Source organism: Giraffa tippelskirchi, chromosome 7 (genome assembly GCF_054371585.1).
Source record: "Giraffa tippelskirchi isolate mGirTip1 chromosome 7, T2T-mGirTip1v1.2.pri, whole genome shotgun sequence".
Classification (NCBI taxonomy): domain Eukaryota; kingdom Metazoa; phylum Chordata; class Mammalia; order Artiodactyla; family Giraffidae; genus Giraffa; species Giraffa tippelskirchi.
The window spans coordinates 113,464,208-114,019,947 of NC_137281.1; the positions used below are offsets into that span (position 1 = coordinate 113,464,208).

At 41.3% G+C, this 555,740-nt stretch overlaps 2 protein-coding genes, 2 long non-coding RNA genes, 1 other non-coding gene and 2 pseudogenes across 9 annotated transcripts; 3 read left to right on the forward strand and 4 right to left on the reverse strand.

Annotated features, from left to right (window-relative positions):
• Nucleotides 1-18,398: 18,398 nt before the first annotated feature.
• On the forward strand, nt 18,399-156,820 carry ADAM10 (ADAM metallopeptidase domain 10). Of its 2 annotated transcripts, XM_081510074.1 has the most exons (17): nt 18,399-18,740; nt 31,624-31,709; nt 54,821-54,971; nt 77,685-77,803; nt 80,180-80,338; nt 99,371-99,471; nt 110,914-111,063; nt 116,920-117,012; nt 119,808-119,991; nt 127,522-127,685; nt 131,176-131,359; nt 138,648-138,798; nt 140,385-140,568; nt 141,266-141,374; nt 141,843-142,063; nt 152,342-152,468; nt 154,563-156,820. In XM_081510074.1, exons 4-17 carry the CDS (start codon nt 77,701-77,703, stop codon nt 154,655-154,657), a joined length of 2,025 nt encoding a protein of 674 aa, XP_081366200.1. In that variant the 5' UTR covers nt 18,399-18,740; nt 31,624-31,709; nt 54,821-54,971; nt 77,685-77,700; the 3' UTR covers nt 154,658-156,820. The 2 variants fall into 2 exon arrangements, with proteins under 2 accessions (XP_081366200.1, XP_081366198.1); XM_081510072.1 differs by lacking the exon at nt 31,624-31,709.
• A 13,783-nt stretch (nt 156,821-170,603) lies between these two features.
• Nucleotides 170,604-422,083, forward strand: LOC145513504 (uncharacterized). Of its 3 annotated transcripts, XR_014059451.1 has the most exons (7): nt 170,604-170,733; nt 170,914-171,033; nt 296,842-296,895; nt 302,501-302,616; nt 345,728-345,861; nt 416,901-417,017; nt 420,460-422,083. It is a non-coding gene; the product is annotated as an uncharacterized LOC145513504 (long non-coding RNA). The 3 variants fall into 3 exon arrangements; XR_014059450.1 differs by lacking the exons at nt 302,501-302,616; nt 416,901-417,017; nt 420,460-422,083 and having other exon boundaries at nt 345,728-346,326; XR_014059452.1 differs by lacking the exons at nt 296,842-296,895; nt 302,501-302,616; nt 345,728-345,861; nt 416,901-417,017; nt 420,460-422,083 and adding an exon at nt 173,043-174,973 and having other exon boundaries at nt 170,914-171,082.
• Nucleotides 176,350-357,263, reverse strand: LIPC (lipase C, hepatic type). Of its 2 annotated transcripts, XM_081510076.1 has the most exons (12): nt 356,972-357,229; nt 337,730-337,772; nt 335,182-335,279; nt 332,722-332,854; nt 206,041-206,228; nt 201,935-202,117; nt 201,061-201,178; nt 198,155-198,388; nt 195,043-195,288; nt 182,874-182,991; nt 181,106-181,324; nt 176,350-176,505 (listed from the first exon to the last, which is right to left on the reverse strand). In XM_081510076.1, exons 4-12 carry the CDS (start codon nt 332,804-332,806, stop codon nt 176,394-176,396), a joined length of 1,503 nt encoding a protein of 500 aa, XP_081366202.1. In that variant the 5' UTR covers nt 332,807-332,854; nt 335,182-335,279; nt 337,730-337,772; nt 356,972-357,229; the 3' UTR covers nt 176,350-176,393. The 2 variants fall into 2 exon arrangements, with proteins under 2 accessions (XP_081366202.1, XP_081366201.1); XM_081510075.1 differs by lacking the exon at nt 337,730-337,772 and having other exon boundaries at nt 356,972-357,263.
• LOC145515883 (5S ribosomal RNA) lies at nt 238,482-238,600 on the reverse strand (annotated as a pseudogene).
• Nucleotides 359,530-359,629, reverse strand: LOC145515917 (U6 spliceosomal RNA; annotated as a pseudogene).
• On the reverse strand, nt 365,633-365,704 carry TRNAQ-CUG (transfer RNA glutamine (anticodon CUG)). Its single transcript has one exon. It is a non-coding gene; the product is annotated as a tRNA-Gln (tRNA).
• Nucleotides 422,084-451,794: 29,711 nt separating the features above from the next.
• On the forward strand, nt 451,795-458,649 carry LOC145513506 (uncharacterized). Its single transcript, XR_014059453.1, has 3 exons — nt 451,795-451,948; nt 452,092-453,234; nt 455,805-458,649. It is a non-coding gene; the product is annotated as an uncharacterized LOC145513506 (long non-coding RNA).
• Nucleotides 458,650-555,740: the final 97,091 nt, after the last annotated feature.

The window sequence follows — 555,740 nt, forward strand, 5'->3', positions numbered from 1 at the left end:
CTACCTTTATATTGTATAGTTTGGCTGGAATATAAAACTCAGCATTGGAGATATTTTTTCTTCATTTTAGTTGTTGAGAAACTCTCTTCTAGCTTCCAGGTGATTATAGAGTAGTCGGATACTATTAGATTCTGAAACCTTTGTATATAACCTATTTCTTCCTTCTGGCATTTATTTGATCTCTTTCTTCTTGGTGTTCCACCATTTCAGTATTTGATATACCTCTGGGTGGGTCTTGCTTTATTCATTGCACTGGGTATTTGGTGATCCCATTCAATGTAGAGACATATCCTTCAGGTCTGGAAAGTGTCTTTTTCCTTTCTTTTATAAATTTTTATCTTTTCTCTAATTGTATTTATCTTTTTGTTCTGCTTTCTAAGAGATTTACTCAAATTTATCTTCCAGTTCTTTTTGATGCATTATTTATTGACACTACTGTATATTTAATGTCCAAGAGTTCCTTCTAGTTCCTTTCATCTCTTAGAATACTGATCATAATTTTTAATATATCCTTTATATTTTTCAAAGGATGTCTGAACCATATGCTATAAATAGTATCATTTAGTTAGTATGGAGTTATTGGTAGTGCCAGAGAGTGAGATATGGGGATACTAGTGTAAAACATTGGTTTTATTCTTTAGAAGAGCAAAATCTACTTTGAGAAATAAGATATTCACATGAATTGGTCATTAAGAATACAAGTTAATTAATAGTTAATACTGAAGGAGTGGTATAAGCAGTAACTTAAAAAGATTCAGATGAGAAAAAAAATCTTTTAGTGTGAGATAATGAAGGAGTAATTAAACTATACTCTCCTGATTAAAATCACAGGCTGATTATTACTTCAGCCTTAAGAAATCTAAAAAGTATATCTCTGACTCTCAAAATAATAGTTTTTTTTTCCTTTTTTAAATTAATTTTTATTGGAGTATAATTTCCTTACAGTGTGTTAATATCTGCTGTACAGCAAAGTGAATCAGCTATACATATACATATATCCTGTCTTTTTCGGATTTCCTTCCCTATTAAGTCACCACAGAGCACTGAGTTGAGTTTCCTTGTGCTATGCAGTAGATTCTTATTATTTATCTATTTTATCCATACTAGTGTACATATATCAATCCCAATCTCCCAACTAATCTCACCTCTCCTCCTTTTCCCCTTGGTATCCATACGTTTGTTCTCCATGTCTGTGTCTTTATTCCTGCTTTGGAAATAAATTCATCTTTATCATCAGAATGATAGTTCTTTTAAAATTCTGTTTTTTGTAATTAGATCATGGCTACCATGACAGTAAAAATTGATGCTATATCTGGCTTTTACCTGGATTTATTTACTATTATCTCATCTGTCAAGTCTTGCTGATATTGTACACCCCTTTACTATTTCATTTATGTATAGCCACTTCCTCACTGAGTCTTTTTTATTTTTCTACTAGAATCTAGCAGCATTTTAGTTATTCCCGAGTCTATGATTCTGTCTTCCTCACCTTATCCTGCATAAACCTATCAGAGCTATAGTTTAAACATCTTGCTTTTATTTTGTGGATTCTAGTAAAAATAATGCAGTGGTTCTTTATTGTTAGTTGAGTCAAAATTGGCTCTGATTACTGCACAGGTACAAGACATGTATACCTTTACTCCTCTTAGCATTTTACACAAGAAGGAGTGATAAAATTCTGAGTTAAAATCAAGAGTTTCCATGTAATTCAAATTGCCCTGGCTCTGGCCCTCGAGTGACTATGCAGAAATTCCAGCCTCCTGTAAAGTACATCCCCTATTTAATTATTTCTGAGAGCCCCCTTGAGGAGTCCCACACCTGTTCAGAAACAAATCCAATCCTATGATATTCTACCAGGTGCTGCTTCTACTACATGCTGTTTCACCAGATGCTAGTCTGTTCTGGTGGTGTTAAAGATGCATGATGGTGACCAGAGGGAAATGACCTTCTTTTCCCTTTTATTGTAGCTCTAATGTGCTACAGCATTGATAAAACTTCTCTCAATTTTACTTATGTAGTCTTTTTTAAAAGTGGGACCTAAATATGAGTCCAGATAGGTTTCACCAGCAGTGAATTAAAGGAATATAGTCCATCACCTTCAATTCAGAATCCTTGTTCCCCTGGTATTACACCAAATGTTAAGGTTTGTTTTTGTTTTTTTAAATTCCCTACACCCCAGCTCCTTCTTGCTGTACAATTCCAGCCCAGTTCCCTTGCCTAGTGCCCCTTGCTCCTCTGTGATCAAGACTCTTCTGCCTCATGAGAGAGGGGTTCTGGAAGTGGCTCTGTTCATCTAGTTCAGTTTTAATTTAATTGAATCAAATATATCTCCTGGCCTCCTGATGGCTCAGCGACAAAGAACCTGTCTGCAATGCAGGAGATACAGAAGACACAAGTTGGATCCCAGGGTTGGGAAGAGCTCCTGGAAAAGGAAATGGCAACCCACTCCAGTATTCTTGCCCGGGAAATCCTACAGACAGAGGAGTTGGGCAGGCTACAGCCCATAGTGTTGCAGAGTCAGACACAACTGAGCGACTGAGCATGCATGCACACATATCTCATGCCTTAGGACTTCTCTCCTCAAACTTCTACCCTGTCAACCCAACAATTTACCTGATCTCTCTCAATTCTAATATGACTGTTCTCAAAATCTGGTTTGGGGATTAGCAGTATCAACATCACTTGGATTCTTGTTAAAAATGCAAATTCTTGGACTTCCCTGGTGGTCCAGTGGTTACGAAGCTGCCTGCCAATACAGGGGACACGGTTTCCACCCCTGGTGGTCTGGGAGGCGTCCACATGCCACAAAACAACTAAGCCCATGCGCTGTGACTGCTGAGGCTGTGCCCTGGAGCCTACACTCCAAAACAGGAGAAGCCACCGCAATGAGAAGCCCACGCCACCGCAAACTAGAGAGTAGTCTCTGCACTCCACACCTAGAGAAAAGTCTGCATGCAGCAACAAAGACTCAGCACAGTCAAAAATAATAAATAAAAAAATTTAAAAATAAGTTCTCTATTTCCACCCAGATTATAGAATCAAGGTGTAGAGCCCAGCAACAAGAGGTCTGTTTTAACAAGATCTCCAGGTGATTCTAGTACATGATAAAGTTTGAGAATTACTGTTCTAGCATTAATGGAACCCTCCCTTCCTCATCCCTACTGCTAATGAATAAATCTTAGCAAGACAAAAATTTTCTAAGTTCATCTTCTACAGCCAGTGTTATTTTTTATTACTCTCCCAGAACTCCACACTGCTCCAAAGTTAGCTTTTTGGCCATTTTTCTATATACTCTCCCTTGAGATATGTATGTAATCCTGATCTCAAAATGCTCTTTTGCTCGTCTTTCCTCCATTTTTCATGTTAGTATCAGTCTCTGTTACCCAGACTTGAAACATTCAAATAGTTTTGTTTTAGTTTCCTCATGATCAAGTCCTATTTTTTTTAATGTAAATGCTTAATGTTAAAGAAATAATTAACGTTGCTTTTTTTTAAGTACAAATCCAAAACATCTTCATTTTCCAAAAATTAGAAAACAAGCAAAAAGAGGAAAATAAAAAACACCCTTCATCGAATTATGTGGAATGAAGTGTTAGAAATAATACTAGTGATACTTTATTGTACGTCTATCCTACCCAAACTTTTCTAGGCATCTGAACACATACATATTTTGTAAACAAAAATTAGACTATTCTAAACACATTTGTTTCAGTTATCAATATATTGTGAACATCTTTATGCATTAATATCCAATCATCAGCAACATTCCTAGTGAGTTAATAATATCCTACTATATGTCTGAACAATATCTGTTTCTTAGATATTTAGATCATGTTCATTGTTTATTATGAACTTCACTGCAATCAAGGTCCTTGGAACTGAATCTCTATATCTGTACATATAATTAAATCCATCAGATAAATTGCTAGAAGTGCAAGTTAAGTGAGGATATGACTCTCTCTTCATTGTTTTTTCCAAGTCTTGCTTTCCATTCTCTCTGCTGTCCTAGGTTACTGAGTGTGTTGGAATAAACTTGCTAACTGATTTCTCTATGATTTCTTTTCCTTTGAATACACTATGTATATTGCTAGATAACCAGATAATTTCTCCTGCTGCTGAAAAGCCTTTAAAGGCACTTCCTTAACCACTAAATACCATGAGTTGGCCTGGTAGTAAAAGCTTTCCTTAATCTGTCCTCATCCTTTTTAACCACCATTATCAGCTTTCCAAGAGAACCTGGTATTTTACATTCACCCTATCCCTCATTATTTTTATTTGGAACAGTGATAGTCAAACGTCAGTGTGATTAACTCTTAGGTGAAAAGCCTATTGAAATGTGTGTTTCTGGGCTCCATCCCCTAGAAGTTTCATTCACCAGAATTGGAAAAAACTTAGGAATCTGCAATTTTGACAGGCATTCTAGGTGACTCTAATGCTGTTGTGCCACTGGTCATATATTGAGAAATACTCATCTGAAACAATATGAGATAATAACCATTTGCATTATTGAGATGTATAGTTGATATGTTAATAAACAAATAGTAAGAATTAAGACTCATTGGCTTATTATTACAAACAAAACCTCTGCTTATTTATTCAATATTTACAATCTGGTGTTGTGGGGCACAGAAGAGATATTAAGCATGAGCACACAGAAACAGCCTTAAGTGATGAACAGTGTGATGTTCAGAGAAAGTGTGATGAACAGAGACTGTAAGAACTGGGACTAGAACCTGGTCTTACCAGTGACTAATTTTATAAACTTAGGTAGGTCAATTTACTTCTCCTAACTTCAGTTTTCACCTTTTGTAAAAGAAAAAAATAAAAGCAGGCGATAAATAATAGCATGAATGATTTTGCTAGATGGCTTTGTAAATAAAATGGGAACAGAGAGTAAAGCTCTTCAAGAATATTGTTACTGCCCTCAAACTGGTTACAATCTGGTTAGGAAGACAAAACATAAGCATCTACAAAGCGAAATAGAAATGGGACACCTAAAGCAGTGCATAAGGGCTACTATAAGGTATTTCCCAGAAAGATGAGAATTGAAAAACCAAATAAATATAAAATAAATCAGTTTAGCTATTTGTCATAGTTCTCTTAGAAAGCGGAATTCTTTCCAAGTTCAAAAGAAGCAAAAGTAAGCTCTGGAAACTAAATCTGAATAGGTGCAAAAAGTTGTAGCCTAATCAATTACAACTGAAGAAAGCAAATAGTAATAACAGAAAGGGAGATGGTAGTCTTTATGCAATCTAGAGAAGATCCCAAAACGTAAGGGTTTGTCACAATAGGCTTTAATAACCACCTAAGGAGACGGGCGATGGCACCCCACTCCAGTACTCTTGCCTGGAAAATCCCATGGATGGAGGAGCCTGGTAGGCTGCAGTCCATGGGGTCGTGAAGAGTCAGACACGACTGAGCAACTTCACTTTCATGCATTGGAGAAGGAAATGGTAACCCACTCCAGTGTTCTTGCCTGGAGAATCCCAGGGGCGAGGGAGCCTGGTGGGCTGCTGTCTATGGGGTCGCACAGAGTCAGACATGACTGAAGCGACTTAGCAGCAGCAGCAGCAAGGAGACAGGGCGGGGGTGGGGGTGGGGGTGGGCACAGCGTGTGTGTGTGGGGCACCTGAATAGATGGATGGCCTGGTACTTGTCTGGTACCTTGACAGATTCTTATGTAGCACAGTCAGTTGGATAGTTGGATGAACTAATCAGTAAAATCATTCTATTAATTTCTTCTGTACTGATAACTTGTTTACTAAGCCACTTTCAGTTATGACTTAGCCTCTGAAGCATTGAAGATTACAAAAGAGAATGTATTATTGATTTAACACAAACATCTAAGTTGTAAAACAATAAGGTGACATTTTGATCAAGACGTAAGTCCCTTGAAGTTTAGTTCCTATAAATTAGTCTTTGTTGGCTGATCAATTCAGATTGCGGTGAGAAAAATCAAGCTTCTTGAACTTCAAAGCAAAGGAGTAGGTCTGGATCATGGCAGTGATAATAAGAGTGAATTCATCCAGTAATTCAAAAGACTAGAGTACAAGATTTGGAGTCAAACATACTTGGTTTAGAACCCTGGTCTGCCCCTGCTTCCTCATTTGTAAAATAGGATATTACTTCACAGCATTGTTGCAAAGAATTGATGGGATCGTGTTTGGGAATTTCTTACCTTGGTGCCTGGCTCTACGTCAGGAATATTGCCTGGGTGGTCTGGAAATCCCCAAAGCAGGAACAGAACAAATTTTGGTTGCATGAATAACCTATAATTATCATTGTCATCCTGTCAAGTTTTCTGAGTGCCCTCTGCTCTGCCTCAAAGCCTCTTCATCAATAAAGTAACACATGATTAATTGCAGATGAAGGATATAAATAATAGGTGTTTTGTATTAAATGTGATTGAGATCGGGGGCCCCAAGATTCTAGGGAAACACTTCAGGACTATTTGGAACTTGGTCTAATTTTTAAAACAAGTATCAGAAGGTAAAATACTGCCCCCAACTAAAATAAATAAATTTATTAAAAAAAATAAATAAATAAAAAATAAAGTTGGACCTACTGAAAAAAAAAAAAAGAAGGTAAAATACTGAAAGGGATAATGCAGACTGCAGGGACATTAGGCCAGCCCGGTCCAAGGACAGCGGCCTCTCCTCAGTCTCAGCCAACTGATGCTTTGCAGGAACTTCAGTCTGCTTAACCTTTCAGCTTTCACAGAAAATCTGGCATCTAGGCTTTGACATGAACATTCCTAACTGTTGAAGAATGACATATAATTAAGAAAAAAAATATTTTCAACTACAAATCAAACTGAACTTGTCTGTGAGTCTAATTTGGTTTATGAGCTACCAGGTTGTCATCAGCACTTTAAAGCCTATGTATGAAATACATGTTAAAAGGTAAACTGAGGCATATTAAACATTTTAAGAATTTATTTGAACAAAAATTGATTTGAATCAGGAAGCCTTCAATCTAGCAGATAGAAAGGTACTCTAAAAAAATGAAAGACTATTATAGGCAGAAGGGAGTGACTGTATTAGGCAAAAGAGAGTGTTTCTTATCACAAAGCTACTTTCCTTTAGGGGACAATAAGGGACTGACCCAATATACAGTTAGGTATATTACCTATCAGGTGCTGATCAGGTGATTCCTGATTGACTGGTTTAAGTTTCTGTTTCTGAGAGAACTGAAACTATTAAATCTTAGTTTGGTGACAAGAGGCCTAGTATAAGTAACTCCATTTTGGGCCCGTTGCCTTTCTTTCTTTTTTAAATATACTGTATGAGCAGGGAGGAAACGAGAGAGAAAGTGAAGAAGGGAGACAGTTGATGATATTTCGGCATTCCCATGTGTGGTTTGACAGGGTGGAGTAGAAGCTGTATTGTAAGGAGACGAGAGAAAAGTTTGGACAATTGAGTTTTTTGGAGCATCTTGAACATTAGAATAAGATATCACGATTTTAGACAGTGAGGGGGCAATCACTCCTAGGTTTTGAATATATTAGTGAAATGGATTCTATTCTGGCATTAAGATTCAATAAACATTTGTTGGATATATATTTGCTTAACTCCCTGAGGTTCTGTTTTCAAAACCCCTATAACATGTGATTCATTACTATCTTTAGGAATTAAGGAAGATTTAAAATAAATAAATACAGTATAGTTTGATACAAATACATTAGAATTATGGACATGGTATACTTAAATTTTTTTTTCAGCCCCTTGACTCCCCCTGTATGTTTTCTCAGCATCCTGTGTGTGGAGCAGGTTGGGTTTGAATGTCATCGTTATTGGGCAAATGATTTTAAATTTTGTCTAGTGGTAAAGTTAGTGAAAATGTTACAAAGGAGAAGCCTGAGCTATATGTTTAACAGTATCTATTCCTTTACATTTGAAAGGAAAGTGACATTTATAACACTCTTCTAAATGCCTTAAGTTGTAAATACCATTTTCCACTGTTCTCTTTTCCTCCAAAGTGGATTTTCATTTTTATTTTATTATTTTTATTTGGCTTTGCCAGGTCTTAGAGCATGTGGCATCTAGTTCCCCAACCAGGGATCGAACCTGGGCCCTTTGCATTGGGAGCTCAGAGTTTTAGCCACTGGACCACCAGGAAGTCCCCAAATGGATTTTATAAATGTTTTTCTTCTCTGATCCATCTTTTATACAGAAAGCAAAATTCTGACCAAAAAAAGTGTCATAAAATGAACTATTGAAATTCCTTATGGAGGGAATAAAATGTGCAAAGATACTGAAGAGGGAAGTGATATGTGCGTCTGAGAAGACAACTGCAGTTGAACAGCAGCATATTGTAGTGATTAGAGCACATGCTTTGAAGTCAGATTTAACATTGGGTGCTGACTCTTCGAGGTACCAGCACTGAGATTTTGGTGATTTATTTAAGTTCTTTAAGCTTCCATTTCCTTACTAATAACCAGCTACTGCACTTAGTCGCTCAGTAGTGTCTGACTCTTTGTGACCCCGTGACCCGTAGCCTGCCAGGCTCCTCTGTCCATGGGGGTTCTCCAGACATGGAGTGGGTTGCCATGCCCTCCTCCAGGGGGTCTTTCCAACCCAGGGATTGCACCCTGGTCTCCCACATTGCAGGTGGATTCTTTACCATCTGAGCCACCAGGGAAGCCCAACAACCAGCTACTACTATTACTCTGATTTTTGTTCTTGCTACTTTTAGAAGATAAAGTAGGAAAAGAGCCATGAAAGACGAATCTGTCACGGAAAGCAATGACCAGATCATAAAGGCCTTGTATCTTATCCTGGAGATAAAAGGATATATTTTTCAAAAAGGTCACTCTGGCAGCAGTGGTGGCAAACAGTCAAGGAACAGGTGATATGAACTGGGGAGACCAGAGCTTGGGCTGTGGCAGTAGAAATAGGTGGAAGGGGTGGAATTTCATACAGTGGAGAATAGAGAGGACTTGATTGTCTGCTGGAATGGGAGAGAAGTTTAGGTAATTGCATGGATGATGCTGCCTTAACCCAAATAGGGAATTTAGAAGGAAAAAAAGGGAACAGTTTGGGTAGGTTGATGTAGGGGTTTGTTCACTTTGGGACATGTTGAATTTGGTGTGGCCATGTAACGTCAGGAAGGAATTGGCTAGTACATGTTAGATATGTAACGACACCTAAGCTTTTATAATGCTTGCTCTAATGCCTTGCAATATTCTCAATGCCTTGCCTCTATTAATTTATTTAACTCCCTACCTTCAAAGGTAGGTATTACTACTCCTACTTTTCCTAATGTAAACATTAGGAAATTGTGGTACAGATGCCTTAACTTATTCAAGGTTGCCGTACTGGCAAATGATGTAACTAGGATATAGGGCTGGTGTTTGGGGCACAGGTGTAGGAAAAGTGCGGACTATGTGCTAGGTAGCGGGATAGACTTCAGAACAATAGAGATCCAGGCTTTGTTTTCATGGAGCTTACAGCCTAGTGAGTCATAGACATTTGGAGGTAGTAAAAAATAGCCACGCACATGAAGAATGAGAAAATATGAAAGCCAAAGATAAAATCCTGAGGAACATCAATGTAATATCTAAAGGATAAAGAGAAGAAAAAACCCCAGGGAAGAGATGCAGAAAAGTGAAAGGGAAAGTGTTAGTTGCTCAGTTGTGTCCAACTCTTTGCAACGTCATGGACTGTAGCCCACAGGGCTCCTCTGTTCATGGAATTCTCCAGGAAGGAGTACTGGAGTGGGTAGCCATTCCCTTTTCTGGATAGCCCTTCCTTTCTGCAGGGGATCTTCCTGACCCAAGGATCAAACTTGGGTCTCCTGCATTGCAGGCAGATTCTTTACCGTTTGAGCCATCAGGGAAGTCAAGAGATGCAGAAGTCACAGTTAAAAGTAAGGAGGAAAATCAGGGGTGAGCATGACCTTGGGAAATATTGGAGGAGGGAATTTTGAGGAGAGAATGTTAATTGACCAAAAAGCCTAGTTAGATAAGGAGTGAAAGTGTGTAGTGGCATTGGTCTAACACATCTTTGATGGCCCCAGCAAGGGCAGCTTCTTGGGGCTGATAGGGATGGAAGAAAACTGTAGTGGATTGAGGTGAGATTTGAAAGCAGGACCAGAAGTGAGAGAGACTGGAGTGAGATGGGTTAAAAATCCAGTAAGCAAGAGAAAATTGTGTGAATTGGAGTGACAATCGTAGGTAGGGAAGGATTTGAGGTACAAGAAAAATATTTGTAGGGAAGAATTAATAGTTGGTGACTGGTTATGAGTAGACAAGGGAAGAAGAGTCAGATAATTTCACTCCTCATCCTCGGTTACTGAGAGTGGTGGTGCCATTATCACAGATAAGTTAAACATACTGAGTTTGTCATGACAGTGAGACGTGCAGCAGGCATGTCTTTAGTTGAAGTTGGAGAATTTAAAATGTAATTGTTGAAATGTTTGCTAGGATTGGCTTTAAGTTGTGCAAGAAGCATTTTCTGGTGGTATTACTTGTGTAATATACTGTTTACAGCCATGTACTTCCTAGCTGAATTTCTCATTATTAAAACTTGGGATAACTTTCATTTATACTGATAGTATCAAAGCTGGATGTTGTCACTAAGGAAACAATACTGTTAATCACTGCTTTTGAATGGAAGAACCATGATACTTGCATATTTTTATTTAAACACTTACATAGCAATAGCCAGACACTGTTATAATCACTTTACAAATGTTAAATAATTTAAACTTAATTATCAAAACAATCTCACCAGGGATATACTTTATCATTCTCATTTAAAAAAAGAAACATTGAGGTTAGAAAAGGTAGTAAGTTAAAATGTCAAAGAAAACAGTGGTTCAAACTTGTAACATTTGAATCCCATTCATTATGATACTGATATGTGATGAATGTATTTTCAAGTGAAAAGAAACACAATCTTAAACATAATTCTTGATGATCACGTTGATAATACAAAACATATTTTTACCCAGTTGAAATTAAAAAGAAAATACCATTTACCTCTACCAATAGAAATTAACTATAAAAATTACTGCACAACTAAACATGCCACAAGATAGTCTTAACAGCTAAAAGATCAAAACATTTGCAGACCAAAAGACCACCAAAAGAAAATACAAGCACAGGTATGTGCAATGTAATATTTCCATGTAACTCATCTTTCCTAAGGTTGGATCTTTTAAGAAAGAGAAAAAAAAATCATGAGATTCTGCCATTCTCCCAGACATCTCATTGTAAATGGGCACTATTAATGATGATTTTAGAACTCTGACAGTATTTTTGAGCTTACTGATGTTGGAGCAAAACTATAGTAATTCATTTTTCAAAATGAGAATTAAAAAACGACGTGGTAATAAGTTGAAAAAAACTACAGTAAAAAGAAGTAGGAATTACAAATTATTGGTAGTATTAATATCTATCTTCTCTAATTCAGCCTACTGAGGCAGGATGCTAAAGATGAAGACTAATTTGTTGCTTAGTTGCTCAGTCCTGTCTGACTCTTTGCGACCCCACAGACACAGGCTCCTCTGTCCAAGGGATTTCTTAGGCAAGTGGGTTGCCATTTCCTCCTCTAGGGGATCTTCCCGACCCAAGATTGAACCCATGTCTCCTGCTCGACAAGATTCTTTACCACTGAGTCATCTAGGAAGCTTGAAGACTAATTCAGTTCAGTTTAGACGCTGAGTCATGTACGATTCTTTGAGACTCCATGGACTGCAGCACGCCAGGCTTCCCTGTCCATCATCAACTCCCGGAGCTTGCTCAAACTCATGTCCATTGTGTCAGTGATGCCATCTAACCATCTCATCCTCTGTCATCCCCTTCTCCTTCCACCTTCAATCTTTCCCAGAATCAGGTGGCCAAAGTATTGGAGTTTCAGCTTCAACATCAGTCCTTCCAATGAATATTCAGGACTGATTTCCTTTACGATTGACTGCCTTGATCTCCCTGCAGTCCAAGGGACTCTCAAGAGTCTTATCCAACACCACAGTTCAAAAGCATCAATTCTTTGGCGCTCAGCTTTCCTTATAGTCCAACTCTCACATCCAAATATGACTATCGGAAAAACCATAGCTTTGGCTACATGGACCTTTGTTGGCAAAGTAATGGCTCTGCTTTTTAACATGCTGTCTAGGTTGGTCATAACTTTCCTTCCAAGGAGCAAGCGTCTTTTAATTTCATGGCTGCAGTCACCATCTGTAGTGATTTTGGAGCCCCCTCAAAATAAAATCTCTCCCTGTTTCCATTGTTTCCCCATCTATTTGCCATGAAGTGATGGGACCAGATGCCATGATCTTAGTTTTCGGAATGTTGAGTTTTAAGCCAACTTTTTCACTCTCCTCTTCCACTTTCATCAAGAGGCTCTTTAGTTCTTCTTCACTTTCTGCCAAAAGGGTGGTGTCATCTGCATATCTGAGGTTATTGGTATTTCTCCCGGCAATCTTGATTCCAGCTTGCGCTTCATCCAGCCTGGCATTTTGCATGATGTACTTTCCATGTAAGTTAAATAAGCTGGATGACAATATACAGCCTTGACGTACTCATTTTCCTGTTTGGAACCAGTCTGTTGTTATATGTCCAGTTCTAACTGTTGCTTCCTGACCTGCATATAGATTTTTCAAGAGGCAGGTCAGGTGGTCTGGTATTCCCATCTCTTTCAGAATCTTCCACAGTTTGTGGTGCTCCACACAGTTAAGCAGACGTAGATATTTTTCTGGAACTCTCTTACTTTTTCGATGATCCAGTAGATGTTGATAATTTGATCTCTGGTTCCTCTGCCTTTTCTAAATCCAGCTTGAATATCTGAAGGTTCACGGTTCACAACGTACTGTTGAAACCTGGCTTGGAGAATTTTGAGCATTACTTTGCTAGCTTGTGAGGTGAGTGTAATCGTGTGGTAGTTTGAACATTCTTTGGCATTGCCTTTCTTTGGGATTGGAATGAAAACTGACCTTTTCCAGTCCTGTGGCCACTGCTGAGTTTTCCAAATTTGCTGGCATTTTGAGTGCAGCACTTTCACAGCATCATCTTTGAGGATTTGAAATAGCTCCACTGGAATTTCATCACCTCCACATGCTTCCTTTGTAGTGATGCTTCCTAAGGCCCACTTGATTATACATTCCAGGATGTCTGGCTCTAGGTGAGTGATCACACCATCATGGTTATCTGGGTCATGAAGATATTTTTTGTATAGTTCTTCTGTGTATTCTCACCACCTTTTCCTAATATCTTCTGCTTCTGTTAGGGCCAAATCATTTCTATCCTTATTGAGCCCATCTTTGCATGAAATGTTCCCTTGGTATCTCTAATTTTCTTGAAAAGATCTCTAGTCTTTCCCATTTTATTGTTTTCCTCTATTTCTTTGCATTGATAACTGAGGAAGGCTTTCTTGTCTCTCCTTGCTATTCTTCGGAACTCTGAATTTAAATGGGTATATCTTTGGATAATCAACATACCACATGTAAACTGTATACATGTTTTTCATGTAATTGACGCATGATTTGATACACTTAAGTACTGCAAAATGATTACCAGTATTAGATTCCCAGCACTTATTCATCTTATAACTGGAAGTTTGTATCCTTTGACCAATATCTCTGGATTTCCCCAACTTCCCAGACCCTGGTAACCACCATTTTACTGTTTCTTTTAGTTTGGCTTTTTTTGATTCCACATATAAATAAGACCACACAGTATTTGTCTTTCTCTGTTTGATTTTTTTCCCTTAGCATAATGCCTTCCAGGTTAATCCCTGATGGCAAGATTTCCTTCTTTCTCATTGCTGAATAATATGCCATTTTATCTATATACCACATTGTGTTTAGCCATTCATCCATACAGGGACACTATTGTGAATAATGTTGTAATGAATATGTGAGTGTGATTTCTCTTCAAGACCTTGATTTCACTTCCTTTGGTTTTATACCCAGAAGTGGGTGTTGCTGGATCCCATAGTAGTTCTATTTTTAATTTTTTGAGGAACATCTATGCTGTTTTCTGTAATACTTACACCAATTTACATTCCAACCAACAATGCACAAGGGTTTCCCTATCTCCATATCCTTGCCAACAAGTATCTCTTGTCTTTATATATATATACATTTATTTTTGGCTGTGCTGTGTCTTCACTGCTTTGTGTGGGCTTTCTCTTGTTGTGGTGTGCAGGGGCTACTCCTCCTTGCCATGCACTGGCTTCAATAGTTGGAGCATGTGGGCTCAGTAGTTGTGATGTGGGGACTCCACTGGCTTCAGTAGTTGCAGCACACAGGTTCATTAGTTCTAGCTCATGGGCCCTAGAGTGTGCAGTAGCTGTGGCCCAGGGGCTTAGTTGCTCCATGGCATGTGGAATCTTCCCAGATCTGGGACTGAACCTGTGACCTCTGCATAGGCAGGCAGATTTTCATCCACCGAAGTCCAAGTATCTCTTATCTTTTTGATGATAACCATTCTAACAGTTTGGGCTTAATCACTGTGGTTTTGATTTGCATTTCCCTGATGATTAGTGGTATTGAGCATCTTTTCACGCCAACAGGAGATGGCAAGAGTGAACGTTGACATTCTAGGAATCAGCGAACTAAGATGGACTGGAATGGGTGAATTTAACTCAGAAGACCATTATATCTACTACTATGGGCAGGAATCCCTTAGAAGAAATGGAGTAGCCATCATGGTCAACAAAAGAGTCCGAAATGCAGTACTTGGATGCAATCTCAAAAACGACAGAATGATCTCTGTTCGTTTCCAAGGCAAACCATTCGATATCACGGTAATCCAAGTCTGTGCCCCGACCAGTAACGCTGAAGATGCTGAACTTGAACGGTTCTATGAAGACCTACGAGATCTTTTAGAACTAACACCCAAAAAAGATGTCCTTTTCATTATAGGGGATTGGAATGCAAAAGTAGGAAGTCAGGAAACACCTGGAGTAACAGGCAAATTTGGCCTTGGAGTACAAAATGAAGCAGGACAAAGGCTAATAGAGTTTTGCCAAGAGAACACACTGGTCATAGCAAACACCCTCTTCCAACAACACAAGAGAAGACTCTACACATGGACATCACCAGATGGTCAACACCGAAATCAGATTGATTATATTCTTTACAGCTAAAGATGGAGAAGCTCTATAAAGTCAGCAAAAACAAGACCGGGAGTAGACTGTGGCTCAGATCATGAACTCCTTATTGCCAAATTCAGACTTAAATTGAAGAAAGTAGGGAAAACCACTAGACCATTCAGGTATGATCTAAATCAAATCCCTTATGATTATACAGTGGAAGTGACAAATAGATTTAAGGGACTAGATCTGATAGAGTGCCTGATGAACTATGGACAGAGGTTTGTGACATTGTACAGGACACAGGGATCAAGACCATCCCCATAGAAAAGAAATGCAAAAAAGCAAAATGGCTGTCTGCGGAGGCCTTACAAATAGCTGTGAAAAGAAGAGAAGCAAAAAGCAAAGGAGAAAAGGAAAGATATGCCCATCTGAATGCAGAGTTCCAAAGAATAGAAAGGAGAGATAAGAAAGCCTTCCTTAGCGATCATTGCAAAGAAATAGAGGAAAAGAACAGAATGGGAAAGACTAGAGTTCTCTTCAAGAAAATTAAAGATACCAAGGGAACATTTCATGCAAAGATAGGCTCGATAAAGGACAGAAATAGGACCTAACAGAAGCAGAAGATAATTAAGAAGAGGTGGCAAGAATACACAGAAGAACTGTACAAAAAAGATCTTCACAACCCAGATAATCACGATGGTGTGATCACTCACCTAGAGCCAGACATCCTGGAATGTGAAGTCAAGAGAGCCTTAGAAAGCATCACTACAAACAAAGCTAGTGGAGGTGATGGAATTCCAGTGGAGCTATTTCAAATCCTCAAAGATGATGCCGTGAAAGTGCTGCACTCAATATACCAGCAAATCTAGAAAACTCAGCAGTGGCCACAGGACTCTGGAAGAGGTCAGTTTTCATCCCAATCCCAAAGAAAGGCAATGCCAAAGAATGCTTGAACTACTGCACAATCACACTCATCTCACACGCTAGTAAAGTAATGCTCAAAATTTTCCAAGCGAGGTTTCAGCAATACGTGCACCGTGAACTTCCAGATGTTCAAGCTGGATTTAGAAAAGGCAGAGGAACCAGAGATCAAATTGCCAATATCCGCTGGATCATCGAAAAAGCAAGAGAGTTCCAGAAAAACATCTATTTCTGCTTTATTGACTATGCCAAAGCCTTTGACTGTGTGGATCACAATAAATTGTGGAAAATTCTGAAAGTGATGGGAATACCAGACCACCTGATCTGCCTCTTGAGAAACCTGTATGCAGGTCAGGAAGCAACAGTTAGAACTGGACATATAACAACAGACTGGTTGCAAATAGGAAAAGGAGTCCGTCAAGGCTGTATATTGTCACCCTGCTTATTTAACTTATATGCAGAGTACGTCATGCGAAATGCTGGGCTGGAAGAAACACAAGCTGGAATCAAGATTGCCGGGAGAAATATCAATAACCTCAGATATGCAGATGACACCACCGTTATGGCAGAAAGTGAAGAAGAACTAAAGAGCCTCTTTATGAAAGTGGAAGAGAAGAGTTAAAAAGTTGGCTTAAAGCTCAGTATTCAGAAAACTAAGATCATGGCATGTGGTCCCATCACTTCATGGCAAATAGAAGGGGAAACAGTGGAAACATTGTCAGACTTTATTTTTTGGGGCTCCAAAATTTCTGCTGATGGTGATTGCAGCCTTGAACTTAAAAGACACTTACTCCTTGGAAGGAAGATTATGACCAACCTAGACAGCATATTTAAAAGCAGAGACATTACTTTGCCAACAAAGGTCCATCTAGTCAAGGCTATGGTGTTTCCAGTAGTCATGTATGGATGTGAGAGTCGTATGGTGAAGAAAGCTGAGTGCCGAAGAATTGATGCTTTTGAACCGTGGTGTTGGAGAAGACTCTTGAGAGTCCCTTGGACTGCAAGAAGATCCAACCAGTCCATCCTAAAGGAGATCAGTCCTGGGTGTTCATTGGAAGGGCAGATGTTGAAGCTGAAACTCCAATACTTTGGCCACTTCATGTGAAGAGTTGACTCATTGGAAAAGACCCTGATGTTGGGAAGAATTGGGGGCAGGAGGAGAAGGGGAAGACAGAGGATGAGATGGTTGGATGGCATCACCAACTCGATGGACATGGGTTTGGGTGGACTCCGGGAGTTGGTGATGGACAGAGAGGCCTGGCGTGCTGCGATTCATGGGGTCGCAAAGAGTCGGACAAGACTTAGTGACTGAACTGAACTGATTGGTCATTTGGATATTTTCTTTGAAAAAGCACTAAGTTCCTCTGCACACTTTCAAATTGAATTGTCTGCTTTGTAGCCACTGAGTTGTAAGAGTTCTTTATATTTTTTAATTATTAACCGCTTATAAGAGAAACAATTTGAAACGTTTTCTCTCAGTCCAAACACTGCCTTTTCATTTTGATTCTTCTGCCAAGGGTGTTTAGTTTGATGTGGGCCCACTTATTTACTTTTGTTTCTGTTGTTTGTGCTTTTGGCATCACATCCAAAAATATCATTGCCGAGACCAACATCAAGCTTTCCCTCTGTTTCCTTCTAGGTCTTACGGTTTTTGGTTTTAAGTCTTTAATCCATGGAATACAAGTTTAGAAAATCAAAGTTAGTTTCTGTGAGCTCAAATAGGAGCTTCAAACAAGTTGGGGTGAAGGAGACTCCAGAGTTCTCTTCAAAGAAGGAACAGAAAGTGGTAACTAGGACGTTTTTCAGGCTAGATTCAGTACCTGTGGTTGAGGCTGCACACTTTTAGAATGTCCTGGTCTGTGACACAATTTTACAGAATTCAGAAAAATAGCACTTAGGCTGTATGTTTCTGCTGCTTGGAGGGCTTTACATTCAGGTTCTGAGCTTTGTTGGCTGTCTCCAAAGTAATTACTGTTTGTTGGGACTTTCTTCTTTTGCGGGGTGGAGGAGGCTTTGCTTTTGTTTACTTGGTAGAAGTTGTGCACCCAGGGAGGGAATAAAAGAAGTAACAAAAATCCCCATTCCCTGTGAAGTTAAGACGAGGACAGCGACCCCTTAACGTCCCTCACTTTGCCTCTTCTGCTCCAGACACAGCTCTCAGCAGCACTAAGAACGAACCGCGTACGGTCCACGGAGTTGCGCTCCAGTCCGGGGGCGGAACCCCAGGAAACCCCGCCTCCCAAGCCCAATCCCAGCTCTCCGCCGGCGGACAGGAAGCGGCGGCGGGCCTAGCAGCCCGGGAACCGGCCCCAGTGCGCATGCGCGCGCCCCTGGGGCGCCTGGGGGAGCGGGAGGGGCGGGAGGAAGAGGTGCGGCTCCGCCTGCCCGTTGGGCGCCGGCTGGTCACGTGGTAAGGAAGGAGGCGGAGGTCCCGGGCTCGGGGGAGGGAGGTAGAGAAGAGGGAAGGAGCGAGGGAAGGAAAGCGGGGAAGGGAGGAAGGAAACGAACGAGGGGGAGGGAGGTCCCTGTTTTGGAGGTGCTGGGAGCTTTGCCGGCCCCTGAAGTGGGGCGAGAGGGAGGTGCTTCGCCGTTTCTCTTGCCCGGGGAGGTCCCGGCTTCCCGTGGAGGCTCCGGACCAAGCCCCTTCAGCTTCTCCCTCCGGTTCGATGTGCTGCTGTTAACCCGTGAGGAGGAGGCGGCGGCGGCAGCGGCAGCGGCAGCGGAAGATGGTGTTGCTGAGAGTGTTAATTCTGCTGCTCTCCTGGGTTGCGGGGCTGGGAGGTGAGCCACGACCCCCAGTGCCGGGGGCGCCGTGAGCTCGGCGGACCGCGCGGCGGCAGCGGCGGCCGGGCCGAGCGGAGCCCAGTCGCGCCGTGCGGCGGGTGCGTCAGTCAGCCCGGCCGGCCGGCGGCGCCACTCGGGCGCGCAGTGCTCCCCACTCCCTATTGTCCCCCGCGCCCCGACCGCGTTCCCTTCCGTGGCGGGCCGAGGACGCTCTGAATCTCCGGCGAGGCCTTTCCCGCCCCCTGCCGCCCCAGCAGCAGGGGAGGCTGGGGTCGCCTGCCAGAGAAGCAAAGTCGGGAGATCCAGTGGCTAAGCGAGAGCCGTGGAGCTCAGGCCGGTGGCACCATCATTCCAGCCGGCTCGCCGGGCGCTGGGGCGGGCAGCTGGGGTGATCTTTGCCAGTCTGGTCCCGCACTCACTCTCCTTACCCTTTTGCCCCAGCCCCTGCCTGTGGCGAATTACGGAGTCCCCTCCGCCGCTAAGAACCACCGCGCAGGCTCGTGGGAAGTTGCGATTGTATTGTTCTTTACCGGGCGCGGCGACCCAGACCGACCCGGTTCTGCAGAGGGGCCGCTCGAGGAGGGGTAACAGTGGTCTTCTGCTGGTCTGAGCCGGGCGGCTACGGCTCTCCAGAGTGCCCCGCCTCTGGAGACTGTTCAGAGAAGATTAGCAGAAGGGTGTGTTTCTGTTCTGTGAAAACATTGTGTTGCCCAAGGGAAAGGGTTTCGTGGAGAGAAAGCTAAGTCGTTTCGGGATGTTCTTTGGTCTGTAGGCTGCTTTTCGTCTTTTAGAGGGACAGTCCCTCGGTGACCTAACTTGAAGAGTTTTCTGAAACTCTCAGGTGGAATAGACATATAGTGTAATTAATGGATTGTCAACACAGTGGCAACCCTCCACCACCCCTCCTCCCCACGTTGGAGTTTAAAGTGTGCTAAAGCGTGTAATTTCTTGATGACTCCGGTTTTGAAGACAGTTTTTGTTTCCAGTGTATCCCAGGACCAACTGCATCATTTTATTCTTGAGTGAAGTGCTTTATTTTTGTTTAACTTTTTCACTTCCCACCGTAGTATACTGAAAGACCTTAAAGTATGTTTAAAAGAATTGGATTGAAATTTTTTCCGGAATGTTTTGGATGAGTATAGACTCATTTGATAATTTAGAAAATGTCTGAATGTTTCATGTAGTGTATTGTTTTTGTTCTTTTCTCTCACAGGACTGCGTAGCCTAGCATGTTTTTGTTCCGTCTTCTACTTCGTCTGAGGATACTTTGTAGGTAGACTTCTGTTGCGGTTTGTAGTGTTCATTTGCTAGAGAAACATTTTAGATTAGGAGCTTTTAGTAGATGTTTAGTTTGAAATATCTGTGCTGGATAACCTCTATAAGGGCCTTTGTTTTTACATTTGTATTTATGTTCTAAATGTGACTTCCAGCAAATTTCTGTTTTCACTTTTTGTTAGATGCTGATTTCTATGAGATAGTAAAAAGTAAGGCATCCACGTGAGGCAGTTTAAACTACTGATTAGTAGTATGTAAAATGTCCTTTGTTTTTAAAGAGTGAAACCGTAAGAATAGACACTGGTCTATTCTGGTGGTTGAAGAAAAAGTATAAATTGACAGCATAATCTTTGTGGGCTAAGACCCTTTTTAAACAAAGATTTTCTAAATTCAGAGCTCTGGAGTCATTTATAAAGTATCATTTTGCATTAAGCATTGGTTAAAAGGCTGCTTACTTTTTGATGTTTGTTTTAAGCAGAATTTTTTCAAAAAGCCTCTAAGAAATCTTTCATTTTAAAATTAACATCAAGATTGTAGTTTTGGGATACCTGGAGATATTTGTAATGTATTTTTATCCACACATCTGAGCTATTTATGGTCGTTTGTAAGAAGTTTATGTAAGGATGATATGAGAATAGAATGCATTCAGACTGTCCTATGAGAGAATGAATGTTTGCGTAGATCAGAACAAGCTATAGTGGAAATGTGGATTTAACTTTGAAGTATAAGTCGTTTTAGATACTTAATAATCGTTTTTAGTTGCTTCCCCTTTGTGATTTGTTAATCCTGTTTTGCATTAGTTTTTTCTTGCTCTTAGTGTGATGGTGGGAAGCTAGAAAAGAGAATGTGTTTAGAATCTTGAAACTAAACTTCCCCAATGCTGTCCATTTCTCACACATGTCCATCCTGTGTTCTATTTCTAGGAAGATACCATGAATTTTCTAGAGCTTAACATCTATATAGACATGTACTCAAATATATGGATAAAATGCTTTATTATATGCAACCACATTAGAAATTTATTAGAACTATTCTGATTATATATAGCCCAAAGAATTTTTATGTATATGTGAATTGTACTTTTTAACACAAATATGTTGATGAGTTGATGTTTTTTCTTTCTCTTTAAAAAAATTGGTGTGTTTGAGAGGTCCAAAGGTATTTCAGCTGTAGCAGTAAATTCAATCCCCTGTTTTTGTTTAATGAAATCATACTTTAAATGAACTCTTAAGAGTATGACTTTTTTTTTTTTTTTTGACTGTGCTGTCTGGGCTTGTGGGGATTTTAGTTTCCCAACCAGGGATCAAACCCAAGCTGAGAACATGGAGTCCTAACCACTAGACAACCAGGGAATTCCCGACATGTTTCTTATATTAAAAAGCTCGGTGTAAATGCTTTGCTTTGTAGCATGCTTCTTAAAAAAATAACTTTTCTGGAAGTTTGGCCAGAAGTATTAAAAGTTTCAAAGTTTAAGCTTAAATTATTTCTCACGTCTACCAGAAAGTCAGGGTCTATGAAGTTAATAAAATGGACAGACTTTTGGTCTTTATCTTTAAGGAGCTGTGACTCTTCATCTTTTTAATCTTGATATTGCTAATCCAGCTAGCTGTACCATCTTGAGAAGACCCATTTGAAGCCATTAGTTAGCAGTATCTTTTGTGTGTGTGTAAGGACCTCTTTGAGTAGCAAAGAACTGGGCATGACATGCACCCCTCTCTTTTCTGATCTCATTTTTATAACTTGTTTAACATCTTCCAGGGTGTTTATTATCTAATATCTTTTAAATTATCTTACAGACTTGCAGGGTGGAGCAGGGAGAGTAAGGGACGTTTTTGTAATGTCTGCTGTATTTCTGATACTGTGTTAGAAGTTTTACTTTCCAACTTGTATGAGAGTGTGGTGACATGCTACATTTGAAGAGACAGGCTTGAAGAAATATTTTTTCTGACATTGTCCACCTGCTCAGTGGTGAGTTAGACAGTCAGACCCAAGCCAGTTTGACCTAAATCTGGACTTTTTACCTATTGCCCCCTCATGACTTTTTGAAAGCAGTTTTCATATGTTAGTTCAAAGGTGTTCTCTGGACTGAACCACCTTAGAGATGTGTTTTGTTTGATTTGCAGTGTCTTTAAGTTGCAACTACTGATGAGCTTTGAAAAATTGGGAAACTTCTTTAAAAATTTTTTTCTTCTTTTTGGTTAAAATTTACTGACTGTGCTGGGTCTTAATTGCGGTGTGTGGGATCCTTAGTTGCAACATATGGGATCTAGTTCCCTGACCAGGGATCAAACCCAGGCCTCCTGCACTGGGACATGGAGTCTTAGCTACTGGACCACCAGGGAAGTCCCAAATTGGGAAATTTCTGAGTGAAGTTTATGGATTTCTGTATTTGGGGAGGAAGACTTGAAAATCCTGTTAACTGCTCGGAAATATTCCTATTGTCTGAAGCAGAGCAGTAGCCGTTTCCCTCTTTAAACTGGGCTTGGGAATCAGCTTGGTTCCCTTCAATCTGGCTGGCTGTGTGTACGCTTAGCCTGCTGCACTCATTTTTGTTACTTGCCTCATTCCTTGTAGGTATGTTATTTACATCTTTGCCTCAGTTTCATCTTGCAAACATGACAGCAACATTTATTTATTTGGTTGTGCTGTGTGAAATGTGGGATCTTAGTTCCCCAACCAGGGATCAAACCCATGCCCCTTGCAGTCCTGACAGCAGCCTTAAAATTATTTTTTTTGGGTTGAGACCTCTTATTCAACTTTTATTATACTTTTATAATATTAATTTTTCTATGGTCCTAGAAATTTGTTAGTAAAAACTGTGGCATACACAATACTTTTTATTTGGCATTAGGGTATTAGATATTTTTAAAAATTCTTGTGTTCATAATAGTAACAATTTGAAGGTCTTAAATAATGATAGTTGTAATTTTTCCACATCTCTTTATCTCAGTGAGGAAATAAGAAACCACTTCTTTTTCTGCTGGGATGAGACTCAGAAAAAAATTGGTTGAGAGTCCTACAGATAACTTAGATGTTTTTTCTTTTAAGAATTGGTTAAAACGCAAACTCTGTTTTTGAAATTGAGAAAATGAAATTGAGTAATACATTCAAGAATAAACTCCATTTTTTTTTTTTAACTTTGTTGAGAGATCACAAGTTAGGCCTTGAGACTATGTTTGAATGGCAAGTCTCTGGGACCAGACTTTTTAAATATTTTGTGTTTTTGATGAAAGTTTTTATAAAATGATAAAGTTTCATAAAGTTTTTATAAAACACATTTACTGTGCCCCTTTAAAGGGGCTGAATTTAATCTTTTCTTAAATGATTGAGATTTAGTATAAGAAACAGCTTACTGTTTTGGGCTAAACTTAGTTTGTCGATTTTTTTACGAGGAAAAGGGAGCAATGTTAAGGATAAATGGAATAATCCTACCATTTAGAGTCTTTTGAGGGTAGTAACACTGCCGTGTAGCAGTGTGAAGGCTTTGCCTTAGGACTAGTGGGGACAATTCTGTCCTAGCTAGGTTGCAGAAACAGTACTGAGAACAGTTCCCAGGGAGTGTAGACTTCCTTTGATATTGGGTGATTCCATTCTGAAGCTACTATAGTTCCAACTAAACAATGTGAGAACATGTACAATAAGAACATTGTTGTTTAGTCATCAGTGTTTATTGTATGTCTGTGGCTAGTAGGAGTCATGAAAGCAGTCTTGAGTGAGAAGAGAGGTAACAAGCATTGAGCTTGCCAGAGTAGACATAAATGTCAAGATATAAAAATAGAGTTTCAGTTATGTATTGTAGTTGAAATGAGAATTTATTAAGCTGGAGGGACATCAACCAGTTGAAGAGAGCTTTTTGAGATAGAAGAAAATATCATAAGGTATAGTAAGATACATGTAGGTTTACTTGCCTGGAATGGAGAGTTTACAGTAGGAAATAAGGAGAAATGCTAACTGGGCCATGATGACTGGAACTCTCGTTTTTCATATAATAGGCCGTGGTAACTATGGGGTATTGTGGAATTTTGATTGGTTGAGCAATTGGGAATTTGGTTGGTTGAGCCAACCAATATTGTGGAATTTTGGTTAGTTGAGCCAACAAAAGTCCGTTTAGTCAAAGCTATGGTTTTTCCAGTAGTCATGTATGGATGTGAAAGTTGGACTATCAAGAAAGCTGAGCACTGAAGAAGTGATGCTTTTGAACTGTGGTGTTAGAGAAGACTCTTGAGAGTCCCTTGGACTGCAAGGAGATCCAACCAGTCAGTTATAAAGGAAATCAGTCCTGAATGTTCATTGGAAGGACTGATGCTGACGCTGAAACTCCAATACTTTGGCCACCTGATGGGAAGAACTGACTCACTGGAAAAGACCCTGATGCTGGGAAAGATTGAAGGCAGGAGGAGAAGGGGGCAACAGAGGATGAGATGGTTGGACGGCATCACCAATTCAATGAACATGAGTTGGAGCAAGCTCCGGGAGTTGGTGATGGACAGGGAAGCCTGGCGTGCTGCAGTCCATGGGGTTGCAAAGAGTTGGACATGCCTGAGTGACTGAACTGAACTGAGCAGTTGGGATGTGACACAATAAGGAATAAATTAGCTACTTGATGAACTGGGTGATTGAGTCCTGGATTGGGGTAGTGATTGTAGAAATAAACAAGAGTCCATAAGAAATTATATGGAAGAATAACTGGTAAAACTTGGCAGATGTTTAATGCAAAGATATCACAGTTTATTGAGGGCTCACTCTGTGTTGAATTTGGACCTTAGAGGCTGTTGTATTGGAGAGAGTATAGTTTTATAAAGCTTTGAGGACATCAGAATTTGTAGTTCAAAGTGTCTAAGATTTTGAATCTAGATTTAAGGTTCAAAGTTGGAATGTGTGTTAGAGTTGAATTTTATCCGACTTGTATGCTAACGCTTTCGTTGCTCAGTTGCTTCAGTTGTATCTGACTCTTTGAGACTCCATGGACTGTAGCCCCCCAGGCTCCTCTGTCCATGGAATTCTCCAGGCAAGAATACTGGAGTGGATTGCCATTTCCTTCTCCAGGGGATCTTCCCAGCCCAGGGATGGAACCTTTGTCTTTTGCGACTCCTGCATTGCAGGTGGATTCTTTACTACTGAGCTGCCGGGGAAGCAATACTTTGTTGAATGTTAGCTAAAAGTTTGCACAGTCCTTCAACAGTTTGTGGCTAGTCACTTAGGAAGCAGTCTTCCCTGGTGGCACAGTGGTAAAGAATCTGCCTGCAGTGCAGGAGATGTGGGCTTGATCGCTGGGTCGAGAAGATCCCTTGGAGAGGGAAATGACATTCCTTCTCCGCATTCATTCCAGTATTCTGGTCTGAGAAATCTATGGCCAGAGGAGCCTGGTGGGCTACAGTCCTTGGGGTCACAAGAGTAGGACGTGACTTAGCAACTAAAACAAAAAAAACTTAGAAAGTATTGTTCCTGATAGTTGAGAGATAGAAGTTTGGTGAACTTGAGGTGGAGGGGATAAGCTAGATTTAAAGATACATCAATTGGAATTAGACTCTTCAGTTCAAGAATATGCTTGATACTTTTGATTATATGTGAATTGTGGAATTCCTATTTCAGACACAAATTGAGGAAAATAATGTGATTTCTGTACTTGAGCCAAATGTACAAATATGATTTGTGGAGCAGAATTTTCTTTCCATTTATCTTTGTTTGCATTAATGATTAAAAGGGATATACACATACACACCCATATATATATATATTTAACAGCTTTGAACTTTGGATTTAGTTTTCAAAAGAATACATATAGAACCTTATACTTTTTAATTGGGTGGAATATAATTTGCTTCTTTACCTAAGAATTAAGTGGGATAAATTTGTAAAATTGCTGAAGAGATGATAAAGTGATGTGCAAATATTATTAAAAATATGTTGTTGCCAAGCCTAATTTCATTTGGAATCTATTAGTTACAGAATATAGTTAAATAAATGTATTTATAGAAGTTGAAATACTAGAACATCATTACCACACATTAGGAAATAGAATTTAAGAATCCTTAATTTCCTCTTGAACACAATTCTGTCACTTATCATCGAATCTTTTAAAATGTCTGTTGTGAATTTACATCATAGTATTTATGTGGTATTGTAGCTTTTGAAAAATTAATGTGTAGTTAAAATGTATATGCAAAGCAGACACCAAAATAATCTGTAAGTCTAGAGATAGTTTTGATTGTCACAACTTGAGGGATGCTTTCTAGTGTCTAGTGGGTAGAGACTAGAGATACTGTGAAACATCTTAACAATTCATAGGATGCCCCCGCCCCCCACCTGCCCACCCAGTACGCAATTATCTGGCCAAAATGTCAGAAGGGCTGAGGTTGAGAAACCCTGCTCTGTCTAGCACAAGTTTTCCACCGTTGTCATCATCCTTTTTTTTTGTTATTTCTGATAGCTTGCTATCTTAATTGATTACAAGTCACTTAAGCATCCTATATTCTTATCCTATTGAAGCTTTCTTCCTAGAGTGCTCTATGCACTGCAGTTAGAAAAATTTTTTTCCCAGTATTGCCCATTCTTCCTTGAGCTTTGAGTTTATATTTGATTCTGTTAATTTATGGGTGATTAAATGACTGATAGCTCATAAGGATTATCTAAAAACCAAACCAGTTTCTTGTTAACCTAGAAAAGCAATGGATTAGCTGGATTTTAGTTTCTGTGGCGAAAGATACTTTGACCAGCAGTTGACTCTGCAGATCTCTCTTCAGAATTAGTTCTGCTCAGCTTTAACTTTTCACAATTTATTTTCTTCAGAATTTTAATTCATAGTAATTCCTCAAAAACCTTTATGTCTTTTTCATAACTCCATCCTTCCCTACCATTATTGTCATTGGTAACATCTTTGGCTGAATTGCCTTATTTACACATCAGATTTCCTGGAAGGAGGCAGAGGCAGATGGTTTAGGGTATAATATGGGGGAAGGGCAAGGTAATGACAGTAGGTTTAGGATAACGTGCAAAATGTGGGGTAGATGTTTGTCAACATGGGGTGGTAGCTGGAGCCATTTTGTGTGTGTGTGTGTGGTGTGCTGAAAGTCATATTGTGTGTGTGTGTGTGTGTGTGGTGGGCCGAAAGTCATAGGCCCTTGTCTGTACTTATGTTTGCATTTGCTTGTTACGGTGTAAAGTTATTTCAAATCAGCACAGAAATCTAAATTATGTATAGGTTTCCACTTTTGGAATTTTAAGTTGTATTTCATAAGTGGTTGAAATTGAATACATTTGTTAGGTTTTAGCTATTGATATTTTATATATATATATATATATTTTTATAAATTTATTTATTTTAGTTGGGGGCTAATTACTTTACAATATTGTAATAGTTTTTGCCATACATTGACATGAATCAGCCATGGGTTTACATGTGTTCCCCTTCCTGGACCCCCCACCCACCTCCCTCCCCATCCCATCCCTCTGGGTCATCCCATTGCCCCGGCCCTGAGCCCTTGTCTCATGCATCGAACATGGATTTTTGTGATTGACTTACTTTAAAATTTATAGTTTATAATTTCACTTTGAGCCAGCTAGCTTTACTATTTTTAATTCTTAGAGACTAGCTTATCTGAAAAAGTAGGTATATTGTAATATGCTTGCCATTCAGACATACTCTCCTGTCTTGAGCTTTCACTTGTAACTGTTAGGTGTAGATATTTGTAGAAAATGATTTGACTGGTTTCTAATGAAGAAACAGGTACTGTGGCTTAAGTTTGAAATCACATTGTAGAAGTAGCTTTTCTAAGACTGCAGTAAAGAAACAAGTATATTTCTGAAATACAGGACCTTATAGTTCTTGAAGTCTACTTTTGTCATACAAGAGAACAGCTTGTTAATGGTATTTAGTGCTTCAAGATCAGAGGGACTATATATCAAGTGTAAGAAGCATTGGTCAACATAGTGTGATGCCTAAGACACAGCTGATGACTCAAGTTCCTTAGGAAGGAAGTACACTTGATGGTTGGGGGAAAATGCTCTTGGTGCCTAATTTTAAAATTACACAAATGAAAAGTCTGTAGAAAACAACTTGATTACAAGTAATTTTTCTGACGAATGGAAGTGTGCCAGCCTTAGCTTATTCTTACACATCCTCTCATTTATTGTAATTGAGTTTTTCTGTAAATAGGGAGATGTGTAATGTCAAAAGATTTTTTACAGATTTTCCTCCTCCATTCTTAGCATTGTCAACTTTGTTTGATAAAAGTAGGAAAAAAATTAAGTGTATTTCCTTATATAATGTTGCTATCCCACACAAAGATGATAGCTACCATCAGTAAGATATACTCTGATTATTTTTTCCTTCTGACATTATTGAAATTTTCATTCTGTTTTTCTTTTTCCCCCTGTTCTTATATTTAATTTGATTAGAACAGAAGATTGTAGGTTTTGGACTCAGAAGTTGGGAAGGAAGCTTTTGTTTGCAAGCATTCCTGCCTACCTGTGGAATAAGGAAAATAATCATAGTGGTTAGCATTTATGGTGTACTTATTTTATTCCAGGTGTGATTTTAGGGAATTTTTTGTATTAACTCAGTCTTCACAACATTGACATAAGATTCTGTTGTTCTTATTTCAGAAAAGAGGGAACAGGGTCAAGGAGGGTAACTTATTCAAGGTCACAAAGCCCTCTAGCTACTAATTGTGGAAGCCAGGACTTGAGTATAGTCAGTCTGGCTCCAGAATTCATCCTCTTAAAAGCCTTACTGCCTCTAAAAAACACATACTTTAAAAAGTATAATGAGGCTGTTAGGTTTTGCCTTTGTACGAAGATTGGATTATTTTACCATCAGCACATTACTTAGGCTCTTTGTGCTTAGTATTTGAGTCATTTGACTTTTGGTCAGTCAAGTTCTTTGAAAGTTTTTTTTTTTTTGACATTAGAAAATATTTACGATTAAGATGAGAGAAGCACGTCAGAGAACATTTTATGCACAGTACCATTTCAGTTTTGTCACAGATAAATTTATATATGTATTCCTGTTTTAAGAAGTTGAGGACAGATAGTAAATCTCTGGATGATGAGGTACAGGTTATATCTTTTTTTTTTTTTTTTAACTTTTTTGGACGTGTACACCCTACTATATATCTTTTTATTTATTTAGTTGTGGTTGCTCTCTGTCTTTGTTGCTGTATATGGGCTTTCTCTAGTTACGGAGAGCAGAGGGCCACTTTCTAGTTGTGCTGGCACTGGCTTCTCATTGTGGTGGCTTCTCTTGTTGCGGAGCACAGGTTCAAGGTGCATGGGCTTCAGTAGTTGCGACTTCCTGGCTCTTGGGCACCCGGGCTTCCCTAGTAGTGGCACAGGGGCTCATTAGCTGTGGCTCGTGGGCCCAAGAATGCAGACTCGGTAGTTGTGATGCATGGACTAGTTGCTCTGAGGCATGTGAAATCTCCCTGGACTAGTGATTGAACCGGTGTGCCCTGCATTGGCAGGCAGACTCTTGTCCACTGCACCACCAGGGAAGTCCCCATCGTTTACAGAAGTATCTATTACAAAACTTTGGTGATACAGAGAAAAACATTTTTTAAAGTCGAATTACCTTTAATAAATACCAGTATCCTGGTGACTTTGAAAACACTTATAGGAAATAAAATACTGTTCTCTGTAAAAAGGAAGTGAGGTCCTTGAGATCTCCAGTGTGGTGAGGAGACCAGGTTATGTTTTTTCTGCTTTGAACCTACTGGTCATTTTTTCTGCCATTCGTGTATGTAGGTAGTTTTTTGGTGTGGCTTTTTACTTTTTACCTAGTTTTTCTTGAAACTTAGTTATATGTTTTCTCCATCTTAAAGGTCCAGTCCCATTATTCTTCTACCAGTTTTACACATAGGCATTTGCTTGATATACTGCTAATTTCCCCTTAACTTTCTGTCTTAAAAACGTGTATGTTTTCTGAAGGGTTGGAAGTATTTATAGGCCAGCTAACATTTATGTACCATTAATGTAAGATTATTAATGATTATCTTTTGCCACATTGCTTTACCACTCTTAATATATACCTTCTTTTTTTTTTTTTTTTTTGTTCTGAACCCCTCAAGTAAGTTGGTGCCCTTAAATACTTCAGTATGCATCTAATAAGGTTGAGGACATTACCCTTAAATAACTGAGAAAATTATTTTCTATTTTTTAAGTGTTCAAATTTCCCATGGAGGTAGTAGGTACTAGGTATCAGGGAAATGTAATATGTGCTTTGTGAAGGCCAGATTTCTGGCAACCACAGCTAAGGACTAGAAAGTAAAACAGTGTTAGTCTGCTTTTCTATTTAGTAAAAAAAAAGTTAACAGTAGAGAAAGGAGTTGTCGACAGAATAACTGCACTGCAGGATGGGGCTATTCTGTAGGAACAATGGTACAATAACATAATAGCCTAGAGGTTATCACATTGTTACCACCTCTTAGGCTAAAGATGTTAATCAGGAGGAACCCGGCTAAAGAAGATGTTAAGAGGGAAAAAAAAAATCAGTACTGGTTCAAAAGGAAAGGTATTTGGCACCTAGATAAACTTCAGTTGTTTAGAAATTTTCCTCAGTGGAACCTTTCATTTTCCTTTGATGTTAGATTACAAACATCTTACTGTACTCTAGGTTTGATGTCTGATAACAGATTTGTTTCTCCATTGTTAAGGACTGTACATGATGAGAACATCTTCAGTGAGTATTCCATTTATCAGAAGGGAGAAAAGGAGTTGATTGCCATCCATTGAGTCCTTCCTTTTACCTTCTCTCATTCACATTGCCCTGTTGGGTAATATTTCAGAGTGATAAAAGAACCTCTAGTTCCGTTTTCATGGACAACTGAACATTAGTATTTTTTTTCATTGTTCGTCGTCGTTTTGTTTTTTTACTCCTAGACTTGTAGGCTATGATTCCTTTTGTACAGATCTATTTCATGTAAATAAAGGATTTAAATTAGAGGAAGAATAGTAGTCTTTTATGGGCCACAAATCACATATTAATTTAAATGGAAGTAGACCTATGGAAGAAGTAGTTTCTGTGCTGGTACTTCCTGGTTGTGTTAAGTAACCCTTGGAGGAGGAAAATGGCAGCCTAGTCCAGTATTCTTGTCTGAAAAATCCCATGGACAGAGGAGCTTGGTGGGCTACAGTTCACGGGGTCACAGAGAGTCAGACATGACTGAGCGACTAAGCACAGCAGCACACAGCATGATGGTGACCCCCATATTTGTGTCTCTAGCCCAGGACTCTCCCTTGAATTCTGGACCCCAGTATCCAGCTACGTCTCCAGTTAGATGTCTGATAGGCATCTGGAGTTAAACATGTCTGATATCAGACCTCTGATTCCCTTACCCATAATCTTTTTTCTTGTAGAATTTCCCATCTCAGTAGGTGGGAGCTCTGTTCTTCAGTTGCTCAGGCCAAAAACTGAGTTATCCTTGATTCACTGTTTTCTGTTACACCCTGCTTGCAAATCCTGTCAGTTCCTCCTTTAAAATATGTGCAGATTTTGACAACTTCTCATTAGCTCCACTGCTACTGCCCTGATTGATACAAGTAAACATCCATTTCACTTTAATTACTGTAAAACCTGCTAACTCTTCTTCCTGTTCTCTTGTTCTCTCAGCATAGCAGTCATTGTGATCCTGTTCAGAAGCTACTTTGGCCAAAACCATCCATTGGTACTTTGTATACTTTAAAATGGTTAAAATGGTGAGTTTTATGTTATGTGAATTGTACCCCAACAAAAAATAGCAAGATAAATAAAAAATAAAAAACTCCATTCAATGGCTTACTATTTTAAGTAAAAGCCAGTGTCCTTATAGTGGCTCTTAAGGCCCTACATCATGTATATGTATGCTTATCCCGCCCCCCTCCCCATGCTTCCCCATTGTTTATTTCTGCTCCTACCACACAGAGCTCTTAAAAAAAATGCCAAGCTTGCTCCTGTCTCAGGGATTTTGCACTTGCCAATCCTTTTACATGGACCAGTTTTCCCCCTAGATTGCTATAGTGTCAACCCTATTTCTTTTTTATTTTTTTTAAAAAGTTATTTATTTTTAATTGAAGGATAATTGCTTTACAATATTGTGTTGGTTTCTGCCATACGTCGACACGAATCAGCTGTAGGTATACATATGTCCCCTTTTTATTTTTTAAGTAAAAAAATGTTACACGGTGGTGAAATACACATAAAATTTACCAGCTTAACCATTTTTAACTGTTCAGTAGTGTTTAAGTACATTCACATTGTTATGCTTTGCTCTCTTTCTGTTGTCTTTGCTCAGATATTATGAAGTCTTCTGATTACCTCATATAAAAATAGAAACCTTTACTTGGCATTCTCTATCCGCTCACCCTGTGATAACAGTCTTAGAGCCATCTGATGTTACTTACTTGTTCACAGGGAACTCTCTTCGATACCCCGTGACAAACCATAATGGAAAATAACATGAAAAGATATATGTAACTGAGTCATTTTGCTGTACAGAACAAATTAACACAACATTGTAAATCAAATATACTTCACTAAAATGAGAAAAATTTGTAAACCAAAAAAATGAAATTATTACTTGTTATACTGTCTGCTGTTCTTCTCTAGAATAAAGTTTCATAAGGTCAGCAACTTTGTTTTGTTCACTTCTGTATTCCCAGCATCTAAAAACAATGCCCTTATAGTATATAGTGCAGATAGTAAGTGCCTGATATATATGTGTTGAGTGAATAAATGAATGTTTACTGAACTAAATAATTTCATTTTTTTAATGAACTACGTAAGAATTCCAAGTTTCTAAGAGTATGTCTGGGAAAAAAAACAAAACAAAACGTTCCAAAGCTTATAATTAATCTTTTTACTTTAGTTGACTTTAAAATGGAATGAAAATACCATTTTTGTTATAGTATTGCTTTTGCTCATTATTTTTATATGCCCAGTTAATTAAAAGAATTAGTATGTTGAATGGGTTATATTTTCTTTGTAAAAACCAAATTGCTTTTTCTCAACTACTCTGTTTCTGTTAATATTTAAAAATATTATTAAAACACTTAGCACTTGTCATTCACTGCAAAAATTATCCTAAAAGGGGAAATGTAGAATGTCTTCATAGTTATCTGATTTTACTCAATAAAACTTGTAAACTTTGTTATGTTACTAAGGATGAAACTCTAAAAAAACCCTTTTCATTTTAGGGTAAGTTTAGAGTCACAGAATGTTAGAGCAAAATGGAAGTTTTGTAGTCTTGGGTTGCTTACTTAACCTCTTTGTGTCTCATTTTAAGATAAATTATACTTACACTACAGAGTTGTTATGAAGGTGAAATGAGATAATATATGTTCATTAATTAATTTAGCCATTATTTACTGAATTCTTACCTATTATGTACTGTACATTATTCTAAATCTCTTTATATATATTAGATAGTTGAATCCATATAACAACACTATTAGCTACAGGTATTAACTATTTCATCTATTTTACAGGCAAGGGAAATGAGGCACAGAGTTAGGTAACTTGTCCAAGATCACTCAACTAATAAGTGGCATAGTTGGGATTTTAACTCATGGTGTTTAGTTATAAGTAAAGATAATGTTTGCTAAACTGTTGAAATATGAAGTAAGACATGTTTACCAGCTGAGCCACAAGGGAAGCCCAAGAATACGGGAGTGGGTAGCCTATCCCTTCTCTAGGGGATCTTCCCGACCCAGGAATCAAACCGGAGTCTCTTGCATTGCAGGTGGATTCTTTACCAACTGAGCTATCAGGGAAGCCCATAAAGATAATTTTTGCTAAACTGCGCTAAACTTTTGAAACATGGAATAAGATATGTTGACCACATACTTCTATGGTTATTGATAAACTTAGTTGCCAAAAGAAATGCTGTGTGACAGTTTATAAAGTCATGCAAAATAGTGATGAAAGCTGCATGGATGATTGCAGAGACAAATACCTGACATGCACTCATAGCGTTGATAGAAGATTTGAAAAAAACACTTAACTAATGAATAGATTTATAATAATTTTATTTTTTAACCGATCACACTTTGCAAATACTAGACCTGTTAGAAATTCTGATACTTCTTGGATGAGAATCTCAGGGTCACATTTTCTGTTGGTTGATTTATGGCTCTCTTAGCAGCAAAATACCGGCTGCTCTTTTGATAAAGACAAATGAAAGTGGAAATTTCTGTGAAACATTGAGTGGATCCATTAATTCTTACAGCAAACATTTACTGAGCACCTGTTTTCTTCCTTACTCTGATCTAGATAATGAGGGTACATCATTGAACAGGTCAGAGTTCTTGTTCTCATGGAACTTCTGGTGGTAGAGGGATATGTCAGTACGAAATAATATCAGGAAAGATAGAGCAGGATATTAGCATGAGTATGATTGGGACTTATCCTTTTAGATAGGGTAATCAGAGAAAGCCTCTGAAGAAATTATGTAGATACCTGAATGAAGTATGGTAGCCAAGATATTGGTTGTGGGGGAAGATATTCCAGGCAAAGGGATGATCAGGAGACGAATGTGACTAGCTCACAGAGAAAGGGGAGAGTGGTAGAAGATGAGATAAGACTGATATGGAAGTGGAGTAGGGGAATGCTGCTGCTTATAAGGATCACTGTCAACCTTGTGAGCCATGGTTAGAACTTTTTTTTTATTTTCAAGTTATAAATTGAGATGAAGGCTGTGGAGGGGGAACCATGGGTGAGGAGTAGAAGATTTTGAGCAGAAGTGTGACATGATGCAACTTTATTTGAACATTGTTACTCTGACGGCTGTGTGAAAAATAGACTGTAGTGGGGCAGGAGTGGAAGCTAAGGGGCCAGGTATTTGTTATGATTTCTGTCTAGAACCTTTTGAACCTCGCCACATTTTCAGCTTTATGAATTCCACCTCCCTAATTTAGATTTCCAAGCCTTTCATTTGCAACTAGGACACAGACATGTAAACTAGTCTTCTGAATTAGGCTCCTCTGATCAGAAGCATCACTGGAGACCTGGTTTCTGAACTGAGCAGATAGGTATGCTTGCAAAAGTTTTGCCAGTAGTGTGCATCTCTCAGACATTATGACAGATTTTTCCTTAGTTGTTTTAAGGTTGTGCTTCTGGTACAGACCTGGCATTGGAGAGGCAGGGCAGTGTTGGTGTTTTTCACAAGATACGTTTGGAGTAATTATGGTGTGTTCTGCTGCTGTTGGGGATACCTGGGTAGTTTTGAGGAAGATAAAAATGGGGAGGGTTCCAGTATTATTGTCAAGTAGTAGAATATTATTTCAAGTAATGGAATACTGTATGAGAAGTATGGGAATTGATTAAGCTCACAATAGAAAATGTGTTGTATTTATGGAAATATCTGTAGGTTCTGGGTCAGGTTTCCTGTGTAGTATTTACATGTTGATTGGTAGGGAACACAGAATCTTGGATTCTTATTTGTGTCTGATGTCTCTTGATTCATGATTTCTCTTGGTTCACACTTGGTATTAGAGAAGCAATGATTTTTTTTTCTTTTAAATTAATTAATTTATTTTAATTGGAGGCTAATTACAATATTGTGTTTTTTTCCATACATCAACATGAATCAGCCACAGGTTTACATGTGTCCCCCCATCTTGAACCCTTTCCCCACTTCCCTCCCCACCTCATCCCTCTGGGTTGTCCCAGAGCACGAGTTTTGAGTGCTCTGCTTCATGCATTGAACTTGCACTGGTCATTTATTTTACATATGGTAATATACATGTTTCAATGCTGTTCTCTCAAATCATCCCACCCTTGCCTTCTCCCACAGAGTTCAAAAGTCTGTTCTTTATATCTTGTGTCCCTTTCTCTGTCTTGCATATAGGGTCATCATTATGTCTTTCTAAATTCCATATGTATGCATTAATATACTGTATTGGTGTTTCTCTTTCTGACTTACTTCACTCTGTATAATAGGCTCCAGTTTCATCCACCTCATCAGAACTGAACTCAAATCTGTTCTTTTTTATAGCTGAGTAATATTCCATTGTGTATATGTAGCACAGCTTCCTTATCCATTCATCTGCCAATGGACATCTAGGTTGCTTCCATGTCCCAGCTATTGTGAACAGTGCTGCAATGGACATTGGGATACATGTGTCTTTTTCAATTCTGGTTTCCTTGGTGTGTATGCCCAGCAGTGGGATTATTGGGTCACTCAGCTGAAAGAACCTGGCTGCAATGTAGGAGACCTGGGTTTGATCCCTGAGTTAGGAAGATCCCCTGGAGAAGGGAAAGACTACCCACTCCAATATTCTTGACTGGAGAATTCCATGGACTGCCCATTCCAGTGTTCTTGCCTGGAAAATCCCAGGGACGGCAGAGCCTGGTGGGCTGCCGTCTATGGGGTCGCACAGAGTCAGACATGACTAAAGCGACTTAGCAGTAGCAGTATAATCCATGGGGCCACAAAGAATCAGACACAACTGAGAGACTTTCACTTCCACTTTTCACTTTTTTATGGCAGTTCTATTTCCAGTTTTTTAACTGTTCTCCATAGTGTTCTCCACACTGTTCTCCATAGTGGCTGTACTAGTTTGCATCTCCATGAACAGTGTGAGAGCGTTCCCTTTTCTCCACACCCTCTCCAGTATTTGTTTGTAGACTTTTTGATGGCAGCCATTCTGACTGACTTGAGATGGTACCTCATGGTGGTTTTGATTTGCATTTCTCTGATAATGAGTGATGTTGAGCTTCTTTTCATGTGTTTATTAACCATCTGTATGTCTTCTTTGGAGAAATGTCTGTTTGGTTCTTTGGCCCACTTTTTGATTGGGTCATTTATTTTTCTGGTATTGAGCTGCATGAGCTGCTTGTGTATTTTGGAGATTAATTCTTGTCAGTTGTTTCATTTGCTATTATTTTCTCCCATTATGAAGGCTGCCTTTTCACCTTGCTTATAGTTTCCTTTGTTGTGCAAAAGCTTTTAAGTTTAATTAGGTCCCATTTGTTTATTTTTATTTCCATTACTCTGGGAGGTGGGTCATAGAGGATCTTGCTGTGACTTATGTCAGAGAGTGTTCTGCCTGTGTTTTCCTCTAAGAGTTTTATAGTTTCTGGTCTTAAATTTATATCTTTATCCCATTTTGAGTTTATTTTTGTGTATGGTATTAGAAAGTGTTCTAGTTTAATTCTTTTACAGGTGGTTGACCAGTTTTCCCAGCATCACTTGTTAAAGAGATTGTCTTTTTTCCATTGTATATTTTTGCTTCCTTTGTCAAAAATAAGGTGTCCATAGGTGTGTGGATTTATCTCTGCCCTTTTTATTTTGTTCCATTGACCTGTATTTCTGTCTTTGTGCCAGTACCATACTGTCTTGATGACTGTAGCTTTGTAGTATAGTCTGAAGTCAGGCAGGTTGATTACTCCAGTTCCATTCTTCTTTCTCAAGATTGAAGCAATGATTTTTTAAAAGATATTTATTTATTTGGCTACATTGGGTCTTGGTTGCAGCAAGCAGGATCTTTTATCTTCGTTGCAGGATCTCTGGTTGCAGCATGTGGGATCTGGTTCCCTGACCAGGGATTGAACCCGGGCTCCCTGCATTGGGAGCACTGAGTGTTAGCCACTGGACCACCAGGGAAGTCCTTAGAAGCAATGATTTTTAGTATTAGAGCATGTATATTTATAGGTTCCTGAAACCTGGGAGAGTCTAGCATGTAACAAGGATAAGGAATGGAGTAGCTGATTAGGAATTGTAGTAGACAAGTACGCAGCTTGGAACTAGGGAATCAGGAAAATCTGTAACAAAGGGAAGATGAGATATGATGAGTAGTAGGTCAGAAGCCCAGGTCTGTTCAGATAAAGTTGAGGAGATGGGTGATTATTTAAGTACATCAGTGAGATTTAGTGATAGAGTTGCATTCTGTCCCTACTTGAATTTTTTGACTGGTTGCTAAAGTATAAGAACAAATCTCAGTTGAGTAGGTTGAGACTCTGCATGTGGGAACAGGCAATTTTGTGGTGTCTGACTGAGCTAAGTAGTGCAAGGGTAGGAGATTGGCATGGGCTCCTGTGGAGTAAATTGTGCCAATTTCAATCACTAGCTGTGGAAATCAAGGGTATACATATATATATATACATATATATATATATGTATATATATATATATATTTTTTTTTTTGTCTATAAAAAACACATTCTTTTCTGGTATTTCATTACTCATTTTTGTGCATCTTAGAGGTAGATGTCAGTTTAGGTTTTTAAAGTTCCCTGCCACGTACTGTTATTTTGGTAATTTTTTTCTTTTCAGTTTTTTGTAGTCCCATCAGAAATGTGGATGGTAACTTACCTTGTTTATGATGAGAGTAATACAGTTATTGTAGAATGTTATGAAGTCACTGAAACCAAACTGATCTTAGATTTGTTACATAGCTCTCAGACCTCCGTTTTCTTTAAAATGGGTTAGTAGGTCCGTGTGTATGTGTGTGTTTAGTTGCTCAGTCATGTCTGACTCTTTGCAACCCCATGGACTGTAGCCCGCCAGACTCCTCTGTCCTTGGGGATTCTCTAGGCAAGAATACTGGAGTGGGTTGCCATGCCCTCCTCCAGGGGATCTCCCAATTCAGGGATCGAACCTAGGTCTTCTGCATTGTAGGCAGATTCTTTACTGTCTGAGCCACCAGGGAAATCCCGTAGGTCTGTTGGGTGTATTAAATGAAAAGCTGTAGAGCAACTACTAGACTTGGCAAGATAGCAAGTGCTTGATAGGAAGTTTTAGTTATCATTACATCTAGTTTATAAACATTGTTTAATTAATCAACTTAAGTAAGAAGCTTATTTAGTCAGGATATATTTCAGTTCAGTTCAGTTCAGTCGCTCAGTCATGTCCGACTCTGCGACTCCATGAACTGCAGCACGCCAGGCCTCCCTGTCCATCACCAACTCCCTGAGTCCATCCAGACCCATGTCCATTGAGTTGGTGATGCCATCCAGCCATCTCATCCTCTGTCTTCCCCTTCTTCTCCTGTCCCCAATCTTTCCCAGCATCAGGGTCTTTTCCAATGAGTCAACTCTTCACATGAGGTGGCCAAAGTATTGGAGTTTCAGCTTCAACATCCATCCTTCCAGTGAACACCCAGGACTTATCTCCTTTAGGATGGACTGGTTGGATCTCCTTGCAGTCCAAGGGACTCTCAAGAGTCTTCTCCAACACCACAGTTCAGAAGCATCAATTCTTCAGCGCTCAGCTTTCTTCACCGTCTAACTCTCACATCCATACATGACCACTGGAAAAACGATAGCCTTGACTAGACGGACCTTTGTTGGCAAAGTAATGTCTCTGCTTTTAAATATGCTATCTAGGTTGGTCATAACCTTCCTTCCAAGGAGTAAGCGTCTTTTAATTTCATAGCTGCAGTCAACATCAGCAGTGATTTTGGAGCCCAAAAGAATAAAGTCTGACACTGTTTCCACTGTTTCCCCATCTATTTCCCATGAAGTGATGGAACCAGATGCCATGATCTTAGTTTTCTGGATGTTGAGCTTTAAGCCAATTTTTTCACTCTCCTCTTTCACTTTCATCAAGAGGCTCTTTAGTTCTTCTTCCCTTTCTGCCATAACGGTGGTGTCATCTGCATATCTGAGGTTATTGATATTTCTCCCAGCAATCTTGATTCCAGCTTGTGCTTCTTCCAGCGCAGCATTTCTCATGATGTACTCTGCATATAAGTTAAATAAGCAGGGTGACAATATACAGCCTTGACGTACTCCTTTTCCTATTTGGAACCAGTCTGTTGTTCCATGTCCATTTCTAACTGTTGCTTCCTGACCTGCATACAGGTTTCTCGAGAGACAGGTCAGATGGTCTGGTATTCCCATCTCTTTCAGAATTTTCCACAGTTTATTGTGATCCACACAGTCAAAGGCTTTGGCATAGCCAATAAAGCAGAAATAGATGTTTTTCTGGAACTTGGTTGCTTTTTCGATGATCCAGCGGATGTTGGCAATTTGATCTCTGGTTCCTCTGCCTTTTCTAAAACCAGCTTGAACATCTGGGAGTTCACGGTTCACGTATTGCTGAAGTCTGGCTTGGAGAATTTTGAGCATTACTTTACTAGCGTGTGAGATGAGTGCAATTGTATACATCACCAAAATGGATCCTCATTCAGACTTGAATAGTGCTGGGAAGTCCCTCATTAACAACAATGTGGGAAAGTGTCCTCCTGGGCTGTATGCCCGCCCCACAGGTGAGGCTTCAAATTGCTGTTTCAGTAGCTCCTTATAATCCCAAGCCACAAACTGCTCTCATTAACGGTGTGTGTGCAAAAATGCTTCTCTGGTTTTTACTTTACCCTTTTTACAATGCTGTTTACTTCACCTTGTGAGTCATAGGCTTTCTTTAGACCCAAGGGGGTTGTCCAGACCTCCAGGGGCTCAAGAATTCCAAGACCTACTCTTTTTCTTGTCTAAAGTGCTACCTGACTTGCTGTGCTTGCAGACTGGGATGGTATCTGGCACCGTCCAGGCAGATTAAAGGCAAGTCAGAGGCCTGTTCTCTTGCTTCTGAAGCCTGAACAAGACTTCCTCCATTTTAATTTCACTAACAGAGTCAGAAAACATGATCTATGATTTCAGTCTTTAAAAATTTATGGAAATACACTTCATGGCCTAAAATCGAGGTCTGTTTTGGTAAATACACCATGTGCCTGTGAAAATACGTACTCTATGATTGGGTGGAATATTTTATAAAACGTTAATTGAGTCAAATTGCTTGATAGTGTTCAGTCCTTATTTTCGTCTACTTGTTCAGTGAGGAGTGTTATGATTTCCAGGTATAATTACAAATTTGTCTTTCAGTTCTGTCAGCTTTTTGTTCATATAGTTTGAAGCTCTATTACGTGATGTACATTTAGAACTGAAATTTTTTTTTTATCCCTTTCTTTCTCTCCTTTTTTTGGTTTGTTTTGAAGTTTACTTTGACAGTACTGTAGCCACTCCAGCTTTCTTGGATTACGGTTTGGATTGTATAATTTTCCCATTTTTTTTAGTTTAACTCATCTTTACCTTTCTTGAAAAATAAGAAAGTGACTTTCTATCTTTTAATTATGTTTAAATCATTAACTTTTAATGCAATTATTGATATGATTGAGTTTAAAACTACCATCTTACTGTTTGTTTTCTGTTCCATTTGTTCATAGCCCCTTTTTTAACCCTTCTTTTTCTATGTTTTTTTGGGATTAATTTGCTTTAAAAAATGATTTAATCTGAACTCTGTTATTGGCTTATGTAATGTACCTGCTCAGTTTTGTATTTTTAGAGGTTGTTCCTAGGGTGTACAGTATACACCTATAACTTGTCAGTGTGTACCTTTGGATAAAATACCACTTCATTTACAGTGTCCTTTCATTTTTCCTCTCCTCCATTGTGCTGTATTATCATACATTTTAATTCTATGGGTGTCATAACTGCCATAGTACATGGTGTGTTTTTTAAATACAATCATTTAACTTTGAAAGAGATTAAAGAATGAGAAAAGAAATCTTTTTTATTTTCTCATATAGTTATTGTTTTTGGCTCTCTTCTTTGTGTCAACACAGGTTTCCAGCTGGTATATTCCTTCTGCCTCAAAACTTCCTTTGACATATCTTGTAATGCAGGTCTACTTGAAATAAATTGTCAGCTTTGATGTCTGAAAAAGGGTTCATTTCACCTTTTTCCCTCTTCATCTTCATTTATGAGATATGTTTCACTGGGTATGGAATCTTAGGTTGAGAATTTTTTTTTGGTAGTATTTCAAACATGTTGGTGAGTTATCTTCTGAGTTATGTAGTTATGCTATCATGTGTACATTCATTCTTCTATATGTAATGTGTCTTTTTCTCTAGTTCCTTTTGTCCTAACCCACCAGCTGATTTTAAGGGTTTTTTTGTCCTTAGATTTCAACTATTAGCCCATGATAACTGTTTCAATTTCTTTGTATGTTAATTATGTCATTTTTATAGTTTCTGTTGCTAATGTCTGACTTCTTCATCCAATAGTATGAGAAAAAGATGTTTTCTTGAGTCTTTACATGTATGGTAGTTATTGACTGGATGCAGTTCATTTTTGATTTTTACTTTTTTTGTGTTTGATTTTGTCTTGCCTTTCTTTTTTTTTTGTTTGTTTGTTTTCTTTTTTTTTTTTTTTAATAAATTTATTTATTTTAGTTGGGGGCTAATTACTTTACAATATTGTAATAGTTTTTGCCATACATTGACATAAATCAGCCATGGGTTTACATGTGTTCCCCTTCCTGGACCCCCCACCCACCTCCCTCCCCATCCCATCCCTCTGGGTCATCCCATTGCCCCGGCCCTGAGCCCTTGTCTCATGCATCGAACATGGAATGGTGTTCTGTTTCACATATGATAATATACATGTTTCAATGCTATTCTCCCAGAACGTCCCACCCTCACCTTCTCCCTCAGAGTCCATAAAATTGTTCTATGCATCTGTGTCTCTTATTCTGTCTCGCATATAGGGTTATCGTTACCATCTTTCAGATTCCATATATATGCATTAGTATACTGTATTGTTGTTTTTCTTTCTGGCTTACTTCACTCTGTATAATGGGCTCCAGTTTCATCCATCTCAGTAGAACCGATTCAAATGTATTTTTTTTAATGGCTGAGTAATATTCCATTGTGTGTATGTACCACAGCTTCCTTATCCATTCGTCTGCTGATGGACATCTAGGTTGCTTCCATGTCCTGGCTATTGTAAACAGTGCTGCGATGAACATTGGGGTACACGCGTCTCTTTCAATTCTGGTTTCCTCGGTGTATATGCCCAGCAGGGGGATTGCTGGGTCATATGGCAGTTCTATTCCCAGTTTTTTAAGGAATCTCCACACTGTTCTCCATAGTGGCTGTACTAGTTTGCATTCCCACCAACAGTGTAAGAGGGTTCCCTTTTCTCCACACCCTCTCCAGCATTTATTGCTTGTAGACTTTTGGATAGCAGCCATTCTGACTGGTGTGAAATGATACCTCATTGTGGTTTGATTTGCATTTCTCTAATAATGAGTGATGTTGAGCATCTTTTCATGTGTTTGTTAGCCATCTGTATGTCTTCTTTGGAGAAATGTCTGTTTAGTTCTTTGGCCCATTTTTTGATTGGGTCGTTTATTTTCCTGGAATTCAGCTGCAGAAGTTGCTTGTATATTTTTGAGATTAATTGTTTGTCTGTAGCTTCATTTGCTATTATTTTCTCCCATTCTGAAGGCTGTCTTTTCACCTTGCTTATAGTTTCCTTTGTTGTGCAAAAGCTTTTAATTTTAATTAGGTCCCATTTGTTTATTTTTGCTTTTATGTCTTGCCTTTAAATGTGGTCAAATTTTGTTGTACAGTTAAACTACTTGGAATCAGTTGAGCTCTTTGGAAGAAGGCCTTTAAGCTTTGTTAGGGTGGATCCCAAACAGCCTTTAGTCTATGGCTAAATAAGATAATGTTTTCCTAAGGGCTCTATCCAGTGCTCCGTATATTACAGGTCTTTGTTCTCTGGATGATGGGAATATGAACACTTCCCAGCCCTAAGTATATAAACTTTTAAGGTTGTTCTGCTTACTTTTTTTGTAGTTTATTTTTCCAGTCTGGGATAGTTGATTCTTACATGATCAGATACAAATTTTCCAAACATGTAAGGGGAACCCTTCTTTAGATCTCTGAGCTCCCTTTCTGTTAGCTTCCTCTTTGGCACTCCAGCCTGAAAATTCTAAATGCCTGGCCTCTCTGTCAGCAGGATTTGGTTCCTGTACTCTGCATACTGACCTTAAACTGCTTCTAGGTAGTTAAGTTGGGCCAATTGTAGCTCTTACCTCATTTGTTTATCCTCCCATGTATTTCGTCAAGTTTTCTGAATGTTTATGGTGGTAGGTTAGATTTAGTTCTTCTTACTTCATTATAGTCAGAAGTGGAAACTGATAACAGTTTGTGTCCTTTTTCTTTTTTGTCTCATTGGGAATCACTTCAGTGAAAATTATGCATGTCATTTTACTCCTAAGTACTTCAAAATACATCTCCCCAAATTCAGATTATTTTCCTACTATATAACCACAGTGTTTTTGTACTGAAGAAAATTAACAAGAATTCTTTAATATCATGTAAGTCTAGTTGATTCTGATTTGTTCCAGATGTTTTTGTTCCCTTCTCAATTGGGTTTTTTCTCTTTTGCTTTTTCTGTTTTTGTTGGTTTGTTTTTTTTTTCATTGTTTTTGCTCTGCTACATTTTGCCATGTTTGTGGTTGTGAGACTCTTCTTTGTTCTGTTGTTTTTTCTATGATACAGTGTGGGTAAGTTCTTTTTTGTTTGTCTCTGAGATCAGTGTATTTTTTTCCTTTAAGTCATAGTGTGAGGGGCTCGTTATTTTCTGTTTTACCTACTTTTCTGCAAATCAGGACTCATGATCACACACAATCTTTCTGAGAATTCCAGGGTCCTGTTCTCTTGAAATTTTTCAGAATCTTTATAATCGAGATAAAACATAATTTCACAGCAGTTAATTGGGAAAGTTAAAAATGCTACCCAGGTACATACAATTCTGATTTGCAGAAAAATAGGTAAAACAGAAGAGAGAATTTTTTTAAAAAGTGAATTTTGCAGCTGGGGTTAGCATTAGGAGTTCAGTGTGCTGTGCTTTTCCACTTTCTCATTAGAGTATTCTGTTGACTTCCTTGGCTGCTTGTTTGAAAGATTATACCATTAGGTTATATACCCTGTGTTGTATTAGTTCACTGACTCTCTTGATAATAAGAAAAAAACCAGCAAACCCTCTGATTTGTAGCATTTCTAATTTCAGTAGTTTAAGTACTCCACCCATGGCTGATTTTGAGCCACCAACATGTCATTGAACACAGAGTTGCGAAAAGAATTGAGCCTGTATCAGTTGGCTCTAACACACACTTGATTATATCCTTTTCTTATTTGGTTTTAGTTCTTGAGGATTTTTTCTTAGTGTGGGAGGGCTGCTTTTTATATATATATATATAATTTTTTTTTCCTCATGGTTTCCCCATTATTTCATTAAGTATCAGAAGGAAAAATAAGATAATACAGTTTCATTTAATACATTCCTTTGTTAACTATGCCTAAATACTATTAGTTCCCCAACCAGAGATTGAACACAGGCCCTGGCAGTGAAAGCTTCGGAGTCCTAACCCCTGGACTGCCAGGGAATTCCCTCATTTAATACATTGTGTTCAATAATTTTTAAAGTAATACATTGTGTTCAATAATTTTTAAAGTATTACCATGATCATATCATAAATACTGATAGTTAGGCATAGTTAACAAAGGAACATAGGTCTGATAATGAACTGGACTTGTTAATTGTATGTACCTGGGTAGCATTTTTAACTTCCCCAATTAAATGCTGTGAAATCATGTTTTATCTCAGTTATAAAGATTCTGAAAATCATTACTCAGGTCCTTTTCAAGTGCAAGTAAACATTATGTTGCTTTATAAAATTCCTTTGTGTGTGGGAGAGAGAAAAGATGGCTTTCTTTAATGTCTCCCTGAAGTGTTCTGTCCATGCAAATAATTGAGCCTTTATGACACATGCCTCCCCAGAACAGCCACAGTTACTGTTTTAAGTTATTAAAAGTGGCAAAATACTTTATCTGCAAAAGTCAACTTTTTGGTGCTGAGAAAGGAGTGAAAGAAGTAACTTTGCAAAGCTAAGATTGTACTGTGACTATTCAGTTCACTTAAAGAAATATAACTTAGTAATCCTACTTTGATTTTTTGAAAAATATAATTTATTTATTTTTGGTTGCACTGGGTCTTCTTGCTGTACATGGGCTTTTCTCTGGTTGTGGTGAGCAGGTGCTACTCTTAGTTGTGGTACACAGGCTTCTCGTTGCAGTGGCTTTTCTTGTGGTTGTGGCATATGGGCTTAGTTACTCGGTGGCATGTGGAATCATCCTGGACCAGAGATTGAACCTCTGTCCCCTGCACTGGCAGGCAGATTCTTATCTACTGTACACCAGGGATGTTCCCCTACTTTGATTTTTAAAATGGAAGAAACTACCCTAAAGTTCTCTTAGTACAACTTCCCCATTCTTGATTTTTTTCTTGATGTTTTCTCTTGTGTGGGGTGTTTTTAAAGATCCATGTATAAATGTAAAGATATTTTTAAGGAATGTGGAACATATATTGGTACAATGTATGATTCTGTTATTTAGTCCTGATTTTTAAAAGTTCCATACCAGGAGGCTTATTTTCTCTTATACCTTGGCTTCATTATATTTTCTTTGCTAGTTGTAAGGTAGCTTTGAATTCTAGTTTTGGACTACATTTCTGTCACCTCTCTTGAGAACAGTGCATTCTAAAGTATGGTGAAGTGACTCAGTAGTTTAACCTGAGTGGTTTTTTCATGCTACCTTTTCTGCCAAGCAGTTTACTTGCATTTAAGTTATTCACTGTTGTCTTTATTTTACAGATTAAAACAAAACAAAAACACCCCCTGAGGTTTAAAAAAGTTAAATAGTTGCCAGATTATGTAGTCATGGTGAGGAAATGTCAGAATTCAAACCTAGTTATATCTTTATTCCTGAATCTGTGACCTCAATTTGTGTAAATAGGTCTCAAAGACAAATGTGAAAGGAGGAGGAAATGGAAGGGGAGGAGAGGGAAGAGATGGTGATAACTGTGAATAATTTATTGAGCCTTTACTGTATGGTAGGCACTTTGCTAATTGCCACACATGGCTTAAATCATTTACTCATTGTAACAGCCTTAAAAGAAAGGTATTCTACTTCTCTCTATTTTAAGGATGGGAAAATGAAGCTGAGTTTTCCATTTGATCAGGAAAACAAGCTAATAAATGAAAGTAATGGGATTCAAACCCAGATAATTTTTTTATCCTAACAAAATATTATGTACCATAAAATTTATGATCTTAAGCATTTCTAGGGTACAGTTCAGTAGTATTAAGGATACTTACCTTATTATGCCGTCTCCAGAACTTAAACCCAGATGATTTAAGAGCTTGTATCTTTAACCATGTAGTGACTGGCAGCTGATGGTATAAGCAGAAAATTTAATGATGAAACATTTAGGCTTTATGCAATGTGTTAGGTGAGAAACAATGGTTTTTATTTTATTTTATTATTTTTTTTTTCGTTTCTTTATGTTTATTATTAATACATAGCAATGTGCTTGATTTCTTTGTGTTACTCTTATATTTTGCAAATTGCTAAACTCATTTGTTAGTTCTAGGAGTTTTTTGTAGATTCCTTGAGATTCTCCATCTATACAATCAAGTCATCTACAAATAGGGATAGTTTTATTTCTTCCTTTCCAATCTGCATGCTTTTTATTTCTTCTTTCAGCCTTACTGCAGCTGTTACAGCTGCTGATGTGCTGCTGAACAAGGTGGTGAGAATAGACATTTTGCCTTGTTCCTGATTCTAGAAGGAAATCTTTCAATCTTTTACCATGGTTAAATTTAAATTTTCAGTTTTACTAAAGTGCTGTTACAGGAAGTTTCTTGAGAGATGAGGAGAGGGATGTATCCACATCTCACACACATGTCATATTTCCCAAGCTATGCGGTCACCAGGCTCTGCACTTTTAGTCTGACACACTCTCTGGTATGTTCCATTGGTTTCCTCTGAGTTCTTTTTTTTTTTTTTTTTTTAATAAATTTATTTATTTTAGTTGGGGGCTAATTACTTTACAATATTGTAATAGTTTTTGCCATACATTGACATGAATCAGCCATGGGTTTACATGTGTTCCCCTTCCTGGACCCCCCACCCCCCTCCCTCCCCATCCCATCCCTCTGGGTCATCCCATTGCCCCGGCCCTGAGCCCTTGTCTCATGCATCGAACATGGAATGGTGTTCTGTTTCACATATGATAATATACATGAAACAATGGTTTTTAAGACACTGGTCACCAGGTGGTGAGTGACATGATCCCCAAGAGAGGGGAAACAAATGAAGTGAGAACTTTGATTGTTCCAGCTTTCTGCTTGAAATGAATTTCCATCTATAAGAGGGAACCTAGGTGGAGACCAGCAAACTCAGAGTTGTAGAGATGGAATTGGACCAAAGCAGCTAGTTTGCAGACAGAATATCACACTGAAGGGTGTGCATAGGGAGAGAATCCTTGAGATCTGCAGAGGGTTCCCCTGGAGTGTTTGGTAGAGTACTTTTGATCAGTGTACATATGTGGGGAAACTACCTGAGGCCGGGGAAAGAAACAGTGCCTCATGTTCACATAGTGCCGGAAATAGTGCTTGTTCATACCGGCCAAACTGGAAAAACTCATAATTTGTGGAGCATTGGATAGAGTACTCAAATATGTTTTGCCCCAGTAGTAGGGGGAAATTAGCCCTACACTGAACACTGCTGCAGACTCATGCAACAAATCATAAAGGGAAGATCTGAAAGGATCAAACTGTTTCCAAATACCTTTTAATTTGTCCTATAACAAAGCCTAAGAATATTTATAAGAATACAAAAAAATGTTCCAGCCACCACAAGGTGAAATTCACAGCATCTACCATCCATTCAGTGCAAGATTATGAGACATGCAATGAAGCGGGAAAACATATTCTCTAACGAAAAGAATAAGCAATCAATTGGAACCAGCCCATAACTGTCGTGGGCATTAAAATTAGCAGACAAGAACATAAAGAGAGTTATTATAACTGTATTTCATACATTTAAAAAGTTAAGTAGAGACATAAAAGATATAAAACAGATGCAAATCTAACTTGTACAGATGAAAACTAACAATGTTTTAGATGGAAAGCATATCGGATGGCATTAACAGATTAGACATTATAGAGAATATTATTGAACTGAAAGACAGCACTAGAAGCTGTTCAAAATGAAACAGAGAAGAATTTTTGATAAATATGAGAAGACCCATCAGTGGGCTCTGGAAAGAATTTGGTGACCTTAATATACTAATAATTTGATTCTTTGGGTAGGTGGTGCTGGGGAGAGAGAAAAAAATTTTGAAGAAATAGTAGTTGAAAAATTACAAACCCACAGATCCAAGAAGTTTGCTGAAACTAAAGCTTAGTAAATATGAAGAAACCAGAGCACATCATAATTAAATTGCTCAAAACCAATGTTAAAGAGGAACATCTTAAAAGTACTAGGGAGGGAAAAAACATTACCTACAGAGGGGCAATGGTAAGGATGACAGATTTCTTGTCAGAAGGAGTACAGGTGAAAAGATAGTGGAGCAACATTCAAAAAATACATTAAAAAAATACAAACCTGTCAGCCTGAAATTCTATGCCCAGTAAAAATATCTTTCAAAAATAAAGACGAAATAAAGACTTTGAGACATCCAATATCTGGAAAAACTCTTCACCAGCAGAAGAAATATTAGAGGGAGTTATCCAGGTAGAAGAAAAATGATACCAGATGAAAATATGGATTCATACCAAGGAATGAAGAACCCTGGAAATGAGAAGTAGAGATTTTTTTCTTGTTATTTAAATCTCTTTAAAAGATAATTGTCTCTTTAAACCAAACATTAGCAGTGTATTGTGGACTTCATCAGATATAAGTGAATAAAGTATGTGATGACATTAGGAGGAGAGGAATGAAAATATAATAATGTCAGGTTTTTATACCTGAAGTGCTATAATATCATTTGAAGGTAGACTAAGTTAAAGATGTTTACTTATAGGCCCTAAAGCAACCACTAAAATAACCAGAGAGTTTTGCTAATAAGCTAGTAAAGAAATAAAAAGAGAATCATAAAAAAATAATTAATCCTGAGAAAGGAGAAGGGAGTAAAGAACAGATGGGACAAACATAAATAGCAATATGATAGCCTTAAACTTAACCACATTAGTAACTACTTTAAATGTAAATGATCTAAACACCCTAATTAAAAGATTGGACAAAAAAGCAAGACCCAACTCTGTGCTGCCTACAGTGAACTTGCATTAAATACGTAGGGACTGCTGCTGCTGCTGCTAAGTCGCTTCAGTCGTGTCCGACTCTGTGCGACCCCATAGACGGCAGCCCACCAGGCTCCTCTGTCCCTGGGATTCTCCAGGCAAGAACACTGGAGTGGGCTGCCATTTCCTTCTCCAATGCATGAAAGTGAAAAGTGAAAGGGAAGTCGCTCAGTCGTGTCTGACTCTTAGCGACCCCATGGACTGTAGCCTACCAGGCTCCTCCGTCCATGGGATTTTCCAGGCAAGAGTACTGGAGTGGGGTGCCATCGCCTTCTCCGATACGTAGGGACAAATAGGCTAAAAAGAAAAGGATGGAAGAGAAAGAGACCATGCTAGTCAAAAAACAAAAAAAATGGAAGTGGTTTTATTAGTACCAGACAAAGTAGATTTTAGAACATAGACTATTACAAAGAATAAAGAAGATCATCTGAAAATGATAAAGGAGTGAATTCAAAAGGCACAAAATCATTAACATTTATGCACATAATAATAGAACTTCAAAAATCAATTAAGCAAAGAACTGCCAGGAGAAATAGAAAAAGCCATAACACAGACAGATTTCAGTGCCTTTCTGTTAGTATTAGAACAGGTAGGTAGAAAATCATGAAGGATATAGAAGACTAAACAACACTGTAAGCCAATTGACCTGGTTGTCGTTTATGTAACACTGTACTCAATATGTGCAGAGGTTGACATTTCTGGAATACTCATCCATTAACAGTAGAATATACATTCTTTTCAGCTGTGCATGAAACATTTGCAAGGATAGACCATATTCTTGGTCATAAAATAAATCTCAGTGTATTTAAAAGGATTGTCATACAAAGTATGTTCTCTGGGTATAGTAGAATTAAATTAGAGGTCAGTAACAGAAAGATAACTGAAAAATTCCTCATTTATTAACAGAATCTAAATAACAGGCTTCTAAATAGCATATGAATTGTAGAAGAAATTAAAAAGGAAATAAGAAAGTATATTGAAGAGAATGAAAATGGTAACACAGCATAACAGAATCTGTGGGATGCTGCTAAAGAGTATTAAGGGGACACTTAACAGCACCTGGATAGAAAAGAAAATACCTGAATACAGAAGTCTTAAATCATTGTTGTTCAGTTGCTCAGTCATGTCTGACTCTTTGAGACCCCATGGACTGTAGCATGCCAGGCTTCTCTGTACTTCACTCTCTCCTGGAGCTTGCTCAATCTCATGTCCATTGAGTTGGTGATGCCATCCAACCTTCTCGTCCGCTGTCATCCTCTTCTCCTCCTGCCTTCAGTCTTTCCCAGCATCAGGGTCTTTTCTCATGAGTCAGCTCTTCCCATCAGGTGGCCAAAGTATTGGAGCTTCAGCTTGAGAATCCGTCCTTCCAATGAATGAATATTCAGGACTGATTTCCTTTAAGATGGACTGGTTTGGCCTCTTTGCAGTCCAGTGGACTCTCAAGAGTCTTCTCTAACACTACAGTTCAAAAGCATCAATTCTTTGGCACTCAGCCTTCTTTATGGTCCAACTCTCACATCCATACATGACTACTGGAAAAACCATAGCATTGAGTAGACAGACCTTTGTTGGCATAGTAATGTCTCTGCTTTTTAATACGCTGTCCAGGTTTGTCGTAGCTTTTCTTTCAAGGAGTAAGCATCTTTAAATTTCATGGCTGCAGTCACCATCTGCAGTGATTTTGGAGCCCAAGAAAATAAAGTCTGTCACTGTTTCCATTTTTTCCCCATCTATTTGCCTTGAAGTGATGGGACCAGATGCCATGATCTTTTTTGAATGTTAAGTTTTAAGCCAGCTTTTTCACTTTCACTTTCATCAAGAGGCTCTTTAGTTCTCTTTGCTTTCTGCCATAAGGGTGGTGTCATCTGCATATCTGAGGTTATTGATGTTTCTCTCTGCAATCTTGATTCCATCTTGTGCTTCATCCAGCCTGGCATTTCACATGACGTTCACTGAATATAAGTTAAATAAGCAGGGTGACAGTATAGAGTCTTGACGTACTCCTTTCCGAACTTGGAACCAGTCTGTTGTTCCATGTCCAGTTCTAACTGTTGTTACTTCTTGACCTGCATACAGGTTTCTCAGGAGGCAGATCAGGTGGTGTGGTATTCCCATGTCTTGAAGAATTTTCCACAGTGTTGTGATCCACACAGTCAAAGGCTTTAGCATAGTCAGTGAAGCAGAAGTAGATGTTTTTCTGGAATTCTTTTGCATTTTCAATGATCCATCGGATGTTGGCAATTTGATCTCTGGTTCCTCGGCCTTTTCTAAATCCAGCTTGAACATCTGGAAGTTCTCAGTTCACATACTATTGAAGCCTAGCTTGAAGAATTTTGAGCATTGCTTTGCTAGTGTGTGAGATGAGTGCAGCTGTGAAGTAGTTTGAACATTCTTTGGCATTGCCTTTCTTTGGGATTGGAATGAAAACTTTAATCAATGGTCTTCACTAAAAAAAGAAGAGTGATTCAACTCAAAGTAAGTGGAAGGAAAGAAATAGAGATCAAATTGAAAATTAAGAAAAAGAAAGAGGAAAATAATGAAGGAAAATAAAAGGAAATAAAAGGTGGTTCTTGAGAAGATCAGTCAAATCAATAAATCTCTAGCTATCTTGATTAGGACCCAAAGAGAGAAGATACAGATTACTGATATCTGGAATGAGGGAGGTAACATTACTATAGATTCCGAAGATATTAAAAAACATAATGAGGGAATATTATGAACAGCTTTATTTCCATAACTTCAAAAACTTAGGTGAAATGGACAAATTCTTACCAAAGGTCACTCAAGAAATAGATAACCAGAATAGCTGTTTATGTATCAAGTTTATGTCGTTAATAACTTTTCACAAAGAAAACTCCAGGCTAAGATGGCTTCACTGGTGAATTCTATCAAACATTTAAGGAGGAAATAATACCAGTTCCACATAAATTTGTCCAGAAAATTGAAGAAGAGGTAATACTTTCAAAATGTTTTTTTATATTGAGACCAAAACTTGCCAGACAGTCCAAGAAAACTACAGACTAGTGTCTCTCGTGAACATACATAATAAAAATTCTAAACAAAATTATATCAAATCTAACAATATTATAAAACACAATATACTATAATCAAGTTGAATTTATTTTGGTAATACAAGGGTAGTTTAACATTAGAAAATCAACAAGTTTTAAAAAATTGAAGTATAGCTGATTTATAGTGTTTTGTTAATTTCAGCTGTACAGCATAGTGATTCAGTTATACATATATATATGCAGTCTTTTTTTAAAATTCTTTCCCATTATGTTTATCATAGGATATTGAATACAGTTCCTTATACTATACAGTAAGACCTTGTTTATCTCTTCAGTGTATAATGGTTTGCCTCTGCTAACCTCAAGCTCCCACTTAATCCATCCCTCCTCCTTCCCCACCCCTGGCAGCCTCAAGTCTGTTCTCTGTGTCTGTGAGTCTGTCCACATATAAGTGATATCATACGATATTTGTCTTTCTTTTTCTGACTTAACTTCACTTAGTATGATATTCTCTAGTTCTATCCATGTTGCTCTAAAAGGCGTTGTTTTGTTCTCTTTTATAGCTAAGTCAGATTCCATTTTATATATGTGCTGCTGCTGCTATCCTGAATTACAGTTTTGTACAGATATATGCCCAGGAGTAAGATTGCTGGGTCATATAGAAATTCTAGTTTTAGTTTTTTGAGGAATCTCCATACTATTCTCTGTATCTGCTATGTCAACTTAGGTTCCTACCAACAGTGTAGCAGAGTTCCCTCTTCTTTAGCATTTGTTATTTGTAGACCTTAAAATTTTTTTAATATATTATTTATTTTTGGTTTCACTTGGTATTCTTTACCTCATGTGGGTTTTCTCTAGTGGTGGGAAAGTGGGGGCTACCCTTTGTTGTGGTACCAGGGCTTCTCATTGCTATGACTTGTCTTGTTACAGAGCACAGGCTCTAGGACATGCAGGCTCAGTAGCTGTGCCTGGCTCAGGAGCCCTAGAACACAGGCTCAGTAGTTGTGTTACACAGGCTTAGTTGCTCTGCAGCATGTGAAGTCTTTCCAGACCAGGGATCAAAGTTGTGTCCCCTGCACTGGCAGGCGGATTCTTTACCTGCTGAGCCATCAGGGAAGCCCCAGTAATTAGTGATGTTGAACATCTTTCCATGTGTCTGTTGGCCATCTGTATGTCTTCTTTGGAGAAATGTCTGTTTAGTTCTTCTGCCCATGAAAATAAGTCAGTTTGATTTTACATATTAATAAACTAAAAAGAAAAAAGACATACAATCATCTTTTTAAAAAATTATTTACTTATTTTTATTGCAATATAGTTGATTTACAATGTTGTGCTAGTTTCAGGTGTATGTCAAAGTGATTCATTTATTCATAAATATATGTATATATATTTCAAATTCTTTTCCCATATAGGTATAGTTCCTAGTGCTATAGAGTAGGTCTTTATTGATTATCTATTATAATCATCTTAACAGATGCAGACAGAGATCAACATCTCTTCCTGGTGGTTTTTATCAGTAAAGTATAAATAAAAGAGACCTTCCTCAGCTTGATTAAGGACATCCTAGACAAACCTATGGCTAAAATCAAAACTTGTGTGTGTGGTTAAGATTCCCATTATAGTAAGCTTTTAGGGACTTCCCTGGTGATCCAGGGTTAAGACTCTGCTTCCACTTGCAGGAAGCACGGCGTTGATCGCTGGTCAGGGAACTAAGATCCCATATGCCGTGATGTGACCACAAACAAAAACAAAAAATTAAAAAAATGTTTATGAAAATAAAGTATTAAGATTGGTGAAACAGTTGTTTAATACAGAATAATTGTGGAGTCATTTTAGAACTAGAATAAACCATAAGATGATATTAATTCAAACTGTTTATTTTTTGTAGGTCAGTATGGAAATCCTTTAAATAAATACATTAGACATTATGAAGCATTATCATATGATGTGGATTCATTACACCAAAAACACCAGCGTGCCAAAAGAGCAGTCTCACATGAGGACCAGTTTTTACGCCTAGATTTTCATGCTCATGGAAGGTAAGTAAATTTATTGCTGATTGTGTCTGAAGTTCCAGTGTATTCAATGTATGTTAAGAGAAGAAATTTATACCTTTAATTTTCCCTCTCTAATGGAAAGGTCCCCATTTGTAAGTTCAGCCTACACTGGAATTTGGTGTGTACATTAAAAATTATTTTCTTTTAAAACAGATTGCCCTTTTTATATTGTTAAGGAAACAGTCACATTTAAATGTTTTTAAGTTTATGAATCAGATCCTCAGTTGTATTATTAGAGTATGTGTCTTTAAAGAAGAGTCTGTGTTTGTGATTCCCAACTATTTTTTATGTGTTTTATGTCCTATATGTCTATTCTCTGGTGCCAACAGTGAAAGTAGCTGGTTGTAGGCCATTGAATGTCATTTAATTTTTCATTAACTCAATTTTATCAGCTCTAAAATGACAACTTGTAGATTTATATGTATTTTCTTATTTACTCTCTCAACATCCAAAGAAGGTAAATCTTTTATATCCAAGGAAACTTAAGACTTAGAGAAGTTAAATAACTGCTTTAAAGTTATATAACACAGGGACTTCCCTGGTGGTCCATTGGTTAAGATTCTGTTCCCAGTGTGGAGGGCACAGGTTTTATCCCTGATCCAGCAACTACAATCCTGTGTGCTGTACAGTGCAGCCAAAAAAAAAAATTAATAGCACAGATTTGACCCAGACGTGGCTGACTCAAAACCCTATATTTTTTTCTTTGTCTATTAGGAGTACTTAGATACAAAATATTTAAGTATTCTTTGTCAGACTTTCTGCTTTGCCTGCTGTAATGAATAAACCTATTCCTTTTGTATTTTCTACAGGTGTGACCCTGACTTATTATTCACCTCCTAGTAGGTTTCCCAGCTTCCATTTCATTTATCCTTAAAACTATTCTAAGTATTGCTGCAAGATGACTTTTCCTTAAATGCTTTCTTTTTCATGTCAACTCACTGCTCTAGAGTCTTTAATTAATGATTGTTAGCCAGATTTCTTAGCTTGGTTTTCAGGATTCTTTGTTCAGTTCACTTCAGTTTATTTCAGTTGCTCAGTTGTGTCTGACTCTTGATGACCCCATGGACCACAGCACACCAGGCTTTGCTGTCCATCACCAACTCCCGGAGTTTAACCAAACTCATGTCCATTGAGTCAGTGATGCCATCCAACCATCTCATCCTCTGTCGTCCCCTTCTCCTCCTGCCTTCAGTCTTTCCCAGCATCAGGGTCTTTTCCAATGAGTCAGCTCTTCGCATGAGGTGGCCGAAGTATTGGAGTTTCAGCTTCAACATCAGTCCTTCCAATGAACACTAAGGACTGATCTCCTTTAGGATGGACTGGTTGGATCTCCTTGCAGTCCAAGGGGCTGTCAAGAGTCTTCTCCAACACCACAGTTCAAAAGCATCAACTCTTCAGTGCTCAGCTTTCTTTACCTAGTCCAACTCTCACATCCATACGTGACTACTGGAAAAACCATAGCCTTGACTAGACGGACCTTTGTTGGCAAAGTAATGTCTCTGCTTTTTAATATGCTGTCTAGGTTGGTCATAATCATCCTTCCAAGGAGTAAGCGTCTTTTAATTTCATGGCTGCAGTCACCATCAGCAGTGATTTTGGAGCCCCAAAAAATAAACTCCGACACTGTTTCCACGTTTTCCCCATGTATTTGCCATGAAGTGATGGGACCGGATGCCATGGTCTTAGTTTTCGGAATGTTGAGCTTTAAGCCAACTTTTTCACTCTCCTCTTTCACTTTCATCCAGAGGCTCTTTAGTTCTTCTTCACTTTCTGCCATAAGGGTGGTGTCATCTGCCTATCTGAGGTTATTGATATTTCTCCTGGCAATCTTGATTCCAGCTTGTGTTTCTTCCAGACCAGCATTTCGCATGATGTACTCTGCATATAAGTTAAATAAGCAGGGTGACAATATACAGCCTTGACGTACTCCTTTTCCTGTTTGGAACCAGTCTGTTGTTCCATGTCCAGTTCTAACTGTTGCTTCCTGACCTGCATACAGGTTTCTCAAGAGACAGGTCAGGTGGTCTGGTATATCCATCTCTTTCAGAATTTTCCACAGTTTATTGTGATCCACACAGTCAAAGGCTTTGGCATAGTCAATAAAGCAGAAATAGATGTTTTTCTGGAACTGTCTTGCTTTTTTGATGATCCAGCGGATGTTGGCAATTTGATCTCTGGTTCCTCTGCCTTTTCTAAACCCAGCTTGAACATCTGGAAAAATTTTGAGCATTGTTTTACTATCGTGTGAGGTTGAGTGCAGTTGTGTGGTAGTTTGAGCATTCTTTGGCATTGCCTTTCTTTGGGATTGAAATGAAAACTGACCTTTTCCAGTCCTGTGGCCAGTGCTGAGTTTTCCATATTTGCTGGCACATTGAGTGCAGCACTTTCACAGCATCGTCATCTTTTAGGATTTGAAATAGCTCAACTGGAACTCCATCACCTCCTCTAGCTTTGTTCGTAGTGATGCTTCCTAAGGCCTGCTTGACTTTACATTCCAGGATGTCTGGTTCTCGGTGAGTGATCACACCATCGTGATTATCTGGGTCGTGAAGATCTTTTATGTACAGTTCTTCTGTGTATTCTTGCCACCTCTTCTCTTAGTATCTCCTGCTTGTATTAGGTCCATACCATTTCTGTCCTTTATTGAGCCCATCTTTGTATGAAATGTTCCCTTGGTATCTCTAATTTTCTTGAAGAGATCTCTGGCCTTTCCCATTCTGTTGTTTTCCTCTATTTCTTTGCACTGATCACTGAGGAAGGCTTTCTTATCTCTCCTTGCCATTCTTTGGAACTGTGCATTCAAATGGGTATATCTTGGTATATCTTTCCTTTTCTCCTTTGCTTTTCCCTTCTCTTCTTTTCCCAACTATTTGTAAGGCCTCCTCAGTCAGCCATTTTGGTTTTTTGCATTTCTTGTTCTTGGGGATGATCTTGATCCCTGTCTCCTATATAATGTCATGAACCTCCGTCCATAGTTCATCAGGCACTTTTCTATTAGATCTAGTCCCTTAAATCTATTTCTCACTTCCACTGTATAATTTTAAGGGATTTGATTTAGGTCATACCTGAACGGTCTTGTGGTTTTACCTACTTTCTTCAGTTTAAGTGTGATTTTGGAAATACGGAGTTCATGATCTGAGCCACAGTCAACTCCCAGTCTTGTTTTTACTGACTGTATAGAGCTTCTCCATCTTTGGCTGCAAAGGATATAATCAATCTGATTTCGGTGTTGGCCATCTGGTGATGTCCATGTGTAGAGTATTCTCTTGTGTTGTTGGAAGAGGGTATTTGCTATGACCAGTGCATTCTCTTGACAAAACTCTATTAGCCTTTGTCTTGCTTCATTCTGTACTCCAACGCCAAATTTGCCTGTTACTCCAGGTGTTTCTTGACTTCCTACTTTTGCTTTCCAGTCCCCTATAATGAAAAGGACATCTTTTTTGGATGTCGGTTCTAAAAGGTCTTGTAGGTCTTCAGAGAAGTGTTCAACTCCAGCTTCTTCAGCATTGCTGGTTGGGGCATAGACTTGGATTACTGTGATATTGAATGGTTTGCCTTGGAAAAGAACAGAGATCATTCTGTCGATTCGGAGATTGCATCCAAGTACTGCATTTCAAACTCTTTTGTTGACTATGATGGCTTCTCCATTTCTTCGAAGGGATTCTTGCCCACAGTAGTAGATATAATGGTCCTCTGAGTTAAATTCACCCATTCCAGTCCATTTTAGTTTGCTGATTCCTAAAATGTCGATGTTCACTCTTGCCGTCTCCTGTTTGACTGCTTCCAATTTGCCTTAATTCATGGACCTAACATTCCAGGTTCCTATGCAATATTGCTCTTTACAGTACCAGACCTTGCTTCTATCATCAGTCACATCTGGGTGTTGTTTTTGCTTTGACTCCGTCTCTTCATTCTTTCTGGAGTTATTTCTCCACTGATCTCTAGTAGCATATTGAGCACCTACCAACCTGGGGAGTTCATCTTTCAGTGTCCTATCTTTTTTCCTTTTCATACTGTCCGTGGGATTTCAAACGAAGAATACTTAAGTGGTTTACCATTCCCTTCTCCAGTTGACCACATTTTGTCAGAACTCACCACCAAGTCCCATCCGTCTTTGTAAATTAATTCAGAGATTCTTTGTAAATTAATTCAACTCAATTCTAAACTTATTTCATTCCACTTCCCAAAATCAAGTGTCTGTTTCATTCAGAATGAGCTTCTCATTGCTGAGTATTATGTATAGGTTTGTTCCCTGTGTTATTTATCTTAAATAAATTCTGATCATCTTACTGCAGAATTCAAATTCTGCTTCTTTGAAGCTTTATTTATACCTTACTCTAAACTTGTAAATTACTTATCTGTACCATTGGCATTTGATTCGATATTTCTTCCTTTTCATGTGTTTATTTCTTGTTTATTTTTCTGTAACTGTTTTCTTCCTCACAGGCAAGATACCTGCTATTATTTAGTGTGTCCACTATTTACCCTTTCAGATACTCAAAGATTTCAGTGGATGGAAAAATAAGATTATAGCAAATGCTGTGATACTTAAAGTATTTTGCAAATGGAAATAAATGGTTTACTTAATTTCCATATTACAAAGCATTGATCAGTATAAAAAAAAGCACTTTCAAGTTACATGTCTAATTTGAAGGAGAAAAAAGTTGATTTTAGGATCTGTGCTTCGAGATAAAAATTCTGATTATGGCAATTCATATAAGTTTTTATGACCCTTAACGTCAGAGAAAATTTTAATTACCCATTCTTATTGGTACCATGAAATAGTAAGCAGTCATTAATCCTTCTGTTTTTAGTGGCTATCTCAAAATAAATTTAATGCTTTATCGCAAATATGGTGTAACTGCTAAAAGGAAAAGTAGAGATTCTAGCTGCCTTTGGTTGGATATCACATTTCTATTACATTGCTAGATTTTTATTAACTCCATTACATATTTCATATTGGACATATGGCAAAACCAAATCTTAGATCCTTCTGTTTTTTTGAATGTGGGTTAGAATAACTGAGAGAGAGGGTGTAAGTACATGCTGTTATTTCGTTATTCTAATAGAAGCTGCAAGATGAACGTCAGTCATTGTATAAGAAGAAAATGTGATATGGTGCTTTACAGATAGAATGCTATTGATGTTCAAAGGAGGGAGAACTTCTGACTGAGGCACTCAGAAAGAACCTGGATCCAAGAAATCTCACTCTGTGTATAAGTGGTTATGTTAGGTACTTTTAACAGAAATCTGTTTAGTTAATTATATACATGAACTGCATTTTCTAGAATAGATTTGAATTCAGAAATTTTATTTTTTTGTCTCAATTATTATACTTGTATAGTCACGCTGTCTCAGAGTTTGTGCCCTAAAACATGGTTATTGTCACTACCTTCTAACGTACTTTAATTAAAAATGTGATGATCTGATAGTTTTATTTCTCTTTTTCCTTGAAATAGACCTGTAAAAATGACCTCGATAAGTATAATTACAGATTTTCTACTAAGTCTCTTCTCCTACCCCACCATATACAGAATGTTAGTTTGGGGTATAAGCACAGCTTCTTTGGCGTATGGGTATGTGAGTATGTGTACACATGTTTCAATATTTAAGTTATTCTTTGTTCTGTTTGTTTTTATGCCTAGGCACATGAACACACTTCTTTCAACCTGTCTTCCAAGTTTCCTAAAAAAGAAAGGGCGTACCTATGGGTAATTCATGTCAATGTATGGCAGAAACCAGTACAATATTGTAAAGTAATTAGCCTCCAATTAAAATAAATTAATTAAAAAATAAAAAGAAACTTGTTCAATGTCAAAAAAAAAAAAAAAGAAAGGGTGTACCGTATCCCAGGTTTACAAATACCAGTGAAGAAATGTCAAGGTTCTTTAAGCCTAAAGGCCATTTCTGACAATTTTATGAAAAAGCATTGCTCTTTTCTTCCCCCTTGCAGTTTTATTGAGATGTAATTGACATGGGGGCTTCTCTGGTGGCTGAGTGAGAATTTGCCTGCAGTGCAGGAGATGTGGGTTCGATCCCTGGGTCAGGAAGATCCCTTGGAGGAGGACACAGCAATCCATTCCAGGATTCTTGCCTGGAGAATCCCATGGACAGAGGGCTATGGTCCATAGTGTTGCAGAATTGGACATGACTGAAGTGACTGAGCACGCACACATGCACTGTATAAATTTAAGGTGTATAGCATAATAGTTTGACTCATATACATTATGAAATTTCATTTTTTTCTTGTGTGTGTGTGTGTGTATTTTTTTGTACTAGATAGAGAAAGGAGGATTGTGGTAATTTAGAGACTGATTGGTGTTCCCCTGTGACCTGATATGTGTTATCTAGAGATTTCTTTTGAGCCTTAGTTTGCTCGTTAGTAAAACCTTGACGTTTGGATGAGATAATGTTTAAGGTCTCTTCTACTTTAAAATTGTACAAAATATGTTAGTAACAGCCAAGTAACTAAAAAAAAAAAAAAAAAACCTCAAACACTATCTGCTGCTGCTAAGTTGCTTCAGTCTTGTCCGACTGTGTGCAACCCCATAGATGGCAGCCCACCAGTCTCCTCCATCCGTGGGATTCTCCAGGCAAGAACACTGGAGTGGGTTGCCATTTCCTTCTCCAGTGCATGAAAGTGAAAAGTGAAAGTGAAGTCACTCAGTCCTGTCCGACTCTGACACCATGGACTGCAGCCTACCAGGCTCCTCCATCCATGGGATTTTCCAGGCAAGAGTACTGGAGTGGGGTGCCATTGCCTTCTCTGCAAACACTATCTAGTCTGTAATAATTGCACTCATCTCACACGCTAGTAAAGTAATGCTCAAAATTCTCCAAGCCAGGCTTCAGCAATATGTGAACTGTGAACTTCTAGACGTTCAAGCTGGGTTTAGAAAAGGCAGAGGAACCAGAGATCAAATTGCCAACATCCGCTGGATCATCAAAAAAGCAAGTGAGTTCCAGAAAAACATCTATTTCTGCTTTATTGACTATGCCAAAGCCTTTGACTGTGTGGATCACAATAAACTGTGGAAAATTCTGAAAGAGATGGATATACCAGACCACCTGACCTGTCTCTTGAGAAACCTGTATGCAGGTCAGGAAGCAACAGTTAGAACTGGACATGGAACAACAGACTGGTTGCAAACAGGAAAAGGAGTACGTCAAGGCTGTATATTGTCACCTTGCCTATTTAACTTATATGCAGAGTACATCATGAGAAACGCTGGTCTGGAAGAAACACAAGCTGGAATCAAGATTGCCAGGAGAAATGTAAATAACCTCAGATAGGCAGATGACACCACCCTTATGGCAGAAAGTGAAGAAGAACTAAAGAGCCTCTGGATGAAGGTGAAGGAGGAGAGTCAAAAAGTTGGCTTAAAGCTTAACGTTCAGAAAACTAAGATCATGGCATCTGGTCCCATCACTTCGTGGGAAATAGATGGGGAAACAGTGGAAACAGTGTCAGACTTTAGTTTTTTGGGCTCCAGAATCACTGCTGATGGTGACTGCAGCCATGAAATTAAAAGACGCTTACTCCTTGGAAGGAAGGTTATGACCAACCTAGATAGCATATTTAAAAGCAGAGACATTACTTTGCCAACAAAAGTCCGTCTAGTCAAGGCTATGGTTTTTCCAGTGGTCATGTATGGATGTGAGAGTTGGACGGTGAAGAAAGCTGAGCGCCGCAGAATTGATGCTTTTGAACTGTGGTGTTGGAGAAGACTCTTGAGAGTCCCTTGGACTGCAAGGAGATCCAATCAATCCATCCTAAAAGAGATCAATCCTGGGTGTTCATTGGAAGGTCTGATGTTGAAGCTGAAACTCCAATACTTTGGGCACCTCATGCGAAGGGTTGACTCATTGGAAAAGACCCTAATGCTGGGTAGGATTGGGGGCGGGAGGAGAAGGGGACGACAGAGGATGAGATGGTTGGATGGCATCACCAAGTCGATGGACATGGGTTTGGGTAGACTCCGGGAGTTGGTGATGTACAGAGAGGCCTGGCGTGCTGCAATTCATGGGGTCGCAAGGAGTCGGACACAACTGAGCGACTGAACTGAACTGAACTTTATGTCAGGTACAGTGCCCTTTGGCATATACTTTATTTCACACCACTCTGTCTCAGCAATGGATTTTCTAGGATATCCTATTCTTTATGCTTACACAGATAGTAAAAGCCTAACAAATATATTTTTTAGAAACTCTGAAGGCTACACTGACTACTTGAGTTACTTACTAAAATGAGAATAGGAAGAGCTTAGTTATGTTCATGTAATTTTGTGTTGAAGAAGTTAAATTGAAAGCTGATGATTGCTCTGAACTTAGCTTCTTAGATAAGATTTTAACATGAAGCATTTTTATTTTACATGTTTTTAAGCACTAAGTAGGATTTATGTAAAAGAGAGGATGAAGTTTTTAAAAAAACTTAAACTGAGCTTCCTCCCTTTTTGAAAAAGGAATGGAAATAAGAGTGTAAAAGTGTTTTTCTGACTATTTTCAATTCTTTGGAAAGTTGATCTAAAACAGGCTTGTATCTGATAGCACATTGAATGTCAGAGTTTCTAGAGTTGATGATGCCTAGTAGGAAAGCCCATCCATGATTCTTCAATTACAATCCTCAGTTGTAAGTTATATTTCACACTAAAATTTTGCATTTGCAGTGTGGTCTTTTGTGAAATAAGCTCCCCAACTCGGACTAAATTCAGATTCATAGCCAACTTTGTTTTTTTTTTTCTGTTCTTTAAGTGAGTAAGCCCCCTCTAAGCTGTTGTGTTGTCTCTTAAAAATATAGCAAGGATTGTGTATGACTAATGTTTATCCTATTTCACTATACCTGAAAATCCTTTATATTAATATAACCGTGTTGAATAGATATGTTTGGTTTATTGGTAATATTATGCCTGTTTGGTTGTTTTATTAAGCATCAGTGAAATCTTGTAAGTGATATAATATTTTAAAACATTAAAGCATTAAATAGGTATAAAAAATCTTTGATAATCACGTATATACTTCCTATTTGAAGTAGCTTCTGGACACTGAGATTCCTCACTTGGTTGTATTATAACCTGTTCAAGGTTTTTTCTGCTTTTTTAGATGGACATATATTTCTGATACTTGTTTCTAGGGATAAACTTGAATTGTTGTGTGCATCTCTGAAATTTTCTTAAATCCTAGTCACTTTGTACTAGTGAGGTTCCAAAATAGTCTGTACTGGGAGAATAATGCTGAAACAACAAATCAAATATAAACACAAAGTCTAACATATCAGGAATGTTAAATCTTATTTTTTTTAAAATTTATGTATTTTAATTTGAGGCTAATTACTTTACAATATAGTAGTGGTTTTTGCCATACATTTACATCAGTCAGCCTTGGGTTTACATGTGTTCCTCATCCTAAACCCCCTTCCCCCCTCCCTCCCCATCCCATCCCTCTGGGTCATCCCAGGGCACCAGCCCTGAGGACCCTGTCTCATGCATCGAACCTGGTCTGGCGATCTGTTTCACATATGATAATATTCATGTTTCAATGCTATTCTCTCAGATCATCCCACCCTTGCCTTCTCCCACAGAGTCCAAAAGACTGTTCTTTACATCTGTGTCTCTTTCGCTGTCTCGCATATAGGGTTATCGTTACCATCTTTCTAAATTCCATATATATGTGTTAGTATACTGTATTGGTGTTTTTCTTTCTGGCTTAATTCACTCTTTATAATATGCTCCAGTTTCATCCACCTCATTAGAACTGATTCAAATATATTCTTTTTAATGGCTGAGTAATATTCCATTGTGTATATGTACCACAGCTTTCTTATCCATTCGTCTGCTGATGGACATCTAGGTTGCTTCCATGTCCTGGCTATTATAAACAGTGCTGTGATGAACATTGGGGTACACGTGTGTCTTTCAATTCTGGCTTCCTTGGTGTGTATGCCCAGCAGTGGGATTGCTGGGTCATATGGCAGTTCTATTTCCAGTTTTTTAAGGAATCTCCTCACTGTTCTCCATAGTGGCTGTCCTAGTTTGTAGTCCCACCAACAGTGTAAGAGGGTTCGCTTTTCTTCACACCCTCTCCAACACTTATTGTTTGTAGATTTTTGGATGGCAGCCATTCTGACCAGCTTGAGATGGTACCTCATTGTGGTTTTGATTTGCATTTCTCTGATAATGAGTGATGGGAATCTTAAATCTTAGACAAATAATTGTGTTATGTAGTAGTAGTACTTGTCTTTTTCTTTTTTTAAACCCTAAATCACAAATTCTGTTAAATGGAATTTTGATCCTTGGATTGAATGAACAAATGTATTGTATATTTCCTTTATTTTTATTTGAGCTGCAAGAGATGATTCTCTAGTTTTAATATGCCATAATTTACTAAGTCCACTTGTATGTTTTGTTTCAATCCTTTCATTGTTTTATATATTTATTAAGCAGCCAATATATTTCAGGTATTTTTGTTTACTTTTGTTTTAGTTTTGGTTGTGCCACATGGCTTGTAGGAACTTAGTTCCCCAACCAGAGGTTGAACCTGAGCCCCTGGCACTGGAATTGTGGAGTTCTCACCACTAGATTGCCAGGGAATTCCCTTTCAGACACTTTTAGTAGCTGCTAGGAATAGAGAGGCTGAACAAGAGAAGTTCTTACTGTTCAGGAGTTTATGGACTCATGAGAAATAGAGGTATTACATTAGGAATGACAGCACTGATAAATGTTAGGAATGTTTTAAAAGATTGCTGTAGGAGCATAGGGAGATGCCATCTTGTCTGCAGGTCAGGGAAGGCCACTGGTCTTAGAAAATGACTTTAAATGGATCCTGGAAGGATGAGTAAAGAAGGAGGTGATTAGACAGAGGAAATAGCATGTGTGAAGATACTGAGATAAGAAGCTTCATGTTCACTGAATTGAAGGAATTTCAGTATGGTTGGTTCCTAAGATGTGAGGGAGAAGGGTTTCTCATTCAGTTCAGTTCAGTCGCTCAGTCGCGTCCGACTCTTTGCGACCCCATGAATTGCAGCACGCCAGGCCTCCCTGTCCATCACCAACTCCCGGAGTTTACCCAAACCCATGAGTTTGGCTGACATAAGTAGGAGCCAGATCTTTGAGAGTGTATGTAAGTCATGGTGATAGTTTTTTTACTTAGCCATGGAGTATTTTTAATGGTAAGTAACTTTATGAGGTAAAAAGTCTGGTCTGGCTGCAGATGAAGAGTAGTTTGGAAAGTAGTAACGTTAAAGGCATTAAGATATCTTCATGAGAAGTGGTAGCCTGGATTAGGATGATACTAGAGATGATGAAGGAGAGTGGATAAATGTGAGAGATATTTTGAAGGTAAAATTTATTGGGCTTGGTTGATACATAGTGAGGTCCTAAGAGAAGGAGTCGAGGATGACTTTTTCTAGTTTGAGCAATTGGGTGACTGCTGGAGCCATTTACTGAGATAGGATACTGGAACAGCTATAAGTTTTGAGGAGAGGTCAGACGTTCGGTTTTTGACATATTATGTGAAGTTTATGAAGAGGGCCCAGTTGCTGAAGTGCTGCTGAATGCCAATATTTTAAGTTGTAAGTGGAGGAGGGGGTGCAAAAACTGAAGAGTGGTAAGAAAAGTAGAAAACCTGAGAGCATAATACCTAGAAGCCAGGGGAAAAAAATGTTTAGAGGAAGGGAGTGGTTAATTGCTGCTTTTTGCTTTTGTCTTGCTAAACATTACCGGTATTCATAGTCCATGTTACTAATCCTTCTTTGAATTTCTCTAGTTTTGTTTGATCTCACTGATCTAGTTATACAAAGTAATTCAAATTTGGGGACTTCATAGTCATGTATAAGGGTAAAGAAGTAACATTTTTTTGTTTGAATTTCTAATGATTCATAATAATAACCAGTGTATCTTTGGGCATTTTGGTTAAAAGCATATTGGGCCAGTATCTTTGAAAAACCATCTCTACTAATTCTGTGGTGATTGAATGCAAGGACCTGGTTATGTTTTGTGTATAGCTTGGCTAGTTTTTCCCTAAATGTAAGAAATACAAACACATTTCAACTGTCCATAATAAAATTGTTCTGACATGACTCCTCTAATTTTTTAATGTTTTGCTTTCAGCAGTAGCTTACTCATACCTGTTATTAAACTCAGTGAGCCTTTCACATTGTTTGTCTTAGAGACTTCAGAAGTTACTCTGTCCAACTTGGATGACATTTTGGAGACATGGTCAGTCATTCAGCTTCACTTGTATGTATTTTAAGTCCTCAAATAGGGGATTTTTCTCATACTCTCTGTGAATGTTTAAAAATCTGCTTTATTAAAACCTTTGCTACAAAGGTACATCTAGTCAAAGCTGTTTTTCCAGTAGTCATGTGTGGATGTGAGAGTTGGACTGTAAAGAAAGCTGAGTGCTGAAGAACTGATGCTTTTGAACTGTGGTGTTGGAGAAGACTCTTGAAGGTCCCTTGGACTGCAAGGAGATCCAACAAGTCCATCCTAAAGGAGATCAGTACAGAATATTCATTGGAAGGACTGATGCTGAAGCTGAAACTCCAATACTTTGGCCACCTGATGAGAAAAACTGACTCCTTGGAAAAGACCCTGATGCTGGGAAAGATTGAAGGCGGGAGGAGAAGGAGACGTCAGAGGATGAGATGGTTGGATGGCATCACCGACTCGATGGACATGAGTTTGAGCGAGCTCCGGGGGTTGGTGATGGACAGGGAAGCGTGGCGTGCTGCAGTCCATGGAGTCGCAGAGTCGGACATGAGCATGAGTGGCTGAACTTAGAACTTACTTTCTCTCCTATGCTTTTTCTTGTTTCTTGTTTTAACAAGCTCCATGATGATAAGATGATGGTGTTGTCTTCTTAAGTTCTTGTTACTTCATCATCAACCAGTTATTCAAAGTTTATCAGTATTAAATCTCAAGTAGAAGTTCTAATCATTGTGTTCCTTTTCTTTTAGAGGTTGATATTATCAGCAATGCAAAATCAAAAAGCTATTAAACACTTTGCTATAGCAGAACAGCAGTAGCTCTTGTTGATCAGAAACTTTATCTTAAGTGGGAGGGAGGCTGAGGATAAGAATTCAATGTAGAACCCACTTACCCAAATAAAAGGGGACCTGAACTGCTTGCGTGGTTGCAGTTGAATGAGAAGAGCCTGGGAGGAGTGGGCTTGGAGGAGGGGTTTGAATCTTCAGGCCTCCCTGGATGTGGAAAGGTAACAAGGGCAGAAAAATGTGTACGGGAGTAGAATCCTTGAGGAGCATGGGGGAGGAGTTTTATCTTTTAAAAGGAGAGATTTGAGATAATGAGAATGTGCAGCAGGACGACAAGTCTCCTTCCTTCCTCTCATTTCCCCCAACAGGCACAAGGAATATTGTAGTTTGAAGAAATATATTCATGGAGATGTTTTAGACAGCGTTTGTCACGTAAATAATAACTTGCTGGCTGCCCAGGTCTTCATTAACTGAACAAAGATTTTGATCTCTTCTGTGTGCTATATTCTATTTTCTTACCATAACTCCTCCCCTCTCCCCTCTATATACCACTTCAGCCCAAGTGATATTTCTCTAACACGCAGTGTGTGTAGTTCTTCTGCTCACAGCTCTTTCCCACCTCCACTCCATAGCCACATGGCTCTTGAGCCTCCATTTCATTCAAATCTCTGCTCAAATGCCATCCATTCAGAGAAATCTTGCCTACCACCCTTTGTAAAATAGCACCTTGTTTCCTTCTACCATTCTGTCCTTTTATCCTGCTTTGTTTTTCATCATAGCACTTACTGCTACAAACTTCAGTTTTAGTTTCACTTTTATCTTCCTTGGTAATTCTTGAGGAATCTTGTATGTTTATTTTTGCTTATTTGGGGCAATCTGTCTACCTGAGGACCATTAGTAAAGCCTGAGACTGTGTTTTTCAAACTATAGAGCCCTAGAATTTCTGTGGAGGATGCCTCAGGTTTGGCCCAGTGATGTGCACATGGGCTAACTGTTCTTTCCCTTTCTATCAGCATCTTACGTTTTATCCTTTTTCAGGGGGTTGGGGAAGTAGTGGCTTCTTTAAGATAATTTGAAAAAGGACTTTTCTGTTTCAAAAAGTGTACCATTTGACTCACAGTAATATTTGCTATTAATACTGGCAACATGTCTTACAAAAATAATTTGGATGCAGACTCTGTCAAGCATCTTTATGAAGAAGAAGGTGAATGTTACATGGATAGAATACCTAGAAACGTCTATTTTCTAAGGAAGGCCTGTTAAGTCCTGTTTTATTTCTAGGAGTCATTCTCCAGGCCTGTGACAAACCTGTCCCGTTTAAACACAGTAGACCTCTCTGGGACTGCCAGATCACTCTGACATACTTGGAAGCAAAGCTTTTGCTCTCAGATTTCTTTCCCCAATTAACAAGGTACTTCATTAGCTGAAGCTTTTTTGTCCTATTAGGTTGGTACAAAAGTAATTGCGGTTTTGGACCGTGAATTTTAAATCATTATAACCAGGCTCAAACATCTTTATTAATCAAAATAGGAACCATTACAATCAACACATTTTTGCCAACGAGAAGTACATTTGTTTATTCCTGTAGCGTAAAAATCCATGTCTTGGGATTTGACAATCTCTTGGAAAGCATTTTCTGCTTTCTGCTGGTTGTGGAAGCATTTTCCTTGCAAAAGTTGTCAAGATGCTTGAAGAAGTGGTAGTGGATTGGTGAGAGGTCAGGTGAATATGGTGGATGAGGCAAAACTTTGTAGCCCAATTTGTTCAATTTTTGAAATGTTGTGCGACGTGTTGGTCGGGCATTGTTGTGGAGAAAAATTGGGCCCTTTCTGTTGACCATTGCCAGCTGCAGGTGTTGCAGTTTTTGGTGCATCTCATCGATTTGCTGAGCATATTTCTCAGATACAGTGGTTTCATCAGGATTCAGAAAGCTGTGGTGGATCAGACTGGCAGCAGACCACCAGAGACCATGACCTATTTTTGGTGCAAGTTTAGCTTTGAGAAGTGCTTTGGAGCTTTTTCTTGGTCCAGCTACTGAGCTGGTCATCACTGGTTGTTGTAAATGATCCACTTTTCGTTGCACATCACAGTCTAATCAAGAAATGGTTTGTCGTTGTTGTGTAGAATAAGAGAAGACAACACTTCAAAACTTTTTTGATTTGCAGTCAGCTCATGAGGCACCCAGTAACCTAGCCTTTTCACCTTTCCAATTTGCTTCAAATGCCAAATGACCATAGGATGGTTGATGTTGAGTTCTCCGGCAACTTCTCATGTAGTTATAAGAGGATCACCTTCAGTGATGGCTCTCAGTTGGTGCTCGTCAACTTCTGATGGCTGGCCACTACATTCTTCATCTTTGAGGCTCTAGTCTTCTTTGCAAAACTTCTTGAATCATCACTGCACTGTACGTTCATTAGCAGTTCCTGGGCCACACGCATTGTTGATGTTGCGTGAGTTGTCTCTGCTGTTTTATGACCCATTTTGTACTGGATTAAAAAAATTGGTTGAATTTGCTTTTTGTCTAATGTCATTTCTATAATCTAAAATAAACATAAACAGCAAACAGTAAGTCATTAGCAGAAAAACATGAAGTGAGAAATGCCATTAAAATAATGTATAACATAACCACATTTATTTAAAAATGTATTCCAATATCAGACGGCAAAGTTTCACAATGATGCAAAATCGCAATTTTGCACCAGCCCTAATGCTATGACCAGATCGAGGGATGCATCTTTAACTATCGCTGGTTTCTTCTGAGAGTCAGAGCCTTCTACTGTCTTTATCCTATAATCATGTGAGGGAAAAGACAACTTCTTTTTACTCTATAATCTTAACTGTTCTAATCTATAGAATGGTACCTCGTTAGTATAGAAGGTATATGATCTAGAAACTTACAGAATCATATACTAACATAATTTATTTTGTTGTCCATACTGAAGGTGGTTCTCCTACCTCTATTACTGCTTAGATTCAGTGCTTTTTTAAAGCCTAAGAGGGGAAAACCAGCTTTTATTACCACATGGTACAACTGCATTTTCAAAGTATGAAATTTTCAAAGCCAGAGATTTGGAAAATCCGTTTCATGTATTTTTTCAAATGACTGTCATTTGTTAGCTGATTTTGCCTGCCTATAATTTCACTCCGTTCTTTATAACTTTACTATATGGCAATGCAGAAAGAATGATAATATAACTACTGTAATCAGGATGAGATACAAAATACTATTGATCCATATAGTAAACACAGTGGTTAAATCTAAGAGTAGGAAAACGTCCCCAGTGCAAATAATGTTCCTTATACAGAGCATCTTCCACCTCAAAGGAAATCTAAGATTTATCTTTGGTGGCAGTGCACTATGTTATAATAACAAAAAAAAAACAAACTAAACTTACTGAAAGAAGCATAGTAAAAGGGGTCAGAGTTTAGCCTTAGTCTTAAGAGTGTCTCAGGCATTAATAATCAAAGGGTACTTCGTATGGTAGTGTAAAGTTAAATTTTCAGTAAAATTCAAATAAGGTTATATATTTCATTTCTATATCTTACTTGGATTTGTTCAAATTTTAAAAGGTAACTTGTTGGCAAAGACATTAAGACCACGACAGCACTCAGCAAATATTAACTTGACTGCTTCCATCACATGCTTGAGAGGCATTTGTGATATGGTCAAAAGCAAGATGCAGCAACCAAATACTAGAGCTCTAGTCCTAATTCTAGTCTTGTGACCTGAGTCTCATAAAAACATTGATCATGCTTTCCTTGCAATGTTACTGTGAGGATGAGGTACAGTAATATGTGTGAAAGTGCTCTGAAACTATTTTATTTCCGTTGTTTCATCACAAAGTTGTGTCTGATTCTTTGTGACCCCATGGACTGTAGCCCGCCAGACTCTTCTGTCATGGGATTTTCCAGGCAAGAATACTTTAGTGGGTTGCCATTTCTTTCTCCAGGGGACTTTCCCAATCCAGGAATCTAACCCATGTCTCCTGCATTGACAGTTGGATTCTTTACCGCTGAGCCACCAGGGAAGCCCTCAAACCTACATAAATTTCAGAAGAATGTTATAATCTCATCATTATCACAATACTGCTGTCTCAACCAGTAGTATCTCAACCAGTATTCTAGGGGTTTTTACTACTGGGATGGGTATCTCTGCCCACACAATTTTATTTTATACCCTAGCTTTTGGGAATATATGATTTTTAAAATTTTATTTTTATGTTGGCAAAATAACATGTAACTTATGATTTTAACCATTTTTAATGGTTACAATTCAGTGGCGTTAGGTACATTCAAAGTGTTGTCAAACTATCACTGCTGTCATTTCCAGAGCTTTTTGATTATACCAAACAGAAACTGTGTACCCATTAAACAATAACTCTATATTCTGTCCTCCTACCAGCCCTTGGTAACCTCTGTTCTACTTTCTGTCTCTAGGAATTTGCCTATTCTAGGTACCTCATAACTGGGGTCATATGATACATGACCTTCTGCATCTGGCTTGTTTCACCTAGCATAGTGTTTCCAAGGTTCATCTGTGTTGTATCATGTATCAGAATTTCATTCCTTTTTAAAGCTAAATAATCTACTATATGTTTATACTACACATACATACATCTTGAAATCCATATGTTGGTGGACATTAGGGTTGTTTCCATCTTTTGGCTGTTACGAATAATGCCATAAACACTGGTGTACACGAGTCCCTGATTTCCAGTCCTTAGGGTGTATACTTAGAAGTAGAATTTCTGGATAATACAGTAATTCTCTGTTTAACTTTTTGAGGAACCACCAAACTGTTTTCCCAAAATGCAGTGATTTTTTTTTTTTTAAGGCAATGTTCACTGTAATTTTTCTTACCCTTGAGCCAAAAGTTTAAGCTCCTGCTTATAATGGTTTTAAGGTATAACAGTTTTGCTAAATAATAAACAAATCCTGAATGACAAACATATTAAGCCCATGGACTTTTACTGTTTAGTCTGTTTAACAAAGATGATCTTTTAGAAGTACTATTTATATAGTAAATTAAAAGTATATAAATGAATATAAATGAATGATTTTCAAATCATTATGATCCTTTAAAAAATAACGTGTGTATTTATACTTGTATATATGATCGAGGATTTTCTGTTAATTGATGAAAGCAATTTTATGAGAAGGATGTGGAATAAGAATTCAGGCAGGATTCCTATTTGTTTAGGATTGTTTTTTTAACTGTGGAATTCCCATTTAGAAGATCTTTGGCTTTATTGATTGCTTGCTGCAGTGGAGTAAAACCTTAAGGTTCTAAGGATGTCTTTCCTAGCTATAGTCATTATCACAGTACTTGGGAAGCACTAGGAGATTTTTTGTGAGAGTTTTAGGCAAATAGAAGTGAGTGCAGCCACAAAATAAAAGATTGCCAATATTGATGGGAAATTAAGGAAAAAAGATAATAATGTTCAAAAGTGACATTATTATGAAGCTAATGGATACAACCCAACTGTTGACACCTATTCGCTTGAAAAATGATTTGATTTTTTTCTTTAAAATCATCTTTATGGAAGTATAATTTACATTATGTTCATTTCAAGTGTATAGTTTCAGTTCAATTCACTCGCTCAGTTGTGTATGACTCTTTGAGACCCCATGGACTGCAGCACACCAGATTTCCCTGTCCAGCACCAACTCCCGGAGCTTGCTCAGACTCATGTCCATTGAGTTGGTGATGCCGTCCAGCCATCTCATCCTCTGTTGTCTCCTCCTCCCGCCTTCAATCTTTCCTAGCATCACGGTCTTTTCAAGTGAGTTAGTTCTTCCCGTCAGGTGGCCAAAGTGTTGGAGTTTCAGCTTCAGCATCAGTCCTTCCAATGAATATTCAGTACTGATCACCTTTAGGATGGACTGGTTGGATCTCCTTGCAGTCCAAGGGACCTTCAAGAGTCTTCTCCAACACCACAGTTCAAAAGCATCAGTTCTTCAGCGCTCAGGTTTCTTTAGAGTCCAACTCTCACATCCATACATGACCACTGGAAAAGCCATAGCCTGGACTAGACAGACCTTTGTTGGCAAAGTAATGTCTCTGCTTTTCAATATGCTATCTAGGTTGGTCATAACTTTCCTTCCAAGGAGTAAGCATCTTTTAATTTCATGGCTGCAGTCACCATCAGCAGTGATTTTGGAGCCCAGAAAAATAAAGTCAGCCACTGTTTCCACTGATTCCCCATCTATCTGCCATGAAGTGATGGGACCAGATGCCATGATCTTAGTTTTCTGAATGTTGAGCTTTAAGCCAACTTTTTCACTCTCCTCTTTCACTTTCATCAAGAGGCTCTTTAGTTCTTCTTCACTTTCTGCCATAAGGGTGGTGTCATCTGCGTATCTGAGGTTATTGATATTTCTCCTGGCAGTCTTGATTCCAGCTTGTGCTTCATCCAGCCCAGCATTTCTCTTGATGTACTCTGCATATAAGTTAAATAATCAGGGTGACAGTATACAGCCTGACGCACTCCTTTCCCAATTTTGAACCAGTCCGATGTTCCATGTCTGGTTCTATTGTTGCTTCTTGACCTGCATACAGAATTTTCAGGAAGCAGGTAAGATGGTCTAGTATTCCCATCTCTTTAAGAATTTTTGATAATTTGTTGTGATCTACACAGTCAAAAGCTTTAGTGTAGTCTGTGAAGCAGAAGTAGATGTTTTTCTGGAATTCTCTTGCTTTTTCTATGATCCAGTGGATGTTGGCAATTTGATCTCAGGTTCCCTTGCCTTTTCTAAATCCAGCTTGAACATCTGGAAGTTCTTGGTTCATGTATTGCTGAAGTCTGGCTTGGAGAATTTTGAGCATTACTTTGCTAGAGTGTGAGATGAGTGCAGCTATGTGGTAGTTTGAACATTCTTTGGCATTGCCTTTCTTTGGGATTGGAATGAAAACTGACCTTTTCTAGTCCTGCAGCCACTGCTAAGTTTCCTAAATTTGCTGGCATGTTGAGTGCAGCACTTTAACGGCATCATCTTTTAAGATTTGAAATAGCTCAGCTGGAGTTCCATCATCTCCACTAGCTTTGTTTGTAGTGATGCTTCCTAATGCTCACTTGACTTCACACTCCAGGATGTCTGGCTCTAGGTGAATGATCACACCTTGTGATTATCTGGGTCATTAAGATCTTTTTTGTATAGTTCTTTTGTGAATTCTTGCCACGTCTTCTTAATATCTTCTGCTTCTGTTAGGCCCATACTGTCTCTGTCCTTTATTGTATAGTTCTGTCATTTCAAGTGTATAGTTTAGGTTTTGACAAATGTATGTACTTGTGAACCACCATTCAAACCAAGGTGTAGAACATTTCCATCAGAGCAAAAAAAATTCCTTCATTCCCATTTGCTCTTAGTCTCTCTCCATCCCAGGTAATCACTGATCTGCTTCCTGATACTACAGATAGATATTGCCTATTAAATTACATGTATATGGAATTTTACTATGTACAGTCTTTTATGTTATAAAGGTACCTATTTTTAGGAATTTAATTGTTTTATTAAATATATAATGCTGATATGCAGATAACACACCCCTGCATATCTCAGATATGCAGATGACACCACCCTTATGGCAGAAAGCAAAGAGGGACTAAAGAGCCTCTTGATGAAAGTAAAAGAGAAGAATGAAAAAGCTGGCTTAAAACTCAGCATTCAAAAAATGAAGATCATGGCATCCAGTCCCATCACTTCATGGCAAATAGATGGGGAAACAATGGAAACAGTGACAGACTTTATTTTCTTGTGCTACAAAGTCACTGCAGATGGTGACTGCAACCATGAAATGAAAAGACACTTGCTCCTTGGAAGAAAATCTATGACCAACCTAGACAGCATATTAAAAAGCAGAGACATTGCTGACAAAGGTCAGTCTAGTCAAAGCTATGGTTTTTCCAGCAGTCATGTTTGGATGTGAGAGTTTGGATAAAGAAAACTGAGTGCTGAAGAATTGATGCTTTTGAACTGTGGTGTTGGAGAAGACTCTTGAGAGTCCCTCGGACCGCAAGGAGATCCAACCTGTTCTTCGTAAAGAAGATCAGTCCTGAATATTCATTGGAAGGACTGATGCTGGAGCTGAAACTCCAATACTTTGGCCACCTGATAGGAAGAACTGACCCACTGGAAAAGACTCTGATGCTAGGAAAGATTGAAGACAGGAGGAGAAGGGAATCACAGAGGATGAGATGATTGGATGGTATCACCGACTCTTTGGACATGGGTCTGAGGAAGCTCCAGGAGTTGGTGATGGACAGGGAAGCCTGGCATGCTGCAGTCCATGGGGTTGCAGAGAGTCGGGCATGACTGAACAACCGAACTGAAGTGAATCATTTTATTGTTGAATAGTTTGCTACTATATGAATAAGCCACAACCTTTTTTCTCTCTACTTGCTGATTGACATTAAGGTTATTTCCAGGTTTTGGCTATTTGAATAATACTGCTTTGGACATTTGTGTGCAGTTGTTTGTGTGGAGATATATTTTAAATTTTCATTTCTCTTGGTGTGGAATTGTGGGTCATAGAGTTTTTGCATGTTTAACTTTATAAATAACAGCCAATTTCCCAAAGTATTCCATTTTTTACCTTCACCAGCAGTGTGTCACTGTTCAAATTATTTCTTGTCCTACTAACTTTGGAGGTTGGCTAATTAAAAACTTTGGTTCATATTCATTAAGTAGAAATTATGTTATATGCAGACTTTTTTGTGGCAGTTATGAAAGTCAATTAGTTGATTGTGAAAGTTATGGCAGTTGATTTAGTTCTAAAAGCTTAGTAGTGATAGCTAATACGTTATCCTTTACATCTCCTTTGTGCCAAGTACTGTGTTAATGAGTTTATTTTTTCATACATTATAATCCCTAATCCTTAAAATGGTTCCAGAAAATAGAATGTGTTATCTTTATTTAGTGGATAGGAATACTGGACTAGTAAATTTAGGCTTAAGATTTTGATTCTGAGTTTGATTCTAAAACCTGAGATTTCTTTACTTAATTTTATTTTAGTACTTTGGTCTTTTCTTTTATAGAGGACAGTTAAAATGAGTATGATTTCAGCTATCATGGTCCTTTGTGTTTGGAGTCTCCAAACTGAACTGAGAAAGGTCTAAAAAGAACTAGAAGAAGCTGCCCCAGGGAAAAATAAAGGATTTGAAACGTTTTTTGTGTGTGTATGTATATATATGTGTGTGTGTGTGTGTGTGTGTCTTTCTGTATGTGTCTGTAGGAAAGAGCATGCGTACTTACTTTTCTGAGAGGAGATGTTAAGTATCTAATTAGATGACACTTTCATATGTATTATCTGAGTTGTGGATAACAGAAGAAAATGGCAAAGTTGTGGAATTACTAGAGGAAAGACAAGTAGTGGTGAATAAGAGTAATTGGGTCAAGAAGCTTGTTTTTATCTTCAAGCACCTTAGTTGCCCTCAGAATGATCTAGTTTCACCATGTAGAAATCAGCCTATAGGCATTTATTTTTTAATATATTCCTAGATGATTACTAATTATTTGTATGTGAGTTTTATCAGTGTTAGGGTGAATTTTAGATCAGAATTTTAATGAGAAAATTGGTTAGTTATTTCCCAAATAGGCAAGTTTTGTGGAACAGTCCACATTTTGCAGATTTCTTTTATTTAAAGAAATAATTGTTTAAATTTGGATCTTTTTAATTTCACTTTTTTCCTTTCCCACCCTGTTTGCAGACATTTCAACCTACGAATGAAGAGGGATACTTCCCTTTTCAGTGAGGAATTTAGGGTGGAAACATCAAATGCAGTACTTGATTATGATACTTCTCATATTTACACTGGACATATTTATGGTAAGTTGAACCTTAAAAGAACTCTGATTTTTTCTACACAAGGAAATTCGTGTTTTTTGAAATGTAGGCAAATATTTCAGAAAGATGGTATAAATCCTGGGCAGATTTGACTGTATTATGAAGAACAGTGGTCTTTGAAGGGTGAAGTAATTCTTGGATCAACTTTTACATATATGGTTAGTATCGAATTATGTAGTGTCTGGCTTTTAAAAGGTATGAAGTTTTGATTCTCTCATTACCTCCAAACTGCTACATATTTTTAAAAATTTTAATGATTTATATAATTTTTCTGATTTTCCAAGCAAGAAATTAACAGTAACTTAACTGTGTTTTATAAGAGAAAAAGTCTACAATGAAACTGTAAAATGATCTTAACAGCCAAAAATAATGTGCAAAGTCTTTCATAGGAAAGTCTTCTGAAGGCCTTCCTTCCTCAGAATCTATTTGTTTTTTGTTCACAATTCTAACAACTTTCTCTTACTACACCAGATTTAAAAAGATATTAGGGAGATGAGGGCACACTTACTAGCTCAATGGAAAACTACCTTTATCAGCTTAGTAACGAAGGAAGAACAGAGCAATTTATGGAAGTTGTAAAAAGCTAAAAAGTCAAAGTCTTCTGGGGGTATTACAGGCGAAATATCATGGGATTATAACTCTGTACGTTAGTAAATACTCAAGGTGATCCTCATATTATTAAAGTTAACTGAAAGTTAAATTTCATTTCTTCATAGTAGAGAGAGTTCCACTCAAATCTTAACTTGAAAAATAAAACACTTTGAGAAAGGTTTCTTTTTTTTTTTTTAATGAGGGTAAATGAGGTTTTTCTCTACTTAAAATTTCTCATTTGTAGATCAAGCACAGTTAATAAATTTAAAGTTTTTTGTACTGTTATAATTCTGTAATAGAAAAGTAAAGTGTTTTTCCATCGATCAGGATTTCTAATGTTATAGTTTTTTTTTATTATTTTCTTGACAGTTTATCTTGCTGGATAAGTAACTTAGTAGTCCCCTCCCCTTTATTTTGCTAGGTGATAGTCAAGAAGCGTATGACAAAATGAGTTTGTAGATAAACATTGTATCATTTAAAATGCAAATATCTTGGACTCAGCTTCAGTCTGTGATTAAAGTCAACTAATTAGTGCTAATCTACAACCTAGAAATTGTAAACAAAAAATTGATGTTTATTTTAGTGAGAGTTTTTTTTTTAGTTGTGTTTGTGTATATTCACAGTAACTTTTAATTGTTAGTATCTGAGAAAGTTATATGGAGAAGGCAGTGACACCCCATTCCAGTACTCTTGCCTGGAAAATCCCATGGACGGAGGAGCCTGGTAGGCTACAGTCCAGGGGGTTACTGAGAGTCGGACACGACTGAGCGACTTCACTTTCACTTTTCCCTTTCATGCACTGGAAAAGGAAATGGCAACCCACTCCAGTATTCTTGCCTGAAGAATCCCAGGGATGGCGGAACCTGGTGGGCTGCCGTCTATGGGGTCGCACAGAGTCGGACACGACTGAAGCGACTTAGCAGCAGCAGAGAAAGTTATAATACATTATGATGGTGAATAAAAGAGAAAGCCATACAAAGTCAGAAAATAAAAGCTAGACCTCAGCTTTGTTTTAGCGGGAAAATTTTAAATGGTAAATTAAACTTTATAGACCCCTCCTACTTCCCGCCTCTTATCATTTGATGTTTTGTGACTGTATTAAAAACCAAAACTACTTTCTTTCTTATTATTTTCTTTCCCTAAAGAAGTATCATTGATGGGACACTATCACAAACTTCCAGTATCTTAAAAAGAATTAGTGGTATACTTCTAAAATATTTAACACTCTTCTATTTTGAAAATGTATTTCTAAAACCCAGTTGTGCTAAGGAAGCCAAGATGCTCATGCAGAATATATTAGGTGGGAAAGAACTTTTTTTTTTTTAATGACAATTAGAGCAGAAATTCAAAATATACTTTACTATCTTTATTTTGAAAGTAGGTATTTTATACTTGTATTTTAACAAAGAGCTGTTAAATGTATGTATTTTAACAAAGAACTGCTTATCTCTTTCTAAGCTTATTTAGCAGTCATTTATTGAATGACTATTGCGTACATGCCAGGCTCTGTGCTAGGTGCTGGGAATTTGATTGTCGGCAAGACAGATGTTCCATATTTCATTGTTTATATATACATATATATATATATATATTTACTAAATTCTAGTTTTTCACATTTAGGTTGATATATTTCATGTGAACATTAATTTCTCTGGTAAATTTGAATTTAGGTTTTTTCAGTACAAAAGAATGGCTTTTTAAAGGAGAATGAATTTAACATTCATGTGCAAATTGAATTTTTTAAGAGTTTGTTGCTTTCATTAATAGGTGAAGAAGGAAGTTTTAGCCATGGGTCTGTTATTGATGGAAGATTTGAAGGATTCATTCAGACTCATGGTGGCACATTTTATGTTGAGCCAGCAGAGAGATATATTAAAGACCGAACTCTGCCATTTCACTCTGTCATTTATCATGAAGATGATATTAGTAAGTATTTAATTTTACAAAAGCATGTAAATAGTTAAAACTATGTGGAGACAAATGAAATCTGAGCTGTTTTCTTTGCTAAGCTATTAATCAGGCTATAAAATAGTTTCACAACCAAAATCTCAATTAAATGATAGATTTATATAGTGAGACAATATCATTGTCAGTCTGTGCCTCTACTACTTTGTTGACATGATACAACCAATTATATTTGAACTATGAGTCAGCCAACTCTGATTGAACTGGAAATTCTATATTCTCATGTTATCTAGTCATTTAATGCTGTAACACCTGTATGCGTGTGCGTGTGTATGGCCTACCGAAGCACCGTCTTCTTATGTAAATTTAAGTGTGGATATTTGCATAGCATTTAAAGAATATTTTAGATGTTTTTGTAGTTTCTAAACCTTTTGAATATTTTTGAGATCTTGAAATGATAACTTGACTTCCGCTGGGTAAGACTTCAGATTTATTGTTACAGATTTTATTCTTGACCATTGTCTTTATATGATGGTAATTTGTTGGGAGAGTTCTTTTTCTGTGTTTTAAGAGAGTAGAAAATGTATTTAGACTTGACCTTTTCATTCTAACATTGTCTGTATATCCATAATCATTAAATCATGAGAATGCTGAAATGAAATGACCCAGAAATACATTCCTCTAGTTCACATGCCTCTTGAATACTCATATTTTATTTATGACTGTAATAAGACTAGTCTGTCAGTTTTTGCCTATTTTCCTTATTTGGCAGGTTCCAAGCTTCATTTTCCTTTATGCATATAGGAATTTGTTGTCAGTAATTTTGTTCTCACCCCTGGTAATCTATGGGAAAGTCTTAATCATGTTGACTTTTTGCTCTGTCAGCTTTGACAGTTTCTGTACTGAAGTCTGTCATCTCTAATGCTTAACTACAGAAAATAGCATAATTGCTCTAGATGGAACACATTTATGGTTTTACTACTACCTGATAAATCATAAATTTGTTGTTAATGCTGCTTATCCACATTTTTGCTCATCCCTATTTGATTTCTGTTCCAGTTTCCCTTCTTGATATTTCAAATTCTCCTCAAACTCCAATCTACAGTCTTCCTTCACAAGCTGGAGTATGGATCCCTTTACCTTCCTTTCTTTCTGCCGGAAGGACCACCATCTGCTTGATGTGATGAGGCTTTGTCATTTTCTTAGTGATTTACTTGGTTTACCTCCCCTGTCAGGGTGTGTAAGTTCTTCAACTACAGTTTCTGTTTTTTTTTTCTCCTGTAACATTTCACATGTCATTTATCTCTGGAGCACTTTTCTTCACTGATACTTAATAAAGTCCTGCAACATTTTCCCTAGAAAGTTTTCTCAAAATCAAAAAAGACCTTTGGGGAAATAAAGGAGAGGAAGAGAGTGATTGACAGATTTTGAATTCATGATTTCCTTCTTATCATATTGTAATCAAGCAATTCTTTGCCTTCTATTTCCTATGAGTATCCTCTACTGTGTTTGTTTTGCCTTTTATGTGTGTACTACTTGTATGTAGTTTAAACATGTCCTCTTTTTTCAGAATTCTGTTTCTTCTTCATCATATAATTGCATTTTTTCCACTTTGCATCTTTTAGTAATTTTCAGCTATCTCCCTTTATTTCAACCTTTCTTTTTCCCCAAAGGTGATAAGTCAGCTTGGAGAATTTGTGGCAGTGGATGCAACTTAGTGTTCAATTTCTTTTGGCATTTAACTTTACCATTGATTTCAGTGCTTAATTCTTAATTGTCTTAGTAAATATATATTCATGGTAAGGAGATCTTTTCACATTCCATTTATTATTATATACCAGTAGTGATATTAGAACTTAAAAATAGTAATATTTAGGGTGATTTTGTTTGTAACTTTCTCTGGTAAATGGAAATGTCGTGATGTGAAGAAGACAATATGGGAAGCATTGGCTTAAACAGAATTTTTAATGCTTGCAGATTTAGACTGTTACTTTCGAAAAACTACCTGAAAAATTTGTCAAGTTAGCTATGAAAGGAAAGCATACACTTGTTAACTTTTTACTTAAATAGTTGCTCTAGTCTAGATTCTAGACCAAGGTTGATAGACTGTAAAAGGTTCAGATATTAAATATTTTGTCTTTATTGGCCATATTAGTTCTATTGCAACTGAATTCTGCCATTGTAGTATGAAAACAGAGTAGAAAATATGTGAATGAATGAGAATGACTGTGTTCCAATAAAACTTCAGTTATTGACACTTAAATTTGAATTTCATGAAATTTTTACATGACACAAAATATTATTCTTTTAATTTTTTCCCACCATTTGGAAATGTAAAATCCATCTTTAGCTTTCATGCCAAACAGAAGAACTCATTTATCTAATAGGCTTTTGTTTGCCTACCCCTGTTCTAGAGGATGGCTAGATAAATGTACTTTTTCTTTAAATTAAAATATAGTTGACATACAATATTGTATTAGCTTCAGGTATGCAATATAATGATTTGATGTTTAAATACATTATGAAATGATCACCATGATAAGCTGGTAACATCGGTCACTATACACAATTATTACAGTATTATTGACTATATTCTCTATGGTATGTATTACTTCCTTATGACTTTGTTATTTCATGACTGGACGTTTGAGCCTCTTAATCTCCTTGATCTCTTCGCCCAGTCTCCTACTCCTCTTCCCTCTGGCAACCACTGGTTTGTTCTCTGTGTCTATGAGTCTGTTTTTGGTTTGTTTTATTCATTCATTTGTTTTGTTTTTTTAGTTTCCATGTGTAAGTGAAATCACATGATATTTGTCTAGATTAAATTTACTTTTAATTGGCTCTTTAACCTCTCAGTGTAGAATACCTAAGGTAATAATAGTAGTAGAAGTACAAGTAGTTAACTATTTTTTAATGTATACCCAGCACCATATGAAGTTCTTTGCCTGCATTATTTTAATCTTCACAATAACCCTATGAGGTATATAGGCACACATGTTATCTCTACTTTACAGATGAAAAAACCAAGCATAGAAAACTTTATGTTGCTGATTGTGGATGTTGTGTTCTTATCCCTGTGTCTTCTGCTTTGTTCTTGTAAATGAAGCTGTAAATTTTCACTGCCCTTATTCCCAGGATTTCTGGGTCTTTTCTGAAATCTGTAAGCCTCCCTGAAATCACACATTTGCATTTATTGCTGTTTAGAGCCAAATTCTTTCCTTAACATATTTAGCAGTGGATGTTTTATTTCACAACTAATTAAAAGGGAGACCATGTCCCTTTATTATTTAATAATAATATTTTCATATAATTTACTTAAGTGCCAATAGTTTATTTTTACAACTAAAGTACTGTGTGATTGTTTAGGTCATTGTCTATAGGCTTGAGTGAATTTGGTGTCCCTATATGTGTTACTTTCAGCAGAAGCAAATTACAGGGGAGGCATGCCAGCTTTGGATAGGAATCCTGATGAGAATTTGGCTACCTTTCTCTTAACACTGTTCTTGGAGCTCTAGGCCTGAATATATGAAACTACCATGGAATATGATACTGCTGTACTGGAGAATCTTAGGGAATGGCTTCTGAGGCCATTCCTGTGTACAGGAACACAGAGCCAGTTTTCAGTGAAAATACTTAATAACTTCTAGATGCCTTGATATAATTTACTTAAGTGCCAATAATTTGACATGAAGGTGATAACTACATGTAGTTACCAGCTTAAAATTCTCACTTGTTCAATTCTGTGCTTAGGTGGTTAAAAAGCATTCTCTTCTAGGACATAGAGGTGTGAACAGTTAAGACAGAGTAAGAATACCTTTTAGTTCTCTACCTCTTGGACCAGTTTATTTCAAAGAAAGTCCCATAAACTATACTATACTATACTATACCATGAACTATACTGCTATTATTATTAATATGAGTACTTTTAGGAATGTCTGCATAACTGCTTCGAATTATTTTAAATAATGGTAAATAGTGGATCTTTGTACCCTTTTGTGTACTACCTTTCTGAGAGGCAAAGATCTAAGTAATTTTTCCATGCTGTACTTATAAAGAACTATTTTGCCCCTGAATTAAAAGGTTTTTTAAGTAAATATTTGACACTGCAGAGTCAAATTCTTTCACTTCAGATTATTGTCATTTGGGTGGTATAGAGAAGCCCAGAGAGCTTGAATTTGCTTGAGCCTCATATAGTAGTAGGATACTTTTATTTTCAGCCTGTGTGCTAGCTGAAACTGAACTTGTAGCTTCATTATCTTGTGTTTCAATGAGAAGACTTCTTATTTCTTGTTCTGAAAAATTGAGACTGCTGAATTTTACTTAATCATTTCAAGATGAATGACTCCTTCACATAGAAGTCTCTATTTGTGAAACTTAAGGATATTGTTTTTAATTAACCTTAAAAAAACAATTTGTTCCATACTGTGTTTTGGAAGTTGTGGACATAAATGAGTTTTCTCATAGGCATTAAGACTTTCAGCTCTTTTTGTGTTACTGTTAGTGAGAAGAAGGGACAAGGAATAGAAGAAAAACGGAGAAGGAAGAATTGAATTGTAAAGTATTGATAATGCTAGCATTTTTCAAATCTGACATTATATATTGATTGATCATGTTCATCTAGAGGTCACAAGAATTTCTGAGGATTATCTTGAAATGTTTCTGTCTGTGCTTAACATCCAATCTGGAGCTTAGAAATATGCTAATGTGTATTGAACTTGTGACAGACAGTGGTAGACGCTTAGAAAGATTAAGGAATGAAGTGTTCTGGTTGATAATTCAGTAGCAGAATGGCTCAACTGTGATTGGAAGTGCCCATAACTTCAGAACTTCCATAGTGTATACAGGTTTATTGTCAGTCTATAAACTTGCTTTACTTAGCATTGATCTTAAATATCTAATTTTATAAAGCACAGTGATAATATTTGAAAGAAATATAAAAACTTAGAGGCATTGTTGACTCTTTTTGTTTTTTTCCTGAGTTAATCTCTAGGGAAATATAATTTCTTTAAACAATCCACAGGCACAAATGAAGAAGAGTTGAGAAGGCTGTGAGAAATGATAGCTTTTTGAAAAATATTAAATTAGAAATGTGAGATATTTAATCATAAACACGTTTAAGGGGTTTGATTCTTTTTGCAGAATTTGGAGAAAATATGCCCAGCACTTTCATATTATTCAATCACAGTTTATTTTATGTATGTAAATAAGACCCAAGTTAAAGACATTTTATGATTGGTTAGCATGTATATTTGTATATATATTTATTTAAAAACATAAATAGAAAATATTTTAGCTGCATAATGATCATTTCAGAAACATAGATTATTTAAAAATAACAGAGCTCTTACATTATAAAACAGCTTTAAAACTCACCCTAGAAAGTAAAATTATATTTGGAAATTTTGTTCTTTTTCTCCTGAGAAATATTACCTCATGATTTTGTTTTGCAGTGTTTTGTTACAGTTTTATAAAGAGATTGAATAAGGAATTTAATTCATTGTACACCTGAATATTGCATTAAGGATGCAGTTTGAATATGTTCTCACTATACTGTTAAGTTATAGGTTTTCAGAGTTTGGAAAAAGTTTATAGATATTTGATTTGATAGTAAGAAGAATGAAAGTTTTAAATTAAGACTTCATAGCCATGTGTGTTTAAAAAATAAGGATTTTCTTTTGGGGAGCATGGTTTCTTCTTCATACCTCATCAGCAAGCTATTCACGAAAAAGAGTTTTCTGGAATAGACCGGAAGATTGATATATGGTAGTTCTGAATTTAATGTAATTCTGTAATTTTAGTACTGTTGCAAAAGGCACTAGAATTACTTCTAAACTCTTTAAGTTTGAAGATGATGAAGACTGAAGTCTGTGTGCATGTAGATGTGTGCTCAGTTGTGTCTGACTCTTTGTGACCCCGTGGACTGTAGCCCACCAGGCTCCTCTGTCTATGGAATTTTCCAGGCAAGAATATTGGAGTAGGTTGCTATTTCCTTCTCCAGGGGATCTTCCCAACCCAGGGATCAAACCCACATCTTGTGCATCTCCTGCATTGGCAGGTGGATTCCTTACCACTGTGTCACCTTGGAAGCCCAAAACTGAAGCCTGAAGAGTCTTATTAAACAGCTTGGGCAGGATATTTTCATGGCAAGGATCCATGTATCCTGACTTCCTCCAGTGCATTATTAGTTACATTGTAAGTTAGGAGAGACTTGTTTAAAGGGGCTAAAGTCAAAGGACTTAATGACAGTAAAGACAATTATTGTGAGGATTAAAAAGATTAGGAGAAAGCTAAGGCTTTATTTTTGGTGTCATTGATTTTGCAGAAGTGTGGCTATGTTTGCTACTGGAAAATAGAGTAAATTTACATTTCAGGTTCAACTTTTATGAGTGATGATTTATAGAAAAACTAATAGAAGTAGCATTAAAAATATGTATATGTTTATATTTCACATCTCTTCTAGCACAATTCAGTGCTTGATGTTTATGTTTAGTGACCTTGTTTATGTTTAGTGACCTTGTAAGTGTGTCTAAAGACATTGATCTAAGACTTGGGCCCTATAAAGAACTACTTTACATTGTGGTATCATATTTATTATAAAAATGTAAAAATTCTGTTCATGGTTTATAAATTTGGAGATTAGATAACCTTGGTAAGCAGTCTTGTATCTTATGTTTATATTCAAATATTAGACTAGGAATTCATTGATGTTGATTTTACTGCTTTCAGCAACTGTAGAGTCATGGATTTTGTTGGGGAAGGAAGAAATTTCCCTGTGCTCCGTTTATGTTCTTCTAGCTGATCTAAGAATTTTAAAAGAAGAAGAAGAGTATCAAATTTAATTATGTACATACAAGGTCTCCATCAGGAAAAGGAGACCCCAGAACAACTTAGGCAGTTGAGGTTTATATGGCATTTCAGAGGTGAAGAGACTAAGGGTTTGGTACTTAAAAGGGAGCAAAAAAAATTACAGGAAGATGAGAGAGCAAATGTTGGGTAAACAGGTGTTTGCTGTGCCTCGCAGGGACAATGGGACACAGAGAGGACTTTGATCTCTAGGCCCTGCTGAGTTCCTCCTGCCACACCTACTCCATATTTTTGGTAGATCTCTGTGTTGATAGTGCTCTTCCTAGACCAGGCCCTTTATCTAAATTCTTTCAGGCAGTTAAAGGGGAGGTAAAAACAAACACTTCTGGAGTCTCCTCTTTCTTAAAAATAATTGGTCTAAAATAATCCGTATGCCAAAGAAAGACATGTTGTAGTATGTTGTAAAACAAATGAACAGGAAATTAACAACTGATACAGTATTAATAACTAAGTACAGATTTTCTTCAAATTTCACAAAATTTTATGCCAGTGTCCATTATTTGTTTTCATACCTTCTTCAAGACTCCTCATGGTATTTAATTGCATTGATCAGCTTCAGCTGCATGCAACAGATTCTGGTAAATTCTCTTTTCATTTTTATTCTATAACAAGTATTTTCTAATTTTTCTTGTTATGGCTTCTTAAATACACCCATCATTTAATAGTAGACATTTAATTTCCAGATACGTAGGATTTTGTTTAAAGTATCTTGAATATTAATTTCTCATTTTGATACTAATTTCTCATTAAAATGCTTTCATCTCTGTAGTCACCCTCTGTGTTTTTTTTCAGTCTAACTTTATTGAGGCTTTTGATGGCCAAGTTGAAGCGCTTTCTTTGTAAATGTCACATGCACTTGAAAATGTATGAGTTATTTTCAAATATCTTTTGATACTGATTTATAACATAATTCCACAGTGATAAGAGAAAGACTGTGTATAATTTCAATACCTTTAGACCATGAAATTTTTGTACCTTGTTTTATGTCCCTCTGTATGTTCCAGTGTCTCCTAGTTTAAAATCAATGGGAACGTGAATAGAATTTGTACCCTACTGTTGTGTGAAAATTGTATAAATCTTAATTACGTTGAATTGGTTCACAGAGCTTTTCAGGTTTACTATATCCTTCTACTTCTCTATATTCATTCTTTTAATTTTTGAGAGTTTGGTATTGAAATTCCAAATAAAAATCTTTGTTTATCCACTTAAAAAATAATTGTAATATATAGTGAAACTATATGTAACCTTGCTCTGTATTTTCCAAGTCTCCTATAAATATGTTATCATACTTTTATAACTTAAGAAAATAAAAATTAAAGCTAAAAAAATACCAATGAAAGACATTTTCGGGTGTTAAATTTTCCTTCCTTCAGAATCATAGATTTAAACATGACCTTGTAGATCAACAGTTAAAACTGTTTTTAATTCATTTAGTTAAAATCACATAAGTTAGTGAGAGACATAGTAGGGACAAAGCACGAAAGGTAACGTGTCAGAGAACTGACGCATGGCATGTGTATGAGAAGATAGTTTGAGGGGAAATCAGGATGATGTTTTAGAATAGCTTTGTGACTTAGGCAAGTAAGGAACTTTCTTTTTCTGGGTCTCATTTTCTTCATGTTATAAAATGAAGGTGTTACATTGTTAACGTTCCTTATTTCTTCTAAAATTTGATAATTCCAAACTACTTTTTCTCCAAAGCTGAAAATATTCTTAGCTTTTCTGATTATGAAATGACTATATAAAATAGACATTTTTGCTTGTGAATTAATTAGAAGATGAAGTGTGTCAATCTCCATTAGCATTTTAATGAATGGCCTTAACCATATAAAATTTCATTTATATATCTCATATTTGTTTCTTTACCAATAAATATAGCCCTATCTTTTTTGAAGGTGAGGGTAGCCCTACCTTTTTAATGCCTACATAGTGTTTCGTTGTTTCATTGATGAATATGTTATTTATCAACTCATCAACTAAATGGACATTTAGATTGTTTACTCTTTTTTTATTACTGCAGTACACATTTTTGTGCATAATGTTCCCTCAGTTCAGTTCAGTTGCTCAGTCGTGTCCGCCTCTTTGTGACCCCATGAACTGCAGCACACCAGGCCTCCCTGTCCATGACAAACTCCCTGAGTCCACCCAAACCCATGTCCATCGAGTCAGCGATGCCATCCAGCCATCTCATCCTCTGTCGTCCCCTTCTCCTCCTGCCCTCAATCTTTCCCAGCATCAGAGTCTTTTCCAATGAGTCAGCTCTTCACATCAGGTGGCCAAAGTATTGGAGTTTCAGCTTCAACATTTAGTGCTTCCAATGAACACTTAGGACTGATCTCCTTTAGGATTGACTGGTTGGATCTCCTTGCAGTCCAAGGGACTCTCAAGAGTCTCCTCCAACACCACAGTTCAAAAGCATCAATTCTCCGGCGCTCAGCCTTCTTTATAGTACAACTCTCACATCCATACATGACCACTGGAAAAACCATAGCCTTGACGAGACGGACCTTTGTTGGCAAAGTAATGTCTCTGCTTTTTAATATGCTGTCTAGGGTGATCATAGCTTTGCTTCCAAGGAGTAAGCATCTTTTAATTTCATGGCTGCAGTCACCATCTGCAGTGATTTTGGGGCCCAGAAAGATAAAGTCAGCCACTGTTTCCACTGTTTCCCCATCTATCTGCCATGAAATAATGGGACTAGATGCCATGATCTTAGTTTTCTGAATGTTGAGCTTTAAGCCAACTTTTTCACTCTCCTCTTTCACTTTCATCAAGAGGCTCTTTAGTACTTTTTCACTTCCTGCCATAAGGGTGGTGTCACCTGCATATCTGAGGTTATTGATATTTCTCCTGGCAGTCTTGATTCCAGCTTGTGCTTCCTCCAGCCCAGCGTTTCTCATGATGTACTCTGCATATAAGTTAAATAAGCAGGGTGACAATATACAGCCTTGACGTACTCCTTTTCCTATTTGGAACCAGTCTGTTGTTCCATGTCCAGTTCTAACTCTTGTTTTCTGACCTGCATACAGGTTTCTCAAGAGGCAGGTCAGGTGGTCTGGTATTCCCATCTCTTTCAGAATTTTCCACAGTTTATTGTGATCCACACAGTCAAAGGCTTTGGCATAGTCAATAAAGCAGAAATAGATGTTTTTCTGGAACTCGCTTGCTTTTTCGATGGTCCATCGGATGTTGGCAATTTGATCTCTGGTTCCTCTGCCTTTTCTAAAACCAGCTTGAACATCTGGAAGTTCATGGTTCACATATTGCTAAGCCTGGCTTGGAGAGTTTTAAGCATTACTTTATTAGCATGTGAGATGAGTGCAATTGTGCGGTTTTCCCCTCAGCATATTGTATATTGCCAGATGACGCTCTAAGAAAGTCGTACAGATTTATACTTTTCTACCTAGAAACTTAACATTGATGTAATAATGTGTTAATATAGTCTGTAGGCCTATTTCTCTAATTGCTCCACTAAAGTGACATAAAAAAAACATACATATAGGATGCAGTTGAACCTTATACATTGTCTTTGGTTGTCTCGTCTTTCTTTAAACAATTTATTGAGGAAAAATTGACATACAATAAACTGTTAATATGTGAAGTATACAGTTTGGTAATTTTAAACATATGTATATATCTGTGAAACTGTCACCATCATCAAGAATAGTATACATATTCATTGCCCCCAGTTGCTTCCTTCTCCTTAGTGTAGTCCTTCTTTTCTTCCCACCTCTCTTTGCTCAAGCATCAATCTGTAGATGAGTTTGCATTACCTAGAATTTTATGTAAATGCGATTATATGTTATATACTCCTTAAAACTGGCTTCTTAACTTAGCTCTAAAGAGGGGGCATTTTGGAAATTTAAGACAAGCCTTGTAGAAACGAGAGCAGAACGAATGCTCATCTTATGTTACTTACGTATGAATTCTCTCTTCGCCAAACCCACACTCATCCTTCAAAATATAATCCAAGTATAATGTCCTGGAAGCCTTTTCTGGCCCCTTAGTTCTGGATTAGGGAAGTCCTGGTTCTGGGTATCCTTTCTTTACTTCGATTGATATATTGGTCAGTCCTCTGTATGTTTTGAATTCAGTATTTACAGATCATTGGTCATATGATGACCTTTGAGAAGAGGCATGGAAGGAAAATTGCTGTTGGCTGGATGAGTAAATTAATTTCAACCATTATTTAATAAACTGTGGATGGTTGCAGAGAGACTTAATGTGTAGCAAGCACATAATTAAATGGAATTCTCGTTTACATATCTGACACCCCAGCTAGACTGTAAGCTCTTTGATGGTATATATTCTTGTGTCATTTATTCTTGTATTGCTTATGTTTGGTAAATAATAATTTTTCCCTCCCATTATTGGGTTTTGTAAATAAATTTTGTAAATTTATTTTTGTTTTGTAAATAAGTAAATAAGTTTTGTAAGTTTTGTAAATAAATTAATAAGTTAGGAGTAACATTGACATTTAATTAGCAAATTTATGTGCATACAGGCCCTAATTTTGAATGTGCCCTATTTTATAGTCAATCTGTAAAGTAGTTAGAGATTTACAACATAATGATAGACAGTGCCTAGTTATTGCAGGTAGAATGAAGGTTAAAAGGATGTTGTTGGAGCCAACAGTTTACAGATCTTTAGTTAATTGATGACCTTTGAAAAGAGGCATGGGAATCAGCTGCTGACTGAAAAATTAAGTTTAACAAGTGTTTATTGATTTGGGAATATACAGGAACGATTGAGACTTCTTTTTAAACCTTTAGGAATATTCTCAGTCAATAATTGAGAGTCACAATGTGATAAATTTTGTATCAGAAATGTTATCAAAGCACTGGTATGCTCTGGGGGACCCATAGGAATATGTAGGAAGATTCCCAGGGGAGGTGGCATTTAACTTGAACCTTGAAGATAGGGGAGACTTTTGACTGCTGGAGATAAGAATTTGTGATAATAGGAGAAAGATAAATATTATTCTGGCTAGGACCATATTTATTTTTAGCTGCTGCAGCTCAGGAACTTTAGAAAAGAAGCTAGCGTCTTTGGCCTGGAGTGACCTGTTTTCTGTGTATGGCTTTATAGTGCCAAATCAAATAAATGGAGTTAACAGTCACTTTAAATCAATATAATACAAGTTTTCATTCCATTTCAGTTTTAAGATTTACAGGTTTAATGATAGATTAGTTTAATAGTTAATATTGTTTGAGTGTCTAATCTGTATAAGACACTTCTAGATATATTGAATACAGTGATGAGCAAGGCAGAGCTTCTGTCCTAATGCCCTCTAGAGTCTGCTGATCAGAATAATAGAGCAGCATATTTCCTGTTGACCTGATACCCATGACTTCCTTGGCCCCCAACACCAGCCCATCTTAAAAACTATAGGTGGGAAGGGACATCCCTGGACCAGCTCCAAGTTTCTGTTTCCTTGGAGATCAGTGTTGTAAGAGCATGTGGAAAAGGGGACCTCTTTAGCTTACTCTCCTTCCCAGGGCCATTCATACTATACCTTTCTTTTGTGGTCTCACCACCCTCCCCAAACAGAGACTGGTTGTGAGGGATGGGGAAAGGGAGAAAAGGACCTCTGTCCACTGGAATTAGAAGGGGGAAAGATATTTGGGGGCTGCCTGACCCATCTTCCATTCCTTCAAACTCACCATCTCTCCTTGAAGAGAAAAAAAAAAAAGCCTCCTCTTCTTTTTACTGTTTCAGTGAATCTTTGCTGGTTTTTGGCAACTTTGGGAATAAATGGCACTTTCATGGGAAAGGACCTCACGTATCTACCTTTCAGATAGTAGCAAATCAAGTTTTTGTACAGTAACTGTCTATGGAGCCACTCTCTTTTAAATTCATTGACTAGCATAAAAGTTGGGTCATTTGATTTAATTTAGTGATTCATAGTGTGTTATTGATAGAGAGATAGTAAAGGGACAAATGATGATTGGATAGTTAATCCTGCCTAGACGATTTTAAGTAGAAAAAAAGTGAGAGATCCCTATAATTTAATGATTACTTAAGAAAGCAGGGTTGCTTAACCACAAGACCAAGCCAGCTTTCTTAGCAACAAAACCATGCAACAGAAGCATGGGACATGCCCCCAAACAATAAAACAGTGGTGGGATGAGACCCACATATTGATTGCCTAGTGAGCTCAGTAAGTTAATGGTCCCTAGGACATGCTCTTTGTACACATATAAAACAATAATTTGTGGACTTAGCTTGACCATGTAGGGATAAGAAAATTCCCCTGCCCAACCTGGAGGAGAAACTAATGATGGAAACATGATGTCTACTCAAGAAAGAAAGAAGTTTTCCACCCCCCTCCACTTTTCCTGATTATGAAACTAGCCCAGTAAGTACTAGGGAGTGGCATTTCTCCCTGCCTGCTTGTGAGCCTCACAAGGGTCCTATTCTAATAAATCACTTCTTATCTATCACTTTGCTCTCACTGAATTCTTCTCTGCACTGAGACAGAAAGGACTATGGTACCAGAGCTCTTCAGAGCCCCTCGAAATGACACCAAACTGTTTCATTATTAGAGAAATTATACCAAGTTTTGATTGTTAGAGTTATTTTATAGCTAAGGCTTTGGATTCTGCAGTAAAATTCCTAACCTAGCAGTCACATTGAGGGAGGGATGGCTTGCTGGGAGTAGTGAGGATGTTAAGTCTACTGTAGTTAGTATCTAGTGAGAAGTAGGTGTTTTATGTGTGACTCTGTTGGGGCAGATGATCTGAACTGTAAATATTTCCGCTTCCTGGAGTGGATGATTGAGAGTTAATTATAGCTATTTCCTGCTTGAGGTGGTATCACAATATATGTATTATTTATATCCATGCCTCCTACAACAAAGCAAAAGCAAGAGGTTGGCATGCAAAGGAACTGGAAGAAAGGCCTTAGATTTAAAGCTGATCTTTGTTTTAAATAGGCTGAATATTCTACACCAATGACTCATTCTTTGTGAAAGAATATGCTGTTTGGCCTTTTCAGGGGAACTACAGTGCATCCTATGATTTAGCATCTCAATGAGGGCTTATTCATTAGTCGCACAAAGGCTTTTTCTAGAAATGGGGATTATATTGTCAGTAATTTTAGAGGGAAATGTCATTGTCCATTTTCATAGTTTATGTGGTGACCAGGGAAAATAGGCTCTTTTAGAAGTTTTGAAAGTATATGGGAAACATTTTATACTTGTTTCTTGTTTTTTCTATTGAGAGAGTATTGTGCTGACATATTTTGAAGCGTATATAATACTGTTTTGTGACTTTGGAAATTTTTTTTTTTTATCCTAAATATCAGGCTTTCCAAAAGAATGTATATTTAAAATTCATGATATATAAAATACAATTTACAAAGAAATAAAACACTCTAGTTCTTTTAAATATACTAACTCTTGATGTTTCTAATGTTTTATATTATGGTGTACTAAATAGTCTTATTTTTTATTTCCCTACGCATTTATAAATAATAGAGTTTCAATATTTTGACAAAAATTTTTGAAGATCATGGAACAGTTGTAATTTCCTCCATTGATCAGTAAGATCACTTTGCATAGTTTCAGCTTGTTTGGTCAATTTTATTGCCTGTACTAATGTGGTAAGAGCCAACTCACTGGAAAAGACCCTGTTGCTGGGATAGATTGAGGGCAGGAGGAGAAAGGGTGGCAGAGGATGAGATGGTTGGATGACATCACTGACTGAATGGACATGAGTTTGAGCAAACTCAGGGAGATAGTGAAGGACTGGGAAGCCTGTCGTGCTGCAGTCCATGCTGTCACAAAGAGGTGGACACGACTTAGGGACTGAACAACTAATGTGGTAAAGTTAAACAGTGAAATAAGAATGAGAAGGGTCTCTGGAAATGCAGTATCATTGCCAGGTGGCATAAAGGAACTTCTTGAAGTTACAGATTATAATTTTTGAATGAGAATAGTTATAGTTACCATTTTCTTCTCCAGCTCCATTCAACTGGAGGGGTACAGGTAGAGAGTTGAATTTTTTTTTTTTTTTTTTTTAGTAGAGAGTTGAATTTCAACAGGTTTTGTTTGAGAGTTGGGAAGAGGAGGTGGCAAGGGAGTTTAAGGTAAATGAATGGAGTAATTATAATAATAATTGACTCTGGGATTTAAGCTGAATAAAGAGAGAATATTCAGTAGTGGACAGGGTAGTAGCATTGGTGGATTGAAGGGTTTTTGAGATGTTGAAGGATTTCTGGAGTCTAAGGGGGAATGTTCTGAAAAGATGAGTGGTGGAAAGAAAGTAGGATGAAGAAATTGAGATTAAGAAGGGATTTCAGTAATTAATGTTGACAGGTTCAAAAGTATGACCATGTAAGTGAGAAACTGAGGTAGGAGAAGACCATTGGAGAAAAGGTAGTATGAGTGTATTTAAGGATCATCAACCTGAATGTTGAAATCACTAAGAATTATGATGGAGTGGTGTCTGAGAGAGTGATGGTGAATTAGGAGCTAAAAATAAGATAATAGAGGGAAGTAGTGATTTGGAGGCTGCAAAAACTTATAGTAAATTGGGAAGTATTTAGTGGTATAGTCTCATGACCATAAAAGCTGAGCCCCAATGAAAATAGTTCTAATGGGCCCATGGCAGAAAATGGTAGACAGTTGTGAGTGTTTAAGGAAGTGATGGTCAGGGGAATGTCTTCCTATGAACAGGGAGAGTTTTGGGGTTTCCCTTGGTATCTGCTGGAATCCTTCTGATAGAGGTGAGGAGTGCTACAGAATGATTCTGTTCACCCCTGTCATGATGGACCAGAGGAAGTGATTTTGTGGAATATCAAGGACTCCCTTGATTCCAGCCAAATGCAGCCTATTAGGAGTGAGATAGGGGCAGGGCAATCTTACTTTTGAATCCAGGCTACTTTTTTACTGGGGAGTGATAGCCTGCTAGATGGATGGTTTTTCTACTGGCTTTCTGTCAACTCCTACTGATATTAGCCTATTGATGGTATGGTATTATACCAGTACTTGCCTGACTTCTGATCATGTGGAGGAGTGGTAGGGAAGAGATTGACTCCAATATCACCTGTATTTACAATGTCACAAATACATACATGTGTATATATCTGTATATGTTTACATATATAAATCAACTATGTATTTTATCAAGTAGTTGAGATACCCTTTAGACAGTAGTGGTCACATGCCTAGCATCAGTACCAGTATATTGATGATACAGAGTGCCAATGTGCTTAGTATTCAACATTATTAATATCTGGAAGATATAGTTTATTGGGATACTATATAATAGGGAATGCTGACTATATATAAATCAGACATATATATTGTTTGTTGACTTCCCTTATCATTGCATTAAAAATGATGTTACAGTTATCTAAGATAGGGATATTTTTGTTCCGTTTCTCAGTTTTGTAAGATATTTAGTTAAATGCTATACACATATTTGTTCAAGTGTTGTCGAGGGAATTGTCTCTTCCAGAAGTACTTTGTAGCAGCTCTTTTGTGCGTGTGTAAGAGGAGATTCAAAATACATTTTATGGTATGCTTTGAATGAAAGGTAAATCCTAATATCTGTCATGATTGTGTTATGATATTTGGTATTTCTTAAATTTGAATAAAATCAGGCATATCAACTGATTTCACTGTATTTTGAAGTGTGTTAGTTAAACTGAATTATATATGAAAACAAAAAATGTTGTTTTGACATATTTGTTATGTGGGGGACTTATAACTAGATTCCTAATGAACCTCACAGCTTTTTGGTTTCTAAAACTGAAAATCTTGATTGAATAAATTCTCTCAAAAAACTGTTTGAAAAAGGATAATAGCATTTATTTCTCTAGACATGCAAAATCTTTAATCTGAGTGTTGTAGAATCTATGTAGGTATCAGTCTTCAACTTAACCATATGACTGATTTTTTCAGGGGCAAAAGTTGTATCTTGGGATAAGTGAAAACTAGTTTAAGATGAAAATATTCAGGAAATAGTGGTAAATACTAATACTGATAAACATTTTCTGATATGCTGGGCCAAGATTATTTTGATATTGACTGTGACAGGAAAACTTTGCTAAATGCCAGTGCAGCTCAGATATAGAATGAGTTCTTCTATTCTCCTTAACAAAACTTTTTACTGTGTATAAGGTGATGCTGCCTGCAGTACCAGACAGTCCCAAATTAAATGACAAAATGCACTGAAACCTCATTTCTTACTATTGTAACAGTTTAATGTGAATATTCATCATCAGTCAGCTTTTTTTCAAGAAATGACTCAGGAATCTAGGCTATGTTAGTTGGTGCCAATTTTACTCTTGCCGTTCTCAGTTTGTCTGTTTCCAGCCATTCAGATTCACCTGCAGTGCAGGAGACACAGGTTTGATCCCTGGGTTGGGAAGGTTCCCTCGAAAAAGAAATGGCTACCCTCTCCAGTATTGTTGTCTGGGAAATCCCAGGGATGGAGAGCCTGGGGGGGGTGGCTACAGTCCATGGGGTCACAAGAATCAGACACAACTTAATGACTAAACCCACCACCTATGGGGTGATACTTTGAGGAACTTTGAATATCCTGTTAGTGTACATTTTGACCTAATGGCTTTAGTACCTCTTAATGCTAAGTTGCTTCAGTCATGTCCAACTCTTTGCAACCCCGTGGACTGTAGCCCACCAGGCTCCTCTGTCCATGGAATTTCCTGGGCAAGAATATGGAGTGGGTTGCCATTCCCTCCTCCAGGAGATCTTCCTGACCCAGGGATCAAACCCAGGTCTCCTTCATCTCCTGTATTGGCAGGCACATTCTTTACCACTGGTGCCACCTGGGAGTGGATGATCCTTGCCTATATCAGCTTATGCATATGGAGTTGTAAAATGGTAAATTTTTAAGTGTGTCATTTCTTCCACACTTATTGGTTGGAATTTTACAGCTGTTGCAGTCTTGATCTCTGGTAAAAACTAAAATTTAAATCAGAGCTACTATATCAGTGTAGATAGGTTGACCATAACCCCTGCCTCCTACCAGCCAGTTGAGATTTATATTGTAATATTTAATTAGTATTTCTGATGTAATATATAATTAGTATTTTTGATGGAATAGGTCACTAGTGTCCACTTGAGGTTCTAGATTTACTTAAGAAAGTGTTTTTAATTATAATCCTGTGTACTATAACTGTAGCTACTTACAGATTTTTTTTTAGTGCTTCCTCTCTCACTCATGTCTTGGTATTTTATTTTGACAGTTCTCTTAATTATGGGTACTAGATTGAGTTATAAAATATGTTCATGAACTAAGGCGAACCTTAACAAGGGAGAAGTATGTGAACTGAGAGAGTGGAATAAACTTTTAAATGACTGCACCGAATTGAACAGCTGTCTATAAATAGAAATAATTCAGTTAAAGCAAAATTAATCACTGTTTAATTGGAAAGGGAAAACAAATGATGATAAAATAGCTATAGCTTTGTAAAGCATTCACTTGACTTATACATTGAAGAAGTTTAAACTCAGTCTGCTTTTACCACTCCATGGAGCATGTTTCTAGATTACTTTCCGTTAAGGCTAGTTGGTATTCATTGAAGGAATTCAAACAAATAAATATTGTATTAGCCTAACTAGTTCAGATTGAATTAGTTTTATATATTTGCAGAATAAGAAATTTAATGTGTTTGAAGGGAAAGTTATAAATTACAAAATGAAGTAAATTGCAGTCTTAAAATGCTCTATATATCTGAAGTGGGCAAGGTTTGGAAATTTAAACCTAGGATAAAGAATGATTATTGTTCTTTTTTAGAACTCACAAATCACTCATATGAAAAAAACCTAGAAGCCAGTGATGTTGAAGGAGAACTTTGGAACCTGCCAGACTTTTTAAAAAAGGAAATTTATTTATTTATTTGGCTATGCCAGGTCTCAGTTGTGGCATGTGGGATCTTTGGTTGCAGCATGTGAACTCTTAGTTGTGGGTTCTAATCCCCTGACCAGGAATCGAACCTGGACCTCCTGCATTGAAAACATGGATTCTTAACCAGTGGACCACCAGGGAAGTCCTCACTTGTCATGTTTTAAAGTTAGAATACCTAGCATAATTCCTGTCCCATTGGTGCTCAATAAGCATTTATGGCTTTCATGAATTATGACGGTTACATTTTTGTTTATAAGATAATTGGTAATATTTTAACATGTGACAGTAATAGCATTTCTTCTTTGTGTTTTAGAGTATCCCCATAAATATGGTCCACAGGGGGGTTGTGCAGATCATTCAGTGTTTGAAAGGATGAGGAAGTACCAGATGACTGGTGTAGAAGAAGTAACACAGGTAAGGTTTTAATATAAGTTTGTGTTTAAGAAATGAAAGTGAAGTTGTGCGTGTGTTTCTGCATTTAAGATGTATATTCTAGGATTTCTAAAATATTTATACTATTGTCAGGAAATATTTATATTACTTAATGCTCAAAGAGGCCAAATAACTTGCTTATAATAAAAAATGGGATGCTGAGATTTGAATACAGTCAGCATCATCCCCAAATCATAACATGTCCAAAATATTCTCTTACATGATTTATCATAAAATTAAAAGTATTCAATCTGAACATGTGTTTCATATAAATGTTAGTGTTTGTATTAGTATGAAAATTAGAGTGCCAACTTCCCCAGGTTTGCCTGGGACATCTTCATTTTACCATTGAAAATCATGTGTCTAAGCAAACTCAGATGGTTAGTTACCCTAATAAAAATCACAGTGCTTTTAACATTTTAATTGTAAGTTTTTCTGCTGTTGACTATTGACCTTTGATTCTTTCTTGATTTTATTTTATTCATGGGTGATAGTTTTGCAGTTACTTAAAACACAAGTTCAAAATTTTTAAAGTTTTGTTTTTATAGTAAAAACATTTATCATGTATTTTGAACATCCTTTCTAAAAGTAGTAGGGTAGATTAACATTTCTTGACTCACAAATGCAAATTTGTATGTTTCTTAGTCTGCAAAATAGCATAAGATTATACCATTTCAAATGGGTCTTTCAAGTCTAAGTGAGATTTTATTCTTGTATTCACTGAACAGTTTTCTATTAATCTCCCATATATTAGAATATCTGTGGCAGGTTCTGGGAATATGTGGAAATTAAGATGAAGGCTTATCCTCACAAAGTCTAGTTTAGTTGGAGACACAGAAAAATTGAAGGTAGTAAGAAATAGAGAATTAAGTTAAGAGTTATGCTTGTAGGTGGTATTCTACCCACAAAAAGACTAGCTAACCTAGCCTTGAAAGTGTTTGAGGACAGTAATCAGAAACTAAAAGAATAAGCAGAAGTTAGATTGACCATGAAGAGATAGAAAGAGAAGAAACAGTGTATACAAGGCCAGAGAGATGGCAGTGCGTGCTTAGTCACATCAGTTGTGTCCGACTCTCTGCGACCCCATGGACCATGGCCCACCAGGCTCCTCTGTCCACGGGATTCTCCAGGCAAGAATACTGGAGTGGGTTGCCATTTCCCTTTCCAGTGATAAAGTATGAAGTGAGTGAAGTGAAGTCGCCCAGTCGTGTCTGACTCTTTGTGACCCCATGGACTGTAGCCTACCAGGCTCCTCCATCCATGGAATTTTCCAGCCAAGAGTTGGAGTGGGTTGCCTTTCCTTCTCCAGAGATAGCATTACCAGTAAAGAATTCTTAGCTTCAGGCTGGGGGGGGTGGGGACGACTAGAGACTGGGAGACTAATTAGAAGTTGTTGCAATTATTCAGTTGAGAGATGATAGTCACTTCTTTGAGGTGTTAGCAGTGTGGATAGACAGGCTGAAACCATAGATTGCTAGGTATAATAGAGTTTATCAGTGGCTAGATAGAACATTAATATACAAAAGAAGGTTATATATTTTTTTTATATCATCAGTAGACCACCAAAAATGTAGTGCAAGAATGGACATCATTAAAAATAGTGTCAAGAATATCATGTATCAAAGAGTAAATGTAACAAAGAAAGACCTGTATAAGGAAAATTATAAAACTTTATAAGAAATGTTACAGGTGACTGATTTTATTATGGAGAGATATACTGTATTAATGGAACTGATACCTGATAGAAAACCATTAATTTTCCTTATGTTGATTTATTGATTCAGTGCAATTCCATGTAAATTATAACATGATTATTCATAGCACTTGATGGATCTAAAATGTTTCAAGAAAAAGTGAAGGCTAAGAAGAAATAAGGCCCATCTAAAGATGGTGAACAAGAAAAAGATTTACCCTGGAAGATATTAAGACTTACTAAAGTAACTGAGAGAGTACTTCTAGCATAGGAATGAACAGATTGACCAGAGGGATAAAATTAATTGCTCAAGAACACATCCACACAGAAATGAAACTTTGTGATGTGGTATAGATAAAATCTCAAAGGAAAAATAGAGACTGTTGAATAAATGGAGCCAAAAAAAAAAATTTATCCATTTGGAGAAAAAATGAAGTTATATCTTTACCTCATATAATATTTAAAACAAAACTCGGTAAGTACCACATGTCTAAAACAAAAACTTTGAAACTCTTAGTAGAACAAGTAGGTAGAAATTTCCCTTTCCAGCTATGCTAAAGTAACTGGCATCCAACTAGCCATTCTGCAAAAAACAACTGGAAAAACAAAAACCAAAAAAAAGCCCCAATTATTTTCAAATATTGGCCATCAGGAAATGCAGGATTGACATCCGTGAGAGAGGAGAAATAAATGTCTCTGATTTCTATGACTTTTTGACTGGAGGCAAAATTTCAGGAATGGCACAATGAAGGGCACTTTAAGAAGAGTACGAAATGTATAGCACTCTTGCAGAATTGAAGAGATAGGTTAAGGTTCAGAAAGGCTGAGGTATCTGGATTGATGGACATAGTACCTGGGAGGAGGAGGGAGCTAAGCTGACAAAAAGCTCTAGATATATGCACAGTGGTCACCTTGAATCTTAGCTGGATTCCAACCTATGCACACACAGGGTGAGATTCTATTAGAAAACTACCTGAGAAAGAAAAACTACTGAGAAATCTATGAACTAAACAACTATCAAAAACTGTACTTGGTAGAGGTCCCAGCCCATGCTTGGAATAGGCTAATCTCACCCTCATTTAAAGGACTACTCCAGACCTGTCCTAACTAAGCTGAAAGACCAAGCTTCAGAAAGATCAAAGTGCTTTTCAAGTAAATTAGCTGCCTGTCTTCTCACTGGAGAAGGGAATGGCAAACCACTTCAGTATTCTTGCCTTGAGAACCCCATGAACAGTATGAAAAGACAAAAAGATAGGACACTGAAAGATGAACTCCCCAGGTTGGTAGGTGCCCAATATGTTAATGGAGATCAGTGGAGAAATAACTCCAGAAAAAAATGAAGAGACGGAGTCAAAGCAAAAACAACACCCAGTTGTGGATGTGACTGGCGATAGAAGCAAGGTCCAGTGCTGTAAAGAGCAATATTACATAGGAACCTGGCATGTTAGGTCCATGAATCAAGGCAGATTGGAAGCGGTCAAACAGGAGATGGCAAGAGTGAACGTTGACATTTTAGGAATCAGCGAACTCAAATGGACTGGAATGGGTGAATTTAACTCAGATGACCATTATATCTACTACTGTGGGCAAGAATCCCTTCGAAGAAATGGAGAAGCCATCATAGTCAACAAAAGAGTCTGAAATGCAGTACTTGGATGCAATCTCAAAAATGACAGAATGATCTCTGTTTGTTTCCAAAGCAAACCATTCAATATCACGGTAATCCAAGTCTGTGCCCCGACCAGTAATGCTGAAGAAGCTGAAGTTGAACAGTTCTGTGAAGACCTACAAGACCTTCTAGAACTAGCACCCAAAAAAGATGTCCTTTTCATTATAGGGGACTGGAATGCAAAAGTAGGAAGTCGAGAAACACCTGGAGTAACAGGCAAATTTGGCCTTGGAGTACAGAATGAGGTGCAGGGCAAAGGCTAGTAGAGTTTAGCCAAGAGAATGCACTGGTCATAGCAAGCACCCTCTTCCAACAACACAAGAGAAGACTCTACACATGGACATCACCAGAAGGTCAATACCAAAGTCAGATTGATTATATTCTTTACAGCCAAAGATGGAGAAGCTACAGTCAGCAAAAACAAGACCAGGAGCTGACTGTGGCTCAGATCATGAACTCCTTATTGCCAAATTCAGACTTAAATTGAAGAAAGTAGGGAAAACCACTAGACCGTTCAGGTATGACCTAAATCATATCCCTTGCGATTATTCACTGGAAGTGAGAAATAGATTGGAGGGGTTAGCTCTGATAGACAGAGTGCCTGAAGAACTATGAATGGAGGTTCGTGACATTGTACAGAAGACAGGGATCAAGACCATCTCCAAGAAAAAGCCACGCTAAAAAGCAAAATAGCTGTCTGAGAAGGACTTACAAATAGCTATGAAAAGAAGAGAAGTGAAAAGCAAAGGAGAAAAGGAAAGATATACCCATTTGAATGCAGAGTTCCAAAGAATAGCAAGGAGAGAGAAGAAAGCCTTCCTCAGTGATCAGTGCAAAGAAATAGAGAAAAACAATAAAATGGGAAAGACTAGAGGTCTCTTCAAGAAAATTAGAGATACCAAGGGAACATTTCACGCAAAGATGGGCTCAATAAAGGGCAGAAATGGTATGGACCTAACAGAAGCAGAAGATATTAAGAAGAGGTGGCAAGAATACACAGAAGAACTATACAAAAAAGATCTTCATGATAATAAGATCTTCAGATAATCACAGTGATGTGATCACTCACCTAGAGCCAGACATCCTGGAATGCGAAGTTAAGTTGGCCTTAGGATGCATCACTACGAACAAAGCTAGTGGAGGTGATGGAATTCCAGTGGAGCTATTTCAAATCCTAAAAGATGATGCTGTGAAGATGCTTCACTCAATATGCCAGCAAATCTGGAAAACTCAGCAGTGGCCACAGGACTGGAAAAGGTCGCTTTTCATTCCAGTCCCTAAGAAAGGCAATGCCAAAGAATGTTCAAACTACTGCACCATTGCACTCATCTCACACGCTAGTAAAGTAATGCTAAAAATTCTCCAAGCCAGGCTTCAGTAGTACATGAAGCATGGACTTCCAGATGTTCAAGCTTGTTTTAGAAAAGACAGAGGAACCAGAGATTAAATTACCAATATCCTCTGGATCATCGAAAAAGCAAGAGAGTTCCAGAAAAACATCTATTTCTGCTTTATTGACTAGGCCAAATTCTTTGACTGTGTGGATCACCACAAACTGTGGAAAATTCTGAAAGAGATGGGAATACCAGACCACCTGACCTGCCTCTTGAGATATCTGTATGCAGGTCAGGAAGCAACAGTTAGAACTGGACATGGACCAACAAACTGGTTCCAAATTGGGAAAGGAGTATGTCAAGGCTGTATGTTGTCACCCTGCTTATTTAACTTATATGCAGAGTACATCATGATAAATGCTGGCCTGGAGGAAGCACAAGCTGAAATTAAGATTGCCAGGAGAAATATCAATAACCTCAAATATGCAGATGACACCACCCTTATGGCAGAAAGCGAAGAAGAACTAAAGAGCCTCTTGATGAAGGTGAAGGAGGAGAGTGAAAAAGTTGGCTTAAAGCTCAACATTCAGAAAACTAAGATCATGGCATCCAGTCCCATCACTTCATGGCAAATAGATGGGGAAACAATGGAAACAGGGAGAGACTTTATTTTTTGGGCTCCAAAATCACTGCAGGTAGTGATTGCAGCCGTGAAATTAAAAGACACTTACTCCTTGGAAGCAAAGCTATGACCACCCTAGACAGCATATTAAAAAGCAGAGACATTACTTTGCCAACAAAGGTCTGTGTAGCCAAAGCTATGGTTTTTCCAGTAGTCATGTTTGGATGTGAGAGTTGGACTATAAAGAAAGCTGAGCGCCAAAGAATTGATGCTTTTGAACTGTGGTGTTGGAGAAGACTCTTGAGAGTCCCTTGGACTGCAAGGAGATCCAACCAGTCAATCCTAAAGGAAATTGGTCCTGAATATTCATTGGAAGGACTGATGTTGAAGCTGAAACTCCAATACTTTGGCCACCTCATGCGAAGAATTAACTCATTGAAGAAGACCCTGATGCTGTGCAAGATTGAAGGTGCAAGGAGCAGGGAATGACAGAGGATGAGATAGTTGGATGGCACCACGGACTCAATGGACATGAGTTTGAGTAAACTCTTGGAGTTGGTGATGGACAGGGAGGCCTGGTGTGCTGCAGTCCATGGGGTCGCAAAGCGTTGGACACGACTGAGAGACTGAGCTGAATTGAACTGATTAGAACTAAGTTCGATCGTGCTTGTTAAAAAAGGACACTGAATGTAGATACTCTGTGATATAACATTCAGAATGTAAGACGTTCAGAAAACATTGCTAGATGACAAGCTCAAGAAGTTGAAATATGTGATCCATGATCAGGACAAAAAAAGCAACCAGATAGAAACAGACTAGAAATTACAGGCATTAGCATACAAGGACTTTAAAACAACTGTTACTAATATATTCAAAAATACTGAAAACAAAGAGAAGAGAATAGTGATTATAATGAAAGAAACAGGTATAATCCCCCAGTGAGGATTCAACTTGTAGTGAACAAATAGATTTTCAAAGTTATGTGAAAATGTAAAGGACCTAGAACAGCCAAAACAATTTTCAAGAAGGAACAAAAGCCAGAGGTCTTATACTACCTGAATTTGAGACTTTACTATAAAGCTGCAGTCATCAGGATGGTATCATCGTGACCTCAGGATAGATTTGTTACAGATTATGGAACAGAATAGAGAGTCCATATCCATATGGTCTGTTAAATTTCACAAAAGTTCCAAAGTAATTTAAAGGACAGAAGAGTGGTTTGACAAATGAAAGTAAAAGTGAAAGTCACTCATTTGTATCTGACTCTTTGCAACCCCATGGACTATACAGTCCATGAAATTCTCCAGGCCAGAATACTGGAGTGGGTAGCCTTTCCCTTCTCCAGGGGAATCTTCCCAACCCAGGGATGGAACTCAGGTCTCCTGTATTGCAGGCGGATTTTTTACCAACTTACCTACAAAGGAAGCCCAGTAATACTGGAGTGGGTAGCCGTTCCCTTCTCCAGCAGTTCTTCCTGACCCAGGAATCAAATCGGCGTCTCCTGCATTGCAGGTGTTCTTTACCAACTGAGCTATCAGGGAAGGTCTGACAAATAGTAGTGTAAAAAAAAAAAAGAACCTCAACTTACACTGTTATGTGCTGTGTGCTCAGTCGCTTCAGTTGCATCTGACTCTTTGTGACCCTATTCACTGTAGGCCACCAGGCTCCTCTGTCCATGGGATTCTCCAGGCAAGAATACTGGAGTTGGTCGCCATGCCCTCCTTCAGGGGATCTTACCAACTCGGGGATTGAACTTGCATCTGCCTGTGTCTCTTGCATTGCAGGTTGATTCTTTACCCACTGAGCCACTTGGGAAGCCTGTTTATACCATTATACCTTATACAAAATTGATGATAAATCTGCATAAAGCTAAAACATAAACTTCTAGATTAAAGCGTAGAAATTTTTGTGACTTTGGAATAAAAAACAGTTTCTTAGGACACAAAAATAGCCTGGGCCATCCCCACCCCCTACCCCCGCCCTGCCCAAAATTACAAGTTTGACCTTGTTAAATTAAGACCTTCTCAAAAGATATAGTTAAGAAAATGTAAAAAGAAGGCACAGACTGTGAGCAAAATGTCAACAGTACATATATCTAACAGAAGGCCTTCAGAATATAATAACTCTTAAAGTGAAAGTGAAAGTCATGTCCGATTCTTTGCAACCATATGGACTATACAGTCCATGGAATTCTCCAGGCCACAATACTGGAGTGGGTAGCCTTTCCCTTCTCCAGGGGATCTTCCCAACCCAGGGATCAAACCCAGGTCCTTTACATTGCAGGCGGATTCTTTACCATCTGAGCCACAGGGGAAACCCAAGAACTCAATTAAAAAGAAATACACAAACCTCAATTAAAAAACGGGCAAAAGCATTTGAAAAGACACTTGACAAAAGAAGATATTAAAAAATATTTTGTATTTTGAGATAGAGAAACTCTTTAATAAGGCATGAAATCATTGACTACTAAAAAATTGGTATATTTCACTATATGAAAATTCTAAGAGTGAAGGACACCTTACAGTGAAGACAGTTATGAACTGTGAGACTATGTTAACAATACACGACATTGACAAAGAATTGTTTTCAAAAATAGAGAAGTAGTCCTCCTGCTTAGAACAACTAATAGAAACCAACCTGACCTCAAAATATGAATATTTTAAAAAATGTGTTTATGTTTATTTATATTTGTATCTGCATATGTGTGTGTTTATTTCAAGGCATTAGAGAAATAGCAGGGCTCTGAAGAAGTGTGGAGCCAGATCTTAGGGGGAGAAAATGGACACTTAGGAAAGTGACCCTGACACTTTGGGCTACCTTTTCTCTAGCTATATCTTCCAGTTTCTGAGTAGAAGTCTCCAGGTTCTTGAGGCTAAAGATAAAAATACTGTTTAGGGACTTTATGTTGCGATCGTGAATGAAGGAAGGGCTACTCTCTAGAAGTAAAAGTGAGTCAGAAAGTGTTCTACCTCCCCTCACAGGGGTTAGAGTTTCTCACATCTTCTTAATGTCTGACTGAATTAAGGTAATGGAGGATTACTAATGCACCAAGCCTCATTGCTTGCCAGAAGTGAAAATATTAATAGATCTTGAAAAAGATATCATTACTTGAAGCCTCAGATTATGTCCATGATTTTCCACATACATTGTCCAGCACTCAGTTCAAAATAATCAGCATATTAACAAATGTGACAATATGGTAGAAGAATGAGATGGAAAAAATTATTTACCAAACATTAGTCATTCAGGATTAAATAACAGGGTCTCTCTTGGTGGTCCAGTGGTTAAGACACTGCAAGGAGGATGGTTTTGATCCCTGGTCAAAGATCCCACATGCCTCATGGTATGGCACGACCAACAAATAAGAAATAGAAATTTAAAAAGAAAGATAAATGACAGGTGTACACCCTCAAAAAGGTATAGCTGAGGTGTCAGACATGTTAACACCCTAAAGGTATCTGAATAATGAAATGATCAGACATAGATACAGACTTTATAGTATGTTCAAGTACATAAAAACAAAATTAAAAATTTCAGCAGAAAATTGGAAGTGAACAGAAGAACCTAACGGAAATTCTAGAACTGAAAAATATAATAACAGAAACTAAGAATTTGATGAACTTAGACCTGGATAGTATGTCATAAGGAAAAAGAGTAAACTGCTTAGAAACAAATGGGTAGAAAATACAGAAATGAGTTTAAGAGACATAGTGATACATCAGAAAGTTCTAAAGTATGTATAATTGATATCTCAGAAGGAGAAAAAATGAGAGTGAAATGGAGACAGATAGTGGCTGAGAATTTTCCACATATGGCAGAGAATATCAAACAGCAAATTTAGTAAACCTTGTTATTAGTGCAGGAAAAATCTTTCATGAAGAAAGTAATACTTTACACAGTATTGGAAAAGTGTAAAGACCAAAAGATATATTCTTAAAAACAACCAGTAAAAAGTCCAGTCACCTTCAAAGAAGCAGCAGTAAAAATGACAGCTCATTTCTCATTGGAAACAGTTGAAACCAGAAGACAATGGAATGTGCTGAAACAGTAACTGCCATCCTAGAATGATGTACTGAGTGAAAATAGATAAAAGTACAATGAAGACAGTAACTAAGAGAACAAACATGGAGTTGTCAAGGGAGAAGGAAATTATAAAATGTGAGTGTAAATTTGGAATTGTGGCTTAAAGTTTAAGTTGGACTCTATATTACTGTCATTACAGTTCACTTAACATGGTGCTTTTAGCAGTCAGCAAATATTTAAATCTTTAGATTCAATAGCAGTGTTATTTCTTTAAGCAAATACTTATTGAGTGTCTACCGTTTGCCTGTGAAGTGTGTGTTGCCAGGTAGCAGTATAGTAAGAAGCAAACGCAGAGATGATTTCTTCTTTCCAGAACTCTTATTCTAGTGGTTGATGTAATGGTGGTGGACTGGGGACAGAAAATAAATAACCACATGGTGAACTGTGACGGACATGGGTCCATGGTTCTGTGAGGTATAAAATGGGTAGTTTAACCTTTGCTAAGTCCGAAGAAAGAAATTGACTAGATCAGGGAAGGCAGTATCACCATGTGCAAAATACTGTGAAGGGTTACAGATGATGTGTTGCAGGATTGGAAAGAAGTTCTGTTTAGCTGTAGCAGAGAGAGCTAGAGTTGGGTAGTGTTGTAAGGTCTCTCTGTGAAGTAATGTGGAATGGGACAAAACTGGACAGGTAAACAGAGTCTGTAGTGTTGACTAGGTGGTGCATATAAAGGGTTTACAATTTTATTCTTAGAGTGATAGGAAGTCATTGGGATACAAATGCAGATGGGTAATATTTTCAAAATCGTTATTTTGAAAAGACTGCAGTATGAAGATCAGATTGAAGGTCAGCCATGGATAGAGATGGATTCCCATCACTCTTACTGCAGTACTTTAGGTAGTAAGTGATGGTGGCTTGGGCTAATGTGATGGACTAGAGGCAATGTGGGCAGATGCCCTAAGTACTTAGATGCTAAATTTGACACAGCTGGGTGATAGATTGGTAGAGGAAGCTATCAAAGTATTATAGACTACCGTAAGACTTGCTTTATACACACACACACACACACACACACATATGATTACATATTAAATGGTATGTTTTGAAAATGTTTCAAAGTTAAAGAATTGTTTGAATAAATAAATCATCTATACAGTAGAATGTTACGAGACTGGAAGTAGTGTTTAGGAATTTTTTTTTTTTTTTTTATAAATTTATTTATTTTAGTTGGGGGCCAATCACTTCACAACATTGCAATAGTTTTTGCCATACATTGACATGAATCAGCCATGGGTTTACATGTGTTCCCCCTCCTGGACCCCCCACCCACCTCCCTCCCCATCCCATCCTTCTGGATCATCCCATTGCCCCGGCCCTGAGCCCTTGTCTCATGCATCGAACATGGAATGGTGTTCTGTTTCACATATGATAATATACATGTTTCAATGCTATTCTCCCAGAACGTCCCACCCTCACCTTCTCCCTCAGAGTCCATAAAATTGTTCCATGCATCTGTGTCTCTTATTCTGTCTCGCATATAGGGTTATCGTTACCATCTTTCAAATTCCATATATATGCATTAGTATACTGTATTGTTGTTTTTCTTTCTGGCTTACTTCACTCTGTATAATGGGCTCCAGTTTCATCCATCTCAGTAGAACCGATTCAAATGTATTTTTTTTAATGGCTGAGTAATATTCCATTGTGTATATGTACCACAGCTTCCTTATCCATTCATCTGCTGATGGACATCTAGGTTGCTTCCATGTCCTGGCTATTGTAAACAGTGCTGCGATGGTGTTTAGGAATTTTTAACAGTGTGAGGAAATAACCTATGGTCTTACATAATAAAGTAGAAAATGAAGTTGTTTAAAATGTATATCATTAATTATATAAATTATGATAGTGAAGCATGCTAATGATCAGAAAGTGTTTAGGAATTTTTAACAGTGTGAGGAAATAACCTATGGTCTTACATAATAAAGTAGAAAATGAAGTTGTTTAAAATGTATATCATTAATTATATAAATTATGATAGTGAAGCATGCTAATGATCAGAAATAACTCTTTTGACATATAGACACCTCAAGAAGAACATGCTATTAATGGTCCAGAACTCCTGAGGAAAAAACGTACAACTGTAGCTGAAAAAAATACCTGTCAGCTTTATATTCAGACTGATCATCTGTTCTTTAAATATTACGGAACACGAGAAGCTGTGATCGCCCAGGTATCTATAATTTTGTTACTATTTTAGTTTTGATATTCTCATATTGTTTCATTATACCTGTATTTTCCTCTAAAAGTTAAAGTTAGTGCATATCTCATTTTGGAAAAGTAGAGAGTATGTATTTTCAGTTGTGATGTGATAAAATATGTAAGATAAGAACACAAATAACTGAAAGACCAGTTAGGATATTTTAGTATCGTTTAAAAGAGAGATTTAAAAAAATAATTTCATGAAGAAGATGATGACACTAGAGCTTAGCTTTGAAAAGAGGGCAGATTATCATTTGTGGTCTTAAAGGAGAGAAAGGTAGAAGAATCCTAATAAGAGTATTTAATTTCTGTTCTGTATTCTCATTATACTTAATACTGTGTGTGTGTGTGCTTAGTTGCTCAGTTGTGTCTGACTTTTTGCGACCCCATGGACTGTAGCCCCCCAGGCTGCTTTGTCCATGGGTATTCTCCAGGCAAGTATACTGGAGTGGGTTGCCACGCCCTCCTCCAGGGGATCTTCCCCACCCAGGGATAGAACCCAGGCCCTCCCACATTGCAGACAGATTCTTTACTGTCTGAGCCACCAGAGAAGCCCACTCTAATTAGTCATCTGGGGAGAAATGTTTGAACCGCCAATGTTTGGGGTGGAGAAAGAACAGAGAATTGGATACGGGATCACTAAACCAAGCTGAGTATCAGTTCAGTTCAGTTCAGTTGCTCAGTCGTGTCCGACTCTTTGTGACCCCATGAATCGCAGCATGCCAAGCCTCCCTGTCCATCACCAACTCCCGGAGTTTACCCAAACCCATGTCCATCGAGTCGGTGATGCCATCCAACCATCTCATCCTCTGTCGTCCCCTTCTCCTCCTGCCCCCAATCCTTCCCAGCATTAGGGTCTTTTCCAATGAGTCAACTCTTCGCATGAGGTGGCCAAAGTATTGGAGTTTCAGCTTCAACGTCAGTCCTTCCAAGGAACACCCAGGACTTATCTCCTTTAGGATGGACTGGTTGGATCTTCTTGCAGTCCAAGGGACTCTCGAGTCTTCTCCAACACCACAGTTCAAAAGCATCAATTCTTCGGCGCTCAGCTTTCTTCACCGTCCAACTCTCACATGCATATATGACCACTGGAAAAACCATAGCCTTGACTAGACGGACCTTTGTTGGCAAAGTAATGTCTCTGCTTTTAAATATGCTCTCTAGGTTGGTCATAACCTTCCTTCCAAGGAATAAGTGTCTTTTAATTTCATGGCTGCAATCACCATCAGCAGTGATTTTGGAGCCCAAAAAAATAAAGTCTGACACTGTTTCCACTGTTTCCCCATCTATAACCATGAAGTGATGGGACCAGATGCCATGATCTTGAGGAAGATAGAAATGGATAAAGATAGAAAAGTTTGAACTCTCAGTAAACTAAGATATCTAATTAGTAATCTGTGGAGAAATGTTTGAACTGCCAGTGTTTGGGGTGGAGAAAGAACAGAGAATTGGATAAGGGATCACTAAACCAAGCTGAGTATCAGTTCAGCTGATACAACGTTGAGCTTTAAGCCAACTTTTTCACTCTCCTCTTTCGCTTTCATCAAGAGGCTCTTTAGTTCTTTTTCACTTTCTGCCATAAAGGTGGTGTCATCTGCCTATCTGAGGTTATTGATATTTCTCCTGCAATCTTGATTCCAGCTTGTGTTTCTTCCAGCCCAGCATTTGTCATGATGTACTCGATAAAGGACAGAAATGGTATGGACCTAACAGAAGCAGAAGATATTAAGAGGAGGTGGCAAGAATACACAGAAGAACTGTACAAAAAAGACCTTCACGACCCAGATAATCACGATGGTGTGATCACTCACCTAGAGCCAAACATCCGGGAATGTGAAGTCAAGTGGGCCTTAGAAAGCATCACTACGAACAAAGCTAGTGGAGGTGATGGAATTCCAGTTGAGCTATTTCAAATCCTCAAAGGTGATGCTGTGAAAGTGCTGCACTCGATATGCCAGCAAATTTGGAAAACTCAGCAGTGGCCACAGGACTGGAAGAGGTCAGTTTTCGTTCCAATCCCAAAGAAAGGCAATGCCAAAGAATGCTCAAACCACCGCACAATTGCACTCATCTCACATGCTAGTAAAGTAATGCTCAAAATTCTCCAAGCCAGGCTTCAGCAATACGTGAACCGTGAACTTCCAGATGTACAAGCTGGTTTTAGAAAAGGCAGAGGAACCAGAGATCAAATTGCCAACATCCGCTGGATCATCAAAAAAGCAAGAGAGTTCCAGAAAAACATCTATTTCTGCTTTATTGACTACGCCAAAGCCTTTGACTGTGTGGATCACAATAAACTGGAAAATTCTGAAAGAGATGGGAATACCAGACCATCTGACCTGTCTCTTGAGAGACCTGTATGCAGGTCAGGAAGCAACAGTTAGAACTGGACATGGAACAACAGACTGGTTCCAAATAGGAAAAGGAGTCCGTCAAGGCTGTATATTGTCACCCTGCTTATTTAACTTATATGCAGAGCACATCATGAGAAACGCTGGGCTGGAAGAAACATAAGCTGGAATCAAGATTGCCGGGAGAAATATCAATAACCTCAAATATGCAGACGACACCACCCTTATGGCAGAAAGTGAAGAACTAAAGAGCCTCTTGATGAAAGTGAAAGAGGAGAGTGAAAAAGTTGGCTTAAAGCTCAACGTTCAGAAAACTAAGATCATGGCATCTGGTTCCATCACTTCATGGGAAATAGATGGGGAAACAGTGGAAACAGTGTCAGACTTTTATTTTTGGGGGCTCCGGAATCACTGCAGATAGTGACTGCAGCCGTGAAATTAAAAGACGCTTACTCCTTGGAAGGAAGGTTATGGCCAACCTAGATGGCATGTTTAAAAGCAGAGACATTACTTTGCCAACAAAAGTCCGTCTAGTCAAGGCTATGGTTTTTCCAGTGGTCATGTATGGATGTGAGAGTTGGACGGTGAAGAAAGCTGAGCGCCGCAGAATTGATGCTTTTTAACTGTGGTGTTGGAGAAGACTCTTGAGAGTCCCTTGGACTGCAAGGAGATCCAATCAATCCATCCTAAAAGAGATCAATCCTGGGTGTTCATTGGAAGGTCTGATGTTGAAGCTGAAACTCCAATACTTTGGGCACCTCATGCGAAGGGTTGACTCATTGGAAAAGACCCTAATGCTGGGTAGGATTGGGGGCGGGAGGAGAAGGGGACGACAGAGGATGAGATGGTTGGATGGCATCACCGACTTGATGAACATGGGTTTGGGTAGACTCCGGGAGTTGGTGATGGACAGGGAGGCCTGGCGTGCTGCAGTTCATGGGGTCGCGGAGAGTCGGACACGACTGAGCGACTGAACTGAACTGAACTCTGCATATAAGTTAAATAAGCAGGGTGACAATATACAGCCTTGACATACTCCTTTTCCTATTTGGAACCAGTCTGTTGTTCCATGTCCAGTTCTAACTGTTGCTTCCTGATCTGCATACAGGTTTCTCAAGAGACAGGTCAGATGGTCTGGTATTCCTATCTCTTTCAGAATTTTCCACAGTTTATTGTGATCCATACAGTCAAAGGCTTTGGCATAGTCAATAAAGCAGAAATAGATGTTTTTCTGGAACTCTCTTGCTTTTTCGATGATCCAGCGGATGTTGGCAATCTGATCTCTGGTTCCTCTGCCTTTTCTGAATCCAACTGGAACATCTGGATATTCACGGTTCACGTATTGCTGAAGCCTGGCTTGGAGAATTTTGAGCATTACTTTACTAGCGTGTGAGATGAGTGCAATTGTGCAGTAGTTTGAGCATTCTTTGGCATTGCCTTTCTTTGGGATTGGAACGAAAACTGACCTCTTCCAGTCCTGTGGCCACTGCTGAGTTTTCCAAATTTGCTGGCATATCGAGTGCAGCACTTTCACAGCATCATCTTTCAGGATTTGAAATAGCTCCACTGGTATTCCATCACCTCCACTAGCTTTGTTCGTAGTGATGCTTCCTAAGGCCCACTTGACTTCACATTCCAGGATATCTGGCTCTAGGTGAGTGATCACACCATCGTGATTATCTGGGTCGTGAAGATCTTTTTTGTACAGTTCTTCTGTGTATTCTTGCCACCTCTTCTTAATATCTTCTGCTTCTGTTAGGTCCATACCATTTCTGCCCTTTATCGAGCCCATCTTTGCATGAAATGTTCCTTTGGTATCTCTAATTTTCTTGAAGAGATCTCTAGTCTTTCCCATTCTGTTGTTCTCCTCTATTTCTTTGCATTGATCGCTGAGGAAGGCTTTCTTATCTCTCCTTGCTATTCTTTGGAACTCTGCATTCAGATGGGAATATCTTTCCTTTTCTCCTTTGCTTTTCACTTCTCTTCTTTTCCCAGCTATTTGTAAGGCCTCCTCAGATAGCCATTTTGCTTTTTTGCATTTCTTTTCCATGGGGATGGTCTTGATCCCTGTCTCCTGTACAGTGTCACGAACCTCTGTCCATAGTTCATCAGGCACTCTGTCTATCAGATCTAGTCCCTTAAATCTATCTGTCACTTCCACTGTATAATTATAAGGAATTTGATTTAGGTCATACCTGAATGGTCTAGTGGTTTTCCCCACTTTCTTCAATTGAAGTCTGAAAATGGCAATAAGGAGTTCATGATCTGAGCCACAGTCTGCTCCCGGTCTTGTTTTTGCTGACTGTATGGAGCTTCTCCATCTTTGGCTGCAAAGAATGTATAGGTAGCATAGATTTATAGTGGACTTTATCAGCAGTGTTACGATGTTCTTTGTCAATGTGTGGCAAACTGGGCTACTTTTAAAATTGTTAATGCTTCTACTTGGCTGTTCTATGTTTATATAATTTCTTTGAAAATAGTTTTGAAACTATATATGCATGCATATTTTCACATAAGTGGTAGCAGGAGTGCTTTTTGTAAATGAAGATGGGAAGGTTCATATAGAGTGATTTAGAAGCCAGAGAGTTAAGTTGGGAGTCAGCCAGGTAAAAAGAGGATCTTGCTGTGTTCTGTCACTCTGCTTGTCTCTCTCAATTTTAGCAAAATCTGAATTTGTATTATTTATATTTGTATTGCTTCCTTCCCTTTCTCTCCCCTCTAAAATAAATCTCTATAAATTTATAGGGATCTTCTCAGTTTTGTTTACCACTCTACCTCCAGCACCTAAAACCGTGCCTTTGTTGTTATTTAGTTGCTAAGTCATCTTCGATGCTTTTTTGACCCAATGGGCTATAGCCTGCCTGGCTCCTCCGTCCATGGGATTTCCCAGGCAAGAATACTGGAATGGGTTGCCATTTCCTTCTCCAGGGAATCTTCCCAACCTGGCGATCAAATCTGTGTCTCCTGCATTGGCAAGCGGGTTCTGTACCACTAAGTCACCAGGGAAGCCCAGTGCCTACTACATAGTAAGGGTGGACAAAACTTACAGAATGTGTACCAGTGCAGCAGTGGAAAGACTGAGTCAGAGAATGACTGAGTGTCCTGATACTAACAGGGAGATATTCAGAGAATATGTTTGAATTGAGTCTAGGGAGTAAAACCCTAGGTATAAGGCAGCAGCATGTGAAAAGGCATGGAAGTATGACATTGCAGGATGAATTGAGGAAACAAAGTTTTGTATGACCGAGGCAAGAGTGCATGTTTGGTTTTGGCCAGAGAAAAGTCTGGAGAGTCATTGAATTTCTCTTCTCAGTTCTAGCTCACTAATCTTTTTCATCCTGTCATCTAGTATATGATATTGAATTTGAATGTGGTAGAATATGAACAATTGTTGATTTGGAAAATGAAAATTCACAGTCTTTTTCACATTTCAACATTGCCCCTAAAATGTTTTTCTTTTTTTAAAAAATCAATAGATATCCAGTCATGTTAAAGCAATTGATACAATTTACCAGACAACAGACTTCTCTGGAATCCGTAACATCAGTTTCATGGTGAAACGCATAAGAGTAAGTAAGGAATTTCAATAGTTAACCTTAAAAAAGAGAAACAATAAGGGTCATGTTTACGAAACAAAAATGCTTGCTTTTTATTTCATCTTTATGCATTAAATAGTTTAAATTATATTTACTAATACAGGTTATCTTTACTCTTGGGTTGTACATGCACACAGAGGGGACTTGGACTTAGATTTAAGAATGAAATCTATAGAGGTTTAATCTGGACCGTAGAAGAACTATGGTAGGAAGTACTGTTTTGTATTTGTCTGATTAACATACTAGTTATAAAGTGCTCTAGTAACTAGAGATTCGGTACTTGACATTTTCCCTAGTTTCTATAGTTTCTGTAGATTTTCCTTATAGAGTATATTTTAGAGTGTGTCTCATTTGATGCTCCAGTGGAGGGAAGGATAGATACAGTGGTTAAGTAAAATTGGAAGTTGAGAAACAGTTAATTCTATTTCCTCTTGAAATTTAACAGTGCACACTGATGTAGTCCAGGTTTTGAGAAATCCTTTGGGAAAGAAATCCATACATTTCTAAGCTCATTTAGCCTTTTTTGTATTAACATCATCTGAGACTCCAAAGAACTGCAGTACACATTTTGAGAAATGCTGATTCTTAGTTTTAATGTTATAAATTGTTAATAAGTAAATACTCAATTATTACAAAATTGGACTGTTTCAAACATTTTCTAAATATGAATTCTTTCAAAATATATATCTTTTAAGAATCTGAATTTATAAGCTAGATAACCCATGTTTTAAAAGTCATCATTTTAAAAAAGTACTTTCCACAGAACACATTTATTTTTAATAAAAATTTTAATAGTTCTTTTTTAAATTATGTATTTATTTATTTTTGGCCTCACTATGCAGCTTGCAGGATCTTAGTTCCCCAGCCAGGGATTGAACCCTAGCCCTCTCAGTGAAAGCAGAGTCTTAGCCACTGGATCTCCAGGGAATTTCCTATAGAGAATTCTTTACATTTCTTAAAATATGGTTGACTAGATTATAGTTTTAGTATATATGTGTAATATATTTTTAAAAATAGCTGAAAGTGGTCTTTACTTTTAAAAGTGACATGATTAAATACTACATTGAGTTGTCTTAAGGTGAAATATGGTTTATAGATAGATAAAGAACTGTAATCAGTTGCTTTCATGTACTTTGAGAGCGATATAAACATTTAAATGAGCAAGTAAAAGTGATACGGTGTATAAGTATCACTGTTTAGTAGACAGAGGAATAAAATGCAAAGTAGTGAAAAATACAGAACACTTGAAGAAGTTTTAGTAAGGTACATTTTTTTGAGTAAAATAATTTGCATTATGAAGAAACACATGTATATAAAAGGGTAATGTGGCAGTTGGTGGTTTTTCTGGCCTTTAATCAAGATTAAAACTTTAAAATCTCATCAGTTGAAGTTTGTGACCCATTAAATAATTTGAAATTTATATTTTGTAAGCACATATTTAAATATTCATCATCCCATTTTTAATACAGGTAACTAAAATTTAGATGCAGTTTTTATTTATAGCCAGTAGTATAGAAGTATCAGAATTTCATTTCTGTGTTTTGTGGGGAAAAGCAATATGTAGCATGTCTCTAAGCATGGGCTACTTATAATACATAGTGTTGTTGTTTTGGGATTTTTGTGTGTGTGTGTTAGATGACCATAACTGATTGTTTTTGATTAATTGTTAATGGATAAACCAGATGTTCTCATATCTGTCCTTGGACAGTTACCCTCAAGGGGTTTCTGCCACCCTTTTTGTAAACTCCTTGGTTTTGCTGAAAGATATGTATCCTAAAGAGACCTGTAGTTTTCATTTTATTGACTGTAATAGCTTTACCTTATCACTGATATTTTCAGTGGACTGAGATTTGCCTTCTAAGCAATGTTTATTCTCATATATATTCCTTTTTATTCTCTATCAACAGTCTTATATGTAATTCTCTTACTTGGAGAAAACCAAATTGTTCTAGGACTTCAAAAGATAGGCAGAGGTCTCTGAAAAGAAGTAATGACTCATAAATAAAAGCTTTTGTTTTGGTGAAGTTTGGTATCAGAATCGATTATTCTTCACATTGTGTAAGAGAAACCTGCCCCAAGAGTATAGTAGCTAAAGTGTTGAAGGAAACATTCTGGAGAACTCAGTTTGAAATAGAGAAACAAATGGGCAAAGAAAAAAAATTCTTACATTCAGGGAAAAAAATTGAACTTGAAGCTAGTTGGGCTTGACTCATGATTTTCTAGGCAAGTAGAACCAGGCGTATGATTTGTCCGCTGAATTGACAGTCTTGGATTTAATATCTATTTTATGTTCTGCTAATTAGGTGAAATATAGGGTTTTATATCCTTTACTTATAATCATATGTAGGAGATCAGCACTAAGGGAGACTGATGAGATGATTGAATTTGAGAAACTGTACTTCCTTATTAGAAATTTTGAAAGCAGAACTTGTTTTTTCATCCCTAGTGTTCAGGAAAGGGGTGAATATTTGCTTAGAAATGTAACATACTCAGTTTTAATTCCCCTACCTTGTCTTTCCATTTTTCTTTCTTTTTGGTGTCTATAATCAGCTATGGGGTGAAGGAAGTGGGAATAACTGTAGAAGCATTAATTTAGCCCCAACTTCCTTGGGCCCCAAGTATATTGTCCAGCTTGGTCAAATTTTTCTAAATCTTCAGATATCCTCATGGCTACTTAAAAAAAAAATTGACTAAGTAGTGGATACTGCTTCCACTAAAGCTCTGCTAACATTAGCTGCTTATTAAAATCATTGTTTTATGCATTTTAGATCAACACAACTGCTGATGAGAAGGACCCTACAAATCCGTTCCGTTTTCCAAATATTGGTGTGGAGAAGTTTCTGGAGCTGAATTCTGAGCAGAATCATGATGACTACTGTTTGGCCTACGTTTTCACAGATCGAGATTTTGATGATGGTGTCCTTGGTCTGGCGTGGGTTGGAGCACCTTCAGGTAGTTTATCTAAATATGTCTTGACTTACTACTTGAAAAGCAGTTTCATGATGGATTGAATTTTACAAAGTATAGGAGAAAGTGATGCCTGTACAGTATCTTAATTACAGCTCAGGTTAGGTAAAATTCATAAGCATAATGTAAATGGAAAAATAGATGAAGCAGCTTTTTATTTTGAAATGAATTACATGAGTACTAACAGAGAGATATCCTGACATTTGGTATTGTACATTCAGTGGCTGAAATAAATAATTTTATGGGGAAAAGTGGTACTTATTTCTGAAACTGAAAAGCAGAATGCTAATTGTTCCACAAAAGTTAATGTAATTAATTAATGGGATGGGGGTTGGGAAGAGGTTCTTAGAGTCAACAAGGGAAAATTATGTTCTTGCTTTTGTTCTGCAGTGAGATAAAATGCAGAGAAATCCTGCTCAAGAACAGCAGGTGGGAAGAAAAAGAAAGACTACCTTTACTATCATTATTTTATTTCTAGCCTTTATTTTAACAAAAGGAAAGTAGTGCCTGAAAAGAGATGTCAGCAGGAGACCCCAAGACCCACAGCTCCACAGGCTTAACTGCATGGACCCACATTCTGCTGGTGTCTACCTTAGCCATGAAAGCCACTATCATTGAGAAAGCTGGAATGGGATAATCTCCTTTCCACTGCAGTCCAGTGGGGATCTGTCATTTACAGTATAATAGGTTCAGTAGCCTAGTTTAGAGAAATACAAATTTAATAAGTGAAAGATAAGTAGAAAGAATCCCCGACTCTTTGAATATAAATTTGCCATATAGAATTTGATCAGTAGTCCATCATCTTCTGAGCTGTAAACAGCAGTTTCTCCTTCTGATATATCTTTTTAAAGAATCAGCTTCAACTTTATATGGGATAAGACAGGCTCTTCTATTCTTAATTTATTCTTTGATTTGCTATGCATATTTTAACATCTTCAGTACTGTAGTTTTGCTCTTACATATTTTGCTCTTTTTTTAAAGCCAGCAGTGAATATCCTTTTTACAGGTTCCAAAGCTTTTGTTTCTCTGCCACATTTTGAAGTGTACTCAATCCCTGCTGTCATTAAAATACATGTTTATGGCATAGACTGAATGTATTATATAGTACGGTATTTTTTGATATTTGTCCCTTAGAGTGATCTGTGCTGGTTTTGTGTTACTTGCATTGTCAGCAGATTGTACGTCTCACTCTTTCCTATGATAATTCACATATTTTATAACTTGTATATGCTGAAATTTCTCCTTCCCTGCTTGGGAAAAAGATTAGTTGGATAATTTTATCACAACGTTTATAATCCCTTCTCCTTATTCATCAGTAAGTACTATAGAAACTCAAGGATTCATTTGGCTTTTCTTATATATTGTGGTTAATATAGTGGTTCTTTAACTGTGCTCCATGGACTAGCAGCATCTGTATTACCTGGGAACTTGTTAGGAATGTAAATTTTGGGGCTTCGCTCAGGTCTGCTGTATCAGAAACTCCAGGTGGTGTGGAGCCCATCTGTCTTTGTCTGAAGAAGCCCTCCAGGTGATTCTGTTGCATTCTAAAGTTTGAAAACCAACATATTAATATTTTTGCTCACAAAATGTCTCCTGGGCGAATGATTAGATGATCTCAGACTAAAAACTTCCTGCCATTTTGTATTTTCAACTCCAGACTGTTGTTCATTGAGAATGTAGTGGTTCTGAGAGACCTTGGTCAAATTTTTCTGAATATTCAGATATCTGCATGTCTACTTTTTTTTAAGTCTTTTTTTTTAAGACTATATATTTAGAACACTTTTAAATTTATATAAAAATTGAGCAGATAGTATAGAGTGTTATCTCCCCTACCTTTCTATTTTATAACAGCTTACATTAGTATGATGCATTTGTTACACTTAATGAACCAGTACTGGTACATTATTGTTAACTAAAATCATCCCATAGTTGATTCGGATTTCTTATTCAGATCAAGTCCTTTTCCCGTTCCAGGATCTTGTCCAGTATACAACCGTACATTTAATTGTCATTTCTCTTTAGTCTCCTCCTAGCTGTGATGATTTCTCAGACTTTGCTTATTTTTTATAACCTTGACAGTTTTGAGGCGTATTGGTCAGGGATATTGTTGGATGCCCCTCTGTCATAGTCTGTTTGATGCTTTTCTCATGATTGAACTAGGGTTTGGGGGACAGTTTTTCTGTCTAGTTTGTGATATCTGGACCACTTACTTTATGAAGTACTGTTTATTTTATTGAAGTGACAGTAGGCAGAGTTCTGGTTTGACAATGCTAGGCCACATTACTTGTATTTTTGTTGTTGTTCTTCATCTGATGCCTTCTTCCTTTACTCTGTGTTAAACTCCCAACTCCAGCTCTCACAAGCCTTTTTCTAGGAGCTTCTGGGGGAACAGCTAGGCAGGGACAGAAGAATCGGGCCAGAGTGGGAAAGAGAAAGAGTCTTTGTTCCTTTGACACAACTTTTTCTAAAATAGGATACCTGCCCTGACAGCTTTCTTCTTCATTTCCCTTTGCCCTTAGACTACTTGAACTGAGTTTATTTGGTTTGCATTTTATTTATTTTTATAAGCAACTTTATGTATTTGCTCTTACTGATTAATTCAGTTCCCTTGTGATGTATAGATGTTACTTCCTCCATTATACAGTCGAGGAAAGTTGGATTACAACCCAGTACCACAAATAACCTAGAATCTGGACCTTTTGACTCCACATTTTTGTGCATTTGGTAGTTCTTTTACTTGGTATTATTATAATGTAACATCCTACCTTTATCTCTCTAAGACATTTCCAAGAAGAAGTTGAAATGTTTCCTGAATCTAAAAGTAGAGATGGAATCTGTTTCCTTCTTTCTTAAGAGAGAGGAGTCATGTGTGTGCCAAGTTGCTTCAGTCGTGTCTGACTAGAATTTAGGCATCATTTTGGGTAATTGTCATGAAATAAAGAGAAGAGCTCTGGATTGGGAGCTAGTGTACTGGGTCCTTGTCTGTTCTGTCTCTGTAAATTCAGGTAAATCATGTTGTTTCAGCTTGTTTATTTTTCATTGTAATTTCTTCTCTTTGCCCTTCCTTTGTGACTTAATGTTTCTGTATGCAGATCTTAGTAATGCTAGTTTTAGCCTAATTTTTTGCAATAGTATTTTATAGCTGATCTGTTCAGCTTCTGGTCTGTTGCTTTTCTTAACCTTTTCCATTTTTATTTGACCTAATTAATTTCTATTGTATTATTTAGCTTAATTTCATTTAATTCTGCAGCTGTTTCACTATTCAAATATATAGTACTAAAAGAATTTTGTTGTGATACTGCTGTGTTAATTTTCACATGATAGTTACTCAAATTACTAGCTGTAGTCCTCTTCATTGACTCAGTTAAGGTGGGAAAAACAATGAGGGTTGAAATATTCCAATAATGTTTCTTGTGTTTTAGTCTTTTTTTATGCTACTTTTTATTTGTTCTCTAAAAATTTCTTATTGTGGTTGGGTTCTGCCTTCAGTTTCCTTTTAGTGAGAAAAACAGTTCCTCCTGCCCTAACTCCATAATAAGTAGAAACAGCTTGTAAACTGGGCTAACTTGGAGGCTTCCATGTGAAATCATACAGGACCTAGAAGGGAGCGCTAGAAAGGGAGGAGTCTGGTCTCTAAAACAAAGTTAGTCTTGAATAGGAAACTGAAAAGATTAAACTTCTCTTTTTATATGCAAAGTTTTGTGTTAAGCAGGTAGTAGCCTCTTATTTTGGAGAAGGAAATGGCAACCCACTCCAGTACCCTTGCCTGGAGAATCCCAGGGACGGGGGAGCCTGGTGGGCTGCCGTCTATGGGGTCACACAGAGTCGGACACGACTGCAGTGACTTAGCAGTTAAGTTCAGTCGCTCAGTCATGTCCGACTCTTTGCGACCCCATGAATTGCAGCACGCCAGGCCTCTCTGTCCATCACCAACTCCCGGAGTCCACCCAAACCCATGTCCATCGAGTCGGTGATGCCATCCATCCATCTCATCCTCTGTCGTCCCCTTCTCCTTCCGCCCCCAATCCTATGCAGCATTAGGGTCTTTTCCAATGAGTCAACCCTTCGCATGAGGTGGCCAAAGTATTGGAGTTTCAGCTTCAACATCAGACCTTCCAATGAACCCCCAGGATTGATCTCTTTTAGGATGGATTGATTGGATCTCCTTGCAGTCCAAGGGACTCCCAAGAGTCTTCTCCAACACCACAGTTGCAGCCTCTTATTTAGAGACTGAAATGTCAGTTCCTTCACAAAGTAAAATCTTTATATTAGATAGCCCTTTGTTGTACTTCTTTTGCTATGCCCTTCTAACATGATTTTTGAGGGGGTCTTTGTTTTATTAAGGCATATTCTGCTCTTCTGTTACCCACCTTACTGTTAGCAGTTAACCCAGTGAACATAGTCTCAGTTTGCCAGGTCACTGAAGAAGGCTGACTGTGGAATTCATCTGCAAAGCCAATCCTGAACCATTGCATATTCCTCTGACCATTTGTAAAGAACATTTTGGGGGACATTTCATTTGGTAGAGATCTTCTTTTCTGTTTTTCTTGTTTAGAACCTGTCTGGCAGTATACTAACTTCAGCTTCAGAATTACTGCTCAGATTAATGTTGAATGGTCAACATGTGACTATTGCTGTAGATGTTTAGGCCTGCTCACACCAAAACTGTGTTTATGGATTCTTTCAAGATATTAGACTTACCCTTGTAGGTTTTATAATTTTTTTCTTTTGGGGAGTTGTTTTTAACAAGTTTAGAACTGATATTCTGTGATTAGCTCTCAGACTATCCTGTAGATAGAAAAATGTTTCTGTTTCTTTGTTGGTCTTTGAGTTATCCATCCATCATTGTTATTCATAATTTGTATTTTTCAGTGATGACTATATGTAGTAAACTTTTTAATTTACTCTGTAAAGCAATTACTAAACTTGAGTTATGACTTAGCTGTAGGTATTTATAACATCATTAATTGAGTTTCTGGCATATCAAAAGTTGTTGCAGTATTTAAAAAGTTAAATCACAACTAATAAAGTTAGACATAGTATTGTATTTCTTTCTGTATAACTGAATTATTCCAACATATGCTGTTAGTGTATAAAAATAGCAAACTTTCCAGATAAGCAATAGTTATTGAAACCAAAAGCAGTTAAATATATTAAACTCGATATGAATTAAAAAGACTGTATTTCAGAAGACTATACTCAAATTTATGCGTTATCTTTCCTCAAATTAGACCTTAAAAATATAGGAAGTGCATTATTGGAATTTTTAATATGTGCTGTTTACTTTCTTTTAACTGATAAAGATTTGCAGTGTGGAGTCTTCTATGCTTAATTCAAGTCTGACAGTACAGCACTGGACCAATTTGTGTGTGACACATCTTCGATAAGGCAGGATATTAATTTGCTACTTATTTAAAACTATAATATGTAGACTGTAATTATTACATACAGAATGCTTATTTATATCTTTTCTAGTTTCTAGAATAGTGATACAGTCCTTTGGACTGCAAAAGTAAAAGTAGATTAAGAGAATATATTAAATATTTGTAAGTCATTTGCTGTTATCTTCCTATTCAGTTTTCTGTGTAGAAAACGTAGTAAATATTAAATATAAAGGTTCTCAATCCTTTGTCATTTAAAATCTGCATATATGACTTAGTCTTTCAGTTTAGTTTTCTGAGAAAGCACATTATCATTTCGGTTTCTCGAATTGTATCATAATAGTCATTAAATTTATGATATGTTTTCCTGTACTTTCTAATATTAAAAGGAACAAGGCAACAGTTGTAGCGTCTTGCCATTCTTGCATATCTTTTTTTTTTTTTGAACTTTTTATTTTGTATTTAGGTATAACCGATTAACAATGTTGTGATAGTTTCAGGTGGACAGCGAAGGGACTCAGCTGTAGATATACATGTATCCATTCTCCCCCAAACCCCCTTTCCATCCAGGCTGATACATTCAGGCTTCTTGTTGGTTATCCATTTTAAATATAGCTTATCTTGCATATCTTTTTTGAATTGCTTGCCTATTATATACTTTATCAGAGGTTATAAATGTTAGACTTTTAAAAATGTAATTTGGTTGTAACTCGGTGTGTTGAAAGTTAATTTGAAGTAATTAGATCATTTATCAGAATATCCTAATCCATTTGATTGTATTTTAATGAAAAAATGCAAATAATCTCTTAAAATGTGAGTGTAAACCAAAGTACTTCTCCCTGAAAGTCTTTAGTAGTTATTTAAAATACTGTGATCGTCTCAGTGCAGTGTACATAAAAACAGGGATTGGCCAGTTTCTAATTTGCTGATGTTCTTTTTTTTTAATTTCTAAAATTAACTGCATTTAGATGTGAAAACACTTTCATGTTGTTATTAAGCTCTAAAGTTTAGGAACTGTAAATGAACAGATTAACTACAAAATGATTTCATATGTATTATACAAGTGAAAAATGAAGACTAAACTTTGAAAATGTCTTCAAGACATGTTGGAAATCATAATTGAGTTTTTTGAACCTATTTTGGAAAAAAATTCAAACTTGCCAAAAAGTTCCAAGAGTAGTATAGTGAACTCCTGATAAATTAATCAGTTAACATGTTACCACATTTGCTTTTTTTCCTTTCCCACTTTTCTCTCCTTCCTTCCTTTTTTCTTTTACCCACTTGACATTTTTTGAGTGTTACTGAGATATAATTGACGAATAAAATTGTAAGATACTTAAAATGTACAATGTAATTTGATATTTGTATGCATTGTGAATGCATGATTCCCCCCACCAAGTTTAATACATCCATCACCTCACATATTTACATTTTTCCTTTTTGTGTGTGAGAATGTTTAACTTCTGTTCTCTTAGCAAATTTAATTTATATAATACCACGTTTTCAGCTATAGTCATCATGTGTTACACATTAGATCCTCTGACTTTATTCATCTTACAACTTGAAGTTTGTACCTCTGTCAGCCTATTTCCTCCACACCCTAGCCTCTACTACTTTTTTCTTTTTAAAGAGTACATAGTACGTTGTCTTTTAGAACATGAATCACATATTCCTGTGCATCACTATTATTATTTGTAGAAGTGACTTTCTTAGCATCTCCTTGAGAGTATTTTGTCAGCTTTCATTTAACTTAAATATAAGTTTTCTTCTTGAAAAATGAAAAGTATAGACTTTGACCCAATGTCAATGCTGAAATATTTAAATTTAACAGAATCTGAAATATTTGTTTTGCTAAATTAAGGGGAGTAAAAATTTGGAGACATTTTGATTATGAAGAGGAACATTTTATAAGGGCTTTGTATTCAATCCTGAGAATTTATTTGTGCCATTAAATCTTTTATTTGAAATGACTTTCTAATCGTGGACCAAAGAAACTTTTTAGAACTTGATATATGTATATACCAAGTTTGGGCTCAAAATACATATAAAATGTTTCAAGTTAATATGGTGTATATTAGAGAATTATTTGGGGAGGGGAAGATGCTAATTTTAGCCGTTTTTTGTTTTGAATTAGGAAGCTCTGGAGGAATATGTGAAAAAAGTAAGCTCTATTCAGATGGTAAGAAGAAGTCTTTAAACACTGGAATTATTACTGTTCAGAACTATGGGTCTCATGTACCCCCCAAAGTCTCTCACATTACGTTTGCTCATGAAGTTGGACATAACTTTGGATCTCCAGTAAGTATTGCCTAATTATTAGTTTTTTTTTTAAGTTGCTGGTCTTTCATGTTGTGTAATTTTTGTTGATACTGTTTATAGTGAAAACAAGTCCACATGAATGCTTAGTTTTTATATGTCAAAATACAGTAGTGTACTTGACCATAGTACTGAAAAGGAGAAAGATAGAATGCTTGTAATTAAAGTAAGAAAATAAGCACAACAGTGCCAGAATTATATGAAGGCAAGAATTTTGTCTCTTTCATTCACTCCTGACCTTGAAACAGTGCCTGGTACAAGATTCATTCAAATATTTATTGAGTGAGAATCACTTTTCATTGTTTAAAGTTTTCATTGTTTGAATGTTAGCAAATTGTGGGGTTTTTGCTTGGTTTAAAGCATTATTGGGGTTTACTAGATTTGTCTTTCTCTACTTAGACTGTTATTTTAAAATCTGTCAGTATTAAAACTTGGTAACATGCCTAAAAGTAGAGAAAAATAGTACAACAATCTTATGCTCATCATGCAGGACAGAGGTCAACAAACATTTTCTGTAAAGGGTCTACTAATCAACTAGGTTTGTGGGGCAACATTTGGTCTCTGTTGCATATTTTTCTTTGTTTTGTTATTTTTTACAATCTTTTAAACATGGTAAAACCATTCTTAACTTAGGCCATATGAAAACAGGCTGTGGACTGCTATTTGCTGACCTCTGATTCAAATTCAGTGATCATCAAGATTTTGCCACATCTTTCTGTATTTCCTTTTCTTTGTGGGGTGTTAGAAACAGTCATTCACCCTTCCATATTTCAGTGTGCATTTCTTAAAAAATGAGACATTTTCTTCCATAACCACCACATGGTTATTATACCTGACAAAATGAATAATTCTTTGGTATTATTTAATACCCTGGGGCTTCCCTGGTGGTTCAGATGGTAAAGAATCTGCCTGCAATGCGAGAGACCTGGGTTTGATCCCTAGGTCAGGAAGATTCCCTGGAGAAGGGAATGTCTACCCACTTCAGTATTCTTGCTTGGAGTATTCCATGGGCAGAGGAGCCTGGCAGGCTACAAAGAGTTGGACATGACTGAGAAACTAACACGTTTACTTTCACTTTTTCAATATCTAGTCTATTGTATTGATTTTCAAGTGAACTGAAGATTAATATACATGGAAGTACAAAATACTGAAAGGTATTCTGTCTTTGTGATTTTGGTGGGGCTTATTAAAATTACAAGTTTGGGAAATTTTCATTTGAAAACTATATAAATTCACTTGTACTTTATCACTTATAAAAATGGGAATTTTTGAGTTTATAAAAAAAATTGAATTCTAATAGCTTAAAATTCTCAAGCACTTACTTAATGTTTCCACAGTTCATAAAATGTAAGTATCCTCTCACTAAGTTGCAAGTCTTTCTTCTAATTCCAATCAGGAATGGATGGATAAAGTATTTAAAATGCATCTAATCTCTCTACCTCTTTGCTGCTTTTGTGATCTCTTCCTAAAAAAGAGTAATTGAAATTTTAAAGATGAGCAGAGAACTCTTGTTCATGGTCAACTTGCATTTTCAAGGTCAGTTAGATGTCCTCTACTCTCCCAGTCAACTTCATCCAACCCTTACCAGGGGAATTTTAGTATCTTTCCACCTACTCTTTGGTTTGTTAGTCTAGGACCTCTCAACCTCTCAAAGTTTAATGTGCATACAAATTACTGAGGATCTTACAGTATAGATTCCGTTTTAGTGGGCCTTTGGTGGGGCCTTAGTGTCTATGTTTCTAAGACTCCCATGTGATGCTGCTGCTGCTTATCTGTGGATCACACTTGGAGTAGGATATCTAGTGTATTCTTTTTGCACTTCCCATCTAATTTGTCTTCTAATTGGTTGCTAGAGATGTGTTTTTAAATACATTAATGAAATATTACTTATTACTTATTGTTGAATGTATAAATTGGTTCACATTTTTTTGCTTACCTTGTTACCTTTCCTGTCATATCAGACTACTTCTAGTGATTCTGTCATGCTCAAATACACCTCATTCCTTTGTGTATATTGTTCATGATACTATACATAGAGTACATATGATACCATACTGTAGATAGCAGGTGCTTAGTAAATTTGTTTTCAGTAATTTAATATTGAGATCAGCCAGACCATGAACTCCTGAGCCTGTCTTCTTTGACATTTTTGTCTAAAATCTGTCTTTATGTCTTCTGTCATATATCTATACTATGTCAACGTTACTTCCTCTCTGAGTGGTTCACTGTATTGCATATATTTATTTATGTGAAAGTCACTTGGTCCTGTCTCTTTGTGACCCCATGGACTGTAATCCTCCAGGCTCCTTTGTCCATAGAATTCTCCAGGTCAGAATACTGTAGTGGGTAGCCTTTGCCTTCTCCAAGAGATCTTCCCAACCCAGGGATTGAACCCAGGTCTTGCACATTGCAGGCAGATTCTTTACCATCTGAACCACCAGGGAAGCTATCCTAAACATTCATTGCACACTTGTTGTTAACCAGTTTATAAACATCATTGTTGGAAATTGCAGTCAAGAGGCGAGTTCCTGTCTCCCAGTATGAAAGTCTTAATGTATTTACTCTCAGCAGATTAATTTTTGTCTAGGTATGTGCGTGCTAATTCACTTCAGTTGTATCTGACTCTTTGTGACCCTATGGACTGTAGCCCACCAGACTTCTCTGTCCATGGGATTTTCCAGGGAAGAATACTGAAGTGAGTTGCCATTTCCTCCTCTAGGGGATCTTCCCAACCCCCCTGGGTTGGGATCAAACCATGTCTCTTATGACTCCTGCATTGGGCACGCAAGTTCTTTACCACTAGCCCACCTGGGAAGCCTTGTCTAGGTATAGTTCTAGTCATTCTGATCATGTCACTTCTGCTTACAACCCTACATCCAATACCTATTGATATTACTAATACAGTTTCCTTAACTTAGTATTTATAGGGTTTTCCATAATTTGGATCTAAGTATGTTTCCTGTGTTATTTCCTCTTCCCTGTCAAATTAAGTTATTTAAAAAAGTGTACTTCTGCCAAGAAGCCAATTCCTTCCCATCTCTGCCTGTTGAAGTCTTGATCCATGTTGCTATATAATGTAAATTAATATGGCCCTTTTGTCAGGCAGTTTGGCAGTACGTATCAAAATCTTTTAAAGTGTTTGACCTGTTAATGCAGTAACTCTACCTTTGGGAACCCAACTAAAAGAAGTAATTGCAGAATGTGTCAAAGATTTATGTGAATTAAAAAAAAAAAAATCAAAAAAGGTATCCATTGCAATTAGACCTTCACTGATTTTTTTCATTATGAGACAGTGGCCCCTAAAAGAGCAAATTATCTTTCCTTTTCACAGGCTAAAATAACAGTAAGGTCTAGTCTAAAGGAGAGTCCTCAAGCTTCCATTGTTCTTCTGATGAGAAAATTACATCTAATCAGATGACCTGAAAACCTTATTTTACTTCCTGTTTATGTAACTTTATATTCTTTTTGACAGCATGATTCTGGAACAGAGTGCACTCCAGGAGAATCTAAGAATTTAGGACAAAAAGAAAATGGCAATTACATCATGTATGCAAGAGCAACATCTGGGGACAAACTTAACAACAATAAATTCTCACTCTGTAGTATTAGAAATATAAGTCAAGTTCTTGAGAAGAAGAGAAACAACTGTTTTGTTGGTATGTATCTTTTCCCAGCATTTTAATATGAATATTTTCAAACATTCAGAAAACTGGAAAGAATTAAATAGCAAACACCTGTGTATCCACCACTACCACTTTTATGTTTTACAGTTGTTAGCACTTTCATACATTTGCTTTATCACATAGGGGGCTTCCCTGGTGGCTCAGATGGTAAAGAATCTGTTTGCAATGCGGGAGACTAGGTTTGATCTATGGATTGGGAAGATCCCCTAGAGAAGGGAATGGCTACCCACTCCAGTATTCTTGCCTGGAGAATTCCATGTTCAGAGGAGCCAGGCAGGCTCTAGTCCATGGGGTCACAAAGAGTTGGGCACAACTGAACAACTAACACTTATCACATATGTATCAATCTGTTCATCTCTCAATCCGTGTTTTATTGTGATTGTAATTTAAAGTGGATTTGGGATATCAGGATACTTCACTCTAAGCCCTTTAGCCTACATTTTTTGCATAAGTGAAATACACAAATCAACTCGACCATTTGATGGCTTTGACAAATACATCTCCCTATGTAACCTAAGCACCTGTCAAGATGTACAACATTTCTGTCACCTGAGAAAGTTCTCTCATTTCCTTTCCCCATCAATCTCTGCACCCATCCCATAATAAATGGATTTATTTCTTTGTAGATAAATTTTGCTTGTTTTCATATAAATGGAATCATATAGTTTGCATTCTTTTGTGGAAGGCTGCTTTCACTCATCATACTGTTTTGAAGTTCATTATTAGTGTTTTGTACCTTTTTTTTTTTGACTGGGTAGAAGTACATTATATGAATATATCACAGTTTACTTATCCTCTCTCCTGTTGAATGAACACCTGGGCTTTTCAGGTTTGGGCTATTATGAATAAAGTTGCTATGAAATTTTTTCTTATTGTGGTAAAATATATATAACATAGAGTTTATATTTAAACTAGTTTTAAGTGTACGATTCAGTGGCATTAAGTATATTTACCATGTTGTACAACCATCACCGCTTTTCCATTTTCAAACTTTTAAAATCACCCCAAATAGAAATTCTGTAACCATTAAGCAATTAACTCCTATTTCTCTCTCTCCCCATTTCCTAGTAACCTCTATTCTATTTTGTGTCTCTGCGAGTTTGCCTATTCTAGAAACCTCATATTAGTGGGATTATGCTCTATTATCTGATTTATTTCACTTAGCATAGTATTTCCAAGATTAACGGAAGCTATAGCATGTATAACAATGCCATTCTTTTTTATGGCAGACTAATACTCTGTTTTAGGGATATACTACATTTTGTCTGTCCATTGATCTGTTTTACCTCTCATGGGGCATTTAATATGTTCTAAATACCCCTCCTTGTATTATGTTTCTGGGGATCTTTCTCCTATTTCATAAGATTTTAAGTTACTTGAGGGTAAACACTGAGGCTTGCTCACATTGCACATAAACAGCACTCTCACAGATATGGCACCAAAGGAGAAAGAACTGAAGAAGTTTTCCAGATAAGCATGGCTTTTTGTTTTTTTAGCTGCATTTTTTGTTTTGACATAAAATTGATATCACTATGCCCTTTTGTTTTAATTGAAATTTATATCGACATAATTTAGATTCCCATGAAGTTGTAAGAAATAATGGAGATTCCATATTTCTTCACTCAGTTTCCCTCAATGGTAACATCTTGCAAAACTGTGTAGTACAGAGTTCCATATGATAAACAGTCCACAGATCTTATTTGGATTTCCCCAGTTTTTCATATTTTCATCTCTGTGTGTGTTTAGTTCTATACAGTTTTACCATGTGTAGGTTTATATGTCCATCACCATAGCCATGATTAAGAACAGTTCCATTGGGACTTCCCTGGTGGCTCAGACAGTAAAGAATCTGCCTGCAATGTAGGAGACCTGGGTTCAATCCCTGGGTCAGGAAAATCCCCTGGAGAAGGGAATGGCTACCCACCCCAGTATTCTTGCCTGGAGAATTCCATGTTCAGAGGAGCCTGGCAGGCTATAGTCCATGGGGTCACAAAGAGTCAGACGTGACTGAGTGACTAACACTTTGACTTTGGCTGTCTAGTGGTTGGGACTACATGCTTCTAATGCAGGGGGCATGGATTTGATCCCTGGTTGGGGAACTAGGATCCCATATGCCACACGGTGTGGCCTAAAAAAAAAAAGAACAGTTCCATTACCACTGTTTTATAACCTTAAAAAGCAACCTCCTCCTTCCTGCCTCTCACCTGCCCCACTAAATCATTCTCCATTTCTAAAATTTTGTCACTTCAAAAATGTTCTATAAATGGAATCATACAATATGTAACTTTTGGGGATTTTTCACTTGATATGATTGCTTGGAAATTAATCCAAATTTTTACCTGTGTCATTAGTTCATTCCTTTTTATTGCAGGTAGTATGTGTGTACTTCAGTTCATTCAACCATTTTTATGTTAAAGAATATTTGGGTTAACTTCAGTTTGGGGCTGTTATGAATAAAGCAGCTATAAACAGGCTTTTCATACGAATATAGGTTTCAGATGCCTCCAAATTAACTGATAGATCAATATAGCAGTTGTTTGTTTTTATTTATGTTTTGGCAGAAACTGCCAAACTGTTCTCTAGAAGGCTGTACTATGTTACATTCCCACCAGCAGTGTATGAGTTGTCTGATTTCTCTCTATCCTTGTCAGCTTTTGGTATTTTTTATTTTATCCACTGTGATATGTGTATAGTGTTAATTCATTGTGGCTTTACTTTGTATTTTTATGATGACTAATGACGTTGAATATCATGTGGTTTTTTGCCATCTGTATATCTTCTTTGGTGAAATGTCCATGTTTCTTGGCCACTGAGGTTTTTTTGTTGTTGTTGTTGAGTTTTGAGGGTTCTTTATGTAGTTCAGCTGCTAGTCACTTGTCACATATCGGTCTGCATGTATTTTCTTCCTTTCTGTAGCTTGTCTTTTCATCCTCTTCACAGTCTTTCCCAGAGCAAAACTTAAATTTTAAGAAAATTCAAAGTCAATTTTTACTTTCATTGGTTGACTTTTTCTTATAAAACCTTCAATTTCTTTTGAAAGGGCAGATTAAAATTACATTGATGTTGTCATTTTTGTTATTATTATTCTCAATGGTAGAAGTGACATCTAGATTCTTCATTTGTAAGCTAGAGTTTTACAATAAGCTTTCTGATTGAAAATGACTTCAAAAATTATGAACATATTTGTCTTTCTCTGTCTGGCTCCACTTAATATGATGATCTCTAGGTCTATCCATGTTGCTGCAAATGACATTATTTCATTCTTTTTTTATGTCTGAGTAATTCCTGTGTGTGTGTGTGTCACATCTTCTTTATCCATTCATCTATTCATGAACAGTTAGGTTGCTTCTATGTCTTGGCTATTGTAAATAGTGCTTCTTTGGACATTAGGGTGCATGTATTTTTTCAATTGAGAGTTTTCTCCAGATATATGCCCAGCAGTGGGATTGCAAGATTATGTGATTTTAGTTTTTTAAGGAAACTACATACTGTTCTCCAGAGTGACTACACCAGTTTACATTCCCATCAACAGTGTAGAAAGTTTCTTTTTTCTCCACATCTTCTCCAGCATTTATTATTTGTAGACTTGTAAATAATGACCATTCTGACTGGTGTGAGGTGATACCTCATTGTAGTTTTGATTTACATTTCTGTAATAATTAGCAATGTGCGTGCATGCTCAGCTGCTTCAGTCACGTCCGACTCTTTGTGACCTTAAGAAATGTAGCCCACCAGGCGTCTCTGCCCATGGGATTCTCTAGGCAAGAATACTGGAGTGGATTGCTATGCTCACTCCGGGGGATCTTCCCCACTCAGGGATCGAACACAGGTCTCCTGCATTTCCTGAATTGAAGGTGGATGCTTTACCCACTGAGCCACCTGGGAAGCCCAATAATTAGCAATATTTGAGCATCTTTTCATGTACCTGTTGGCCATCTGTATGTCTTCACTGGAGAAATGTCTGTTTAGGTCTTCTGCTTAGTTTTTGATTTGGTTATTTGTTTGTTTGGTATTGAGCTGCATGACCTGTTTGTATATTTTAGAAATTAAACCTTGTTGGTACCATCAGTTGCAAATATTTTCTCCCAGTCTGCAGGTTGTTTTTTCATTTTGTTTATGGTTCCCTTTGCTATGCAAAAGATTTTTAAGTTTAATTAGGTTCATTTGTTTGTTTTTGTTTTTATTTCCATTGCTCCAGGAGATGGATCCCCCCCAAAAAAATGCTGCTGCAATTTATATCAAAGAGTGTTCTGCCAATGTTTTCCTTTAGGAGTTGTATAGTGTATGGTCTTATATTTAGATCTTTAATCCATTTTATTTTTGTATATGTGTTAGAGAATGTTCTAATTTCTTTCTGTTACATGTAGCTATCCAGTTTTCCCAGCACCACTTATTGAAGAGACCATCTTTTCTCCATTGTATATTCTTGCCTCCTTTGTCATAGATTAATTGACCATAAATGCATAAGTTTATTTTTGGGCTTTCTGTACTGTTCCATTGATCTGTATGTCTATTTTTGTGCCAGCACCCTACTATTTTGATTACTGTACCTTCCTAGTATGGACAAATGTCAGAGAAAGACCAATATCATATGATATTACTTATATGTGGAATCTAAAAAAAGAATACAAATGAACTTATTTATAAGGTTGAAATAGACTTACAGACATAGAAAACAAACTTCTAGTTACCAAAAGGGATAGCAAGGACAAGGAGGTAAGGGGGAGAGACAAATTAGAGGCTTGAGATTAACATATGTGTGTACTATATATAAAATAGGTAAACAACAAGGATCTACTGTATAGCACAGGAAGCTATGCTTAATATCTTGTAATAACATATAATGGAAAAAATTCTGAAAAATAAATAAATACACACACACACATGACCTTCCCTGGTGACTCAGTTGGTAAAGAATCTGCCTGCAATGCAGGAGACTCCAGTATTCTTGCCTGGAGAATTCCACGGACAGAGGAGCCTGGCAGGCTGCAGTCCATGGGGTTACAGAGTCCAGCATGACTGAGCAACTAACATTGTCACTTTTACACCTATATGTATAACTGAATCATTTTGTTGTACACTTGAAACTAACACAATATTGTAAAATAACTACTTCAATTAAAAAATACCTAAATAAACAATATTTACCATAAGAGAAAAAATGAGCATATTGCTTTTTAGTATTATGGGAAAGAAATTTGTTTCTTAAATTACAATGAAATATGTACCTGTTACACTTGTTGCATTTTAAGCAACATCTTTTCCCCTGTGTTTAAGCCGTTAGCAAATAGCTGATTTGAAGTGTTATTTCTGTATGAGACACAAACTAATGTGTAATGAATATTGCATGTGTGGTTTTCTGACTTTTTCAATTTTTCCTTTTTCTCCTAAATTACATGTCACATGAATTTTAAGATGATTATTGCTAAACTTTAGAAAAATCATTATTATTTACTTATTATATATGTGCATGTGCATGTTTCTAGTTTTAGAGAACAAAAGAGATGGTATAAAGTGAAGGAAAGGAGGAATTCCCTGGCAGTCCAATGATTAAGACTCGGCACTTTCACTGCTGTGGCCCAGGTTTGGTCCCTGGTTAGGGAGCTAAGATCTCCACGTGGCCAAAAAAAAAAGAGAGAGAGAGAGGGATGGAGCTTCAGTTAGCCCTAGAATTTCCTTTAATGTTTGATGTGGCCAAGGATAAGAATGAAATTTCTGAATATAAAGCTAAGGTCTCTATAAGGTTTTTTGATTTTTGATTCAGATTTTTTATTCAGATGTACCTTGTTTTGGGTTCCTGTGCTTGAGGTATGTTCCCTTCCACTTACTCAGCTTTCAGTTTGAAGTCTGTGCTACAACTGTTTCCCACACTGATCTGGTGTAGCAGAAAGAGCACCAGACTTTAGATCTAGGAGACCCTGATTTAGTCTTGTGTTTTGCCCATACTGGGGCATATGGTCTCCAGCAAGTCCCAAACTCTCTAAAAGTTAGTTTTCTTTTGTCTAAAATGAAGACATTTGATTCTTTTCATTTCCCTGCAGATGCTGAAGTTCTGTGGTTTTTATGTTCTTACTAAGAGTAGCATTCTTGTTCCAATTTTAAACTTCACTAACAAAATCAAAGAACTTTAAAAAAAGAGCCTGAAAGTCTTTCTGAAATTACTCATTATGCTTAGACCAGACAGTCTAACCTTAATGAACCAAGACTTGACCCACTAATGTTTAGACTCTGTGGAAATACAAAAGATATAAATAATACATGCTTCTTTCCTTAAGGAGTTTGGTCTAGCTGGCGATCAAAACTAATGTACATTAAAAAAAATTACTAGTTGACTAGGATACAGTCAGCCAAATAGAATGTGGGAAATTCCATAGGACACAATGACCCAAATTCTTTAACAACTGATAGTGTAAAAACAAAAGAGGAGGAAATCTGTTATCTATTAAAAGAACTTAAGATGCATAAAAAGCAACTATGGGGAGAGGGGTTGGGGAAAGCGTGTGTGAAACTTGGTTCAAATAAACTGATGTAAAGAGGTAGTTGAAGCAAATTGAACATAGATTGGCTATTAGATGCTATTAAGCATACTGTTAGTTGTTTTTTTTTTTTTTTTTTTTTGTTAGTTGTTTTTAAAAGTGATAATGGTATTATGGTTAGATTTAAAAAGGAAAAAAAAACTCTTTATCTGTTAGATTCATCCTGGTAGATGAATTTGTAAGAGCAGATGAATAGGTTAGATGGAGTTGTTTACAGCATATCTTTGATAGTTGTTAAAGCTAAGTGACTGGTTCATAGGAGTTCATTGTACTTATTTTTTTACTGCTTCTCTGTATGTTTGAAATTTTCTAACAGAAAAGGTTTGATTTTTTTCTGGTTGATGAAGCACTGACTTACTTTGTAGTATGTACTATAAATAGTACAGTCATTGTTCAATAAAGCTCAGTGTGCCATGGCCTAAATAAAGTACTGTCACTTCTGGAAGGGACTTGAGAAGGGAGCATCAGGTCAGATTACCTCACTGCACAGATTGAGAAACTGAAGCCCCCAAATGGGAAGTGATTTGCCTAAGGCCACATTGCTAGTTAGTGACTGAGCCACTGTTATAATTAGATCTCCTAATTTCCGGATTCTTAGTTCTACTTTTCTTAATCTTCAAAGTTTTCCTTTCTCCTTTTTTAAATGCAGGTTTAAAGAGTTTGTGAATTTGAAATAAAATAAGTGTTGCATACAGTGCTTACTTTGTCTTACTCATTTTCTTCAGAATCTGGCCAACCTATTTGTGGAAATGGAATGGTAGAACAAGGTGAGGAATGTGATTGTGGTTATAGTGACCAGTGTAAAGACGAGTGCTGCTACGATGCAAATCAGCCGGAGGGGAAAAAATGCAAGCTGAAACCTGGAAAGCAGTGCAGGTATCTTGTTAATTCCAGTAATGTTAATGTTCCTATGAAGTCTTGTGAAAGTTGTGAAAGTTGCTCAGTCATGTCTGACTCTTTGCGACCCCGTGGACTATACAGTCCATTCTCCAGGCTAGATTACTGGAGTAGGTAGCTGTTCCCTTCTCCAGTGGATCTTCCCAACCCAAGGATCGAACCCAGGTCTCCCAAATTGCAGGCGGATTCTTCATCAACTGAGCCACCAGAGAAACCCAAGAATACTGGAGTGGGTAGCCTATCCCTTCTCCAGGGAATCTTTCTGACCCAGGAATTGAACTGGGGTTGCCTACATTGCAGGCTGATTTTTTACCAGCTGAGCTACCAGGGAGGCCTGAAGGTAGTTATGTCATATTTAAAACCAGATTAAAAAAAGAAGAAACTCGATTAAGAGATGTGGTTTGGGAACTTTGTTATTTGTTCTATTTTTCTGGAATAGGATTATTTAGTGCACCTTTGCTGGCAGATTGAACTACGTATAATTACAATTTGTGTGGTGGGTGTTAAAGACATGCAAAAGATGCTCAGTTCAGTTCAGTCCCTCAGTCGTGTCCGACTCTTTGCGACCCCATGAACCACAGTATGCCAGGCCTCCCTGTCCATTACCAACTCCCAGAGCCCACCCAAATCCATGTCCATTGAGTTAATGATGCCTTCCAACCATCTCATCCTCTGTCGTTCCCTTCTCCTCCTGCTCTCAATCTTTCCCAGCATCAGGGTCTTTTCAAATGAGTCAGCTCTTCACATCAGGTGGCCAAAGTATTGGAGTTTCAACTTCAACATCAGTTGAATGATGTTTCATTTCCTTCCAATGAACACCCAGGACTGATCTCCTTTAGGATGGACTGGTTGGATCTCCTTGCAGTCCAAGGGACTCTCAAGAGTCTTCTCCAACACCACAGTTCAAAAGCATCAATTCTTTGGTGCTCAGCGTGCTGCGATTCATGGGGTTGCAGAGAGTCGGACACGACTGAGTGACTGAACTCAGTGACTGAACTGAACTGAACTGAATGTTAAAAATGTGACTTTCATCAGTATTTTTAGAATTTTAGCTTTAAATATTTAGGTAATATGGATTCCACACATTCTTATAACTTAGTGTCATACAATTTATTTCACTTCTCAAATGATTCTGGTAGTGATAAATATAAGCAATAGAATATTGTTTGTGCAGTACTTTCAAAATGGATGTTCTGTGTATCCTAATTTGATTTTAATGTGTAAATGTGAGAAAAAAATGATAAATTGACCAATATGTGATGTATCTATGAAAAACTGATGACTTGCCTAGTATTTAACCCATTTTCCATTGTAACCTTTTACTAAAGGCAAATAGAATAAGAATGCAGAATATAGTATGCCTTCATTATAAAAACAAGATTCTTCATCATTTTTCTGTACTTATTAGAATGTTAAAATTTAGTAACCTCTTGTTCCAATAAGAATTGTATAACAGTAACATAGTTAGCATTTAAAAGATATTTATGATTTAAAAATTAAGACTGTATCTGTAGTATAGGAAATGTCCTAGTGATTTTCTTTGCTCATCTCAGTGCTTCTTTTAGTCCAAGTCAAGGTCCCTGTTGTACAGCACAGTGTGCATTCAAGTCAAAAACTGAAAAGTGTCGGGATGATTCAGACTGTGCAAAAGAAGGAATATGTAATGGCATCACAGCTCTCTGCCCAGCCTCTGATCCTAAACCGAACTTCACAGACTGTAATAGGCATACGCAAGTGTGCATTAATGGGGTAAGCATTTGATTTGTTTTTCATTTAATTTTATGAAACCTTTTTCAGAATAATTGTTTGTTGACACTTAAAGCCTCACAGTTAAAGTAATTCATCTCAGTCCCAGTTTCAGCATCCATATCTATTTCCTCACAAAGCTGTGACTGCATTATGTGGCATAAGTGCCTGGTGGCATTCGATTTGTTATTGACTTGTCTTTCATCTTTCTACTGTGTGTGTTTGATACTCTAGAGAAAAATAGTTATGTAACTAGGCATATAACTTTGTACTGCTTTTAAGTTTTATAAATTAATATTTTAGTACCCTAAATAAAAGGACCCTTGATTATTTCCTCTGCCTTTGAAGCCTTTAAAGCTTTCTTAGCTAAACAATCACTTTCCTCTACATGAGGAGCTTTTCATTTTTCTCTTCTTATAAAGGAGTCATAATAACCAACATAAAGTTGATGTTCATCTAATCGCCTCTGTTTCTGTTTTGTCTAGATTTTTGTTAACATTTTTTTAAGATTTACTATCTTATTTGCACTTGCTCTTTTTAACATGTGTTTATATGGTCCCTTTCTGATTCTAATCTATGCTCCCACCACCTCTTGTATTTTTACTTAATTATTTTAGCATTGGAGGCATCTGTCTGTTACTGGGAACAAGAGGTTTGACTGTATAGGGATTAAATAATTGGTCTTTTATTTTTCTTTCAGCAATGTGCAGGTTCTATCTGTGAGAAACATGGCTTGGAGGAGTGTACCTGTGCCAGTTCTGATGGCAAAGATGATAAGGAATTATGCCATGTCTGCTGTATGAAGAAGAGTAAGGCTTTGAAAATGCACGAGTATTAAATCTATTTGAAAAACCTTATTTTCTCCTAAATGTTAAGTGTTAAACTTTGGTATACAGTTGGGACATAATTTCCAGCTGAACTGATTCTCTTGAGAAATATTTAAATGTAGCATAGCATTGTATTTCCAGTTTTGTGGTCCCTACAGTGTTTTTAACATGATGAACTAGATGAAACCTGCCAGTGTTTTTGCAATAATTAATATATACTCTGTTAGAAGGGTTTTAAGCCATTGAAGGCAGTAAGTCAAAAGAGTTGCTGGTTGTTTATGTTGTGATATTTAAGGTGAATTAGTAAGGGTATTATCCAGTCTAACTAATGAAAGCCTATGTAGCATGTCACAGTGATGATTTTAGGCAATTTCTTCCTTTCTTCCCTTTCTCCCAGCTAACCCAATAGAGAATCTGATCTTAAGCTTATATTTGGCACTTCTTTTACAGTGGACCCATCAACTTGTGCCAGTACAGGGTCTGTGCAGTGGAACAAGTACTTCCTTGGTCGAACTATCACCCTGCAACCTGGATCCCCATGCAATGATTTTAGAGGCTACTGTGATGTTTTCATGCGGTGCAGATTAGTAGATGCTGATGGTCCTCTAGCGAGGCTTAAAAAAGCAATTTTCAGTCCAGAGCTCTATGAAAACATAGCTGAATGGATTGTGGTAAGTATAGTTTTTATTTCTAAAGAAACCTTATCTTAAAATGATTTGCTCATAATTTTACTTGGTTAGAGGTCACCAGTGTTATGAGAAAATCACTAATTTCTTGTTTATACTGGAATTATAGTTGACCCTTGAACAACGTGGGTTTGAACTGCATGGGTCCACTGACAAGTGGCTATTTTTCAGTAGTAAATACTATACTAGTACACAGTCTGAAGCTAGTTAAACCTGCAGATACGGAGGAGCCATGGATATAAAGGAACTATGAATGTGGTGGGCCAAATAAGGGTCAGCTGTACTTTATCTGAAGAATGAGTTTTAAAGTTCAAATAGCCCTGAGCTTTATTTTCTTCTAAAGCAATCAGATACAGACTTCACATGTGTATCATTCATAGATTTGGTTGGTAGGTTGGTAGGTGATGGGAGTCATTTTGTTTTACTCTGCTCCCTGGTTCATGTCTTGGATGTGTTACCTCCACCTTTGGTCCATATGATTAGAGTATTGTCGTAGAATTTCTTCCAGTTGATTTTGGAAAGCCCTGCTTGCTTTTTATACTTCTCCCTTGTCTCAGTATGACAGATAGCCAGGCTCTGGGTTCTACTTTGCTGAACAGGAGAGATGAAAAATTGTCTGAAGATTTTTTCTAATGTTTCAATGTAATTTCTGTGTCTTCATCTTGTCCATAATAGGAAATGTTGAACAGGGCAAGATCAGATACAGAGCCTTTTGCAGATTTATTAATGACTATGGATGTTCATTCAAGTTAAATCTAGTGAACTATATTATTTTTAAGCCACATTTCCCCCAGTTGAATGAATGTTGAATTACCTGAAATTTTTTAAAAAGATCACTGAGAATGACTATCTTAAGTCGTTTAAGTATTTCTAGGTGTTTACATTAAGGTAACAATAGGAAATTTGCAAGTGATGTATTTGAGAGTGTGCTGTGCCTGAACTGAATAAGTCTGCTTTGGAAATTGACTCCTCCCCCTTCCCAAATTATTTTTTGCATTTTAAAAAATGTGTATTTAGGACTGAGGATGGCTTAAAAGCACACACAACAATAGCCCTCTGTCTGGGTTGTCAGTCCTTCTGGGTACTATTGTAGTAAAACTTTACAATAAAAGTTTTGGAATTATCTCTAGCATTAAAATGGTGTTTATTATATATAGGAAGAATAATACTTTGCATGTTAGAATATGCAATTTTTAGATGTGTAATGACTGAATAGTGGGAGGACTGTTGAAGTTGGATTTAGGAGACCTAGGTTTTAATCCAGATAATTGGATCTCCTTAAAACATTGTATGTGACTCATTTTTGTACCCCTGTGTTGGGTGTATAGTGTATTCAGAAAGTATCTGTTAAACTAAAGATGCCTTCTGGCTCTGTGCTAAAGTGAACCGAGTATAGGCTTGGAATTACACAGGGATTCAGGTCACCCTTCTCACATTGGACAATTCTGTGATTTCAAGTAACTTACATTTCTTGGCTCCCCCTTACTTATTTCCCTCCCCCCCTTACTTATTTCCCTGTTTTCAAGTCAAATCCAGTTCCTATTTTCTTTTTTTCTGATTATCTCTAATAAGAAAAAGTTGAGATCTGGTATACTTGTCTGCATTGGGAAACAGTATGTTCAAAGATTAAAAAAATCTGATAATTGGAATCTCAAGGCTATGTTCTGCTGAGTTTATGTTGTGCCATTAACTCAGGCATATTTTAGATTTTCTAAATAGTAAATCATATCACCTAAAAATATTTTTTTTTCATTTTTCTCCATTGTATCTAATTTTGACTCATTTAGAATTTCAAAAACTCATTTATTCCTATTTTAAAATGTTTACTAGAAATGATCTTTTTAGTTAAAGTGTTTTTAAGGCCTTTTTTTCATATTTTAGTTTTGGGGATTTTGTGAAATGCTTCTTGCAATGGATTTTAGCAGTGTGACGTCTTTTCTTATGCTGTGGAACTGATTAATTGGCACTTTTAGGTTTATGCAAGTTTGCCTTAAGTAAGTATAGAATAGCAATGTTGATATCCACATGCCACCCTTTTGAAGAACATGATCCATGATACCTGAGTACCATTAGGCTGTTGCTGCATTTGTGGGCATTAATCAGGTCAAACAGTACGATAAACAACAGCCACTTCCTTATGAGTTATTTGTCATATTTGTGTTATTTGCAGAGTTCAGTTGCATGGCAGAGTTTGTTTTGTTATATTAATAGCTGTGCTTTGGTCTTTTATCATGTATAAGTAAACTGTCCGTCTAGTTAGTAATGTAGGTTATTAGTTTGCTCTGATGTAAGAAGCAATGAAAGGAATGATGAGTTAGTTTCACTGACTTTCCTTTTCACTGATACCTGGTGGCTTTTTTGTCACCTTTCCATGGTATCCTGTGGCGGCATTTTCCCTCTTGAAGGTAGAGTGGGAAGAACCTTAACAGTTTAATAGTTCAGGGTATCAGTTACTGCCTGCCACTGGCACCAAAGAAATGGTGTTATAAAGATTTTTTCTTTTCTGGGGAAAAGTTGTTCTTGATAGTAACGTTTGAATAAAATAGGCTGAGTGCCTACTGTGTGTCTGGCCAGGAGATAATGATAAACATCCTTTCGATTTATCAGAGAGTTACCTAGTTCTTGAAAAGTTGGAGAGAATTCACCAGGTAATCTGTTAAGACCTTGTATCACTGTCACTTTTTCTTTAAATGGGTGCATTGGTAATTCTTTTTTGTTTTCTTCCATAATTCACATTTTCTGCACCTTTTGTGTTAGATCTCTGACATAGAAAACCATCTTTGACCCTAATTTTTTTAGATTTATTGGTGTGTTTCCCCCACACTTTAAGATAATTGCCTATTGGTGGCTTTTTTCTTTTTAATTTGTTCAGATTTATCAGAAGTTTATCTTTTCATTATTATTTTTGATAAGCATCAAAAGTGTTTCTCATTTTTGAATTAATTTCTTATTTTTCTGTAATTTTATGACCCTAAGTATTAAGTATATTGGAGAAGGCAATGGCAACCCACTCCAGTACTCTTGCTTGGAAAATCCCATGGACGGAGGAGCCTGGTAGGCTACAGTCCATGAGGTCGCTAAGAGTCGGACACGACTGAGCGGCTTCACTTTCACTTTTCCCTTTCATGCACTGGAGAAGGAAATGGCAACCCACTCCAGTATTCTTGCCTGGAGAATCCTAGGGACGGCGGAGCCTGGTGGGCTGCCGTCTATGGGGTCGCACAGAATCGGACACGACTGAAGCGACTTAGCAGTAGCAGCATTAAGTATATGGTATTCTTTATGAAAGATTTAGAGCAGTGTTTCCATGTGCTTCACAAAACATTATGCATTTGGTTGTCAAATGAATCTGGAAAATATTGCATATTATGGTTCCCATCTTGGAGATTTGTGATAATATTGTGAGACATCCTGCAATAAGAAATCTTTTTAACTTCGTTTTCCACACTTACCTGACTTTTATTCATGTTGTACATGAGAATCATGTAATGACGTAGACCAGTTAAATAAGAATCTCTTGGAAAAGAGCCTAAGTGTTTGGGTTATTTCAAAGCTCCCAACACTCAATTTTGATAAGTAGCTTGTATTGAGAACCAATCATTCATGTAGAGCACGGGTTGGCAAATTATGGCTCATGAGCCAAATTCAGCCCACTGCCTATTTTTATATGGCTCACACGGTAAGAATGGTTTCACATTTTTAAGTAGTTGAAAAAAATGAGAATAATATTCTTTTGAAAATTACATGAAATTCATATTTCAGTGTCCATAAGTAATGACTTATCAGAACATGGCCACACTGATCAGTTACATATTTCTTATAGCGGCTTTTGCACTTAGAAACTACATGGCTTCACAGAGCCTAAAATATTTGTCTGGTCTTTGATAGGAAATGTTTGCTAAGCCTAATCTAGACTAATGGATGTCAAAGTGTAGTCCCCTGACCAGCAGCATCAGCATCACCTAGAAACTGGATAAAAATGCAAATATGATCAGGTCCCACCTGGACCCACTGAGTCAGTAGGTGATGATGCATGCTAAAGTTTGGGAACCATTTTTACAGTCTCTGCAATATAATGACTCCTTTTAAAGAGACTTGTAACAGAAATTTTCTACTTTGTCATCCTGCTGTGTTGAAAGTGGAAGGTGGTTGTGGACCTTTAGAGTCCTTCATTGCCTGATAGAATAGGCCTCATGGACATCACTATTGAAACCTTAACAACAAAGATGCATTGTTGTCACAGGGCTTATTTATCATATGATAAGGAGTTAGCATGCATTTGCTAGATGAATGAATGTCATGATTTATACACAATAGAAAAATTGTACATATTATTGTAATTTTAAGTTATAATATTTTCGGGTTTCACTCAGTGGTATTTTAACTGCTTGCCCAGGCTGAGTTTAAAGTAACAGGAAGATTAATAGCCAGTTGCCTTCTGCTTGGCAGATTGGTGTGAGGCGTGGTGCATGGGGTGTTGAAGGATAAAAGAACATTTAGTCAGAGTCTGGACAATGACATCTTCTGAAGGATAGAAGGGAAGCTTTCTGCCCCTGCAGGATGGCATAATCAGTATCATGACGAGGAACTGTGGGCCCCACATAGTCTCATGACCCACAGGAAGTCTAGAGTGAGTTTGCTGTGAGTGAACATTGTTAACACTGGAAATTCACTGAGAGGATTCTGTGATTGACTTTTTCTAGAGATCTTAAAAATCAGTTCAGATTATCTTATGTCTGAAGATACTTAATTGCTTGTCTTGCTCCTTCTCCCTCACAGTTTTTTGGACGAAGCCTGTTTTTTTTTATTATTATCCTAGAGGCCCTTTTTGTTTATTTAGATTATTAAATAAAAAATTATCCTAATTAGAATATAATAAATTAGACTGGTAAATTTTGACCTTTCATTTTGTCATTTTGACTCCATTTTTCTACTTTGTTTTCTTTTGGCCATGTAAGTGGATATATTGAACATCATCTGTCTGTTTCTTTTGTAGGATTATTTTCTCAGACTTGATTTAGTACTTTGTTAGCTTCTAAGCCTTTTTTTTTTAAACTTTTGGATGTCTTCTCTTTGTCTCTTTTAAGTTTCACTTAACATCCTTCTGTTTATGAAAGACAAGAGCTTGGCTCATAATTTACGCTCATTAAATGCTTATTGCATGAATGACAGTTCTCTTTTATTTTAAACTCCTAACAAGTGGACAAATCGTGATCTCTTTTTTGAGATGAAACACATATTTTGCATTTATTAGCCTGGTTGGTATTCTTTTCCCAGATTTTATAGTACCTATAAAATAGAAAACATGTAGTTTAACATTTACTGCTTTCTGATAATTCTGTTTTAAAGGAAGCATTAAAAAAATTCCCTCTACTAGAGCTGGCTATATTTATTAACACTCTCAAATGCACTATTGCTTTGTTTTTTCTTGCTGTCTTCTATCCATAGCGATATTCAGTTTCTGAAAAGCTACTATTATTGTCATGAAAACATCTCAAGCTTTGGGCTTTGGAACTATGTAGTTACCTGGAAGATTTTAGAGGAAGACCAGGAACAAGGCTAGAAGGGACTGCAAATACTCAGAGACCTAAGTGCCATATTTTCGCAAATGTCTTTAATTTCAGCTGGGACTTGGTCCTTTTGGCCTTTTTTTCTACAAAGCTATAACCAGTATTAAATTAAGCTTCCTCTTTCTAGTCTGCTTTTCTTATTGCCATACCACTTGCATTTCTATGTAAGATGTGTAGGTACTGAAAAACTGGTATCAGAAGAGGTATTGAACCATAATTTTTTATGTTCTGTGTTGTAAGAGCCTTTTACATTATTTGTATGAGTGGGAAATCTAGATACAATAAATGAACTGGTAGAAATGTTCTGAAAAGTCAGTATTTGGAGTAATGATTCACGTGTTAATAACTAGTCCAATGAATACTTTTTGGTAGAGTAGGTACTGAGTTTATAGAATATAAATTCAAAAAGCTCTCAGTCAAGTTTGGGATAGAGAAGATAAGCACATAGAAACATATTTTCAATTCTGCATTTTCACAGGAAATAAGAGAACCTGTTTGGGGAAGGCTTCTTTATGGAGGTGACGCCAAAGCTAAGTTCTTAAGGGCTAGTAGAAGTAGAGGGACAGATAGATGTTTTATGAAGAGGGAGCACCTGAAATAGTAACCAGAGAATGAACTATTTTAAATAATTTTTTTTCACTTTTTCCTTTTGAAAAGTGTGATTATCCTTTCTTTTTAATTGATAGAGTAATACATTGAAAAGTAAGCCTTCTTTTTACCCTTGTGCCCAGTTTTCTCAAGATGAGTTTCTTATATATTTTTCAGAAGCTGTATTTTTACAGGAAAATATAGTTTTAAAAAACAAGCAGAATTATATGTATATTGGGCTGCAGTTCATTGTATGCACAGGTTTTGTTTTTTTCTGTCTCCCACTTAGTTATCTTAGAGGTCTTTGGTGGGGAGCTTTTGAAGAAGTTTTACATAGAGGAGTGACATAATTTCATGTTTTAAGTAACTGTAACACTGATGACCGTGTGGAATGGTTTTCAGCAGTGAAGACTGGAAGGAAGGAAATGTGTTAGAGAATATAATGAATACCAGGAATCGAAGTGTGTCTCCTGAAACAGACCTAGCTCACCAGCCTGAAAGTAGTAGGGAGATCCTTGCCTCTTTGTGCTTTGGATTGGATCACATTTAGAAGTGATAGAGGATATTTGGAAATATACAGTAGTTGTCTAGAGCAGCTGAGGGACTCTAATGGCATTTGATAGATGAGAGCCATGTATGCTAGACTCCCTGCATTGCTCCAAATGGTCCTTCCCACAGTGCCAGCATGTCTACACTAAGAAGCAGTCATCTGCATGCTGGTCACGGGCATGTTCGTTTAAAATGCAGTTGCCTGGGCCCTACATCAGCACATTGAATTGTAAATAATGTTTTCCTGGAACACAACCACACTCACCTGTTTGTTTCTTATCTATGATTGATTTTGTACTACACTAGCAGATATGACTAGTTTTGACCGAATCATATGGCCCGCAAAGCCTAAATATTTATTGTTTGGCCCTTTATAGAAAAAGTTTGCTGACCCTTGGTAGAGATAGATAGTTCTCAGTCTTGGCTACATAATGGAATCATGTGGGCAGCTTTAACAAAATTGCTGATGTCAGGATCTACCCGCACCCTATCGGAATCTGGGATTTAGTTCGGGTAACTGAGTTTTAAAAGCTTTCCAGGTAATTCTAATGTGTAGTCAAGGTTGTGTATCTCTGTTATAGCACAGGAAGAGTGCTTATAGCAGTACAAGCTGGTGATTTTGGTTCCTAATGTTTTTTACTAGGTCAGAGTGTCAGAGTTGCAGACAAGAAAGGTCAAAGAATGTCTTACTGCATTAAATGCCACATTTCAAAAGCCTCTGGATGCTTGGAATAGGACAAAAGCTATGTGTATAGTTCTGCATGTGACAGTAGGCAGAAATGAAAAGAGGAATGAGCCTGCACTCAAGTTGAAAGACTAACAACAGGACTTAAACCCTGCCTTTTGATAAATAGCAGGTGCATTATTTGAGGATGAGTAAAACAGGAAGAACAACTGGATCCAATGGGAGATTTATTTAACAAGGGAAAGGGTATATTATCCTAAAGACTCACAGGGAGGAGCAGTCCTCTGAAAATTATTTTCTATAGAAACCAAAAGAAAAATTTAGGAAACTATCTGGCATTCTCAGGAGATATAAGAAATGGCTTCTGAAAACTGGATTGTAAACTCTGGTTTCCAAGCCACATTCGACCCAGCACATGTGTCTTGTTGTATGGTTTACCTGTTGTTTTTAGAAATTTTGAGTGAGTTGTCAGCATTTAAAAACAGATTTCATATAAAAATTCAGATTTGTAGCATCTCTTGAAAGATCAAATCTTTCAGCAGCAAGACTGAATCACATCACCCCTTACTCTCTCCTTTCTTTAACACTTCATTCCTAAAGGCAATTAGGTGACACCAAGCAAGCAAGGCATCCCTGCCTGGTGAGGGGAGCTATCCTGGCACAGGGCAGGGTGCCCTGTGTGCCCTTTGGAGGGGTGACTGGCTTGGGATGTCAGAGTATGAGTATTGAGAGGAAATTGTCTGCTTAGGAAGGGCAGTTCTAAGAGAAACTGGGGCTCCTTGGCTGATTCCAGGGCTGGGGCAGGGAAAGAACAAGATAGATCTGGAACTCCTCATGCCACCTTCAGTGCTCAGAGAATGGTGAGGACAGGCCCAAAAGATATAATAATGATAGTAATGGATTATAACCCATTCAGGAAAATAGGAAACCTAGAGGGAATAAACAAATGAACAAATGAATAAATTGTAAGTTTTATAAGGAATAGAATATTTACATAGTTCTAAATTTATGTCTGTATGAAATACTGATTGACTGCAAAAAAGAAGAGTATCTTTTTGGTAAAGGTTGGCAGTTTACACCTTGATGAAGTGGTCAAGTAAACCATCTTCAGTAATGAGATCAAAGTCATGTGTCACATGATCAGATGCAATGAGAATAAAGCATCATTCCTGAGATACTCTAACTAAAGATGTGTGACCTGAATCTAATAATGGAGAAACATCTGAGAAACCCAAATTGAGGGACATTCCAATGCAAAATAACTGATCTGTAATCTTCAAAAGTGTCCAAGTTATATAAGCTGGAAAGACTGGATTATTTCCAGATTGCAGGAGACTAAAGAAACACAACTGCTAAAGGCAACATGGGTCTGAATTGGATGGTATTGGGACAAATGGCAAAACTTGAATGAGTCAGTCTGAGGCTTTAATGGTACTAATGTAACAATACCAGTTTCCTGATTTTGATGATTATATTGTGATTATCTAGGAAAAATACCCATAGATTGTAGGAACTGTATGTCGAATTGTTCAAGTGTAATAGGACATCATGGAAGCAGCTTACTCTTAGATGGTTCTAGATTTTAAAACCTTTGTATTGTACTTGGAACTTTTCTGTAAGTTTGGGGTTCTTTCAAAATTAAGCAAATTTATATGTATGTATAAGTTTATACACATGGCTTTACACACATGGGGAAAGGGGTGGCTTGGGGTGTTTTGCCACAACATTCATTTTTGTTTTAGCTTTTATTTCTTTAATTGTATTATCACTACTGGATAAAGAAAACAGTCTAGAAGTAGTAGCCTGTTTGTTGTAAGGCCCTAGATCATAGAAACTCTTCTTAAATGTGAGTTTTATTGGCAAAATTAGCAATAACTATGTATGCATTTTAATAATATAAGGTTCATAGTTTTCTAATTGTTACTATTTTGTATGGTGTTTATTGTATGCTATCTTAAGACAAAATTTGAATTTTTTGAATTGCAAAATAGATTTAGGATTTATTAAGAATGGCAGCATAATTTTTCTATAAATTATGCCAGTAATTTTTGAAGTTTTTTTGTTTGGCTAATTGATCTAATATGATTTAAGTTGAAAGTGAAATTTTAGTACCTTCTCAGAGGTAAACTTTGCCTGCTTCTAGCATGTGTATATCCATCCACTTTTCATGTTAAAGAAGGCAGTTAACCTTTAAATAAATGAATATATATGTAATATATATATGTGTATATATATATAATGAAAACTAAGATAGATTGTATAAAAATAATTTAATAATGGTAGTCTGAGACTAGAGTTCCTAATAGAGAAACAGGAAAGAGGGGCCTCAAAAAAGATAGAATTTCAGTCTTAGCTTTGATGATTAGAAAAATTTATAGGTTAAAGAATATTTTAAAAATCTAGTGGAATTTAAAGCAAGCTATGTATCTTCTAAGTCACTGGAGAGTATAAAAAGCAAAGTCTATAAGAGTAACAGGCAAAAGAAAGGAAGGAAGTATTTAAATCAGAAAATATTTAGTAACATGGGAAAATACAATATAAACCATGTGTGGGATGAGCCCAGTTTTGCACGTCGGTTTTCTGTGTGTCTGACAAGCATAGTTATACAGAAAAAGAAACTGAAATGAAAATAACATTGAGTGGTTTCCTCTAGGAAGTGAAATTATGGGTGATTTTTCTTTCCTCCTTTGTACTTTTTTATATTTAAACAAATTAATATATATGTGCTTTTATGGGATAGCTATGAACTCCCAATGAACAAATGTTGTTTAAAAATTAAAATGTAATATATCCTATTATATATTTTATATAGTACAAAATATTCTAAAATATTTTATAGTTTTTTCATTGGAAAAATCTTTTTATTTCTAGGCTTATTGGTGGGCAGTATTACTTATGGGAATTGCCCTGATCATGTTAATGGCTGGTTTTATTAAGATATGCAGTGTACACACTCCAAGTAGTAATCCAAAGTTGCCTCCTCCTAAACCTCTTCCAGGTAAGACAATTTGAGCAAGGTATATATATTTTTATTACTCAGAACCATTCAGCAAGTAGAACTGAATTATAAAGGAGTCTTTGCTGCTGCTGCTAAGTCGCTTCAGTCGTGTCTGACTCTGGGTGACCCTATAGACAGCAGCCCACCAGGCTCCGCAGACCCTGGGATTCTCCAGGCAAGAACACTGGAGTGGGTTGCCATTTCCTTCTCCAATGCATGAAAGAAAAAGTGAAAGTGAAATCGCTCGGTCGTATCCGACTCTTAGCGACCCCATGGAGTGCAGCTTACCAGGCTCCTCTGTCCATGGGATTTACTAGGCAAGAGTACTGGAGTGGGGTGCCATTGCCTTCTCCAAAAGGAGTCTTTAGTAGTTGATTTATAGTACTTTCTCCTTGAGAATGGGATTACTAGATGGATTATTTGGTTAATTTTTAAGTGTGTTTTTTTTTTTTTTTTCCAATCAACCCAATCTAGCTTATGGCTGCTGATTTAATGCTAATATATTCTTTTTTTAAAAAAATAGTAAAATCTTCTCTTTTTGGTTTTATTATGATAGACCACTTTTAAATGATTGGTCTTTCTAATAACGAAGCTTCAGTTATGGGTTTTGTGTTCATGCTCCTGAAATATATTCTGGCACATAAACTTATTTTCCCTAGGGGAAAATACAGATTTCTCTTGTGGGGGCATACAAATTCCAATCTGTGGGAGAGTCTTAGGGTATAGGCTTCAGTTACCAAACAACTCTAGTTATTCTCCATCTCTGAAAACAACTCCTAAGGTTTTGTCTCCATCCTTTACCTCTCAGGGAGCCAGGGCTGGGAGGAGATGAGAGATGGGAAAGATCTTTAGATGAGAGACCCTGGAGAAGGGAAAGGCTACTCACTCCAGTATTCTGGCCTGGAGAATTCCATGGACTGCATAGTCCATGGGGTCGCAAAGAGTTGAACATGACTGAGTGACTTTTCATTTCATTTCATGGATTTGGAGAAGGGTAAGAAATCCACTTAACAGATTATTTAGGGCCTGCCTATTTCTCCCTCCTCCTCCCCAGGCTGGGTGTCCCTTCCACCCTTTCTTCAGGACCCCTGGACTCTGTTCTTGTATGTTCAAGGGTGGGCACCATCCCAAGATTCCCTCTCCTGCCTCACACTCACTTCGCCTCTTGGAGCCTCTTGCCTCAGGCCAAATCCACTGCCCTACATAAAGTTGTTTAAAACTAGGGCTTTCTTATAATTTTCCCTCAGTTGTTCTCCTGTATTTCCCTATCTTAAGGTAAGAGACTTCAGTAGTCATGCTGGGACAGTATCTTGGAGGGAAGCAGAGGAAATTTGATTTCAGTGTCATTGCTTTGCAAAATTACTGCTTTAGCAGTCTGGAACTTTTGTCAATTTCTTAGGGATTTCCAAGGGCCACATGACACTTTTTAACTATACTACCAGTTCATTTTATTGAATGAGACCACATTATTCTCATTCAATGAAAATTATTTTACTTAATTTCATTTTAAGAAAATGCCAGCTCTTAATTGCTATTTATTGAACCCTCACAAAAGATGTTGAGTACTTTTACATGAATTATATAATCCTCACAACAGACTATATGAGTTAGTTAATTGTCTCTGTTTTACAGACTAGTCATCTGAGCTTCAGAGAGGTTAAGTCATTTGCTCAAAGATACCCAGCAGTTTCTTCCTCATGGAGTCTGTCCTCAGAATCCATATTAATCTGATAGTTGTAGCTGTTTAGCAATTGTAATGTGGCTAGTCTCAGTTGAGATGTATTGTAAATATAAAATGCCTACCAAACTCTGAAGAATTAGTATTTTAAGATGATATATTTTATTAATAATTTTTAATATTTTGGCTGTATTGGGTTAATGAAATGAAAATATTATTGAAATTATTTGCCTATCTCTGTTTTATTTTTTTCATTATGGCTATCAGAAAATAGAAAATTACGTATGCGGCTCATACTGTATTTGTTTTGGACAGAGCTGGTCTAGAACCTCTTTTTTAATTGAAACGGCAACTTTGTCTTTAAAAGATTGAAAAGCTCATGATAAACCTCTTTTGCTTTTGTTTGTGACCCACAGGCACTTTAAAGAGGAGAAGACCTCCCCAGCCCATTCAGCAGCCCCAGCGTCAGAGGCCCCGGGAGAGTTATCAGATGGGACACATGAGACGTTAACTCAGCTTTTGCCTTGGTTCTTCCTAGTGCCTACAATGGGAAAACTTCACTCCAAAGAGAAACCTATTAAATCATCATCCCCAAATGAAACCCTCGCAAATAACAGTAGAAGAAAAAAAAAATGGCAAGAGATCATGTCCTCAGATCAGGTGGAATTACTTAAATTTTAAAGCCTGAAAATTCCAATTTGGGGGTGGGATGTGAAAAAAAAAAGAACCCCATTTTCTTATAGACAGATATTTTTAACCTAATGGCACAAAGTCTTAGAATATTATTATGTGCCCCGTGTTCCCTGTTCTTCGTTGCTGCATTTTCTTCACTTGCAGGCAAACTTGGCTCTCGATAAACTTTTATCACAAATTTAAATATATATATATTTTTTTCAACTGCCAATCAAGGCTAGGAGGCTCGACCACCTCAACATTGGAGACATCACTTGCCAATGTACATACCTTGTTATATGCAGACATGTTATTTCTTACGTACACTGTACTTCTGTGTGCAATTGTAAACAGAAATTGCAATATGGATGTTTCTTTGTATTATAAAATTTTTTCCGCTCTTAATGAAAAATTACTGTTAATTGACATACTCAGGATAACAGAGAATGGTGATATTCAGTGGTCCAGGATTCTGTCATGCTTTACATGGGCAGTTATGAGAAGAGAATCAGTTTACCTTTTCCTCATGATGGAGTTGGTTCTGATACTCATTTTGTTTTATCAAACGGCTGCTAAGAGCACAGGATTGACGACACTGAAGAACACAGTTAAGTGTTGTGAAAACTGGACATATGCAGCATACTACTACTTCAGACCTAGTTCTTTATGTAAATGTCTGATTTCTGCTTACTTATTTTAAACTTTCTAATTCAATTCCATTTTTGAATTGATAGGTGAAATTTTTATTCATGTTGGTAGCAGTTAGGTCAATGACATTCTTTTTTATTTGCAGCCTCTTATTTGTATGCTAATTATGTTTTGGGTTTTGTCTGATATGGAAAAGAAAAGCTGTGTGTCTGTTTTATCAAGATATTTGAACAGAGTTTTCAGCATATCATCATGATCATTGGTAACCACTAAAGAGGAGTGATTTGCTCAACTAGTAGTTAAAATTGTAGATAGGCCTTCCGACACTTTTTTCCCTAAGATATTTTATCAGCAATGAAGGTGAAACAGCACAATGTCCCATTCCAAATTTATTTTTTAAACAGGTGTAAATAATTGGCTTTTTAAAGAAAGAAGTCAAAAGTATTTAATGTATTAACAGGCTTATTGCTATGCAGGAATGGAAGGGGGCATTACAAAAAAAAAAACTTTAAGCTTGTGACATATTTATTGCTTCTGTTTTCCAACTACATCACGTTAAATTAGAAGTAAACAGCTATGATTTTCCTGGCTTCACATAGGAGGCAAATTTAGGTAAAGTTGAAACAATTTGTGTTTGGGGCTTTTTTTTTTCCTTTTTTTCTTAAGAGTATAAGGTTTACACAATCATTCTCATAATGTGACGCAAGCCAGCAAGGCCAAAAATGCTAGAGAAAATAATGGGATCTCTTCCTTGTAAACTTGTACAGTATGTGGTGACTTTTTTCAAAATACAGCTTTTTGTACATGATTTAGAGACAAATTTTGTACATGAAACCCCAGATAGACTATAAATAATTCTAAACAAACAAGTAGGTAGATATGTATGTAATTGCTTTTAAATCATTTAAATGCCTTTGTTTTTGGACTGTGCAAAGGTTGGAAGTGGGTTTGCATTTCTAAAATGGTGACTTTTACTCCGCCAGAGTTCTTAGTAACTTCTTGAGTGTGCTAGACTTTGAACATGTACATTTTTTGCTTGAAATGTTATCCTGTGGTAGGGTTTTGGCAGGTATACAACTGCCCTATTTTATTTTGAGTCTAAGTTAAATGTTTTCTGAAAAGAGATATGTGCACTGAACTCTTTCCACTCCAGATCAAGATGTGGTAAAACAAAAGGATCAAGACAAGTGAGATCTAATACTACTGTCAGTTTAATGTCCACTGTGTTTTATACAGTATCTTTTTGTTCACTTTGGAAATTTTTACTAAAAATTGCAAAAAATAAAGTATTGTGCAAAGATGTAAGGTTTTTTGAAACTTGAAATGCATTAATAAATAGACTTGATGAAATCAACTTCAAGGTTTCATACTCTTTGAACTCTTGAGAACTATCAAAAGAAGCGTCCCGCAAGGCAACCTTTCCTTGCTAAATGAAAGAGATGGTTAAGCAGAAAGGGAATTGCCTCTTCCCACACAAGTACAGATATCTTTATTCTTAGTTAGGACTTCATGTAAAAATTTTGTGATTAGATCTCTCTCTTTCTATACACAGTGAACATTTGAAAAACATTTAACTAATCTCAACTGCTTTGCATTATTTCTAATCAGTATTCAGAGTGCTTAAGTGTGTCTTAGTGGAAGAGCTGAGTCATTTTGGAAACTGTGGTCTTATATATATTTTCCAAAGTTTTGAATGCTAAGTACTTCATTTATTTCAGAAGTTGAGTTTGATAATAAGTGTATTTTAAAAATTTGAGCCATGTTTTCCTGCTTTGTCAAATTCATAGCACGTAAGAAGACTTGACATTTCAGCCTTACCTAGAAAAAGAATTGTAAGCCCAGAATGGTGCCCTGCACAGAATAATCTACCCCAAACCCAAGTTATTTTTTTAATATATTGAGGCCAGTTTAAATAAGTAGTATTTGTTATGTGAGTAAAAACATGCAATACTTTTTACTTTAATTCAGAAACCTCAAAGTATGTATTATGTTTAATTATGTTTATTAAACTATCAATATTAACTTGGGTGATTGCAAGTTTATTATTTTTACTTACAACTGCATATTTAAATTTTGTTTAGATTTAATCAGCAATAGAATAAATTATTACACTTTCTGGACTAGTGCCCTTTATAGTGTCAGATAATATACAGTTTGGGGAAAGACTTCTTTATGGGAATGGCAGCTTTATCTGATCAGTCTTGTTTTCTGAGGTGTCTTCAGCAGTTGGTGCTTTGGGTACTTTGTTTTTGTTATATTCACAGACTAGTAAAAACTGAAGATTTCTCCAAACTGAGCAAACCACTCTCAAGTTCTTATATCTGTCCCTGTGGTCTGTACATTTTAAGACCTCAGTTCAGTTCAGTTCAGTCGCTCAGTCGTGTCCGACTCTTTGCGACCCCATGAATTGCAGCACGCCAGGCCTCTCTGTCCATCACCAACTCCCGGAGTCTACCCAAACCCATGACCATCGAGCCGGTGATGCCATCCAACCATCTCATCCTCTGTCGTCCGCTTCTCCTCCCGCCCCCAATCCTACCCAGCATTAGGGTCTTTTCCAATGAGTCAACCCCCCGCATGAGGTGGCCAAAGTATTGGAGTTTCAGCTTCAACATCAGACCTTCCAATGAACCCCCAGGATTGATCTCTTTTAGGATGGATTGATTGGATCTCCTTGCAGTCCAAGGGACTCTCAAGAGTCTTCTCCAACACCACAGTTCAAAAGCATCAATTCTTCGGCGCTCAGCTTTCTTCACCATCCAACTCTCACATCCATACATGACCACTGGAAAAACCATAGCCTTGACTAGACGGACTTTTGTTGGCAAAGTAATGTCTCTGCTTTTCAATATGCTATCTAGGTTGGCCATAACCTTCCTTCCAAGGAGTAAGCGTCTTTTAATTTCATGGCTGCAGTCACCATCAGCAGTGATTCCGGAGCCCAAAAAAATAAAAGTCTGACACTGTTTCCACTGTTTCCCCATCTATTTCCCATGAAGTGATGGGACCAGATGCCATGATCTTAGTTTTCTGAACGTTGAGCTTTAAGCCAACTTTTTCACTCTCCTCTTTCACTTTCATCAAGAGGCTCTTTAGTTCTTCACTTTCTGCCATAAGGGTGGTGTCGTCTGCATATTTGAGGTTATTGATATTTCTCCCGGCAATCTTGATTCCAGCTTGTGTTTCTTCCAGCCCAGCGTTTCTCATGATGTGCTCTGCATATAAGTTAAATAAGCAGGGTGACAATATACAGCCTTGACGGACTCCTTTTCCTATTTGGAACCAGTCTGTTGTTCCATGTCCAGTTCTAACTGTTGCTTCCTGACCTGCATACAGGTCTCTCAAGAGACAGGTCAGATGGTCTGGTATTCCCATCTCTTTCAGAATTTTCCACAGTTTATTGTGATCCACACAGTCAAAGGCTTTGGCATAGTCAATAAAGCAGAAATAGATGTTTTTCTGGAACTCTCTTGCTTTTTTGATGATCCAGCGGATGTTGGCAATTTGATCTCTGGTTCCTCTGCCTTTTCTAAAACCAGCTTGTACATCTGGAAGTTCACGGTTCACGTATTGCTGAAGCCTGGCTTGGAGAATTTTGAGCATTACTTTACTAGCATGTGAGATGAGTGCAATTGTGCGGTGGTTTGAGCATTCTTTGGCATTGCCTTTCTTTGGGATTGGAACGAAAACTGACCTTTTCCAGTCCTGTGGCCACTGCTGAGTTTTCCAAATTTGCTGGCATATCGAGTGCAGCACTTTCACAGCATCACCTTTGAGGATTTGAAATAGCTCAACTGGAATTCCATCACCTCCACTAGCTTTGTTCGTAGTGATGCTTTCTAAGGCCCACTTGACTTCACATTCCAGGATGTCTGGCTCTAGGTGAGTGATCACACCATCGTGATTATCTGGGTCGTGAAGATCTTTTTTGTACAGTTCTTCTGTGTATTCTTGCCACCTCTTCTTAATATCTTCTGCTTCTGTTAGGTCCATACTATTTCTGTCCTTTATCGAGCCTATCTTTGCATGAAATTTTCCTTTGGTGTCTCTAATTTTCTTGAAGAGATCTCTAGTCTTTCTGAATCTGTTGTTTTCCTCTATTTCTTTGCATTGATCACTGAGGAAGGCTTTCTTATCTCTCCTTGCTATTCTTTGGAACTCTGCATTCAGATGGGAATATCTTTCCTTTTCTCCTTTGCTTTTAAGACCTAAGGATTATTATTTCTCCAAAGGTGGGATTAGTGTCCATGGCAGCTGTGCAATTATGGGTTCTTGTTCTTGGAAAGGCTTTTAATTTCCTAAGTATTTCTAATCGAAAGTATAAGAGGGTCAACTTAGTAAGTCCATTATAAAACTAGACAGCCCATCTTCAGGGGTTTAGGAAATGATGTTCCTTATCCAGGTTTAAAAGTCAAGGTCTCCCAAAACTAGAGAGCAAGTTGAATTTAGCTTTAAAACAGCTGCCAGGGACAGTTATTCTTCAGAGAAGTCACTAAAGTTGCAAGATCCTGAAAAGCACTTTTGACTTCTAAGTAGCAAAAAGGATAATCAGTTTGCCTCACAGAACTCAGCTTCAGTTTCAGCATTTCTGGTTTTATGTTCTCATTTAAAAACAACTTCCATTCAAATCTTTTTCTGTTTATTACCAGTTTAGTTTTTCCATCTCATTTCTATATACAAACTTTTATATTTAGTATACAAGTGAACCCTTGTATTCTGCACTACTGTATTGTTTGTGTGTGTTAAATGCAGACATGTATGCACTATTTTCAGTAGAAATTTATGTTTTGTAATTGATAAGCTTTTCAGAGTATTTGATCTCTCCTATGAAAAACAGTGCAATGCTGGGTAAAAATGGAGGGTAGAGCAAAATACTTATCAGCTTCTGCTTTTTCCTAACATTTCTGCTAAAATCACAGTGATTTGGGAAAGAAAAGATCATATCCAACAAGGGTAAGGAATATTGGAGATAACAGGAACAACGTTTTGGAGATTAGAAAGCATTTGGAGAAGTAGTGTCTGACTTGACAGACCCTGGGAAGCCAAATCCTAAACCAGCATTGGAAACATGAGAATAGCCCAGTTTATATTGTTAACATTTTGGGATATAGTCTTCAACACTTTTCTATGTAGCTTTCTTATTTAACAATGTATTGATATTGTATCTACATAATTTTAATGACTGTAAATATTTCATTCTATGGATGTACATTTTACAAAACCTATTGTTTGGACATTGAGGTTTTTAGATTGTTCATTATTTTAAGTAATCCTTTAAGGAAAATTCTAAGCCAAATAATGAAATAAATTCCTAAAAGTGGAATTAAAAGTGAGTTAAAGACTTTCTAAAGGTTGTTGATAAAAATTATGATGCTGTCTTCCAGATAATATGTACCAAGTTATACTCTGCCATTAACATGTAATATATTACATACTTCTACCGTTAGCAAATTATGTAGATAATTTATTAAAATCTGAGAGCCCTCTGGTTAAAAATTCACATGCATGTAGCCATGTGGACGTATTAGAAACAATAGTAGAAGACTCCTGCTTAGCTGACTTTGTTAGCTTTGGACAAAACCCAAATGAAAGTCAAAAGTAGTGCCCTGATGTGTATCACTTTCTTCAAAGAAACCTGACTTCCGTGGATAACTGGCTAATTCCAGGTATAGGGAAAGAAATGTGTATGTAGAGCTGAGAAAAAGCACTGTCATACCAGAAAGCAAGGAAGCTACTAGAGGTCTATCAGAAAAGATTCAGGAAGCATCTTGAGGAAATTTTCATTGGCCAAAACTGTTTTACTCTATGAATTAATAATGATAGTTTACAAAACTGTAGTTACCTTTGGAACTTAACTATTCCAGCTAATAAAGAGGAGTGATACAATATCACCATTTTTATCCCACAGTGATTAAGGGACCCAGACAATGATCAGTAGTGACCACTAACCTCACAAAAGAGCGGTCAAATAATTTGTGCCTCCTAATGGAAACACATACTACTTCTGAAGCAGTCCAGCCAAAAGTCAGATCTGATCTTGATCAAGCCTCTGGATCTAATCACCTCTTTACTAGAAATGACACCCATGGTTCAGCAGGTAAAGAACACCTGCAATGCAGGAGACACAGGAGACTCTGGTTCAATCCCTGGATTGGGAAGATTCCCTGGAGGAGGGCATGGCAACCTACTCCAGTATTCTTGCCTGAAAAATCCCATGGACAGAGGAGCCTGGCGGGCTGCAGTCCACAGGGTTGCAGAGACATGACTGAAGAGACTTAGCATTCATGCATGTAAAGGAACATGTCAAGTGATACCACAAAAGATTTGATCAGCAAAATCCAGACTGGAAAACTACAGGACAAATGACCCTGTTTCTTCAACAACTGAATTGCAAGGAAAAAAGAAAAAGATGGATTAAGAGAGACTTAAGATATTATACTTGCCAGATAGTTTATCTGCCAGTACAATTTGTGGACTTATTTAGATCCTGGTTGAAATAATGAAAAAGAGACCATTGGGAAAATAGGAAAACTTAACTGGATATTTGATGATTTTAAGGATTTTTGCAGTTATGTTTAGGTGTGAAAATGGTATCATGGTTACATTTTTAAAAGGAGCCCTTTTAGAGATGCATATTGAATACCTGAAAGTGAAATGATACGGTGTTTGCTTAAAAATAGTTGTGAGCTGCAGTTGGGTAATATCTGGGAGTAAAGTTGAAAACAATTTTGACTGTGAGTTGATAATTGTTGAACCTGGGTGATGGCTACTTGGGGATTCATTATAGTGTCTTCTCTCCCTGTGTTCCTATTCAAAATTTTCTATAAAAATTAAAAAAGAATTTAATGTGGATTAAATTCTTATTGAAGCTCATTCATCACTGTTTTTATTTTAGCAACAATTTGCGATAATGGCCTATATTCATAATGATTTTTTAAATAATGATTTTAGTGGAATTAAACTTGAACCAGTCAAGCAAGCATAATTAATTATATTCTGCTCCAGTTATGATGAATGATTAATTGATTTCAACTGCTAGGGTGAGTGCTTGAAGCTATCAGTCACTCAGTAATCATAGCAAGCAGGCCATTAGATCCCTCCTTGCTCGCTAGATTTTGTGGGGCTTAATAGCTATTTAAGGAAAATATTTTCTATTAAAACTTGTCAGGGAGTATGATCAGATTATCCACATTTAACCTGTGTGTCCCATATTAGAATGTGTTAAGTAGCTCAGTACAGTAAGCTGGATTCTACTCTTTCTCCTTAAAATGATAATCATCCCTGGAGGTGGAAATATATCTTTGAAAAGGTATCTTGAAATTGTTTTCTGTGTAAAGAAATTAGAATAATTTGATCTAGTATAAGTTGTCTTTATATAAAATTGTTTCTGTTGTATGTGCTTTAGACATCATTTTGAAAAGTGAAACCTATTTGGTAATACTGAACTAATTAAGCAATTTTATTCTTCATTCTCATGTATATTTTATTTTTTTCCCCCCTGCCTTTTAGATAGTTTGTATTTCTAAATCTCAAAAGGCCTGCTTTTATAAAGTGTCAACGTTATGATTAACTTTTCGTTAGTTTGGATTTGTGATCGTCGTTTTTATTTTTTGCAGTCCCTGTTAGTAGCAACTCTGATTAACTGAATTGACCTATTAACCATTTTTTCTTCTTCTCCCTTGAAACCTTATCAGAACATGTTTGGAATTCTTTGGCTTATGTGGTCTGCACATGCTTATTTGTGTGGACTGGTTGCCTCGGTTATTCACTGGATGGATAGATCTGTGTTAAGCTCTTGGTTGCTCCAGCACCTCTGCTGGATGATAAGAAATCAGTAGTGAACTTAACAGTCCCTGCCCTCAAGAAACTTAAGGCTGGTAGGTGAGACAGATACTAAGCCTATATCGTGTGCTCAGTGCTCAGTCGTGTCCAACTCTTTGGGACCCCCATGGAGTTGTAGCCCACCAGCCTCCTCTGTCCATGGGATTCCCCAAGCAAGAAGACTGCAATGGGTAGCCATTTCCTTCTCTAGGGGATCTTCCTGATTCAGGGATTGAACCCAGGTCTCCTGCATTGCAGGTGGATTCTTCACTGTCTGAACCACCATTTGAGCAATAATCATGTGAATACGTGTCAATATCAACCATGATAAATACTATGAGGGGAGGCCTTGGTGGTCCAAGAGCTGGTCATGCAGAGATGGGATTGAGGAAGGAGATGGGACCTAATCAGGGAGGACATGGCATGCATCCCCAGAAAGTGATGCTTGAGTCCAAATCTGAAGAATGAAGAGAGATTAAATAGGTCAAATAGGGTTTTTATTAATAGTGAATGGTTATATATTGGGCACTGAGAGCTAGTTTCTCTTTGGGGAAAGGTAATATTTTTTGCTCTTGATTTTATCATATGTGAACCCAGCTATTTGGATTCCTTTGTGTATTTTTTTAAATGATTTTTCATTTTTGCGGACCATATTCATTTACTGAAGAGCTGGCTTGTACTTTGGCAGATGTCTTACTTGGTTACTGTTCTTAAGGAGGTTGGCAAAAGTTTGAGATTTGTAAAACGACCTTGGCTTTGCAGACCTTGATATCTCTATCCTGACTACCATAAACAGAATCAGGACCTCTAACCTCCTACCATGCTGGGTGAGGTGTCCTTCTGATTTGCTGCATTGTGGCATTCTGTTTGGGGCTTCCCAGGTGGCGCAGTGGTAAAGAACCTGCCAGCCAACGCAGGACACACAGGTTCCATCCCTGGGTTGGGAAGATCCCCTGGAGTAGGAAGTGGCAACCCACTCCAGTATTCTTGCTGAGAGAATGCCGTGGACAGAGGAGCCTGGTGGACTACAGTCCACGGGGTAACGAGTCAGACATGACTGAGTGAGTGCACACACGCAGGCGCAGCATTCGGTGCATTCTCGGTCATAGCACACATCACACTGTGGTATAATCCTGCCCCACCCAAGCCAAGCTCTTGAAAGAATCGTCTATTCCCAGTGGCTACTTCAGTTCCCATTCGCTTATCAACCTGCTGCATTTTGTCCTCAGCCCCTCAGGGACTGTAATCCAAGTTCTCAGGGAGCTCATAATCTAGTGGAAAGTAAAAAAGCCAACAGTCATAATGCAATGGTATTTGTGCATAAACTATGAATACAGTGTAGCTAGAAACTCAGAGGAGATACCTGTATGAGCCAAGATGATTTCCCAGAGGATATATGCTTGAGCTGAATTTTGAAGTTTTGGTAAAAGTTAGCCCAAACTTTTACTTTTAGATATAATTTAACTGCAAGGCAGTTTCTTGACTGTTTCATGCTGTTATACGTTGATGCCAGTGGGAATCCAGTTTTCTCGGTCTGGGTTGCCCTTCTCTCTTGGTTCTTCTGTAGTGCTGAATTTTATTGATCTCCATTTCCTTGAACTTGTATATAGTAAGTATTCAAGAAACGTTTGTATTTTAATCAAGGGTGTGTGCTTTGCACAGTAGGCAGTGTGGCTAATTTCATGAAATAATACACAAAAGTTAGTGTCATCACGTTACCCACACCCATACGTGTAACTTCTAACGTCTCTGATTCTAAGTCCCTTGGCAGCATGTCTTCCTCCTCTCACCCCCAGAGAGAAGTTTGCTTTCAAAATCTAATATGCATTTGTATTTTTAGAATATAAAATATACCCACCATGTTTTTCACAAGTGGGAAAAGCACAGCTTAGCTTTGGAGTGTATAAGCAACACATTATAACTCCTGGCACAAGAAATGGATTCCTAAAGCTCAATTTAGAAATTAAATGGGGAGGCCCTAGCTTCTTTGTATGTGTGGACAAGTGTTTTCTTTAGCTAAATCATCAATAGTATTTTTTTTGTCTGATTATTTCATAATAAAAGGTAGAAGTTAAACATTTTCTTTTCCTGCAGCAAATGTCCAGATCAACATTTTTCTATAAATTTCACCAAATACTAGTTCCATAGGTTTTAAAATAACTATTCAAAAAAAATAAGTTGGAAGGGGATATGGATTCCAGGGTCAAATGAAAATGCTGAGCAAAAGTCAAATGGGTTTTTGTTTATTGACTAATTTTTTTAAAAAATAAGGTTTTTCTAAGTGCGTCTAATACTGTATATTAACTCTGATTGTGTTCTCTAAAAGGGTCTTACAGAGTGCTCCCAAACTAGGAAACTCCCGTTCTCCTCTGTCCCCTCCATCCGAGGGTCTAGATTCTGTAGAAGCATTGTGTATTGCTGTATAGAGGGTGTATACCTTTGTAAGATCCCCAGCCTACTCTTTCAGTCTTACATGCATCTCTGCTTTCTATGAGTGTGGTTACCAACTTTGTTGATCTTGTATCCCAAACTGAAGAATCTTGAGTAAACATTCATAATATGGAAATATTTATAAATAATGCAAATGTTATACTTATGTTTCTATGTTTTAAAATAAGCAAAAATTTAAAGGGATGAATAAAATATTAATGGAAGCTACGGTATTTCTTCCCACATTCCAATAGGTCTTTTCGCACACACCTTGGTGTGTACTCAACCCACTTTGTAAACCTCTGGCTTTAGAAGACAGAATCTACATATCTTCCCAGTCAAGTAGCTTTCATCCTCCCCACATTCCTGGGTTAAGTATGCTTTCCGATGGAACACCATAGCAGTTGAAGAATGCAGGGCACTCTTGGGTACTCACTTCTGAAGTCCTCCAAGATAAACAGTAAATGGAAAAAGCAAATATTAATAAATATGTGTAGCATAATTTCTTGTGTGTGAAATTTTTGAAGTTTGTAAAGATACATAATTTATGTATAGAAAATGTCTGGTTGATACATTGGAAACTGTTATATTATTTCTGAGCACTGGAATTAAGGGTCTTAGGAGAGGAAGAGGATTTTTTTTAAACTTTTTTCTTCCATATTGTTTGAATTTTTATGAAATATTCTTTTTATAATAAATAATTAAAAATGACTGCATATAGTGTGATGTCAAATATAGTGCAACACATTGTCATTGTTGATGGTTGAAGTTGGGTGATTGGAACATTGGTTTCCTTACTATGTTTCTACTTTTATGTATCTTTGAATATTACCATAAATGAAAATTTAAAATTAAAAATAAATGCATCACAAAAAGAGTCTATAGAAATACATAGTAATTGATCGTCTTGGGACTAGGAAGAGAGCTGAGGAATGGAGCTTAGATACCCTCTCCCCATAAGTTCTTATGTTCCATGAGTGTGTGTTGTTTTAAGGGGTATAAAATACTTGTTTGACTTCCCAGATACTTAAGGAATATACAAAATGAATGCACAAGCCATGAGTGTTTAATGGGTAGGGCTCAACTGTATCATAATAAGATATTGAGGCTTGTTTTATATTAGGATTCTTGAGCTTGATAGATAATAAACAAAGGAGAAACTCCAAGGCATGGCCAGACAGCTGTGCACTTCCCCAGCTGCCTCAGGGAGAGCACAGCTAAGGGTTTGCTGTGAATGATTTGCACTGTGAGCTAGTTACCAGGCTCTGTAACATGAAAGACTTTAGAGTACCTAGTCACAACTCTCAGGGTAGGGTCCAAGGCAGTTAACACATAAAGGATATTTTCTGTTGCCAGCTGCAATACTGGGCTGCATTCATAGACATAGAATCTGTAAGGAGGAAAATGATGGTTCATTAACTGTGTGACTTGTTAAAGTTAGTTAAGCTTTAAGTACCTCATCTGTGAAACAAGGATGATAATATTAGCTACCTCAGGGACTGTGATGAGGATTAAATGAGAATGTTTGTAAGGCACCTTGCACATGGTGAGCACTCAAATGCCAGCTATCCTTGTTTTCATGTGAAAAACTGCTTATGGAGCTGAGAACATTTAGCTTGTGAGCAAGTGTTCACTGATTAAGTATCTTCTCAAACAGCCACATGGTTAGGGATGGTTGGTCTTTGGTTGATGCTGTCACTTTCGCAAGTTTAGGAGTGGGCATGTAACCCAGTCTGGCCAGTAAGATATGCGGGATTCTGACTTTCCCTGGGTGTTGTGAAGTCTTAGTGTGCTGCCTAAGGCGGCAGCATCCAACTTGCTATCAGCCTGAGGATGAAACCAACATCAAGATTGGTAGAGAGAGGGGAAAAAAACCCACTTCATCTTAATGATATTTAAGAGCTGCTGAATCAACCTTCCCTGAAGCCCACCCTATCTTGGGACTTCCTGTTTGTTGAGATTTTTTTTTTAATGTTTTTTTATTTAAGCCAGTTTGAGTTAGCTTCTAAAAGCATAATGACAGAAGCTGTACCAGAAAATATTTGTGGTAGGGGTGGTGGCATTTATTCAGTGATAGTCATTGAGCACTTTGAAATGAGAAAATAAACAAGAAGTGAGGAAGTTATGACACATGAGGAATGAGGAACAGGAGGTTCTAGAAAGATTAGCAGTCTGAGCGCATTGTGCATTTTTTTCTACCTGCAGCTTAACCCACCTGCCTCTCCTGAGCAGAGCAGCTGCTGGGGCCTCCAGGAAGCAGACAGTGCCTGGAATGTTGGTGAGGTGTCACCATCCTGACAGAAGATGTTGGGGGTGGGGGGAGGTCCTTGGGAGTGTACCTGGTCTCCCTAGTTCCTGCGGAGCTGAATAGGTGAGTGGAGTTGCTTCCAACCCTGAGTTGAAGAGGCAAAAAGACCAGGAAAGGCTTCCTTCTTGTGCTTCACTGGAGGACTGACAACCTGTCTGCTGCTAAGCTGTGGCCAGGGGAAGTTGAGACTACTGTTCCTTCCACTATTTTGGGAATGCTCCCACTTAAGATACCCCAATACCTGGGACAGAGCCCAAAGGAACAAACAAGGGAAAAGAAGCTCCCTTATGAGGCCCAGCAGCCAGGGAGAAGGATTACAACAGAAACTTCAGAACAGAAATAGCTGTTGGCATAGATACCTTGAACCAAAAGAATAAGAAAACTTGAGATTTAAGTGCAATGCACACGCATGTGCACGTGCACACACACACACACACACACACATTCTGATTTTCTGAGACCAAAAAAGACTTTGATGTAAAAATTTCAAGAGATGAAGGAGAAAGTGGTCACGGTTGATGTCTGAATTAATATACTGGGAGATAAGAGAAAGACACCTCAAAGCATGGTGCAAAAACACAGATATAAATCAGGAGATGGATAGACATTGAGAAGGGGGTGGAGGATATACTAGAAGAGGCAATCAGTAATATAAGGAAAGTTTCTTAGCTGATGAGAGATTTGCATCTCACAGAGTTCCAAGAATGATTGATTATAAAAAAATACTCCTAGGCATATTATATCTCTGAGCTACAAGAATAGAAAAAAATCTTACATGAGTTTCCATAGCAAAGAACAAGTTACTCCTAAAGGAAGAGCCATCCTAGTACTGAACTGCTTATCTACAACACCGAATACTGCCACCAGTGAGACAAAAGGGCTCTATGGAAATTGAGTGAACTTTTAGTTCACTCAGTCTTCCATAATAACTCAAGAAATACGTTGCCAGTTTCTTTTGCTTAGTGACCAAATAAACTTGGAGTCAAAGTCTCCATAAGAATGAAGAAGGGCCAGGAGAATGTAAAATCTTAGAATGGTAGAAGTGATCATCACCCAAGTCAGGGTGTATTACCAGTACCTGGATGGACACAACAACTGGAGCTCATTTCTCTGACTGAGGAGTGCTGCTGGGCTCTCCACTCTGTGAAAGCCTGTTCTTTTCCTGAATTGATCACATCACCATCTGCCTTGATAACTCCTCTAAAAACAGTCTGGAACTAAAAATAGAGAATCTCAGCAAGTCTGGGCATCGCAGGTGGGTGGGAAGCAGGGAAATATTCCAGAGGTCTCCCTTGGGGCATTAACTGTGGAACTGGTAGGGGAAGTGGATGTATTATAAAATTTGGAGTGAAAACGGTGAAAGAATATTTTGGTGGGAGAAATGTATGTCTGGTTTTCATATAATGGTAAAGTAAAGTAATTGTTACCTGATTATGAGCAACAGGAAAGGGACACTAGCAGGAAATATAAGGAAAATTCACAAGACAAGTCGTGTTAACAAGATGGAAAGGGGAAATAATATCAATTTGATCAGTGTGCAAAAACAAATACAACGAAAAGTAGGAAATAAGTAAGCCAATAACTAAAATAAGATAAAGGAGTACAATTATTATGCTAAATTTGAAGGGACTGTTTTTTCCCCCTAAAAGAGATACCTAGATTGAGCTGGAAATATAAATCAACCAGCTATACAACATTTAGAAGGAAAATTTCTAAAACTTTTAAAGAAAAAATTATAAAGAAAGGGATGGACAAAGATACTAAGCAAATATAATTTAAAAAATAAACAGCAAATTTAAGAGTAGACAAGGAGAAATTTAATGTTAAAAGCAACATAAGAGGACTTTTATCTAACCATGTAAAGCACATATGCATAATTAGCATTAGTTAAGACTGTGTACCAAACAATATAAATGTAAAGACAACTTGATATAAATTCTGTAGATTTCAAAACATGTTTGTCCTTGAGGGGGGACGAGGAGCCATTAAACAAACAGACCCACACATTGTCAGGACCAGGGTGAGGGGAACTTGCCTTTGGTGTACAGTTTAAGGCAGCTCCAAAAACTCAGCTATCAAGAGAAACAATATTTTAGTGCAGTACTTTAAAAAATCAAAATTAATGCAAAAATCTATGATGAATGAAATACCATATTTTATATGAAGACAGGATCACTGATTTTTTTTGTTGTTGTTCCAAAATGGCATGATCACGTATAATTTTTCCAGAAGAATGAAAAGATGTTAAGAGGATATATTGGGTGGCAATAGAAGGGTGGGGGCCAAAATATTCATTCGAATTTTCCCGTAAGATGTTACAGAAAAACCTGGACAAACTTTTTGGCAACCCAATACATTTGTGTAGGGTGGGATAATCTTTGTTAAATTACCCCTGGAGCAGTACCACCTCAATTGGGACTTTAAGCATGGGAAGAAGCTGGGAGAACAGGAGAGGGGAAGGCGGAGAAGCAATAGAGAGCTTTTCACCTTTCAGGGAACTGAAAGACGGCCCACATGCCTAGACTCAGGTTCTCAAAATTAGCGCATATTAGAATCACCGGGAAAACATTCAAGTCTCGCGATACCCAGGCTTTACCCAGACCAAGTTAATAAAAGTCCCTAGGAGTGAGGCTGAGAGCTAGGCGGTTTTGAAAGCTTTCGAGGCAGTTCTAACGTGCAGGCCGAGTTGGGACCAGGTGAACCATGAGGTACGGAGTGAGGGCGACAGGACTGGAGGGAAAAGGGGAAGCTACCATATTGGTAATTTGTTTTGGTACTCTTGCCTGGAAAATCCCATGGACGGAGGAGCGTGGTGGGCTACAAGTCCACGGGGTCGCAAAGAGTCGGACACGACTGAGTGAATTCACTTCTTCTTTTTTTCCGAAAAGCATTGGGAAGTCATTGGAAAGGCTCAAAGCAGGAAAACACACCCTGGTGCTGTAATGAGAATGGGTTGAAAGCGGATTGGGTACAGAGAGAAGAGGCGGAAGGTTGTCGCCAACATCCAGGTAAGAGTGTCAGCTTGGGTTAGAATGATGGCGGCGGAAGCAGGGAGATGTAAACGCAAGAAGTATGGGTAGGGGACTTCCCTGGTGGTCCGGTGGCTAATACTCTGTGCTCCCAGTGCAGGGGACCCTGGTTCAGTCCCTGGTCAGGGAACTAGATCCCACATGCTGCAACTAAAGACCCTGTATGCTGCAACTAAGCCCTGGCATAGCCAAATAAATATTAATTTTTTTTTTTTAGAAGAAGTATGGGTAGAATCCATAGGATTTGATTGTGAAGGGCCAAAGGGGAGGAAGTATTACAGATGCTCCCCTCCCCACCCCCATGTCTGGAATCAGCAACTAGTGGTGTAGTAAATGATACACACCGAGCCACATAACAGTCAGCTTTGGGAGAAGCAGGTTTGGGGGGAGGGTGCAGGGAGGACACCATGGGCTCAGTTCTGGACCTTTGGAACTTGTGAGACAGCAGAGGGGAAACCGTTGAGAGTTGCAATTGCATATGCAGGAGGGCCCTCCACTCAGGGGGCACCCCACACTGCAACTCTAATGTGGGAGTGGTTGGCCTGCATGGGTCAAAAATGAAGCCATAGAAGAGGAAAAATGTCCTAAAGAGGGAGAAGCAAGTGAGCAGAGAAGGAGGCCTCGACCCTGAGGAGTGCCAACCTTGCCAGGCTGAATAGAGAGCAAGGAGCAGAGAGGAAATAGAGACGTGGCAGGAGAACCAGCAGGGCACCAATTCCTGAGGCCCCAGAGAGAGCATCACTCACATAACCGCCGAGTATTCAGAGCACAGAGATCCCTGTCAGCTGGGCTGAGCTAGGAAGTAACTGGTGAAGTGACTGTGCCTGGGTGGATAAATAAGATCCAGTTAGGGAGGAGGACATTCTGGAGGAAAGAAGAAGAGGAAGGAGGCGTGAGAAAAGGCAGAGATGGGAAGTGTCAGGAGGGGGAGGTTTCCCCCTCTACTCCTCTTGGGTTCTTATGGCTGTGCGTGCTAAGTCGTTTCACTTGTGTCCGACTCTGTGTGACCCCGTGGACTGTACCCCGCCAGCCTCCTCTGTCCTTGGGATTCTCCAGGCAAGAATACTGGAGTGGGTTGCCATTTTCTTCTCCAGAGGATCTTCCCAATCCAGGGATCAAACTTGCGTCTCTTACATCTCCTGAATTGGCAGGCAAGTTCTTTACCACTATCTACCTGGGAAACCCTTCTGGCTGGACTAATAATAAAGTTGACACAAGGCAGATTAACAGGAGAAAAAGAAACAGATGGAGTTCATGCACACGGCATTCTCATAAAATGGGACCTAAGAAGTGGCCAAAAGCAGGCAACTTTTATACTTATTAGACAAAGAGACAGTGCATTTGTGAGGAATTGACAGGGCGAAGAAACTTAGGTTTTGGGTGTTCCATTAGTAAAGAATATAAGCAGAGTTTGTTCTTGGGGTAGTAAATTAAAGAAGTGACGAGGTTTATTTATACAGGCTCCTTAGACCCAGTTCTTTGTCTCTGGTGATAAGGGTGTCCATCCTACCTTCAGATCAGAAAGGGCACCTTCCCAGGAGAGATTTATTCCCTGCTTTTAGGGAGGTACAAACGGGTGTCCCTTTTGCACTGGCCATTTCCTAAGTAACTTTAATCCAAAATAACCAATATGCCATTGAGGCATTTTGGGGAGCAGCCTATCCTGAGCCCCAAAGGAAGGAATGAGGTTTGCTGGGGGCCATTCATCACATAGAGATCATTGGAATTTAAGAAGTTTGTAGTATGAGACAAGCTAAGCAGGTAGGTGGTGACTCTGTGGATTGACTTCAGTTTCCCTCTTTTTTAACATATATTTTTCAATGTGGACTATTTTTAAAGTCTTTATTGACTTGGTTACAATACTGATTCCATTTTATGTTTTGTTTTTTTGGCTGCGAGGCATGTGAGATCTTAGCTCCCCAACCAGGGATCAAACCCAAACCCTCTGCATTGGATGGTTCAGTCTTAACCACTAGACCACCAGGGAGGTCCCCTCAGGCTTCTTCTTGCCCATCTATTTCCCATCTATCTGACCTCCCTCTCATCCAGGCTCTGTGGGAGAGCTGGCCTTGCCCTGGGCAGTCTGACTTCTTGCTTTGCCACCCCAGAGATGTGTAACGACCACCAAAACAGTGTTTGTGGCCACATTATCAAGGTGAACCCCGAGGACAGGCAGCTTTGCTCTGGAGGACAGCACATTCATTTTAGTGTTGAATGGAATGCTTGTTTCCCTCTCTCTGACTCCGGGCACCTCAAAGAGCCCAGCTGCAGTGTAATTGATGCCCCATTTCTTTCCTTGTGCTTTCTTACAAGTAAAGCACAAACAGGCTTTTGCCTGAAAGGCAAGATGCCAGTGTTATCTTTCCTGAGTGGGCTCATAAATACAGATTCTTTGGAGGAGAGGTGAGTATAATCAGTGAACCAGCCAGCATTTTGCATGTGCAATGAACAGATGTGGCTGCATTATTCAGTTTCCCTATTTGACTTCCCTCCTAAGATGTTCTTCAGAAAATGTGATGTCGATGAACACATCTTACCGAGTGAAAAGTAATCCATGCCAAGAGAAGTCTCAAATGTTCCTATGAGCCATTTGTCGTGTTGGTTGCTTATTGATTTCTCTGCCCAAAATGTTATGACGTCCTGTGTCACTTCAAGTTTTCTTACAGAAGATGAAATAATTTTTAATTACATTTTGTGTGAAACTAATTAGTATTGGCAAGTAAGCTAGAGTAGAAAAACGGTTTTAACTCTGCCCTTTATTTTTTCTTTGTATTGCGAAATGTGACATTCATACTGATAGTGCATGAAAAAGTTCACTAAACAATGGTGATAAAAGAATGGTGATAAAAATGAACACCTGTGCAACCACCATCTGGAGTGACATGTGTAATGTTGCTGGCACCCGGAACTCTAATGTGCACTTCCTCTTTCCAGATTACCACCTCACTCTTGTGCCAGGGATGTTATTGATTTCACTTAGTATTTTACCACCTATCTTTTTTTTTTTAATAAAATTGTTTTTTATTAACTTAATTTAATTAGAAAAACTTACTATTTTTCAATTTTTGGCTGAGCTGGGTCTTTGTTGCTGTGCATGGGCTTTCTCTAGTTGCGGCCAGTGGGGGCTGCTCTCTCTAGTTGTGGTGCTCGGGCTTCTCATGGCAGTGGCTTCCCTTGTTGCACAACGTGGGCTCTAGGGTGTGTGGGCTCAGTAGTTTCAGCCCATGGGCTTGGCTGTCCTGCGGCATTTGGGATCTTACTGGACATGGGATCGAACCCGTGTCTCCTGAATTGGCAGGTGGATTCTTAACCACTGAGTCCTTTACCACCTATTTTATTTATCATTAATGGTGCACTTTAGCTCTCCTTGTAACAACTACATATATATTTTATGTCTTTGTGTAAATACATAAGTCCACAAGTGCTTACTTAAATTCTGCTGCCTCGATGCTTCTCTGTCTCACTCTAGACTCAGTCCTATCTTTTTATGTGTGTAGCTTGCCTGGAGAATCCCAGGGACGGCAGAGCCTGATTGGCTGCCGTCTATGGGGTTGCACAGAGTCGGACACGACTGCAGCGACTTAGCAGCAGCAGCAGCAGCTTTGGGTCATCTTTTTTTACTGCTGTTTAACAACCACTAGTAAGAATGGTTACCTTGCATGGGTGAATATGTGGACTGTTTTTGGTTGTGATGTTTTCAAGGCTGATAGGAGTATCCTTTGACTTGTGCATAGATTCTACAGGGTATGTAGCAAAGAATATAGTTAAAAAGTGATGTTTTAAAATTTTTTTATTTAATTATTATATTTTTGACTGTGCTGGATCTTCATTGCTGTGAGCAGGCTTTCTCTAGTTGTGGTGACCAGGCTTCTCATTCTGGTGGCTTCTCTTATTGTGGAGCATGGGCTTTAGGGTGTGCGGGCTTTAGTAGTTGCAGTTTGTGGGCTCCAGAGCATAGACTCAGTAGTTGTAGTGCATGGACTTAGTTGCTCCAAGGCAATGTGGGGTCTTCCCAGAGCAGGGAAGGCATTGGCAGGTGGATTCTTAACCACTGGACCACCAAGGAAGTCCCCAAAAGTGATATTTAAAATTTTTTCTGGATAGTCAATGATAAAACATGCCAATCTAATGCAAAGGTTATCTTATTGTAAATCTTAGTATTTCTGACATAATGGAAAATATTGTTCATTTTAATATCTAATATTTCTAGACACACACAATAGCTAAAAGGGCAGTCAGATGCTTTTGCAGTCAAGAGTAGCATTCAGGACACAATATAGAACCTTGACCCAGCTGTCCTTCCTCCCCTACATCCTTTCGTTCTGTGGGTCTTTCCAAGAAAAATAAAAGTGAATCATGCAATTGATTTCATCAGAGGCAGACATCTCTTCAGGACTATTGTCTGCGGGAGCCCTGCTCTGGGGAAGAGCATGTGAATGATGAGCTGTGTAGAGCTGAGGCTATGCCAAGGTCAGGTGAGGCTTTGACGTGCATAGTGAGATTCTCCTCTCTGAATTACCTGAAACACAGATCCAAGTAATTGCCAGATCTAATATTTCCTTCACATGCTCTGTGGTGGAATTTGCTGGTCAAAGCATCATTATTTCATTTATTGGGCAGTTTGAGATTTGATATCCAAGTCTTTGAAATAGTCCAAGTTTTCCATTAGCTTTTGTGGCAAGCATTAGTGAAAGAGGAAAATGGTACTTAAATAGTAATTTAATCATTACAGTGACCAACTGCCCAGCTTTTATGGTTATCATTAGTAGTTTTAGGAGAATTCTACTACTCTTGGTTTGGTTCAGTGAAATAATTGTATGATTTGTTTGATGGAAACTCTTAGTTTAAGTAGAATTTTTTTTCTTTGGGTGAGATGAATGGTCTTAAAGGGTATGTGCTTTGGGACACACAACTGTGATTAACTGGAATATCACTTTATGGAAGTGCTAGTTATATTGTAAAGAAGTACCTTTGCAGCATGCTTCAAAAAACTGATCCGAACAAACTAGCAAGGAAATATAGGAAATTTGACTTAATTGTAAAAGACATTTTAAATTAGAACAGTGGATCTCAGCTGGCTCTTAAATTTGTACTTATTTGCATATGTTACCAATTAGTCAGAAAATTGGGAAATTTCTGGTTACACTAATATTTGAATATAGTTACATAACAGTTTTGAAAAATCTCAGTTTATAACAGTGAAATGAACTCCCTTTTAAATCTAAACCCTATTAAATCTTTATGCAAGATTCTTTATGTAACTTTGGTTTCCAAACAAAGCAACCATTCCAGATAAGGTATAAAATCATTTATTCTTCACACTGGGTCTTCATTAAAGCTCATCTGATCTTTCGCTTCAGTGTTTCAGAGTTTGCTTCACATCTCACAAAGGTTTTCTCCTGGGCTGGGTGAAGTTGTAGATCATTCATGTTTTCTGAGCAAAATGTCATTCTGCATAGGAAACATCAAACAAACATAGCACTAAGTTTTGGATGGAGCTTATTGAAATGTTTTGTCCTTTGTTAAATACTCAATTCATGTAACATGAACTTTATGCTATTTTTTTAAAAGAAAAAAAAACCGAGGTCTTTATGATCACAAATATTTTTATAACTTCAGAGAAAAATAAAACCCAAATCAGTTAAAGCAATCTGTGTAAGGCTTCCAGGAGCTCTTCATGGTGTGATATTTCACTTCTGTAAAGAACTGAAAGTCCTGGGGCAGTCCTGCTTTGTTCTGCCTTATACAGCTCATCAAAGATTTGAGAGTAACAATTGTTTCTTTCACTACATGACCCTGTCTCCAAGGCAAACATTCGCACTTTCTTCAGCTTTCCTCACAGGCAGGCTTCGCTCCCAGCATTCCTTCTTTGGACACACTCCAGTTTGTCAATAGCCTTCTTAAAGGTACCCGGGCATGAGGCCACTGTCACCAGCATCTGCCTGCCTCAGCACTATAAGCCTGCCCTTCCCTCTTATTTGACCTTCCAGCCACAAAGGACGTCACCATGGGTTCTGGGTCTCTCTTGGAGACCAACAGCTGATGACTTTGACCATTGGTTTGGCCTGAGATGCTATTTTGTGTTACTGACTTCAGTTGAATCTATTTGGGGAAAAAAAAAATAATAGCAATAGTCACAGAGAATTGTAGTTTATAGCTTCTTTTTAAAAAAAAAAAATTGTATCTAAGGTCAAGTATATACTAAATCAAACTTCTAAAATTAAAAAGTATTGTAATTATGGATGCATTTGAAAAATTCAGATAGTAAAGAAATATATAAAGTTGAGTATTAAAGGTCTTCTCCATCACCTTTCACTAATATGACTCCTCTTCCTGTTTTCACGGTTTGGTTTCTATCTTTCCAGACCTCTTTCTATGCATTTACACTTGTATGGATGTTCATATACAAACATAAAATTCATTGTATGAATTTTTCTGAAAAATTTCCTCATCATCAAACAACGTACTTGGAGACCTGTTTGTGTAAGTATGTACACATCTATTTCATTCTCAGATGGACCTAAAGATGATGTACTAAGTGAAGTAAGTCAGACAGAGAAAGACAAATACCATATGATATCACTTATATGTGCAATCTAAAAAAATTATACAAATGAGCTTGTTTACAAAACACAAATAGACTCACAGACATAGAAAACAAGGGGAGAAGTGAAAGGGAAGGATAAATTGGGAATTGGAATTAACAGATACACACTACTCTATATACAGTAGATGAACATCAAGGACCTTAGCACAAAGAACTATATTCAATATCTTGTAATAACCTATAATGAAAAAGGATCTGGATAGGTGAATCACTTTGCTGTATACCCGAAATACTATAAATCAACTATATTTCAAAAAAAAAATCTATTTGCTTCTTTCTCACCTGCTACATAACATTTCAGTGTATGGATGTATCACAATGCATTTAGCCATTTTCCTGTTAATGGAGATTGGGATTTTCCCTAATGGGTTAGTATTTACAAATAGTACTGCAACAAACATTTTAGTGCATAGATATCCTTAGTGGATATGTTGAGTATTTCTCCAGGATAGACACCTAGCATAAGATTCTGGGTCAAGATTCTGCATATGTCAAATTTTGATGATATAAGCTCCATGAGACCAAGGGCTTTATCTACTCTGTTTACTACTGTATATCCGGTGCCCACAGTAGTGTCTAACATAAGATATATGTTCACTAAATGTTAGTTGTTGAATGAAATTCCCCTACAGAAGCTGTGTAATTTATACTTCCACGAATAGTATATGAGAATGCCCATTTCTCCACACCTTTACCAACTCTGGATGTTATCTGTGTTTTAACTCCTGCAAAACTAATGGGTGACTAGTGATAATTTCATTGATTTTTGTTCTGCATTTATATGATTACTGTAGCAATCAAATATCTTCTCATTTTGTTTAGCCAATCACTTTTCATGTCTTGCTATAGAACCAATCTTCTCTGCTCTCGGTCTTCACCCTACAACAGTCCTTCTACCCCTGACTTTGTGCTTTGGGGGAAGAAAGTCACCTCTCATTCAACTCCTTCCACAGAGGTAAAGAACAAGTCACTTAACCATTTTTTTTCTCTTGTTGTTATCAAAGAGATTAACAGTATGAGGTTTAATGTTTGCATCCCAGCTCTGGGATTTTAGTTTGTAAAAGGTACTCAGAAATTGGTAGTTGTTATTAGCCGCATGAAGTACATATTATAATTCCCATTTGTTCCTAAAGAACTGAGTCTCAGAGAGGAACAGTTATTGTCTGAGCCTACATAGGTGAAGAAATGAAATCAAAATTTGACTTTAGGTCCAGCTGATGCAGAGGTCATTGGATTCCGTCTGCGTGTTGCTCTTCTCACTGCCTGTCTCTCTGGGAATGCGTCTTGGCCTCCCTGAAGCCTGCTGCAACACTGACCCACAGCACCAACCTGAACCATTGTCTCTTTTAGACTTCTAGACCATGCAATACTAGACTCTCACTATTCAGAGTGTGATCCGTGGACCAGCAGCATCAGCAGCACCTGGGAGCTTGTTAGAAATGTAGACTCTCAGGCTCCATCTCCACCTACTGAAGCAGAGCCTACATTTTAACATGATTCCCAGATGATTCGTGTGCACATTAAAGTTTGAGAAACCCTGGGATGAAGCAGATCATTAGTAAAATTAGCACGTCTTGTTTTCCTAACCTGGAGTTTCTTAATGCCCAAAGCCACAACTCGGACTTTTTTGGCATCCTTCCCAATGGCGTTGGGTACTCCAAAGACCCACAGGAAGCACTGAGTTAAAAACTTTAAGAACTATAGGTCGCAGATCCCTTCCTTCCTTTTCATGATGTACCTCTTACAGCCCTGAGGAAAGCTGTGATGTGCATATATATTCATTTCTAGCTCTACAACACTGCTAGATGAAAGAAAGTCAGATCAATGGGACCAAGACTAATGGAGGAGGAGCTGTTAGAAACTGTGCAGAGGCAACAAATGGGCAATGAATCAGACAAACTAAGTCAGCCCTGGGCTCAGACAATTATTAGCAATGTCCCCAAGCTGTGGAACTCCCGTGAGCCTCAGGTTTCTACGCTGCACAGCGATACTACCTGTTTCAGAGGGTCACTGGGAAGCTTCCATGAGGTGAATGCTCTAGAGCCCCTAGTTCAAGCCCATGGTGCAGCAAGGGCTCTGTAAGCGCCGCTCTCATTGCTCCCTTCTTTCCTTCTGCAGAGCTGTGTGGGTAAGCACCAGGGGAGAAGGTAGCACTGTGTTTTATAAGACCGTTCAGGTCGAGGCACCTAGAACTGTCATGGCGAGCAGCCACTAAAACTGAGGATTTACTCTCTAGCTGAGAGGATCCAGGGAGGGTTGGTGCTCAGAAGCTGAGCTGCTCTAAAGGGCCAACAAGTCATGCAAGAATAGCTAAGTGCCAAAGAGGAGAGAAGCAGTTTAATTTTCTCAAATTGATCATGTGGAGAAATCTGTTGGCTGACTGCAGAGTATGCTTTTAGTAATTGCCAGGATTTTGTATCCCAGGGAGATAAAATCTAGAGTGCGTTTGTGTGAGGGACTCGGGGCATAAATCTGCCACGGGCGGCTGCTAGCAGTGACACCCCAGGGGTGAGGGAGGAGAGGAGTTCAGAGGTGAGGGACATGCCGCTCTTCGGCTCCGCTGGCGGCACTCCAGAGAGAAAGCGGGCCGCTCAACAGAGGGCAGTAGGAAAGGAGGGACACATTCCTGAATACAGTGGGGAGGAGATAGGAGAGGGTCTGCGGAACTGCAGAACCACAGACAAGCACGGCTGCCCTGGGAAAATGCACCGAGCATCCCTTTGCTCTGCTGCGAGGACTGAGGGAGCAGCTGGACCTCCTTTCTTGCCTTCACTCCCTGCCCTCAACCCACCCCTACGTGTCCCAGGGCCCGTGGGCCAAGGGAGACGTTCAGCCACACAGAACCGCACCTCCTGAGGGTAACCCGCTGGTCCACACCAGAATCTCCTAGGGCTCTTACTACCAAATGTGTGGTCCTCCAGACCACAGCCAGTCAGAAGCTCTTCAGGTGGGTCTGGGAATTCTGCATCTTTCATGAGCTTCCCAGTGATCCCTTGGCATTCTAAGATTTGAAAAGTGCCACTTCAGTGTGAGATTTTGAGATTGTGATCTGCTGAAAGCATTTCTCTGGGTAAACAACAAAGAAGAAATGTTACTTCTAGGTCCTTGCTGTTCAAAATGTGGTCCTTGGGCCAGCACCTGGTGAAATCTGAAAAGCACTGGGCCAGTGAGTGGTTCTCAGACTCCAGAGGCAGGTAGCTGTTAACTGAGGGGGCAGAGGAAAGAGGCTAGATGGGAATCAGAAGACCTGGGTGTAAATCTTGGTCCTCCCACCTGTGGCTTTGGGAACTCAGGATGGTCATTGCAGCTTTCCGAGCATCTGTATGCCATCGTTGGAACGTAACAACACCCACTTCATAAGATAAATGCAAGTATTAAATTGTCAAAGTGCTGACGTAGGTAGATGTTCAATAGATGTTAGGAAGAGGTTAAAATAGCACTTACCTTTGCTGTGTTTCTCCTGCTTTGACTCTGATGCTCTTCAGAGCAAGGCCTGAGTGAAGGGACTCTCTTCCCCAGGGGATGATGGTTTGGACCGTATTCCAGACATTGGACCACACTATGCTGTTTTCCCACTTGAACTTGATCATGATCAGTTCCCCAATATCCACATCCAATGTGATAAGAAAGGAATAGGTTTCATTACTAGTAATTCCTTTGCTCCTTGAAGATACAAAGGAAACCAGACATAGTCAGTTGATTTGTAACAGCAAAGTGATGCTTAGGGATTTTAGGATGTGTTAGATTTGCCTGAATGACTCGTGATGGTCTTTTCTGCTGCATTTCCCAAAGTGGTGTTGGACAGACTATTAATAAAGATAGCAATAGATGTGCCAGGATAAAAAAGGGTTTTCCAGAACAGTAATACTGGGAAAACCATCTTATTTTCTGTGATAGCATATTTAAAAGGTTGCAAGTGTTCTGCAGTGATGAATCTAGTTAACTTTGTTTAGCTCAGGCTTCCTAATCTGTAGCTTAACACATCAGGAGAACTGCCTCCAAAAAAGGCAGGTGTCTCTGGGCAATACCGCTCTCTGTAGGTTTGATCAACACATGAGCACCACACTACAGTCTTCTCTCCAGATCAGTGCTTTTCTTCCTCCCCAACATAAATAGAAACGTCCATTAAAATAACAGTATAGCAGTAATAGAAAACCACATATAAAAGGGATGTACCAGTTTGGAGCAAAATTTAAATGCAGATCCTTAGGTATCATTATCAGCTTTTCTCACTAATCTCCAAGACATTAAAATGTCCCAATATTGACAGAGCAGTCAAGCACTCTTTCCACTACTTAGAACAATCCCTGCTCCCCCAGGGAGATATTTGGGATGGCGCAGAGTTAACACTGGATTTAGGGTGAGACAGGTGGCTGGAGGATTCCCTGGCTCAGCTCATCTTAGCTCTTCCTGCAGGATGTTGCAAAGTACCGTTTAGGAATCCACCCACCCCACTAGGCTGGGAGTACCCTAAGGATAGGGTCCTCTCTACCTCTAGTGCAGAGCATTGACACATCCTTGCTGAGTGACTGAATCAGTGGGATGATTGGAGGTTCAAAACCAGGGGTGATTTTTGGGAAGCTGAGAACCGTCCCTGGAGCGGGAGAAGGCTGGTATCACTTCCCAAGGAGAGCCCATGCTGAAGGTGGAGATGCTGAAATAAAGCGGCCGGTGAAGCTGGCCAGCCTGTGCAGGAGGCGTGAGGCTACTGCCTGTGTTGTGAGCAGGTGTGTAGCAGGGCGAAGGACAGGTGGGGAGGGCTGGCAGTGCAGGCTGACTGAATGGAAAATTCATGCCAAGTTGAATGAGACCAGTTTTATTTCTGGGTTATGGTATTCAGAACTCACTGGAAAGGTGCTCAGGGCCTTCCTGGGGACAGGAATGTGTCCTGCTCCTGCTCCAGCCCTCAGCACTCCTCCTAGACTTGCCACCTCTGGTTCCCCTCTCCATTCAGCCCCTGTCGCTTTGGGCCCATCACAAACACAGGAGGCAGCGACATAAAGTAATGGTTGGGACTGGGTGAGGCCGGGGAGGGGTGACAAGGTGCCGAGCGTGGGCGGATGTCCCATCTGACAGGGTGTTTGGGACACTCATACTGGGCTGAGAAAAGTAAGCTGTGCCTGGCCCGACCTTTGAAAAGCAGAGTCCATCCAGACCCTGTGAGAAAACTAAACCTGTCCTCACCACGGACGGGGCTGTATCTCATACTCACAGAGTGATGGGGATCTTCTGCCTTTCCCCTCTTGTTCCGAGGAATGACACGGTGAGAGTTGGTTCTACAGGGTTCTCAGTTTGGTTGATGAACCGAATCTTGAACTGGTAATGATAAACTAGAGGGGGATGGGATGGCAAGGGAGAGAGAAAGACAACGTGAGCAGAAATTTTTTAAATAAAAAATCTTGTATTTTTTAAAATTTAAGAAAGCAGAGAGAAAAATATGGATTAATAGATACCCCAATTTTGTTTTCTGGGTGGTAGAATTCTGAATGTTTTTTTATTTTCCTCTTTTTCCTTCTCTGAATTTCTTTAATGTCTACGAGGACTTATGTTTGTAATATAATAAGTATTATCCAGCAAAAAAAAAAAAAAAAAAGCAGAATAGGAGTATAGTTGGTATTCTCACTAATTCTGGATGAAATTCTGTTGCACTATTCCATGTATTTAGCAAGGGTCCCCATTTATAAATGAAAGGATAGCCTGCCTTTTAGGCAGCTGACAAAAACAAGAGAACACACTGCTCTTTTCACTTTTGCCTCTATTTGATGGTGTTAGTTTTAGGGTGAGACAGAGCAACAGCCAAGAAATATGCCCTGGTGACCACATCTCTGCCTTCTGGGGCTTGGAAACTGGTTCTGTGGGGTTCAGTAGCACATTTCCTGATAGAAATAAGACAACTAGTTCTAGTACCTAGGCCTAAAATTGTTCTATCTTATCAAGTGTCCAAAATGCCCTTCCTCTGTGTTGTTTGGAATAGGGAAATTAATTTTATTCTTCTTTACCTAAATATAGCCTATATTTAGCTAATAAAAGCAAATTGCTTACTATCAGACAGGTGTTGTTAAACACTTTACAGGGGATCATCTCAATTACTCATCATAATGGCCCTATGAGAAGGGTATTGCTATTATCAGCCTCATTTAAAATTTTTTAATTTATTTTATTTTTGATTGCTCTGGGTCTTTGTTGCTGCACATGGACTTTCTCTAGTTGCGGTGAGTGGGGGGCTACTCTTTGTTGCAGTGAACGGTTTCTCATTTCGCTAGCTTCTCTTGTTGAGGAGCACAGTCTCTAGGTGTACAGGCTCAGGAGTTGTGGTGCATGGGTTTAGTTGCTCCAAGGAATGTGGAATCTTCCTGGACCAGGGATCAAACCCATGTCCCCTGCATTGCAACCGGGTGCTTTACCACTGAATCACCAGGGAAGAACTATCAGCCTCATTTTATAAAGAACAAAACCAGGACTGGAGAGGTGAAGTGACCTGCTCAGGGTCACATAGCAGAGTCTGTGCTCATGGCCTGGAGCCATTGCCTTGCTCAGCCTGCACTGTTACATCAACCAGCTGTGGGGCTGTTTTCAAAATTATCCCACCTCATTTACAAATAACTGATGGCTGCTTGGACTTCTTTATCTTGCTGTCTCCATATTCTCTAAGTACTTGTGGCACTTTAGCTTAAACAGGTTTGATATGGCATGTCAACTTGATTGGTAGGACTGCCTGGGGCCCATGTTGAGATGGGCTATGAGACCATGTCTAGACTCAGGAGGACTGCTGTCTGCCTTGGGCAAAGAATAGGGGATATACGATTACTTGTTATTTGCTTTTTCTGTTCTAGATAATGATTAATCTAATTCTGATACGGTGCTTGCACATAGTAGTTGCTTAATAAACATGTGTGGGATGCATGAACTGACAATTTGTTTGGGAATATCAGGATGTATATGAACATTAGGAAGATGGAAATCACCCCAGAGAATTCAAAATCGGAGTTCTAAGCTTTGTTGTAGAATTCCTCCTGGAAAGCATAGATCATGGAACTAACCACTTGATTATCCATCCCATGCACCCAGCATGTGGAAATTCACCATCCTCATGAATCAATCTACTTACTCCCAAATGGTACATTTCCACTGGAGGTTGGTAGCTATACACAGACCTAGCAGCAGCGGTGGCTAATGGCACGTTGCCAACACATCAGCTGCAGGGTTCTGGTGTGCCTGTATTGCTGGGTTTCTGGGTTATTTACACAACTGTAGCCTTTGGCATAAGCCCATTTTCCCGTTTGGGTTTTGCAGTGGATTGGGTGTAGTCCTCTGCATAATAGATGCTCAAATACTCCAGCCTGGAATAAAATAGTTAGATGCTCTCAAGACTGTGAGGCTGTGGGTGAGAAATAGAGAAGGACTGAGGGACCCCAGGAAGGGTCCCTAAACTCTTGAGTGACAGTGGAGACAGAGACTCTGGTCTATCATCCCAGAAGCCTCTGGAGAGATCTTATGCTATTTGGGATCTGTCTCGGGAACTCTGTAACCAGTAAATAGTCTTGTAAGTTGAACTGAGACAACAAGATACGAGACAAGGCATTGGGGGTGTGGGGTAGAATGTGGACAGGATGACATGAGAGAACTGGTCTCTAGTTAATTTCCAAACAAGGAGGCAGAGAATCTTCTACAGTATGCAAGGAACTCATAGCAACCGGTTTAAAATGTATTCATTAGAAATCTACTACCCAGCCCAGTGCTAAAAGCTGTTGGGTATAAATGAATAAAACAGTGTAATTGACTGTATGCATGGTAATACATTGACTAACATTTATTTTATTTACCTGTGCCTGGCACTTTGTATTTTTATCTCATTTAATCCTTATGACAGGTGATATTATTATTATTTCATTTAAAAGAAGAGGAAACTGAAGCACAGAGAGGTTAAGTGATTTTTCCAGTATCACACAGTTATTAAGTAGCATAGCTGTGGCGTAAGTCCAGGCCACCTTACTCCAGAACTTGAACTTTTAAATGTTTATACCCAGGACCAATAGCTTTATATACCCTAAGGAAAATGTTCATGTGTGGAAAGAGGTTAAAGTTCAAAGACATCATAACAGAATTTTTAATTAAAAATAAATTTAAAACACTCTAATATTCACCAATAGAGGAATGACTATGGACTAATAATGACAATTATTATAATTACCATTTAGCTGTTTGTTTTGTCCCAGACACTGAACTATTGTTTCTCAAAATTATTTCATTTCTCTCTTCTACAACTTTGTAAGATGCCTACTTTAACCTCCCTTTGCATCATTTTACAAATGAAGAAGCTGAAGCTCAGGAAATTTAAGTAACTTGTCCATTGTCGTGCAGCTATGAACTAGCGAAGCTGCAATTAGACGTTAGTCTACTGATTCCAAGTTCATATTCCCAAACATGTGATTTACTCTTATGAAGTGATTAAAAGATATTTTTGGAATGGTTTCAATGCTTATGAAAAAAGTGGGGAAAAAACTGCAACCAGCCATCAGGATACACATTGAACATCTAACATGAGACTAATTCTAATAAAGCAGAAGGCACAGAAGGTGGGAGACTTGCAAAAATATTAAGTGATTATCTCTGGGGAGGAGAGAGAAGTAATTTTTATTCTCTTCTTTGTGATTTTCTGCAAGTTCCACATTTCCTGCAATGAACATGTATTCTAATTAGACTCTTCCTGGAAAAAGAAAAGATTTTAAAAGTATTAAGAAAGATAACAGAACCAGAAGCTGTGGTCCTGGCCTTCGAGGTGCTTGCAGCTGGGAAGCAGACTCACTTCTGTGACTCTTGTCACCTCCTATCCAGTCTCATGGGCATCAATGTCCAGGATCTTCTCTCCTTGAGGGCAGTGTTGGGGTCATGTTAACACTTCAACCTCCACGATTCACAGCACACACTGGGAATCTAAGGAGTGCTTCTGGGGCTTTTTGTGTGAAAACAAGGCAGAACACGTTACATTAAAGAGTCTAATTGTGAATAGGACTAATCAGAATATTGCTTCCACTTGCTGAGATCCTACTAAACATCAGGCTACATACTAAGTGCTCTTTGTTGTTGTTGTTTAGTCACTAAGTCGTATCTTGACTCTTTGCGACCCTCTGGACTGTAACCCACCAGTCTCCTCTGTCCAGGGGATTCTCCAGGCAAGAATACTGGAGTGGGTTGGCATTTCCTTCTCCAGGGGATCTTCCCTACCCAGGGATCGAACCCACATCTCTTGCATTGGCAGGTGGATTCTTTACCACTGAGCCACCAGGGAAGCCCTATACTAAGTGCTTTATATACATTATTTTGTCCTCAAGACTAAGTGAGGATAACACGGTGAGACTGCATTTTCTACACCTACCCCTGCTGTCCTGTTCCACTCTCTACCCAGTTCTGGACCCCAGGATGTGACTCCCAGAGCCTCATCTCCCGGCTTCCTTATTGGATGGCTTCTGGTTCACATTGACCCACTGAAGACGCACCAGCAGGAGATCAGGGCAGAGCAGAGAGAGGTCAGGATATTTCTCTACTCCCTCCTGTTTTGAAGCCTGACTGTAGTAACTGCTCTCCCTGATGAGCTGCTGTCAGTAGCTTCTCCTCCACAGCTTTCATTCTCTTCGGCTATTCCTTCTCTTTGCTTCTCCCAGTACCCTGTTGTTAGATTTGAGGTGCATCAGTACCCCATGTTGCTTTCCTTAATATCACCCACACTCTCTAAGGAGTTCTGCCTGCTCTCTTTAGCTGACTCAAGTGAGTAGAGTCCTGTTTACTGCTGAGACCCAGAGAGATAGGGTGTCAGTGATCCTGATGAATTACAGATAAGGAAGCAGAGATTTGCGATTCCCTGGTGTCTCACTCGGTAAAGAGTCCTCCTGACAATGCAGGAGATGCAGGTTCAGTCCTTGTGTCGAGAAGATCCCCTGGAGAAGGAAATGACAACCCACTTTAGTATTCTTGCCTGGGAAATCCCATAGACAGAGGAGCCTGCCTAGTTACAGTCCAGGGGGTTTCAGAGAGATGGACACGACTTAGCGACTAAACAACAACAAAAAAGCAGAGATCTGGAGAGGAGTCCAAGGTGACTCAGATAGTTAGAAGTGGAGCCGACTTTGAACCCAGGTGTCTATCTGATTCTAAAAGGCCCTTCCCACTGTGTCCTGGGATTCTGGTTCTGGCAAGCTGAATCTTCCCTTTGAAAGCAAACAGCAGACAGCCCTGAAGAAAAGCTGCAGTCTAAACCTGCCTCCTGTGAAGCCACCAAAACAAAGTGCCTGCTGGGTCTGATCCACTGACATCCATCCTGGGCTATCGCTGTTGGCAGCTTCTTCCCAGTTGCTGGTCTGCTAAATGTCCATCCCCCAGGGCAGGGATAAATATTTCACGTCCCTGCACTGGAGATGGGTTTTTGTCTTCCTTTGGTCTTAAAATGTGAGTAGGAAGAGACCGATTTCCATATCTGAGATGTCATGGTTCCCCATGATTCTGAAGGAAGGGATTGGCTTTGATGATTGCAAAGGTCCTGTTAGCTCTCACATCCTATGGATGAGAATTATCTGTGCCCTGCAGTGTCTCCCCGGAGAAGGCAATGGCACCCCATTCCAGTACTCTTGCCTGGAAAATCCCATGGATGGAGGAGCCTGGTAGGCTGCAGTCCATGGGGTCGCTAAGAGTCGGACACGACTGAGCGACTTCACTTTCACTTTTCACTTTCATGCATTGGAGAAGGAAATGGCAATCCACTCCAGTGTTCTTGCCTGGAGAATCCCAGGGACGGCGGAGCCTGCTGGGCTGCCATCTATGGGGTTGCACAGATTCGGACATGACTGAGGTGACTTAGCAGCAGTAGCAGTGTCTCCCTGGGGCAGGACCTATGCAGGAGGTCAGAACCATCAAGAGTGTGTAAACTGTGGAAGTCACAGACGTGCAGGAACACGGGCACCCACATCTGCAGAAGCATGATGCCCAAAGTCACACAGTGATGGCACAAGGAATTCCTTTTGCCCTGCACTAGGAAAGCCACTTTTGGGGAGAAATATTGAAATTAATTTTTTTTAATATGTAAGAGACTTTCATGTTTAGAACTAGTTATTTGTTCTTATTTTGGATTTTGTGTTTTTCCTTAAAAAAAAAGACCATCTGCGTTTATTTCCCACCACAGCTCAGGACAATGCTGCTGCTAAGTCGCTTCAGTCGTGTCCAACTCTGTGAGACCCCTTAGATGGCAGCCCACCAGGCTCCCCCATCCCTGGGATTCTCCAGGCAAGAACACAGTTACTAAGATTGATGCTGTTCTAAAGATTAAGGAAAAAAGCATGAATAATTTTTGCTCACTTTACCTTATGACATGTTTAATAAGGATTTTAAAAAGTGATTTCAGGGAAATGCTTTTGATCCTGTGACTGCAGGGAGCACAACGTGTTCCTCAGTCCAGGCAGGAGAAGTTATTTTAGGTCTTAATGATGCAAAGCATGAATTAGCCCATTAACCCTGGACGAGATCAGGCAAAGTCCACCTGGGGCAGAGATATGAGGCCTCTGGAGAGTCTCCTCACCAGATCGCCCCTCTGGGGTTCAGATACCCTAGAAATCCTGGATCCTAGTTTCATGTGGACCCCACTGGTGCCACTTAACAAAAAAATAAGTTTCTTTTTAAAAGGTAGCCACTATGGGCACCAGGTGATGGAAATTTATAAAAAAGGAAAATTTTTTTTTCTTTTTTTTTTTTTTTGTCTCATGGAAAATATTCTGTATCATTAGATAGTGGTTTTGGGAGATATTATGTCTCTCTTTGCAAACATCAGAGAGGTCTTTTTTTGAATGTATAGATTTTCCTCTCCTGGAGATGGTAAGAATGAGATCTTGTGTTCTCTTGCAGCACTAAGGTCTTGTTCCTAGATCTCATATGCCTCTAACCCGAGAGGGAGGCTGAAGAGCATGGAATTGAGACGATGGTCTTAAGCAGGGGATTAATGTATGAATAGCCAGCCCTAGCAGGGGCTGGCTGAATGAACTCAGAACAGGATCAAGGGAAGAAGAGAAATGGGCTTTTTTGTTTTTCTGATTTCAGTTTAAGATAGCATTTTTTTTTCAATTCATCCATTTTTAATTGAAGGATAATTGCTTTACAATATTGTGTTAGTTTCTGCCATACATCAAGATGAATCAGCCATAGGTATACATTTGTCCAGAAGAGAAGAGTGCTCTCATCAGCTGGTGCGAATTCTCACTGGCTAGCTGGGCCCAGAGAGCAGGCAGAAAGTACAGGCAGGAGGAGGATGGGGAAGAGAGGAGGGATGATGGACTACTGTGTCTCAGGAATGAGCTCTTATTAATACTGAGTGAACTGGCCTTAGTCCTAATGTTTAGGCCACGTGTGGTGAAAGGAGCAAAGGCCATGGAATGGGGGAGACCTGGGGTCAAACATTATGTTTGATATTGTGCAAGGTCCTGTGGGGCTCCTGGGCACAAGGCCTTTCTGTGTCCCCCATTTCTTTGATTATAGGAAACAGCCTTCATTCAGCCTCCATGAACTTCCCTGAGTTCCAACGGGCAGACTCAAGCAGTTGCTAATTAGGAAAGGGAGAGGATTCGAGACCAGGGAGAAACTAACAGTCAAGAGAAACAGTAGTGCAGCCTTGGGGTCAAGGTCCTGTTTCCCCATCAAGAGATACACACCACAGTATCCTTTACCCATTTTGCAGATACTGGAAACCCACTCCAGGTGGAAGAAGTTCCAACAGTGGTATGCTGCCCACAAGCATATAGACCCCAGAGCAACTGGTTGATGATGCTGACTCCCACTTACTTCACCAGCAGCCCATCAGAAGAATGTCCACGAGCTGATCACACTGTTTCTGAACAATTACTATAAAACTTCTCACTCTCTTCCCCAAGTTGGGACATACAGTTTTGAGGGCATTAGCTAGCTATGGCCCCTTTTGCCTAGCAGAGCAATAAAGCTCTTCTACTTCACCCAAAACTCTGTCTGAGGTTTGATTCACCACCATTGTACAAGTTTTCAGCATAACATTTGCTCCTTATAAGCTGGGTGACTTTGGGGAGGTGATTTAGCCTCACTGTATCTCAATTTATCTGTTGGAAAATTAGGCAACATCAGTCTCCCCCCTTCCATCTCCGTATCTTTTTGTCTGTAGGTTGTTGTGAGGATTAAATGGTATATGAAATAATTGATACAACACATCCAGCATAATGCCTGAACCTAGTAAGCTCCCCTGAGTGCTGCTTCCTTCTCTTCCACCCCATTACCGCCTCCAACTGCTGTGAGGATTAAATTAGATAAGGTGCTTGCTAGCAGGACTACATACAGGTTTGTTTCCCGCCTCCTTCTCTTAAAAAAAAAAAAAAAAGACTCCCAAACTAGCAAAATTTCCTTCCAAGAGGGTGAGATTGGAAGTGGGCGATAAATTGCCTTGTTTCCCTCAGCGACTGTTTCCCAATTCTCTTTCTGCTCCTGCTGTCCTCTTCCATGTTTACCCGAATTCTGGCGTATGGTTGTAGAAAACAGATCCTTTGATGGTTTTGTCAAAATATCTTGGGAGCCAGAGGAATGAGGACCAAGTTAGTCATCCTTTCTGCAACTACAATCAGGAGGCGATGTTTATCTTGCCCAGCCAGACCCTGCACTGAAATATATAGTACAATTAGATGTCCTTGAAAAATGTGGCTTGTGGATGCTCTGTAACCAGGGATGGGCAAGTTTGTTCCTTTATGAATCTATAAGTACTCATCAAAGGCTGGAGGTGGTCACTGAAATAGACTTTGGGAGCCCAAGTCACAATGATCGTGGCATGGTGGCTGAGGAGGGGAGCAGTTATGGGGCCTAGATTAAAGACTTGATGTCAGCACTATCAATAGAACTTTCTAGATAATGGAAATGGTCTATTTCTGTACTCTCTGATATGGCAGCCACATAGTTGAGCATTTGAAAGGCGGCTAGTATGACTGAAGATTCAAGGTTTTAATTTTAAGTAATTTAAATAGCCACATATGGTTAGTGTAGCATTATATAGAGCTTCCCAGGTGGCACAGTGGTAAAGAATCCATCTGTCAATGCAAGAGACATGGGTTCGATCCCTGGGTCTGGAAGATATCCTCTGGAGTAGGAAATGGCAACCCACTCCAATATTCTTGCCTGAGAAATCCCTTGGACAGAGGAGCCTGGTGGGCTACAGTCCGTGGGGTAACACAGAGCTGGAGACGACCAAGCGCACATGAGTGCAAGCAATATACAGGCTGCAGCGCCCCAGGAGAGGCGGCTTTTACACGGGTGGGAGTCTCATCTGGGCATAATTTCCAGCTGTACCCAGGGTATCTGATGTGGCTGAAGGGCTGTGCTCCCTGCCAGCGAGTGAAATTAGGCTGAGCAGATTAGGACTGGAGGGCTGAGGTGGATCTGGGGAGAATTTGGAGGGCCCAGGGGAGGGGAGGGTGAGGTGCAGGCTGTAGCTCATCCCTGGAATCTCTCTGGGGCTGGGGGTTTGGTTCAGGCAGTCTTATCTCACAGTCCTGACTCCACATCTTCACTGGATATCCCTGGAGCAAGATGAGCGGCTGGTGAGAAAGAGACCCAAGTGCTGCCTCCAGGGGACTCCTCCTCTGTCTTCTTGGGGTAGCACCTTGTGCACAGCATGTAGGAGGGGTTGGTCTCCCCTGAGCCCTCCTGAAGGAGGGCCTCTGCCTACCCTGGCTCAGATTATGCTTGAAGAAGGAGTGATGGCCTGGCACAGTGGTTTTGGCAACTGCTGCGTGAGATAGTTGCTGCTGCCCTAATGCGATTCCTTGGTTCTCCTTAATAGGAAAAGGGTTCCTTTAAGTTCATACCAGCCATATGGTGATCAGGCTTCTGGACTCCTTGGCAAGGGAAAAACTCAGCCCGGCTTGTGGCAGCTGCTCTTCCCTCCCCTCTTCCTTCTCTTGACTCTCTCACCTCCTGACCCCTTCTCCATGCCCCCAGTAGAAGTCCTCCAGCAGGACCCAGTCCCTCACTTCAGATGCACAGCCCTGTCCAGGAAGGTGAAAAATGACCCTGTCTCTTTCTAGCTGATCTCAAGGAGAAAGCAAGACGCTTCCCCACCTCTCCTCCCTCCCTCAACCCCATAGACAGACCATGGTCAGGTTACTGAGATAAAAACTACTTGACTAATTGTTAGGAGTGCTCAGTCACTTAGTCCTGTCTGACTCTTTGTGTCCCCATGGACTGTAGCCCACCAGGCTCCTCTGTCCTTGGGATTTTCCAGGCAAGAATACTGGAGTGGGTTGCCGTAGCCTCCTCCAGGGGATGGCCTGGGTCTAAATGCTGACTCTGCAGAGTTCCTTTTGTGTCCCTGGGCAAATGATTTTCTCCTATCTGGGCCTTTGTTTCCTTGTCTGGGAAATGTGGAATTGAACAGTTTCTTGAAATGCTAACATTCCAGGATTAGAGTAGATCCAGTGAAATGTGATTATCTGAGAGGCTTAATCACTCCAGGCTGCACTGCCATTTGAAAGAGGAGCTGGTTAACTGAAATGAGTATCTAATTGGCAGCCTGCAGCAGGGGCTGCACTCCAGTATTCTTGCCTGGAGAATCCCAGGGACGGCGGAGCCTGGTGGGCTGCCGTCTATGGGGTCGCACAGAGTCGGACACGACTGAAGCGACTTAGCAGCAGCAGGGGATCTCCCTGAAGCAGGAGGCCTTCCAAATTCCCTCACCTTCTCTGGGTGCCTCGGGCTCCTCCACCCCTCCAGAAAGGACAGCTGAAGGGACCAGACCCTCTGCTCCTCAGGCAAGAGAGATCCTGCCCTCATTCCACCTGCTCTCAGAAGCTATCTGCTGCTCAAACGGATTTCTGTCATTCCTGGGCTGCACGGAAGGGCAATCTGGCTGGAGAGCAAAAGTTCAGATAAACAAAAGAATCCTGTGCTGTGGGAGCTTGAACTTGGGAGTGTGGTAATGAAAGGAATGCCAGCCTGGGAGTCAGAGGGACCTGGGTTTAGCCTCCTTACAGGCTAACCGACCCTGCGGACCTCGCATGGCTGTTGTGGGCACCATGAGGAGTCTGTGGCTGCACCATATGTTTTTGTGTAAGACGCTGTGCAAATGCAAAGTGGTGCTGAAGGCATTCACCTTCTGTAGCTACAGATATCTGCACCGTAACAATCAAACAGCACTGGGCTCCTCCCAGGGCCGTCAGCCAGTGCTGTGAACAGTAAGATGCTAAATCACTCGCGAGCTGTTTTAAGGATTAGGCAGAAATGTTAATGGCAACAGATGTCGGCTTGTTCCCTCCAGGAGGATTTAGGTTTCAGTGGAGTATTTCTCTGCTGGCTTCAGCCCAAATCACGGCCGCAGCCCTTTTTCTGACCTCCAGTTCAACCCGGCAAGCAGAAGGGGCTCGCTTTCTCCCCTGAGGCTGAGAAGCAGAACTTCTAGGGAGGGCCTCAATAAGACAATCTCTTGTAAGATGAGCTGACTCATACTTCAGAAGAAACGGGGAACCACAAATGTAGTTTGGAGCCCAGGATTTTCCTGGCAGCCATGAGGAGAGCTGAAAGCACTGGGTTCTAGTCTGGGTTTGGAGAAGCTTCCAAGGCCCTGTACAATGAGACCTGGTGCTCCAGGCCTTTTGGATCTAACATTCTGTTAGGGGAAATACACTGACTGAAACCGCCCATCCTGGTCAGGCACCATAGTAATCACTTGCAAGAGTCATTTTACCACAGGAGGTCCTGGTAAGGAACGTGGAACTAACAAGCCACCATCAACTGGAAGGGTTCGGGAAAGGTCAAAAGGAGACACCCCGTGTCCTACCACTTTCCAGAATCTTCCCTGCTGGCATCCATTTTGGCTGAGCGATGCATGTGCCACCGAGAAGGACCCTGAGTCAGAATGATTGGCCAGAGAACCTGGAAATTAATCCCATCACCTTTAAACCTGAGACTTCGAGCCACATGGAAGAGCAGTCCTCCTGGATTCCCTTACTCTCCTGCTGTCTGCCCAGGTGCCCCTTCCAGTAAAGTCTCTTGCTTTATCAGCTCGGACAATTCATTTCTGAGTGTTAGAAAAGAGACTACTCTCTGGTCCCAGAAAGGGTCCCCCTTCTTGCAACAATGCTAGGGGACCATGAAAAGAGATGAAGAGAGCAGCCAACCAAAGGGCTGTTCCAGAAAGTATCAGCCTTTCTCCTCCAGCACTTGCTAGTGAGGAGGCCACATTGTTGGGGAAAGAGGGAGGCATGTGTCATCATACTGGTCTGGAATCTGGGTGAACAGCAGATACTGCAGTAGCTCCAGGAAAAGACTCTGGGGAACTTGTGAACCTTCAGACAAGTGGGTGCATTCTGCCCTTCTGAAGGCTCCCCTGCACTCACCTTTGAACGGGGATTGGGCTCGAGTCACCAGGAAGAGGCTCTTACTCTTCTTGCTTTGCCGCTCCTGGCGGGTGTGGTAGCCCAGCGTGTTGCAACGACCCTTCTTGCAGCTCAGACACAGGCCTTGGCTGAAGCTGTCCATGTCCCTGCACACGTAGGCTGTGCTCTGCATGTCAGCATGCAGCAAGGAGTCGATGAAGAGGTGCACTGACCGCTCGTGGGCACATTTGACAGTCTGGGTGATGGCTGGAACACAGGGCAAGAAGGATGTTATCATCCTTTAATCCGGAAGATCACCTTGCTTCTCAGTGCAGAGTAGCACCATCTCAGGAAGGAGGATGGGAGTGCTGAGGTCAGAGGTCAGCCCACTGACTACAGTGGGTGGCATAGCTGACGGAAAACTACACAAAAAGTAGACCCTTTGCATGCACTTACTATAGGGGAATAATCCCAGGCCCTGAAGGGCTGCTGAGGACACTGTATGTTATGGTAGGTGTTTTAGTAGGAGCCCTGAGTCACTAAGAAAATACTGAGTTCTTTAAGCAAGTGTATGTATGTGTGTGTATATGTGTGTGTGTGTGTATGTGTGTGTGTGTGTGAATCGCTCAGTCATGCCTGACTCTTTGTGACCCCATGGACTGTAGCCTGCCAGGCTTCTCTGTCCATGGAATTCTCCAGGCAAGAATACTGGAGTGGGTTGCCATTCCCTTCTCCAGGACATCTTCCTGACCCAGTGATCCAACCCAGGTCTCCTGCGTTGCAGACAGGTTCTTCACCATCTGAGCAACCAAGAAAGTTCTCTTTAAGCAATTCTTTTGGAAATGAATTGTAATTCATTTTAGAAATATTTTAGTCTCAAACAGTTAAAAATGCACAACTGCTGATGCTTTAAGGGTGAGTTGGCAGAACGGGCTTGTGTGGAATGCCTCTTTTTATTTTTTTTAATTTAAAAAATTATTTTATTTTTGGCTGTGCTGGGTCCTCACTGCTGCACGCAGCCTTTCTCTGGTTTCAGAGAGCGGGGTCTACTTTCTTATTGTGGTGTGCAGGCTTCTCTTCTGTGGAGCACAGGATCTAGGGTGTGTTGGCTTCTTCAGCAGTTGTGGTGCACAGGCTCAGTTGTCCCATAGCATGTGGGGTCTTAGTTCCTTGAACAGGGATGGAACTCATTCTCCCTGCAGTGGAAGCAGGGAGTCTTAACCACTGGACTTCCAGGGAAGTCCCTGGAATGCCTCTTTTCTTAATAAAGCTGGGTAAGCCAGTGCCCAAGCACTCTTGGGACTTGGCTACTGGTCTGGTGAGGGCTGAAGCCTCCTCGACCATGTCCCAAAGCAGCCACAGCCTGCCTGAAGTAACTGGCCGGACAACCAGCATGGGGATTTGCTTTGAGAAGGATGTGCTCCAGTGACCAGGTCTAAATGGACCTAAGCCAAAACAAGTTTAGGAGGTTTTCATACCAAGGACTTTGACCTTTTTATGGGAGGGGAGGTTGTTTTGGGGTCTCTAAATCTTAATCTTCAGTGTTCTCTAGGAGTGTTGAGGAACCAGCACAAGGTATGACAAGAACTTCCTGTGGAAGTGGACCCCAGGTCGCTTAGCCAGATCATTTTCCCCAGGGTTAGTCATCTCAGTTCCTGGTCACGAGCGGCTCTATTTGTTGAGCACCCACTATGAGGCAGGTAATAGTGAATACCTTCCCTGGATATTCACCACAGCTCCTCAAGGTAGCTCTTACAAGTGAGAAAACTGAGCTTCAAAGACAGTGTCTAACTCACGCAAGCTCACCTAGCCAGGAGGTGGTAAAGATGGTAAAGCAGTTATCAACTGACCATGTCAACACGTTCACCCCAGAATGGGATCACTTTCAAACATAAGGGTGAAGAAAATGGAGAAAAACCACCTTAAGGTGGGCAAGCTAAATAGATATACTTGGTCCCATCATTCTGAAGTTTAGCACAAAATAGAAAATGGTAGTAATTGGGCAGAGGTATTCATCAGGTGATCAGTTAATGAACAGCATCTAGGGGTCTGTGTTGACCTTAGGGAAGGTGTAGATCTGGGAAGAGGGCTGGCTGATCACCAGGGACTGCTGGTGACCAGAGGGCAATGATCGGACAGAGATGTTAAGGAGTGATAAGGGGAAGTTCCCAGAAAGTTCTCAGGCATGGGCTGGTGAAAGGCTGGGAGTCCAGCCAAGATGAGATAATGTTGAATGTGAAGGTCATTCTGATACAGGAGACATGAAGGTGGTTAAGGAAACACAAGATAGTGTGTGCTTAGCTCAGTTTTCAAATGATTGGGAGAAGGTGGTAAGTGGGGGTGGGCTGGGGTTCTCCGGTTGGCTTAGAGTGAGTTGACAGGTCTTAATCAGGATATTATTTTATAATAAAGAGAAACTTGGAATGCCTATGAAATGTATGGTTTTTGCTCACATTTTTGTTCTTTAATCCAGGGCCTGTTATCAAGGTTCATGTCAATGTTTTGGTTTTAGGGTTTGAGAGAGAAGGGGGAAATCACAACCCAGATAATGCCACAGTCATTTTCTACACTGAGACAAAGTCCCAAGGAAGTCACAAGGACCTATTTAGAGCTGAACTTTGAATTGGAAGAATCTCAGTAATGAATATCCCGTGGGGTAAGCTGATTAAACCTCATACTTGGGAGACCAAGAAGCCATGATCTATTAAGTGGATCAGCATGTGGCCCAGAAGAGAGGCAGCCCCCCGAATGGGGAAGCTTCCGGAGAAAGAGGAATGACCAGCAGGAATGAGCAGCAGGGCTCAATTTTCAGAAGGGCTGATACCCCAGGAGAGACTTGGCTGGGTATGATGAGTGGAGATGAGAAGTGGGAATTCCTGGATGTGCCCTCAGCTCATCCTCCGTGTCTGAGCTCCAGCGACCACTGCCTATGAAGAGGAAGGTCTTGCCTGGGGAATAGCATCCTTTCCCACTCACACAAGTCCTCTGTCTGCATGGACTAGGTGACCATTCACTTTGAGCCCCATCCTTGCCAAACTCCTCCCAGAATCTCGCAGATTGGATTCCCCTGGATCCAGAGGCCACACCAACTGTGAGGAGGGTAAGCCATCGTAGGCTAGTGTCTCTTTCTCACCATTTAAACCATGCTTGGCGAAATGTTTGTAGAGCTCGAGGAAGTGGCATCCAGGCTGGTAGGAACCCCCATTGGGGTAGAAGTCATAGTGTGCTATGGGCTGTTTGATGCCCACACTCAGGCCCATGTGCTCCCAGGTAAAGGTGTGAATGGCGTCTACAAAATTGGCGTCATCTGGTGAAAGCCGATCACTGAGGGAGGCTTTTTCAAACAAAGGGCCTGCGGCATCCAACCCTAAGGGGAAAGCAAGGGGAAGGATCAGATTGGAGCAAGAGGAGGCAGGGAGAAAGGCTCTTTTTAGCTTTCTGATGTTATTGCACATTCATGAGCTAGCAGGAAGAAGAAAATCCTAGGGCATAATCTTTCTCTAGAAAATCTTGCCATGACTTTTTTGCAGTAAAATTAAAGTAATTCATGGTGCTTAAAATCGGACACAGGCTGGTTATTATCTATGGGGAAAAGAGGTTTGCAGGAACTATCCAGTGGTAGAAATGAGGTTATAAGGGAATGCTTGATTTATTTAAGCAAATCAGTTTTAAGTACCTTTCAAGCTACTTTCGAGAGCATCTGTTTGCATACAAAAAACCACTGTGTTATTGTAAGTAGTTCTAACCTACCCATCAAAGAAAGAATTTATTTGCCTGCATGTTGTCAATAATTTCCCTAAACAAGCTGGCTTTCTCTATATACTAATGTCATTTCATTGGAATGTTCAGAACAGCCTTGGGACATTACTGTTCTCTGGGGATAATGTCATGAGCAAATAGGACTGCTCACAGCTCTGGTCCTTAAGTGACAGATATGTTTGCATGAGACAAGTGGCAGTCTCTCGCAGACTATAGTTGGGGAGTTTTTACGCACTCAAGGAGTTTTGTCTGTCTTTTTTCCTTTACCTTTTCTGGAGGACCCTTTGTTGACCTGGCTTCTATCCTTGGTGGGGTTGAAGGAATTGACACGGGGCCATGACAGTCCCTGCTCTCCAACCCTCACCTGTAGTTAGACGTGAAGGCTGTGGTTTATATTTCTTTCTTCATCAGGCTGATTATGAGATGACAACAGAGTAATTAGCTGTCCTGTCACTTCTGATGTGTGTGCGCCTGGCTAATAATGCCTCACGTGGCCTGTGACACCAGCCAGCGTGGAGAGGGTCCTGGGCCTGGTGCTTCCTCTCTGCAGTTCTGACTTCTCCTTCTAGGCCTGGTTTGTCTGTGAAGGGCCTCACTGGCCTTCTGTGATAAGTTCTTATGGGAGGTTTGTTCACTCCCAGCCTATTGAGGGTTAAATCATGGAGGGCACCAAGTACTGATCCACGATCAGGCCTCCCCAGTCACCAGGGAGATGGAAAAAAAAAAAGGAAAATGAATTCTCATCATGACAGACTGGCTTCATTTAAATGTCTGCCATCATCCTTATCTTTTTTCAATGCTAAAATAAATCTCTTCTTTTATGAAGGAATGGTCACAGTAGATAGCAGTTGCCAAAAGTGTTCTTTCTTGATAAAATAAAAGGTCACAGCAACTCTATTCATCTTAAATTTTGTTCAGACTGTTTTAGATTGTGAAATAATATTTTAGGCTGCTGGGTCTTGAAGGATGAGTAGGCATTTGGTAGGTGGACTAGGGTTTGGTATTCCAGGCAAAGGGAACAGTGATTGCAAAGGCCCAAAAGGACAAGACACCATGACATGTTTGTAGTAGAGTCGAGAAAAATCTAGTGTCATGAAAGCCTAGAGCCACAAGAAGGGAACAGTGGGAGGAGACGTTGGAGAGCCTTGGGGACACCACTCTGAGAATGGCCTTGTCTAGGCTTCCTGAGTTTCACCCTGTAGGAATCAGTGGGCCTCCGAGACTGGGCTGAGGAGTCATCTCATCAGGCCTGTTCTTCTGAATGTGACTCTGGGTCAGCAGGGGGGAGGGCGGAGGATGGGTGGGGGGGATGAGGTGGGTGTTGGGGAAGCCTGCTAGGAAAGGCCTTCTTATGCATCGTCAGCTCTTCCTAGGTATCTCGGAGTATTTCCAAGCTGACATGGGGCTCGGGGTTTTTGGTGCTAGGATCCCTCCCCCAATCCCAGATGGGCCCCAGCGTAGGACCCACGTGCTTCACTAAAGTGGAAACGGAGGTACAAACATGGCTGTCACAGGAAATGTAAGGCTGTCATTCTTTTTTTTTTTATATATATTTTTAATTGGAGGATAATTGCTTTGCAATGTTGTGTTGGTTTCTGCTGTACAGTGAAGTGAATCGGCTATGTGTATACACATATCCCCTCCCTCTTAAGACTCCCTCCCACCCTCCATCCCACTCCTCTAGGTCAGCACAGAGCATGGAGCTGAGCTCACCATGCTATATAGCAGCTTACTACTAGCTATCTGTTTTACACATGGCAGTGTACGGATGTCAGAGCTACTCAGTTCGTCCTACCCTTACTCTCCCCACTGTGTCCACAAGTCTGTCCATTCTGTATGTCTGCACCTCTACTCCTGCCCTGCAAATAGGTTCATCACTACCATTTTTCTAGATCCCATGTATATGCATTAATATACGATCTTGTTATAGCTGTCATTCTTTAATTCACATTGGGCTTTTAAAACTATAGGTTGGAAAATAAACTCTTTCCTATTACAAAAATGTACAGAAAGTGTACCTTTTAGGTCCCATTTGGCATGACTGTGAGAGGCATTTGTTTGAGGAAAGGCGGTGATTTGCTCTAAATTCTCAGGGAACAGCAGTCTATGACAGCGGTCATGTCTGAAATAAATAGTGCTACAAGTCCTCCTGTGAACTCTAATACAGCTCGAAGGAAGCCGGGGGTGTGTTAATTATGAGCCTGTTGGAAAAGCAGGTCCCTGCTCCACACCCCTGTGCAGTCGTGGAGATTATAGTTGTTAGTTATCAGGCATGGTTACCTGTAATTCTCCCAATCTTGTGCTTTCTGCTCATGTAACTGCCAGCGAATCCTGAGACGTGTGCACCCAGGCTGTACCCAATTAGATGAACATGGCTTGGAGAAAATTGAACAGATTCCTGGAAGACAGTGGTGAGATGGTTGCAGGAGGGGGAGAGCTGCCTGGATAAAAGCCTTTCGTGGGTCCATCCTGCTCTGGCTCTCTGTTCTTTGTACCACAAGTGAGATGCTTAATTCCCACTCAGGACCCAAACTGTTTCCTCATCTTGCTGACTTTGTCCTGTTTCCGCTCAGGCTCAGCTACCTGGGCCCCTGCCTGGTGACGCTACCTCTTGTCTGCCTGTCTTTGTTGTTGTTGATTCGCTCAGTTGTGTCTGACTCTTTGCAACCCCATGGACTGTAGCCTGCCAGGCTCCTCTGTCCATGGGATTCTCCAGGCAAGAATACTGGAGTGGGTTGCCATTTCTTTTTCCAGGAGATCTTTCTGACCCAGGGTTGGAACCTGTGTCTCCTACATTGCAGGTGGGTTCTTTACCGAAGCCCCCTGCACGTCTTTACCTGGACATGAATTCCTTGCAGGAGTTATCTCATCCATGCATATGGGAGTTTTATAGTTTACAGGGTGTGTTTAGATCCCCTAGCACATACAAAGAGGTGAGCATAAGAGGAATAGATGATTCTACAAGACAGGGCTTCAAAGAGGCATCTGAGAGAGCCCTGGGGTCTGGTCTCTGTCTTGTGCCTTCCTATTCCTATGAGCTTAGCAGAAGTGGTTGTCCTGTCTTGGCTGCTGTAGGAGACCAGCCTAATTCACTCAGTCTTGGAAGAAGGGAGGGGAAGGGAGAGGAGAGAAGAGAGGTCAGGGCAGGTCTCACCTGCAGCCACTGGAGAAGAGCTGCGATCTCCTGGCCGACGAGGCGAGTGTTGCGGACGGCAGTGGTGTAGTGGTTGTGAGCCAGGGTGACCCATTCTGCCAGCCCCACGTTCACTGGCTGGGCCAGCTGAGACTTCAGTGCGGCTACCATCTCCCAGACCCAGTTTTCCAGTATGCCGTCCACCTGAGGGTGGGCCCGCAGTATCATCAGCCTCCCGGGGAGAGAGGAGGGAGCCCTGACAAGCTCCCTCTTCTTTCTTGCCCACCTCTTCCCTTCTCCAACTCTGGGTCCTTCTCTCCAAGAGAAAGGGCTTAACCTGGGGCTTCTCAGCACTGCTGTCATTTGGGGCCAGATATTTCTTTGTTGTGGGGCTGTCCTATGCACGGTAGGACACTGAGCAGCATTTCTGCCTCCACCCACGAGATGCCTTTAGCACCCCATTACCCCCCACCCCCAAACCTCAAGCTGTGAAAACCAGAAATGTCTCTGGACTTTCCAAATGTCCCATTCCTCAAATGAGAACCATTGTCTTAACATTGTCTATTTTAGGACTTTCCAAGTCTTAAAACAATGTAAGTCTTTGTAGATGGGGTACTGAAATCTGTCCTTTGAGGGTCGGCTCCAGTGCTGCCTCCTCTGGGAGGCCTGTGCTGCTGCCCCTCTGAGTCATACCTCGATCACTTACTCTGGTCCCACCCACTGTGTTCTGCTTGCTTTGGAGGGACTAGCACCATGAGCTGGAGCATAGTAGGCACTCATAATGATCAAGTTGATTGATTATGGAGAATCATTCTGTGCATATAGCTGGTTGAGAGCCAGTTTGCAGGACATGCCTTAAGGGTCCACAGAGCAAAGATGTTGGTGTTGGGTCTTGAAGGATAAATAGGAATTCACAGGGAAGAATCAAGGTGGGCAGGTAAGTGGTTGGGGGCAGAGGGGGTGTCTAGGGGATTCCAATCACAAAAGGGCAGTGTGGTCTGTCTGGGAAGAGGGAAAAGTCAGATGTAATCGAAGATGAGAGAACAGGAGTGAAGCTGGACAGCAGTACTGATGGTCTGGCTCGTGAGTAAGATGCATTCATTTAATAAGTGTCCACCTAGGACCTTCTGTGTGGATGTAGCATCTTGGGTTCAAATCTAGACTCTCCCAGTTACTAGCAGGGTGACCTTGGGCAAGTTATATGACTGGTCAGTGGCCCCGTTTCCTTGTCTGGAAAATGGGGATAATAATAGTGTCTTCCTTCCAGGATTGTTGTGAAGATGAGATGAATGAATAGACATAAAGCATGTAGAACAATGTCTGGAACACAGTGAGGATTCAGTGCATGGCAGTTACAACAGTCATTGTTGGTATTATTATTACCAGCAATAGTAGATGTACTTCAGTTTGCACAAGATTTTGAAAACAACTCATTCTAGTAAAAGGATCACAATGAGAGGACCCTGCTGTCTTCATGTTTGTAAACAAAATATTTAGTCAGTCATTAATTCAGTTACAAATATTTTTAGAGCACCTAATATATTCACCAGTATGGATCCTGTCCAGCAGAAGATAAGAGAAAGGACGCACTAGGCAGAAGGCACAGCCTATGTCGAGGCCAAAAGGAGAGAAATCGCATGGTCTGTGGAAGGAGCTGCAAGCAGAGGTGAGGGGGAGGCGGGGAGCGTGGTGGTAGGGGCAGGGTCAGAGGGGAAGTGCCTGCTGTGCTCTGTGCAACCTGCCTTACTTTGAGGCTCTCAACTCAAGTTCCCACCTCAAGTCAGGCATCAAGTCCACAGCTCTGTTCTGTCCGAAGCTCTGCTCTATCTGTATTCCCTCCTTCCCAATTTCTTTTCTGTTTTTCTCTTGTAAGGGAAGGTCCCTTACAACAGAAAAGATGGCATGTTCTTCCCTTACAATGGCTGGCCTTCTAATCCCCCCTCATCTGCTCTGTGTCCATGGGAAAGCTTTTCATGCCTTTTTTGTTTGGCTGGGCCATGTGGCTTAGGAGATCTTAGTTCCCCGACCAGGGATCGAACCTGGGCCATCACAGTGAAAGTGCCGAGTCCTAACCACTGGTCTGCCAGTGAATTCCCTCCATGTCTGATCTTTAGTTCCCTTTAAGATCGGTTTCACCTCAGGGTGCTACCCTCTGCCTCCAATTCCATGCTTTCCTTAAAGGAAGAGGGATGGAGCTCCTAGCTCAGCTGGAGAGAGTTGCCATGAGGAGGTTGCAGTGTGATGGGGCCCCAGTCAAGCCCATCCTTGACAAAGGTTTGTGGGCTTTGGAGCATGAGAGTTCTGGTTTTGGATTTCTGTCCATTGAGGGCTGGGTGACTGTGGTAGCTGCTTGACCCCTCTGTGCTGCAGTTTCCTCACGTAAGAGATGAGACTAACTCAAGTGGCCATGTAGGGAGGTGTGAGGATTAAATGAGCTGACAACTAATGTAAAGGGCCGAGCTCCTATAGGGCCTTATCTGTATTAGGTCTCTTCTTTAGGGGCAGGAAAGCCTTTACCACCCTCTCTGCCAACCCTGTTCTGTGGTGGAATCCCTGCTCCTTTTCCCTAGGATGCGTGCTTGCATGCTAAGTCACTTCAGTCATGTCTGACTCTTTGTGATCCAATGGACTGTAGCCCACCAGGCTTCTCTGTCCATGGGATTCTCCAGGCAAGAATATTGGAGTGGGTTGCCATTCCCTCCTCCAGGGGATCTTCCTGACCCAGGAATTGAACCCATGTCTCTTATGTCTCCTGCTTTGGCTGGTGGGTTCTTCACCACTAGCGCCACCTGGGAAGCCCTAGGATGGGGCTCCTTTAAATCCTAGGAGGAAGGTGCTGGCAGCCTACAAGAGCCCCTGTGCTTTTCTGGGATGGCAATAGCAGACACCCCACCTTGCGGCTACACCCACATGGCATCATGTGGTTCACAGTACCCCATTAGGCCAGATGTGGGGTCTGTTCTGTTCATGTGGAGGGTATGAGTGAATACATATTGAAAGACTGGTGGTGGGCAGATGGGCTCATTTTTCTCTCTTAAGGCAGGATGGATGGGGGTCTCAAGAGTAGTTTTCAAAGAGATGGTAGGGAAAGGTTTTCAAGTCATGAAATAGACCCCAAATCTCTGCAGGTTTCACAGTGTGAACCAAGCTTCAAATTGTGGGTGGCCTAGAAACCAGTTAGGCAGAATTTCTTCTTGGAAACATTTGTTTGACTTCAATCATTACCCACAATATTCTTTTCCCTCTTCTTCCACAGTAATAGAATTTTAGCATCACTGAAAAGCTACACTTTCTCTAAGAGGATACATATCTCAGCCACCTTTCCATCTAGGTATATGGCCAATGGATGTAATTGGAAGCATTTCAGAGATGCTTCTGGGAAGCTAACCTAAAAAAACACACTTGTATATCAAAAGCCAGTGGATGAATTGTATTGTTTCAAGTAATACCTCAATACAGTTGTTTTTAAACAATCCTACTTTTTGACTTTTTTTGTGTATACCTTTTACTACCTTGTGCTACCTGGGATGCAGATGTGATAGCTAGTGCTCTAGCTGCTATCTTGGATTATGAGGATGAGGACCATACTCTAAGGATGGCACTATAGTGAGCAGGAATGAGCTGGGTACTTGAGGACTTCATTGACTAAAGCTCTTTATTAGTTTTGGATGGCATACATCTGGACTGTTGTATGAAATGGAAAAAAAAATTATCTGAACTACTGCCAATTTGGGTTTCTGTTATCTGCAGCTGAATTTAACCCTTACAGATAGAACATCTCATTGGGAGACTGTGTCTCCTCTCAACTCTTGAGAAACATGCAGATTCACCTTCATGAACTGCAGTGTCTTATGGGTGCTTATGTGCTGTGTGACCTCTTTGAGCCACATTTTATTATATGAAATGTGGAGATAATTATACTTCCCCTGCCCTGCTTACTCATGAAATTGAGATAATCAATGAGATAATGCGTGGGGAAGCACTTGGAAAATTAGAATGTACTTTACAAATATTATGCATGGAGTTGTTATCACCAGCTCCCTATCTCTTTATTAAAATTGAACACACTAGGGAGGGGAAAAAAAAAGTAAAAGCAGAGAGAAAAAAGGCGTGTCAGCACTTCCTACCAACCACCCGTGGACTATCATCACCAGCGGCAGCGAGGAGTTGAAGCCACACTGCTGTAACGTGTGTGAGTGATTGAGCCGAATCTGACAGCCCTTATCGGTTTCTCCTCTAAAGAGCAGAAATCTGGTTCTTGTCTCCTGCGACATTTCATTTGTTTCAGCAGCTCGAGATCTCCTTCCAAATGACTCTGGAAAATAAAATTGGGGACAATGCTTCACCTGGCATCTGTTTCACCTCTGCCAGTTCCAGGACAACCCCAAAGTTTCTAAGAGCACTAGGCAGTAAGGTTGCTGCAAGGTGCTGGAGGTAGGCACGGGCTGTGGCTTTGGGGAACCCAAGGAGCATTTTATTTCCAGCACAATGGCCATTCCGTTCCTGGGAGACGATGGAGGGTGACCTAGGAGGACCCCACACAGAGATGGAGAGGTCCAAATCCTCCATCCTGCCATCCCAGTGACCATAGGATCAGCCAGTCAGACCCTAAACTAACTCTAGGTCAGTGGGAAGATGGAAAAAGCAACTGGGACTGAGTTCAGAGAGGATAAGTGTTTCACTCCAAATCATGATGCCAATAAGTGGTAGGATTTTGGACCCAGTATCTCTGACTCCAATTCCCCACATCCCTATGCCAAGGAGAGCATCTTAGTTAGACAACACTATGCATTCTCTCATGTGGCTCAGCCTGTTCTCACATGTAGTCTTGCATGGACCAGGTAGGATGCGGGTGGGGAGGACTACAAAGGGAGTGATGAATTGTGCTGAGGGGGAGCGGCATTCAGGGAGGGCTTTGCAGGGGGAGTGATGCTGATACTGGCCTGGAGGGTTGAATGAGGGCTTGTGTGTCTGTATGGGCAGGTGAAAGGAGCCTTCTGAGAGGGAACAGCTGAGGAAGGACTCAGAGCCATGAGACCTTGTGGGTATAAGGAGGCAGAAGACTGGGCAGCCAGAGTTTATGGGCCCTTGGGACACTGAGACTTTATGCTCTAGATGATAAGATGCTGCTAAAGATTTTTTCAGTAGAAATGGATAAATGAATATCCATTTGGAATCTTTCAAAGATTGTGGGAGGGTGAGGTAGGGAGAAAAAGACTCTTTTTAAGATTATACCTTCTGTTGTTTTCCTGAAAGGCCTTCTAGCTTCTCTTTTGGGGGAGCCTCACCCTGACTCTGAGCCACTTTGTGGAGGGTGAGCAGTCTTCCAACATCTGTCAAGACCATAATGTTGGTCAGAGACACGACCCTGTGATCAGGAGTGGAGTGGAGCCTGAGGGAGGGGCTGTGGTCCCAAGGTGTGGCACCCCAGGAAGGGTGACATCTTTTCTGCCAAGATCAGGAATCAGACCAAGAGCCGGGGAGGATGTTCCCACAGCCCCTACCAGCTGAGGGGGGGGCTCCGCTGTGGCTGAGGGGCGAACACAAGGCCATACCAGCAGCTTTGGTCAGTGAACTCAGTTCAGCCCAGTTGCTGAGAACCCTGATCATTCCTTCTGAGCACAAAGTCGTTCAGGCTTCTCAAACAATAAGTCTTGGGCTTTTGGTTTCCGGGGACAGCAGGACAGAAAGATGATGAAACGACAAAGAGCAAGGAGAGGTATTAATGAAACCAATTTTCCTACCCAAAGGTTATTAATTTGAAAGGTTATTAATTCCAAGCAAAGGGCGATGATTTTTCACAATGATGACAGAATGAAATGCATCATATTTTATTAAAAGAAGAAGTGAGGGAGAATCTGAATAACTTCTCTGAGATAATGAAGAAAATTTCTGGCACCGAGAGTGACTTTCCCAAGCTCACAGACTGAGCTTGTCCTCATTCATGCAAGCGTAATCCCAGATGGTGCTCCCATCTCTTTGCATGCGCTGCTCCCCTGGCCTCTGTGTCAGAAGCCAGGGTGTCATCTTACATTATTTTAGCAGCTATTTGATCAGTCCAAAGCTTCAGGTTCCCAGATATCCCTAGAATCCAGTGCCTTAGCTCAGGCTCATACTGTTTCTTGCTTGGTTTATTGCCACAGCTTCCTAAATGGTCTCTCTCTGGTTAGTCTCACCTCCCTCCCTCACACTGCTGCTCAAAGTCTCTTTCTAGAACAAAAATGACTGTTATACCTGTCAGTCACTCTAAGATTCTTGGTATTGCAGCCAAGGCCATCACCTGAATGACAACCCTGATCCCTCAAATTTTCCCCTCTCTACGCTCTCCTGCTGTCCCAGACTGCCTGCAGTTCCCCCATTGCCATTTCACTTCCCTGCACCTTTGCACTCTCACTTCCCTCTCTGCTATTCCTCTGTGACCTCTGGTCCATCTGTTACAATGTTACTCAAACATCACCCCCTCCAGGAAGCCTCCTCCTCTGCTGCTGCTGCTGCCGCTAAGTCGCTTCAGTCGTGTCCGACTCTGTGCGACCCCATAGACGGCAGCCCACCAGGCTCCGCCGTCCCTGGGATTCTCCAGGCAAGAATACTGGAGTGGATTGCCATTTCCTTCTCCAGTGCATGAAAGGGAAAAGTGAAAGTGAAGTCGCTCAGTCGTGTCCGACTCTTAGCGACCCCATGGACTATAGCCTACCAGGCTCCTCCGTCCACGGGATTTCCCAGGCAAGAGTACTGGAGTGGGGTGCCATTGCCTTCTCCGAGCCTCCTCCTCTAGCCAGAGGTAATTACTGCCTCTGCTGCCAGCACCTTACTGGGTCCCTGATCCTAAGGTCAATTGTTTGTCTCCATGCATGCTGTTTTCTCCGCCAGGCTGTGAACTCATGGAGAACAGACCTGAGGTTTCTCAGTAACTGCTTAGTGTGTGATGTGATATTCTGTGGGGTCCAGGTCTCAGTTCAAAGGCTATCATTCGATTTGTCAGCCATTTATGCATGGGACTCAAGGTAACTAATTTTCTTTTATCCAGTGATTGAATAGCTTTATCTTCCTTCATTTCAGGATGGGTGACTTGAATGCTAAAAAGACTATACAAAATAAAATGGGGATAGATATAATACCCATCTTGTGAAGTCATTGCAAGGATTAAAAAAGCTAATATTTGTAAAGACCTTAGAATAATGCCTGGCACATAATTAGCACTCATGTAAGGGTATGTTGCTAAAATAAATGTGGCTCAGAGCCTCCAGCATCTTGTATTTTTGATCCATGGAATTCTTTCTATTAAAGTTTATCCCAGTTGCCCTCGTAGGACCAATTCTGTCTTGTGTGTATTTACTCTGGATTTAGCTGGGCGAATCAGTTCTGGCCCCAGTGCCTGGGACTTTGAAGCTGTTCAGGAGAGTCTCAGGGAAAAGCAATTGTTAGATGGAAAGGCTCATAAACACCTGGACTGGGCTGGTCTTTCCCTTTTCTTCCTTGGAGCTTGGCTCTCTTTCAGCATGTGTGTGAGTGAGGAAGTTGTATATATATTAATTCATTCATTTAGTTTCTCAACAAGTACTTATTAAGCATATATTATTATATTCTGCCCTGGGCCCTCTCTAGATACTAGTTTTTGGCAAGCAGGGCCTGATGTCTGTGTTTCAGGAGTCCCCAGTCCAGTGGGAAAAGCAAGAGTGAGAATCAGCCATCGCTTATGGTTGCTGTGAGTACTGCAGTGGAAGGACACCTTGTGTAGGGGCCTTAGGGAAGATGCCAAAAGAAAATGAGGCATCAGTTGAGTCTGGAAGGATGAAAGATTCTTTTTTCCTTTTTGCTATTCTTTTTTTAAAATTTATTTTTAATTGGAGGATGATTGCTTTACAATGTTGTATTGGCTTTTGCCATACAACAACTTGAATCAGCTGTAAGTATACATATGTCCCCTTCCTTCTAAGTCATCCCATTCCATCTCCACTGCCATCCCATTCCTCTAGGTCATCACAGAGCACTGGGTTGAGCTCCATGTGTTATATAGCAAGTTATCACTAGCTATCTGTTTTACATATGGTAATGTGTACATTTCAGTGCTACTCTCTCAATTGGCCCCACGCTTACCTTTCCTCGTGTGTCCACAAGTCTGTTCTCTATGTATATGTCTCTATTCCTGCTCTGCAAATAGGTAGGATGAAAGATTCTTTAGGCACTCACATGTAGGAGAAATTGTTGAAGAAAAAGGGGCTCTGGTGCCTAAAAAAAATCAGATTTAGAGGAGGACCTGAGTATTGAAGGGCTGCTGTGGGGCAGAGGGCCTAGAATTCTTTTGTGCAGCTCCAGGAGACAGAAACAGAGTCAATGGGTGGGCATGACACGGAAGGAAAATTTTACCTTTAAGTGGTTTCTAAAAATTCATAGTTGAAGAAATTAGGACAAAAAGAAAGGTGGCGAAACAACTAACAGAAATGTTAATAGATTAGCAAGCTAAACTGCACGCTCTGTGATTGTACAAGATTGCAGAAGACGGGGCACAGATTTTCTACTGAGCTTCCTATTGGCCAAATCAAAGAGGGAAATAGCAGTTACAGAATTCATGCTGTCCAGTTGCTCACACTTTCTTGGTTCTGAAACCTGAGATGGTTTTCCTGTGGGTTATTGTATAAAGAGGCCACTGCATGAGGCAGGGGTCATTGTCTTGAATACCATTCCTATGACATATATAGGAGCAAGCTTTATGTGGTTGACTCTGAGATGCATTGCAATCCTCAATGGAAGCAACACCCACAGTATGAAAAATAGCATAAGTCACAGTGAGTCTCTGTAAGGCTCTTTGCTCTAACCCAGCAGCAGTCCTATGACTGAAGGAGACAAGGGCTACCTCAGGTCGCATTTTGGGTGGAAGGAGTAGAGCTTCAGTGCCTAAGCATCTGAGCCTCCTTGGAAGCAGAATCTCAAGGACCCCTTCATAGAACACCTACAACACTGGAGCAACCTCAGGCAAGCCACAGCTTCAAGGATGCACTCAGTTCAGTTCACTTCAGTCATTCAGTCATGTCTGACTCTTTACGACCTCATGGACTGTGGCATGACAGGCTTCCCTGTCCGTCACCAACTTCCAGAGCTTACTCAAACTCATGTCCATTGCGTCAGTGATGCCATCCAACCATCTCGTCCTCTGTCATCCCCTTCTTCTGCCTTCAATCTTTCCCAGCATCAGGGTCTTTTCCAAGGAGTCAGTTCTTTGCATCAGGGGGCCAAAGTATTGGAGTTTCAGCTTCAGCATCAGTCCTTCCAATAAATGTTCAGGACTGATTTCCTTTAGGATGGACTGGTTGGATCTCCTTGCAGTCCAAGGGACTCTCAAGTGTCTTCTCCAACACCACAGTTCAAAAGTATCAATTCTTTGGCGCTCAGCTTTCTTTATAGCCTAACTCTCACATCCATACATGACTACTGGAAAAACCATAGCTTTGACTAGACTGACCTTTGTTGGTCAAGTAATGTCTCTGCTTTTTAATATGCTGTCTAGGTTGGTCATAGCTTTTCTCCCAAGGAGCAAGCATCTTTCAGTTTCATGGCTGCAGTCACCATCTGCAGTAATTTTGGAGCCCCCCAAAATAAAGTCTGTCACTGTTTCCATTGTTTCCGCATCTATTTGCCATGAAGTGATGGGACCAGATGCCATGACCTTAGTATTCTGAATGTTGAGCTTTAAGCCAACTTTTTCACTCTCTTCTTTCACTTTCATCAAGAGGCTCTTTAGTTCTTCTTCATTTTCTGCCATAAGGTGGTGTCATCTGCATATCTGAGGTTATTGATATTTCTCCTGGCAATCTTGATTTCAACTTGTGCTTCATCAAGCCCGGCATTTCACATGATGTACTCTGCGTATAAGTTAAATAAGCAGGATGACAATATACAGCCTTGATGTATTCCTTTTCCTATTTGGAACCAGTCTGTTGTTCCATGTCCAGTTCTAACTGTTGCTTCTTGACCTGCATACAGATTTCTCAGGAGGCAAGTCAGGTGGTCTGGTATTCCCTTCTATCTAAGAATTTTCCACAGCTTGTGATTCACACACTCAAAGGTTTTGGCTTAGTCAATAAAGCAGAAGTAGACGTTTTTTCTGGAACTCTCTTGCTTTTTCGATGATTCAGCAGATGTTGGCAATTTGATCTCTGGTTCCTCTGCTTTTTCTAAATCTAGCTTGAATGTCTGGAAGTTCACAGTTGACATACTGTTGAAGCCTGGCTTGGAGAATTTTGAGCATTACTTTGCTAGCGAGTGAGATGAGTGCAGTTGTGAGGTAGTTTGAACATTCTTTGGCATTGCGTTTCTTTGGGATTGGAATGAAAACTGATCTTTTCCAGTCCTGTGGCCACTGCTGAGTTTTCCCAATTTGCTGACATATTGAGTGCAGCACTTTCACAGCATCGTCTTTCAGGATTTGAAATAGTTCAACTGGAATTCCATCACCTCCACTAGCTTTGTTTGTAATGATGCTTCCTAAGACCCACTTGACTTCACATTCCAGGATGTCTGGCTCTAGGTGAATGATCACACCATTGTGGTTATCTGGGTCATAAAGATCTTTTTTGTGTATTTCTTCTGTGTATTCTTGCCACCTCTTCTTAATATCTTCTGCTTCTACTAGGTCCATACCGTTTCTGTCCTTTATTGTGCTCATCTTTACATGAAATAGTCCCTTGGTTTCTCTGATTTTCTTGAAGAGATCTCTAGTCTTTCCCATTCTATTGTTTTCCTCTATTTCTTTGCACTGATCGCTGAGGTAGGCTTTCTTATCTCTCCTTGCCATTCTTTGGAACTCTGCATTCAACTGGGTATATCTTTCCTTTTCTCCTTTGCCTTTAGCTTCTCTTTTTTTCTCAGAAAAAGAAATGCAAAATGGTTGTCTGACCAGGCCTTACAAATAGCTGAGAAAGGATGCACTACTATGACTCAAACCCAGAAGTATACCAAAAGTCTTTCTCCTAGGCATTGACCCTGAACATAAGCAGCTCTTGACTGGGCTTCTTTGCCTGAAGACCTTTTGACACTACAGACTGAGTGAGGCCAAACTGGATGTATTTTCTTTCCTTCCAACTCATTCTTCTTCTTTCCTTTCTACATTTTGTGGTTCATGACACCATCAGTTGTCCATGCTTCTGCTCAAACTAGAAAGTTTAAGAGCTGTCCTGAAATACCTCCTCTGTCCCTTTGGTGATCCATTAGAGTCACCAAATTCAGAGGACACAGTCTCAGGATTATTTTATTTGCTCCCTGCCAACCCTCACAGTAGTTTTTGTATTAGTTGTCATATTGTAATAGACTCTTAACTGTTTTTTATTTTGTTTTTTTGTGGAATTAATACATGTTCACTGTAGACAAACAATCTGAAAAATGCTGAAATGAATAATCTCATTACTCAGAAAAACACACAAGTAATTTTTGGAGTATTGTATTTCCTTCCAACTTTTTCTTATAGAGGTATTTGTTCCATAGATGTTTATTTGGAGTGTCTATAGTTGAGATCATATGATGTGAAAGGTTTTCTTAAATTAATTAATTAATTTTTTGCTTGTGCTGGGTCTTCATTGTGGTATGTGGGCTTCTCATTGCAGCGGCCTCTCTTGTTGCAGAGCGTGGGCTCTAGGGCAAGAGGGCTTCAGTAGTTGTGGCTATTGGGACCTGTGTTTGTGGGGTTCAATCATCATGGCACACAGGCTTCATTGCCCTGTGGCATGTGGGATCTTCCCCTACCAGGGATTGAACCCATGTCCCTTGCATTGGCAGGTGGGCCCTTAACCACTGGACCACCAGGGAAGTCCTGTGAATGGCTTTATATCCCTTTTTACTCATCATGATAATTTTCTTACAGCATTAAAAATTCTTTAGAAATATGCTTAGAAAGTAGCACTGTTTGTTTCATTATTGTGGGACATTTAGGTTGTTTCCAGTTTACTTTTTTTGTTCCTGTTACTAACAATGTTCTGCTGACCATCTGTATACATAAATCTTTGTCTGAATCTATAAGTATTGTTTTAGTAAAGATTCCCCAGTGGAGGGACTTCCCTACACTCCCAATGCTAAGATCCTGCACTCCCAATGCTCGGGTTCAATCCCTTGTCAGGGATCTAGATCCACATACTGCAATTAAGAGTTCGTATGCTGCAGCTAAAGATCCCACATGCTACAACTAAAGATCCAGCATGCTGCAACTAAAACCTGGAGCAGCCAAATAAATTTAAAAAAGGAAAAAAAAAGATTCCCCAAAGTAGAATCATTGGCTTCTTAGGTGTGATCTTATTTATATCTCTTTATATAGGACTATGCATCCAAATTGATATTCAGCACTTTTTAAAGCTAATATTTATTGAATGCCTTCTCTGTGTCAGGCACTTTTTCAACTGTCTTGTTTGTATGAACTCATTTCAGCCTCACAACTCATGAGTAAATGGTTAGGAAATTCAATGATTTCTTTACGTGTGAAGAAATTTGTCCTCAGTATATTGGATAGGAACTTTTCCTTCTTCAGGCATGTCTTCTGAAATCGTCATTTTCTCGTGTCTTTAGAACAGATAAAGACACACCGGTGATAAGCTGGGGATGAGGTTGTAGTTTTGAGAGGGAGAATGTTAACTAAGGCAGACAGTCAAAGCTTTCTGAGGGAGTCAGCCCCTGTAACCTGGAAAGCAAGCTGACGGGCTGGAGAGGCTCGGGGTTGTCTCCCTGAAACAGTGGGTTCCTGGAGCAGCAAACAGCTTCAGAATTAGTCAGAAGGAGAAGCTGGGTGCAGCCACTACAGTTCTAATATTATTTGTCTTACAGCAAGTGATTTCTCTGTTCCTAAGTCAGCCCCCAGGTTTGAACGTTACTAAAATTTCATATAAGAGTTAATTCTTTCATTTTTTTTTTTTTCGGTGGGGGGAAGGACATTGTTAGGTGGATGACTGCTGGCAACTGAGCTGGCTTAGAGCAGAACCTAGGATTCTACAGTAAAAAGCCCTGATAGGAGTCAGGATCTGTCTTCTGCCTGTGGTGCCTGGGCTGGGTGATTCTGCTCCCTTCCATGTTTGTCGAGCACCTCGTGTATATTGGCTGGTGTTGAGGACATATGTGCGTAAGATGGGAGCCGCAGGGATTAATATGCCCCTCCCCTGCCACAGAGTTGTTTGTGAAATTTCTTCACATTCATTATTTAAATGGCTAACTCTGTATCTGTGTGTTGTGTGTGTGTGTGTGTGTGTGTGTGCGCGCGCAAGATTTCACTTGGTTAACATACTGAAAATACTCCCAGGCCTGGGGCTAGTGGGAGGGGTTCTCTGGAAGACCTTGACTTCATGATTACCCTGAACATCCTCTGGGCCATATCCTCTGCTTAGGATGGAACAAACCTATGAGATGAATGTAGCCACAGCTCTGCCCCTGGATGCTGTGGTCAGACCTGCGATCTGTACATGGGCAACACTGACTTCAGAATTTCTAGGACAACAGCAGTTTGGAAAAACCTGAATGAGAATGTTTTCGCTGCTGCGCCTTTCCAGATTCAGCTTCTGTTGCTGATCTTTGATGACAAGCAGATTCTGCCCAAGGCTTCTCCTTCTGCCCAAGGTGTGAAGAGTGCTTCTCTCACTCCTGCCATCTTGAATTTTGCAATGACCTAAATATCCCACGTTCCATTTACTTAATATCTTAAAAATATTTCTGTGCCTGAATTTCTCAGTTTAGTTACTGATATAGTAGTTATATAGCACAGTGCAATTACTCATCTTTGTAGCATCCCCCAGCTAATGTGACACCCCAGCATCACTGCACTGTAATATTGAACCCAAAGGACCCCAGGCATAAATTGCTCCTATGAGGTACTTGATATGTATGGGGTAACTTTTCAGGTCATTAGAATATTGTCTTTTTTATTTTTTAATTCAACTTTTAAAAATTTTATTTTTTATTGAAGTGTAGTTAAATTACAGTGTTGTCTTAATTACTGCTGTACAGCAAAGTGATCAGTTATACATATATTTTTTTCATATTCTTTTCCATCATGGTTTATCACAGGATATTGAATATATTTCCCTGTAGAATATTGTTTTGAACTCAGCAGGCATTCCTAAGTTTGCCTTGAATGAATTTATTTTATATTGGGTAGGCCAAAAAGGTTGTTAGAGTTTTTCTGTTACATCATATTGAAAAATCTGAACAAACATTTTGGCCAACTCTATAGCTGGTCTTCAAAAAGCTTTGGGATCTAGAGCTGCTGAAGTAATTTATTACCTTTTAGAGGTTGCCATCTTCCCATCCTCTTCTGCATTCCTGTTTCACCTGTTCTTTTTGAGTCTTTGTTTTTGCTTTCTATTCTTCACCATTTTCTTGTCATGTAAGATGATGAGATGAGAGATGGAAGGAAAGCTTTTTTCACAAGTCTGATGTATTCTGTTTTCTTTGTCTATTCTGCCTGATTTTGCTGGCTATCCTGTAGTCTCAGACTACAGCTTCTCCTTTTGTGGATTCCAGGAAAGAAAGTAAATAGAGGCTGTGTTTTCCTGCTGGAAAGTTTTCTTTTTTTCCCCTTCCAAACTTTCTTCTTAGCCTGTACTTCCTTGGAACTATGGCTTGAATCAGATTTTTTTTTTTTTCTTTCAAGAAATCTGATTATGAAAGAGTATGCCATTCAGAAAATCTGTCCATTTGTACTGCAATCCTCTGGGGATAATGGGGCTTACTTCCCTAAAGTGGTTCCAAGGTCACGGGCGTATTTCACTCCAGATTGGTTTGAGGTAGGGTAGCCAATTATTCTGTCAAACCAGGGTGAGTTGGCCACCTTATTTAGCTCAAGGGCAATTGAGTGAAGAGAGAAAAGGTGATAAAAATTGCTCTCCCTGTTGATGATCATTCTGAGAGTTTCTGTATAACAGCCTGGTCTTTGCTTTTGGGTAACTTATATCCAGGTGAGAAAAGAAGAGAGATTACTGGCTTCTTTCTAATCTAGCCCCATGGACAGAAGAGACCCAAGATGAACCCCATCCTGTACGTGGCTTGTGACTGCACAGAGAGACCTCGTGCTGTGGAGAGATTATGAAGAGTTTAGCAGTCTGGGCTCTGGACTCAGATGACCCAGCTCTGCTGTTTGCTAGCTGCATGGCCTTGGGTTATTTACTTAACCTCTTTGTACCTCCCTTATAAAATGGGACTAGCAGTTGTTAGTCCTATCTTATGACAAAGGAGCCTGGTGGGCTATAGTCCATGGGGTTGCAAGAGTTGGACTCAACTTTTTCAACTTAATGACTAAACCACCACCACCACCACCACCGAAGTAATCTCTTAGTCCTAATCTCACCCTTAAGATTATTGTGAGTTATGGATTAAAATATATTGTTTTAAAACAATTTGAAGGAAAGATTTATGGATTTCCTCTCAGTAATGCTAAGGGTTGATGCGTCGTCTGTTCTCAGTCACAAGACCACATAATCAAAGGAAGAATAGATTCAGCTTGGAAAATTTATGTTTACTTATTGACAAAGGGGTCAGCTCATTTTTGTGGAGGGGTGTTTTTCAAAGGTAGGAGTATCAACACTTCTACTAGGCCATATTTCAACATAAATAAAATCAGGAGATTATACTTGATAAAGGTGAATGGCTTTAACCATTATAAATTAGCCTCAAACTTTTGTCCTGGAATGAATCCTGAGAAAGATTTTTGAGAACTTTCTAGACATAGAAAGCTCATAATGTGTGAATCTCAGGGGTGTGTTGATGCCAATTGTGTGCACCTTTTCTCAACTCTCCATGTTCAGGGACTTAATATTGGTAGTTTGAAATTGGCCGTATGGGAAAATTTACACCATGGAAGTTGGCTACATTTCAAGGTGTATGTGTGTGTGTGTGTGTGTGTGTGTGTGTGTGTGTTTTGAGAGAACATCAGTTAAAAAACAAGCTCACCACTAGGTGAGATCTTAGTCCACACAGCTTGAGTAACAAGCAGCACATTACTTTATTTTCTTTTGATCAGCTTAAATGAGGCATTGAGTCCCTATGCTGTGTGGTTTGGGTGGAGTCCATTTATCCCAATTTTGTGCGAAGGACTCTCTGAACTAGTAATTTTTTATATCCGGTCCAACTGCTAAGAAGTCCAGTCCCATTTCACACAGTCCCTTCAGAAATTCCACTTTTGGGGGTTGTACTTTAGGGATGGGCAGCCCTGTGAGGCAGGGGGCACCACGCCACCTTCTCCCTTAAGAGTGTCATGGACTCTCTGGTTGGGTTCTTGCTGCCTGGGGACACACCAGCCCTTATCCTCTCCCAGTCAGGGAGTTAAGCATCCTTTCACTTTCTCATCTTTTGGGAATACTTAGAGTTATCTTTTTGATGAGTTTAGGTTTTTACAAAAGATAGGAACATATGTTAGACTCAAGTGGCTCATGCTCTCAGTCCTGAAAATACCCCTAGGAACTTCCCTGGCTATCCAGTGGTTAAGACCTGAGCTTTCACTGTAGGGGGCGTGGGTTTGATCCCTGGTCGGGGATCTAGGATCCCACATACCTCGAGGCATGCCCCCTCCAAAAACATTAAAAAACCTCTAAACTAAGGAATGGTGGTGCTAGGAAAATAAATTCAAAATAATAATATCTCAATAAATTGTTCTAGTATATAAAGATGAGGAAGTTGAGACTCAGAGAGGCAAACTGACCTGTCTGAGATTATAGAGCTAGTTAAGGACAAAGAGGCAGAGAAAGCAATGGCACCCACTCCAGTACTCTTGCCTGGAGAATCCCACGGACGGAGGAGCCTGGTAGGCTGCAGTCCATGGGGTCGCACAGAGTCTGACACGACTGAAACAACTTAGCAGCAGCAGCAGCAAGGACAAAGAGGAGATTGAAGACAGGGCTTCTGCCCCCAGTCCAGCTTCTTCCCACAATAACACTCCTCTTCAGAGGAGACCCAGGTAATCTCTGTTAGACTGCCTCTGCACTGTCCACTGCTGATGGTCATGCAGGCGGTCAAGGTTTGCTGAGTGTTTGCTACGTGTCTGATACCTTCCTGGCCTCACGCATACTTTATCTTCCTTTGTACCTGCTCAGGTGTGCCAGTGCCGCATCTACCCTTGTATTCTCAGCTCCACAGGAAGAGCAGACCCAGGGTGGCTTTTCCAAACAAACCTTGGGCCGGTAGTTTAAACAGAAAAAGAGAACACAAATCCTTCTTCCCTGATTTGGCTTCCCAGTGGCATGGCTTTGGTGTTCTATTCATTCACTTCTTCACTTTACTCATTCATTCTTTCTACCAACACTTCCATAGTACCTACTCTGTGCCAGGCATTTTCCCACAAATGAAACTTGCCTTCAGCTAAATTGTTTCTGGAGCAAGTATTGAGTTTTCTTTCCTATTCTTTAAAAAGCGTATTTGTTGCACAAAAGTGGTGTAACAGTAGAAAACAAGTTTTAAAAAATAGACTCACATTCTCATCACCCTAATCGACTTTTTTATTTTTCCATGTTTCTATTCTATAATCAGAAGCAAATAACATTTTTAATGTAACTGTGCAGATATAACTGCTTTTTGATTTTTAAAATTTCACATTATGTAATAAACATCTTTCCATATCCCTACAGTATTCATACTCATCATTTTTAAAGGCTGAGTAATATTCCACCGAGGGAATGCTTTGTAATTTATGTATACATTTCCCAATCTGAGACAAGCACTGTGTTTTTAGCTTTTCACCTTTTAACAGAGCTGCAATGAACTTCACACAGAGAGCTTTTTTTTCAAATAGTTATTCCCATGAGGATGAATTACCCGGTGTAGGATTACTTGGTTAAATGGTGGGATCCTTTTGCTGACACCGGAGCTGAAGCGATCTTACAAGTCTCCCACGGGTGTAATTGTAATTATTACCCACCCAGAGAATCCATAAAACCCAAAGTTCTCATTAAGGTGTGATGGGGGTGCTGGAGGAATTGGTAAGGCTGGTTAAAGGGCTATTTATGCAGCTATCACTTACTTTTTGCTGATAACTTGGAATTCTATATTTTATCCCATCCTCATAACACCTCTGTGAGTAGATGCTGTTGCCAATGAACCTGGGTCTCAGAGAAGATAAGTATCTTGACCAAGTTCACACAGGAAGTAGTTGAGTTGAGCCTCATTCTGAGAGTGGCTCCTTTATTTATTTGGCTGTGATGGGTCTTAGTTGTATCATGTGGGATCTTTTATTGTGGTACACAGACTCTCTAGTTGCAGCACCTGGGCTGTCTAGTCACGGCTCACAGGCTTAGTTGCTCTGCGGCATGTGGGATCTTAGTTCCCTGACCAGGGATTGAACCCATGCACTGCAAGGTGGACTCTCAACCACTGGTCCACCAGGGAAGTCCCCAGAGAGTAGCTCTCTTGTACACTAGGAAGTTAAATTACCCACTGGGACAGACCCATAAATCTCCTTTGCTAGGCCTTTCAGCACCACATGGGAGGCTTGCCAGCCACGAAGTCCCTGAAATCAGTCTTCACAGTTGCATTGCTATGGTCTAGAGTGTGGATGTGTTGAATTGTGTTTATGGTGACGCAGAAGAGAGCTCAGAGTCTGACATGAAGCTATTTCACATGAGATAAGCAACTGAACATGTTCTTGTTTGGACCTCTCCATCTGTTGTATAGACAATGTGGCTTTAGACACAGAACTGTCTCACTTATATTTAACTACTGGTGGACTATGTGTGTTGGCAGATCTCCATAGGTCCTGGTTTCTCATTAACTCATCCTGCTTGACCTTGAGCAAGTCATTTAATTTTCTAGACCTTGGTGTCCTCATCTGGAAAATGAGGACATAGGACCAGCCAGCTCTGAGATCTCCATGGTGGTATAGTGAGATGTCCTTGGCATTTTGAGTTCACCTGGACCAGGGTTCTAGTCCTGGCTTTTCCCCAAAACCAGTTGGGCCTCAGTTTCCACCTCTGGAAAACCAGAAGGTTGGGAGGAGCTTTCAGGGTCCCTCTGGTTCTGAGATGTGTGACTCCTAAGACTGCCCTATCTCTGACTTTCGGTAAATAAAAGATGCCAGAGTTTTTGAGACCAGAACTAATCAGGCAAAAAGAAAAGGGAGAGTCAGAACAGGGGTGACCTGGGGACACCTGAAGCTGTTCTCACAGGAATGCTGGCTTCTCCTGCCCTGGAATCTGAGCCTGACGCTTTGCAAAGATAAACACTTGCAGCATGAGGAAAGCATTAAGCACTAACTTGGTCAGACAGCCCCAGGGTTACTCTGTAAGGCAAAAGCAAACCATGGGTGGGGGAAGGTAAGCTGAAGCACATGGGATAGAAAATCCTAAAGACTCCATCAAAAAACTAATAAATGAATTCAGTAGAGTTTCAAGATACAAAATCATCATACAAAAATCAGTTGCATTTGTATACACTAACAATGAACTAATCTGAAAACAAAAGCAAACCAGTCTTATTGTTCGATACAATCCCTATCAAAATACCCAAGGCATTTTTCACAGAAATAAAAAACGTTCTAGAGCTTATGTTGTTGTTGTTCAGTCACTAAGTTGTGTCCAGCTCTTTGCGACCCCATGGACTGCAGCGTGCCAGGCTATCTCCTGGAGTTTGCTCAGATTCATGTTCATTGAGTCAGTGATGCTATATAACCATCTCATCCTCTGTTGCCCCCTTCTCCTTTTGCCTTCAGTATTTCCCAGCATCAGGGTCTTTTCCAGTGCATCAGCTCTTAGCATCTGAAACTCATATAGAACCACAAAAGAACCTGAATAGCCAAAGCAATCTTGAGAAGCAATGAAGCTTGAGGCATCATGCATCCTGATTTCAAACTATATTATAAAACTATAGTAATCAAAACAGTATGGTGTTGGTATAAAAGTAGATACATAGACCAATGAACAGAATTAAAAACCCAGAGATAAACCGACATATGTATACCTTTACTGACCTTGGGCTTAGGGGCCCTTGACTTCAGCTATTGAACAAGTCAGGGCATTAGGCTCCTTCCCATGAGGTCTTCAGTGGTCTGAAAGAGTAAAGGTAGTGCCATAGGGAGCTTCCCATGTGGGCAGCTTCCTCTCTGGTAGGACAGGGCTCAGCAAATGGCAAACTGCTTGGCATTGTGGGGAGCCCAAGTGTGAGGAATTCTATGGATAAAAGCCTACCTAGAGCATGAAAGCCAGGCAGAGAAGTAAGTTCTGGTACCCAGAGGACTCAGCTGGCTCAGCGTTGGAAAGGGTGGGTGGAGAGGGTGCGAGAGGAAAGCAGTTGCGTCTCAGTCAGGAAGCTTCTTTTCAGGACCTCTCCGAGGCCTTTCAGAGAATGACACATCCCCAGCAGCCAGGCCATCTGGGCTGGTGCTCTTGGAGTGCTGGGAGCAAGGATATTTTAGATGTGTCAAAAGTGACGAATGTTGGAAAGTGCCATCGGCATCTCTGGGAACTTGCACTTCACACTGCCAGCTGAGATGTGCCAGGCTTTTTGGAAGCAATTGAACTCTGGAGGAAATTGGGATGTTTTTTAAAGCAGGCAGCTTCTGCTTGCCATCTCGGATGTGGGTGGCAAATGAAGTGGGCTCTTCAAGTGGACACAGAACCACGAAATCAGTGAGGATGGAGCTGGCATGTGTGAGTGCCTGAGGTCTTGGCAGAAAGCAGTGGCATTCAGGAAGGAGCAGAAGCATAAAGAAACAGAAGGGCACAAACAGGGGCCTTGGATTGGAGTTGGTAGGGCTCGCTGCCCACACCACTGGGGCTGCAAGACTGGCCTATGAAGTGCTGTCCACCAGGACCGAGCAGGGGGAGCAGCCAGACCCTGTTGGAGGCTGGAGGTGAGCTTGGGGCCTTTGCCCAGCTCAAGGCTGAAACAAGGCTCCAGTGTGTCTGGATTTGAAAACTTCCCAGGGAACATGTTACTAGAATTCCACATCTACCCTGTAGATAATGCATTCTCAGAGGAGGATATCTTGCTATTCTGTTTTCAGTATGACCTTGTTTTGTATGTAGTGTTACTGGTTCTCTGCATCTGCAGGGAGTTGGCTCATTCCAGGCTTTTTGGGGAGCTGAGGGGTGGAGGAAGCTGAGGTGGTGACCACTCAGGACCATAACCTGCCAGAAGAAGGAGGGTGGGATCACCCCATAAGGGGCTGCCATCAGGCCTGTAGGACTAGGCTTAGGCAGGTCCTGAGGAGGAAGGACAGTAGGGAGGAGATGTCTTGGATGTGCACCACTGGGGTCCTGGGAGTGGTGATGCAGAAACAGCCCAGCCTGTCTATCTTCTGCAGAAGGATAATTGGGGCGTGTGGGGAAAGCAACAGGGATGCATGGGGAAGCTTGTTGCAGCTGTACCTACCCCCAGGTGTTCTCCAGAGAAGACCCAAAACCTCTCTTTTCTGATTATTGTCTTCTGCTTTTCCCCAGGACTCCCACAACCAGGAGAGAAGGGAGGTAGAGTTCACGGTCATCTTTGTCATCAATGCTTAGACTTCTTATATAACCTGCTCAAGTTGTCAAGGACTGAACTTCACTTTCCACCTCCTACCTCCAGCCAGTTTTTGCTGACATCCTCATCCTGCTCCTGTGCGCCCCTTGTTCCAGGCACCTTCTTACTCCCTGAGTCATCTCCCCCTTCTCCCTCCTCTTTTTTCTCCTCCTGTCATCAGCAACTGCAGCTCACTGCAGCAGTAATCCATGGGCTTCTACCTGGCACTTCCATCCTTTTCTGTCCACACTGTGCTGCCAAACACTGCCCCAGCCCCAGCTGCTCAGAAGCCCCCGGTAACCCTGCCATCTCCTACCTCCGTGACTTCACTCTCATGGTTCCCTCTGCTGGGATTTCTCTCTCCCCTTCTTCCACTTCAGCCCTCACCTTGGAAGGAATGAGAATGTGTGCTTTAGGGTTGAAGCTTCCAGAAACATCTGACAACTGGTCAGGAGAGGGGCCCCTTCTTTGTGCTACCCAGACCCCTGTGCAGACCTTGAGGAAGGGATTTTTTGTCTTCTTTCTGACTTTGACTAGGCTTTGAGTAGTACATGCCTTGGGCTTCCCAGGTGGCTCAGTGGAAGAGAACCCACTTGCCAAGCTGGAGATGTGAGTTCGATCCCTGGGTCAGGAAGATCCCTAGAGAAAAAAATGGCAACCTACTCCAGTATTCATGTCTGGGAAATCCCATGGACAGAGGAGGCTGATGGGCTACAGTGCATAGGGTTGTGAAAGAGATGGACATGACTTAGCAACTAAACAACAACAACAGTACATGCCTTAGGCATCTGTATGCTCTAAGCACCTGTGTTCATAAGGCTGCTGCCCAGGTTGGTATTTGCTGAACTGAATTATCAGGATAATTTCAATTTTCTGCTCTTCCTAGGGAAAGATGTGTCACAGTCAGCCAACAGTGGGAGAAGGAGGGAGGTAAAGGCAGGGACTCCACACCGTGTCCCTTCTAATACTAGTAGTGCCCTTCTGGTGGTCAAGAGCTGTTCAACTACTAACACAGTCATCCTCACCTGTGTCTACTCTCTAGCAATGAGCTGGGAAAAAAGGCACTAGTAGATAAGAAGAAAGTTCCAGACATTCTTTGGAATCATAAATAGTCCTTCGTTCTGTCTTCAACTCAAAGTCCTCCAGATCCCAAATCATCTCTTTCTCTCTCCCCTCCTCTTTTGCCATTCCTCATTTATTTCAAGCCTCACAATTCAGTTTTCAAAAACTGCCTTTGTGAAGCCTGTTCTCATATGGAAATTTGTTGAGATATTAATAGGGGTTGTGGGGGAAAGAGTTCTGTAGTCAAATAAATTTGGGAGATGTGGTATTGAGCAACATAATCAGGCTTCCTGCTGGCCAGAGACGTTAAGATGCTACTTCCTGTGCATTTAATCTCTAGAAGGGACAAATGGTATGCTGTGATTCTCAAACTCGATTACAGTTGACCTTTGAACAATGTGGGGGATTGGGGTGCCAACACCCTGTGCAGTGGAAACTCTGTGTCCTGCTATCTCTGCCTCAAAAACAAAGGAGGAGATAAATGACTCACCCAGGAGCAGGAAGCTGAAGCAGTTTAGATAGAATCAGGACTCAAATCCTAGATCTTTTGAGTCCATATTGTGATCTCTAATTGAACACAAACTTTCCCCCATACTTAGTTAATTTAAAGATCTGTAAAATAAGTATAGGTACTATATTAATGGGAAAAAATTGACATGTAAGTGGACTTGCACAGTTCAAGCCCATTTAATGAAGATCGGTGTTGTTTAAGCATCAACTGTGCTTTGGAGTAGGGGTAAGTCGCCCCTGTCCCCTGCCCCCATACCTTTTTGTGGCCGAACATTTCTGGGACTGATATCTCATGCGACACACTGGAGGAAATTCCGTTTGAGAAGTGTTTTCCGTCGTGCCTGTATCCTGTAGAGCCGCACGCACACTCATCTGTGTTTGGAAGCTGCTCTGGCTTCCCTGGTGGCTCAGCAGTAAAGAATTTGCCTGCAATGCAGGAGACCCAGGTTCGGTCCCTGGGTCAGGAAGACCCCTTGGAGAAGGAAATGGCAACCCACTGCCGTATTCTTGCGTGGAAATCCCACGGACAGATGAACCTGGTGGGCTATAGTCCATGGGGTTGTACAAGAGTTGGACATGAGTGAGTGACAACAACAAGCTACTCTAGTGAAAGCAAGGGAAATACCTGCCTTGTGATGGTTGTTAACCTGAGGCGCTATGAGGGACATGGCCAAGTCCTGGTATCCCTGGTAACTGATGAGCCAACCTGAAATCAACTCCCCTACAGATGGCAACCTACTCTTCTTGTGGCTGTTGAGTTGCTAAGTCCTGTCTCTTTTGCGACGCCATGGACTGTAGCCTACCAGGCTCCACAATCCATGGGATTTTCCAGGCAAGAGTATTGGAGTGGGTTGCCATTTCCTTCTCCAGGGGATCTTCCTGATCCAGGGGTCGAACCCACGTCTCCTGCTTGGCAGGAGGATTGTTTACTGCTGAGTCACCAGAGAAGCCCAGCCTCCTTCTCTCCTGAGTAGCAAACATTGCTGCCTTGTCTTGTCTGTTGTGGGCTGTACACAGTGTAGGTATTGTTCCAGGACTTGCAGGCCTGTGAGGCACAGCCCAACAGAAAGGTGTAATGGTCTTCTCAGACGTTGGTTATGGGTTGTGATGCTAGAACGTGAGAAGCACACAACATCTGTTGCAATCATTGCTATGATATTCCCATCACTTAGAAGTGACCGCTGTCCTTAATTTTTTGGTGTATTTCCTTCCAGCTTTTTCCATGCAGATATGTCATATAGGATTTTACTTATGTGTTTTCTTAAAGTCCAGAGGGTCTGTGAATTAAAATTGTATAATAAATAGAAAGGAGGACCCTTTAGAAAACCTGGTATTTTACCTGGCTGAGAAATGACTTTTAAAAAAAAGACCAAATGTAATGGTTTTTAAATTGTGTTCCTAGGATCCTAAGCCCAAGGGCCCTGTGGAGGTACTTTGGGGGCTGCTGTGGCGGGGTGGGGAGGGGATGCAGAATTTGAGAGGGTAGGTTCCTGATGTCCACCTCTGTTTTAACCCAAACAACACTGCTTTCAGGTTTTGATTTTGTTTTTTTTGGGAAGTCTTGTTTTTAGGAGGACTTCCATGGCTAACATATGTTCATAAACCACAATCACTCACCTTAGAGATTAAAACAAAACAAAAACTGTGGTGCAGAAAGGTTAAAACACATATAAATCACTCATGCATCTGGATAATGGATCCAGCATCCAAGTTTCCTGACACACCATTGAATGCTCTTTCTACATAGTCTTGTGTTTATTTCCTATGGATTGAACCTCTTTTCAAAGAGAAGAATAAAAGATAGCAAGAGCAAATAGTGACAAGGATATTGGGGTAAATCTACCAAGAAACAGCTGGGGAAAGGTACAGAGCGATCCCACCTGCTCCTCATTTCATCTGTTTCACAGCAGTTCTTCTAATGCAAGCCCTGAAAACGTAAAGAAATGGATGATAAGAGCCAGGGCTGCTTCTGCCAAGAATAACTCATAAGGGGACACAGTACAATACCCCTGTCTCCAGTGGAATGAACTATTTGATCAGAAATGCTGTGTTCTGTAAATATTCAGTCTGTTGATGAAGATCTCTGTAGACAGGGGCAGAGCCTAAGTACGCCTCCTGAGAGAATTCGGGAGGAGCTAAACAAGACAGGATAATGGCAGATGTGTCTGTCTGTCTTGATGACCGGGGTGGGGGTACCTACAAAGGAAAGGGATTAATTGAGTTGTCGTGCCTCAACCACGTGGACCACTCTGTGTTCAGTGCAGTGACAGGGTGGAAGGAGGGGACAACAGAGGGGCCTAGAAGCACCTCTCCTTTTTTTTTTTTCAGTTTATTAAAAAATTATTTTTTATTTTGTACTGAAGTTTAGCCAATTAACATTGTTATGATTTTTTCAAGTGAACAGCAAAGGGACTCAGACATATGTATATGTGCATCTACTCTCCTCCAAACTCCCCTCCCATCCAGGCTGCCACATAACATTGAGTGGAGTTAGTTCCATGCAGAAGCACCTCTCCTAATCCTTAGCTTTGCCTGCTGGTTAGAAGTGTGGTCTCTTTAATTATAATGATGCTAATATTCACTGTGTACTTGTACCCCACACAGTTTACTGACCTCTCACAAAACCCTCTGAGGTAGGAGAGTCCTCTTAAAACCCAGGCAGTCTGGCTCCAGAGTGGACATTCTTTATGGAGGTGATAAAGCTTATCTATTTATCTGAAGTATAATTCATGCACAGTAAGGTGCACAAATTTTAAATGTAGACCTCTGAGTTTCTACCTCTGTTTATAACCTTGTAGCCACCACCTAGAGCAAGACAGAACATTTCCATTTCCAGATGGTCCTCTGAAATCTGTCTCCAGGTAATACCACTGCAGACTTAGTCACTCTTCTGACTTCTGTCACCAGAGATTATTGTTGCCTGTTCTTGTACTTCATGTAAGTGGGTTCATACAGCATGTGCTTTTTTTATGCCTAACTTCACTCACTCAATAATATGTGTTGTTCATCCACGGTGTTGCCTGAACAGAGCCTGCATCATAACTATAATACTATGTCATACCGCCTCTGGTCAGGTTAACTAATTCTGTGTTGCCTCCTGGAAATGTCTCCTTGGAAAGGAGTTAGGGCCACTCAGAGTTAGCTGAGCCTCAAGGGGTGGGGAATGAGAACACAAGAGCTTAACTTCAGGATATGGCCAAGAAGAGAACCTTTTAGCTAACTCCCAGGTGCTGAACAATTCTCAGTACCTCACTGCCGGGTTCCAGGTCCCAGACTCATTGGATAAGCACAAGTTCCTCTTTTGCTTTTCTGTCTCTCCTTTTACAGAACAAACTTTGTCCCCAACACCCCCTCAGTCACGTGCACAGCATTCTTAGGCATCATTTAAGACAGTCCTTTTCAACTGAGGGGTACTATTTTTGGTCTCCCTTTCCCCTCTCCCCTAATGGGGACACTAGATGATATGGTAGCATTTAGAGATATTGTTGGTTGTCAAGAGTAGGAGTGGAGGTGCTACTGGTATCTAGTGAGTGGGGGCCAGTGGTGCTGCTAAATATCCTACAGTGCACAAGATAGTGCCCTCCACCCTCACATCTGAAAAGAATTCTCCAGCCCCGAATGTCAATGGAGCTGCAGTGGAGAAACCCTGGTCTAGGATCCACACGAAATCTGGAGGAGGTTTTCTAATACAGGGAGAGAAGAAGCAGGGCATAATGGGAAGAGTTCTCGACCTAGAGTTAGAAGACCCTAGAAGTTCAGGGTCTTACTCTGTCACCACATAGCCGTCTAACCTCATTCACACCATTGAGGCTCACTTTCCTCATCTTTTGCTGGGAACTGTGCTGTCAGCCTCTCTTGCTTACAGCCTTTTTGCTGGATCAGGTGAGAATGTCAATGAAATCACTTTGAAATGCTTACATGTTATTAGTTTATTGGACTGTGACAGTAAATCCAGCCTATGGATGTTTTTGTATCTAGTGTCAGTGCGAGAATATGTTCAGCAGGGTTTCTGTCTTCCTGTGTTCAGTTTCCAGGGTCATAGCCTCATTCTCACATCTGTGTGGGAAAGGAGCTCACACACAAAGGGTGTTTCCTGGAACTGTGGGCAGGGCTTCAAACATCCCTGCTGTTCTCTAGGCTGCAGTTCTCAAACTGGAACTTACAGTCTGCAAATTCTCTTTTAAAATCTTGTGAGACTTCTAAAGGGGTTTGCTTCAGAAAAGAAAGGTATTTTTAGGGTTGAATCTTGGATTTGATTTTGTCACATAAGAGGCTGAGGGTTATAGGCCCTTCTGGGTGAGGATGTGGAATGTTATGACAATACTGGTTTGATAGAATATTGTTCAGCTGAGTGTGCTCTGTCATGTAATGTAGAGAGGAGTACAGCTCTCAGAGAGTGAGAGGCAAGAGGCCTGGGGCTTGTGCCAAAGAAATGTTAGGTCTTTATTAAAACATCAGGGAACTTTGCTTTATTAAAACATCAGGGAACTTTCCTTTTTTAATAGGATGAGGTGAGGTAGTGAACAATTCTACTTAAATATGGTGCTGAAGGGAGACTTTAGTGTGGTAATGGATAGTGTGGGACATGGTATTTTGAAGTTGTTAATAACATCAGCAGTCTTGTTAAGAATCTTAATACAGAGTTGAGGTTGGTTGAATGGTTTTAAGAGAGCCAGCCTAAATTCTAGTATTCATAAGTGTATACCAAAGGAGTTCTGCTGTCGGCCAAGATGGAATAAGAATTCAGGTCTCAAATCTAAAGCTATAAATATACAAAATAATGTGTAAGTACAAAGCTCAAATACATGGCTATGGTGACTGCTCTGGAACATTTTTGCTTGTTTTCAAAGGTTGAGAACTTGACCTACAGGTTTTCAGGGCAATTTGTACTTTTATATGGAGGTGAGACTGTGAATTATCATCTTTGGTTGTTTTCAGTGATATAGATTAGTGTGTATGACAAGGATATCGTGTTTCTGAAGGAATATAAATTAAAAACTGGTTTACATTCACAAACATTAATATTTTATGACTATAATATATTTTGAACTCTTAAATATAAAATGACTAAAAACACAGCAATATTGTCACATATGGGTTATATGCTAACTCTGAAACATACTTGAGAAAAACAGCTGAATTGTCTTGATTATTAATATATGTGAAGTGAAAGCCACTCAGTTGTGTCTGACTCTTTGCGACCCCATGGACGGTAGCCCCCCAGGCTCCTCTGTCCATGAAATTCTCCAGGCAAGAATGCTGGAGTGGGTTGCCATTCCCTTCTTCAGGGGATCTTCCCAATACAGGGATCAAACTTGGTTTCCCTGTATTCTTTACTGTCTGAGCCACCATGGAAACCCAGCATTAATTTATGGTGTGCATTAAAAAAAAAAAAAAGAATTCAGATTGACTTTCTCACCTTATAACAACTGGGCATAGTATAATTAAAGAGTTTTCAAATACTTGGATGTAAGCATATGACAGAGAGGGGAGATGAATGCAGAGAGCTCAACCATTTTGCAACATAAATAGAGTTTTCATCTCACAGGCCCCTCCCAGTGGAGGGGGTGAGAAAGCTGGGAGGCAATTCTGAGGCAGTTTGAGTTTATGGAGAAGAGTGCTAGGAGGGGAGAGCTCTAGAGAGCTGCAGAGGGCCTCCCTTTAGTCCTCAGCTGATAGAGATTAGCACAGGCATGTGAGGAATCTATGTAAGGCTGGAAAAGAACCAGCAGAAAGGATCAAGGGGAACAGTTCCCTGGCACTCACAGAGGCTGGGAGGAGTTGTATTCCACCAGCAGAGGTGAAAAAAACATGTAAACATAAGGCATTGACTAAATTATTCACTTCCCAGTTATCACTTCCTGGGATTCCCCTGGTGGCTCAGTGGTTAAGAAACCACCTTTCAATGTAGGAGACATGGGTTTGATCCCTGGTTGGAGGATTAGGATCCCAACCTCACAGCTAAGCCTGTGCCACAGTGAAAGATCCCACATGAGGCATTAAAGATCCTGCATGCTGCAACTAAGACCTGACCCAATGCGACCAAGTAAATAAACAGATAATAAAAAAAATAAAAGGCTATCACTTCCAGAGTAAGGTAAATTAGCCCTAAAGTTTGCACTGGTCCTATCCAATAAAGTTTTAAAGCACTCCTCAAAAAGATTGCTGTAAAGTAGTTTAACTGCATCCCAGAACAAAGCTAGAGAATATTTAATACAAGAATATCTAGCACTAACAAGGTAAAATTCATACTGTCTTCTCTAAGCTAAAAGTACCAGGCATGCAAAGAAGTAGGAAAATACAACCTATAATGAGAAAAACCCAACATTAAAACAGTTGTTGTAACTATGTTTTATATATTCAAGAAGGTGGAAGACATGTAAGCATGGTAAGAAGTGTGGAAGATATAAAAAAAATACAGATTGAATTTCTAGAGATTGAAAATAATGTCTGAGATGAACAATACACTGGGTGGGATTAATAACAGAATAGACATTGCAGACGGGAAGGTCAGTGGACTTGAAGGCGTAGCAGTAGGAGCTATCCAAAGTGAAACACAGAGAAAACAAGACCGAAAATAAGTGAACAGCACAGTAGGGAGCTGTGAACAATTTAAGATGGTCTCACGTTCACGTAACTGGAAATTCCAAAGAAAGAGGGTGCAGAAAAAAATGTTTGAAGAAATAATGGCAGAAAAATGTCCAAATTTGATGAAAACTTTAAGCACATAGATGTTAAGAAACATGAAAACAACAACAACAACAAAACTGTGCTGAGGCACAGCATAATCAAATTGCTTAAAATCAGGGATAAAGAGAAAAATCTAAAAGTAGCCGGAGGCCTAACTCAGTGTCAGCTGGAAAGAAAAAGCACTGTCTGCAAATCTATAGACACAGTAAAAGCATAATTGGTAACCAAGGCTGGGGGCAGGGGGAGGGAGGGGTGAATAGGTGGTGCAAAGAGGATTCTAGGGCAGTGAAACTACTCTGTACAATATAACAATGGTAGATACATGTCATTAAACTTTTGTCAAAACTCAGAGGACGTAACACACCGAGAATGAACCTTAATGTAAACTATGGGCTCTGGGTGGTGGTATGTCATGTAGGTTCACCAGCTGTAATGAGGGTGCTGTTCAGGTGCAGGCTATTGACTGTGGGGAAAGTTGGGTGTGGGAAAAGGAGGTATGTTGGAACTCTGTACGTTCTGCTCAATTTTGTTGTAACCTAAAAGTGCTCTAAAAAATAAAGTATATCACTTAAAAAAAAAAAAAAGGCACTGATCAGTGATTATCAGATGAAGATTACAGTTTCATGCCCATAGTTGTGAGAGTACATGATGAGAAAGAGTACTGGAAATTTCACAGTGATGCTTAGCCAGTTCTACAAAAAGAGGTCCAAGTTTCAGAACACATTAAATACATTATTTTCCCTAGAAAACATGTTTCCTCTGCTATATATCCTGAGCTCATGACACTCCCACACTATGAACTTCAGGCACCCCTGATTCCTACACCTCTTTAATTTCATTTCCAGCCACTTGATATTTGTCTCCAAGATGTCTCTCAGTTTGCTTTTATTCCTCCAGTTCTAATTCAGGGTCTCAAAACATCTCATAAACTCACTCTTTGACATTGGGGACATCATATTACCTCTCTGGGTCTGAGTTTGCCCCAGTACAAAATACGAGTTTTGGCTAATGATCTCTCAAAGTTCTTTTCACATTTAAAGTCTGGCTTTCAGTGATGTTTTAGGTTATGTATGTACAGACCTCTTCTATTTCACACTAATGAAGCTTGATTCTGATGTGGTTATGCCTAGAGAGGAACAGGTTATAAATTATAAATGTGCCCTGCACAGAGTATTTGCTAAATAAATAAATAGTTTTAAGCAAAACAAAAGCAGAAATAAACAAAACCCTAACCAAATCCAAATAGTTATATTCTGCAGAACAGGACTCGGTCTGTGGTAGGCTGACTAATGACCCTTTCCCAGAGTTGTCCACATCCTAATCTCCAGAACCTGAGTATGTTAGCTTATATGGCAAAGGTGCTTTGCTGGTGTGATTAAATTAAGTATCTTGAGGTGAGGAAGTGACCTTGGATTATCTAGACGGGCCCAAGGTAGCCACATGGTTTCTTAGGCTGCTGGCTTTGAACATATTAGAAGAGGCCATGAACCAAGGAATGCAGGCAGCCTCTAGAAACTGAAAAAGACAAGGGAATGGATTCTCTCTTCAGAGCATTTAGAAGCAACACAGCCCCACTGACATCATTATTTTAGGACTTTCAACTTGTCTAGCTGTCAGGTAATAACTTGTGCAAAATATCTTAGGGCATCTGTGGTGGCTCAGATGGTAAAGAATCTGCCTGTCAATGCAAGAGACATGGATTCAATCTCTGGGTTGGGAAGATCCCCTGGAAAAGGAAACAGCAATTCCCAGTATTCTTGCCTGGGAAATCCCATGGACAGAGGAGCCTGGCAGGCTATAGTCCATGGGGTCACAAAAGAATGGGACATGATTTAATGACAACAACAGCAAAATATCTTAAACCATTAAATTTGTAGCAATTTGTTGCAGACACAAAAGGAAAGTAACACACAGTCCTTTCTTCCCCATTAACTACTCATCTTTACAGGGAGAGACATTTAACCTTTCTGAGTCTCTAGTTTACTCTCAGCCAAATTGTGTTTAAACTTTCTCTCCTATGTGAGGTTAAGGGCAAAATGAAACAGCACTTAAGACTAGCTGAAATAATAAAAATACTACTTATAATACCAACATTACTACAACTAGGATACTTGTAATGTTGTGTAAATGCCTTACAGACATTATTTCATTCAGACCTCCAAACAGCCTTACAAAACAGAGATCATTATCCTTTTAAAGATGGAAAACAGAGGCTCAGAAAGGTCAAGAAAGTAGCTCCGGGCCACAGCACTAGAAAGCAGAAGCACTGGCCTTCTGTCTCAGGTCTGTCTGACAGCAAACGGGCGCTCTTGTGCATTTGGTTATCCTGGCAATTAAAAATGTTATGTAAATAGGGACCATTACAATGATGATTATTACTATACCACTCTGTTATTATTCTGTCCACATGCCTTGTTCCTGTAACAACAGCTGATTGCTCCACTCATCATACCCCAGCCTGTCGCCAACTTGTCACAGATGTGATTGAAATGCTACTAATTTAGCATTACAACTTTCCGGCTGGGCAAAGCTAGCAGAGGCTGAGGAGATGTTTGTTTATCTGAGAGCAAATGGCTTTGAGGTTTGGAAATGGAAACACCCCTCTTTCCACACCCTAGAGAAAGGCGGTTGCATATGGTGAGCCCAGTGCTTGGCCATTTGTGAGTGGAGACAGGACACAGATACCGGCTGCCTCCAGTTTCCTCAGACTTCTTGGTTGCACAGGCGTGAACTCAAGCGGTTCCTTTGAGGGGGCTGTGGGATTTGAGCCCTCATTCCTTTTTGTAATAAAACAAGGCACATGCTAATTGCAGTCTGTTTTCCAATTCTCTTGCCCCTTTCATGTACCTATTTCCTCTTCCCTTTTCCTCCTCTTACCTTTGACTTCCTCCCATTGTTCTCAGGTCTGTTTGTTTTTTAAGGGGTTGGCTTGGCTAATGGGAATTAGGGCCAAGGGAGCCAGCTTTGCTTGAGCTGTGCTTCCCAGAGTAAAGAAGAACGGTTTGCTTTGAAGGCTGTTGAGAATATTTGGATTAATCACATTCGTTCTAATATTTTCCCTCGATTCTGATCATCAAAGAGCTCTGAAAGGTTTGAGCTGGTGCAGAGTTTGTTCTAGCTTGTCTTTGGGAGCAAGTGTCTAGAACAGGGTTGACCTAAAAATGTTTTCTGAGGAAAGTCTCCTTAATGGGGCAGGCTGCAAATTCACATCAAGGGAGTGTCATCTTTCAAAATGGCTCCTTGTCAGAAAGGGATGTGGAGTTGCAGAGAAACCTGAATCTGCCAAGCTTCCATTAGATGTACTCCTTGATTCCCGGTGGTGCTAAGTGGAATCTGGGGCCCTGGGCTGTGAAAACTGGACTTCTTTAGGGGCAAGAGGCCCTAGAAATGTGGAGTGTTCTTTGGGCTGAAATGGTCATCAGTTTGGACAAGATGAGTTTTTTGCTTTTGTGTGCTTCTCTGTGTCATCTTTGCCAAGTGCCTTTTTCTGGTGACCTTTTTTTGGGTTAGTGTATTGTGTTTTTCCTAGTTTTATGGAGGTGGAAGAGCTTTGGCCCTGAGGTCTGGAGAATGTTTGCTGAGTGAGCCCCATTGTGGTGGTGGTGGTGGTTTAGTCACTCAGTCGTGTGTGACTCTGCAACTCCACCAACTGAAGCACGCCAGGCTTCCCTGTCCTTCACCATCTCCCAGAGCTTGCTCAAACTCATGTCCATTGAGTTGGTGATGCCATCCAAACGTCGTATCCTCTGTCGTCCCCTTCTCCTGCCTTCAGTCTTTTCCAGCATCAGGGTCTTTTCCAATGAGTCAGCTCTTTGCATCAGGTGGGTGAAGTATTGGAACTTCAGCTTTAGCATCAGTCCTCCCAATGAATATTCAAGCTTGATTTCCTTTTTGACTGGTTGCATCTCCTTGTAACCCAAGGGACCCTCAAGAGCCTTCTTCAGCTCCACAGTTTGAAAGCATCAATTCTTTGTCTCTCAGCTGTCTTTATGGTCCAACTCTCACATTCATACATGACTACAGGAAAAACCACAGCTTTGACTATACAGACCCATTGTGGTAGTTCCTCTTTTTATGACCATCTCACTTCCTCATGCTGACTGCAAGCATCTTGAGGAGAGGGCCTATGGTTTCACATTTCATCCCCACTTCCCACCTTGTATCTCATGCAGCAGATGCTCAGCCCATGTTTGGTACCTGACCCCAAGTCATGTGCATCTGCTAAGGCTCCAACTCCACAGCCAGACCACTTTAAGATGGGATGGGATAGACACAAGTCTCCATCTGCCTTCTGAAAAGACTACTGAATCTAGAGAAGTCACTCCATGGCCTTTGATCCCTGTGGTGTGCCCAAGCAGCCTGCCTGGCTCAGCCTCCTTGGGTCATCCATCCACCTTCCTGGGAATCTTCCTGGCTCAAAGACCTCTGTCCTCATTTTTCACATCTCTCCCTGCCTCTGACTTAAATGGGCTTTTCTCTCTTAAAAATACAAAATAAAACAAACCAAAAACCAAAGTTGTTTTTTTTTTTAATTAAAAAAGGAATAAATGTTCATTGTAGAAAACTTAAAAAATAGATACACTAAAAGTACAAAGAAAAATATCTAAAACAATTTGTAATCCCACAATAAAAGATACTCATTGGATTATGGTTTCTGTCTAGTTTTTAAAAATGAGATATATGCTATATATACAGAAAATTTTGTGTACATAAATATATCCATATTTCTTATGTAGAGTCCTGATTTTACAACTTGATGTTTTGTCTTGGACATTTCTCATGACATCAATAATTGGCTTTAATATCCACAAAGAATTTCAAAGTGTAGTTGTGTCAGAATTATTTTTCTAGTCTTCTACTGCTGTAGACGACTACAAATGTAAACAAATATAAACAACACATGATTCAGTCCTTCCTATTTATGGACCTCTTTCTACAACCCAGATTCATACCTTTTTGAATAAATTCCTGGAAGTAAAACTATAGGCTAAATGACTTGAACTTTTAAAAGACTTCTAATACCTATTGTCAGTTGTCTGTTAGCTCCAATCTATAGCTCTAACTCATGCAAACCAATGAGAGGGCATCTTGTGGGCACAGTGGGTCCCACCTGCTTAAAGTCTGCCCTACCTATAGTTCTCCCATGAGAACCCCTCCCCCACCCCAGAGCCTAACCCTTGGATGGGGTATTTGTGGTTCATGTCCCTGAAGCATCGGCCATTATCACTGGAGAGCCCCATGGCAGATGCAATGGGATAAGTTATTGCCTGCATTTCCTTGAGTTAAAGCCGCACATTTAATGAGGACTCAGTCACTCTCCTTTCCTCACTCTCCCTTTCCAGGGACTGAGAAGGAATCACAGGAGAGAACTGAAGGATAACTTTGAGTTGGATCAGCAGCTAGAAAATCTCAGCTGGAAACATGGTAGAATTACATATGAATGTGGATGGCTATTTAATTCATCTTTTGTACCTTTTTCTGTAGTGCAGGGGAAAAACCCAGGATGGGGAGTCAGGAGTCTTGGATTCTCATTTTGATTCTTCCAGGCATTAGTCGAGTGACTCTGGGGAGTCTCTTAACTGAGCCCCAGTGGTCTCATCTATAAAAGACGCATAATGATGACGCCTTCCAGGCATGGTTATTGGGATGCTGCAGTGAGACCTGGCGTGCCAGCGCTGTGTGTGCTAGAGTGTACCCACTAGGTGATGGCCAAAAGGGAGCACTGTTGTCCTCACTGACTCCATCACAACATCACTGGTGGTGTGAGTCTCAGGACAGCTGCCTGTGGGCCCTTGGACCAGCCTGGCGCAGGCCATCAGAAACTGGACTAAAGGGCATACACGAGGACACCCATTTGTCCTACAGGTGCTCTTGGCATAGTCATTTCTGAAGACATTGAGGTTTCTGGTGAGGGAGACATAGTCCCAGCCCTGGCCACAAGACAAGTTGCCTTGTGGCCTTCGCCAAATCTGAGCCACCTCCTCAGAACCTCAACTCCATCATCCATGAAGTGAGTGAGAGTGACAAAGTGTACAGGAGCCTTGATTTGGTAGGATGTGTCTAGATGTCCTGCTGAGGCTGGATCAAATAGGAAGACAGTAGAACAGTGAGAAAGCTACTATTTCTTGAGTGCCAACAATGTACCAGGCATTTTATTAGTATCATCTCCCTTCATTCATGATCCATTCACTCACATGCACATACACACACACATCCTTTTTCTTCCTCCCTCTCTCCTTCCCTCCTTTCCTCCTTCCTTTCTTAATTAATTATGTGCTAGGTTAGATACCAGGAATAAACCAGTAAGTAAGATGGACACAGTGCTCATGGCCTTACAATAGTTGTTGTTTAGTTGCTAAGCTGTGTTTGACTCTTTTGCAACCCCATGAATTGTAGCCCTCTATGCTCCTCTGTCCATGGGATTTCCCAGACAAGAATACTGGAGTGTGTTTCCATTTCCTTCTCCAGGGGATCTTCCCAACCCAGAGACTGAACCCACATCTCCTTTATTGGCAGGTGGATCTCTTACTTCTGAGCCACCAGGGAATCCCATTACAATAGTACTTTATATTAAATAATAACTTTGCAAAGTCTTTAGCACATTGCCTGGCATATGGAGGGTTCAGTTTTCTATTATTTGTATAGTGGTGGTTTAGTCGCTAAGTCATGTCCCACTCTTGCGATCCCATGGACTGTAGTCTGCCAGGCTCCTCTGTCCATGGAATTCTCCAGGCAAGAATACTGGAGTGGGTTGTCATTTCCTTCTCCAGAGGATCTTCCCGACCCAGGAATCGAATCTGGGTCTCATGCATTGCAGGCAGATTCTTTACCGACTGAGCTGTGAGGGAAGCCCAAAAGCCTACAGCACCTGGTATTCCCAGGCGGTCTCCCATCCAAGTACCTACCACGCCCGACCCTGCTTAGCTTCCGAGATCAGCCAAGATCGGGTGTGTTCAGGGTGGTATACTTGTAGATTAAAGAACCTAATAGGAGTTTTTGTTCAAGTTGGGACAGTGAGATCCAGGAGAATGTGTGGGGCATTTATCATTCTCTGTGAGAATGCAGCTTGGAAAGAGATGATTTTTCTTAAGAAATCTGTTCTCTCCCTTATGGAAAAGGCTGCCTGGGCCATCCGTGGTTCAGAGAAAGGCTCTGGCTCTGCTCCCCACATGTCTCTCACAGCTTGAGTTGGTATTCACACTCTATGAGCACTCATTTGTGCTGCTTTGCTGGTGGGTTACTTGGCTGGGACGAAAACTACAGATGCCAGCAAGGCCTCTGGTTAGGAAGCCGCAGAAGGTGATGAGCCAATGAGAAAGTGCCTGTCCTCCGTATGGCAGGTCCGTGCTGTCTGATGAGCAGGGCTGGGTTGGAAGAGAGAGATGATGAAGCGCCCGTTCAGTAAGGGCTACTAAGAGCCAGACACTTGGGAAGATAATTCCATTCGGTCCCCGAGAGCCTTGCACAGGCAGCATCAGCACCTAACTCGAGCAAGTGGAGGAGTGGAGGCTCAGAGTCTTGTGTGATGTCCCAGTGCCCAGTCTGTGGGAGAAGAGGCCTGTTTGATTCCAGCAGAAGCCTGAGGAGCCAGCTTTCAAGGTGTGGTACCCTTTGGTCTGAGGGGATGCTATTCCTTGGAATACAGCAGAGTCAGTCTGTTTGGAGATGATGACCAAGTTAGTGAATTAGCTGGAAATTAGTTCCTTATTTCTTCCCTACACTTTTTTGGGCATTGCACTATTAGTTATCACCAACCACAGAGGCTGGGTCCCTTTATATAAAACATGCCAGTAAGAAGAGTACATGGGGTGGGTGGCCCAGTGCAAGCTGCGCATCGGTGAAAACAGTGAACATATAGCTCTGGGCTAATGCTTGGGGAGGAAAAGCCAGTGCACAGACTGAAAAGAGGAGTGCAACAGCCAGAATCCTTTAAGGCAGCAGTCCCAGCCTTTTTGGCACCAGGGACTGGTTTCATGGGAGACAGTTTTTTAATGGATAAAGTGGTGGGGAGGGTGGTTCGGGTGATAACACAAGCTATAGGGAGTGGCAGATGAACCTTTGCTTGCTTGCCCACTGCTCGTTTCCTACTGTGCAGCCTGATTCCTAACAGGCTGAGGACTGGTACTGTCCATGGCCTAGGGATTGGGGCCCCCTGTTTAATGGCGAGATATGATTGAGACTGACACAGCAGGACACAGTCCTTCCTTCCCTCCCTCCCTCTTCCTCTTCCCATAAAGACACATGACATGCCTGCACTGTGCTTGGCACCAGTGGTGCAGCAGAGATGAGCTGTCTTGTCATGGTCATGGGCCTGTCCTCTGGGGCTGATGGTCAGTGGAGAAGGCAAAGAAGGCAGCAGGCTAGCAGCGTGAGAAGTGCTCAGTGGAGGGAGCGCAGAGAGGTCTGCGTCCAGGTTCAGCACAGGCGGAGAATGGGGTGGGGAAGGGGTGGGAGAGAAAAAAAGGTAGAAACACGTATAAAAGCCTGAAAGTAAGAGAAAAATTTGGAGACAGTGATGGAGAAGAAAATGACCTTCTCTGGCCTCTTCCAGCCTTGATGGGTTTGAGGTATTGGACTGAAGAGGAGTGTTATGGGGATATGTGACTGTGGTAATTGTGCTGCTGTGATGGGCTAGAAAAGGGGGAGGAGAAGGGGTTTAGAGAAATAACAGCTAAGAGGTTCTTAACCATTTTGTTCTGTGAATCCCTTTGGCAGCCTGAAGAAGCCTAGGAACTGATTTCAAATGTAGGACATAAAATACTATGATACATACAGAATTCCTTTATCCAAGTGGTCATGGCAATGTACCATCCAGATGCCCTTCTAGGAAGGACATGCTGCCCTGGATGCTGGCAGTGTGGTTAGCAAGTGGCCTTCAGCTGCTGGTCCTTCAGGGTTTACTTTAGTTGCAGAGAAGAGCCTCACCCAAGGTCATCCACATAGCCAGTGACAGTGGAGCTGAGAGTAAAACGTGGGCCATCTTGGTTAATGGAGGTGATTCTGACAGCCCACTTGACATCCAGCACTGACTGTGCTGTTGACCAAAGCTTCTGGGTCTCTACTGAGGCTCGACTGCTCCCCTGCCTGCTTCTGCTTCTTTCTCCTCCCTTAGTAAGCATGGATCCCAAAGGCCCTCCCTAATTAACCTCTGAACACTGAATTCTGTCTCTTTATCTGCTTCCTGGGGAATACAAATTGCATCATGCATTAAATAAGATCCAGCAGCCAATCTAATAACAACCATAATTTTGAAGTTGTTGTGAGCATAAATTATATTTGGAAATATTTGCAACAACCATAATGTGATCTGTTTTGCTTGGTTGCCTATGTTCGTAATCAAAAGAAATGTTAAATTCTAGTTAAAGGTTAGTGAAGAGATCCTTTTTCCCACTCAAGTTCATGAACTTTCCTGAATTCTATCCACAGGTCCCCAAAGAGTTTATGGACTCTAAGTTAAAGAATTCCTTATTTAGGGCTTCTCTGGTAGTTCAGTAGTGAAGAATCTGCCTGCTAATGCAGGAGTCAGGGGTTCAATCCCTGGTTTGGGGAGATCCCACGGGCTTAGAGCAGCTAAGCCCAAGTGCCACAACTACTGAGCCTGTGCTCTAGAACTCTCAAACCATAACTACTGAGCTTGTGTGCCCTGGAGCCTGGGCTCTGCAATGAGAAAAGCCACCACAATGAGAAACCCATGCCCTGCAGATAGAGAGTTGCCCCCACTCACTGCAACTAGAGAAATCCTGCACACAGCAATGAAGACAGTGTCTTTTTTTCCCTTATGCCCATATCCATTTTACTGGTAGGATTTAGCAAATCCAAGCACAGGACTCCTAATTAGATATGAACTTCAGATAAGCAGTGAACAGTTTTTAGTATAAGTATGCACCATGCAATATTTGGGACATATTTATACTAAAAATTGTTCATTATCTGAATTTAAATTTATTGGATGTCTCATATTTTATCTGGCAACCCCACTTTAACATCTATTTTGGCTCCTTGTGAGGTCATGTAACCTACTTAAGGACGTGAAAGAGCCCTGAGTTGGGCTTTCGTCTTTGCTCTGAAGTCACTTGTCTTGGTCCCAGCTTCAGTTTCCTTGTCTGTCAATGGAACTTAGTACCTGCATCATAGAGAGGATGTGAAGACAGATGATGCAGGATAGTGTATATGAAACTTACTTCAGAAACTGTAGTGCCTCAGGTGGATGGTGGTTATTATTGCTGTCTGGAAAAGGATTCTAAGCTCTTGAAAAGGGAACAGCTCTTAAAAGGGAATCCTGGAGGATCAGTCTAAGTGTCTGAAAGTAAGCAAACCAACAGTGCAGGCCAATTTGCTATGGGAAATTTACCAGTTTATTTATCAGTATTCTGGTGAATTTGAGGTTAAGTTGCTTCTAAATTCTTATAAGTCTCCTGAACTAAGCCATCCACTGGTTTGAAGGAATTTATGGCATTTCTGCAAAGTGTAGGGTTGTGAAGGACACCAAGAGAAGTGGATAGGAGAATAAAGCACTCAAGGTAAAGAGGCAGAGAAGTGAGATTTGCCTTATCTGAACTTGTTTTTCATTTTTTCCCCTTATGGTTATTTGCCATTGAATTTCTTTGTGGGTGATGATGCCAATGGGCATTGCCTTTACCAGAAGAATTAGACTATGTTAGACTCCACATATTTATCAGGGTAAAGTATAATAAATATTTATAGAAGTTCCAGATTATTTTTATTTTATTTATTATTTTTATTATTTTTATTCATCCCCCACCCCTTAGCCATGGGGGATGAATTCCAAGACCCCAGGGAATGCCTGAAACTGGATAGTTCCAAATCCTATATGTACTGTTTTTTCCTATACTAATGGGCAGATAGCATATATGGTACAGATGTGCTCGACAAAGGGACTATTCATATTGTGGATGGCATGGGGTGGGAGGGTGCAAGGTTTCAACATGCTGCTCAAAACAATGTGCACTTTAGAACATATGAACTGTTTCTGGAATTTCCCTTTAATATTTACAGATGGTGGTTGACTGAAGTTAACTGTAACTGAGGAAAGTGAAACCACAGATAAGTGAGGATCACTGTGTAATGTTTGCTATGTGTTGGGCTGTTTTGTGGCCTCATGATGTTGTCATGGGCTTCTGAGCAGGCCAGAGCTTTACAACCAGTGATAAAATTCTCCCAAAACATACAACCTCTTTCCCACTGCAGGACCTTTGCACTACTGTTTCCCTTTTATTAGAATATTCTGCTGGCTCTCTGCAGGGCTGGCTTCTCTTGGACTGCAGCTCCTCAGGGAGACCTTTCCTGCCTGTCTATACAGATTAAGTTATACTGGTATTCCCTATGGCAGCATCTGGCTTGTTGTTTGATAACATTTTCAAGACCTGGAAAAATTTTGTTCTGATTACTTGTTTTTGTTTGCTTTTAATTTTTATTTTCTATTGGACTACAGTTGATTTACCATGTTGTGCCAATCTCGGCTATACAGCAAAGTGACTCAGGTATATACATATATGCATTCTTTTTTTATATCCTTTTCCATTATGGTTTATTATATGATATTGAATACAGTTCCCTGTGCTGTACAGTAGGACTTTGTTATTTATCCATCCTGTATATAATAATTTGCATCTACCAGCCCCAAACTCCCAGTCCATCCCTTTCCTGCCTCCCTCCCCTTTTTGGTAACTTCACGTCTGTTCTCTATGTCTATGAGTCTGTCTCTATTTTATAGGTAGGTTCATTTGTGCCATAGTTTAGATTCCAAATGTAAGTGCTAGTCACATGGTATCTGTCTTCCTGACTTACTTCATTTAGTATGATAATCTCTAGTTACATCCATGTTGCTGTAAATGGCATTATTTTGTTCTTTTTAATGTCTGAGTAGTATTCTATTGTGTATATGTACCACATCTGCTTTATCCATTCCTCTGTTGATGGACATTTAGAAGTCTTGGCTTTAGAAACAGTGCTGCAAGGAGCATGGGGGTGCATGAATCCTTTCAGATCATGGTTTTCTCCAGATATATGCCCAGGAGTGGAATTGCTGGATCATACAGTCGTTCTATTTTTAGTTTTCTAAGGAACTTTCATACTTTTCTCCATACCACTTATACCAATTTACATTCCCACCTACAGCGTACAATGGTTCCTTTTTCTTCACACCCTCTCCAGCATTTATTATATGTAGACTTTTTGATGATGACCATTCTGACTGGTGTGAAATGATATCTCATTGTAGTTTTGATTTGCATTTCTCTAATAATTAGCAATATTAAGCCTCTTTCCATGTGCCTGTTGGCCATCTGTATGTCTTCTTTGGAGAAATATCTATTTAGGTCTTATGCCCATTTTTAAAAATTGAGGTTTTTTTTTTTTTTTTTTTTTTGATGTTAAGCTGCATGAGCTGTTTGTAAATTTTGGAGGTTAATCCCTTGTTGGTCATATTGTTTGCAAATATTTTCTCCTGTTCTGTGGATTGTCTTTTCATTTTGTTTATGACTTCCTTTGCTGTGCAAAAGCTTTTGAGCTTATTACAGTATTTCATTAGGGCTTCCCTCATAGCTCAGTTGGTAAAGAATCTGCCTGCAATGCAAGAGACCCTGGTTTGATTCCTGGGTCAGGAAGATCCGCTGGAGAAGGGATAGGCTACCCACTCTAGTATTCTTGGGCTTCCCTTGTGGCTCAGCTGGTGAAGAATCTGCCTGCAATGCTGGAGACCTGGGTTCCTTGAATATAACATGCCGTGGATAGTATGATTGTTTTATATACCACTAAAAAGGTTAAAGGAAAGCTACAAATTAGACTGTGACATGGATGCCTTAATGATAGTCCTGCCTGGGCCATGCATGAATTGTTCACAGTACCCTCTTATTGCTTTGAGAGTTCTTTCATCTATTTTGAGGATTTGGCAGTTTCTCCTACTGTCAGTTGCTTTGCTTAGAGTGTGGACAATCCACATGTATCAGTACAGCATGACTTCATATATTGTAATTATCTTTCCATAAAACATGGTTGTTACCTTGTAGGAAATTAGGGGATGGCAGTCATTTCTCCCATAATAAATATCAAATTTATGCCTTACCACCATCTTGATGCATTTTTGCCTGAAAAATCAAAGCTTAGTCATTTTAAAAACATTTTAACCAGCAATTAAGCTTGGCCCAGGCAGTCTCAACAGTGCACTTAACTCAACTGAAGTAATGATAATATGGGTACATCTGATCAATCTGACAACCATGGCCTAGCCCATGGCATTTATAAGATAGATTCCAATTTCAAAAGTATTTTAAACATGCAAGAAAGGTGTGCCTTCTTATTGATGAAGTATCTCTTTCCTCTTCTGGGGAACTGAGTTCTTGTCGGTTGTGTCTACCATCCAGTGCCCAGCACCTAGCACAATGTTGGCATACAGAAGGAATCCAATAAATATGTGTCAAATGAATGGAGGAAGTAATAGGATTCTGTACTTGAACATTTTTGTTAACTGTGAAACTAATTGAAGTCTTATGCAAATAAAATAGTATATAAATAGCATTGCTATTTTTGAAAAGCTCTTTTATTCTGAATTCATTTAATTACTGATGTCAATTATGAGAAGTAAAATTTTAACTCATGGATGTAAGGGTAGACTCCCATTGATAGAATTCTCATTATCATATTATGATGTACTTTTGCTTAACACTATTCAGTTTTCAAACACAAACATGCTAACACTGGGAATAGTGACCGAAGTAATTCTTGATCACTGAGAAGTGTAAGTTGGAGAGGAGAGGAGACAGAGTTACATTCCTGTAAGTGATGTAGCAGAGCACTCAGAATGCATGAAGTGGGCCTGGCTTGTTGAGGACTGGCAAGCCATAGTTTGGCTGTTATGCTTTAGAAAGTTGTAAAAGAACTAGGGCTCTGCCAGTGATGGTAGGAAATGAATCTTGAAGGATAATGCAGATTTACCTGACACTTGTAGGCTAGCACGCAATCCTTACAGAAACCCTTGGATTAGCTGATATTGCTTCATTTGCAAATGGGGAAACTGAAACTCCAGGAGAGGAACCTGCCCATAACTAGTGGGCAGCTTCTCTAGGATTCTAATCTGAGTCTTCTTGATTCTGCAGTCATTGTTTTCCCAGCTACTCTATGCCAACTCAGAAAGCCTGGGATTTGTGGAATGTCTAATAAGAGTTAATGAACCTTCAGGAATATTTGGGCCGGCATTGGAATTAGAATAGAGAACGTGGCCCATCCTATGGAGACAAGTCAGGGCATCGAATTTGGTGGATTCTATTTCATCTGAAGCATTGGAAGTGGACTGGTGTATCTCGCAGATGACACTGGGGAGAACTTGTGGGTTTGGATAAAATAACAAAGAAAACAGTGGCTGACTTTATTTTGGGGGGCTCCAAAATCACTGCAGATGGTGACTGCCGCCATGAAATTAAAAGACGCTTACTGGAAGGAAAGTTATGACCAACCTAGACAGCATATTAAAAAGCAGAGACATTGTTTTGCTGACAAAGATCCGTTTAGTCAAAGCTTTGGTTTTTCCAGTGGTCATGTATGGATGTGAGAGTTGGACTATAAAGAAAGCTGAGCGCTGAAGAATTGATGCTTTTGAACTGTGGTGTTGGAGAAGACTCTTGAGAGTCCCTTGGACTGCAAGGAGATCCAACCAGTCCATCCTAAAGGAAATCGGTCCTGAATATTCATTGGAAGGACTGATGTTGAAGCTGAAACTCCAATACTTTGGCCACCTGATGCGAAGAACTGACTCATTGGAAAAAACCCTGATACAGGGAAAGATTGAAGGCGGGAGGAGAAGGGGACGGCAGAGGATGAGATGGTTGGATGGCATCACCAACTCAGTGAACATGAGTTTGGGTAAACTCTGGGAGTTGGTGATAGACAGGGAGACCTGGCGTGCTGTGGTTCATGGGATCGCAAAGAGTCGGACACGACTGAGCAATTGAACTGAACTGAACTGAACAAAGCAAAGATTCCAGTAACGTGTCCCTTACCTTCCCCTGCATATCTGCTTTATTGTGCTTCATGTGGCTTGTTTTATCCTCTAGCGCATGTAGCATTAGCTTAGAAGAGTTACTGCACCAGGTGTGCTCTGATACAGGACTGGACACAAATGCCCCAGCCTGTTGTGAACGAAGGAGCACTGGCTACAGCTTAGACCAAGAGAGAGGAAAGAAAGGTGCATAGGGTTATGGTGAGAGAAAGTAGAAGAGCGGAGGGTAAAAAGCCCGTGTGTTTTTCACCAAGGTCAGGACATGTTGATTGGTTCTTCACACATGGGACTGGACAGGGTGCAAGAAAGAATGGAGAGAAAAAGGTGTCCTCGGAGCTGGGCTAATGAGAACTTCATCAGAAACAACTTCAGCCTAAAGATGGCCCCCCCCCCCCCGCCCCGGTCCTCAGTTTTGTATTTGGGGATGAAAACAGCTTTGGTCCAGAACAAAGGTGATATGCTCAAACTTTCCCATATCAATGAATTCACTAATAAAGAGAGTGCCTTTATGACAGGCACAGAGCTAGGAAAAGCATTTTCTATTTCACCAAAGTGTGAGGGTTCAGAATCGCCTCACCCCCATAGTGACCGCAGCGCAGTAGGAAAACTCTCTGACGCCTGTGTTCAGGTCACTTGCCTTTTTGCTCAAGCAGCATATATATATCAGTACTGACTTTTTCTGTCTTATACAGTTTTTAAAACCCCAATTTTCTTAAGAAAGAAAGAGATTAATTTTTCCTATAAATCTTTTGAAAGTCAGTGTCTTTATCCATGAGAAAATAGTAAATAGTAATTTGTAATCTATGTGATACAGCAGCCAGCCTTAAAATAGTCCTTTCTGACTAAGGATTGGAACAATGGGTACTAGGATAATTGTTTGAGCTGCTTTTAGTTTTTCTTAATCAAAATTACTAGATGAATTCAAGAACATGTTACTACTTGATGTACTTATATTGTATGTGCTAAGTCTCTCAGTCATGCCCGACTCTTTGTGACCCCATGGACTGTAGCCCACCAGGCTCCTCTGTCCATGGGATTCTCCAGGCAAGAATACTGGAGTGGGTTGCCATACCCTCCTCCAGGGGATCTTCCCAACCCAGGGGTCGAACCCAGGTCTCCCTCATAGCAGGTGGATTCTTTACTGTCTGAGCCACCAGGGAAACCAAAGAATACTGGAGTGGTTAGTCTATCCTTTCTCCAGGGGAACTTCCCAACTCAGGAATCGAACCAGGATCTCCTGCGTTGCGGGTGGTTTCTTTATCAGCTGAGCTACCTGGGAAGCCAAGGTAAAGACTCTGTCAGGCAAATGAAAAAAGAAAAAAATGGAAAGGAACTGGGCTGGACTAATTGCTTTGAGGATGATTGGCTTAATTTTTGGAAATACCTGGTAGAGTCTGGATTTTAAAATTACTAGCAAGTTGCTCTTTCTGCCTTCTAGAATTCCAGAGGCTGAGATTTGTACTAGGGTCTCCTCTCTGTTTTAGGGATGACCACTTTAGTGAACTCTTTTGTTTATCCAGGTAAGGTAAGTACTCATACTTTTTGAGGGGAGCAAGGCACCTCTCAAGGTAGATGTGTCACATGACCTGCAGGAAGGTGAAAGATAACATTCCAAGAAAAAGATGCTCTCATATTTGTATGTTTTAAAAGATAATTTTATCTATATATTTATGTATTTTTCCCTGTGTTGTATGGGCACATTGCTGTATGGGTTTTTTTCTTGTTACAGCGATCTGAGGCTACTCCTTGTTGCGGTGTGTGGGTCTCTCATTGTCGTGGCTTCTCTTGTTTCAGAGCATGGACTCTAGGGTGCATGAGCTTTAGTAGTTGCTATGCATGAGCTCAATAGTTAGTGATTTCCCAATTCTAGAGCACAAGCTCAATAGTTGTGTCCCACAGGCTTAGTTGCTCTGTGATGTGTGGGATCTTCCTGGACCAGGGATTGAACTCGTGTCTCCTGCATTGGCAGGCGGATTCTTTACCAGTGAGTCACCAGGGAAGCTCCCCATTTGTATGTTTACTAATGAGCTAAGTCAAATCACTTTGGCTTATATTGGTTTCCTTTAAAAAGAGAGGAAAAAAGAAAATATGTTTTTCTGTTTTGGTTAGACATCTGAGTGGATAAGAGAAACAAAGAAAGAATTTCAGGTGGTGAATTTCAGATAGCCTAGCCACTGTAAAAACAATTTTCATTTTTGAGCCAGTAAGTACACATAAATATGCTGATGTGTACCTGGTTGCCCCTGTGCACCTGTAGTGTCTTCCCTGGGCAGGGTGGAGGCTGGGGGAAGCCAGAAGGTCTTGGGAATCAGGGAACAGAGCCAGATTTGAGCAGAGCCCAATTGCAGCCTGTATTTCCAGGGAGAACACTAGCGCTTTATCAGAGGGGCCCCTTGGCAGTTGGCATCATCTGGAGAAAGAAAATATTGCCGTCTGCCCACAAGGGTTTCTCAGAAGCTGGGGGTCTGGGTTTGGACTTGTGGGCAGAATTGCCTGGGAATGGAGGGGAACAGGCAAGGGGGCCTGGCTGTCCTACCTTCTCCTCAGCCCCTTCCCTGGGGCTGTCACTCGCACAGCTGGCGGAGCATCTCTTGTGGCAGTGTGCCCTTTTAGTCCTGGCAGGAGAACAGAAGCCAGAGCGGGCTGGGCGTGCCTTCTATTTCTGGCCTTGAGTGTAGCTGTGGTTTTAAAAATCTACACAGGCAGCAAAACAACGCCCTTGTCCCCAGCGATGCCACAGGCAGTAGAGCCATATCCTTCCTGGATGGTCTCTCCTCTCCTGGGCTAAAGAGAGCCCAGTTGTAAGGCACGGGTGCTGGGGGAAGGAGCCCATCACAGGTGTTTTTGTGAGACTGGAGCAGAGCAGACAGCTGGTGTGGAGTGGTCCAAGCGCAGCCTAGGCAGGGCGCACCCCACGAGGGCAGGGGCAGTGGAGGCTGCTGCCCTCCCCTCTGAGGGAGCCCCTCCAGGTTGGCTGGGTAAAGAGGACAGTCCAAGCACTTAGATTCCTCTATCAGAGGCACGAGAGGGCCAGGCATCTCCTGCTAGCAGGGAGCTCAAGAGGCCATGTGTGCTGGCTCCACAGACCTGAGAATGCAATCTGAAGTCCCAGAAATGCAAGTGGATAGTCAGCGGTGGAGGTGTTTCATTTTGCCCTTGGAATGTAGGTTTGAGTGCGAACTGGCTTTAGAAATGGACATTTGAAATGCAACTTGAACTTGTTCCAAGGAGAGTGACCTAAGAGAGAAGGGACTGGAAACCATGTCCTCTGAAGACCAGTTGAAGGGATATTTAGCCAAAGAAGAAGGCTAGGGTAGGGCAGGGTGGAACAGGAAGGAAACAGATCTTGGTACAATAAAGGAAGATACATTCTCACAGCAATTGATTAGATCATCAGAACAGCATATCTTTATACTCATGAAATGTTCTACCTCATATGGTTCACTACCCACTGGCCTGATGGTCCAACAATAATAACTATTGAGCACTTACTATGTGCTGAGCCTTGTTCTAAATGCTTTTATGTATGTTAGATCATTTAATCCTCATAATGGACTTCTCAAGTGACTCAATGATGAAGAATTCACCTGCCAATTCAGGAGGCATGGATTTCATCCCTGACTCGGGAAGATCCCCTGGAGAAGGGAATGGCTACCCACTCCAGTATTCTTCCCTGGGTAATCCCACGGACAGAGGAGCCTGGCAGGCTATAGTCCATGGGGTCACAAAGAGTTGAACATGACTTAGCAACCAAACAACAACAATCCTCACAACAACCTGATGATGTACATTCACCTTTTGTATTTCACCTTTAAAGATGAGGACACTGAGGCTTAGGGATCATTTATAACTTGCCTGGGACCACATGGCTAGTGAGTGGTGGGGCTGGAATCATATGTAGCAGAGCCTCCCATCATTACGTGGGCCTGAGTCTGCTCCCACCAGCCCTACCCCTGGCCTGGCTCCCGGGTAGCTTTCCAGTAGCACCCCTACCCCTTTGGTTCTTGCCTGTTCATGGACAGCTGGCCTCTTCCAGTGTTGTCACATCAAGTTTCCAGTGCCCCCCAAAAGTGGGGACCCCTTAACTGATGGCTCAGTTGGTAAAGAATCTGCCTGCAATGCGGGAGACCTGGGTTCGATCCCTGGATAGGGAAGATCCCCTGGAGAAGGGAATGGCAACCCACTCCAGTATTCTGGCCTGGAGAATCCTATGGACTAGTGCATGGGGTTGCAAAGAGTCTGACATGACTGAGCGACTTTCACTTTCATTTTCCAGTGTCCAGGAAATTTTCATCCTCTTTGCCTCAGTGGTTACTCCAGTTTCTTTGGGATCCAGGTTTTGAAGCCTCACATGAATGAAAATATTTGACCACATGAGTTCTATTCTTTCTAGGGCTGCGGTTCTTGATGTCCCCTAAGCCACTTAAGAGCCAGGAGATTGTTTTTTTTTGCCACCAGAAGCACAACAGTCCTTATAAAACAGAGTACAGCTTACCCTGCTCTCCTAGGGTGGAGCTAAGTGGGCATTTGGACTTCTGTGCACTGGGTGGTACTTAGCGATCTGTTACGCTTGGTGTGCTTCTCTCTGGTAAAAAGAACACTGTTGTTTGATGGTGGCATGTTATTTGCATCTCCTTTCTGACAACAATGGTAGAAATGTTCTCTCTTTTGACACATTTGAGATTGCAGGGAGAAGGAAAAAAAGAGAAAAAGAGATCCAAATTTGTCCTTAACAATCAAAAGTCTAGAAAAAAGAGTTGTTGAAAGTGTCAAGGAGACCAGGCTGGTCTGGAGAGTCAGGCTGAGGGACAGGACAGTGTAGTCCTCAGACCACACTCAGATCTTCCTGAGCCTGTTGAATGCCACCCTGACCACCTCAGAGACCTTGCTACGTGTGTGTGTTGGGGTGTTGACCTCCAGAGACAGGTCTGGCTAAAACAGGAATTTCTTTGTAGCTTTGGCTTGAAGCGTTGCCTGCTTGAAACTCAGAACCCATCTCTTTTCTGAAAGGTCTAAAGGTGGCCACAAGGTAAAAAAGAACATTGTAGAATGGACAGCTGCCCTCACTTCTGCTGTGGGATTCCTGACAATGGCACATTTATGCTCCTGTGCTCGGAAGGCTCAGCGCACTGGATGGGGCAGGAATTACCCAGCTATAGTGGGCACGTTTATGTTGCAGGCCTGGGGTTTCACTGGAGCCAGGATAGAGTTCGTTTATTCCAGTTAGGACGCCACAGGGCCCTGCACTCTGACCTGGTATGACAGAGAAAGATTTCAAGCTAGGTTTTGGAGCTCTATAGTACACAGGGTTTTCTGAGCATTTGTTTTCTTCTTTCCATTTGGAAGTTATGTCCTGTCAGCTCTTAAAACAGATCATGGGCTCAGGAGTGCTCCTTTCTGGTTTCCTTATGAAGATGCCCACTTGAGGAGCATGTTTGTGTGTGCATGTGTGTGCGTGTGCTTGCCCTGAGAGCTGAGTGCTGTGGGTCCCAGTGCCTGGAAATCCACAGGCTGAGGAGAACCCCTCTCTGTAGCTTCTGCAGTATTCTTTCTGCTCACGTGTTCTTGTCATTCAGTCAATAAGTCCTGTCCAACTCTTTGTGACCCCATGGACTGCAGCACGCCAGGCTCCCATGTCTGTCCTTCACCATCTCCCAGAATTTGCTCAGATTTGTGTCCATTGAGTTGTTGATGCTCTCTAACCATCTCAGCCTCTGCCGCCCCCTTCTTCTTTTGCCTGCTCAAGTGACTTGCTCTCAGATACTTGCCCTGTGGCTTGGTCCCTGACAGGTGTGGGGTCTCATGGAGACATGTATCAATAGCAGCTCATATTCACTCTGCCCTTGGTTGACACCCAGGGGCTGAGCCCTGCTCTGGAATGAGCAGGTGAATTGGACACCTGACTTTCTGGTAACAAGACCCTAATTAGGTGCTGTGTGTTTGAATGGCAGGTAGAATAATGGAGGGGGCCTGGACTAGATGCAAAGTTCTGCCCATGAAAACTAAGCCCTCACCTCCTGGGGTCCTGACAAAGACACCTATGGGTGGCCCCATATCCCAGTCACCCCAGGGCCATGATACCCCTAAAGTCATATCATAAACCACTCTGCGTGATTCTGACTGGCCTCTAACCTTGGCCTCTGTCCTCTTCCTCCAGCCTCTGCATTGACAGCAGGGAAACCCAGTGATGGATTCTAACCAGGGTTTAAGGAACACACCGAATTCTCTTAGGAAAAAAAAAAAATCCTGATTCTACCACTTAACAGGTCGTGTGACTCTAGGAAAATTATTAATAGTTAACTTTCTGAGCTTCAGTTCCTTCATTTTTGTTACAGGACTAGCAATGTTGTCCTTATTTAATTGTAAGGATTAAAAGAGATGATCTGCGTATAATATAGGCAATTAATTGTACAAACCTCATAGAGTTGTTATAAAGATAATAGTTAATGTTCACAAAGTGCCTGTGTAAATTATTTATGTTAATATACCATCTTCAATGATGCTTAGCACATATGATGGAAGTGTTTGCTTAAAAAAGAAAAAAGGCCAAGAGAAGTATTTGGGTACCTTTCAGGCTTATTAAATGCTTGCTGAAGGCGGGACTTCCCTGGTGGTCCAGTGGCTAAGGCTCCAGGTTCCCAATGCAGGGGGCCTGGGTTCAATCCCTGGTCAGAGAACTAGACCTGTATGCTGCAACCAAGAATTCACATGCTTCAGCTAAAGATCCCATGTGCTACAACTAAGACCTGGCTCAGCCAAATAAATGAATAATTAAATAAATAAATATTTTAAAAAATGCTTGCTGAAGGATTAGGGAAGGTCTCTAGCCTGAGAGTTTCTTGGGGTGGTGGTAACAGTATGTTATTGACCTTTATCCCCCTAAGTCCAATGCGATTGTCTGGCATATTAGGAACACTCCAGGAGTTGTTTATGGAGTACATAAGTGAATGAATATGCCCTACTCATTTTAAACTTTTTCTTCAGCATTGAAAGTCTTAGTTTTAAAAAACTTACTTCTGATTTTGGAACATTACACCCTAATGCCCAAACATTAGTTCCTTGAAGCTAACTATGTTGACATTTGTGACCCTAAAGCAAGAGTGATGGCAAACTAAATTATAATGTGTTTTCAAAAAGGGGGGAAATTTACATGGAATTGAACACAAAAATGTAACTCAAGTGAAGGAGCTAAGTAATGATGCACCACAAACATTTCTTTCTTTGAATGTAATGTATACTACACAAAAGAAATGGGTTCAATCCCTGGGTTGAGAAGATCCCCTGGAGTAGGGAATGGCAACCCACTCCAGTATTCTTGCCTGGAAAATTCCATGGACAAAGAAACATGGCAGGCTATATAGTCCATGGGGCCACAAAGAGTTGGACATGATTGAGAGACTGAGCATGCACACACAATGTAGATTCAGCACTTACTATGTGCCAGGTAGTGTTCAGGATATGTAAATGAGTAAGTCACAAGCCTGTTGTCTAGATGCAAACTGTCTTGTGGGGAGAGTGGTCCTGCACGTAAAGCGCAGTGTAGGAGTGCTTCGGAAGAGGTGCAGACAGTACCGTGGACCTTAAGAGAGGGGAAAGGGCCAATGGGTTCCTAAATGGGCATGGGGCATCAGAGGAACAGCAGAGAAAGAGAGGAAGAAAAGATGTCCTGGTGTGTCAGCCACTTCTCACTGCATTCCAGGGGCTGTGGTGTCACTAAGCCCCATGTAAGGCTGCAACTTACCACCCTTTAGTTAATTAGCCAGGCCTTGGGTCTAGCCTCGAGCATCTTCAGCTACTGCTTCTCTCTCAGCCCAGACATCCCAAGAATCCTGTTAAATTCTGGCCTGCCCAGGAGTGTGGCCAAGCTGGGATTTTACACTCACGTTCTAACACCAAGATGCATGGCAGATATCTAGTTATTCTTTCCATCCTACCTAAATTCAGGCTGCAGAAAATTTCTGTAGGGTGGAGAGCCAGAGTCTCTAAGATTGCACCATTGTCTGTTCTCAGAATCATGGTGTTAGAACCAGATGACTGAGTTATGTTAAGCAAGAAGTTTGAAAGTGAAAGTGAAAGTCTCTCAGTCGTGTCTGACTCTTTGTGACTCCATGGACTATGCAGTTAGTGGAATTCTCCAGGCCAAAATACTGGAGTGGGTAGCCTTTTCCTTCTCCAGAGGATCTTCCCAACCCAGGAATCGAACCCAGGTCTCCCGTATTGCAGGTGGATTCTTTACTAGCTGAGCCACAAGGGAAGCCCAAGAAAGAAGTTTGAGGTTTGCTTATTCTAAAAAATCTTGGTAGGGTAATTTCCTCATGAGGAATTGACTTCTGCAGAAAGTTTAAAAAATGGTATGATAAAAACTGGTAAATATATTCAGGACAATTTAATGTCCCCCTCCTTCTTGTGCTAGACCTAATCCAACATCACATCCCAGTGTAACCAGCAAGTTAACTCATGCAAGTTTCTGTAAAAGCTAAAGCTATTTAAGTTCCCTTTTCCCCTCCTTTCCCTCCCTATCACCAACTATGATTCCTTTGTTCCCTGACGTAGATGTTAAAGATAAATTGAAAAATGTTTCTAATTCTTTGTCATTTTGAGAGCAGATCTGCCACTACCCAAAAAATACTGGAGTGTAGAATTGGAAAGAAAAAAAAACCTAAGAAATTCAGAAACAAACCTAAGAGTGCCTTCCAGGTAATGATTATACTCTGACAGAGTGGAGGCATTTGAATATACACATGCTGAGCTGCCTCAAATCTTTTCCAGAAAGTGTAGGTGTAAAGGTGAGAAGACCAATGAGGGAGCTACTGCAGTGATCCAGGGGGAGATGGTAAACGCCCTGATGAGGTATGTCAACTGTAGAGATGTAGGAGAAGAAGATCACATTTTGAAGTGGAATTGATAGGACTCAGAGACTTACTAAATGAGGGGGTGAAGGATGGAAAAAAAGACTTGAGCAGCATGTTTGATAGGTTTCTCAATATCCTTGTGGAAAGATGGGAGAAATAAGGACTGGCTGCAAGAACGGTAAGACTGATGGATAACTAACTGGACCAATGTATCCACAGTACCAATGTAAGAGATTCATGTGCTCTTGAAGGAAAGGCTCCTGTACTTTGATTCAGGGTTTGATCCTTGCCTTTGTCTTAGCAATTTTATCATTGATTTGGATAATAATATAGAATCTGAGTACATCAAATTTCTGAGGTCAAGAAGCTGGACATGACACTGGAAACAAAATCCAAAAATTTCACAAAGAAAGAGAGAGAAAAAGAGAGAGACAGAGGAAAAACTGAAAAGAGAAAAGTTAACAGGTTGCACGTCAAGACTGTATATTGTCACCCTGCTTGTATAACGTGGAGCCTGGTGGGCTGCTGTCTATGGTGTTGTACAGAGTCGGACATGACTGAAGTGACTTAGCAGCAGCAGCAGCAGCTTATATAACTTATAGGCAGAGTACATCATGCAAAATGCCAGGCTGGATGAAGCACAAGCTGGAATCAAGATTGCTGGGAAAACTATCAATAACCTCAAATACGCAGATGACACCACCCTTGTGAGCCTCTTGATGAAAGTGAAAGAGGAGAGTGAAGTCGTTGGCTTAAAGCTCAATATTCTGAAAACTAAGATCATGGCATCCGGTCCCATCACTTCATGGCAAATAGAAGGGGAAACAATGGAAACAGTGAAAGGCTTTATTGTTTTTGGCTCCAAAATTACTGCAGATGGTGACTGCAGCCATGAAATTAAAAGATGCTTGCTCCTTGGAAGAAAAGCTATGACCAACCTAGACAGCATATTAAAAACCAGAGACATTACTTTACCAACAAAGGTCCATCTAGTCAAAGCTATGGTTTTTCCAGTAGTCATGTAAGGATGTGAGAGTTGGACTGTAAAGAAGAATTGATGCTTTTGAACTGTGATGTTGGAGAAGACTCTTGAGAGTCCCTTGGACTGCAAAGAGATAGAACCAGTTAATCGTAAAGGCAGTCAGTCCTGAATGTTCATTGGAAGGACTGATGCTGAAGCTGAAACTCCAATACTTTGGCCAACTGATGGGAAGAACTGACTCATTGGAAAAGACCCTGATGCTGGGAAAGATTGAAGGCAGAAGGAGAAGGGGACGACAGAGGATGATGTGGTTGGATGGCATCACTGACTCAATGCACATGGGTTTGAGCAAGCTCCAGGAGTTGGTGAGGGACAGGGAAGCCTGGTGTGCTACAGCCCATGGGGTCGCAAATTGAGCGACTGAACTGAACTTGGATGCTAAACCCAAGTACACTAGGAAAAGACAGTGAGCAGTGGCCTAGTAATAGCATATGTGGGGAGATCCTTGGGTTTATTTGATTCTGATTTTTATTTTCAACAGAAGTAAATACTGTACAGAGTCCCCCCACCCCACCCCCAGTCATGTGATTATAGACTACATTGTTAGACACTTGTGTTTTAGAAAAGGGAGATGACAGTGATGTTTGATTCTGTGCTGGTTAAGTGACAAGGGTGCATCGTGTTTGGTCTCAGAGCACATGAAGCCACTGCAGCATGTTCAGAGGAGAGCCAGCATGATGGTGAAGGACTAGAGAAGCTCCGCCAACTCTACATTCCCATCAGCAACACCACCATCTGCTAGTTCTTATAGCTCACTCATCACCACACCCTACAAAGCAGACTTTATCATTCCCATTTTACACAGGAGGAAACTGAGGCTCAGGGAATAATGCTATTTGTCCCTAGTTCTACAATTTGCATGAGGGAGAACTGATACCCAAAATCAATGCTCTTTTTACTCCTCACTGCCTCCCAAACCTACCATCTAAGGGACTGCTGGGGGATCTGGGGACCCCTAAGTTTTGGTCGGCCCCCTACCCTCTCCCTGGGATCTAATCACTTTGTTTCTGTTATACTCTCCTTTCTTTGCTCCAGCTAGATCCTACTTCTGCATCTTTGTGCCAAATCAGACCTCCTTGATGTATGACTCTGACCTTCCCCTTAGTTGGTAAAGGCTGCTGCCTAGAAGACTTTTGGTCAAGTCCTATCTATGACTTAATTTTATCTCCCAGAACAACGTTGGCTTGGACAACTTCTGTTACACTTCCTCACTTTGGGCCAGGGCTGTGCAGCTGTGATAGTCCAATCTGTACAACAGGAAGAATGCTCTGGGGCCAGGGTGGCTTCTGGGCAGGGCAGCCAGGGCTTGGGCGCAGAAGAGAAGTTTCCAGAAGCTCCCTGGAGAGACACAGAGGATCAGGTCCCAGGCCATCAGAGAGTCTGGAGGAGAAGAGCAGTGCTGCCTGGGGTAGATCCACAGGGTTTGGGGGCTGGTTGGACGTCGAGACTGAAGGAGGAGTGCAAGTTGATGACAACACCCAGTTTGGGGCTCGGGAGACTGGGCAGATGATAACAGAACTAAGAAGTGTGACTCAATGGTGTGATGGGTCCTACATGTGAGTCTTTGTTTTGGAGACAACACAACATGAATGTATTCTCAACCCCCCTGGACTCTACCCCCAAATAACCACCTGGTTCCCAGATCATTATTTAGTGACAGGAATCTTAGTTCAGAACTCAGGGGGTGATGAAGAAAGAGTTTATAGCTGCCACTCAGGAGACTGCCCATGTCAGAATCGGTTTGTGTGTTTTAATAGTTAGGACTCTGCTAGGCTGCCCCCAGCACCATCTCTCTCCATCCTTCCCCACACATCCAAGAGAATGGAGGAGTCCTATCCTGCCCTGAAATGTGCATTCCCACACCCCTGTTGCTCAGCAAAGCAAGGTGGTGGATAGACCCTGCTCCTGGGAAGATGCTGCTCTTGTTACTCGGCCTTGTACTCTGGGTGCTCGCTAACTCCATCCTTGTAATCACTTACTGAAGTTTCTCTCCCATCCACACACAGCACTCCTTTCCAGGGTAGGATAGTGTATACTGTTTCAGTGTAGAAGCCAAAGTAGAGTTTGGGGGTTAGATCTCACAGTTGCTCCTAGGCAGAGCTAGTTGGGATTTGACTACAAGTCCGGCGCTCCTTCCACAGCATCGGGTGTGGTGTGTAGTCTGGATCACCAGACGGTGGGGCTCAGCACCAAGTAGGAAGCTGGGTCAGATCAGTGATTCTCATCCATGAGATTTCAGTGCATGGATATGCTGTAGATTTGTTTCTATACTGTATGCATATCTGCTTTTTTATAAAAAGGCATAAGCTTTTGTCTCCCCCAAGACCCACTTTTCACTTCTTTAAGGGCAATGTCCTCCCTGTTGAAAATGTACAGATTCAAAGTGGTTCTTAAGGTCTAGTCCTCCACCAAGGGGCAGCAGCAGCAGCACCTGGGAACTTGTGAGAAATGCAGATTCTTGGTCCTACCTGGGACCTACTAAACCAGGCACTCTGGGGTGAGCCCAGCCTCCAGGGGATTCTGCCACACACTGGAGTTTGAGAACCACTGGGGTAGCTGACAGAGGACACCATCGGTTCTTTTTGGCTTGATGACAGAGTGATTAAAGCTTACTGGAGGGAAGCACACATCTTCCTTATTTTGGTACATACCGATTCCTAATCAATTGTGATCCTAGCCAGGATCCATTCTTTTCAATCCTCTAGGGCTTCCCAGGTAGCTCAGTTGGTAAAGAATTTGCCTGCAGTGCAGGAGACCTGGGTTCAATCCCTGGGTTGGGAAGATCCCCTGGAGAAAAAATGGCAAACACTCCAGTATTCTTGCCTGGAAAATCCCATGGACAGAGGAGCCTGGTGGGTTACAGTCCATGGAGTTGCAAGAGTCGGACACGACTTAGCAACTAAACCACCACCAGTCCTTTTTAAACACTGATTATGTGTAAGGCATGCAGGGTTCTGTAGATCACTGTGGGCAGGAAAGGGATTCTATGGGCCCTGAATTGTGGATATCATCTGGGGGGCCCCTTTAAGAAAAGGAGCACAAAATCTTTGAAAGGGTCTTGGACAAGTGAGGGATCTTGAAACCCAAGCTCTTGACACCAGGAGTAGAGGACCCAGCAGATGGTGATAGAGTCTCTGGCAGCCAGGCAGGTCTGAGCTACTGCCAGCTGGGGCTGTGTAGGGGGTGAAGTGTGCCAAGCACCTTTGATGGAGTTGGGGTATGTGTAGTTGGGGCATGGAGTGTGGAGAGCATCATCATGATGTGAAACCTAGGAAAAGCCTCCTGTGGTGGTTAGAACCTCATAGGGGTTCTGGAAGAGGTGCATCTATGGAGAATAAGGGGAGAATCATAGAGGGAGAGAGGACCACACAAGGACTTTTGATCTGATGGTTTCTAGGTTTTCTCTGGGTTGCTCACCATACCTTGATGAGAACACAGAGAAGCACTGTTCTCCTCTGGTTGACCATGGAGCTTTACTGGCTGCATAGAACAGGAGCTGCATTTTGCAAGAAGGTGTCAGAAACCCCTTCCCCTTGCCCAATAACCACAGGCTGACGTCCCTTCTCTTCCCCACCCATCCTGGGAATTAGTGGCTGCTGACCAATTGTACCACCATAGTGGGTAGGCTGGGGGGAGTGGTGTGTCACTTGCCAGCTCTGACGAGGGAGCCATTTGTCACTTGGTCAGGGGCTGAAGCATTAACTGCACTTGGATATGTGGATTTACAGCCCACTGGCCTCACCTCCTTGGAGGGTCAGCTGCCTTGGAATGAGAGTTGTCTATTCTGTCTTCCTCATCAGCGTCTGTGACTACTGCAATTTTCCCAGTGGATACCTGTAAGGAACAAGTTATTTTTCAAAAGAGCAGTGCATTTGCACCTCCCTGTCTCCATCATACCCATCAATCAGGGCTTTCTTTCATAGGGGGACTATTTCTGGAGCAGGAGTTGCTTCTCCCTTTAATTTACTTTGTTGATATTAGCCTAAATGATGCTGAAGCATAATTAAGAAGGTGTTCAGACTTAGTCCCCTCTCTGGAAAGATATGCAAGAATTGATTTCAAACAATCGATAATCTTCTGTTTTATGAAGAGAGGTCTTAATTTACAGAGTTTGACTTTCTTGCCACCAGGAAAGCCTGATATCTTTTTATGATGTTCTTTCTCATTCTTCCTTTTTCTCTCTCATCTTCCCTTGTCCTTTCCCCCCTTCTCCTATTCAGTGAGTTTTTATTCCACACCAAGTACTTTGTTGGGCTGGAACCAAAGATGACTAAGACGAGATGTCCAACTGTAAGTGACTACGTGTAATAAACAGAAGAGGCTTATGTGGAACTGGTAAGTCCCAGAGAGTGGGTTTCTCAGTCTCAGAACTTCAGACGTTTGGACCAGATAGTTCTTTGTTGGGGGGACTGTGCTGTGCCCTGTAGGATGTTGGGCAGCAACCCTGGGCTCTCCTCACTAGATGCCAGTAGCATCTTCTTCCCCAGCTGTGACAACCAAGGATGTCCCCAGACAGCGCCAGATGTCCTGGGGTGCAAAGTCACCCCAGCTGAGAACCACCACTCTCGCCTGAGCTCCTGACAGGACCGAGCTCATACCCTGGCTCTGCTGCAGGGAGTTGTGTGGTCGGAAGACACTCACCTAACCTCTTCAGACTTCCTTTCCTTATTTGTAAGATGAGGACTGGGAAAACATTTCTTCTAAATCCTTTGAGTCTATGAAAAGCTTGGATTTGGTTGTTATCACATATAAGATCATATGTTCTGGAAAGGAACAGAGTTTATACTTCACCCTATGCTTCAAGTGGCACTAGTGGTAAAGAACCCACCTGCTAATGCAGGAGATGTGAGAGAGATGTGGTTTCAGTCCCTGGGTTGGGAAGATCCCCTGGAGGAGGGCATGGCAACCCACTCTAGTATTCTTGCTTGGAGAATCCCATGGACAGAGGAGCCTTGCGGGCTGCAGTCCATTGGGTTGCGAAGAGTCGGACACGACTGAAGTGACTTAGCATGCACACACTATGGTGCAAGTATCTGGTCTGGAAGCTTGTGATCAATCAACAGATAGTTATGAATTCTGACTGTGTGTAAAAGAAATAGGGCCTGTGATCAAGAAGTTCAGATTCTTTGTCAAGGAAGAGGTCAACCTTAAGAGAGACCACCCTTGTCCCCAACAGCCTGTATTTGTATCCTGGTTCTGCCTCAGACAGGCTGGGTGATTTCAAATTGTTTGCTTGTCTTCTCTGAACTTCAATTCCTCATCCATAAAATGGAGATGATGATAGTTAAAATCTCAGGGCTGTTGTGAAGCTCAGTGTTGGAGAACAGTGCCTGGCACATAGTGAGTGCTCAGTAAGGGTCAGCTATGCTTGTGAAAATGAGGCTGAATTACCAGGTCAACACTATCAAGGTTCCATGCCCAGTGCATGACACTCACAGGTGAGTCCTGCCAGTGTTGAAAGAAAGTCCCCCAGGGAAAGAAACAGAACTAGGGGGAATACCTTAGAAGGTTGCATATACTTTGTTTTCAGTGGGATGCTGTAGGGCAGCTGAGGGATGGGGCTGGAAAAGGCTCAGAAGTGCTCAGTGAATACCTTAAATGGTGGTATCAGCATCTTTGATAAGCAGATCTAAATCGCTAAGAGTAGTGAAGTGACCTGCTCAAGGCCACACCTGGACAAGGATCAGAGTCAAGATCAGCACTCTAGCTTCTTGACACCTATCCAGTGCTCTGACCAGCACTGTGGGGGTTCTAGAAAGAGGCATTTCCTAGAAAGAGGAAGTTCTCAGGGTCCTAAATGCCCGGAGTTAAACCAGATCTTGTCTTGAGAACCCTTGTAACAGGGCAAGGGATTGGGGAGGGGAGGACAGTCAGGTGGGTTTCAGTTGAAACTGTTGACATCAGAGCTGGCTGATTCGGAGCCTGTAATACTCAGAGAGGGCTGGGCTCATGCTTTCTTTCGAACTGCTTATTAAATAGGAAAGCCAGGATTGCTAAGTAAACGGGATGAAGGGAGGACATTTAAATGAAGAGAACAGATCATTTCCAAGCAGGAACCAGCAAGAACTTGGGCGCCTTATTTGAATTCAGGTGAAAGGTTAATTATAAATCAGCTCTAACAGATCATTAAAGGGGTCATGCCCAAGCTGTATTTTGTACCACTTCATTATCTGACATGGGGTATTGGCAATTTGGAATGCACTGTTTCATACAGGTGGGTCAGGCCTGAGAGCACAACAGAGAAGGGATCCCCAGAACTGTGTGCCCGTGCTCCTGGTGGTAACAGTCACAATACTGTTTGCCTTCTGTTCGTGCTACACTTTGCTTAATGCCCTTTTCTAGATGTTGTTGGTCCCTGACAGCTCTGTTGCCTGCATCTTACAGAAGTGTAAGCCGATGCTGAGCGGGCACACCTGTTCTGGATTCTTCCAACTGTGGGCCTCACCATGCTCAGTGCCCTCCTGGGGCAGCCAGCCTCTGAGATGACCCTAGCGGTCCCTGCCCCCTGTCCCCACACCTTTGTGTGGCCTCTTCCCACATGCTACCAGGGTTCATCTGTGTGACCAGGAACATAGAGCAGATGTGATGGTGGGTCATTTGCTGGGATTAGATTGTAGAGGACCAAGCCTTCTCTCTTGGAGTCTCTCTCCCTCTCTGTGATCTCTGACTTTGGAGAAAGCCTCCATCCAGTCAGGAGTATGGGAGTTCCCCATGGCAAGGAGCTGAAATCTGTACTCGACAACCAGCAGGGAACTGAGACCTGCCAATAATTCCCTGAAAGGGCTTGGTGGTGGTTTTCAAACTCCAGTGGAACTTTGAAGTGTCTGCAACTCTTGCTGACTTGCAACCTCATGAAAGACCCTGAGCCTGAACCACTCACCTAAACTGTTCTCAGTTGTTTGATTTGTGATAACTGTGAGATTATAGATTTTGGTTTTATAGATTTATTTATTTTTAATTGAAGGATAGTTGCTTTACAGAATTGTGTTTATTTCTGCCAAACATCAACATGAATCAGCCATAGTTATATATATGTTCCCTCCCTCTTGAGCCTCCCTCCCACCTCCCTCTCCATTTGTTTTGTTTTAAGCTTATAGGCTTGGAAATCATTTGGTACATGGCAGTGGATAACTTTCACACCCTCTATGCTAGAAGGTAAGATGACCTCTGCCAGAGCCCCTGCCCTCATCTCTCAAAACCTCTTCTACCCTGGGTTGTTCCAGGGAACAGAATTCTACCATAGGTAACAAACCTCCCTTTCAGTTAACCATGGCCATCTTCACAGGCCTCTTACAAGGAAAATATCCCTGGGAGATGAAGTCTCTACTTAAGGAGCATCCTTTTTAAAAATGCTTTATTTTTATAGGGAGTATAGCCCTATTATTTTTTTCTTTTTAATTGAGAAGTATAGGGCCTGATATATGTGTATTGGGCAAGACTCAAATACGGGTCCAGTGTACACGTAGACTTTATTGCTTCTCTGCTTTCCTTAGTTCCCCATGATGCCTCTAATTTTGTGACATGATTCTAGTGGAAATAAAGTTGAGCTTCAAAATAGTTTAACTCCAGTCATTTAGGGCACTGAGAACTTTCTCACTAGGAAATGCCTCTTTCCAGAACCCCCACAGTGCTGGTTGGAGCACTGGATAGGTGTCAAGAAGCTAGAATGCTGATCCTGGCTCTGATGACTTGCTATTCACCTGAACTTCCTAATCACATGGGATTAATTTTCCTAAAAAAATCTCTGATGAGTCTGGGGTATGCTTTGGGTCTGATGAGGATGTGGGGTATCACTGAGATAGGTAGAGATGGGTAGAACTTCTCAGCATGAGTTCATTTATGAAATCTGTTTTGACAACATAAAGTTTCTAGATGATGGGGAGGATGGAAATACATGAGAAATGAAAGGCGTATGGGGGAAAAATAAACTTTGATGTGATGTTCCAGGTCTGCTCAGGGCCTCTCTCCTGCTCTTAGTGAGCTGCCTGGAAGAAAGGCCTTATTCATTAGTTTGGCTTAGACATCTGATGGTGGATTTTGATCCTGTCCAAAAGGAGTCTTTGGGGATTTCCCTGGTGGTCTGGTGACCAAGACACTGTGCTCCTAATGCAGGGGTCCTGGGTTTGATCCCTAGTCAGGGAAATAGATCTCTCATGCCACGTCTAGGAGTTCACATGCTGCAACGAGAAAGATGCTCTGTGCTGCACCTAAGACCCAACACAGCCAAATAAATAAATATATATTTTTTAAAAAAACCAAAAGGAATATTTGGGTTTAAGAAGAAGATGAAGCTTTAAAACAAAGGAACACAAATAGGGCGATTTCAGGCACTAAAAGGTGGAGCAAGTGACATTTGTGTGGCTGAGCGAGTTTCCCAGGTGCTGAGGGAAACTTGGTCTGGAGAAGTCGGCCACCAGCAGGACCAGCCTGCAGGTTTGGGTGCCCACATTTATGGAGTTTCGTCTGTCTGAGTGAGAATTCGGACTCTTATGGACTGTGTGGTCTAGGGCAAATAGTATAGCCTCTCTGGATTGTCTTTATCTCTAAAATGGGATGGAATGATAGTTCCTACCTTGTATGTGGGGAGTTTAGGCTAAAATAATGTTTGGCACAAGCTTGCCACTCTTACTCTTATTTGTAAGAATAAATGTTAGCTATTATAACTACATTATATGTTTATATTATAATTGAATATAATATAGTGACACTAATTCTAGTAGTATTAATTAATTAGAGAAATGTTATTATATTATAGCTATTTAATGACAATGCCTATAACATCTCTATGGCCATGAGCAGAGAGTAAGTTTAAGTTTCAGTTGTGTCCAATTCTTCGTGACCCCGTGGACTGTAGCCCACCAGGCTCCTCTGTCCATGGGATTTCCCAGGCAAGAATACTGGAGTGGATAGCTATTCCCTTCTCCAGGGATTCTTCCCAACTCATGGATCAAACCCAGGTTTTCTGCATTACAGGTGGATTCTTTACTGTCTGAGCCAAAGGGGGAGCCAGTATTAGTTAGTTATAGTAATATTACCGTGTTACAGCTATATAATAATAATAATGCCTATAACATCTCCATGGCCATGAGCAGAGAGTAAGTTTAAGTTTCATGTGCTTGCTCACCCCTGCCTCCTTGCCCTTCACAAACAGCAGAGCAGACGGATTTGAGGATCTTGCGGGCACTGAGGGCCAAGTGGGCCACCGGCCACGTGGGTGAGGGTAGCTGTGCTTCTGGGTGGAAGTCTGTCTTTGCTGCTAGAATCTGGGTGGGTCCTCTGGACTTGGCAGGCAGAGTGCCTCTGTGGGGCTGGGAGGGCTGAACAATGAGTGCTCTGTTGCTTGCTGGGACCGTGTCAAGGTATCCAACTCAGTCAGAGAAGCAGCTACAGAGAGTGGGCTCCAAGCCCCAGGTCGTGGGTGACAGTGTGGGCAGAGAGGGCCCCAGTTTTCAGGCCTGTTGGCACCACCAGCTCTCACTGGGATAAACAGTCCGTGGTGCTGCAACCACATTGTTAGGACAGTCTGTGGTCAGTCCCAGGATGAGGGGAGGGACAGTGCTGCATGTCCTTGGTCAGGCAAGGGTCAGTTCCCACTCGAGCATGGTTCTCTGCTTCTGGTCCCTGAAGTTGTGCCAGGTGCTGAAAGATGGAGAAGAGGGGGCAGGACTGTGGAGTTACTGCTGCCTGATGGCTGGTTGCAAAACTGTAATCAGTATTTAGCAGAGATATCCCTTAGTAATTCATCAGGAATTGGCTTTCTGGTGTATGGGGGTGGGGTTGAGAGGGACAGATAAAACATATCCTGGCATTTCATATATTCCAGATAATCTGCTGGGCACTTCATGTTCATTTTGTCTCTTAAACTTCACAACCAAGGTAATAGTATAATTATTCCCATTTTACAGTCTGGAAAATGGAGGCTCAAAATAGTTGAGAGACTTGTCTAAATTGAGACAGCTAGTAAGACATTGTTAATGTTTACTGCTTTGGTTATGTCTGACTCTTTGCAACCCTATGGGCTGTAGCCTGCCAGGCTTCTCTGTCCATGAGATTTCCCAAGCAAGAATACTAGAGTGGGTTGCCGTTTCCTTCTTCAAGTAAGAAGTAGATTCAGGATTAGAAATTGAGGCTGTCTGGCTAAACCCCTAGGTGACAACCACTCTATGGCATTGCCTTGCTGCATTAAGCCACTGTTATTTCTCTTGTGTGGGGGTGGGCACTGGCATCTCTTGAAATGCTAGCTTCTGAGCTTCCGCCTTTGGGGTTTTCTTGGGCCATCGGGGAGGGGTTGGGTAGACAATCCGTCTGTCCCCCCGAGGCCTTGGCTGTCAGGAACTAAGGATTGGGCAGCTCTCTCTTTCGACAGGGCTCCCTTTACCTGTTCTTAAAGAACATTTTTTCCTTTACCTCCAGGTTCTAGGATAAGTTTGAGAAATGACTTCGAGGCTGCTGTGTAGAAATCCAGTCCCCTATGAACACCATTCCTTCCTGGCTATTTAACTGGGTCACTCTTTGCTTGGCAGGTGAGCTGCGGTCAGGCTTCCACCAGGTATAATTATAATCCTCTATGCTTCCCATCTCCCGGCTCCTGGAGACATGAAGTTTTAGCAAGGGCTTCTGCCCTCCCTAATAGCTGGTTGGCAGCCATTTACCAGAGCAGGAAGCCTCTGGATGATGCCTGTCCTCACTGCCTTCCTCTCCCCATAGCTTTGGAGACACGTCAGGGCTCCACCCACTCCTGGCCCTGGGGTTCAGAGAGCTGGAGATTATGATCGGAGAAAGTATTTCTCCATATTTCATTGTTGTGTTTTCATTTATATTCATCTAGAGAGTGGCAGATTAGATAGAGGCTGTGAAACTATCGGGGAAAAACAGCTTCTAAAAATACAAGTGCCGCTGGCGTGATGGACCAGATTTGGAAAGAGGGCGTCTTGCATTTTCTCCTGAGGTGAGAAGACAACAGGGTAATTATCCAATGAATGGTGCTGGCTCTTAGAGGAGCAGTGGTGCCAAATATTCGTGATGCCTATCCACCCACTCAGTGACAAAGGGGCATTCGAGAGCCCTGTAAATAATATTTCCAGATTAGCTAGAAGGGATATGCTGTTTCAGAAAATGAACGGCATCAACATCCTTTATTTCTTTTTTGGCAGAAATGCTGGGTTGTCTTTGTGGATGTGATCTGGGCGTTTGGGGACACTGGGCTGGATGAAGTTGTACAGTGGCTGAGCATTGCTGGTGCTGGTGTGTGCCTCTCCTGCATACCTCCCTCCCCAGGCAGCTGTCCTGTGTGTTACCCTGGGCCTGCCACCCTCCCAGCCCCACCCAAACTTAAGTCCTGACCATCATTCATGTAGGCCTTAAGCAAGTTTCCTAAATTCTCTGAGGATCACTTTCCCAAGTTTTAAAGTGTATTAAGTAATAAGCCCTGTCTCACCTATTGATGTGGGGTGAAAAAAAGAATTAAGTATCACAAAGGCCCTGGGACATGGTGAGGTCACAATTCATATAAATTTTCTTCATAGGATGAGTAGGTAGGTCAGAGCTGGCAAAGCTATCTGATAGGGTGCTTGAGTGAATCACCAGCAGTTGAATTTCAGGACATGGGGAAGATATTTTTGGACAGGTGGAACTTTCTGATGTCATTCAAGCTCTGGAGATGTTCATTTCTTCATCTTATTTGTAGGGTCAGGTCTGTATTGTCATAAAGTAAAGAAGGCCAGTGGGGATCACAGTTAATGTTTTAATGGTTTGCAGTGAACTTTGAAATGCACACTCTGCTTTATCAAGTTGCCATTAATACCATGTGCATTTTGCAGATGAGAAAAGTAGAAGTCAAGATGAATGCCTTTCTCAGGTGGTAAAACTAAGACTGCTAAATCCTGTTTTCCTCCCCACAGTAAGATGTGATAGGGAGTTCATCCTTGGGTTGTCAGAGGATGCTTGGGTGTGGCCTTCCCGGAGAGGGTCCTGGATATTGCCAAAAGGAATAGTTAAGGAGAAGAGGTTTGCTCATCTACAGAGTCATTTTGCTGTAAGCTTGGAAAATGAGAGGCCAAAAAAAAAAAAAAACCAGGATTTTTTTCTGTCCTGAAGCTTCTTCCTCCCCTAAGACCTGGTTCCTTTGTGCTGAAGGCCTCAAGCCTGGGCGTCACTGCTCTGACATATTTCAGAGGATGGGTCAGATCAGAGAGACAGTTTCCGAAGATGGGAAGGAAATGGGAAATGGGATTAATTGTTCCTTGTCCAAGGAGCCCTTGGTGGCTTAGACGGTAAAGAATCTGCCTGCAATGCAGGAGATCTGGATTTGATCCCTTGGTTGGGAAGATCCCTTGGAGGAGGGCATGGCAACCCACTCCAGTATTCCTTAAAAAAAAAAAAATTTTTTTTAAATTTATTTTTAATTGAAGGATAATTGCTTTATAGAATTTTATTGTTTTCTGTCAAACATCAATATGAATCAGCTATAGGTATACATATATATGGCTTCCCTGGTGGCTCAGCTGGTAAAGAATCCACCAGCAATGTGGGAGACTTGAGTTCTATCCCTGGGTTGGGAAGATCCCCAGGAGAAGGGAAAGGCTACCCACTCCAGTAATCTGGCCTGGAGAATTCCATGGATATATATATACACCTTATATATATCTTATATACCTTATATATCATATATATATACCACTCCAATATTCTTGCCTGGAGAAGCCCATGGACAGAGGAGCCTGACGGGCTACAGTCCATGGGGTCACAAAGAGTTGTACATAACTAAAGTGATTAACACTTTCACTTTCACTTCCAAGGAGCCTAACTCTGGAAGCAATGCATTCCTACAGGTGGTAAAGATAGGATGGACATGAGAGCGACTACTAGGAACACCTAGTACAGTGCCTGGCACCTAGTAGGAGCTTAATAAATAGCTGTAGGATGCATGGCATAGATAAGAAGATGGAGACATTTGGCAGCAACATGTAATTCATTGGCCAATCAGAGTGTTCCCTCTGAGAACCATCTGATTCCTGAGTTGGAGGGAGCCTTAGGACTAAATTAAGTAAGCCTATTTTCTTACTTTACTGATGAGGAAACAGACTCTGGGTTGCATGGCAGCCTGTCCCAGGCCCCAGGCTATTTGAGGATGGAGCGTGGCTTTCCTGACCTCCAGCCTCCCTGCCACACCCTCACGATGCTCTGGACAACAGGGTTCATGATGAATCCAGGGTGGACAATCTTGTGTCCAACCCCACTGTCAAACCCCATGAATACTTCAGCTGAATTTCCTTAAAATAACTGTTGGGATCAGCTTACTGTGTTAAGGGTTCTGGAGATAGGGTAGGGGAAGAAAATCCTGTTAAACCTGCTAATTGCCCATTTATTTCAGTCCCAGCTCTTGAGAAAGTTGCTTCTGAATGATTGTATGTGCTCTGGAAATGCTATAATTAGTCAGCCTGTTTGGGCCACACTGTTCTGAAGCAAGGACCATCAGGTGGGAAATAATTCGACTGATAGTTGAGAAACAAAAGTGTTTTATTTTAAATGACAATTTTGTTGTTTAGTTGCTGAGTTGTGTCCAACTCTTCGCTACTTCATGGACTGTAGCCCACCGGGCTCTTCTGTCCATGGGATTTCCTAGGCAAGAATACTCGAATGAGTTACCATTTCCTTCTCCAGGGGTCTTCCTGACCCAGGGATCGAACCCGAGTCTCCTGCATTGGCAGGCAGATTCTTTACCACTGAGCCACAGTTTTAAATAACAGATCTTTAAGAAGTTATTGATTAAGGGACTGTCTTTTGCTCCAGCAACATGGTGGAATACTCAGATTGACTAACCAGTTTTTTAATCTTTAAAAGTTTTAAATGCCCAATAAAAGCAATGCTATCGACAATACCCTTACTAAAAATCATAGTTATTGTTTACTATTTACTGTCTACTGAGTATTACTATGTCCTAGGCACTCTGTTGAGCATTGCACATGCATTCTTTTCATTTAATCCTCACAGCAAGCCTCTGGGGTACAGGTATTACCTTTAGCCCCATTTACACAAGAAGGGTATTGGAATTCTGTGAGGTTAAGTCATTCACAACACTCACTCTGAGTCTGTGCTCACATTGTACACTCATTCCACAAGCACTGACTGCACACATCAAGGATGAACAAGGGCTTCCCTGATGGCTTAGTGGTAAAGAATCCACTTGCCAATTCAGGACACACAGGTTTGATCCCTGGTCCAGGAAGATCCTACATGCCGCAGAGCAGCAAAACCCATGTGCCACAACTATGGAGCCTGTGCTCTAGAGCCTGGCAGCTGGAACTACTGAGCCCACACACCCATGATCCGCAACAAGAAAAGCCACTGCAGTGAGAAGGCTGTGTAACTAGAAAGTAGCCCCTATTCACTGCAACTAGAGAAAAGCCCTGTAGCAACAAAGACTCAGCACAGCCAAAAATATAAAATCAGTCAATCAATAATTTTAAAAAAAGCATGAGCAAGGCACAGAACCTTATCTTGAGAAGTCACGTCTACTTTTAAGGAGGAGATATAACCAATGGATACAAGACAGCCTGGACATTTGTTAGGCTTGCAATAAGCTGACACAATCCAAGCATCCAAGCACCTAACCACCCTGGTTTCCATAGGACTGCCCTGATTTAGTACCAAATGTCCAACAACCTAGAAAATCCCTTAGTCCTGGAGAACCAGGACAGCTGGTTACCCTACACTCAGCAGATAAGTAGAAAGGGTGCTCTGTGAGACCTAGCCAGGATAGGACTAAGTCATGCTTCCCTGGTGCCTCAGATGGTAAAGTATCTGCCTGCAATGTGGGAGACCCTGGTTCAATCCCTGGGTCAGGAAGATCCCCTAGAGAAGAGAATGGCTACCCGCTCCAGTATTCTTGCCTAGAGAATTCCATGGACAGAGGAGCCTGGGGGCTACAGTCCATGGGGTTGCAAAGAGTCAGACACAACTTAGCGATTAACACTTTCACTTTCACTCAGGCACGTAAAAGGAAGAGAGAAGAGAGGCCAGGCAGAGGGATGGATGCGAGCAAAGCCACAGTGGCAAGAGAAAGTGACATGGATGGGGCAGAGGGTCAATGTCTAGGGAGTAGGAGAGAAGACACAACATCTGTGCTTTGTTTTGCTGTGGGTTGTCTGTTTATTGGAATTTATTTCTAGGAAGAGCAGAGAAACCCTGGGTATCTGATGCTTGGGAGGCACTTTGCTAGCATTCCAGGAATGGAGAGAAACAAGATGTATGGTGCATACCTGCGTTGGGTCCAGGGGTTCTCATATGTGTTCTTTGCTGTTGCCTCCCCTCACAGCCCTCAGCATGGGGTTCAGAACTTCTCATTGTTCCTCAGGTTCACATCTCTAGTCTGTGTGGTGAGAAAGCTCAGTGCCTTTGGGAAGAAGAGGCCCTAGGCCCAGCTCATCTTTCCCTCAGTGTCACTGGGAAGGCAGCACTGAGTGTCTGGGATATCCCACCCACTACCTGATTAACCAGCTGACCTGGGACCTTCTGCGACCCTCAGGAATCTGTAAAACGAGAATGGCAGTGCTTCCTTGCAGGGATACTGTGAGGTTCAGGAAGGAGAATGCCTGCATCAGCACCTGGTACAGTGCTCAGCACGTGTAGGTGTGAGGAGGAAGTGACATTCAAGCTGACTCTCAGAGGGGGAGTTCTCCAGGTGAAGGAGGGAGAGCACGCTCAGAAAACTTGGTTCCTCATATAAGAAGGCACGGAGCCCTGAAGCAGCCTGTGACCTAGGGGAGCAGTGAACAGTGCCTGTGGCTGTTGTGTGGGACCTTCTCCCCAAACTCTACCCTGAGCCTGCCCATCCCTAGTGCTCCCCAGCCCCGTGAATACCTAGAATCTTTAAAGCCACCATGGACACTTTACTCTCTTCATCCCTCATAATCAGTCACCATTTCCTGTTGATGTCACCTCCTAAGTCTCCCTTGAATCCACTTTCACTCACCCTCACCCCCACCCAGTGGATATCAGCTCTCTCCTCATCACTGACTCCACATGGATGTCCTTGCTTCCACTTTTGCTTCCTTCCAGTCCAGTCTACACATCAGCAGATCATGAAAACTGATGCTGGTATTTCCCTGTGTGTTCTTAGTTGGTCAGTCATGTCCGACTCTTTGCAATATCATGGTCTATACAGTCCATGGAATTCTCCAGTCCAGAATACTGGAGTGGGTAGCCTTTCCCTTCTCCAGGGGATCTTCCCAACCCAGGGATCGAACCCAGGTCTCCTGTATTGCAGGTGGATTTTTACCAGCTGAGTCACAAGGGAAGCCCAAGAATAGTGGAGTAGATAGCCTATCCCTTCTCCAGCAGATCCTCCCAACCCAAGGAATCAAACCGGGGTCTCCTGCATTGTAGGTGGATTCTTTACCAACTGAGCTATCAGGGAAGCCCAACCAACAGTCTTTTATAGGCTCCTAGAATTATCGGGGAACCCACCATAGACAACGCTTGGCATGCAGCATAAGTGCCAGATGGTGTGGTCCCTGCCCCCTTTCTAGCTGCCCCTTGAGCTCCTCTCCTCCTTCCTCTACACTCTCCTGCCATGGTGGGTGGCTCTGCTCAGTTCCTAGAACACGTCTTACTCCTTCCCCACTCAGAACCTTGACTTACAACCCATTTCCTCCCCATTAGCCTAGTTCACTCCTGCTCATCATTTAAGTTTTTGCATATATGTTACTTCCTCACTGTGCTCTGTAGTATTCTCAGCCAGAACGTTCCATTTGCATCTGATTTTAGTTAAATATCTTTGCATTTGGAGGAGAAGGCGTTTTGAGAGGCAGTGTAACCAAGTGGTAGAATCATGGGCTTGGGAAGCCAGGGAGCATGGGCTCAGAACCTAGTGCTGATGCTCACTGGCTGTGACCTTGGGCAAATTATTTACCCACCTTAGTTTCCCCATCAGTACAAAGGGATAATGATAGTATCCATCTCAGTGGGTTGTGAGGATTAAACAAGTTAATATTAGAAAAGTCCTTACTAGTGCTATGCTTCATCCATATTAGGTCACTGTATAAGTATTTGTTACATAAATAAAATGTCTTGCTCCCAAGCATTTTGTTCACACCCCAGGTGTGGCATCTATCATGTTGTGTTTAGTCAGACCTGCTTCCCTCAGCTGTAAGGGCCTTTTGAGGGCAGGGACTATGGCTTAGGCATTCTCTGTATGCTGATTCCCAGAAAAGTGCTCAGTGCACAGTAGGTTAGCAACAAATGGTGCTGGAAAGGAATAGCATGTGATGAAAGAGGTGAAATGCTAAGAATAGAACCATATTCTAGAGGCAAGCCTGCATGCTTAACTCTGCCCATGCCCACTAGCATGACAAGCCAAAAGACAGGGTCCAAGGGGAGATCCTCCTAGTTTTAGTGTCCTATCCTCTAGGGTAGACTCAATACCACTGGTAGATCCATCCAAAATTTCCATACAGATTTTCTCACACAGTTCAGTACTAAAGGACAAAGCCCACACTGGGCATACATTTTAAAAGACAGACAATAAAACTCAAGGAGTGATCTGGAATGGCTGGGAATGTCACTTTAAAATGCCCTTTTTAAGTATGGAGGGAATTAAGATATTAGATTAACAGATAAATGTCCCAGAGAATAAATTAGAAAATTAGTCAGTTTTCTTGCTTCAATAGCCTCTTTTGCTGAGCTTTAAATTACCAATACTAAGTAGGGAAAAAAAGAAGACTCATTAAAAAAATTGATTTAGGACAACTTGCTGAGAGATATTTTTACCCAATGAGCATGGTATTATTGTAGACAGCTGTGCTCTTTAACTCCCCAAATTTACTTAAAGAATAGATGGAAAACCATCTTTCTGCTTTAGATGTGTGATTTATTTTGAGGAATGAAATCTGTATGCTGAATGGTGGTACAGCAGTGAGAGAGGCATGGCTGGGGTACACAGGCTGCCCTCCTACCCCCACTACATCTCTAGTGGTGTGTGTGCGTGCATGCGTGTGTGTTTGTGTTTCTGGGAAACTTCTGCCAGGTGCAATATCTCCTTTTATCTTCAATATCATCCGAGTCACTAAATCACAGTACTAGTGTGTCAACTGCCTATTTGTCAGGTATCAAATCAGAGGCCCCTAGAGTTGGAATTTTGGATTAGCTCTTTCTAACTGCTGTTTTAAGCCAGTGTGCTCAGTCACTCAGTCCTGTCTGACTCTTTGCAATCCCAAGGACTGTAGCCCACCAGGCTCCCCCGGCTATGGAATTTTCCAGACAAGAATACTGGAGTGGGTTGCCATTTCTTACTCCAAGGAATCTTCCTGACCCAGGGATTGAATCCAAGGATCCCAGCACATCTCTTGCATCGGCAGGTAGATTCTGTACCATGCTGCCACTGGGCTGTAGAACTTCTGTTACACATGGTCCCTTCTTAATCTTTAGTAACCTAGCATTTGACCAGAGGAGTGTGAGAGAGTGTGAGATACTCTAAGCGGTTCATATTCTTTGCAATTCGTTTCAGTAATGATAAAAAGGAATTCAAGTTAATTTAAAATGTTCACACATATTTAACCCCTTTTTGAAGAATGTATTTAGTTAGCTTTGAAGAATTTAGTAAATGCTTGTTCTATACCCACATCATTTGTTTTGTAAGCAGGGACATCATAATTGAGGTTGGAAATCAGGCTTACCACCTGGAGACTCCACCCTAGCCACCCTCTCTCTGAGTGAACGGCTCCCCTAATACATTCCCTACGTGAGAGTCTAAGGCTGTCCAGAGTCTGAGAAAACACCCACCCACTCTGCAAGGCTTGGGGTGAGAAGTTAATTGTTGAAGGAGGACCAGTTTGTGGTAGAGTCAGGTCTCAGAAATAGGTTTCCTGACTTCCCTCAACCCTTTCAGAAGTCCCCAAACCCAAGGTGAAAAACTGGTGTTGATCATTTGTGTAACATCAGACCACAAAGTTTCTAATTCGCTGCAGATGTTTGCCACGGAATGTTATCCCAGAGACACAGAATGTATTGGGTTGGCCAAAAAGTTCATTCAGGTTTTCTGTACCATCTTATAGAAAAACCAGAACGAACTTTTTGGCTAACCCAGAAAGTGGGGTTTGGTGGGGACAGTGATTGTGTTGTGTTTTCCTGCCGTCCCCAGGGACACTGCTCAAAGGAGGGGTCGGTGCCCAGAACTCTAGTGACCACAGTAGCTCCACACACCTGCTTTTCTCGAACTGATTCTTACTCTTACAAACTAAGAGGTAGGTAGGTATTCCTTGCCCATTTTATAGATGAGGCAATGAGGCCCAGAGAGGTTTGCTGTTGTTTAGTTGCAAAGTTGTGTCCAACTCTTTTGTGAGCCCCATGGACTATAGCCCACCAGGCTCCTCTGTCCGTGGGATTCTCCAGGCAAGAACACTGGAGTGAGTTGCCATTTCTTCTCCAGGGCATCTTCCCAACCCAGGGACTGAATTCAGGTCTCCTGCTTGGCAGGCAGATTCTTTACCACTGAGCCATCTGGGAAGCCCTCTAGAGAGGTGAGGTTAGGTAACTACTGAAGACTCGGGTCTGCCTGACTCTGAAGCCTGAAGAAGCTCTTCCCATATAAATAGACACCATACAAATGGACAACACTGTCCAGAAGATGAGTTGGCTGTGTAGAGAAGAGAGGCACAGAGCCTTAGCTGGAGAGAGAAGATGCGGTTGATGGAAGCTTTTCCCCTGTTCATTTTATTATAATTATTTTTAAAGAGAATACCTGTAGTGCGTAGGCTACCTCTAAAAGCAGACAAATGAAAAGGTTCCCACTAGGTGCTTCTGGAGTAGAAACCAGGAGGCTAGGGATAGGATAGGAGGGACTTTTTTTTTTTTTTTTTTACCATATATTTCTGTTGTACCTTTTAAAATTTGTACATGTGAATGTGTTACCTTATTAAAGGTAAATAAAATTTAAATTTAGAAGAGGAAAGAAGAGAAAGATAATGCATGCATTTGCTAAAGAATTTAGCCTGTACAAATGGAATGTGGGACACAGCCATGAATGTCCTTCTGCTACTGACCCCAGTCCTTCTGGCTACCCCTCCTCCCCACTGCCATGGCCCCCATCAGCCATTGCTGTCGTTTTGAAGACCCTTTGTGCATGCATGTACACATGTCCTCTTTAGCATAAGTTAGATTAGATTGTACATATTGGGTGGTAGCTTATTTTTTTCACTGACTATTCCACATCAGTACATACAGGTTTACTTCACTCATTTCAAAGGCTGCCTGATGTTTCCTCTATGTGGATGTACTAAAATGTATTTATCCAGTTCCCTATTGATAGATATTTAAATTGTTTCCAGTCCTTGCTCCTATAAGAAACCTAACAGTGAATATTCTTATTATGTCTTTCCACACTTGTGCAGGTCAGTCTGTAAGATAAACATTTAGTGGTGCACATCAAAAGATCAAAGGCTACTTGTGTGCCTTTGATTTTTTTTTAAGATCTTTTTTTGATGTGGACCATTTTAAAGTCCTTATTGAATTCATTACAATACTGCTCTGTTCCATGCCCTGGTTTTTCTTGATCCTAACCCTCCAACCAGGAATTGAACCTGCACCTGCTGCATTGGAAGGTAAAGTCTTAACCACTGGACCTCCAGGGAAGCCCATATCTTTGATTTTTAAAAATGACATGTGCAGCTTAAAATTTGAGAGATATTCTCATATTGTCTCCTGAAGAGGTTGTACAATTACCCTTCCACCACAAGACATGAGGATGTTGGTTCTTCACACACATGGAGGGTTTTTGCAAAGAGGAGCAAACTTTCTATGGAAGAGAAGTCTTTAGAGACACCAGTGCAAAGGCTGTAAGGGCTGGTTTCATGGCCTCTCCATGGCAAGGGCAGAACTGTATCCACAGGGCCTTTGCCCATCTCCACAGGGAATGGGTTTCCCTCCTCAGTCAGTCTATGGATATTTGTGGAATATCCACTGTGTGCCATGTACTTTACTAGGACCTGGAGGGATCACCAGGAGTCAGACTCTGGACTTGCCCCCAAGAAACCTGTGATCTAACTGGGCAGCTAAGAAATCCCTTATGAGAAGAGAAACAACAGTACAAAAGACTGAAAGCCCAGGTTCTGAGTGAGTCTTATGGACAATAAATGTCTCTGGAGGCTGAGGGGAGTCGGATCACTTTTGGCCTTGGGAAGTCCTCTCAGAGGAAGCAAAATTTATGCTAACCTTGAAAAATAGGTAAGATTTTGCTAGGCCAAAGAGAGAAGGTGCGTGTTAGGGGTGGGAAACAGATTCTTAATTATTTCACAAGTTAATTGGTACTGATCACAATGCATGAGACATAAGAGATGCGGGTTCAATCCCTGGATCAGGAAGATCCCCTGGAGTAGGAAATGGCAACCCACTCCAGTATTCTTGCCTGGAAAATTCCCATGGACAGAGAAGCCTGGTGGGCTATAATCCATGGGGTCACAAAGAATTGGACATGACTGAGCAACTGAATGAACACACACACACATACATGCCAGATACTGTGTAAGGCAATTAATTTGCTCAAGTAACAAGTCCTGCATGCCTACTGGGAGCCTGGGGAACTTAGATTCTAGGCATTTTCACACTTGTATGCCTCATTTTACAGAGAAGCAAACTGAGGCCCAGGGAGGTTAAATAACTTGCCCAAGATCACCCAGCTAGTGAGCGGCCAAGCTGGGAGCTTAATGTTGGTTTTCTGATCCTTATTGTCTGGTCCTTATTATCCCTTGCTAACTGCTAAAAAGCAAAGATACAGAAGGAAAAATGCACAAAGCCCATTTGGGAGATAAAATATAGGTCAGTTTATGAAGGATAATTTAGGTACCAGACCTGAGGTCTATTCCAGTTGCCCAAGCTGCATACCCTTATAACAAAACAATCTGCAAGAATAGATGACATTTTTATGGTCTGAAATTTCACAGCTCATGCTAGTGGTGTTTATTTTTTCCTGCAAATTACAATCTGCATTGACATTATTAAGGAAATCACATGGACCCAGCAGAAAATGAAGAATCCAATTGATTATTTTTATTGCTGTAGAAGTCTTTTGTAGGCGGGCTGGGCAGAGACCCAATTTCATTTGCTTGTAATATTGCAAACGCTGCTAATTGCCTGTCTTTAGTAAAGGATAGAGACAAAGGAACAATCAAAGGTATTTATTAGAATTTCTTTGGATAAATTAGCTTCACATTTCAGTGGGCTTCATCTCAGTACAGAACACCCAAACTCCACATGTTAATAAGTGACAGTCAAGGCATCACCTTTTGCACTATTTGTACAGTTGTTTCTGGCAATGCTGTAAAGTACCATTGAATTGATTATTTTCAGGCTGACTTTTTTCCTGCAGAACTTGAACTATCAGTGCATTGCCATTCAATCCAATTTAGTAGTTATGACAGTTGGAATAACTACATTGCATCTTAATGTGTGTGTCTCATGCATAAATCACATTGTTTGCCAAGCTACTAGGAGACTGGAAATCAGTGCTCAACAGATAACTGGGTCTTATAGATTGGAAAGTGGAAATTCACTGAACATCTGAGAGTCCAGTAAACTCTGGCTTCATCTCTGGGACACGGAGCCCATCAGAATGTAGGTTATTTTGGTGCTTAATAGATCTTCATTGACATGACATCCTTTCAATGTTTATAAAAGTTGTTTTTGCTTTCTAATTTGATGCACTTTTTCGTATTCATTCATTCATTTCTGAGAGCTCAGTACTGTTGGGGGTCTGAAGAATCATGCATTATCTTTGCCCAGTGAGCAATAACACTGTAAAGGCTACCAAACAAATGCATACTAATTCTAGTAGTGCAGGGTAGAAGTAGTCTGTGGTCTGAAAGCTTTGTTCTTGGGAGAGATGGCAGGCCATAGGTTTAGAACCATACTCTGAGGTCAGTTCTTACCAACTATATGATCTTGGGCAGTTTGTATAACCTCTGTAAGTCCTAGTTTTCTCATCTGTGAAATGGAGATAAACCACAGCCACATGATGGGGTTGTTAGAGGAGTAAAGAACTTGATACTCAGCTCAAGAAATGGAAGCTTTTATAATTACTGTTTATTCTTAGATGTCAGGCATCAATCACCCAAACTTGACAGCAAGGCAGGTGGTGGTGGGGGTTATCAGGGAGGACTTTGTGATGGGTGAGCCTTGGGTAAGCTGAGTTGTGTGGAGAAGATGGGCCTTTTGCAGGCAGGAGCTGAAAACCAGAGCCTGGGTAGGTGGATAGGGTTTGGGTACAGAGTGTGGGTCCCTCTGACATGAGTGGGAGAAGTGAAAGGAGATTTTAGAATTAGGTGGCTCGTCGTGGAGGGATTCATGGATCCCTGCAGACTGGCAAGTTGTTCAAATTTTCCACAGGAACCAGGCTAGTCCTCATAAGCTAAGGAGAAGTGAAAATCTGTTGCTCGAGGCCTGGCTTCCCTGGAGATCTAGTATTTTATTCCCAAAATGAAATTCAGTCACTGCTTCCCTGGGCCAATCCATAAATTAAGGCAAGCCAGAAAACACAGGCATTTTCTAACTTCTACATCATCCATCTCTGAGACTCTGTGGGAACTTCCAACAGGGGCGGTCAGGGTAGACATAAGTCTTCTACAAGCTTAAAGGGGACGCATTACCAATGATTGTCAAACCTTTTATTTTCCTCACTGTGGAGTTTTTTGCCCTTTAAGATGACATAGAGAATATTTTCCCAAAATTAATAGATTTCAAAAGCCTGTAAAATGTCTGTGGGCCCCACTCACATCTCCTCTCTCCCAGCCCTTTCCAGCTCTGTCCCCAAGGACTGGTCCATATGGATGAGCTGCTAAGTGGGATTTCTGGAAACTTGGGATCCAGCCCCTGAATCAAGGTGGTTGTCTCAGCCCTGCTTCCTTCTTTCACTTCTTTTTTCCGCTATCATGGGGCTCATGGGGCCTCAGAAGCACCTTACCCCATCCTAAGTATATATATCTTGGCAGAGGAAATCCAAGGCAGGTTTTGTTTTAGAAGGTCAGAGATGGCAGATTCCCCTTTCTTTCCTGGAAGAAACTCTACAACCTTCTGGCTTTCTTATCCAAGGACTGTGACTTCAGTTGAAGGGAAAATATCTTGAAAGGGAAAATGGGACCTCCTTGGTGGTACAGTGGATGGGAGTCTGTCTGTCAATACAGGGGTTACGTGTTCGATCCCCAGTCCAGGAAGATTCCACATGCCAAGAAGCAACTAAAGCCCATGCACCACAACTACTGAGCCCACACACTGCAACTACTGAAGCCTGTGCACCTAGAGCTCGTGCTCTGCAACAAGAGAAGCCACTGCAGTGAGAAGCATGTGCGCTGCAACAAAGAGTAGCCCCCACTGACTCCAATTAGAGAAAGCCCATGTGCAGCAATGAAGACCCAGTGCAACCAAAAAATAACTAAATAAATTGATAATAATAATAATTAAAAAGGAAAACCTAAAGGAGCCTGGTGGGGATGCTCTCAGTCAGAGCTCGGCAAACACTGGCTGATGGGGAACCCAGCTACCCTGGTGCAGGACTGATTATGCTGAGACATCACTGCTCTTGATCGCCACGAGTCAGAATGAGCCTGATTATTGGTGGAGTGCAGGCAGAACCCTGGGCACAGTGCAAGCCAACAGAAACAGAGAGGCTATGGAGTTCAAAGCCAAATGAACTTTGAGCCAACTGTTACCAGGCAGAAATTATAGAACATTTTACAGCCTCCCAAACTGGGGACACATGCCATCCATTTGATTCTGACCCAGCCCTGTGAGGAAGGAGGTCTTAGCCTTGTTTCATGGGTGAGGAAGTGAGGCTCAGAGAGGCTTGTTCAAAATGTCACAGAGCTAGCATCTGGCAGAACTGGGGCTTCAGAGGGCCTAACGGCTAACCCCATGCTCCTTTCCTGGCACCATGCCACTATCATTTGTTATGCAGCCAGCAGAATTGGGCCCAGACCAGCCGACGGACTGACCCCTATGTATTCTATTCTTAGTGTGAATCACTGTAATGGTTGGGGCCTCAGTTTACCCAGCTGCATGAAGGAGGGGACTGACTCCAACTTACTGCCAGCCCAGAAGGAAGGCATAACTACTGGGCACACAAAGAAGAAATCAAGAGGAATCAGTCTACATTGCTTCCTGGGGCTCTGTCCCTTGGAGGATGATATGCAAAATGCGAGATTAGAATAAATAGAATGGAAAAGGAAGCCTCCCAGTACCACGTGTCTCCCCTGGACAGTTCATAGGCTCTGCTCTGAGGGAACCTGTCCTGCTATCTTCCCAAATGAGCCCTAGGGGCTGCCTGGCTCTCTGCTGTACCAGAGACTCGGAGAACCTGGGTGCCAGAGCAGATGGACCTGGACTGGATGCCCAAGTTCATCATTTCTGTACTGATCACTTAGCCCAGCTGAGACTCAGTGTCTTCATCTGTGAAATGGGGACATATAAGAATACCATCCTGCTAGGGTTGTTGTGAGAGGTGAGACAATGCATGGACCATGCTTGGCATTCCGTCTGGCATGAGGAGTGTCCCCTGGACTTCCCTGGTGGTCCAGTGGTTAAGAATCTGCCTGCCAATGCAGGGGACATGGGCTCAATCCCTGGTCTGGGAAGATTTCACCAGCCGAGGGACAACTAAGCCCGTATGCCACAACTACTGAGCCTGCACTCTAGAGCCCACGAGCCACAACTACTGAGCCCGTATGCCCTAGAGCCTGTGCTCCTCAACAAAGAGTAGTCCCCAGCTCACTGCAACTAGAGAAAGCCTGCACATAGCAACAAAGACCCAGCCAGCAAACAAACAAAGACAGATAAATAATTTTTAAAAATTAAAAGAAGTATCCACTAAATGATATGTCACTTTTATTGCTAACATTTGGTCAGTGCTCACTCTGTGTCCGGCACTGTGCTAGCCGCTTTCTATAAATTAAGTCACTCAATCCTATTAAACAACATAATACAGGTAGAGCTTCACCTAGTTCCTGGCATAAGGAAAGTGCTTACAATGGTACCTGTTGTTAACCTAAGGTTTCGCACAGTAAAACCTGCCCAGGTCTGGGCCTCATCCTGGGCTGTCTGTTTCATGGGGATGGAATGTCATGACCTAGCTCATGTGTCCTTCAGGGTCTCCCTTTGTTGTAAATCCATTTATTGCTCAAGGCCAAGCACAGAGGCCACCTCCTCACAGTTTTTTGGTTTCCTGATGGAGACAGACAAGTAAATCAGCAGTTGCAATGTAGTTCCAGAGTGCCTCAGCTGGGCTGAGTGTGAGCTGTGGTCGTGGGAAACAGGAAGGGGACAGTCACCTCTGATGTGAGGGCAGAAAGGACAGGGAAGAGGGGATGGAGAAAAGACATTGAAATTGGTCTTGAAGGAAGAGCAAGAGTATGTTGGGCAGAGGAGAGGAAAGAGGATGTATTCAGGCAGCTGTGGGTTACTGGAGAGGGTCAGCGAGCAGGCAGGGGGAGTGGGTGGAGGGCCATGGTGACCAGGCTCAGTTGCATTTTCTCTGGAGGCTGTGAGGAGCTGTTATTTTAAGCTGGGAAGAAAATGTGATTAAATCTGCCTCTTTGAAACTTCGCTGGGATTGCAGAGAAAGGTTGGATGGGAGAGTGGGAGCTGCTGGGGGCCTAGAGCAGGAGTGCAGGGCAGGGGGGTCAGGGTGTGGAGAGCACAGGAGTCAGGGAGCGCAGGGCAGGCAGGCCTGTGAGACCTGTGCTGGGGTGAGGGTCGGTGGCCGGACGTGGGGGGAGGGACAGAGAGCCGCCCTAGGTGACTTCAGTGCTCCAATTTGGGAAGGTCTGACAAGGGAGGGTTGAGAAGAGGCTGTGTGCGGGGGCATCTGAGAAACCACTCGTTCCCTCAGCACAGGCAGTTTGGTGGACAGATGGGAGCCTCTCTGCTCTGGCCAGTGGACGGAGGTCCTGAGTCCATGGGGACCTGGACACTCAGCAGCCAGCTCTGGCTGCCCCAGCCTGGGAGTGGTTCGTGTGCTTGACAGGATGAGGACTGTGACACAGAGGGGAATGGGGGGGCCTGAGGATGTTTAGCTTGGGTTGAGGGACTGAGGAAGCCGTTACCCTCACCCTGACCCTTCATGTCTTCACGGAGAAGACGCAGCTCTTTGTGCTCCCAAACGCCAAGCTCCAACATGTGAGAGAGAGCTCAGAGATGCTCTATCTGGCCTCAACATAAAGGAGACTTGTTTCCTTCTCTACAAGATGGTGACAAATTGTCTATGTCAAGAGAAATGCGTGTAAAGTGCTCTTTCCTGCTCCCAGCACAGAGGATGTGCTCCCTGGTAGTCAGGAGGAACCTGGAAGAACTGTCCTCATCTCTCCCACCTGAGGTTCCCGTGCTCCCTGCCCCGGTCCCTGGAGCTCTCAACAGAGGAGGGATGGTTGCCTGACACTGGATGTAGAAGGGCTTTGGATCAAGGGTTACCCTCCCACTCCAAGACTATACCACTTTTGGGTGAGTAGATGGATCTGGTGTGGCTGCAACACAGTTTTAGCTGATAGTGAGTCAAAAAGCGGACAGCTTTCCTTTTACCCAGATTTACTTCAATGTGAAACAAGATGGCAACCCACTCCAGTGTTCTTGCCTGGAGAATCCCATGGACAGGGGAGCCTGGTGGGCTGCAGTCCATGGGTCACAAAGAGTCAACACGACTGAAGTGACTTAGCATGAAACAAGATGCATGCATGTGTATTCAGTCACTTCAGTCCTGTCTGACTCTTTGTGACCCCATGGACTGTAGCCCGCCAGGCTCCTCTGTCCATGGAATTCTCCAGGCAAGAATACTAGAGTGGGTTGCCATGCCTTCCTCCAGGGGATCTTTCTGACCTAGGGATCAAACCCATGTCTCTTGCATCTCCTGCATTGCAGGCAGATTCCTTACTGCTGAGCCAGTGGGGAAGCCGGTGAGACAAGATAGAGACTGTCAAATGGCCATAGTCAGGCCAACCTGACTTGTCTAGGTTGGAGCTAATCAGGACCCTTGATCCTTTGGGAGGCAGCATGGTACACTGGAATGAGCAAGAGATTTGGGGTCAGGGAACCTGGCATGAAAGCCCGTCATTGTCCCTTATGAGCTCTGTGACCTTGGACAAGTCACCTAACTTCTAACACTCACATTCCTCCTCCTCTGTGTTGTTTCAAGGAAGGCAAGAGATGATGTAGGCAAAGCCCCTCACTGCACCTGGCATACAGTAAGGACACAGGAAACTATCACCACATCCATAGCTGAACCAGCTTATGTGAAAAAAATATTAACCGTAACAGTTTCTTCTCCTCCTACCTCCCGGCTGCATCTTTAGATGCTGTCCCCAGACATTTCCCCTGGAGTTTTGTCTGTGGGTTGTCATTTTGTCTGCTTGCCTTTCATCCTCCTGAAGTCTTGCTAATCGCACAGGAAGTGGGTGGGTAATGTGCTTCTCTGTTGTTCCACTGGCCTCCCAGTGAGTCGTACTGTTTTGCTTTCCTCACCACGGGGGCTTCTCACACCCTCTAATGACTATTTTCCCTTCAGAAATGGCATATTTTTAGACAAAAGCATTTCCTGTGGTTCATCTCTGACTCTCTGGCAGATCTCTGATTTCTCATCAGTTTTCTCTGCCTCTCTCTGGTCACATAAAACCCACTCCAGCAGCATGTTTGCAGGAAATGCAGGAACCACACGCTCCCAGCAGCCTTCTCTGCTCTGAGCTGATACCCAGCGCTCAGGGGCTGGGGCTCTGGGCCAGGGCTGAGTTGTCCTTGGTTAAGGCATTGGGCCTGAGTAGTTGGGACTTCAATGGGTACCTTTTTTAGCTGTTGCCCTGCCCCTCCAGCTGCTTGTCCAGCTCCCCTGTGCCAGTGTTGGAGAGTTGGAGGGTGGTGGTTGTTTCACAATTACCAGAAACACTCACCCTTCTTTGCTGTTGTTTGTTGTTCAACCACTTAGCCGTGTCCAACTCTTTGTGACCACATGGACTGCAGCATGCCAGGCTTCCCTGTCCTTCACCATCTCCTGGAGCTTGCTCAAACTCATGTCCGTTGAGTTGATGATACCATCCAACCATCTCACCCTCTGTTGCCCCCTTCTCCTCCTGCCCTCAATCTTTCCCAGCATCAGGGCCTTTTCCAGTGAGTTGGCTCTTCACACCAGGTGGCCAAAGTGTTGGAGCTTCAGTATCAGTCCTTCCGATGAATATTCAAAGTTTATTTCCTTTAGCATTGACTGGTTTGATATCCTTGCAGTCCAAGGGACTCTCAAGAGTCTTCTCTAGCACCACAGTTCAAAAGCATCAATTCCTGGCGCTCAGCCTTCTTTATGGTCCAACTCTCATATCTGTACATGACTATTGAAAAAAGCATAGCTTTGACTGTATGAACCTTTGTTCGCAAAATGATGTTTCTGCTTTTTCTTAGTCAAATTCAAATTGAGATGACCCCCTTACCCTTTTATTAACAACACAGACATACATGGGTTTGAATCCTGGCTTCTTCATTGACTAACTTGGTGAGTGACTTAAATACTCTAAGCTTCAGTTTCTTTGTTTAGAAAACGAGGATAATATTAGCAAATCTCACAGGGCCATTGTAAAGATTATACGCAACACAGTATGTAGGCAAAATGCTTAGCAGCTGTACCTGGCACTTAGTTGCTCTTATTATGTCTAAATGAGTATAATGATTTAATGGTAATTACATTGTAAACTTAAAACATTTAGAGTTTCATAATTTAGTATTAACTTGTAATGATTTATATATGTACTTTATTCCCGTCTCAGCCTATGAGCCCCTTGAAGGAAGAAGCTAGATCTTCTTCAACTCTGAATGCAAAATAAGTATCCAGTAAATGTCTGAGGGGCTGAGGAGTGTAGTCCAACAGCTTTAGGAGCCCAGAGAGCTTAAGTGTTGCTGTTGTTGTTCAGTCACTAAGTCAGGTCTGACTCTTAGGGACCTCATGGACTGCAGCATGCCAGGCTCCTCTGTCCTCCACTATCTCCTGGAGTTTGCTCACATTCATGTCCATTGAGTCAGTGATGCTATCTAACCATCTCATCCTCAACTGCCCCCCTTCTCTTCCTGCTCGCAATCTTTCCTAGCATCAGGGTCTTTTCCAATGAGTTGGCTCTTCGAATCAGGTGGCCAAAGTATTGGAGCTTCAGCTTTAGCATCAGACCTTCCAATGAATATTCAGGGTTGATTTTCTTTAGGATTGACTGGTTTGATTTCTTTGTAGTCCAAGGGACTCTCCAGAGTCTTCTCTAGCACCACAGTTCAAAAGCATCAATTCTTGGCACTCAGCCTTCTTTATGGTCCAACTCTCACATCTGTATATGACTACTGGAAAAATCATAGCTTTGACTATACCGACCTTTATCAGCAAAGTGATGTCTCTGCTTTTTAATATGCTGTCTACCTTCCAAGGAGCAAGTGTTTTTTAATTTCATGGTTGTGGTCACCATCCACAGTGATTTTGGAGTCCCCCAAAATAAAATCTGTCACTGCTTCCCCTTTTTCCCTATCTATTTGCCATGAAGTGATGGGACTGGATACTATGATCTTAGTTTTTTGAATGCTGAGCTTCAAGCCAGCTTTTTCATTCCCATCAAGAGGCTCTTTAGTTCCTCTTCACTTTCTGTCATTAGAGTGGTATAATCTGCATATCTGAGGTTGTTGATATTTCTTCTGGCAGTCTTGATTCCAGCTTGTAATTCATCCAGCCTGGCATTTCACATAATGTACTCTGCATATAAGTTAAATAAGCAGGGTGACAATATACAGCCTCGTCTTACTCCTTTCCCAATTTTGAATTGATCTGTTGTTCAATGTATGGTTCTAACTCTTGCTTCTTTACCTGCATACAGGTTTCTTGGGAGGCAGGTAACTTGGTCTGGTATTCCCATCTCTTTAAGAATTTCCCACTGTTTGTTGTGATTCACACAGTCAAAGGCTTTAGTGTAGTCAGTGAAGCAGAAGTAGATGTTTTCTGGAATTCTCTTGCTTTCTCCATGAAGAAGAGCTTAAGTGCATTGGGCAAATATGGAAAGTCCATAGTCTGTCAGGGATGCTGTGCAAGGCATAAAGGAAGCTAATGAGATGTACACAACTGGGCCCCTGCCACCAGGGAGCTTCAGTGGGGAGATAGGCAAGAGGCAGAAGACTGGGAGCCCAAGGAGACAGAGGAGGGAAAGGGCTACAGGGAGAGAGTTACCAAGAAGGACAGATAGGATTGGATGAGGGGATGGGGAGGCTGGAGGCCCACCCTTAGGCAACCTGCCTTTCCTAAGCCTCTCTACACAATGAGGATTGGTTAGTCTTTCACTTCTGTTTGGTTTAATCCATTCATTTAGTTAAGCTTTTGGAGGACTGACTCTAAATACTTCTTTAGTTACTGTTTAACCCACCCCTACATCACTATGACATATGTGCGGCATTCAGATCATTTCTTTGCCCTTCTGTGACCATGACTGATATGGCTAACGGATTGTTAGTCAGTCTTCTATACCACGCCTAGTATCATCTTACAGTCCTCCATACAGCAGTCATCTCTGATGGAATGGGATTGATACTTGAACTGAAAGCCATTTATATCTTTGGCCTAGACTCCTAGATCACTGGATATGTGCTGAGGCCTCTGTACATTTCAAAAGTTTATGATTTTCCCCACAAAATGCTGCCATCCTTGAATTCTTTCTGCCTTTCTTTATGGAAGCCCATTTCTCCCGCTTTGCTTAGAAGACTAGAGAGGTGTTAGGTATTAGGAAAGTGAAAGGCAAGCAGACAAAAGGATAAACCTCCCCCTTTATCTACTTGTACTTGGATGTGTTGGATAGATCTTAAGTTTTGACTTTGGATCATGGAGTTAAATGTGATTCTTTCTGTATTTTTGTTTTTTTAAATTTCTGTATTAAGCAAGTTGCTACTTTTTTTTTTATAGAAAAAGTACATTTTTTTCTTTTATTTAGCTCTACTGGGTCTTCATTGCTGCACACAGGCTTTCTCTAGCTGCAGTGAACGGGCTTCTCATTGCAGTGGCTTGTCTTGTTGCAGCATTCGGACTCGAGGGCACATGGGCTCAGTCGTTTGGTACATGGGCTTAGTGACCCTACAGTATTTGGGATCGTCCCAGACCAAGGACTGAACCCGTGTCTCCTGCCTTGGCAGGTGGATTCTTAGCCACTGGACCACTGGGGAAGTCCATAAAAATGCATTTTATTTACTCAGACTTGATCACTGTATACCCTTTTGTACCTTTTAAACAGTGAACTGTGTGACTATATTGCCTAATAAAAATAAAGTCAGTAAGTTAAAAGCTTGTCTTTGTGTTTGTACCTGTGGATACCCTTTATTCTTAAAAGTCAAAGAACATATTCCTTGAAGATACTGAGGAGGTGGAAAGTCATACAGCATTTGGGAAAGATGTTTACTGAGAGGTGATCAAGATATGATACTGGGGTCTTTGATATATGCAGTATCCTTGTATGTAACTGGCATAAACTCCATTGTTTGAGTGCTCTCAATCACTTTTGTGATTTAAAAAGTCCAGAGCAATTTAAAAAATAAAGTCTAGGTAGAGGTGAATTTACTCTGCAGCAAATGAAACTTAAAAAAAAATTGTTTGGCTGTGCTCAGTCTTAGTTGTGGCACATGGGATCATTTTTTAGCTGCGACATGCGGGATCTCTAGCTTGCAGCAGGTGAATTCTGAATTGCGACATGTGGGATCTAGTTCCTTGCCCAGGGATTGAACCTGGGCCCCCTGCACTGGGGACTTAGAGTCTTAGCCACTGGACCACCAGGGAAGTCTCAGCAAATGAATTTTAAGCTTAGGCTCTCACTTACAAGGTGTCTTTTACTTTCATGTCTAATTTTATATTTATAATTTTGTTTTCTTTTTCTTAAAGTGAGCCTTTTCTCCCTATCTCCAACAATATGGGGCTTTGGCCTCATATAGCCTGCCTCTGCTGTAGGTAGAGAAAACCTCTTCTTGTTGGTCTGTACAGTGTTCAATGTCCACCAACTCCTTGATTCTCCTTGGGATGTGCTGGGAAGGGAGTATCTGCCTTTTCCCCTATTCTTTTTTTTTTCTTCTCCAGAAGCCTTATTCATTAATAACTAGAATCCACTTCTATGACAATAACTAGAAATTTACTAGTGGGTGGGTCACTTCTATGGAGGGACTCCTGTAAAGACTAGCATTTTTCTCTGCTCTGGGCTGTAAAGACAGTGGTCAGGCCTCCTGCAGTGAGTGATGCAACCCCAAGCTGCTCAGCCTCCTTATCTGAGCCATGTGGGCAATACAGCTGGCCCTTTTAGAAAGCAACTGATTTTCAATCCATAGAGTTTTGGAAGAGAAGCCCTCACTATAGCCTTGGGCCCAAACCAGATGCTCCTGTCCAATGAGAAGGTCAAAAAGACTTACACTGTGCTCTTAGTAAAGATGACTGTGTATATGGTTGTGACTCTGGTTGGCCTGGAAATGAGCTTAGAATCCTTAATACTCCAATGTGATCATAAAACAATTTTCTCTGATCCTTTCTAAGTTATTAGAAGAAAAATAGGAACAATAGTGAGTCAATGCTTAATGTTTATCATACGTTGTCATGACCTTTTGGATCAAGCAGGACAGCCCTGGGTGTGGACAGGGGCAGCACAGCTGAGATATACTAAGTCAACACCTCTGTGTGAATTCCAGCAGCTGTGCAAATAAGTGGGTGCAAGGTGTAGGGCTTGACCAGGCAGAGGAACAAAGGTTCACAGGAAGGAAAGAAACCAATTTAATGAAGGTGGATTGTAAAGCACACAAGCTTTAATGTGGCTTTAATGTCCCAAGCCCAGCACAGTTCCATGGGGTCTGTACAGGGCAGCTCGTTTGCTGGGATTCTCAATCTAGGCTGAACTGCTCTGCAGTGGGCCTTTGTGTTATTTTAAAAGTTCCCTAAGTGATTTTAATGTTTGTCCAGACGTGAGAACCACAACACAGTTGAACATTGTCAGTAGGTATTAACCACAAATTCCTGGCGAGGATAATATCATAGAGCTGGAAAGGGTAACTCAAGCTGGGAATCACATTGGTATTTATGGACCACCCATCTCAGGAGTTAGATTAAGAGAGACATTATTATTCCAAAGCAGTGGTTCTCAAATTTGAGTGTGCGTGAGTTCCCTGGAGGCCTTGCTAAAGCCTCTATTACTGGGCCTCATCCTAAGAGCTTCTGATTCGTTAGGTCTGGGACCCCCAAACCGACACATCTGACATGTTCCCAGGTGATGCTGATGTGATGGGTCTGGGGACCACACTTTGGGAACCACTGTTGTAGAGGACACAGGTCTTGGCCCTGAGAGGTGCTGCTGGTGAAGTGGAAAAGAGTGTGAGTCTAGGAAGTAGAGGACCTGGATTCAGGTCCTGGCTTTGCCATGACTCATGCACAGACTGTGTGGCCTAGGGTGAGCATGTGCCCTCTCTGAGCTCAGTGTTTATGTCCTTTATCTGAGGGTAAGATGAACTATTTACCTATCTCCATGGTTTGAGTGGGATAATCAGTAATACATTTCATTTGGAATTTACCAGATACTGAACGTTCTCCATGCATGATTTTGATTATTTTTCTCAACATTTCTATGAAGTAGGTCCTCTTATTCTTATAGGCTCAGAGACTGAAGTTTAGGCAGCTTCAATACCTTGTTAGGAGCGTTGAGTCGGAGGCTGTTCTGGCCAACCTCAGAGTTCAAGCTCTCAACCACTGAGCTATGCTTGACTCTCAGTTGGAAACCCTGTGCGCACTAAGACCTGCCAAGCAGTATCTAGCTGTGGTTTTTCTGAGTGGTGAGAAGGGCTTGATGTAAGGGATACCTGGTGGGCGAATCACTCTGCAACAGTGAGCAAACCCCAATTAATTCAAGTCTGGGCAGATCGGGAGGGGTTCCAAGAGAAAACACAACAAAACACATCAATCACACAGTAACTCTGTTTGAGAATGGGCCACTCAGATAAGACGTAGGCATTAATTAGGAGGAAAAAAGAGCAGAACAAACAGCCGGCAGGAAGACCAGAGGCCTCTGTAACAGGCTGACTGAAGCCCAGGAAAGCTGCCTCCTGGAAACCTGGCAGCAGATCACAAAGGCTGGCACCAATTCATTAAGTCAAAGCAGCCATCTTGGGGAAAGGGCTCTTTGAAGCAAGAAAAAAATGCTTATAAGAGACATCAGGAAAAGTCATCCAGTGGGACCCAATATGTGCAAAACTGTGAACTGAGGTGCTACTCAGGGGATGCAGAGATAAGGAGCCTATAATAAAGGTTCTGCACCTCGAACCAGGAAGCCCTGGAGAGATGAGTGTCTTTGGGTCACTGGGAACAAGACCCCATGTTCAGGGCTGGATGAGTGGGACAGGTGATCCCCAAAGATCATTGCAGCTCTTAGATCCAGGGGTGACCTGGAAGCTGGATCCGTGCTTCATGGGTCTACCAGATTTCTTTCCCCAGGTAAGCAGTTGTTTGGGTAGGGGTACAATGAATGAAAAAAAAATTGATTATCAGAAAAAGTTTGATAACATTTCATGCTAAAGTTTATTAGAAGAAAACTTGTTATAACTTTTACACATGGGTAGGAATGTTGTGTCATTTACACATAGAGATTTCCACGGACAGAGGAGCCTGGTGGTCTACAATCCATGGGGTTGCAGAGTAGGGCACAACTGAGCGACTTACACTCTGACTTTTCACAGGAATGTTGTGTAACAAACTTGTTGTTGAGTTGCTAAGTCATGTCCAACTCTTTGTGAACCTTTGGAGTGTAGCCCACCAGGCTTCTCTGTCCATGGGATTTCCCAGGCAAGAATACTGGAGTGAGTTGCCGTGTCCTTCTCCAGGGGATCTTCCTGACCCAGGGATTGAATCTATGTCTCCTTCATTGCAGGCAGATTCTTTACCTTGGAACCACCAGGGAAACCTAAACTACTTTGTGATAAAAATGAAATGGGATTATGTGAGGGGTCTGATAAGGCAAAGGATGCCTAAAAAGTGCTTTGAAATCTGTAATTGTTATTCATTGGAATAAAAGCATCACAAAAATTGGGATCATTTTCTGTACGAAGAGCTATGAAAAATGACCTTACTCAGTAATTGCAACAATTATAAGAGTTTTATTTGATCTGGTAAGAGAAGCAAGAATCCATATGCATCTTAGGAGTTAAGATGCTCAGCCTCTGGTAATGATGAAATAGGGCCATGTGAATGGGCAGAAAAATAGAAGATGACCTTGGATGTAGACAAGATCATGATGTGTTTAGCAGTAAGTAACCCAAACAACAGATGAACTGGTTGGCTCTGACCTAATGGGTATTGTAGGGGAGCAAAATTTTCCACCCCCAGAAATCTGGCAGGCAGATTATTTTGAGCTGAAAACAATCAATGCCCAAAGTCTCAGGAATAAACTTGAACTTTCTCCCTAACTGCCTAAAAGAATTTAGATAGAGAACCTATTCCTGAAATAGAGCTAACACCAGAGATCTGGCTAAGTGTGATGGGGGAAACTCAGCAGGGCTTACAGACCAGAGTCCACTCCACCCATTGTCTCTGTGGTGTCCCAGCAAACATTTATTTACCAGACATTTGCTTTTCCATTTTCAAGTGAATTGCTTTCTTGTCCTTTGAAGTCCCAAACCACTAAATGCAACATACATTTTTGTCTTTGATTAAAGACAGTTTTCAAAGTGAGGACTTTAGCTATTTTGGTGAGTTATTCTGTTTTCTTGGGTCTCTACAATGTACACATTATTAAACTTTCATTTGATTTTCTTCTGTTAATGTATCTCCTGTCAATTTAATTCTTAGACTAGCCAGAAGAACCTAAAAGGATAGGAAAATTTCTTTCTCCCTGACAGTATAAACCAGAGAAGAATTTTGGTCTTTGCAGCCTGTTTTTCTCCTGTGATGAGAGTTTGGTCAAGATAGCTAACAAAGTACTTAAAATAACTAGAACCTTAGAACTTAGGAGCCATGGCAATATAGTTTATTGATTAATTTTATATGTGAGAAACTGAGGTCCAGAGAGCTAAGTGGCTAACCCCCTAACTAATTAGAGAATGCATTGTATGTAAGATGGAAAACATTAGTCTTACCTTTCATGAAACTAAGGTATCTGATTAAGGCCACCTTAAAAAGTGTGGGAGATTTCTAGAACATTTTTAGTTTGATGAGATGGAAAGTTGACCAAATGCTCTAACAGAATGCCAGATTGCATTGCTGTAAAAAGACAAATCATTGAGACAGATAGATACCTCATGACTAGTATGATTTTCCAAACAATCTTATATAAGTGATTTCTAATAAATCATACAGGCAGGACTTCACAGTGAAATCGCAAATGACTTTAAAACAAGCATAATGATGACAGCCCAAACATCTGTTGGTTTTGAGAGTAAATCTCCCTATTTTGAAACTGGCATTTAACCATCAGGAGATGGGGCTTGATAGAACTTCAGAGGATTTCTAGATTAAACAACAGAACATCTAACTCCTTGCCCCCTGTGTTAATTAGAAGCAGCTGACATCAGGGCTATGGTTCTCTCTCTAGTTTCACGTGTACTTATATGTACCTGGTTTGACCACAAACATAGAGTAGATGACAGAGGACAGAGAGCTTGGCGCTTTAGGATGTGTTATTGGTGATGATCGACCTCTGTGACTCTTACTTCCTGCTTTTGACTCCTAACACTTGTCTGATTCTTCCTGCTGTAGCTGATTTCCCAGGCACATGAATGTCTGACTCAAGCTCTTCATTGGCTCCCTCCAGCTCACTGTATCATCTTTGAACTCCACCATAGAGACCTGGACTCATACCTCAGCTCTGCTCTCAGTTGGACATTTGGTCTTTATCTCTTCTGTCAAACCCAGCACTGCGTTCAGTAATTTCCTATTATCTTTATTTATTCAATCACTTTAATTTCATGTTTGAAACTTTTCCTATTTTCTTGTGGAATTTCACAGAATTTTTTCCAAATGTAATTTTTAAAACCTTAACTCTTCATTAGGACTATGTAAGAGCAGGCTATGTCAGAAGCCAGTGTGAAAACCATTGGAACAAATAAGTATCAATTGTGCGTGCCTGCTAAGTTGTTTCAGTCATGTCCAATTCTTTGCAACCCTATAGACTGTAGTCTGCCAAACTCCTCTGTCCATGGGATTCTCCAGGCAAGAATACTAGAGTGGAGGAGCCATGTCCTCCTGGAGATCCTCCTGACCCAGGGATCAAACCCATGTCTGTTATACCTTTTGCATTGGAGGTGAGTTCTTTACCACTGGTGCCACCTAGTCAATCAGTAAGCACATCCCGCTCCACAGGGCAAAGAGTCGAGGTTAGGGAGGCAGTGAAGTGAGGCAGGTTGACCTCTTCTGACGGGAAGGACAGGCGTGACATGGGCACATGGGGGCCATGTATGACCAAGAATCTTCTGGTCTCTGAAGTGATGAGATATAGAAACTCCAAAGGTCCAGAGATGTGATAGGGCTGAAATAATAGGGCTTTTATTTACTCTAGAGCAAACCAGTAACAGTACTATTCTTTATTTGCACTTTAAAGGTAAAGTACAAGAAAGACCCCACTGTTTTGATGCCTGGTGATGTCACTGAAAGTTCTAGGACAAACTCCAAGAAGATTGAAGTGAGTTAGGAAATTGCATTTTGGGACTTCCTTGGTGGTCCACTGGTTACATGTATTTTAAAGATGGTGGAGAAGAAGGACATGCACTCATCTTCTGCTATAACACTAAAATTGCAACTAGCTTCTGAACATCCATTGACAGGAGGATGTTGGAACCTACCAGAAAAAGATTCCCCGTGTCCAAGGACAAAGGAGAAACCTCAGTGAGACGGTAGGAGGGGTGCAGTCACATTAAAATCAAACCCCATACTTGCCAGAGACTCTAGGAGGGCACAAACACAACCTTGTATGCACCAGGACCCAGGGCAAAAGAGCAGTGACCCCACAGGAGACTGAGCCAGACCTGCCTGTGAGTGTCTGAGGGTCTCCTGTGGACACATGGGTTAGTAGTGGTCTGCTGTGAGGACAGGGGCATTGGCAGCAGCAGTCCTGGGAGGTGTGGCATATTGGCATAAGTCCACTTGGAGGAGGTCATCATTAGCCCTACCATAGAGCCTGTAGCATCACCGACTCAATGGACATGAGTTTCAGCAAAAATCCCAGGAGACAGTGAAGGCCAGGGAAGCCTGGCCTGCTACAATTCATGGGGTCACAAAGAGTCAAATATGACTTAGAAACTGAGCAGCAACCAGTGGTTAAGAATCCGCCTTCCAATGCAGAGGAAGTGGTTTGATGCCTGGTCGAGGAACTAAGATCCCACATGTCATGGGGCAACTAAGCCTGTGTACCTCAACTACTGAGCCTGAGCTCTAGAGCCCTTGAGCTGCAACTAGAGAAGAGCCCACCAGCTGCAATGAAGATCCCACGTACTGCAACTAAGACCTAATACAGCCAAATAAATAAATAGATAAATGAATAAATATTAAAAAAAAAAAAAAGAAAGAAAATTGCATTCTGCTCAAACCTGAGATGCTCAAAGACTGGCTTAGGCTGTGATAAACAGCAATGAAAGAACTGTGGTTCAGAGGCTTTATGCTCATATGTCTTTAAATCTTACTCTAAATAAAATGCTTTCTTTGTACTAGGTAAGTATTTGTCACTATGTGCTCTTTTACTGAAAAGCGTGTTGAGCTCTCGGTGTAGGGGAGAGCAGTCTGGTATTTGGCTCAGCTAACCCGGAAGCTGGGGTCTGATGAGCCTGGCTCTGTCACTCAGGTGGCACTGCCTAACCACAGGTGCCCACAGTACTTACACTGCCAACATCACAGTCTAGGAAATAGTCACAACAAAGGCCATGGTACTTAAAGACAGAAAGGGACATGTATATTGGGGGATAAAAGCTTGAGAAGGTGGCAAGTGTGTGTTCCTTTCATCATGATCTGTTTAACACAAAATAGTGCTTTTGGCAATATTTTCCCCCAAAATGAAAGCTTTGGATTTCAAATAGGGTTATTTGCCTTTCATCTGTTTTCTCTACTGTTCTATTTTCTGATCCATTTACTTTCATCTTGGAAACCCGTCATTGTATCTCTTGTATCAATGTAACTATCATTCAAGAAGCTTTTTCTTCTCTGGGTCAGAGTGTTTAATATCAGGCAATTTAAATGATTTTTTGTGTATTGACCTCAATATTTGAGAGTCATGCAAGATGTATTGTGAAGTCAAATGTTCAAAAATAATGAGTACCTTTATTTGATGTTTTCTTCCCCCAGAAGAGCACAACAGTCGAGAGTCCTAAGGGATTGGATGGGAAACTGCAAAAGGTGGTAAGTACCCAAGGCTGGGCTGCTGAGGAAGAGAGCAGGAGAGAGGCTGGAGAGATAGGACTGGATAAGACAAATATGTGCTTAGTCTCATAGAGAGGAGACCTGAAGTGTTTTTCTCTCTTTCCTGGTGAGAGGAGGAGCATGGCTGGCCCAGGCTGGTTGCAGAGGCTCAGATGGAGGAGACAAGTTGGGACAAGAGGGTGGGTTCTGTAGCTGGAAGGTGAGCAGTGGGCAGGAAGCTGGAGTCCGCCTGGGCTGTCACGTTGTGGATACGTCACAGCAAGAAGGGGCTGTAGGGGAGGGGGAGAGCACGCAGGAGCAAGCAGAGCAGATTCTGAAAGCTTGACTTGGTCTGGGTTATAGACTCCTACAGGGGCAAGAATGTTTTTGATGAAGCATCCTTCTAAAGACTTCGATTAACCAATTTAAACATTTATGGAACTTTCCCTTGGAGTAGCTATGTAGATTGTAGGAACCCAGAGCATAAACCTTGGTGTCCCACTGAAGGGACTGATCTCCCTGCCATCCGAGTGCTAACCAGACCTGACCCTGCTTAGCTTCCGAGATCAGATCAGATTGGGCACGTTCAGGGTGTGATGGCCATAGACAGGCCTGGTCACCCAGTCTGCCTGTGAGATGATTGGTCAGAGTGAACAAGGCATTAGAAGGAGTGTTATAGCAATGGGACAGACCAGGGCAGGGGCGTGGCCTTTATTGGGAGAGCTCCTTTCACACTAACCACAGCTGGTGCAGTTATATGAAGAGACCCATTCTCAGAGAGTGTTGAGACTTCCCCAAGGTTGTCAGTATTGGAGCTTGAGTTCAAACTCTGGTCTGTGGACTGGAGAGCCACTCTCTTCTCTTTGCACTTGGCCACACTGGCTTAGAGTTAGGACCCTTGGTCTTGAATCCCAGCTCTGCCAGTTATTAGCTGTGTGAACCTGAGTGAGTTATGTAATCTTTGGAGCCTTAGCTGCATCATCTGATGAATAAAGATCATAGGATTATAGGGAAAATGAAATAAAAATTCATTCATAGGGTTTAGCACAATGATGCCTGGCATGGTAAGTGTTCAAAACACATAGCTGACTATTGATTCTGTGTATAAAATAAATAACTATAAGAACCTACTATAAAGCACAGGGAACTCTCCTTAGTGCTCTGTGGTGACCTAAATGGGAAGGAAATCCAAAAAAGAGGGGATATATGTATGCATATAGCTGATTCACTTTGCTGTATAGTAGAAACTAACACAGCATTGTAAAGCAACTATACTCCAATAAAAATTAATTAAAAAAACAATATGTTAGCTGCAAGTAGCCCAGTATTCAGAGAAGAGGGAGTGTCAGAAGCCTCCATGGGGGAGGGGAGGCTTGAGTCAGACCTGAGCAAAGGGATGAGGCCTGACAGAAATAAGCTCTGAGGAGCAAAGTGGGGTGAGCTCACCATGAGTGTGTCATGAAGGAGTAAGGGGAGAAGGGATGGAGAGAGGAAACAGTAAGGCAGAAAAAGGTTAGTGTTTGCAGGTTGGTTGGTTGCTTGCTTGCCTGCTTTAAACTCATCTTCCGGTCAAATAGTGTAATGAGGCTGGGGAGGGTGGTCTGCCTGCCTCTCCAGGAAGACCAGGCCTGACACAGGTCTCTGTGCATCCTGAGAGAAAGGGTAAAGGACACTGGGAGGTGTGTTCGTGTGTATAATAATCAGAGATGTAAAGGAGTGTGGTGTGGGTGAGGGGTGATGTCTCTAGACGAGTTTCTGCCATGCTCTCGTGGGTTAGGAACTGTAATTATCAACTTTCCTTACTTTTCTGTCTTCTCTCACACACGTAGAACAGACTAGCGCAGGGCCTGCTCAGACATATATTTAAAAACCAGGAGTCTCGGGGGTTGCGCGCTCTCGATCTTCTGGCTTTGCTTGTTTGGCTTGTGAGGAGGTGTTGACCCAACATACTTGACACTTTCTCTCCTGACCCAGTGGTGACACCTGCTCAGGGCCCCGGGGGACCTTAGTCTGGGGGTCTGTCCTTTGCTCTCTGTCTTCCCTGGTTACCTCGTTGGCAAGCAGTAGAGAGGAACAAGCTCTTTGGAGCCAGGATCTGGCTTCTGTCCCTCTCCCCAAACTGTCTGGTTGTAGGGAGAGCGCAGACAGCTTTCTGTGACCCACTGAGTCACATGGACATGCCTCTTAATACTTCAGAGTCCACTCACATATGTGATTCGTCCTCACCACTGAGGAGGCAGGACAGGGACTAGAGACCAGTGTTCAGAGGGACTAAGCCCCTCTCCCCAGTCATGGAGCACACTGGCGCTGGCACTCAAACTCCGGCTCCACCCACCTTCTTTGTGCTGAGCTAGCGGCTGTAGGACCTGTAGTAAATGATGAGGGATTTCCCTCCCATCTCAGCCATCCATAGAAGATTAGAACAAAACAGGCAGACAGGGAGGCCCTTTGCCACAGTGGGTCTCATCTATCCCTGGGGGACAAATGGTCCCTGGTTTCCATCCTCCATAACCCAGGGCTGCTCCAGTAGAGTCCCTGCTGGGAGGGAGGGCTTGGAATCAACTTTTTGGATTCTCCTGCAGTGTTCTGAGGCTACTGAGTAACATAGGAATAATTGAAGAGCTGCGCAAGTGCTGAGTACCATGAATGACTCCACGGACCTGTCTTGGCAGGCAGGGCCTGGCAGAGGAGCAGAGCTTGGTCCTTGAAGTGGTTCTGTGCCCAGTCCCTCTGCCTGGGCCTGCAGAGGCCAGAGCTTAGCCAGTGGGCTCCCTTCTGACTGCCTGGGAGGGGAGAATAATGTGGGAGGCCTCTGAGCCAGGTTGTGCCCCTCTCACATAGGAGGGGAAGCCAAGAGCTGCCAGGCAGGTGAGAAGACCAAATTGGTGATTACCCTGCTCCACAGAGCAGGGTAAAGCACGGGCTTGGGTTCATCTGGCCCATTCCTACACGGCCTGTGCTCTCTCTTCTTGTGCTTAGAATTGATTTGTCTGAGTGGGGACAGAACAGGGAGGGATATTTCTTTCTTTGGTGTTGGTCTGGGATCCACTCAGGGAAGAAATGTGTGTGTGTGTGGGGGTGATTGTGAATGTGTGTGTATGTGCATATGTGTGTATGAACCAATGGAATGGATTATAGATTATGTAGAAAGTGGACCAGTGATAGCAACTCTTTAAGAGTTTAGGATAAACTCTTATCCTAACTCAAAAAGCTTTTAGGATAAACAGGAAATGTGAAATAAACAGCCTGTGCACCAGCCCCAAACACAGCTCCCTTAAGCATTATGCTGCAGTCACTCCTTTGTTTAAAAGCTTTGATGCTCCGTGTTTCAGAGAAGCACCCATCTGGCCCATTGCCCTTTTACAGGTGAGAAAAGCAAGGCCCCAGAGGCTAAATGAGATGGCCGTTCTCCAAGCCTTTTGGTGCTTGGTCCTCCTATTCTTTGTCTGACTCCTTCCTTCTGTCAGATGGTCCTGTTTTCCCCAGCTCCCTAGTCTGGACCCTATTATTTCTCAGCTCCACAGCTTCTCCAGACCCTCCCTGAGAGAAACAGAGACAAGGCAGAAAATAAATCTGATGTAGTCAGCTGTCGGTCACTTTGAGTTTGCAATTTTCAGTGTCCTTAGAGACAGAAGCCAGGTGTTTGTGGGCCAAGGTCCTGGGAGCTGAGTGTCTTCAGCTATTGTAGAGCCAGTTAAGTGGTGCTCATTAGGAGTTGGAAAGACTCCCAGAGCAGACTTCTGGGCTTCCCTGGTAGATAAAATGGTAAAGAAACTGCCTGCCATGCCGGAGACCCACGTGATCGCTGGGTCAGGAAGATCCCCTGGAGAAGGGAATGGCAACCCATACCAGTATTCTTGCCTGGAGAATTCCATGGAGAGAGGAGCTTGGGGGGCTACAGAACATGGGGTTGCAAAGAACCAGATATGACTGAGCGACTAACACTTCAAGTGGTGCTCATTAGGAGCTGGATAGACTTCTGGGAGCAGGCCTCAAGGGACTGCACTCGGATACCTATTGGTGAGCCTGGAAGCGAGAGGAAGGACCTACATGCCCTTGCAAGGGAGTCCTCAGGACGAAACTCTTCTTAGGAAAAAGGGAGAGCCTATGCCTGGCTGTTGTTCTGATCTTAGAGGAACCTGTCCAGGGCTGCCGGGGACCTAAAAGACAGGGAGAAAGCATGCTGCTTACACGGGACCTGCGAGGCCCCACAATAACTCCGTCCCTCCCCAGTGAGTAAATGGAGAAGAAATTCGGCCAGTTCAGACACCCTTGGGAAAGGGGTGGGTTTTCCAGTTCCTTCCTGTGACGTCTGTAGACGCGGCCAGAACTCAGTGTACAGAACGCAGGCCAGTTTCCTACCTTGAAATGGGCCAAGCCCAATTTGGGGGAATGTTTATTTGTTTTCTCATAAATAAAAGATCTATTTATCTGACTTGAGGGGATATGAAACACCTGTTTGCTGGTGGACTCTCCATGTTTATTTTTTCCATTTTTTAGGAATGGGTGGGACTTCCTGCAGAAACTGCTTTTTTCCTGAAAAATGTGGACCATGCCTAGGACTTGTTATGTCTTTTTATCTTTTATTTGGTTTAATGTGTGCATGTATTTATTGTTAAATCTCTAAAAGAGGCCCTCAAAGGGGAAAAAACAATGAAGCCAGTTCTCTAAAAGCTTTGAGAAGGTGGCTTTACTGAAACTTAGTGAAGGACAAAAATGCAACCTCACCAGGAAATACTTGCCTCCTCAGTGGGCATCATCCAAATCAGGGTCCAGGAAGACACTTTCTGTGTCACTTCCTGCTCACTAGGATAGGTCAAAGGTCGGCCTCTAGAGTGTGACAAAGTTTGCCAGTAGTCTTCTTGTGCTGAGAGGGACCTGCCTCACCTCATGTCCACTAGGCCATTAGCTTTTAGTGATCAAAAGCTTTTTTTTTTGCCAACAAAACGAGAAAATACATATCTCACCTGAAAAATATGAAGCGATCCTCCCATCCCTCCTTTTAGAACATTTTGCATTCATAACCAAAGGGAAATTTATAGCCTTTCCAACATTCTATAATCTATTATCTTTCCTCTTAAAAATAATACAGCATGAATGTAAGGATCTGAGTGATATTACTGATAGCAGGCATTGGGGTTGAGCTAATGCATAACTTAATCCATCTCCTAAAGACCAGGGAGATGGTTGACATGGGGCCCCTTTCAGAAGGTGCTGGAACCTCCTTTATTCCTCATTCTATTGAGTCACTGGGGTGAAAGACAAGGGACAGGATGGTCCTCTGTGTGTAATTCTGGGACATAAGTGTGACCCAGATTCTACTGGGAAGAGCTTGGAAACAGGGAATCTTTGGTTTCTGAGTTTTTGCTCTGATGGAAAGCTAGTCTAAAAGCTGAAAGCATCTAAGACAGAGGGTTTAGACTAGGTGGAAAAACCTCACATTTGGCTTATTCTTTGGAAGATGTCATTCCATATGTTATGACTTGGAGGAAAGAGCCTGGGATGAGGAAAATCTCTCTGCTATATGAAACAACATACACACGAATTAGTGTATATACTAATACAAAGGACAGTCAGAGTGGTTCTCGTTGTTTTCTTTCATTAGCCTGGGTTATGCTTTAATCACACCAAGAGGAGGATGTGATGAGAGAGCTTCAGCTGTTGTTTTAACGAAAGCAAACGTCTGTCTTGCCCAGAGAAGTCCATTTCCAAACTTGAAAGGTCAGTGTTTGAACTTCACATTGACTTAGTTCTTCCTGACAATCCCATTTAAAATTTTATTCTTCTTTTAAGAGGCATGGCATGAGATATATAGGCACAAGTTTTTCTCCAGAATTTTCCCTGTCTCTGTAGTATTAAAAATCTGAAATAGGTGATTATTATTTTTTTTAAAGCTCTCCAGCTACTGGGAACAGCAAGGACTTTTGCCATTTAATTTTTGTTATTATCTAGCTCATGAAAATGTATTTCTTAATCCTCCAGCTACAGATGCTCCTGATCAGAAAAAGCATAAGCTTATAAGTTCCCTGTGCTCTAGTAGTGTATAATTTAAGAGTAACAACATGGCATGTACACAGAGAGATGTGAAGACAATACCCAAAGAACCAACATCAGTGGCAGGTTGGAGACATGGGCTTTTGTCCAGGAATGAGAGGAAAGGCAGATAGGTGTTTAGGTGCAAGATAAAATCCCCATCTTATGTGCAGTTTGGCCAAATTTATGTGGAGAAAATGACCAAGCCAGTATGTTAAGACCCTTTCATTACCAAACAAAATTATCTGGCTAGTTTGGTAAGTAAAGATAATAACAATAAGGTGACTGATCACAAAATAACAAGGCCTTAGTCAAGGAAAGGCCTTATGGAGAAGACAGCTTCGATGGTCTCATCTGCCATGTGTGGGGAGGGGACAGTTCAGTGCACTGAGGAGCTCCTCTAGGTTGTGTTGTGTTCAAATACCCTGTAATATTGCTTGTATGTGGAATCTAGAAAAATGGTACATACGAGCTTATTTGCAAAGCAGAAATAGAGACACAGACCTAGAGAACAAATTTTTGGATAGCAAGGGGGGAAAGGGGGTGGGATAAATTGGGAGATTGGGATTGACATATATACACTAATGATACTATGCATAAAATAACTGAGAACCTGAGGACCTACTGTGTAACACAGGGGACTCTACTCAGTGCTCTCTGGTGACCTAAATGGGAAGGAAATCTAAAAAAGAGGGGATATATATATATATGCATAACTGATTTACTTTGAGTACAGCAGAAACTAACACAGCGTTGTGAAGCAGCTATATTCCAATAGAAATTAAAACAAAACAAAACAAAAAAACTCTGAGTGCCTTGTAGGCATTCCTGCTATCCATGGGTAAGCTTGAAAAGGGATTAGAATTGGCCATACTCTGAAGCCCATGGCTGCTCAGCGCATCTGGTGATGAGCCTCTGGGCTCCTTTGATAGGACTCAGATGCTGAGAAAAGAGGTGTCCCGCCTGGGTGTCACCTCTGCTGGAGACTAGTTTCCACCTAGCTCTGTGCCCTTGGGTATGCCACTTGACCTCCTTAGTTTCTGTTTCCTTATTAGTAAAGTAAGTGAGTTGAGCTAGATGTTCTCCAGGATCCCTTCTAATTTTCCAATTTTATGAATCTGGTGTACTTAAAAAAAAAAAAATGTATCCTTCAGTTGGGAAAACTGCAATGGTGAAGCCCTAAAAAAAACAGAGGATCTCTTGTTTTTTTCAATTTGTTCTGCTTTTGTGAGCATGGAGGGGAAAACTTTGCAAACTAGTGCTTGGGGCAGAAAAGAGAAAGAAGACATTCCTCTGAGGCTAAGAGGTGGGGGTAGATCCCCTGCGTGGACAGCAGTACTTCAGGCTCATGGAGCCGGGGTGTGGGGGGACTGTGGGCGTATGTGGGGTGGGGGTGTGTGGGGTGGGGTGGAGTGGGAGCAAGGGGTGGGGGGAATCCGTGGTTGTGATGCTTATGCTCCTGCAGTCTTCCCAGGAGAGGGGGATTGCTCCAAGGCTCTACTGCACCCCTCCCCAGCACCTCCCTCCAGGGACCTCTGGGCTGCGTCAGGGCAAATGTGCCCTCTCCATGCTGGGGCTTCAGGTTTATCTCAGTGCTGGAGGGCTGCCTGCTTCTTGAGCTTCCTACCTGGAAACCTCATTTTTTCCTCATGATTATCAAAGCAATACACACCACTTCAGAAGAGTAGGAGGGTACAGAAAAGTGTTAAGAAGCATAAGAACAAAATCAGCTATAATCCTGTCACCCAGAGCTATTTGCATTAAGTGCATTTTCTTCAAATGTTTTTTTTCCCCTTAACACAAGTGCACAGATTTTGTAGCCTGCTTTTTTTCTGCTCAACCTCATGGCATGTTTCCATGTCATTAAGTATATCTGGGCCTACTTCATCTCCCACTGCTCCCCAGTGCTGACCCTCTTCTCTTGGTAGTCCTGACCAGGTCAGGGCATTCCAATCTCCGCTCTTTCGCTCATGCAATAGAATGAAAGGTAGGCACCCTCCATCCATTTTCAGTCCTGTAGTTCTTTAGGGTGCTACATTTTCCATGAAGCCTTCCAGGACACCCTGGAGGGCCCTGAATGCTCCTCCATCCCTGATACCCCTCCCCTTCCCTGGGCTCTGGACTGTGCCTCTGGTCCTTCACATGTGCTACTCTGGACAGTAACATCTCCTTTTATGTAAATGCCCCTTAGGCAGTATTGTGATGGGAAATATCTAACAACTAACTCACTGGAAAAAAAAATTCTGCATATATATACATATATAATTTGTTATATAATTTATTATCATCAAAGATACTCATTACACAATTTGAAAATAATATAATGTAAAACATCCAATACTCTTTATTGTAAACTTCATATAGTCATTTGATTCTTACAGAATGTTCTTGTTGATTTTTGCTGAGCTTTTGTATTGCTAGCCAACCCATGGTTGCAAATGATGAACATGGATAATTCAGATAGGAGTGTTAGTTGATATTGTCACATACTTGGAGTAGGACAAAAATGAAACAATGACGACCTGTTTCAGAACTTCAGGTATTCAGCAATGACATAGGCTACTTCTTTGCTATATCAGATACTGTATCAGATAGTTGTTTTAGAATCCTGGAAGAACATTTCCTCAATTTTTAGTGCTATTTACAATTTGAACAATGACAGATACAATATACTTTTAAGTTTTATCTAACATTTAGATCTAACATTTAAATCTAGCATTTTCTCCCTGCCTTTCTTAAGTCTAGACCAGGGGCCTGCAATTTATGGCCTGTCAAATCCAGCCCCCCACCTGTTTTTATAAATAAAGTTTTATTGGAACACAACCATGTTCATTCATTTATTGTCTGTAGCTGTGTTCAAGCTACAATAGCAGAATTGTGTAGTTGCAATAGAGCTTGCATTACCTACAAAGGGGAAAATATTTACTACCTGGCCCTAACAGAAAAGGTCTGCTGGCCTTTGCTCTACATAGTCAGCAAAACAATTAACCAAACTCTGATTAATTATATTCATCTTGTTTTTATGTATTTACTTATGTAAAACACATATGTAGTGTTTGCTAGTTTCCATGTGTGAATACAGCCATCACGGCTTCTTTTTGGCTACCAGTGCGATGTTACTAATGAGGAATTGAGAAGACATGCAGTTTAGCACATCATTATATAATATTTCCATCATAAATGTCAATAACCTTAAGAACGGAGATAATATTAAAATACAGTAAAATAATTAGGAGCAGAGGAATTTGAGTATTTACTATTGTTCTTTTTTTTTTTAAATTATTTTCTCGCAGCATAGTTGATATATAATGTTGTGTTTATCTTTACTGTACATCAAAGTGATTCAGTACTACTGTTGTTCTTAACATAATTTAAGGTTTTATGATTTAATATTAAAATAATGGCTGTGCTTAGCAATAATCTCACAGAATTCTTAAAAATAAAATAACTGCTTCTATCGAGGGTAAGGGCTTTGATCTTTGGTGGGGAAATATGATCCCAGCCCATCTGGGTGACTCCTCACTGAACCTCAGCCCTGGGGGAAGTTGTGCCCAAGACAAGGGCATGTGAGGGTCTCATGTTCACCCTAAGTCTTTACTTACTTAAACTTGAATGAAAGGAGCCTCTTGTGTGTGTAGCAGGGGCTCCAACACATCTGTTGATTAGAAAATTGCCATGCACTCTGCCATTGCAAGGAGTTTAACCATGAACCTCCACCCACCATGTGAGGAGATGAGTCATTTTGGACAGGGCCATCCAGAAGGACAGATGGTACCCTGACCCTGTATGACCTGGGCTGTGTGTTCGTTCGATAAGGCCAGAGCATAGAGTCTGGCCAGCCAGTGCTGTCAGCTGCTGCTTAGCTTTTTACTTTGGAAGTACCAACTTACATCCCCTTCCCTGCCCCCTCCCTAACCCCAGAAAAGCAGGAAGGGCTGGCTGACTAAAGCCAACTAGAGGTTTCCTGGGGTCATGCAGCCTTGGCCTGGGAAGATGACCGTTAGTACTCACTGATGTGAAACATTAGTATTTTTTCTAAGGAAACAGCATGCCCTAAACTCTCCACTGTCAGCTGCTCAGTGGCTTTGAAAGCAAGAATTTTTCTGCTTAGTTGCTTTGAGTTTGTTTAGAGCTGCAAAACAAGTGTTGCTGAGGCATTTGCATGAAATAGTAGGGAGAGGACAGGTGCCCAGGAGCTGCAGGGCTGGCTCCACTTCCACTGTTGTGACCAGGCATGTGACACTGGGCTTGTGACTTAACCCCTGAAGCTGGGTTCTTTTAGGTTAAATGCCTCACAGGATCACTGTGTGGTCAACTCAGATAATACCTGTGATTTGTAGCCTGCTAGGCTCCTCTGTCCCTGGAATTCTCCAGACAAAAATACTGGAATGGGCAGCCATTTCCTTCTCCAGGAGATCTTCCCGACCCAGGGATCAAACCCAAGTCTCTTGCATTGTAGGCGGATTCTTTATCTTTTGAGCCACCAGCGAAGCCCAATACTTGTGCAAACACATAGCAAATAGCAAAGAGGACAGTGAACAGGACTGGCACTGGAACCTTGCTGGAAACACCAGGTGCTAAGTAACCCATATTCTCTAAAGAGAGTCAGCAATTAAGGGCAGATTTTGCCTAACTCTGGGGCTCCCAAGAAGTGGCCCAACCATCATTACTGCCCTCCCCTGGCTCCATGTAGGGAGATAGGTGGGAGAAGGGAGGTAGGAGTTTGTGGGAGGATAATTTACTTCTTCCCCTCGCACTTTGACTCTCACCTTAAGATCAAGTTGGGGGCATCTGTCAGAATCATGTGTGGAGGTGACAGGGTGCAGGACCTTTAGGAGGCAGCAGTAGTCACACTGCTCAGGCTAGTTGCTTGCTAGGGTGTTGAGACCCTTGGCCCCATTGGTGGTGGACATACAGTGATGGGGAGAGTTTTGGGGTCTCTTTGTGAACACAGAGATCATGCCTGCTTCAGTTATCTGAAGACAGGCAGTTCAGCCAAGGGAGAGAAGCACCTGGAATGTGATGTGTCTGAGGGGGATCCTCAGCTCGGTTCCCTTCGGCCCTCAGAGGGTAAGTAAGAAGATGCTGGCAGTTTCTGAGGGTCTGTATGGGAGGACAGAGTGGGAGGGGCATGGACCCCTGGAGAAGCCAAAGGGGGCCTTAGCTGTCCTTCTTGGTGACAGACCAGCTGGGCTCACACTGCCAGGACCCTCAGAACCACACACACATCCTCAAAGCCAAGGCCACCAGTGGCAGATGGGCCCAGACTGGACCTGGGTAAGGCCAGACAGCCAATGAGCACTTAGAATCTCTTTGTGTCCCCCACTGTTACCTCATTAAGCTTCCCCAGCGAGGGTAGGCCCTTCAAAGGGATGGGGAGCAACTTCAGCACCAGGCCTGCTCCCCAACCCCACCCCATGTTGCCCCAGTGAGAAAAGGATAGAAAGAATACAACTATCCCCTCCCCACTGCAAATCCCACTTCCTTGCTGAATCTAGCTCCTAAAGGAAAAAAGGAAGAATGTCAAAAAATCAGATGATGAGATTGAGGCTTTAGAATAAAGTGAGACAAAAAAAAAAAAAAAATAAGACTTAATAATAGAACTGACCAAATGTTAGGAAATCTACTCAAGATGCTATTAAGGGATGAAAAAGTATGACTTCACATGGTCAACAGCAGGAATGGGAATAATATAAAACCGTTTCACATTTGTATTCCTCTAAATTCAGACTGAACAATAAATCTGTAACATAAAGCCTTAGTTTTTATAGTGAAAGTGAAGTCACTCAGTCGTGTCCGACTCTTTGTGACACCATGGACTGTAGCCTGCCAAACTACTCCACCCATGGGATTTTCCAGGCAAGAATACTGGAGTGGGTTGCCATTTCCTTCTCCAGGGGATCTTCTTGACCCAGGGATTGAACCCTGCTCTCCCCCACTGCAGGCAGACTCTTTACTGTCTGAGCCACCAGGGAAGTTATTATAGTAGGTGGTCCCTTTGAACTTGGTGAATTGAATCAAACACGTGTACAGAGCACTGATTCTCAAACTTTAGCACACACCAGAATCGCCCGAAGGCTTGTTGAAATAGACAGTTGGCTCCACACCCAGTTTCTGACTTAGTAGGTCTGGGGTGGGATTGAGAATTTGCATTTCTAGCAAGGTCCTGGGTGATGTTGATGTTTACTAGTCTGGGGACTATAATCTGAGAATCACTGTGGTATGGATTAGAGCATCACTGAAGTGTGTATTTTACACAGCCTTGAAAATAGGCCCCTGAACTTCCGAAGAAGCCAATAAAAAGGTTGATTTTACTTATTTCACCCATTTTCTTTCCCTGGAGGAAGCAAGGCTTGAAAGTTGCATTAGGGCTCCATTGTATGAAAGAATGAATTGAAAATCCATCGCTCTACAAACAGCTGAGTCTGTGAGGTCATCCAGGATCTTCCCCATGCTCACACACCAGCTCTGCCATGGAGATGAGTTGCTACAGTACAACTTTGAGCAGGGGCCCAATGCGCGTGGTCAAGGGTATGTGAGGAACACAGAAGTCGTTCTGCTTGCCCCCGAGGAAGCAGGAGTCATCCTTGCCTCCCCTCACATCCTCGTGATTCACAGCCAGTCCTCTGTGGTCAGGCTGACATCTCCCCATAAGAGGACTCGCCCCTCTCATGTGAATGCTGCTCAGTCAGGTTTGGGTAGAGCTGCAGATGTGCATGCTAAGTGCTTCAGTCATGTCCGACTCTTTACAACTCCATGGACTTGACAACCCCAGGCTCCTCTGTCCATGGGATCTTCCAGGCAAGAATACTGGAGTAGGTTGCCATGTCCTCCTCCAGGGGAATGTTTCTGACCCAGGGATAGAACCCATGTCTCTTGTGTCTCCTGCATTGGCAGGCAGGTTCTTTACCACTAGTGCCACCTGGGAAGACCAAGTTATGGGTAGAGTTGATCCCACCCAAAGGGTGGGCATGCTTCCTAAAACATGCCAATTGGCAAGCCCATCCTCCTGGCCATGGTTGTTTATTCAGAGGTGAGTCCCTAGGCAAGCTGAGTCCTTTCTGGAATTTCTGCCAAAGGCATGTGATAAATAGTATAATCTCTCTGGAATTTTAAGCTCTAAGGAGTGATGGGGGTTTCCCTGGTGGCTCAGACATAAAGAATCTGCCTGCAAGGCAGGAGACCCTGGTTTGATCCCTGGGTCAGGAAAATCCCATGGAGAGGGAATGGCAACCCACTCCACTATTCTTGCTTGGAGAATCTCATGGACAGAGGAGCTGGAGGGCTACAGTCCATGATATCACATAGAGTCAGACACAACTGAGTGACTAACACTATACTGCTAAGGAGTGATGGAACTCTTAAGCACCATCGTGGAGTGGGGGAAAGCAAGGAAAAGAGAGAGATAAAGAGAGAAAATTGATAGACCCTGTATTTTTATTATAGGCATAGATCCAACTGTCCCTGAAGCTTGTATTTTGGTCATTCCTGTTATGTGAGTAAATAAATACCCCTTTTTGCTTAATTTGAATTGGATTTGTGTTCTTATGACCAAAAGTCCAAACTAATATAGTCAAGAGCTTCTCCATCTTTGGCTGCAAAATATGTAATCAATCTGATTTCGGTGTTGGCCATCTGGTGATGTCCATGTGTAGAGTCTTCTCTTGTGCTGTTGGAAGAGGGTGTTTGCTATGACCAGTGCATTCTCTTGGCAAAACTCTATTAGCCTTTGCCCTGCTTCATTCTGTACTCCAAGGCCAAATTTACCTGTTACTCCAGGTGTTTCCTGACTTCCTACTTTTGCATTCCAGTGCCCTATAATGAAAAGGACATCTTTTTTGGGTGTTAGTTCTAAGAGGTCTGGTAAGTCTTCATAGAACCGTTCAACTTCAGCTTCTTCAGTGTTACTGGTCGGGGCATAGACTTGGATTACTGTGATGTTGAATGGTTTGCCTTGGAAACGAACAGAGATCATTCTGTCGTTTTTGAGACTGCATCCAAGTACTGCATTTTGGACTCTTGTTGACTATGATGGCTACTCCATTTCTTCTAAGGGATTCCTGCCCACAGTAGTAGGTGTAATGGTCATCTGAGTTAAATTCACCCATTCCAGTCCATCTTAGTTCACTGATTCCTAGAAGGTCAACGTTCACTCTTGCCATCTCCTGTTTGACCACTTCCAATTTGCCTTGATTCATGGACCTAACATCCCAGGTTCCTATGCAATATTGCTCTTTACAGCATCGGACCTTGCTTCTATCATGAGTCACATCCACAACAGGGTGTTGTTTTTGCTTTGGCTCCATCCCTTCATTCTTTCTGGAGTTATTTCTCCACTGATCTCCAGTAGCATTTTGGGCACCTACCAACCTGAGGAGTTCATCCTTCAGTGTCCTATCCTTTTGCCTTTTCATACTGTTCTTGGGGTTCTCAAGGCAAGAATACTGAGGTGGTTTGCCATTCCCTTCTCCAGTGGACCACATTCTGTCAGAACTCTCCACCATGACCCGTCTGTCTTGGGTGGCCTCACACAGCATGGCTTAGTTTCACTGAGTTAGACAAATTGGTGTGGACCTAACAGAAGCAGAAGATATTAAGAAGAGGTGGCAAGAAAACACAGAACTGTACAAAAAAGATCTTCACGACCCAGATAATTATGATGGTGTAATCACTCACCTAGAGCCAGACATCCTGGAATGTGAAGTCAAGTGGGCCTCAGGAAGCATCACTACGAACAAAGCTAGTGGAGGTGATGGAATTCCAGTTGAGCTATTTCAAATCCTCAAAGATGATGCTGTGAAAGTGCTGCACTCAATATGTCAGCAAATTGGGAAAACCCGGCAGTGGCCACAGGACTGGAAAAGGTCAGTTTTCATTCCAATCCCAAAGAAAGGCAATGCCAAAGAATGCTCAAACTACTGCACAATTGCACTCATCTCATACACTAGTAAAGTAATGCTCAAAATTCTCCAAGCCAGGCTTCAACAATACATGAACCATGAACTTCCAGATGTTCAAGCTGGATTTAGAAAAGGCAGAGGAGCCAGAGATCAAATTGCCAACATCTGTTGGATCATTGAAAAAGCAAAAGAGTTCAAGAAAAACATCTATTTCTGCTTTATTGACTATGCCAAAGCCTTTGACTGTGTGGATAACAACAAACTGTGGAAATTTCTTAAAGAGATGGTAATATCAGACTACCTTACCTGCCTCCTGAGAAATCTGTATGCAGGTGAAGAAGCAACAATTAGAACTGGACATGGAACGACAGAGTGGTTCCAAATCGGGAAAGGAGTACATCAAGGCTGCATATTGTCACCCTGTTTATTTAACTTATATGCAGAGTACATCATGAGAAACGCTGGGCTGGATGAGGCACAAGCTGGAATCAAGATTGCTGGGAGAAATATCAATAACCTCAGGTATGCAGATGACACCACCCTTATGGCAGAAAGTGAAGAAGAACTAAAGAGCCTCTTGATGAAAGTGAAAGAGGAGAGTGAAAAAGCTGACTTAAAACTGAACATTCAGAAAACCTAAGATCATGGCATCTGGTCCTATCACTTCATGGCAAATATATGGGGAAACAATGGAAACAGTAACAGATTTTTGTTTTTTGGTTCAGTTCAGTCGCTCAGTTGTGTCTGACTCTTTGCGACCCCATGAACTGCAGCACCCCAGGCCTCCCTGTCCATCACCAACTCCTGGAGTTTACCCAAACCCATGTCCATCGAGTTGGTGATACCATCCAACCATCTCATCCTCTGTCGTCCCCTTCTCTTCCTGCCCCCAATCCTTCCCAGCATTAGGGTCTTTTCCAATGAGTCAACTCTTCACATGAGGTGGCCCAAGTATTGAAGTTTCAGCTTCAACATAAGTCCAGTCACTGCAGATGGTGATTGCATCCATGAAATTAAAAGATGCTTACTCCTTGGAAGCAAAATTGTGACCAACCTAGACAGCATATTAAAAAGCAGAGACATTACTTTGCCAACAAAGGTCCTTCTAGTCATACCTATGGTTTTTCCAGTAGTCATGTATGGATGTGAGAGTTGGACTATAAAGAAAGATGAGCACCGAAGAACTGATGCTTTTGAACTGTGGTGTTGGAGAAGACCCTTGAGAGTCCTTTGGACTGCAAGGAGATCCAAGCAGTCCATCCTAAAGGAAATCAGTCCTGAATATTCATTGGAAGGACTGATGCTGAAGCTGAAATTTCAATACTTTGGCCACTTGATGCAAAGAGCTGACTCACTGGAAAAGACCCTGATGCTGGGAAAGATTGAAGGCAGGAGGAGAAGGGGATGACAGAGGATGAGATGGTTGGATGGCATCACTGACTCGATGGACATAAGTTTGAGTAAGGTCCAGGAGTTGGTGATGGACAGGGAAGCCTGGCCTGTTGCAGTCCATGGAGTTGCCAAGAGTCAGACACAACTGAGCAACTGAACTAAACTGGAATCTCATTGGAAATGCAAAGTCCTGGGCCCTACCCTTGGCCTACTGAACCAAGAAGTCCGGAGTGGGGCCCAGGAATCTCTGTTAACAAACCTTCCTGGCATTTCTGATGCTGGCTCATGTTTGAGAACCAACGTCAATATCACTGATCTAAGTGACTCAGCTCCTATATCAGTTTCCACACCCTGCCCAGCCACACCAAAGGCCAGAAGTGTTAAAGAGGGGACCCCACCTATTGCCCCTCAAGCAAGCTCCTTGGTAACCTCAGATTGTGTCTAGTGGCTTCAGTCCATAAGGAGCACTTTGTTACTCAGGTGCTTTCTCCCTATTGTCACGCTGGCATCTGGACTGAGGATGAGCGGCCCCTCTTGTGTCTGTCCCAGAGCCTCAAATACATTAGAGTATCCGTGGGGTTGAGGGTGGGGGGAATGGGGCTTATGCCACCAGGCAAAACAGCATGAAGTGGAATAAAAATGTCTCCAAGGGAAGAAACAAATGCAGCAACCCGAGTGGATTATAAAGCCATATTCATCTTTCAAAGTAAATAGCAATCAGTCCTGAGGACCTAGGAGGCTTTCAAATAATGGTCAACATGTATTGATATTGACAGTGACCCATAAATGTCAATTTCTTTGGGAGAAACTGTTGGTTGGCATTTTAACTCCAAGCCATTGAATGAAAAGGAGCAAGATTTACCTCTGCCGTGAATCTGAGTGGAGCATCCTTGGAAATACGACCCAACAGACACAGAGTTAAGCGCTAATTGATGGCCTCCAACATGCTTCATAACACTCCATTACTCAGATGGGGAGTGTGACAGCTGAAACGTGGACCAGCTGAGTCTGGAGTGAGCGGCTGTCTAAGAAGGACAAAGGGCTGTGGGGCTGCCACTGCTGTCTGAACTGCCCGCAGAGTGACTTATCACTGCCACCCCTCCACCAGAGCTCACACTGCCCTCACCAGTGCGTTGGGGTACTTTGGACCCTACCAAGCCCTTTTTCAATAGCTCTTTTACTTTGCTCCTCAGCAGTTTTCTCATTATGTATGACCAGTCCCAAGCCTGGTGTTTGTCCTCCAGGGGACTCAAGAGGCCTTTTTTCAACTCTCCAGTTTTCTTGTGACTGAGAGCAAGGCTAACTGGCCCTTACTCTCTGTTCTGCTGTTTAAAGAAGGCATTTTATTTTTTATTTTTATTTAAAAATATTTTTTTACATTGGAGTATAGCCAGTTAACAATGTTGTAGTAGTTTCAGGTGCACAACGAAGGGCCTCAGCCATGCATATACATGTTTCCATTCTCCCTCAAACTCCTCTCCCATCCAGCCTGTGCATAACATTGAGCAGAGTTTCCTGGGCAATACAGTAGGCCCTGATTGGTTATCCATTTCAAATATAGCAGTGTGTACATGTTGATTTCAAACTCCCTAAATGTCTCTTCCCCTAATTCTTCCCCCTAAAGAAGGCATTGTAGTTACCATTTATTTCCTACTTGTTGGACACTCTGCTAAGTGGTTTTGCATATATTATTTCATTTGATCCTTAATAATTATGTGATGACTTTTGTCAGCCTCAGTTTCTTCATCTTTAAAATGGGGATGATTTTAAATGTGCACTCACCTCATAGGGTTGCTGGGGAATGAAACTCTGGCAGGTGGGGAAGCTGCCCACTCAGTGCTGCCTGTCCCCACCCATGCTGAGTTAGTTGCTATCTTCCACATCCCTGGGCCACATTGCTGAGGGGAGGTGGTCATTTCATTGCCTTGACATCCTCAGCCCTTAGCACAGCATCTGGCACAGCTGTGCTCATAAACACGGTGAAATTAGGAAGGAAAGCAGGAAGACTGCAGAGTGAGCCCCAGAAACTCCCAGTCCTGAGCTAAGAAGTTGGGGTTGGGGGACCCCAAGTGGGGACATACCAAAGAGACATTCACCCTGAATTGAGGGTGAAGGGAAGACCGGAAGACCTTTTGTCAGAGAGAAAAGAAATTAAAGAGCTTCCAATTTTGAGTCCAGGTGAGGGCAGTGATTTATCCAAAGTTCGGACCATAATTCATGGCTGAAGTTTACTAGTGTAGGATGCATTTGATCCACTGCATGAGGAAATATATTACCTGAAACAGACAGAGACCCAAGACAAGGCACCCTCGAGGCACCCGTTGGGTCCTAACTCCCTTCTCTGGTGGTCAGTTAGTGTCTCTTGCCTGCTGCCACCACACTTTCTTTGCCCAGGGGCTACCGAGGTGTGCTTTAAGGGCACCACTCCCTGCCCTTCTATCTGAGCACTTAGTGAGAAGTGCATGAAGACCAGGTGTGAGAGAGGTGCATGGAAAACACAGGTCTCGGAGTCAGCGAGACCTCAGCTCAGATCTCACAGGATCCTTTCACTGGCTTGGACGAGACAGACTGAACGAATGTCAGTCTCTTCACAAGCAAAATGAGAACAACAATATACACTGTATAGATTATAGGCTGTAAGAATTAAGGCCTAAATGTAGTAATGAGGCAGATCCAGCTGGATTTGAGGCAAAGAACTGCGTTTTGTCCATCTTTGCATTTCTTCCCATTTTCTCGTACAACCAGTGCTGGCACACTGCCTTATATCTAGTTGTTGTTTAGTTGCTAAGTCGTGTCCTACTCTTTGCAACCCCATGGACTGTAGCCCACCAGGCTTCCCTGTCCATGGGATTTCCCAGGCAAGAATACTGGAGTGGGCTGCCATTTCCTTCTCCAGGGGATCTTCCCAACCCAGGGATAGAATCCATGTCTCCAGCTTGGCAGGCAGATTCTTTACCTCTGAACCACCAGGGAAGCTCTTCAATCTAGAAGTAGGTGCTAATTACTAGTTCACCAAGGAACAGAGGAGCTATTTTGTGTTCTTCAGAACTTTACTTCTCAAAGTGTGTTTTGGGGACCAGCCACATTGAAACGACCCAAACACTTGTTAGAAATATAAGATCTTGGAGCCCATCCCAGATGTGCTGAAACAGAACATTCATTTTATCAGGCTCCTTAGGTGATTCATATGCACATTAAAGTTTGAGAAACTCTGTTTTAAAAAGCACCATCTGAAGTTGTCTGCGTGCAAAGTCGCTTCTTTCATGTCTTACTTTTTGTGACTTGATGGACTATAGCCCGCCAGGCTCCTCTGTCCGTGGGATTCTCCAGACAAGAATACTAGCATGGGTTGCCATTTCTTCTTCCAGGGGGTCTTCCCAACCCAGGGATCAAACCCATGTCTCTTATATCTCCTGCATTGGCAGGCAGGTTCTTTACCACTAGTGCCACTTTGGAAGCCCCATCTGAGGTTGAGGGAAGCTTAAAACCCCTATGAAGTTCATGAGCACTGTAGGGAATTTATAGGCCAGACAACAACACACCCTCTTCCCACCCTTACTGGTCTGAAAGTGGGTTGCTGGTTCCCTGAAAACCTAAAGGACTTAACATCACTTCTGTGAGGTCCATTGTGGGGACAGAGTCAGCTTCTCTGTGCGTGTGTGTTTTCCAGGGTAGACTGTGGTCTGGAGAGTATTTCCACATTGCAGATGGATAGCTGCATCGTAGCTGTAGATTGCAGCCTCTCCCCATGAGTCCCAAGTGACTTCAGAGTCCCCATGCTGTTAGAGCGGGAAGTAGAGCAAGACTTGAACATCCTGCACCTCTGGGTGTTTTTTCCATTATCACCAGCAGGGATCTGGAATTTGCCAGATGAAATGACTTCAAACTCATTTACTTTAAAAAAACGTGTATGTTGTTTAGTTCTTTGTTGAAGAGGGATTTACTCAATGGTCACTTGTCACATGCCTACTCCATGCCAGCTTCTATGAGTCCTGGGGATACAATGGTGACTACTTTGTCCCCACTCTTGAGCTGTTCCTAGTACAGTAGGGAGAGAGAGATGCGGCAGGTAATTTAAGAACAAGAGAGGTCCACCGGAGGCCTGAGAGACTGGGCTCAAATGTATATGTGGGAAAGAAAGAGAACAGAGACTTACGGATATTCATTTTCATGTATATACATACAGTGAGAGATAGAGACAGAAATCAAATGGTTCTGTGTCACACACACATATAAACATGCATAGAGAGAGAGAATAAATATGCTAACGTGTTAACAGTTATTGAATCTATCTGGAGGGAATACAGTAATTCTTTGTGCTCTTCTTTCAACTTTTTCTATACTGGGATGCTTTGGTAATAAAAAGTGGGGGAAGCAATGGGAGTATTCAGTGAATCAGATGAGCATTATAATGGAGGACGGCTTAGTAAAGAGTACGTTCTTATAAATGTTGTTTTATGGCCAGCCATGCAGAGTTGCATTACATAGTTTCACATACATAAATGCCCATTTCATCCTCAGAACAGCCCTGTTGGGTCTCTAATACCAACCCCACTCACTACTGAAAAGCAGAGGCCTAGAGACTATGGTGATTTGCTTGAGGCCACCTGCAGTCAGTGATGTAGCCAGGACGGAGATGAGGTTTTTAGACTCCAGATCCAGGTCTCTTTTGCCCAGTCTCCCTCACAATCTGTGCTTCATTTCCCCGAAGAGAAGCCGCGGTGTTTATCTTCCCAATCCTGCTCTGTCCTCCGGCTGGGGATCATCCTCTCCTCCGTCGAAATCTGTGGGGCCTGAAGGGAGAAAGCAGACACTTGGGAGAGGATGGCAGCCATCCCTGACTGAGGCCAGGGTGAGTCTAGGCAGTGGCCTGGCTGGGGGCAGCTCGCCTGTGTGGGGAAAATCACCTCCCCAAGCCAGAGAGAGGCCAGGGGGCCTCACAGCAAACACCTCCCTTAAGGATGACCCTGCCTCAGGTGCCGAGCCAGAGGGTGAGTTTTATCACTCACCCCCACCAGGAGCCAGATAAACGGCTCCTTCTTGGTCTCCAGCCAGTTATTGCTTCTGCTGCCAGAAACTCTTAATCACGCTGTTGGAAAGGGCCGAGCCCCTTCCCCCCACAAGCTGTCAGCTGACTCCTGTGCACCTCAGCTAGCTATAGCTTTCTGCACCACCAGTAGCAAAAGCCCCCTGTTTGGGCCTGGTTTGGAGAGTATAGACTTATACTTACTTTCCAGTCTCAGGTGTATTTATAAGCTTCTTTTTCTAACCCTGAAGTGCCACCGCCCCCAGGGAATTGCTGGAGCTCAGACAGAACAATGATGGCTGCAGGGTTCCCCATGCCTGGCCTAGGGCCTAGGTCAGAGCAGGATGTTCTAAGTGCTTGCTGGACGTCCTAACCCTCAGTATGTCAGAATGAGGGTAGGAAGCTAGGGTCTTCAAAGAGGTAATTAAGTTAAAATGAGGTCTTTAGAGAGGGCCCTACTCCAGTGTGACTCGTGTTCTTAGAAAATTAGAACAAGACACGTGCTGAGGGAAGATCACGTGACAATAGACCGCTATCTGCAAGCCAAGAAGAGAAGCCTCAGGAGAAACCAGCCCTGCTGATACCGTGACCTCTGACTTCTAACATCCAAGACTGCAGGAAAATAAATTTCTGTTGTTTGAACCAGCAGTCTGTGATCTTGTGTTATGGCAGCCCCAGCAAAGGAACATACTGATGAATTTTGGGTGTGGTAAGAGTCCTAACACGAGACCTGTACAGAGCTGGTGTGTGGCCACATCTGTGAGTAGATGCAGGCCCAGGCACCGAGGGTGGACTTCACTGCTTGAATTGATCATCTGGATGTCTCCAGGTGTGGGGGGATAGCTGGAGCCCCACCCTCTCTGCTGGGTCTTCTCTCCAGCTCTTCCTGCTTTTGAAGCAGGAGGGAAGGAGGCAGGGTGCAAACTTTAAAAGAATGACAGCCCCAGGACATGACATAAACTGCTTAGAACAAAATAGATCCAAGATGGTGGACAAGTCAACTTTCACTAGAGTTTGAGTCTCAGTGTTTTCTTGGGCTCCAAAATCTCTGTGGATGGTGAGTGCACCAGTGAAATTAAAAGATGCTTGCTCCTTGGAAGAAAAGCTATGACAAACCTAGACAGCATATGAAAAAGCAGAGACATCACTTTGCCAACAAAGGTCTGTATAGTCAAAGCTATGGTTTTCTCAGTAGTTTTGTATAGATGTGAGAGTTGAACCATAAAGAAGGCTGAGTGCCAAAGAATGATGCTTTCGAACTGTGGTGCTGGAGAAGACTCTTGAGAGTCCCTTGGACAGCAAGGAGATCCAACGTGTCAATCCTAAAGGAAATCAACTCTGAATATTCATTGAAAGGACTGATGCTGAAGCTGAAGCTCCAGTACTTTGGCCACCTGATGCGAAGAGCCAACTCACTGGAAAAGACGCTGATGCTGGGAAAGATTGAAGGCAGGAGGAGAAGAGGGTGACAGAGGATGAGACGGTTGGATGGCATCACTGATTCAATGGACATGAGTTTGAGCAAACTCCAGGAGACAGTGAAGGACAGGGAAGCCTGGAGTGCTGCAGTCCATGGGGTGGAAAGTGTTGGACATGACTTAGCAAATGAACAACAACAATATGATCATTGAAACACATCAGCAAGCTAAGTGGCACATTCACCATTGCCATGACAGTTCTGAGGCCAACCATCAAAGATCAAAAAGTGGGTGGTGGCCCAATTCCTGGAATCATTGCCCCGTCCCTGAAATATTAATAGTTGGAATACTCCTCCCACTCATTAGCCTATGAAGCTCAGCCCATAAAAACTAAACACGCCATATTCCAAGGCTGCTCTTATTTTCTGAGATGGTCAAAAGTCTGTGGAGTGTGTTTCTCTTTAAGAAAATCAACTTCTTATCTATCACTTTATCTCTTACTGAATTCTTTCTGTGATGAGACATCAAGAACATGAGTTTCATTAATTCCTGAGACCAGGTGTGAGACTGAGTTCAAGTCCTAATGTGAGTTACGTGGGTTTCACTTTTACATCACTTATTCTGATCATAAATCTCAGGGACAGGAGCCCCTCTATGTGGCTGAAGGAGGTGGCCAGGCCATGACAACAACATACCAAGAGGACCTAGTCATGGAACAGTGTCAAGACCTCACAAAAGGGGACTTCTCAGGTGCTCTTTTGCCAATGTCACCAAGCTCTCTGTAGAGGGTCTGCCTCAGCTTGTAAAAATAACTCTGTTCCTAGAGCATTCTTGGGTGAAGAAAAAAATATTTTAACCTTTTCACAGCATCCTTGGTTGCCTTAAATTGGCCCTGAATTTTCAGGCTTGATGTCATGAGGCCTCTTCTTTTTTTTCGTCTGCCTGTATTTGTGCTTACACCTTGTTTCTGAGCTTGACTTTGGGGAACCAGTGGCTGTGATGGAAGCTGAGACACAAGGGGACGAAGACTTTGTCCAGGGGTGGGTTTTCTCCTGGGCCATTGAGAGGTAGATATCACTCATAATGGGTAAGGTGAGTGCAAACTTCTAGTTAGAAGGGGCCATGCCAGAGAGGCTCAGAGTATGTCTGAGGCTCCCCTGGCATTGAGTAACATTCAAAGTGGGAAACCTCTGAAAGCAAATGTACTCATGTGGGCTCTGAAGGGGGCCAGCATCACCAGAAATAAGCACCAGTGACAGTCCCAGGGATCCTGGAGCTGCACTTGCTGCTTCATCCCTCTGAACCACAGTTTCCCCTGTAAAGTAGTGACTATGATACTTATCTCCAGGAAGGTTGCATGGATAAAGGAAAACAAATAGACAAAGCATTTGGCACATTTAAAAGTTCTCAAAATTAGTAGCTACTATTATTTCATATAGGCTTTACCTGGTGGCTCAGAGATAAAGAATCTGCCTGCAATGTAGGAGACCAGGGTTTGATCCCTGGGTCGGGAAGACCCCCTGGAGAAGGGAATGGCAACCCAGTCCAGTATTTTGGCCTGGAGAAACCCATGGACAGAGGATCCTGGAAGGTTATAGTCCATAGGGTTGCAAAGAGTCAGACATGACTGAGCAACTAAGCACATTATTTCATACACCTTGTTTCTACTCAAAACAACGTAAACATCAAATGTATATTTTTCATTGTTATTACTCAAACCAAAAATGAATACGTGTCTGGACCAGTATAAAACAGCCTCGGGAAAGGAAAGTCCTAATGGTTCTTTACTGCTTGACTTGCTCTTACAGAACTGTACCTTTGTCCTGCTGGTGTTTGGGAATCTTTGAATGGCTCAAGGCAACTGCATTGCACTAGGGTTAAGGCAGGGTCAGTGTTTCATGTTTAAAGTGGATAGAACTTTGTGTTCATATTTCTCTCTCCTGTTAATGGTTAAATAGCTGACAGCTGATGAGGTAGGTGTTGAAGGTCTCAGGGCACCATGCCTCTTGATGAGTCCTGGTGACATCAGGCTGTCAGTGCTGGAAGGGCCAATACTGGTGAGAGATTGCAGGCTCAGGAGGTGAAGGCAGCCACCCAAGGCTGTTTGGTATCAAGGCGGAGGTATCAAGAGATGTCAGTGACATTACCTGGGTTACTGGGTAAGTGAGAAAATGAAAACAAACACAACAGCAACAAAAACGAGCCTTGCTGGCAGCCAGACCATGATGTTCCCAACTGAACATAGACGATGCCCACAACACAGAAGCAACATGTTGCAAAAACCCTCTGCATCTATGTTTGCAACAGGACAGAAAGGAGGCCACTCTAATTCCAAAAACGTGACCAGGCATGGCCTGCTTCCAGCTAACAAGGAGTGACTGCTGCTCCTGTAGCAATGCCAGCTTTAGCCTTGCCTGCTGGAATGTTATTGCTTAGTTCAGTTCAGTTCAGTCGCTCAGTCGTGTCCGACTCTTTGCGACCCCATGAATCGCGGCACGCCAGGCCTCCCTGTCCATCACCAACTCCCGGAGTTTACCCAAACCCATGTCCATCGAGTCAGTGATGCCATCCAACCATCTCATCCTCTGTCGTCCCCTTCTCCTCCTGCCCCCAATCCTTCCCAGCATTAGGGTCTTTTCCAATGAGTCAACTCTTCGCATGAGGTGGCAAAAGTTATTGCTTAAATTAAGCACTAATGATTTCACAACAAATAATTATTAAGATACCGGATAGCTGAATGATCCCCTCCCCTTTTGACAAAATCCCATTAAGAATGACTACTGTGCAGCATTGGTGGTACAGTGGTGAGCACAGCTGCCTTCTAGAATTCCCCAGCTTCTCCAACCTTTCTGTAGTCTCACCCAGCACAAGCCCAGATTTTCTAAGAAGCCCCTCTCAACTCCTCATGTAGGGATGCTCTCAAGTTTCTCTGGAGTGCATCTTCCCTAGCTGCAGTAAGCCAAATAATCCTAACTTTCATTTGATTCCAAGTGTGTTCCCTGTAGCCTTTGGCTGGTGAATCTTTACATCTATAAAATGGGCATAATGATACCTGCCCAGGATATTGTGTGAATCAAGTGATATTATGTAGGTAGTAACAAGATTTTTTTTAGTGAGTATTTTCTTATTTATTTGGCTACACCGGGTCTCAGTTGTGGCTTGTGGGATCTAGTTTGCTGATCAGGGATTGAACCTGGGTCTCCTGAGTTGGGAGTGTGGAGTTTTAGCCATTGGATCACAAGGGAAGTCCCAGGAGTGAGTTTTTGACGTTGAAATTGCTATAGGTCTGTAAACTAGTGTGATGTGAAATTTGCAGATGGTTCTCTTTTGAGACTCAGAAGAAGGTATTATACTTTTTAAATTGTAGGTTCCTATTCAAGGTTCTACTATGTGTACCTGCCTCAGTTTCATTGGTGTAAATCTCTCCTACCATTTAGTGTTTAGGAATAGCAATTAACATGTAAACTTCAAACAGACTTGCCCACGGGTAAGTCTGAGTGTTGGTCGGCCTCAGTCAGGTGAGGTTGCAGAGCCTGTAACTTCTGAGCCCCACCCCTGTCTTTTCCTGCTGATAACATGGCTTTCCATCAGGGAGTGGCTAGAATTTCAGCCAGGCTATGAGACAAAGCCATCCACCCAGCAGGAAAGGCAGCCAGGGACCGAGTCCCTCCCCTTTCCAAATACCAACTTCGCTGACAGCCCCACTGCCTCCCGAGTGAGGGCCAAACCCATTAGCGTGGCCTCTGAGGCCCTCACCTCTGACCACTTCTTTTGTGCCCTACCCTGAGCTATAGCAACTGTCTATGTGCATGTGCTCAATTTATGTGTGAGAATGTGTGTATGCTCAGTCACTTCAGTCACGTTGGACTCTTTATGACCCTATAGACTATATCCTCCAGGCTCCTCTGTCCATGGGATTCTCCAGGCAATAATACTGGAGTGGGTTGCCATGCCCTTCTCCAGGGGATCTTCCTGACCCAAGGATTGAACCTGCATCTCTTGCCATTACAGGCAGATTCTTTACCTCTGAGCCACCAGGGAAGCACAGCAAACATCTCAGGGATTCCCAATTTCATTATATGTTTTCAAGTCTCCAAGACTGGCTCATGCTTTTCCTTCTGCTTGCTACATCCTTCTATTTCTTCTCCTTCAAGGCTCAACTCAAATATCACTTCCTCTGTAAAGCCTTCTCTGCTAACCTTTCCTGCCTTGTTTTGATGTTTCGTATCTAATTGTGCACTTATCACACCATGTTGAAATTATACCTCTTCCAATCTCTAATACACACACACACACACACATACACACACACGGTTGTAGGGGACTTCAGATTTCATCAACTGGGAAGCTCCTTGATGAATGGAAGTGTGCTTTTTCATTTTTGTATCCTCAGGAACACCTTTTTTGTACAAACCATGGGGCCTGGTACACAGTAGGAGGTTAATAAATGCTGTAATTTGTTGTTGTTGATCTTGTTATATTTCAGAAGTATGTTGTTTTCACTCTTTTGGTCTCTCTTGGGACAAGGAGGCGGGAACATTTGTCACTGGAAAGTTTTTCGCAGTCACGGAAAGGCCAGTCCTAGTCAACTGGGATTATTGCAGACTCTGCCCGGCTCATGGTAATGCCCAGCTCATAGGAAAAGAATTTGCTTGATCTTATTTTCAGGCCTGCCAAGGCATGCTTTACTGTGTATGATTAATTCATTATTGCAACTAGTATTTTTCTACCAATTACGACTAAATCTCAACTTGGGAATTTCTTTTTTCAATTAAAGAACCACTGTCTTTTCAGCATGATGATATTTTATTCTGGAGGACTAAATTGTCATGAATATTTAGTGGTTTTGTATTATTTGGAATATGGCTTCTCTTGGGCTTCCCTGGTACCTCAGATGGTAAAAAATCTGCCTACAAAGCGGAAGACCCGGGTTCAATCCCTGGATTGGGAAGATTCCCTGGAGAAGGGCATGGCTACCCACTCCAGTATTCTTGCTAGGAGAATTCCATGGAGAGAGGACCCTGGCAGGCCACAGTCCATGAGGTCACAAAAAGTCGGATACGATTGAGCAACTAACACTCGTACTCTCCCTTGAAGGAGGTCAATATTCAGGATCGTGAACACTGGTATCCCTCCATTTACCCACTCCAGGATACTGAGAAATGAAAACCAGTTTTGCCCTAGGGTTTGCATTGTTTCTGAGGGAAGAACTCTAAGCCAGGAAGTCAGGAAACCTGGGTTCAAGTCAAGTTAATGTTTTCCCATTAACTGTCTATTTTTGTTTTTCAGTGGTTCTCAATGTGTAGTCCTCAGACCTGAAGCAACAGCTGGGACCTTTAAAAATGCAAATTCCTGGATCCACCCCAGGCTCACTGAGTCAGGAACTTGCTAACAAATTTAATAGAATTCATTTATTTTAGAAATAAATGAGATTTAATAAAATCATATTTTAATAGACTTCTCAGTTCAGTTCAGTTCAGTCTCTCAGTCGTGTCCGACTCTTTGTGACCCCATGAATCGCAGCATGCCAAGCCTCCCTGTCCATCACCAACTCCTGGAGTCTACCCAAACTCATGTCCATTGAGTTGGTGATGCCATCCAGCCATCTCATCCTCTGTCATCCCCTTCTCCTGCCCCCAATCCTTCCCAGCATCAGGGTCTTTTCCAGTGAGTCAGCTCTTCGCATGAGGTGGCCCAAGTATTGGAGTTTTAGCTTGAACATCAGTCCTTCCAATGAACACCCAGGACTGATCTCCTTTAGGATGGACTGGTTGGATCTTCTTGCCGTCCAAGGGACTCTCAAGAGTCTTCTCCAACACCACAGTTCAAAAGCATCAATTCTTTGGCGCTCAGCTTTCTTCACAGTCCAACTCTCACATCCATACATGACTACTGGGAAAACCGTAGCCTTGACTAGATGGACTTTCGTTGGCAAAGTAATGTCTCTGCTTTTTAATATGCTATCTAGGTTGGTCATAACTTTCCTTCCAAGGAGTAGTTTGAGTCTGACTAGTCAAATCCCTTTGCATTATCATTTTGATATAAAATTTTAAATTATTCAAATCAAACAAAATATTATATACAAACTACAACATTACATAAAATTTGGAAGACAGAAATTTAGGTGTAAACTCAACTGAAGTATGAACATGTTTGTTCCTTCTAGTAATTTTTTTTTTCTCAAATACACGTGTTTTCATGGAATTGTAATCAGAAGACACACACAATTAAGTATGCTACTTTTGTCCCACTTAGCCTTGGAATGAGTATATTATTCAGTGCTGCCACTTTTATATCATCATAAGCAGGGGTCCTCAACCTCTGGGCCGCAGACTGGTACCTCCTGTCTGATCAGTGGCGACATTAGATTAGATTAGTGCACAATAAATGTAATATGCTTGAAGCATCCCGAAACCATCTCCTCCCACCCCAGCCTGTGAAAAGCTATCTTCCACGAAACTGGTCCCTGGTGACATAAAAGGTTAGGGACCACTGGTCATAAGAACTATTTTTAGTAGTTCCACAATATGTTGTCTAAACGCTATGAGCGCACCTCGCCAGGACCCTGAAGGTGAACTCATGCAGGTGGAGGAGAAGGCACCGGGACAGACACAGAGGCCCCCCACTTCTCTGCGCGTCTTCCCGCCCCTCCCCCCAGACCCTACAGAGACATCGAAACTGTGAGTGTGTCTGGAAATAGTCATAAGCAGAGAGCAAAGTGATGTCAGTCAGTAGCCCTGAGTTTTCCAGAGGCATCCAGAAACACAAGTTTTCCCTTACCTAAATCCTCTCCTGAAACCCTGATGCTGCCAAGACGTTGCCATGATACCTTGTGGCGACATCCAAGAATGACACCTTCTCTTGAGAAGTATGGCTGCCCCCTGATCTGAGTCCTCCAGTGAGGGAATGACTTGAGGTTGTCTCCTGGCCCTAAGCTGGGTGCCTGAGTGTCAGCAGCTGGGTGCACCTGCTGTCTACCTTAACAGACACACCCCACTCTCGGCACGACTAGCTGGGCTCTGACCCGTTGTTCTAGTTTTAACCCTGGGGCTAGAGTCTGGCCAGGATCCTCAGCATGTTTGGCAGGGGTTCAGATGTTTTACCTGCTCCTGGCCAGCCCCTGCCCTAGTGGGCTGGACCGCAATCCCTGGCTGACAGGACCCCACTCTAAAACGAACACTCTTCTAAGAACCAGCATACAGCTATGAGAAATGCTGTGCCTCACGTCCTACGTGGACCTCAGGGATGTCAGAGACAGTCCAGGCTGAGGTCAAGGTGGTCACGTGCCCTTGGAGAATGTAACTGGAACTGCTCAGCCATGTCTTGTGCACCAGGCCTAAAACTGGGCAAGCCTCTGGCCCAGCCCTGCCTCTCCTTCCCCTCCCCTGCTGACTCACCCGGAGGGACACAGCATGCCTCACAGCAGTGTGGCAGCTGGTATGGAAAACAGGGCAGTGGGAAGGTCGTGGTGGGGATCTTGTTCACCTGGCCCAGAATTAAATATGGCTTCAAGTCCTGGGCCCCTTGTGAAGGGCGAGCAGAGTGGGAGATGGCCTGCGGTCCTCTCACCCCAGACTTCTCCTCTATGGGTACCATGCCCTCGGGAGGGCTCCAGACTGGCTCAGCCTCAGGGCAGGAAGTCTGGCAGTGTGGTGGGAGGGGCTCTAGCAGAGGGCAGGCAGGATTTCACAAGAGTTCTATGGACTGGCTTTCTGCTGATTCTACTTTTCATGTACTCGCCCGAGTGAGTTCCATCTCTGGATCCCTCCTCGGATGTTACTCATGAATGACCTTTTCTGCAGTTGTGGAGGCCTGTTAGGAATTTGCAGGCCCCACTGGGGATGTAATTCTGGGCCTCCCGAGCCTGTGGGGATGGGTGGAGGTGGTCTCTCTAGGGACAGCAAATCCAGGACAGATCTAATCAGGTTGTTTTTTTATTTTTTTCTTTTACACGTAGATACTTAAAACACACACACACATACACATTCATGGCCTTAAAACTCGATCTTTACATATACTTTTAATCCCTAGTGATATACATGTATAAAATTTTTTTATCGTAGTTGTGATTCAAATATAATTTATTTAGTCCTGTTTTCTCCCCCACTTTATTGCATATAAAATTTCCTTATACTTATTTTTAAAAGCTACAAGCCCAGTTGTTATGTAACCGTTTGGAGGTCACAGATCTCTTTGATAATTTGCCACTATAAGTGCCTAAGTGTTAGCAGTAAGGCTTTTATTTCAGATTCCCATCATTATTGCTCCACAAATTTCCTGGCACTTCTAGTAGTAGGTATTCAACACAATGCTTGTTTAAAGGAGGACTTAGTAAGAGCTGGCCGCTCCCTCCTCGATGGTTTATTGTTGGGCATTCAAATTGTTTCTAGTTTTTGACAGTTGTGATGCAGTGCTGCTGTCAGCTCCTTCCTATAGTTTTTTTCTCCTTCCCAGAAAGCCTGTTTTTGGAAGATGTTTGGGCTTGGAAAACATGTGCACTTTATTGTCTCTGTGCCTTTGCTTATGCACAAGGAAAGCCTCCTTCTTGTTTGTCCAGATTCTATCCTGCAAGATTCTGCTCAAATGCTGATGCCTCCCAGAAGCTTTTCCTCTACCTGTACTTGGAAGTGAATGCTTCTTCATCTCTACCTGTGCCTTGTCTTAGTTAATTCAGGCTATTGTAACGAATTACCATAGAGTGGGTGGCTTGTAACTAATAGAAACTCATTTCTCACAATTCTGGAGGCTGGAAGTATGAGATCAGGGTTCCAGCATGTTGGGGTTCTGGTAAAAACCCTTTTCCAGGTTTCCTCATATGGTAGAGAGAGAGCCAGTGGGTTCTCTGAGGTCTCTTTTAGAAGGAGCCCATTTACAAGAGCTCCACCCTCACGACTGAATCACCTCCCAAAGTCCCTACCTCCTAAGATGCCATCCTTTTGGGGGTTAGGATCTCAACATACGAATTTTGTGGGGGACACAAACACTCACCCCTTTGTACTCCTCTCCAGTGGTACTCATCACATTCTATGATCCAGTTGAAAAAAATTTTATATATACATCTTATCTCATTTATTAGACTGTGTTATACCTTATATATTTGAAACCCAGAACAGATCATTTTAATACCATTTGTTCTATTATAGCTATTTTCAGTTATATGCATGCAAAAATCAGTAATAATCACTATTTTCTTAATTTGTTAGTTTTAAAACAACTATTTAAAAAAGAATACATTTCCACTTTAAAGATACACAAATGTATTAAAGATATTTCCTGGAAGAACCCAAATTTTTGCTTACCAAACAAAATATTACACCTCAAAATTCACTGTAAAACCTGTTTTACGTTTTAAACCCAAAAGTCTAAGTGGTCACAGAGGATAACAGAATTGAGGTGCTCAGATTCTGTTTCTTTGTTAGTTTAATCAGTATGATATTATTTTTAATTTTAAATCTACTATTTCTCTTTAAAGGCAAAAACAAGCAATAAATACCATGGAATTTGGGACATGAGATGACAAAAAGTAATTTGGGAGGATCCTGAACAATTAGACAGTTGCCATGAGCATACGTCATGGTCAGTGAACATCAGGGACCAACTGTGTAACTGCGAGGTCTCTAAATTGACTTTAACAGAGAACATATATTCAAGGAGAAGTAATATAAAACTGTGATCATTTGAAGTTTTTGTATATATTAATAAAACTCAATAGTAACCATAGCAGTTGTTTACAACTCTGACCAAAAGAACTATTTTGGAGGGGGTATTAATTTTTATCACTGGCATTATTTAGAATTGTGATGATGAGAAGAAGTTTCTATTACTGTCACATTCTGTATGGATGATGGCCCCCTTATTGCCCTCTGGCAGTGCAGGCAGCTCCCGTCTTCCTGCCCCTGGTCCACCTGATTCATCAGTAAGCTTGTGGGGAGCAGGGGCAGCTGTGCAGTCCACGTTGTACAGTGTCTGCTGCTCAAACACAGCAGTTCTGAGTGAGGGCCTTGGCAGGACCTCGAAGGTTGAACTCCCTTTCCCTATATGTGAGGCCGGTTTTCTTTATGTAGTTCAGACAAAGTAACATTTCACAACAGATTCAATACAGAAACAGATGAAAAAAAGCCCAGCCCTTTCTATTAAGCCAAACATGAAAAAAGTAGCAAAATTTCTTTGTGACCCAGTGTCACTCTTCTGACTCATTTTTCATTGTTGTTTGGCAAATACCAGTTATTCCTCACAATATCGTGTTTCATTGCTAACATGTGATGAGTTTGTTGTTATTATTCAAAGCATTAAAAAATGTTCTCCATTTTAGTCTCTAATACAGTAAATAACTGATAGCTGTGTTCCACATAAAAAAGATCTCTTTGGAATTGTGACTAATTTTTGAGAGTGTAGTGGGACCTTCTGGGAAGTTGAGAATTGTTGTACTAAAAGCACTGCCTTCAATATGGCAGATGCCTATGTACACTTGTTAAATGAGTGAGGGACTGATGGATGGGCTTCAGTTGCTTCTGGGATGTGGAGGCTGCGGCGGGAATTGCAGGCAGGGGCCAGGCTCCTCAGGCAGTGCTGGTGGATATCACTGGGTGGTGGGGGCTGCCGGGGTCTAGGAGAACTGGCTACCATTTAAGCTGTGTTGGCCTCAGGAGTGGGGTCTGGGGATGAGGGTAATGGAGGCTCTGTGTCCTAGGGTCTTCGGGATGCTCACCATATCTTCTTTCCCTTGGTGTTGGTGGACAGAAATTACCCAATATTCCTCTCCTGTGAGAGGAACCAAGCAGAATGGATTTCTAGGGATCTATGGCTGTTAAACCATGAGGTGAGAGCACAATGGCCAGAAGCCTATAGCATTAAGCAGACAGATCCAGTCTAGGGACCTCTTGCTCCTCTTGTGGAATCTCTGGCAAGTCGTTTTTCTGCTGTCTGACTCCACCACGAGGTGAGGGTGGGGTCAAATGTTTGTGCAATGTCTGGCATATACTGGGTGCACAATACATTAGTGGGTCCATTAGCAATGTCATCAATAATAATAAAAAGAAGTAAGCTGGGAGGTCTGGGGTTAAGGAGGAAGGATCCCATGGGAGTTCTTCCTGGTATATCGACACTTGGTCCTGAATAATTCATCGCCGTGGGGGCTGTCCTGTCCACTGTAGCATGTTTAGCAACATCCCTGGCTTCTGAGCCCTACTTGCAAATAGCACTGTCTCCCTGGTTGTGACAGCCAAAAACATCCCCTGGGGGGCAGTTTGGGAAACTATCCTACAAGGCATAGATACTCAACCTTCTAGGGTGCCTGCTTGCTTGCAGGGCCCCAGGAAGAGGAAGACGTCACACCAGCCTAGAGCACACAGATCTGATTTGCTCCCTGCAGAAAAAATTCTGCCAAGATGTTCTCCTCTCAAGGAAACAAAAGGCTTCCTGTCTCTGATCCTTTTCTCTGAAGAACCTTCCTGCTAATGGAAACTTCCCTCAGCTTTTGGACAAGCTGAGACCCTGGGGAAGTAGTAGCTGACCAGCACAGGCTTTGCTGAGGGAAATGTGGCTAATACCCAGCAACCCCAGGGGAGGCTGTCCTGCCTTTCATCCTTCACCTTGACTCTAATGGTATCTAAGCCCCAAGTCTCTACTGAAACATCTGGTCCAATCAGAAGCAGAACAAATAAACCAAGAGTGGTATATTCATACAACACGATGCTACGGTGACCTGAGTGAATGTGTCGTACTACATGCAACTGCATGGATGACTCACCAACATAATGTTGAGTGAAAGAAGCCTGGAACAAAAGGAGCACATATTATATGCGACCATTACTGAAAAGCTCCAAAAAATCAAAATAATCTATGTTAAGGCACCAGGGATGCGTGTGCAAGGGAGGCTCCTGGGATGCTGGCTTAGGTTGTGAAAATTCATTGAGCACTTAATGATATAGGTATTTTTTGAGATATATGTTATGCTTCAGTAAGAAATTAAAAACATTCTGGGCCAAAGGGCAGGAAAGGCTCTTTACAAATATCCCTGTGAACACAGGGAAGAAAAATCGTGAACAATTCTACCTACATGGCTCTAAGTTATTATTAATATTTTTGGACTCAGCTTTGTAAGTGAGATGATGTATGCAAAATAATTAAATTGGTGGTTGACATACAAAATGCTCAATGAATGGTAATAATTAATACTGCTAATAAGTTATTAACTGACCTAATGTACAAAATAATAATTAAATACAAAGAATAGCCTTTTTTTCTTAAAGGAGAAAAAAAATGTTCTGGAGTTTTCAGGTATGTCTTTGGGTAGTAAGCTTCTAATTCTTTTTGGAGCTCCCTCCAAGCATAGTCTTAGAGGAAAGAAAAACCAGTAACCAGCACAAAAACCAAGTCCCAAAGCCTGGTCTCATTTGGCCAAAGTGTTCAGTTCACTTCAGATCCATCATTTATTGATCCAATGCACTCTTTAGCCAGGAACCTGTGATCCACCTGCCTAATCAAGCATTTAGATCACTTTGACCATCAACCTGTGCTTTTCAAGAACAAACAGATGTGACCGCTTAGTCTCGGAGTAAAACTTTGACAGAAAAAGTGAGGCTTAGAAAATGTGCAATGATAGCTCCGCTCCGTGTTCAACCTGACTGGAAAGAAGATTCTGCAAATTCCTCTCTTCTGAGAGAGCCAGCAATTAGACAACCTCAGCAAGATGGAGGATTTCATTACAAGCTGTTCTCTTCAACTGCAAATTAGACGCCAAATTAACTCTCAGGAAGATCTGAGACTCTTTCAGATTATTCGCCACCAAAGAAGTCTTAGCCTGTCTATTTCTGAATCAGATACGAGAGAGACTTCATCGCTTTGAGAAGACTTCTAGAGCGGTTTCCTAAAATTTCAGAATTTTAGGAAACTCCTACAAACAGCTACACGTCCCTATGACCTGTGATGCCGATCATCGAATCACCTAATACGCTGTGAAGCAAGCTCTGACATAGTCAAAATGCTTGGATTCACTGCGACATACATTTAAAGAAGAAAGTCCATGCCCATCTCCAGAGAAAAGGCAGGCTCTTACCTGGTCCCAGGCTTTGTCCATGGGCACTTGACTGGATCAAGATGCACAAAAACAGGAAGATAGAGACACACAGGGGATTTTCCATTTCTCCTGTTTCACCTGGGGTCCAAGGTCCTCTTGCTAATTTCTGAAGCTAAAGAGACCAGATTGCCTATTGATACTTTGTTAGGGAAGACTGTCCATTAATAATTAACCTTTTAAACATGTTTTCTAGTGTTCAGACTCTTTCCTTCCTACACCTGACCCCCAAATCTAAATCTACCTCATACAGAAAAAGAGAAGAAGGTTGATTTACAGAAGTGTTTTTTATACTGATACATTTTGAAAATAAAATATCTTGTCATGTATTCTTGCCTTCTAGGGCCAAGATCACAGTTCGAAATGCATCAGTTTGAAGTTAATATGTTTGGAAATTCTGTCAAAGGTCAGGGATAGGTGGCTTCTACAGAGTTGCCTAAGTCTCTCTCTGACAGCACTGCAAAGGGGATACAGGCAGTGGTATTTCAAATGCAGACTAAACTCAAAGAGAAAGGAAAGGACTCTGCTATGAGGAGAGCCCCCATGGGGTCTGCTTTTTGTTGAGTTTAGCAAAACTACTGGTTCTGTGGTCAAAGAGTGATGGGAAAAATTTCTATAACTGAAAGGGGCAGAAAACCTCTAATGTCAGTGTAAAAAGGAGTTGGTAAAGGAGCAAAGATGCAGAACTGGATGCTTTTGCTGGGGGCCCCTTTGAAAAATGAGTAAGCACACTCTTTCCTCCTTTGTATTAATGGATGCTCTAACTGTGTAGAAAAATCCCATGGACGGAGGAGCCTGGTAGGCTGCAGTCCATGGGGTCGCTAAGAGTTGGACACGACTGAGCAACTTCACTTTCACTTTTCACTTTCACGCATTAGAGAAGGAAATGACAACCCACTCCAGTGTTCTTGCCTGGAGAATCCCAGGGATGGGGGAGCCTGGTGGGCTGCCGTCTATGGTGTTGCACAGAGTCGGACATGACTGAAGCGACTTAGCAGCAGCAGCAACTGTGTAGAGGACTGAGAAGTAAGGCCACTTGGCGAAACCAGACGGGGAAATGCTGCCGTGTGTTTCTCATGTAACATTCCTTGGTAAACTTTATTCATTTTTTTCAACTTTTTAAAAAATACCTATTACATGCCAGACACTGTTCTAGTACTTGGGATAAACAAGTGAACAAAACAGACCAAGATTCCAGTCCTTGTGGTATTTATGTACCACTGGAGATGGGAGGAATCAGATAAGAGACAATAGGTATAATACATAAGAGATTTATGTAGATTGGTAGAATGCGATCTGAGTGACAGGAAAAGGAAAAGTATGGCTGAGTTAAGGGGATTGGGGAAGGTAGTGATTTTAAATGGAATGGTTAGGGTGAGCCTTGTTGGGAAGTTGAATTCTGAGCAAGGGTTTGAGGGAGTTGCCCCTGTGGACATGTTGAGGAGGAGAGCGTCAGGTAGTTAGAATAGCCAGTCCAGCCAGTGCAAAGGCCCTGAAGTAGGAGCATGCCTGGAATGTTCCAGGAACAGCATGGAGGCTGGTGACTACGCAACCATCATTAAAAGGACTTTGGCTTTTATACTGTGAGACATGGGGACCCACTCTGAGCAGAAGACTGGTATAATTTGTATAATATTTGTAAAAGATCATTCTAGTTTACAAGACTAGGACTAGATTACTAGCAAACTAGGATGCAAGTGGTGAGATCTGCCAGGAGGCTATTACAGTGATCCAGCGAGAGGTGATGGTGCCTTAGTTCAACATGGTCATAGTGGAATTGGGGAGTGATGGATGGGTGGTGGATGTATTTTGAAGGTAGATGCAACAGGATTTCCTGACTACTGGGATGAAGGGAAAGACTTGAAAGAGTTGAAAATGACTTTAAGGGTTTTGGTTTGAGCAAGTGGGACAGTGGTGTTGATATGAGCTGAGATAGGAAAGGCTGTGAGTGGAGCAGAGTTGGTGGTAGAAGATCAAAAATTCAGTTTTGGCTAGGTGGAGTCTAAGATGCTTCTTAGACATCCAAGTTGAAATGTTAGGCAGGCATTTAGCTAACTTGATGATCACTGCCTGGATGGAATGAACTGAGCAGGACCTTCATTTGGTCCTATTAGTTTGGACAGACTGACCCCAGTGCAAAGTTTAAGACTGTGCTGTCCAGTGGCTGCACCTCCTTCTGGAGGTCTATGGCATGGAGACCTTCTAGTTGGATGCATGATTCCTGAGCAGAGGCTTCTGTACTGGCTTCTTGGCTGGCTCCATTGTACCTGAACTGTTAAGCAGGATCTGAAGGTTCCACTTTACTAATTTCCCAGAAAGCTGGAACCTAAAACAGCTGACTGTCTACTTGGCTCCTCTCCCCTGGGCCCACCTCATCTCTTGTCTTCTGGTTACTGCCAGGAACCAACTCCACTCCCGACCTCACTCTGCAGATTAACTTACCAAGACACTGGTGAATCCACGTGCCTCCAAGATCCTGGGTCTTCTACCAACTAGCTGTGCACAATGTTACTTAACCTTCACGAGTTCCATCTCTTCATCTGTAAAATAAGAGAACATGAGCCAGAGATAGTATTTTGAGATATCAATAATATATTTCTCCCAAACTCTCCCTCATACCTTCCCTCTCATCTAAGAAAAGTAAAGTAGACAGAAGTCTACTTTTGTCTTCCTAAAGCTTCAGTTCAGTTCAGTCGCTCAGTCGTGTCTGACTCTTTGCGACCCCATGAACCGCAGCATGCCAGGCCTCCCTGTCCATCATCAACTCCCAGAGTCCACCCAAACTCATGTCCATTGAGTCAGTGATGCCATCCAACCGTCTCATCCTCTGTCGTCCCCTTCTCCCGCCCTCAATATTTCCCAGCATCAGGGTCTTTTCCAATGAGTTGGCTCTTCACATCAGGTTGCCAAAGTATTGGAATTTCAGCTTCAACATCAGTCCTTCCAATGAACATCCAGGACTGATCTCCTTTAGGATGGACTGGTTGGATCTCCTTGCAGTCCAGAGGACTCTCAAGAGTCTTCTCCAACACCACAGTTCAAAAACATCAATTCTTCAGTGTTCAGCTTTCTTTATAGTCCAACTCTCACATCCATACGTGACTACTGGAAAAGCCATAGCCTTGACTAGATGGACCTTTGTTGACAAAGTAATGTCTCTGCTTTTTAATATGCTATCTAGGTTGGTCATAACTTTTCTCCCAAGGAGTAAGCGTCTTTTAATTTCATGGCTGCAATCACCATCTCCAGTGATTTTGGAGCCCCCCAAAATAAAATCAGCCACTGTTTCCACTGTTTCCCCTTCTATTTGCCTTGAAGTGATGAGACCAGATGCCATGATGTTAGTTTTCTGAATGTTGAGCTTTAAGCCAACTTTTTCACTCTCCTCTTTCATTTTCATCAAGTGGCTCTTTAGTTCTTCACTTTCTGCATAAGGGTGGTATCATCTGCATATCTGAGGTTATTGATATTTCTCCTGGCAATCTTGATTCCAGCTTGTGCTTCATCCAACCCAGCGTTTCTCATGATGTACTCTGCATATAAGTTAAATAAGCAGGGTGACAATATACAGCCTTGACGTACTCCTTTTCCTATTTGGAACCAACGTGTTGTTCCATGTCCAGTCCTAAAGCTTAGGACCTAGCATAAGTGAATTCTAAGCAACAAAGTCAAGCAAAAGGCTAAGAATGTTTTAAAAGGATGTGAAGGGAAAAAGAATATTCCTACCTTCCTATCACTAGAAAGAGAGTCTCTTGGACATTGTAAGTAGATTGGGGAAAGGGAGATTTATCTAGAGGGCAGAGGGGACAGTACGTTGCTTCCAGAAGATGGTAAGAACTCAAAGAGGAAATGGCTGCTGGGGGCCAAAATATACCCCTGTGCCTGGTATAGGTTAGGGGTAGCAGTGAGCTACCAGTGACAACAGGTCATGAAGATGAGGAGGACGGGGGGTTATCTATGTGGACTGATGGGATAGGACCAGGTGCTCACCCCAACTCCAGGCTTTGGTATTGTGTCTGACCTAGAACTGGTGGTAGGTGGGATTGGGGGGAGAAAGAATCCAGGAGGGCTTGAAAAATAGGAGCTTGAAATTATAACTCAAGTGGGTTACAGAAAGCAAAGCTATTTCTCCTACGTCAGAATCTGTGGACTGAGATTCACACCTCTGCAAGCACAGGTATGTCATGAGTATTAGAGATTTACATGTGAAGTGCCCAGCTAAGTGCCGAGTTTATAGTAGTGTGTGCTCAGCTGCTCAGCTGTGTCTGACTGTGACCCCAGGGACTGTAACCTGCCAGGCTCCTCTCTCCATGGGATTGCCCAAACAAGAATACTGGAGTGGGTTGCCATTTCCTTTTCCAGGGAACATTCTTGACCCAGGGATTGAACCACTGTATCCTGCATTGGCGGGCGGATTTTTACTACTGAGCCACCTGGGAAGCCTCAGTTCATAGTAGAGGTTCAATAAATTACAATGGCTTGTTTTGGAAGCAGTCAAGGCATTGGAATCAGACAGATCTAGGTTAAGGTCCCTGGCCTATTGCTTACTAACTGAGTGACCTAGGGCAAGACAGTAGCATTCCAAGATTTCGATTTTTCCATCTGTGTAGTGGGACTAAGCATATTTACTTGATCAGATTAAAGGAGAGGTAAACCCTAGGCAGTCTTGCCAAGCAGGAAATAATACATAGCAGCTATTATTATTTTTATTGTTTCAATTCATATAGGGAGTCATGAGGGTGTCCAAGAGGTAGGTACCAGCAGGATCACAGGATTAAAATTTTAGCAGAAAATTAAAAGGGGAGGAAAACAGAAGGGTCTGGATCAGTGGTTCCAAAATATGATTGAGGGTTGGAATCAGAGTCAGCCTGAGAGCTCAGGAAAAGGAAAAACTTCAGGCCCCTCCCATGAAAAAGTAAACAAGAACTTCCAGGGCTGGGGCCTGGACCATCTTGATTTTAAACAAGTTCTTCAGATTATTCTTGCTCACCCAAAGTTTGAGAACCATTGCCTCAGAGTGGTGCTTGAGAGATCTGTTGGGGAAGAAGAAGAAAATAATAGATCTTTCTAATTTTTCTCATATCACTTGCTATAGGCTGAAAGCTTGTGTCCCCCACAAATTAGTACATGAAACCTAGCCCCAGGGTGATGGTAGATGTATAGGGCCTTTGGTAAGTGACTAGGTCTTGATGGCAGAGCCCTCATGAATGGGATCAGTGCTCACATGAAAGGAATGCCAGACAGATCCCATGAGCCTTCCTCCATGTGAGGTTACAGTGAGAGAATATGGCCATCTATGAGGCCCTCATCAGACATCACATCTGCTAGTGCCTTGATCTTGGGCTTCCCAGCCTCCAAAACTGTAAGAAATATATTTCTGTTTTTTATAAGCCACCCAGTCTATGATATTCTATTATAGCGGTCAAACAGACCAACATATCACCTTTGAACATTTTGTTTGTATAAATATAATGCTTATTATATATTTACACTATATCATTTGTATATAGCACTATGTACTATATTGTTATTGTTTAGTTGCTAAGTTGTGTTTGACTTTTTGCGACCCCATGGACTTTTAGCCCTCCAGACTTCTCTGTCCATGGGATTTCCCAGACAAGAATACTGGAGTGGGTTGCCATCTCCTTCTCCAGGGGAGTCTTCCTGACCCAGGGATCGAAGCTGGGTTTCCTGCATTGGCAGGTAGATTCTTTATCACTGAGCCACAAGGGAAGCTCATGTAATATATTAGTGCTATATAATTTATAAGCAGATAAATATTCATATACTTTGGGGAGCACCCCAGAAAGCCCAGCAATCCATGGGGGACCCTTCACTTCCCATGAACTGAAAAGGGGAGCAGGCTAGATCCTATGGAGCCTGAAGCCTCCAGAGAATTATCAGCATTGTGCATAGTGGTAGAGCCCAGTGCTTACTTTGTTTTGCAAGCCTCAGTCTAAAATAATAATGATCTTACAGTTAGATCCCTAAGCTCAGTATTTGCTTTCTTTTAATTTGAAGAGCTTCTTGAAGAAATGGAGATTTCAAGAGGATGGGTATTAATGACCTGAATGTAACTTTCCTTTTAGTGTAATGGTAATAAGAAAGTTATTCAGAAGGAAAAATATTTTACATAGATAAAAAGAGCAAGAGGAGGGAGAAACCATGGTATCAGGTAAAAATCTCTGATGAGAGGAGCAGGGTTTTCTATTCTGAATCAGATTTTCTTGCTTTTATCATCAGACACTGGGATACCTGAGAATGGTAGTCTCTTGGTAGAATTATAGGGAAAAATAATCAAAACAGTAAGTTTGGATTGGTGCTATTATTTCCCTCACTTCATACTTGAGATTTAAGAGATTAAGAACTAGGACAAAACCATACTTTATCAGTGAAAGGCTGACAGCAGGGAAATCAAGGCCACCTGAATCCAGGATCACTTTTTTCAACCACAAGCCCTTAATCCCTGGCTTTTCTTAGCCCCACACTGAACTTTCTTTCTTCAGCATTATTCCACTTCCAAGATTAAATTTATGAAATCTGTAGGATCACGTCATTGGAAAATGACCACCTCTCTTACACCTGCTTAGAGCCAGACTACCACCAGGAAAATGCTCAAGCTTTTATTGATACAGCTTGATCTGTATGGACATTTTTGTATCATTAGGGAATGAAACTGAGCGGGACCCCGTGCGGCTTCTGGGCATAGAAGACTTTCTGTGTCCCCCATTCCTTATTTGTAGGGAACAGACTTCAGCCTCCATGACCTTCCCTGAGTTCCAAAAGGCAGATGTGAACAGTAATAAAGGAAGGGAGGGTATGCAAAGACAAGAGAGGGAGCAGCCAAGAAACAATAGTGCAGCCTTGGAGTAGGGGCCTGGTTGCACCTCAGTGGATATGTATAACAGTATCTTTAAGCTCTCTATAGAACTAAAACCTCCAATGGAAGATTTAGCATTCTTCTTCAGAGAAGATCATCAGAGAAGTCAGATTAAAGGAACCAGAGAAGCTCATCAAGATTATCTGAGAGCAGTTTAAAGGAGTATAGGCCTTACCCACATTCTAATCTTATCAAGAGCATCATCCTTGAACTATTGCTGTAAAGTGAAAGTGAAGTCGCTCGGTCGTGTCCAACTCTTTGTGACCCCATGGACTGTAGCCTACTAGGCTCCTCCATCCGTGTGATTTTCCAGGCAAGAGTGCTGGAGTGGGTTGCCATTTCCTTCTCCAGAGGATCTTCCTGACCCGGGGATCGAACCCCAATCTCCTGAGTTTCAGGCAGGCACTTTACCCTCTAAGCCACCAGGGCTCCTAAACCTGCTGTAAAACTCCTTACCAAAACCTCCAGGGTTGGGGACACACAGTTTTTGAGTGCAGGAGCCCTCTGTGTCCACATTTGCCAGGCAAAGCAATAAAGCTATTCTTTCCTACTTCACCCCAAACTCTGTCTCTGAGATTCAATTCAGCAACACAGAAGCTGAGTTTTTGGCATCAGAAATATGACCAAAGCAAGTAGGGGCACTTCTTTGAGTTGGCTTAGAACATGTCCTTATTTGAAAAGGGGTTGAACTGGAATCTAACCTTTTCCTTATCTATTTCTTTTTAAGACAGGTAAACAAATGAAAGATGAACACAAGATTGTAGATGCTGTTTTAGACTATTTGAAAGAATGAAGTGTTTCAAGCATTTCAAGCAGGTGTTTATGCATTCAAGATCATCATGTTTGCATTGATTAACATTTGAAGATTAACCTCTGCATGAGGTCCGCCTTTGGCTAGTTGTGTGACCTTGTACAAATAATGCAACCTCTCTTTACCTCAGTTTTCTCATCTGTAAAACGGAAGTGTGAGGGTAGAATGTTATCACATGAAATGTGCTTGGCACAATCAGCTCTCATTTGTAACAAATGAGACAAAAATTACTTCCTCCATTTTACAAGTGAGGAAGCTGAGACCCTGAGAGTCCTTGTCTGAGGTCACACGTCTAATCTATGTAGACTGGATCTGAGGACTTCTGGGTCCCTATAAACTCTGATCTTCTCTCATCCCAGAACCTGAACTGCAGAGCTAGGAAACAAAGAACTGAGATCTCCTTTTACACTTAATTTTATGTTTCCTGCTCTGCGCCGACCCATTTATTCTATCAGAATTACAGCTACTGGTTTGAGGAACAATTAAAGAAAGAATAACAACAACAAACAAAACCAAAGCTGTCTTTTTTGTAACTGGATACTGTGGAACCAATAGTGCACTTTATGATTTTAGTAGTTCCAGTAGAATGCAAAACCCCCTTTCCTCTGTTTGCATTGTGCTTGGAAGCAAAAGGAAGTAAAGATTTAAGTTGGTTTTGAGCAACTACGTAGACACGGACCATTGCTGGCTCCTTCAAGTTTAACAAGGGTTTTCTCCCCGTGGGAAAGAGGGTGAGCATAGAATAAACTCTGTGCCTGCATCCTGCAGCTGCTTCGGGTGTTGACTGGGCTTGGTGAAGGGTTGTCACACTGGGCTCCTAAGGGAGACCAACCGAGCTCTGAACTGAATTGGCTGATTGCGGTAAACTAAGGGCACAAGTTGGGAAGTTGGGCCATCAGCATGGCTGGGTCCCAGTGAAACCATTTACCTCAGATAAGGACTTGAACCCATGTGGCTTGGACTCAAACCAGTCAAAACCCTGCTTGGGACTTGAACCCATATGGCTGGGACTTGAACCCAGCTAAAATCTTGCTTGGGACTTGAACCCATGTGGCTTGGACTCAAACCCAGCCAAAACCCTGCTTGGGACTTGAACCCACGTGGCTTGGACACAAACCCAGCCAAAACCTATGGTATCTGGTTTTAGGACTTAATAAAGCTCAGGTTCTTGATGCCTCATCACAGAAAGAATTCAGTGAGAGACAAAGTGATAGGTAAGAAAGGATTTATTCAGATTCAGAGAGAAGTGCACTCCACAGACAGAGTGTGGGCCATCACAGAGTGTGAATACAGCCGTGAAATGAGGTGTGGTTAGTTTTTATAAGCTGGGTAATTTCATATGCTAATGAGTGGGAGGATTATTCCAACTATTTTGGGGAAGGGGTGGAGATTTCCAGGATTTGGGCACCGCCCACTCCTTGGTCTTTTAACAGAGCCTTGGAACTGTCATGGCACCTCTGAGTGTGTCATTTCACTTGCTGATTGAGGATCAAGAGGTAGTCTTGTCTGCCATCTTGGATCCCATTTGATTCTAATCAGTTAATGTTGTGTCCTTGGGCTATGTCATTCTTTCAAAAATTGTGCCCTGCCCCTTTCTCTTCTGTTACACCAGTTCGTCTAACAATGGGATTGCCAGGGGCACTGTCCTTATTCTGAGTAGCAGGCAGTTCTGGGATATCACTTAGATCCAAATGGCACAAGTCTCTCTACAGCAGCTGGTACTTGCTCCATGCCACACAATCATTTCACAGAAGTTTTCTGAGCTTAGCAAGTGAAGTTCTTGGCTGCAAGAGATCAGGAACAGTGATCTGATTCAAGGGCTGCCAATGACTCATCATTTTTCCACATGGTGTCTTACTGTCAAGGTTAGTAATCAATTCCTAGGCAGGTCTAGAAGTCAGGGGTTAATAGTTCAGGGGCCTGCTTCCAGATGCCAGACTCTCTATGTGATCTCATTGAAACCTCAAAATAACCATATGATGATGAATGTATGATTATGCCCTTTATACAGAGAGGAAAACTGAGACTTAGGGAGGTTACTGAGTCGCCCATATCCACACTCTAGTAAGTGGTGGGATGAAAACTGAATTGTGTTTAACTTCAAAGCACACACAACAAAAAGTAGTTTTGCCAAGAGTAGTAGGAATTGGCTATGAGCTCTGTATGAATCTAAGACTTAAAAAATGGGATTGTGTTGTGCTCTTGCACTGCAGATAAAGACATAGATTGTGTGTTTATTATCATTATTTTAAAACCAAATGTTTTCAAGCCCTTTCTTAGTGGAGGTAGCCTGAAACAATCCATGAAACATAGCAGAAGATAGAAGTAATGGAGACATTATGGTAGTCTTACATAATTTACACAAAGATTAGTTTTCCCCAATTGGCAGTAAAAAAAGACCAGCCAAGATGAGGGGACTGGAACCTTTGCTCATAAACTTTGGCATGTAAAGAACAAAGTGTTTGACAGGCAATTGTTAAGGTGGGACTATGCTACAAAAGACCTAATTTACACATCATCAATGGTCATCCAGTTATTTTTGAAACCATCTGGGCCAGGTCATGCCTAAGGGTCCTCTAGTATGAAACAATGAGGTGCTTTGACATGCTTTGATAATTCTGTTACGACAAAATTTTTTTAAAAGGTAAAATCATGACTTTTAGATATAAAATTGGACATATGGTAAGTATTTTATTCAACTTATTAATGAGGAAGCTGGTAAGGGTGTTATAACTAGTTCAGAGGGAAAGCTAAAATCTCCTAAAATTTATGTGGGCAAATAGAAATGCAGCTAGCTTCCTAAATCAGTTAAACTTCTACAGGACAGCTTTTGTACTTCTGTTAGTTTCCTACAATGTACACAGTTGCAGAATGCCTCAAGGGCAATGGATGCTAGAATCAGATAACCTAGAAAGGTTGTGCTGGGTGTGGACAATGCATAGTTTTCTACTAAAGCACAATTTTCTCTTATAATTCCTATATTAAGAGGTGATAAAGGAAGTATTTAGCTGCAGAATTTTAAGATAATAGGTTAGTGCTCCTTCTGGAAGAAAGGCTATCTCTTTTGATATTTATCTTTTGAGTAGAGGCTTTCCTGGTGGCTCAGACAGTAAAGAATCTGCCTGCAATGAAGGAGACCTAGGTTTGATCCCTGGGTGGGGAAGATCCCTTGGAGAAGGAAATGGCGACCAACTCCAGTATTCTTACCTGGAGAATCCCATGCTCAGAGGAGCCTGGCAGACTACAGTCCATGGAGTTGCAAAGAGTCAGACATGACTGAGCAGCTATCATTTTCACTTTTGTTATAATAGAGAACTGGATTTTTTTGCTGGCATCTCCACTTTTTTAGCCTCAGTAGCAAGCAAATTATTTAAAATCTTTGTGTCTCAGTTTCCCTACTCTAAAACAGGGACAGTATTGGGGATGAATAAATGAGAATAGTCTGTGAACAGTGCTTAGCACAGTGCCCACCATCCTTATTATTACAGTCTTTCATCATGCTTTTTATTTCTCTTACACTTATATGTTCTTTCCTTTTCTCTTTTTCTGTCTATTTAAACTATGATAAAGAATAGGAAAACTATAGTGGTTTTGAAAAATGTATAGATAGGGTTTATGCTTCCTGGTCTTGATTTTGAAAATTAACTACATAAGTTGTTATGTATGCCTTTGTATTTTTAAAAAAACAAAAAGCACTCTCCAAAAAAATATTTGTTTTCTGAGTAATTTCCACCATTGTTCTTAGAACAGCTAACCCTGAATTTAAATTGAAAAACTCCTTTTCAATTGGCTCCTTTTCTCAGGTTAATGGCCAGAGAAAGCAGGTTCTAGAGTGGGAAAGGCCCTCAGAGGGGTCCTTCCAGGGACACTGAGGACAGGACCCACCACCTGGAGGTTGACTCGTGGGAGTCAGGACTAGGAGCTTTGTGGTTGAGTCTCTCCCTGCCCGACTCTTCAGACCCCAGGGGTCACATCTAAGGGCCAGAGAGTCTTCCCTGGGGGAGGCACAGCATGTTGCAGGCAAAGGAGAAAATCGACCACACAGCTCTGCCCAGAACAGGTGGTGCAAACCTGCCTTTGGGAAGTTTATTTTTTCCCTTGGGTTGGGTAGAGGAGGGACTCTTTTCAAACCTCTGGATGTCTCTGGGTCAGAATACCTGTGTGGATTTGACCCCATTGTCACTAGCAAAGCCCATTAACAGGTCCCGAGAAATAAAAATAGAATCTGGGTAACAAAGTCTACTCTTTTTTTTTTTTCTTTTCCTCTGTGCTTAGTCTAGTTTTACTTGCTCAAAGAGGGTCATGTACAGAGGCCTGGAACCCAGCCCTTCAGACCAGAATCCTTAGTGTGAAATGGCTATAGTGCCTGACACCTCAGCTCTGGGGTGTGTGCAGAGGTGCTGCACACAGCACTGCAATTCAAGATGGTGGCAGTGGTAGGCCGTGTGCAGAGATGCTGCACCTGGGGAGGCGAGCTGCACACCCTGGGCCAGCCTCGCGAGATCCTCGCTCTAGTGAGCTCCTTGCCCCTGCCCTTGCTGAGGAGATTCCTAGAAAGCAGCCCCCACTCAGGCTTGTCTGGGACAGCACAGACTCTCCAGCAGGAGCTCTTACTCCTCTGCGTTTCTTTTCTTCTGAACCAAAGTCAGTCTCCTTCTACTGGCTTGAATGACATCTGGCAGGAGAACAGTTATGGGCCCAACAGGAAAGTCCCAATGCCACCAGCCCCAGTTTCAGTTCTCATGCCCTGAGAAACTGCCAGTTTATTCAGGCGAGGCCCACAGGCATCCTCTCCTTTCCTCAGCAGCCTGAGATTTGCAGGAAACAAGACTCTCCAGTAAGCACTTGATATGAGTGAACCAGGTTGGGTTAGGATTTTACCTCTAGGTTAATTTGAAGGAAAGGAGAAGGAAAATATTGCTGTGTCTAAGCTTCTTTTGAATGCATGGATACTGGAGTGATATCCCCAAGAGAGCTATTTTTCACTCTACAATTCCACTCCTATCATTTAATCTGACTGTCAGGTTGAGTAGGGGGCAGGGATTTTGGGAGAATGGACCACCATGCCTTAGGAAACAGTGATGCCTTAGGAAACAGTGAAGATTAGATCTCAGAGGTCATCCGGTGTGTAATTGGAATCTCGGGGCTAGGAGAACACAGTCAGATTTACACAGGGCTTCTTGTCTCTAGGGATTCTTTTTTTTTTTTTTTTTGCTATCATATCATCTCTGATAGAGCAAAACTGCTTGTTTTAGCTCTTGATAGAAAAGTAACTTCCCTTGTCCATTTTTTCACAGGCAATGTATAAACAAGGAAGAAAGTGGAAAGCCTGTCATTATGTGTAGCAATACCCACTTTTGGCCATGTGCCACAGAGAGGGACGTTGGATTTGAGGGTAGAAGATCTGGGTTTGAGTCCAGTTCTGCCTTGGGTAAGTTATGACATTACTACAATGAGAATAATGAAAGCTGTGATTCCACCTCACAAGGTCATGAAAATGAAGGATGGTAAATATTTAAACATTCTTAAGTAATAAAAGAACCCACATGAAGTAGAGACCCCAGGCTGGGATGTTGAGTAGGTGAGTGTGTTTGTGGAACACAGAGATTTTAGCAGACTTGGGGGTCCAAGCGGTTCTGCTTCCTGACCTCAGAGCAGGATACTTATTGTTACCACAGGGGCCCAGGGCAGCCAGCAGTCACCAACAGAGGGAAAGGTCTGGTTCCTAGCAGGTCAGGACTCTCTTAGAAGCAAAGAGGGAATGCTGAAATGCCCACTGTAAGTGGTTTATGAGTGTTGAGGAGGAAGAAATTTTCCTCTACCCTCTAGATTCTTCTGGCTGGTCTAAGAATTAAAATGACATGAAGCAGATTGATAGGAGAAAAATGAAACAAAAGTTTAATAACACTGGAGAAATCCAGGAAAACTGAGTAACTTGCCAAAATGGCCAAAGCCCTTACCTTAAATACCATCTTAAGCTAAAGACACATGAGGATGTTGGGATAGTGGTTTGGGGCTTCAAAGCAGAGGAATGCAATTCACATGAAGATTAAAAAAGCAACATTAGTTAAACAGTCATTTGCTGAACCGTAGAGACAATGAACACAGAGTGGACTCTGATCTCTAGTTCTTGCTGAGTTTTCCCACCAGTGCTAACCCATATTCTTTGCAGAGATCCCTGGTGATAGCTCTATTCTGGAAACAGGGCATCTATCTAAATTCTTTTAGGTAGTTAGGGATTAGGTCACAATTTCTTCCTGAGTCTTTTGAGCTTTGATTGTTTTGAGCTCAAAATAATCTGCTTGCCAAAGAGATGTTTTGGAATGGCAAATTTTGCTCCCCTACATGGGCTTCAGAGAGGAAGGCAAAACATGAATGGGCTACCTTGCAAAAATAATTCCTGCAGACTTAGGAGGTGGGGGTCAAGGGCAGCTGAGATCTAGTGGACTGCAGGAGAACTGAGGGCTGTTGCAATGAGGGAAGTCCTGGGGACCTCACCCTTACTCCTTAGTGAATAAAGCCTGATACACTTAGTTATTAACCAGGTACGTGCATGCTAAATCGCTTCAGTTGTGTCTGACTCTTTGTGGCCCTATGGACTGTAGCCCACCAGGCTCCTCTGTCCGTGGGATTTCCCAGGCAAGAATACTGGAGTGGGTTACCATGCCCTCCTCCAGTTATTAACATGGTAAGGAATTAATACTGCAATGAAGCTTGCTTTAGGTGTCTCTCTGACTCTCTTTGCTGGCCCTTCCTGTCTTCAATGCCCCCTCCTTAACTGAGTTCCGAGCCCCTGAACTGCCTTCAACAGCTACACCCCTCCCCCCTCAGCCCATTCCGCAGGAAAATTACCGCTTGGTTCTGCTTTCTTCCTGGAGACCCATGAGGAGAGAGGTCTGGATATATAGGTGAGATCCTCTGAGCAAGGCATGTAGATGGAAAAGAGAAGATGTCAAGGGGATAAGCTCTGGGAGTTTCAGCATTTAAAGTCAGGAGAGTGAGGAGGGACCTTTCTGCTTTTGCAGAATTATTTCTTAAGAACAAGTTCTTAGTGGTAACATTTCTGGCTAAAGAGTGGGAACAATAGTCTGTAAATGAATGTATGAATCAATTTCTGGGCAACTTTACCATCATTGAATATTAGCATTCAACTTTTATTTTGGTTCTTTTAGAATATGTAAATTGTAATCTTCAGAATGCTTTCATTTACATTTCTTTGATTTCTAGTGAGCTCTAACATTTCCCCACTGTTTGTCTACTAATTGTATTTCCCTTATGAGAATGGTCCTGTCTTTTACCTATTTGTCTTTTGGAATCGACATTTATCTTACAAATTTGAAGATCTTAATTCTTTGTAATGTTTGATGATAGTATTTTCCCTGTTTAAAAATAATCTTCAGTAATGCTAATTCTTATAGTGCAATTATTTAAATAGCCTCAAAGCTGAGAAAGTTAAAATTCCCCCAGAGAGATGATGTGTGTGTTAGCCGCTTAGTTGTGTCCGACTCTTTACAACCCCATGGACCTTAGCCCACCAGGCTCCTCAGTCCATGGGATTTCCCAGGCAAGAATACTGAAGTGGTTTGCCATTTCCTTCTCCAAAGAAAGGTAATAAACATTTTTTTTCAATTTTCTGCAAGTTCTATAATTAGATTTTATATTTAAATCTTCAATCAACCAAAGCTTATTTTGGTGAATGTTTTATTTTTAATTACTTTTTCTATTATAAAAATCAATAAATGTTGATTATTCAAAAATAAGGACATTAAGAGCAAAAATAAAAACATGGTGAAAACGATCCATAATTTCACCATCCAGAGATAGCCACTTTAGACAAATAATGAATGTTTGTGAATAGCACCTTGCAACCAAATTCATCAAATCCTAATATTTTGCCGTGTATGCTTCTTATTTTTATTAAAAAATAGAATACCTGTATACCTCTCTACCCTAACCTAATTTCATTTTCTCCTGAAAGGCAACTATATCCTGAATTGGTACCTATAATTCTCATCTTTATTTGTATATGTTTGCAGCATAGGTATATGGTTATAAATATATAACATTATTTTTTATGTTTAGAAATTATTATACTATCTGTAATTTGTTTTTTTGTTTTATTTTTGGGATTTGCTGCTGCTGCTGCTAAGTCACTTCAGTCATGTTCGACTCTGTGCGACCTCATAGATGGCAGCCCACCAGGCTCCTCTGTCCCTGGGATTCTTCAGGCAAGAACACTGGAGTGGGTTGCCATTTCCTTCTCCTTTTTGGGATTTACCTCTGCTTATAAAATTGCTATAAATAGTCACATTGTATATCACAATTTGTTCATTCTGTTGATGGATATTTGTGTGGTTTAATTTGTGCTTGTTTTTTGCTGTTACAAACAATGTTGCAATGGACTTTCATCTACAAGTGAACTTCCAGAGTTTACTCTTAGAAGTGAAATTGAGGGCTTGTGAGACATGTATGTCTTTAGTGTTGCTAGATGTTGACAATTTATTCTCCAAAATGGTTATTCCAATGAATACATCATCAACAAAATTGAATATTTCTCTGATTTTTCCACATCATCACCAGTACTTGATAGTACTGGATTATTTAATCTCTACCAGTTTGATGGTTATAAAATTGTATCTCATTGTTTTAATTTTCATCTTTCTGATTACTGCTAAGGTTGAAAATATTTTTACATGTGCCGTTGGTCATTCAAATTTCCTCTGCTATACATTGCTTGTTCATATCTTTTATTCATCTTTCTGTTAGTTCATTAGTGTTTTTCAGTAAGAAAAATATCTTCTCCCCATTTGCATTGTCTTTTCATATTGCTTATGATGCCTTCTGTTGAATAGAATTTAAAATTTTCACATAGTCAGATTCATCAGGGTTTTCCTTCAGGAATATTCTGTAGAAGGGGTAAATTTTTACCTTTATAATCTTAGGGTATTTTGGCAGGGCCTGAGAATTGAACTGATATAAGACAGACTAATAAGAGAAAAGTATACAAATTTATCCAAGTATTATGTGACAATGGGAACCCTTATAAGACCCAAAGAAATTGTGAAATTTACAAGCTTTTATACTGGCTTGAACAAAGAGAGGCAAAAGTAAATCATGTAGAGGGGCTAAAGGAAGATAAAAATTATTTTAACAGGGTCTGTTAGTACAGGATTCTCTTGGTTTTGATTCCCCATTGAAAAATGTTTCTTTTCTCCTGTTACTGGGAAGCCATCTTCCACATGGGGATTTTTATCTCCTGTTTTAGGAGGAAAGGGTGTGATAAGAATGCCCTTCTCACAGGATGCTTTTCGAGTGCCTGTAGCTTAAAAGAATACAAAGGTATTCTGTGATTTGTCACAATCTTTTACATTGCTAGAATTTAACTTTATTGGTCACCAAGGGTTCTTTCTACAGCTACATTCTCTAAGTTCAGCTAAAAATGATTTTTCTGCCTGTGCTCATAGGGCCTGATGTGATGTTCAATAAAAGCAGATAAGTGATATGCACAAGACATTCCTACCTTGCATGCCCTTAGTAGACATAATTTGTAATGCTAAATCAGTTCAGTTCAGTCGCTCAGTCGAGTCTGACTCTTTGCGACCCCATGAACTGCAGCACACCAGGCTTCCCTGTCCATCACCAACTCCCAGAGCTTGCTCAAACTCATGTCCATCGAGTCAGTGATGCCATCCAGCCATCTCATCCTCTATCGTCCCCTTCTCCTCCTGCCTTCAATCTTTCCCAGCATCAGGGTCTTTTCAAATGAGTCAGTTCTTGACATCAGGTAGCCGAAGTATTGGAGCTTCAGCTTCAGCATCAGTCCTTCCAATGAATATTCAGGATTGATTTCCTTTAGGATGGACTGCTTTGAGAGCCCAAGGGACTCTCAGAAGTCTTCTCCAACACCACAGTTCTAAAGCATCAGTTCTTTGGTGCTCAGCTTTCTTTATGGTTCAACTCTCACATCCATACATGACTACTGGAAAAACCATAGCTTTGACTAGACAGACCTTTGTTGACAAAGTAGTGTCTCTACTTTTTCATATGCTGTTTAGGTTCGTTGCAGCTTTTCTTGCCAGGAGAAAGCATCTTTTAATTTCATGACTGCAGTCACCATCTGCAGTGATTTTGGAGCCCAAGAAAATAAAGTCTGTCACTGTTTCCATTGTTTCTCCATCTATTTGCCATGAAGTGATGGGACTGAATGCCATGATCTTAGTTTTTTGAATGTTGAGTTTTAAGCCTGCCTTTTCACATTCATCTTTCACTTTCATCAAGAGACCCTTTAGTTCTTCTTCACTTTCTGCCATAAGGTGGTGTCATTTGCATATCTGCTGCTACTGCTGCTGCTGCTAAATCGCTTCAGTCGTGTCCAACTCTGTGTGACCCCATAGATGGCAGCCCACCAGGCTCTGCCATCCCTGGGATTTTCCAGACAAGAGTACTGGAGTGGGTTGCCATTGCCTTCTCCCTGCATATCTGAGGTTATTGATATTTCTCCCAGAAATCTTGATTCCAGCTTGTGCTTCCTCCAGCCCAGCATTTCTCATGATGTACTCTGCACATAAGTTAAATAAGCAGGGTGACAAGATACAGCCTTGATATACTCCTTTTCCTATTTGGAACCAGTCTGTTGTTCCATGTACAGTTCTAACTGTTGCTTCCTGACCTGCATACAGGTTTCTCAGTAAGCAGGTCAGGTGGTCTGGTATTCCCATGTCTTTCAGAATTTTCCACAGTTTATTGTGATCCACACAGATAACATCCTGGAATGTTAGGTCCATGAATCAAGGCAAATTGGAAGTGGTCAAACAGGAGATGGTAAGAGTGAACATTGACATTCTAGGAATCAGTGAACTAATATGGACTGGAATAGGTGAATTTAACTCAGATGACCATTATATCTATTATTGTGGGCAGGAATCCCTTAGAAGAAATGGAGTAGCCATCATAGTCAACAAAAGAGTCCTAAATGCAGTACTTGGATGCAATCTCAAAAACAACAGAATGATCTCTGTTTGTTTCCAAGGCAAACCATTCGATATCACAGTAATCCAAGTCTATGCCCTGACCAGTAATGCTGAAGAAGCTGAAGTTGAATGGTTCTATGAAGACCTACAAGACCTTCTAGAACAAACACCCCCCAAAAACATCCTTTTCATTATAGGGGACTGGAATGCAAAAGTAGAAAGTCAAGAAACACCTGGCGTAACAGGCAAATTTGGCCTTGGAGTACAGAATGAAGCAGGGCAAAGGCTAATAGAGTTTTGCCGAGAGAACACACTTGTCATAGCAAACGCCCTCTTCCAACAGCACAAGAGAAGACTCTACACATGGACATCACCAGATGGTCAACACTGAAACAGATTGATTATATTCTTTGCAGCCAAAGGTGGAGAAGCTCTATATAGTCAGCAAAAACAAGACCGGGAGCAGACTGTGGCTCAGATCATGAACTCCTTATTGCCAAATTCAGACTGAAATTGAAGAAAGTGGGGAAAACCACTAGATCATTCAGATATGACCTAAATCAAATCCCTATGATTATACAGTGGAAGTGAGAAATAGATTTAAGGGACTAGATCTGATAGACAGAGTGCCTGATGAACTATGGACAGAGGTTTGTGACATTGTACAGGAAACAGGAATCAAGACCATCCCCAAGAAAAAGAAATGCAAAAAAGCAAAATGGCTGTTTGAGGAGGCCTTAGCATAAGCTATGAAAAGAAGAAAAGTGAAAAGCAAAGGAGAAAAGGAAAGATACACCCATTTGAATGCAGAGTTCCAAAGAACAGCAAGGAGAGTAAGAAAGCCTTCCTCAGCGATCAATGCAAAGAAACAGAGGAAAACAATAGAATGGGAAAGACTAGAGATCTCTTCAAGAAAATTAGAGATACCAAGGGAACACTTCATGCAAAGATGGGTTCAATAAAGGACAGAAATGGTAGGGACCTAACAGAAGCAGAAGATATTAAGAAGAGGTGGCAAGAATACACAGAAGAACTGTACAAAAAAGATCTTCACGACCCAGATAACGCTCAAAATTCTCCAAGCCAGACTTCAGCAATATGTGAACTGTGAACTTCCAGATGTTCAAGCTGGATTTAGAAAAAGCAGAGGAACCAGAGATCAAATTGCCAACATCCGCTGGATCATCGAAAAAGCAAGAGAGTTCCAGAAAAACATCTATTTCTGCTTTATTGACTATGCCAAAGCCTTTGACTATATGGATCACAATAAACTGTGGAAAATTCTGAAAGAGATAATGCTAAATGACTATATTAATTTCTTCATTCATGTGTGTTCCCATGCATTCATTTATTCACTCATTCAACAATTATTTTTGAAAAATCTGCTATGTGCCTGCTATCTTCCTGAATCTGCTCCTAATTTTTTCAAACCAGTTGTATTGGAATTGGTACTTGTGCATTTTTACCCTCCTAAGCCTGTGAGTTTATGTGTGAGTGTGCATGTGTGATATTTTTCACAAATCCGTGGATGAGGATGATACTTATCTCTTAGAATAAACTAAGTATCAGGTCTTGTTTCTCTGTGATTTGAAAAAACTGTTTGTTGACTCATAGAAATATTATTCAGAGTATTTGTTTAGGCCATACTTCTTTTGCTGAATGAGGTATGTCTTAATAACTTTCTCAATTTCCTTCTCCATCAGTATTTTCATGTTTTTTGTATTTTGTTTTGCCAACTTTTTATTTTGTATTTTGTATTGTCCGTTTGGCTAAACAATTGAAATTGATTGTCTTAAGTTGTCACTGCAATGATTTATATTTTAAAATCCATTATATCAGTTTTTAAATCACCAGTCTTTTCATTTTATTGACTAATTCAGTTCAGTTCAGTCGCTCAGTCGTGTCCAACTCTTTGCGACCCCATGAACCGCAGCACGCCAGGCCTCCCTGTCTATCACCAACTCCCGGAGTCCACCTAAACCTATGTCCATTGAGTCGGTGATGCCATCCAACCATCTCATCCTCTGTCTTCCCCTTCTCCTCCTGCCCTCAATCTTTCCCAGCATCAGGGTCTTTTCCAATGAGTCAGCTCTGCGCATGAGGTGGCCAAAGTATTGGAGTTTCAGCTTCAACATCAGTCCTTCCAATGAACACCCAGGACTGATCTCCTTTCGGATGGACTGGTTGGATCTCCTTGCAGTCCAAGGGACTCTCAAGAGTCTTCTCCAACACCACAGTTCAAAAGCATCAATTCTTCGGCGCTCAGCTTTCTTTATAGTCCAACTCTCACATCCATACATGACCGCTGGAAAAACCATAGCCTTGACTAGATGGACCTTTGTTGAGAAAGTAATGTCTCTGCTTTTTAATATGCTGTCTAGGTTGGTCATAACTTTCCTTCCAAGGAGTAAGCGTCTTTTAATTTCATGGCTGCAATCACCATCTGCAGTGATTTTGGAGCCCAGAAAAATAAAGTCAGCCATTGTTTCCACATCTATTTGCCATGAATACTTTTTATTTAATATATTTACAAGGGTTTTAATATATCTTCTACTCTTTTCAGAGAATGAACATTTAAATTTACTTCTACCAATTTTCTACTTTTTAGTTTGTATCTGTCATTTTTTTATATTTCCTCTTACATTGACATTCTTCATAAGATTTTAAATCAAGTGCTTAGTTCATTTATTTCTTATTTCTAAAATAAAATCATATAGATCTATACCTTTTCCTCTGAGCCTTGGTTTCTCCACACTCTCACTCTTAATAGGTGGTGTTTTCAGTTTTTATAGTACTTCAGAAATTATGATCATGTTTTTAATTTTCAACTTGACCCTGTTGCTCGGGAGAATTTTTGTTTTTGTTGTTAGAAGTTCTCAGCCATGTATTTGTTTATTGTTATTATAAATTTTTGCTTGCATATAATTTTAAACTTACAGAAATGTTGAAAACCATTTTAACTTTTAGCTTAATTCACCACTTGTTTTGATGGAGAGAATTGATGCTTTTGAACTGTGATGTTGGAGAAGACCCTTGAGAGTCCCTTGGACAGTAAGGAGACCCAACCAGTCTATCCTAAAGGAAATCAGTCCTGAATATTCATTAGAAGGACTGATGCTGAAGCTGAAACTCCAATACTTTGACCACCTGATGTGAAGAACTGACTCATTGGAAAAGACCCTGATGCTGAGAAAGATTGAAGGCAGGAGGAGAAGGGGATGACAGAGGATGAGATGGTTGGATGGCATCAATGACTCGACTAATGTGAGTTTGAGTAAGGTCCAGGAGTTGGTGATGGACAGGGAGGCCTGGCATGCTGGTCTGTGGGGTCGCAGAGTTGGACATGACTGAGCGACTGAACTGAACTGAACTGACCATTTGTTTATATTTGCTTGTTTCTATTTTGTTCTGATTGCTTTGTAATTCATTCTCTATATATGAATTCTTTTTCTGAACCACTTGAGAATAAGTTGCAGATGTAATATATATACCTAAATACTTCAATGTCTATTTTCTGGGGTATAGATTTTCTCTTATAAAACCATGGAAATTTAATGGTTAAGAAAATTGGAAAATTTCATATTGATACAATATGATTTTCTAATTCTGTAGTACATAATTATCAGTTATCACAATGTTGTATTTTATATATACTATAGTTATAATAAATAGAAATACTATATATAATATAAAATATGAATAATAAATAGAAATAAATGTATATCATCTCTATTTAAATTTATAATTTATTTTATTTGCTATATATAATATATATTATATATATATATATATATATGCATAGAGAGAGAGAGAAATTGAGAGGTAATAATGAAGGTGACAGTGGCAACAACTGAAGTGGCTGTATACCTAGAGAAACTACTCCAGATAGGGCACTTAATATATGAGTGTTTATTTTCTTCTTGTAGTATGATCTAAAGAAGTTCATATTTATTGCTATCTTATTATGAACTTAGTATTTATTCAGAGTAGAAAAATAATGCAAAATAACAGCAATCACTCAAATTTCAGAGCCTAGAGATAACCATCATTAGTATTTAGATATATATATTCTAGACGTGTGCTTTCAATCAACAAAATTTCTGGGTTGTTTTCTTTTTAAATAAAATATAAGTACATTAAAATATGGTACATATAGTGTGATGTATAGTTTTAGTCTTTATATAAGTCTTAGTATTTTATTATTTTACATACTTTATAGCTAATGTTCATAACAACTTTGCAAAGTAGAGCCACAGTTTCAGATGAAGAGTCCAAGGTTCAGAGAGAGTCAATAAATTGCTTAGGTCACACAGCAGTAAGGGATGGAGTTATAATCCAAATCCTGCACTGTTTGCCTCCAAGGCTATAGAGTAGATCACCATTTTGCCCAAAGCGCCTTTCGTTGGTTTTACTTATATCATTAACATTGAGTTTTATTGCATTTATTGCATTGTGGGGAGAAAATATATTGATATAATTTTCCTTGTGGCTTCCCTGGTGGCTCAGGGGTAAAGAATCTGCCTGCCAATGCAGGAGATGTAGGTTCAATCCCTGGTTCAGGAAGATCCCCTGGAGGAGGAAATGCAACCGACTCCAGTATTCTTGCCTGGGGAAATCCCATGGACAGAGGAGCCCAGCGGGCTACAGTCCATGAGGTTGTAAAAGATTCAGATGTGACTTAGTGACTAAACAACAATAACAGAAATGTTCTATATAAATTTTCTCTTGATTTAGTTTTGGGGCCTTATTTGAGAGTTAGTATATATCTACTAATGCCCAATACATTGAAAAAATGTATAGTCTATGTTATTGAGTTTAATATAAATCTACTTGTTCTTACACATTAATTGTGTAGTATTTATCCCTTCACTTTGCATTTCTAGCTTTGGTAATCCATGTCTTCACTGTGGGTTTTATATTTTTTATTATAATCAGAAGCCTCCTAGTATCCTCCCTCTACCTCTTTTGTATGATATCAACTTTACCAATTGTTTTCTTTTTGTTATATAGTTTCCTTGATAATACTTTTTTATTTTTAGCTTTCTGCATCTTTTTGTTATAGATCATCTTTAAACAACGAGCATATTGTTGGGTCTTGTGTTTTAATCCATAGGAATTTTTTTTTTTTTTGAGAAATGAATGGTCTAGTTATATGGAGTCCTCTGGGATGCAGGTAACAGTGATATGAGATGGGCTTGCAGCTATGAGCTGTGGACTTTTGCTAATTACTTAATGATTCTGGGAGGAGGCTGCCTATTTCCTTATCTGGAAAACTGTGTTAATTAAGAGTGCTAACCTCACAGAGTTGTTGTGAAGAGTAAATAAAATCAAGAAAATTCAGGAATAGAAATATATTAAAGCATATTAAATTATTATATGTAGAATATAGTTGTCATTATCTTCTATTATAGACATCATGCCTGGAAATATCGTTCAAAGCAAGTTTCTTGGCAATAGCACATAAAGCAAGTTCTTAAAACAAAGATCTATGTTCAAAATGGGGGTAATCAGCTCCATCCTTTTCTCTAACCATGTCTCAAACTTCTCTCTGAGATAATAGGAATAACTTACAATAAAGTGGCTGAGAAGCAGTGGTCCAGCGCCCCTGACGTGTTCCCAGTTTTCAGTTCAATTGTCCGTCTCTGCTTCTGGCTGCACTGTGGAGTTTCACAACTTGACTTAAATTCAGCCCTGTCAGGAATCACTGCCTTGCTTTGCATTTAATTAAGCAAATGTTTAGGTTGTACAGATACGTTATTTGCTCCCATAATGGGTACGGAAGCTGCAGGCTTAGCTGGCCTGGCTGTTTTCATCAGGCATGGAAAAACTGAAACTAAGGAAAACAAACAAACCAAGTCAGGCTGGATTTTCTACTTCCTGGATCGTGTAACTTGTACTACACCCAATGAAAGCCATCTGGTGGGCACCCAGACATGAGGGCCGAGTCTCAGCCTGTGGTTCTCCTTCTAGCTGTGCTCCAACCCCTGCACAACTGAAACCTCTGCATCAGTTACAGTTGTTAGAAACTGAAACTGAATTCTTATATACTTCTGCTCCTAAGGATAAAAGAAGGACAGGGACAAAAGTGAAGAAAGTCTGAGATTTAAACTACCGTCCACTTTTAACTTTCCAAAATGGTCTTGGTATTTTCAGATCCAGATAACCTTAAATCAGACAATGCAGTATTACCAAACTGAGAAATAAATATCCTATAATGTTATAAACTGATAAACTCCAGAAAACCTCGGTCTATTTTTAGTTTCAGTAGCTTCAGGTCTTTGCTGGCTTCTATTTGATCAGTCAGAGGGAGATATGGGTCCACTTCCTGCCTGATACAATAGAGCAATTTTCTTAACCTCCTCTGATAATAATAATCATCTCATCTCTTTTAAACACAGTTTCCAAGTCCCTCCCGGGAGATTCTGATTCAGTCCATCTGGGATGGTGCATCAGATTTGTGTTCTTAACATGAGAAAAGCTTGGGGAAAATCAGAGTAGAGGGAATAGTCTGTTTTTAGAATCAGACAGCTCTGAGCTGAAATCCTAGATCTTTCACTTCCTAGTTATGTGGCCTTGCACAAATTACTTAACCTTCCGTAATCTCATCTGAAAAAAAAAAAAGTGGAAATAAAAATATCTACCTCAAAGAGTTGTTGAGAGGATTAAAGGAACTTAAGCCCTTTATAGTATCCACTTTTCTGCATTCTGCTTAATCATTTCTTCTTGGGTTAATTTGCAGATTGTGAACTTATTTAGCCCACAGGCACAGTGGTTTGATATATATGCATATATATGTGTGTGTATATATATATATATACACAGTGTGTGTGTGTACACATATATAGTGTGTGTGTACATATATTTATATATAGTGTGTATATATATACATATTTTACTTATCTTCTCAATTTGTTCATCAGACACTTGTAAAGCTTTTGTTTATTTATTGGCTGCACTACACGGCTTGCAGGATCTCAGTTCCCTGACCAGGGATTGAACCTGGGCCACATCAGTGAAAGCCTTGAGTCCTAACCACCAGACCACCAGGGAACTCTGTGTAAAGCTTTTATTGTGCTCAAGAAACTGGGGTTCCCAGTACCCACTAAATACTTTCTTGATAGTATGATGTGTCAACATAGCCCACCCCCAGGTTTTGAAGGGACTGCCAAATTTCTTGTGTGTGTGACTTTTCTGTGACAGGCTCCTAATTATTCAGGGGTCCCCTGTGTTTAGGAGTGTCATGATCTTATCACCTCCATTGTACCAGAAATTCCAGTTTTCTTAAATCCAATCATATATGTGTTGTATATATATATACATGTATGTATATATATATATACATGTATGTGTGTGTATATATATACATGTATATGTGTGTATATGTATATGTGTATATATATATATATTTCCTTCTGTAGTTGAGGCAATTCCTCCCAGCTTTACTGAAATATTATTGATATAAGTATGTCTAGTGTGTACAGTGTCATGATTAAAGACATGTATACCTTGTAAACCCTGGTGACTCAGAGGGTAAAGAATCTACCTGCAATAAAGGATACCCAGGTTCGATTCCTGGGTCGGGAAGATCCCCTGGAATAGGGAATGGCCACCCACTCCAGTATTCTTGCTGGGAGAATTCCATGGAGAGAGGAGCCTGGTGGGCTACAGTCTATGGGGTGGCAAAGAGTTGGATATGATTGAGCGACTAACACACACACATTGCAAAACAATGACAACAATAAGTTTAGTCTCCATGCGTGTGTGCTCAGTTGCTTAGTTGTGTCCAACTCTTTCCACCCAATGGACTGTAGCCCGCCAGGTTCCCCTGTCCGTGGGATTTTCCAGGCAAGAAAACGAGTGGGTTGCCTTTTCTTCCTCCAGGGGATCTGATTTTCCCAACCCAGGGATTGAACCCATGTCTCTTTCATTGGCAGGCAGAGTCTTTACCACCTGGGAAGCCCTGACATCTTCATCTCTTGACATAATTATGATATATGTATTTTCCTTGTGTGGTGATAACATTAAGATCTACTTTCTTAAAAAGTTTCAATATAGTCACCATGCTGTGCGTTAGATCCCCAGACCTTATTTATCCTTTAGCCAGTAGTTTTGCACCCTTTGACCAACATCTAAAATATGAATGCTCCACAAATCTGCATATCATCCTTGAGCAGGGAACATGCTAATCTTCTCTGTATCATTCCAATTTTAGTATGTGTACATATGTACATATATTTTTCCTTCAACAGAAAATATACATTTAAATTATTCCATTTGATTTTTACACAGAATATGTTCTAGGTGCTTTGCATTGGCAATTTCCTCTTCCTGGCCAGAAAAACCTTTGTACTTTTTTCTCTCATCCTAATAGCAAGAAATCCAATGGATTTCTGGAGAATACATTTATATTTCCTTTATATTTAGCTTTGTTCAAAAGAATTAAGACACAAGGTGGGAAAAATAAGGTGAGCTCAAGATTGAAATTACACATCAAATATATGTTGTACTGTTCTTTTCCCTTCCCGGTCATGGGCCAGGTATTTGTGCTAAACTCTTAAGCAGTCATTGCAAACCCTCTGCAGACAGAAAATGAAAGGGGTGATCCTCAAACCTGTTATTAGGATGATCGTCTATATAAGCTCTGAACACTGTTGTAAGTTTTCCACTAGCTTGAGACTTTATATCCTAATTAATATCAGGATCATTAAGAACCTACATAAGAGTCATGAAGTATTACAGAAAACTAGCTCTTTCCAATATCCCAGCCAAATATAAAATGAATCAGGGCATAAGGAAATCTCTTGCTGTAGAATTGATGTTAGCTGGATGGAAGAGCTGGGCCAAGGATCAGCCAGTCCCCTGGTCCAAAAGTTATCACCATAGCAATGCTAGTGATGGCTGCTGTACTTGTATCAGTAAAGACACTCTTAAGAGGCACCAGTAAAGAGAGGAGCCTGTTATATTTCTGGGCTAGGCTCCTGGTAAGGGAAGTTCATGTCATTTTTATGCCAAATCACTAGGAAAAATAAAGAGCCTCTTTCATGTTAACTTTTCAAACCGAAATCTACAAAGTAAAGGCAAATGTCCAGACGCACAGCCTGGCTGAGGCCAGGTGAGTGTCTCTTGTGTAGGAAACCTGTAGCTTCCTTAGATTTGCCTTTTAGTCTTGTTTCTTCCTAGTAATAGTGCTGTACAGAACCTTCAACAAGAAAAACCCAGAAGAGGATAGTTGCTTTTGAAGCCACTACTCTTGTCTGCCTCATTCATTTCAAACAGAGGTACTTCTCAAAGAGATGAAGGCCTGTGTACAAACAACAATGCCCATTGCATTCTCTTGCCACCAGCTGTGATGTGGTGGCTTTTGATTCTACACAGAAGCTGCCTTGTTTCAGAAAATGATTGATGATTCTTCCGAATGAAGGAGGCGATGAGAACAAATGAGCAGGGCCCTTAGTAAGGCAAGGTACTTCAAGAGAATGGGCTTGAAAGCACTTAAAATAAAAGGTAAACACAAGCCTCTATGAAAGTAAAGCATTCTGTAAGGCACTGAGCTGTTCCTAGTTGATAATTGGCAGTTCTTAATGATCTCCTTGTGTTTGTGCATATAAGCTCTCTGTGGAGACATCTGACTTGGGGTTTTATGCTTTTTGGTGGAGGAAAAAAATTAAATCCAAATAGATGTCATAAAACAGAGAAAACTAATTGAAATAAAAAACAGAGGCAGCCTGAGTTGGATTTAAGGCAGTGAAACAGAAAACAATGCATTGAAAAAGCTTGTAATGAAGCATTTCTGTAGAAGAGAGGGCAAGCAATTTCTCTTTAGAAGGACATGGAAAGGTCTTCAAAGGCTCATTACAAACACCATGGGCAGTGTTGGAACCTGTGAATTCTGAGATGGGCGTCCTCATTCCATCAATCCTTGTCTTTCCCTTTTTCCTAATAGAAACAAACCAGTTAAAAAGAGACATTAGAGACATCTAGCCACACTCCTTTTATCATAAGAAACTCTATCAAACTCCCTGTTGGTCAGCATTCTTCCTGAGTCCATGTTGGGGGCACAGTGCTGGCTGAGGAGCAGGTGGTGGGAGGTTGTGAGCATTGCAGAGGTGGGAGAAGTTAGAGCAGGAATCCTTGTCCTGGTCAGTGGTTCTTACACACCATGTTCTCATAAAAAGAAAAAAAAAATGTCTATCAGCTAGGTAGTATTCCACTATGTAACTAAATCAGGATATCTCAGTTTCACAGAGAAAAAGGTAATCAAATCAGACACTGTTGGTTGTAAACCCAGCAGCCATTCTTTTCTTTCATTTTGTAAGAAATATTTATTTATTCATTTGTTTGGCTGCACCGGGCCTTAGTTATGACAGCTCAGATCTTTAGTTGTGGCATGTGAACTCTTAGTTGTACCATGTGAGATCTAGTTCCCTGACCAGGGATTGAACCTGTACACTATTGAACTGCACCAGAGAAGTCCCTATTTTCTTTATTTTTTTTTGTCTGTAGAGCCCCAGTTTTGATTGGGAGTCCTTTTGCCTTAATCATGATTCAGGGAAGGGTGAACCTACCCCAAATCCCAAGAATAAATCCTGATTTTTCCTTTTTCAATGGTGACCAAGCTAGGAAGAATTTTGAGATGGCTCCCATGATCTTCACCCTCTGGTGTTACTCCAGTGATCATGACAAAAGGCAGATCACCTGGATAGGCCTAATCTAATGTGGGAGCCATTTAAAAGCACAGAATTGTCTTCAGCAGCTGGTAGAAGGAAGCACCGGAGAGACTGGAAGCATGAGAAGGATTCAGTGCACTGTTATGGGTGTTGGAGGTAGAGAGGGCCATGTGTAAGGATGGAGAGCTGCCTTTGGAGTTGAGAGCAATCCCTGGTGTACAGCCAGCAAGGCCATGGAGACAATCCTACAGCTGCAAGGAACTGAATTCTGCCAACAATCTGAATGCATTGGAAGTGAATTCTTCCCACTAACTCTAGATGAGAGCTCAGCCCAGGTAATACCTTGATTTTAGCCAAGTCCCTAAGCAGAGAACACTCTCAAGACTTCCCAGACTTCTGACCTATAGAGCTGTTAGACAATAAATGGGTATTGTTTTAAACTCTAAGCCCATGGTTATTTATAATAGAGCAATAGAAAACTAATAAAGCAACCAATAGTATCAAGAAATTCACATTTCTGCTCAGGAGGCAGTAGTTTTCAGCTCTGACCCTAATTAGAAATCATCAAGTGACCTGTGGCAGAGACTGGTGATTATTCAGTAGCCGCTCCCAGCTTTTGTCTTTGTGCCCACACCTCCCTGATACCCCATAAAAGTCACAAATATCAGATTCTTCCCTTCCGCCTACCCATCCTGCTGGATAGTCATGTGACCTGGCTCTGCCTTCAGATACAGTCCTATGAGAATATGAGGTTAGAGCTGTAGCAGCCATTTTGTAGACATGAGGTGAGAAGCCGAAGGATGGTAGAGTGGAAAGAAGGAAAGATCTTGATTCTTTCCATGCAATTTTATTTATTTATTTTGTGACAATTTTGAGCTAAGGTGTCAACTCTGGAATTGTGTACTTTCAGATCTGTTGTTATACAAGATAATTTTCTTTTATTGATTAAGTCACTCTTATTTTGGTTTTCCGTTGCTTGAAGCTGAGCATATGTTTACATATGCTTCCTACTCTAAACAGTGTGGTAGACAGAGTGCAGAGACCTCTGAGGTACAGTGCATGTAGAGGTCGAGGATCAGGCTTTTGGCTCAGATAGGAAAGGGTACATGGTATCCCAGGGCATGAAGGAAAAGTAAATATTCCCTGAGAATTTTCCCCAATGCAGAAAAGTGGCACTTCCCCAGTGGCACTAGTCATATGGACTTGGACCATTCATCTAATCTTGGCAAACCTTAGTTTACTCATCTTCAGAGTGAGGATAATAACGCCTATGTCACTTGGTTTTATGAAGATCAGATTTGACTATGTATGTGAACTTGTTTCGGAAATTTAAAAGGAAGCTCTGGTGTAATGTCAAAGCCTCACTTGGTGCCTGGCACGTAGTATTGATATGTATGCTCAATAAATATTTGTTGGCTGGATATGTTGTGCCTGTTTGTCCACATCAGGGTTTTTGCACCAGACTATGAACTTGGGGGTTGCACTGCTGTCTAATTGCTCCTAATAGCGCCTATTCCAGGGGAAGCTTAAAGGAAGATTTTACTAAATGTTTTCTTCTTAGCATTGATGTGTTAGGTACTGCAGCCTGGATGGAGAATTTAGCTTTTGTTTTCTATGTATTTTCCACTAAATATTGCTATGACGAGGTGTCTGTTTTGATCAGGGATGCTGTCAATTATTCCTCTCCCTTTCCGACTTTCTCTGTGATTTAGGGTGTGAAGACATCTGTTGGCTTTAACCTATCACTGTTGTGTAAGATGCTTTGGCTCTAATCAACAGAGCTGTGTCCAAGGCAGGCTGGCCCCCTGTGAACTCCCAGGCTGCTGAATCAGTCATCCGCCAGGTGACAGCTGGTGCCTTTAAGACATTGTGGAGCCAAAGAAGACAGTTACACCTGGCCCTTTAAAAGCTTCCCTATGGCAGACAAACCAGGAACCTATTTGTTTCCTTCAAGCTTGCCCGCTGTAACATCAGCCATTTTTCCAGGTCCTCATCCATAGTTCATTTTCATGCATCCACTTGTGGATCTCACTGACCCTTGGCCTTCCTAAGATGGACTCCTGGGACCATGGCTTGCTGCTGATTCTCTGACACGTTGTTGTTCAGTCACTAAATTGTGTCTGACCCTTTGCGACCCCATGGACTGCAGCTTTCCTGTCCTTCGTTATCTCCCAGAGTTTGCTCAGATTCATGTCCATTGAGTTGGTAATGCTATCGAACCGTCTCATTCTCTGCCACCATGCTTTGGCTTTGCTGTGCTCTGTGCTGCACTGCATATGAGGCACAGAGAAACAATGCTGAGGGCAGACAGGCTGGCATCTGAGAAAGACTTCTTTCAGGTTGCTCCCCAAAAGGAACTAAATTGGAGTAAGGCAGCAGAGAAGATTCTCTACAGAGTCTAGAGACTCTGAAGTCTAGATGACTTAACGAGTGACAGAGAGAAGTTGAACATAATATTTATGTACCAAGACATAGATGGTGTAGCACTGATGATACAGGATGTGTGTGGGGGGAGGGGGAAGGGGTAGGTCAATGACAGGATTGTGCAGCCAAGATGAGGGGAGGTAAAGAAGAACACGTTGATCTTGAGGAGCAAAACCACGAGCTGGAAGCAGTGGGGCTGAGAGGGAAGAATGGACACCAGGGTCAGAAGATGGCCACTCCATCTCTTACTCCTTCTGTGAACCAGGAACCTCGTGTGCTTCAGTCTCCTCACTGTCAAGGGAGACCCTGGCCTTTCTGGGCTCACTGGGTTACTGTACATTTTTGATGGTCTAAAGCAAACATGATCATAGTATAGACAATATTATAAAAACATGGTGCACATTGTGTTCTTTGGTTTATTCTGCGTGCTTGATATAAAACAGGAACAAGGTGTTTTCTAGGCTCTCCATTGTCACTTCTAAAGTTGTCACCTCTCCTCCCCCGAGGCTATGACGAGAGTGATGGGTGTGGCCTTGACGGGGACATTCTTTAGGTGACATCAGGGATGGTGACAGCTCCTTGCAGGGTGTCACAAGGCATCCTCACATCAATGGGCGGCTCAGAAGTTCAGTCGTGAAATGTATTCACCCTCTGAGGAACTGGGTTATAGACAGATGGTCTTAATCTACAGGCACAGTTCATTTTGGGAAAAAGTGAGCAGTGAGGTAAATTGGTTTGAAAATAGGTCAACATCTACATTCTTAGAGCTGGGAGGGAACCTAGAAGGTGCCTGATGAACGGCTGCTTGGGGCCTGAAGAAACAGGGGCTCCCTGTGCCCAGTGTTTACGCACGCTATGCACTTTGCCACGTGATGTCTCTCGAATGTTTGTCTCTCACTGTCTCTCTCTCTCCTTCTCCCTTTAAAAACAATATTTCTGGATCTCCTCATTTGTTTCTTGTTAGCCACTCTCTTTTTAGTCATCTTATTATTTTGTTAAAAAATTTTTAATTGAAGTATAGTTTTGTTTTTTTTTAATGTTTGTTTGACCTTGATGGATCCTAGTTGTGGCATGTGGAATCTTCAATTTTTGATCTTTAGTTGCAGCATGTGGACTGTTAGTTGCGGCATTTGGGATTGAGTTCCCTGACCAGGGATTGAACCTAGGCCCCGTGCATCAGGAGCAAGAGTCTTAGCCACTGGACCACCAGGGAAGTCCCTAGCCACTCTCTTTTAAGATGGATTCAAGTTTTCTGAATTCAACTTTTAATTAAAACTTTTATTTTGAGATAACTATAGATCCCTGTGCAATTTTAAGAAATAATACAAAGAAATCTCATGTGCCCTTTACTTGGTTTCCCCTAGTGCCCTACATCTAGTAAATATTTGCTGAATAAGTGTATTGACTTCCACCAACACAAACATGACAAATTTGGGCTGCACTGTGCTGGGTACTGTGGGGTAATGAGAAGGAGCTGTGGCAGGAAATGCTCCCGCCCCCATGCTCCGTACCCGACTCAAGCATGGCTTGGTTCACCTTCTTTTCTCTCCGGCCTTACCCTCTGGGGTGCCCAGGTCCTGTGGGCATCAGCCCCAGGGGGACCACTTGGAGCTTTTCCATCACAAGTCTATTCCAGAGGCGAGCTAGAGTATGTGAACCCTCTCTACCCATCCCCTACCCACACATACACACATGCCATTTCCTAAAGGAACGTCATTTTTGTAACTGTCAGATTTGGACTAGAACTGTTGAAGTATTCAAAACCACCTCTAGTCAGTCACAGTTCTATTTTTCCAGAGTTGGTGTAAAAATATCATTCCTTTTTCATAAAAATTGAAAATAACAACAAAAGAGAACCTGAGAACTAGGTGAGGTTGGGCAAAGGTGGCAATGACTGAGAGATAACAAGCAACAGATTTTAATACTGTGGACAGGGGCTCATGTGGGCACACACCCTACTTCCTGCCTCCCCCACCCAATCTCCACCCCCACTTCCACGCTTCGTTCTCATCCCTGCTGTACAAAGCTGAGTTGGGTTTCTCTCATGGACACTGTGCAAAAGGCTGTCCCTCACGAGCCCAGATGGCTGCCTTTATGATGGCCCCGTGATGCCTCATTACCCATATTATGTAGTAGGTATGTGCATCTCATGTTAAATTAACGGTATTGACTGTGCTGGGGTAATGGGTTGGCTAGTTACTCTCTCTCTTTACTCATGCTTGCCATCTGGCGAATCTAATAATCAGGTGGTGAACCTAAATAACCTCACTTTGGTGGGGGTAGAAGGGACCCCAGTTGCTTCTGTTCTTGCCATCTGCAGCCTCCTTTTGGATCGAGATGTCCAGAGAATCAGTCATGCTATTTCTTAATGGAATAGCCATTTGTTATCAGAGACCCTCGCACTTCACTTATGCGGAACTCCACTCTCCAGTTTCTTCACCAGTTTAGAATACACGCAGGAACCAGGAGTCAAGCCAGAAAAGGCTTTGTGCAGCTGAGATGACAAGGAAGCTCATGTACTAAGGCTCATAGGCCTCCCTCATAAGAACGCTTCCTTGAGCCTTTACTCTTATTTACTCTCAGTGATATGTATGGGAGTTCATCTCATTTCCAAGGATTCAGTATATTGGAGGCTGCAGAGGTGAGAACAGGAGAGGTTGGGAACAGACACTTACTTTGACAGATAATGAAGAATACTGAGAAAGCTGAAAGGATTAAAAGCAGATGTAAGAAGTAAAAAGCAAACTGGGGTTGTTTGGTAAGGCTCAAAGTAGTCTCCAGTTCTGCATGGCTCAGATGGTAAAGAAGCTGCCTGCAATGCAGGAGTCCCGGGTTTGATCCCTGGGTTGGAAAGATACCCTGGAGAAAGAATGGCTGCCCACCCCAGTGTCTTGCCTGGAGAATCCCATGGACAGAGACTGTAGTCCATGGGGTCACAAAGTGTCAGACATGACTGAGCAACTAACACTTTCACTTTGCAAATTATGCTTCAGCCCTGGAATACTACCCAAGGAACTACAGTACAATAATGCAGTCTGGAATAATAAACCCTTGTTGACAGCACTGTTAATTACGATTGGTAGATAGCATTTTAGGGGCTGGGATCCATGTCATACCTACGGAGATGTCCTCTCTAAATGGTTAACATTAAAAGGTTGCACACACAGAAGATTATAAACTCAGCTCTGAGAAAAATCATGTGTCTATGAGTTAAGTGAATTAAAATATTACATCAGTTTTTTAAAAGACCAATATTTTTAATCATGAAATAATTTATTGAAGAAAAATAATTTCATTTAGAAAACTACAAAACCAAAATGAAGGAAATAAGTTATAGCTATAATCTCCACTTCCAAGATATAATTAGTGTTAATTTTTGTTTGCTCTCTTTTTCTGTCCACATATATTTGTATATTTGAATCCATTTATCTGTCATTGCCTGCCTATCTATAACTAGTTGAAGTTAATACATAAGAAAATATAAGTTAATACATAAGAAATTGAATTACACCATATCGTAACTAGTATTTACCCCTGCTTAATGCACAAGTAAGAAGTTTTTCATGTTAATGAGTAAATTTCTTTAATATCATTTCTTTTTTAAAAAAAATATTTAATTTATTTATTTGACTGCACCAGGTCTTAATTGTGGCATGTGGGATCTTTAGTTGAGGCATGTAAACTCTTAGTTGCAGCACGTGGGATCTAGTTCCCTAACCAGGGATGGAACCTGGGCCCCCTGGGAGTTTGAATTCTTAGCCACTGGACCTCCAGGGAAGTCCCTTCAGCATCATTTCTGTGGTTTTGTAGTCCATGCGATGATAGCCATCCAAGGGGTTTCAATAATTCAATGATTATTTATAAAAGCATATTGCACAGCAATATCTGGAAAACAAAACAAAATTCGATTAGCAAGAGCAAGTAGGGTATAGAGGCTTCCTTTCTAACCCCTACCGCCAATTTCACTATGGTGGTGGCAGAGCTTAAAGCTTCAAAGCTGGACCTTTATGTCTTCCTGAGTCATGCTGGCTGCTTGCTTCTTGTTGGATACTTAGAACCCTGTATCTGTTAGGATGCCTTTCGAGAAAACAGAAAACCCAATTCAAAGCAGCTAAGTAATAAAAAATATTATTTCACATTAGAAAAGTCCTGGGGAGAAAGGCAGATCCAAGACTGTTAACACAGTGACTCAAAGGCAGCACCAAAGATTTGTGTTTTTCCCATCTTTTTTCTCTCCTTAGAAGGAGGTCCCAAAATCTGGGCAGCTATTCTAGGTACCACACAAAGATATGATAATATGCAGAGGCAGAACCAGGGATGGTCTGTCTTTAAAAAAATATATTTTTAATTGTAGAATACACATCTCATAAAATTTACCATTTTGACCATTTTTATGTGCGAGTTCAGTACTGTTATGTACATTCACATTTCTTCGTAATCACCCTTCTAGTATCTTACTATGTGAATCTGACTACTCTATGTGCCTTATATGTCTATTTCTTTCGATGACTGGTTTATTTAATTTCTGATAATGCCCTCAAGGTTCATCCATGTTGAAGCATAAGTCAGAATTTCCTTCCTTTTTAAGACTAAATAATATTCTCTTGTCTTTATAAACCACATTTTATTTATCCATTCATCTGTTTATCCATTCATCAGCCCAGTGGACACTTGGGATGCTTCTGTCTTTTAGCTATTATGAATAATGCTGCTGTGAACACGGGTGTACAAATATCTCTTCGACAGTCTGCTGTCAGTTCTTTTTGAGTATATATCCGGAAGTGGAATTACTAGATCATGTGGTAATTCTACTTTTAATTTTTGAGGAACTGCCAACCTGTTTTCTATAGTGATTGTACCATTTTACATTCCCACCAACAGTGCAAAAATGTTCCAGTCTTTCTCTACATCCCTTCCTCCCTCCTTTTTTTTGGGATAGTAGCCATCCTAATGGGTGTGAGATGGTCCATATGTTTCTTTTAAAGACTGAGGAAACATTTATTCTCACTTCTCCTGTCGCATTGTTTAGGATTATGCTTACACAGCTACTTTTAAGTCAATCACTGGTGAAAAATGGAACTGTGATTCATTTTCTTTTTTTTAAGTATTGATGCTTTTATTTGGCTGTGTTGGGTCTTAGTTGTGGGATGCAGGATTTTGCTGTGGCATGCAGGCTTCTCTAGTCGCAGTGTGCATGGAATCCAGAGCATGTGGGCTCATTAGGTGTGGCACATGGGCTTAGTTGCCCCACAGCGTGTGGGATCTTAGTTCCCCAACCAGAGCTCAAACCCACATCCCCTGCATTGCAAGGTGGATTCTTAACCGCTGGGGTAGGGCCTGAGAGTCTGCATGTCTAATGAGCTCCCAGGTAATGCTGATGTGCCTATGTTGCAGGAAGGGGCACCCTTTCCAGAGCCCAAGAGTGGGGTCTCCTAACATTTGGAAATGAATTGTCCAAAGAGACACACATGTTGACAAAGCAAGAGACTTTATTGGGAAGGGGTGCCTGGGTGGAGAGCAGCAAGGTAAGAGAACCCAGGAGGACTGCTCTGCCACGTGGCTCACAGCCTCAGGTTTCATGGTGACGGGATTAGTTTCCAGGTTGTCTCTGATCAATCATTCTGACTCAAGATTCTTCCGGAGAAGGCAATGGCACCCCACTCCAGTACTCTTGCCTGGAAAATCCCATGGACGGAGAAGCCTGGTAGGCTACAGTCCATGGGGTCGCTAAGAGTCGGACACGACTGAGCAACTTCACTTTCACTTTTCCCTTTCATGCACTGGAGAAGGAAATGGCAACCCACTCCAGTATTCTTGCCTGGAGAATCCCAGGGACAACGGAGCCTGGTGGGCTGCTGTCTATGGGGTCGCACAGAGTCGGACACGACCGAAGCAACTTAGCAGCAGCAGCAGTAGCAACAAGATTCTTCTTGGTAGCGTGCACATCACTCAGCTAAGATGGATTCCAGTGAGGAGTATTCTGGGAGGTTGGCAGGACATATGGACTGGCATTTCCTCTTTCTTTTGAGCTTTCCCGAATTCTTCCAGTTGGGGGTAGCTTGTTAGTTCCATGTTCCTTACCAGCACCTCCTGTTGTAAGAGAACTCATGCATGTGGTTACAACTGGGCCTGGCCAGGGTGGGTGGTTTCAATCAGTGGTTCTTGTCACAGCTGCACTGAGACCCACATTGAATCAGGGGGATTTAGAGCACAGCAGAATCCTGTGGAGGGCATGTTAACACCCGGTTTGCTAGGCCATGACACCAGACTGTTTGATATAGTAAGTTTGGGCTGAGGCCCAAAAATCTACCTTTCTAACCAGTTCCTCCTAAGTGATGCTGATGCTGCTGGTCTGGGGAACATTCTGATTACCACTGCCTTAGATGGACGCTTTTGAACTGTGGTGTTGGAAAAGACTCTTGAGAGTCTCTTGGACTGCAAGGAGGTCTAACCAGTCCATCCTAAGGGAAATCAGTCTTGAATATTCATTGGAAGGACTGATGCTGAAGCTGAAACTCCAATCCTTTGGCCACCTGATGTGAAGAACTGACTCATTTGAAAAGACTCTGATGCTGGGAAAGATGGAAGGTGGGAGGAGAAGGGGACAACAGAGAATGAGGTGGTTGGATGGCATCACTGACTCAGTGGACATGAGTTTGAATACACTCTGGGAGTTGGTGATGGACAGGGAGGCCTGACGTGCTGCGGTTCATGGGGTCGCAAAGAGTCGAATACAACTGAGTGATTTAACTGAACTGAACTAGATGGTCATCACTGGGACCAGGTGACTAGCTTTGCACCCAGAGGCCCACTTGGTCCCTGTGTAAGCTCAGCAAGTTACTTAGCCTCTGAACCTCAGTTTCCTTGTCTGTAAATCAGGGATGATAACGCCTCCTACCTTAGCTGGCTTTTCAGGTGCACTGTGCCTGTACTGTATAATGTCTACGATCATGACTTGCCCTTCCTTTCAACTAGGTAGAATTGAAATGTGCACATTTGCTGCTCTTCAGAAAATCCTTTGGGAAGTGAGTTATTCCTCTCTCTCAGCGTTTTCAGAGAAACTCTCTTCTTTCACTTGTTGTTCCCTGGAATGCAGAAACCTCCCCAGATACACATTTTTCACCATGCTGTTGATTCCTCATTAATCGTGGGGATGCTGGGCACTGCCAGCCTTTAACCTGGATGCCCAGGAAGTCCTTATAAATAAAGGATGCAGCAAAACCTAATGAGAGCAGCATCATCTCAGGCTGCAGCAACAAGAGCTATCTCCCTCCACTTCTAGGAGGGCCCACTCTCTGAAATTTCAGTCTGTTCTGGCTAGTGTGATCAGAAAGAGCAGTGCTCAGCATCCCAGGCAGCACTCAGCGTGAGTGCTTTAATCATATGCAAGGCTGAAGAAAGGCAGAAAGCAACCAGACCCCTGCAGACAGGCTTTTTACCTGCTTACTCCTGCAGGCTAGGGATGCAGCTCAGTGACTGGAAGACATTTTCAGGCAGAGCAGCCAGCAAGGCCCAGAGATCACAGGCAGTGAGGTGTTTGGCAGTATCTGCTGAGGCCCCCTGTGGCCAGGGTATGAGTGAGCTACAAAGCTGGGGCTCTCTGCAGCACCAGGTTACCCAGGAACTTGTATGACTTGCTAGGAGGGTCCCACAGATACATAGAGGTAGGACAACTGTATTAGGACAATTTTCATTACAAGTTATAGAAACCAACTGCCTTGCTTAAGCTGAAAGGAGCCTTTAGTTAAGGATCCCAAGGGCAAATTGCAACATCCTTGAGGAAGGGACTGAAGCAAAAAGGCATATAAACTCACTCTCTCCCCCCTGACATTTTGTCCCCTATATGAGCTTCCTCTGCTTTTACAATCCACTTGGGTGAACAAAAATGTTTACTGTAATAAATACTTACCCTACGTATGAATGAGTTCCATTTTGAGAGTGTGTTTATACATCCAAATTGTTCTTAAGTCCAACAAAGTAAGCCTAGATACCCAACTAACAAAATCAGCTATATAGTACTGTTAGGTAGTTAGAATAGGAAACAGGAGTCCAGAATGGCCGTGGTTAAACGATAAGGAAGGGAAAAGCCTGCGAAAATAGAACAAAGGAAGGTCCGAGGACCGTAGTGAGGACCTCAGGTAGAACGAACAACACTCCTAGCTAGCCCAGTTTACATAGGGCCGGCCCAGAGAGAGAAAAAAACATATAAAAAGGGGAGCCAAAGGGCCAGGGGTCTCTATTTCTCTCCCATGCACTGGGGCGCTCTTCTCTTCGCGTCTTTGGGTCGACATGCCCTCACGCCTCGAGGATGGATTTTCCTGCTATTTTCTAAATAAAATAGAGCTATAACATGGAGCTGTAACACTGATTTATCTAAGAGCTATAACACGGTCTGTCCGAGACCTGAGAGCTATAACATGGTCTGTCCGAGACCTGAGAGCTATAACACGGTCTGTCCAAGACCTGAGAGCTGTGACACGCCGAGGGCTTGTCATTTAATGTCCATCACTCCAAATCTTTGTTGTGACGAGAGAGAACCGAGAAGCATACACTCGCCTGACAGTACTACACTGTAATAGGTTTCTAATACTTGTCACACAAGTAACGCGTAAACAAAAACAAAACGTATAGAAAACACTCTTAATCTTACAGTATAGCACCTTGAAAAGTACAGTTCAGTCGCTCAGTCGTGTCCGACTCTTTGCGACCCCATGAATTGCAGCACGCCAGGCCTCTCTGTCCACCACCAGCTCCCAGAGTCCACCCAAACCCATGTCCATCGAGTCGGTGATGCCATCCAACCATCTCATCCTCTGTCATCCCCTTCTCCTCCTGCCCCCAATCCTACCCAGCATTAGGGTCTTTTCCAATGAGTCAACCCTTCGCATGAGGTGGCCAAAGTATTGGAGTTTCAGCTTCAACATCAGTCCTTCCAATGAACACCCAGGATTGATCTCTTTTAGGATGGATTGATTGGATCTCCTTGCAGTCCAAGGGACTCTAAAGTCTTCTCCAACACCACAGTTCAAAAGCATCAATTCTTCGGCGCTCAGCTTTCTTCACCGTCCAACTCTCACATCCATACATGACCACTGGAAAAACCATAGCCTTGACTAGACGGACTTTTGTTGGCAAAGTAATGTCTCTGCTTTTAAATATGCTATCTAGGTTGGCCATAACCTTCCTTCCAAGGAGTAAGCATCTTTTAATTTCATGGCTGCAATCACCATCAGCAGTGATCTTGGAGCCCAAAAAAATAAAGTCTGACACTGTTTCCACTGTTTCCCCATCTATTTCCCATGGAGTGATGGGACCAGATGCCATGATCTTAGTTTTCTGAACGTTGAGCTTTAAGCCAACTTTTTCACTCTCCTCTTTCACTTTCATCAAGAGGCTCTTTAGTTCTTCACTTTCTGCCATAAGGGTGGTGTCATCTGCATATCTGAGGTTATTGATATTTCTCCCGGCAATCTTGGTTCCAGCTTGTGTTTCTTCCAGCCCAGCATTTCTCATGATGTACTCTGCATATAAGTTAAATAAGCAGGGTGACAATATACAGCCTTGACGTACTCCTTTTCCTATTTGGAACCAGTCTGTTGTTCCATGTCCAGTTCTAACTGTTGCTTCCTGACCTGCATACAGGTTTCTCAAGAGACAGGTCAGATGGTCTGGTATTCCCATCTCTTTCAGAGTTTTCCACAGTTTATTGTGATCCACACAGTCAAAGGCTTTGGCATAGTCAATAAAGCAGAAATAGATGTTTTTCTGGTACTCTCTTGCTTTTTCGATGACCCAGCGGATGTTGGCAATTTGATCTCTGGTTCCTCTGCCTTTTCTAAAAGCAGCTTGAACGTCTGGAAGTTCACAGTTCATGTATTGCTGAAGCCTGGCTTGGAGAATTTTGAGCATTACTTTACTGGCATGTGAGATGAGTGCAATTGTGCAGTAGTTTGAGCATTCTTTGGCATTGCCTTTCTTTGGGATTGGAACGAAAACTGACCTTTTCCAGTCCTGTGGCCACTGCTGAGTTTTCCAAATTTGCTGGCATATCGAGTGCAGAACTTTCACAGCATCATCTTTGAGGATTTGAAATAGCTCAACTGGAATTCCATCACCTCCACTAACTTTGTTCGTAGTGATGCTTTCTAAGGCCCACTTGACTTCACATTCCGGGATGTCTGGCTCTAGGTGAGTGATCACACCATCGTGATTATCTGGGTCGTGAAGATCTTTTTTGTACAGTTCTTCTGTGTATTCTTGCCACCTCTTCTTAATATCTTCTGCTTCTGTTAGGTCCATACCATTTCTGTCCTTTATCGAGCCTATCTTTGCATAAAATGTTCCTTTGGTATCTCTAATTGTCTTGAAGAGATCTCTAGTCTTTCCCAATCTGTTGTTTTCCTCTATTTCTTTGCACTGATTGTTGAGGAAGGCTTTCTTATCTCTCCTTGCTATTCTTTGAAACTCTGCATTCCGATGGGAATATCTTTCCTTCTCTCCTTTGCTTTTCACTTCTCTTCTCTTCCCAGCTATCTGTAAGAAAAGTACAGTAGTATAGTAGTACAGTAAAACAGCTGGCATTTAGGGGTTAGCATTGAATGAAGAATCAAGGAGAGTTGCTGACTGAAGGAGGGAGAGGAGGCAAGGGTGGTAGAGTTGGAGGATCATCAGCCCTAGGAGATGGAGGGCAAGCTGCAGTTTCACTTAGGCCTGACATTGATGAAACACACATGCACATCTTTGAAAGTTCACAATTCGAAGGTTCACATGTAGGGGACTTACTGTGTTACAAAACACCCAAGCTGCGATGCTGACAGGTTTTGGTTTTAGCCGTCTCAAGAGATACTATTTCTTAGTCCCAGTTTCAGATGTCTGGCAAAGAGGCTCTGATTGGCCATCATGGATCAGGTGCTCAGCACTGGTCTGATCAGATGCTGCCATGGTGGGGAGCAGAGATACATTGTTCAAAGTGACTACTGGGGCCCTTGGTTGTGGATCAAGGATGGACAGTGAAGGGCTTCTTTATGAACAGGGTAGACACTCCAAATGGACTACCTCAGAGGAAGGGCTGAGCAAACTGCACGGCCTGCTTCCATCTGTGGCACTCTGATTGAGGGGCTTCCCTAATGGCTCATATGGTAAAGAACCCGCCTGCAATGCAAAAGTCATAGGAGACTCAGGTTTGATCCCTGGATTGGGAAGATTCCCTGGAGGAGGAAATGGCAACCCACTCCAGTATTATTGCCTGGAGAATTCCATGGACAGGGTAACCTAGCGGGCTACAGTCCATGGGGTTGCACAGCGTTGGACACGACTAAAGCAACTGAGCACTGCTCTAATTGAATCCTTATGTGCAATACCTGTCTTCTCTCAGCCAGCAGTGGAGGTGAACTCAAGCACAGGATTTGTGTTTGTAGGTTTGAGCTGAGAAGATGGGGATCTACCCACAGCAGCACAGGTGTGTGACCACTTTGGAAACACTATTGAGCTCTAAAAAGTGACACAATTGATAGATAACAATGAGATCAACTGGGCTAACATCCCCTTAGAAGCTGAGAAAATAAATGAAGATAAATTACCAAGTAGTTTTTCCTTAGAATATGAAGTGTGGTTTTTTAACATCAAGTAGCAGGTTAATGAAAATCAAAATATAAAGAAACTTCACCCACCCATGATCTCATTCTGTTCTTTTTGTTCCCTCTTTCCTTCCAGCTTCTGTTCACATGTACACAGAATCTTATATAGCTTTGAAGAGTATAAACAACATTTTGTATTCCGTATTACATAATGACTAGTTTCCACACTGCCTCATCATCTTTTTAACTATCTTTGTCGGTATGCCATCCTTCAAATTAAGTGTGATACATTTACTTAGCACATAATTAAGGTCTGATTTAAAATCTGAGACTGTGAAGCTGGAAGAAGTCTTAGGAAATCATTGAGGCCCTCCCCAAAAAATGAACCTGAAGAGGAGACTGAATTCCCCAATGTCACAGGGCTGGTTAATTTCCAGACCCAAGGCTAGATTTCATTCATTTTTCCAAACATACGTTTATAATTATTCACTTCATATCAGGTGGCAATGCATGGGTTTCATCTCAGATCCTTTATCATCACCTTGCATGATCTGATTAACATGTGCTGGCCAGGAGCCATTTCTTATTTTTCTTAACAGAGAAAAGAGTGCTTTTTAAACTCACTGTCAGGAAAATAGAGGTTGTGGAGCTGAAAGGAGTAACAGAAATTTTAAATTGGACTGGTTTCGTGACTGGTAGATAAGTCAGCATGCAAAGACATTTCTGTTTCCCAGGTTTGGCTTGCTTTCTCAACGCCCCTTGCAAACTCCACAGGGATTTTAAGATTTAAGTCTGGGTATAAGTTTATGCAAGCTGTTAGTCACCTTTCTAGATGAAAAGCACCACAGGATTATGCTTGAAAATGTTCCCTGCTTCAGTACAGATTCCTTTGGAGTAATTCAGCTATAGTATGATTTTGAGGGGGAAATGATTGAACAGATATATTTCAAAACACATTTGCATTTGAAAACAGGGGTTTATCAGCCAAAAGAACTATTCTTGAAAGGTACACATGCAGGGCAAATTTAGAACAAGCAGAACAATTTAGACATGATAGCTATGAATTGCCCAAAAGCTTAAAATACAGGGGGCTCTGATCATACAGAATCCTGGGCATGGATTGAATCATGAATATCTGGTGTTTTTCTTTGGAAAATGTATTGGAACAGGAAATCTTGTCACTGCCTAACTCCACAGACCAATCCAAAACATTCTAGGCATGCATCAGTGCAATTGTAAACACTCATTTGACCAGAAAAAAAACAGTGAAGAAGCCTAAGTGTTTGATACAGAGAAGAGGGTGGGCTCTGGAGTCAGATTACTTGAGTTGGTATCTTGGTTTTGCCACTTAGTGCATGTATGATCTTGACTGGGTCTCAGTTTGCTCATCTGCAAAATGGAGAGAATATTCTTTAATTCATAGAATTGTTGATTTGATTGTGTTAAGTCATGTTTCGTAGTACCTCTCAAACTCACATGTCAACACAGGTCAGTTGGGATCATGCTAAGATGCAGTAGGGACAGAGAAGCACAAATATTGTCTGATCTCATTTATACGTAGAGTCTGAAAAAGCCGAACTCATAGAAGCAGAGTAGGCAGTGATTGCCATGTGCTGGAAGGCAGGGGAGATGAGGAGAAGTTGGGCAAATGGTACAAACTTCCAGTAGTTATAAGAGGAGTAAGTTTGGGGAGTGAATTTCAGCATAGCGGCTATAGTTAATGATTCTATATTGTGTACTTGAAAATTACTAAGAGAATTAATCTTAAATGTTCTCATCATAACAATAACAAAATTGTAATTCTGGAACATGAAGGATATGTGATAACATATATATGATATGTGGTAAACATATATATATGAATATGTATATGGTAAACAATATATGCATCAAATCATCACATTGTATGCCTTAAACTTACACAGTATTATATGTCTATTTATCTCAATAAAGCTGGAAAGAAAAAGGAAAAACAGAGGTTCAGTAGAGCTGGTAACTGGATTTCTAACAAGCTCCATTGATAGCTGCGTTGCTTGTCTCCTGGTGATGCTTAGAGCAGTGAACATGCGAAGAGCCTGTTCCATGGGCAGCATTCAGCAGTGCTAGTTGTCATCCTTCAGGTGGGTCTCTCCTTCTCTTTCTTTCCTGCCATTGCTCCTGCATACCCAGTCCTTTCATTTCTTTCCCTCTGTTCTTGAGAAGTCTTCCAGACCTTTGTTCTAGCTAATCTTGTCAGCTTTGAGCGATCGACTGCATAGACATTTAAGTGTGCGTGTATGTGTGTGTGAGCATGTGTGTGTGTGTGTATGTATGAGGGAGGTGGCAGAGATACTGAAATAGTCAAGCTCAGGTTTGGAAAAAGCAGTTCCGTCTTGACCATGTCTTCCACAATGACTTACACTTGCTATTGGGAGGGAACTCAGTCTTTCCTGAGTTATAAGGACCTTTGGAGCAATTAGTAAGTTTAAAGTTTAGGCTCACTTGGCAGAGCTTTCAGAGGGTGTCCCTTCCCTTCCCCAGCCCCCGATGCCTCTGAGCAAGGGAAGCATCCCATCCTCACGTCCTGTAGGGAAAGGCTCCTGGTCGGAACACTGCTTTCTACCAGCTTCCTCTCACCTCCGTCTGGAGTCCACCTGGCCTCCATCCTTGTGTATCTGTGTAGACACAACCATAGTGGTGTAACTTGGGCTCTGCTGTCTTGACACCTTCAGGGCTTGGTGGTGCTCCCTGTTTATTTGACCCCGTTTCAAACCTTACTGGCTTTATAGATCCTCTGAGCATCAGCCACACTCTCTATCTGGTCACTTGGCCTCTCACAATGGCCACCCAAGGCGGGCCCCTTGCTCTCAACTCTGCATCCTTCTTTAACCCTTTCGAGGTGGGAACTTCCAGACACTGTGTGAACAGAGATGTTCAGGGCACCGAGTCCAGACCTCTGTCTTTCTGCACATCCCATGTTGTCATCTCTGCATGCTGTGGCTGCCTCATGGTGACCCAGCTGCTGGGCAAGGTGCTCTCCCCAGGAATTCTAAATGGGAAGGACACTGGATCTGCTCTGGATTCAGCTTTTCCTTCTTTCCCCTCAGAGTTTCTATCTGTCCCCACTCCCTGCCCTGAATTAAGGCTCAGAGGTAGGGGGTGTCTCAAGCAGCTACTTCTTCCCAGGTTTATCCTTTCCAGAACCTTCTACTTTCTCCCAGAAAGGTCTCTACTTTCTCTTTTGTCTGTTGGGAATTGTTCTACATTGTAACTTTCTTCTTTCCTACTTAAGGACTCTTTGATCTAGGTGGGTCCAGCCTACTGCCCTTTCTCTGAGGCAGTAAACCACATGCCCTGACCCACATAATGGAAAGAAAAGATGGGATGGGCATATTTTTGCTCATTGAGGATTAGATTAAAAATAGTTTAAAAATATTGTCCTTATTATATATTATAGCTGCTGCATATACAATAAGAATGAAAAATGAAACTCCTTTGCTTTTTCTTTTGTCCTTAGCAGACGTTACCAACCTGTCACGTTACACAGTGTAGGCAGCCAGGAACAAACAACAAGAGCTGGATTTGGAAATAGAACTCTTTTCTATCACTAGCATAGAATTAAGTTTAAGGAAGGTAAAGAAAATAAGCAAAATCTAAACCTCACATCCAAATAGGCAATGTAAGTTTTAAATTTGGGAAGTCTATAATTAGAAATCACTTTAAAGTATGAAATCGCTACCCCATAATGATTATCTCCAAATGATTATTCACCCTCTTCCTGTATCACTCTAATGACAGGGAACTCTCTACCCATTGATAGTGAATTGCGTTTTTATACTATTCTAAGTAGCAGAAAGATAGTATTTGTACCTGCTCATTGCAACTGGATTCTACACATGACATATTTAATTCCCATCCATGCCATTGCCCTTCAGCTGTTTGAAGGCAGCCATCCTGGCTGCCATTAGTGTCTGTATTCTAGGTTCAGTCTGCCCAGTTCTTTTCATTGGCACGACTTCCAGCCTCCTCAGTAGCTTAGGACTGCCCTGTGGATCTTTCCTTATTTGATGAGCCTTTGAAAAAGCCATGGAGTTAACTTTGAAGGAGAATCCCCCCTCTTCCCTACACACTGTGGGTTTTTGTTGTTGTTGTTGTTGCTATTTGTTTGTTTTGAAAACTGGACACAGAAGTTACATTAAAGGTGCCAATTGCTGGGGATGTGTAAGAGTCTCTGCCACCTGTAGCCTGATGCTTTGTGCTCAGAATCTCCAACTTGTCTGGTACACATCCTCCTTTTCTCCCCTTCCCCACATCTGTGTTTCTCTCTGTCTCTCTCTCTCTAACACACACACACATACCTCTGGGTGGCATCATTTCTCAGCTGGCTACTCAGAGCATCAGCTTGTACATGTTTGTTTTACTGTTTGCTTGTCTGAACTACAGGCTTAATATGGAGGCTGCAGGAGAAAATGTTTTAAACCCAAGCAGTGCAGTTGAAATCACTTCATTTTCAGATATCTGTGAAAGTATTCTATTGAAATCAGTTAGGAAAGTCATGAAAAGGACTTGCTAATGCCTCCTCAGTTTTGCCACCAGACGATTTGACGTTTATTAAATGGGCAGGAATCCGGCAGAACTTTATTGTTGGGGTTAAGGAACTGGGATTAAAATGAATGATGATAATAAGAACAGCCAACATGACTGAGAATTTTCTGTGTGCCTGTCTGGCCCTGTTCTGCCTGCTTTATATTTATGAACTTGTTTAATATTCACAAGTTTGGCCTCTTGCCCAAAGTTGTGATCTACTAAGTGGTGGAGCCAGTCTGAGCCCACGTGCCCTGGCTCCAGAGCCTGTGCAGTTAACACCATGTGATCCTGTGCATTAATGGTATTGTCTCTAGTAACACACAATTCATGTCAGCAGTCAGAAGTAAGCACATTTACCAAACTTGTAAGGCAAAAATTCCCAAACTGTGTGGTTAATGTCTTGCTGTCTCAGTGCCTTCATCTGTAAAATGTGCTAATATAAATTAGTGGTGTGTGTGTGTATGTGTGTGTATGCGCTCAGTTACTAAGTCCTGTCCGACTCTGCAACCCCATGGACTGTAGTCTACCAGGTTCCTTTGTCCATGAAATTTCCCAGGCAAGAATACTGGAATGGGTTGCCATTTCCTCCTCCAGGGGATCTTCCCAACCCAGGGATCGAACTGCATCCCCTGCACTGGCAGGTGGATTCTTTACCATTGAGCCACCTGGGAAGCCCCATAAATTAGCAGCCCTGTTTATATAAATATAAATGGTGCTCAAGATGCATTTTCTTCTACTCTCCTTCCCCAAAACACATAATTTTAATTGGTTTAAAAACAAGACCACATCATTCCTTCAAATTTCATGATGGGTTCTAGTCTACTAAAATCCCAGAGTATTTCTTTAGGGTTTTAGCTGGTGGGATTTGTCCTCCTGGCTTCTTGCATGCACCACGCTCATGTGGTTTCTCCCATTTCTGAAATGTACCTCCCTGTCCACCCAGGTTCCATCCATATTAACAAGTTTCTACCTGGCCCATCTCCATGAATCCCCGGAGCACCATACCCCACTTTGAGTCATTGTTTGTCTTAACGTGAACACAAGACAGTTGTATTCCACTAACAAACATTTTTGAGCATTTATTACATGCCTAGAATGATTCTGGATCAAGATTTCTCAACCACAGCACTATTGACATTTTCAGTGGTTTGATGGTTACTCTTATGTGTCTATTTAACTGGGTATAAGGGTACCCAGATATTTGGTCAAATACTACTCTGGGTGTTTCTGTGAGGGTGTTTTGGGATGAGATTAATGTTTAAATTGGTGAACTTTGAGTTAAGCAGATTGTCTTCCCTAATGCTGGGTAAGCCTTAGCCAACCAGTTGAAGGTTTGAATAGCACAAAAGGCTTACTCTTCTCTGAATAAAAGAGAATCATTCTGAATGATGGCCTTTGAACTGGGACATCAGTCAGCTCTTCCAGGTTCCATAACAGCCTGCCAGCCTTCAGACTTGGACTGGGACATCGGCTCTGTAGATTTTAGATTTGCCAGCCTCCATAAGAATATGAACCATTTCCTTATAACAATTACAATATTTTATAATAATAATATTATTATAATATAATATTATAATTATACTATATTGTAAATATGCTATATTATATTAAAATATACTATATTAGAAATAATATATTATACTATAAGTATTAAATTTTTATTATATATTATAATTGATATAATATATAATGAATTTATATTTTACTATGTGATTAATATAATATATACTGTGATCATATGATAATATTATAAATGTGCTATATATTAATATGATTATAATATAAGCATAATAAATGTTATCATATTATAACTAAGATGAAACATAATAAAGTGTAAATAAATATGAATTCGGTATTTACTCATCCTGTTCCTCTGGAGAACACTAATTCAGGCAGGATAATTCTTTGTTGAGGGAGCTGTCCTATGCATTGGATGTTTAGCAGCATCTTGACCTCCACCCACCTGATGCCAAGTAGCCCCCACCACAGTCCAGTTGTGACCATCAAAATGTGTCCACAAACGGCCAGCTGTCCCCTGGGATGGAGAATTGCTCTGGCTGAGAACCACTGCTCTAGGCATGCTTAGGAGTCAGCACTAAAAGTCAGGAGTGAATACGGGACAATTAACTATTAACCTGTGAAACATTTTGCTATCTCAATTTTAGCTAAACTTGTGATTTTCTTTTTTGGAGGGAGGAATTGAGAGAAATGACAGCAATCTTTACAGAAAAAAAATGGAAGGTTTCTTTCATTGGGGAAGGAAAATCTTGTGGAATATGGAGTAAGAAAAGCTGTAGGCTGTTTGTCCCAGATAAGTGCAATTACTTTTCAAGTATTGAAAGATTCGTTAATGAGAGAAAAATTACCCATATGCCTCAGCCCTACTGACTAACTCTAGTGAGCACAAAATCTGTGCAGTTCCACTTATAAATTCCTCTTGAGTCCTGATATTTTTGAGGGATTATGTGATTCTTCAAATGAATCCATAACCCATTGTCGGTCCTGGACACATTTAATAACAGAATTCTGGGAGAGTAAGATTAAGAGACACAATCCTTCAGTCTTTCTCCAAACAGTTTTATTACAGAAATGATTCATGAACTGGGAGTCACTGAAATTGATCATTCGTAATTTATATTCTTTGCAGACAGAGCTTTTGAGGTTCCTTTCCTTAGTTGTGCAAAGTCAGTTATCCAGTGAAAGTTGCCAGTTGTTCAATGAAAATTTGGTTCAATTCTCTAAGAAATTCACAGTCTTAAAAACATTCATAAGCCTGTAGGGAGCTGAGAGGTGACTCTGGGCTGGTTTTAGCTAGCCTGTACATGGCTGAATATACAAAGCATTAAAGCTAATCTGAGACACAATGTGACAATCAATAGCAATACAGTATGTGCTGAACAGTAAAACTTAATATTAGTTTTACAACAAGAGGCAGGATACAAGTCAAGTTGGGGAGGGCAGAGCCAGGGGTGGAAAGCTTTCAGCTGGATTTAGGAGCAACATTGTACCGAACTGGATGCTGCAGCTGGCCTGGGCACTTTGGGCAGAGTTCAGAGTTGGGCTCTAGCACCTCTGCTCTCCTTGTCAGCGATTGTCATTTATGAAGTGGAGCTGATGTAAAAAGGATCAGTTTCTGCCTTACCATGTGGCAGAGCTGTAGGACTTGAAGGGGGTTATATGATATAACTCCCTGTTGTGTAAGTGAGGAATTACCAGTCCAGAGTGGTGATATGAGAATTATAACAGTGATGTTAACTTCTATGGAGTGTTAATTGTCTGTCAGACACTTGGCTGAGTTCTCTACGGACATCATATCTTAATCTTAATGAGGCAGACACTGTTATGATCCCATAGTCACAGACCAGGAAACTGGAGTTAGGAAATTTTAATCACACTGGAAGTGAAGCTTTGTCATTACTCAAGTCGAGTACCTTCAAGCAGTCTGGTGTGTTTCTTATTTTGCTGCTGAATTTCCTCATCTGTAGAAGTCTTTCATTCTTTTGCTCCTTTCTTCCCTTCCTCCCTTCAGCACAGGCCACTGAGCACTTAGACTAGACTGGGTACCATCCCAGACTCTGGGAAAGCAGCTAGCAGCTTCCATAGTTCAGAGCTATTAGTTAGTGTGGGAGGCTAGTCTAGGAGAGATAAAAGTAGGAGCTAATGTTTCTTAGTTTTGCTGTTGTTCAGTTGCTCAGTCATGTCTGACTCTTTGCTACCCCATGGACTGTAACATGCCAGGCTTCCCTGTCCTTCACTGCTTCCTGGAGTTTGCTCAAACTCAAGTCCACTGAGTTGGTGATGCTTTCCAACCGCCTCCTCCTATGCCACCCTTTTCTCCTTTTGCCGTCAATCTTTCCCAGCGTCAGTGTCTTCTCCCATGAGTCAGCTCTTCACATCAGGTGGCCAAAGTATTGGAGCTTCAGCTTCAGCATCAGTCCTTCCAGTGAATGAATATTCAGGGTTGATTTCCTTTAGGATTGACTGGTTGATCTTGCAGTCCAAGGGACTCTCAGGAGTCTAGTCTTTCTCAAAAGCAATATGTAAAAAAAGGCGTTTTGGCCCCAGAGACCTGGGATAACCCTTGGTGACCATGAGGCTGACCTGAGCAGGTCAAAGGGCCAGGCTGACAGTGGATGTCTTATCACTGGGGTGGGCCTTGTCCCCTGATTTCTTCTCAGGTGATAAAGAGCTGTGGACGTGGACAGCTGAAATGACTGGCCTGCAGAGAGATAAATTTAGTTTTGTTGGACACCACAGTTAGCCTTTGTTGAGTTTACAAAGAGATGAAATGGCACAGAAGGCAGGCCTCGCTGTTGGGGCCTTGAAGGTGGGATTGTACAGTCTTGGGGGGGTACCTGGGGTTTGGCTTTGTCAGGACACCAGTATACCTGTTTTGTAATCACCTCCTTACTTGCCCATCTGCTCAGCAGGCTCTGAGCTGTTGATGACTAGGAATGCTATCTTTTTATCTCAAATGTCAAGATGGTTTCTGGCCTGCTTCATATTCATTGAGCATTTGTTAAACAATTGGGAGATCTTCAGTCTTGCAGTGTCTAGCAGCTGGGCTTTGTGAGGTACATTTAGAGTTTATGTGGCCCAGGGGAACTAATTGAGGTCAAACTTGAATGATATGTACATACTGTGAGTGTATGTCCCAGATTTTTTGGAACAGACCCCGTTTCAAATATTCTCTCCAGTTTTTCCTCTAAAGTACATTTTTATCTGTCAGGCTTAGTGCTCTGAAATTTTGGTTTCGAAAATATGCACAGTGCAGCAAAGACGCTGACTTGTTATCTCGCTGTGGCTGGACTGTTGAGGTCTGTGTTCTCCTGAGTGTCAGAGACTTGAGACCCTGAATAAGTAATAAGAGGGCTGTGTGGTGAGCACGGATGTAGCAGAGCTGTGGGTTTATTTAATTACTGTCTTTTCTGACCTATTTCTGTATGTGGGTATATCAGTCAGTCTTCTCCAGAGAAACAGAATCAGTAGGATGTATTTCAAGGAATTTGCTCACCCGACTGTGGGGGCTGGTAAGTCTGAAATGTGTAGGAAAGGCCAGCACACTGAAACTCCTCGGCAGGAGCTAATGTTGCAGTCTGGAGAGAGAATTTCTTCTTCCTCAGGGAAATCTCAGTTTTGCTCTTAAGGTCTTTCAACTCAATGGATAAGGCTCACTCACATTATCAGGGGCCATTCCCTTTACTTAAGGTCAACTGATTGTGGATGGTAACTTCATTGACAAAATGCCTTCACAGCAACACCTAGCTTAGTGTTGGATTAAGTAACTGTGTGCTATAGCCTAGCCAAGTTAACAAAAAACTAAGCTGAAACTCCAACATTTTGGCCGCCTGATGTGAAGAACTGACTCACTAGAAAAGATCCTGATGCTGGGAAAGATTGAAGGCAGAAGGAGAAGGGGACGACAGAGGATGAGATGGTTGGATGGCATCACCAACTCAATGGATATGAGTCTGAACAAGCTCCAGGAGTTGGTGATGGACGGGGAAGCCTGGTGTGCTGCAGACCATGGAGTCACAAAGAGTCAGACACGACTGAGTAACTGAACTGAACTGAACCATCATTGCAGGTGAAATATGAATTGCCCACAATCTGTCCCAGAAGGATAGTATAAAGGAACAATCGTGAGTTTGGGCAAATTCTGGCAAATGTGGGGGCAGGATTATCTGATAAACTGCTGCTCTCCTCCCCGAAGAGAGGCAGCCACAGCCTGTTGACCTGCTTATTAATCCCAGTGGGTTAAGTTAGCAAAATCTTTGAAGTGTCCCCACAAGGAGACTGCTGCTCTAGCCCCAGGAGGGAGAAATTTTGGAATAATACTCACCTTCCTTTCCCCCTTTTGTGGGAAAGTGAAGTGAAATAAAGTGAAAGTCGCTCAGTCTGTGTCTGATTCTTTGCGACACCACGGATTCTTCAGTCCACAGAATTCTCCAGGCCAGAATACTGGAGTGGGTAGCCATTCCCTTCTCCAGGGGATCTTCCCAACCCAGGAATCAAACTGGGGTCTCCTCCATTGCAGTTGGTTTAAAGAATCCAGTTCGATTCCTAGGTCGGGAAGATCCGTTGGAAAAGAGATAGGTTACCCACACTAGTATTCTTGGGCTTTCCTTGTGGCTCAGCTGGTAAAGTATCTGTCTGTAATTCAGGAGACCTGGGTTTGATCCCTGGATTGGGAAGGTCCCCTGGAGAAGGGAAAGGCTACCCACTCCAGTATTCTGGCCTAGAGAATTCCATGGACTGTGTAGTCCATGGGATCATAAAGAGTTGGAAACGACTTTCACTTTCATGGGGAAAGGAGCCTGATTTGATTGGTGTTGGAAGAGGCATTCTGTTATGGGCCCTGAGCATCTCTAGGTGTTCTTTCTGTGTAAGCATGAATGCAAGAGCCTGATTGCTCTTCACTCAGGCCATTACTCAGGATTGCTTTGGCAGTGAGCACCTTGAGAAAGGAGGTAATGACTTTCCTGGGACAAAGGGGAGACTTGCCTCTACTTGCTATAAAAATGGTGAAACATCCAAGCTCTGACTTCCTCTCCTATAATAATCCTCTGTGTATTCAGGGTCCATCTAGAAATACCTGCATTGTCCCCTTAGGACCTGGGGGGCAGCTAGTGTGAACATTGTGCTGACACTCTGGCTGTTGCACGTACTGTGAGTAATAAAGTCCTTTGTCTCTGATCTAGTCGTTTGTCTCGTATCTTCTTGCCAGCCTCCATGAAACTGTTGCAGGGGAATTTGTTAGCTTGTTAGGATAAAAATCTCAGACCCTCTACAATTTTTTACAGTAGGAGGCCTTGATTCCCTGTAGGCAACAAGTATTTGTTTCACATTCCTAGCCTTTCCTTCCTCCTCCATGCAAAGAGGGTCTATCCTGGAGACCAAACTCTCCCTACTCCACAATCTCATTGCAAGAGTATATGTAGTAAGAACTGTTTTGGCTTTCCAGCTCTATTATTAAGAAAGCTGCTGTGTTAATTCCTGGTTGGGCTTTTCCCAAGTGGTTTAGAATCTGGAGGGACAAGAGTGTAACATCTAGGTTCTTCTAGAAATCCCAACTTGTACTGAGTACCAGGCTCTATACTAGAAGCTGGGAGTGCCATTGTGAAAAAGAAAGGTCCCTGCTGTCTTGTAGCTGATAGTGTTAATGGGGGAAGGGAGCCTGAACAGATGTAAGAAAATAATGTGCAGTTTCAAGAACAGCACAACATGACTGCCTGCAGATCACATCCCTTCGTCTAACATTTTCTTCCTTTTGAGTTTAATTTCTCTGAAGTCACATTTAAATCATCCTAGTTGGATTTAGGTTATTCTTAGGTTTGTAAGTAATACATTTCCAAACTATCTGTCGGGAAGTTATTTCTGCAGTGGTTAAACTCATCATTATATATGTTGATTTGTACCAAATTCATTCACAGAGGGTGACATTGCTATAATTTTGGACTAAATTACATTCTAACCATACCTTATAAAATAACTCAATCAACCATATTGAATGCCAGCAGAATTCAGTATTAAAACTTAAATTATAATGTGGATATTGAAATTATTTTAGGTAAATATTGCATATACCAGATCATTTATTATAATCCTAAATTGTACTTTCATTATGTTTTTCAGCAAATAGACTCAAAGTAGAGTAGAAATTGAGGGATCTATCTGTAAATCCACCCGTCTATTGTCAGTCACTGTGTGCTAGGCACTAGGAATATAGAGGTAGCTAAGAGTAGATATTTCAAATACTCCAGTCTCCTAAAAGGACAAATGTGGTTCAGTCATGCATATAGTGAAAAAGACCAAATTTTGCAGAAGTTTGATTGGTACTTATTAAGGCAATAACCCTCAGAGCTACAGCCAGTCTTGGAGAATATGTTTTCTTCTTGTCTGTTAAAAATGCAGGAATGAGCCTCTACATCCCCATGCATGAGCTGATAATCCAAAAATAACACGTCCAAATGTTATCTGTGATTTTTCCATAGTATGTATACATTTCTGAAATGAAATTTATAAAAGACAACATAATTCAGTTTATAAACATTTACTGAGTTTCTACCATACACAAGGACCTATAGTAGGTTCTACGGGGGACATAAGACAAGATACATGCCCTTGAAGAATTTGTAATCAATTGAGGACATTCATTATTATCATGGACTTATGAATCTACTTGTCAGGCAAGGATTTCGCCTTTCAACATAATGACTCCTTTATGACTTTTTGTGATGCTTTTATCAACAATATGTTGGCTTTAGTATCTCTGTATTAACCCAAATAATCAGTCAACATATCTGTATTGCAGGAAATGAATGAAAGGCTATAAGGGAGGATGATGAAGAGATAGGAGAGGAACTCATAGTAACACCTATTCTATAGTGGGTTCTTTATGATTAATAAATTCGCAGAAGAATCCAGGGAGTAGGTATTATTGTTCTTTCCCTTTTTCTTTTAGCAGATGACAACATTAAAGCTCAAACATTTCCTTAAACCCAGACAGCAAGCGGCAGACCTGGGATTTTTAGGTCTGTTTAATATCAAAGCCCAAGCTTTGTCTGCTATAGTTAACTCACAACCTTCCAAAAATGTATGTGTGTTTTCAGAAGCAAGCTAGCAAATAAACAAGTAAGCAAAAACGCACCTAACAAAAGAAAGAAAGCAGTGAATTTTGTGGCACTGGAGGTATTTACAGTAAACTGAATAAATATTGGCAGAGATACAGAGGGGGTTAAAGCATTGAGTCGGGGGTGAATAGAGTGATACCAAAATTCCTTTCAACTCTTGATTCAACTTCTATGAAAGCGTGAGTAGGATGTGCACCTATTTCCCTTTTCATGAGATCCTCCACCACATGTGCTCTACCATGAATGCAAAGAGTCATCGGAGTAGATACTGGGAAAAACAAGGCCCATGAGCCATATCACTGCAGAGCTTATCAAGATGCGCAGCAGTTCATCCTGCTGAAAGTTTAGCTTGTGTTGTGTGTATGTTTCCCATTTGTTCCATGGAGGAAGTTCCTACAAATCAATCATGCCAGCTTTGGAGGAAAAAAATCTTTTAGCTTCGAAGAAGCTCCTTTCCCAAGGGGAAACAGACAACTAGACCTTTTTTGATTTCAGATCGTGTTTTGGACTGAATGTTTGTTGTCTCTTTGCAAATTCATATATTGAAACCCTAACCCACAGTGTGATGGTCTTTGGAAGTGAGGCCTTTGGGAGGTAAATTAGATGAGGTCATGAAGGCGGGAGCAGGGGCCACAATGGGATTAGTGCTGTTCGAAGAAGAGGAGAGAATAGAGCCCTTTCTCTCTTTCCTTCTCTGTGAGCACACCACAAGAAGGTGACCATCTGCAAGCCAGGTCTTGGGCCCTCACCAAGAACTGAATCTGCTGGCATCTTGACCTTGGACTTCCCAGCCTCCAGAGCTGTGGGAAGTAAATTTCCATGATTTAAGTCACCCAGTTTATGGTGCATTGTTGTGGCAGGCCATGTTGACTGAGACAGACCCCTTAAGGCTATTGTTCCAATCATTTTTAAGAGTTGGGCTGATGGTCCTATTTGGGGAAACCTGTTTGGTAGAGAGGTTGTGATAACATCCTTTGAGTTTCACAGATTGAAAGGTAGCATGATTTGGGGGGATAGAGAGTGAAGTGAAGGTAGGGGAGCAATGAGAATCTCTGGCACAGTGGCTGGGCAACTGAGTCCTTGGAACATGGGTGTGCGGGACCAGAAATCACAGAGCATTGAGAGCTGCAACCTGGGAACCTGAGCTGCAGCCTCACTGGCTGAACTGAGCTCTGTGGGAGTGTGGGGTCTTTCTCCAGGTTCTGAAGACCGCTTTCAGTAGTATCACCAAATGGCAGTGAGCAACAGTGATAAGGTGGACTGATTGGACACCAGAGACTCGCTGTCCTAGTCTCTCTTTGGACTGTGAAAATCTCCAGTGTTTCTGCATTTTGTTTGTTTTTTTGCTTGTTTTCTAAACTATTCATAGGAAAGAGGAGGCCCAGAAAGCAGGGCCAGAGCAGGGTAAATTTGAGTAAAAAAAATCATTGCTGAGATTTGCAGCAGGAAATGGTAGAGCAGTCAGTCCCCCAGGGGCACCAGGGACCTCTCTTCTAAGTGGAGGAGACAGGCTGGGACTGAGAGGAGCAGACACTTCCAGCCATATGCTGGTTCTTTGCAGTGGCTGGGCAGCCATAGTCTTAACAAAAAACTCGGTATCTTTATTACTCTTGGTCTCAGAACTCCCAGACTTGACATCTCAATAACATAAGAAAGTTCTAGAGAGCGAAAGTGAAAGTGATAGTCACCCAGTCATGTCCAACTCTTTGTGACCTCATGGACATGGGATTCTTCAGGCAAGAATACTGGAGTGGGTTGCCATTTCCTTCTCCAGGGGATCTTCTTGACCTGGGGATAGAACCCAGGTCTCCTGCATTGCAGGCAGATTCTTTACCAGCTGAGCCACCAGGGAAAGTTCTAGATGGAAGCCTTATTTAGATTTTGAAGGGTAGTTATACATGGAGGCATAGTGTTCAGATGTTTGGAGATTGGGGTATTTGGCACTTATGAACAGCAACAGCATGACAACAACAGAGAAATATAGATCTACGGGTTTAATATTTAACATTTGGGTTTTGTCATGGTACAGATTTACAAAAAACAAATAACAACAATAACCCTGGCATGTGTGATGTGGTTGAGTGATGGATCTTTGAGAGCACCCCTAGACATTCCCCTCGAGTTTCAGGCAACAGAATGAGATTGGCTGGTGAATAAAGCCCCTGGCTCTAGGTATCCTGGGTATTTGTGTCCTGCAGTCCTATTTTTTGAGGAGCTGAGAGCAAATGCCAAGGGATATTTGCAGCAGGAAATGGTGCAAAGGAGACCTGCCTTTTTTTCTTACAGTTATTAGTTACTCACTTCCTCTGGGCCAGCCTCTGAGATTCACTCATGTCTGATAGTTCAGTTCAGTCGCTCAATCATGTCCGACTCTTTGCGACCCCATGAATCGCAGCATGCCAGGCCTCCCTGTCCATCACCAACTCCCGGAGTCCACCCAAACTCATGTCCATTGAGTCGGTGATGCCATCCAGCCATCTCTTCCTCTGTTGTCCCCTTCTCCTCCTGTCCCAATCCTTCCCAGCATCAGGGACTTTTCCAGTGAGTCAACTCTTCGCATGAGATGGCCAAAGTATTGGAGTTTCAGCTTCAACATCAGTCCTTCCAATGAACACCCAGGACTGATCTCCTTTAGGATGGGCTGGTTGGATCTCCTTGCAGTCCAAGAGACTCTCAAGAGTCTTCTCCAACACCACAGTTCAAAAGCATCAATTCTTTGGCGCTCAGCTTTCTTCACAATCCAACTATCACATCCATACATGACCATTGGAAAAACCATAGCCTTGACTAGACGGACCTTTGTTGACAAAGTAATGGTCTCTGCTTTTTAATATGCATGTCTAATAAGTGCTTACCAAACCTGAACAAGTATCCAGAGAGAGACCCTGGCACGGCAGCCCACTCCAGTCTTCTGGCCTGGAGAATCCCATGGACAGAGGAGTCTGGCGAGCTACAGTTCATGGGATCGCAAAGAATCATGCAGGACTGAAGCAATAGAGCACACATACACTTTCGTCATCGTATCTAGGGGTGCTGGCTCTGCTTTCCCAGATCTTTCCTTTACTTGTTCCCTGTGTTTGACTTTGTTTGCCTCCTCAGCACCAGGAATTACTTTCAGAGACCTGGGGAGTCTGACCATTTGCTCTGAAAGTCCCCTCATTTAGGGGAGGGTCTGATGCTTCTTTAATCTTTACCAGCCAAGGGTCTGATGGCTAGTTGGTGAAATCCTGTCCAGCTTTGGAGAAGGAGGCCTGAAAGGAGCTTTGAGGATTCTGAAGATAAACACTTTCCTTCTGTTCTGGTCCTCCCCTTACCTTCATCATATAGGTCACCAACTCTTACTCCAAAGCCGTTGCTGCTTCTCCTTTCCTCTGCCTCCTTCCATGCTTCTCTCATTTCTCCCCTGAGTGACTGACAGCGTTGTAAATAATTTTCCTGCCTTCAAATTCTCACTGTTCTAGTCCATGCTCTGAACAGCTACCCAGGAACTTCTAAAGTGCACATCTGTTCATGCCATTCTCTCATTTGAGAACACTCACTGGTTCCCTGTCACTCTCAGGGTACTTTGGATATTCACTCCTTCTCCCTGAAATACCCATCCTCTTTTTCCTTCCTGGAAAAGAATTAATCATTTATCACCTCCTCTGTGAAGCTATCCAAGATTCCTTTGGGTGGGGTTACTCCCTTTTTTGCTGTTGCTGTTCAGTCGCTAAATCATGTCTGACTCTGCAACCCCATGGACTGCAGCATGTCAGGCTTCCCTGTCTTCCACTATCTCCCAGAGTTTCCTCAAATTCACGTCCATTGAGTCGGTGATGGTAACCATCTCATCCTCATCCTCTCCCTCTGTGCTTCTCCTCCTGCCTTTTATCTTCCCAGCATCAGGGTCTTTTCCAATGAGTTGGCTGTTTACATAGGGGGCCAAAATATTGGAGCTTCAGCCTCAGCAACAGTCCTTCCAATGAATATTCAGGATTGATTTCCTTTAGGATTGACTGGTTTGATCTCCTTGCAGTCCAAGGGACTCTCAAGAGTCTTCTCCAAGACCACTATTCAAAAGCATCAATTCTTTGATACTCAGCCTTCTTTATGGTCCAACTCACACCTGTACATAACTACTGGAAAAACCATAGCTTTGACTGTACAGACCTTTGTCAGCAAAGTAATATCTCTGGTTTTTAATACGTTTTAATATCTCTGGTGTTTAATATCTTGTCTACCTAGACAAGAAGTTTTTCTTCCAAGGAGCAAGTATCTTTTAGTTTCATGGCTGCGGTCACCATCTGCAGTGATTTTGGAGCCCAAGAAAATAAAATCTGTCACTGCTTCCACTTATTCCCCTTCTATTTGCCATGAAGTAATGGGACTGGATGCCATGATCTTAGACATTTGTTCTTTTAAAAAAATGAGAAGAAGTAATTTCACTTTGTTCATTGATTTTTCAATTAATTCATGGGCACAGTTTAAAATTAGTCCCATTTACAAACTTAGTTAATTACATTCCCTTAAACATCTTCAACCATGTTTATAAATTTAATATGTTTTCTTTTTAAACACTTCAAATGCCTGGCAGGGTACACTTACAATATTAATAAGCAAAACCCTGTTAAGCATTTGAGTTATTCTTGTATCCAATAAATGAATAATTATAGTAAATCAAGTTCTACTAGACATGACACAGCTATTTATAGACTTCATATTCTCTTGTATTTTTCTGCTAAAAATGGAAAGTGTCAGATTCTCTCAAATATGACAAACACTTTCGAGGTTGTTTTTAATTGTCCAGTGTGGAAGTGATACTTGCATTCCATGCTTAACTTGCAAGGATATTGTGAAGATGGCACAAGACATAGCACTTGGATGATACAAACAAGCTTTGAAAAAAATTAAGATGCAGTTTTCATACCAGGAGAAAGCTAACCTCTGTCAAGGACACACTTGAACCATATCTTAAAAGGTGAGGATGAGTTTTCTTGTTTTCTCTTCCTTCCCCACATGAAAACTCACTTTGAAAAAGAGCAGATAATTAGATGAAGTTCAAATGACTAGTAGAGACCTCCTGTGCCTTCTCATTCAGAGGCATGATACTGATATCATAACTAAATCTCTTTTTTAAAATGTATAGTTTGTTTACAATGTTTCAGGTGTACAGTGAAGTGATTTAGCCATATATACCTTGTTGTTTATCTATTTTGTATATAGTAGTGAGTATCTGTTAATTCCCAATTCCCAATTTCCCTCCCCCTACTTTCCCATTTGGTAACCGTACATTTGTTTTCTATGTCTGTGAGTCTATTTCTGTTTTATAAACAAGTTAATTTGTATTTTTTTAGATTCCACATATAAGTGATGTCATATGATATTTGTCTTTATCTGACTTACTTCACTTAGTATGGTATCTCTAGGTCCATCCATATTGTTGCGAATGGCATTATTTCTTTTTTATGGCTGAATAATATTCCACTGTGGATGTATGTGTGTGTGTATGTGTGTATAGACACAGATACATATATGTATATACACCACTACTTCTTTTTTAAAAAATTAATTTATTTTAATTGGAGGCTAATTGCTTTACAATATTGTATTGGTTTTTGCCATACATTGACATGAATCAGCCATGGGGGTACATGCGTCCCCCTCCCGAACCCCCCTCCCACCTCCCTCTCCATCTCATCCCTCAGCGTTGTCCCAGTGCACCAGCTTTGAGTGCCCTGTTTCATGCATTGAACTTGGACTGGTGATCTTTTTCACATATGGTAATATACATGTTTCAGTGCTATTCTCTCAAATCATCCCACCCTCGCCTTCTCTCACAGAGAGTTTTCCCAGCACCACTTGTTCAAGAGATTGTCTTTTCTCCATTGTATATTCTTGCCTCCTTTGTCAAAGATAAGGTGTCCATAGGTGCGTGGATTTATCCCTGGGCTTTCTGTTTTGATCTATATTACTATCTTTGTGCCAGTACCATACTGTCTTGATGACTGTAGCTTTGTAGTATATTCTGAAGTCAGGCAGGTTGATTTCTCCAGTTCCATTCTTCTTTCTCAAGATTGCTTTGGCTATTTGAGGTTTTTTGTATTTCCATACAAGTTGTGAAATTATTTGTTCTATTTCTGTGAAAAATACTGTTGGTAGTTTGATAGGGATTGCATTGAATCTATAGATTGCTTTGGGTAGTATACTCATTTTCACTATATTGATTCTTCTGATTCATGAACATGATATATTTCTCCATCTATTTGTATCCTCTTTCATTTCTTTCATCAGTGTTTTACAGTTTTCTATATATAGGTTTTTTGTTTCTTTAGGTAGATTTATTCCTAAGTATTTTATTCTTTCGTTGCAATGATGACTGGAATTGTTTCCACAATTTCTCTTTCTGTTTTCTCATTGTTAGTGTATAGGAATGCAAGGGATTTCCGTGTGTTAATTTTATATCCTACAACTTTGCAATATTCATTGATTAACTCTAGTAATTTTCTGGTGGTGTCTTTAGTGTTTTCTATGTGGAGGATCATGTCATCTGCAAATAGTTAAGAGTTTTATTTCTTCTTTTCCAATCTGCATTCCTTTTATTTCTTTTTCTTCTCTGATTGCTGTGGCTAAAACTTCCAAAACTGTGTTGAATAGTAGTGGTGAGAGTGGGCACCCTTGTCTTGTTCCTGACTTTAGGGGAAATGCTTTCAGCTTTTCACCATTGAGGATAGTGTTTGCTGTGGGTTTATCATATATGGCTTTTATATGTTGAGGTATGTTCCTTCTATGCCTGCTTTCTGATACAATGAACCAGTTAGACCTAATTGATATCTATAGGATATTTCACTCCAAAACAATGAATTTCACCTTTTTCTCAAGTGCACAAGGAACATTCTCCAGGATAGATCACATCCTGGGCCATAAATCTAGCCTTGGTAAATTCAAAAAATTGAAAAAATTGAAATCATTTCAAGCATCTTTTCTGATCACAATGTGGTAAGATTAGATGTCAACTACAGGAAAGAAACTATTAAAAATACAAACATATGGAGGCTAAAAACATGCTTCTGAATAACCAACAAATCACAGAGGAAGTCAAAAAAGAAATCAAAAGTATGCATAGAAACAAATGAAAATGAAAACATGACAACCCAAAACCTATGAGATTCAATAAAAGCAGTGCTAAGGGGAAGGATCATAGCAATACAAGCTTACCTCAAGGAACAAGAGAAAAATCAAATAAATAACCTAACTTTACACCTAAAGCAACTGAAAGAAGAAGAAATGAAGAACTCCAGGGTTAGTAGAAGGAAAGAAATAATAAAAATTAGGGCAGAAATAAATGAAAAAGGAACAAATGAGACTATAGCAAAAATAAACAAAACTAAAAGCTGGTTCTTTGCAAAGATAAATAAAATAGACAAACCATTAGCCAGACTCACCAAGAAAGAAAAGGAGAAGAATCAAATAAACAAAATTAGAAATGAAAATGGAGAAATCACAACAGACAACATAGAAATACAAAGGATCATAAGAGACTACTATCAGCAACTATATGCCAATGAAATAGACAACTTGGAAGAAATGGAGAAATTCTTAGAAAAGTATAACCTTCTATAACTGAACCAGGAAGAAATAGAAAATCTTAACAGACACATCACAGGCAGAGAAATTGAAACTATAACCAAAAATCTTCCAACAAGTAAAAGCCCAGGACCAGATGGCTTCACAGCTGAATTCTACCAAAAATTTAGAGAAGAGCTGAAATCTATCCTACTCAAACTCTTCCAGAAAATTGCAGAGGAAGGTAAACTGCCAAACTCATTCTATGAGGCCACCATCACCCTAATACCAAAACCAGACAAAGATGCCCCCCAAAAAAGAAAACTACAGGCCAATGTCACTGATAAACATAGATGCAAAAATCCTCAACAAAATTCTAGCAAACAGAATCCAACAGCATATTAAAAAGATCATACATCATCACCAAGTGGGCTTTATCCCAGGGATTCAAGAATTCTTCAATATTCACAAATCAATCAATGTGACACACCACATTAACAAATTGAAAGATAAAAACCATATGATTATCTCAATAGATGCAGAGAAAGCCTTTGACAAAATACAGCATCCATTTATGATAAAAACCCCCTACTGCTTCTTTAACCAGGAGAAGGTGGTGGCACTCCACTCCAGTACTCTTGCCTGGAAAATCCCATGGATGGAGGAGCCTGGTAGGCTGCAGTCCATGGGGTTGCTAAGAGTCAGACAGGACTGAGCGACTTCACTTTCACTTTTCACTTTCATGCATTGGAGAAGGAAATGGCAACCTACTCCAGTGTTCTTGCCTGGGGAATCCCAGGGACAGGGGAGCCTGGTGGGCTGCCATCTATGGGGTCGCACAGAGTTGGACACGACTGAAGCGACTTAGCAGCAGCAGCAGCAGCAGCTTCTTTAACCACTCATCTGTTGATGGATAATTAGGTTGCTTCTGTGTTTTGGCTGTTGTCAGTAGTGCTGCCATGAACTTTGGGGTACATGTCTCTTTTTGAATTAAAGTTTTCTCTGGATATATGCCCAGGGGGAATGGTAACTCTATGTTTGGCTTTTTAAGGAACCCCAGGTCTCTCCTAATCAGGATGTTCATCTGTCTTTGGCAGAGGAGAGTCAGTGAGCTCTCCAGTCCTGGGAGGCTGGCACAACTATTATGTGTGTTTGCAGGACCAGTGAATGAAATCATAGCAAACAGGTAGTTGCATACGTTGCCAACTCCACTCTGTCAGCTTTTCTCCCACAGTCCACATATAAGGTAGAAGAAGGATAAGGAGTGTTAGCAGGAGCAGCAGCAATGAATGAACACTGCACACATCTTGGGAAAGCTGTGGGGTCTGGATGTTTAGCAAAGCCCCCAGTTCACTCACCTTTTGCTCCAGAGGGCGAAGAGCAGGGGCATCCTCTCAGGTCCTGGTAGGAGCATGTAGGGAGCCTCTGTCAGACAGTCTTGCTTCCTGGGAGAGGGGTATCAACCTGCCTTCTGCAGTCTGGGCAGTTGGTTCATCTCAGTGTCTGTTGCTAGTGTCTGCTAGGCATCAGTTTCTATGGGGCAGTTCAGCCAGCAGTTCTGTCTCCTGGAAGCACTGACGCCTTCCTACTGTATATGATGTGGTGAACACCTTGATCCCCGGGCTGTGAGGGTGGAGACAGAGCTGCACTGTACACTGCCTCTTACCTGACAGTTTGTTGGCTGGGCCAGCGGTGCATTGGACTTGGGTCTGGCTTCAGGAGGATGACTTGGATGCCTCAGCCAATATTTGGCTGAACAGAAGAGCCAGTGGGCCATGGATTTGGGGATGGCAATCCTTTGGCATGACTGAGACTCCCTGCCTAGAGGGTGACCAGCTTTGATTTCAGCCCCTGAGGCTGGTCTGCTGGCCGAGTGGGGAGTTCTGCCTCTTCCCTTCCCTCGTCTTCCTCCCCCTTTGCTCTGGGGCCTGGGGGTGGTTATGCTGCCCCATGGGACATGCCACCGTGGCTAGGCACTTCTAACTCAGGGCCCCTCTGCACCGGCAGACTTGGGAGCTAGGGCTCATCAGAGATCCAAGGATGTTCCCTCAGCCTAACTCACCTACCTCCCAGGAGGAGGCCAAGAGCCATGAGTTCAGAATCACACAGTAAATTCACTGTCCAGATGTGAGGCCAGAACTGGAATCAGGTCTTCTACATTCCGAGTTCTCCCCTTTATACCACACTGTGTCTCTACCAACCAGTCATCCACAAACAACGTCAGGAACCTACTGGATGCAAGCATGGTGCTAGACAAAGGGATACAAAGGGAGGGACAGAAAAGACAAGGACCAGTTCACAGCAGAATGGGGAAGTTCCCAGCAACAGGTCTGGACCAGTGCTAAGAGTTCAGGGTGGTCAGAGTGGAGGGGGAAAAGGAAGAGAGAGAAGAGAGGGGAGAAGGGGTTGGTAGGAAGAGAGAGAGAGGGTGGGAGGGAGAGGGGGATGGAGGGGCAGAGAGAGGGACTGAGAGAGACACATACACACAAATACACAGAGAAAGAGACAAGAGACAGACACAGAGAAAGAGAAGGGAGAGAGGAAGCTTGCCTACCAGGTGGTCATAGAGAGAGGATGCAGGCAGCAAGGATGGGATGAGCAGGACCTGGGCTGGGTGCAGGAAAGAAATACACGTGCTACCCAGGTTCACACAGTCTAGCTGGGGAGACAGAGCAGGGAACAATGATCACAGTGAGTATGGGCAGTCCTACTGTAGAGGGGAACACGGGTGCTGTAGGGGCCTAGAGAGAGAGTGACGGACCCACTGTGGGGGGTGTGAAGGAGATGGACGTGGTAGTGGAGCACAAGGGCTGGTGGACCTGGGGGGAGGGTACCATGAGGGTCCCAAGTGTCTTCAACTCAGGTTCACTCATGCTCACTTACCAGCCTTTAGAAACTGCTGGTTTAAACTAAATCTAAAGATTATCTTTCTTTATAGTCACTGACTTTTCTTCTATTTGGGCATTTATAGAAGTTTTGTGATGAGGCTTGCTTGTGTTGCTTGGTCTCTTCATTTTCACATCAAGAGATGCTGTTTTTTTCTTTTTTTTTTTTTTGAAGGGGACAAAACAGAACCAGAAACATTGTCCCTCTGAGGCCTGAGACAAGGAATACAGAGCCCACTGTTAACCACTGGAGATGAATCCCATGGGGAACACTCTGTAATTTCGGATAGTAAAAATGAATGGTGTTATGGAGCGACCGTTAACATACGCTGCAAGATGTATATGATTCCCTGGGGCCAGATAGGTAAACATTCTTCCAACTTAAGCTGCAGGAGATAGGCAATTTCACAAAGAGATGAATTCTCCATTTATATGAGATGACTATGTGCAAAGCAGGAAATACCGGGTGCAGGGTGTGGTAGCCTCTATCTAAGGCTTGTACACCATGTCTGTGGGGCAGGTAACTGGAGTTGGAGACCTCAGAAAGGGGACTGGGCAATGAATGAGCCCCTGCTGGAGGGAAAGGTCAAAGTCTTACCTTCCTGAGAGCAGAAAGGAGAGAGACAGAAATAGTTCTTGGAGATAAGCTTCAAGAGCACTGAACATGCTGGGCACACTCAATTCTAGGAGATTAAGCTGAATTAGAAGGAGGCCTGTGCTGGATCAACTTTACTCAGAAGTCAAATGAGACTGAGTGAGTGGATAAAATGAGGCACTCTCATGGGTTGAATTGTGTTCCTCCAGAAAAAGGTAATATTGAAATTCTTACTCCTGGTACCTCAGAATGCAACCTTATATGGAAAGTAGAGTCTTTTGGGAGGTAATTAAGTTAAAAAGAGGTCTTGAGTGTGGACCCATAATCCAAAATATCTAACATCCTCAAAAAATGGGGAAACTCTGAACACAGAGGCTGACAGAGACACAGACACACAGAGAGCACCATGTGAAGATGAAGGCAGAGATCCTGGTGATCTCACCTGCAAGGCAAGGACACCAGACATCGCCAGAAGCTGGGGGAGAGGCCTGGAACAGCCTCAGAAAGAATCGACCCTGATGACACCTCAGTCCTGGACTTCTGGCCTGCAGGACTGTGAGACAATACATTTTCATTGTTTAAGCCACATAGTTTGTGGTACTTTGTCATAGCAGTCTTAGTAAACTAACACAACTAATACAGTCCCTTATTTTTTTTATTCTGGATCAAAGTTCTGTGAGGATAGGGGCCTTGTCCTGTTCATTGTGCATTTCCAGTGCCTGGCACACAGTAGGTGCTCAACAAATATCAGCTGGCTGAGCAGTCCTTTGTGGGACTGAGGTCATTTGTCCGAGGGCACACAGAGTGATAGCGATGGTGATGGACTCATTTGCCAAGCACCTGCTGCGCAGATGCGGTACTTAGTATTTATGAAGATTGTCTCAAGTCCACAACGTAACAACCTGAGAGGTAGGTAGTTCAGTTCAGTCGCTCAGTAGTTTCCGACTCTTGGTGAACCCGTGGACTGCAGCATGCCAGGCTTCCCTGTCCATCACCAGTTCCCGAAGCTTGCTCAAACTCATGTCCATTGAGTCAGTGATGCCATCCAACCATCTCATCCTCTGTCGTCCCCTTCTCCTCCTGCCTTCAATCTTTCCCAGCATCAGAGTTTTCTAATGAGTCAATTCTTCCCATCAGGTGGCCAAAGTATGGGAGCTTCAGCTTCAGCATCAGTCCTTCCAATGAATATTCAGGACTGATTTCCTTTAGGACTGGCTGGTTGGATCTCCTTGCAGTCCAAGGGACTCACAAGCGTCTTCTCCAACACCACAGTTCAAAAGCCTCAATTCTTCGGTGCTCAGCTTTCTTTATACTCCAACTCACATCCATACATGACTACTGGAAAAACCATAGCTTTGACTGGACAGACCTTTGTTGACAAAGTAATGCCTCTGCTTTTTAATATGCTGTCTAGGTTTGTCATAGTTTTTCTTCCAAGGAGCAAGGGTCTTTTAATTTCATGGCTGCAGTCACCATCTGCAGTGATTTTGGAGCCCAAGAAAATAAAGGCTGTCACTGTTTCCATTGTTTCTCCATCTATTTGCCATGAAGTGATGGGACCAGATGCCATGATCTTAGTTTTCTGAATGTTGAGTTTTAAGCCAGCTTTTTCACTGAGAGGTAGGTAGAAGGAAGTCTTATTTTTCCTTATGTGACACATGTAGAAATGGAGCCTGAGGGAGCTTAAGAAAACTGTCCAAAGTAACAGCTGGGAGGAGGTGGACTTGGGATTATAGCTCAGGCCTGCCTGCCTCCCAAGTCCTTGCTGTCATCACTAGCCAGGGCATCAGTGGGGACCAGTTAGGGAGCTGGACCAGAGTCACCTGGGGACCTTCATTTGGTCATGATGATATTGCTATTACCTAGCACAGTGCCTGGCACATAACTCCTGCAATAGATGTTTGTGGAAACAGTGTAATGAGAGGCCTGTTAGGGCCAGGACTGTACATACCAGGTAAAGGGCATCAGTAGAATGACCTTGCCTCCTTACACAGGCAGAACATCAGGGAACATGTGGGTAGTGGGCTTTCTAGCTGAGATAGTAGCCTTATTAGAATGAGATAACCTTCTAGACTCTGTGGCTGGGGTTTGCTTGGAATTGCTGAGCTCGCTCTTGCTGAGCTCCTAAGTGGGGTTGAGACCAGTCTTTGGAGCTATCCAGATTTACTTCCCCTCAATCCTGTGGTTGTTATTACTATTATTGTTATGATATCCAGCTGTACTTCTAGAATATTCTCAGGTACATAATGCTCTGGGGAGTCTGTTTAAAATGCAGTTTCCTAGGCTTTCCATTGCAAATCTTGATTCAGCACATCTGGGGAAGGACTCAGAAATCTGCCCACAGGAGACTCTGGTGCAGCTGATCAGAGGGTCACACATGAAAAACAGTTTCCTGAATTTCCTTGTCTGTGGCATGTGGAAGTTAGGTGAGCTCTGGGGTATCCTTCAGTTAGAAAGTTCTAGAATTCTTTCCAGTGCTGTGAAATACAAGCACAAGGTACTTGCATTTCTTCTTCTTCTTTTTTTTTCTCTAAATATTTATGTGTTTATTTGGGGCTTCCCAGGTGGTTCAGTGGTAAAGACTCTGTCTGCCAATGCAGGAGAAGAAGGACTCACAGGAGAACTCAGATTTGATCCCTGGGTTGGGAAAATCCCCTGGAGGAGGGAATGGCAACCAACTCCAGAATGCCTGCCTGGGAAATCCCATAGACAGAGGAGCCTGGTGGGTTACAATCCATGGGGTCACAAAGAATCAGACACAACTGAGCTACTGAGCACACACGACATGTATGTATTTGGCTGCGCTGGGTTGTAGTTGTGGCATGTGAGACTTTTTTTTTTTTTAAGTTGCAGCACATGGGATCTAGTTCTCAGGCCCCCTGCATTTGGAATGAGGAGTCTTACCCACTGGATCATCGGGGAAGCCCTGGATGCTTGCTTTCTGATGTTAAACCTTCAATTCTGATCCTGACCTTGACTGTTAGTGGGCTTCAGGAAGTTGTACATTGCACTTGCTCCCATGTTTACCTGGTTCCAGGCACACATGAGCATCACTGCTCCGAAAGCAGGAGGGAAGCTGATGAACAGAAAAGGACAGGCCCCCAGTCTAGCTCAGTGTGTCTCCCTCCAGCTGCCCCTACAGATCAAAGGGATGCTAATACAGGGAACGTACATAGTTTTCAGACTCTGGCTCCCTGGGTGGGTGCTTTCTTTTATGTCATGAAATAACATTAAAAGAGGAAACCCATGCCTTTGCATTGGTGTCCTGTGGTGGAAAGTCCCAGAAATGTGAGATTTCGTACTGTGTCCTCCCACATGATGTGAGTTGAGGGAAAGATGGGATACAGTGCTGGCCCTTCCTGGGAGGACATGTGACACTGAAGGTGATGCAAGCACCTCGGGTCCTGCGGCCCACAAAAGGCCTCTGTGCCATACGTGTGCCCACAGGCTAAGTGGTACCATAAAGAGCAGGCCTCTTGATGCTTTGGGCAGCCTGAGGCTTCGGTTTCCTGTCACAAAGAAATACTGGGGTGGTGTGAAATTTCCATGAATAACAAGATCATCACCAGTTGTCCTGGGGCTGACATCTGTGAAACAAGCCTCCAGCTTACTCTGGTTAAGTTAACCAGCTTGGCTCTGCTCTGCCAGGGTTCTCAGAACAACAGAGTCACATACAGACAACTGTCAGAGGCTTTCTGCAGAGTGTGTGGTGTGGGGTATGTGTGTGTGTGTGTTTGCATGTATTGTATGTGTGGTATGTGTGTGTGGTATGTGTAGTGTGCATGTGTGATATATGTGTGGTGTGTGGTAGGTGTGTGTGGTGTGTGTGGAGGATGTGTGGTGTGTGTGTGTGTGATGTGTGTGTGTGTGTGTAGTTGGTGTGTCTGTGGTATATGTGTGTGTGTGTGTGTGTGTGTGTGTGTGTGTGTGTGTGTGTGTGTGTGTGTGCAGTGTCCTGGTGTGCTAGGCAAGGGAAAATCTTGGCCCTGGATTCTGGGACTTCAGAGAGCTCCTAGAACCTCACTGGTGACTCATTTTTTTTAAAGAACAAATCCCTTATTATAAACCCATAATCTCATTCAGAATGTGCCCTTCCATCCTCATTTCCAGCATAACTCCCCACCACCTTGCTATAGACCTGCCCTCACGTGTAGGATTTGGGGGTTGTGCTTACAGCTTCGCTTGTGTAATTTCTCCTGTCTCAGAGCTCCATGAGGGTGCATTGCCGTTTCGTTTTTGTCCCAGGTTAAAGAGAACTCAAGAGCTTCTATACTTGTCATTACTGCCCAAGAACATCTCCAGTGCTTATGGAGAATAGAAGGCAGATGCAGCAGCACTGGCCTTTCTAGCTGTCTGTGCATCACCATTTATTCCTGTTAAGGACTGACACTGATACCAGTATCAACATGGACACCGATGTGAATATGGATACTAATGTGAATACAAATGTAAATACCACTGTTAATGTGAATGTGACTACAAACAGTGATACGAATAGCAATAGTAATTCCAATACAAATACCAATAAGAACATTGATATGAATACTAATACTAGTATTAGTCCATTTATTCCTCAGGGCTCTCTAAGGCTTAGATGAGCCATTGTTCACAAAAGCAATATTTGGATTTTTGTATTGTAATATTTGGGTATCCTTAACATCTCAGGGGTTTTCCAGGTGGCTCAGTGCTAAAAATCCACCTGCAATGCAGGAGATGCAGCTTCAATCTCTGGGTCACGAAGATCCTCTGGAGAAGGAAATGGCAACCCACTCCAGTATTCTTGCCTGGGAAATCCCATGGACAGAGGAGCCTGGTGGGCTACAGTCCATGGGGTCGCAAAAGAGTCGGACACAACTTAGCTACTAAACAACAACAACATCTCAGAATTATCTTCTTTGATGAGCACCCTGTGTAAATCCTTAAGTGCCCACCTTTCTCTTCCTAGTAGGATAAGCCAGTACTCAAGAGAGGGAACCACTTTGGAGCTAGGAAGGGCAGGAGAAAACAACAAGATGACTCTGCAACTGGAACCCCTGGCTCCTGTGGGGTGAAGGGCAAGTGCCCTTCTTGCCCACATGAGGTTGGGGAGGTCTCAGAGCCCTTGATCCCTACCTCCATCATCCTGGTGTGGGTGAAGTGGGGAAGGTGTTACCAGGCTGGAGGTGAGGAGCTTGAGGGGCCATCTCTACCCCCGCCCCCCAAGATCCTACAGAAGAGGGCCTGGAGCAAGGCCCTAGCCATGGATGTGGCTCTGGTGTTACATCTGCTCTTGGCAGGCAGGGCCTTCCAGACCAGATTCTTCGCATTTGTCAGAGAAAAGAACAAACCATACATGACAACTTGCTTCTCAGGCTGCCAGGGAGAAGCAGTGGGGAGTGCAGAGGGGGCGGAGGGATGGAATCCGTGGTTGAACTTGTCTTGGCAGTGTGTTACACCCAGTCTGGTGGATTTGGAGTGTGGTTTTCCTGCTTCACGTTAGGTTGGAGGTTTATAGCTCTTCAAACATTGCCTTTATGGTCTGTTGTCAGCAGCAGACGTCGTTTACTTGATATGAAGCTCTCCTCAGGTTGCCGCCTCCCCTTACCTTTTTCTCGGGGCATGGCATTCTCCTGCAGGTCTTGTGCTCTGTGGGTTGGCTCCTGGAGTAAGCTCTGCTGGGCAGGGTGTCCCAGTGCGTGGCCGGAGACCAGAGGGGGCAGGGCCCACTTTCCATTGTAAGAAGCTGAAGGGGCCTCAAATATCTCCGACCCCCAGTTTTGGCTTCTGCTCTAACCACTTACTCAACTTCTCTCAGCTTCATTCATATTCTTCGTCTGTAAAGTGGAGCCAGTACACCTGCTTATCTTCCTCCTGCTGAGGAGTCCAGGAGATGATGCAGGTAAATAGGAAAGTGTCTCGGAAAATTATAGCTCTTACTCTTACGATCTTCCATCTAAACAAGGGTTTCTGTTCAGTGGACCCATCTTTTTGGCTCCATCTGACCCTCCCCATTCTGCAATCCCTCTAAAAATACCACCTCTTCTGGGTGGAGAGTGGAGGCAAGGCTCCACATGTTTCTGACCAGGGCTGAGGATTCACAGAATAGAAACTGATTATACTTAGGGTGTCCTGAGAATTTCTCAGGTTCTCTTTCAAGCACAGGCAGGCATGAGGATCTCAGAGCAGAAAGTAGAAAGAGGATCCTTAGGAAACAGTGATGAGATGAAAGCTGAAGGGGAGGCAAAGCTGGGGTAGCACTGCCAGGTAGCTGGTGGGAGTCAGTGGAGACATCAGGCAGAAGGAGCTTCTAAAGAGGCAGGTGGCTTGGGATGTAGCAGAGGGCGGGGAGGGTTCTTGAAGGCAGCAGGCAGGGAGAGTGGGTGGGCGAACAGCAAGGGAAGCGGCCCCTGGGCAACACCTAGTTAGCCTGGCACAGGGCCTGTCTGTCCAGGATGGAGACTTGGCAGTGGGTGGTAAGGGATGCCTCAATCTTGCTCTCTAGGGGCTATTCCATGGTTGGTTGGCGAGGGGGTGGGTGGATATATTGGGGAGTGGGTCTAGTCACCTCTCTCTTCTCTAAGCATCTCTAAATGAAGGTGTAGCCTCTTCTAGCTGGCCTCCACCTGAGCCTAAATCACCAAGAACAGGGCTTCCTTCTTTTTTTGGATAGGCTCTTGAAGGAGTAGTGTATTTTCTCCTTGCAACAAAAGGCTGAGAAACAGCAATTCTGCAAGTTTCTTCATACGCTCACTGAAGTAGATGCACTTCTCTGAAAATCTCTGCTAGAACACTTTTAAGCTTCATTTGTCCAGGAGCTTGGCTGAATTTCCCCCCATCAAGTTAGAATTTGCTTTCCAAGCAAATCTGCCCAAGCAAATCTTCTTTGTATATGATTGAGTAGAAGATAATTCTTTTTTAAAAATAAACTTTGTATTTTATATTGGAGTATAGCTGATTAACAATGCTGTGATAGTTTCAGGTGGACAGCAAAGAGACTCAGCCATACATACATATGGTTCCATTCTCCCCTACATTCCCTTCCCATCCAGTCTGCCACGTAACATTAAGCAGAGCTCCTTGTGATATACAGTAGGTCCTTTTGGTTTTATATTTTAAATATAGCAGTGTATCCATGTTGATCCCAAATTCCTTAACTAATCCCTCCCCCCTATTCTTCCCTTTAACAACCGTAAGTTCATTGTCTAAGTCTGTGAGTCTGTTTCTGTTTTGTAAATAAGTAGAAGGGAATTCTTGAGGGCTCAAATGTCTGCAGGGTTATGGGGAAGAGCCTGGTAACAACTTGTAAATCTTAACGGAAACTTTCCTACCTAGTCTTCCACAGGCATACCTTGGAGATATTTTGGATTTGGTTTCAGACAACTGGATTAAGGCAAATAACACAATAAAGTGAGTCACACAAATTTTCTGGTTTCCCAGTGCATATAAATGTTACGTTTACACTATGTTAGAGTGTATTAAGCAATCACATTATATCTAAAAATATACATACTTTAATTAAAAATGTTTTATTGCTAAAGAATGCTAATACCTGACAATGCAGGATTGCCACAAAACCCCAATTTAAAAAACACGCAATGAAGTGAGGCACAATAAAATGAGGTACATCTGTACAAAACTCTCCTCTTTCAAAATCTTAGGCACGCAGAACAATGGGCTCTTAGCTAGTCGGAGTTTGCCTCTCTAGTGATGTAACAAAGAAAATAGCTCTTCTGTCACTTTGCTTTAAGATACAACTTTTAAAAAACAAAGAATAAATCAGTGTATTATCACCCTTCTCTTCCCATTCCCCATGAACATGAAAGTTTGTTCAGAGGAGAGGGACTAGAAAATCTTTCCTTTAGATTTCTTCAAACATAATAAAATACAGATATTTCAAAGACAATTTCCTTCTTTTAAGTGCATTCTCATTTTATCTTCTCATGATCACTCTTGGTCCTCTTTTACAGTTAGGAAAGAAAGGTGAGAGATTGAAATAGATTGTCCAGTTTCGATGACTGGGGAAAGCACGCGTCACATTCAAAAGTTCTGACTTGAGACCAATCCCAGCATTCTGCCCTTAGGTGATTTGGGTTGGGTCATGGGTTTTAGGGTCTCTTCAGCTTCTGAGCACTGGACAGGCGTGCTCTGCTGGAAGCCAGCCTCGCAGGTCTCTTTCCACTCACCAGAGCCCACTGATGTGAGCAGTGTAGCCCAAACTAGCGAGTAATACAATCTTTGCCTTGAATATACAATGCAGTCTTCAAAGGCACAATACAGAGTGGACTACCGCCAGATAAAACTCTTCAGGAAAAAGGCGGAGGCCGCGTGCCGGGGACCTTATATCAAGGAAACTGTAGCATGACCAACAGTAGATCATAAAAGCAAACCTGTAAAACCATAAACCTATGTAATTATGTAAAATCCTAAAACCAAGTCTCAAATCTCAGACTGGGCGTTCATAACTTCCAGTATTGATTATATGAAGAGTCCTGGTGCCTTCTAGGGTGTTTATGAGACTGTAATCTAACAACTTATCTTCCGGGCTGTGTCATTTCACCACTTCCCCCCAACATGTGCTGACTTAGCATTTTGTTGAAGATTTATTTCACTCTTTCTCCTGTAATGGTTAATCAATCATTGTTCCTCCTTTTCTCAGACCTTTGCTCTTTGACAGCAGGATCCTGGTCAATGTTATCCACAGCCCTCTAATGTTTAAAATAAGCCATAGGTGTAAGAAATGTTTGCTTAATTGATGTAAGACCTCAAGACATTGGCTAGAACCACCAATGCTTAGACTAAGTTTAAGTGTGATATTTTCACTGCAGTAATTCTCTTAAGATATAAAGCATTAGTTTACAAATGAGTCCTCAAAAACAAACAGATCTATAACAAAAATCTTTAAATGTTTTTCTTTTAACTCAGTTCCATTCTTGAGAATGTATTTAAGGAAGTCTGAAATACAAACCAATTCTACTCTTGAGAATGTATTTAAGGAAATCTGAAATATAAACATATCTCTGCCTAGGAAGCTCATCATAGTTGTAGTAGTGAGAAATTGGAAATGATCCACATGTCTGCTACTTCTGAAGAAATTACATCAAATGATGGTTTATCCATTTGATGCTATTAGACAGTCATTTAAATGCTGTTTATGAAGACTTTTGATGATTTGAGAAAATGCTTAGGATATGATATGAAAAAACTAGAATTCAAAACTATATATTGACTGATACAAGATTATTCTGGAAAACTGGGCATGGAAAAATTGCAAGGAAAAGTGAAAAATTTCTAAGTGATTTCTCTAAGTGGAGAAATTTTAAGTAATTGTTACTGCTATAGACTGAATGTTTATGCTCTCCCTGCTCAAATCTCTATGTTGGAACCTGATCCTCAGTATGATAGTATTTGGAGATGGGGCCTTTGGGAGCTGCTTAGGTCATGAGAGTGAAGCCCTCATGAATGAGATTAATGCTTTTATCAAAAGGACCCCTGAGCATTCTCTTACCTCTCTCTATGTGAGGACAAAGCAAAAAGATAGCCGTCTTAAACCAGGAAGACTTGAGGGTGCCTCGATCTTGGACTTCCCAGCTTCCAGAATTGTGAGAAATACACTTGTGTTCTTTGTAACTCACCCAATGTATGGTATTTTTGTTATAGCATTCCAAATAGACTAAGACAGCTACTTTCTTCCTTATATCCTTAATATACATGGATTTTTAAAAAACCAAACAATTTCATAATCCTCCAAAAACCAACCATGAAATGTTCTTTAAAAGTGATGAAAAACATATGTTCAAAAAACCAGTTGTTATGGAAAAGGAGAAACAAGGTAAAGGGGAAAAGGTATAGGAATAGACAGTTCACAGAAGAGGAATCCATCTGCTTAATAAGCGCCTTCAAACATTCTCAACCTCACTAGCTGGGGAGATGCCAATCAAAAGGACAGTGACAACCCTAATGACTGGCAAGATCTAAGAAGCGTTCCGGCAGATGATCCCTGGCTCTCAGGTTTCTCTGACAGTAATGATGAGCAACACAGGACTTGGGAAGGTGTAATTATTGTCTAGGAAGTACATATACCTCTCCATAAATACAGAGGTATAAATGTGTGGCTGCTTCATCTGTGGGAGACATCACAGGGAATCAGCCCACCCAAAGCAAAAGAACTTTATGTCATAAATTCTGTAAGTCAGAAACTGATTGAAGACTTGTATGACTTCCTTTCTCTTAAAATGAACATCCAGAAAGCAGACTCAGATGACACGAGCATGTCGGGGAGTTTACCAGAACGGAGCTTGGGAAGGGAGCAGGATTTGTAGAGGGAGAAGCCCAGCTGTGATGGAATCTCAAGGGAGGCTGTGACAGTGACCCTGCAGGCAGTTCTGAAGACGGTTGGCCCTTCAGAGTTGAGACAAGGAAACCCGGTGTTTATATCCCTCTATCCATCAGGAACGCGACATGACCTTGGGGAAGTAGCTCTTCATTCAGCTGAGGCAATTCCAGAGTGGCTGACTCCTGAGGACTGTCCCCTGTGTCACTTCTAGCAGCTTAAGGAGGAGGCGTTTCATTCTCGGGATCTGGGGGTGTATCACAGCGTCCACCATAAAATGTGTACTTGTTCGCTTTAAAAAAAAAAAAAAGTAATATTTTAAAGCAGTTCCAGGTTCACAGCAAAATTGAGAAGAAGGTACAGACATTTCCCATATACTCCCTGACCCGACACATTGGTCAGTTCAGCTCAGTCGCTCAGTCGTGTCCGACTCTTTGCGACCCCATGAATTGCAGACACATGGGTAACCTCTCCCATTTTCGGGTTCCCTTACCCAGGTGGTACACTGGTTACAAGTGGCGAACCAGCACTAACACATCATTATCACCCATAGTCCATCATTTACATTAGGGTTTGTTCTTGGTGCTGTACATCCTATGGGATGGACAAATGTCTGAAGCCATGGGAATCTGATATGACAAGGGCTGCGGTAGGGAGGTAAGCTGCTGTCCTATTTTCCCCTGAATGCATAATCTTTAGAAAAACAGCAAAAGTCACAATAAAATGAGGGTACTAGTGAAGATGTGGGAAGACTGACATTTTCAAATTTTGCATTTGGGTGGGTAGATTTCTAATTTTGCAAAGTAATTTGGTAATACCTATTTTAAAAATAACACATCCCCATTTCTAAGCAATTCCATTTTTTGTACATGTTTTCTTCAGAAATATGAGATCCATTTGTATGACTGTATCTATGAAGATGGTTAAGGCAGTAATGTGTATAGTGGCCCAAACAAAAAATCAAATAAACCTGGGCCTGAGTGTCAAGCAGGCTGTCAGAGCAGAGACCAGGCTGGGCAGTGTGACATTGCTGTGGCCAGAGCCTGGGGCCCACTCTGCTGGAGCTTTGTTTTCCTGAGTTTGATGAGAAAGTTCTCATCCTTCTGAAAAGCCCAGCTCATCAACATTAGAAAGTTATCCCTGACTGAAGTTGTACCACTTGCACAGAAAGGAAAAAATGCTTGGCACAATGCATGTGTCCTAAGTCACTTCGGTCATGTCCAACTCTCTGTGACCCCATGGACTGTAGCCCGTCAGGCTCCTCTGTCCATGGGATTCTTCAGGCAAGTATACTGGAGTGAGTTGCCATTTCTTTCTCCAGGGGATCTTTCCAATCCAGGGATTGAACCTGTGACTCTTGTCTCTTGCATTGGCAGTCAGATTCTTTACCACTAGCACCACCTAGGAAGCCTCCTTGGCACTGTATTCCGCTTGAATCATCTCTGTTGCTTTCTCTTTAGCACCTGTTACCTTATCCTGAGTCACCTAGCAAAGTTGATCTCATTTGAAAACAACTTAATCACCTTCTTCTTGCCACATCCTGGTCCATCATCTCGCTTGCATTTTAGAGCCTCGAGCAGACAGGGTCCTTGGCTTGGTTTAAAAAATATATGACACGGACCTTGAGTGTCATCCCTTCAAATAGTGAATGGCTTCCCTATCAGCATGAAATCGGCACCAGCTTCCTGGGTAGCACTAGTGGTGAAGAATCTGTCTGCCTGTGCAGGAGATGTAAGAGACTCAGGTTTGATTCCTGGGTTGGGAAGACCCCCTGGGGGAGGTGATGGCAATCCACTCCAGTATTCTTGCCTGGAGAATCCCATGGACAGAGGAGCCTGGCGGGCTACATTCCATGGGGTTGCAAAGGGTCGGACATGACTGAAGCAACTTAGCATGCATGCAGCACCAAGTATTCACCCTACCACTGAATCTGTAGAATATACAGAAGCTGCATGGAGGGCTCCTTCAAGAACTCTGGTCTTTTTTAGACCATATTCTCCAGCATAAAGTTGATCACACAGAGTTTAATATACAAGATAGCAGTCTTTCTCTAGTTGTTTTCCTCAGAAATACTTTGCGTTATCACTGCTGTCTTCTATCAGCTGGTGAGGACCAGAGCCAGGGAACTCCTCCTTGAAACACAAAGCAGAGGAAGGGTGGGTGATGTGCCCACTGCTCTCCTCTGCCTTCATCTCTCCACTGAAAACATAGCTCAGGGAGTGGCAGGAAGCTGTAGGTATCCAATAGGTAGCAACAGGAAATGTGAATTTAGAGAGTATGAGAGGCCTGAATTAGAAGAAGCTACGATGCAGAAATCTAAAAGACACAGTGCTGGAGTGAGGAGCTCTAAGAGCATGAAGGATCCTGATTACTCAGTGGGGGCAGGTCAGACAGGACCCTGTATTGTCTTGAGGTCAAGTTAGTGTGATACCTCCAAGGAGGCAGCCTGGCCCACTCCTGCATTGCAGCATTTTAGTTAACAGGAAACAGCAGCAACAGTTTTACAGACACTGGTGGGTGGCTGAGCCCTCAGCCCAAGCAGCTGCCTCCCTGTCCCCAGCTTGCTATGCACAGAGGAAGGCTCCCTCCTCACACAGTGTCTTTTGGGTGTTTGCGATTCTGAGGCCCTAATCTACCCATTCGCCTCTTTGTTCCTGTTTCTGACCCTGTGCAGAAGGCATGGCTTCTAGGTCCCCTTCCTTTACCTCCCACTGCTCAGGGTCAGCCCACACTTGCCTGTGTTTGACTTTGGCTCCTGAGACCCCAGACCTACCCTGGAGTATAAGCCCTTCAAGGACTCAAAGTCCTACTTTGAGTATTTCCCCACATTAATTAATTCATTGACTCAAAACCATTCAGGACACCTACTCTGTGACTAGTACCGAAGACTGAGGATATACAGATGGCAAAGCGCTATTCTAAATGCTTTACCCATATTAACTCATTTAATAATTATAATGGCTCGTTGGGTACTTTCTACTATTATCCCTATTTTACAGATGAGGCAACTGAGGCACTTAGTGATTAAGAAAATTTCCCAAGGTCACAGAGCTAGAGTGTGGATTTGGGACTTAAATACACTCAATTGTGTTCCAGGGTACATTCATTTAACTACTTGGTAACTCCTGCTAAGTAGGAGGTACTGCTATACTTCTTACACCCATGCATGAAGCTTCTAGCGCAGTGGTAGTCCTCTCGGGGCTCCGTCAGGCAGAGCAACGACAGCAGTGGGAGGGAAGTGCTGGGGTGGTAACTCAGAATCCAGTTGCTGCACACAGCTGCCCAGAGCAAGTGCTGGGGGCCACGTCCCCTGACCTGTGTGATTGTTTCTAAAATGCAGGAGTTCAGCTGTGGTTTCACTATGGGTTAGTTCCTCATTAAGACGCTGTTGGGGGTGTGTATATGTGTATGAACTATTCAGAGGGAGAGGACAACACAAGGCTGAAAAGACCACGTATCCCACTGTTTCTTAAACTTCAGTGTGCATGAATCACCCGGGGCAGGGCCTGAGAATTTGCATTTCCATACAGTTCCAGGTTGGGGTGGGGTGCCCACGCAAGAGCAGCCACTTTCAGAAGCAAGGAAACAGGACCAAAGCTTTCAAACCTTACAGAAAAGCACACTGGGATACTTTCTTCCGATCAGATTTTAATAAGTAAAGCAGATAAAAGTGGAGCCACCTTGGTTGCTCTGAAAGGGGAAGTAGGAGCCCAGCCCCAAATGCTTTTTCTCCCCTGCAAACTCCTGGAACCTCAGAGGAATGCCAGGCAGCTCTAAAGAAGCCCAGTAATCTGGACCCTGTCCTTGTCTAACAGGACTTCACTGTAATATTGATACTACTCATGTGAGACTACTAAGTACCTGAACTGTGCCTGGGGTGACTGAGGAATGGAATTATTAATTTAATATAAATTAACCTAATTTAACTGAAAAGCATTAGCAGTATAAAACATTTTTCTGTTAAATACAACTTTGCTATTTTGGTAGGACATTTCATGAAATCAAATTTTAGGGTGGTCTACACCAAAACACTTTACCCATCTACTGTGTGTTAGGTTTAAATGATTGTTTTCTTTACATCTAATATAACTTGTGTTTATTTGAATATTTTCTGCAGAAAACATGAATTATAGTGATACTCATGTAAACTGTAATTGATGTTTGTACTTATTAAAATGTTTGCATTGCATTTGTTTTCAGTAATAAATTATTTTTCTGGTTAAAAAATAAGTGTGGACAAACATTTAAATTTTTTTTTAACTTTTTATTTTGTATTGAGGTATAGCCTATTAGCAATGTTGTGATAGTTTCAGGTGGACAACAAAGGGACTTATACATACATATACAGGTATCCATTCTCCTCCAAACTTCCCTCCCATCCAGGGGAGTTCCATATGCTACACAGTAGATCCTTGTTAGTTATCCATTATAAATATAGCACTGTGTATGTGTCCATCCCAAACTCCCTAACTATCCTGTCCCCTATTCTTCCCTCTTGGCAACCATAAGTTCATTCTCTAAGTCTGTGAGTCTCTTTCTGTTTTGTAAATACAAGTTCATTAGTATCATTTCTTTTTAGATTCCACATATAAGGGATGTCACGATATTTTTTCTTCTCTGACTTACTTCATTCAGTATGACAATCTCTAGGTCCATCCATGTTGATACAAATGGCATTATTTCATTCTTGTTAATGGCTGAATAATGTTCCATCGTAGATACATCTTCTTTATCCATTCTTCTGTTGGTGGACATTTAGGTTGCTTCCATGTTTTGGCTACTGAAAACAGTGCTGCAGTGAACATTGGAGTTCATGTACCCCTTTGGATCACAAACATTTAAATTTAAAACAAAGGCATACTACTGCTTTAAAATTGAGTGGAGAGGCAGAAGCTAGTTCTATAACTGAAAGAGCAACACTTAGATTTTATTTTTTTCAAAACACTTCCACATTTGCAAAAAAATGTCAATTTACGCCCTAAAAAGTTGAACACAAGGCATGAGTTTTTTTTATCTTTTCTATTTATCAGAGAATATCAGCTAGATATGAAAAAATTAGTTTTATCATGATGTGCTGAGATCTAGCTCTATCTGTTTAAAAATTCAAATTTAATGAAATTTTGATATAAGAGACTGATGTTTCCCTTACTGCTTCATTTCACTCTGACACATACTGAAAATATTTAGGCTGGGTTTTCTGAAAGAGATGCTGTGAAAAGTGTAATGGATGAAATTGTTAAGATTGTTCATTATAGATGTACTAATGCTATGAATCATTCCTCAGTTTCTAGAACTGTTGAAAGATATAGAATACAATGGATTTAATCAATCTGATGTTCTTTGCTAATACTCATTGTTTGAGTGGTGGAAGAGTTTTACAAAGATTTTTTCTTGGAACAAAAGGAATATTTGCCAAATGGTCAATAATCAAAGACACAAAATGTCAGTGTGATTTATATTTTATCACTCACATTACACTGCACATGGGCATGCTAAATTTGAAGTTCAAAGTAAAGGAGAGGTTTATTTTTGATCTAGCTGGGTAGGCACAGTTGAAATCAAAACTGTGACTAAAATAAAGATTTAAATCAACTATAATGATTTTATATCTTTTTTCCTAATATGAATCAATTACAGAAGATTTTAATTGTAGTCAACACTGTTGTATAAGTTGACTGGGAAAAAGTATAAGAAAAACTTGCATACTTTGCGGATATTAATAAATTCAGAGTTGCTTTTCAGTTAATGTAATATTCTTTTGAATTTGTGTCAATAAAACTGAGATGACCCAAAATTAATAAATTTATCTAACTTGAACAAAAACATTTTGAAACTGATATTATTTTGCTCCAAAGTCAAATCACTTCTCCTAAAAAAAATATAAGCAATAATTTGCTCAATGTGGATACAAATATTGAAAGAAAATTATTTTTAATATTTAGTTAACTTATTGGGAAACCATTGTTTGGAACACCTTTGTTATATGACTACTTTTAATGGTAAACTTTATGAAATCTCAATATAGACCTAGTATTTCTGATGAAAATGTAGTGTTCAAATTGAGATATGCTATAAATGTAAAATACAAACTGGATTTTTAAGACAATATGAAAAAGAATGTAAAGTGTCTTACTTTCTTTGGTTTATTACATGTTAAAATAATAGTTTAGGTATATTGGGTTAAATAAAATGTATTATCAAGAGTAATTTCTCTCACTTCTTTTTACCTTTTAAATGTGGGCACTGGACAACTTAAAATTATGTATTTGGCTTACATTATCCATTTTTCTTTTTTATTCCCAGGATATTTGTATATGAAACTTCTCCATGAAAGCAGGGATCATCTTTGCCCTTTTATTTCTTTTCTACTGCTGAATCCTTGGTATTAGAACTGTGCTTTACCACACAGAAGGTATTCAGGTGAATGTTTGCTAAATGAGTGAAAAATTCTGGGTATATACATTTTTTTTTCCTGTAATAGATTTTTTTGTCATAAACATCTTACACAAGTTGATGTGTCAGTGTGTGCATGTATATTTTATTTATATCCTTAGAATAAATTCCAAGATCATTGTGTAAAAGGGCATGGACCATTTTATAACTTGTTAAACATTGCCAGGTTAATCTCAGAAAATACTGAACCAATTTACAACGCTGTCAACATTGTAAATTGGTTCAGGATATCGGTTTCCCAATGCCAACTTTTAAAGGCATTTAGAATGATTAACAGGAGAAGGCAATGGCACCCCACTCCAATACTCTTGCCTGGAAAATCCCATGGACAGAGGAGCCTGGTAGGCTACAGTTCATGGGGTCGCTAAGAGTCGGACATGACTGAGTGACTTCACTTTCACTTTTCCCTTTCGTGCATTGGAGAAGGAAATGGCAACCCATTCCAGTATTCTTGCCTGGAGAATCCCAGGGACGGCGGAGCCTGGTGGGCTGCCATCTATGGGGTTGCACAGAGTCAGACACGACTGAAGCGACTTAGCAGCAGCAGCAGCAGAATGATTAACAATTGGGCTAGTTACTTATGTCTCTGAGACTCAGTTTCTTTAAACTGTAAAATGGAGATAATGATGTGTTTGAAAATTGAGTGAGTGAATACATAGGCAAATACACAGTATTTGCCACGTGTGAAGTTGGTATTAAATGTATGACTCCCATATAAAAAAATTGGAGTATCATAGTGCTCTCTTACAGTAGCAATGCATCTCTGCTGGGGATGTAAACTGCCAGGTGAGGTGGGAGCTAGCTCCTTCGGGTACTGGATAGAAGACCTCAGAATCACATGAGCGGTAACTGCTGCAGCTGGTAGAGTTAGATGCTTGGGAGAAGGAAATAATCTCATATTTTTGTACACTTGATTCTCTAGCTGCAAAGGTTTATTTAAAATCGTGTTGAAAGCTGACATCTCATATATGCCTTGCTTCCCTGATAGCTCAGTTGGTAAAGAATCCACTTGCAATGCAGGAGACCTCTGGTTAGATTCCTGGGTTGGGAAGATCCACTGGAGAAGGGATAGGCTATCCACTCCAGTATTCTTGGGCTTCCCTTGTGGCTCAGCTGGTAAAGAACCCGCCTGCAATGCAGGAGACCTAGGTTCGATCCCTGGGTTGGGAAGATCCCCTGGAGAAGGGAAAGGTTACTCCCTCCAGTATTCTGGCCTGGAGAATTTCATGGACTACAGTCCATGGATCACAAACAGTCAGACACAACTGAGCAACTTTCACTTTCATATATGCCTAAGGACTCGATCCCAGGAATATTTAATTTCAAAATGAATATTTCATTTTATTTATTATTAATTTTTTATTACCTAGCAAACAAAGAAACAGTTCTAAATAAAAACCCCTTTGGGTGATGATTTGACAAATTCCAAAATGGGGTGGGGGTGAGTTAGGATCCATAATGGGTTTAGAGGAACACTAAGAGAAACAGCTTGTCAGCTGCCCCACATCTGGGTTCTATTCCTCAGACTCAGGAGCACCTAGATCTCCTATGTCCAGTAGAGTAGTCACTGGCTACATGTGCTGGTTGAGCACTTGAAATGTGACTTCGTAAATAACCAGTGTGAAGAAAATGTAAAATGTCTCATGAGTGGTGTTTAATTATGATTACATATTGATACAATATTTTGGATGTCTTCAATTAAATAAAACATATCATTAAGATTAAGTTAACCTCTTTCTTTTTCCTTTTCCAATGTGGCTACTAGAAAACTGACAAATGCATATGTGGCTCACATTATATTTCTGTTAGTGCAGATTCAGAACCCTACATCTGCCTACAGCACTCCCAGCAACCTTCTAGAACCGTTTATATACTTTCAAAGATAGATGGACAGCTTTGATTAGTTCTAAACTTGGAATTCACAGCCTGCAAATGAAGCAGCAAGTGTTTGCTCTAGACAAGGATCTGTGAAGCTGACTGGAAACTGTTAAAAGGCCAGAAAGTCAGACCAGAACCTCACCTCAGTTAACACCAGTAAAATTCCAGAATTTTCCTGTACATTTTTATTAAAATGGACTATTAATGAGCCCAGAAGTCTGACACTGGCACCTGAGAAAAAAACTTTTTGTATTGTTTTTCAAGTCCAGAAACACAAAGCTACAATAAACTAACAGTGTAGTTCTTCTATGAAGAAATAAAATGAAACTATTTAGATTAGAAATTATGTCAGTGTAAATCCTGCTTCCTCTAGGAAGCAGGGGCCAGGATGAACTAGAACTTGCAAGAGATTTATTGAGACAAATGTCTGTGAAGGAGAAAGAGGGGAGATGGCAGGAGATGGCAGGGAGAGTCTTCAGATCATAATGCAAGTCTGACACCTGTGGAAGGAGAGAGGGGGAAAAGAATTGGACAGAAAGAGCCTCAGACAGCAGTGCAGTTCAGAAAGGCCAGGAGGAATCCCAGAGCTCAGAGGCTGCCTATTGGAGACAGCTTGGGTCAAGCAGGATGGGCCAGAATTGTACCCCCACTGCTGTGCTCAGCCACTGGCTGGGAGCAGCCTGGGGGACACCAGTGGGGAGGTGGGTCTGCAGGGAACTAACTGGGCTTACCAGGTGACTTTGCTCCCCTTGGCAGGTTCACTTGAGGGAGAGCTGAGTGGTACACTGATCTTCAACATCAGATACTGTGCTGATTCAAAGTTAAAATTACAAGCTTAGGTGTTCTTGTACTCTATCCCATATGTTTCAGTGAAGAAAAGTCCTGATAACTTCCTTTAGAAAGAGGGCACTTCTGCATACTGATGTCCTGGGTGAGGACCAGAGTCAGGATACCAGATACTATTGGTCTTAGCTCTGCATGCTCAAGATATTAATTTCTTACAGCCTCAGTTTCCCCATCTGTAATACTGTTGTGAATTACAGTGTGTACCTTGTGGGGTTGTGACTATTTAAAAAGGATACCATGTTAGGGAGATTTTTACAAAAGTTGTTTGGTCACTTCATTCATATACCGTTGGTCCCACCTACTGGAAATCAAGTTACAAGGGCTAAAGACATAAAAACAAGTAGTATCATGTTGAATTTTATTGGCAATACTTGCCTCAAAAATGATTGTTATCTATGAAAAGTCAGTTGAAACATTCTAACTGATCCAAGTGGCACACCCATCAGGAAATTCTTACAACTCTTTCATCTTAGAACACTTCCCCAGATATTCCCAAGGAGGGATCCATCCCTTCACTCCAGTCTCTGCTTGAATGTTACCTCCCAGGCCTTCCCTCACCCCTCACCCCAAATATCAGCTCCATCACCATTTGTCCTTTACATCGCTCTGTTCTCCTTTTCAGTGCATGCCGGTTCCTGACATGATACTGTATTGTTGATTAGCTTATTATTGTCTTCTCCTCTAGAACATGAGCTTCATGGGATCAAGAACTTTGTTTCATTCGCTGTTATATCCCTGGAATGTTGCCTGGCATATAGTAAGTAATTGATTTTCTTGATTGGATGAAATTCACATGTGGTTTCCTAAAGGAATGAGAAGGCAAATGAGGAATTTGAAATGGCGATAATGTCTTTCATGAAAATCCAGATCTACTTAAATGGTGAGGGGAAGAGAAAGAGGCTAATTGCAGAGCACAGGTGTCCATGCAAATCACCTTGGACAGGTTCAACCTCCTCTTTGGTCAGACCTTTTACCAGAATTGCTCAGTTCAGTTCAGTTCAGTTCAGTCGCTCAGTCGTGTCCGACTCTTTGTGACCCCATGAATCGCAGCACGCCAGGCCTTCCTGTCCATCACCAACTCCCGGAGTTTACCCAAACCCGTGTCCATCGAGTTGGTGATGCCATCCAACCATCTCATCCTCTGTCGTCCCCTTCTCCTCCTGCCCTCAATTTTCCTTTGTGACCTTGGTCAAGTTGACCTCTCTGGGCCTTAAACTATTTCCCTTAAAATAAGACAATAGAGTTAAATTGTAAGGATTTAAAAAAAAAATTTTTTTTTCTTCCAGGGCTTATGTTTTGTGAATGTGTGATGGGTGGATTCAAGCAGGGCTGGGTTATAACTTCCTTTTAGAGCTCTCTCTGAAAGGCAGCTTAGCATTTGGCACTGGGAGTCGGGAAAAACACCAGAAGCAGCCTCGAGATGTGACAGATCTAAAAGCTGTCTGTCCTGTCCCCATCCCAGGGCTCTGGAATAGCCCTTCCATTTCCAGGAGGAGAGCCCTCACAGAAGAGGGCAGACGGCCTGGTGGTGATGGAGCGCGACTGCTGTCAGCTGGTTTCCCTGTCTCCCACCCCCACTGACCTGGGAGTGGTGAGTCACGCTTTATTACCGCGAGTGCCTGGCAGTGGCCCCACACAACTTCTTGAGCTTGTCAACACCCAGGATAGAATAATTCATCAGAGTCCCATTTTTAGCAGAGAGTGAAAAATGAAGTCACCAGAAGATGCCAATTAGGGATGCAGATGGGAGGCGAGAGTTTGTTGAAGGACAGGGCTGCCTTCCTGGGGCAGCCAATCCTGACAAGTCCTCAGGGCCCTAGGTCTGCAGTCCTCAGCCTCACAGCGCCTGGGGAGGAGGGCTGGAGGGAAAGGCTGCAGCTGGAGGGAGGGACCAGGGCACTCTCTGCGTCACCCACTTTCAAGATCGTATCCACCAGCAGAGGGATTTTAGCTTCTCTTTGCTCCAGGAAATAGGCACTTCTTGCTATCTTGAATAATAAAGTCTCAGGAAGTTAGGAGGGATATGCTGAATTCTCTAAATCCAGAGACTTTCTAGTCACTTGTTCTGTTTTATTTTAGTAGCAGAGGGATGAAGAAGGAAAGGATTTGTGTCCTGTACGCTAAGCTTTTCTCTTGCTTTCCCCCAGCTCTGGCCTGTACTAACTCATCTCAGAGGCTCTTCCACCTCTAGAATTCTGTAGTTCATTGCTAGGTTTGAAAATAACACATTTCAGCCAAGCTGAGCATGTGGGCAAATTGCTGATATTTTAAAGATGAAGCAGCACCGTTTCAGTTAAAAAAAAAAAAAAGCAACTCAGTTCTGTTACTCTTATGAGGTGTGGGATCCTGCTCAAGTCACTTAATCTCCTGCCTCTATTTCTTAAGGACATGGTAACCCACTCCAACACTCCAGTATTCTTGCCTGGAGGATTCCATTCACAAAGGAGCCTGGTAGGCTACAGTCCATGCGATTGCAAAGACACGACTGAGTGACTAACACTTTCATTTCACTTTTCACAAAGTGGAGAAAATAATAGAACCTACCTCACTTGTTTGGGAGGATTACGCAAGATAATACAGTTCAGGGCTTGTTTAACATGGTGCCTGCCTGTAAACTCAGGTAAGAGTGTGGCTGAGTAGAAAACAAAAGCCCATGGGCCAGTCCCACAGAGAGGGGGCTAGGTCTGTGGGGGAGGATCAAGTGGCCCCAGCTTGGGGAAGAATAGGTCTGACAGGGACTGCAAACTAGGCTGATGGTTTCCAGAGAAAGATAAACAGGAGGAAGTGAGTCTGAGGTGGAACTGATTAATAGGATGGCTGGTCTAGAATCACAGGAAGATAATGACCTCTGCCTTTAAGATTATCGCAGGCCAATCATGCAGAGGATTTTCCCTCATTCAGAGACCATTGCACAGAGACTGTAGCTCCATCAAACAATATTTCACAGTTGACGGTCATCTGTATCTGTGATTCACCTGGCCTTCACCACAACCTTGTGCTCTAAGAGAGATCACATCTCCATTTTGCCAGTGAGGAAATTGAGTCTGAGCAAAGGGGACTTGCTCTAGGAGGTGGCTGGCAGTGAGGAGTCAGGAGAGGCATCCAGGGCCAACTCGAGCTATAGTTTCCTGAGCCTTCTCCTACCTTGTTTTTGTTGTTGTTGGTGGTGGTGGTGGGGTGGTGGTGGGAGGAAGATAGTGGCTGAGGGTAGATTTCAGGTCCAAATTCTGGTCCTTCCCCTTAATGACTTGTGTGGTCTTTCTTGGGCAAGATGCTTAATCTCTGCTTTTCCTCATTTATAAAGTGGGACGGTAATGCTGACTTTCCTAGTCTCGAGATCAGTTTGCCAGAAATGACTCAGGGCTCAGCTCTAAGCTTTATTTTCTCAAAACAACCAGCTTCTCCAGCTTCTCGTTCACACCTACCGCACCTTATTACGCAAGCACAGACTGAAAGTCTATACTTGCATTCATTTCCTGCTTGAAAGACTCTTAGCTCTAGATCTATACTGTCAACTGCCAGTCCAACTTTCACACTTGGACCTCTCAGGCATCTCAAAATGGAATTTCATCCCTTCCCCCAACCCAACCTCCTCTCTCCCCAGATGCCCCTTCTCTGATGTCCCCAAGTCAGTAAATGGCACCACCACCCACTCAGTTATTCACGTTGAAATTGCTCACTTCCAATTTATATTTTGCTCTTCCTTGATTTCCCCATTTCCTCACTTTCCAAGTTCTATGGATTTTAACTCCTAAATATTGCTCGAATCTACCCATTTCTATCTCCTCTCCTTTTCTAACCACCTCACCTCTAGTCAAATCTGGTCAAGTCACCTTTATACTTAACCTACACTTCTGAAACATCCTCTAGGAGATTTCCCTGGATTTACTCCTGCACACTTAACATATTATACACAATTAACCATCTTAACCATTTCTCAGTATACAGTTTAGTAATAAGTCTATTCACATTGTTGTACAATCTCTAGAACTTGATGATCTTGCAAAACCAAAACTCTGTATCATTAAACAATTCCCCTTCCTCCTTAGGCCCTGGCAACCACTATTCTACTTTTTGTACCTATGAGTTTGACTATTTTATGTACCTCATAGAAGTGGAATTAAACAACATTTATCTTTTTATTTATCTTTGTGAATGGCTTATTTCACCTGGCATAATGCCCTCAAGGTTAATCCATGTCATAGCATGTGTCAGAATTTCCTTCCTTTTTGAGGCAGAAAAACATTCCATTGTGTGAATACACCATGTATTTTTTTTTCCAGGCCATTCATCTGATGGGTATTTGGGTTGTCTTCATCTTTTGGCTATTGTGAATAATGCTGCTATGAACATGAGTGTACAAATATTTCCTTGAGATGCTGCTTTCAATTCTTTGGGTTGTTTACCTAGAATTGGAATTGCTTAATCATATGATAGATCTATTTTTAATTTTTGAAGAACCATTGTACTGTTTTAAAATAGCAGCTATACCACTTTACATTCCCACCAACAGTGCACAAAGGTCACAATTTCTCCACATCCTCCCAACACTTATTTTTTGATAGCAGTCATGCTAATGGGTGAGAACTGGTATTTCACTGTGGTTTTGATTGCATTTCTCTACTAATTAAAGATGTTGAGTATCTTTTCATATACTTATTGGCCGTTTGTATATTTTTTGGTTGGGAAATATCTATTCAAGTCCTTTGCCCATTTTTAGGTTGGGATTTCCTTTGTTGTTGAGTTGTTGGCCTTCTTTATATATTCTGGATATTACTCTCTTATCAGATAAAAATTTGCAAATATTTTTCCCATTCCATAAGTTGCTTGTTCCCTCTGTTGACTATATCCTTTGATACACTTCAATGGCTTTTTACTCTTCCTAAAATACAATGCCCAAATCCTATATAACTCAACATCAGCTTACATTGCCAGTCTCACAGAGCTCCCTATGGATTATTAGGCTGCAACCACTGGCCTTCCTTTAGTCCTCTTAGACACTGAGCTCCTTCCTCTTTTGCTTGCTTCATTCTTTGTCTTGAACACCTGATTAATTATTAGTGTGAGCATCTGTTCAAAGATCACCTCTTCTAGCAGCAGACTCCATGAGGGTTGGGACCATTACCCAGTGGCACAGTAGTGATACTTCTAGGGGTCTGTGAAAATACTTTAATTTACATTTCTTTTCAAATTAGCTAAAAAAATGAATGTAAGAATAATGGATATATGGTAATTAAATCAGTCTAGCTTAGCTGGTAAAGAACCCGCTTGCAATGCAGGAGATCTTGGTTTGATTTCTGGGTTGGGAAAATCCCCTGGAGAGAAGGGATAGGTGACCCACTACAGTATTCTTGGGCTTCCCTAATGGCTCAGATGGTAAAGAATCCACCTGCAATGTGGGAGACCTGGGGTCGAGCCCTGGGTTGGGAAGATCCCCTGGAGAAAGGCATGGCAACCCACTCCAGTATTCTTGCCTGGAGAATAGCCGTGGACAGAGAAGCCTGGCGGGCTACAGTCAGTGGGGTCACAAAGAGTCAGACACGACTGAGCAACTAAGCAGCAGCAGCAGATTTTATTTGTCTTTATACCAAGAGAGTCATAAAATATAAATTGAATTTTTTAATGGTAAAAAGAACTCAAAAAGGCAAAAGTGCCCAGGGCTCACAAAATGCATAAGATGATCCTGACTGTGCCTGTCTTGTTCACACCCATGTCCTCATTTGGCCAGTTATAAGCCCAACACATACTAGATGCTCAGCAAAAATGCAAAGAATGAATGGAAAAATGAGAATAACAAGAAGGACCTGTCTGCAGCAAATGCACAGAAACTCCCTGACACAGATTTCTTGAAAAGAAACCCACAGCTCTTAGTCATAAGAGATAGAGGACACTGAGTCTCTTCCCATCTGAGCCCAAGGGTGCTTTGTTCTAGTGGTTGGGGAATAAAGCCATCTGTTTTGGGAGATTTTGAAAAGAGGCCTATAGAAGTCAAGATCTAGCCTTAACACAATTCAACCTGAGTTGCCCATAGTTCTTAAAAACTGAACCTGCACACACAGAGAAGTCCTGGGACTAAGGTAGTATTTTCTTTTTCTTTGTTTGTTTTTTAAAATCTTTTAGACATTAATTTTTAAAAAAAAAGTTTTATTGAGTTATTATTGTCATACAATAAACTGCTTATATTTAAAGGGTGAAATTTTGGCATGTGTATACACCCTGAAACCATTACCACAATGAAAAAATGAACACGCTTATCACCTCCAAAAGTTTCCTTTGTGATCTCTCCTTCCTGTCTGCCCAGCTCAGGTCTCTATTCTCAAGCAACTGCTGATCCAATTTCTATCACTACATATTAGTTTATATTTCTAGAGTTTTATATAAATGGAATATGCAGTGAGTACTCTTTAGTCTGTCTTAGTTCATTCAGAATACTTATTTTGAGACATCCATGTTGTTGCATCAATAGTTTGTTCATTTTTATTGTTGGGCAATATTTCATTGTGTTGATGAGCACATTCATTTATGATGAACATTTGAATTTCTATTTTTTTGGCTACTACAAAAAGCTCCTATGAACATTGCTATATAAGCCATTGTATAGACACGAATTTCCTTTTCTCTAAGGTAAATTTCTGGAGTATAATGGCTGGAGTATATGGCAGGTGTATCTTAAACTTTTTAAGAAACTGCCAAAGTGTTTGCCAAAGTGGTTGCACCATTTTGCATTTCCACCAGGGGTGTGTGGAGGGCTCTAGTTTCTTCATGTTCTTGCCACGCTGATGTAGCTAGCCTTCTTAAATTTGAACCATTCCAATTGGTGTATGTAGTAGTATCCAATGGTGGTTTTAATTTGTATATCCCCAATGACTAATGATATTGGGCATTTTTATGTGCTTATTTGCCATCTGTATATCTTTGATGAAATATCTGTTTACCACTTTTGCCCATTTAAAGAATTGGGTTGTTTGTTTCCTTATTGCTGAATTTTGAGAGTTCTCTATATATTCTAGATACAAGTCCTTTACCAGTTATATGCTTTGCAAAGTCTCCTCCCATGTTTTTGGCTTCTCTTTTCATTCTCTTACCACTGTCTTTTAAAGAGCAGAAGCTTTTTTAATGTTGATAGGCTTGCTTTGCTTATGTACAGTGCTTCTGGCATTATATGAAATCCTTTGAAATCTTTTCCTCTAACCCCAGGTGATGAAGATTTTATCCTACGCTTTCTTCTACAAGTTTTATTGTTTTAAGTTTTACATTTAGGTGTATGATCCATTTTATTTAATTTTTGTATATGGTATGAACTATGGACTCAAATTTATTTTATTTATATCTAGTTAATTTCCCTGGTGGCTCAGACAGTAAAGCGTCTGCCTGCAATACAGGAGACCTGGGTTCGATCCCTGGATTGGGAAGATCCCCTGGAAGAGAGCATGGCAACTCACTCCAGTATTCTTTCCTGGAGAATTCTGTGGACAGAGGAGCCGGTTGGGCTACAGTCCATGGGATTGCAAAGAGTCGGACACGACTGAAGCAGCTTAGCACACAGCACACATATACATGTATATAGATCAGTATGAAAATTAGGACACAACTGTGAGGCTACTACTTTCACTTTTTTTCACTTTTTCATAGCACTATGTATATTGTTAAGATGTCTATTTTCTTCAAATTGATATATCTCTCTATATCTTTAGTCCCTCTTTTTCAGCCTTATTACTCCTCTCCAGATTCCAGATGTGGCTCACATGGTGGCTCCACCTAGAATATGCTACCCTGAGTTACCAGGGGCTCTGACAAAGAAAGAAAAGGAAATGAGGAACAAGTTTAAAAAAAGAACAAACCCTAAAATTAAAAGCCAACTAGGAATAAGTATTTGTCACAAATGTGGTAGAGAGGCTGATAGCCTCAAACTTTAAACTGTTTCTATTTGATTAAAAAAAAACACTAAAATATCAATATAGGAAAATGAGTATGGGACATGAACAGACAGTTCATGGATGAGGAAATAAAAATGGCTTATAAATGTATGGAGAAATGTTTGGCTTTACCAGTGATCACAGAAATGCAACCATGACAATAAAATACTTTCTGCCTCCTGCTGCACTGTGACATTACTCAAGGCTGGTGAGGGTGTGGGGGAAAGCATTGCTCCCACACTCTTCAAGAAAGCAATTTGACAACAGGCTTTGCAAAGCCTTTAAATATTCATACTCTTTACCTAGTAATTCCTCTACCAGAAATCTTTTAGAGAAATAATCAGAAATGCAGACAAAGATGTATAGGCACAGATGTTAATCACAGCATTATTTATTATTAAAAAAGCAACCTAAATTCCCAGTGCTGTGGGATGGTGTTCAGATTATAGTACATCCAAACAATACAATCGCAGACAGTTACTTAAAAATGATGTTAACTAAGCAGTTTTAATGATCTAGGAAGATTTTTTTAACATAAACTTTAAAAAATTCAAAACTGTATATTCAGTATGATCTCAACTATATTACCTTTGCAAGGAAAAAAAAGTCCATAAGATAGTTTTAAAAGTTTTAATAGATTATCTTTGGCTGGTGTGATTTGGGATGGTGGTTATTATCTTTATACATTTTTAAAGTACATACACTGAAAGGCACACGTATTAACCTCACAAATTTGACAGCGACTAACATATCACACTCCTATTACAACACAGAATGTCTCCATCTTTCTAAAAAGTTCCCTGGTGACCCTGTCTAGTCACTGTCTTTCCTGCAAGAGGTGACTTCAAGTTTTCTTTTTTTCCTCCTTAGGTATGTTTTGCTTGTTCTAGAACCTCACATAAATGGACTCATAAAGTATACTCTTCTGTGTCTGGCTTCTTTTGCTCAGCATTATATGTGTGAGTTTTATCCTTCTTTTAATTTTCTAAATTTTGCATATTGCACTTGCCCTATTCTAAGAATTAAAAAAAAAAAAAAAATTTTATAAAAGCAGGGCTCTCGTTCTTTGTCCGCCCACATCTGGTCTGCGTCCACTCACATGAAGTTTGTCCTTCATCCCCAGTCTCACTGACCTCCCCCTCCTGAGCTTCTGTGCAGCTTGGGGGCTGTGCTCCTGACCCTGACACCTTATTGTTTTCTCCTATTAAGTGTCACTGTAGGAGAACAGCTCTGGGGGTGCCTTGGTGACCCTGCAGGTAGCCACAGAGGCCATGCAGACAGGGCTAGCCCATGGTGGATTGAGTCCTGGCAGAATGCCTTGTGAGCCTTCCAGTGCAGGAGAGTGCTGGACTCGGAGGAGCTGCCACAAGGGCGCTTCTCACTTGCTCGCCTCTCATGAGACACTTCTCATCTCCTCTGGGGTTCTAGGAGGAGCAAGGCTCCTCGGCAGCAGGTGCCCAGACTTCTGCTCCCTGTTTGTTTTGATGTCACCCTGCGCCTGGGCCACAGGGAGCTGGCTCCTCTGGGTGCTCTTCCTTACACTGTCTATGTAAATAATAATCTGTCTGAATTTAAAGGGGTTAGTTGTTTCTCTACCAGCCACATCTTCAGCTTGGCCTTGGCCTTACCTGTGCTTGACAGTTTCGAGTACACATCTTTATTTGTTTCCTAGGGAAATGAGTAACGGAGTACCATAGAAATTTTGTTTATTCTCATTGGAGTATAATTGCTTTACAATGTTGTGTTAGTTTCTGCTGTACAATGAAGTGAATCAGCTATTATTGTTGTTTAGTCAGTAAGTCATGTTTGACTCTTTGTGACCCCGTGGACTGTAGCCCACCAGGCTTCACTGTCCTTGGAATTCTCCAGGCAAGAATACTGGAGTGGGCTGCCATTTTCCTCTCCAGAGGATCTTCCTGACCCAGGGATCAAACCCACGTCTCCCACATTGGTAGGCAGATTCTGAGCCACATGGGAAGCCCACAAATCAGCTATATGTATACATATATCCCCTCCCCCTTAGACCTCCCCCCATTCTACCCCTTTAGTGACCACAGAACACTGAGCTGAGTTCCCTATGCTATACAGCAGCTTCCCACTAGTTATCTCTTTTACACATGGTAGTGTATGTATGTCAGTCCTAATCTCCATTGTCTGACCTTCCCTTTTCCCACCCCACCCCCACCCGCCGTGTCCACGTGTCTGTTCTCTGCTCGGCATCTCTATTCCTGCCCTAGAGCTAGGTTCATCTGTGCCATTTTTCTAGATTCCATACAAACAAGAAACAAAATGTGGTCATTTGTAGAGATGTGGATAGACCTAGAGTCTGTCATACAAAGTGAGGTAAGTCACAAAGAGAAAAACAGATACCTCATATTAACGCATAGAAATTTGTTGTCTCACAGTCTGGAAGTCTTAAAGCCCACAATCATGGTGTCGGCAGGATCAATTCCTTCTAATAGCTGTGAAGAAGAATTTGTTCCAGGCTCCTCTCCTTGGCTTGTAGTTGACCACCTTCTCCCTGGGTCTCTACATGATGTTTTTTCTGTGTACCTGTCTCCATCCAGATTAATCCTTTCTGTAAGGACACCTGTAATGTTGGTTACAGCCCATGTTAATGACCTCATCTTAGCTAATTACACCTGCTGCAACCCTGTTTCTGAAAAAGGTCACATTCTAAATACTGGGGATGAGACTTCAACTTATGAATTTAAGAGGGATACAATTCAACCCATAACAATGTCTTTGTCCCCAACTAGACTGCAGGTCCTAGCCAGGAGGGTCTCAGTAAGTACATGGCAACTTTATTTGGAAGAAAGTGAACTAAATAAGGAGTCATCAGGAGGTGCCTGCAAGAGGACCTGGGTGGTATCACCCCAGTGATATTCCCTCATCCTTGTCAGTGACCTTGGACTGGCCAGAGTGGAGAAGATAGATGAAGGTTGTGAACCAGATAACAACCTTACTTCTTTCCAGCAGGGACAGGAAAGGCATTCTCCTTGCCATGGCATTCATTGCCTTCTAGGGGAAGCTACATTAGTTATCCCAGGATTCTGAGAGCCCCAGTGAAGGCTGGGGTGGCCCCTGGAGTGACAGTTCATGCAGGTCCTGGGGAAGCCTGAGGTGGAACTCAGGGAAGATATGACCATTCTCCATTGTTACAGGTGAGGAAACCAAGGTTGAGAGGCTGAGCAGGTTGTCTGTCTTGGGGCTAGAGTGACAAAGCTGAGCAGAACCCAGGTGTCCCGACTTCCTGTGAAGTGCTTTTATCCCCCATGAAGCTTTCAGTCAGGGCTCACCGTCCTCAGTGTAATGTGGCAAGCACCAGGGTACCCCATAGACAGTGCTGCCTTGAATCCATGGATACCCACAGCCTGGGAGGAGGGCAGTCTCCAGGAGGTGATCAAAGAGAGTACCCCACACTCCTGGTTCTGCAGCAGACTGTCCTGCCCCGGACCTGGGAGGACTCCCTGAGTTCATGTTCAGCCACAGAATTTGCTTCTGGCTCTTCACACCTCATGCCAGACTCCAGTCTAGCAGCCAAAACAGGATACTTTCATATTCCACACTGCCCTATGCTTTGTTGAAGATTTTTAAAAAGTAAAATCAATGTGCATGTCTATAAATAGAGTGTAAGTTCCTTTGAGAACCCCATCCTTCGTCTTTAGCCTGGCTGTAGTGCTAGTGCGTAGAGAAATAAACATACCAACTACGTTCATGGAAGAGCCCCTCCCTGCAGTGATGGTTGGATGGGAGGGAGAGGAATCTGAGTTGATGAATCTGTTTCTTTTCCCTTCTACCAAAGTCTACTCTTAGGTTTGCTTCTAGAATAAATTCCTCCCTTCCCTTGCCTGACCTCCCTTCAGCTTCCAGACAGTGGACCTGGAAAGAGCACTTTTCTTTAGGGAACAACACTCAATGACTCCAAACCAAAGAGTTGTCAGGTTGTCTCCCCTCAAGCCCTCTGTTTAGGAATATCAAGGGTTTCCTTTAAATTTTTATTTTATTTTAAATGTCCAGTCCAAGGCAGCCCAGAAAAAGAAGCAGCAGGAGATGAAGAAGTGAAACCCTACCAAATCTTCTATGTGAGTCTTCAGTGTAAACCCAGTTTTCCTTACTGGAACACCAAAGCAAACATGATAAACATGATAAAAAATGATGCCATTTGAAAAACTCATTAGTACATCTGGGAATCCCCAAGGGAAATTTCAGGGAATCAGAGGCTTCTGGGAAATACATGATTCATAGAAAAGGAATTCACCATTTTCTCCCTGAAGACCAATTGTTTAATGTCATGACATAATTTCCAAGCCATATCTTACTTAGTCTGACACTTTTCAAGACCCAGCAGATATTAGCAGGCCAGTCTTTTGGATCTCAGTGATGCATAAGGAGTCTCCAACTCTTGGTCTAAGCCTTTAAAAGTATCCATGCTCGATCCAGGTCTGCTCCTAGTATGTGTTTTCACTGTGCTTTCTATTCTTTTACATAAGTTAAAGACAGAGTTGGAATAAACAGTTGGAATCACCTGTACTTGTCCCTCTGTAATATCATTTCAGATATTGCCTCCCCATGAGGTCCTTCCTAACCTGGCAGCCAACTAATTACTCCTTGCTCTGAGCTCCCACGCCCCTTGCACAGGCATTGGTCACAACTTTTCCCAGAGTGCATTAGAATTATTTGTTTGCATGTCTGTCTCCTGGGTTGTAGGCTCCTGGGAGCCAACATTGTGTCTTACTCAGGCTTGCATTCCACCCTCGATCCTAGCAGAGTCCCTGGCAAATAGTAACTGCTCAACCGATGTTTGTTAAATGAATAAACAAGGGCTCTACTTTGAGATGGTTGGATGGCATCATCGACTCAGTGGATATGAGTTTGAGCAAACTCCAGGAGATAGTGAAGGACAGGGAAGCCAGGCATACTGTAGTCCATGGGTTCACAAAGAGTCAGACATAACTGAGTGACTGAACAGCAACTTTCTACACACAATAAATCTGGGGATGGATAGAGAGATGAGGTGCCCTGAATAAGATAAAGACCTTTATCACTACTTGTATTTTTCTGCAGTTAATTATGAAAGAGAATGTGTTCAGTTACTCAGCCATGTCCAATTCTTTGCAACCCCATGGACTGTAGCCTACCAGGCTCCTCTGTCTGTGGGATTTTCCTGGTAAGAATACTGAAGTCAGTTGCCATTTCCTTCTCCAGGGTTTCTTCCTGATACAAGAATCAAACCCATGTCTCCCGAGCGTCTCCTGCATTGCAGGCAGATTCTTTACTGCTGAGCCACAAATCTAATAGTAAAATATATTGTTTTCATTTTCTCTGTTTGCTATCTCTGACCAGATTTATAGAGGCCCGACGCTACCAGTATGTTTTCTGTTGCCTGATTGTCCCATTTAATGTGGTTTACTCTGGTTAATGATGGAAAACTGCTTTCCTGCTCTCTGCCCCAAAGAGGACAGGAATTTCATGCTCAAATCTCAGATATGTTTGGCTACTCATCATCTTATAGGAAAATGTAGTTGGTTGGGAAATAGGAGATGATTTCTTGAGTCTTTTTTATTTCTTAGTATCTCTAATTCTCTGGACAACTCAAGGAGTTGACGTGAATATAGACTTGGTACATTTGTGAACAAAACCTCAAAATCTGGAGCTGTCTCTTGCAAAACCTGAGCAAAGTTTCCAATTTGCTATGGGCATTTCCAGTGAGTGTCAGCATGTGAACAGGTAGAGTTGGGGCTCTCAGCTTTCTGTAACTTATGTCGGGAAAGCTGTTTGCTCGAAATTGTCTTTCTGACATTGCCCACATGTATTAAGGTATTATGAAAGGAAAGTGGGCCTTGAAACTGCCAGGAGTGATTGTCAAGATATTTAACAACATTTCTGGCCTGGGCAGGGCCAGTCAGAGGTTTTCTTCTAGCTCTGAGGGAGAGGGACAAGTGAGCCATGGCAAGGAGGAGAGACATCGGAGAGGACAGGAGTTTGAGTCAGCAGCTAGATACCAACTGATATGAAACCAGCTCAAAGTTTATACAACTGGGGTGACCACACAACTGTGTCCCAGTAGAATAACTGTGTAACAGTAAGAAAGAACTAGACCAATTAAATTTCCACTACCCACCCTCTGGCGATGGTCCCCAAACTGTCCGCACAGTAGAATCCCCAGAGGACCTTTCAAAAATGCCAAAGCCCAGGCCATAATTTCTGGGTTGGAACCCAGTGTCTTTGAAGCTCCAGTGTGCAGGCAAGTTGAGACTGTTACTCTTGGACAGTAAGTTAGTTTTTATGTCTTTTGGGCACAGGAGTCCTTCTCAGTAAAAAGTAGACAATACCCAGCTCATCAGCTGAGAAAATCAAATGAATACATGCAGTGCCTGACATGTAGCAGGTGCTCACTAATGATTTTCCTTTCTCTTTTCCCTCTAGAATGATTTATTTTCCTTTGTCACTTGTTTTGAAATGTCACCATTTGGACAAACAGTTAACCACTTTTTGAAATGGAAATGGTCCTGAAAGGGTTTGGGGCTCTTAGTCATTTATATCTTTGTGTGGGTTATTGAAGGTGATGCCTCTTCAAAGCCAGTTGACGTGAGATGAGCTAGGAGGTGGGGATTCTAACTGCAGGAGTTAGTTGAGCCTGAGGAGTCATGAAGATTCCCCTGTGTTCCTGACACTGTAGAGTAGCAGCTGCTTCAGCCTCCTGTGGAGAACATAACCTCAAACTCATGGCTGCCTTGTTCTTCTCCAAAGCCCAGTTGAAAAGAGGGTGTATTTGTGAAGGATGGCCTGTTCCTCTGGTGAGGCACTCACCTTTAGGTTCCACCAGTTTTAACAGGTCTGTGACTGGGGTTCAGGGCCCTGGGAACGGGAGTCCCAGGCAGCATTTGTGTATTTGTGTGAACTGTCCGTTTCCTCCCAGCTTTCTTCAGACTCTTGAAACAAATTTCTATGCCCCACCCAACCTCCAAATGTAAGAATTATTATTTTAACATGTTTCTGGAAGAAGCTGCACCCCCACCCCCCACCCCCCATGGGCATGCTCTTTCTGAATGGTCCTCTGGAATTGTTCTGCTGAATTGCACTTTGGCGTGATATGCAAACTCATATTGGTGAACAACTGAAGAAATAACCCTTGAAACTCTTGTAATAAGGCTGTTGTTGATTTGTGGATTATATTATGCTGTGTGCATTCCTAAAGGAGCAAGAGAGATACTTCTTCCCAGCCACTGGGCCGTTGTTTAAATCTTATGGACACTTCCTTCGAGTCTTTGGCTTCCAGAAAACTTGGAGCGTAAAGGAGGTTAGAAATAAATTTTCTCTGGTGAAATGAGTGAAGTTCAAGATGTGAGGGTAGCCAGAACAACCTAGGGGGCACCTCTGCCCTGAGTGAACAAGGCACAAGGATTGGTGAGGGTCTCATTTAGGGAAAAGTACCCTTATTCAAGCACTGGGGTTGGTACTCACTGGATGCTCAATGCTGGCACAAAGTAGGTGCTAAGTAAACGCTTTGCTGAATGAAGGTGGTGCTCCACAGAGCTCTTGAAGCTGTGTTTCCTGCCAAAGTGGGGAGATTTTCTGGCTACCTTTGTGTTTCACTGTTATTTGGATCTCAAGGCAGGCTGTTTTGTGAACCCACCTCTGCCCAGAGATCCCTGAAGAAAAACCTCTCTCACTGTTCACTCCCATCCTCCTCTCCCCCACTCCTTTTTCCCTGGTCTTCTGGCCTGGAGTGTGGTCTGAGTGATAGGCCAGCACTGAGCTGGTAGACTTAACCACTTGCAGCAAAACCATCATTCCTGCATCCAGCTCCATATTTTCTCTGCCTGGAGGCCTTTTCTCATGCAGATCACTCCTGAGGCCTGGGCTCTGCAGTTGAGTCACTAGACTCAGGTCTCAGCTCTGGCTCTGGCTCTGTATGGCAGCTGCAAGACTTGCAGCAGATGATTGACCTTCAGTCCTCAGTTTCCTCATCTGTGATACACAGGTAGTGACAGTACTTTCCATGTAGATGTGGTATGAGACCCTATTAGATGGAGTGATGCAGCCAAAAACTGAGCAAAACTCACTGCAGCCTGGCATTTGGACTAGGTGTTCATTCAAGGTTTCTCGAGGACACTGAAGAAGGAGGAAGCATGGCCTACACACAGTGAAACTTCCTTAAAGTTCTTGAGGCATTTCTCCCTCTCACCCAAGTTCCAGCCTCACAGCAGCTACCTTTTCTCTGTCTCCAGATGTTACCCAGTATTGGGATCATTTTATGTAGAAGGAGTTCCCTTTTGACCACTAGCTTCTGCATTTTTACCATTTTTTTCAACAAACAAAGCACTCTTCCCCAAGATCCATTCTCTGCAGAGAAATTATATATACCTTTAACATTTTTTGTTTCTGTTATAAGTTTAAAGCATTGAACTTTGCCAAAATCCTGAAGCTGATATCCCTTTAAAATTGCTATTCGTTTTTGCTTATTTGTAGTTCTTAACTCTGGCTGCACCTAAGAATAGCCTGGGGAACTTTTCAAACAATCCCAGTGTACCCCAGGCTCTACTTCAGACCAACTGAATCAGAATTTCCCAGACATGAGGGCTTTTCTGGTGGCTCAGTGGTAAAGAATCTGCCTGTCAAGCAGGAGGTGCATGTTTGATTTCTGGGTTGGGAACATCCCTTGGCGAAGGAAATGGCAACCCGCTCCAGCATTCTTGCCTGGGAAATCCCATGGACAGAGGAGCCTGACAGGGGCTATAGTCCATGGGATTGCAAGAGTCAGACATGACTTAGTGACTTAACAGCAGCACCTGGCTCTTATCCTTAAAATGTGGTCCACAGATGAGTGGCTTGGGCATCAGGTGGGAGCTAGTTAAAATGCAGAATTTCAGACCTCTTCCATATTGATCAGAATCTGTATTTAACAAGATCCTTGGGTAATGTGAATGCACGATGAGAAGCACTGCTTTTGGCCTTAATCTGTGGGTGAGATGAGAGTGGCCAGCAGTGGATGTAAGTACTTTCTTGGAGGCATTAGTACCAGGACAAATCAGTGGCTTCCTGATAAACTACCAGAGGTCCTGAACAGAGGGTCTGAGGCAGGTCCCCACATCTGTATGTTCACCATGCTCCTAGGGGGATTTAGAGTAGGGGTCCCCAACCTCTTTGATATAATGCCTGATGATTCGAGGTGAGCTGCTGTAATAATAATAGAAATGAAGTGCACAATAAATGCAGTGCATTTGAATCATTCCCAAACCATCCTCTGCCCCCGTCAGGTCTGTGGAAAAATTATCTTCCACAAAAGTGGTCCCCAATGCCAAAAAGTTTGGAAATTCTGATTTAGGGGGTTATCAGCCAGATGTGTGTACATTGTCCAAGGAGAAGGTTCTCAGCCTTGACTGGGCATTGGGGTCACCTGGGGGACTTAAAAATAATCCCTATGCCCAAGACTGCAGCCCAGACCAATTAAATAAGACTCTGTGGAGGTGAGATTCAGGTATCAGTGATGAAGGTATCAGATAATCAGATCATTTCAATGGGTAGATAATCCTGAGAACCACTGCTAGAGCTTTCTGATTCTTATCAAGCCTATCTGAAAACAAAAATGTTATCTGAACATTATGTTCCAGAAGAATTTACTCTGTATGAAAGTCAAAACCTTAAAGTCCAAGAATTAATCATTAATTGCTGCTCAATGAACTCAATGTGGGCAGAATAGCCTTCTCTTGACCATCCCTACCTAGGCTTCCCATCACCTTGCAAATGTCCTATGTCATCTCTTCTCTGTTGTTGTTGTTCAGTTGCTTTGTAGTGTCTGACTCTCTGCAACCCCATGAAGTGCAGCATGCCAGGTCTCCCTGTCCTTCATTATCTCCCGGAGCTTGCTCAAACTCATGTCCATTGAGTCAGTGATGCCTTCTAACCATCTCATCCCCTGTAGTCCCCTTCTCCTCCTGCCTTCAATCTTTCCCAGCATCAGGGTCTTTTCTAATGAGTCAGCTTTTTGCACCAGGTGGCCAAAGTATTGGAGCTTCAGCTTTAGCATCAGTCCTTCCAATGAATATTCAGGACTGATATCCTTTAGGATGGACTGGTTGGATCTCCTTATAGTCCAAGGGACTCTCAAGAGTTTTCTCCAACACCACAGTTAAAAAGCATCAATTCAGCTTTCTTTCTGGTCCAATTCTCACATCCATACATGACTACTGGAAAAACCATAGTTTTGACTAGACAGACCTTTGTTAGCAAAGTAATGTCTCTACTTTTTAATATGCTGTCTGGGTTGATCATAGCTTTTCTTCCAAGGAGCAAGCGTCTTTTAATTTCATGGCTGCAGTCACCATCTGCAGTGATTTTGGAGCTCAGGAAAATAAAATCTGTCACTGTTTCCATTGTTTCTCCATCTATTTGCCATGAAATGATGGGACTGGATGCCATGATCTTCATTTTTTTTTTTTTTTGAATGTTAAGTTTTAAGCTAACTTTCTCACTCTCCTCTCTCACTTCATCAAGAGACTCTTTAGTTCCTCTTCACTTTCTGCCTTAAATGTGGTGTCATCTGCATATCTGAGGTTATTGATATTTCTCCCAGCAATCTTGATTCCAGCTTGTGTTTCATCCAGCCTGGCATTTTGCATGATGTACTCTGCATATAAGTTAAATAAGCAGAGTGACAATATACAGCCTTGATATATTCTTTTCCTAATTTTGAACTAATCTATTGTTTCATGTCCGGTTCTAACTGTTGCCTCTTGACCTGCATACATGTTTCTCAGGAGGCAGGTAAGATGGTCTGGTATTCCTATCTCTCTTTAAGAATTTTCCATAGTTTATTGTGATCCATACAGTCAAAGGCTTTAGAGTAGTCAATGAAGCAGAAGTAGATTTCTTCTCTATTAACCCTGTTATAGTCTATCTGTTTAGAGATCTCTGTGCTGGGTGAAAATGGCTTTCAGTAAAATCTGTCCTGGGTTTGACCTCCCCAGCACGTGCCCTGCAGCCAAACATCACGACAAGGGGGCAGATGCTAGGAGATAGGCGTCAGTACCAGACTTTTCTTTCTTTCTTTTTTTAATCTCTTTGGAGTATAGTTGATATACAGTGCTGTGTTAGTTTCAGGTATACAGGAAAGTGAGTCAGTTATACATAAATCCGCTCTTTTTTAGATTCTTTACCCATATAGACCATTACAGAGTATTCAGTAGAGATCCCCGTGCTACATGGTAGGTCCTTATTAGTTATCTATTGTATATATAGTGGTGTGTATATGACAATTACAGTCTCCCAATTTATCTCTCTCCTACCTACCCACGGAAAACCATAAGCTTATTTTCTACACCAGTAACTCTTTGTTTTGTATATCAGTTCATTTGTACCAATTTTTTTTAGATACTGCATTTGTGATATCATATGAAATTTGTCTGACTTACTTCACTCAGTATGACAATCTCCAGGTCCATCTATGTTGCTGCAAATGGCATTATTTTGCTATTTTTTATGGCCAAGTAGTATTCCATTGTATATATATACCACATTTTCTTAATCCACTCCTACTTTGATGGCTGTTTTTAGGTTACTTCCGTGTCCTGGCTGTTATAAATAGTGCTACAGAGACTTTTCTCTCTTCTGTATCAGACTCCACTCAGGCCCCGCTAACACTCCCCCACACCCCCTCACCCTGCCCCCATCTGTTTATTTCCCTAGGGAATATGCTGACAGCCTGCCCTTTGGTGCTGAATTACCAGAAAAGACAAGCTGAGCATTTGGGTGAGAAATTTCAGAGTGGGCAGTGGCCCATTCTACCCCCACCTGCTAGGTCACAGCTGGCTTCCTACAAGGAACAAATGTTCTTCCAGAGTCCCGAAATTCCTTTTCTCCCTTATGACTGCCAGAGGTGGTGGTGAAGTCTTGGCCCTAGCTCAACTCCAACTGGAAATAGCTCAATACTAGGGATGGTCCCTCAGAAAGTTTCTAGGAATGAAGGAACATGCAGGGAAATGACCTAGAATCAGTATATTTTTACAGTTTTGTTAAGGTATAATTGATACATAATAAACTGTACACATTTATAAGTGTGTAATTTGATGTTTTGACATATATATACCTGTAAAACAATAACTGAAATTAAGGTAATGAAAATAATTTTTTTCTTTATTTTCTGAGTAAATGAACACAAATCTCTAAAATTCTGCTAAAGAAGTATGTGTATGTGTGGGTGTGTGTGTATTTATGTGAGTTTAACTGCTTTGAATTTTGGCAAATATATCTTTAAAAAACTCAGATGTAGAGGATTTTTTGAACTTCAAACAAAATTATAAATCACAAATCACATATTCTACAAACTATTCTTTTTTTATTATTTCTATGTTAGCTCATAAGGAGTTTTTAATTTCAACTATATTATTTTATGGTTTATAAAAACTTTGGCATATATTACCATATTTCTTATGGTGTGATTTTATTGTCACCAAAGCCCTTAAATGTTAATTATTCTAATTTCTATTTTAAAGCTAAAGAGTGTAAAAGGACTTGGCTAGGATCACACAATTAGCGCAGCCAAAGATTTCTGATCACTGATCCCCAGCTCTGTGTTTTCTATAGCATACCATGTAATCACTCATGGGTAAGAAAGAGGGGCATAAAAACCCAAACAATTAATTAAAAAAAAATCTTCAAACAGCTTTGACATTTATTTTTAAGGTGAAGATTTATTTTGCCATGGAACATCATCATTTTTGCACCATGTGTGAATAAGTGAACTTTGGCATTAATGAATTCTGTTAGAACCTTGTGATACTTTTGATGCATTGGCAATTAGCCTAGAAGGTAAAAGGCCCCAGTAATATCCAGACAGTGTCAATTGGCTTTCTTTTTCTTTTGGGGGGATTTAAGATTTTTCAAACTGAACTCCATCCTTCCTTTTTTTCCCTCTTTTTAAAAATAGAAGTTGTGAATAATACAGTAGGACCAATGACCACTGGGAGGCTTTTCACATGCTACTGTAACATTCTAGATAGTTAATTTAGAGAGAAAGCCCTTTGCTTTAGGGGAAATGAGAAAATATCTGTCTTCGGTGTCTAAAATAAAGGCCAACTAAGAGGAACAAGAATGTTTAACCCTGAAAGTAATCAGATCTTAGGATTTTAGAATTCCAAGATCCCAATGAATTAGTAGAAAATGTTGCAAGCTGGAAGGACCTTGGTGATTCTTCTAGTCCAATCTACTGATCTTACAGTGTGTACAACTGCAGTCCAGAGAGGGGAGGTAGTTTTTCTAGAGTTGTGCAGCAGGTTAGCTAGCTGCAGAGCCAAGCTTAGCACAAAAGTGTCCTGACTCCTGAACATCTCCCCACTGGATCAGCGAGCCTTCATCTTTCTTCAGTTGTGAGGAATCCTTTTTTGGGAAGTCAAAACCATTTCAGAGATACTCATTTAACACTTGCTTGGTAATGATTGGTTGAGAAAATAGGTGATGAGAAAAAGCCACTGTGAATTCATTAATTATTTTAATTTCTTTTATATGATGCTGCCTTTTCCCACAGGCAGGGGGAAAGAGCCATGAATCCCCAGGTGGAGATGGGGATGTTGCTCCTGCTTACACCTGACAATGCAGTCTCACCATGCAGCTGGGCTCTGCTGGCCTGCAAGTTCCACTGAGAGACACGATAAAATCCTACAGACCAAGGACTGCCACTGGAGAACTGGAGATGTGCTAACTGCTGAGGCTACAGGTTGTTGGCAAAGGAGCTTGATGTTGACTAACAGGGGAGGTCCAATTATTGAACCAGAGGCAGATTATAGGGATTAGCAGGTGTGCCAATGATCTGTTTCCCACTTTTCATGCTCATCTTGACTAAAGGAAGGTAATCTGCCATGACCCAGCTAAAGAATCACATTTGCTTTAACTCAGTTATGACCCTCCTCTTCCCCCTTGCTAGATATCTGATTTTGCAGTCTTCAGTGTAGCAGGAGTGGTCCTGTGATGTGGTTCTGGTCAAGAAGATGGAAAAAACGTTGCTGGAAGCTCTGAGGAAAGCTTTGGCTTTGCTGATGAAAAGTCCAGCTGTAGCTGGTATCAATCCCTCTCTAGATTTCCTGCCGTGTATGTGGCCAGGATGTCCATGGTGACATCTTCTGATCATGAGGCAAAGGGCAAGAGTGGAATGGAGGTGTGACCCAGAGATCTGACCCTGTAGCTAAACCAACCCCAGAAATTGCTTTCAATTTCTTGTTATGTAAGAAAAATGAATCCCTATTTATTTAAGCCACTGTTAGCTGGATTTTCTATTATTTGCAGCCAAAAGATCTCCTGACAGCAAAAGCTAGAGTCACCCCATTGGGAAAAAACTGCAAGAAACTTAGAAGAGGGGAGAAATAGATGTTAGTTACAGCCTTGGGATCAACTGTAGAATTAAAAGCATGGTCCCTACCTCCTTTTCAGGTATACACTCCCCTCTTTGATAATGTATCTGAAAATTGAAGGATTTTACCCCATTTTCCTCCAACATTTTTTAAAAACAAGATGGATATTATTATTTTAGCTATTGCTAACTTAAGAATGTTCTGTTTTCCTCTCACCGTGTTTATCAGGTATGTTGGTGGTGATTACATTCATTATTTGCCCTGAGTTTGCAAAATGATGAGGAATAATCCCTAGAAAGGATAGCAGAGGGAACACAAGAGGATTGAGTATCGTGAGGAGATCATGGGTTTAACACTGAAAAATAGCTTAATAAGTGAATGCATGACCTGGTCATTGCACACAGTACCTGCAGGATGCATGCCTTTGGTGGTCTCCTTACTGGGAGCAGATGAGTTGTGTGCAGCTGTGTCTGTGTGATGAGTCAGATACACAGGGTTGGATCTGTGAAGACAGAAGGATGTGTTGCACATGTGCAGTCAGGGGCCTGATATGTTCCACATTCTCTGGAGCAGAAACTCCATGGCCCACAGCCACCTGCTCTGAAATGGAGCTTTAGCTGGTCTTTCACAGGAGAAACCACTGCCTCAGTCATGGGAGGTTGCCCGACTCCAGGACAACCAGTCTTCACATAGCCTGCTATGGCCTTAATATAGCCTGCTATGTAAAAGTGGCCTCAATAAACAGATTTTCTCTCTTGGAAATCTTAACCGAATGTTCAAAAGAATTTGCTACCTGGGGATAGAAGAGTTACGAGGAGGTGGCTGAATCACATTGATGTCTGGGTGCTAGTAGATCTAGATAATCCTTCCTTCCTGGCTCTGTGAGCCATGATGGCCCCTGTTCCTGAGTATGCATGTGTGAAGGTTGGTTTATGCCAACTTGGCTAGGCTATACCACCTGGGTATTTAATCAACTTCTGATCCAGGTTTTGCTGTGAAGATGTTTTGTAGATGTGGTTAACATTTAAAATCAGCTGAATTTAAGTTAAGGGGGTTCTGTCTCAATACTGTGGTTAAGTTTCAGTCAATCAATTGAAGACCTTAAAAGCACAAGTTGAGGTTTCCTCGAGAAGAAATTCTGCTGTAAGATGGCAGTATCAACTCTTGCTTCTCTTTCTCTAGAGAGCCCTGACTGATACCCCTTGAAACTCTACTTTCTGTATCACTCCATGGTACTGCTACCAAAGAGCCTTTCTCCCTTTGTTCCTTAAAATCAAAAGAACCTACACAAAAGCTCAGTAGTGTCCACTACCTTTGTGAAATGGTGCTCATAGTAGTGGGAGACTAGTGATTCAGTCTACAGTAAATGCTTGGTGCACCTGTAAATTCTCAGAATACCTTCAGTCTCCAGGAATTGTGAAGAATGAATTGACTTGTTCCATCTTAGTAATAGGATTTCATTAGCTGCCTTTTCTCCACACACCAGAATAGTAGGAAATAGACATATGTTCAGGGAAGAAGTACTGTTCTTCCAGGATTACTTAGTGAAAGTTGCTTAACCTTGTGCTTCCTTGTTAAGAGAATGAGCAGCCCAATCCATGGTGGAGTAGTCAGGGACTCTTAGTTCAGTTCAGTTCAGTCGCTCAGTCGTGTCCGACTCTTTGCGACCCCATGAATCACAATGCGCCAGGCCTCCCTGTCCATCACCAACTCCTGGAGTTTACCCAAACCCATGCCCATCGAGTTGGTGATGCCATCCAACCATCTCATCCTCTGTTGTCCCCTTCTCCTCCTGCCCCCAATCCTTCCCAGCATTAGGCTCTTTTCCAGTGAGTCAACTCTTCGCATGAGGTGGCCAAAGTATTGGAGTTTCAGCTTCAACATCAGTCCTTCCAATGAACACCCAGGACTGATCTCCTTTAGGATGGACTGGTTGGATCTTCTTGCAGTCCAAGGGACTTCTCCAACACCACAGTTCAAAAGCATCAATTCTTCGGTGCTCAGCTTTTTTCACCGTCCAACTCTCACATCCATACATGACCACTGGAAAAACCATAGGATATTTCCACTTTGAATTATCCCTTACACCCCTGCCACCCAGGGGAGATGCTCCCTGCACTGGAGACATGCCTACTGCCCTATGCCTACTGCCCTTCCTGTCTGAAGCTCAAATTTGTCCCTTCATTGGTGTCTGCCCTCTAATTACCTGTGCGCCCAGATCAGTTTGTTGCTGCCTGTGACTTATTCTCTGATTTTTATGCTCGCATAGAATGAAGGAGAAAATGATCATGGATGTCCGGCAGGCTGGAGGGACAAGGGATGAAAAATGACATGGGATGCTGCTCTGGGTGGTGATCAAGAACTAGATACTAGAATTCTTCTGCAAGAAGAATAAAGATAGATGTTGGGGTTGTGGGAGCAAGAATCATCAGAAAAGGAGGGCCCAGGAAGACAAACTTCACCTATTTTATTTCCGTCTTTGGGTTTCCAAAAGGCCAGAGCAGTTTTAAGCTCAAACACAATAACCACGTTGATTGTAATGATTGGCATTTGGCCTTTTTTTTTTTTTTTCATATAGCTCTTATTAGTCCTTTAAAAAATGCTTTATTAGTCATTTTAAGAAACAAATGCATTGATAAATTTGCCATTGTATAAGGGAGATATGACAGACTAGAAATAGGAAAGAGCCCGGTTTTGGAGCTGGACTCATTCGTATTTGAATTCAGACACTGTCATAGGCTGTGTGATATTGGTCAAGTTACTTAACCTCTCTGAATTTCTAATTTAATACCTGCCCTGCAGGAACTTGATTAGGACTCACGGTGAGTCTGTGTAGAGTGTCTGGGAGACCTGTCACACTGCCTAGCAGTCTGCAGTAACAGCAGAGAGGTAATGAGCGCTCACAATGCTGCAGATAATGCCTTGAGCACATTAGCACACTTGACACAGAACCAGGTCCTCATGGCCTCCATTCCTTCTGCCACTCTCCCCTCCAACCTCCCGTCCAGAGGCCTTTCTAAGGAAACACCCGGCAGAGCAGAACTTGGGCCTCACCCCATCTCCTTAAGAACTGATACCTGTCCGAGGCCTCACCTGGGCTCTACAGCTGCAGCCACAGGAAGCATAGGTGGCCAGGGGATATGGCCAGGCCTCGTTGCTGATCCTGACACAGACTCAGGGCTAGCAGGTAAGGCCAGTCACCTCTCAGGGGAGTTCTGCCTGAAGTGGATGAAGTTGCGTTATGAACCAGGGCCTATGGCTGGTCAAGGCTCCTCAGAAAGCCCAGCCCATTCCCCTGGCACCTTTCTGTCTGCACATGGAGTGGCTTTTTGCCCATCACCTCTGAGGGCTGGGAAGACTGTGAATGCACAGGGCCGAGCCGTGAAGCCCTACAAAGCACACAGCAGGGAGCACTGAGTAGGGCATCCAGGCTCAGCCCTGCGGTGAAGTATTCAGTTACCTCCTGGGAGGGACCCAGTACAGGTGGAAGGGCTCAGGTCAGAAGTGCTGAACGGAAGGACTAAGTTGCTGATGCAGACCTGGGCCTAGAACCAGCTGGGGAGTGAGGACTGTTGCCATGTTGTCCCAGAGAAGCCAGGTGCCTGGTTGCCAAGGAACATCTGTGTTGGAATTGTATATGCGGGCCCAACAGAGCCAGATTCCTTAAAAGCAGTTTCTTTCTGCCCAGATGGTTTCAGCAGCCTTGACAGAAGGGGGCTGTGTGTGTGTGTGGAGGTGGGTGGCATTCTCAATCTGAGCCTCTCCTTCTTTTTTAGGACTTTGTCCCTTAGTGACTCTTCCCAAGTTAAATTGTACTTCTTGCTTTTCTCGAGCACTTAACTAGGAAGGAGAGAAGATGGACTGTCAGCGAGGGAAATGTATTGGAGATCATCCAGGATCACTTAGGTGGCAGCATTCCACAGTGACTCTTACTCCCAAATATCCACAGGCAAGGAGGGATGGATACATGAAACACATAAATAATCTCCGCGCCTGAGTTTAAGCCAGAGCTGCCCCTCCCCCAGGCCTGACCCATTGCTACACAGTGCTAACCCAAAAGAGATAGGGTTTATTCAATGCCCACTCAGAAATCTGAGAGTCTTGACTGCCTAAGGACATACAGATGGTGACTAGTAAGATGACAACTCTCTTTCCTGCCAAAGGCCTGTTTTTTTCTGGGAAGTTGAGACCTAGTAAAGTGTTCTTACATGTGAACAAAGGGAGAAAAGAAGCTATCCAGGGTGGTGGCCCTGGTTGAGTCCCACTGGGTTGGTTCTAATCAAAGGTGTTTGCCAGAACTGTCTGGGGAGACTTGACAAAATAAAGAGGTCGAGGCCCCACCCCATACCAACTAAATTAGAATGTCTAAACATTCCCTGAGTATTTCTGATGGGCTGCTCAATTAAGGACTGTGTTGTAGAGGAATCAGATTATTCAGTCCCCCTGAATATTAGATTATTCAGTCCTCCTGAATAATCTGATATGGGCTGTATTTCTCAGGAAGCTAGTTTTTCACTGATTGTTTATCTTCTAACAGAGATAGTAAGCCTAGGGGCATGTGTTCTGGAGCCCAAGCACCTCCCACTTCCACCACATTCTTTGGGCAAATTACTTAACCATTCCGCTCTTCAGTCTCCTCATCTGTAAAATGGAACGAATGACAATGCCTGCTGCAGATGGTTATTGTGAAGGCTGAGGTAATACATATCATTACCTAGAGTTTTGCAAATGATAATCAGCCTTACCCTGATGGACATTAGCTATTATAATTATTAACACATTTGACATGATAGTTTCAGGTGTAAGATAGCATTGTTATTTTTGGGAGCCTCTGAGAGAGGTAGACTGGCATGCTATTTGTTTTTATCCAACAAAAGTCCATTGGTTATCATCTTTGGAAATTCTTTTTAGCTGGAAAAGGAAGGCACATTCAGGCAAATTGGTTCAGGTTCACAGGTGCAGACTGATCTGTAAATTAGCCTTGGCTAAAAATAAACCAGCTTGATCATTTCTGTTTCCAGTAATAGAGTAAATTAAATAGCCAGAATAATTTTCCCACCCCCCAAACAACTGAAGTATTGAATAAAGTATATTTTTTAAAAAAATCTTTAAAATTGCCTCTCTGAGCTGACATGGAGCTAAGAAATCCTCTTAGCTCCCAAACAAACTGAAACCAAGAACTCAGAGAGGTAAATGAATTCTAAAGCTTGCCTCCACCCTGGAAGTTTCTGCCAGATGCTGGCACCTTGGGCTACTGCTTTGGAGATTAATGGGGATGGGATGGAGGATTTTAAGTCCAGAGCTTGATCAAAGTAAGGTGCATCATAAGAGATCCTTAAATAAAGCTGGAATCCCAAGTGATTACACATGTTTTATGGTGAACACAGAGAAGCAAGAAAAGTTGTTGGTCTCAACCATGATAATCACTTGGACTGGGCATAAACTGACTCTCTCTTCCATTCGCAGTTCAAATTCATTCCACATGTGTGGCCCTAAATATCTAGGTGTGAACATTTAATATGTTCTCAGTTTGGTAATATCTCACATGACCAGCTGCATAAACCCAAATATATTCTGGAGGAATCCTGCTGCAACTCAGTTCTCTCAGAATTTCCATAGACAATATCCAAGGAGAATGAGCAGCTCATAGTTAAACAAACAAACAAACTCAAAAACACACAAGGAAACAAAGTATTATGATTGAGAGAACTAGCAAAAAATAGAAATAATAATAAACAAACATATACTAGAAGTAGATCAACCAGAGCATTAGATGTTAGATTTATAGGACACAAGTAAAATAGCTATGCAAAATATGAACAAGCCTTGAAAATTTGAACAAGAAGCAAATAGACTTGAAAAAGAACCAGCCAAACATAACTTCTAACTCTTAACTTAAATCTAAATAAACCTTAACATATAACATGATTAAAATGTCCTATTTTCAGGGAAAAAAATATTGGGAGTAAAATACCACACAACATAAGCACTGGATTAGGTGGGCAGATAATTGGAATTAAGGAAAAAAGTTGACGACCTTGACTTTTTCAGGAGGGGGTTAAAATATTAATTATAGAATTATTAAATTGTTAGAAATGCATTTTATAATTTTTAGGGCAAACCACAAAAAGGATATGGATATGATAAATTGTAAATGAGTAAAAGACAAATGAAATACAAACAATAGCAATCTTGCTTAATTCAGAAGATGTGGGGTATGGGAGAAGAATAAAGAGAAACAAATATATACACATAGTAGAATGATAGAAATAAACTCAAATATATCAGTAATTACTATGAATACAACAGGACTTATGTCCTGAGTTAATAGACAAAAATCAATAACTTGAATAAAGAAATATAACCTAGCATATGCTATTACATGAGATGCTTTTTAAACATAAGGATATAGAAATATTGAAAGTTAAAGGATGCAAAAAGATACAATAAGCAAGTACTAATCAAAAGAAAAATGGAAAAATAATATCAGAAAAAACCAGACAACTCCCTGGTGGTCCAATGGTTAAGCATCCACCTTCTAATGCAGATGACAGGTTCAATCCCTGGCGGGGAACTAAAGATTCCATATGACACGCGCATGCCACAACTATGCGGCCAAAATATTTTTTAAAAAAAGAAAAAAAAGCAGACATTAAGCCAAACAGTTTTATGAGCAATGTCACCAGATAATGGTAAAAGGCTTAATTTCCCAAAAATATATAATAATTCTAAACTTGTAAGACATAGGTATAGGTCTTATATATATATATATCATACATAGCTATATGTAGATGTATATGACATATATGAAATACCATCTGATATATATTAGTAATAAGATATATATTTAAAATGTATATAATATATATTATATATGTACACATGTAGTCTCAAAATACATAAAACAAACAAATGACAAACAATACAAATGGAAGCCAGGCAAATCTATTGCACTAGCAGGAGATCTTAACACATTTGTATCAGAAATTAACAGACTAAACAGTAAGAACTAAACTAAAAAATCAGTAAGGATACAGAAGATTTAAAGTACACATTAGTAAACTTGATAAAACGGGCAAGTGGAGAACTCTGCAGTTGGAGATTATTTCTTCTTTTTAAGCACTCATGGAATTTCCTATGAATAAATTTCAAATGTAATTAAGTTATAAATAATAACAAAACATAATGAGAAACATCCTTATATTTAGAAATGAAAAGCACACTTTAAACAACTCATAGATCAAAGAAAATGTGTAATGGAAATTTACATACATAGAATTGAATATGATGTTTTAAAACTTTTGGAATGTAGTTAAAGCAAACTAAAAATGGAAGAGGTATTTGTTAATCTGGAAAAGAACCTCTTAAAAACCTACAGCAAACATCATTATTAATTGTCAAAAATTTAAGTTCGAGGAATAAGACAGAGATGCCCACTTCTAATACTCCTGTTCAACAATGTATAGGAGGTCATAGCTGGGGTAGTAAAACAAGAAAAAGAAATGAAAAGTCCAAAAATTGGAAAGGAAGAAACAACTGTCACTATTTGTAGAAGGAGAAATTCCAAAATAATCTATATATGAATTATTAGGGCTAATAAGAGTTCAACAAGATGTCTGCAAATAAAATTAATGTAAAAATTAATTGTATTTCAATATACCAGCAGTAATTAGAAACTACAAATTTAAGACACCACTTACACTAGCAATAAAAAATTAAGTGCTTAGTAAATACATTTATAAAAGAGACGGAAGTAGAGATAAAGCTCTAAAACTTTACTGAAAGACTTTAGTCCTAAAACCATGAAGACATAGACCATGTGTACCACTGGAATTTCACTAAATCTATAGATCAAAAAATGAACGAATTTACAATTTCATTTTTTGATCTATAGATTTAGTGAAATTCTGGTAGGAGTTTTTATTTGCTTATTTTTTGGTAGAACTTGGCTAGAAGATTCTTAACTTTACACAGAAATTCAAAGGCCAGAGATAGTCAAACAATCCTGAAGAAGCTGCAGAAGGTGATAGGCCCTATTACAGATCAAAACTTCTATAAATTGTTGCAAATTCAACTATGTTCAACTTAAGAACTTTGTTATCAGAAGATACGTTTAAGATAGTGAACAAATGATACAATAGATAGAGGTTTGCAATATATAGCTTCAAGTGTATATAACTACAGAATATATAACAATTCTTATGAAGCAATAAGAACAAAACAAATGACAAAATAGTAGGCAAAGACATTTTACAGAAGAATACACATATGACTCACAATCATATGGAAAGATGCCCAATCTCATTATTTACCAGAGAATTACAAATTCAAACTACAATGATAAACCATTTTATACTAATAAATTAGCAACAACAAAGTTGATAATTTATAGAGTGTTGAGGCTGTGCAAGGAACTCATTAACTGCTAGTGGGAATATAAATTGGTACAATCACTTTAATTAACAGGATAGCATTACTTAGTATTACCTGGTAAACCTGAACATCCACACACTCTATGTCCAGCAATTCCACTCCTAGCTGAAGAAACTCTTATACATGTGTGCTAGGAGACATGCAAGAGTGTTCATAGCTGCATTGATCTTAGTGATTCCAAATTGGAAACGACTCAAATGCCCACTGACAAAAGAATGAATACATACATTCTGATATATTTGATTCAGTATATGAAGCAATAGGATACAGCAGTGAAAATGAATGCCCTACGCAGAGCTGCCCTCAAAAGCATGAAGGAATCTTAAAAACATAAAATTGAGCACAAGATGCAAGTCACAGATCAACTCCTAACAGTGTGACTGGATTGATATAAATGTCAAAAAGCAAATTTAATTAGTCTGTTTTTTTTAGAGACACATTCATGGGTGACAAGAAAAGAGAACCATTAACACAAAATCAGCCTAGTAAGGTTAGCAGGGGAAGAAGGAGAATGTGATGTGGAGGAGTCCTGTGGGGATTTTAAGGTTTGTAAGATTCTATATCTGCTTCTGTGTGTGCTCAGTCTCTCAGTTGTGTCTAGCTTTTTGTGACTCCATGGACAGTAGCCCGCCAGGCTCCTCTGTCCATGGGATTTTCCAGGCAAGAATACTGGAGTGGGTTGCCATTTCCTACTCCAGGGGATCTTGCTGACCCAGGGATCGAAACTGCATCTCTCCTGCATCTTCTGCATTGGCAGGCGGATTCTTTACCATTGGGCCACCTGGGAAGATTCTATTTCTATTCCCGAATGGTGACTCTGTTACTGAGCCTTTCAAGTTGGGTCCCAACTATCATTCTCCTGCCTGGTGTCATTTGAGCCAACAGAATGACATCCAGTTCAGTTCAGAAGCAGAATAAAGGTTTAACACTTTGATCCAAGAATCGAGGGGTGCAAGCTCATGCTCTACAGCAGGGGTCCCAAACCTTTTTGGCACCAGGGACTGGCTTTGTGGAAGATAATTTCTCCACAGGGTGTGTGTGGGGGAAGGGAATGGTTTGGGGATGATTCCAGCTCATTGCATTTATTATGCACTTTATTTCTATTACTATTACATCAGCTCCACCTCAGATCATCAGGCTTTACATCCTGGAGGTTGGGGACCCGCTGCTGTATAGCACAGGTCCCTCCTGAAAGGCCGGGTTTCTCTGAGGTGGGTGAAGATAGGCGAGGGTGGAACTCTCCGGGGCGGGCGCAGCTCTGCGGCTCAGGGCTCAGATTGCGACAGTTTGCAGCGTTGCTGCCCGGGATGCTGCGGCCATCTTGAATTGAAGCACTGTGCTTGGCGCTTCCGCGCAGAGCTGGGGAGCTGGGGTGTCCGCTGGGCCATTTCCCAGAAAGAGCTCTGGTCTGAAGGGCCAGGTGCGGGGCTTCTGTATGAGCAAGGGAAACCAGACTAAGCACCAAAGAAGAAGGAAGGTTAGATTTTGTTCTGTCACTCTGATTTTATTTTTATTTCCTGGGAATTGTTAACGGACTTTGCCAAAGACAAATACACAGGTGTTGGTGGTGTTAGTGGTTTCTAAACGTTTTATGCCCTTTTTTTATACCCTTCTGCACAGGTCTCATCTGTGCGGTGGGATAGGTTGTATGGTATGAGCAACCTGAAGTAGACTGGACAGATTTCCAGGATTGTAGAAACTCATTCCAACCTCAAAGTTTGTCCTGTTTTTTGATGTCAGCCTCTGACCTGCAGAGCAGAGCTGTAAGTAAGCTTCTTATACCCTTCTGTGTGTATAACATAGTTCATAATTAAAGCAAGGCAAAAAAAAAAAAGCCTTCAGCAGATAAAATTGAGATTATCAGCTGAACAAAAATTGTAGGGAGTACATAAAGAATAGCCAGGTGCTGTGTCTCCCACGAGGCAGCGGCCTGTCCCAGGGTCCACTTTGACACTCCCTGGCTCTGGCCTGACCCTCCTCACCCTGGCAAGGGAAAGGAAACGGCCTCTCCCCTCTCTCTCCTGTGTTAATGAGTTTGCAAGTCTGGGTCAACTGCTTTGTCCAAGGTCACACAATTACTGAAGGTTCCAGGTCCACCGTTCATTTCTCATATTATTATGCAGTGTTTTATTTTATCCTTCCCAGGAGGGCTTCAGAGGAGAGCATATTAAAAGGCTACAATAATTAGCCTCACATTGTAACACCCTTGACTCCAGGCAAGCTCCTGTAGCAGAGGGGGAGACGTTTGGTTCAGCTTTTCTGGGATGGGTCTGAGACTCTGGCTGGAAAGCAGGAGAATTTCCCGAAGATGCCCACTGTCTGTGTAGGGCTGCTTTGGGTCATTGTTGTTCCCAGTGGTATTTGAGCAATCACTGTGGACCTCAAGGAGGGCAAAGCATTGGATCTCATCTGTGCAGTGGGATAGGTTGTATGGTATGAGCAACCTGGAGTAGACTGGATTTCCAGGATTGTAGAATTACTCATTCCATCCTCAAAGTTTGTCCTGTTTTTTGATATCAGCCTCTGACCTGCAGAGCAGAGCTGTAGGTGAGCAGGTGAGAGTTGTAGGGGAGCAGATGGCAGCTGCAAGTATGTTGCAGTTGAACAGGTGGGAGCTATAGGTGAATGGAGGCTCCTTTCACTGAAGTAGGGTAGGTCCCTAGTCCTGTTGCTGCTGCTGCTAAGTCGCGTCAGTCGTGTCCAACTCTGTGCGACCCCATAGACGACAGCCTACCAGGCTCCACCGTCCCTGGGATTCTCCAGGTAAAAGTACTGGAGTGGGTTGCCATTGCCTTCTCCCCCCTAGTCCAAGGAGCCTCTTTTCAATACCCCAAGACTCTATCCTCCTGTCTCTGCAGCTATTTTAGGGAAACAATCTTGTAATCCCTTCTAAAAAGTAGTTCCTTTCTGTTAAAACATGTGTAAAGTAGTGAAAGGTATAAAATGTGACCTCAATAGGCCTTGGACATTACTGGGGGTCACCAGGCTGGTTAATGATGAAGCTTCAGGACAGTAAGTTCTTTGTTGCCTGCAGTGGATAGGGTGGTGGGGATTGCTTTTCCTTAACTACCGTTCTGGTGATCCACACCCAGCTGAAGATTCTTTTGGTTGATTATCAAGATTCTCACTTGAGTACTTGACAGTAATTTAAAGATCAGGAAGGTAAACGAGAAAATTGTACAGTACCTACATTTTCCCTCAACAAAATCTTGTAGAGGTTTGCTTAGGCCCTGTTGGCTTCTTTACCTCTGCTACCCCTAGCCGAGAGCTGCCATCTGGACGTTCCCCCAGTGCAGGCACAACCCTGGAAACCCTGGACCACCTGCTGCACTTACCTTGCAAGGCCTATTGCCCTTGGCCTATGAACATTTATTTCAGGTTTTTCCTTTCTGCTGATTAGCAAGGAAGGTGTCATCATAGCCTTAATAGTCAACTTTAGAGGAGTATTTGGGCTTTGTAGAAGACTTGTTTAACCTCAAAAGACCAAGGGAGAACTGTATACTTAAACATGGTTAAGGAGTCAGTTTTATGTTTATGAATCTAAATGTATTACAAGGTATGATGATCAGTTTTATGTGTCAGGCTAGGCTACAGTTGCTGGTTATTCAGTCAAACACTAATCTAGATATAGTTGTGAAGGTATTCTGCAGATGTGATTAAAGTCCATAATCAGTTTTCTTTAAATGAGCAGATTATCCTAGATAATCTGGGTGAGCTTGATTGAATCAGTTGAAAAGCCTTAAGATCAAAGGATTTACTGAAGCCGAAGGAATTCTGCCTGTAGACAGCAGCTCAGGCCCTTCGTAAGAGTCTCTCTAGCCTGCCCTTCCTGGTGGCTGCCCTGTTGAGTTCAGGTGTACCTAGTTATGAGTTAAATTGTGGTGGTGGTGGTTTAGTCGCTAAGTTGCATCCGACTCTTGAGATCCCATGGACTGTAGCCCATGAGGCTCCTCTGTCCATGGTATTCTCCAAGCAAGAATACTGGAGTGAGTTGCCATTTCCTTCTCCAATTGTGACTACCTCCAAAATACAGGAGTTCTCACCCTCCATACCTGTTAATGTGAACTTTTTCGGAAATAGGATCTTTGTAGATGATCAACTTAAGACAAGGTCGTTAGGGTGGGCCCTAATCCAATATGATTGTGTCTTTATCGGGGGTGAAATTTGGACACAAAGACATGCATAGAGGAAAGATGACCTGCAGAATCAGGGAGAGGGAAGGACCGATATATACGTATCCATCTCCACATCCTACTGTGACTGTTTCTCTGTTAAAACACTGATGCACCAAATCAGGAGGGGTATGGCAATATCCCCTGGAGGAGGAAATGGAAAACCCACTCCAGTGTTCTTGCCTGGAGAATCTCATGGACAGAGGAGCCTGGCGGGCTGCAGTCCATAGGGTTGCAAAGAGTCGGACATAACTGAAGCAACTTAGTGTGCATACCACTTTTGGATGGTAACCCTAGGTTTGATCATGGAACAGAAAGAGGATATTAGTGGGAAAACTGGTGAAACCCAAGTAAAGCCTGGAATTTAGTTAATGTACAACTGTTGATTTCTTAGTTTTGCTGAATGTATTCTGATTATATAGGATTTTAGCAATGGAGGAAGCTGTGCAATGGTACAAGGGAACTCTGTACTATCTGTGCAACTTTCCTGTAAATTAAACATGATTCCAAAATAAAACATTTACTTTTAAAAAAGTAGCCTGGATCCAACACTTACCAGCTGTATGACCTCAGGAAACTTATTTAGTCTTTTGGTTTATCTTTTTTTTGGGGGGGGGGGTTAATAGTACAACAGCTCATAAGATTGTCTTAAGGATTAAATGAGCTAAAACAAAACCACATAGATTGCTTAGAACAGTGCCTGGCACAAGGTAAGTGCTTAATAAGGATTAGCTCTAATTATAATATTTTTGTTTTATACACAACTTGTTCTCCATGGCTACTTGTTTATTGTGTGGTCATCACATAGACAAGTGTTCTTCTGAATTGAATGTAGGCTTGTAAAAGACTGCCCATTGGAAGATCAGAAGAAAAAGTAGAACCTCTGTTTACTTGCTGCGTTTACTTCATTCTTTTAAGGAGTTTTGATCTGTATATGTGCTATGATGCATATCTTAATTCAGTATCAGCATAACACATGTCTTTTTTATTGATAGAGTAAATGATCAAAAAGGCCTAGGGACCAGTACTGTGCTCTTAAGGCAGTGTACGTTCTTGCATCCTTGTGACCTTCTTTGGGCTCAAAGACACAGCCACTTAGGCAAATTAATTTTGTGTTAAGCCCTAATCCCTAACGGAGAAGGCAGTGGCACCCCACTCCAGTACTCTTTTGCCTGGAAAATCCCATGGACAGAGGAGCCTGGCAGGCTTCAGTCCATGGGATCGCTAAGAGTCAGACACGACCGAGCAACTTCACTTTCACTTTTCACTTTCATACATTGGAGGAGGAAATGGCAACCCACTTCAGTGTTCTTGCCTGGAGAATCCCAAGGACGGGGGAGCCTGGTGGGCTGCCGTCTCTGAGGTAGCACATAGTCGGACACAATTGAAGTGACTTAGCAGCAGCTAATCCCTAAGCCATTTAAATCTGCTTGAAAATAATATTTAACCCAAAAGGCTGAAAATGTTGAGATTGACTCAATGTGTGTTTACAACCCAGTGTTTCTTCAGCCTGTATTACTTCAATTTGTTCTAATACTGGACAAAATCTTTTCACTTCCCTTTTTTTCCTTATAATTTGGTCTTTTTAAAAAAGATTTATTTATTTTTTCACTTTTGGCTGTGCTTTGTTGCTGCACACGAGCTTTCTCTAGTTGTGGTGAGCTAGGGCTACTCTTCGTTGCGGTGCATGAGCTTCTTATGGTGGTGGCTTCTCTTGTTGCTGAGCACAGGCTCTAGGCGTGTGGGCTTCAGTAGTTGCAGTGTGTGGGCTCAGTAGTTGCGGCTTGTGGGGCTCCATAGTTGTGGCACATGGATTTTAGTTGCTCCATAATACGTGTGGCCAGGATCAAACTTGTGTCCCTGGCATTGGCAGACGGATTCTTAACCACTAGACCACCAGGGAAGCCCTCCACTTACTTCTGAGAATCTAAATTTTCTCTCTGGCTTCCACCACACTTTATTTGTTGCATCACATAATAGCCTTTCCAAGTTATTTCAGCCACAGGAGATTTATAAATCTAGAGTGTTTTGGTTCTAGGTGGTGATTCATGTAGCAAGATAGAATGGTATTTTTTTTTTTTTAAGGCATGGAGCAATGTAACTGACATTAATTTTTACTTTCGTATGCATTCACTTATTCACATTCATTCAGAATAGTTTCTTCAAATTTTGTTTAAAAGTTCTTAGAGACAGTCAGTTTTTTAGATTCAAATCCTGTTGGTTTTCAGAACCTCGGTTCAAATTCCACCACTAACCAGATGTGTGTCCTTGGACAGTTTTTTTCTTTTAACTGCTTTATATCCATTTCTTTATTTGAAAGACAGAATCTTTACCTTGCAGCATAGTGTAAGGAATAACGATGTATATGTGAAGCACTTGCATGTGTTTGGGTTATGGTAGGTGCTTGACAAATAGATAATTTTACTATTATTGTTGTTATTTTATTACTATCGTGCCAACCACTAGGATAGAACTAGGAAAACAAAGACAGCTAAGTAAAATAAAATTCCTTTGCCTGTAAGGAAAATACACATACACACCTAGAAATATTATTAATACAATTGATGCACTTGGTATAAAAGTAAAGTGCTAACACCAAAAGCAAACATACAATGAAAAGCAACATCTCCTGGCCTACTTCACCCAAGCCCTAGGCCCTTTCTTCTAAGACAAACTTTATTAGCTGTTTCTTTTTCATCTTCTATGATTCAGTCTGAAATTCAAAATAATAAGCTTATATTGCCGTTACTTAGTTTTATCAGCTTTAGAACGTTCTATTGACTCCTTGTTATGATAGATGAGGATTTTGGTCACGTCCCTGTACTTCCCTAACCTCTTCCCTTCCTGATGTTTGATAATTATATTATTTTCTAAAAATTCCTCTATAGCTAGTATTTTAAACTGTATGGTTAAATCTCTATTTCTTATTCTATCACCTTCAGTGAGTATTTTAGTCCCCTTAAGGTTATCACTCTCTCTCTTTAATCTCTTATCTCCTGTAAGAAGCAGCCCAGTTCTCTAAAGCGCAAATTGATGAATAACAAATTTGCTGAATTGACCAAATTTAGGATTTTGGCATTTCAAAGTGACGTGATTGGTCTGGATTCCTCCCCAGCAATTTCATTTGAATTAATCTAGAGCCCTTTTTGTCAGCTGCACATTAGTCTTATGTTATCAACATTCATAAGATTTGCATTCAGTTCTGCAATTGTAATAAGGGCTTCGCTGCTTTCTCTATGGTTGATCTTAAAAGGTATAATTCACAAAGAAGGCCTTCGCATTATTATGATTACCTAATTATTGCCCACTGCAGGGAGGGGGAGTATCCTTGGGTTATATATTCCAATCTAAGGGTCCTTTGTCAGGTTACTTAAAAGGGAGGAGTCACAATAACATCAAAGTCAAATGGCTTTTCTTTTCTTTCACTTTGTTGGTTACTTAAAATCGTGTAACTTTTTACTTTGCTCTGTATGTGGATCACTACCTTCTTGTACAGGCTTTGGTCTTCCTGCCATTTCTCATCTTTTATCTTTCTTTTTTCTTCCTCCCGCCCTCTCGTCTTTTCTTTCTGACCAAAAGAAAAGTGTGAATTTCCCAGAGCCTCAAGTTTAGTAAGCCTTTCAGACATAGTAACTCTTAAAGAGCCCCTGTCTTTCTCCAGGTCTTAGGCTCCCTGACCTGAGTTAGGACCTGTCGCTGTCTTCTGGACAGCTGTCCTGGGACTTTTCTATACACCCTTCCTAGGTTGGATCCACATCTTTCTCTTTCTGGAGTATGTCCTTTAGTAACTTCTTAAGAAAGTCAGAAGTAGTTTTTTGAGGTCTTGTTTGTCCAAAAATGTCTTTGTTTAGGTAAGTCACATTTGATTGATAGCTTGGCTGAGTATACAATTCTACCTTCAAAATTCATTTCCCTCCAGTTTTATTCTGACATCCAGTATTGCTCATGAGATACCAATGTCAGAATGTTTCTTGTTTTTTGTATGAACGCTGCCCCCCCACACCCTACAAAACACCATAGAGGCTTTTTATATTTCTTTAGTCTTGATTTTGTATGTCTAGTTGTAGATCTTTCAGAAGTTTTATTGAGCTGGGAAAAGTCATTATCTGATGACTTAAAACTTTCATTTGGGGGAAATTTTTTCTATTATTTTTGATAAAATCCTTTCCATTTTCTTTAGACTTTTTTTTTATAACACCAATTAGTTGGTTAGTAGGCCTCCTGGATTTTTAAATATTCTTTCTGTGTGTCATATTTTCTGTCATATTTCTTATCTATTTGGGTTTTGGCTTTCTAATATAAAAGACTTACTTAGTTTATTTTTAGCCCTACTATTAAACTGTTAAACTTTTTACAATTTCAAACCTTGTTTTTTGACTCTTGCTAAAGGGTAACAAACTTTTATATACATAAGAATAACATAGAACAAAACCCTGAGTTTATATATGTACATATAATTTATATATTTGCATTAAAATTTTATGTATATAAAGTTTATATATAATAAATATATTTTAATATTTCCCTTAGGTATTAGATGGTTTGTCTTAATATTAACTTTCTTAATTGCTCGTGATTTGATACTTTCTGTTTCTTGAATTATTTCTAATTCTTAAACTCAAGTTTTCTTTTAGTTTTATGCTAGTTTTTCGTTCCTTCAACGTGTTGGTTTTCTTATACATATTTCTGTCGATTCTTTATGCTCTCTGATGTGCGTCCAATATAGTCCCTTTCTGCCTGAGTTCTTGAGTCTACATTAGTTCTCAGCAAGGAAGAACTCTGATTCTCTCACATTTATCCCACTTCAGGAAGTAATTATGATGAAGGGGAAGACCTGAATGGTTTGAAAGTAACTGCAAGGCTGCTTTCAAAATTCTTCTCATTGCCAATATATAAAACTTGACATGTTCAGACTACTCAAGAAAGTCCAGCTTGAATTACTCAGAGATGTTTTAAAATATGTTTGTTTTTTTTAAAAATAAATTTATTTATTTTAGTTGGGGGCTAATTACTTTACAATATTGTAGTGGTTTTTGCCATACATGGACATGAATCAGCCATGGGTTTACATGTGTTCCCCATCCTGAACCCCCCTCCCACCTCCCTCCCCATCCCATCCCTCTGGGTCATCCCATTGCCCCAGCCCTGAGCATTTGTCTCATGCATCGAACCTAGAATGGTGTTCTGTTTCACATATGATAATATACGTGTTTCAATGCTATTCTCTCAGAACGTCCCACCCTCACCTTCTCCCTCAGAGTCCATAAGACTGTTCTATGCATCTGTGTCTCTTATTCTGTCTCGCATATAGGGTTATCGTAAGATATCGTAAGATATCGTAAGATAAAGATGGTAACGATAACCCTATAAAATATGATTTTATTATTTTCAATTATCATTAAAAAACTTCACCTGAGCTAAGAAAATGCCACAGGTAAAGCCCACTGAAGATTGAACAGATAAGAATACGTTCTATTTAAATGGCGGCTTGAACTCTCTCTAGTGTTTCATGTGGACAAACATGAGTTCTGTAGTCTTACAACATTTGCATTCATTACTGAATAGCCTCTTTAATATGAAGATAAAAACTTAAACTCTAGCCTAAAATCTTAATCAGAATTTGAGTTAGTGAGAGTAAAAGTTGTCATGAACCTTGTCTTTTCAATGAGAAAATATGAAAGGGTCTGGTTTTTTTTTTTATCACATATATATGATATAAATGGCTTGATATTTGTGAAGACTTATCAGTAGCAATAATAACACTCTTATTGCCAGATCCAAAAGGGAAATAATGTTATATGAGTCTGTTTTACTTTAAAACCAGCACAAAAAATGTATAGAATCAGATTTCATTTTGGAATTGCTTTACTAGCGTCAGTAATTCCTATAATTTTTTCATAAGAAACAATTTGGTCTGAGAACACTTTGGCCTGAGACCTACAGGTCTCTGGAACATTTACCCCAGTACCTGACTTGAACTTTATTACAAGTTCAGATGTTCTCACAGATTGTGACATCTTTTCGTGTTATGAACAGACAGCATTTGTGTGTTTAGGATCAACATGAGCTCTCAGAACACCACTGAGCAGTCCTGGCAGTTGAGGACATACAGGGTTCTTGGTCATGTGCATTTCAATAGATTTCCCTCTGTGTTGGAGGAAGAGACCAAGGCTCCCTGGCAATAATCCACTGCTGAAGGATTCACCTTTATCTCAAATTACTGGAGAAGTCTCAAGGGACCAAGACAAGTCACCTGCCCGAAATCCCACAGCTGGGGAGCAGCATTGTGGGGACTCACATGTCTACACCACACTGCATGTAGAGACATAGTTTATTTGGATGTGGCCATGGGCTCTGGGCAATTGAGGGAAGGAGAGGTACTGACAGTGCAACGGGACCCTAAATTCGTGCGAGGGAGATGTAGAGAGCAATCCACTTTTCATTTTGTCTGAGGCCAGACCACATCTAGACTTTGGCTCTTGTCTGGGCTGCAGAGCTGTGCTTGCCGTGAGCTCCTTGCACACACCTTCTTGGCGAATGACTGGAAAAGCTGTATCGATGTTTTCCTGAACCACGTTGCGTCTCCAATCATTAACATGACCCTTTATCTCCTACCTTGTTGCCCAGTCTTCTACCCCTTTGAAGACAGTTGCGAAAGTGATAAAGTCCTAAGAATTACTTCTCAACCGTAGGTCTTTCCTAGAACATGTCAGAGGTGATCTTTTTGAAAGGGACCCATCCACCTGTCCCATCCAGGAGCTGGGTCTCCACCCACATAGACTCTTCACCTCTAATTCATCCTCACCATCCTCCTGCCCCACCTCCCACCTTTGACCCTGTCACTTCCCTGATTAAACCTTTTGTGGTTCCCCGCTGACTCCAGGACAAGGTCTAGGTTTCTTGCTCTGGACACCCCAGAATACCCATCTGCCTTCCAGATATAGCTCCCTTGCATCCTCCACAGCTGGTCAAATAGAAAGCTTTGTGACTCCCTCCATATACTGTTTTTCTACACTAGGGCTTTGTTTTCCTGGCTCTCTTGTGGGATGCTCTGGCTTGCCCATCTCTACGTATCTGAATTCTAGATAGGGACCTCCCTGGAAGTCTAGTGGTTAAGACTTAGCATTCCAAGGCAGGGAGTGCAGATTTAACCCCTATTTAGGGAGCTACGATTTCATATGCCTCATGACAAACAAACAACAACAGCAACAAAAAAACCAGAACATAAACAACACAAACAATATTGTAACAAATTCAATAAAGACTTGAAAGATGGTTTACATCAAAAACTAAACAAATAAATTCTACTCATTTTTGAGTGCCTAGATCAAAGTCAGCACCTGCATGTAGCCTCCCTGGTCTCACAGCTGTGACTCTCCCTAACAGTAGTAGGGCCCTGGGGTCCTGAGACCACTACATGGAGGGCCTCATTTCATCCTCACAACCTGTGAGGCAGAGACTGATCTCAACGGACAAAACTGAGACTTACAAATGTTCACTTGCCTGAGGATCTTGAGCTGTGAGCACTGGAACCAGGATAGGAACCCAGGGGTGCTGTGCTTATAGCCTAGGTTTCCACCATTCCGGAATGCTCCAAGACCTTCAGTCATCACGTAACTGGTGTCTCTTGCACTGTAAAAGGCTTTAACATCCTGGTGGGTGGGAGAATGTCCGACTCACTCCTATTTTCTCTACTAATTCTGGTATGAATGGCGTGTGAGGAGAAGGGGGGATCTTCTCTGTGGAGGGCAGTACCACTTGTGACTGGGGCTCTTCTGTGGTCCTCTGGGAGGTGGGGTTTGTTTCTTCCCTCCTCCTCAGGTGTCCCGCACACTTGCCATCCCTTGCCAACTCCATCCTGTCTACTTCTCCCCACTCTTGCTTCCTGTCTGCTCAACTGCCACAGAAGCAGAAGGTGGGCTCTCTCAGAGACCCTACAGCCCTCACTTTCTCTGCTTTCATCCAAGGTGGTCTGAACTCCTTTCCATCTCTGAGTCTTTCCTTTTCTGGGCTGGAGTATTCATCTTCTCCTCTTGTAGCACTATGACTTTGCCACACGCTGATGGGACATAAAACCCAGCCTTGATGCCATGGATGAGTACAACTAGGTACTCTGATCTCTGCCTTGTAGATTCTCGCAGCACTCCCATCCGTACTGTGTCCAGGCTCTGAATTGTGGGCTTCCTGGCAATTGATCCTCAGTTAATGCATAATTATCAAGATCTTATTATATGTGGGGTCCCGATGAGGCTGCAGTGAACAAAGAGTAATGTCCCTGTCTGCAGGTACCCTTACATTCTAGCACAATGTCCTGTAATTGGTTTATGAGTGCCTCCTTGTCTCTTCACTTAGACTGTTAATTCCTTGCTGGCAGGAATCTTATTTTCTGGTCCTTTTGTGGCCTCTGCACAGCTTAATAAAGTGCCAGGTACAGCATAGAAACAGTAGCAGTCGATAATGTATCATGAGCTATAAAGCATCTTTAGCTTAAGAAGCATGTTTCATACATACAGTCATATTTTTAAACAGTATCCTTAGTAGGTAGGACAAAACTGAAGAATGTTGGTTCTGAGTAGTTTAATGATATCACATATCTTAAAATACATATTCAGTAAATATTGTTCAGCATTTATTAAATGAGAATAGGAGAAACTGCCTTTCCTGTTGTTCTCTGCAAAGCAAGGAATTTATATGCACTGAACCTTATATAAATGTTAGAAATGTTAATTTTTATACAACATGAATGTGTTTAAAAGAATAATGTGGGATAATAATGTGACTTATAATTAAAATAATAATAATAATGTGGCTTAGAATTTAAAAAAAAATGTACCCTGCTCTTCCTTACCCCCTATTATACTTCCCAGAAACAGTCAATTTGAACCTTGTTTTTGTTCTTCTTCATGAGAGGGAAATGTAAATAATTGTGAACAGAGGGCAGATGGTAGTAGATTGTAAATGTGGCCACAAGTTCCTCTTCCCGTTATGTTCATCCCTTTACAATATGACTTTGCAACTTCTTCCATCAAGAGGCAAAGTCTTTTCCCCCACCTCTTGAATCTGGGTTGGCCCTGGTACATTTTTTGTTTAATAGCAGAAGACAGAAGTGATGTTTTTGCAAAATCTGAGTTTTTAATAGGTCTTGCAGCTTCCACTTTGGGCCTTTTGGGTAAATTCTGTACTGAGACAGTCATTTAGGGAAGCCAGTCTAGGCTATAGAGGTGAACTGAAGTATCCTAGTTGACAGCCGTCATTAACAGCAAGATGTGCAGGTAAGGCCGCCTTGGACTGGACTCTCCAGCCCAGCCCAGCCATCTTTCTGGAAGAATGAAGCCCATGGGTGAGCCCAAGCAAAATCAGTAGAGAAAGGGCCCAGCAAATCCACAGAATTATGAGAAATAACAAGTAGTTGTTGTTTTAAGGTACTTAGTTTCTTTCTCTGGTTTTGGGATTGTCCATTAATTTTCTGCTATCACAAATGAAGATTTAGTTCATTACTTCATCTCCTTCCTGCCACACATCCTTATTTTATAGTTTTGACACTAGTCTTGGTTTCTCTGTTCATCACCTTTGCAACCTCAAAATAGTTAAGCCTACATTATTTGTTCCATGAATATCTATTGACTCCCCACTTTTTAAGATGAAAACATTGTTTCCTCCCTCCTTTTTACCTGTATCATCCCCTTTCACCTCCCAGTTTCTTTTCCTTTCTAAAAAGTTTTTAATTGAAATATAATTATATGCAAAAATATGCATAAATCATAGTGAAAAGTTTGATAAGGGAACACATCTCTGCAACCAGTACTTAGATCTAGAAATAGAATTTTATCACCACCTGAAAGTCCCACTTACTACTTTCTACCAAATGATGTAACCATTATTCTGACTTGTAAAACTTGTAAATAAGTTCAGTCTTTTTTTAAATTTTGTATATAGTTGTCTCTCAATTTGTTCCAGGACCTGCATGGAAACCAAAATAAGGAGATGCTTAAATCCCTTACAATCAGCCTTTCGTGTTCTTATGTTCAATCCATGATCGGCTGAATCTGTCAATGCAAAACCCACAGACATAGAGGGCTGACTGTAACTATTCAGTGTATTCTCTATTTTACCTGCCTTTCTGTTATTGTTCAGCATTCTGTTTGTGAAATTTATCCCTGTTGTTGATATACTTATATGTCATTCCTTCTTGTTTTTGTGTGGTATTTATTATATGAAAATAATGTTGATGGGCACTTATGGTCTGTCTAACATTTGGATATTGTGAGTGTTATAGTAAGCATTATTACACATTTTTGATGAACTCATGTATACATTTATATTGGATATATGCCCAGAAGTGGTAATACTGAGTCATAGAGTACATATATGTTCAACTGTACTAGATAGTGCTGAATAGTTTTCCAAAGTAGTTGCACTAATTTGCACTCCTACCAGCTGTGTAGGAGAGTTACTGTTACCCCACATTTTTGCCACTGTTTTGTATCATTTGATTTTTTTGTTATAACCATTCTATTGGGTTGGTAGTCATGTAAGACTGGGTTTTTTATTTTCATTTCTCTGAAGTTTTGAATTTTTTGATACCAGTATAGTGGGATCATTTAAACCTTTCATATTCTATTTATTCTGACATAAAAAGAGCAGGGTTTTGGATCTTGGATCTAATGACCTTGCTAAATTTACGTAACAATTCTGAAATTACCTTTTGATGTTTTTAGACTTTTGTGTACAAAACTATCATCTGTGAATAAAGTAGAATTTTTTTCTTCCCAATCCTTCCTCATGATCTCTTTTCTTCCCCTGTTACATCGGCTAAAACCAGCGCAGTGACAAGTGAAAGTCAGGATAGCGGGCGTCCTTGTTTCGTTTCCCATTCTAGGGCCATGCTCTTAACGTTTCAACACGCAGTAAGGTGTTTGCTGTAGGTTTTTGTGAGGATACTCTAGATCAGATTAAGGAAGTTTACTTCTATTCCTAATCAGCTAAGAGTAATTATCAAATGCTTTTTCTGTACCTATTGAGATTATCATATGGTCTACACCTCTTTTTTACTTGTTGACATGATGATTCATATTATTCACAAAATCAAATTACTTTTCAATTGCTAGAATAATCACTACTTAATTTTGATGTATGATCCTTTTACATATATTTTGCTTAAAAGTTGGAAAGAATAAGATGTGATTTTTCAGAAATGTTTTTGACACTAACTTCCAGAAATATTAGGAGTCCAGATGCAGAAATCAAGGTTGAAGTAAATGGACACTAATGTAAGCCTATATTTCCTTGATGACTTTGGCACTGTCAGAATATCTATCTTGACAGTACTACTATGCATCCTTAATAATCTGAAGGATACTTGGGGAGCTCACAATTGAGATTTGTTAATAGAGTCAAAAGAATAACGTAAATTACAAGTGCTTTTACATATTTAATCTTATTTAGAGGCGCAAAAATTCCTACATCTAACAGACACAATGAATGAATGGATAAATGAACAAATAAATATAGTTATTTTCTCCCTTGTTTTGGGATACCTCAGAACATATACTACATGACTTAGACACTGTGCCAAATATTACTTATTGATACTCAGCATTGTTCTCACCCTTCTAAGCTCTCCCTTGTCTGAGACATTCTCAGACCCTGTTGCCAGCAGTACTGCAACCTAAATTCCACTAATGAGAGGCACTGGTGTAAAATTGAAGGGAAAGGAAAAGGAGAAACCACTAGTCTCAGCATTAGTAACCTAGTAGGTGTCAGCAAATGGCAGATGAGTTGTTATGCCAGCAGCTTCTGGGCATAAGGATGTTTTGAGACTTATCTGCTGCCACATGGAACAAAGATAATTGGTGATGGTTCTCATGATTCCTGCCCTTCCTAATTTTTCACACCCTAGCAATAGTTCCTATATCTTTGCTCCATCAATCTTACTAATTATTGTGTAAACCTCTCTGTGCATTAAATCTTACATGAAATATATACAGCTGGATCAAAAGCTTTATTTCTTTTCCTGACTGACTACTGAATAAAGTAAGAAATTTAAAAAAATATTATGCCTGTATTTTCATAACTTGTGGGAATCCCAAGAGCCTAAATTTGATTTCTTTCAGCCAGAAATACTGTTTTCGGTCCTGCTAGGACCTAGGGGTGACACCAAGCATGCTTCAGCCCCCTTTAATAATCTTAATGGATAAATCTAAGACTTAGCTTACCCACTTTGCTGTGGGCCAAAGGTTTAGTCTACAGATTACAGAGCCATTACCAACATTCACTCCTGGGGCAATCTTACCTTTTCCATCATTACAGTTTCTCCTGTTTTGTGTGTAATCAGTTGTTATTCAGTTGTTCAGTCATGTTTGACTCTTTTTGACCCCATGGACTGCAGCACACCAGGCCTCCCTGTCCTTCACTATCTCCTGGAGTTTGTTCAAACTCATGTCCATTGAGTTGGTGATGCCATCCAACCATCTTATCCTCTGTCACCCCTTTCTCCTCCTACCCTCAATCTTTCCTATCATCAGGATCTTTTCAAATGAGTCAGTTCTTCACAGCAGGTGGCCAAAGTATTGGAGTTTCAGCTTCAGCATCAGTCCTGCCAATGAATATTCAGAGTTGCCTTCCTTTAGGACTGACTGGTTTGGTCTCCTTGCTGTCCAAAGGACTCTCAAGAGTCTTCTCCAGCACCATAGTCTGAAAACATCAATTCTTCAGCACTCAGCCTTCTTTATGGCCCAACTCTTACATCCATACATGACTACTGGAAAAACCATAGCTTTAACTATATGGACCTGTGTCAGAAAAGCGATGTCTTTGCTTTTTAATACACTGTTAGGTTTGTCATAGCTTTTCTTCCAAGAAGTAAGTGTCTGCTAATTTCATGGCTGCAGTCGCCATCCACAGTGATTTTGGAGCCCAAGAAACTATAATCTATTGCTGTTTCCATTTTTCCCCATATATCTGCCATGAAGTGATGGGACTGGAGGCCATGGTCTTAGTTTTTTGAATTTTGAGTTTTAAGCCAGCTTTTCCACTCTGCTCTTTCACCTTCCATCAAGAAGCTCTTTAGATCCTCTTTGCTTTCTGCCATTAGGGTGGTGTCATCTGCATACCTGAGGTTATTGATATTTCTCCCAGCAGTCTTGATTCCAGTTTGAGCTTTATCCGGCCCAGCATTTCACATGATGTACTCTGCATGTAAGTTAAATAAGCAGAGTGACAATGTACAGCCTTGATGTACTCCTTTTGCAATTTTGAACCAGTCCTTTGTTCCATGTCCTATTTTAACTGTTGATTCTTGACCTGCATACAGGTTTCTCAGGAGGCAGGTAAGGTGATCTGGTATTCCCATCTCTTTAAGAATTTTCCACAGTTTGTTGTGATCTACACCGTCAAAGGCTTTAGCATAGTCAATGAAGCAGATGTTTTTCTGGAATTCCTTTGCTTTTCCTATGATCCAACAGATGTTGGCAATTTGATCTCTGGTTCCTCTGTCTTTTCTAAATCCAGTTTGTATACCTGGAAGTTCTCAGTGCACATACTATTGATGCCTAGCTTGAAGGATTTTGAGCATTATCCTGCTAGCATGTGAAATGAGTGCAATTATGCAGTAGTTTGAACATTCTTTGGCATTGCTCTTCTTTGGGATTGGAATGAAAACTGACCTTTTCTAGTCCTGTGGCCACTGCTGAGTTTTCCCAGATTTGCTGGCATATTGAGTGCAGCACTTTCACAGCATCATCTTTTAGGATTTGAAATAGCTCAGCTGGTATTCCATCCCCTCCACTAGCTTTGCTTATAGTGATGCTTCCTAAGGCCCACTTGACTTCACATTCCAGGATGTCTGGCTCTAGGGGAGTGATCACACCATCATGGTTATCCGGGTCATTAAAACCTTTTTTGTACAGTTCTTCTATGTATTCTTACCACCTCTTCTTAATATCTTCTGCTTCCGTTAGTTCCATACAGTTTCTGTCCTTTATTGTGCCCATGTTTGTAATCAGTAAGTTTATACATTCTAGGTAAATAAGCAAAAGAATAAAATCACCAAACTGAGAAATTGTGTTAGCCTATCCATGATTTTTCACATTTTGACTCTGATTATGCTTGAGCCAAACATCAGAGTTAAAAAAAAAAAAAACAAAAAAAACAGTAAATAAAAAGCCACCCTGTTAAACATAATGTTTCATGAAAGGCTGCAAAACATACATGCACACATACACTCTTCAACTCTCCTTTTTCCTCGATTTGTCCATCAAACCTGCAAGTATGCATTGTACTGTTCTCCAAAGCTTATGTATTCTTTTTAATATAAATATTTAAGACAGCATTCCAAATGCAGGTAAGAATTCTGGTTATATGAGTCCCAGTGGTAAATAAAAAAAGAAAGTCTTAAAATTTTGAAGGGTAGCCTGGAACTATAATTTAAAAAAAAACAAATGGATATGTAATATCCTAGGAGTGAAGGGGTCTATGTTGTATTCCATCAGAGACAACACTGTGAAGAAAATAAAAGAGAGGAGAGATGGACACACCCCAGTTCTCCTCACTACCAGCTGGGCTTAGGAAGTGTTTGTAAGGGATTGGAGCTGACGACTACAGTGCTTGGAGCAGCAAGATGGCACTCTGTGTCTGGATGCACCTGGAGCTGTGTGTACAGCTTCTTTGTGAAAGGAGAAAACTGGGAAACAAGATAGGTAGGGTTTCTACTTTAAACCAGAGTAAGAGAAAGGAAAACAATGACCTGTAACCCTCCACCTCTGGTGTCACAATATTTCAGCCTAAGAATGACGTTGTCCTTCCTTCTACTTTTCTGCATGACTCAGAAGCTGACATTTGACCACAGCAAGGAAACTTACATATTTTGTGTATGATTCAGTTAAATCAGTCACTCAGCAATGTCTGATTCTTTGTGACCCCACAGACTGCAGCACACCAGGCTTCCCTGTCTGTCATGAACTCCCAGAGCTTGCTCAAACTCATGTCCATCAAGTCAGTGATGCCATCCAACCATCTCATCCTCTGTTGTCCCCTTCTCCTCCTGCCTTCAATCTTTCCCAGCATCAGGGTCTTTTCAAATGAGTCAGTTCTTTGCATCAGGTGGCCAAAGTATTGGAGCTTCAGCATCAGTCCTTCCAATGAATATTCAGGACTGGTTTCCTTTAGAATTTGAGGAAATCTTGGAGATCAAACCATTCAATTGTGTATGATTACTATTGCATTTAATTATTGGAAAATGAAACTGGCAATAGCATTTATACACTTATTTATTTACCTTCATTATATTTTAGTAATTTTTAAAATGAAACTGTACAGGTTTGGAATGTGTTACTCAAAGCTTACCTTTCCTGTATATCCTGTATCCTATTCTTTTTTTAAAAAATTAATTATTTATTTTTGACTGTGCTGGGTCTTTGTTGCTGCACACAGGCTTCTCACTGCCATGGCTTCTCTTGTTGTGCAGCACAGGTTCTAGGTGCATGGGCTTCAGTAGTTGCAGCACTCAAGCTTAATAGTTGCAGCTTGTGGGTGTAGTTGCCCATGGCATGTAGGATCTTTCTGGACCAGGGATTGCAAGGCAGACTCTCAACCACTGAACCACCAGGGAAGCCCCCCTATTCTTTCTATTATGCAAAATTCCATAGCTTGGTGGTTTTACAAGCATATAGGTGGCATGAAGGATGAAACTTTGTGATAACTGGTCTAGCTCATTTACTTTTTTTCTTTGTCTGCTCCTTCCTATCCCTCTTCCTCCTCTTCTGTTCGTGTTTTATTGACTTTCAGCTTTTAGAGATTTTGTTCACTTTCCTGTGATCTCAGCAATACATTTAGAGTCATGTTTGTTCAGAGTCATGTAATTTATTCGAGACTTACTTTTTTAGCAATAGGAGCTTCAAAATATTCGACCCACTCTGCTCCCAGAAGTGAACATCTCTATCTGCTTTACATCTTGTGTAAATGTGTTGAAATTTCTCATCCATCTGTGGTCCCTTCGGATTCTCTTGATTGTTGTTGACTTTGTCCTTTTTCATGTCTTTAGTTTCATCTTAATGTAGTCTCTGGAGAAAGAGGAGATGAATGTATGTGTGTTCATGCATTATTCTGAACCACAAACTACAACAGTTTTTTCAAATTTAAGATTTAAATATGCTCTGTATTCTTCAGTGGTTTTAATTGTACAACAAAAATACAGATAAAAAATAAATAGAAATGTCAACCTAAGTTCTATGGAAAACAAAATTACCATTTAGTTAATGAACTTTAAAATGATGGAAAAGAAATGACACTGCTAGAAAGTAATTCCCAAAGATTTTCATGGCTTTTTCAAAAACATAACTTGTTGTTTATGGAAGATCACTATCTACATATTGATTTATTTAAAATATCTTGCTTGAATAAATGATGCCATACTATAACACTTTACCTTGGAATAACCTTTGGGCTTTTGTAATATTGATTGTCCTTGTTCATTGGGGTTACATGTTACCATAGCTATAAAGGTTTCTTAAAAATAAATTGAAAGGGTGCTCTTTTCTAATATCTGACAAGTCCAGGCTTTGAGCAGTATACTTTTCAGTTAACAATAATACCTATGCATTCATTTGAGACATTTAGAAATATGCTTTAAAAATCTGCAAAATAAGAGTCCTAACCAACAATATTTGTGCAATTTAAAACTGTGGAAAAAACAGTGATTAAGAGAATCTCTAGGGTAAATAAATTAGTTTCTTTTCGCTAATACACTTTGATAGTAGATCAGTCCAATTCATTTGCTCAGTCGTGTCCGACTCTGCAACCCCATGGACCGCAGCATGCCAGGCCTCCCTGTCCATCACCAGCTCCCAGAGTTTACTCAAACTAATGTCCATTGACTCGGTGATGCCATCCCACTATCTCATCCTCTGTCATCCCCTTCTCCTCCCACCTTCAATCTTTCCCAGCATCAGGGTCTTTTCAGTGAGTCAGCTCTTCACATCAGGTGGCCAAAGTATTGGAGTTTCAGCTTCAGCATCAGCATCAGTCCTTCCAATGAATATTCAGGACTGATTTTCTTTAGGATGGACTGGTTGGATCTCCTGGCTGTCCAAGGGACTCTCAAGAGTCTTTTCCAACACCACAGTTCAAAAGCATCAATTCTTCGGCGCTCAGCTTTCTTTATAGTCCAACTCTCACATCCATACATGACTACTGGAAAAACCATAGCTTTGACTAGATGGACCTTTGTTGGCAAAGTAATATCTCTGCTTTTTAATATGCTATCTAGGTTGGTCATAACTTTCCTTCCAAGGAGCAAGAGTCTTAATTTCATGGCTGCCGTCACCATCTGCAGTGATTTGGGAGCCCAGAAAAATAGTCAGCCACTGTTTCCATTGTTTCCCCATCTATTTGCCATGAACTGATGGGACCAGTTGTCATGATCTTAGTTTTCTGAATGTTGAGCTTTAAGCCAACTTTTTCACTGTCCTCTTTCACTTTCATCATGAGGCTCTTTAGTTCTTCTTCACTTTCTGCCATAAGGGTGGTATCATCTGCATATCTGAGGTTATTGATATCTCTCCCAGTAATCTTGATTCTAGCTTGTGCTTCATCCAGCCCAGTGTTTCTCATGATATACTTTGCATATAAGTTAAATAATCAGGGTGACAATATACAACCTTGACATGCTCCTTTCCCTATTTGGAACCAGTCTGTTGTTCCATGTCCAGTTCTAACTGTTGCTTCTTGACCTGCATACAAATTTCTCAGGAGGCAGGTCAGGTGGTCTGGTATTCCTATCTCTTTCAGAATTTTCCACAGTTTGTTGTGATCCACCCAAAGGCTTTGGTATAGTCAATAAAGCAGAAGTAGATGTTTTTCTGGAACTCTCTTGGCTTGTTGATGATCCAGTGGATGTTGGCAATTTGATCTCTGGTTCCTCTGCCTTTTCTAAATCCAGCTTGAACATCTGGAAGTTCACAGTTCATGTACTGTTGAAGCCTGGTTAGGAGGATTTCAAGCATTATTTTACTAGTATGTGAGATGAGTGCAGTTGTGCAGTAGTTTGAGCATTCTTTGGCATTGCCTTTCTTTGGGATTGGAATGAAAACTGACCTTTTCCAGTCTCATGGCCACTGCTGAGTTTTCCAAATTTGCTGGCATATTGAGTCCAGCGCTTTCACAGCATCATCTTTTAGGATTTGAAATAGCTCAACTGGAATTCCATCACCTCAATTAGCTTTGTTCGTAGTGATGCTTCCTAAGGCCCACTTGACTTTGCATTCCAAGATGTCTGGCTTTAGGTGAGTGATCATGCCATCGTGATTATCTGGGTTATGAAGATCTTTTTTGTATAGTTCTTCTGTGTATTCTTGCCACCTCTTCTTAATATCTTCTGCTTCTGTTAGGTCCATACCATTTCTGTCCCTTATTGAGATCTGATAGACAGAGTGCCTGAAGAACTATGGACAGAGGTTCGTGACATTGTACAAGAGACAGCAATCCAGACCATCCCCAAGAAAAAGAAATGCAAAAAGGCAAAATGGTTGTCGGAGGAGACCTTACAAATAGCTGTGAAAAGAAGAGAAGCGAAAGGCAAAGAAGTGAAGGAAAGATATACCCATTTGAATGCAGAGTTCCAGAGAATAGCAAGGAGAGATAAGAAAGCCTTCCTCAGTGATCAATGCAAAGAAATAGAGGAAAACAATAGAATGGGAAAGACTAGAGATCTCTTCAAGAAAATTAGAGATACCAAGGGAACATTTCATGCAAAGATGGGCACAATAAGGGACAGAAATTTGTGGACCTAACAGAATGACAGTAGATAGTGGTCATTGTTTTAGCTGCCTGGCACCCAGACTCCATTGTTATAGTAGCCCAAATTACTTTCAGAACAATGAACCTTCTCATATTTGCATAGAGATGAGAGATCAGTGGCATGCTCTTCCTTTCAGAATCTAAATGTTCTGTTTGTCCCTTTTTTTAAGCCCAAATCCTGGTGGCAGACAAGAAGTCCTAAGGCTTAATGATGAGCTAATAAGTCTCTCTCTCTCTTTGTCTGTCTGTCTCTGTCTGTCACACACACAAACCTGAGATTTTGAACCTGGACTGAAGTGTCACAAGGATGAGATAAATGATTGGAGTCATTTAGTCAATCATTGATTGGCCAAGACCTTTGAGCTGTTCTTGCCACTAGAATCTTTGAAGATATCTCTTTCTGTATCCTCCTCCACTGGTTTATTCAGTTCCCTTTTCAGTCATGTGAGCTTCTTTCCCATGTGAGCCTTCTTGCTGCTTCTTCTTAATATCTTCTGCTTCTGTTAGGTCCATACCATTTCTGTCCTTTATTGAGATCTCATAGACAGAGTGCCTGAAGAACTATGGATAGAGGTTTGTGACATTGTGCAGGAGAGCTGGATCATCGAAAAAGCAAGAGAGTTCCAGAAAAACATCTATTTCTTCTTTATTGACTATGCCAAAGCCTTTGACTGTATGGATCACAATAAACTGTGGAAAATTCTGAAAGAGATGGGAATACCAGACCACCTGAACTGCCTCTTGAGAAACCTGTATGCAGGTCAGGAAGCAACAGTTAGAACTGGACATGGAACAACAGACTGGTTCCAAATAGGGAAAGGAGTACGTCAAGGCTGTATATCATCACCCTGCTTATTTAACTTATATGTAGATATATCATGAGAAATGCTGGGTTGAAGGAAGCACAAGCTGAAATCAAGATTGCTTGGAGAAATATCAATAACCTCAGATATGCAGATGATACCACCTTTATGACAGAAAGTGAAGAAAGACTAAAGAGCCTCTTGATGAAAGTGAAAGAGGAGAGTGAAAAAGTTGGCTTAAAGCTCAACATTCAGAAAACTAAGATCATGGCATCTGGTCTCATCACTTCATGGCAGATAGATGAGGAAACAGTGGAAACAGTGGCTGACTTTATTTTTCTGGGCTCCCAAATCACTGCAGATGGTGACGGCAGCCATGAAATTAAAAGACGCTTACTCCTTGGAAGGAAAGTTATGACCAACCTAGACAGAATATTAAAAAGCAGAGACATTGTCAACAAAGGTCCATCTAGTCAAGGCTATGGTTTTTCCAGTGGCCATGTATGGATGTGAGAGTTGGACGATGAAGAAAGCTGAGCGCCGAAGAGTTGATGCTTTTGAACTGTGGTGTTGGAGAAGACGCGAGAGTCCCTTGGACTGCAAGGAGATCCAACCAGTCCATCCTAAAGGAGATCAGTCCTAGGGGTTCATTTGAAGGACTAATGTTGAAGCTGAAACTCCAATACTTTGGCCACCTCATGCAAAGGGCTGACTCGTTGGAAAAGATCCTGATGCTGGGAAAGATTGAGGGCAGGAGAAGGAGACGACAGAGGATGAGATAGTTGGATGGCATCACTGACTTGATGGACATGGGTTGGGGTGGACTCCGGGAGTTGGTGATGGACAGGGAGGCCTGGCATGCTTTGGTTCATGGGGTCACAAAGAGTCGGACATGACTGAGCGACTGAACTGAACAGGAGAATATTCCCATGGGAACATGCTCCTGTGTGAGCATTCTTTTCCTGTGTAACTACTAGTTATTTTCTATTGTTTGCTAACAAAACACCTTAATGTGATTCACCTTATGACACAATATGATTAAGGATCATGAGCCACCAACCAGTGTTATAGTAAATGATCTCAGTAACATCAGTCAAACTAACTTAGTTCGACAAGCTGGAAATGTAGTATCAAGCAGGAGAGAAGACTGTCCTCATCCCATCTAGTGTTCGGAACCACAGAAGAAATGATCTGACACAGCAGAATTGAACACGACTCCACATGTATTTCTTTTTCAAAATTGGAACAGGAATCTGATTCTGTACAAGAAACTTCTCAGAAACAGAGGGTACCACACTGATACAGCCATTAATTTCCTTCAGCTATCCTCAACAGAGTAGAGAGGCTGAAGTCATTTGGTAAAAATGTTCCCACTTTCCTATATTTTCTGTTGCCTCTTTCAATTTTTGAATAATTTAAAATCATTTCAGCATTTTAGCATATAGCAAACCACACAATCGGGGTATCAATGCACTTTGCAGGACTATGTTCAGGAGCTTTTAACAAAAAAGGAAAAAGAGTGACTTTAAAAACTTAATTTTTCTGCCACAAAAAGTTTGGAGGGAGGCATTCCAAAGCAGATGTAATATCACTGAAATGCCTGCAAGGGCCAGGTTTCTCTCTTGCTTCTCCTCTCCCACTTTGGTTTCAATCCTCATGATGTGAAGATGGCTGCTGCCACCATCACCTTTTCTATTCCACGTAGAAAGAAGACAGACAGAAAAGGGTCTTTAACATACACACAATCTTGTTTTTGTTTTATTGCATCAAGAAGCCATTCGCTGAGACTTTTGCCCACCCTTTGAAAGGGTGACATTACCAACCTCATCAAAATTGTTGTTGTTTAGTTGCTAACTTGTGTCTGACTCTTTCACAACCCCATAGACTATAGCCTGCCAGGCTCCTCTGTCCATGGGATTCTCCAGGCAAGAATACCCGAGGGAATTGCCATTCCCTTCTCCAGAAGACCTACCTGATCCAGGGATTAATACAGAAGAGACAATGGATATTGGGCAAGTGATCCACTGATGTCTGCTTCCATCTACTACCAGGATTTACAAGATGTTAACATTTTGCAAATTTACTTCATTATTTCTTTTAAAGATATAAAACATTACAAATAAAGCTAAAGACTCATCTCCATCTCTTTTTCCTCCCTTCCATCCCATAGATAACCATTAACCTTAGGTTGGTGTATGTAATTCCTAGAGGGATTTTTTAATATGTTCACCGCATAAAGAGGCTTGGTTTCTGATAACACTGGGATAGGTATTTCAAGCCCTTCCTCATGATAAATGCATGTAAATGCTATCTTAAATATATATGAATAGGTATACATATATATATTTCCCCCGGATAATATTTTAAAACCTAGTAAAAATGTTATAGAAATGAAAAGACTGTAAAGAACCATCAGGCCAGAATTTAAGAAAAAGGAAGAACTGGGGAAGTTTCAGTTGAACACCAGCTGCCCTCAGCATGAGGCAACCTTTGCTAGCGCCCTGGGGTTGAGTTCAGGCAGATTTACTTCTGGTTTATTTTCCCCTCAGGGTGTAGCCTTTTGAAACCAGGTTGATAAGGAAGAGGGTTTTCTATTAGATTCCCAGGATCACAGTGAGCCCTGGGTCATTACTTCCTTTTTCTCACTCTTGTTGTTCAGTCTTAGTCGTGTCTGACTCTTTGCAATCCCATGGACTGTGGCACACCAGGCTTCCCTGTCCTTCACTATCTCCCAGAGTTTGCTCAAATCACATACATTCGGTGATGCTATCCAACTATCTTATCCTTAGTCTCCCCCTTTTCCTCCTGCCCTCAGTCTTTCCCAGCATCAGGGTCTTGTGAAATGAGTCGGCTCTTCCCATCAGGTGGTCAAAGTATTGGAGCTTCAGCTTCAACCTCAGTTCTTCCAATAAATATTCAGGTTTGATTTCCTTTACGATTGACTGGTTTGATCGCCTTGCTATCCAGGGGACTCTCACTCTGTGAGGCTGCAAAGAGTTAGACACAACTTAGCGAGTCAACAACAGTGAGACCACCGAGACTGAAATCCGAATTTGTGTAGGTCAACCAAAGCTGTGCGGGCAGAAGCAGCTTTGAGGCCCAGGTCTCCTACTTGCATAGGTGGACTACCTATTGTGAAGGCAAGGACAAATTAACACTAGAAGAGTTACTAATACTGGCAATTTCTCAGGCATGTTTTCCCTACCTTATGATTTCCTCCCTTCTGTATTCTCTGAAATTTACTGTTCACCTAATTTCTTTGTATAATTTCTTAGTTCATTTTTTCTTTATAATTTCTTCTTTATAAGTACTGCTCTATCTACATTCTCAAACTTTTGATATATAATATTTTATTGTGATTTAGTTCTAAAACATTTCTAGTTTCTTTGACCAAATTGCATATAAATATATATATATATATTTAGAAACACAGAAGAAATAGATGATGCATTCAGAAAAGTGCATAATTATGAAAGAATAGCTATATAAATTGTTCACAGAATGAACATATCCATGTAAATACCATCCAAATCAGGAAGCAAAACAAAGATCTTAATCTTTGTCTTTTCATTCAATTGTTTAGTCCCTTTACATTTAAGGTAGTTTCTTCTAAGTTACAAAATTTCTTTTAAGCGTACTTATAAGTTTTTCTTTTAGAAATGTTTTATTATCAGAAATTATTATAGTTTAAGCCCCATAATTATTATATTTAACAACACTTCCTCATGAAGATTACCTATTTGTGAGTATTTAAACTTTGGATCATGAATTCGTGTTCAGTATGGTTTCTCTGTGAGAATGCCAGGCAAACTAGGTTTAGGAAATATTCCTTCACAATGTTTTTGTGTTTATTCCTGCTGAGTAATGTAAATTTGAACCCTTAATAAGGAAGAGGGCAGGGATTTTGATTTCTCATTTGTACTAGTCTGGGTCTAGTCAGGAGACAGAAATCACACAATAATTTAAATAAGTTAGTTTAAGGAACTATTAAGCTATAAGAGAGTAACTAAAAAGATGTAAAGAGAAGGCTGAAAGGAAGGACAAACTTAGGCTGGGGTCCCTACCCCAAGGCTGGGGTTCAGACCTCATTGGTGAGATGTGGTTAAGCTCACAGGAAGACCGAGAAGCTCACAGGGCTGGCTAGACTCAAGCGGATGCACAGTTCCTGGGCAGACAGGAAAGAGCTCTCTGGGGTGCAGGCGATATCAAAGCTGTTATGTGTATGCACACAGGGATTTGAATGCCACTGTGGGCAAGAAGTCTCGAGCACTTGGTGCCCCTGCTGGGAGAGCCATGGAAAGGTGGTCTCCAGGCCTGGACTGGGTTACTGAGGTCACTGAAGGGCTGGGCAGAACACAACTGGATGTGACTACACACCCACGCTGCTGACGCAGCATGCAACAAGAGCAAGAAAAAGCCGAACCCAGCACACAGGAACCAGGAAGAGACGCCCCCTTCCTCCTGCAATGTCCCTCCGGCGCCCTCTGCTGACAAAGTATTGTATCACGCTTACTGTAAAGGAGAAATGCTTCAGGCTCCAATCTATGTGTCACCACAGTCCAGGTACTCAAAGGTGAATTTGTAACTGAGAGGCAATATATTGGTAAGTGTCCCATCAGGACTGACATTTTTCCTTACCCAGAATGTGGGTGAAGTTACTGCCTTGATCTCTGTGCCAGTGGGCACATTATTGTTAGTCTGCCTTTCTCTGAAGGTGCTGCCCTTTGAGACTCCTGCCTTTAGATAGGGGTCCTCTTCCCGCTCCCCACCTAAGGTGGACTCAAGGACGTGGGCTTTAAAACCCAAACTCACTGGAAGCATACCAATATCACCTCACCCAGCTGAGTAGCTGCTTGGTTATTGTATCACTTGTGCGTGTGTGCTAAGTCACTTCAGTAGTGTCCGACTCTTGGTGACCCTGTGGACTGTGGCCCACCAGGCTCCTCTGTCCATGGAATTCTCCAGGCAGGAATACTGGAGTGGGTTGCCATGCCCTCCCTCCAGGGGACTCTCCCCAGCCCAGGGATTGAACCCACATCTCTTACATCTCCTGTATTTGTAGGTGGGTTCTTTACCACTAGCACCATCGTATCACTTACGCATTACTTTCTTTTATGTTCTTTCTATCTTGCGAGCACTTGGAAATTTCTCTTCCTTGTTGTAAACTCAGTGGTGCACTAAAAACGAAGGGACACACATTGTACCCAGAATTTCTAAGTGGTCTTAAAGGGAAGGTTTTCAGTCTGTATTACCCGAGCTGTTTAACAATATCATTCTTGTTCTTTCTTTAGTTTTCTTTTGAACTTTCTGGTAACTTCTCGAGAGACTGCTAAAAGGTTTTAAGCATAAATAAAATAATCTTTATTACAAATTACATGATACTAAAAGTACATTGACTGATGATGGCTGCTAATTTCACATGATTAATGAGTTAGGGTATCTTAGGCATGTGGAGTGGCTTGTGCAGTGGTTGTCTCATGTGATTGTCATGTATGCATTTTAAAAACACTCCATAGAGGGATTCATTCTGACAAGGGAGGATTTTTAACTTCCACTTCATGGTTCTGCATACTTTTATGGGTGTGTAACCAATTTCCATTTCATTAGTTACATAAGATGCCACTTATCTCATTCTTAATAACTGGAACCATATATCTGATTTATTTCAGCAATATATTAGCATAACATATAGGTTGTGCTGTAAATTGGCCTTGTTCTTCGTCTAATTTTAGAGATTGGTGTATTACTTTACTGGAGAAACTAATGTTCTGTAAATTTAAATAGATATCCTCCTCTGAGCTTCTGACACATTTTTGCATACCTCTAGACTACATTGCCGGAGAAGGCAATGGCAACCCATTTCAGTACTCTTGCCTGGAAAATCCCATGGATAGAGGAGCCTGGTGGGCTGCAGTCCATGGAGTTGCGAAGAGTCAGACACAACTGAGCAACTTCACTTTCACTTTTCACTTTCATGCATTGGAGAAGGAAATGGCTACCCACTCCACTGTTCTTGCCTGGAGAATCCCAGGGACGGTGGAGCCTGGTGGACTGCCGTCTGTGGGATCACACAGAGTCAGACACGACTGAAGCTACTTAGCAGCAGCAGCAGACTACATTGCAGGCTTCTCTAGTGTCTCAGAAGGTAAAAAATTTGCCTGCAATGCAGGAGACTCAAGTTCAATCCCTGGGTCAGGAAGATCCCCTGTACAAGGAAATGGCAACCCACTCCACTATTCTTGCCTGGAAAATTCCATGAACAAAGGAGCCTGGTGGGCTACAGTCCATAGGGTCACAAAGAGTTGGACATGACTGAGCAACTAACACACACACACACACACACGCGTGCACACACACACACACACACACACACTACATTGCATATCAGTTGATTGTAATTTTTGATTGCTTATCTAACATTTCCTTTATACCAGGAGATCTTTAAGGATGGAGTTTTGTTATCATCCCCAGGGTCTAGCACAGTTGATAAAGGAGATGACAATTAAATATTTGTTGAATAAATACATTTTTGCCTAGGGCCATACAGCTAGGAGTAACTCAGCATAATATATTTGGAGAACCACCATACTCAAAGAGTTTAGCTGGAGCAAAAGGCATGTGAGGGGATTGTAGCTGTGTAAGTAAGCAGAATCCACATCTTGGCTATCTTGTATACTGTGCTAAGGTTTGGGAATCTTCCTAAGGGCATTGGGAGCCACTCAAGGGTTTCTGGAAGGAGACCTAATCAGACACACATTTTGGAAAGATTATTCTGTTGGTTTCATGTAGACCATGTCACTGCATAAATGGCTCTCATCAAATATTGGTGGAATGAGAGTGCATGAAATAATGAATTAGCGTGCTGTGCTGTGGCTTGGTACGAGTGAACTTTCCTTTGGTTTTATTGTCTGAGGCAGAATCCTTGCTTGGAAGGTGTCGGGGATTGAATTGTGTCTCCTCCACTAACTCAATTCATATCTTGAAGCCCTAGTGTCCAGAACCTCAGAATGTGACTGTACTGGATATATGGCCTACAAACAGGCAATTAAGTGAAAATAAGGGTGTCGGGGTAGGCCCTAATCCAGTGTGACTCATATCCTTCTGGGGGAGACTGGACACGCAGGCACCAGGGTGCATGTGCAGAGAGGGACAGCCTTTAAAAGAGGCAGTGAGAAGGTAGCCGTCTTGGAGCCAAAGAGACTGGCCTCCCAACCCTAGCAACACCTTGATCTTGAACTTCCAACCTCCAGAACTATGAGAAAATAAACTTCTGTTCTTTAAGCCATCCAGCGTGGAATTTTGTTATGGCAGCTCTAGGAGACTAACAGAAGGCTTATAGGATGGCCAGTGTAGCAAAGTTTGACTTCAATTATGGAATAAAATGTTACCAACTATAGTCACCATATTTTACATTAGATCTTCTCATGTAGTAATACCTGAGTAGTTCAACAATAAAAAGGATCTTTAAGTATCATTGGGAAATCAATGATTTCAACTCTATCATAATGTGTGAAATAACAATAAAAATGAAAAGATATTATTGAACTGAAGGGCTTCTGATTACTAAAATTTACAAAAACCATATTCTATTGTACATCTGCCTATGATTATCCTGGCCTTACCCATAACCTGGTGTCTTCCCTGGTGGCTCAGACTGTAGGGAATCTGCCTCCAATGCAGGAGACCCGGGTTCGATCACTAGGTTGGGAAGATCTCCTGGAGAAGGAAATGGCAACCTACTCCAGTATTCTTGTCTGGAGAATTCCATGGACAGAGGAGCCTGGTGGGCTACAGTCCACGGGGTGAGAGATTCGGACATGACTGAGCGACCGACACACACATACACACACACGATCTGACACTGATTTGCTCAAAGATCTCAGACTTGATGTACCCTCCCTTTGCCTTACTCTTCCTGTCCATTCATTCTCCCACTCCTCTCAGCCTCCTGGCTTGGCTCTCCACATCTCCAGAGCAATCCTCCCAGATGGTTCTGCTCATTAGCCTGCTTTGGACAGTGCTATCCCTCACCTGCAGGCATCTTCATGCTATGGACCACTTCCTTGTCTTTACTTCCCTCCCAAAGCAGCTTAAAGCCCAAAGCCCATTCCCTGTAATACTTTCTTTCCAATGAATCTCAAGGTCCTTTCTACCGGTCCCCTTTGCCCCACATGGTCACCCCTATTGCTGGATAAATGCAACATGGCTTCTCTGTACTTTCCTCCAGGCTGCTGTGAAAATGAAAATAATAGTCGCTCAGTCATGTTGGACTCTTTACAACCGTATGGACTGTAGCCTGCCAGGCTCCTCTGTCCATGGGGATTCTCCAGGCAAGAATACTGGAGTGGCTTGCTATTTCCTTCTCCAGGGGATCTTCCCGATACAGGGATCAAACTTGGGTCTCCTGAATTGCAGGAGGATTCTTTACCATCTGAGCCACCAGGGAAGCCTCCAGGCTGCTGAGTGGGGCTGAAAGAAAAACAGTTACTCAGCTGCAGATTCTTGCTGCTATTACCTGATATTAGGAGAAGGCAATGGCACCCCACTCCAGTACTCTTGCCTGGAAAATCCCATGGACGGAGGAGCCTGGTAGGCTGCAGTCCATGGGGTCGCGTAGAGTCGGACATGACTGAGTGACTTTACTTTCACTTTTCACTTTCGTGCATTGGAGAAAGAAATGGCAACCCACTCCAGTATTCTTGCCTGGAGAATCCCAGGGACGGGGGAGCCTGGTGGGCTGCCGTCTATGGGGTTGCACAGAGTCGGACACGACTGAAGCGACTTAGCAGCAGCAGCAGCAGCAGCAGCAGTTCTCATTAGTGTTTTCATTGCTCTGGAGACAGACCTTTGCATTTCCTGGTCAGCTCTCTACACTTACCAGAAAAGCCTTCTCAAATCCCATCCATGCTCCTCCTCAATGGAAGACCCTCTCACCCTCCTCCTCACCCTTTTTTCTCACCAGATGACTTCACCTCCACTTCAGTAACATCTAATGTTTATTGAGCACCTACTCTCAGCCACGCCCCAATCCAGGTTCTGGGGATGCAAAAATGAAAACATAAGGCACTGACTGTAGGGTTTATGTTACACTAGAATGAGATGGATGATAAACAGATGACCACACAGAACACCACTAGCTGTGATAATATAAAGAAAAATTAAGTAGAATACAGGGTGGGGAAGAGTGATGAGATGCTCTTTTATTTAGGGGGAGTCAGGGAAGATGGTATAGGGAGCAAGTTATGTGTTTATCTGAGGGAAGGAAAATAAATAAAGCCTCCAACATGGGAAGAAGCTAGGTGTGTGGAGAAAGCAAGAAATGGGGCCAGGCAGCTGGAGCAGAGTGAGAAAGAGAGTAACAGGAGATGGGCTCAAGGTGGTGAAGAGGGAGTAACAACGTAAGGTCTAGATGGCCGTTGTAAAGATTTGGGAGCCTTTGGAGGGCTTTCTGCAAAGGAGTGACAAGATCTGTTTTAGGTTTTAGAAGGACGCTCTGGTTGCTATGTAGAGAAGTGACTAAGAGTAGAAGCAGGCGTTTCAAAGACGTCAGAGTTGTGTCGTCCGTCTAGGGAACGGTGAATATATTTTTGGTTGCACAAAGGAAAGTTGCAGTGGCTGAGAAATTTCATCAGCTGAGAAGTTCTTCCTGGTGGCTGCAGCAAGGTGCAAATCCTGCTGGTGGTGATGATACCAAAGGCAGTACTATCTCAAGCTGAGTCCTCTCTGGTGGCAAGATGAGGGCTCCTTGGCTGGGCTTTCTTCCCCACGTATTTCCCTGTGTAGGCCTGGGTTTCCATGGCCTCCAATGTCAGTTCTATTGCTTGCAACTGAGAACCCTGCAGATGCAATGGAAGATTTTTTTTTCACCTGAGAATTTTGCACAGTACTACTTTTCTAAAGATAGCCTGTTCTAACTTGAGTAACCCTGACTGTAGATGTGGGGTGGTGTTAACTGAGCCAAACTTGGTCCACTTGCCCACACACAGTAAAAGCAAGCAACTGACACCAGGTTGTGGTGAAGGAAATTACAGCATTTATTGCAGGTGCAAAAGAGGAGTGAGGGGAGCTAATGCTCAAAAAGCCCAAACTCCCCAAAGGGTTTTAGGGAAAAGTTTTTAAAGGCGAGGTGAGAGAGAGGAGTTATAAGGTATGTGATGGGCTCATGTACAGTTCTCTGATTGATTGATGGTGAGGTAACAGGGTGGTGTCACAGGGGTGAAAATTGCCAGTCCTCAGGCTCCAACCAGTCTGGGGGCTACATGCTCATGGTCATCATGTGGTTAACGTCTTCCATTTGGTGGGGGTTTTAGTATCTGTAAAGCAACTCAGGAAATGTGCATCAGATGCTGTTGTCTATGTCCTTCAGGGAGAAACTAAAGACTCTGTGAGTGCTAGATGGCTGATTTACTGTTTAAGTTGTTACCAGTTCTCCTGGCCCAACTGCAATTTTTTGTTGTTGCTGTATGTTCACATTCTTTCAATCATTAATTCTTGAACCAAGCTTTTTTGAGGCTGGGGAGGCCTGGGACTGTAAGTTTTGCAGAAAGAAGAAGCAGGCAGAGGACATGGGGTAGCGGTGGGGATGTCTGTCCTGGGCAGGGCCCATGGGGTTCCGGCTTGGTTACAGTGAGAAGAAGTCATAGAAGCTATTCAGGATGAAGTTGTATTTAGACAGGAGGAGAGAGGGGTGAGAACAAAGATAGGCAGAAGCAAAAATTAGATGAAACAAAATGTTTTATGAGATCAATTTGAGTAGCTCAGAGTAAAATTGACACATTTTGGTGACTTTTTTCTTTTAAAATTGTTTTAACGCTTCTTCTGAAGAGAGCTACTGATTAAATTTTAATTCTGTTCTTGAGAATATTGTCAGAGAGGAAGGAATTTTCTTCTACCCTTCTATGTTCTTCTGGCTGGTCTAAGAATTAAGCTGACATGAGACAGAGTAACAGGAGCAAGTCAAACAAAATTTTAATAAGATATATACATGGGAAAGACCCAGGAAAACTGAGTAACTCACCAAAATAGCCGAAGCCTTCACTTTAAATAATATCTTCAGCTAAAGATGAAAGAGGGTGTTGAGGTTGGTAGTTTGGGACTTCAAAGAGGAGGAAGGAACTTCATATGAAGATGAAAAAAGCAATGTTTGGTAAACAAATGTTTGGTGAGGCACAGAGTAGACTCTAATCTCCAGGCCCTGCTGAGTTTTCCCGCCGCACTTCAGTTTTTGTTTGTTTGGCTTTTTGTTTTTTTTCATTTCCAACCCCCTTAAATTGAAGAAGCCTAATTTTTTTTTATCAATAAACTTATAATTTTAGAACTTCAGCTTAGGGGCTTCCCTGGTGGCTCAGTGGTAAGGAGTCCACCTACCAGTGCAGGAGACATGGGTTCAATCCCTTATCTGGGAGGATTCCACATGCCATACAGCAGTTAAGCCCACGTGCCACGATTATTGAGCCTGTGCTCTAGGGCTTGGGAGCGCAACTGCTGAAGCCTGCACGCCTATAGCCCATGTTCCTCAATAAGAGAAGCCACCACAGTGAGAAGCTGGTGCACTGCAGCTAGAGAGTAGCCTCCTCTCGCCTCAACTAGAGAAAGCCCATGTAGCAATGAAGACCCAGGGCAGCCATAAATAAATAAACAAAATTATTTTTTCCAAAAAAGCTTCAGTTTAAAATTATCAGCATGGATAAAGGGGACCTAGGAGTCTGGAGTTTTAGCTGAGAAAACTCCGTTTCTCTCTGTTCAAATAAGTAATCTCCAGGGAATGATCTCAAAAGTTTATTGCACCCCTAAATGTTTGATTCTACCTTAAACTGTTTAAAACTTACTAGAACATTTTAAACATACAGAAAAGTGAACAAAATTGAGTAACAGACATGAATGTATTTACCATATAGTTTTAGTAGATCTTAACATTTTGCAATACTGTATTTGCTGCAGGTTTTTCTTTTAGCTTTTTCAATAACTGTGCAATAAAATTCAATAAAATTGGCTTTCTTTACCCTACTGTGCAGTCCTATGAATTTTAAAACTTTTTTATTGTGGTAAAATACAGATAGCAAAATTTACCATTTTAACCATTTTAAAGTATACAGTTCAGCAGCATTGAATACATTCACATTGTTCTGTAACAATCACCACCATCCATCGCCAGAACTTTTCATCTTCCCAAGTTGACATTCCCTCCACGTTAAACTATGACTCCCATGTCCACCTCCCTGGAGGCTCTGGCAACTCTCATCCTACTATCCTTGTGAATTTTAGTCCTATGAATTTCAGTACATCATAGATTGACATTACTGTCACCACATTCAAGATACAAAAGGGCCTCATCACCCCCCAAAACACTCTTTATAACCATACCATCCCCTGACCTCTGGCAACTGCTCACCTGTTCTCATCACTATAGTTTTGTCTTTTCACAAACATCATAAATGGAATCATAAACTAGGTGACCACTTAAACACTAATTTCTTACAAGCATGGGGATGCTCTTGAGGTTCATCCAAGTTTGTTCCTCTTTATTGCTCCTTGTCTACCCATCTCCCCTCTCCAAAAGTAACTGTAGTCCTTAAGTCGATATGGTTGATTTTCATGAATATTTTTATAGTTTTAGTGTATATGTATTTAGCCACAAAACAATATATACTTTAAATTTCCTGTAGTTTAAAATTTAAATGAATGGTACCATAAAAAACATGCCACGTTGCAAGTTGCTTTTGTATCCCACTATTACGTTTTTGATAGTCATCCATCTAGGTGCCATGTTATTGCTGGGTATTAAATTTCACTGTTATGATACTGTTATATGAATATATCATGTGTATCATGGGTTTGTCCATTTATCTATAGATTGCCAGTCTTTCCCCCATCTATCTGTCTGTCTCTTTACCCGACCTTGACTCTGTTAGGCCCCTCCCCAAGCCCTCCAGCCCACATGCCGGCCTTAGAGATGCCCACTCTGGGGTCATAATGGGGAAATTCTCAGATCTCAAGTCCAAACAGGTAGCTTATTTGGCCGAGTGCCTGAAAAGAGTTTGTACATGTATTGTCTGACCTCTATATAAATCCAACATTTCAGTGAAGTCTCAGTCTTGGGTGTGTATTAGAATCTCCAAGGGACACTTATGGGGAGGAGAGAGAAAGGGAGAGGTGGAGAGAGAGGAAGAGATGAATTTTAAAATTAAATAATAATTTCAGTGGCAATGATGTTTTCTAAAAAGTCCTCAGGTGATTTTTTTTTAATATTTATTTATTTTTTTAATTGAACGATAATTGTTCACAGAATTTTGTTGTTTTCTGCCAAATATCAGCATAAATCAGCCATAGATATACACATGTCCCTTCCTTCTTGGACCTCCCTCCCATCTCCCTCCCCAACCCATCCCTTGAGTTTGTTACAGAGCCTCTGAGTTCCCGTCCTCAGTTAATTTTAAGATGCATCCAGGGTAACCAATTCCTGATTTTAAAAACAGAAACAAACAAACAAAAACCCAGATAGCTTTTCCCAGTTGGGAAGCAGGCCTCTAGTCCCTGTTCCCAGCATTTCTCCCTCCACAGCCCCCACCCCTCAGTGCCTATGGCCTTGCTGGAACCACCTTTGAAAGTGAAAGTGTTAGTCGCTCAGTTGTGTCCGAGCTTTGCAACGCCATGGAGTATATAGCCAACCAGACTCCTCTGTCCAGGCAAGAATACTGGGGTGGGTTGCCATTCCCTTCTGCAGAGGATCTTCCTGACTCAGAGATAGAAATCTAGTCTTCTGTATTGCAGGAGGATTCTTTAACATTGAGCCACCAGGGAAGCCACCTTTGTTTGCTTGCAAAACCTGACTCACAGGCTCTGGCCTCAGTCCTGCTCCTGGATGGGGGGTTTTTCTTCTGTTCCTGGTGCATAGGGACATTTATCTGGTTTCTGAGCCTTGCTATGATTTGTAAATTTCCTCAGTTTGTATTTGTCTAAAATTTCTATATGTTGGAGCAAAAGTGTAGCCTCAGAGCATGAACTCCTAGAAATGGTTTCTATCTCAGACTCTTGAAAGCACATTTTACCTGCTAAAGGGGTGCTTTGTGACTTCAAAGGAATACATGCTCCTGCTTTAGAGCTTCTTTTCGTGTTTTACTTTTTTAGAGTGAGAATTATTGCTTTTTCTCATTCCAATAGTAAATCATGCTTGTGGCAAAAAGTTCAAATGTTATGGAAATATATGACTTACAAAATAAAAGTCTCCCATAATCATGCCCCTGCAGATGATTATTGTAAATAATTTTGAGTGTGTTTTTCCAGATTTTCACTATATAAAGCTTGAACTAATTAATATAAACATGGAGTTATATTGGTGAACTATAAATTCAGTTGAGTTTTACACTTAGCATACCTGTAGCATGGAAAATTTACTGTACTTAGATACCTACATCATTATTTTTAATGGATACATGGTTATCCTTTGTCCAGTTACACTGTGGTTCATCTAGTGATGGCCATTTGGTATGTTTCAGTTTTGGCCATTACAGATAATGCTGAAATAAATATTCTCACATGTTCATCTTTGTGCCTTTGTTTAATGTTGAAAACTGCTTTATCCTCTGGGAACCCACATTTCCTGTTGAAGCCCCGAGTAAGTGCGTGTGTCTCTGGGGAAGGAGTAGCAGTCTGGGGAATAGTGAGGAGAAGGCTGGTGGCCAGCCCTGCTGTCAGATGGCAGTTGGCCCTTGCTGCTCCCTTGAGGGGCTCAGCCCTAAGGATCAATTTCCTGTGTCCCTAAACTCTTGATGCTGTGCACACTGAGACAGAGTCCCTTTGCTCCTCCTTCTCCCTAACCTGCCCAAGTGAACACCAACCTCCAGAAAGTGAACTTGGAAAGGTTTAGTGCAGTGTTTTTCAAATTGCTGGACTGTGGCTTATTAGTGGATTACAAAGTCAAATTAGAGGCTTACAAATGAGCAGTTTGGGAAAAAAAATCAGAATAGGATAGTATAGAAAATACCAGAGTGCATCACATAAAGTAAGTGTAAATATTATTTTTGGAAATTTTATTTCAGGAATGTGTGTGTATTGGGTACTGTCTTAAGTCAGATTCTCTAGGAGCAGAGCTCCATAAAAGGATTTGGGTATAGGTGATCTCTCTAGGGGGCTTTCCAGGTGGCTCAGTGGTAAAGAATCTGCGAGCAGTGCAGGAGATGTAGGTTTGATCCCGGGGTCAAGAAGATCCCTGGGAGCAGGAAATGGCAACCTGTTCCAGTATTCTTGCCTGGGAAATGCCATGAACAGAGGAGCCTGTCTGGCTACAGTCCATGGGGTTGCAAAGAGTCAGACACAACTGAGCTCACACACACACTCAGACAAGAAGAGAGCGAGGGGAACTGGATGGAGCAGTGGAGGAGCTATGAGGAATTGCTCTCCAGCCTGATCACATGTGGGGCCCTGAAGCTTCAATTATATCAGAGTTGGTACTGCCTAAGACAGGTAGGTAGCCTCTTGAACCCCCATGTCAACAACCAGTCACTGGCTGCAGGCTGCTCTGAGGAAGAGGAGTGCATAATCTTCTGGAAAGGCAGCTCCTGCTCAGCCGTGAGCAAATCTCTACAGAAAGAGGCAGCTGTGACCTTTAGCAACCAACACTCAGTCCCTGGGGGATGGGTACCCCAGCCAGCACAGAGTTACCAATGGTGCCCATTATAGGAAGTGATATTAAATGCCCTTCTTTGTGTGGGTCATGGTAAAAAAAAATATTTGAGAAATATTGTTTTGGACGAATTTAGTCTATCAACCTGTGGGAAAGAAAGTGAGACCTTTAACACCACTGTTTCCTCATTTCATTAGACAAAGGCAAATCCCACATGCAAAAAGAATTTTATTCCCACAAGAGAAAAAGTGTCACCATAGAAAGGAAGCAAAATACAGAGGATGTTCTTAATGCTCTAAATTTAAGCCTTAAGGCCCTATGTAAGGCATCTTGGAACTATGTTTCCTGGATTGGGGCAAACCACTCTAGGGGTGTGGGGTGTGTGGGCTATTAGGGGGGACCTTGAAACTGTGAGATAAGCATGACACATATTTGTGAAACCTTAATTTAAGCTCAGTTAAATATTTTAAAACTTTTTTATGACTATAAATATAACAGAAAAATTATAAAATTCATAATAAGTATGAACTTTTAAGATGAAGAGTAAAATTACAGAGAGATTTCAGGTTTTGTATCATCGCTTTGGACCACAATCCCAGACTCTTAGAGGTTCTTGTTCATTGGCCTCTGCAGTTAGACGTTCCAGGAGAAAATGAGGAAACGCAGCAGTTAGAGAAATTATTCTTCACCTTTCAGAAGGGTCCAGTTGCCATGGAAAACTGGGCTCTGAATCCTCTAGGGTCTGAGCAGTTTGCTGGGAGCTAACATTCATCCAACCAACAATCTTAGTCACCAGTCCTAAACTGTTAGAACTGTTTAGTTGGGCAACAAATCATTATTAAGCACCAGCTAGGTGCCAATGAATATTCAGGATCTCCTCCTGAATATCCGTTGGAAGGACTGCTGCTGAAGCTGAAGCTCCAGTACTTTGGCCACCTGATGTGGAGAGCTGATCCATTGGAAAAGACCCTGATGCTGGGAAAGATTGAAGGCAAAAAAGAGAAGTGGGCAGCAGAGGATGAGATGGTTAGATAGCATCATGGACTTAACGGACATGAGTTTGAGCAAACTCTGGGAGATAGTGGAGGACTGGGGAGCCTGGAGTGCTACAGTCCATGGGGTCTCAAAGAGTTGGACATGACTGAGCAACTGAACAACAACAACAAAGGTGCCAGTGCTGGGGATACAGTGGCGAACAAGATAGGCAATCCTGCCTACTGGGCCATGCTGGTCAGGGGATTTGGACCTAACCAAATAAATAATGCAGAGTCATCAGAGAGCCTAAACCTTTCACACTCTCTGTCTTTCAGGCTCATATTAGGAGTGCAGTGGCAGGGGTCCCCTGTGGATGGGTGGGGACACCGATGAGTGCTGGCCAATGACTCATGACTGGACATGGTGTGTGCGCCTTCTGGGCTGAGCGGTTAATGTGTGCCCCCCCCTGGAGCTCTTTCCCCTCTGACACAAAGACCAGCTAAGTGCTGCATATGTGGCTGGTCCATAGGCGGGGGTCCCTGAGCTGAACCTCCCAGCTGACACAGCAGACGTGTAGAGTGAGAAAGCAATAAACCCTTGCTGTTTTAAGCCCCTGAGATTTTGAGGTTTTTATTACTGCACTGTAATCCAAACTATCTTGACTGATATAAAGCAATAAAGTAAAATAGTATAAATATAACTGCTGTGGATAAAATGAACAAGTTGCTAAGAAAACATGACAGAGGGTGGTTTACACGGCTAGGGGGTTGCTTCTGTGAAGATAGGAAATTTAAATTGGGATTTCATAGATGGAGTGTTATTTCCATAATTGTTTTGCTTTACTGTAGAGGAGAATAAAGTGGCCCTGGAATCATGGAGTCAGAACAGGCAAGAAAAGTAGGGGCATAGACTTGTCTGCAGTCACACATCTAGTAGGTATAACTCTAGCATGTGGACTTGGGTCCAGGCCCCCTGCAGCAAGGCTGTGACTAAGGCAAGGTCAGTGAGGTGTGAGTGCAGCATTGGAGGAGGCCACTCTCCGGGCCTACCCTGCACTTTCCACCCTGAGAGTGAGTGCCTCCCTAGAGGTTATGCCTGCAGGGCCCACACTTAAGGAGGCACTCACTTCTCAGGATCTCTCAAGGCAGAGCTGAGGCCTGGGAGTGAGAGTCTCCTTAAATATTGCACCCTCAGCACCTCCCTTGCTTCACCCTAGTCCCAGGGGCTGCTCTCTACCACTGTTCTCAGTAGCATCCAGGCACATAGTGGCATGAGTGGTAAAGAACCAGCCTGCCAATGCTGGAGACGCAGAAAACACGGATTTGATCCCTGGGTCAGGAAGACCCCCTGAAGGAGGACATGGCAACCCACTCCAGTATTCTTGCCTGGGAAATCCCATTGACAGAGGAGCCTGGCAGGCTACAGTCCGTGAGGTCGCAAAAGAGTTGGACGTGACTTAGTGGCTCTAACAACAACAACATAGAATTTTGAAGCCATTACCACTTACATCAGCCCCACATTTCCTTGTTGTGACTATTTATGGTCATTCCCCATTCCTACCCCCAGTTCCAGGTTAATCACTACTTTCTATATCTATAGTTTTACCTTTCCTAGAGATTTCATATAAATGGAATCCTACATATGTAGCCTTTTGTGTTTGGTTCTCTTATTTCAAGGAATGTTTTTGAGATTCATTCATCTTATTACTTGCGTCAGTATTGATCTCTTATATTGCTTCACTCCTATTCCGTTGTATGGATAGACCATATTTTGATTATCTGTTCACCAGATGATGGACATTTGGATTTTGCCAGTGTTGGGATATTGTGGCTAATGCTACTATGAACACACATGTCTATGTGTTGACATAGTTTCATTTCTCTTGGTTATACACCTAGGAGATAATTGCTGGTTTGTATGGTAGGTGTATGTTTAGCTACTTAAGAAACCACCAGACTTTTTCCCCAAAGTGGCTGTAAGCATTCTACATTCCCACAAGCAGTAAGTATATGCATGTTCCAGTTTCCCCACATCCTTGTGAACACTTGGTATTGTTAGACTTCTTGCTTGTAGTCATTTTAGTGAATATGTGGTGATAACTTATTATACTCTTAATTTGTATTTCCCTAATGTATAATGTTGTTGAACATCTTTCCGTATGTCTATTAGTCATTCATATATCTTTGGTTAAATATTCAAACCTTGTCTCATTATTGAATTTTAAGAGTTCTTTACATACTTTCTTTTCCCCTTAAAAAAAAAAAAAATTGGCTGCACAGGGTCTTATTTGTGGAATCCAATGTCTAGTGTCCTGACCAGGGATTGAACCCGGGCCCTTTGTATTGGGAGTGCAGAGTCTTAGCCACTTGACCACCAGGGAAGTCCCTTAGAGTTCTGTACATATTTTGGATTCATGCCTTTATCAATTATATAAATTACTGCTTATATAACCTTAGCTTTTGGCTTATATTTTAATTTTCTTAGTGGTGTTTGAAGAGCAAAAGGTTTTAATTTTGAAAAAGTCCAACTTATCAATCTTTATCTTTTATGGATCGTGCTTTTGGAGTCATATCTAAGAAATCTGTCTAATTCAAGGTCATAAAGACCTTTTCCTGTGTTTTCCTCTTGGGGTTTTGCAACTTTAGCTGTTAGGTTTAATTCTGTGATGCATTTTGAGTTATTTTTATGTAGCCACATCTTTTGAACCCTCCTTTTGACAGATAAGGAAACCAAAGCAGAGGGGCTTAGCTCATGTTCTGAAGCAAACTAGTGATAGAGATAAGATAACTAGCTAGAGTCTGTTCCAGATAAAGTGTTTGCTCTTACACAGCTTATCTGAATCTACATCTTCCAGGTTTGAGACTGCATGATTATTGCCTCTAACCTCACTTATTTAAAAAGTCCTTCTGAATGTCTGTGCCAAGTGGTTCTTAGCAGTTCAGGTCTACTGTGTCTGTTTCATGGCTGAGTAGAAGCACAATTGCTTTTAGCATCATTCTTTACATACTTGGAGCCACCTGAGCCCACCTCATCCACAATTTCTCCTAGCTAACTAGCTTTGGCTTCTTTTGCTCCCAGGGGCTGCCTCTGCCCCTTCTAGCTCTTGAATTGCTTCCCGACACTAACATCCTATTCATGGCACTTGCCACTTGGTATTGAGCATTATAGCTTTGAAATCAAGGGCAGGCCAGGAACATGGAGTTGGGTGGATTTCCCAGAGGATGCTGGAGGGAAAACAGCTGTCGACTTCCATTCCAATTTGTCAAGCCAGGCAGTTGGAATTTTTAGGTCATTCAATTTCCTGGTATCTCTTGGGAGGAGGGGAAGTCAATGCAGAGGGACCTGTGAGGAGAGAATGGGCCAAGGAAATCCAAGATTCATAATTGTTGCTCATTTAAACCCTTGCAGAGCTGAAGGTTTAGTATCTTATGGTTTTGGTCCAACTGTAATACCTGTTATTTTCACCTGATCCTAAAAAGACTGCATCAGCAATTATCTGATTCTTGATTTTAAAATTCTATTCAAGTTGTAGTTTGACAACAGTGAGCTGGAAGCAACCTAGATGTCCATCTCTTCCAGAATGGAAAAGGGATATCTGTTGGAGGCAGAATGTTCTACAGTAGATAGATATATCATACCAGGTATGCATACACTTGACAGCATGGGTAGACCTTAAATATATAATGTACAAAAGGAAAGAGTGTAAGATCTAGAGCATAACCTGAATAATATGAACAAAAAAATATAAACATCTTTCAAACAGTGATTCATTTTCTTACAAATTCATGTACTTATATCAGGCCATATCCCAGTCACATAGAGAATATGCTTAGTGTGCAGAGGAATATTGGGGTGGGGGGTCTGTATTAGTTTTCTATGGCTGCTGATACAAATTAACACAAATTGGGCAGCTTAGAATAATGCAACTGTATTCTCTCAAGTTCTGGAGACCAGAAGTTCAACCTCAGTATCACTGTGCTGGAATCAAGGTGTTAGTTCCTCTGGAGGCTCTAGGGGAGAACCCATTCCTTTCCTCTTCCACTTTTGATGGTTGCTGGCATTCCTTGGCTTGTGGCCACATCATTCCAGTCTTCAAGGCCAGCATCTTCAAATCACTCTGCTCCATCTTCACATCACCTTCTCCTGTGTGTGTTAGATCTCTTTCTCCCTCCCTCTTTTGAAGTTACATGTGACTGCATTTAGGGCCCACCCAAATTATCCAGGATATAATCTCATTTTAAACTGATTTTAATCACATATGCAAAGATTTTTTTTTTTTTTTTGCCATATAAAGTAACATTCACAGGTTCCAGAGCTATCTTTTGGGGAACCAGCCACAGGGTCCTTTTATTATTTTTCTTTTATACCTCTTACCTCTTTTATACCTCAATCTCTCAGCAAATTATGTCAGCTCAACTTTCAAAACATGTTGAGAATTTACCAGCTTCCACCACCTCCATGGCCACCAGCCATCCTAGTTGCAACTGCCATCACTTCTCACTGGTCCCTTGGTTTACCCCCTTGCTTCTCTACAGCATGTAACCTATGTATCAGCCCGAGTACCTCTTTTAAAACCTCAGTCAGATCATGATTCTTCTGCGTCTCACTTTTTTCTTACTTTGTGTTATTTCCTCTTTATAGTACGTATTCGCCAGTTGTCATATATTTGTTGTTTATTTGTTTACTGTCTATCTCCTCCGTGAGGAGTTCTGTAAGAGCACTTGGTCTATTTTATTACCAACAGAAAAGAACAGTGCCTAAAACATTGTGGAATACAGTTTACACATCTGCTATCCTATCGCCCCAAGGGAAACATGAATAAATCTAGAGGCCAGCGTTATACAGCAGAGCAGATAGCTTTATCTTCAGTCCATATCGAGTCCTGTGGCCGTTTAGTGGACAGGTCCCACGAGTCTCTCCTCTGGGGACCTGAACATTCAGAGCAGTGCAACTATGTAAAGGAACTGTGAACTTTGAGGTTGGGCTGACTTTGAAGTCCTAGTCAGACATCTCCCGGGTGGATTATCTTGAGTGAGTTAAACCTTCTGAGCCTTAGTTGTCTAATCTGCAAAATGAGGATTGTAATTTCTGTCTGGCAGGATAAGTCCCAGGGTTAGAAATAATAAAGCCGAGGCACTTGCCATTCTGTTTTATTCCTGGGTGATCCTTCATTCCACCAGACTGTGAGACCCTCGGCTTTATGTTAACATTAGAATCAAGTTAGGCATCTCAGTATCTGGGAAGGTGTGCCTGTCCCATCCTCTGTGAGGGGCTCCCTTTCCCAGAATCCGGGAAAGGCATGGAATATTTTCTCTCACAAATCTTCCAGAAGAAACTCACCCAGCTGGCACCTTGATTTTAGACTTCTGATCTCCACAACTATAAGGAAATAAAGTTCTTTTTTTTTTCAAGCCACCCAGTTTGTGGGAAACTGTTTTGCCAGCTCTAGGATGCAAATATGGTAATCCTTTAGCCAATTTCTCTTTCCAAGTAACAGATACACAGGTTGTGCTAACTTCCTTTTACTCAGAGGGGCTATTTGTTCACTGTTAGAGGTGCCCTGTGATATCCAGAATGTTTAGAAGCCATGTCTATAATGGCAAAATACAATGGAAGTTTAAGATAATCCTTCAGTTGATATAGGAAAGAAAACTAACATTTCCTGAACTAGGCTCTGTCTTAAATGCTTACGGTAGTTATTGTATGTAATCCTAACAATATCTCTACAAGCGAGGCACTATGATAGTCCCTTTGTATAAGCTTGGAAACTGTTGTTGTTCAGTTGCTAAGTCGTGTCCGACTCTTTGTGACCCCATGAACTGCAGCACACCAGGCTTCCCTGTCCTTTACTATCTCGCGGAGTTCGCTCAAACTCGTGTCCACTGAGTTGGAAACTGTAGCAGAGTTAAGTAACTGAGAGGGTGATAACCTAGATCTTTCAAAACCCTAGGTAATCATGCCTTAAGGTCGGATCCTGACTGGAAGTAGAAACTGATAACATCTTCTTTATGTGTGTGCATGCTGTCATTTCAGTGGTGTCTGACTCTTTATGATCCCATGGACTGTTGCCCTCCAGGCTCCTCTGTTCATGGGATTCTCCAGGCAAGAATACTGGAATGGGTTGCCATTCCCTTCTTCAGGGGATATTCCCAACCCAGGGATCAAACCCAAGTCTCCTGCATTGGCAGGCAAGTTCTTTACCTCTAGTGCCACCTGGGAAGCACAAAATGTTTAAAATTCTTCACATTTCCCCCTTTCATTGTGTAGAGAAGGCTAGAAAGTTCAAGGTTTCCTCTAGCCAACTCTTAAAGTTAAAAAAAATGAGTTGAATAAATCTAAAATATTCCTTAATATTCTTATTCTATCCAAAGGCTTTCTCCTAAGAGAAGCCAAAGGTGCTCCGTAGATCTCACTGATGACTCATCTGATTAAGAAAATATTATCTTTCCCCACAGCAAGGCTTTTGTCAGAGATGGGGAAAGATAACTGAACCGCCAGGTCAAAGGCTTAGAGAATTCATTACCAAGATAAATAGGAAAAATGGAAGGAACTTGAGGGCTTCTTTGGGACTTCCAAGGGTTGGCAGGGCAATCATTCTTTCTAGTGTAGCTGCACATCTTTGCTCTGTTCAGAGAATGAAAACCATTTGATAAGCCTGATGTGCAGTGGGTTACCCAGTGGATTATTTTCATAGCTGACACCTTGAGCATCTTTCCTTTTTCTTTAATCCAAGTTGATTTAAACAAGGTTAAAGCCAAAGCCAGTGAGTAGCTATAACCTCAGTTCCAATCACGGCTTTGTTACCAGTTTGAATGAGAAATAAGCACACATCTTTGATCTCTCACTGTTGAGGGTCTGTCTTTTCTTACTTCCGGGATCCCCCATTCTGGTGATAGTCTCAGGGCTTATTCAGCTCACACTGTTAATCCTGGCTACAATCTCTTTGTGTAGAGGAAACAAAAAGTTCAGGTCCCTACATCTATCTGGTCCTTGCAGTTCTTGTCACAGTCGAGGCCAGTGGCTACTCTGGAGCTGGGCTTGACTGGTCTGGTTGCAGGAGGGTTGAGAGCTCAGAAGCTGGGGGCTGGGCCATGGCCCCTTTATTGTTGATGTCACCGCATGGTGGTGTCATGTGTGCAAGGAAGCATGCTGATGGAGTCGGGTGGGAAAAGTGCAGGAGCCCTGGGTTACTCTCTGCCCAGGCCTATAGTCTTTCCCATCTAGTCTTAGGACTGTTCCCTGTATGTACCCTTACCCTTTATTCTCCTGGCCCCTGGAAAGTCTTCCTCTTCTATTGCCAAGGACTGCCACTAGGCTGGCTTCTGGGGCTGAAACCAGTACTTTCCCCAGGGTATAGTTAGTCAGAATAATCCAAGATATGGGATGTGTGCTTTCATCTGGGCAGTGATAGAAAATAAAACTGGTTGGACAGTGTGCAGCCAGACCTGAGTGGAGCTGAGATGCCTGGCCCAGGGCTCCTGTGAGGGTTTTGAGCTGGGAGAGAGCCATCTGTCCCAAACCCTACCTCTGCTTCTAGCCACTACAGCCTGCATTTCAAAGATGCTGATTTTTCTAGCAGTATCCCTGGGTATCAGAGGCAGGAAGGTGGTGAGAGGGGAATTACTGTGCTCACCCTTCCAGATGCAGCCTGGGGAGCCTTCCTGGGGTCTCCTCCCCTCAGTCACATGCCCCCTTTATTTCCAATGCTATAAGGGAGCTAGAGACTGGAGATCTCTTAGCATCTTGATAGTGTCTGAGATTCCCCCCATCTACTGATTCAGCTGGTGACTATACTTCCTCACCTCTGTTTATTCTTCCTTCAGCCCCTGTTCCAACCAAGGGTGTGTATTAAAGAAAGAGTTTACAAGGAACGCCACCTTAATGATTTCCTTTCCTTTCAAGTTTCATAGAGGCAGACTAAGGGGTCAGAATCCTAAGGTTTGGGGTGCCCTGCTGACCCACCTTGGCACTTCCCCTCCCTAAGACTCAGTTTTCTCATCTGTAAAATAAATGGGTTAATCACATTGACTCCCAGAGGTACATCCAGCTCTACTATTGGATGATTCTGGCTTTTGAAACTCTGCTTACTCATTTAATATTATTTTCTGAAAACTTGATGTCTTGGTTGCAGTGTCCTCTGCTCTGTACACTGACGGGACAGAATGGCATTTTAATCACCTTGGCATTAACACATTTTAGAGTAGTTTTTGTCCCAGTGAATCTTCAGAGTGCTTTAGAGAAGCACAAATTTGAAATAAATTATACTTTCTAAGGTGCCTCTCTCCTCCTTCCCTGCTTCTCTTTCTCTATCATTCATGAGTGTGTCTGTTTACACATGAGTGTGTCTGTTTACACCTGTCTTGGGCATATCTGTCTGCTTGAGGCCAGAGGGATTCAGTGATCTGAAAGTTCTGGATGCTTCTGGAAATGGGTTACAACTCTGCTCCCTGCTTCAAAGGAGAGAGTGAGAGGGGAATCCGCGCTTGGGTCCCAGCTGCCTCATTTCTCATCTCTTGAGCCCTAGGTCTCTTGGGAGATGGCTCTGCCACTAACCAGCTGGGTGAACTTGGGCAGGTTACCAGCTTTTATGCCTCAGTTTCCTCATGTGTAAAATGGGGATCATAACAGTATTTACCTCCTAGGATTCTTAGACACTTCTTGCTTCAGAATCATCTGAAGTACTTGTCTGAAATCCAGACTTCTGGGCCCCAGATAAGATCTACTGAATCAGCACCTCTGGGAATGGGATGCAAAATCTGGATTTTTAACAGCTCTCCTACATGACACTTTCATATGATGCAATTCAAGAACCTGTCCCTTCAGTATGTGATGCTTCTCAGCTCACATAGCTTTTAACCTGCACCATCTTACTTAAACATCACCTTGACCACGAGAGGTAAATAGGGCCACCTCCTTCCCTTCTTGTGCCCAGGAAACTTCTGTCCAAGGTCACATCATATCTCTAAACCTAACACCCAACATCGCTTTCCATTTTCTCTCCTTTTGCTGAATCTTCTTGTAGGAAAGGATGGAGGCTAGTGTGCAACCCATCAGAGAATCTGGCTTGACTTCTTTTTGTTTCTTTGTGTTTAGTGGCTGAGATTCCTTGCTGCTGTTTGGCAGATAGACATCGTCTCCCTTTATAAATGTTTTTATCTGCTGCTGCTTTTATCTTATCAGACCCACAGTATGTCTTTGTCTTTCTGCTCCTAAAGATAATTCCCAAATTGCTATATGTCATAAATGTCATCTCAGTCATGACTCAAAATAACAAATGGGTTTGTTTCCAGTGTGGAAAGAAATCTGGCAGCACCCTCCTTAGGTAGAGCTCGAATTCTGAGCTCTCTGAAATTCTGCTCCCTGCCATGCCCTTTAAGACAGAGGTCCCCAACCGCTGGTACCAGTCCATGGCCTTTAGGAACTGGGCTGCACAGCAGGAGGTGAGTGGCAGGCAGGCAAGTGAAGCTTCATCTTCCTCTCCCCATTACTCCCTATCACTAGCACCGCCGCCTCCACCACTCCCTACTCCATCCTATCTGGAAAAATTGTCTTATAAGAAACCGGTCCCTGGGGTCAAAAGTGTTGGGGACTACTGCTTTAAAGGACTTGGCTGCACACTTTGAGAGATGAGGAGGACCCGGGTACCCTGGAATCTTAGGGGGACAATGCTGAGTGCCACAGTAAAAGCGAATTGGGAGAAAGTGGGGTGCTGCAGCCTGGACAAGTTGGAGCAGTGTCCTGGGGACACATGCCCACACCTGTAGTTGAGAAGTAGGAAATTAGACAGGATCAGGGTGCACTTACAAATCTGCAAACTGAGGAGCCCAGAAAGAAAGTTAATTGGCTTTTCTTGGAGGAGAAGCCATGACTACCACACCCACCCCTAACACTAACCTTTGCCTTGGGCCCCTTGGTTTGCAAGAGACATCAGATGTGCCTGTTGGAAGCTGAATAAGCAGAGTCCTAGTGACTGGGATGGAGGTTAAGGATGGAAAAGTCCTTGTTGCATGACCTGGGATGCTGCAGAACCATCACTATGGGACAGTGGGAGACGGCAAGATAGGAGTGCAGTGGGAACACGGAGGTGTGAATCCAACAGGGTTTGACGCCTATCATTAGCCAATTATAAAACGTGTTGCTGCTTACTTTTTCTTTTAATAAAACTCACTATGAAACTCAGTGACTAGCATATAACTGCACACTGGTGCCTGGCTTTAGGCCTGGCTGCCCTCCAGAGTGGGAGGACTCTAGTGTGTGTGGACAGAGTTAACCCAGGGCTTTTTATCATGAGCATCTCAGATGTGCGTTTCCCCAAAGGATGATGGGTTCTCTGAATGATTCCATCATAGTCTCCACCAAGGCACTATTGGCCTTCCAGGATGGGTGTTTATTTGTTGGGGGGAAGTCCCGTGTGTGGTTGGATGCCCAGCAGCTCCCCTGGCTCCCCTGCCTTCCGTGGATGACCGGGTCACACACCCACCAACTCTCAGTTTGTGGCAACCAATTGTCTTCCTGATGCTGTCAAATGTCCCCTGGGTGCCACAGTTGCCCCTGGTTGAGAACTACTGTCATAGATAAGCAAGAGTAACATATTTTCAGCCACTCTGGGATTCAGACTGGTTATGAAAGCACAAAACCTTTCCATGAAGGTCTGTGACCAAAGAGTTATCCAGAGTTTGCCAGTTTAGCACAGACCTTTTCTCATCCTTTGACATCTCCTTCCCTCACAGTGGTCTCTGTCACCTGGACCTCTGACCTTTCTCCACTTCCCAGGCTTTAGGGCTCCCCTCCCAAGACCGGCCTGGGGCCAGCTCTTGCCTCTGCTTCATTCTATGTGCCATCCATCATGCAGCCAGACACCCTGCCTCTGCTAGACTAGCTTCTAGAGCTGGTCCCTGCATGGATTACCCGTGGCTTCTCTCAGCTTCTCCTCCTCAATGGTGCCTCCTCAGCCTAGAAATCACCGTTTTAAACTCCTCCAAGCCTGAGTCACTGCCCTGCCTGCTGAAACCCTCTGGCACTGCTCCAGAGTATGCCTCAGTGGGGAGGGGCACCCAGGACCAGTGCCAGCATGCTGTCACCATGTACACTGGGCATCTGGGCCTGACATGTGCAACCAAGCCTGCCCTGGTAATCAAATCACCTGGGATGATTGTTAAAACCCAGATTCTGGAGTTGTGCCTCTGGATCCTTGGGGACTAGGAATCTGCCTTTTCACAGTCTCCGCAGGTGACAGGGCACCACTGAGGTCAAGGGCAGTTCAGAGGCTGAGCTTGTTCCGCAGCAGCTCAGACTCTCATTTCTTCCCCCAAACCTTTCTTTTGCTTGGCCCTGCACTTGCTGACCTGGTTTTCTGTCCTGTTTCATATATACCTTTACATTTATTTTGGATGAAAAATCTAAAGTGAGACAGTTGTGGAGAAATCAGAAATCAGCCAGCAGAGCGCTATGTGAATGCTGGGGTTGGAGGTTGTGGGTGGTGGCGAGAAGGTTCAGGACTATGAGTCAGAGCACTGGTTTGGGTCCTGCTTCGACACGAACACATCTTTTCCCTGCTATAGCCTTCATTTCCCCAGTGGTTAAATGGGGTAAGACAGTAAGTAGTTTGTAAGACCTTTTTAAAGTGAAAGAATTCTATTCTACCTTCAGTTGAAAACATACTCTAACTCCAATACAAAAAGAGCGAAGTTTTGAAAAGTAGACAACCCTCAAATCCCATCCTCTGGCCATCTGCCTGGCTCCTCTTCTCCCTGCGGCATCATTAGAGGAACCCAGGGCTCCACAAACCCATCATGAGGTTCACAGGCCCTGGCTTCTCCCTGCCTTGGCCGTTGTAACTGGCTTACACAAGGCCTGGTCTCTGGCCTTGAGCAACCACAATTTAGTTTTCCTTTCCCGCCTTATGGTAAATTAAATGGAAACGCTCTCTCCACCTCTAGGCTGAAAACTGCAGCAGGCTCTTAATTTCGAGTTCACTCTCAATTAACATGGTCACTTTAAGTTGCAAAACATAGTCCCAGCTCAGCTGTGCTCAATCCAAGAAATTAACCGAAACACTGAACTTAAATTTTAAAGCAAATCTTTATGCCTTGTCTGTCCTCCCACCCACCCCCATTTCAGTTTACTAGGCAGTTTGTGACCTTTCCAGGGTCAGAGAGGAGGGAGAAAGGAGAGGTAAATGAGTGCTTGCCTGGCAGCAGCTGTTGAACACTGTTTTTCCTGTGGGCTGCTCTGCTGGGCTTCTCCAGAGTTCTCGTTCCCATGGCTGTAGCACTCCTGCAGATCCCTCCATCTAGGGGTGCAGCTCCATTCCTGGGGTTGCCGGTGGTGCTTCCTTCCTAGGAAGCCTGCATCTGCCTTCAGCTGTTTGCTGCTGGGCTTGCTTTGCCCCTCCTGCTAGTCCTATTGGTCAGAACCCAGGACAGTGGTGGTGGTGGTGTTGTTCATTGTTTAGTCACCCAGTCGTGTCCAACTCTTTGTGACTCTGTAGCACGCCAGATCTCCCTGTCCCTCACCATCTTCCGAAGTTTGCCCAAGTTCATGTCCATTGCATCAGTGCTGCCATCCAGCCATCTCATCCTCTGATGCCCTCTTCTCCTTCCCTCAGTCTTTCCCAGCATCAGGGACTTTTCCAATGACATTGGAAATGATAGGACAATGATAGGACCCTCTGAACTCTGGGCAATCCTGTAGAACCCAGTACGGTTACCTTGATTCTCTCCTACAGCTTTCTCAGGCATGAGTTAGGTGGCAGCTCTCCATATCTCAGCTGCTGGGTCAACAACAGGTCAGAGTTCTCTCAGGGTTGCATGAGATCTGTCATGAGACTGGCGGTATAGAAGGAGGTGGGCACACAGGGTGGGCTTTCCAGGTGGTGCTAGTGGTAAAGAATCCTCCTGCCAATGCAGGAGACTCAAGAGACGAGGGTTCGATCCCTGGGTTGGGGAAATCTAGGAAATGGCAACCCACTTCTGTGTTCTTGCCTGAAAAAGTCCATGGACAGAGGAGCCTTGCAGGCTGCAGTTCATGGAGTCACAAAGAGTTGGTCATGACTGAGCATGCATGCACAGGCATGCGGGGCACAGCTGTATCTCTCAGCTTGAAAATTCTCTTTGCTCCACACTCTGACTCCTCTTTATCCTTGATCTGACTCAAGGGTTTCTGACTCAGGAGTTTTCCAGGGAGACATCATTCAGGGTCCAACCAGGAATGTAGACCCTTATGAGTGTTATGGAGTAAGGGATGTACTTCAGCAGTTAGAGCATACACAGTGGCCGGAGGCACAGGGGGAAGGATAGGTTTGAAAAGAAAGACTGTGAATCAGCCCTAGCACAGGCTGATGAGTCAGAGTTCTCAGGGAAGCCTGGAAGCTGGGCTGTTCCAGCTGCTGGAGTAGGTGTGAGAAGGAGGCAGGTACAGACCCCTGGGGAAGGGTGTCTGCTCTTCCTGGCTGCTTCCTCACAGTTGGTGGCTAAGTGCCTGTGGTGGGCCTGGGGTCACTGCTGGGCGGCTGAGGTCAGCAGCTGAGAAGGAGAGCTGGACACCCAACAGGGAAAAGTGAAAATGAACTGGAATCCATTGGAGCCTGTGCCTTGGTCTACTGCCCTTAACCAACAGCAAGCATCAGTGAGCAGAGTGGCTGCTTCACTTCTACATCCCAGGACCCTCCCAGGTTCACATTTGATAAACTCAAATCCAGAACACTCTGTAAAGTTTCCTGGAAAGTGTAGCACCCAGTGTAAAGTCTTGCCAGGTGGCTCAGTGGTTAAGAATTCACCTGCCAATGCAGGAAATACAGGAGACACAGGTTCAATCCCTGGGTTGAGAAGATCCCCTGGAAGAGGAAAGACAACCCACTCCAGTATTCTTGCCTGGAGAATCCCATGGATAGAGGAGCCTGGCAGACTACAGTCCACGGGGTTGCAGAGTCTGATAGGACTGAGCAACTGAGCACAGTGTAAATAAACTGACACTAGAACAATCCAGCACAAGAAGTTATGGAGCTAGCACTTTTTTATTTTTTTTAAATCTACACTTTGCTTTTTATGCTCACATCTGTTCTATCTTGGCTGCTGGTAGAAACTTTCATTTTAACATCCTATTATCCATCCTATGATTCTTCACTTCCATTTAGCACATTTAAATGCCTCCCTCAAAGAAGCAAGAAAAAAACCCCACAAGCCAGTGATGCACCATTTGCAACCAGCTCTTGAGGGAACCAGAGAACAGCTGGTCCCCAGCCTCGGGCCACTTTTGAAAATGCAGTCAGTGACGGAAGAAGGTCGTGAGAGAAAGAAGCATATTTGTGACACACTCAGGCTGGTGACTGAGGCTTTAGTCATATTTACAGAAGCTGGAAAAGGATACTCATAACTCACGTTCACAGGGGTGATTGGTTTTATTTTCCATGTTACAAAATGTAAGACTAAATTTAAAGTCATTTGTATGTACCACTAGCCCTGCATGAAGCTGGGTAGCAGCTGTTGGGAATGTTCCAGTCAATTAATTGTGATGTTTTCTCATAGTTTGGTGGAAAGCAGTGAAGGGGGAGAATGCTGGAAATTGCTTTTAAAAATAGCAGGCTGGAGTGATGAGCCCGTCTCCCTCTATGCTTCATCGGGAGTTTCTGCAGGTGTGGTACACATCACCACCCAGCTATTGGTGTGGCAAGTCATTCCAACCACTGCTTTGGGGCTGTGCAGTCTAACAGCTTGTGACTCAGTGGAGAGAGGGCTCTGAAATGTGGGGGGAGTGGCTTCTTTGGTGAGCTGTCAGAAGAGAGGAGACAGAAGGAAGTGAAGAGAACAAGAGCTCAGAAATCTACAAGGCGTGGAAATGTTCAACCTGGTATGGGCAGGTGTAGGGAAAATGGCTTACGCTCTGCCTTGAAATAGAAATGTAGTTCTCTTGGCACTAGATCCCAAGAATTCTCATACACCCAAATATATCCTCTTTGCTTATAAAATCTGTGACCTCCACACTCCCTTCATCCAGCTAAGGAAGACAATACTATGTAATAAAAATAACAACTATTGATAATAACCCAACACATACTGGGCACATATGTACCAGAACGACTGTAAGTACATTACATGTGTTAGCTCATTGATTTCTCACAACAACCCTGTGAGCTGGGTACCATAATTGTCCCATTATCATGATGTAGAAATGGAAGCACAGAGTGATTGAAAAATGCATCCAGGTAAGCTGTAAACGCAGGTTGGCTCAGGTAGGGATTAAAGGCACTAATTTGGAGTTCAGACCATAAAATGCTACATATTTGGCTTTGAACAAGTTGATTAATGTAAATAAGTTTTAGTTTTTCATCTATAAAGTGGGAATAATAATAATAGTTTCTACATCTTAGAGTTGTGGTGGCACTAATGTGCCTGGTACATATTAATAAATGGTCTACTGTTATCATTACTCCCTAGGATCTTTTAAGTCTTTTTTCACCCCAGCTGCCCCCAGCCCTTTCCCCCCTCACATATTCAACTATTCCCATCTAAAATGTGTGTGTGTGTGTGTGTGCGTGCGTGCACGCGTGTGTGAACGTACCCCTGGTCACTAGGGAAGAAGGGAGATGGAGAAATGGGGCAGCTGCTCGGGACTCAGTCTAGGACTGGCAACTCTGTAATTAGCTGCAGCATCCCTGGGGTGTCATCTGCCTGCCACTTTTTGTTTGTTGATTTATTTTGATTTGACACATCAGGGCAGATGGGTGAGGGGAAGGAGGTTGATAAGAGTCAATATTTGGTGACATGTGAATAACGTACTTGTGAAATTAATCAGCCTTATCATTTTTGGCCAGTTACCATGGCTATGGAAAGTCATGCATCACGTAAATCAGAGAAAAAGGACCACAGCGTATCATGGCTCTTTGTCTTCCTCATTCGAAGCTCCCTCCAAGCCTCTCTGTCCTCCCAGTCAAGGCCATGGTCTCAGGTCCTTAGGTACTACAAGTGATGGGAGGCTTATCTACACCTCTGGATGATGGGATGGACTTTCTGTCTCTCTCAGGAATTATGTACTGAGGGTTTAAAGACCAGTGAACGTGTTTGGGAAACAACGAAATTACTAACATTTTGTTCTGCCATGTAAATGCATTAAAAAGAAAATAAAAACTACCATTATTTATAAAAGGGCATTGTAATACCAAAAAGTAGGAATGACATAATTTTAGAGTAGAGGATAGGTCTTTAAGTGGGAGAAATTTAGTTTAACAAAAAACCTCTCTGTCATCTTTTTTTTTTTTCTCATTTCATTGATGACTAGTGAAAGCCTGCTAACAAATCGACCACATCATTAATATAAACAAGCTTCCCTAGTGGCTCAGTGGTAAAGAATCTGCTGCAATGTGGGAGACCTGAGTTCAATCCCTGGGTTGGGAAGATCTCCTGGAGAAGGAAATGGCTGCTTACTCCAGTATTCTTGCCTAGAGAATCCCATGGACAGGAGAGCCTGGTGGGCTACAGTCCTGGGATCACAATGAGTCGGACACGACTGAGTGACTAACACTTTCACTTTCTTTAATATAAATGAAAGCAAGAAGACAGAAAACACTTGAAACAGAGCTTCATTTGGAATTCCAGTGGATGTGATTTTGGGAGACACCAGGGCAGAGCAATTAGCTATTTAGTGCCTCAGTATTCCCAATTATAAAAATGGATACATCAATTCCCATCTTGCCTACTTCTCAGTATGATTCCAAGGATTAGATTAACTAGATAATATGTCGTTCTTGTTGTTACTAAGTCATGTCTGACTCTTTGAGACCCCATGGACTATAGCCTGTCAGGCTCCTCTGTCCATGGGATTTTCCAGACAAGAATACTGGAATGGGTTACCATTTCCTTCTCCAGGGGATCTTCCTGACTGAGGGACTTAACCTATGTCTCCTGCTTGGCAGATGGATTCTTTACCACTGAGCCACCTGGGAAGCCCAACTAGATAATACAGGTGGCAACACATGCTGGTGTCTTACCATGTTTGGGAGATCCTTGAAAGTAGCAGCTCTGTGTCTTTCTTCGGCATCTCCAGTGTCTGTTGCATAGAAAGTGGTTAATACAAATTTCCTGAATGAGTAATAGAGCGAGTCAAAGCGATGACCACAAAAGCAGGAAATCCAAACCAGACAGGAGGGAGGGCATTCCCAGGACAAGGGGCTGCTTACCTGTACCTCCTTTCCCTTTCCAGCCACTGCACATTCTACTTATTCATAAAGGCTAGATTCTGCACTGAGCCAGAGTCTTAAATCTCCAGCAAATTCCATCTGTTATCTCTGAAATCCAGTTAATTTTCTTTTCCTTGGGGAAGACCTTTCAAGGAGTGACTATTATTAGTATTTGTGACGCACCCGATTAGAGTATTGCCTTTGGAGCTGGATTGTCTACATTCAGATACTGCCTCCTCCACTTATGAACTGCATGCTCTTTGGCAAGTTACTTTACCTCTCTGTGCCTCAGGTTCCTTATTTGCAAGTGGAGATAATAGCAGAACCCTCCTCATGAGGTTTTTATGGGGATTAGATGAGTTAGTACTTAGGGACCTGCCTGGTACTTTGTAGGCACTTAGTAAATGTTAGTCTGTGATTGTTAAGCTCAGAGGCTGCAGTGAGACCCCTTCAAAGAATGAGGAATAAATTATCCTTTGAGGGTCCAGTTATGGGCAGATTTTGAGAGATACAGCTTGGCTCCCAGGCTTCTGAGATTTGAATAATTTGATTGAATATTTTAGTGCATTTAAAGATAGATGATGTCAGTCAGTCACAAGGGCATAATCACCATGGAAGCTAGAAAAAGGAGAGGCCCAGAGACAAAGGTGGACTTTGCTCACCTGAGCTCTCTTTTGATTGGTGGCTGTGCCTGGAGCATTAACCATCATCTTGTAAAGTTTCCCAAATGACTATGAAGTCAGACCCTGCAATGGGGATAGTTGCCACCTTTCAGCTGCCAGACTCCTCTCTGTCCTGATTCAGGGCCACAAAACATCTTTCCACAGCCGACGAGTGGATTTCTGTCCCAGATCTGTCTTCAGGAGGAGAGTGGCTTTAAGCATCAGCCACGTGATCAGAGTCAGTTGTCCTCTTTGTGTCTACCCTAAGACCAAAGGTCAGGCCATGGATCACTGTCAAGTCTTTAAATGAGTACCTGCCACACTGGGAAACTTCTTAGAAGACAGCTGTCAGTCTTATACTTACTTTGACCTTCTATAGGCAGAAGTCTTTCTCTGCCAGCTGACACATAGACAAATGGGCAGCTCCCGAGTCCACAAATGGGCCATTATCCAACAAGCTGTGTGCATGGCCCACGGGGATGGATACTGAGCACCCTGAGCAGGATCAGATCCACTTGGAACCAAAGCCCCAAGTGACCCTTCCTTCTGACAAATAACTCTGCTGCTGAGCCTGGAAGATGCCTCTAAAGACTCAAAGTGCTTCATAAGAATTTACTTAGGAGGCAAAACAAGCCACATCAAGCCTTTGTTTGTCCTGGAACAGGAGTGACTAGGACCGTGGCTTTGATCTTACCTGTGTTGACCTTAGTGACAGGACTATGAACTAGATTACCTTGCACTGGCCTTCAAAACGTTTAGATTCTCAAGCCAGAATTAGGTCTTAGTGATTGAGTGTGCCATGTGCTTAGTCATGTCCGACTCTTTACAACCCCATGGACTGTAGCCTGCCAGGGTCCTCTGTTCATGGAATTCTCCAGGCAAGAATATTGGAGTGGGTTGCCATTTCCTCCTCTAGGGCATCTTCCCAACCCAGGAATGGAACCAATGTCTCCTGTGTCTCCTGAATTGCAGGTGTATTCTTTACCCACTGAGCCATGTTGAGAAGCAGCCAGAAAGGATCAGCGACCTTGCTTCTCTTCTGCCCACACATCAGGCCTCTCATGCTCTGAGCTGTCACTCATGCTGCTATTTCAGCACAAGGAAATGCACAAAACACCTTTCTTCCCTGTCTCTGGCAAACACCCTTCCTCCAAAATCCAAAATAGAGCTGAAGGAGCTTGGAGAAACTAGTTCAATGGTTGTCCACCTTTTCACCATCCAAACCCCTTTTCATAGTTTATTCTGTGGGCCCTGTGTTTTGAAAGATTTTTGTCTCCCAGATAAACAGTATTTAACAGGTAATAATAAGATAATTGGGCTTCCCAGGTAACTTGGTGGTAATGAATCTGCCTGCCAATGCAGGAGACATGGGTTTGACTCCTGGGTCAGGAAGCTCCCCCAAAGAAGGAAATGGCAACCCACTCCGGTACTGTTGCCCGGAAAATCCCATGGACAGAGGAACCTAGCACGCTGCAGTCCATGGCATTGCCAGAGTTGAACACAACTAACAACAACAACAATAAGCTAATTAACCAAAGGCTAATATAATTGCTAAACTGAAAATTTGAATTTGCAAATAATTATGCTGAGTTCTAATTCCAGTCCAAAGAAACTTGATGTTTTTAAGCAGTCTGGGGCAGCCTGACCTCTGGTGACTACAACTTCGGGGAGGTTTTCTGGCAGAAGGTATCCAGAGGAAGCCCAACGACATTTTTCTAGCCTCTCTGGAGGTCCGAGGGCCCTCTATCGAGAAGTATCAGTCTAACACCATACCTCACTTTTCAAATGAATTCATGTGTTTGTTACATTGAGATAAATGGGCACAAAGCTGACATTTACAGCTTTACATATTCCTGTATATGGCATCTCTACCATATACAGGACTTAATGCCAGGCTCTCTCACATGTGTGATCTCACCGAGAACTCACAGCTCCCTTTTGACCTAGGTAGTACTGTGTATCATCCCTGCCTTACAGATGGAGACAATGAGACAAGGGTAAAGAACTTCCTCAAGGGCATCTAGCTAGTAAGTGGCAGTATTAGGACACTGACTCAGGGTTTTCTGGTTTCTTTTAATAGTTTCATTGAGATATAATTCACATACAACTCATTCACCTCATGTGCACAATCCAGTGGTTTTCAGTATGTTTGCAGAGTTGTGCAACCATTACCATAATTCACTCTAGTAAGTTTTTATCACCCCATAAAGAAACTCCAGACCTATTCTCAGTCACCCTCCATTTCTCCCAAGTCCCTCTCTCAGTCCTGTGCAACCACCAATCTACTGTCTACCTCTGTAGAGGGACTTGCTCATTCTGCATATTTCCTATCAGCCGGTTTTCAGACTCTGAAATCCACATACATCAAACTATACCCCAGGAGTCAAGGCAGATTATGGACTTTCCTGGTGGCTCAGATGATAAAGAATCTGCCTGCAGTGCATGAGACCTGGGTTTGATCCCTAGATAGGGAAGATCACCTGGAGGAGAACATGGCAACCCACTTCAGTATTCTTGCCTGAAGAATCCCCATGGACAGAGGAGCCTGGTGGGCTACACTCCATGGGGTGGCAAAGAGTTGGACACGACTGAGCTACACAGCACAGCACGTTACATATATAATATTTATATATATATAATATATATAATATAATATATGTAACAATACCATCCAGCCATCTCATCCTCTGTCATCCCCTTCTCCTCCTGCCCTCAATCTTTCCCAGCATCAGGGTCTTTTCCAATGAGTCAGCTCTTCGCATCAGGTGGCCAAAGTATTGGAGTTTCAGCTTCAACATCAGTCCTTCCAATGAACACCCAGGACTGATCTCCTTTAGGATGGACTGGTTGGATCTCCTTGCAGTCCAAGGGACTCTCAAGTCTTCTCCAACACCACAGTTCAAAAGCCTCAATTCTTCGGCACTCAGCTTTCTTTATAGTCCAACTCTCACATCCATACATGACCACTGGAAAAGCCATAGCCTTGACTAGATGGACCTTTGTTGACAAAATAATGTCTCTGCTTTTTAATATGCTATCTAGGTTGGTCATAGCTTTCCTTCCAAGGGGTAAGCGTCTTTTAATTTCATGGCTGCAGTCACCATCTGCAGTGATTTGGGAGCCCAGAAAAATAAAGTCAGCCACTGTTTCCACTGTTTCCCCATCTATCTGCCATGAAGTGATGAGACCGGATGCCATGATCTTAGTTTTCTGAACGTTGAGCTTTAAGCCAACTTTTCACTCTCCACTTTCACTTTCATCAAGAAGCTCTTTAGTTCTTCTTCACTTTCTGCCATAAAGATGGTGTCATCTGCATATCTGAGATTATTGATATTTCTCCCGGCAATCTTGATTCCAGCTTGTGCTTCATCCAGTCCAGCCTTTCTCATGATGTACTCTGCATATAAGTTAAATAAGCAGGGTGACAATATACAGCCTTGACGTATTCCTTTTCCTATTTGGAACCAGTCTGTTGTTCCATGTCCAGTTCTAACTGTTGCTTCCTGACCTGCATACAGGTTTCTCAAGAGGCAGGTCAGGTGGTCTGGTATTCCCATCTCTTTCAGGATTTTCCACAGTTTATTGTGATCCACACAGTCAAAGGCTTTGGCATAGTCAATAAAGCAGAAGTAGATGTTTTTCTGGAACTCTCTTGCTTTTTCGATGATCCAGCGGATGTTGGCAATTTGATCTCTGGTTCCTCTGCCTTTTCTAAAACCAGCTTGAACATCTGGAAGGTCACAGTTCACGTATTGCTGAAGCCTGGCTTGGAGAATTTTGAGCATTACTTTACTAGCATGTGAGATGAGTGCAACTGTGAGTAGTTTGAGCATTCTTTGGCATTGTCTTTCTTAGGGATTGGAATGAAAACTGACCTTTTCCAGTCCTGTGGCCACTGCTGAGTTTTCCATATTTGCTGGCGTATTGAGTGCAGCACTTTCACAGTGTCATCTTTCAGGATTTGGAATAGCTCAACTGGAATTCCATCACCTCCACTAGCTTTGTTCATAGTGATGCTTCTTAAGGCCCACTTGACTTCACATTCCGGTTCTAGGTGAGTGATCATGCCATCGTGGTTGTCTGGGTCATGAAGAACTCTTTTGGACAATTCTTCTGTGTATTCTTGCCACCTCTTCTTAATATCTTCTGCTTCTGTTAGGTCTCTACCATTTCTGTCCTTTATTGAGCCCATCTTGCAAAGAGTCGGACACGACTGAGCAACTGAACTGAACTGAACTTGCATGAAATGTTCCCTTAGTATCTCTAATTTTCTTGAAGAGATCTCTAGTCTTTCCCATTCTATTGTTTTCCTCTGTTTCTTTGCATTGATTGCTGAGGAAGGCTTTCTTATCTCTCCTTGCTATTCTTTGGAACTCTGCATTCAAATGGGTATACCTTGCCTTTTCTCCTTTGTTTTTTGCTTCCCGTCTTTTCACAGCTATTTGTAAGGCCTCCTTAGACAGCCATTTTGCTTTTTTGCATTTCTTTTTCTTGGGGATGGTCTTGATTCCTGTCTCCTGTACAATGTCATGAACCTCCATCCCTAGTTCATCAGGCACTCTGTCTATCAGATCTAGTCCTTTAAATCTATTTCTCACTTCCACTGTATAATCATAAGGGATTTGATTTAGGTCATACCTGAATGGCCTAGTGGTTTTCTCCACTTTCTTCAATTTCAGTCTGAATTTGGCAATAAGGAGCTGATCCACAGTCAGCTCCCAGTCTTGTTTTTGCTGACAGTATAGAGCTTCTCCATCACTGGCTGCAAAGAATATAATCAATCTGATTTCGGTGTCTACCATCTGGTGATGTCCATGTGTAGAGTCTTCTCTTGTGTTGTTGGAACAGGGTGTTTGCTATGACCAGTGCATTCTCTTGGCAGAACTCTATTAGCCTTTGCCCTGCTTCATTCTGTACTCCAAGGCCAAATTTGCCTGTTAGGCCAGGTGTTTCCTGACTTCCTACTTTTGCATTCCAGTCCCCTATAATGAAAAGGACATCTTTTTTGGGTGTTAGTTCTAGAAGGTCTTGTAGGTCTTCATAGAATTGTTCTACTTCAGCTTCTTTAGCGTTACTGGTCGGAGCATAGACTTGAATTATGGTGATATTGAATGGTTTGTCTTGGAAACGAACAGAGATCATTCTGTCATTTTTGAGATTGCATCCAAGTACTGCAGTTCGGGCTCTTTTGTTGACTATGACGGCTACTCCATTTCTTCTAAGGCAATCCTGCCCACAGTAGTAGATATAACGGTCATCTGAGTTAAATTCACCCATTCCAGTCCATCTTAGTTCACTGATTCCTAGAATGTCAGTGTTCACTCTTGTCATCTCCTGTTTGACCACTTCCAATTTGCCCTGATTCATGGACCTAACATTCCAGGTTCCTATGCAATATTGCTCTTTACAGCATTGGACCTTGCTTCTATCACCAGTCCCATTCACAACTGGGTGTTGTTTTTGCTTTGGCTCCATCCCTTCATTCTTTCTGTAGTTATTTCTCAACTTGATGTCACCGACTCAATGGACATGGTTGTGGGTGGACTCAGGGAGTTGGTGATGGACAGGGAGGCCTGGCGTGCTGTGGTTCATGGGGTCGCAAAGTGTCAGACACTACTGAGTGACTGAACTGTACTGAATATATGTAATATGCATAGAATGCACAAATGCTATGTCCTTCATGTTTGAAGTGCACAAACATGCAAACATTATTCCATATCAGGGTAAAAAATGGCATGCAGTTATTCACCTGTCACATACCTGAATTTGAATGGCCACACTTCCCAGTCTCTTGTACCACTTTGCCAGATAACCGCCCAGCATTCTGAGAGAAGAGACCTCTGTTATTGCTCTCTGTAAGCCTGTTCATCATTTGGTTCTGAGCCAGGTCACCATTGCTGCTTCAGGGTACCTGATGTGTCCTCCTCTCTGGGTTGCGGGTCCGGCCCAGATCATGAGATCTCCTTCCCACCTGAGAGACCCTTCTGCATTTCTGGCTCCCCTGTTCTGTTCTCCTTAACTTTCCTTTACCTGCAAATTGCTCTTGGTGACATGATTTATTCTCCTACCACAGATGGTAGGGATGTTTAACACCCATGTCTAATAGTTTTCCATATAGAATTCCCTTCTTGTCAGCTGCTTTGTCTCTCAGGTTCAGGTTCTGTTTTCCTAGGTGATTAATTATTCCTGCTAGATCTATCCTTTGGCATCTCCAGGGTCTGTTCTGAAAATCTGTCTTAAATGCTTGTGTTTGGCTTATGCCTTGGGTATCAGTTAAAAAAACTGCTTGCCTTCTGCAGTGGAGATGGTCACAAGGGACATGGATAGGCCTCCTTGAAGCAGGTATTCCCTAAGGAGTCACCCCCACTTTGCTCATTTCCTTCCTTCCTTCTTTCCATTGGCTTGTCCAGAGCATCCTCAGCTTACCAATCACAGTGGGTATGTAGGATGCAGCCTTACTTTCCATGCGGAACTCTCTCATTTGAGGAGCAAGTGCACAGGGTACCATATGTGGGTCTGCACTGTGGTTGTTGAAGCTTTTAGACAATTATGGGGCCTCTCTCTGGAGCATCAAATTTACTAAATATTTCAGAAGGGATTTTTGTTGTTGTTGTTGTTAAATCAAGGACTGATCCATTATGGGAAAGAATTTTAATTAGCATAATTTTAAAGATAAATATACGATCTCAAAGACATTTTTGGGCTTGTGAAGAACTTCTTTGAACCCCCCCCCCCACTTCCCACTATCCCTGCTCACTACTGCGTGCGCGCGCGCACACACACACACACACACACACACCTATCACACACACACACACACACATCACACACACACACACACACACACACACACACACACACACATCTATCACATACCCTAACCAGCCCCAGGGAGATATTTACAACCCCAGCAACATGCATAGGGGCCTCCAGCAACATGCATAGGGGCCTCTGGGTCCAAGGAGGTGAAGAAACCTCTTGATTCTGTTTCTCTTATTATCCAATATGGAAAGTCTGCAGGCAGGTTTAGTTTATAGTGCAGACTTTTGAACTGGGTCCTTTTCATTAGGTCTCTCTGACAGGCATCTGACAGCAATTACCTATCCAGGGACCAAGGTCACCCACTGACCCCTCCAGATCTTCACTGGAAGCCAGAGAGGTGACTCCTCTTCAATGGTGTTTAAATATTTTGAAAATCATGTCTAACACCAAGTAGTCTTTATTCTTAACTGTTTATCCTATTAGATGACCTTAAATGCCTGTCTATTTTTTGTGAATGTTTCTAGGCCCCTTTCAGATCATCACATCTAATTCCACACAGAGTTGGGGTCACCTCTTCCATCACTGCAACAAGCAGCACCATAATTCAGAACATGCCCTTCTATTTGTGAAATCTGGGCATGTTCCCTAACCTTTCTTCGCCCTTTTCTTCATCTGTAAAATGAGGCCACTGATAGTTCATACTTCACAGGATTGTTATGAAATGGGCCAAAATATGTAAGGCACTAAGTGACATGCCTGGCACATTGGAAAGTTTCCATAAATATTCCCATACTTCAGTAAATGTGTATTGAATATGCACTGGTGGAAAACATTTCATCTCCAAGGAATACCTTTATTGTTTTATACCCATGTGCCCCAGTTTAGCAATCAATGCTATAACATAAATCTGTTAGCAGGGTTGGAGTTACCTATTTTTAAAAACTCAATCCAGTTTTAGCAGAGGCCTGGGAATCCTTAGTGATATCTCCTTCCTCTTTAGGATTTTTAAGGTTCATTTCTATTCCTTTTCTTCTGGTATTCTGTTTACTATCTGCTTCTCAGAATGCGTGTGTGTGTTTATATGTGTATGAGTATATACTACTTCAATATATATCAAATTTGCTTAATTTCTTATATTTGTAAAAGACATGGATCATTAATACTTCAAAAGATTGACCTCCCTAGATCCCTGTGTATTTTTCTGGGACACAATGGCAAGGTTCCATCAAGTCTAATCTACTTAGTGACACAAGGGCTTTGGGACCTCATGTATCTAGCATTTTCCCTTTAACTCTAGAAGTTATGTTAAACCAGCCATTTACATCTTCCCTGTTAGTAATTGTTTCTCTTTTGGTTCTAAGGCTGACTTGACAAATTGTATGATCAGGCCACCCAAGATGGCTGACCTCTTGCTCTCTGTACATTCTCTGCTCTACCTGTCCCTGCCTCACCCACACCTTACTCACCTGACTTTCCCTCTCAATCATAGAGTCTAGTAAGAAATACCTATGTACTTGCCCCCAGCCCCAGATAGTGATTGTTCTAATCTTTAGATAAGAACTGTCGCTACTATGATAGTTCATGAGGAGCAGTGATGCTCCTCTGCTGGTTTCCCTGGCGACTGATGAGCCAACCTGACTTCAGTCCCCTCTGTAACTGGTAATCGTCCCTCTCCCCTGTTAGCAAAGACTGCTGCCACGTCCTGCCTGCAATCCACCATCCATGAATGTGTGTCACTCCAGGATCCTTTTTGCTTTGGATGTGTTGTTGTTCAGTCACTCAGTCGTGTCCGACTCTTTGCGACCCGGTGGACTGCAGCACGCCAGACTTCCCTGTCCTTCACCATCTCCTGGAGCTTGCTCAAATTATGTCCATTGAGTCAGTGATGCCATCCAAACATCTCATCCTCTGTCGTCCCCCTCTCCTCTTGGTAGCAAAGACTGCTGCCATGTCCTGCCTGTGACCCACTGGTCATGGCTCACATGAATGAGTGTCGTTCCAGGATCCTTTTTGCTTTGGGTGTGTAAGAACCCTCTGTCCATTAAACCATTAATGTCTCCGTCACTGTCTCCAAGCTCTTTCTTCAGTCTTGAGGCTGGGCAAGTACAGGGCTTGCAGGCCTCTGGAGTGTAGCCCAACACAAGTGAATTAGTTCATAGAGTTTGGTATTCTGTATTTTGGGAGAAAGGAAAAAAGGCCTGTTACAGTAAAATCTTCCTTTTCCTTAACTAGGGAAATATATGCATCTTTGAGTCCATTTTCAACTGCTTTGTCATTTGGGACTATCTTTCTTCCTTTTTATTTTTTTTTTAAAAAAGATTTATTTATTTATTTTATTTTTTGGCTATGGTGGGTCTTAATTGCTGCATGGGGCTTTCTCTAGTTGCAGTGAGCAGGGGCTACTCTTCTCATGGTGCTTGCGTTTCTCATTGTGGTGGCTTCCTCTGTGGCAAAACACAGGCTCTAGAGCACAAGCTTCAGTAGTTGCAGTGCATGGGCTCAGTAGTCTCAGCTTGCCGGCTCTAGGGTGCTGGCTCAGTAGTTGTGGCGCATGAGCTTAGTTGCTCTGCAGTATGTGGGATCTTCCCAGATCAGTGTTCCTTGCATTGCAGGGTGGATTCTTAACCACTGGACCACTGGGGAAGCCCTCAGGCACGGCTTTATTGGGGCCCCTCCTGCCTCAGGGTTGAGTGAGAACAAACAACAGGTTCCCTTGCTTGGTTGCTTCCTGAGGGGTGGGGTAAGCTTGTTCCTTATATGGGGTGAGGGTGGAGATGTGTCCAAGGGTCGAGCTGGAGGTGTGGCTTAGGTGGTTTGTCCATCCCTTAGGTGGGATTGTGTGCATGGGTCATGCTCTGTATTTGCTCTGGGCTCTTCAGAAGTGACAGTTGGGGTTTATGATCTCTGTACCTTTTGTCCAGAATTTGCCCTAACTGTGCATGCACGCAGTTCTTTTTAGTCCCATATAGTTTTTTTTTGTATTTTGTTGCTCGAGGATAGGTGTGTCCAGGTGCAAGCTTTGTAGCACTGCAGCAAAGGGTCCCAGGGCTCAAGCCTGTCTCATTCCCCACTGAGAGATTCTGCACCCTTATTCTTAAGAGGTGAGGGGCCAAAGGTCTCTTCTTCTGAAACTTCTTCCTGCTGGACAGGGACCGGGGGACCATCTTTGTGGGGTTTTTTTTTTTGTTATGATTTTTAAAAACTTTTCTTTATTTTTAATTGGAGGATAATTGCTTTACAATATTGTGTTGGTTTCTGCCATACATCAACATGACAGGGACCATCTTTCTTAATGAAAGATTCTGCCTTTGTCCGTTTCCTACTACCTTTATCATTTCTAAGTGGTTAGGGGGTTTAAAACCAAACTCCCTCCATTGTGCTGGTCACCAGAGCCATTGTTATAATCTGGATTTGAATACCTCTTTCTTAAAAGGGATCATAAAAGAGGTTTGATCAAGACTGACTAGTTTAAGAACCTGGAATGTTAGGTCCATGAATCAAGGCAAATTGGAAGTGGTCAAACAGGAGATGGCAAGAGTGAACGTCGACATTCTAGGAATTAGCGAACTAAGATGGACTGGAATGGGTGAATTTAACTCAGATGACCATTATATCTACTACTGTGGGCAAGAATCCCTTAGAAGAAATGGAGTAACCATCATAGTCAACAAAAGAGTCCGAAATGCAGTACTTGGATGCAATCTCAAAAACGATAGAATGATCTCTGTTCGTTTCCAAGGCGAACCATTCAATATCACGGTAATCCAAGTCTATGCCCCAACCAGTAATGCCAAAGAAGCTGAAGTTGAACGATTCTATGAAGACCTACAAGACCTTTTAGAACTAACACCCAAAAAAGATGTCCTTTTCATTATAGGGGACTGGAATGCAAAGTAGGAAGTCAAGAAACACCTGGCGTAACAGGCAAGTTTGGACTTGGAGTACAGAATGAAGTAGGGCAAAGGCTAATAGAGTTTTGCCACGAGAACGCACTGGTAATAGCAAACACCCTATTCCAACAACACAAGAGAAGACTCTACACGTGGACATCACCAGATGGCCAACACCGAAATCAGATTGATTATTTTCTTTGCAGCCAGTGATGGAGAAGCTCTATACAGTCAGCAAAAACAAGACCGGGAGCAGACTGTGGCTCGGATCATGAACTGCTTGTTGCCAAATTCAAACTTAAATTGAAGAAAGTAGGGAAAACCACTAGACCATTCAGGTATGACCTAGATCAAATCCCTTATGATTACACGGTGGAAGTGACAAATAGATTTAAGGGTCTAGACCTGATAGACAGAGTGCCTGATGAACTATGGACAGAGGTTCGTGACATAGTACAGGAGACAGGGATCAAGACCATCCCCATGGAAAAGAAATGCAAAAAAGCAAAATGGCTGTCTGAGGCAGCCTTACGGATAGCTTGGAAGAGAAGAGAAGCGAAAAGCAAAGGAGAAAAGGAAAGATATTCCCATCGGAATGCAGAGTTCCAAAGAATAGCAAGGAGAGATAAGAAAGCCTTCCTCAGTGATCAGTGCAAAGAAATAGAGGAAAACAACAGATTGGGAAAGACTAGAGATCTGTTCAAGAAAATTAGAGATACCAAAGGAACATTTCATGCAAAGATGGGCTCGATAAAGGACAGAAATGGTATGGACCTAACAGAAGCAGAAGATATTAAGAGGAGGTGGCAAGAATACACAGAAGAACTGTACAAAAAAGATCTTCACGACCCAGATAATCACGATGGTGTGATCACTCACCTAGAGCCAGACATCCTGGAATGTGAAGTCAAGTGGGCCTTAGAAAGCATCACTACGAACAAAGCTAGTGGAGGTGATGGAATTCCAGCTGAGCTATTTCAAATCCTCAAAGGTGATGCTGTGAAAGTGCTGCACTCGATATGCCAGCAAATCTGGAAAACTCAGCAGTGGCCACAGGACTGGAAGAGGTCAGTCTTCGTTCCAATCCCAAAGAAAGGCAATGCCAAAGAATGCTCAAACTACCGCACAATTGCACTCATCTCACATGCTAGTAAAGTAATGCTCAAAATTCTCCAAGCCAGGCTTCAGCAATACATGAACCATGAACTTCCAGATGTTCAAGCTGGTTTAAGAAAAGGCAGAGGAACCAGAGATCAAATTGCCAACATCCGCTGGATCATCGAAAAAGCAAGAGAGTTCCAGAAAAACATCTATTTCTGCTTTATTGACTATGCCAAAGCCTTTGACTGTGTGGATCACAATAAACTGAGGAAAATTCTGAAAGAGATGGGAATACCAGACCATCTGACCTGTCTCTTGAGAAACCTGTATGCAGGTCAGGAAGCAACAGTTAGAACTGGACATGGAACAGCAGACTGGTTCCAAATAGGAAAAGGAATACGTCAAGGCTGTATATTGTCACCCTGCTTATTTAACTTATATGCAGAGTACATCATGAGAAACGCTGGGCTGGAAGAAACACAAGCTGGAATCAAGATTGCCGGGAGAAATATCAATAACCTCAGATATGCGATGATACCACCCTTATGGCAGAAAGTGAAGAAGAACTAAAGAGCCTCTTGATGAAGGTGAAAGAGGAGAGTGAAAAAGTTGGCTTAAAGCTCAACGTTCAGAAAACTAAGATCATGGCATCTGGTCCCATCACTTCATGGGAAATAGATGGGGAAACAGTGCAAACAGTGTCAGACTTTATTTTTTTGGGCTCCAAAATCACTGCTGATGGTGATTGCAGCCATGAAATTAAAAGACGCTTACTCCTTGGAAGGAAGGTTATCGCGAACCTAGTAGCATATTTAAAAGCAGAGACATTACTTTGCCAACAAAAGTCCGTCTAGTCAAGGCTATGGTTTTTCCAGTGGTCATGTATGGATGTGAGAGTTGGACGGTGAAGAAAGCTGAGCGCCGCAGAATTGATGCTTTTGAACTGTGGTGTTGGAGAAGACTCTTGAGAGTCCCTTGGACTGCAAGGAGATCCAATCAATCCATCCTAAAAGAGATCAATCCTGGGTGTTCATTGGAAGGTCTGATGTTGAAGTTGAAACTCCAATACTTTGGGCACCTCATGCGAAGGGTTGACTCATTGGAAAAGACCCTAATGCTGGGTAGATTTGGGGGCGGGAGGAGAAGGGGACGACAGAGGATGAGATGGTTGGATGGCATCACCGACTCGATGGACATGGGTTTGGGTAAACTCCGGGAGTTGGTGATGGACAGAGAGGCCTGGCGTGCTGCAATTCATGGCATCGCGAAGAGTCGGACACGACTGAGCGACTGAACTGAACTGAACTGAACTGACTAGTTTAATGAGTTTGGAGCCCTCTATTCTCCATGTAAGCTTTCAACTGGCTTGATTCAGATCTAGACCATTGATTCTTTAGGTTTCAGGTATAGGGTTTCAAACTTCTTTTTAAAGTGAACAGCACCCAGTATGATCCTTCACTGTTTTATTTACCTTTATCATAGGATAGATGGTATCACTTTCTTTGTGATTGTTTTTATACACCTCTGCCAACCAAGCCTTCTGATCAAGATGCAAATAACAGAATGTCATTGATATAAAGAGATTAAAGATCATAAAGGTTCAATTTCTCACTTTACAGAAAAGGAATTATGAAAAGTGAGGTGACTGGGTCAGAGTCACAGCAGATTATATTTCCTATAATTTTTTGATTAAATCCACACTTCTGAGCCACTTGTGTTTAAGTTAGAGAAATGGGCAGGGGGAGAGAAAGATATCAAAGTCAGTGTCAGAAAGTGAGCTTGGATGTTGTGTGAACAGGGGATGTCAGAATGGGGAACCAGATGTCGCCAGATCATCAAAACCAAAGGTAGAGCGCAACCAGGAGACACAGGTGAGAGGTCAAAGGATTCATGAAGCCGGTCAAGTGCCAAGGAGCAGAACTGTGAAAAGAACTTGGGATCTCCATGAGGCTTCATTCTTAATTGCATGAATTCTTTTTATGGTCTTGCCTCTTTAAAAAATAAGTTCTATTTTAAAAAAAATTAATTATATACATAATTAAGAAATTAAATAATGTTAAAAATACTTATAATACAAACTAGTATCCTACACAACTCTACACCAGCTGCTAATCTTTTGCTAAAGGTAACTCCTTTGAAATTTTATTTGCTTTTTCTGGTATCCACTCTCAAATGTTTAGATAATATTCATATATTGCAATTTTAAAAGTTTTTTTCCCAGCTTTATTGAGAAATAGTTGATGTACATCACTGTATAAGTTTAAGGTGCAGAGCATTATGGTTTGATTTATATATATTGTAAAATGATTGCCATAATAGGTTTACTTCACATCCATCATCTCATACACATACAATAAAAAGAAAAAAAAATTAATTTATGAGTGTTATAAGAGATGAAGATTTAATAACTCGACTTCTCTTTCCTCATCCTCTCCCCCAAATTTTATTATACTTTTCTTATACCAATAATTAGTGTTTGTATCAGTAAACCAATAATACTGTGATTACATGTCTTTTCTTATATCGCCTTTTGTCATTCTTTAGATTACCAGTTGCCTAATTGCTTCTTATTTTCAGTTGCTTCATCATCTTATTGTATCACCTATGGGTCTACTTTTTTCCTGGACACTCTTTTGTGAACCCTCTGTTTTCCAGCTTTGTTATGGGTGGATGGCTCTCTGGTCCTGTGACACAGTTATCAACCTGAGATCTTCTCTTAATGGATTTTCTAGGTTAGATTTATTATCTCTAGAATGTCATGTTTTCGCTTCCTTGGTTTACTTCTTTGGCTGGTTGGTGCACATCCTCTAGTCACTTTCTAAGGAAAAAAAGTGTCAATTTTCTGAGCCTAAACGTGTCTGTATGTGTCCTTATTCTGTTTTCATACTTGACAAATTGACTGGATGTAAAATTCTAGGTTGAAAATTTATTTTCTTTAAAAATTTGAAGTCATTGCTCTGTTATTGCTTGCATTTAGTATTGTTGTTAGGAAGACTAATAAGCATCCTGAGTCTCATTTTCTTATGATTTGTGTTCCTGGAAACTTTTAGAATCATCTTTTTATTCCTGATGTTTCAAACTTCCACATTTGGGGAAGTTTTCTCATGTGTTTGCTGATGATTCAGTGGGCTTTTGATAGTTAAGTGAACTGATGCCAGAGTGAGATGACCCGGATTCAAAACCAGCTCCCCAGAGCTTTATATCAAAAGCCAGCTATGGTGCTGGCTAAGTTACTAACCCTCTCTGTGCTAGTATCTCTGTAAAATCACCAGGAACCTCCTGATACCGCTGTCAGATTAAAATGAATAACACAAATGCAGCATTAGAATAGTGCCTGGCACTGGGTAGCACCTCAGTAAATGTTTTTGCTGTATTGATAGAGTCATTGTCCGTATTCAGTTCTGTGGACTCAGCGTAGAAAAATGTGCCCAATCCAGTTGTGCATCTCTCCAGGTGGGTCCAGCTGCCATTTACTGATAGCCCTCCAGAGGATCACCTGGCACCAACCAACATTCTTCAAGGCCCCAGAGGAGAAGTTCCAGTTCTTGTTGAGTTCTGTCTCCGTCATCATCTGCTTGGCTGGCCAGGCCTTCAGTGGCAACTACTCCAAGCTTCCCTGTCATTCACAGGCATGATTAGGCAGGATTCTGCCTCATTCTTCATGCCACCTGTCTTTTACTTCCTACCCTAGGGATTCCCTGTTCCCACTGATGCCCGAGGCTCTGGATCTACCCAGCGTCTACACATGCTTGTTGGCTCCCCAAGCAATGCCCTAGAAACTGCCAGCAGATGTATGAGCACACGGACATGCTACTGGCCTGTGTGCACTTGTCTGGATGCCATGGATCTGGCTTCTTTGGTGGCCTCTGAAAGGGCAGATGGAACAACTAAGAAGTGCAGGGAGGGAGGGTTAAACCCCATGGGAATGTTTGGCCAGTGGAAAAGGGAGCCTACTGCCTCCTGGTTGGTTTGTCAAGAGGCTGTAAAACAACCAGCTATACTTATTACAAGTCCATGGCTAGCCTGAGAGCACCTTCTCTTGTAGTATTTGTTTTCGTCCTTTCCTGCCTTCCTCCCTCTTTTCCCTCATTCCTGCTTTCCTAGGATTGCCCTCCCAGATGAAGGGATAGCAGGTAAACCTGTGTCTTTGGCTCTATTTTTGTAGGGAATCCGGACTAAGACACAGTGACTTCAAGAACTTGGGCTCTGGAGTTGGCCTCCAGGTTTGAATCTTGGTCCTGGCCTTGTTGGCCACAAGTTACCTAACTTCTCTGTGCTTCAGTTTCTTCATCTGTGAAATGGGGCTAATAATAGTGGCTATCTCAGGGTGATTGAAGATTTAAATAAGTTAATACTTACAAAACACATAGTAATCACCCAATAAATGTTAGCTATTATTATTATTCAGTTCCATGAACTTTTCAATATTAATTTTTGGTAGTTTCCTCTATTTTTCTTCAGTTCTCTATCTTCTGAAATATCTATAATGTCAATATTGGTCTTCCTGAATTGATTCTCTATGTCTATTATAGTTTCTGTGGTGTTTACCAGATCTTTGTCTTTTTGTTCTATTTTGTGGGAGAGATACTCTTCTTTATAAACTAAGCCTTCTATTGAGTTTGTATTTTGGTATCACGCTGAAAATTTCCAAGATTATTTTGTTCTCTAGTTGTTCCATTTTAATCACATCCTGTTCTTTTCTAAGGAGAGAAAGAGTATATAATGTTTTCTCTGTGCTCCTGGACTCTCTTCTCTGTTTGGGCTTCTCCTCTCTTGGGTGTTACTGATGCTCGGTCAGCTTCCTCTTCCTTTGCCTTCGTGACGACTCCTCTCTCCATCTCACAGTCCCTTCCTTTTTGTTCCCAGGGGTAGGGTTACCAGATTCAGCAAATACAAATACAGGGCATTCTGTTAAATTTTAACTGTAGATAAACAACTGAGAGTACTTTTAGTATATGCATGGCTATACAATACTGGGACATACTTATACCAAAATGTTTTCATTATTTATCTGACATTTAAATGTAACTGGGCATCCTATATTTTCTCTGGAAACTCTATCCAGGTGCCTTTTTATTTTCTGAAGATCAAGGTAGACTCAGTCAGTAGTACAAAAAGGCTTTGTCTTCACTCCATTTCTTTTCTTAAAGGGACACACGGCTATTTACATAACATATGGCAGTCTCACACCCGTGCAATTGTAAGTTAGAGTCTGCTTATTCATTGTCAAGTTAGTAACTCAACCATATTTCTCAGCTGTCTTCTGTTTCCTAGCCTCAGATTCAATAAATAAATGTGTTGTTCTAATAGTGTGTGTTCCATTGTGGCTGCATTTGTTCATTGTGCCACTCGCAGCCCCAGGGCAAGATAACCATCCTAGTGTGACATTGCCTTCTCCGTGGTCAGCATCTCTGGTCTGCTCTTTGGAGGGTCTGGAAGTAATTCTTACCAGATCGGTGTTTTTAAGAACACTGTCACATTCTGTTGGTTTCCTCAATTAGTAGGCCCTGGCAGGTGACAGGTGTATAGAGCAGGCTTTGCTAGTGCTGTGTGACCAAGAACATGAACTTGATAAAGAATGTGTGTCCTAAACAAAAGCTAAATTATGATTGAACCAATTATGTGAGAAGGTACAGGAAATGAATATAATGGACCTATATTGCTCAGGAAAGCAATTCACAAAATAACATTAACATTTTCATTTAATCCCCATGGAGTTGTCCTTTTTAGGTCATTTCCTTAAAAGTATTCTTCTTTTCAAGTCATAAACCTGTCCATGTTATTTCACTCCCAGTTCACTGTCGAAAACTCTCCCTATTACATTCCTGAGGATATCCAAGGGGGTGAGCTATTAACAGGGCTGGGCTAAATATAGCCTTCCTGGAGCCTCTGGTCTTTGCTCCAGAGTTAGCATCCGCTGTCAGCCCAGGCTGGTTTCCTTCCCACTTCCCTTCTACCTGGCAGGGAAGCCTCATCAGAGACCTCAAGGGTCAGCCTCAGAAGTCAGGATGGGGAACTGAGGGACTTCTTACAGGCTTTGTCTTTTTACGTACAATACTGGTCCCAGCTGCTCTGCATCACCGTTCATTGGCACACACGTTATACGTCTGCAGTATATTCTGCCTCCATGTAATATACAAAACACACCCCTGACCTAGCAGTAGACTCATGCTTAAAGGAGGATTTCTATACATGGGATGTGTACGGTTCATCAGATGACAGGGCGTTTGCTTTTTTTTTCCCTAATGAGAAGAAATGAATGTTTTGGAGCAGAGAGTCCGAATTGAGAAGCTATGTATATATTTTTGCTCTTCTTGAGACTAAGGGATTTTCCCGGATATGCGACATTCTCTGCTAAAACTGGACCATCTTGGTCAAACAGGCCAGCTGGTCACCGTCTGTTGCCTTCCCCACAACCACCGTTCAAATTCCCTTCACCCCTCTTTCTTACTCTGGGAAAGAGGTCAGAGCCCTCAAGCTGAAGTTTTGCAAGACATAATCCAGATTTGGGGGAGTTTCACATTTAAAGCACCATAAGGAGGAGTTAGCAATGTTTTTCTGAAGGTATTTGTGAGAAAAGGAATTTTCAGTGATTGAAGGGAAACATATAATTACATTTTTCATTTGTAAAACCTCTCTAGAGAGCTATTTTAAATGTTTGTTTATAGCTTGCTTGCCTTGATATTTCAGTAAATATCTCTAATAAGAAATAGAAAGATTTATGATCATAAACAGAGAAGGCAATGGCACTCCACTCCAGTACTCTTGCCTGGAAAATCCCATGGACAGAGGAGCCTGGTAGGCCGCAGTCCATGGGGTCGCTAAGAGTCGGACACGACTGAGTGACTTCACTTTCACTTTTCACTTTCATGCATTGGAGAAGGAAATGGCAACCCACTCCAGTGTTCTTGCCTGGAGAAGCCCAGGGACGGGGGAGCCTGGTGGGTTGCCATCTGTGGGGTCGCACAGAGTCGGACACGACTGAAGCGACTTAGCAGCAGCAGCAGCATGATCATAAATCTGTAAGGTTTGAACTGGGAACTACAAGCTGTAATTTCATCCAGTTCTCCATCGCCTGTCTCGGCTTTGTGACCGTGGCACTCTGCCTCCACCTGGCGGCAGTGTGAGTGACTAAATCTGACCGCCTGCCTCTCCTGTTCGTGGGCTTCCCTTGTAGCTCAGCTGGTAAAGAATCCGCCTGCAATGCGGGAGACCTGGGTTCAATCCCTGGGCTGGGAAGTTCCCCTGGAGAAGGGAAAGGCTACCCACTCCAGTATTCTGGCCTGGAGAATTCCATGGACGGTATAGTCCGTGCGGTCACAAAGAGTCGGACACGACTGAGCAACTTTCACCACCCTACCTTTGTGTGTGTGTGTGTGTGTGTCTGTCTGTCTGTCTGTCTCTCTGTGTGTTTGTAAGTCCTAACAACCTCACTTTGGGGAACTGATTCTTAAAAAACTATAAAGATGCCAATTTATCTTACATGATACTGTCATCCTTATTTGAAATGTAGGAACAATTTGGAACAAAGATTATCTTTGTATTTGGTTTATGTTTCATCATGTGAAGCTTCATGAGCCCATGAAACCTTATAAAATAATTGATTATGTTAATCTCTTTGAAAAATAATGTTGTAAGAAAACGCTGTGAAGTATATAGTTTGTGAAAATATCATAAGTGTATATAGATCTTATTAGATTATAATAATCAAACAAAACTTGTAAGGGATTTATTAATCAGACATGGCTTATCATATCCATTATCACACTGAGTTCCAGTTATTAGTTCACATCAGGGGATTTAACTGAGATTCCTTTTATAAAGGAAAAAAAAACGTACATCTTTTTTTCCTTTATAATCTTTTCCCCTCTTTTTATTTTGGTAAATCTTAATCATCAGCAATAATTGCTGAAGTTCATGGGTTGTTTATCACTAATGTGCTGAGAATAGAAGATTCAAACCTCTCTTGTATGTTTTGCACTTTCTTTGGCGGAAGTCATTTCAGTTTCCTAGGGCTGGGTTTCAGGGTCTGTAATATTGAGACAGTCATTACATATGCCAAGAGGTTGGTGTGAGAGTCAAATATGGTGTGTGTGTGTGTGTGTGTGTGTGTGTGTGTGTGTGTTGTTATCCTGATGTTAGTCTCAGGGGCATCATTATCACTTGCGAATTGAAGACAAAAATTGTAGATCTTACTGCCTTGCCCTTGGCTGCCTTCTGCCCTCTATTTAGATCCCAAGACTAAGTTCCCCTGAGATGTGCCCAGGAATCCTAATTCTCTCTCTGCCTGCTGGTTGCCATCCTGTAGGACTTTTCCCAGGCACTCTTTTGCACACCCCAAGCCTCTCCCTTCCCCCACACTGGACAAAGCTGCCAGACAGGCAGAGCACCAGGCCTAAATTGGGTGTGGGGTTCTGTGGGATGGGAGGGCCATGGTGAGTTAGGCTGGGATCCAGAGCCTGTGTCCCAGGCATGCTGCCACAGAGGGAACAGGTAGAATTAAGGGAAAGTGGGGAGTATGGGATTGGGGAGAACGGGAGGGATGACCCTTCCTTTCCTCCCCTCCCTTCTATGAGGAAAATAATTCTACCTCCAGATCCAGTCTTAGGAACTATCTGATTCTAGGGACAGGAGAATTCCCTGTTTTGTTGTCCTTCTCAGCGCCCCCCCCCCCAACTCTGCCCTCATCAACAAACAAACAAAAACAAAGGAAGGGAACATACACACTGTGACCATCTCCCCACCTGCTTGTGTAACTGGTGTTCCTTCCGGAAGAGTCAAAATCTTTCACCTCCTTGAATGAAGGTGTGAGAGGTGTTCTGGGAGCCAGAGGGGCTGGGAGGGGTATCTGAGTCAGGGCAGGGGGAGCTACAAGGCAGTGGGGGGCATCCCAGAGTGGTGAGGCCCATGCCTAGTTCTGAGGAAGCAGACTTCACTCAGGGGAGAAGGGGATGTGAGAAAACAAACCTTTCCAAGAAAGGAATACGCTTCCACCCAGGTCCCACCGTTCCTTCTTCTGAGCTGGTCAGGCCTCTTCCCCATTCCCCACACTAACAGCACCTCCTTGCGGAGAGGCATGGACATTCATTCATCCAGCTTGGACAGGGTCATGTGGCTTACATTTCTGGAAAATACTGTGTGATGTCACACCTTACCTTACTAACCTAATTTTATTTTTGTCTTCATCTTGACTTCTTCCTAAAATGGAAAAAAAAGAAAGAAAACCTATCTCAAATCTTTGGAATGAATTGAGGTTTGCAGCATTTTGGTTGTATTTACAAGCATTTAAATTCACTGCTAATGACTAACTTTTCCAGTATTTTTTTTTTTTTTTTAATAGCCTCTCCCAACTCTCTTCTGTGTGAACTAATGACTTAGGATTTACCTCTTGGCTTCCAATGTCAGTCCCACCCTTGGTGATGCAGTTTCTGCCAAGTGTCCCCATGGCTGAAAGGCTGCCTCTCGGATGATAGAACCTTTATTACTGTGCTGGAGTTGGAGCAGCTGCTGAGCTTTTTCCAGAAAAAAAGAAGCAGCATTTCCCTCTTCAGACACTCCTCCTACTACTGAGGCCCATGATGCTTTCTGGGCCCGAGCACATGTCACGTTTTAAACCTTCTTGAACAAGATGCCCATCTGCCCCTTCCTGTCTGGAGTCTGAGGCCTAAACCCAGCGCTGTGGGAACATGTTTGGAGGTTGGTTCATCCATTTATGGTGGGCACATCCATGCCAAAGCCTCACTCTAGCACAACCAGCACTGGAGGGGGAGGTCTGTTGGAGGCAACCGCTGAGCGTACATCCAGATTCTTTAGGCTGTGTCTGGGGTAAACTGCACTGGAGGAGCCCAAGCACCTGGGCTCTGTCCTCAGTATGGCTGGCAGAACAGTTCTGGGATAAAAATTCGCCTTTAGAAAACATTCTGCATGAGGTTCATTCATTTTTAAAGGCTTTTTTGAGTTTGTGAAACCATAATTGGCGATATGGTCTACTATCTCATGTAACACCTTCCATATAAAACCTAAAGCTTTTGCATGAGATAATTGCCAGAAACCATTTGTCTCTGTAGATAAAATCCTGGTGTGAAAAAGGAAAATTAAAATTTAAAAAATCCGTCACATTTGACTCCAAGTCTTTGGTGCTCAAGTCAGGTGCCTGAGACATATTTCTTTCAGCTGTTTTTTTTTTTTTTTTTTATGAATTATCTGTCTATCTGTCCATCTGTCTGCCCATCTTTTTTTTTTTTTTTTTTTTCAATATTGAGTTTTAATCTTCAGAAAAAGGTCCAAATCATTGGCAGAAGCAGGTGTTTCTCAGGTAGTAGAAGAAATGGTCATTTCAAAATTGCGGTAATTTCTTCACATATTTGAATTCACACATTTTGGAAACATTGGATGAGGAAGCTAAGAGACCCAAAAGTACAGAATTGTATCCCAGAAATAGAATGTGATTTCGATTTCTTTTTGGACAGGAGCATTGTATTAGCAAATGAGTTGGCACAGTGTTGAGGGCCCAGCAGCAGCGGGGGCGGCCAGAGGGAGGAGGTGCGCGCCCTGCATGCGAAGGGACTGCATCTGTGGCAGGACCTTGGCTGTCTTCCTGCTGCTTAGGTTCCAGCCCACACTCCTGGGCTGGCTCTTCTGTTTCGGTCCAGTTCTCTGAGCTCCTTGGTATCTTGCCTAGACTCCCTTCCTGCTTTAGTTAATCATATTGAATTTCTATTGCTTGCAACCAAGAACTCTGACTCATCTAGTTAGCAAAGTAATTAGTTCAGTGATTTGCTTACTCAATCAGTGTTCCCTGAGCAAAATAACCTTCTGAGGTAGTATTCTATTTCTTCATCATATGGTTGCAGAAATCGAAGCTCGTGAACTTTACGTTTTGAAAATCAATATGATAAGCTATGAGGGCTTCCTAGATGGCTCAGTGGTAAAGAATCTGCCTGCAGTACAGGAAACACAGGAGATATGGGTTATACCCCTGGGTCGGGAAGATCCCCTGGAGGAGAGCATGGCAACCCACTCTAGTATTCATGCCTAGAGAATCCCGTGGACAGAGGAGCCTGGTGGGCTACAGTCCATGGGGTCACAAAGAGTTGGACATGACTGAGCACAAGTACACAGATGATAAGCTAGTGTTTGGTGTATAAAGTGGTGTTTTCCATCTCTTTATGGTCCCCCTATAGGCAGGAAGAGTTAATCCTGGAGGATTTTTGATGTATCACTAGGAAAGTGTCCACGCTCAAGACTCCAGCAGTAACCTAGTTAATTGGACTTACACTCTTTGTCGAGGAAGGACTTGGTATCATGGCCAAAAGACCCTTTGTCTGAAAGAACTCATAGGCCCCAGTATGGGGAGGCTTTTGGTGGGACTTTTCTGAATAGCACCTCTGGGATGCTAAATGGTGGGGAGGCAGGGGTTGACGTTAGGAGGTTGCTGTCATGAGTTACATATTGGGTCCATCATTTCAGCAAGTTACTCTGCCTAGAATCCAAAAAGAATGATTTTGCAAATTAATTCCACTGAAACAAAGATCTTCTTCCTCTGGCATTTAAAACTGGGCTAAACCTTTCTTCCCCTTCTAGAAAAAGAAAGAGAAAGCAGTATCAAAATTTATAAAAGATGAAACCTCCACTTCCCAAAGCCCTGGAGCCAGCAATTCCAGCTGTGACTGTTTGATGAAACTGATTATACAGACAGCCAACTTAAGGCCATTTTGCTAACTGAAAGGTCACTATTCTGTGGGGCATAGATAATAGAAACCCTCCTAGTTCTTTGAAACTTGCTTGATAAGTATTTAGCAAAAGAAGTAGGGTTGGGAGGTTAGATAGGAGAAACCACTGAATTTCCTTCTGGAGGAGACCATGACTTGTTTTTGAATCACAAGTTTTCCTGGTGAGGAAAGAACAGCAGTCAGGTAGGGAGGGCGTGTTCTCCCATTACAGGCTGCATTTGAATGAACTGTGGAACACAGTAGAAATTCCTAATCTGAAACCTCCTCTTTACCTATTGTGCAGTTTTCACCTTGATCTTGTAATGTGTTATTTTCTAATTCTACATTCCTTTTGCAATACAGTTACTACAACTTATCATCATCTTCATCTTTTGGGGAGGTAATTTAGCTTGCTCTATTGACAACTACGTCATTTTTTTTCTGTTCATATTGTGGAAAAGTTGAATATAGAGCTGGCTTTAGAGATTCATTTGTAGGGACTCAGACACCATCAGATTTCCCTCTTGATCGTTGTTCGCTGGCATTATTTATTCCTAGTGCAGATAAACTTCATTCAGCAGGGGTTGACCTAGCAGCAGCTTCCAGGCTCTTATCCTCAGAGAGCTTTTCTGCCAGAGGGGAAAAGACTATTTTCCTTTTGTTCCAATTTTCTAGAGCCCCCTAGCGTACATGCAGTACACATGTGTGCTCAGTCAGTCTGACTCTGTGACCCATGGGCTATAGCCCACTGGAATCCTCTGTCCATGGGATTTCCCAGGCAAGAATACTAGAGTGGGTTGCCATGTCCTCTTCCAAGGAATCTTCCCAACCCAGGGATCTAACCAGGGTCTCCTGCGTCTCCTGCATTGGCAGACAGATTCTTTACCACTGAGCCAGAAGGGAGTTTTAATTGATTTGGATCAGGTCCTATGTTCATCTCTGAGCCAAACATGACAGCTAAAATATCCATGTGTAAAAAGACAGCTACTCTCCTTTGGATCACATGTTATAGTGTGGAAAGAGATGAGGGAAAAGAAGTTGTTTCCCCAAAAGAAGGGGGCATTATTCTCAGAAGAAGGAAGAATTTCTTGACTGACAAACAATAAATATTTATTGGTGCCTATTATGTGCCACACAGCAATTTTAGAAGCAGGAACCAGAGCCAAAATTGTTTTAAGAATATAAGCTCTTTGAGAATTTTCAGAAATCTCGTGGAAAGTTTTCTATTTCCACATAGCATGGAGTGGGACTTTGAGCGAGTCTTAGCCAAATGGCAAAGCATTGAGAGATCTTAGCTGGTATCTGGGTTACACAATGTGTTTTAAATAAAGCAAAAATAAAATATTATCTTTGATGGTAACTAAGTCTAAAGATGGTGTTGGAGAAGACTCTTGAGAGTCCCTTTGACTGCAAGGAGATCCATCCAGTTCATCCTAAAGGAAGTCAGTCCTGAATGTTCATTGGAAGGACTGATGTTGAAGCTGAAACTCCAATACTTTGGCCACCTGATGCAAAGAGCTGACTCGTTTGAAAAGACCCTGATTCTGGGAAAGATTAAGGGCAGGAGGAGAAGGTGACGACAGAGGATGAGATGGTTGGATGGCATCACCGACTCAATGGACATGAGTTTGAGCAAGCTCTGGGAGTTGGTGATGGACAAGGAGGCCTGGTATGCTGCAGTCCATGGGGTCAAAAAGAGTTGGACACGACTGAGCAGTTGAACTGAACTGAACTGAAGTCTAAAGATAGAGACTCTTTTGCCCCAGAAATTTTGACTATTGGCATCCATGTTTTTTTTTTTTTAAATAGTTAAGTGAATTGATAAAGAACTGAAAGGTGATATGATAGTGCAATATAGCAGATTTATTGTCAGAAGATTTGGTGTCTACTTTTGATTCTACTCATAACTGGATGACTTTGGGTGTCTCCAGTTGGGTTCCCTAAGAGGTGGACCCTGAGATAGAGACCTATATGTAGGTTTTTCTAGGGCATGTCCTTGGGTTCAAAGCCTGGAAAGTCAGGAAATGGGACTGGGTGGAAGAGAAGTGGGGCTAGGATACAGTCACAAGGGCTCAGCTTACCTCATGGGATTTTGGAGCTAGAGTGGCCCTTCAGAATGTCCTGAGTTGGGGCTAAGGGGACTTGGCTTTTTTTTTTTTTTTTTAAACTGGAGGCTAATTACTTTACAATATTGTGATGGTTTTTGCCATACATCAGTATGAATTGGCCATAGGCATACGTGTGTCCCTTCCTTCCTGAACCCTCCTCCCACCTTCCTCCCCACCCTGTCCCTCCAGGCTGTCACAGAACACTGGCTTTGGGTGCCCAGTGTGATACATCAAATTTTCACTGTCTATCTATTTTGCATATAGTAATGTGTATTTCTCAATGCTATTCTCTCAAATCATCCCACCCTTGCCTTCTCCCACTGAGTCCAAAAGTCTGTTCTTTGTGTCTCCTTTGCTGCCCTGCACGTAGGATCGATCGTAGGTACCATCTTTCTAGATTCCATATACATGCATTAATATATGGTATTTGTCTTTCTCTTTCTGACTTACTTCACTTTGTATAATAGGCTCTAGGTTCCTCCACCTTATTAGAATTGACTCAAATGCATTCCTTTTTATAGCTGAGTAATATTCCATTGTGTCCATGTACCACAACTTCCTTATTCATTCATCTGGACATCTAGGTTGCTTCCATGTCTTAGCTATTGTAAATAGTGCTGCAGCAAACATTGCAATACATGTGTCTTTTTCAATTCTGGTTTCCTCAGGGTATATGTCCAGTAGTGGGCTTGCTGGATTGTATGATAGTTTTATTCCTAGTTTTTAAAGAAATCTCCATATTGTTCTCCATAGTGGTTATCAGTTTGCATTCCCATCAACAGTGTAAGAAGGTTCCATTTTCTCCATACCCTTACACCTTCAACATCAGCCTGACTGTGGAGGCAGGCTTACCTTGGAGGGAGTGGGATCTTTGCTGAGGTAGCTCTCTCTGGAGCAGGGCAATCCCAGAGGGAATGCTAGCAGTGGGCTTTCACAGTGTCTTTCCTGGCCTCTGGGATTAGCTCTGCAGTCCTAATGGGGAATCTGGGCCTTGAGGCCAGCATCTGCTCCATGGGGTCAGTCATCTCACCCCTCTGAGCCTCAGTTTCCACAGCTGTGAAGTAGAGAACTTGGTTCACTTGATCTCCATTTCCGCCTTTAAAATCTTCTGACACAGTGTCAAGTACGTATTAGTTCTTATTTTCTGAAGTCTCACTTTGAAAATATTCCTTTGAAAATATCTAGTGATACAGGAAAAAGAGTGAAGAAGATCTTTATGAATGAATTTGGAGTAACTTTTAGGATACACGATTTAGTGAAAGAAGCAAGGTAGAAAAACATGTATAGTAGGATATCCTTTGCCTAGGAAGAAAGGAAAAGGTGTGTTTTGCAAAGCAAGCAAACAAACAAAAACAGGCAAACACACAGACAGACAGACAGACAGACAGACACACACACACACACAAGGGATAAACCAGAAAGTATTAATATTTATAAGGAGGAGCAGTGGGACTGGGGTAGAAGGAGTGGATACAGGAGGATGTATATTATATATCTGGAAAATTAAATTAAAAGAAAATCAAACTCTAAATTGGAATATGACTAAAAAAACAAATAAATCTAGCTGTATATCATATTGATAAAATAACCACACAGAGAAAAGAATTGATTCAAGTAAAATTTAGTAAGTATTAGGAGCTTGGCTCACCATCCCTTAGTGGAATCTACTTTAACAAAAGGAATTCAAAGGCAACTAAAGATTTAGTATGCCTATTAGTTGTTAGTAATGTTAGTATTACAATTTTGAAACTATATATCAATATTAAAGAAAAAACATGTAAGTAGATATAGTATTAGGAGTCAAGGTTTTAAGAGAAAATAAATAAAAATAGAAAATAAAAAGTTTTATGAAAAAACCTTTTATATTAAAGTTGAATATAGGAATTCATATGTATATATACATATATATATATATACACGTGTATATATATATACATGTGTATATATATATATATATGTATATATATATATATATATGTTTCCTAGCTTTACCCTCTTGAAAGGACTTACAAGTAATGACACTTAGTGGCAATGAGCACACTTATTGCCTAGATCTTGATGCCAATATCATTTTCCATTAAAAAGAAAAAGGACTCCTTAGAGAATGGCTGAATCTGTATCTAGTTAATCAGAAATATTTTGTATTGCTAGACAACAAGGAGAAACTTAAAAACCAGCGTGTTCTTATAAAACACATTCAGGATCTATCTTAAAGGCTCTTCCTGTAGCCACATTTGGGACCATTTGGACATTGAAAAGAACAAAGAATGTAACTGTTTATAACACATTAATTATATATGAAATTTATGAGACCACAGTAATTTGAAAGAGAGGGAGAAGGAAAGGGTGAGGGGGCACGGGGAAGGGGAGAGAGAAAGGGAGAATAGAGAGAGAAGAACAGAGAACAGAAAGAGAGAGAAGAAAGAATAAAAAGAAAGCTCATTTTCACAAAAGAATGGTTGTTAATAAACAGAAGGAAGGATAAAATGACAGTCCCTGCAATCCCAACATAATGATGAATTCATTCCTCAGTGGATGCTAAGACAGTCTATTCATATGGCACCACAGTTTTAACCCACAGATTACTAATGACAAAGGAGAAGAAATGTACTTTTACTCTGGAGAGATCTGGCCATCACCACCTTAACTAAGAGGCCAAACGTAACATTACAGATACTGGGGCAACCCATTGTGTGACTCCTGGCGTGAAGCAACATGAAGAACACAAATTGCTTAAGATGCGTCTTGGCAGAAATGTCTAATCTGAATCTGATCAAGCTGCCAGCCCTTTCAGTGTACAGGAAGTGTAGAGTTAGAGGAATATGTTAACTACACCACAAAGAAACAATCTGCCTTATCCGGAGTGTGCAAATGTTCTAAAAATAACTGAATTTCTCAAAAAGTCAACATATATAAGTTTAAACAAAGGACAAAGAGAAAGAGGAGCACTGTTCACTGTTTTGAAACACTATGGCCTGAAAGGCCAAAAGCATAACAATCAGTGCAAGAATTTGGTACAGTTGTAGAAATATGAATATGAATTGGATATTAGATTATATTATTGCTGTTATTTAGTCGCTAAGTTGTGTCCAACTCTTTGTGACCCCATGGACTGTAGCCTGCCAGGCTCCTCTGTCCATGGGATTCTCCAGGCAAGAATACTGGAGTGGGTTGCCATTTCCTTCTCCAGAGGATCTTCCCGACCCAGGGATTGAAGCTGCATCTTTTGCATTGCAGGTGGATTCTTTACCGTGGAATTGTCATTTTCTTAGATGTGATTGTGATATTGTGGTTATGTAGAAGATCTTTATTCTCAGGAGATGCATGGTGAACTATTTAGTGATGAAATGTCATGAATGTCTGCAACTTAATTTAAATGCCTTAATAACAGATGATAGAAATATATACTTTTTCCTCCTGTATTTCCTCTGTATATGAATAGAAAGATGATTGATTGATTGATAGATAGCAACAGAGAAAGTTAAAGCAAATTCAGCAAAATGTTGACAATTGGTAAACTTAAGTTAAGAGTATATGGATGTTACTTTAAGTCATTTATCTTTTCTATAGACTTGAAATTTTTCAAAATTAAAAAAATTGGAGAAAATGCCAGACAAGACACCATCAGATCTGGAGGAGTCCTTGGACTTTTGTCTTCTAAATCTTTCATTTTGTAGATTGTAAGATTAAAACCCAAAGAAGTTAATAGCTTGTCCAAGACCACAGTTAACAAGCAAGAGGACTGAGTCTCTGGTGTTATTTCCACCGTTCTTTACTGTGTCTCATAAAAATTAACCTCACTTTCTTTGGCATGTAAAATTATTTTTAATCTCTTTTAGTATCACACTGGCTTTTCCATATCAAAATGACAAGGGGAAGGCAGGGCACACACAAGCCCTTGATATTGGTTTCCTGTCTCTCTCCTCATTAGACATGAGTGTCTAGACTACAGGACGCCTTGTGCTCATAGGCCCTCTCACTCAATCCCTGTCACGTCTACCCCGCCTCACTGTCTCCTTGTTTCATTAACTTGGTGCCACTCTCACTGACTTGGCTATGGCGTGTTTCTTTAACATTCTCTGGCTGACTTTATAAAAGCTTCTTTGAAACAAATCATAACAGAACCAAGTCAACATAATTATATCTTGGCCGTGCTAATTGGAAACCTCAGGTTTAAACAAAAGGCTATACACAGGTCAGTGTCTTCTCACAATGTCCAAAGGGTAGCCTGAAACACAGCAATCTATAAGTAAAACCACCAGGCTGAGTTTGCCCAAGGACATTTCGCAAAATTGTAAACCAATGAAAAAAAAACAGGTTTCTCAATCAGTCCTTCTTCCACAAAGGAAGGGAGATGTGGTGGAGATGCTCTATGAAAATTAGGCAAAAACTGCAGGGCTTAAACCTGTCCAGGTAGAGAGCTGAAAACAATTAAGGGTCTTTAAGAAGTTTCGATTGAACTATTCTGCTAGTTCACACTGCCCCCTTTTTTCACTTTCACTTAATACTGCATTTTCTCTTTGCTAGTCTGATGTGCTCACAGTTTATTTTCCTTTGTTGACTGGCACAAAATGACTTTTATTTTTACTGTGTATTGAGAGTTTGATATAAAAAGATTCTACACAACTGAACCCCCTTTTCCCATCTAGTCGTTGCTTACAGAGGACTTTTTTCAATGAATATCTAATGAAGGTAGCTGTTAAATAAAAATGAATGTTATATTTATAAAATTGTGAAATGTTATTTTCTACCTTATAAAGAAAAAACTATATATCATGTGGAATGTATAATTTATAGGCAACCTGGAAGACTGTGGCAACTTAAACGGTATCAGGCATGGAATGAGCAGAAAAACTAAAGATATCAAGGAATGCTGGAGGATATACCAGAGATGGCAAAATTGAACCCAAGGGTTCAATGTGTCTGCTGAGTAAGGTCCTTGGAAAAACAACCCTGTGTGTTTGTATTATTGGCACATTCCCTCCAAATTAGAGGCAGCATTTCTTCTCCTGAATTTGTTGGGTTGAGCTTCTCAATTCTAGTGTGTTGTGTGTCTGCATATGGAACTCTAAAATTAGCTTTGAAAGCAGGCATAACAAGCTGCTGGTCTGGATTTCATTTGGTCTGTACAGTATTTCTTAAAAAATCAGAACTTTGCACATAAAAACCCAGATTGCCAATTTCTCTTGATATTTTGGAAGATCTGGCAACACCAGGCTTGAATTTTCTCCTGGTAAAGGTTAATTATCTCCCATGGCCACAACTCGGTGGTTTGCCACAATCCCTAGAAGTCCTTGTTATTGTATATCCAGGCAGCTTTTTTCAAATGGCTGGCTCCTAAAAGCATCTGAGTTTGAGACCTACATTATTTCAGTTTCAATTCATTTAGATGAAAAAAATTTTTTTACAAAAATAGGTATTTATAGCTATGAAGGCACCTTGTAAATTCAAGGCGTAAAATGCCACAGGGCATTTTCCATTACATTACTTCCACTACAATTTTTTATTTACTCTTCTCAACAACTCTTTGAAAGAAGTGTAATTATTATAACCATAATAATCATAAGACACGATTCCAAATCTTGGAGAGGTTGTGTAACTTGCCCATGGCCACACAGTTGGTGAGGAGTAGAGTCAGGATTCAAACCCAAGACTATGCTGTGAGAGAACTGAGGCCACAGAGGATCTTGAGTTTACAGTGCTTTATCGCTAAGGAAGCAACATGGAAACATAAAAATTACCATAGGTCAAAGACTTGAGAACGAGGACTGAGATCACAGGCTTGTTTTTCTGAGGACTTAACCACTTGTTGGGCTTCCCTGGTGGCTCAGCTGGTAAAGAATCCGCCTGCAATGAGGGAGACCTGGGTTCGATCCCTGGGTTGGGAAGATCCCCTGGAGAAGGAAATGGCTACCCACTCTAGTGTTCTGGCCTGAAGAATTCCATGGACTGTATAGTCCATGAGGTCTCAAAGAGTCAGACACAACTGAGTGGCTTCCACTTTCACTTTTCAACCACTTAGTACTTGCTAACCTGGGGAAATCCCCTTTCCTCTTTTGTGTTGAGTTCTTGGTGGATGGGGTGAAACAGGAGACTTCCAAAAGCTAAGTTGTGTCCAATTCTTTTGCAACCTCATGGACTATACCCCGCCAGGCTCCTCTGTCCATGGGATTTTCCAGGCAAGAATACTGGAGTTTGCCATTTCCTTTTCTGAGGGATCTTCCTGACCCACGGATCTAATCCCCTGAGATTCCTGCTTGGCAGGCAGATGCTTTACCACTGAGCCACCAGGGAAGCCCTATCTTCCTGTGTTTGGTACCTTATCTGAGAATAGATTTGTTCTTTTTCTTTGGTGCCCTCTGGTGGGCACAGAGCAAGAGAGGAGCCACTTCAGATTTAATCCAATTATTTATGAAGGGCTTGCCCTATACAAGGGCATGAAGGGCTCTTGGTTACCAGGTGAAGAGACTTAGACAGGAAATGATTCTGAGTCATTTTTTGATCACCATTGAGCACAGCAAATGAACTGAAGGTCTAAAGCAACTCACAATTCTATTGTATACATAATTGCAGAATTGGAAAATATTATAATAATGATAACCATGGAAATAACCATGTACGAAAAAGATCTTAAGGACCATGATAACCATGATGGTGTGGTCACTCACCTAGAGCCAGACATTCTGGAGTGTGAAGTCAAGTGGGCTTTAGGAAGCATTAGTACGAACAAAGCTAGTGGAGGGGATAGACTACCAGCTGAGCTATTTCAAATCCTAAAAGATGATGCTGTTAAAGTGCCACACTCAGTATGCCAGCAAATTTGGAAAATGCAGCAGTGGCCGCAGGACTGGAGAAGGTCAGTTTTCATTCCAATTCCAGAGAAGGGCAATACCAAAGAATGTTCAAACTACTGTACAATTGTGCTCATTTCACATGCTAGCAAGGCAATGCTCAAAATCCTTCAAGCTAGGCTTCAACAGTACATGAACCAAGAACTTTCACATGTACAAACTGTATTTAGAAAAGGCAAAGGAACCAGAGATCAAATTGACAACATCTGTTGGATCATTGAAAAAGCAAGAAAATTCCAGAAAAACATCTACTTCTGCTTCATTGGCTATGTGAAAGCCTTTGGCTGTGTGGATCATAACAAACTGTGGAAAATTCTTCAAGAAATGGGAAAACCACACCACCTTACTGCCTCTTGAGAAACCTGTATGCAGGTCAAGAAGCAATAGTTAGAACTTTACATGGAACAACGGACTGGCTTAAATTGGGAAAGGAGTATGTCAAGGCTGTATATTGTCACCCTGCTTATTTAACTTATATACAGAGTACATCATGTGAAATGCCAGGCTGGATGAAGCACAAGCTGGAATCAAGATTGCCAGGAGAAATAACAGCCTCAGATATGCAAATGATACCACCCTAGTGGCAGAAAGCAAAAGGAACTAAAGAGCCTCTAGATGAAGGTGAAAGAGGAGAATGAAAAAGCTGGCTTAAAACTCAGCAGAAAACCTAAGACCATGGTATCCGGTCCCATCACTTCGTGGCAAATAGAAGGGGAAAAAGTGGAAGCAGTAACGGATTTTATTTTCTTGGACTCTAAAATCACTGTGGACGGTGACTGCAACTATGGAATTAAGAGATGCTTGCTCCTTGGAAGAAAAGCTAAGACAAATCCAGACAGCATATTAAAAAGCAGAGACATCACTTTGTCAACAAAGGTCTGTATAGTCAAACTATGGTTTTTCCAGTAGTCATGTAAGGATGTGAGGGTTGAACCATAGAGAAGGCTGAGTACTGAAGAATTTATGCTTTCGAGCTTTTGTGCTGGAGAAGACTCTTGAGAGTCCCTTGGACAGCAAGGAGGTCAAACCAGTGAATCCTAAAGGAAATCAACCCTGAATATTCATTGGAAGGACTGATGCTAAAGCTGAAGCTCCAATACTTTGGCTACCTGATGCAAAGAAACAACTCACTGGAAAACACCCTGATGCTCCAAAAGATTGAGGGCAGGAGGAGAAGGGGGCAACTGAGGACAAGATGGTTGGATGGCATCACTAACTCAATGGACATGAGTTTGAGTAAACTCTAGGAGATAGTGAAGGACAGGGAAGCCTGGTGTGCTTTGCATAGGGTTGCATGCAAAGAGTCAGCTATAACTCAATGACTGAACAAAAATGGAAATAATGAGAGCTAATATTTATTAAGGACTGACAATAGCCCAGGCAGTATTTAAAGTACTTTGTCTACTTTAATTTCCATTTTATTATTAAGTAAGCCTATCAAAGATTCCATTTATTATACTTACTTGTGCTGGGAGAGAGGTTAAAATGCAATCCCCTCTGTTTTCAGATGAAGAAATTGAGACCCAGGGACTTTGACTGATCCAAAGTCACACAGTAGATAACTGTTGGCAAAGTTAAGACCAGAAGCTAGTCCAGAAGTCTTTTTACCCATCTATCCAGCTTCTTCAATTTAAAATCTGGCTTAGTCTAGGGATAGGACTAACGTACCAAGAAATGATTAACAGAAGGAGGCATGTGATTAGAAGCTTAGATTTTGAGAGTTGAAAGGAGACTTAGAGGTTACTAATATAACTTCCTATTCAAACAGAAGCTTCTCTCCTAATCCCTGCAAAGTAGGTCCTTAGCAATTGAGTTAAAACATACCTCTATTCCTCATTTTGTCCCCTGAGGCTATACAGGATATATCTAAGCTCTCTTTTGTACACAGTCCTCCAAGAATTTGTAAACACCTGCTGTGAACTTGCAAAACATCATGTCTTTGCTAAAATTCCCAAGTTTATTTGTCCTTCATGTTATGCATGAATTTTAGAGTAATATTCATTATAAACATGATTGTCCTCCTCCAATGGATTCCAAAGATGACCTCCAATAATGATACCTCCTGGTATTCTTTCATGTTCTCTTCCGTACTGAATTTTGGCTCTTCTTGGACCTGCACAGAATGTGCAGAAGTGACTGTGGCAATTCTGGTTCTAAGCCCTAAGAAAGATGAGCAGCTTTTATCTTTGTGCTCTTAGAAGCTAGCCACCATGTAATAGTTTGGCTACGCTGCTGAAGACGAAAGGCCCCAGGGGATGGGATGCCATATGGAGGAGAACTAAGGCATCACCTCTGTGGATGCAGGAGCCATCTTAGATGTCCTGCCCATGGAGGACTCTTGTCCAGAGCATTGGCAGACCTAACTACTAACTGACTGCAACTGCAAGCTAGATTCCAAGCAAAACCAGCAGAAGAACCACTGATCTAGGCTCAATCAGTGCAGAGAATTGTGAGAGATAAGAATACACTTTTTTTTTTAAGCCAGTAAGTTTTGAGTGATTTATTATACAGCAATCGACAACGAAATATCCTATTCAAAAATATTTCAAGAAACAAAATTAGTATGTCTAATGCTGAGGGTGGAAAAAATAGTACCTCTGTTTATCATGACACTATTAAAACTGTCCTGGATTTAATTTATACTTGGCAACTACATCATCAGACTGAACTGTGTATGTGTCATGAACTGGCATATGAACTGGCATGTGTCACAGGACAGTTTGGTAGCTTCTCCCCAATGTCTTCCTAAGTGGTGTTATAGACCTACAAAAAGGACTTCAATTTTTTTCTTGCTGATCTTCATCTTGTCTGTTTTGATTCATCATTCCATCCTGATGAGATTTTTAGAACAAATTTTGTTTATTTATTTTTTCAATTAATTTATATTGATTGGAGGATAATTACTTTATAATATTGTGATGGTATTTGCCATACATAAAGATGAATCAGCCACAGGTATACATGTATCCCCCCATCCTGAAGCCCACTCCCACCTCCCTTTCCACCCTATTCCTCTGGGTTGTCCCAGAGCACCAGCTTTGGGTTCCTTGCTTCGTACATTGAACTCGCACTGGTCATCTATTTTATACATGGTAATGTACATGTTTCAATACTATTCTCTCAAATCATACCACCGTCACCTTCTCCCACTAAGTCCAAAAGTCTGTTCTTTACATCTGAGTCTCCTTTGCTGCCCTGCATGTAAGCTCATTGGTACCATCTTTCTAAATTTAATATATATGTGTTAATATACAGTATTTGTCTTTCTCTTTCTGACTTATTTTACTCTGTATGATAGGCTCCAGGTTCATCCACCTCATTAGAACTGACTCAAATGTGTTCCTTTTTATAGCTGAGAAATATTTCATTGTGTGTATGTACTGCAACTTTCTTATCCATTCATCTGGACATCTAGATTTTTTCCATGTCCTAGCTATTGTAAAGAGTGTTGCAATTAACATTGGGGTACATGTGTCTCTTTCAACTCTGGTTTCCTGGGGGTGTATACCCAGCAGTGGAATTTCTGGGTCATATGGCAGTTCTATTCCCAGTGTTTTAAAGAATCTCCATACTGTTCTCTGTGGTGGCTGTACCGGTTTGCATTCTCACCAGCAGTGTAAGAGGTTTCCCTTTTCCCCACACCCTCTCCAGCCTCTACTGTTTGTGGACTTTTTGATGATGGCCAGTCTGACCGGCATGAGATGATAGCTCATTGTAGTTTTGATTTGCATTTCTCTAATAATGAGTGAAGTTGAGCATCTTTTCATGTGTTTATTAGCCATCTGTGTGTTTTCTTTAGAGAAATGTCTGTTTGGGTCTTTGGTCCACTTTTTGAGTCTTTTGCCCACTTTTTGATTGGGTTGTAGAACAAATTTTAGTTCTGTCAACTATTACAATAATTATCCCTTGTGTCCTCTGCAATTTGACAAACATGTCACACATATTTTATCAAAATTATTGATAAATCGATGAATAGGACCAGGCAATATCAATCAATTTTCAAGGCACCAAAGATTGTCTGAGTAGATTCATATACATTAATTGAACAACACTTTTAGGAAATGGACATTTCAGCTAAAAAAACTCTTCAAATCGGTCATCCAGTGTAATAATTATCCCTAGTGTCCTCTGCAAGTTAACACATGCCATACATATTTTAGGCAAGTCATTGATAAAATGGTTGACTAGGACAGGGCAAACTCAGGGTCCCTTGGCAGGGCACTAAGGTCTTCCTGCTCAGAAGTTTGTTCTGTTGATTGAGGAGCACTTTTAGGAAATGATCAATCCAGCTACAAGTCTGTCTAAACTGTTGTCCACCAAGCTGCTTTTCTTCTTATGATTCACAATGACATTGCAGACCCTGTGCCTTATTAAGTCAAGGGATATCTGGCCTCTAGCCTTTTCCTGAATTTTCTGGGTAAAACTTTCCAATTTAGTCTGGCATTACTGGCTGCTGTTAATCAACTCATGTGGGCTCCTAATGGACACCACTCTATTTTCTCCATGTCATGAGCAATCTGTTTTAGAATTTGAAGAACACAAGTTTTGTTGTCAAACACCTGGTTTGAAACCCTGGCTATTTTTGCTGTGAACTAAGGCAAGTTAGGATTTCCCTGATGGCTCAGCGAGTAAAGAACCTGCATGCAATGCAGGAGACACCAGAGGCTTGGGTTCAATCCATGGGTTGGGAAGATCCCCTGAAGGAGAAAGTGGCAACCCAGTCCAGTATGCTTGCCTGAAAAATATCCCCTAGATAGAGGAGCCTGGCAAGTTACAGTCCACAGGGTCGAAAGAGTCAGACACAACTGAGTGACTAAGCACAAAAATACACAAACAAAGCAAGTTACTCACTTTCTCTGAGCCTCAGTTTCCTCATCTGAGAATACGAATACTTTCTTCATGGTTTTGGTGTGGTGATTAAAATGAAATAATATGTCAAAAGCAGACAATATTATGCCTGGCATGTACTAAGTCAACACATGTTGAGTTTCATGATTGTTAGTTGTTTTTTTTTTTAATTGTAATGATAAGTGACTCAATCTGTAGTTTCTAAAACTGACCTCTTTCTGTTTTCTGAAAATTTGAATAACACATGCCTATCCCTAGTCTTACAGCACTGTGTTGAAGAATATAATAAAAATAAAGATAGTGCTGCTTTCTATCTGCCATCTGTTAACTTGAACCATCTGCCCAAAGCTGTGGGCCTATCCCTTTCTTTGTTTTTCTTGCTCAAAACATTGATTAAAATGTGGCCCCATCCCTTTGCCCAACTTGAACCTTTTTCAGCCTTAGCATGTTTCTCAAGGCTCAACTCTTTTGGGGCTCCATCTGCCATCACACAGACCCGTTGAGGCCATCCTTTGTTTCTGCCTTCTTGCAGAGGTCTGTCATCACCTCTAAGACCAGACCTTGAGATCATTTAGGCCTTCCAGAATGGAGTAGAAAACCAGTCAACAGCAAGAAATCATGTGATCTAGGGTTAGGGAGCAGGACTTGGAGAAACTGGGGAGCATCCTAGTCATGGGGAAACTAGAGCACCCGGAAGATAAATGAAACAGGATAATAGTAACAAGGATCTGGTTACCAAGTAGTGGAACCAGGCACCAAGCCAACACAGTGAGACACCAGGAAGTACAAACCCATCTCTAATTTTGTGGTACCAGATCTTGGGTTTGAGTTAATTCTACAATCAGGTGGCTCAGCAGTGGTGGGTTACTGGGCTACCCCAGCAGAGAGCCAGGCAAGGTACTAAGATATCCTCCAAGAGAATTTCCAATATTCCTGATGCTTGCCCCCCCCATTCAATTCTCCCAGCTGGTCCTGAATAAAATCCTGGGGAGCCCTTCTTCTTACTCATTTCTGAGCCTTTTGTGAGATGACCTTATTGCGAGGTCAGTCAGAAATCTATCAGATGCCTTTCTTTCAGCAGAATGACAGTATTTAACTACAAATGGGTGGGATCCAGGTCACTGATGACTCTCTGAGTACTCAAAATGTCAATTCAAGGCTAGGACAGATCTGATAAGAATGGACAGAGGCAGTGATAGGTTACACTTCACAGGGCAGTCATTTTTAATCCACTTTAATGACCCAAGGGAATGGTACTGGTTGTAATTCTATGGTTGTCCGTACCATCAAGGTGCCCTTAAATGTCACTCAAGAGCCACCTAAGACTTCTGCCATTTTTAAATCTTTTAAAACTAGAAAATGTTTAAAAAATTTTTTAAGAAATGGAGAAATAAACCCCATCACAATCCCACCTTTTGGAGAAAATCTGTTAGAATTTGGAGGGCATCTGATCTAGTTTGTTTATGCCCTCCTGTGCCCCTCATCCACCCCCTTTCTTATCGTCCTCTTTCTCTTTCTCTCATTGGACCTCAAGGGCAGAGAGTTGACTTATTTATACTTTTCATTCATGGCACATTATCAACATTAACATGTCCTTAGCTTTGCTTCTGTTTTATTATTTTCCCCCTTTCTCCTGAATCATTACTCTCACTGCCCCCTCCTACCACTAGTGGCCATTCTAAAAATGCTATATTCTTGCATTTGCATGCATCATTGAAGAATATATTGTATTTATGTATTTTCAATTTACATAAATGGTGCTTGCTATAGGTCTTGTTCTGTTTCTTTTTATTATTCTCTGTTTGTATGATCTATTTGTAGTGCAAATGTCCATCTGGCTCATTGCTGCTTACAGCTGCATGATGTTTGATAGTATACATCCACCCCATTTTATTTATCTATTTCCCTAGTGATGGACCTTCAGATTGTTTCTAACATCCTGCTGCCAAAAACAGCACAATAAACATCTCCATGTATATACCCCTATGCATCTGATTATCAGAAGTGTTTAGACAAGAGTGAGATTGCTGCATCATAGGGATACACATATTTAGTATCACAAAGTGCTTCCAGATTGTTCTTCGAATGGTCATAACATTCTGTTTTATTGAGAAATGATTCACGTTCCATAAAATTCACTCTTTTATAGGGTATAATTCAGTGGTTTTTAGATTATTCACAGAGTGGTACATCTAATTCCAAAACAGTTTCAGTTCCTCCAAAAGAAACCTGGTAACTATTAGCAGTCACTCCCCATTTCCTCTCCTCCTAGCCCCTGTCAACTGTGGGCTAAAAAATCTACTTTCTGCCTGTATAGATTTGCCTACACTGGACATTGCACACAAGTGGAATCATTCTATATGTGGCCTTTTGTGTCTAGTTTCTCTCAGCCAGTTGTTTCCAAGGTTCATCCATGTTGTGACGTGTATCAGTATTTCATTCCTTTTGCATTGCTGAATAATATTCTCTTGTATGGAGATATCACATTTAATTTGTCCATTCATCAGATGATGGACATTTGGGTTGTTTTTTGGCTATTAAGGATTATGCTGCTATGAATATGTATTTATAAGTTTTTGTGTGGCCATACATTTTCAGTTCTCTTGAATATGGACTTGGGAATGAATTCCTGGTTCTTTTGTTAACTTTGCTTAGTTACTGAGGACTGTCCCAAAGCAGCTGTACCATTCCATGTTTGTACTAGCATTATATGAAGGGTCTATTTTATGTACATCCTCACCAATACTTGTTATTATCACCCCTTTTTTTTTTTACTAAAGCCAGCAAAGTAGGTGGCTTATCACTTGGTTTTGATTTGCATCTCCTAATGGCTAACTATTTGGAGCATCTTTCTGTGTGCTTATAGGCCATTTATGTGTCTTCTTTGGAGGAATGTCTGTTTAAACTCTTTGCCCTTAAAATTTGCTTATTTGTCCTTTTATTGTTGAATTGAAATAGTTTTTTAAATACTATGTATAAAAGTTCCTTATAAGATATATGATTGCAAGTGTTTTTATCCATTCTGTAGATTGTGCTTCCACTTTATTGTGTCCTTGAAGCACAGAAATTAATTTTGATGAAGTCCAATTTGTCATTTTGCTATTGATTATGTTTTTGATATAAACCACTGTCAAATCCAAAGTCACAAAGTTTTATGCCTATGTTTCTTTCAAGATTTTTATAGTTTTAGCGCTTACATTTAGAGACTTTGATTCATTGTGAATTAATTTTGGTATATCTTATAAGGTGTGCTGTGCTATGCTTAGTTGCTCAGTCATGTCTGACTCTTTGCAACCCCATGGACAGTACCCCGCCAGGCTTCTCTGTCCATGGGGATTATCTAGGGAAGAATACTGGAGAGGGTTCCCATTTCCTCCTCCAGGGATCTTCCAGGGATCAAAACCCACGTGTCCTGCATTGCAGGCAGATTCTTTACCATCTGAGCTACCAGGGAAGCCCGAGTACTGGAGTGGGTAGCTTATTCCTTCTCCAGGGGATCTTCCTGACCCAGGAATCAAACTGAGTCTCCTGCATTGCAGGTAAATTCTTTACCAGCTGAGCTACCAGGGAAGCCCATCTTATAAGCTATTGATCCACATATATCTTTTGCATGTGGATGTCCAGGATATCCAGTTGTTCCAACACCACTTGTTGAAGACCATTCTTTTCCCCATTGAATTATCTAAGTACCCTGGCTGAAAATCAGTTGACTGTGAATGTGAAGGTTTATTTCTGGACTCTCAATTTGATTCCAATATTTTATGTCTGTCTTTATCCACACTGTTTTGATTCCTGCAGCTTTGTATTCTGTTGTAAAACTGGGAATTGTGAGTTCTCCAACTTTGTTCCTTTTCAAGATTGCCTTGGGAGTGTTTGGGAATGTTAACCATATGTATTAATTTTCTATGGCTACTGTTATATATTAGCACCAACTTAGTGGCTTTAAACAATAGAATTTTTTTATCTTACAGTTCTGTAGGTCACAAATCCCGCATGGATTCACCAAAATCAAGGTGTTGGCAACTTTGTGTTCCTCCCTGGATGCTTCAGAGGAGAATCTTATTTTTTTGTCTTTTCTGGCTTCTACCAACCTTCTTCTTTCCTTGGCTCACGATATGGTTCTCTGTCTTTAAAGCCAGTGGTGGCAGTGTGAGAAGGTGATATCCTTCTCCCACTGTTCTCTCACACATTCTCTCTTCAGGGGGAGGCATGCCTCCCTCCCACAATGACGTTTTCTTGTTTTCAGAATACAAGGCTTGTGTTTCTTTTGTTACATTTATTTTGGGTACTATTGTAAGTGGAATTGTTTTTATAGTTTTGTTCTCAGGTGTTTGTTGTTAGTGCCTAGAAATAAAATTGATTTTTGTTTTATTGATCTATCCTGCAACCTGGCTGAACTCTCTTATTATATCTCTCTTATTAAAACTCTCTTATTATATATAATGACACTTTTGTGAAATCTTTAGAATTTCCTACATGAAATATCATATCAGGTTGAAATAGAAGTAGTTTTACTTTGTGTTTAACAATCTACATGTCTTTTATTTCTTTTTCTTGCCTAAATGTTATGACGCCCAATAAAATGTTGAATAGATATAGCAGAGTGGACATCCTTGTCTTATTCCTGATCTTTGGGTGGGTGTGAGGGGGAAGACTTTAGTCTTTCACCATTAAATGTCATGTTGCTTTGTGGGGTTTTTTTCTTATAGATGCCCTTTATCCCACTAAAGAAGTTCCCTTCTATTACTACTTTGTTGAGTGTTTTTCTAATAAAAGTGTTTTGGATTTTTGTCAAATGATTTTTCTACTTCTATTAAGATGACAATATATCCTCCCATGTTTTTCTCTAGAAGCTTTATAGTTTTAGCTTTTATTCTGAAGCCTGTGATCTATCTTAAATTATTTTTTTATGCATTGGGTTACCTTGATGTAGGAGTCAAGGTTTCCTTTTTTCCTAGTTGTTCAGTACCATTTGCTGAAAACAGTTTTCTTTTTCTATAGGACTGCATGTTCTTTATTGAAAATCAATTTACTACATAAGCATGGATCCAAGTGTGAATTCTCTATTCTGTTCCATTTATCTACTTGTCCCTCCTTATGCCAATAGCGTACTCTCTTGATTGCCACAGCTTTATAGAAAGTCTTCAAATTATCTAGTATAAGTCCTCTAACTTTGTTCCTCTTTTTCAAGTTTGCTTTAGCTCTTTTAGTTCCTTTACTTTTGCATATATCTTTTAGAACTAGCTTGTCAATTTCTACCAAAAAAACATGCTGAAACTTTGATGGGAATCACATTAAATATGTAAATCATTTTTATTTTGATAGATTTTCTTATAAATTTGGTAGCTCTATTAGGCAACTAAGTGATTTGGTTAGCTTCTTAATTGAATCTAGACTCTATAATTCATGAACTAAGCATGGCCCTGTGCAAGTTGCTTGCACCCGAGTATATGAAAATAATTGCCATATCTAAGTCAGTCACATGACTTTGATTATTTGTCAGCAAATTTATACTCCTGGAGATTTTTCTTCATCAACTTTTTTAATGGGACTTCCTAGGTGGCACTAGTGGTAAAAATCCTGCCTGCCAATGCAGGAGACATAAGAGACGTAGGTTGGATCCCTGGGTTGGTAAGATCCCCTGGAGAAGGACATGGCAACCCACTCCAGTGTTCTTGCCTGGAGAATCCCATGGACAGAGGAGCCTGGCGGGCTATACTCCATAGGGTTGCAAAGAGTTGGACACGACTGAAGCAACTTAAGAAAGCAAATATACAGCTGAATTAGTAAATGTGAAATAATAATAGAATTAGCTAACACTTATGAAGAAGAAAGTAAATTCTAGGCTCTATGTTAAAATGTTTCACAGGCATTTTCTTAATACTTTCAACAATACATAGAAAGCAAGTGCTAGTATCATTCTTATTTTATGTACAAAGAGGCTGAGGTTTAGAGGGTCACATAGCTATTCTGCAGTGGAATTCAGTGTGGTTGTCTGTAGAGCCTGGCCTCTTGAGAACTAGCCACCAGCATGTGATTGCACAGACTCCCTTCATGGTACTGTTCCAAAGGTCAGTGGTTCAGTCACAGAACCTCTACTCCCTGCTCTTGACTCCAGGCCAAGAACAGGCTCCTAGATGGTCTTCTGCAGTGCATGGTCCTCTTTTCTCCTTGATCCACAGAAGTCTTTTTGGCTATAATTATATCATCTATTAAGTGAGTGAAAGTCACTTAGTCGTGTCCGACTCTTTACCACCCCGTGGACTATATATACAGACCGTGGAATTCTCTAGGCCAGAATACTAGAGTGGATAGCCATTCCCTTCTCCAGGGTATCTTCCCAACCCAGGGATCGAACCCAGGTCTCCTATATTGCAGGCAGATTCTTTACCAGCTGGGCCACAAGAGAAGCCCATCATCTATTAAAATAGAATCCAATTCTCAGTGTATCACCAGATGAGATCTGCCAGCTGTGGGCCATGAAAATCTCCTTTGGTATAGGTAATTTCCTTTACGCAAAAGTTGGGAAGTATTGTGCCACTTTTTTTATTAGTTTTTATCTTCAAAGGTCTGAAGTCATTGGGCAAAAAGTATAAACAAATAAACAAACAATAAATAGGAAACATCAAACACCACTACTCCAAGTGGAGCAGCTTAGGAATTTTTAGGTTTTTCACTTACCTTAGTCTGTTACAGTGATTCCCTCACTTGGGCTGCATAGATGTTAAATATTTGGATATCTTTTCACAGTGTGTTTCAGCTTTTAAAGTGTAAGCATTCTATGGAGTATGTGTTTTTTGGTGTAACAATAGTCACTAAAGATCTTTTCTAAAATCCAGGTAAATTCAAGACTTCTTCTCTTTCTAAAAATAATTTCACTCCTGGCAGATGGCAACTTTTAATAATAGTAGGCAAATGCATTTTCCTTTTTGTATAAAAATGTAAATATTTTGTGAAAAGCTGAAAGAAGGCTCTGATACAAGGGTACAGAACTGAGATAAACTTGTTCTACAAAATCCCCATGTCTCTCTGAGATATCAGAGTAAATCCCTTGTTTTCAGTCTTCACAGATTCCACATTGTTATTAACTGGAGTTGAAGGACAGTCTCACTAGAAATGTGAAGTATGAATGGATATTTGATGATATTAAGAAATTATTGATAATTATTCTTGTGTGATAATGATATTTTGTTTTTTTTTTAAAGAATCCTTATCTTTTAAATATACATATTAAATACCCATGAATACTATTATAGTTTATGTCTGGGATTTGCTTCAAAAAATAAAATAATCCAGGCAAGAAAATTTGCCTGGTGGGCTATGGTCCATGGAGCCTCAGAGAGTTGGACATGACTGAACACATTTTAAGTGCTTCCTATGTGGTGCTAGTGGTCAAGAAATCACAAGCCAATTCAGGAGACATAAGAGATGTGGGTTTGATCCCTGGGTCGGGAAGATCTCCTGGAGAAGAAAATGGCAACCCATTCCATTATTCTTGCCTGGAGAATTCCAGGGACAGAGGAGTCTGGTGGGCTCTAGTCCATGGATTGCAAAGAGCAGAACAAGATTGAAGCGACTTAGCACCCACACAGGAGGAAGAGGCTGCAGGGGGCATGCTAGAGCCCAGGATGCTTTTAGCCAGGAAAATGTTTTAGTGTCTTCTAACATGACATGAAAACGTTTGCTACCAGTGCTATCATAAAACATAATTTAAGCAAATAAATTTCTGTCCACGAAGGCAAACATTCCTAAAGTCCCCAAAAGACATAATGTATCCATGGGGTGTCAGACTCTGCTTGGACACCATGTGCATCCTCACACAGTTCCATGAATTCTCTCATCTAATTCAATTCACTTATTCATGTTCAGTTTTATGGGGGCCTTCTTTTATTAGCCTTGAGACTACTTCTCTTAATAAGAGCTACTCTGTTTCCAGCAACAAGAAAGAGATTGGGGCTTGGTGGATCAGTCTATCTACTTGTCTTCCTATCTATCTATCTGTATATATATCTATCATCAATTATGTACCTATTTATTTTTATAGAGACTTAGAGATCCAGCAAGCCTGACCAAGACTACCATGGTTTCTCTCCACACACTGTGATAAATAAACATGTTATCTCAGAAAACTTAAATTTTCAGTTTGAGAAATTATATACAACTTGACATACAACGTCTTTTTGTGGGTGATGTTTAGTAGGTTAATTCCGTTTAACTTAAGTTCATTTATTAAGACGTCTTTGACAAATTGCCTGAGATTGAATTAACGTGGCCTTTGCTAGGTTCTAGACTGGAAACTTTTATAAAAATGTTTAGCAACAACTTGTCCCAAACCCTTATCAGTGATTTTCAACTTGTGTTCTGAAGATCCCCCACCGCACAGACAGGGTTTCTTTCCAGACGCCCCTCAGTGGCTGCACTAGGGGAGTAAGATGATTATCACAGGCAGGATGAAACTTACTTCCTCTTCCCGGACCTCTTTCTATTTATAGCAGCTCTGGTTGACTTTGGATACCACATTAAGATTTTATTTGAACAATAGGTTCTGTGGCTAAATAAAACTTGTGAACCATTCTCTATAACAGGAAGCTGTAATTCTTTATCCATGACAACATTTTTGAGCACTGACATACTTTTAAAAAAGGCAAGTGTGTGTGTGTAAACAATTTAAAAGTAATAATACTTTATATATTAAAGACTGGGTTTTTAAATGTGATGCTTTTACTCCACTTATTCCTTTCAACAGCTGAGTATTAACTCTGGCTGTTGATGGTTAGAAAAGTCCTACAAACTTCGCCATGCTCTGAGATCTCAATTAGTTAGGGACTCATAGAGAAAGTCTATCTTTGATAATAAACATGTCTACTAAATTTTTCGATTGACAGGGAAGAGAGAAGGGGAAATTTTGCGATTCTAGTTCCTAAAGAATTACTTTTTTAAAAGATTTTTTTGATGTGGATCATTTTTAAAATCTTTATTGAATTTGTCACAATATTGCTTCTGTTTTATGTTTCCGTGTTTTGTTTTTGTTTTTTTGGCCAAGAGGCATGTAGGATCTTAGGTCCCCCATCAGGGATGGAACCCCTACGTTGGAGGGCAAAGTCTTATCCACTGGACAGCCAGTGAAGTCCCAAGAATCTGTTTTTTAAAGATAGGTATTTGGCTCTTACTGACTTCTGAAAATGGATGCTCTCTTGGACAAGAACCTGACCTAGGCAAACCCATTTGTAAACTGGGAAAGACAGGGGATTTGAGTGCATGCACCTGCAACAAGAGAGCTTCTTTTTTCCATAAATTAAAAAAAACCTTTCTGGGGTTAATTTCCATAAGCACACACTTCCTCTTCATAATGCCAGTCATTCATTAATCACCAAGCAGTGTTTAATGAGCACCTGTGGGGATCATAGATTCCCTACTGTCCAACCTGAAGACTCAAATTTGGGGTCTCCTCTTGATTTGGGGTAAGAACTATAATGTACCTACGGGGTCTGGTTCTGACTCATCTGGCATCTCTGTTTTTGACAGAACTGGGATCAAGGCACAGGACTTCAATGTCTTCTCTTACGTGTCTGTCTGTTCTTGAATCTAGGGTCTCTTTTTCGCACTGAAGACATCTGGGTATGAATGGGTATTGCAGGGGAGAGCTATCCTGTGCGTGGCAGGAATTTCAGCAGCATCTCTGACTTCTACCCACTAGATGCCAATAACACTCCTACCCCAGCTGTGACAACCAAAACTGTCCCTAGACATGGCCAAATGTCCCCTTACAGGGGTGATAGGTGAGAGTGAGAAGGAGTAA

Bases quoted from the DNA above. Each gene is read 5' to 3' on its own strand.
- ADAM10 (XM_081510072.1), top strand. From the start codon at position 18,686: ATGGTGTTGCTGAGAGTGTTAATTCTGCTGCTCTCCTGGGTTGCGGGG. The intron at 18,741-54,820 runs GTGAGCCACGAC...TATTTTTTGTAG, and splicing joins CTGGGTTGCGGGGCTGGGAG to GTCAGTATGGAAATCCTTTA. The intron at 80,339-99,370 runs GTAAGTATTTAA...TTTGTGTTTTAG, and splicing joins TTATCATGAAGATGATATTA to AGTATCCCCATAAATATGGT.
- LIPC (XM_081510075.1), bottom strand. From the start codon at position 332,806: ATGGAAAATCCCCTGTGTGTCTCTATCTTCCTGTTTTTGTGCATCTTG. The intron at 202,118-206,040 runs GTAGGAAGTGCT...GCCCACCCTCAG, and splicing joins TGATAGTCCACGGGTGGTTG to GTGGACGGCATACTGGAAAA. The intron at 182,992-195,042 runs GTGAGTGCAGGG...ATCCCCCTCTAG, and splicing joins AGCCCAATCCCCGTTCAAAG to TTTATCATTACCAGTTCAAG.